Source organism: Cervus canadensis, chromosome 1, assembly GCF_019320065.1.
Source record: "Cervus canadensis isolate Bull #8, Minnesota chromosome 1, ASM1932006v1, whole genome shotgun sequence".
NCBI classification, from domain to species: domain Eukaryota; kingdom Metazoa; phylum Chordata; class Mammalia; order Artiodactyla; family Cervidae; genus Cervus; species Cervus canadensis.
In genome coordinates this window covers 41249643-41691626 of record NC_057386.1, presented here as the reverse complement: position 1 = coordinate 41691626, position 441984 = coordinate 41249643, and the positions used below count along the sequence as shown (strand labels likewise).

Genomic DNA, 441984 nt, shown 5'->3' with positions numbered 1-441984 from the left:
CAAGGTCACACAAAATTCAAAAGTCCCTTCCTCAGGGGAGCCCTCCCTGACTCCTATTTCTCCTCCCCATAGCCAAGAGCATCTAAGCTCCCTCTGCCTCCCTCTTTCTGGGACACCTCAATCCTATCCTCTCCCCATCCCACTTCCTCTGGCCAACTCTCATACTTCCAGATTCCATGGAAATGGCACCTCTTGCAGGAAGCCTTCCCTGATCACACCCCCACCGCTACCTTGGCTCACTTTCCCCTGGGCTGCTATAGCATTCTGTGCAGGGAGGTAGGGATAAGACTGTGAGGGTCAAGTGATCTAATACACGGAAATATCAGAAGAATGGTGCAGGTAGTAGTGCCGTAGTGCCAGGTATTGTGACTTGTCCTGATCTCTTACTCCTGTTATTTATCACAAGAACATCTGGCAAGTAGGTATGAAAGTTGACACAGTGGCCACAAGGTCCATGAAGGCAGGGACTAGGTCATTTCTCTCTTGATTTTCTAGCTCCTGGCTCCTAGCACAATGTCCAATACAGACAATTAAGGTCTGTGAAGGAATAAATTAGGGAAAGAATGGGCACATATGGTGTGGTAAACAGAAACACAGTTTCTCAAAAGATACCCATGTGCTAATCACTGAGACCTGTAAATGACCTTATTGGGAAAGATTCTTGCAGGTGTCATGAAGTTAAAGCTCTGGAGATGTGGAGAGTCTCCTGGGTTAGCTGGATGGGTTCTAAGTGCAATCACAGTATCCTTTTAAGAGGGAGGCAGAAGCAGACTTAACACAAACAGAAGAGAAGGTGATGTGGCCACAGGAGGAAGAAATCGGAGGGATGCGGCCACAAGCCAAGAATGCCAGCAGCCACTGGAATCTGGAAGAGGTAAGGATGTGAACCTCTCCTGGAGCCTCTTTGATCTTGGGCTTCTGGCCTCCAGAACTATGCGGGAATGAATTTCTGTTGTTGTAAGTTTCCAAGTTGGTGGTAGTTATAGCAGCCACAGGAAACTAGTATGTATGTTATAAATATCATGGGGAGGTTATTATAGATGGTTAAGAGCCAGGCTTTGGAATCCAAAACAGTGGTGCCAGGCACCAATTTCTGCTGCTCATTTAGCCCTTTGAGTCTAGACGAGTTAACTTCTCTGAGCCTCGGTGTGCATATCTGTAAAGTGGGGATAGCAGTTCCTACATACAGAGGGCCTCACGTGAGAAAATGAATGTAACGTGGCTGGCACAGTGCCTGGCATGTACCTGGCCCATATGATTATGATACGTGTTGGCATGGAGAGGTTGGGAACTAATATGAACGGGAAAGCATTTCTGATTTTCATCTCTAGGCCTTGAATTCATTGTTCATGTTATGTGGAAATGGGGCAGGATTCACAGTTTCTTCCTGCTCACAACCTGCGGGTTTTTTTTTTTTTTAAACCATGAATAATTATCGCTCTGGAGGGGAACAAGGGGTGTGAACACATGGGCCTTCTTCACTTGTCTTCTAATACCTGCGTCTAATACCTTCTTCTAATGCCTGGGTCCCCAGAACCAGAAGCAGTAGCCCTGCGGGGGTGGGGTGGTGGTGGTGGTTGGTGCTGAGGATCCTGGCAGGACTTCGGTGAGTCTGGGGTGAGCAGGGCATCTCAAGACCCGTCTGTCCTTCCTTGTCTGGAGGGGTGTCCCGGCTGGGGTGTCACTCACTCGGGGTGCCTACCCACAAGCTTCTCTGACACTCAGAAGCGAGTGGGTCCATTCGGTTGCTAACATTCCTTCCAGGATTCTAAGAAGAATAACGAAACTGTACTTATTCTACCCAACTAGGCTCCACATCTGCCTCAGAAACGGATCCTGGAAGTGGCTCATGGCTTAGGAAGTGGCCTCCTGTCTTGGTCTCACCTACCAGAAGTCCTTTAATCTCACCTGCTGGAAGTGCCCTCAGATCAGTACCTGCCCAGCCTTCTCCATGGGCCCTTCTGCTGAAAAGAAATGCCAGAGTCCTCAGTTACAGTCTGTATGGAATGGAGGGGAGATTGGGGAGATTAGGTGGGGTATCGGCCATTTGTTACTGAAAGGTAGTGGCCCCACCCTGACTGATATAGGAGGAGGGATCCTGGTTTCCACAGAAGGCCTGACATTCAGAAAGCAGAAGACTGTCAAGATGGGAGACACCTTTCTCCCAACCCCCGCTCCTCCAAGGTCACAAAGCCTTTTGGTGGCAGAATTAGGACCGCGGCCTAAGAAGCCTCCTAATTCCCATCATGTTTCTTTCTGCACAGAAGCTTTGGGGCAGAAGGTCCTGGAGTAGAATCTCTGGGCTAGAGCTGCAACTACCAATTCTGCCATCTCCACCTAAAAAGCTTAAAAACAAAAGAAAACAAAAATCCTGGCATCTAGTCCCGCTGAATTCACAGCTGGGAGGGAATAGGGGCTGGGGGCTGGGGTGGGGGCTGGACAAGCCAGGGTCATTGAGATTTAGCCATGCAGAGGGCTTCCCAGGTGGCTCAGTGGTAAAGAGTCCGCCTGCCATTGTAGAGGACACAAGAGACACAGGTTTGATCCGTGGGTCAGAAAGATGTCTTAGAGGAGGAAATGGCAACCCACTCCAGTATTCTTGCTGGGATAATCCAATGGACAGAGGAGCCCGGCCGGCTACAGTCCGTGGGGTGGCAAAGAGTTGGAGTGCAGAAGCCAAGGTCTTCTTCCTGGGACTCCCTCCAACAAAGATGATGCACTAGGTGTATGGCTTGGTCACCTTAGGGGTGAAGCCCTCCCAGGCTTCTTGGAACAAGCTGAGGTGCAGTGTTTAGAAGGGACCCCGGCAGGGCCCCAGCCTAAGGAAGCAAAGTCACAGAAAGAGAGGGCTCCGGGACTCTGCCTAGCCGCCTCCCCCAGGACAGACCCAGTTCTCCGGCGCCCCCTGCTGTTCCAGAGAGGTTTCAAAATTTAAGAATACTCCTTAGAAGCAGCATTTCTTTCCTAGACGCCTTCTCTTGACAAATAGGTATTGAGCATCTACTGTATGTCAAGCTCTGTTCTAGGCTCTGGGGATACATCAGTGAACAAAATGGAAAACTTCTCGGACTTCACAGAGCTCATTTCCTTGTGAGTTCTGGGGAATTCCTAGGAAATACTAGGCCTCTTCTAAGGGCTATCCTGGATGTAAATGGTAGTGAAAAAATTTTTTCTGGCACATAATGTCTAGACAGGAGTTATTAACTAATGCCACCTGGATATGAAGACTCCATAAGAGCCAGAGGGGCGAGGCACCAGGGACATAATTGTCACACAGATTCCTGGCCCCCCAGGGGGATGGGGGTGAGATTAATAACAAGCAGCCAACAACCCTCAGTGCACTGCCCCCCAGGACAGATGTAAGTTCCTGAGGGAGCAGGGATAATGGCCCAGCAAAGTCTTGCTGGAGATGCCTTTTGAGTGGGGGTAGGTTCTCTTGGAAGACGAGTTAGGCTTCCCTGGGAGGAACTGGTGTCTGCATGGCACCCCCTGCCCCAAGAGTATTGTGAGATTCAGGGGGACAAAACATCTCATTCTCAGGATTTGTGTTGAGGAAAAGCTGAACAAATCTGAATTATCATGAGAGAAGCCACTGTGACTGGGAATGCATGCGCAGAGGCCAATAACGAAGTCCCTCCCACGAGACAGTGATGGGCCTTCAAGGTGCCCTGGGCTTCCCAGGTGTCTCGGTGGTAAAGAATCTGCCTGCCGATGTAGGAGGCACATGTTTGATCCCTGGGTGAAGGAAATGGCAACCCACTCCAGTCTTCTTGCCCAGAAAATTCCATGGACAGAGGAGCTTGAGGGGCTACAGTCCATGAGGTCACAAAGAATAGACACAACTGATCGCGTGTGCGCGCACACACACACAATACATCTCTGGAAGGGCTGTGAGGTTCTTGCTGTAGGTTGAAAATCTCCTCTGTACCTCCTTGTAAAGCCCTCAGTAAAGTTTAGAGCAAATGGATGCTTCAGTGGGTAGATGGTGCCAGGCTATGTGTCAGAGTGGGTTCGGGTTGAAAACAAGAGCAGAAGGAGGGGCCTGGCAATATCTAGGTTACACGTCTAACAGTCCATCATCTCAGTGCTTGTTCTCCCAGCTGAGGAGCTGGGAACGGCTGGAGCTAGACTGGGCTGGCACAGGAGATGGGCCTGAAAAGACAGGTAGGGGTCAAATAGGCCATATGAATCCTGGCGAGGACCTAGGACTTTGTGTGTTGGTGGTGAGGAGGAGGACTTTAAGTATGGCCTGGCTGCACCTGTGATGGGGTAGAGTGTGATACACTGGGGCCACTGGGTCAGGCTAGGGGACTCTTGTAAACAGGCCAACAAGCTGGGCCCCTGAACAGTCAGGGAGGTGATGAGGATGGTGAAGGGATTTCAGAACGCACAATCAGTACAGTGTGATGACTATCCAATGTGGTGGTGGTGGTGGGGGTGGGTGGTGAGTGGGGAGGAACTGAGGATAATTCCCAGGTTTCTAATTCAGGTGCATTGTTGGGGGTGGTGGTACCATGGGCCAGTGCTGTCAGAGCAGTGGGGGTCGGGGGGAGAACAGGGATGGGGAGCAAGCACCTGAGGGAGGTAACAGCACTGTGGTCAGTGCACAACCCTCACGACGTGATGCACACAACTATGCAGTTATAGGCTCCTTAATAGCCCAAGGTCCAGGACCGTTTCTAATCAGCCTTGTTAACTTTGAAAGATTGTAAGCTGTGAGCAGAAATAATAAAGTCACAGTGAAGGGGTGGTGGGGGCTGGCGTGCTCTCTTGGAGTCCATGAAGTCGGCAGGTACATCCCTGAACTGCTCTGATTCAGGTAGGCAAATATGCCCCTTGGAGGAAAAAACAAACACAGCTCCCTGGAATCTAAATTAGGTAAAAAGCTACCTTTTTGATACAAGGAAAAACACTAAGGTAAAAAGCATTGAAAGGATGGCAGTTGTTAATTTAATACCTAAATAAATTACACTATTACAAATACCTTTTCAGTAGAACTGAAAGTCAGCATTATCTACACCTCTTAAAAACAACTTGACTTTTTAAAGTAATAATACTCAATGTAAAAGGCAGTAAAATACAGAGAAATAAAAACTAACCATAGTTATTTCATCTTTTTCTTATTTATAACAGTAGTTTCCTATGTGTAAAATACATTGATATTTTACATGATTGGGGATTTACCCTCATATACAGCCTTTAAACTCTTGATTCTATTGAAAGTTTCCTCCCAAATTTAAATATTATTCTTTAAATCCATTTTTAAACGGTGCATAAGGATGCCCTGTAAGTTTCCAGGAAGTGCTGGATGAATGTAGATGATTTAGCCAAAAACTCATCCATGTGTTGCCTCCAGGTGTTTTGGTATTATAAACAGCACCTTGATGAAAGTCTTAGTTCTCCGATCACGTATTACCTAGACTAAACCCCTACATATAATATTACTGGGGCAAATGGTGTGGACATGTTTAAAGCTAATGACACAGAAAGATGAGATCAAGTGCAGGAGTGAGTCCATCACACCACACTCTAACCAGCACTGTACTAAAGATGTACTAAATACACCTTTGCTAATTTGATAGATGAAGATGGTATTTCCCCGTTTCAAGTTTGCAGTTTTTGTTTACTTCTGAGCGTGATGACCTTTCCCGTCATACAGCAGTTAGCTATTGGTACAGCATTTCATTTCTGTGGGCTGGCTGTTCACGTCATTTTGTCCTTTGCCCATTCCGTGTCGCCCCCCTGCACTACCCTCCAGCTGGGGTCTTTTCTTAAAATTGGTTTTTAGGAATGCTTTTTAAAGACCATTTTGATGTGGACCATTTTAGTGTTTTTACTGAGTTTTGTTACAATACTCCTTGTTTTATGCTTCGGTTTTTTGATCACTGAGGCATGTGGGATCTTAATGCACCCAGGAATCGAACCTGCACCCCGTGCAATGGAAGTCTTAACCACTGAACCACCAGGGAAGTCCCTGAACTCTTTATAATGAAAATAATTCCCCTGTTTTCTTGGCCTTTAAATTTGGGGTTTTTTTTTTTTGAGAAGGGAGACAAGAGGATATTTCATGGGTTAGGTAGTAACAGCGTAATCTTAAGGATTTTTTCCATTGCTTCTAGGTGTACAAAATCCTCGCCTTTTGTGGGAAACAGGTTTCCCAGGTGGCGCTAGTGGTAAAGAACCCGCCTGCCAATGCAGGCTACTTAAGAGATGTGGGTTTGATCCCTGGGTCAGGAAGATTCCCTGGAGAAGGGCACAGCAACCCACTCCAGTACCCTTGCCTGGAGAATCCCATGATCAGAGGAGCCTGGTGGGCTACCGTCCACAGGGTCGCAAGGAGTCAGACAGGGCTGAAGAGACTTAGCATGCACATGTATTGTGGGAGTCAGTGTTCTTGTCAACATTTCCAGCTCTCCTCCTCCTGGATGGAAGAGGACAGTTCTTCCTGACCTTTGAGATTTGTGGAGCTGTGTGATAAGTTCCGGCAGTGACTGTGAGCAGAAGTGACTGCATGTCTGGCCTCAGGTCTTTAATTGCTGATGTGAGATGCTCCAGATGCTAGGCTGTCCAATCCGGTAGCCACTAGTCGCCAGATCTATTTAAATTACAATTTAAAAGCCAGTTCCTCAGTCTCAGTGTTTGCATTTCAAGGGTCTGACAACCCCTGCAGCTGTGGTGTGGATATGGAACATCTCCATCACTCCAGGGGCACTGGGCGGTGCTTGTCTGAGCCCTCCTTCCCCCGTCATTTATTTGCTACGGTGGCTGATCAGTCTCTGGGGCTCGAGAAACTGCGGTGAGCAGAGTCCCCCTGCTGACCAGTGGTGGACATGCAGAGAGGTGAGGAAGCTTGAGTCAATGAAATTTGGGGGTTACTGGTTTTTTTTTTTTAACACCATAACATAATCTGGATCTGTCTGTTCCATTCTATTTACCTAGTTTAATTACCATCATCACAGTTTTAAATATTTCAAAATATTTTATTATCTAGTAAGGAAAGTTTCTATGCATGCTTTTATTTCTTAGCTGTGCTTTCTTGTCTATTTTATAAAGTAAACCCTAGGATCATTTTGTTTGGGTCCACACTTTCTTCTTGTAGGGACCTTGATTGGAATTGCATGGGATCAGTAATTAGCTTGGGAACAACTGATGACGGTATAGTCACTAAGTTGTGTCCGACTCTTGCGACGCCATGGACTGTAGCCTGCCAGGCTCCTCTGTCCGTGGGATTCTCCAGGCAAGAGTACTGGAGTGGGTTGCCATTTCCTTCTCCAGGGGATCTTCCCAACCCAGGAATCGAACCCAGTTCTCCTGCACTGCAGGCAGATTCTTTACTGACTGAGCTACAAGGGAAGCCCAAGGGAACATCTGGCACTCTAATACCCGTTCTTCCCATCCAGGTCCGTGGTCTGTCTCTCCCTTGACTCCTCTCCTTACAGCCCGGGTCAGGCAGACTGAATCAGCGCTAGCACGAGTGAAATAAAGACAACACAGTGACTTTCCATAAAGCACAATCAAGTCCTTTTAAAAAACTGTATTTTTCATCTTATGAGTCCCTCTTTCCCTATTCTGTTGAGGGTTGAAATGCCCTATTATAAAAAGACTGTTCCTGCAATTGTTTGTTTTCTAAGTGCATAAATTAACAAAACACATCTTCAAAATTTTACTAGTGTGTGAAATTTCAAAGTCTGGATTCGCTTTCAACAGGTCTTTATACAAATACACAGGACATCTCCATTTTGGCAGGGATTTGTGCATGGGGGTGGCACTTGTGCATGAGGTCTTTCTTCCCATCCTATTTGCATAGTTCCCTGATAACATAAAGCTTTAGGTGCTACTCAACAACCCTGGCTCCTTGAACAAGGCATAGTCCTTGTACTTGGAAGGCCCAGAGTCTAACCAGGGAGTTAGGAACAGTTGATGACCACAACACTGTAAGGAGAAGCAGTTACAGGACCAAGAGAAGGGTGATGGGGGCTCAGAAAGCATTTCCCAGAGGTGCTGATGCTGGAGTTCCTTGAAAACAAGAGGCCGAATACATGTCAGCTGGATGAATGAATGCTGTAAACTCAAAAAGACTCAGTATTTTAATGGAAACTAATTTTTTGGTCTCCTGTAGAAGCCTAGATATGAGTATATGGTGAGTGGCCGTATTGTTTTTGCTTAAGGCATAAATACCTAATCCTTTCTGCCTTCCATCCATGAATTATCAAGTTGGGGAGGTAGTATCCCTCACCATCAGTTTCTCATCCTACTTTGACTTTGGCCAGGCTCAAAAATAGAAAGTACCTTTATTTTTGCTCTTGGGGCTACAGCAGGTCTTCATGGGAGCTTTTAATTTTTTATTTACTTGGTTGCACCAGGTCTTAGCTGTGGCACAAGGGATCCTTTTTTTTTTTTTTAGTTGTGGCATGAGAACTCTTAGTTGCGGCCTGTGGGATTCTAGTTCCACTACCAGGATTGAACCCGGGCCTCCTGCATTGGAAGCACAGAAGCTTAGCTCTGGGATCACCAGGGAAGTCCCCTCATGGAGTTATTAAATATGCAAAATCAGGGTGCATTTCCAAAGTGGGATGAAAAGAAAGGAGGAAAATAGAAACAGAATGAGCCAGTCTCCTTTCTGGGGCACTGCATTCTGCCTGGACACGTCTCTGCTGCATGGGCTCTCTGGGCAAGGCCGTCCCCCAGCCTCACGGACACCCTATACAGAATTGAAGACTTCACAATCCTATTTTCAACTGCTCAGTGCACATATCCATTTGGATACACTTCTTGGTCATTCTTCAGGGCCCAACCCCTCGGTCCACACCTTGCCCACTGTGCTCACTGGCTCTGTGGCTGTTGCCCTCACTGAACTGTGATCTCGTACAAGGCACAGACCAAGCTTTCTTCTTCTTCTTTTCTTGGCACCTGCAATGCCTGGCAAAGGGCTTGGTACGATCATAACCAACTGAAAATGTTTCTTTCAACAAATGAATAAATCAGCTGAGGCTACCTTTGTTGATGTTTTCTTCCTTGAAACATATTGTTGGGCAACGCTTTCTAAATGTTTGACCAGGAAAGGGCCCTACTAAGATTTCAATGTGACTTTTCTATTTTATATGGAGGAAGTGGTCCCCTTGGGGGAAGTTCTTAATTACGTAACTCCATAGGCTTCTCTTTATCACGACAGCTTGACTCACGGCATAAACACATGCTAAAGACCTAGAAAAATTTTGCAGTACAATCTTTTGGGGATAATATAAAAAGAATAAAGGTAATTTGACCCAATATGTTTAAATAAAACATATGATGCTTCTTTGGAAACTTTAGACATACATGTATACATATATGTGGTGTATGGAACATGTACATGCTTTCCTGGTGGCTCAGTAGGTAAAGAATCCACCTGCCAATGCAGGAGACGTGGGTTCAATCCCTGGCCAGAAAGATCCCTTGGAGAAGGAAATGGAAATCCACTCCAGTATTCTTGCCTGGGAAATCCCATGGACAGAGGTGCCTGGTGGGCTACAGTCCATGGGGTTGCAAAGGAGTCAGACATGATTTAGCGACTAAACAACAAACAACAGTATGTACATACTACAAGGCATAAGTGGATTTTTAGAAGGTACTTAAAAGTCAAATCTATTAAAATTACAGTTTCACATTATTAAATATCCCCTTCATGATTTAGCTAGTACTTTTTAAAAGAACAAAATGTGAGACTCAAACCTACAGGGTCTACATTGCTGCAGTGCGGCTTAGAATTTTTAGAACCATAATCAACACTCTAAGAAGGCTTCTCGTAAGCTGGCAGCTAAAAGGGTCTTACGTGGAACTTACTTCAGTAAGAAGGCTGAGTCTCTAATGAAGACAGGCCTGGCAGGTTACTTGGGGCAACCGCCCCTGACAGAGTTGGGGTGCTGCTGTGCTGGAAGCTGTTCTGACAGGCAGTGTGCAAGCCAAGTTTCACAGGTAGAAATCAAGGGAGAACTAGGGGTGAGGGTAAGCGTCATAGAGGGGGCATGGGGGTGGGCTGGGTTGCTTTCTGGAAAAAGGAACACTGTGAAGCTACCCCTTTGTTACAGGTTAAGCTTTTACTGTTCTTCTAGTGCCTTTCTGCCCTTCCCAAACCCCCTTGGGAATCAACTTTTCTGGCCAGACAGTTCAAAATTGGCAGACTAGCCTGAGACTGTCCCAGAAAAGTAAACTGTGCAGACAAAAAGTGAGCATGGGCCCCATGAATGACAGATGATACTGTCAATGTTCTCGAGCAGCTTACTAGTAGTCCAGGGATGGAGAGGTGTGGCCCAGATGGTCACTACCCAAAGGCATCCCTACTTTTGACTGTGATGCTTTAGTCTGGAGGGAATAGAAAGTTATTTGCCGTACAGCTGACCCTTGAACAAGGCAGTGTATAATTTATAGTTGGTCCCCTCTGCATCTGCTCTCCTTCATCCCTGAATTCAACCAACCATGGACCATGAAGCACTGTAGTATTTACTATCAAAAAACATCTGCATGCAAGTGGACCCTTGAAGTTCAAACTCTGTTGCTCAAGGGTCAACTGTATTTGAATTTTCTGGTCTCTACTCCAGTGGTCTTTAAGCTTTAGTGGCCAGAGAACTTACCTGAAGCTTCGAGAGTGCGTACGCCTGTGGGTCCCCCTTCCCCCGGCCCACACACAATCTCTGTCTTTCCCTTCCTCCCTCCCAGGACATCCCTGGAGACTGCATATACTCTGCCTTGAAGGTTTGGGCCCAGAGTGCTAGCAAGTGCTCCAGATGAGGTTCCTCTGCTTCACAAATGTCTTCCCATAAACAGACCAGTACTTGCCTCAGACCTAAGGTGTCTCCTTCATGGTCTTTTTAGCCCTTTATCTAATTTAATAGATACTGTTGCCCTCATAAGGATCAGCTCTGTCCTGGCCACAGGGTCTATGCTGCATTCTTTCTCCATCTGGGAGTAGCCCACATAATGGGGTAGACAAAATGTTAAAACTCGCAGCAGTGGAGCCAAGGAGAGTGTTTTGACAGTGCTTACACATGCTGTGTCTGGGAAGGTTCTGCTGGAGAGAGCTGAGAAGCTGGAGAGAATTGTGGGGTCCTAACGTAAGCCCTCTATTGATCTTAGGGTGTCCTGGCATTTCTGATTGCTCTTTTTTAAAGAACTAAAGTCAGCCTAACCTCAGAAAGCAGAGTCACCCTTCATTTTGGCAGGCCCTCAAAATGCATTTGGTGGGGTTTAGGACATGCAATCTCAAAATATGCCACCTTGAAGGAGCCTGAGAAAATGGCAGAAGCAGGAAGGTTCCCTGACCTTTCTCCTCCCATCCTTTCCTGAAACACACATAAAACCTTCACTTGAGAGGCTGGGCCCTCCCTAACCCCGGTGGAAAGGAGCATCCAAATCTCTGAAGACAGAGGGACTTCGAGAACTGGAATAGATCTTGCTAGGTTTCCTAACTTTACTGCACTTACCTCACAGTCTGACCTATAAGATTTCTACACGAATGCCCACTCTTCATCAAACCTAGGATAGAAATACTCAGGTTTAACTGTTTTTTGTTTTTTTTTTGCGGGGGGGGGGGTCCTCTCATCTCTTTTTGAAGGCTCCTGCCATGTAAAATTTATACTAAATAAATGTGTAGGCTTTTCTCCTATCAATTTATCAGTCTAATTTTCAGACTCAAGGGAAACTTTTTCCCCCCTACGCATTTCACCAAAATTATTTTACCTTTAGTTGAGAGAAGTTCTCGAACTAGAAAGGTCTTTTCCATGGCAGGGTAGGGGGTGGTGGTGGTTTAAGAACCCAAGACATCCTTAAAAGAAAGGAAATGGCCTTAATGTTTCAAAAGATCAGGGAGGAGTAATGGGCAAGTAAGAAAAGAGAGCTGATGCATGTGAAGAAATTAAATAACTCCCCACATCTTAGAGCAGATTGAATTTACATTTTACTTAAAAAAAGGGGGAGGAGTACATACACAGGGAGAATGGGATGGGAACAACAGTGATCTGAAATGGATTTCTACAGTTCTCCCCTACAATGGTGGACTTTGTCTGTTGGGCAGTATTTCTCCTGCTGGCGTACAACTGCTTACAATATTAACGAGGCTGTAGACAAGGGAACTGCCAGAGTTTGGGCCTGAACAGAAAAGAGAGGAAGTTATCATATACAATGTAAGTTTACAATACACAGCATTTTCTTTAAATGATGTAACGTAGTCGCAGGAAGAAGTTAACAATACTAACACGAGAATAATCAAATTTTTTGTTTGTTATCCATGTACAGCAACTAACTGCTTTACAAAAAAGCAAAATAATACAATATATCATCACATGTATTTACAGTGTAGTAAATATACTTTTCTGTCAAATTTTACACAAACTATTTACAGGTGAATATACTGCATTAAAAAAAAAACTGTGTGGCTGACACTAAGAGTGAATTTTTGTATAAGTCCATTGCATAACATTGAATAAGACATGCCTCATATGCCTGGGTTAGGGGTGGGATGTAAAGACAAAACCAAAAAACAAACATAGAAGCAAAACAGAACTGAGAACCCTAAAGCCCGCTAAGCAGGGTGGGCTGCCGCTTCCATTCTGTCTCCCCCAGGACATCCCCTGTCCGTTCTCTCCGGGTCTTCGGCCCGGGCCTAGGACCTGCACGGAGCCGGCCCCAGTAATGACAGGTGCTGAGAGGGTGTGGGAGAGAGCACTGGCCGTGGCCCCCAAAGCTAGAGAGCCAGGTTCAAGGCTGGCAAAGAAGGGCACACCCCTGGGACAAGGCGGGTGATACGGCAGGGAGAGCATGACAAAAAAATGGTGAGTTAATGTTTTCCTTTTTAAAAAGTCAGGGGAAACATCTACAAACCCAAAACAAATTGCTTTATAGAACTTACATCAGATTATGCAGAATAGGCAACTGCTGTAAACTTCAGAATTTCTTGTGCAGTTTATATGTATGAGGCCTAAAAAAGAGTTTCATTTCTCCAGGGGAAGCATATTGGTGAGACTGACCTCATGTTCATTTTAGTTTCTTGGAAAACTAGAGTTTCCTCAAGAGTCAGAAGTTCTTTAAACAAGGTGAACCTTAAACCTCAATAAGTTTTCAAATTTCTAGTATGTACTGGTTAAAAGCACTTCTGCACTTCAAAAAAGGTTCAAAGTTCTGATTCATGCAATGCAGATCATTTCATGAGGTACTTCAAGTGAATTCACTCCCTTCATTACACTAGAGGGAAGTTAACAAATAAATTTCAGAAATAACATACCCTGGAAAACTTGTTTATGGAAAGATCAATATTTTTTTAGTGGTAAAACTTTGGAAGTTTCTCTGTTTTGATGGGAGAAGCAAAATAGCGTAACACTACCCACAGTCATTGCACCAAACCAACCAACAAAGAGGGAAAAACACAGAACCAAAATTATTAAAAGCTCACATTCCAGGAGCCAGGGTGCCCACCCCAGAAGCTCTGGGTTGTGGGAAGACACGGACCTTACCGGCAGCTTGGCATTCTTGGCACCAGGCTGTTAAAGATCTATTTCTAAGCTCAGCTCTGGTCTTATTTCCTTATCACCTTAGTTGCTCTGTTATTACAACATTCTATTCTAATGAAGCCTCTACAATAGTTAAAAAGTTTAGTTAATTGCATGTATCTTCAATATTTTCCAACAATTCAGGGTCAAAATAACTATTAGCAGTAAAGTGTTTTTTTTTATTATGGCAAATGGTTCTTACTTTTCCCAGGACTGTAAACAAATTAAAAAAATTAAATTCTTGTTATTTCTGAATATCAAAAGCAATTTTATTTACATTAACATATTACATTGTTACTGTGTGGATAAATGTGAAATGTGTTATATTATTAAAATCAGAACACTTAAATGTACCATTATTTATTGATTTAGCTGTGGAATTTAATTTACTGAAATCCACTCATGAAACAGCACTTTAGGAAATTCCCCCTCCCCTAAGTTTCTTTTCCCCTCCCAAAGCCATTACATCTTAACATATAAAGGGAGCCCAGGAATAGGGGGATAATATCTTCTTGTAATAAATATGGTTTAGTCCTAAATTGGAACATCCAGATACTAATATAGTCACTGAAGTCAAATTATTTTGCATACTGCAGGTACCACAAAGAAATTGGATCTGCATTACTATGGAAATTCCAATGCCATGATAATCCATACCATTCAGCATAGCAGCAACTCTTAAGGTCCCCTATTGTCATAATAATGCAGGCTGACCAGTCTTTTCACAGTGATTAAATGCAATTCTATCATATAGAACCGAAACGTTTTGCTAGAGATTCCTGATTTTTTGGAGGGGAGAGGAAAGATTACAAGACATTTAAAATACATCTCATCAAAAAAATTTTTGATAATATACATCATACTCTATGTTTCTGGGAAAAATATTAAACAAAATAAAAGCATCATCTACTCTAATAATCACGTACCATTCCATTTTGTATGGAGCTAATGCAACCATCTACGAAATTACCTTCTAGGAACAATTTTTGACACTTTGTTCACTGATTACCCTGCTTGGAATTATTTAGTAAAGAAGAGGAGGAGGGGAAAAATGTATAATTACTATACTTAGTATAGTTTTGGCGTACAAAAACAAAAAAAATGACTTTTAGCATATTTAAAGATTAAAAGATAATCAACTGGAGAAAAATATAAACTAGTTTGGATGACTGAGTTTGGATAAGGCCTCAGAACTCATCTCTTTAATTCAGTAATGTTAAGATATATGTGGTTATGTTTATTTCCTGTAATTATTGCTAATACTCAAGTGTTAGTATTTCTTAAGAACCCACTACAAAATGCTAAATCCCTCCACCCTCCCCCCTACCCCAAAGTACCTTGCCTGTGGCTTTATGGTGTGAAGTCACTGAGGCTTGACCTCTATGGTTCTTCAGTTTTGTAAGGTAAAAAAAAATCCACAGCTAAAAGTCAGATTAAACATACTGGGGTTATAATATTATTTCTCCCATAAACTTCTATCTTGAAAAGTGTGTAAATAAGACTAACACTTTACTTTATGTTGAAGAAGGGGAAAACATAGAAGGCAGAGCTCTGTGCAAATGGCTTTCATAGCTGGCCAGTAGTAGCAGTATTCAAGAATTCATCCTCTCTCACAATTGGGATGTTCTCAGTTCAAGTGTCCTGACTGCCCACTCTCTGCAGCTGTTCTGAACACTTGCTTAAACCGAAAGTAAAAAAAAAAAAAAAAAAGTTAAAGAAAAAAGCAGCATTAAATTTAGGCAATGCTTCCAAGAGTTGATCATCTGGCAACATGGCAGACTGGATGGGCTCATTAGAAAACATGAAGTGCAGCATCACAGCACGGAGGTGAGGGGTCACTAGTGAAGAGCCCGTGTCAGTTAAGTCTGTTTGAAAAAGGAAAGAAAGAAAGCTTCACACGATCTTCTTAATGCTATTACGTTTGAAACTGCCAGCACTTCTCTGCTTCTGCACCTGGCTTGCGGATCCATGGCGAGTTCGTCCACTGTTACAGTGCCCAGTGGTGGGAGAGAGTTCAACGTTCTCCTTGTCGATTCCTGGAGAGAAAGGAAGCAGCCAGTTACCCCCTTCTCCTCTGGCGTTAAGCTCCAGGACTGAATCTCACAATTTGGAAATGAGATACAACCTGGTCTATTGTTTTTGCATTCATTTTAACAGTCAACTGCTAGAGTGTTTACAAAGATCTTGAGGTTTACGCACCTCACACTTTGTTCAGCAAAATTTGCTACCAGAGCAGAAAAATAGCATAAGGGGGGAAGAAACAAAACAAAAACCAGAGAAGTTGCAAGGAAAAGCCAGAGGCAGGCAGGCTTGAGCTGAATGAGGGAAACGCTAGCAGTCGCCAGACCAGAACGCCCTCCTCCAAATCATACCAGAAGTTTCCAGCAGAGGGCCATGTAGCTTACTAGCTGTTTACACACAGGATATATTCTGCAATTGCAAAACCTATGTAAATATGCCATTTCAAAGAAAGGGAGATGCTCTTTCTTCTCAAAATCATAGTGCCTACCCCAAAGGAACTCAAGTATTTACTGAGAAAATAATATATCCCAAAGGTCATACAGCAGAATTTTTGCTTTGATCTTTTCAACTCTGCCAAGTCATTTTTTGTTCTACACCTTAACAGTTGCCATTTACTTCTCTCATGGAGGAGATTAAACCTCCCCAAACAGGGCCCTACAATGTATTTTATAAATGATCTGATTAGTAACTTCATAAAGTGACAAGAAGCAAAAAACAGGGTTTTTTTTACTCATCAGATTAGTAAAGATTACAGATTAGACAGGTCACAGGATAGTGGTTACCTCTGGGGAAGGAGTGACTGGATGAAGGCATGAGGATGGTTTCTTGGGGGTGCCAGTGATGTTTTGTTTCTTGATCTGGATGCTGGATTTTTAAGTATGTTTACTTCTTAAAAGTTCATTAGGTTGTAAATTTATAATCTGTGTGCTTTTCTGTTATACTTTAACAAAATTTACTAAAATACTTGGACCGATTATACCCACCTTTGACATAACTACTGGTGTCACAAGAAAATGTATTTTAGTCATTTGTAGCAAAATTTAAGCCATTTGTAGCAAAATGTAGCAAATCTTTACTAATAGAGAAAAATGACCACAATTTGGGAGTAGGGGGGAAAGAAATACACATACAGGAAGAAAAAAAAGGCTGGGAAAACATCTGCCAAAATATATTATTACTGGATGGTATGATTTCAGGTAATTTTTAATTTATTCTTTTTATTGTTTTGGCTGTGCCACGTGACTTTTGGGACTTTAGTTCCTCGAACCCATGTCCCTTGCAATGGAAGTGGGGAGTCCTAACCACTGGAACGCTAGGGAATTCCCTACTTTATTCTTATTTGTACCATCTGAATTTTAAAATAAAGAGTAAATTTGAGAATGGAAAAATTTCTATTTATGGACAAAAAATAGCACTTCAAGTCAAAAAGTACTTATGTGACTGAAAATATACAAAGATCCATACATCTTTCTGTTGTCTCATGAATAGAAAATGGCTCTGTGATGACCTCCTTCTAGGAGTCACACATCCTTTGTTTGGAGTCAGCCTTGAATTCCACTCAGAGTATGGAGCATCTACAGGCACCTGGTCTGATTTACACAGGCTTCCTAGAGGGTTGCTGTCTTGAATTTATCAAAGGAACATAGGCATATGGAAAAGTGCACTGGGCTGGGAGTGTGAGTGCAGCATTAAAAATGTCAGCAACACCTCTCTGGTAGCCAAGGGCAGTGAACCTGCACTGAATCTGTTCTAATCTAATCCTATGGGTAGAAAGATAAATGGAAGAAAATACACCGTGATGTTCAAAGAACTTTTCTCTGGGCAACAGAATTCTGAATGATTTTTATTCTCTTCTGCATACTTATTTTAATCTTCTCCAGAGCTTTCTAGAAAAGAAATAACAAAATTGAAAGAAGACTGCTTATCATCTTTTGAACGTACCTTGCACTCTGTGATGTGTGTGCAGCTCTTTCAATTGCCTTACTGATCTCTCCAAGATCAAGGGCAACCCGCATTTTTTTCTCATTTCTGTTTCTTTCATGATGCATTCTCCCTGCTTTTATATGGCATTTATATTTTGTCTATATTGTCACCATCTGTGTATATGTCATATTTTCTCTACTAGAATAAAAGCACCTTGAAGGGCAAAGATAATTTATTACTCATTTTTGTTTTTTCTCTAAGATCTAGTTGATGTCTTTTCCAACAAACACTGGTTGAACAGAATGTTTCCATTTTTAAATGTGATGGCTGCAACTGGGGAGAGTCAAAAAGCATCAACCCTCCAACTAATAAAAAAATTAAAAAAAAAAAAAAGCATCAACCCCTTTGATTGCCAGTGTGGCTGCACCATATTTTTACTGGAAAAGACAATACTGTTTTTAGCTTCTTCTGTCTGAAAGGATCATGAACTTGTCTGTGTATTTGACCTTCCCTTTCCTCAAATCTGCACGTGGCCTACAAGTACAAGGCCAATAGTTCCTTATCTAGGGTTATTTCCTTAATAGGAAGTAAGATTCAGGCAAAACTGGAACTTTAAAGATAAGAGTTTGAAACAATCAGGAGATGGTCATCAGGAGGGACACAGTGTCAACCACCAGAGAGTTGGTGTCCCTCTGCCAGCAATTTTCCACCCTGGGGCCCTTTCTTGTGTGACCACCTTTGGTGAAGTCACACCCCTGACTAGACTATGGCTCTTTCTGGGGGTGGGGATTGGAGGAGCAGTCATCACACTGCAAGGAGGCAAAGCTTCCATCTGAGGACAAGGGCCTGTTCAGTTTAATTCTTAAGAATTAAAAGTTATATAAATTATAATCAGAGTAAGTCACTAGGGTGAAGGTTTCTTCAAAGATATACTAAGAATATTTCATTTCCTATTTGTTAAGCAAATAACCTTCAGACCTCTAAATAAAAATTTAGATGTTAAGGGTAAGAACAAGCAATAAAGTTTTACACCTACTGTGATCTCAACTACATAAAGAAGAGAAATTAGAAGAAGAGGCACCGAAATGTTAATAAACAGTGATTATCTTAGAGTGGTGGGATTATAGGTGACTTTTTTCTTCCATTTTGCTGAATTTTCTAATTTTTCCCCCATACGCATGTATGTTCCTTTTAATTAAAAATTTTAAAGTATCATTGACTTAGGACTGTCACTGATAACCCAAAGTGTCAATGCTATGTGAGAGGTGGAGGTCCTGTTTTTACTCTCAAATTCAATTTTCATCTCAATTCATTTTGTGTTTTTGTGTGTGTGTTTTCTTCCTATTGAGTGACCCAACCCTAAAAGTCACACACAGGTAAATGTGGCATGATGGTGATTCCTAAGTTCGATTTCACAGCAAAAATGTTTTATTTCAAGGATCAAAGGAGAAGCTGACATAAAAATCTTGGAGGCTTTTTTAAAATCAATTATATCAAAGATAGCATCTTGAAAAAAGCCAAGTTAGTATGAAACAGAATGATCCCAGTATCCTGGTTTCTAAGCTCAATTCTCCCTTTTGAGAATTTTGGCAGCATTCTTCTTTTCAACCCTCTTAAATTAAAACTAGAAACCTTTCTAGAAGCTAGTGAAGGATTTGGTCTTGATATTCTATAGGAAAAACTCTCAGATTATCAGCCCAACTGCCTAAATGGACACAGACCCACCCTGCTTTGGTACACGACATTTTATACGAGTGAGCAGGCCTTGGTCCTGCACGCCCACTCATCAAGGCCTCTTGGAGGCTTTGTGCCCTGGTTTCTGATGCCCCTACGCACGGGCCTTCCCTTCCGACTCTCAGTGGGCACAAAAGCAGAAATCCACGAAGTGAGAGAAACTTGGAGGCCACCACTCAGGTGAAATAAAAGGTTAAAAACCTCTGTGGTCTTGACTTACTACTTTAAATTCCCTTAGATATTCTGTTCTTAAACATGCAGCCAGTTACAAACATGCGGGGCAGAAGAAGCTGAAAATTTTTCACAGCAGCGTGTTAACAAGCACTGTGCTTCAGTGAACTGTGGTGGTCTCACGTAAAGATAACACCCGAAGCAGAAGGTGTTATTGGCCAAAATTCACTGCATTGAGTAAGTGGGAAAATCATTACACTACAGTTAAATAACATACATCCATTATATATCTACCTCCTCTGCTCAAACATGAGTTCCTTGAAGGCAGGTATCAGGGTTTACTTTGACAACTAGGGATACAGTTCCATCCCGACAAATAATAAAATACTTTGAGTCACCTATTTTTTAAACACCAAAATGATCTCTCAAACTGGAATCTAATATTTTCATGAGAAAATAAAAGGATCAAATCCTTTTTAGTTCTTGAGAAACTGAGGAGAAAATGAAAAACTTAATAATAATCCAAACCTCCTGCCACCTGCACAGGGCTCTAGTAAGGTCCCTGAATCTGCACTGCTTAGTTTATCCCATGTATCTATGGCAAACCTGTCAGAAAATTCTTACTGCATCTACGAGAAGGCAAAGGTGTCAGAGGGCTCATAATAAGGCACATCAGAAGACCCAGGGTCCAGTCTGTCTGGATGAGAACTCTTATTTTGTTTCAGTTCTTAATCTGGCACTTAAAATTAACAGTACATGTGCCTATTTCAAAGGACTGTTAGAAGAATCAGATAAGCTAGGTGAAGATTTTTTGCACATAATTACTACACAAATTAAGATGCTCCTAATAACTGGGAAAAAAAAAGTGAAGTACTGAAAGCAGTTTTACAACAAATGCATAGGACTTGAATTTTATACTGGAATTTTTAAAGTTACTGAAACTAATGTAAATAAGCAAGAAATACCATTAAGTTTTCCTAGAAGAAAAGGTAACCAGAGCTGCTTCTTGTGTGTGTGCTGTGCTTGGTCGCTTCAATGTTGCCTGACTCTTTGAGACCCTAGACTGTAGTTCTTTAGGCTCCCCAGTCCATGGGATTCTTCAAGCAAGAATACTGAAGTGGGTTGCCATGTCCCCTTCCAGGGAATCTTCCCAACCCAGGGATCAAACCTCCATCTCTTATGTCTCCTGCTTTGGCAGGTGGGTTCTTTACCACTAGCGCCACAAGTAAATACAATGATGGAGATGTGTTAATTATATATTTAGAATTATTAATCTTTTGAGCTAGATATACAAAAGATCAACTATAGGAACTTTAAAAATATTTGTAATGGATTTTCATCAATTGCTGACATCTCTTTTTCTAAACAGGTCTAATCTTTCTGTATATTAATTACTAAAGAATAAAAGACAGAAAAGGCATCTTTTATAAATGAGACCTAACTGCATCACACTTTTTTCTTCTTAGTCCTTTGAGCTAACTAAGGACCACATTCCTTCCTTTTTTTAGCACAGGTGATTAAAAAAGACAGCCAGCTTTAACTTCTAAGGAAACGCTGGGGTTGGCGTCATATTTACGGAAAATAAATACTTCTTAAGCTAAAAATTCTTCCCCATACCGCATACCCTCCTTGCTCCAGTACCTCTCCCTGGAGTTTCCTGTTAACCTGCCCATGTTAGTTCAGGGCCGGGACAGCATCTTCAGTGTTCAGGGGGAACCTGGGCAGCTCTTCCATCAAGACGAGTCCTGGCCCTGCAGCGCCAGAGGCATTCAGACCTTTCAGGAATGGCCTTGTACGACCTTTATGTGCCTGAGCCAGACTCTGCTTACAGGGATTGGTGAATGAAGTCTCATGCCATGTGCCTGGGATGAGCGCAGGGTAAGCAGTAATTCGTGCAAAGATGACAAAAGTAAAGAGTACCTTGATGAGGAAACAGCTGCATGAAAACTGCTGATTTAGAGCAAGGCAGAGAAGCTTCACAGACACAGAGTGGAAGAGAAAACAAAAGTGAGTGATGTTCATAAGATTTTTAAAGGGTGAAATATGATTAGGTACTGGATAATTATTAATTTTCTTGGTTTTTCAGGATTCTAGTTTTAATTATTGAACTGACAGCTAATTTCCTAAATATTACCAACTCTAAATATTAATAAATGGTAGAACTTACAATTTTACAGATAGATGTGTTTTTACCACCCTTATTAGAAATAAGGATTTTAGTGTAAATCAAGAATTACATTAAAAACTGAAGTGGAAAATTTGCAGAAATTACACCAACTAGTTGCTCAGTTTAAAATGATTTTTCTCCCTTAAATAGAAGGTGATAACAAAGAAAAAGAAGAAAAATAAATCAAGAATATACCAAATAAAGGTCTGCACTACCATAAGTAGTTTCATAAAACATTAAAAAAAAATGGCTTTGGAGACTTTACGTGGTCTCAAAATAGAGGTTTCTTATGTTTCTTTAAGAGGGAGACACATTAACCCTGGTAAACAGCAGAAGTATGACTAAGTCTACTCTTTGCAGAAATGGTTTTGATGGACTGACCCTTTCTGCACACAGCTGTCAGCACCACTGGGGGGCTGGAGTCCTCAGAATTCCTAGCTGACCCACCCAGCTTCCTGGGAGGGAGGTCTACCTTACAGAAGCAGAAGGATGGAATAACTAACTGACAGTCTTGGACACAGACCCAAAACGAAATGAAAGAAGTGAATTTAAAACAAAGTTCCACAACTAGGTCTTTGCTCTAGAAATATTCATGCTCTAATACTAACAGTAAAATAAGCTGATCAAAGAAAAAAATTAAGATTTTCTTTTCCAAGTGAAAAAATATTTAAAATAGATCACAGGCTTATTTTTGCAAAAAAATGTAATATACATCTCACATATTTTTGAGGTAAAAAATATATTATTAAACTTTAGCCATAATTATCACCTGATTTTTCCAAACAGATGTCCCTTTGAATGATCAGAATACTTTATAGTTATAAGGTACAATATAAGTACAAAAGGTCACAAAAGAGGTCAAAACAGTATACTGTGTATACCCTGCCACTCTTACTGTTCTGAAATCTGTTTGAGGGCAGGTCTCATGTCTTATTAGTGCCCCCACTTCCCTTGGTTTAACAGAGTCCCTTGCATGTAAACAATGAACATCTGTGATAATTCAAGACAAAATCTGGATTTGGGGTTATTTTCTACAGAGTACTGTAGTATTAATCTTGTACTTAAAAATCAAAGAACTTGTGTACACAAAGGATTTGTTAAACATGCCTCGAAAGGAAATAACAACTTCAGCTGAAATTGAATACTGAGACATAGGCAAAAACTGCCAAGTCTCTGGGGACCAGGGTCTCTGTCACCTTTAAATGTTCTGGAGTACCTACTGAATATCTACAATAGAGGAGTTTGAGTGTTTACTGAATTAAATTACAGTGTGAAAAATATTAGGAGGTCTCAGTAGAGTATAAATTAAATTTTAATATACTGTAGATGAATCTATTTAATTTTTTTTTAGTGAATACCATCATCCAGCAACTATCGCTTGTGTGCTCAGCTGTGTCTGACTCTGCGGGCCCGTGGACTGCAGCCCACCAAATCCATATAATGCCATCTGGATGTTTATTTCTAGTATACTTGCTCTTTAATATTTGAAGAGGATACAGGAAGACTGTATTTGAAATGCATACTTGAAATGGTTATAAAGCACTCAACATGGTTTTAAAAAGGCACCTTTGCTCACCCAGTTAGAGAGCCATTTATGGCTTTCTTAAGCAAGAGAAAGTCCCATATACAGCATTTTTAGTAGATACGTTTTTATTTTCTAGCTCTAATCCTGGTTCTTCAATTCATGTCCGGCTCAGCTACACTGGGCCAAAGAATGGATCACAATATCAAATTTGAAATATTCTTATTTATTAAAGAGTAAATGTTATAGATTCTCTTCAAGGTTCTGATAATGGCATGTGGGAAAATCTGAAGAGACAAAGTTCTACGTTCATTTGGCTAAAAGGGCCACAGTTAACACAACTTCATATGCAATGAACTCTTGAGTATACTCCACTGGCTCCACGGATACCAAATTCAATTTCTGCGAGGAGTGGAGTCAGAAGACAGTCATTTATGTATCTTCATATATAAAAATACAAAACTTATAAAAAAAATCCTCCTTGTGTTCAGGGGATAGACAAATGGCCTATGATCATCTGTCAAGAAGAATGTATCTTCAGAGACGCTGGTTTTATGTAAATGACTGCCACGTCCTCAGAAGCTGGTGACTTACTCAATTATCACCAAAATTTTTACTTAAATAAGGTTTAATGCTTGATAGGGAGGGCTAGGGAGTTCATGAATTTCTTATGTAGCTAATTTGATGGCAGAGAATACTGGAGACCAATAGAAGATACAGCTTAGTGGTCAATCCTGCTAAGTACCAAAGATCCAGAAAGCAAAGCCTTAAATCGACAGAAAGTTTGAAGCAAAGTTTCAGCTGTGTGCAGATCAGCATCTTTTGCTTTTTGACAAAAAGCAACAAAGCTTACACCTGCTTAAAATTCAGTAGACTAGTGTGGGTTGATATTGGGTAATTAATGGCAAGCAACACTCATGGTCCATTTCAGGGAGAGACATAGGGCTTCTTTAAATACTTCTGCTTAGCACATGGCTGATCAAAGTGGAAACAGGGAAATATACTGGTTTCTATTCAACTAAATACCAAAGATGAAATGCTACAGCGAGTTATGAATCTGGATTAGATTCATCACTTCTTTTAGCCCTTTGGTATCAGCAAACTTTGTTCCACAAAGAATTGAGGAGACAGGGATATAAGATTATAAGGACCTAAAGTTATAAAACAGCATGCCTAGTTAGAAAGTATACACTCTTATAAGAGGTATTATCTAAGTACAAATGACAAAAACACAATAATTAGGCAGATAGATAAATCAGGATCCTTTCATGGAGATAAATCCACAATTTAGAGATACAAATGGGTTTCATCAAAGAGTAAAGTGACTATTGAAAAGATAAACTCTTTCTCTAATGTAGTAAAATAATCTGGCAAACCAAAGGATATAAAATTTACAATTTAGAGACAGAAAATGCTGAACACCATTATTCTAAAGAATTAATTCTATCACTTTTAAACTTCAGTTTCATTTCAGAATAGTCAGAGGTTTTCAGGGTGTTATAATTCATTCAAGTAGCCATCTTTGGAGAGCTACTAGAGGTGACACTGTAGGTTTAAAACTGTAACCAAAACCACATACACTATTCTTTGATTTTTCTAGACAATTCTAAATAAGAGGTTGCAGAGTAGGACTATTTTTCTAAGCAAATGATGTGGTTAATGTCCAATCAACACAGGACATGAACAGTTCATCAGCGACCAGAACGTGTGCTGGTACCTTTATTTTAATCTGATTATTTTGTTGTCTCTATCAGTGGGTAAAAATAGGCAGAAATATCCCTGGTAGTCAGATTTAAAAAAAAAAAAAAGTCAATATAAAAACAACTAATCATTTTGACAGCTTTAACATCTCTTTAGTAGCCCAAGAGGCAAAACGTTGGTCAAAATGAATCAAACTTGAAAAACAAGAGGATCGATATAGGCAGAGTCTATGGATTTTCTAATCAGGATCAACTTCAGTGGTTGACTAATCCAGACGATAGACAGCTCTACAGGAGAAAAGCTGTGGTGGACTTAGGTAAGGCAAATGGAAATAATGAGACAGACACAAACATATGAAAGAGAACAGGAAAGCAAGGGAAGGGAAGGAAGAAAGATGGCAGATACTGAAGGCAACAGATGTGGTGGGAAGAGCACTGGCCTTGGTTCTAGATAAGACTGTGTGATAAAGCAATTCACTTGGCTCTTCTAAGCCCAGTCTCCCCTTCATGTAAGACACTGTGAGCTCAGAACTAAATTACGTCTGTAGTACCCTCTAGCTCCAAAGAGCTAAGATTTTATCATGGGGGGCTGGGTGGGAGGTGGTGGTGATGAGGGAAAGAGTGTAGTCACTGCAGTATCTAGAAGACAGTAAAGTTTTGCCCTGGCTTTAACAGCTGAAATGCTGATAATGGGGCAAGATCCTATGCACATTCTAGTGTGTAAGAATCACCTGAGTGTTAAAATGCTCGCTGGGCCTACTCTAGGAGTTTCTTGTGCATGAGGTCTGGAGTGGGATTCTAGCAACCACATTTCAACAAGCTCCTAACTGACACTGAGGCTGCTGGTCTGGGACCACACTTGGAGAAACACTGTCCTAGGGAGTAGGTAACAGAGGTCAAATGAACACAGTTATAGAGGAGAAAAGCTGGCAAGATTTCACTTATATTTTTGGGGGGAGGGGAAACCTGACTAGCTGCAGTAAGGTGACTGATAAATAAGTGCTAGATCAAATAATTTGTTTCCTCTGCTGACCAAGGTTTTGTTGTTGACCAAGGCTTAACAGATCATACATGAATATAGCGGTTTAATATAATGGTTTATAATACGTATGAACTGGGCACTAGATTTGCCAAGTTCTTTTTTTTTTTTTTTTTTTGCCAAGTTCTTTAGAACCTTCAAAACTATGTATGTCTAAATATTCAGGCAAAACCAGGATTATAAACTGGAAATTCTATTTATGGATCTTGAACAATACAAAGTAGTTATAATACATTACTTGGCTTTTTAAAAGAAAATCCACTTAACACTTAACTACATTTAATAACTTTTCCTTATAGCATGAGTAAACTTTTCAGATAATGGAAATTTAATTTTAACCACTTTAAAAAGATATCTTTCTGAGTATAAACATGACCTCAACGGAATTCCTTCATTATTACTGTCATTATAACATACACAATGGTGTCAGTTCTGTAATGATTGAGTAACACCTCCAAGGTGGACGGGAGTCATAAGAAATCATCTGCTTTGACACTGAATGAGCCCAAAGTTCTGTGCATTTGCTGTTTCTGCCATCTTGCTTATCTCAGCCCCACCCGAGCTATTAGCTATTTCTCAATGTATCCACCTGTTAGTTGCATGTTGAATTGGTATACTTTCCACACTCGGACCTAAGAGTGACTTCAGAGTAAGGAATATGCTTATGGGCTTTAAGATGTTATGTTTTTGGTGTGGCTTTTTTGTCTGGGTGCTTGTTCACCCCTAGATTTTCAGGTTGTTGCTGGAAGTAGGGAGTTGGGACACTACTATACTGTGTGGATTTTTTGGACCCAGTAGGCTGTGTCAGAGACACAGAGACACTAGGGCGAGATTAGTACATCTAGTAAGGGAGTTATCATTCTGTTCACTTACAGGGGTTACCTGTCCCTGAGGTTACTTTTCCTGCCTGAACTCTTAAAAATGTTTCAACCTTGGAATACTATGTAAACACTCTATAAACATGTCACTATTTTTGTTGCACTCTTTGAAAGCAGAAAGCTTTACAGAAACCAAAATTCAAATCAGCTACAAGGTAAAGAAGAAATGTAAGATGAATTTCATGATAAAAAAGAGCAATATCTGCTGTAAACGGATAACAAGGGAATTCCTAATGTTGTATAGTAATATTATTGCTCAAATTTATATAAAGAGTACATTTACTGACCTGGGGAATGCTGGGAAGTTGCAAGTGAGGTCATGGAATTAGAAAGGTTAAGGTTAGCAGTAATACTAAGCTGGCTCTGCACTGCAGGAGGATAAGGAGATGTGGGTGTCAGGAGGGACTCCTCACTGGTTTCTTCATCAATTCCAGGCAAATACGTGTCAATCAAGGCATCAAGAAACTTAACAATAAGCTCAGCATAGTCTGGGATTTGTGTTTGCTGTAATGGAAAATACGAAATTATTTTAGCTCCGTTCTTTTTTATTTTTTCTAAATCCCCTTTGAAGCCAAAAAAGAGTAATTCAATTTTTATTTTGGGCTTAATTTACTATTTTTCTTCTTTTATACTACAGATCATTAAAAAAAGCGAGGGGAGGGGAATGAAATAATATTTATAGACTACCATGGGACTTACAACTGGGAATTTTATTCAGCTTACACTTAACGGCTTCCAGATGAACCTGCAATTACTGGAGGCCATGCGTAGACAAAGACTGAATTAATCCTGAGACAATCCAATTATCAGGAATGATGTCTACACTATTTTCCAAAACAGGGAGAATGAGCAGAGCATCATTCCAGCTGTCATTTAGAGATTCAACTAACTAATAAACACTCTAAAGAGAATGGAGGGTTACTGGCCATCAAACCACAAAAGTTGCTGCATGACACACTTATTTCTGTGACTTCAGGCCCATTTTGTAAATGAAAGCCTTTGCATATCAAGAGGTATTCAGTAATAATAAAATAAAATAAAACTAAACACTCAATTTTTAAAACAAAGTTTACACTATTTACATTGATTCAGCACCCCTATCTCTAGAACACTGCACTAGGGGAAGAAATAGAAGTCCTGCCTTCAAGGAACCTCAATCAATTTGGAAAGAGAGCATATACAGACAGAATCATTAAAAACATTATTTATGTCACACTATATCAACAAATGCCAATCAAAGAACAAACTGAATGGACCACATGAGGATATTTTCAGGGAAGAGTGAATCTAATGCAACAGCTTGAGAGGAAAAAAATGTTTTCACAAGGTAAATTTTTTTCATTATGTAATTTTAAAAACAGGTTTAATCGACATATAACATTGTATTAATTTCAGGTCATGAGGTAGATTTCGGCCATATGTTATGCTCTTTCCTAATCATAAGATACCTAAGTGTGTGCCTTAAGGTCATCAATTACATGAGGGACTGAGGGCAGAAAAGTTTACAGAGGTTTATTATACCTTTCTGAAAAGTCAAGCATAAATTTAGTTGATTTTTTTTTTTTTTTTTGGTAAAAGCTAGTATATAAACATATTAAAGGTATTGCCTCTTGGAAAGAATCTTGAGGTAGAAAACTTTTAATAAAAATAACGTATGTGTTTGTATGAATCATTCTGGTTTTCAGCACATTGTGTGTTCTTAAAACAGGCATACTTATATAAGTAAAATTTTCATTTTGTCAGTAGAGAAAAATATATTTTCTTACCTTTGAAAAGGGTCCCGCAAACCTCCATAAGCCATTAAAACCAAAACCTGCAACAAATCAAATGTTACTCTTACAACAAGCAAGATACTCTTTTAATCTTAATAGAAATTAAATAATTTATATAGCTGATGATATATAAAACCTACATGTACAGTAAAATCATTTTTTTGAGGATGAGTATCAAAGTAGACTAAAACTCACTGAAAGTACACTCAGTATAAAAACATAACTTTAGTTAAAAAGCTGCCAACCAGTTATCATACTGAACACAACATTAAGACAGTAAGAAAATGGCACACTAGAGAGAGATGAACAAGCCTATTCCTCATGAGAAGTTCTTCAGCTAGTGTATTCTTTAGCAGCACGCCTGTGTCAAGTTCATCAACAAGCCTCCTCCCGATACATTTATTTACTTTGCAGGTAAGATGTTTGGTATTGTGGTGGGGATTCTTCATGGTACACCACACTTTGCACAATTCCATGGATCGGATTTAACAAATTTGGATCTTGGCACAATGACAACAGGGTGTTGATCTTAGAGTCCAACAAATTGTGCCTAAAAAAAAGTCAACAGAGGAACATTTTAAAGATAAATTAAATGAAAATATACACTGGAAAACATATGTTCTTTCCTAGAACAATGTGATAAAAATAAAGGGTGGTGAGTGCTTTTTTACTTCCTGGTGCTTTTCCAAATTTTCTAATATAAAGGTTTTTACTTTTCTGGTTTTTTTTGTTGTTCTGAGTTTATAGTCATCAGAAAAAATATGGTAAAAGCAACCAACTAGTAAAGTCACATAACTATGCTTAACTATACATGCTGACTGTCTGCTCAAGACAAGGCTGGCTACTATAAGCCACTCAGCATGCTTTAGGACCATCTCTTCCTGTTGATTACTGATATGTACCCAGGAGTTAAAACTAAATTTACTATTAGTCAGTGTTAATAAATGCTGAATCAGATCAAATAAGGAACACAAAATTAGCTTGGAGGGAGTGGAATATATGATCCAATTCAAACTTACGAGGAAACTGACTATTTCTAACCCAGTTACACTCCATTAATAAAAATAACCAAGGGCCAAGTACATAAAACTCTGAAATTTATGAATAAGATTAAACAAAAAGAAAGGCTTCCCAGGTGGCTCAGTGGTAAAGAATCTGCCTGTTAATGCAGGAGATTCAAGAGACACGGTTTGATCCCTGGGTGGGGAAGATCTCCTGGAGAGGGAAATGGCAATCCACTCCACTTGCCTAGAAAATTCCATGGACAGAGGAGCCTGGTGGGTTACAGTCCATGGGGTGGCAGAAGAGTCGGACACGACTGAACACGTACGTGCACACAGCAGGGAACTGGATCCCACATTCTGCAACTAAAAGATTCTGTGTGCTGCCACTAAGACCAGACACAGCCAAATAAATAAATAAAAATAAATAAAAAACGAAAACAAGGAAATAATGACACTATACAGAAGGCCTACATTAGGAATGGTGGTGGTGGTTTAGTTGCTAAGTCATGTCCGACTCCTGTGACCCCATGGACTGTAGCCCACCAGGCTCCTCTGTCCATGGGGTTCTCCAGGCAAGAACACTGGAATGGGTTGCCATTTCTTTCTCCAGGGGATCCCAAATTTCTTTGGGTTATTTAGATTTGAACACTTTGAAGCTAATATGATTTCATCCCTTAAGAGAGAATAAAATTCCTCTCCCAAATAAGAGGTCAGTTTTGCTTTCATTCAACTGTGGATTAAAAAGAAAACCTCTACTGAGAAAGAAACCATAACAGGTATGCTAATTTAAATACATTAATAGCAATCTAACAGTTTCCTCCTAAGTGAGGAAATGATGCTCATCACAATGAACAATGTATGGAAACAACAAGATAAAAAAATGTTCACCCTGAGTGACAGGCCAAAACAAATCTTAGGTCTCATTAAACCCACTGTCTCTAAGCTAAAATCACTATCCATGTTTCCCTCTCCACAATCAGTGAACACTACTGGGTGATACTTTTCCTAAGCTTTTATAAAACATTTGACTTCAAGACAGATACAAAAGTTAAATGCAGGTGGAGATACTTACACAACAGGAAAAACTTTGGGGAAAACAACACTGGCCTCTGCTAAATATTCATAAAGAATTCGTTGATCAAACTCATCTGTGGTGTATTTCACCAGTGTAGCCTGCAAACAAAGTAAACAAAAAACATTTTATTTTGTGGCTGAATTTTTATCTGTTTTGGTGAGAAGCTGAATATAGACTTCCTTTCATGTTTTTAATATTTAAGGGCCTTCTAAGAGTAGACTGGAGGAAAAAAAACATAAAAAGCAAAAAATATTACCAGAACAGTAAGAAGAAGTGCTTGGATCTTCGGATCAGTAAGTACTTCTTCATCTAAAAGAACATTTGATTCAGACACTGAAACTTTGCGTAAATGTGGGTGCTGCTGTGATGAGGAAATCCTTTGGGTTTCTGTGGTAAGATATGGATTAACACTATCAACTGTATTAATCAAATACAACACACCAGATACTACTTCACCTGCTATATTTTAATGTCACTTCTATAATTCAATAGTTTTTTAATAGACACTTAAATTATCAACATAAAAATCATACAAAATTACTATTCATCTATATATGAAAGTTCCGGCTAGCTGTTTACGATGCTGTTTACAATCCTATGTATGATTGCTTTCCACACATATTTCAGGATTTTGGCATTTTAAGGACTGTACAGCTTATCTTCTGAGAAAGAGCAAATGTTTCTATAGTTCATCCTAATGACACTAAGAAATGGCTAGAAAGCAAATATGGCTTTTAATGTATTCTCCCTCCTTACTTTCAATGATCTAGATTAATTATTAACTTTGTTTCTCACCCATTTCATAATCAGTTTCTGCTACTCTCCTCATTTTGGGGGGTGTTGTGATCCCTGATTCCATTTCTTGCCTTTTAGGAGCCTTTGTGTCTGATATCAAGTGATCAAAACTTTTCCTTGTTCCTATAAACAAAAGTTACAGAATATGGAAGTTTATTAACCACAGTGTCTGTGAATAGGAATATACTAAAAAGAAAATGTTTGGGCATAAAGTGTTTGCGTTTTCACTTAGGACCCAAAGAAAGCTCAAACATCCCTGGGGCAGAGTTCCTCTCTTCTCCATATTTCTTCATCTTCTTAAGGAATTTTGGCTAAACAGCTGTTCTGTTTCAGGACTGGATGTGCCTTATTGGTCCAAATCAAACTGAGATTACATTCACTACACTGGAGGTAAACCAAACTCCACCAGCAAGCATAATATTTAATAATAAGTACAGAGATAGGCGCTATTTAATAGCAAAGAGCAATTATGTCTGAACCATCTTTTTTCAATTTAAGGCATTCTGCTGCTGCCAAATGGCGAAGGCAATGGCAACCCACTCCAGTGCTCCTGCCTGGAGAATCCCAGGGATGGCGGAGCCTGGTGGGCTGCTGTCAATGGGGTCGCACAGGGTTGGACATGACTAAAGTGACTTAGCAGCAGCAGCAGCTGGTGCCAAAAATGAGTCATTAACATATGAAGAATTTCCAAATGAAGGCAAAATCAAACTTTGATTTTAGTTCTTCAAGCTCTGAAAAAAGGATCTGTATGCCTGAAAGTACTAAATAATTGATACACTGGGAAATGTTTCAAAAATAGCAAGGAGGACCATTCACTTGGCTTTGAGTTTCTATAATGGTGTTCTCTATCACTGTTGAAAAACTTTCTCTTAAAGTAAAAGTATTGAAATTGGGTTATTTGGAACTTACATATTTCTGTTCTTTGTATTATAAGAAATTCTCTTATTTTTCTTGGTGCAGCTCTAAGAATAAATCTGGAATACCTGTGACAGTATTACTTTTTAAAACCCAGAACTGAAGCCACTATAATCACATCTGGACAATTGAACACTTGAGAAATTTAATCTTCTATTAACCTCAAGTTTCAATACTAATTCACAACAGTCATAAAAATCAAGGTCAAATAACTTAACAGCCCAAAGGATCTAGTCTAACTTCTTCATTTTCTCTACCTATAAACTGAGGAAGCCATCACTTAAGAGATTAGCTTGAAGTCACAAGGCTAGACATTCAGTCAGTGATCAGTCAAAATATCAAATTTCATTCTTCCTTTTTACTTTACACTCTGCATTTTTCCTTGGAGATCTCCTTTCACTTCTATAGCTTCAGCTCTCTAATGAGCTAATTAATTCTAAATGTGCCACCTGTCCACTTCTCTCTTCCTGATCTCCAGATGTATGTTTTCATTTATCTCTTAGATACACATTCCGAGAATTCTGAAGGTATCCCAAACTGGAATGGGTAGCCATTCCCTTCTCCAGGGGATCTTCCCAACCCAGGGTTTGAACCTGGGTCTCTGGCATTGTGGGGGGACTCTTTACCTTCTAAGCCACCAGGGAAGTCCTTATCAACCAACCTGAATTACTTTGTGCTATAAATCTATTAGTCCCAATCTCTGTGAATGGAGTCACTACCCAGACAGTTTTTGAAGCCAGAAACTTTTGACATCTTTCTCGGCCTTCTCCTGCCCTACCTGGCCCATATAGTCAGGTCCTAGTAAATTCCGGGAGTTGGTGATGGACAGGGAGGTCTGTGTACTGCAGTCCGTGGGGTCACAAAGAGTCGGACTGAACTGAACAGAAATCCCAAAACTGATCCCTTTTCTCCATTCTTCCATTGCTCTTGCCTTAGTGTAGGCCTATGCCATTTTTTGCTTGGACTGCTGTAACAATCTCTTAAATGATTCCCTTGCCAAAAAATTTCCCTTTCTCCATACTGTAGCCAAAAACCTTTCCTAAAAATAAAATTTCATAATGTCCCTTCCCTATTTAAAGATCCCTGCTGGATACATGAAAAGGCTAAATTTCTTAACATGGCACAAAGTCTCCTACAGACTAGTTCCAAGCCTTCTCGAGCCTCATTTCCTGTCCCATTGCTTCTCCTGACTTTGCCTTATTCATGCTATTCCCACCTCTCCTGATGCGTGCCTTCCTTATCCTGTGTCTACCTGGCAAACAGGTATCAAATCTTCAAGACCCAGTTTAAATGTTACCTCCCCTCTGTAGCTTTTCCTAATTTCCCCCAATCCTCAGTTTTCCCTCATCAAGATGTATTTAATGGCACCCAGGGATGCTGTTGCACTTGTATGATACTGTCTTAGCCATCAAACTATGAGCTTCCCCAAGGGCAAAGACTATGTAACTTTTTCATCTAGCACATAGGTTGAATGAATTCAATACTGCATTTTCTCTGAAGTTAGTTCTTCATTTACAACATCCTTGGCATGAAAATTGAGAATCACAAAACATTAAGTAACCAGAAAACTCCTAGAACATTATTTATGGCAAAGTATAAACAGAAAGAAACTCAAACAAAAAATAACAGTCCTATGTGACTAGTCATAGTGATTAACATTCATGGTTTCAATTTCTCTCATGGTTTATTGGCAGGTTACTTATTTTATACTTCCTTCGCCAAAGCTGTATAAGAGCACCTTTGTATTCAACATGTGGTGAGGCGGGATCAGTGGGTTCTTTCACTATTTACTTCAGCTTTTGAAAAGGGAAAGGGTCTCACAGCATTTTAGGTGTATTTCTCATGGGCAAATGTTGATATAAAAGAGCAGTTTTAATTTTCAAGAATTCTATGTTCTTAGAGTAATAAAAAAATACAATAATCAAAAACTCTTACCTTTTTGTTTTTTTAAGAAAAGATGGCAAATAGTATTATTACATTTCATAGCATATTGATATATTCTGCCCACAGATGATAATTTTGGAAAATATATTGTTAAAGGCCCTGCATCTGAATGCTGTGAGACTCTTCCTTTTCTGTGAGTACCTAATGTCTCTCCTACTCTCATTCACCTGCTGCCTGGCCAAGGCAGAATAAAACAAGTACAGCCACAATATTTAGTCTAAGAATCCCCCCCAAACTGTTTCGAGATCTCATTCTCATTCTTCTGTCTTAACTGATAGGGCTTAACTGATCTATCAAACTCTCTTATCATTGGCATCAAAAACTTTGCTGCATCAAAAACAGAAAATTTTGATAATCTTTAAGAGCTTCAAATAATTTTTCAAGAGTGAAAGTATCTGACCATTTTTAAAAACAACTCTAAAAATTTCTACATAATTTAGATAAACTAACCAAGCAATTTCTTCGTGTTGGCCTGAGAAGGCTGACCCATGTCCAAGCTCATAGATTTCCTGGCTCGGGGACTGGTCTGGCCTGCAGGTGGATAGCTGGCTGCAAGGTACCCTTCAGAAGCTTTGGGAGAGGACCACGGCTGATGCTCCTTTAGTGTCCTGAGAGATTAAAACAATTGAGAAGAATCAATAAACATGATGACAAAAACAAGCATTCTTGGCCCTTCTAATTGACTGTTCTATTTCCCAATGGCAGTGATTAATTAATTTTAAAACTGTACTTTAAAGCACTTTGGAGAACAAACTCTTAATTTATCTCCAGGAGGTATCCACTTTCTTGCCATGACATACATAGCAGGTACTCAACAAATGCTCAACTTAACTGTACTGCATTCATTTTTTAATAAAAGAAAATCAAGTCTAAATAGGCAATTGTACCACTGGTTTAAAAACCAAGGGGAACACAGGCAAATTCACTTTTTACTTTCCATGACAAAAAGAGCATTATCTCAAATAAATATAATCACAGGAATGACTAAAGAGTAAGACTACTGAAAACCAAGTATGCCTGGAAAGCTTCTGCATACATTGTTAACACCTGTTGGAAAATGCCAAGAGCTTTTTATTAAAAAGTGGGATGTTGATAAATTTAATGATACAAGCTCTACAAAGACATGATTATTTTCCTATGTTCAACACTGTACCTAACACTTAAAGGTACCATTAACTGAAAATATAAAAAAACTCCAAATGATGCCAATTTTATGGAATTTCTCTATGTTTTAGTGAAAAACATGCTACCCAAAGCCACACATGACAGCAAATATAATTTGATTATCTTAACTAAATCTGCACTATAGAAAAATTTTTAGTAACTTTAGTGTGATATGAGTAAATACATAAATATGTTGGCATGTATATCTTTTTACAAATCTGTATACCTCAGTTTTCTATCATTAAGCTTGTAATGTTGCTTATATTTCACCTTAGGTTTTCCTAGGCCTTCTCCTACAGTCTGATACTTTCAAGATCATCTCTTCATCATTCAACTGACTTGTGCTTAAAAAGAGACAAAGTAATGTTAACTAATTAGCACAAATAGGTAAGAAGAACTTTCTCACTACTAACCCACATAAAATATCGTACATTTATAAAATGAGTTTTGATTTATATTCTTCCTTGATTATCTTTAGTTTCTCTCCTATATTACCTTCTGGATTACTCTGCTGCTTGACTCCATTGGTACAGAAAATCAAAACCTGATGAAATTATGTAATTATGGGAGGAGAAGCCCACTTACCTATAGCTAGGGTCACCATGATGAATGGGATATGTATCCATAGGAACATTTTCCATTGAAATATCAGTAAGAAGCAGAGACTTTCTATGTTTTAGGCTACAGCGACTTCGAACTTCCTCAGACACTGTAAGTAGAGCTAAAAAAAACAAGAAGGAAGATTTAACAATTTAATAAATCACAAATATGATTTAAAATAGGATATACTTCTTACAAGCTCCTAAAGAGAATAACAGCTGTTAAACATGCATGTAGAGAGTCTTGGAGAGTTGAAGTTTAAGGGTATAAACCCTTAGGACAGATTTGTTTATCTTTAAGGGTTTACCATCTGTTTTGGAAGGCTGCATGTAAACATTAAACAGATTTAAACAGTACCTATATAGTCCAGCGCTTTAATGTCTATTTGACATCAACAAACATAAAAGGTCAGCAGGCCAGGACTATAATGTCCATTTCTTAGGTAAAGAAAAATACTTTGAAATGTTAAATGATTTGCTCAAGGTCAAATGACTCAAAAAAGTTGCTACAAAGTGAAGTCTGCTAAACTGGGAATCAGCACTTTCCATCAAATGACTATGTTTATACTCAATGCCCTGTAATGACCTCTATGGGAAAAGAATCTTAAGAAGAGTGAATATATGTACATGTATGTGATTCACTATGCGGAACAGCAGAAACGAATACAACACTATAAATCATCAGACTCCAAATGAAAAAAAAGACTATGTTCAACAATTGTGTTACATATAAGTGCTAAGTGTTGCTGAAAGGAGAAACACAAACTGGGCAATAGCAAGCGAGGACAGTATAATGGAAGGAGGGGAGGGGCAGACAATCTAGGCAAAACAGATGGCATCAGGAATGAATATTAAAGAGACATAAAGGCACTTCTAGTGGGTGGCAAGTAGACTAGCTTAAAATAGCCCATCCATTTCGAAAGGAAATAAAAAATGAGCCTGTGACATTTAGAGAAAGAGGACAGATCAGGAGGGCTGCTTCAGGGCTCAAGATGCTGCTGCTGCTGCTAAGTCGCTTCAGTCGTGTCCGACTCTGTGCGACCCTATGGACAGAAGCCCACCAGGCTCCTCTGTCCACGGGATTCTTTAGGCAAGAATATTGGAGTGGGTTGCCATTTCCTTCTCCTTCAAGATGCTAGGCTCAGGCATTTAGATTTTATGACAGACAACAGGGAGTTATGTAGTGTCGTGAACCAAAGATGACAAGAGAACCCATTTCATATACTAATGCAAATTCTTTTATAAGGAAAAATGTTTTGGCAAACTTTCCAAATTTTAACCAATACCACGGGACTTAGCTGTGAACTCTTTACTCTGCTAAGCAATCAGTAGAAGGACCCATAGGTGTCTGTACCTTTTTTGTGGTCCTTAGATATATATGTGCATGCCGAGTCACTTCAGTCATGTCCTACTCTTTGTGACCCTATGGACTATAGCTCACCAGGCTCCTCTGTCCATGGGATTTCCCAGACAAGAATATCGGAGTGGGTTGCTATGCCCTCCTCCAGGGACCAAACCCCTGTCTCTTACATCTCCTGCATTGGCAGGCAGGTTCTTTACCACTAGCGCCACCTGTAAGATTAATTTTGTCTATTTTGTGTTTTTACCTGCCAAGTAAGCCACGCTCTGTGTATTCACCTCAAACTTGTCACAATTTCTATGTTTATTAACCAGAGTTAGTAGTGTATGCAAAATTCTGACTGTTCTTGCGACAATGGCAGGTGAAGGATGCCTGTATCCTGGAAAAAATAAAAACAAACAAGAAGTTAATTATTTCTTTCAGTAAGCATTTGTTGAATTCTTACTCTGTGACTAGCAACTCTGCAAAGAAGAGAAGTATATAAGGGGTAACTCCTGCCTTCTGAGACCAGCCATTGGGGAAGGTAAAATATACACATATGTGAACAGTTAATTAACTACATATAGAATTAAGCACCAAAAATGTGCAGAACAGAATAATGCTCCCTAGAACACGAAGGCACCTCAGGGAGAGGAAAATTAGGAAAGATAATAAGTGTTTCAGATCTTCTATTCCCTACAACAGCACAAGGATTTTTTAAAAAACCTAATATTGTAGTTTGTCTTAAGATATGCTTTGAAAACAGGGTTTTATCACTTAATTTTTTTTCTAGTTAAAGGAAGAAGCCTTATGATATTGGGACTATATGCTCTCAAAGGTCAAAGAAATGGGTTGAGTAGGGTAAGTTTGATCTTTGGACAGCTTTTAATCACTAATGCAACTCCATTTAAAATAGGGAATTTGTACACTGGAAATATTTCATATTCCTTTAGAAATACAGAATAAGCAAGTACTTTATCAGCCTAGTTGCAATTCATCTCTTGGTATCTTGTAGTTAGTGTACTATCTTTTAAGCAATCCCTATTCACTTTAGAGATTAAAACTGTCAATATTTTTTTGCAAAGATTTCATAAGGTGGTGAAATAAAATGCATACATTCACACCAGTGTGTGTGTGTGTGTGTGTGTATGTACCTGGTTAAAAACCTGGGGGAACCTCTATGATCCCTCAAGCCTAACCATCATTTAAATTGATACAACACTGCAGATTCAAGTTCTAGCTTGAGTCTCTAATTTTGGCCAAATCTAAAACCAGCAATTCATGCTAGCTCCTTATTCCAGGCCATACTTTACACTGCTTTTGCTTCTGACTCACCCTATATGCCATTTCTGTTAACTGCAGTTTTGGGCCATGGCTGTACCAGATTAATAAACCGAAGCTAACATTCAATGAAGTCAGAAGTAGGGAGTAAAGTCAGGTGAGCGAGTGAATGAGCTCACTCTGAGGAATAACTGGAGATCACTGCTCTAAGTAATATAGAAATGTGGAGGTGGGAGAATGGGGACCAGAGGGCGAGGTCCTATGGTATGTAATAACAGTACTGAACAATAGTAAATTAGTAACAAGTTAAGACAATCTCTGGTCAAATCTCAAATTTCTAACATGAGTTACTCAAATAACATTTATTAATTTGTAATCTGTCTTATTTTGATAACCAAAAAGATACTTAAGTATCATTAACTAATAAAACAGCTATTAGAAGGTTTAGTACTTAGAAATTGTGTAACAATCAACTCCTTTGCTTTCTAAAGGAAATTTGGTATTTGATTCAGAAGTTAGGCTCTATTAAAATACATACTAAACAAAACATAACTCACTAAGACAAATAGTTTGCATTTAAAGTAAGACATATGAGCCAAATTATATCAAGCACTCAGTTATTTTAGTTACTTCTGGCTTCTTGATACTATTTCATAAAAATATTTTGACACAAGGCCTCTACCTTTTAAGAGGTGTCCAACCAGTGCGAAGTTAAAGTTAGAGTTGAAATTAAGTCCAACAAAATGATCCATTTGTTTGCAGTGCCATTCCAGAGGGTTCCGGATTGCCATGAACACTTCCTCTGGACTCTATTAAAAATAATCATGAGACAGTTGATGGGGTTCACACAGAAGGATCACTAAATTGGATTTTGTTTGCATTCAACAGCTATGGCAAAGTAAATAATCCTTTTAGGTTGAGAAAAATTATTTTCAGATGACTACAAAATACCATAGAACATTTAAGGTATTACAAATAAATTAGTGCAAGACAGTCAAGCATGTAGGGAATAAGGTGATGGAAGATACAACAGCTTTGATTTATAATGTAAAATAAGTGACTGTCAATTTACATCCTGGTGACTTTTAAAAACCTATACTGTTATTTTAAATAAGACCATGCGTTGAATCGTAGCTGGCACTTTGGGTACTATGACTGGATACTCAAGAGAATGAAGAGGACTCACGTTTACTGAGGGCCTGCTGTAGAGAACAGGGTGAGATACACTACTGTACTGAAACCTTAAAGCAATTCTGCGTTAACAGATGTCAGGTCCATTTTACAGACTGATCAACTGACTGATATGTCAGTGAACCAAACAGACAGACAAAAACTACTAGCCCTGGCAAATTTGACGTTCTAGTGTGGTAAAACAAAGAACTGAAACTCAAAAATGCTAGGTAACCTGACCTCTAAATTAAGGTATTTAACAGTATTTCCTAAAGTGTGGTTTTAGGAATACCTGCCTTAAAGTCATTGATGATGCTTGTTCAAGGGTGGAAAGTACTGGGTTCAATCTCAGAATCATGGGAAGTGGTAAGGCCCAGGAATTTGCATTTTGAAAAAAAGAAGCCCTGTGATTCTCTTATACACAGAGATTTTATTTTAAAGCAAAAACTGAAAGTACTTAGGGTCATGTTCAGGTCTGTCTAGGTTTCTACCTCAAAGAAAGAAAAACATTAGACTATAAAATAAATGTAGAGAGATGTTTAGAGTAACATTTTCTATAATAAAAAAAGATAACAGACAAATCAAATGTTCATTAATGGGCAAATGGTTAAATAAGCTGTGGCTCATGCATTCTGTAAAATACTCTGCAGTCATGAGGAAGAATTATACACACACACACACATGAAATTTTGTGTGTGTGTGTATATATATATATGCTTTACAGAGATGTTCATATTGTTAAAAAAAAGCAAGTTGCAGAATATTACATAATATTAAAGTATTAACTTACTATAAGTTCAATGTATATATATATTTTCAGCTTTACTGAGGTATAACTGACAAAATTGGAAGGTATTTAAAGTGTACAATGTGATGATTTGAATAATGAATGTATATCTATATCCTTTCACATATACATTTCTCCCATTAAGTCAATAAACTATCACTTCACATATTTATATCCCATCCCCCTTTTTGGGGGAGAACATTTAAGTTCTCCTCTCTTAGCAAATTTCAATTTATAATACAACAATTATGTTATCAACTATAGTCATTAGGTTAAATAATAGATCCTCAGACCTTATTCATCTTTCATTCTGGTAACTTTTAACAAGCTTTATTAACTGATTCCTAGTATCCAGAGACACTGGAGTCAATATTAACTTCTGCTAATGGTCTATTTTGCCAATGAAAATGCCAAGGCAGATATTCCTAGAGAAACACTTCACTTACAAATATCCTATATTCACACAAAAGGCCAATAGCTAGCCATCTCTCTGACCACTGCTGTCCCAAGACCACTCCAGAAAAGGGCAATGGGATTAGGAAAGAGAGGTTCTAGTTCCAAGTCAGATGTACAAACAGGAACAAGTTATCTGACTTCTTTGTTCTTTTCTGTCCTATAAAATGGATGATAAAACTTCAAGATAACTTCTACATCTAAAATTCTGTTTCCATATTTCCCAGAGCCCCAGCTGTTCTGGGTCTACACTACACTACTGTTTGGAAGACAAAACAAACGATGTTTAGACCAGGCATCTCCACACATAAAACCATGCTCTGGTCTGTTTCTTTCTTCTCACAAGCTCTGTTAATTTTGCTTTAAGCCTCTTATTATATACACATATTTATCTTAAAATTCCTCTCTTTTCTCCTAGACTCTTCTTTTTTTTCTCCAAAGACAAAACGAATATAATTTCTTACTATTGTATTTCTTTTACTATACTCTGTAAACCAAAATCCAATCTCAATCAAGACTAATAGGTGTTAAGAGGGGTGGTGATGGTATTAATATGTTTTAAAGTGGAATTAAGCAAACAAAAGACTAGCATAATCAAGTGTCCAAAAGTTTCCTTTAGACTCCTCCAAACTCCTTATCTGCTTCTAATTATACCTATTTCTCATTAAGTACCATGATTCAATAAAAGTAAGCTTATTTTTAGATTATTTCTTCATGAAGTGAAGTAGGGGTGGGGAATGCTAACCTTTACCCTTAGGTTATGAAATTACAATTAACGAATGTACAGTGCATAAGACAGCATAGAGCCTAGCAAGGTAGCTATTATTATTACTCAATATTTTTATCCTTTTTCTGTTTACCAATATTGGGCAAGTACTGTGTTTTGCTATTTTTATATAAAAAAGTATGCAAAGTTTAAACCATTTTTATGAGCTAGTAAGGAATTATATTCACCACCAGTTGCACAGAAATTCATATTTAAAGATGGATCTCTTCTAATTTTAAAAGACAACAACAAAAAAAAGGAGACGCTCTAACATGCATAACTTAGAAATACCAACCGAAAGCTTGTTTACCTTGTCGTTGAATATTCGGAGACTGTCTAAGGTGTGCAGGTTTTGTTCCAGAAGTGCAGTGCCTGCTGAGTACAAGTTGACCTCGTCGAGCTGCAGCACTGCCACAGCAACCCAGAAGAGGGCTTTGTGCAGAGGGGAGTCCTAGGCAGGGGAGACGCACTCCAGGTTAGTAAGATACACCACCGTCCCATCAAAACACACTGCAGTATACAAGAAATCATGTGTGAGCTCAGTCGTGTCTGACTCTCTGTGACCCCATGGACTGTAGCCCACCAGGCTCCTCTGTCCATGAGATTTTCCAGGCAAGAATACTGGAGTGGGCTGCCATTTTCTACTCCAGGGAACTTTCCCGACCCAGGGATCGAACCTGCATCTCCTGCACTGGCAGGCGCCTCTTTACAGCTGAGCCATTGGGGTAGCCCCTTAATAGAGTTTATCTAGAAGTTCCTATCTCATTTACACTTGCTTTCCTTAGAAGTTTCTTCAGTTGAGTTACTTTGCTTGCTTACAAATTTGTAACAGATATAACAAGATTTTATTTAACATATTAAACCTAGGCATAATGAAAATATTATGCTTAATATTTTAAGCATGTCTACATTAATTAGATCAACAAATTTTAATACCAGGTACTTAATACTGAATATTTCTTAATTCACGTGAACCTGAAATCCACTTAGGTTAATTTCTCTTGTATTTAGAACTGCTCGATTTGCAAGTGCTTATTTTTCTTTAGGCTGGTTAGGTTAGAGCTCATTTTACAAATTAACCTCAGCAATATTATCCAAAGACAAAGAAACATACTGAGACATACATATATATATCCAGACAGACACAATGAGAGATATACCTTCATTTTCTAAACTTAGTCATGAATCAGATATGACAATATAAAACAAAATGTAAATAAGTTGGAATAATAAAATTTAAAAGGCTTCTTTCCTTCCCCCACCCCTCAGTTTCAGCAATTAAGAGACAGTCTAGATAAGTGATCCAGAGAGCTCTGGGTCTCAAGGGACAGGGAGCGAAAATCAGGTTCTCCTAGTAGGAGTTACTGCCCTCAGGACAAGAATTCTAAAGAGAGACTTTTTTTTCCGTCAAGCTTTCTCCACTGTTTTGGGAATTAAATTGGTTGGGGGTCAATTTTCTACTGGCATTGGGTAATAAAGTGGTGCAATTAAAGGTTCATAATTTTCATAGATACCCCCTTTTCTTTTTTTTGTAATGGTTTTGAAAAGTTGGCCAGTCAGTGTAACAAGAGTGTTTTGTGTGTAACTCAGACCAACCTAGACTGTCTTTTTGACAAGAGTAGCTAAATCTTCATCTAAGCCTTCTTTAAAGGTGGAGTTAAGCAAAAGGATCATTTTAGTTGTTAGAGAATGATTCAAATGTCAAGCCAGCATATTGCTTAAAGCTTTTTTCCCCCCAATCTTCTATAATAGTTTGGATTGATTCATCCAATCTTTGCTTGCACTGTTGAATCTTTGTCCATTTATGGTTTTTGGAGAAAGCTCTGAGGTAGGTTTGAGTAATTTCTCAGCTAATTCCTTATATTTGGTGCAAGCTTCTGCACTATGTGATTCAAAGTCCTTTAAGGGGTATTTTCACCCTGCTTTCTCTAGTCATTCCCTTGTTTTGCTTTCAGAAACTAACAGCTGCATTAGTTGATACAGATTAAAACCTGGGCTCGTAGGTCCAGATGGTCAATTAAAATTCCTTAACAAATCCCAGAGGATCCTGACTGGGATTGGGAAATTCCTTGGCTAAACCCCTAAGCTCTGTTCGGATCCAGGGTGTATAGGTAAGCATCGAGGATGATTAATTTCTCCCTGTAATAGGTTTCACCTTAAGGGAGCTATAATCACTTCTGATTGTTTTTATCCTCCTCTGCTGGGGAAAGGTGAGAAGCAGGAGGCAGAAGAGCTGCAAGGCAAAAAGCATCTGGGCCAGACACATTCCATTCAGTTTGACCTTACAGTTAGGATTGCACAGTGTCTTTTTTTAACTGTGCACACAAAAATATCAATTTTGGAATATCAAAAGAACCCCAATTTGGCCATTTTAGAATGTTTGTAGAACATAGAATGTTTGTAGAACATAGAGCTCAATACCAGGTCTTTATTTCTCTGTAATCTCTCTCAATCTGGCGTATCTTTGTACTCAATTCACAGAATACAACTTTAGAGTTGGAAGCTAACACTATGCCATTACTTAGTCAATTTATTGATGTGGAAACATAATGTCCGGATATTATACAGATGACCTGCCTGAGGTCACAAAGCTGAGATGAGCTCAGACCACCCTGAAACAGGGTCTGCTATTATCTTATTCCCTTTAAACGTTATCCTCACTTAGCACCAGACTCCTGATTACCAGGTGAACTTTACCCCAGCTTTACATTTCTCTACAATAATGATCACCAACTAACCCATCGTGTATTTTAATTACTTTATTATCTAGCCACTCCTCAACTTTCACATTAGTTCCAGAATAAAAGTTCCATGAAAGCAGATAATTTTATTGGCTTTGTTCAGCACCTAAAACAGTACTTGGCACATAGCAGATGCTCAACTTGATGAAAGAACTAAGAATATATATCCATCTTTCCTTTAAGCACTGATAAAACAATACCCAATACTTAAGAACATACTCTCCATGCTCATTCTTCCTCTAATGTAAATAAAACAACTGAATTTTAAGGTAAGACGTTCTACTTTAACTATAGCTTTTTCTTTATAATTTCTCTATCCATCTTATTTTCTGAACTCTTTGAAAGAAAATAACATTTAACACTAACACCCAAAATAAATGCACTCATTTTCTTCACAGTAATTACCTTATTAAGAAGTGGCTGTAATTTGGTTAGTGCTATTACTGTAGCTTCTATCAGAACTTGACTGTTGTAAGTATCAGGTCCTTTTAAGCAACTCTCAAGAGCCTTTTAGAGAAACAGAATTCTTTATGTTACTTTCATTGAAACAAACATTTACTCCTCAACTGAATTTCAGAATTATTTCAGGAACAATTCCTTATTTAATAAGTGCGAGAATTATTTCCAATGCTTGTGGTGATCTTGGTAGCTAGTAAACACACTTGGAATCTTTTTTAAAAGTATTTCTATAGTATATTCTAACATAGTAAGTCAGGAATTGTTATAGCAATTACAAATTACATAATTTTATACAAGGCTAGTCTTTGTTGTTGTTTAGTCGCTAAGTCATGTCTGACTCTTTGTAACCCCATGGACTGTAGCCCACTAGGCTCCTCAATCCATGGGATTTCCCAGATAAGAATACTGGAGTGAGTTGCCATTTCCTTCTCCAGGGGAATCTTCTCCATCCAGGGATCAAACCTCCCTCTCCTGTATTGCAGGTAGATTCTTTACCACTGAGCCACCTTAGAAATATTATCTAGTTAATATCTAGTTAAATGCTTATAATAAAATATTAATAGTACCTTCTGCCAAAAGAAATAGTTAATTTTTTTAAGATTCTTCTCTAGAGAGGCTTCACTTCAAAGAATTATAATAAATAATCAAAACCCATTTTTAAAGATTCAATAAACAACATATAAGATATTTTATTAAATTCAAATTTAAATGTCCCTTAGAAAAATTCAAGATATACTTTACAACTTGGGAACCACAAATATTTGGGAAGAGAGGGGGAAGTACCTTGCTGAGAATACGGATAATCTGCTTTATCTGTCCATGAGATACTCGTTTGCTAATACAGCCAAAGACAACAAGAGCTCTCGGTTGCAGGGATGGGTTATACTGGAATGCAAATCTGCAATTAAAAAATTCGAAGAGCTATGAAAACTTTTGTGCTTATATATATACATATAAATACATAGAATAATTATTTAAAATATCAATTATGTAGTAATATCTATCTTTTCAACAGTATACATACTTTTGTAACTTAAATTTGGGACATACCTTTGCGCTAGTTCTGTCCATTGGTCCAGCCACTTGCATGTTGGAATATCTCTCATACATGCCTAAAAAAAAGATACTCTGAATATATTTATGTATATAAGTGTTTCTAGAAACATTCTAAACACAGTCTGTATGAATGTTTTTATTTAAGCATTAAGTACAAAACAGAATAAAACAGTATTTCTTCTATACAGTACCAGTGGAGTTTTAAAAATGAGTTTAGCTTCTTATCATTTTGCCTTCTATACCTCCATGATCTCCAACAAAGCCTCTGTGACTGTTTCCAAGGATGTCAAAGCAAAAGTCTCCCTCTCATAGGAGCCAGGAGAGAATGATCTGTCCCGGTAACTGGAGCGGAAGGCGATGACAGCAGCTGACTTGACTTTGCTAATGCCAAACAGCAGGTAAAATTTGGGTAATGAGAACTCTGTCAAGCTGAGTCTCAAAACTTGCTTGGTCTCTTCTATAAAAAAGAAAAGGAACAAGTAAAGACTTTAAAGATATAATTTTTTTAAAAAAAATTCTGAAGTGTCACATATTTTATTATGAATTTATAAAATTTGAATATCATATCAAATTACCTAACAGTGCTCCCTAAATCAACCCTCTGGATATGTTAGCTTCATGCTCATCAATTAACTCCCTGTCTACAAATTCCTACTAGGAAAGCAACATTGTTAACCAGTGCTGAGCTTTAAGCTTAGGTGATAACTACTAGGTTTCCATGAAAAATGTGCATAGAACATCTCAGCTGTGGCTTGAGATGGAATGAAAGTAATTCATTCTTGTTCTTTTCGATTGTATTTTATGTCATTGCTGCTGCTGCTGCTAAGTCACATCAGTTGTGTCCGACTCTGTGTGACCCCATAGACGGCAGCCCACCAGGCTCCACTGTCCCTGGGATTCTCCAGGCAAGAATACTGGAGTGGGTCGCCATTTCCTTCTCCAATGCATAAAAGTGAAAAGTGAAGTCACTCAGTCGTGTCCGACTCTTAGCGACCCATGGACTGCAGCCCACCAGGCTCCTCCATCCATGGGGTTTTTCTAGGCAAGAGTACTGGAGTGGGGTACCAGTGCCTTCTCCGATTTCATGTCATTACTATAGATCTAAATAAGCAGCTTGGTGTGAAGGCATCATAATATTAATAAATAAATAGGTAATCTAGGCTAATCAGGTGGTATAAAATGGGGAAAGGACTTGGTAAACACACACACTGCTTTCCTGGAACTTACCACTAAAATGAAGTTGTGAACAAGTACACAGAGAGTGAATGATGTTAATGACCAATCCATGTGTGGAAGCTCTCAAGGAGAGTGGCCCTGTGGCTACTAAGAAAGTAACAACGTGGAAGAGGTAGGGGAGATGAGCTGCCACGTCGAGGGAATTGTTGAAGGACAGCATTAGCATGTAGCGAGCCAGAATGGCAATGTCATCCCACATAAGATGTTGCTCTAAAGTAGGAGTTGGAGATAGGCATGTCTTGTCAATTATTTTGCACATCCTTCCAATAACCTGTAAAGAAGCAAAATTAAAAAAAAAAAAAAAGGAGCTAGAAAGTTTTATCACAAAAAAATTCTTCTTAAAATGATTGTTATAAAACAAAAAACCTCCTGATTAAAAAAAAAAAACAAAAAAAACCAGATACATCAAACCATACCCCAGAAGGCAAAGGAAAAGTGATTACCTTGCTTGAAACCAATTTCACATTTCCAGAAGCCAAAGCTACAGCGGTATCTGCCATCACCTCAGCCTTTATTGATCCCAAGCCACCAGTTGCACTGGTTTTGATGAAACTGTCCAGTACAACATCAAGGAGGTCTGTAATCTAGTGGAAGAGGGAAAGATTAACTTACATTTTAGCTATTCTACCAACTTAATTTTTAACTTAAAAATAACTCAAGGAGCAGTCCAATCAATATGAAAATTCTGTTTTACCTGAGGCCTCCAAAACACTAGGTTTTATTTAGAGACTTGTCAGAAATTTATCATAAAATATCCAGAAAAGGATCAGAACAGTCACTCAATTCCTTCAGAGACTGGTATTAAAAAATTTTAAATCTCTACATATATTATTTTCATTCACTTTTAAAGCACCTCTGTTCTCTAAGACAATAATGTATCAGTATAAAGTACAATTATTTTAAAATAAAAGAAATGACATCAAAGTACTGAAATGTTTTGTAGAGCTACAAAACTGGCTCCAAGGTCATTTAAAATAATGTGGAGGATTCACAGCATTATCTGAATAAGGGTATTGCCTCCTTAAGTAATTACTTTGAAGAAATGATAGCATAATTCTTGTCAGATAGAAATTATATTATACTATTTTAATATTGGCATTCTTAAAACAGAACTATAAGTGAGAGCAAGAGGCCCAAATAACATCATTAGCAAACATTTACTGACACCTGTAGTAGACAGGATACTAGAATATACTATAAGGCACTAGTTATCAGAAACAATATCAGATTTTCACAGTTAAATTCTACATGCAGCCATCCCTTGGTGTCCGTGGAGATTAGTTCCAGGACCCCCTGAAGATTATCAAAGTCCCTCACTTAAGAAATGGCAGAGTACAGTTGGCCCTCAACACCTGTGGGTTCTGCACATCATGGATTCTGCACGGCAACTGTAATAATGCTGTGGAGAAGAGTGCTAGAATAATTAGTTTTTCTCTGGCTCTGAGACACAGACTCCTATGGTTCTGAAGTGGATCAGGGGTTAGGTGGGTGTCTGGCATGCTTTTTGAAAACGGGGACTGTCTTTTTCTATAGCTATATCCCTAGTGCAGTGCTTCGCACAATGTGGGTATCAGACAAATATCTGCACCAAGGAGGTACTAGATAAATATTTGAGCAAACTCAATACCTGCCCAAGGCTCCCCCATATTTTTGCTTGAATAGATGGATACATCTGTTTCTCATTTATGGTCATTGTTATCAGCTTATCAAGAATTGCAGTAACTCTCTGTCGCTTGGCATCATCATTGTGCTTACAAAAACGTACTAGATTTGATAGCCATGGAGTCATGTACTCCAAACAAAGGTGTTTCAATTCAATACCTGGGGGGGAAAATTACATTATTAGCACAGATGGTCCACGAAAATGACATCAACAATTATTTCAAAATAAAAGATTGGGAGGAAAAAAGGTACAAGGTAAAGACCATAACCTAGAATCAGGCCTGGAGAAAAGAGACTTGGCAAATATATTACTGAAGAGAGAGATGAAGAAAGAGAACAAGCCTTAAAGAAAGTAATCTCCAAAGTCATTAAGCCAATTTTGAAAAGTTTTATATTACTTTTCTCCCTTTTAATAGCCTCTCTTCTAGTTAAAAATATTCTCATTTTATTCTCATTTTAAAAGGAATATTGGTAATCATAGGAACTTTGATAAAAAGAGAGTATCACCATAAAAATGAAATTGGATATCAATATATTGGTGTATCACTTGACCTCTCCATAGGCTTTCAAATCTATGCAGAGATACTGTATATTCATGGGTTACACACATGTAACCCATCCCAACTCCTCCACAAAAATTAGGGTTATGCTACATACAGAATATATTTGGTTTTTTTTTTATTTTTAATTGGAGGATAGTTGCTTTACAATATTGTGTTGGTTTCTGCACACAGTATGCTCTGAATGTTTATTTCACTATATATTATACTGAGATTTACTCAACATTAAAAATTTTCCAAGGAAGGACATCTTGTAACTTTTTATTTTGAAGTAACTCCAAACTTACAAAAAGATACAAAATTAATGCAAAGATTTCTCTATATAACTTCACCAAGAGTACCCAAAGCATTTTTTAATCATGTTTATATATATATATATATATATATAGCATAAAACCTGCCATTTTAAAGTGTTCAGTTCACAGGAATTAAGTACATTCACATTGTTGTGCAACCATCACCACCATCCATTTCAGAACATTTTAATCTTCCCAAATTGAAATTCTGTACCAAAAATATTTTTAATGGCCTCATATTATTTCATGATATGAAGATTACATAGAATAATAATGTAATTGGTTCTTCAGTGTTTATTTTTAGACTGCTTCAGCGTTTTGCTTAAGTAATGTTTAGCGAAGCACAAAAGTATGTAAAATAAATCTCTGGCAACAGATATGATAACAGTGGTTACTGTTGGTGAGGCAATGGACTGCCAGAGAGGAAATTTCTGGATGCTGGAAATGTTCCGTATCTTGATCTGGGAGAGAGTTTTACAATGTACTCACGTGTAAAAATTAATCAAATTGTTTATTTAAGATTTTGGCACTTTATTGATGATAAGATGCACATGAATTTTAAAAATCTAAATAAAAAATAATGCTATGATAAACATATGGACATTAATTCCTTAGGATAAATTCCTTAGGAATTATGAGTCCAAAAGCTGTAAACATCCTTAGGATTCTCCATATCCATGTCCAAGCTACTCTCCAGAAAAGTTACTCGTGTTCACAATTCCAAAGACATCAACACTGCATTTTTTAAAAATCTTTCTTTGCCTGCCAACATAGGTCCATATAGTCAAAGGTATGGTTTTTCCAGTAGTCAAGTATGGATGTGAGAGTTGGACCATAAATAAGGCTGAGCACTGAAGAGCTGATGCTTCTTAACTGTGGTGTTGGAGAAGACTCTTGAGAGTCCCTTGGACTGCAAGGAGATCAAACCAATCAATCTTAAAGGAAATCAGTCCTGAATATTCATCAGAAGGACTGATGCTGAAGCTGAAGCTCCGAGACTCTGGGCACCTGATGTGAAGAACTGACTCGTTAGAAAAGTCCCTGATGCTGGGAAAGATTGAAGGCAGGAAGAGAAGGGGATGACAGAGGATGAGACGGTTGGATGGCATCACCAATCGATGGACACAAGTTTGAGCAGGCTCCAGGAGATGGTGAAGGACAGGGAGACCTGGTGTGCTGCAGTCCATGGGGTTGCAAAGAGTTGGACACGACTGAACGACAATTCTTTCAGTTTGAATTTCTTCAAATTTGTTAGTGAACTTTCACCATTTCCTTTGTTTCAATCTATTACTTTTCTTGCTTCATAAGTCCTTACTCAGAAAGCAATTAAATATTATTCCTCTTTCTTACATGGTTCCAGTTTTTATATTCAATTCTTAAAAAAAAGTTAGAACTTATTTCAGCATCATCTTGTGGTTTGGGGTTAAGATGAAGACCCAACTTGATTCATTTCTCAGCCTCCTCATTTCTGAAGTGATTTAATCTTCCCTCATTAGTCTGTGTTACTTCTTTATCAATATGCTTCTCTTAAAGTGATCTGATTGCTGATTTTTGAATACTCATTTTAATTACTGTTCAGTTCAGTCACTCAGTTGTGTCCTACTCTTTGCAACTCCATGGACTGTAGCACACCAGGCCTCCCTGTCCATCACCAACTCCCAGAGCTTGCTCAAACTCAGGTCCATTGAGTTGGTGATGCCATCCAACCATCTCATCCTCTGTCGTCCCCTTCTCCTGCCTTCAATCTTTCCCAGCATCAGGGACTTTTCTAATGACTCAGTTCTTTGCATCAGGTGGTCAAAGTATTGGAGCTTCAGTTTCAGCATCAGTCCTTCCAATGAATACTCAGGACTTATTTCCTTTAGGATTGATTGGTTTGATCTCCTTGCAGTCCAAGGGACTCTCAAGAGTCTTCTCCAACACCAAGTCAAAGCATGAATTCTTCAGCGTTCAGCTTTCTTTATGGTCCAACTCTCACACATCCATACTTGACTACTGGAAAAACCTTAGCTTTGACTATAAGCTCCTTTTAGCTTTTCTTTCAATATTTTCTTAGCTATTGTATTTTCAAATGAAATGCATAGCATAATCATTTAAAGCTCTACCTCATTCTTAATCCTCAACTCTCACAGCTATTTTGAAGGGACTGAACTGAATCACAACCATCTGATAAGAACTGTCCCTCCAGGAACACAATACATGTGTCCATTCACTCAAACCTTCGTTAATATTTTTTTTAATAAAGCTTTATATCCGTCTTGTCAGTTTTGCATGTTTTCTTTTTAGAGTTATAATCCTACATCTCTTGCTGTAAAAATACACAGTGATCTGGTCTTAATGAATTTCCAAAGCTTTCAATTAACACAGAAAAGTCAAGAAATGTGTTTGAGTGTATTAAAAAGTTTTATGTATTATGGAGAGAGAAAGGGAAGGGAAGAATATGTCAGGGAATAAGCTGGGAGAAGAGCAACATTTATACTACTACAGAGTCTGAAGATGGATAGACGTAAAGAATAGATGCTAAATTTACGTTTATGAAAGCCAAGTCAGGAGTTGACTCTGGACCTTGTATTTTGTGCCACTGCATTTCCCATGAACTATACATAAACAATAAAATCACAGTTCAAATTCAACCTGAAGTAAAGAGAAAATGACTACTTCCCTAAAATCAAGGAGACAACATGGATATTTTACACATTTGGAATAACTTGCTAAGAAGAGAAATTTGCTAATGTGAAATACGGAATGAAAAACACTTTGTAAGTGGTGCAGAGACAAAGAAGATATCAAAATCTTCCCATTGTGCATGTATTGCCAAATTTTTTGTGGATTTCTCAATGTTATCTACCATGAAGTTTCTTCAGTAAGACAAAAAATAAAAATAAGAAGTGGAAATACACTAAAGATTTCATTGGCAAATTTTGAAATCAAAGGACTGTCTTTGAATCTTCTTAGAATCATTGTTAGTATTAAAAAAAAAAAAATCATTACTTACTAGATTTGCTAAATCCAGAAATACACTCTTCCAAAAATTCTAAGGTGAGGTGTGGCTCATTGGCTGCCAGGGTCTTACTAATAGAGACAATAAAGAGGGTGTTGTTGGCTGGGATACATAAACCTGACGTCTCTAGTAACTGGCCCTCAATTTTTAAGTTAAAGGTACAAGTTAAGGCACACAGAAGATTATAGGCAGCTGACCTAGGAGAAAACACAAATTAAGTTGTTTTAAACTTCTTTCTTATAATTTCAAATTTTTCATAACATATAACTTATGATTCTGTTACCAAGCATAGATCAACTATTTTAAAATTTTATGACCAGAGATAAGATTTTATAATTCTATGGTAAATTCCAAATACCCCACAATTATATGTTTTAAAAGGAAAATTCTCCATATAATCAGAAGAGAACTCTGAGGCTCCTAACGACAGCGAGTATAAGGCCTTTCTAAAAGACATTCCTTTGGGATATAAAATATGAGAATTTTATGGTCTTAAGATCAGTCAATATGAAGAAAGAATAAGGCATACCATATTTTCAGTGAGGCCAAAACTCAAAATTGTGGCTCCCCTTCTCACTAGATCCAGATATAACCAGGAGCACAAGAAATGAGATGGCCCTCATAAAATTAGAATGCTAAAATTTTTCATTAGAATCTACCAAATTTCTTTCTAGGTGTCCTACAATTTATACTACAAACTAGAGGTCAAGCAATTTTTTAATATAATTAAGTACCTTCCTCCACGTGCCATTTTTTCCTTAAATGAACTTCTATTATACATAAAAGCACTGAATTAAAAAAAATAAAGAACACGCAAACCGTAATATATATCCAGGTTCCATCAGAACCAAAGTCTTCCCTAAAAATGTCTAAAAATATACTTAAACAATTTAGGAGACAGCTCAAAATACTCAATTTTCAGACTTAGATTTTTCCACCCTATCCAGCAAAACAAATGGTTTGCTCAGTAAATTTCAGGTTTTCCTTATCTCTGAACTTTCATCATGCTAATATATTTATGTAATAACCACACAGGGGAAAAAGCCACTGAAATATAAGTCTGCCTCAAGGCTTTTTCTCTGGAACAATAGGCTTCAGCAAAAAGCAGAAGCTGTCAGTTTGCTTTATTTCACAAGAGAAGAATACAGGTTCATTCAAGCTAATAACTGTTAGAAGTCTGCTAGCACTCTTCTATGAGGAATTCTGAACTAGAAACTCAAGACAGACATAGCTCCATTTTCCTCAAATGAAAATATTAACATCATTGTTTCTAAGTTTGTGTATCTTTTATTAACGCCAAGGAATTCTAAGCGATGCTATTTTGACAGTGACTTTCACTCTTATTTCAACAGAACTGTTATTTCAACAGAACTGGGATTCCTCAAACTGGGAGTAGGTGTCACAGACTCCTCTCAGATAATGAAAGGTAAGCATACGTGAAATTTTGTGTGTATTTTCTGGGAGTTCACGGACCCCATGAGGACCGTCCAGGTAAAGAAATCTTGCTTATTTTTTTTCCTCTTTAATTAGGGAGGATTTGCAATTCTAAAAAACCCATTTATAAACCCTGGGCTATATTATACCCTAGGGAAGATTTTCCAAAGCCAAGAATTTATATCTGTAAAAACTTAATAGTCCCAAGGTACTTGGGGCAAAACATCATCTTAACATGAAAAGGAGAGAGGCCGAAGAGGGAAGTGGTATGGAGACACTGGCAGAGAGGAAAGGGTGGCGGAGGGGTGGGGAGGCAGTTGGGAGGAAATATTTGTTAAGTACAAACAATTTGCTAGACGCTATGCTCTACTACCACACATTTATTAAACTTTGTAAGTTTACAGGAAGGCAGGGTTACCTTTATTTTTAAAAAGAGGAAACTAGTGCTCATCTGCAGAACTTCAGTACCTTGACCAAAGTCATACAGAGCAGCAGGTCTAGATTTAAACCAAAACTCCTGATGCCATAGGCCCTGTCCTTTCCTCATTCATTTAGATACTGAGCCTAACCAGATCCAATTATAACTCTGCTCATCTGACATCTATATTTGTCTTAAGCTTTCTTTCAAGAATTTAGTTAAAGTTACACAGTCGCGGAAACTATGTAATGTTACTCAATTACTGAACATTAAGCCTTCCTTTTCAAATAATGATAATCTTATTTGACTGTAAGGGAGCTGAATAGTGATGTACTTTTAAATATGGGAAAAATTAGAGAACTCAGAAAAGGAGAAATTTTATTTAGAAGTAGACTTAAAAAAAAAAAAAACTTTTTTAAAAAAGAAAAACAAACAAAAAAACCCCACCAAAATGGCCATGTTGTTATGTTTCAGATGAAAGTTGAAAGAACACTGGTTTAGTATAAATCACCCTATCCAGATTTACATAGTTCATGTGTGAATCTGATGAGGGCATACTGGTTTACCTATTTAGAATGCCTGCTAATAATTTATAGTATTAAGGTAGAGGCTGCCTTAAAAGTTTATTAATCTCATTTTAAAACCAACAAACCTTAAATAAGACTGAAATCAGTTTTTAAAAAACCTACCGTAAACTAGGGTCTGAACTGCCTAAATTAAGTAATGCAATATTGAGTAGTGTCCCAGGGACGTCTTTTGGCCGAATCTTGGTGTGCTGGGGAATGGAGTCGGGTTGCGACAGCTCCCAACGTGTCCGGATATGAATGATAGACTGAACGATGGCATCACACTCTTGGTGCATGAAGGTGAGAGGTGTGCCTTGGTTTGCAATCGTTAGGGTGAACTGGTTCTCGTCCACTAGGCAGATCTCTTCAATTTCCGAGGCATAATAGATATCATTTAAAAAGACTGATTGCCCCAGCACTTTTGTTCGCTCTGCTGAGGTTACTTGAACAGCAGTAGAACCAACCTGGAAAATGGCAGCAAGACGGGAGAGTGGAAAAGGATTAAATTTCATTATGTAGAAATCTGAGAGGTTTAAAAAACCAACCAACCAACCAAAATACCATGATTGCCATTTAAAGAGTTACCACCATTATATATTCAAACAGGTTCAATAAAAATTGTGATAAGTGCTGTCAAAAGAAACTGAAAACATCAGAAAACATTTTTTAGCTTCTAAAAGCTTGAGATCCTATGGATAATTACAAATTTTATCCTGAAGGTTCATGTTCATCCTCTGCTAAAAAGCATGTAATAATCAAAAGAACTCTCAATAGGTAGTTCCCATTCCTCAATTATTCCTGCCATTTGACAGATATGCAGCAAACCGCCCACTCTACACTACTCTCCTGCCTCCAATCCAACCTGGAAATCATATTAAGCACACACCTCTCCAGCCTTCTGCAGGACCTCCATTAAGACAGAAAGCTTGGTTTTCCTCCATCTGGACTTTACATTTGCTATACAGTACTAAAGGAACCCTGGGGAGTCTAGTAGATTGGCTGGTTAGTCAAGCAAGGCAAAGAATCACTTACCTAACAGGCAGTGAAACTTACTTTAATAGACACCTTGGTGTCTTTGTGAGCTAGCTTGAGAGCATTGTGGAAAACCTTCAGGTCCTCTTCTAAAGCCAAGGTGGCAGCGGGTAGTTTCTGCTGTTCATGCTCAATGTGCTCAGCCAGTTTCCCAGGACAGTCTATGAAAATGAGTCTTTTGCTGCCTTTGAGGCCAGTCAGCAGCCGCTCATGATACTTGGTATATTCCCTGACCCAGGAGTTACAGTTATAGATATATACTGCAGAGACATTATCATAAGCAAAGCCAGGAAAAACCACAAACCACTTGGAGAGAAAGTCTGTTTTAAAGCGATTGCTAGGCCCAGTATGGGTAAGGTCCACTACAATTTCATATGGCTTTGCATAATATGGCTTTAAAGTCAGCAAGACGTGGTATATCAGCAAATCGCCATTGATTTGGCCAGTTTTGAACCTGAGGAGGATGAAAAAAAGGACACAAATCATTAAGAGTTCTGAATTCCTTTATTTTCTAATTAGTTTTCTAGAGAAAACAAACTATAATATGAAACAATTATACAAAGTCTGGATCCATTTTTTAAATCACTTGTTCTTAAGACACTGAGAAGGCTGAAGTAAAATGGAAGAGGCAAATCCCCAGTTCAAAACCTGAGCAACAACAGCAACAACAAACTTGTCTACCACAGTCAAGCAAGGAGGAAGGCAATGGACACTGGTCAGTTGCTTCCAGGCCCACACAAGTTCCCAGGTGAACTATTTAGGTGGGAATGACCCACTTGGTGCCTTGGAGTAAACTGAATGAATTTAGTCAATTCATTTAATCCACCATGACCAGAAAGAATGGGTCAATAGTGATCATGTGATTCAAACCAGGACAACCAGGGCCAATAGGCCCAATTCAAAGACTTCAGCTTAAATTGTTGAGAACTGAGATCTTTTTCTCCCCTGATGTTTATAATTAAAGGAACATATAGCTCTGAGAGTTGTTAGCTTGTACCTTAAGATATGAATGAAAAGCCTGCCTAAAAACTGAAGAAATGGAGCAGAGAAATGACAAGATAAACTGCGGCCCCGGCCATTTCTTTTGAGTCCTAGATAAAGCCCCTCTCCTGGGATCAAATTTATTCCTGTATTATTCAGTTGTGTGAGCCTGTATTATTCAGTTGTGTGAGCCAATACATTCCATTTTTTGGATTAAGTTGTCTATGTCGTATGTTGTCTACATCCAAAAAAATGCTAATCAATATGAGTAGTCAAAATAAGGACCATAAGAAAGCCCCCAAATACAGTCCAGAATTTCAAAATGAATCAACCTTATATCAACTTTGGCCCAACGTTCTATACTTGATGATTCTGGTGGTACTACAAAGTAAGCTAAAACAAATATCCTCTCCTAAGAGTTTTAAATCTTATTGGGAAAAAAATAAGATAAAAATATGACAAGTTTAAGTCATCTTAAAGTATTTCAAGAACAAAGAAGGGATATGAGGTAGTATGTAATCACTTGTCAAAGAAACTACACAGAAAAATACTTTTGTGAAGTTCAAAAGAGGGAGAAATCAACACAAACTGGGTAATCAGTGAAAGCTACATAGAAGATGCTGAAGTGGGCAGGAGGAATTTCAAACTCAACAAGAGGAGGGAATAGCAGGCCTCATGGAGAGAGAGAAGAAGGGGGAAAAATAGGCAACTAGATGTGCTGAGGCAAGAATCAGCTAGCTGAGCTAGAATGGAGCATTCGTGTAGAGAAATTTTAAGAGAGAAAGCTGGAAAAATACAGAATAGCCAAATTGTGAAGGGACCAAAACTGCTCAACTAAGGGGCTCAGATTTTCTCTTAAGAGCTTGGTATTTCTTGGAGGATGTTTTGTGGCACACCAGCGGTAGAATCAACTCTGTGCCTCATTAAAACGCAGTTTCCTGTCCTAGCCCAGACCTACTATATATAAATCTATGCAGTGGGGCCCGGAGATTTTCATCATTTTTAAACAACCTTTTCATCTGATGTTTATGTGCACAAACATTTCTGAATTGCAGCTGCAGGTGTTAAGAAGTTATTTGACCACATTTTTTTAAAAAGAAAAAGGTGATATGATCACAGGAAGTGATATATACAATATATAAGAAGGAGTTGAGGCTAGTAAAAAAGATATTATAATAGTCTAGGTATGGTTTAATAAGCATCTAAAATATATACAAGGCTAAAAGTGAGAGAAGAAACTGATCCAAAAATATGAAGAAAGGATCGACATGACCCAAGGTCTTTATTAAGGCTGAAACAAAGGATTTGAATTAAAAGGACTTGCTGTATAGCAAGCCTCTGCCATTACCAAGAATGTTACCACCATAAATAAAAACAGAGATCACAAGGGGCAGTCACTTTGGGGGAAAAATGAAGTCCATTTTAGACACATTGAGTATGAGGTCCTGACAGGACATTAGAGGGGAGTGTGTGTGTGTATATACACTACACTTAAGATTATAAGGGATTTTTTGTCCCTTATAACCTAAGTTTACTAGATATTCTCTCCAAACCACTGTTGCATTTCCATACTTTGAAATGCTAGTTATATACATTACTGTTTCTATTATCTGACCAATATCCTGGGTCTCCAAACTCATGTTATCAAATCAGTCTGTGGTACACAAATACAATTTTTAGAGAAGATTTTAATGCTCAATCTCAGGGTAAGTGCTATTTTCTCTTTTTCTGAAAGATACTAACATAGCATTCGAAAGCATATAGCAGACATACATAATAAGCATAGGGTCAAAAGGCATTAAACAGAAAACCCTCCCTACCCTGGAGGCGGGGATTTGTCCTACAAAGCCTCCTGTCATGCCAGTGGCCAAATAGACAAGTTGGAGATTTTTTTTTCCCCTGTGACATGTGCTTTAGCTGCAGTGGAAAGGAAATGTGTCATCTGTGGTTAGTGGAAAGCTAGCTGTACATATCCTTTTTTTTTTAACTGCAGATTTACTTTTAGGTTCAGATTCTTCAAGTCTATTCTGCTTTAAATTATTTGGAAGCTGTGCTTCAAGAAAAGAAAAGAAGTGGCTTATTAAAATCAGGTTATAAGATTTTGACCAAGCATTTTGTAAGGTAGGTCATATATATGGCTTTTCTTATGCCTGTTCATTTATAACTTCTTACAGATTAGTGTTTGAGGAAATTGTACTAACAAAGTAGAATTAGTAATGGAACACGTATGCTGTTTTCTTCTCTGTTCTATTAAGTAAAATTTAAGTAAGAAATGGCAAGAGTTACCATCAACACAGAGCTTTAAATTAAGATTAAGTAGGATTTGAGTTTAGTCTCTTAAGTGAATTGTAAAGTTCATGCTATTCATGTTCATGTTAATAAAATAAGTTTAAAAAACAAATTTCTCACTACTAATGCTTAGGCATTATAAATTTTATTGAAAACTACCAGAGATAAAGGAAAGTTTTGATTATATCACCTGGCCTCCACTGCATAAATTAGAGATGTAGAGACAGCTCTCTATTCTTAGGCATTTGTAAGGATATCAAAGTCTCATTTTGTTAACGGTTTGTTTATTTGGGGATGACAGTACATCTGGCTGAAGACAATCAACAGCGGGCCTATTATTTATCCTGTGGTGAGAACTGCTAAAATGTGTACAAATACTATGAGACATATTACACTGCTAATGAACTAATGTGACAAGAATAACTTGCTTTGAATCATTTTTAGCATCTCATGCAGAAGTCCAGTCTAGTATAAAAGTCTGGAAATTATTTGTTTATCTAATGTAAAGTCTTTCTCTTTGAGGAAAAATCACAAGTACTTCGACAAAAATACTTTGTGGAAGTATCCAAAGATTTATGTCATTCAACTTAAAAATTGAATTCAAACACTATTATAGACAAGTCAGTGCACAATATCTTTAACTGTCTATAAAAATTACAATCTGAAAAGTAATCTTACTTCTAGAACACATAAGGGTTTTTTTTCTCCTCCATACTATCAATAGGAAATATTACTTCAGAGGTTAGTTTCTAGTTAGCATTGTTTATTACATGCTACTTTCATTTGTATAACAGTATGTCACATTTGTTATTCTCAAATCAACTATACTTCAGTTGGGAAAAAAAAAAGCATGAGTAGCAGCAGTATCTGTGTCACCTGGGAATTAGTTAAAACTCTCAGGTCCCTCCTAGACCTATGCATTAAAAACAAACTCACATCCATGTACTTTCAAGTTTGAGAAGAACTTATATATAATAGGCAAACAGGCACTTTTATTTGATATATCTCAGGAGACGGAAATGGCAACCCACTCCAGTAACCTTGCCTGGAAAATTCCATGGACAGAGGAGCCTGGTGGTCTACAGTCCATGGGGTCACAAAGAGTCGCACATGACTGACTGACTAAACAACAGAAGAGTAAACTGATTTTTGCTCCCGCTTCCCTATTCATATAAATGCAAACAATAAAACACTCTTGCAAAAGTGGCCCAGACAAACTGGAATACTATTTTAAAAGAGATAGCTCAATAATGGTAATGAATCTTTCCTGCTGGCTTACCAGTACCTAGAACAGATATGCCAGTTGCATTTAAATTTTCAGTCTTATGATGGATAATGAAAATTAGGAACACAGTTTTCCCCTTTGTGGACTGGCTTCCAACAAGCTCAGACCCAAAACCGAAATTCTACCTTTTCATTTATAGGTTGATACTCTTATGATCTGCACTGACTTCCCACTTGAGTCTGAATCCCATGATCTTGATGTTGTATTTCTATTTTATTGTATAACTTATTTTTAAAGATTATGTCAAAATATTCACAGAAAAATTCTAAGCACAAATAATAATGAGAAAGGTCAATATCTTTTGTTGAACTTTTGAGATTATTCAAAGAAACTTGCCTCTTTTCCTCCGTAATGCCAGAGGTTTGGGATGAGAAAAGTGGCATGCCTTTGCTTTCAGAAAGCCACAGTAACTCAGGGGCCATAGAGGTGAACGGAGACCCATCATTATAAAAGTGCTTTCATGGATACTTGAAATGTATTTCTACGCACTAGCTTTATTCTAAGCTTCAAGATAAAACACCCAGGAAGAAAAAAGAACATCTTGAATTTCTACTTGACGTCCGTTTTCTCTTGGTTGCTACCACACTTCCCCTTTCCTGAGCCCCCTGCAAAACTATTTGCATTTTCTTCTCATACACGAAGCAAAATGTCACATTTCTCCTTTACTATACAGATGGGTGACTCATTTGTTAGAGGATGGGGAGTTTCTGCAAGGAGTTTCCTTAAATGGTCAGGAAAAAAAAAAAAAGGAGGAATCAAAAAAGTAAAAGCAGAAGTATGTGACTCAAAGCTAAATTCTTCTAACATGTTCAAGAGGGAGGAAACTCTTAAACCAGGGTATTCAGTTTACAATGACTGGCAGTTATCTGTAATGCTACCTTTTAGCATTTAAAAAATAAGAGAGAAATTAAATTGTTTCTTTATATGTAGCCTAGTAGAAAAAAGATCAGTTCAGAAGGAATTCAAACAGGAAAGCAAATGCCAGGCATGAGTGTAATTATAGCTAAAACTTATCAACTATCTATCCATCTTTTAATGACAATTACCAAAACTAGGAACCATTATTCTTTCACAAGTTAACAAATTATATTTCTTTTCCTACAGATTACCAGTACACTCACAGACATGGGACACACGGGACATTACCTGCATCTTGCCTTTCTGATGACAACAGCTTTTTCTTTGTCTCCTGGAACAAAAGCAAACTATACCCATCTGTGGGATAACAATACTACTGTCTTAGATCCAGATATTCGCAACAAGATGGACAGAAGCCAAAATGAAAACTTTAACACAAACCCTAAGACTCCTGAAGCAGATAAAAAAGATAATTCTACAAACATGCCTGAAACAGCAACATCATCTCATATCACGTTTTTAACTCCTAAATCTGAACTGGAACTTTATGTATCTTCTGTTGTCAGGAACAGTTCTCCAACAGTACAGGGCATTAAAAACACAAGCCAAAGTCACAGCGAAATTTTCAAAAAGGGTGTCTGTGAGGACAACAACAACAAAATGGCTATGCTAGTCTGCTTAATCATAATTGCCGTGCTCTTTCTTATCTGCACCATTCTATTTCTATCAACTGTGGTTCTGGCAAACAAAGTCTCATCTCTCAGACGATCAAAACAAGTAGGCAAGCGTCAGCCTAGGAGCAATGGTGACTTTCTGGCAAGCAGTGGTCTCTGGCCTGCTGAATCAGACACTTGGAAAAGAGCAAAACAGCTCACAGTGCCCAACCTAATGATGCAATCTACTGGAGTGCTCACAGCTCCGAGGGAAAGACAAGATGAAGAAGGAACCGAAAAACTCACTCACTAACAGATGCTTTAGTGAAGAAAATGCAAAGTAGCGATGAGAAAGTTTCTAGGGTCAAAATGAAGTCAGGTTGACATTTAATGCCAAGGTGTTGGTCTGGCGGGCTAAAATTTGACATGGCTGGGCCTTGCTTAGAATCAAGCAAGTGAGAAGGGAAGAAGTATGCCTGCTTACTTAATTATTTACACTGTGTCTGACACTGTTTTAAAAAGCAAATAATAAAACAACCAAGCATTCAAGGAAGGTTCTAAAGACAAGCTGAAGGAACTGACCATAATAGAGTTAGAAAGAGACAATTGATGAGTTTTTCTTTTTCAGCAATAGCAGCCACATGATCTGTGTCCAAATGTAAGTGAACTTTGAAGAGTGTCAGTGTATCATTTGAGGCTATCACATGCTTCAACACCTAACAGAAGTCACATTCCTAGTGCATAGAGCTGAACTGTGGAGTTACATGGTACTTTCTTGGCTGAATGTGACAGAATCCATATCAGTTCATCTATAAACACGGCTAACGTTATGCCAGATGCTTTCATCTTTACACGTGGTGTACATAAGAAAGTCATTTTCTACTATATTTAATTAAAACTTTAAATTTTGTATAATAAATTAAGATGATAGAATAAAAATGACTATGTATATTTACATTCACTTTATTATTTTAGCGAATACACAGCAAAGATCAATAAGAAACAGAGTACAACTGAAACAGATGAGATTTATAGCCTCAACAGAATGCTAAGTGTAAATGTAAAACATATCTTACTGTTTAAGTGTAATGTAACTCTATAAATGTTGCTTATGGGATTTTTTATAGCAACTATTCAAAGGCTGATTAGATTTTGGACTTTTTGAGAGTGCCAAGTGACCTAATAAACCAATTTTATTTTTTTACTATCCAATATGACATGAGCAAAGGAAAGATATGTATATATGCATGTGTTTGTTCTAATTTGGAAAACAGGATACTCAGGTAGTTGTTGAAGGTTTAAAGAAATTGGGTTCAAGTAAAATAGTGGCTTATATTTAAGCCAAGACTTTCATCCTCAATTTAATAAATTGCAAAAATTGCTTTGAGAGACTTTCCAACTGTCCACCAAAACTGACACAGAGCATACTTAATTAAAGACCAGGCCACTCTTAAAAATCTCATCCCTTGTTGAGCATTTATTTTGGGAAATGTGCTAGACATTTAAGGAAACATTTATATATGTGTGTTTTTTATTTTTCTTTTTTACAATTCAATTCGCTTTGACAAATGTTTACATATGTCAACACCATTTAACCAACAAATAGAACATTTTCTCAGAAAGCTCCTTTAGGCCTTCTTCCAGTCTCTACTCTCTCCCCCTAACAACAGCCATTGTTTTTTTTATAAAATAATTTGAAGTATAACTGCTTTACAATGTTGTGTGTGTTTCTGTTGCACAACAAAATGAGTCAGCTATATGTATACAAATACAACCCCTCCCTCTCGAACCTCCCACTCACACCCTCAATTCCACTCCTCTGGGTCATCACAGAGCACTTAGCTGAGGAAACATTTTACATATTTATATACACTTTTTCCAAGTATTACTGCAATTCTTTCTAGGTTAGTAATTGGCATCCTGACTGAGATTCAGAATCACCTGAAGAGGTTCACTCACTAATGCCTAAGTTACACCCTTCCTCCTGATTTAAATGGGGTGAACTCCAGATAGAGGCATTGATAATTTTTGCATAATTCCCTAGATCATAATGCTCTTGGTCATCAGATTAAATTCGTAAAATTTCCATTGCTCCAAAGATCTAGGGAGGTTACATTTTTTTTTTAAGGTTACATCTTAAAATGAGAGGGGGAAAAAGAGCATCAATTTTATTATCAATTTATAAAAAATCCATTTCCCAAATAACAAATGATAGCCATATTATTCCAGAAAAAGGTAAACATCAACAAAGGAAAAAGGAAAGCAAGAGAAAGGAAAGCTCATGCCAATTGTGGTAACATCAGGTTATCTTTTGAGGGGTAAAAAGGATCAGATTTGAAATGAACCTGGGCAGAGCTCCCATATTATGCATATAAAAAATCTGAGATTGTGCACTAAAACAGTGATAACTCAAAGCAGTCATTGAATCAAGAAACTGAAAACAAATTATTGTCTTTTTAAAAATAAGAAATTAACTAGGCAACTACTTTCCTATGCAACACATATGTTGAACATTTTCTCACAAAACAGAAAGCTCCTATTGCAAAAATATATTTAAAATTTATCCCTCACTATCTTGGCTATTTAACACACATCCTCAGACTGACAGCATCCAGTGGTAGCTCATGAAAGTGGCTCCATTCCAAACTTAACCACTGTTTAAAAATGACAGGTTAAGATATGTTTTGAGTTCAAAAGTTACTTTTGAACAAGGATACTTTTCTACCATTGGGTGCTATGGTCCACATGCTTATTAACTTAGAGATTTAAAAATAGTGAAACAAAAGTTTATAGCATATTTAAAAATTCTGTAGCATACTTTATATTATATTGGGTTGACCAAAAAGTTCATTTGGGTTTTTCCATAACATCTTACAGAAAAACCCAAACTTTTTGGCCAATTCAATACATACAGCAAATTATATTCTATAAAATATAAAAAATTTAAAAAAAAATTTGTTTTTTAAATCTTCTTTTTCTACCAAGTTATAAGTGCCCTGAAATTAAGAACTAGGTCTTAATTATCTGTGTTCCTCAGCAGTGACCAGGGGAAAGCAGTGCATGGTTTAATGCTTACTACATCTACTATAATAGTTGTGATGCTAGGCACTTTACATTTATTTAATCCCATAATACATTTATAAATTAACAATTATGATCTCCATTTTTCAGATGAGAGAGTCCAGAAGGTGACATGCTCAAAGAAATGTGTTTTCATACTGACTCATACTCTTCTCGGCATACTTATTAGTTAACTTATTTAAAAGATGATTCCCAATTTATTTTTACTTTGCATTGACAATTACCTACTTTGTGGGTAACTAAAAAGTTGTGAACTTGAACTTAAAAATCATTTAGGAAACTATTTGGTAAAAAATTAATCATACTTTTACTGGGGTTTAGCCTAAATTATGTAAAAGGAAATAACATTTACTGGCTACTGACTGTGTGTAAGGCATTTATATATTTTATCTTACTGAATCCTTTCAAAACCTAGTAACAGAAATATTCCTCCAGAGGAGTAAACGGTGATTCAGAAGTACAACGACTTGCCTATGGTCACACAAGTAAACAGGATACATCATTCATTTGTTATGAAAAGAAATCTCACTATGGGTAGTAACCCGACCAGCAGTTTTTCCTTATATAACTTTCTCTCCAAGGTTGTATTTTAAGTGTTTAAACTATATAATCACATTACTGTGTGCCGCAGTCCATGGGGTCACAGAGAGTCAGACACGACTGAGTAAAAGAACTGACTGAATCACATTACTAGAGAGTCTCAAATGTTTACTTATAAATGTTAATTAAAAGCACTCAAATCATGTAGCTCCAAATTGTGTTTCAAATTAAGTTCTGTTAAAGTAGTACTTTACCTCTTTCTTAGTCATTTTGTGGCTTATTGCACTTCCGGAACCAACTATTGATAAACTTCCTCTTTCTCTACAGAAACTATTTCAGTGTGCTAGAGGATCATTTTTAATCTGAACTGAACCACTTTTTGCTTTCTTAGCCAAAGCACCAAAATGTCCAGTTAGAACAAGAATTTAGCCTTCTGCAAAAGAAGTTAACAGCCAAGGTAAGACAATTTCACACAGGCAATCTGGTTTGATCTTTGTTTTATACAAAATTTACTTTTTGTTCGACTCTTTGTGACCCCATGGACTGTAGCCAGTCAGGCTCCTCTGTCCATGGGATTTTCCAGGCAAGAATACTGGAGTGGGCTGCCATTTCCGTCTCCAAATTTTAAAACTAAAATGTTATTATTGTTTTAAAGTCTGATAGTCTAAAGATATCTGTAACAGGTATTGTGGTTTTGTTGCACAGAATTTTAAAAATTCAGTGTTGAACTTGCCTCAGAGAAAAATTTTCACCTAGGTTTATATAATATAAACCCTTTAAAGTTTATTCAATCACTATGTTTGTTGATCTCAGTTCTGTAATTAAAAGAAATAAAACTACAGCCATGGCAGATAAAGCTAAGGGTTGGAAATAAAACTAGAATTTATGAGCTATGGCTGAATCTACAACCCCAAAATATCAACTGTTAAAAAACTTTGATTTTCTTTATATGAAAATTTCCTATACATAACATAATCCATAGGTTTAAATTATTTTTATTTTTTAATCCCCTTCAGTTTTCATAGTAAGAACACTCACCTTCACTTAATTTAAAAATAAGCAAAAGTGATTAGATGAGACACTCAATGATCATTATTAAATATGCTTTTTTACACAAATAGAATTTTAGTATTAATGATGACATGAAAATATTATCACTAATTTTTAAAGCTAAGAAAAAAACTGCTATGGTAAAATGTGTGGATATATACTCATCACTACATATTTATGTCACATATTATCTGAGTCTTTAGTAAGCAATATAAAATAGATATGGAAAATGAAACTCACAAAATAGAAAGTTGCTAACATGGAGAAAAGATGTTTTCTTTGAGTAACTTGGGCAATTACAAAGTGAATATCCTCCAAAATAAAAATTGCCAAGAGTTTATTTACATAGATTCGTAATATCATAGAATGGTAAATTCATAGTGGGTAATATCCTATCAACATTTCATAAAGTACTTATGACTTTCTCTTATAGAAGTCCACTTTGGATTTCTTCTAAGTAACTATTACAGAAATTAATACAGAAAGATTTTAATCTTTTTTTGGACAACACTTGTCTATATATTTTTAAAGAATCCGTTTCAAAAGTAGGGTTTAATAGTGCCTGTGTTTTCCAACTAATCCCTATATAATTCCACTCAGAGGGAAATTATGAATTCTGAGTAAGTCTGAATTTTTTAAATGAAAATCTGATGCCTGTCAATGTCCAATCTTTAAAAGTCATCCCAATTATGCCAGTTTACAGGCTAACTAATCAACACTCCCCTAAGTGTTTTCCTAGTCACAGGACTAAAATTGTTTTCTGGCAGTTCTTGTCCAACCTTTTAAAAAGCTAACTCCAAAAGGTACTTAAATTATCTATTCCCAGAGAGTTCACATCTCTTTTCCTCTTAAAGCACTCCTATTTCAGAATTTTACTATGAATGTACTGGAAGGAAAGAGATCTTATACAGGACTGACTGATTTCTGTATCAGTGCCACTACTTAGAGCCGTGACACTTTGGCAAATTACCCAACTTCTCTGTGTCTCAGTTTTATCTGTAAAGTGACGATAACTTCACCTTCCTCATATCTGGCATGTACTTAGTAAATGGTAGCTATTTTTGATAAAAGATAGTCATCCAATAATTCCTATCATAGTTCAAAGTTAATTTCCCCTTGCTGCTTTTCGTCAAGATACGGATTTGCTGTCTTCTTCCTTTTCTGGTTTCATAAATTTACTAGCGGGAGATACAATACCATTAAATTTTAATCTAGTCTATCTGTATTATAACAAAGTAACTGAAACTCAGATGTTATTTTTTGATACTGCTACCTTATTTGCCTTATCTAGGATATGCCCGCCAAATCTCCTTGATTCCTCTTTAAAAGACAATGACATCTCTCTTATCATATCCAACTTTGCATCAGTTTTACAGGCTAAACTCTTTATGTACTTATGCATTAAGGGGACTCCTACTTCACTATAAATGCCTCTCAAATGCTTAGTTAAAACAGCTGATGTTTTTCTTCTTCCTAAAATTTTTTCAATATTCAGGAAAAACAAAGAACCAAAATCTGAGTTAAACCTCAAGAGTCCCAACCTAAAAAAATGAGCAAAATACTGCCATATAAAGGTAGACAAATTCAGGGTTTGCTTGAGCAGCAGACTAAGGAAATTCTAGATAAAATTCTATATAGATTGCTCATAGGTTATTTAGAGTAATTAACAAGTAGCTTCTGAGTGCCAAAAAAAGGCCAGGGGTGGGGGTGGGGGTGGGTGGGCAGAGGGGAGTAGGGAATCTTAAGGATGCTCAGAGCAGATAGGAGTCCTGAAATGAAAGGTAAGAGAGTTTGAGAAGATGGGTGATCTAAGGCCTGTCCTCCATTTTGGGAACACTGTTCCTCTGTTGATTCCTACATCCGCAAGGACAGAAAGCAGCATTCTGTAGTTCCTTCTTTCATCTACTCTGGTCTTCTCCCCCAACTTCTATTTTGTTCGCTTTAACCTTCTACCCTTACTTCTTGCTAAATACATAATCACTCTTTGTTCTTCAGCCTTTTATTAACTTTTCTTTCTTTCAATATATTCTCTAATCAATTTACCTCCCCATTCCATGTATTTGCTGTTTATCCTAAGTTTGGCTTTCTTTTTCTCTTTTGTGTTATTTTGTATTTCTTTGCATTCCTTTTTCATTTCACCGTATCCAACATTTTCTCCTCCTTTTTACTCCCTTGCCCCCTCTATGGTTCTTTCTTTCTACCTTCTCCTGCAGAAATAATGTTGGTATTTCAGGTACACATGACTTACATATATATATATATATATATAAAACACATAAGTAACTTTCTGCAGTGGTAATAACACTGGCCTCACTGTCACTGAACTAGAAAAAAAAAGTCAGTTTCTTCACTACTATACCTCTCCCCCTCATTTACTCTTCTTTTAAGTCCTATTCCTTTTCTCTGGACTATTCTGAATTGCTGTAGCAGAATTCTAAGACAGATTTGAGCATTCTGATGTAGCAGACCCTAGGAGGGTATAGCTAACTGAGGAGCTGGGGAAAGGGGTAGGATAGGTAAAAAACAGAATTTGGTTTTAATACTGCTGTAACCCTTTAATGACAAGTGGAAAATCTCACACACTTAATGGTCCTATGACATTCCTATTAACAAAAGAGGCTATGTCCTATCAAAATTGACCACACAAACTCAACCGGGCTTATAATTATGTTCCTATCTGGGTTCTTTCCTTCTCTAATGCCTTTTTTAGCTAACTGAAAAAAGGAACTGTAAAGGTTTTTTAAAAATTTTAAGAAAAGTCACAAGACACGTTCTTGGCTGAAGATAATTCATGGCCTATGTTTTCTGTTGCTCTGGATGGCATTTTTTAGAAAACTAAAGTGAATCTCTAAAGAATAACACTTTCCAATAAGGCCTTCTTTGGAGAAAGGGGTAATCTGTAAGAACAGTAGGTAGGAACTGCATGGATGATAACCGTGTAGAGATGATTTAAATTTCCATATTTATGCCAAAAGTTTCAAAATTTTCCCTATTAAACCCTTTACAAAACGAAGAGAAGGCATAATTTAATAACTCAGATTTTACCTCTCTGCTTACATTCTAACCATCTGAATGAGATGGTTAAATAACACCACTGACTCAATGAACATTTTGAGTAAACTCTGGAAGATAGAGGACAGAGGAGCCTTGCGTGCCACACAGTCCATGGGGTTGCAAAGAGTCGGACATGACTTAGCAACTGAACAGCAACAATTACATTCTGGAAGAAGTATTAATAAATAGCAAAAAACTGAAATGAAAAAGAACCAAGAAGCCCAATATAGGTTAACTGTTTACTGAGCTGCTAACACCTTCAGCATTCTGATGTAAAGAAGTCAATATGTAAAAACATGAGACAATTTGGAGTAGCAGAAACAGCATATGCTTTGAAATCAGATGGTCTGTGAGTATAAATTCCCTATCTGTCACTAACAGTGACATAACATTTGGCAAATTGCTTAACAAATTTAAATTTGTCTCTTTATCTATAAATCAAAGATTCCTCTATCTTTCTCACAAAATTATGTAAAAAGTTAAATGAAATGACGTATGTAGAACACCTGAGATGGTACAGCACTCAGGATGTTCTAGATAAGGATTTTTCTTTGCTACTTTCTGCCTTCTTCAAAGTCCTTTATAATCTTATTTGAGGTGATGGGAATAACAAAAAGAAAATGTGAAAAGTTAAGAAATAAAAAATAAACACAATTATTTGAGAGAAAAGAAGTGTGAGTGAGGTACATACATGAAGAATTATCCAAGGAACTATAAAGAGAACAAGAACGAGAGGAAATTCAAGGAACAGCTGAGCTCTCTGGGCTGTGCTCAGTCACAGAGAATTTGGTCTAAGAGGAGAATTTAAGCTGAGGTCTGACAGATGATGATAGATTCACAGTTAGGCAACCAGAACAGGGAAGAGACTAGTTTTAGAAAAAAGAACGCACTCTCAGAGTGTGAAGAGTAGCATAATTAAAAGTGTCTGTTAAGGGGAGAAAAAGTATGTGTTTCGGAAGTATGCAAGATGAGGAAGAGGCTAAATGAGAAGTTTCAGTCATGAGATATGAGTCTGTACTGGTAAACTCAGGCCAAAACCAGAAAACTCAGTTTAGATTTTTACCTTGATTCCAATGGGGAACCCTCAAGCAAGGGAGATGGTGAAGGACAGGGAAGCCTGGAGTGCTGCAGTCCATGGGGTCACAAAGAGTCAGAAATGACTGAACAACAGTAAGCAAGGGAGCAATGACTTGATCAAACTTGGTTGTCAGAAGATTAATTCATCAGCAGTGTGCAGGGGAATTTAAAGGAGAAATATTTTAAAATTAAAGCTTTAAGTATTACCGAGAAAATAAAAAGCAGGAGACTACATAGGGGAAAAAATCACATTCCTTCTCCTCTACTAAAATAGGGTAATTTATCATCACTGTGTACCAAGTGGTAGAGGAATAAGCAATGAAAACCACTCAAATATGCTAAAAGTCTACTTGTTTGCAAACGTGAGGGAGTTCCTCATCTGTTATTGTACCTTGCCATCAAGGCTTGTACAGACCATCAAACCTCTCTCAGACTGGCTTAAAAAATCACAGAAAAACTATAGTTTCAAATCATATTGACCGGGATTTAAAACCCAGAGATTTTCCTTTCCCTAATATTAAGAAATAACCAAATAGTTACCATTGTGTTTAAAGATGTATGAAACAAGTATATTACATACAGAGCTGAAAATTAGCCTTACTTTAGAGATAAGACATTTGAGACCAGGAGAGATTAAGTGACTAGTTATGGTTAGATCGTTAGGCCACAGAAATAGAAATGAAACTTGAAAAAACTCTTCAAGTTTTAGCATCTGCCACATCCCACAGGTAACCCTACCCCACAAACTTAAACACATGCCTTGTCTTCCTGTGCCTGCATGTTGTTCCCCTGGCTGGAATATTTTATTTACCTAGTTCTTACAGACCTTTCAAGATTCAGTTCAAGTTTTACTTCTCTGAGAAACCTTCCCTGAAGCTATCCCAGGCTAGCTTAGTTCCTCTGTGCATCTCCTGCATACCTTTCTGAGAAAACTTATGAAATTAGATTTATTTATTGTTTCTACTAGTAGAAGAAATTTTTAAAAATTTTGGTATCTCCTAAACCAGAACAGAGCCTGACAAAAACATGGTGCTTATCAATAAATAAATGAAAGTAGCAGCAAGACTACTTCCCTCAACCAGACTTGAAGAGCATTTTAGGATTGTCAAGTATGAGCTGAATTGAATCCTTTAGAAATATGAGCTTCTAATGTAAAGACACTGTCCTGAACACTGATATAGCTGCAAAGGTTACTTAATAGGTTGTGGGCATGAGAAACTCATAAAGGTAATACCATTGGCAGAAAGAAGTCAGGAGAAGGGTCACTTATAAGATGAAGATGAATTCTGACTTAAATACGCTGAAGTTGCTGATAGTGAGATATATACATGGCAATGTCCACCAAGAAGTCATACAAATGGAATGAGAATTAAGGAAATTTAGGCTAGATATACAGATTTGGGAGCTAGAGGTTAAAGGTGAGAGCTGAAATCTGATAGATTCAGGATTAAGAAAAGCAGTGAAGAGTGAAGACAGAATACATATCAAGTACCATATTTAGGATGCAAAAGAAAAACAGGAGCTAGTGAGATGAATATGAAAGGAAAATTACTCCAAAGAGCTATTCGAATAGCAGTGAAGGAATAATCAACAGTGTCAAATGTGATCAAGAGAGAAAAAAAAGAAAACAAACCACTGGGTTAAGTAATAGATGGTTACTGGTGCCCTTCGAGGCAGCAGGATCAATGTATTTCTAGTAGTAAACAGGAAAAAGTAGTGTGCACACAGTACCAGCATACAGAGCCTATGCATTTGAGATGTATGACTATGAAATGAAGGACTGTAATGTAATAAACCTAGGGGCACCAGGACAAAGTACAAATCTTACGAAAGAATTAAGAGAGATCACTGCTTTTGGGGTCCAAATGTTATGTGATAAGTTATAGTATAGTTAAGAGCTGTTCATGTTAGCTTGGAGTGTATCGAGTCTAAATTAGGAATGATAAATACTTATCAAGTACCTACCTACTTTATGCCAGATACTAAATGATACCTAATTATCTTTCTTTCTTTTATTATAAAACTACTGGTAAAAAGGAAACATTCTGAAATGGATCTCAAGTATTTCATCTTAATTTTGTTTTGTGGACACCTGAATGATACTTTTTTCTCAGAGACAGAAGCAACTACAACAGAGAAGCAACCACAATCTACTTTATTTAGACCATCAATGCCATATATTTCGGCGAATTCTCCGGGCATGATAGAGAAACCTTCAAGTCAACCAACACAATTCAACAACCTATCTTCTGGACAACCAATAACAACTGCCAAAGTTGCTGCTGGACAACCAACACCAGCTGCCTATGCTTCTTCTGGGAAACCAGCAGCACATACTTCTGCTGTACAACCACTTGTCTATAATGTCACCAGAAAAACAATACAAATAGCCAACACCTCCTCCCAAGGAACAGCACTGCCTGTGTTTACCTCTGCCAGACAGCTACCACCATCTGCCTATTCTTCTACCAAACAATCACCACCATCAGTTTACACTCCCACTCAACAACCATCATCTACCCACAACTCTTCCAGGAAATCAATACCCCCGACTGCTCATAATACAGCCATACAACCAACACCAACTGTCAAAAGTTCACCTAGGAAGACACCAGGATTCAACTTCGAATTTAGCAGTACAACAAATATCCCAAAGGAAGCCAATTATGATAATTCAATAGCAGCCATATTAATTGGTACAATTCTGACTACTATGTTGGTAGTTATACTCATGATTGTATTATGGAAATGTTTGCGAAAACCTGTGTTAAATGATCAAAACTGGGCAGGTAGGTCTCCGTTTGCTGATGGCGAAACCCCTGACACATGCTTGGATAACATTAGAGAAAATGAAGCATTCCCAAAACGTTCATCAATTATTTCACTTACGGTTTGGAAACCAAGCAAAAGTGCACTTTTAGCAGATGACTTAGAAATTAAGTTGTTTGAATCAAATGCAAACACTGACGTTTCTAACAATCCCAAAACAGAGAAAATAAAAGATCAGGCGAATGGTACATCAGAAGACAGCGGTGATGGATCAACAATCGGCACGGCTGTTTCCTCTTCAGATGACGCAGATCTGCCTCCACCACCTGCTTCCCTTCTTGATACCGAAGGACAGGAGGGGAACAAATCAGACAAATTCACAATGATAACTGAATCTCCTCTTCCAAACGATTCCACCAGTCTCCCACCATCTCTAGATTGTCTCAATCGAATCTCTGAACATCATAATTCTGAGTCCAAACAGTCATTTCCACCTCCCCCTGACTCATTTAACTTGACCCTGCCACCAGGAGATCTTATGAAAAACCAGGAAGATTCCAGCAATGAGATCCAATTTCAGGAATTTCCTATTCCTCCTGACTTTGATCAAGATCTCAATGAATCTCTGCCACCCCCACCTGCAGAACTGTAATAAATATTACTACTTGCTTTAAAACTGATTTTCTAGTCTTCTCAAGGGACTCCAATATTTTGTTTTTCTTCATGTGATTAAGATATATTAAATGGCAATTGGTAGCCAATTTTGATTTTTATTCAGGAACTACCTGAAATCTGCTCAAAGCCTATGTATGTAAGTGGAACTTATTTATACCTATAGGACCTAACTTTAATGTATGCTATATTTTACAAATGTGGATGGTATGTGTATCAATAACTTAACCATTTTGGAAACAAGTTAACATACATATACTTATTATTACCCAATAGATATGTTGTTCCTGAAAAGCTATCTATCTATAAAGTTACCTTGGTTAAACTTTATTTTTCCATTTCAAAATTTGAGGAGGAGTGTGTCTGAGAATTTAAATGCATACACCAAGTTTTAAACAAAACTTTAAGTTTTAAATTAATACCTCAGATATTAAATAAATATTCCAAGGTTGTGGGGATGAGAGATTAAAATGCATGTGTTTGAGAATAAATTTCCTTTTAGCTCTCATTGGGAACTGAAAGACAAACATATTAAAACATCATACTGGGGAGTTGAGCTGGGAATACTTACCCTGAAAAAAATACAAGCAGGCCCATAAAATGTAGATGTAGACATTTTCCTATCTCGTTGGGGGAGCACAAAAATTTAAAACTAGCCTCTTTAAAAAGTTTCTTCTTCTTTTTTTTTTTTTTGGCCAGGCTACATAGCTTGCAGGATCTTAGCTCCCCAACCAGGGACTGAACCCAGGCCTCTGGCAGTGAAAGCATGAAGCCCTAACCACTGAACCACCAGGGAATTCCCAGTTGATTTTGTATATGCCTCAAGCACCCCAACAAACTGAAATCTTATTAAAAACAAAAACAAAAACCTCTATGGCTTCATTCCAAAAAACTCTTAAACCACCTTTCTCACACAGCATTTCATCTTTTATTCACTACCTGACAAGTGATAATGAGTTATCAGAATAGGGGGTAGGCCCAATCTTTGTTAAAGTCAAGGTATAGCTTCACTGGCTTACTCATGTGGAGATGCCAGCCCATGCCTGCAAAAGTGCTTCTCTGCCGAAAAGTGCAAATTCTTCCTCCTTATCCCTACCTGAGCTCCTGAAGGAAACACTCACTTAGAATGAAAGATGGTGGCCTTTATGAACCTTTATGAACTGCTTATAGTTCTGGAATTTTCCAGAATAATGCATTTACTAGTAGCACTGGTGTTCAAGAAACTCACAAAGCTTCATCTTAATAAAAAACTAGCAGACTTTCGGACACTGAAAGTTTCTTTACTAGTAAAACCTTTTTATCTGCAGAAACATTACCTTGAGCTTATTTTTCTTGAATAAGCATGATATTAATCGTCAATATTATGTTGGTTTTCCTCTGTCTTCCACATTAAAAAGTTTCTTTCATGTGCTTTTCAAACTTAGCATTTTTAAGATTAACTTATTCAGCAACAATTAGGAGTTTAAGAATTTCCAATTATTCTTTTGAATTTTAAGTATTTTAGTTGGGGTAAGTAAGGTATAAAGTTTTTATAGTTGGTAAAGAGTTTGACATGTCTTAAACCATCATAACCTTTCTTGCTTTATATGTAAGATTGTTACCTAATGAGCTATTTCCACAATTCTGCTCTTCTTTTTCTGTCATTTTCTTCCTGACCTCTTGAAGGAAGTGTACTGGGAAATACAGGGAAATACCAACCCTCACAGATAAATCAAGAGCTGATGACCTGGTCATAGGCTTGTCTGGTTTCTTCAAACACCAAAGAGGAAGCTTTCCTTGTTCTGTTCTTTGTATAACAGAAGAACAGACTACTGTCAGCAGCTGCTTTTTGTTTTTTAAGAAATTCTCTGCCAGGGAGAAAGTAATTCCCATTTACTGCATGCAATTTTTCCCTACTGAGGTCAGTGGAAGCTGAGCAGCCAAACGGTGGCAATCCTTGCCTAATCAGCAGAAAGAAATGCAAGCTAATAAAAGAAACACAGGAGAAAAGAAAATGCTGGAACAAAGAAAAACATACAGAAAAGATTAAAGAAGCAGGATCCAGAAGAGAAAGTTTATTTCATGACTATGGCAAAAGGATAAGGTGGAGGGGAATAAAAAGTGGAACTACATACTACACATCAGTAGTGCTCGTACCAATTAACGAGATTCAGGACAACTCCCAAGACCATGTAATTCAACTCCTTTTATTTGTTAAATGCTGAGAAAATGGGCTCAGAGAGAGTAGGTGACTTGCTTACAAGTGGTACTGAAAGCGGAGTTTGTTTCCTGACTCCTGGTTCAGAATTCTTTTCACTAACATAGGACCAAAAAGCATCTACTTCATGCACTGTAACACACATGTATCACATGTGTATTCCATTTGGTGTTGGTAGTGGGCAACATGATGAATTAGATGAGAATGACTTTAATTGTTATCAACCAGTTCTGAACAAAAAGTAGAAGTAGCAAAAATATACAGTCACCTCTAAGTAAAACACTGTAATACTAATACATGATTAGACAAACAGGTCAATGGAACAGAATGGAAAGTCCAGAAACAGCCTTAAATCTCAAATCATTACTGGGACAACTGGATAGATGTTTGGAAAATGATGAAATTGGATCTATACTTCATATCACATTAGAATAAACACCAAATAGATCTGAAATCTAAATATAAAACATGAAATTACACAAATAATAGAAGAAGTATGAGTGAATTCCTTTATAATCTGAAAGTAGGACAAATCTTTCTACTTGAGAGTCGAAATCCAAAAGTACTACTTTAAAAAAAAGGAACTCCATTACATAAAACTTTTAGATGTAAAATAAAACAAACACCATTAAAAAAATACCTTTGTCAAAAGACAAAGGGCAAACTGGGGGAAAATGTGCAAGTTAAATTAAGACAAAGGGTTAATAACCCTAAATTTTAAAAAACCTAAACATAGATGTGGCGGGGGAGGGATACCCACAACACACTAGAAAAAATATGCAAAACATATAAAAGACAGTTACAGAAGAAAAATTTAAAATGATCCTTGAAAACAAATACAGAGATATGCAACTTTTCTTATAGTAAGAAAAAAAATACAAAAGTTCAGCAACAGAGTCTCTAGGTCTCCAGAACCAGACACACAGACACACTGCTGGTAAGACTGCAAAATGGTACCATCTACACAGAAATCTGGTTAATACCCAGGAAATTTTCAAATGCACTTTTCCTTTCACTCAGCAATCCTACTTATAGGAATTTTTTTTCGAAGAATTGTTGGACAAAATAAAAAATTACTTAGGTACAAGGGTATTCACTGTGGCATTATTTGTAACAGCAAAAGTCTAGAAACAATCCAGATGCCCATCTGGGCACTGGTTAAATAAACCATGGTACACTCCCAAATGCAGCACTATGAATCATGAAATGAATGTGAAAGACCTCTATACGCAGACTTGGGGTGATCTTCGAGATATATTATTAAGGAAAAAGGAACAAGATATGTAGTAACCTTTTATATAAGGAGGGGGTAAGAACATATGATACATACATACATATTTTTGTTGGGTTTTCAAAAAAAAAATACTGTTAAGATACAATCAAAAGCTATCAATAATAAAAACAGTCACTGATAGGAAGAGGAAAGGAATAGGGTGGAGGGGAAAGAGAAGCAAAATTTTCCTGAAAGTACCTTGTTTTGACCTACACAGTCCCTAAAAACTGCTAAGCAACTGAAACAAATGAACTTTACGTAAAGCTGGTGATATAAAAATATACAGAAGACAATTATTCCTTTCAAGTTGCATTAGGACAGAATTGACTATACATCCTTAGTGAAATACATTTGAAAACAAAGAAGGCTGCAACAAATCTTAAACTTTATTCAGTAGTCTGTAAACTAATTGTCTGTAGCAATACTTGATATTATTTTGAAACTACTGTAGGATGATATAAATAAGCAGCATGTAATGCTGTTAGAAACCATTTATTGGAAATATGAGGATAGAGGAACAAATTAAATCTTCACAAGGAAGCAAACAGATAAATCCAAATGAGGGACATCCTACGGAACAAGTGACAGTTTCGGCAACAAGCCAGTGGCATGGGGGGAAAAGGGTGGTGGGGTAAGAGAAAGGTCCTTTCTGAATTTTGACTTGATAATTACTATCTTGTCAGTCCTTCCATACTTTTATAATACTTTATTCAGTACTCTTAGCTGTTTTCAGCAGTAAATTCAGTCTGTATTACTAAAAATAGAGAATATAATACTTTGACTCTCAAATAAGCACAATAAACGCTATCAACTTAAGTAACAAAGATAAACAGACTGGGTTGCCAAACTGTTGATTAACATGGGTGAGTTGTTCCTTGGCAGGTAATTTGTTATACTTTTCACAATGTTGGGGTAACATATCCTAGAACAGCATGTTTCACAAAAGAATATGTAAATTAATTTACTGCTTAGTCTAGAATATAATAGTTGCATAAACAACTGTAGTTCTTGACAGACTGTTATAAAATGTAATGTGTCTGAAAAACATCTAAAATAATTTGTAACAAACACTTCAGCCTACCAAAAATTATTTTTTGGAGTAATAACATACTATTATTTTATTTCATGAGAATTTCTAAAATCATAAGGACAGACGGTTTCAATTCAAGTGCATTAAAATGTACTTCCTGGACTTCCCTGGTAGTTCAGTGGTTAAGAATCCACCTTGCAATGCAAGGGACACTGGTTTGATCCCTGGTCTGGGAAGATGCCACATGCAGCGGACCAACTAAGTCTGTGTGCCGTAACTACTAAGCCCGCACTCTGGAGCCTGTGAGCTCCAACTACTGAAGTCCATGTGCCCTAGAGTCTGTGCCCTCCAACAAGAGAAGCCATTGCAATGAGAAGCCTGTACCGCAAACAGAGAGTAGCCCCCACTTGTCACAACTAGAGAAAGCATGCACACAGCAATGAAGTCCTAGTACAGCCAAAATGTATAAATATTTTTAAAATAAATAAAAAAATAAATAAAATGTACTTCCCTTTTTCTCCCATCTAAGTACTAACCAGGCCTGATCCCGCTCAGCTTCTGGATTAGACACATTCAGAGTGGTATGGCTATAAATAGTACTTCCACCCTCTTTTTCTTTTTGAGAATTTTACAATAATCTTTGAATAATAGAAACAACCTCATATGTCCCCAAACTTAAAGTAAGAAACATTGCTACTACTATTATATTGGAATTTTCTATCATAGGCGGCAAAATCTGATCTCAATATAGCCTAAACACAAATTCATATGATCCTCTAGCTACTGAAATACCACGTTCTTTCTTTAAAAAAAAAAAAGTACTAATAAGTATAATGGAATTGGAGAACTCTACTTCCACATGGATATAATGAGACTTCCTAAAATTAAAAGGAGAGATTTAAGTGTTTGGTAAACTGACCCCCAGGGCTTCCGTGGTGGCTCAGTGGTAAAGAATCTGCCTGCCAATGCAGGAGATGTGGGTTTGATACCTGGGCCGGGAAGATCCCCGGAGAAGGAAATGGCAACCCACTCCAGTATTCTTGCCTGGGAAACTCCATGGTCAGAAGAGCCTGGTGGGCTATAGTCCATGGGGTTGCAGAGCCGGACACAACTTAGCGACTAAACAACAACAAACTGACCCTCAGTCACTTCCTGTGAAGTTTAACATACATACACACACAGAAGCTGAAATAGAAGAAACTGAAATATCAAAACTCTCATTCCTTATTTCCACAATATTGTTGAACATAGTATTTTTAAAACACTATTATTAAGCACTAAGATTGATGAGTGGCTTCTCAAATTCACAGAAAGAATCTTAAAGAGTTCAAGGCTGAACCCTCAAAGTAAAGTGGGAATAAAGTACCTGATCAATAATAAATTTTGAACACTACAGACTTTTAAAATGTAGGTACTTTTAATCTCATACAAAACATGACTCCTAGAGTATAGTTTCTTCTCTAAGAAAATCAGCTTCAATTTTTAATACAGTAAATTCTATTTAGGGTAAAATTTGGGGTAAAAGAATGTCAAATGTAATTTAGAGAAAAATGAAGGATTTAGTAAATAGACATAAAGAGATTTTCTTTATACGTAATATGCTAATGAGTGAGCAAGTGAGTGAAAGTTGCTCAGTCCCTCCAACTCTTTATGACCACATAAGTTCCCTGGTGGTCTAGTGGTTAGGATTCGGCGCTCTCTTTATGACCACATGGAATTCTCCAGGCCAGAATACTGGAGTGGGTAGCCTTTCCCTTCTTCAGGGCATCTTCCCAACCCAGGGATCGAACCCAAGTCACCCACATTGCAGGTGGATTCTTTACCAGCTGAGCCACAAGGGAAGCCCAATAACTGCTGGTTTTTATTACTTTTAAAATTTATTTTACTTTTGGCTGTCCCAGGTCTTCACTGCTGTGAGGGTTTTTCTTCAGTTGTGGTTAGCAGAGGCAACTTTCTAGGTGAGGTGCTCGGGCTTTTCAATGCAGTGGCTTCTCTTGTTGTGGAACACAGGATCTAGAGTGTGTGGGTTTCAGTAGTTGCGGCTCCCAGGCTCTAGATCACAGGCTCAGTATGCGTGGCATGCGGGCTCAGCTGCACCAGGGGCTGGGGGATCTTCCCCAACTAGGGATCAAACCTGTGGAGCCCGTGGTTCCTACACTGGCAGGTGGATTCTTCACTGCCGAGCCACCAGGGAAGCCCCATACCTTCTGGTTTTTAAATGGTAACAATTTGGCAAAGAAAATGTCATTACCTTGTTTTCTTTTCTAAGGTAAATTGGCTCTTCTAGAAATTAGATCCAACTTTTAACAGATTATTTACACAATTGGTCCACTAAAGAGTAGAGCTAAAGCTATCATAAATCTCATTTTATACAGCCCCTAATGAAAAACTTCCCTTTTACATTATTTCATGTATTTTTAGAACTACAAACTGTTTTCTCAGTAAGATAAAATGTAAAACATTCTGAAGAAATTATCTACAATTTATGCTATTATTTTCAAGACATAAAATCAAATAAATGGTCATTCACATATTACCAAAGATGTCTCTGGAGAAAATAATATTCATATTCACTCACCAAAGTAACTTCATGAAGGAAAAAAATCCTTAATCCAAAAGACATAAAATAAAACATATTTACATTACCACATGAACTGATAATTTTAAAAAATGAGACATTTTTTACAAAACGTAGCCTCGTTTGTGCATAGCCTGGGTAAAATAATCCTTTGTATCAAAAAGATAAAGATAAAATAATCATATTTAAATACTTTTGTACTTCCCCAAAAGATGAACAGTTAAGTGGCTGATAAATTTGAAAAGCTGACTGTATATAATAATCACCATACTGGGGGAGCATATAAAAAATCAGATGTTATTTTTAAAAGTGACGTGACAATTTTACCATTTTAGGGAAAAAAAAAAAACAACAACATGAGAAGGCAGAGTTAAAAAACAGTTAGACTAATATCTTAGAAAACCACCCACAAGGAAGGTCAAATTCATTTTCAGCATTTTTCAATGTATAAAAAGCATGAAAAGTAGGAGCATTAAAAAGAACCACGAATTCTCCACGAGGTAAATGTTAAAATGTGGAGCCAAAGCTCAGACAAACGCACAGAAATGAGTAGGGCCAGGGCTAAAGTCCACGAGGTTTTCCTTCCTACGGCAAATCTGAGATATATGGGCACACTCAATGCTATAAATTAAGAAGAAGGATTTTTTTGGGGTTCACTCTGTTGCGCGTGCACCTCCTGCAATAGATTTGAGCCAGCACCAATGGCAGCTCCGCAGTCCCCCTGTGTGGTGCTGATCAGGTGGTTGCAGAGCTCCAGCTCACAGCAACACAATGCAGCTGAGCAGGCAAGCACAGCCCACAGCCAGAAGCGGTTCCTACTTTCCAGAACAAGGCGACATTTAAGCTTAAGTTTCCCGGAGAAAATGAGATGCTGATGTTGAAGACGACACTATGGTAAGCTGTTATTTAAATCAGTAACAAAAAATCGACTTCAGAATTTTTTTCTTTTTTTAAGAGAAAGTCAACGTTAGGATTGAATATATATTCAATAGCAAGTGCATGCACCAGAAATTTGCTGCAGTGTCAGTTGAGGGATTTCTTTCTAATATTCATTCAATTTGTAAATATACACATTGTTTTCCTTTAGACTCGGCACTGAAATATACAGAAATCACTTTATAAAATGTGAGATTTTAAGGTATGGGGTCAGTCAGATTTTTCAAGTGCCTTAAAATGTTTTGCAAGGATATATTTATCCTGAGAAGACGAAGGTGAATTTCAAAGTACTGTCTTAATATCTAAATAAAATCCATCTTATATATACACACTGACTATTTCATTACTGCAGAGATCTTAAGGAAAAAAACAAAACAAAACACCAAAACAGACACGACAGCCATTTTTTCCCATTTTGAATAAGGAAGAATTGCATAAAAAAATAGTAACAGCTTAAGATTCTCTGGCATTTTTATTTGCCAAGAATGCAATTTCATCAAGTCTCAAGGAAGATAAATAAGACAGATTATGGTACAAAGAAAGGAGAAAATGCAGGAGAGAGTAGAGGGAAAGAGTCTGTCTCTACCACATAGCCCCAGTGGAAGGATTAAGCATTTGGACTATAAATGAAGGGAAGCTTTGTTAGTTTAATCACTGGAACAATTATAAAAGAACTCAACAACAACGAGGTTTATTGAAAATTTTGCCTAATGCTAACTGACCCATGCAGATGCCTAATTGTATTTGCATATTAAAAGAAGGGTGTATCTGTTTGTTTCCAGGCTTTGATGGAATATCAGATATTGAAAATGTCTCCCAGCCTGTTCATCCTTCTGTTTCTCACACCTGGTATTTTATGCACTTGTCCTCTCCAATGTATATGCACCGAGAGGCACAGGCATGTGGACTGTTCAGGCAGAAACTTGACTACATTACCATCTGGACTGCAAGAGAATATTATCCATTTAAATTTGTCTTATAACCACTTTACTGATCTGCATAACCAGTTAACCCAGTACACCAATCTGAGGACCCTGGACATTTCAAATAACAGGCTTGAAAGCTTGCCTGCTCGGTTACCTCGGTCCCTCTGGAATATGTCTGCTGCTAACAACAACATTAAACTGCTTGAAAAATCTGATACTGCTTATCAGTGGAACCTTAAATACCTGGATGTTTCTAAGAATATGCTGGAAAAGGTTGTCCTCATTAAAAATACACTACGAAGTCTCGAGGTTCTCAACCTCAGTAGTAACAAACTCTGGACAGTTCCAACCAACATGCCCTCCAAACTACATATCGTGGACCTGTCTAACAATTCCTTGACACAAATCCTTCCAGGAACATTAATAAACCTGACAAATCTCACACATCTTTACCTGCACAACAATAAGTTCACATTCATTCCAGATCAAGCTTTTGACCAACTCTTTCAGTTGCAAGAGATAACCCTTTACAATAACAGGTGGTCATGTGACCACCAACAAAACATTACTTATTTACTTAAGTGGATGATGGAAACAAAAGCCCATGTAATAGGGACTCCCTGTTCTAGCCAAATATCATCTTTGAAGGAACATAACATATACCCCACACCTTCTGGATTTACCTCAAGCTTGTTCACTGTAAGTGGGATGCAGACAGTGGACACCATTAACTCTCTGAGTATGGTAACTCAGTCCAAAGTGACCAAAATACCCAAACAATATCGAACAAAGGAAACAACATTTGGTGCCACTCTAAGCAAAGACACCACCTTGACTAGCACTGACAAGGCTTTTGTGCCCTATCCAGAAGATACATCCACAGAAACCATCAATTCACGTGAAGCAGCTGCTGCAACTCTAACTATTCATCTCCAAGATGGAATGGTTACAAACACAAGCCTCACTAGCTCAACAAAATCATCCCCAACACCCATGACCCTAAGTATTACTAGTGGCATGCCAAATGATTTCTCTGAAATGCCTCAACAAAGCACAACCCTTAACTTACGGAGGGAAGAGACAACCACAGATGGAAAGACACGCTTACCTTCTGTGGCAAGTGCTTGGAAAGTAAATGCTTCATTTCTCTTAATGCTCAATGCTGTGGTCATGCTGGCTGTCTGAGGGGCTGCACTTTTCCGAAATTTAATGAATGAACTCCTCCCTGATGTACAGCTGGGAAAATATTCCCCTATCTAACCAATGACTCAAGCTATATTAAGTATTTAAGAAAGCCAGTCTTACCATTTCTGACTCTGATGTAAATGAAGTAACTTGTCTTAAATAAAAGGAGTGCACAATGTCTTGGTACTTGCTGCTATTTTACTGTCTTAATGAAGTAAAACTAATGAGTTTCTTTTTTTTAAAAATGAAGTGTTTTCTTTTTAAGGCTTCAATTTACTGCACAAAATATAAAGCATCTAAACTTTAATATGTATTTTATGTATGTTTACACTGTCAAACATCTGGGAAAAAAATAAAAGGTCTATGCTCATATAACTGTGTCACTTGGCTTTCTAGTCACACCAACTTAATCTACTTACCAGAAATGACATGACAAACTTTTTTGCTCTAAGGTATTTTGGTAAAGTCTTTATGGCAAATATAATACTGGAGGTATCCAAGCGTTCTGCCACTAAAGTAAAACTGTGGTTGCCTTCCCGTGAATGGTAACGTCACATCATTATTTTACACACAGCCATAATTGTTTTAAATCTAAATGATGTCCTGCTTCTGAGGAACTCTTGGCTACTTGACAGATTATATAATGGACAAAAGCTCTTCAAAAAGCTAGAGGACACTAGGCTTTGCATTTTAATAAGGAAAGTTTAATGTCTTTGTTTTTCTGTACTGTAGACAAGTATTAAAAATGCAATACAAATGTAAACTTAAAGACATAAAGAAGGAACAGTTTTAGTGCATATTTAACAAACTGTTCATTAGTAGAACATTAAAATAATTATGCAATTAAAAGTCTTCTATGAGCAGGAGACAGAAATTTATCTTGTGTACATCAGAAGTTAGAATCTGACTTACCTAAGTTAAAATAAAGATTAGTTTCAGGATAACACATGGGGGTCTAACACACACCAGCAATACTAACGGAGGGAGAGGAAAAGAAAAGGAGAAAAACCAGAGGAGGCTGGAATTGATTTGGTGCTACAGCCAGGTGATGAACCCAACGAAACCAACAGAGCTAGAGCTGGGCGGGAGGCAGAGCGGGACACCCCAGTCAGGCCGCACGGGGCTTCAGCAGAAGGAAACCGAGAACTGTCTACTAATATAACGTAAGCCATGTTTGAATTAAGAGACAAACATCAGTAATAGCCAAGAGTCAGAAAAAGAAGCCCTGAAAACAAGGCTAGATTAAAATGCAAGATAGCATAATTGAGATCGGTGAGCCACAAATGAGGGATTTAATTTGTGCCATAAGGAGGAATCTATTTCAAACATTCTTAGAGTTGGGAAAAAGAGTACAGAAAGAAATTTTAAAATTAAGATAGTTTTCTTTCTACGTTTGGGAACATTTCTATTCAGAGACACAGAAAAGTAACAATCTTACGCGCTCTTCATTTTTTCTTTCTTTTAAGGGGCAGGCTTATGGAAAAATTACTTTTAAGCTTCAGTAAAGCAATTCCTCTCCTATACCGACTTATTAGTACAGTGACTCTCAGACATTTTTTCTGCCCTGGCAAACCTACTTGGTTCACTATTGTCAGGAGGGAATTTCACCATGAAGGAAAGGAGTTATTTGAGATAGTCCCCTAAATGACTTTAAAATCGGCAAGCTGTCTCCACTCCCTCCCAATACTGATCTAGCATCTTCACCATCAATGGTAGAGGCTAACTGCTTAGGTATTTCCTATTCTACCACACACTTGCCTCTTATTTTAAAAATACACACACACTGGACTCCACAGAAAGTAGGTTTCTTAGAGTTAATTGTCTTTCACTCTGAGGGTGCCAAAAAGTCAATGTTGTCTTAGAAATCCTATGAGAAAGAATGACCAAAAAGTGAAATTTATATATTATAGCATCAGCAGCACCTATAAATTATGCCAATCTTATTGACATGTCTGCAAAATGCAGGAAAAAAAAATTTACCAGCACAACATGTGTCAACCACACAGACTCTAAGTCCTCAGAAAGAAGTACAGTAATTAGATAGTAATTATATACTTCCATGGAAATTGTGTTCTTATCATTAATAATGAAGGAGGGATCATTACTTGCCATTACAACAGGAACTACCATATTATTGGGCTCCATGAACATTCAAAATGCATTAGTCCTCAGCATCTATCTCTCAAACTCATAAGATATATATCAATCCATCCATACTGAAGGTTTGATTTTATTTTACAAGTAATTTTTTTTCTCACCAGCCAAGAGAACTCATATAAGAGAACAAACACAAAAGCAAACGTAATAAGGGATAAAGTCATGGTGAAGAATATGTGCTTTGATGTCAAATCCTCTAGCCCTAAATCCTGTCTCTGACACTTCTCAGCTATATAACCCTGGACAAGTTACCACTGTTCTAAGTCACAGTTTCATACCCCATAAGATGGGCTAGCAGAACTGATTCACAGAGGGTATTTACTTCTGAGGAATAAACGGCATAATTCATATACAGTCTTATCACAGTGTCTTGGCTCCCCACATTCTACACGCAGTAATGTTGCTGTTACATGTCTATGTCTAAGCTCAGTGCATTGAGAAATTCCCATGTATGTCAACACCCAAGCTCTAAGAGCAAAAGAACGAAATGGTATATTTGCTTCAATCCTGCTCCTCTACCCTCCAGGGTTCAAGTTCAGATGTTAATGAGATGGGACCCAGAAGAGAGAGGAACATTCACTTACAAGAGCAGAATGATAAAATGTGTCAAGTATGTGTTGTTCAATGACCATTATCATCAACCACCTTTTACATATTATTTGGGAAATTCCAGAACAAAAACAACAGATAAAATTATCAAAAAAAACTAAAATGCTTATTATTAACAGGTGAAATAATTATTATCTATCTAAAGGATCCCTCAGGAATGCCTTCAGAAGAACAACTTTAATAACAAATATACAAACATTAATGGTTTTCTCATATGCTGGCAACAAATAATTAGAAAATTATAGGAAAAGGATACTATATTCATGACAGCAACTAACAAACCCAAAATATATAATGCCAAGAGAATCACATGAAATGTGCAGGACCAAATGGAGAAAAGTTGAAATAAAATTAATGAGATGTATAAACCAAGACTTGATGGAGATGATAAACAAAAGTCTCCCATTCATTTATTCTTTCACTCAAGTATTTTTTTTAGCACCTGGAATGTACCAGGAACAAAGGTTAACCAAAGGAGACACACCTTGATTGATGTTGTAAAGATGGATTAATTCCCGATAACTTATGGATTAAGCCAACTCTGATAAACATTCCAATGAGATTCTTTTTAGAATAAAATACTCAAGTCCACCTGGAAAAATAAACAGGAAAGAACAGAAAAAGGAAGAAATAGAAAGATCTTAGCCTTTCTATGTCAGCTATAATAATTAAGACAGAGTGGTAGTGCCATAAAAATAAAAAAGAAGATAACCATAACATAGAAATGACAGCAAAATTAGAGCACACAACAACTACGAATTCTTTGTGCCTCCATTTTCTCAAAGGGTGTTGTGAGAAAAAAAAATGAGTTAACACACGTAAAGTGCTTAGAACAGTGCTGTAGTACATTCTCAAACACTGGAAAAAGTCAAAAAGCAAAGGGGAAAGTAAAGATTCAAAAAGCAATGCTGGGAAAATTTGAAAAGAGTCCAATAAAATACTCACTTTATGTGATACACCTACATACTGAACTAAAAAAGATAACATAAAAAAGGAAGTCTTAAAACCAACAGAAGAATAAAAAAGAATATGAATCTCTCAGTGGAAGGCTTTTATTTTAAATTAAAAAAAGAAAAAACACAAAGAAGTCATCAATAGTTTATATAAAACCCCAAATTTCGGAGGAATCAACCTGCCTGACTTCAGACTCTACTACAAAGCCACAGTCATCAAGACAGTATGGTACTGGCACAAAGACAGAAATATAGATCAATGGAACAGAATAGAAAGCCCAGAGATAAACCCACATACCTATGGACACCTTATCTTTGACAAAGGAGGCAAGGATATACAATGGAAAAAAGACAACCTCTTTAACAAGTGGTGCTGGGAAAACTGGTCAACCACTTGTAAAAGAATGAAACTAGAACACTTTCTAACACCATACACAAAAATAAACTCAAAATGGATTAAAGATCTAAATGTAAGACCAGAAACTATAAAACTCCTAGAGGAGAACATAGGCAAAACACTCTCCGACATAAATCACAGCAAGATCCTCTATGACCCACCTCCCAGAATATTGGAAATAAAAGCAAAACTAAACAAATGGGACCTAATGAAACTTAAAAGCTTTTGCACTACAAAGGAAACTATAAGCAAGGTGAAAAGACAGCCCTCAGACTGGGAGAAAATAATAGCAAATGAAGAAACAGACAAAGGATTAATCTCAAAAATATACAAGCAACTCCTGAAGCTCAATTCCAGAAAAATAAATGACCCAATCAAAAAATGGGCCAAAGAACTAAACAGACAGTTCTCCAAAGAAGACATACAGATGGCTAACAAACACATGAAAAGATGCTCAACATCACTCATTATCAGAGAAATGCAAATCAAACCACAATGAGGTACCATTACACGCCAGTCAGGATGGCTGCTATCCAAAAGTCTACAAGCAATAAATGCTGGAGAGGGTGTGGAGAAAAGGGAACCCTCTTACACTGTTGGTGGGAATGCAAACTAGTACAGCCGCTATGGAAAACAGTGTGGAGATTTCTTAAAAAACTGGAAATAGAACTGCCATATGACCCAGCAATCCCACTTCTGGGCATACACACTGAGGAAACCAGATCTGAAAGAGACACGTGCACCCCAATGTTCATCGCAGCACTGTTTATAATAGCCAGGACATGGAAGCAACCTAGATGCCCATCAGCAGATGAATGGATAAGGAAGCTGTGGTACATATACACCATGGAATATTACTCAGCCATTAAAAAGAATTCATTTGAACCAGTCCTAATGAGATGGATGAAGCTGGAGCCCATTATACAGAGTGAAGTAAGCCAGAAAGATAAAGAACATTACAGCATACTAACACATATATATGGAATTTAGAAAGGTGATAACGATAACCCTATATGCAAAACAGAAAAAGAGACACAGAAATACAGAACAGACTTTTGAACTCTGTGGGAGAATGTGAGGGTGGGATATTTCAAAAGAACAGCATGTATACTATCTATGGTGAAACACATCACCAGCCCAGGTGGGATGCATGAGACAAGTGCTCCGGCCTGGTGCACTGGGAAGACCCAGAGGAATCGGGTGGAGAGGGAGGTGGGAGGGGGGATCGGGATTGGGAATACATGTAAATCCATGGCTGATTCATATCAATGTATGACAAAACCCACTGGAAAAAAAAAAAAACCCAAATTTCTTATGTTGGAAATAATAAGCCTGATGAAAAATACTCACAGAAAAACATAAAGGAGATTGCTAATCAAAAGGTCATAAAATTGATGAGAAAAATACTTAGATTTCCCAATGGATAAGTGGATGAAGGACACAAACAGAAATGTTTAAAAGATAGGAAGCGTGGGGATTGACAAATACATGGGGAATGTGGCAATCACATAATAACTGACAAATAAAAATAAAACGTGACACTATGCTCATTACTAAATCAGTAAGCAGTTGTTTTAAAGTAATAAAAATCAATGCTGGGAAAGACACAATAAAACAGCCACATTCACATATTGGTACAACTCTTTTGGAAAGTAACTGGCAACTGTGATGAGAAAATAGCTATTTTGAGTTGCTGCCTAAGCATTTTACAGTATGACAACACTACACATGCCCAGTGGCTGGACATGTAGATAGGGACTCAAGTTAGGATTCCCACCACAATTTCCCACTTTGGTTTTCCTGGAGCACCTTTTAAAATAACCATATAGAATTGAGCCTGTAAAAAGTTTTAAGAGACTGTCACCCTGACCACCTCACAGGAGGTATTTACCACCCTGTGCTCTCTCTCTTCTCTTGACCTGAGGCAGAGGACTGCTCTTCCATTCCCCCAGCTCCCTGTGTGCGCTTGCCCCCACCCCTCTCCGCCCCATGTTTCTGGGATCTCTAAGTAATAAAATCCTGTGACTTCCTTTGTCTGAGTGCACTGAAACTGAGCCTTCAATCAAAATAACCCCAAGGGTTTTCACTTTCCTCAGGAATTGAGGGCGCTACTTACCAACCCTGAGTTGGTGGCTTGTGCCTCATTCAAAAAGTTATAATCTGCATATTTTTAACTTAATATACCAATTATGGGGGGTGGGGTGGGGCAACAAAACAGTGATCAAAAACATAAAATCTTTTAACTTTTAATCTAGTAAATTCTAGGTAAATATCAGCATTCTTTCAAACAGCAAGAAAAAGCAGAATGCTAAGTATCTACCATTAGGAAAGTGGGTAAGTAAATGATGACCCACTGGCCAGAATATTACACGACCAATATAAATATTTATGTAGTTTCTTTTTTAACTTTGAAATGTAAAAAATGCAAATAGTAGAAAGATAAGTGAAAGCTATATAAATGTGTTACAGAACTATATATAAAAACAAAAAACATAAATATGCTGAAATGTTTATATGTATACCAAGTATCTTTGATTGCCTGTTTTATCTTTGAAAAATACAAGAGGTATAAGCAAAGAACTATTGAGGAGTCCAAGGGTTCTAGGTTAAGTAAGAAAATGAGACGATGCAAAATGAACTGTGAATAGGGAAGGGGAGGTTAAGAAAATGGAGGATATCATGACATATAGATCAGAGACTGAGAAGTACTATCAGATTTCTTGGAAGCACATACAGCTTACGTTAGCTCTACATGGTTAATTGTTGCTCAGACTGTTCTCCAGCAAATCTAACCAGATAAGCTCTTTCTCTCCTAAAAACAGCAACAAAAAGACACCAAAAATCTTCAACAGTTGTCTGTGCCTCAGTTAGTCAGTCAGATCAGTCGCTCAGTCGTGTCTGACTTTTTGCAACCACATGGACTGCAGCACACCAGGCTTCCCTGTCCATCACTAACTCCCAAAACTTGCTCAAACTCATGTCCATCGAGTCGATGATGCCATCCAACCACCTCATCCTGTCGTCCCCTTCTTACCTTCAATCTTTCCCAGCATAAGGGTCTTTTCCAGTGAGTCAGTTCTTTACATCAGGTGGCCAAAGGACTGGAGTTTCAGCTTCAGCATTAGTCCTTCCAGTGAATATTCAGGACTGATTTCCTTTAGGATTAACTGGTTTGATCTTCTTGCAGTCCAAGGGACTCTCAAGAGTCTTCTCCAACACCACAGTTCAAAAGCATCAGTTCTTCAGCACTCAGCTTTCTTTATAGTCCAACTCTCACATCCACACATGACTATCAGAAAAACCATAGCTTTGACTAGATGGACCTTTGTCGGCAAAGTAGGATGGCACTATAAAGGGCATGTTTTTTAACATGCTGTCTAGGTTGGTCATAGCTTTTCTTCCAAGGAGCATCTTTTATTTTATTTTTTTTTCAAGGAGCATCTTTTAATTTCATGGTTGCAGTCACCATCTGCAGTGATTTTGGAGCCCCCCAAAAATAAAGTCTGTCACTGTGTCCATTGTTTCCCCATCTATTTGCCATGAAGTGATGGGCCCAGATGCCATGATCTTAGTTTTCTGAATGTTGGGTTTTAAGCCAGGTTTATTACTCTCCTCTTTCACTTTCATCAAGAGGATCTTTAGTTCTTCTTTGCTTTCTGCCATAAGGGTGGTGTCATCATGTATCTGAGGTTACTGATATTTCTCCCAGCAATCTTGATTCCAGCTTGTGCTTCCTCCAGCTCAGCGTTTCTCATCATGTACTCTGCATAGAAGTTAAATAAGCAGGGTGACAATGTACAGCCTTGACGTACTCCTTTCCCTACTTGGAACCAGTCTGTTGTTCCATGTCCAGTTCTAACTGTTGCTTCCTGACCTGCATACAGGTTTCTCAAGAGGCAGGTCAGGTGGTCTGGTATTCTCATCTCTTGAAGAATTTTCCAAAGTTTGTTGTTGTCCACACAGTCAAAGGCTTTTGTGTAGTCAATAAAGCAGATGTTTTTCTGGAACTCTCTTGCTTTTTCAATGATCCAACGGATGTTGGCAATTTGATCTCTGGTTCCTCCGCCTTTTCTAAATCCAGCTTGAACATCTGGAATTTCATGGTTCATGTACTGTTGAAGTTGTGTCTCAGAATAAAATCTAAATTCTTAATAGCTTACTAATATGTATGATCAAGCCCTTGTTTCCCTTTATAGTGCCATCTTAAAAACTTCCAACTCCATCACACTATATAGTTCAAACAAAACATCTTTCTATCCCTGTAATTCATCATACTCTCTCTTGCCACTAGGCTCTCAGAAATTCTGCATGTCCTTGCTGCCACACTCCTTTTCCTCTGCTTTCCCTGGCAAACCTTATTCATCCTCTTTATTTCAGTTTAAATATCACCTCCTGCTAGTTTTTTTGGGGGGATCTTGATCTGAATTTATTAAATAAAAGAATTAATATAGAACAAAGATATGACTCTGATGGGCTAACAATAACCTACTTAAGACAGACCAAGTCAAACCTCCAAGTCTTTCTTATTCTAGAGCCAAAGTTTCTTACAACAGGTCAACGCTACAGCTTCAAAGTCCAGACAAAATGAGATGAAAGAAAAGTTATAAATGAAGGATGATTTGGCTAGGCTGCTATTTGTCACATAAGAAATTAGTTCTAGGTACTGGGGAGTTACCTCTGGAACAATTCGAGAGAAAGGTTAGTTCTGTTACCTGTGAACAATTTAGTACAAGTAGATTTGCTCAAGGGAAATCAAGGAAATAGAAAAAAATAAAAAGCCACCTCAAGGTGTTAATAATGTGTTAAGCAGGTTAGTTTCCTTCACACTTTTAAAACTGATACAAGTGAAGTTTTTAAGAAGCTCGTCTTTCAAGAAATGTCATTTTGGTTCAACAGCCTCAACTCTGTTAAGCATGTTCAGGAACCAGTTGAGACATATGCTCAATACATCCATTTATCTTTTCTATAAACCATGGACTGATACTGTGAATTTGTTGGAAGTTATTGATGAAATCAAAGTACAGAAATTAAACATACACATACAAACACTCATAAAAACAGCAAAACTGTATAGTTTTTTCCTGATTAAAACAATTCTAAGAGTATTTAAAGTGCATTGTGATTTAGTAGAAAGAGCATGAGTTAAGACTGTCACCAATGTCTTATCTTGGGTAAATGATTAAATGTATGCTCTGGTAAAAATCTAAATAACATGTATTCCAGATGGGTATTTTAAATAACAGATTAAATCATGTACATTAAGGCATTTTGTAGGTGCTACATAAATATTTTAAATATTACTCCTATGCCTTATATAAGAGATTCTTGGTAATTAAAAAGGTTAGAGATGGAGATGACTGAACCCAAAGTGGCATATAATTCCTCATGTACCTATCCTCTTTAATTACACTTTAAATAATTTATAAGGTTTGTTATTTATTCATTTATATATGGAAATATAATTTATCAGTAAGAAAAATTAGATATCTGAATTTCAAATGGGTATCTCAAAGCCAAACATCAAATAAATCTGATGAAATACTCAATACCAGGAAATGCAGTTTTTCACTTTGTGTTATTCTGTTGCCCATAGTCACAGTTCAAACAAACAAAGAGAACACTTCTGGAAGGCTGAGGGAATTCAAATGCCTGTCAAATGCTTGCCTCAATAGAAAATAAACTAAGATTTAATGGCTTTTCATCTACAATGAAAAAAAACAAAACATCACTAAGGAAAAATAAAGATGCCATACACCACAATAACCACTGGGAAGGCCTCTGCTTGCCAAGCAAAGCCTCAGTGACCACTGGTGCCCTGAGATGCTGTGTAGTGTCAGAGTAACTGGCACACAGCCACAACCGCCCCCCGCTTCTATCAGCTAACCACGAGATGCTCCATCCTATTTCTTCGTGCCGATGACAAACAATTAAGCAAAGCTGATACATGTTCAAAAATAATTCCACCTATTTACAGGCTCTAGTATTCTTCATGGTATGGCTTTTCTACAATTGGAAATCTTTCTTGCTTAACAAAGTATACTTTGATAATGTGTTATGAGTCTCTTGCCCTGATATTAAATTTTTTTTAAAAAGCTGTAGGACATTAAACATGAACTTAAGAAACATACTGTAAAGGCTAAAGCCTCTTTAAAACATAGTAAAAGTAATCAAAGAATGAAGGAGTCACCTGAAACTAGTAAAACGTCTTCCTATATTAACTATGATGATATGATAAACTGATTCTAATTATAAATACAAATAACACATATCTAAATTTCTTTATATTTTTCTTCAAAGCAGTCATATTTGAGTCTTTAAGCTCTTATTCCAATGAGGCTGTCATTAGTGAAAACACCTTTGGGGCCTTTCTTTCAAATATTACTACAAGCCAGTTTATATATAACACAAGAAAAAATCATTTTAAGCAAAAATATTACTAAATGACATTTTGCTTTACCAAAAACTTTCAAGAATGAAGATTTTCCAACCACATTTACATAGAACATACTACACTTCCAAAAATGTACTTCTCTTAAAATGTGTGCTCAAAAGCATCAGGGTTTAAAGTAAGTACCTCACCTACAACAGTGACTCTTCTGAAGGGAACAATATTCACTTGGATACATTTACCCTTAGATGCTTGTTTTAGAATTTTTACATGTTGTTTCATAATATCAAACCTCATAAACATATCTCAGGATTATTTCCTTTCAAGGCTTACATATTTACACTAAAAGAGGTGAGCCACAGTTGATTAAAAATATAATCAATATAAGATAACTGTACTGTTTTCATAGCAATAGATGGATTGCAGCCACTAATTGCTTCTTTTTAAGTACTGTCAAGTCATAACCAAATTATTCACTATGTATCAATCACTACATCATCTTTGTTGAGTAAACCACAGCCTTGTTTCCTAACGCCCAAGGCCACTATACTTCTATAAACTAAGGATCACAGGAAACAAAACTACTCGAGAAACCTTCTGGCTCAATTCAGGACTCCAACTCTAATCCCTATTATTAAATCAAGTCTTCTTCCTTTAAACTATAGTCATGTGTGTCCATAATTAAAACTGGAGATTAGCCTTAACACTATCACTGAATGATTACATATATGTAATATTTATATTATATTGTCAACAGCCTAGATTAGAATGCAGCAAACTAGTGTCCAGTGACATGCTACTTGCAGCCTGTTTCTGTGTGACCTGCAAGGTAAGAGTGGTTCTTTTTGTTTAAAAAAACCAAAATCAAAACAAAACAAAAACAAGAAGAAAAGAAAAGCTTTATGTGGCTTGTAAAGCTTAAAATATTTACTACCTAGTCTTTTGACAAATAAGCTTGCTAATCCCCACTTGGATAATTGATAAAACTACCCACTCAGTCTGTAAGGTAAGGATCAGTTCAGTTCAGTTGTGTCCGACTCTTTGCAACCCTATAGACTGCAGCAAACCAGGCTTCCCTGTCCATCAACAACTCCCAGAGCTTGCTCATACTCATGTCCATCGAGTCGGTGATGCCATCCAACCATCTCATCCTCTGTTGCCCCCTTTCCTCCTGCCTTCAATCGTTCCCAGCATCAGGGTCTTTTTCAATGAGTCAGTTCTTCGCATCAGGTGGCCAAAGTATTAAGAGTTTTAGCTTCACCATCAGTCCTTCTAATGAATATTCAGGACTGATTTCCTTTAAGATGGACTGGCTTGATCTCCTTGCAGTCCAAGGGACTCTCAAGAGTTTTCTCCAACATCACAGTTCAAAAACATCAATTCTTCGGTGCTCAGCTTTCTTTATAGAGTCCAACTTCCACATCCATACAAGACTACTGGAATGTTTCGAGAGAACAGCATCGAAACATGTATATTATCTATGGTGAAACAGATCACCAGCCCAGGTTGGATGCATGAGACAAGTGCTTGGGCCTGGTACACTGGGAAGACCCAGAGGGATCGGGTAGAGAGGGAGGTGGGAGGGGGGATCGGGATGGGGAATACATGTAAATCCATGGCTGATTCATGTCAATGTATGACAAAAACCACTACAATAAAGTAATTAGCCTCCAACTAATAAAAATAAATGAAAAAATAAAAATAAAAAATAAACAAAAGCCCTCATTGCAAAAAAAAACAAAAAAGACTACTGGAAAAACCATAATTTGACTAGATGGACTTCTGTTGGCAAAGTAATGTCTCTGTTTTTTAATATGGTGTCTAGTTTGGTCATAGCTTTTCTTCCAAGGAGCAAGCATCTTTTAATTTCATGGCTGCAGTCACCATCTGCAGTGATTTTGGAGCCCCCCCCAAAATAAAGTCTGTCACTGTGTCCATTATTTCCCCACCTATTTGCCATGAAGTGATGGGACTGGATGCCATGATCTTTGTTTTTTGAATGTTGAGTTTTAAGCTAGCTTTTTTACTCTCCTCTTTCACTTTCATCAAGAGTATCTTTAGTTCTTCGCTTTTTTGCCATAAGGGTGGTATCATCGCATATCTGAGGTTATTGATATTTTTCCTGGCAATCTTGATTTCAGTTTGTCCTTCATCGAGTCTGGCAATTCGCAAGATATACTCTGCATATAAGTTAAACAAGCAGAGTGTCAATATACAGCCTTGATGTACTCCTTTCCTGATTTGGAACCAGTCCGTTGTTCCATGTCTGGTTCTAACTTGCTTCTTGACCTGCATACAGATTTCTCAGGAGGCAGTTGAGGTGGTCTGGTATTCCCATCTCTTTAAGAATTTTCCACAGTTTGCTGTGATCCACACAGTCAAAGGATAAAGTATAACAATGTAAGGATAAAGTACAACAATTTTTTTGAAGCAGAATCAACAAGACTTAGTGATTAATCAGATGCATGTGGTTACAAACAGGCAGAAATGAAGACTGATGTTTAGCTTTCTATTTAATAAAGAGAAGGAGGGAATACTGGGAGACAGATACTTCTCAAAACATGTATTTTGCAACTAAGGAGAAATGTGTTCTTTTTCTTGTATTACATTCCTACAGTGAAGAGACTGATAGTCTACTGTAGAAGTACTTATGTACTAAGATACTCACAGTTAAGTCTAAGATAACAATAGTTTGTTTTTGCACATGTGCATATACACTTTCTCAGGAAGCTTCCAAATATCTTTTTGAAACATAACTGTCCACACTGAAAAGTCACTTGCTACTACACACTATTGGGGGAAAAAAGAGAAACAATCCACCCAAAATGGAGTCACTTGTGTTAAAATCAAGACTTAATATCAAATCTAACTGCAGTTACAACCTTCTCCAGGAATGTAGTCCTAAGCAGTGGAATCTTCTGGTCAGCACCAATGAGTTAATCATTTCCATACTCAAAAGGAAGATGAGATAATCTGCCACACAGACAGACCCTTTTCAGCCCCCATGTAAGTTACTTAAGCTTGAAATAATTTTTTATGATTTCCTTGTCTTGCCTTTAAAAACCTTCTCTTTCCATAATCTTCTGGAGCTCTTCTCTACTTATTAGACGGGATGCTGCCCAATTCATGAACTGTTCAGTAAAACCAATTAGATCTTTAAAACTTACTTGGTTGAATTTCTGTTACTTTACATAGGTAAATGATGTGAATGCACTTTTGACCCACATCATACAAGTAAGAAATCCTCTCAAAAGAGAAGCCAGAAAGTAGAGAGAGGACTTAAACTCAGGCCTCTGAGTTGTAAATTTATGCTTATGGTGCAGGGAAAGCTGTAAATGACCAAATGTCTATTATTTTAGAAATCATTAATGATATCAGCCCTCCCCCATGAAGAAACAAAGATGATATATATCAGTAAATCCCAGTGTTTGTTGTACACTACTCTGTGCAAGTGCTCACTGTGCCAGAAGGTACAAAGAAGAGGCTGTACCTGATCACAGAAAGCAGAGGACACACTAGAGTAAAAAGAGTCTGGTATATGTTCTAGACATACGAAGTCCTAAAATGTCTGATTTGAAAGTATAGAATTAAGAAAGGCTCACATAAAAAGATGCTGCCATCAGAGTTAGACCCTGAAGGAAGAATGGAATTTTGAACAAGGAAGAAATACTCTGGGCAGATGGGAGAGACTGCACAAAGATAAAGAAGTAGGGGTATTTAAAGGCATGAATAATGGCAAATGATTTCTTTTTTGGGGGGGAGCATTTAAGTGCTGGAGAGTTCAGAAATTTTAATTTTACTTAATTATCATCAAAGGCATGGGCAGCTTAAGATCAGTAAGAAAAAAACAAGAAATCAAAGGTAGTGATGTAGTTAATTTGAGAAAGATACATCTGTGTATAAGAACAGGAAAAGAAAAAATGTTGAATTTAAAATTTTAAGTAAGTTGAGATTGAGGCGTTTGAAGCATCAATAAAAACTTACATGTGCATTATCTTAGTGCTCTGATTTATAATATCTACTATGGTTGCTAAGAGGCTTTTCATGTTTACTTCTTGGGTCTGATCATACAAACTTTCAATTTAATAGAGGTTTGTACCTAATATGAATAAGATTTATACTCTTTATACTAGGTACCTAATATAAATAAGATTTATACTCTTTATACTATACTTCTACATACCTAATATAAATTAAGATTTAGCAAGCACTGGTTCTATTTATTCAGGAGGAAAAAGAAACCTTCAAAGTAAAGTGAAGTAAAACAAGCAAAGTAAAACAAGACAGAAACATGTACTGACTTGTACTTCTGCCATTTATGAAGCAATTTCCTTGTATGTCAACACAATTGTTCACAGCCCTGCAATTTTTAAAAAGAGTCAGCTAATGTGATGAAAACATTAGCACAACACAACCCAACTTCCCTGTGCACCACTCTTTAAGGAAAAGCAGTGACCAAAACATGAAATTCCTTTGAAGAATTTACTCCATGTGCTTCAATGTGAGCAATTGAATGTACTAAAAAAAAAAAACCTCTGCAAACTCAATATGAAAAGTATCACTTTCACATGCAATTCTTTTCTATTTAGTTTTATATTAATAAAGTTTAACCTCTTTTCTAATAGAATAATTATTTACTAGAACTCTAGAACCTCTAGAAAGCTATATTCTTGAAAACTTCCAATATAATCCTAGCCAAAAACTACCCTCTAAACATATATACAATATATTTTAAGGAAAAAAAAAATCTGTCTCTAATATACTTACTCAATTTTAAGTCATGATAATCACAGTAGGCAGAGTATATTCCTGCAGTTAGTTAAATCCAATAAAGACATTCGCTAATGCAAAACATGGGTAAGAGGAATAACAAAGTGGTATTCACAGGGTTCTTTATGTAAGTGACTAGATTTTAGAAAGACTTTATTTGCATTTGTCCATTTCTGCCACAGTCTGCACCAGTTTGGAAAGCACTCAATAGGCTATTTCCAAAGCGCAAATACCAGGTCAAGTTTATAACACGTGACTTACTCACTAATTCTATTTAAATAGCACACAGTGAGTAAGAAATTAGATTCCCCATAGGACACTGCAGAAAGTCTGAAGCCTTATTCTTCAAAGAAAAAAACGTCAAAAGGTAATATTAAATTGAAATTTTCTCAGTTACATATTAGAACCAAATGTAAATTTAGCATATATTAGATTTCAAAGTTTGAGCTTTAAGTTAAAAAAAAAAGAACAGTTAACTATGTTCAACATGGGCTAGCTGCTTTTTCTCAATCATGGCAAACCATTAGATTTGAAGATAGGATAAAAAAAAAATTAGCCTTACTTTAAAAATGGTTTACTAGTAAACTTTTTGTATATGTCTATAATATGTCTTCATAGTCCCCATCTACTAAAGAACACTAGACCAAGACTCAGACTCAAGTTCTAGTTCTGGTCATTTTTATTTATCTTTTTTTTTTTCTGGTCATGTTTAGATATGCATCCTCAGGCAAACTATGCCCTTTTTCTGAGCCCATCTGCACTTGATCTTAGCCAAAAGGCCGAGAAGCAACGTCTGAGCCCATCTGTAAAATGAAAGAGTTGATATTGATCATTTCTGAATTTCCTTTTATCTTAAAAACTATGTGTTAAACCAAGGTTGGCATTTTCCTGGTACTAAGATAAGGTTTTCTTCATTCCCCCTTCCCTCCTCACCATCACTTTTAAAAATGCAAGTTCTTATACGTGCTTATGACCCAAGTGTTAGATTAATTTTCTATAATTATTTTGAAACAGGAAAATGATGTTCAAGTTATTATTCACGCTGCTCCTATTGTTTGCTGATGTCACTTTGCGGAAAACCAAAGCAATGCCAATGGATACCAGCCTAAGTTCTCAAACAACCACAAATTCCAACACAACTCCGAAGCTCCAAACATCTCTGGATCCCAAGGCAACAAAGAATACGGAAGTGACCTCAACGATAGCCACAACCATGAATACAGAAAGTGTAGCCACAACCAAGAATATGAAAACTGTAGCCACAACCATGAGTACAAAAAATGTAGCTACAACCACGAATATGAAAAGTGCAGCCACAACCATGAGCACAGAAAGTGTAGCTACAACCAAGAATACGAAAAACGGTGGCAGCACATTGAGTGCAGCAGACAGCACTCCCGTTCTTTTCTCCGTCGCCTTTCTGCTGTGTCTGCGCACCTAGGCTGGAGTGGACGTGGGCTGTCTGCGCGGCTCTCAGTTCACTGTATCCGCCGAATGGCAACAAGTGCACTGGGAAACCACGTTTATCTCAGCTCACTTCTGAGTGCATTACCATCACCCTAGCTTAATTTGGTTGTTTGCAAATTTTAATTGTGTAAGTTTAATCACTACCTTAATATGATGGCTTCCTTCCTTATAAATGCTAAAAAAGGCAAAATACTCTGCCTTTTAAATGTCTGCAAAACTGAGTTGCAACTTGGGTTTTTACATTAAAGGTGTAAGAGAAGAAATTATGTTGGTGACATTTAACCAAAGCATGCTTCTGTATGTGTGTGTGTGCGTGCGTGCGTGCATGTGTGTGAGAGAAAAGGACAGGGAATTGGGGACAGGGGTTGAGAAGTGGCATGTGTTATTCTGCATTTATTTTTTATTAAATAGACAAGAGGATAAACTATAGTGCTCTACAAAACAATACAACTATCTGTCACCATATTCCATAAATGTGTAATAGTAATACGTTGTTACAATAAAAAAAGATTCCAATTCTGCTAAAGTTTGGAGTACAGACTACAGCTGCTCCAATGACAGAGTTAGCTTACTTTGTATAAACTTCTATCTTTTATTACAAATGGTCATTTGTCAATTTGATGCCTAGAATTCAGAATTCTTCCTTACAGAAATATATCCCATAATTACTGGTGAGATTTTCATGCTGGTCTACAAAGATTTATTTAACCTAAAAACCTAGTATTTAATTTTAACAGTGGTAATAAGCATGTATGGACAACTCTGATTCTTACTAGTTGTGCTACCTTGAGTTTAATACCCAACCCAGTGAAACTCCCAAACAAACTGGTAATAAACTTACTTCAAATGAATCACTTGGGGTGTCTGTTAGATAGATTAGGCTCTACACCGAAATTTTTATTTAGCACCCCCATGTTAAATTTTTATAACCCCCGTGCAGGGTCTGGAGATATGTTTGTTTGATAGCTAGATTTGTGAATGACTAACACTGTCTCTAAATTTCAGTTTATAAGTCAGTCAGTCATTGGCAGTAATAATACCTCAGCAGGTTATTTTAAGGGTTAAATGAAAAAGTATATAATATGCACAGTCTGCCTAAGGCAGAGAAAGCACTCAGTAAATTTTATCAGTAAAGCTGTTATCATTATTACTACTAACACCCAAAAAGCAACTGCCAGGTATCACAGTACACCTAAGAGGAAAACTCTTCATCGCACTTTTAGGTTTTATAGTTTTAATTATTCTGACAAAAATAATATGTGTTCCTGGCAACAAGTCAAACAACAGAGATATATAATAGAAACACTGTAACTGATCCTCTAAGGAGAACACCAATGTGAACAGTTTAATGCGTACTTTCACAGATTTGTCAGTCTGCACATATCATATGCCTGTTCACAAACACACCCATATTCCTCTTCATCTTGCATGATAAATGTCTAGAGTCATTTTTCTGGATATTTTAAAAGCTGCACTAGAGGAACTTTCTGTTACTTTTGCCAGCTCAGAATCCACTCTTCCTCATTCTGATATTGGCAGTCCAATTGCCCTTTGGGAAACCCTGCTCCCATCCCCTCCCCTCACCCCTTTCAGTTCATGCAGTTTAAGCTGCCTTCACCAGTAAGCTCTAGGGATGGGCATATGACTCAGACCTAGATACCAAGAAATTCCATCCCCCTCTCCATAGCCAATGCCTTAGGAATTGGCAGGTGACTCAGGCCAATAAGACTAGTACTTTTGCTGTTACTACTGGGAAAGAAGCGTTTTTCACTGGGTTGTTAAGCTGGGAGAACACAAACCACCACTGGGTATAGCTTAGGAAGAGCTGCCTGGGAATAAAATCAACACAAAGAAAGTAGAGTCAAGACACAGAGAAGATAAGATGTTCTCCAGATAATATTGTTCCAAGCCCTACATACAGTCATGCAAGAAGCCAGTCCATCTCTTGATCTCCTTGGGTACATCTACCAACTGACATGCTTTCTGGTTTACACAAGTGTAAATTTCATTTCTGTTACATATAACAAGCAAAAACAGACTTAACACATTGCATATTATTCCATAATACAGATGTATAATTATTTAATTCAACAATTTCCTTTTGATACAAAGCTATATATATTTACATATATATTTGCCACTATAAATAATGCTGCAACAATGGACATGAACTTGGGCAAACTCCAGGAGATGGTGAAGGACAGGGAGGCCTGATGTGCTGCAGTCCATGGGATTATGAAGAGTCAGACATGACTGGGTGACTGAACAGCAACAACAACTGTCCTTGTATTTATGGGACTTTGTTACAGGTTAGCTTCAAAGGTATATAGGAGAGAATAGAAGGAAAAGACTAAAAACTAAATTAGGTCAAAATTACAAAGCAACCATTATGCCTGACTTGACATGAATCTGGACTTTATTCAGGGACTCAATGGTGCTACTTAACAAATAGAGACAGGATTAGATTTGAACTGGAACTGCCTCCAGAAGCAATGTTAAGATGACCTGGAAGTAGTTATATGGGGTTTAGGGAGTAGGAGAATAATGCTGCATTAGTACAGGTTAAAGCTAATAAGAGTCTTAGTAATGGCAGTGGGGGAAAATGAATTCAAAAGACATTTCCAAAGTACCTAAAATTAAGCCATTAAGAACCAATTAAAAAAAACAAAAAACACATACCTTAGGACATCTCCTGATAAACGAATAGCACTAGGAGGTTATTTTGCATCACATGACTACTGGGCTAGGAGAAGTACCTGACTTAGTGGCAGCCAGGAATCCACTGGCTGGCCAGGACATAGCAGCATTGCTAAACAGGTATCTATAGCTTAACCACGTTCTCTTTCTGGAATCTGAGCTGTGAAGTACTAAGGTAATGAAGGATTAGCTAGGGTTAATGCTGAAGCGATAGAGAAAGAGGAAATCATGAGATAGAGCTGAATGTGAAGCCAAGAAAGAGGCAACAAGTCAGTTCCAGGACTGACGGACACCTAAGTGCTGTCTACACCTGCTCTAACTCATGTTTTTCCTGAGGCCCACCTTCTTGAGAAAGTAAGAATGATTGCTTTCTAAAAACTGAGCCCTGACTAAAACAGCTTTATTGATTTGCCTAGATGACACAACTAAAATCAAGACATGGTGATTGATAATGAGGAGGATAAACTAAAGAGGGAAGAATTTTAAATGATTAGGGTTTTTAGAGTAAGAAGGGATGGTGATGCTATTGAGAAAGAGGAAATCAGCAAGGAGGAAGCTGATTTGAATATACACTGAATTAAGTTTTGGACATTTCAAGTCTAAAATGTCTGTGGGCTATCTGTAAGGAGGCTAGAATCCATGGTTCAAAAGACATAAATTAATACATGGTAGTCTAAGCCACAAAAACAAAGGAATATCAAAAAGTCAAACCTAAGTGTCCCCTGACAACGTTCACTGAATAGAGACAAGGCCTTCACTGCCTTCTCCTGCTCTTGTACTCCTCCACAGCAGAGTGGGCCGCCCTACTCTGAGTGCTCATGTGCTCAACTGTCCTGGGCCCGAGGCTTCACACCAGGTGACAATGAAGCCAGGAGGCGCTCTCGTACGTCTAAACAAGAAACTGAAATGTACAAAGTCTGAAGTTGGCAGAGTCACACCCCAAAACAAACAAACAAAAAAGAAAACCTTAAACATACTCTGTATGTTTTCAGAACTTTATAGTTCACAAAATACTTTATCAGAGAGGTAGGCAGGATAGTTTTTCTAAGCAACTCCCCCCTCTTTAAGATATGAAGAAACAGATTCATAAAAACTAACTTGTCTAAGAAGCAGCAGAGCTGGGAACCCTCAGCACACTCAAGTCACCCTATTACATAGGTCTCTTGGAAATCCCACTTATTTAATCTCACAGGTGTCTGCATCAGGACCAGGCTACTTTCCTTTGGCCTTGTATAGTGTACAGACCACCACGGAGAAGGAATATAATCTTATGCTCTGATCCTGGAGAAAAAACCCAGCTTTAAGGTTTTCCAGAAATCTTTGAAACTTGTAAACTAACAAGAATTTAAAGGGGGAGGAGGACACATGTCTACCTACCTCTCTCACCAATGTCTCATTTTTAATTACTTAGACAAAATAGAGAAAATCAAAATACACACCACAAAATGGTGGTATTAAAGATTGGCATTGGTATGCGAGATGGTTCATCTCAATTGCAAAAGAAAATTAAAATCTTAGGCAATTTAGAAATAGCATCTGAGGTAAAAGTTGGAAAGACGACTTACGGGAAGGTGAAGAGATGTTCCTCAGAACTGCTGAAGAGGAAGGCCATGGATAAATGCAAGTTTCTCTGAGCTCTTGATTCCCTAACACCCAGTTCTTGGGACTTCCTGGCTTAACACTGTCTGCATTATCCCATTAGACGAGTCTCCCACCTCCCACCTTCCCTTTATCTCTCCACGGCCGCTCCTCCTCAACCTCCCCTTACTTCTCATCCACTGCCAACATTTTTTGCTGTTCATGATCATTAAAAGTCTATTGACGCTAATTCCTCAATTTATATTAAATTCAGGAAACTCAGAAAGATTAATTCCTACAGCCTAGTGTAATAGCAGAACTAAGAGAAAACACAGCCCCGAGATTCCAAAGCCAGTGGTCTATTATATAACATTGTCCCTAAGGTTCAATTACCAAGAGTTTACATCACACTAAATGGGAAGAAGGAAAACTGACCAAATAATACCACAGACAAGTTCTCCAGTGGAACGCAGAATAAGGCAAGAAAGAAAAGACAATGGCACGGAAAGCAATGTGAACATTAGACCTACTGTGAAGGAGGAGGATTTCCAGAAAGGTTTCCTGGGAACTAGCCTTGACTGAAGACAGCACAAATAAATACAATCAGTTTTTCAGGCTGTCACTTGTGCCATATCTTTACAGACATTTCCCACAGTGTCTCTGAATTATTTGTTAAATCACCCTGATGTTGCCTTACAAGGCCTATTATTAAAAGTTCTCAGATTCTTCCAGTTTTATTTCCATTTTAAAAAAGGTTTCTCAGTATCATGTTGTGGATATTATTTAAACAGAACACACCAGAAAACAAAAGACTGTGATTTTTTTTTTTTACTCTTTGTAATTAATTCACTGTAGGTGACATAAAAAAACTGATGTAACAAAGGGAAGCAAATATGAAACAGGCAGTATGAAAAGCAGTTTATAATAGATGAAGCACCATTTGGGGACAAGATGGCTGTTTACTAGCTACATTCTCCCAGGAAAACTTGTCTCCAACTCTAGCAAAGTCAAACAAGAAAAACCAAACTTGCTGTCTCTCTACATTTTCTATCATTTTAAAAACTCTGGTAAGAGAAACTAAAACAGTGCTTCTTACCTCCGTGCGACATAGTAAAATATAGGATTCCCAGCTTTGGAAGTCCCAGCTTGGTAGAAAATACTTAATGTTTTCAAAGCCTTGAACTCTTCTTTTTCATGTACTTGATGCCTGAAAGAAAAAAGAGCACAGTAACTCACAGACTTTATATTGTTCATGGATATCTACAAAAATCCACAATTGGAACAATGATAAAATATACAAAATGACAAAATATCTTAAAAGCAACATACTTTCTGAAGGGCAATGTAGTAACAAGCACTAAAAATTTCAAGGAGCTATTATTTGAACCTTGGACTGCAAGGAGATCAAATCAGTTCATCCTAAAGGAAATCAGTCCCGAATATTCATTGGAAGGACTGATGCTGAAGCTGAAGCTCCAATACTTTGGCCACCTGATGTGAAGAACTGACTCATTTGCAAAGACCCTGATGCTGGGAAAGGTTGAAGGCAGGAGGAGAAGGGGACGACAGAGGATGAGATGGTTGGATGGCCTCACTGACTCAATGAACATGAGTTTGAGTAAACTCCAGGAGTTGGTGATGGACAGGGAGGCCTGGCGTGCCACAGTCCATGGGGTCGCAGAGAGTCTGACACGACTGAGTGACTGAACCGATTATCTGAACCACAAAAGTGGTTCTTAGGGTAACATTAAGAAAACTACTGGACAGGGATATTAACCATAGAATTGTTTTTAACCCTTTTTCTTTCTAGACAGAAGTTTTTGAGTTTTTATTGATTTTTTTTTTTAAGAGTTCAGTTTATGAATCTTTCCTTTCCCCTGGTTTACTGATTTTGAATGAGTGAGAAAGGTCCATATGTTCTTCTTTATGGGAGTTTATCCTCACAAATAGTGTATCTTTTTCCAGACTAAGTAACCACTTACTGTTACAGTTGTACCAATACAATTTATTAAAAGGCCATTCTAATCTCCCTGATTCTGAGTATCACTTTTATACTTATACACTAATATATATTTAAATACATTTCAAAAAAAGGCATGGTTTAATTATTATATATTCTGCTCAACACAGTGTGTGTCTTTAACCTGAAGATTTATATCATTTACCAGCCCTGGAAAATTCTCATCTCTTGTCTCTTCAAATATTACCTCTTCACTACTCTTTAAGCTCTATTTATTAGATATGTTGGAACTTCTCATGCTATAACCTCCATCTCTTAAATTCTTTCATATTTTCCATTTCTTTATCTCTGTGTGTATCAGTCCATGGAATTCTTCAGGCCAGAATACTGGAGTGGGTAACCTTTCCCTTCTCCAGGGGATCTTCCCAACCCAGGGACTGAACTCAGGTCTCCAGCTTTGCAAGTGGATTCTTTACCAGCTGAGCCACAAAGGAAGCCCAAGAACACTGGAGTGGGTAGCCTATCCCTTCTCCAGCAGATCTTCCTGACCCAGGACTCTAACTGGGGTCTCCTGCATTGCAGGTGGATTCTTTACCAACTGAGCTATCAGGAAAGCCCACATACTGAATAATTTGCTCCAAAATTCTCTTCTAGCTATGTATGTGTTTAAAAATATTTTTAATATACATTTTCTTTTACTTAGTATTTCTATGTGTCTTGGGGGTGGGAGAAGAGGCTATAGTACCTCAGTTCAACATACTGCTGCTACCAAGTGAGCCTTTGCTTAATATTAATGAAAACAACATATAGCATTTGAGAAGGGAAATAGGTACACATGTGTATGGATAAATGACAAAGAGGCTATCTGCCAAATGTTAACTGAATTATCTCTAACAGGTGAAATAACTGAAAATTTTTTACTTCCCTTTTTAGATTTCTATGTTTTCACTAATTTAACAACTATTAGTTTTATAGTTGACAACATTATAAAGCTACTTCCATTTTTTAAAAGAAAAATGAGTCTCAGGGAGCATCAGTGGAAACTTAGAACAAAAATATCATTTAATGCCTATGAAACACTTTATAGATACACCAAATATTGTTCTAAATATCTTACACATATTATATCATTTAGTGTTTAAAAGCACAGAGGATTGTTTTGTAGCAAGGTGGGGCCTTAGGTTAAAAGGACTAATGAAGTTTTCTTTGAAAAATGGAAAAAATGGCAAGGACATCCTTAGCAATGCTGAATAAAACATTGTTTTATATGTTTATGTAATTTTCAACTAAGTAACATGAAAATTTTATATTGAAAATATTCCTTAATTACATAGGAATAAATATCTGTTACACAGGTAAATGTAACAGAACTAAAGATAACAACTAAGCTTGGAAGGAGATTGTTACATATTCCTACATTCTTTTAACAATATAAAAAAATTGTAGTCATGTGTACAAAACTATCATCTGTATGTAATATGATTAATAACAGGCATTCACAATCCATGGAACATTATATACAAATCGTTAATGTGAATTAAACTTTAGAATGTTGTATTCTGTTCTTTCCTTTCTGCTTCTGGCACAGACTATGAACAAAACACTTAACCCACACTCACTATGAAGTACTAAGTGGGTAAGTGTAAAGTACTCTGAAAGGTACTTTAAAAGACTAAAGAATTCTGCAAACTATCTTCACTGTAACAACACAGGGGTGAATGTCTAACGATGAGGATCCAAATCTCAATGAGATTCAAAACAAATGTCCACAGAAAGAAATTTTATAGCAGTAGTACCATATTTCTGACGCTCAGTCTAAAAGTTGTATAATTAACTTCCAGGAGAATGCTGAAGAATTTTATAATGTGGTAGAAAGAGTTCAGCACTTAGGACCAAAGGACCTATGACTTAGGGTGGAATCTTATGCAAATTACTCACTTTGAACTCTATTTTCCCTAATAATTATAATATGAAAATAATGTTACCTACCTTCCTTTTAACTATTAAGAGCAAAAACAATTCAAAACAACATGACACAGTACTATTCAACAAGATGTTATTATTTTTTACAAGAAAATCAACCATGAAACAAAGCATATTTCAACAATATATAGGGTAAGAGAAAAGTGGGACCCCAAAACATGGCAATGTGGTTATGAAGTACATCTTTCCCAATAATCCTCTGTCAAATATACAAGCATATCTAACAAGAGGCCTGGAGGTAAAGCTTGCAGCTCAATGAAAAAGACAGCAATCATCATGTCGAGGGGGTACTTTACCTAGTCATAAATTCCTCAAACTTCGAACTGGTAAGGTTAAGGCTGGACCAGTGTGTATCTGCCACAGGTTTGTGCTCTGGAGGACCCAGGTATGCAAGAAGTGTTGCCATCTTATCAAAAGGTCGTCTTCCAACAGCTTTGTGATCCCTAAATATAGGAAACTACTTAGGAAAAAAGCAGCAGTTCACATGTAGCAGAACACATTTATTTTTTTTTGAAACTGGAGCATAATTACTTTATGATGTTGTGTTAGTTTCTGCTGTACAATGAAGTCAATCAGCAGGATGTACACATACCCCTCTTGAACCTCCCCATCCCACCTCTGGAGGTCATCAGAGCACTGAGCTGAGCTCCCAGTGCCCGACAGGAGCTTCCCACGAGCTATTCTCCACACACAGTAGTGTGTATAGAAACACGTTTCAGACTGTCATTGGCTGCTTTTCTTTTTACTGTCCAGTGGTGGTTTCTGTTCATTTGTAAACAGCACCCAAAAGACCTCAGGGGTTTTAAGTTTAACTGAGACATCTTAGAAATAGGACCACTGCTCAAACTACAAAACTCACATAAAATTTCATTATGTTCTAGTATTCTTAATCTATTACCATTAAATAGGCAACCAGTAAGTAACAATAACATTCTGATCCACTTTTTCTCAGGATGAAAAGAACTCATTTTGGGAGACCACTGTTTAGGAAGTGGACATAGTGTCCCTGATATCAGATTTCTGCTAACCAGGGTAAATATGAATTTCCAACAACTATTAAACATTTAAAACTAAAGATAACAAGATACTATTTCATAAACATCAAATTGACAAAAAAAAATTATGACGTTTGCTAATGCCAATTTTGGTGAAGAAGTGTACACTGTACTCTCACAGAGTACTGTCAAAGCATAAATCAGTATACACACTATGAAAAATAATGTGGCAATATCTAGTAAAGTTGAGGCTGTGGATACCCCAGAACTCAGCAATTATGCATTTAGGTAAGCCACAAGTAGACAAATGTGAAGAATATTTATTACATTACTATTTAAAATAATGAAAAACAGGAAGCCCTAAATATCCATCAATTAGGAAGTACGAAAATAAACTGATATAGTCATTTGATAAAACGCTAAGATAAGTTAAATAAAATGATAAATCTCAAATAGAATATTATATGAAGAGACTGTATTCAGTGTATCATTGCTATAAAGTTTTAAAACACACAAAACTGTCTTATATGTACCTATGTTATACCTGTACTTTCTTTTTCTTGTCAGTTACACAAGAGAGAAGTTGTATCTTTTTCTCTCCCAGAAATAAAATGTTATAAAGATCTGAAGTAATTCAGCAAAATTAAAAATGTTAAAACTAGGCAGTAGACATGGGTCTCTGTTATATTATGGTCAATAGGTTTTTGTATGTTTGAAGTTTTTAAAAAAAAAAATTGAAAAAAAAAACTGGTATTAAAGTACATGAATATGTACATAAGTCATATAAGTTTGTATTTTAAAAAATGTCTATAAAAGAATGTTTGCATTTAAAAGTTCCACATTAAGTGCCACACAGATAAAGCATCTCCCTCCTTATGGTCTTCTACCTTTCCTATGAATAAGCAAACCATTTTTATTGGAATTTAAAAATAATCTGGACTCATTTGACCTTTGTAAGAGAACTCATACATAAGAATCTGGGTCACTGTAAACACATGTAACTATTACAGAAAGGACAGCAAATGATTCAGGCTACAAGAGACTTTAAAAACAGCTAATGAAACAATTCCCAAATTAATAATTTTCAATTATTAAGTACTGCCTATGTAAAACTTCATTTGCATGTACTTCAGAGTATCACAAATGGGATTACTATAGAATTGCAATAGAACAGCAATGTTTTAATTATTAACTTCCTAAGAATTAAGCTGCTCTTCAAATTCAGATGCCAAGACTCATTTGACCTAGTAAATTTAAACTTCTCTGTGGCTTGTTGTATATTATGTTTGCAAGCTAGAAAAAAATCCAAAATGCTAATTTGTGATTTCTCAGTTTAATTTTTTGTTCCTTTGGCTGGATTCTTAGTTTTCCCACAAGGGATCAAACCCAGGCCTGGCAATGAAAGTGCGGAGTCTTTCATAACCACTAGACTACCAGGGAATTCCCTCTTAGCTTTAGTATTTTTTTAAAAAGTCTACAACACCTACATAGGTTTGTTGATCAACTAATATGACTTAACCTTTTGCCTAGATATTTTTAAAGGTCTACATTACTCTTTAAAAATCATAATTCTTATTCTAAGAAGATACAAAGTAAAAAGCATTATTCATGACCAATAATTTTATCAATTTAAATTTAAACTGACAGTTTTTAATATCCCCATGACTGAGAAATCTTACCTGTTGCTGGAAAGATACTGGCCAATTTTCTCTTGATTATTCCATAGTAGACGATGTAAAGCAAGCACATTGCCATCACTGATGAAGGAAAGACTATGATTTACTGCATCACTTGTAGGACAATCAGATGCTATATCAAGGAAAAACCTTCAAAAATGAAAAGTTATTAGAATTTCAAAAACAAGATATACTCATATCTATGTTTGAATTAAATTTATGTGAAATAACTTTGTGAAATTACTGATATTACAAATATGGAGGTTTTAGTCACACACGTGACTATCATTAAACAAAACAAGAAAATACAAGGAGAAACTTGGTTTTCCATTTGATACCTGGCTTCAGCTTCAAAGTAGGCTCTGAAGTCAGACAATAAAATTTAGATAGATGAGACTCTATAGAGAAGCCAGTATTTTACAGATAAAGAAATGGAAGCCCAGACAAGACAAAAGACCTCCCTAAAGTTATACAGCCTGTTAGGTCAAAGTCAGGATCAGAACCTTTGCTCTTTTAACTTTCTATGGGTAGTCAATCTTTCTGTGGATAGTCATAGAATGTGAATCCTATGCTGACATTCACATTCTTTTCCAGTATGATTTACAGTCCAATAATATACCTTTTAAATTCCAATCAGAAAGAAGTTAGTATGAACCATAATGAAAAATTAGAAAAGTTGTAGAAGTATAGCTTAGACTATAAGTCAAATCAATTAGATTCACACTGTATGAAAAGAATTCTTGATGTTAACTTACATTTACAGACACTTTCTTATAAGTTATCTCACTTGTTTCTCCAAAATCAACTCACAGGTAAGTACAGTATTATACCTACTTTGCCAAATCAACAACTCATGAGATAAAAAGAAGCAACTAGCTAGTTATGGGTACCGAGCAGAACTCAAGTTTTCTAAAATCACAAAACTTCCAACAGTTATCCAGTTCTCATGAACAAAATCTTATGCATTTGCTTTACTCGGTTTAAAGAGTAACTTTTTAAGTTTACACACATTTCCAAATTAAACTATCAAAAATATTCTAACATAAAAAAATTATGATTATGCACTATAATCCATTATCTGTACCAGTTTGGTTTTAGTTTTTACTGAAAGAAATCTTTTTCCTTCTACCTCTCCTCCATCTTGTGGTAAACTCAAATCCTTTATTTTAGCAGCTATGTCAAACATCTATCTTGGTTTTTAAATATAGAAATCACTACCAAATTACAAAGAATATCACTTAACTTCATTAATGTCTTTTATAGTGAAATAAGATTAACTATGCTCTTGACCTCAGAGAAAAATAACCTACACGGGAGTTCCATCTAGATCAAGTACATGGACTTAAGTGAAACTGAAAGTATCTGTTCCAAACAGAGCAACTGGCTAAGTAGTAGGCTGCTCACCTTCGTGCTGCATCAAAGTTGCTTTTCACAAAATCATTAAAAGGCCGCATATGCTCTTCTTTTGTGAAGAGGACATGATTGGCAATACTCTGAAGTATCTAAACAATAAAATAAAGTTATAAAGGATCTGATTATTTATGAAATCTACACATCTGAATAACTCTAAAAAATATTAATTTTCTCACTGATACAATTTCTGTTGGTGAGTAAAATCAGTTATTGATCATTCTGTTTCTATGCTTTCCTAAATATGAGTATAATTATATAAACACACATATATTTATACACATAAAAATAGACATTAAAAATTTAATGTCTTTTTAAAAATCATATAGTATATATTTTGTTTCCCATTTTGGAATTTCCAAAATGATTACACAGAAAACCATCTTCAGAAGACATTTGCTAAAGTATTTTCAAATGATAAGATGTTCCATCAGTATCAGCCTCATGAATTTCTTTATTACATAAAGAAATAAAAATAAAACAAAAGTATGTAAGGGAAAACCACAGGGCATTTCAAAAATTAAAAGAGAGTACCGTGAATAAAAAAACTGAAAATTTATGGAAGAGAAATTTTAAATAGTTATATTATTAAAATGATTCTTCACCTTTGACATTAACTTCAAGCCCCTTTCGATTCTAGGCGGTGGCTTTTTATCTAAAATCCCTGCTTCATATGGTGAAACAATGGCAGGATTGATAAATCTGAGAAACATGGCACTTCCTACTGCACCGATGCTGTTCTGAGGGAAACGCTGGCTAACCACCTAAAAACAAGGAGTTGAAGATTGAGTACATGGTTTGAATTAAAACAAGAAAACGGGAAGAAAGAGTTCAAAAGTCAAATTTTGTACAAAAAATCTGAATAGACTAGTCCTTGTAAACAATACATTTGTAACTTTTCCTACTCCCAAAAGATCAGTAAACAAAAATTTATCCTTAATTCTTGCCCTCTATCATTTAAAATCACAATGAAGGTCTCTAAGGGAAAAAAACATCTCATAGATGAGTTCTGTAGAAGAGATCTGAAAAAAGATCTTAATTTTATCACCACTGTTTACACTGCAGGTTTGTTGAGCAACAAAAGCAGAATAACTTTTCACACAAAAATTATCATATTTTACTAAGATTAAGAAACACGAGAATGTGGTCAACTCTTGTAAGGCAGAACTAAGTTTTCAACAGCATACCACTGAAAAATCCAATACCTAATAGTAAATACTTACATTTTGTTGTATACCAGGTACAATTGAATTTCTTGAGCAAAATGCTTGCCATATACAAAATAAAACTTAGTTTTCTTAGATTCCTATCAAGAGAAAAAACTTACTTACAAGTAACGTTACTGCCAGTTCTTTTTCTTCATCAGGATGCTTTTAATATAAGGACCTACTTATTATTTAAACCATGGAGGAATGGGAATTCTTGGGGACTTAAAAGAAAAAAGGATCCCACCAGCCTAAAAGAGAGAATCCCCATGAGTACTTCAATTTGTAATTCTGTCAAATAAAAAAAGTTAAAGATACAAGAAATGGTTGCCCACACTGAAAAATAATGTGAGCCCAACATTTCACATGGATTTATATTCTTTTTAATATCTTATGATATTCCACTTTCAAAGGAAATTAGACTGGGAAAGTGCTATGAAGCCGGCTCAGCTCCCATCTCTCCTAGCAGGTCCTGTTTTAAGTTAACGTATGAAAATTGTAATATTCTGAAATTCACTTTTTTTTTTAACAGATAACACACATATTTACTTTTAAAGAACACTCATGTAACATCTAAACCTCTACAACTATTCATGCTTAGAGTGGCTAACTGCTGCTTAAAGCAGTGCTAACGACAAGGCCACAGTACACCAACTCAATGCTCTGGGATTCTGAGGCTAAAACTGCATTTCAAAGGCTACTGCCGGGAAATGAGAAAATAGGACTTAGGTGCAGAATCTCACAGAGCTCTAGTTTTCTTCACACTGCCTAAGTAAAGTAACACTTCTTTTCATGAATTCACACGGCTCACTGAGTCCCGATTATAACTCTGGAAAAGAGTAAGAATTATTTCACTTCATTCTATTTTCTTCAGTGCTTCATGTGGTATACATTTAAAATGTATTCTTATTCACTGTGTAAAATCTCAAAATAATTTTCAATTATATTTGACAGGAAGTCAGTAAAATTAAGACTTTAGAGAATGATTTTCTAAGCTGAGAAAATCTTTGTAAGAGGTGATAGTAGGGGTGAGCTATAACTAATACATTCTCATCTTCCTGTGTACTGCATAGCTCAGGAAGCTTTCTTGGTGTTACAGTACTCTGAGTGCTATGCTACTGCAAGAAGGACGACGACCTTACACTTCGGAGGAAACTGGTGAAGGTGGTTAAATACAGCAGCCTTAGCAGACTGGCTTTAAAACCTAAATACTGTTTTATAGCTATTTTTGCTAAAATACAGTTTTAGAAACAGAATTAAGAAGAAAATTCAAGTGCTTTTACCACTGTTGTACTGTGTTTAACCTTCTGGGGAGTAGGAACAGAAAAAATAATGTTTATTTTCACACAGATAAAATTCTTCATCTAATTTCAGAATGTTCACAGACCACCAGTGCTACTGTTTCCTGTAGAACTCACAAGTTTAATCTAAAAACATAAAAAACAGATCAACGAAGCTAGAAAAGTTTTAAAGCCTTTCAGGAGTGAGCTAGCAAAAAGAAAGGGAATTAAAAACTGCTTTATATTTCATTGCAAAGGGGTTGTTTTAAAAGAATAGTTTATGTTCAGTTTAATCCATTAAAATCCTGAACTGGTTTTTAAAGAAGTGAAAGTCAAAGAGTTTGGTTTCCAAAGAACTGATTAATTATAAAATACTAACCTGCTGAAAGTGTCTAAAAAAAAAATCAATTACTCATATGCACATGGAGAACTCTTTTCAAATGCATTTTTAGAGTAGCTTATTTACTGGCTTTTTCCAGGAGAGAAAAGTTTTTAAAGTGTGGCTCACATTTATACCTGATGTTTACTCAATATTACTCAATCTCAGAATTTAACGAGTATCTGAGTGAATCATTTCCCAAAAGAAATATTGTAAAACTTATGAAAGGTACTACACCTTCACTATCTTCCACATCTTCAAAAATCATTCATGTCAGAACCCAGAGTATCCACACTACAAGAACACACCTTATTTCATGTGTCATATAATTATGTATCTCATCAATGACAATATACTTTGGGAACTAAAATCTGATAAAACAATATCTATAAAAATGCTCAACCAGTTTTATGAATTAATTAGTTAAAAAACTTCTTTTCCTTTCACCACTAATTAACATCAGTGTAATTTTACCTCATAACATATACATACTCCAACTGTTTTTATTTTTAACCTGTAAAAATCTAATTTATATCCAAAAAACTTTCAGCATAAAAGGTCAAAGTAGAGCCAGTCTGTATGCAGAAGCCAAATATCAGTCAAATGGCCCTTTTACTTTCCTCCTACTCATAAAAGGTGAACTACAGGTTACAAATAAATGTAGTCATACACTATACAATAGCAAGAGGATCACAACCCATCCATCTTTAATTGTCTAATGAGTTAGGTTAATAACTTCAAAGGAGATCTAATTATACAGTACATGTTTGAGTTTAATAAAGAGAATTATCTATGACTACACAGCTACATAATAGAAACCAGAACCTTCTCTACATATTTTAAATATTCTAATCTATGGTACATAGACCCCAAAAGAAAGTTAACTTGCTTTTAAAAAGATCATTAGATTCTGTTAAGCCAACAACTCCATAAACCAACATTTTAGATTTATAATAACTACACAGTCTTCACACTGCAGAATGTGTTCTAAAATATCCACAAGGACCTCATATCACTTGTGCTGAGAAATACATTCCAAAACTTGGTGTTACCCAGAAACATTTTTTTGAAATCTGAAAATAACACTAGTAGAAAAAAACATTTCAAGGAATAACTGTAGATAAAATCTTAATAAATAAAGCAAAGTTAGGAAGGCTAGAAAACATGCTCCAGAAACAGAGAAAGCCTGAATTTTAATTTATGTAATATACTACAAAATGGCATTAGTAAACACCAAACAAGAGTGTTAGAAACAGTAAATTAATTTCAACAGTGATGGTGTATATTATGTTAAATCCACATACGCTGAGAATTAGAAGGCTGAAGCATTAGAAAGAAATGTTTTTATTAAGCAAGATGGCCATCCAATCCAATCCATTTGCTCACAGCTGACCAAATTTATGTAACATACCCAAAAAAGAATCTCTTGAATGGACATAAAAGCATATGTCTCTAAATTTTAATTTAGTTCTGAATTTAAAACAAATTTACTGAAGATAAAGCTCAGACGAAAATGAAAGGTGAAACGAGATGAATACTATATACTAAATTTTACCTTTTAAAGTAAACTATCTATGTGACTCCTGCAGGTTTTCTTTACTTCTTTCTCTAAATTCATTTGGATTATATGAACAAAGGTAATACTAAGCCTGATAAGGATCAGTCATACTGACAGATAATGGCAAATTTAAAATGAATGCATGTTAATATTTTGGAAAAATTTCATCCGCCGGAAGAAAATAATTATGACTACCATAAATTTTCTTCCTTTTAAATTATGACAAGTTTACAGAAGCAGGTAGTACATGCATATCATGTTTGCAAATAAGGTGTTTCTCTATAAATATACACTCACTGCTTTTCTTTATTTCAAAAGTACTATATTGTCAGTGCCAATAGCTTATAAAGATTTTCTCTAAGGTAAAAGTGGTTTTGTTTCACCATAAGAATTTTTATAAGCTAAGAACAATTATCTAAATCCTGGCTGAGACTGTCCAGGTAAAAATCTAAGTAAAAAATAAAGTTTAGCTACTTTTAGTTAAGATTTAGGAAGCGACAGTTTCCTTTTATGTACTTCTAGCAATTAAGAAAAACTTTCATATCTAGGAGAAGAAATCACTCACATTACCTGCAAACAAGAAGCAAGAGTGAAGAGAGTCAGCATTTCCTAAGGCCTTGAAATTAAGTTTCTTTTGCATTCATTTATAATTTTTAAAATAACAATAATAAAATTAGACCAGGGATATCAAATGCACCAAACGCCCCCAAAATGCCTTTGGGATAAATCAAACCAAAGGAACACAGAGATGTTTCAATGTAACTTAATTCCAGGGTTAATTGAAATGAAAGCTATTTTGTGCCAGAATTAGTAGAATGATTTTACAGTGAAGGTCAAATAGGCTGAAGTGAAGATGTTCTTAACAAACAGCAAAAGATTTTTTGTTTTGCTTTGAAAGAAACAGCTAAAAAAAAGTTCTCCAAACTTACTGATTTTTTGTTTTCCTTTTTTTCTTTTACTGTAGCTTTATTCAGTAGGGAGTGGCAAGTTGCCTACAGAACAGAGATGAGCACAAACAAGTCACAGCACCAACTACATACAGCAACAAAAACAATGTTGGCTTGTACATAAAATTACACGATCAAAATGTAACACAAATGGAATCAACAAAAAATTAGAAATCAACTGAATTTTGAGGGAAAAATTTAATTTCTGGATTTTAATCTTTATTATGTCTTTAAGCCAAAGCACTAAATAAATAGCAAGAAATGTTGAGACAATCATATCTACTATTTCTGGCTATAAATCGCAGAAAATTTCTCCTCAAATGAACTGAGGATATACAATATTTACATTTCAGTTAATTCCTAGCTTTTGACAAATTTTATATAAAATTTTCATTATAAGTAGATCATAATCTAAAAATACTTCTATGTGTCTACATAATTTTTCTTGATTTATATATATTTATATATACTTCTCTGTGTATCCTTCAATTGACTTAACAGTTCTTTTTTCAATAGTTGATACTGAACTCATATTCCTACTGATTAAAAAATAAACATTAAATGGCTAAATATAATAGAAAAACACACTTTAGAGATTCTGAGTTAAAAGTCTCTCTCTTTTAAGAAAGATTACTCTTAAAATTTCACGTATTTTTGTTTGCAGGCTGCTTCCTGAAAAAGTTCTAACCAGAGGAGGTTAAAAGCTCTGCAACATTTGGGAAAAGAATGTTATCAGCTTAACTAGAAATAAGCATTAATATCAAAGTGAAGAAACTGCAGAGAAAATCATAGAATAAAACTGTAAGCCTGCTTAAAATTTTTCACAGATTTGACCATTTATCAGAATGTCTCAAACAAAAAACCATCACCAAAAAGCCTCTCAAATCCAGAGACATATTGGCTTCACCTCTCAGAGTCACTTCTAGGCCAAGGAGCTGTATTAAAATTAAAAGATGGACACATACACACAGCTATATTTGAAATGGATACCCAACAAACTATACAGCACATGGAACTCTGCTCAATGTTCTGTGGCAGCCTGGATGGAAGGGGAGTTTAAAGGAGATGGATACATGTATACGTATGGCTGAGTCCCCTCACTGTTCTTCAGAAACCATCATAACATTGTTAATTGGCTCTCTCCCAATAAAAAATTAAAAGTTAAAAAAAATTACTTTTAAAATATTTTGAAAACAAATTAGAATTCTTCAATCTACCATACAAGGCATTTTATTCTAGGAGTTCTGTGATTCAGCACCATAACTTGAGATTAAAGTTAGTTTGATTTGTACATCCATCCATCCATTCATTCATCCAAGTAGTTACTGTGCAACTAATTGCTAGATACCATTCTAACCACTGGAAGATAGCAAACAAGAAAACACAGTCCTTATCTCAACGAGCTTTGATTCAAACTTTAGACTAAAAGCACTAGTAACCCAATTTATCCCAGTTTTATACACTTTGTGTTTTCAATCATGGTATACAACCATCAATTATAGCCTTAAAATTTTTCTGTAAACTACTTCTGTTTGGAGAAGATTTGCCAGGAAAACATGACATTTGTTTAGAATTATATTTAGCTCTTTCTCAGAATTCTCTCACCACAACTTAGGAGAATATTCACTCTGGGAATACTTTCTCATTATTCCAAAACTATCAGGATGAAAGTGGAAGTAAACACATGAAAAAATGTCTCAGTTGTAAATCTAACACATGGCCATTCCGATATAACCTTAACCCAGACCACTAAGTAAGGAGGCATATAAAATGAAAGAGCTAGGTAAAGCATGATTCTAAAAAGGTTTAACAGTCAAAAATACTAACTCCAGTAAAAAGACCTAAAGCTCAGAGAAATTTATTAGCTAGCAATGTACTCACATAGCTTTCAAATTTTCCCTAGCAGGTCCCAAAGCAGGAGACATATTTACTAGAGGGAAAAAAAACAATGGACTACTATCCCTCCCAGCAGAACATAAAAGTACAAAGGTACCATTATGTTACTGCCAAAGTCAAAAGGGCAAAGAAAAGCCAGAAGATGGAAGATGAATAAAAATAAAAGAGCAAACTAAAGGAAAAACTACATTTGCAAGGAGACTCAATGAAAGAATATCTTGAGATCTGTTTATTTTTCTTTTTTAATTAGCAAATGTAAAATTTCTCATTATCAGTCACTTATTAAAAAACAAACCCTTATTTATAAATAACATAGCATATCTATCCTCTATAGTACTGTACATTCCAATAATAAGTTTATCCAACAGTTCCAAAAAATGTACTAACATTTAAATAATATTCTTAAGAATAATAATTGTATGTGAAATTTCAATATAATGATTCGCGTCTGTTGTAATATGGGATACTGTATTATGGAATGTTTTAAAAAGCACAACACATAGGGTTAATAAGCCACAAATTATCACCTGGGTTTATTTTCTGCATTATTTTTACTACCTCCTTCCGTTCCTAACTATGAAAGTTGGCAACAATCTTGTTTACTTGGGTGGGAGGAACTGGGTAATTTATTCCTTCACTAAATATTTCCTAAGTACTTACTAAGTGACAAACACTTAGTTCTTTTTCCTTTTCCAAGGTTGCTAATGATACAAAATTTTTTCTCTTAGGGAGACAACTACATGAAGAATTTCCACTAAAATTTACTAGACCATATATGTAACCAGGTGGTCAGTACTCAATCACTTTTAACCAACTAAAGTCAAAGCCACTGCCACTTTAGAAATTCGTTTGCTCTCTGAAAAGTTATTATTAGGCCAACCAAGAAGTTGGTCCAGACTATTTTTAACATGTGCTTACCATTTCTTGTCTGCCCAGTTTTATGAATAGAAGAAGGACTGAACTGGACTTAAAGAGAAACCTGAATAATACCCAAACATAAGATGTTATTTACTGAATTAGATTTCATACTATAAACTACCCTCTGGTCTTGGCTTTAACTACCTGCAAAACAAATATGGGGCTCTCCTAAGCTTCCTCATGCTATTTTGAAAAAGGCAGGAAAAGTCATGATAAATTAAATTAAGAGAGTTTTAATGCTAAGTACACTTTTCATCATCTATGAATATGATGAAACATTTTTTTATAGATACAGCAGATACATCTTTATAAATAGCAATGGGGGAAAAATTCACACAGAGCAGCCTGAAACAGGTTTTTAAAATGATGATTTCACTGATCTTGCTAATGTCTCCAAGCAACTGAAGCCCTGTGCTAAAAACAAATGGCTGGGGATAACTCTGCAAAGAAAAAGGCACTAAAGGCATGGGTTTTGGTAAATGCATAAATTCTTTCTCCTACACCTGACCTTGTCCCAAACTCCAGACCCATTAATTTTCTTCCAGAATCACAGTTTTAACAGGCTAATGTGGATTTGCACTAATCTCTCTTGGAGTGATTAAACCATTTCTGAAGCTGCATATGCCAATCAAAAACATCATGGAAGCCATAATAGAACACAGGTGTAATTTCCTCAGCAGGTAGGGGATGACTGTAAACATCTGAACTCAGAAGCATTACTTGCAGTTCTAGTGTTGGAAAGTCTAATAATTGGATGTGAATGATGATGCAATATAAGTAGCATTCTATATAAAATAAACATCAGCCTGTCCTGGGGAAACCTGACACAAACCCAATAGAGTTTAATTTAAGAGAAGAAATTAACTAAAGAAATTAATTTAAGAGAAGAAATCAAAATCAGAGATTAAGCATTTCACAAAACAAAAAGCAAGGGAAGAGACTGACCTCGTATGTGAAAGACCCCATGAGTAATCCAGGTAAAAGATAAAATCAGCAACAAAAACTGTGTAACATGTCTAACTTCAATCACATCTACTATACCCAGTAGATAGGTGCATTTTAAACTTGTTCTCAATGCAAGGAAAACATATTATTTTTAAAGTACCCCATTAAACTACTTTGTATTTTTAAAGCCAATTTAAACAATTCTTAATGTATTCTTCATCCAAACTGATTCAGTATTATCAATCACCCACTATCAGCAGCTGGTTTAGCAGCTAAACCCCTCTTTGGTAAAGCATTCTTTTAAATGTAGCTGTGGATTAATAATGGTAATCTCTAACCTTAAGCATACCTGGTACAAACAGTGGCACACACTTCGTAGTTGAGGGGGAAATTCGGAGGAGGAACTGATGATGGCATGGAAGAACTTCTCAGTCATTTGAAGGAGGTTCCGCTGGTTTTCCTCAAGGCTCTCTGACTGTTCTAACCTACCAAGAGAAAAAAAAAAGCAAAACCAGTTAAAAGCAAACAAACTAACAGACATACTCTTCAAAAAAGACTCCTTAAAGAGATATTCAGCGAAACGCAATGTTGAGATTTTTCTGGAATCCTGATTTCAACAAACCTATTATTTAAAAAAAAAAAAAAAAGGCAATTTTGAGAACTGTGTATAAAAACTCTTATTGTTGTTTAGCTACTAAGTTATGTCCTAATCTTTGCAACTCCATGGACTGTAGCCTGCCAGGCTCCTCTGTCCAAGAGATTTTTCAGGCAAGAATACCAGAGTGAATTGCCATTTCCTCTTCCAGGGGAACTTCCCCACCAAGGGATCAAACCCATGTCTCTTGCATCTCCTGCACTGGCGTGGATTCTTTACCACTATGTCACCTGGGAAGCCCAATTATCCTCCTATATTTTCACAAATTTAATACATGATTTTTAATTAAAAAATTTTTTTTGTCCATCTAGTAGGAGAGGGCATCTCACATTTTAAATTTTATTTCCCATGACTTCAGTAAAGTTGACATGCTTTCAATATTTTGGGACCATTCAGGCCCTATTTTGAACCTCCTTTCATATCCAGCCTGATATCTCTAACTTCTAGGTATTTCTCCTGTCTGTACCTAAAACTTAGTTTGCTCAAAATTAGCTGATTTTTTCCTTCTACTTATACGTCTTATTCTGAGTTCCCCATGTTGTCAATGGTACCATTACTGCTTCAATCACGTCATTCAGGAACTGCTGATGTCATTATTGTCTGCAGTAGTCCATTATTCCCCACATCCAATTAGCGTTGCTAATTCTTCTGTAAGACTTTTTTTTTAAGGTAATTTGTTTATTATTATTTATTTAAGGTAATTTATTTAGAAAAGGCAGAGGAACCAGAGATCAAATTGCAAACATCTGTTGGATCATCGAAAAAGCAAGAGAGTTCCAAGAAAACGTCTATTTCTGCTTTATTAACTATGCTAAAGCCTTTGACTGTGTGGACAACAACAAACTCTGGAAAATTCTTAAAGAGATGGGAATACCAAACCACCTGATCTGCCTCTTGAGAACTCTGTGTGCAGGTCAGGAAGCAACAGTTAGAACTGGACATGGAATAACAGACTGGTTCCAAATAGGGAAAGGGGTACGTAAAGGCTGTATATTGTCACCCTGCTTATTTAACTTATGTGCAGAGTACATCCTGAGAAATGCTGGGCTGGAGGAAGCACAAGCTGGAATCCAGACTGCCGGGAGAAATATCAATAACCTCAGATATGCAGATGACACCAGCCTTATGGCAGGAAGTGAAGAAGAACTAAAGAGCCTCTTGATGAAGTGAAAGAGGAGAGTAAAAAAGTTGGCTTAAAACTCAACATTCAGAAAACTAAGATCATGGCATCTGGTCCCATCACTTCATGGCAAATAGATGGGGAGACAGTGGAAACAGTGACAGACTTTATCTATTTGGGCTCCAAAATCACTGCAGATGGTGACTGCAGCCATGAAATTAAAAGATGCTTACTCCTTGGAAGAAAAGTTATGACCAACCTAGACAGCATATTAAAAAGCAGAGACATTACTTTGCCAACAAAGGTCCATCTAGTCAAAGCTATGGTTTTTCCAATAGTCACGTAGTCACGTATAGATGTGAAGAGTTGGACTGTAAAGAAAGCTGAGCACCAAAGAACTGATGCTTTTGAATTGTGGTGTTGGAGAAGACTCTTGAGAGTCCCTTGGGCTGCAAGGAGATCAACCAGTCCATCCTAAAGGAAATCAGTCCTGAATATTCATTGGAAGGACTGATGCTGAAGCTAAAACTCCAATACTTTGGCCACCTGATGCGAAGAACTGACTCATTTGAAAAGACCCTGATGCTGGGAAAGATTGAAGGCAGGAGAAGGGGACAACAGAGGATGAGATGGCTGGATGGCATGACTGACTCAATGGACATGAGTTTGAGTAAACTCTGGGAGTTGGTGATGGACAGTGAGGACTGGAGTGCTGGCATCCAAGGGGTTGCAAAGAGTCAGACACAACTGAGTGACTGAGCTGAATTTATTTATTTATTTGGCCGCCCTATGCAGCATGTGAGATCTTAGTTCCCTCACCCCAAACTCACGCCCCCTGCAGTGGAAGCATGGAGTTACCACTGCACTGCCAGGGAAGTCCCTCTTCTATATGATTCTAAAGTCTTGGGGCTGTGATTAAAGGCAGATGTTCAGAAGGCAGACTTACTACGTTTAAATTTCAGCTCTACCACTTACTGACCTTGATCAAGGTACTTAATCTCTCTGAGGCGCAACTTTTTTCATCAATTAGACAGGAATAATTATAATGCCTATTTCATGAGGTTTAAATTGGGAAGATTCATGATAGCTCAGTTGGTAAAGAATCCACCTGCAATGCAGGAGACCCCAGTTAAGATTCCTGGGTTGGGAGATCCGTTGGAGAAGGGATAGGCTACCCACTCCAGTATTCATGGGCTTCCTTGGTGGCTCAGCTGGTAAAGAATCCACCTGCGATGCAGGAGACCTGGGTTCAGTCCCTGGGTTGGGAAGATCTCCTGGAGAAGGCAAAGGCTACCCACCCCAGTATTCTGGCCTGGAGAATTCCACAGACTCTATAGTCCATGGGGTCACAAACAGTCAGACACAATTGAGTGACTTTCACTTGCCCTGAAGGAGGGCATGGCAACCTACTCCAGTCTTCTTGCCTGGAGAATCCCCATGAACAGAAGAGCCTGGTGGGCTACGGGCAGTGGGGTCGCAGAGCCGGACACGACTGAGCAACCAAGCACAGCACCACAGCAGAGCAGATGTCACCCGGCGGCTGTCGGTCCACACACCTTTACTAGAGCTGCCCAAAGGGTGTCATCTGCTCGCTTCACAACACATTCCCTGTGCAAGTCAGTACTTACCTACTTGTTATATGCCTTATCTCCCCTACAAAACTATAAGCTCCTTGAAGGATGTATTCATCTTTGTCCTCTTAAAAACTAGCAAGGCACCTTAGCAAAACAATCACTGAGTAAACGCTTGCTGTCAATCTCTTAACTAGTAATGTCTCATTTATACTAGTTTACGTATTACACAAAAGTTTGGGAGACTGAAATCACCACTCCAGATCCCCTGCAGCTCACCATGTAGTGCGGCATACGGATACAGTAAGAGTTTGGAAATGAATGTAGACTATGGGCAGGAAAGATTTCATGGACCAGGTGAGTTCTAGAGGAGGGAGAGCATTTGCACAGGCAAAAAGAAGTAAGGGCAGTTCAGAAAGTGGAAGGCAGGGCAAGCACTCAATTCAATCCAATAAACATTCACCACACATCTACTATTTGCCATCTTAAGGCCACATGCTGAGGATTCAACAGTAAATGGCCTTTGAGTTTCTCAAAGAGGGGAAAGACAAGTACACACCAAGTAACAAGTACAATTATTCGACGATATGAAAGACAAAAGTAGCAAACCAGAGAGAGACATGATTAATTCACATGGCAAAGGTTGCCAGGAAGCCAGAGGAAGAAAATGAATTTGGGATACATGAGAACTAAAAAGAGATTGCTCTAAATATGGCAACTTTTATGCAGGGAAATCACTTAAGAAGCTACAACAATAAGTAGAATCTGAAATATGGAGGGCATAGGAGCTTTGTAGTATGAAAGAAAAAATTCATAATTTATTAACAGGGCCAGAAGAGATTCTTAGAAACTTTGACATTCTTGTCTAGTTCTTGTCTTTGTGGGAACTTTGTCTTAATGAAAAAAAAAACAGCATACCAGCAGCAGGTACGCTTCAGACCCTTTCAAATGTTCCTCTAAAAGATCTAAGCCCTCCTACTTCTCACATGCCAATGATAACTCATTGGCTATTCCATTAATTCTGATCTATAATGAAGCTTCGTATTCAATTATTTAAGTGTTTGGGTGTATAAAAAAATTTCCCTCTGATTTTCAATCAGTTTTTTTTTTATCCTATTGGTTTCCTGTTTTTAATTTCATTGATTTCTAACCTAATTTTTATTTCTTTCCTTCTGCTTGCTTTAGGTTTATACTGAACTTTCTCTAGTTTTTTAAGGTGAAAGTTTAGGCCATTCATTTTAGGTCTTCATTTTCTAATATATGCATTTAATGCTCTAAATATTACATTTCACTACCTTCCACACATTCTGATAAGATGTACTTTCATTTAAGTTTTTCTTTCTCTTTACATTTCAGTTTTCAAAATTTCTATTGACATATCTTTAAGCTCACTAATTCTTTTCTCAGTTGTGTTCAATCTACTGATAAAGCCCATCTGAAGGCATTTTTCCTTTCTATTATAATGTTCTTGATTTCTAGCATTTCCTTTCGACTCTTAGAGTTTCCATCTCTCTATTCAAATCACCTACCTGTTCTTGCATGTTATCCACTTTTTTCTGTTAGAGCCCTTAACATATTAATTATAGTGATTCTAAATTCCTAATCTGCTAATCCCAAAATCTGTTACATCTGAATCTAGTTCTTATGCTTGGGAACTAGACTTTGTCTCTCCAGACTATGATTTTTATTGCTTTTTAGTAGGCTTTGTAATTTTTTGTTAAAAGATCCAAGACATATTGGGTAGCAGGAGCAGAGATAAAGAGGTCTTTAGTGGAAGGTTCTATGTTAATCTGGCTAGGACTTGGGTTGTGTTTTATGTTTCATGTTTGCTGTAGGTGTTGATTTCTTCCAGTGTCCTTAGTTTTATCTCCTAATTGCCTGGGTTTCCTTAGGAATTTCTTCTTAGAGTGTCTGTTTTGCAGCTTTCTATTGTAACCCACTATTAATACTTTGGAGTCCTATTGATGTAGCAGTGAGGTCCTGGGGAGGGGAAGCAGTCTACAATCTTATGCTTATATCTCCATTATTTTCTTGGGCCAGAGTCACTGGGCTGTGACCTTCAGAAGAATTTCTTAGCTATTTTTCTCCTCTTATGTGAGTCAGGAAGGCTAGAGGAGGCTGGAGTTGGGTAGCTACCCATCCTACAGGTCAGATTAGGCTCTCGCAGTTTCCCTCAAAGGCAGGCCTTTGTAAGAGAGAACAGAACACTATGGGCATATTCCAAAATGGTTACTTTTCTCCCTTCCCTTCCCAGAGCACAAAGGGACTTTTCTCCCATCTTCAGCATGAGACTCTGGAAGAGTTTCTAGAGATCAAACTCACAAAGTGTGCGTGCCTCAGACAGAGGGCGCCCTAGAGTTTTCATTCTTAAACTAATCCACACTCAACCTCAAGCAATTTGTCAGTTACAGTCTAAGCATTCCTATGTTACTGACTCCAGCAGTAGTTTCTCACTGTAAGATGGGATTCTCTGAATTTGGCTGTCACTCTAGTGTTTTCCCTTTATTGGAGGCGGGGCGGGGGTTGCCCTTCAATTCTCTGATGAATCTATGACGATTTGCTGATTTTCTGTTTTCAACTTTTTCTTGTTGTGAACATAGGAGTGTCAACTTCTAAGCTCTCCACATGTCAGAAAAACATCAGTTTGATTTTTAAGTAACCTGAATATAGGAAGTTTGTAATCTAGTTCTCTTCTCTGTACCAAAGCATTTACCTAGTACAGGAGATTTCTTTCAGGCAGTTAGTTCACTAAGTAATTTTTTACCTTTTAGAAAGTAAAATTGCTTAAAGGTAACAAAATACAAGAGGACATTAAAAGAACATTGCTTCAAAGATTTAAACTACAACTACTGAAATATTTCAACAATAACTGGTTAATTTAGGTGCCAGAGCGAATTAGTTACTATAGCTGACACTTCAGCAGAGGCAAAGCCCAAAACACCAACTGATACAAAGTTGCCAAATAAAACTATTTAGGAAGAGAAACCATCAAGAAGCTCTCAACCTGAAAATAAAAAATAAAGCAATTTTTAGGGTCCTAGCTGAAAGACAAGAGATGTGGCTTAGAAAAACCAAGCATAACATCACAGTCTAAAATTTCATTCAACAAATATTTATGAAATGTCAACTATAAGCCAGATACATTAAATACTCACAAAATGACATAAAGATATAAGAAATGTAAAAGAGCCAACAGTCCAGGGGAAGATAAATTCATAAAACACATCATCACAACTCAATGTTACAATGATGGTGCCGAACATGAAAGAGAGATTGTTTCTTTGTTCATGTGTAGTCTGTGTATATGGGTGGCACTTGGGGACAGGTAGAAAGCTTCACAGAGATGGTAGTTTTTAAAATGCACCTTGCATTACCCCTTGGCCTCTTTCCCTTCTCCCAGGTCACTCCTCATTACAGGAGGAATGGTGAGATGGATTTAAAAAAAAAAGAGTCAAGTGTGCTCAGTTCAGTGCCATCCACTCCATTCTAATTTTGTCTGCCTACAGAAGAGATATGTTCTGGTCTTCTCTCCACTTACAATAAAAAGCTTGCCAGCCTCTGTGATGCATGCCTGTAGTTACCTAGCTGTGCAAAAGATAGGGAAGATGATTCTAATTCAAGGTGAAGTATTAGCAAGCCTATATGTATCTTGTGCGTACAAGATCTAAAGTCCCACTTTTTAATCATTTTTATCAGAAATAAAGGAAAGAGTTGATTGCTGGGTGCTTCCCTCCCACCTTTTCTCTCTCTCTGCCCTTCTGGTTTTGAACTTGGGTGGGAAAAAGGGAATATTACTTATTAAGCAACTCTAATCCCAATGAGCCCCACGTGTCAAGTCACTTTAAAAATGTGTAACGTGCATATTTCACTGGAGTTAAAGAACAGAGATGACATGAAAGAATGACAAGCAGTGATATAGATTATAGTCAGATGACTGTATTTTTTCTTGCAGTCAGTTGGGAACAACTGATGGTTTCTGAGAAAAAAGGGACCAAAAAATTTAGGTTTCAGAATAGGTCCTGTAGCAAATGACCTGCAAATAAAAAAAAAAAAAATGCTAGGACAATAATTAGAAAGTTACTACAAAAGTCAATGGAATTAATATGACATTGGCTAAATAAATTATGATATTGCCAAACAAGATATTACACAGCAGTTAAAAAGAATAAGATTCATAATCTCTCTACACTGACAAACAATGATGTTAATAAGACACAAGTTTATGTTAAAAAAAAGGTTGCAAAACCATATATATAATGTTACATTTATATTAAGTGCTCACACTGTAATATAGTTTCTACAACTAGAAATACATACATGCAAGTACACTATAAAAAGGACAGAACAGCATAACTAGTAACAGTGCTGTCTCTAGAGGTGATAGTCAAAGATACCTTAAATGTTATTCGTGATTTTCTTTAAGAAAAATGTATTTGTGTGTAACTTTTAAAGAATCAAGGGGAGAAATTATGAGGGCTTTGCCTCAGGTAGTGGTAATGAAAAAAATGGAGAGCCGTTACAGGTGACAGGATGACAAACCTGGTAGGATCCACTTCAAAGCTAACATGCTGCCAATCGGAGGATGTGATCACAACCCGTAATAAAGGATCCAGGAGTTTCTGTAGGTAGGTAGCACCATACACCTACAGAAATACACAGGGAGGAATTTATTATGCCTGCTCCAAATATTTTGCATTAAAAAAGACATTCTGCTCTGTACATTCTGTACATAATCACTGTTTGGCATACCTCTGTATTCCCACACACAAAAAAGATAAATGGATACAAACCTTGAAACAGAAGGTCATTATTTTACTGGCCAAGCTGTTGCCTCGGAAAAGAGTCTGCATGGAGTCTGCCAATTCTACTTCCTTAGAAAACATGTTCCAGAGCAGTTGGTAGAGTAAATGCCGAGAGTCAAACAGAGTCACTAGAACGCGAGCAAGTTCATCCTGACAACAGAGTAAGATTGTGTTAGTGTAAACAGTTCAGTTTTTCCTTAAGCAGGAAACTGAAAGGCAAATTCAAAGCTGATAACCACCTGTTGAATTGAGGTATATGGTGACTGATTAACTTTTCCCCTGGGATTTATCCATGTACATCTGTCTATGATAAATAACTACTTCTGTATACCTACAGTAGCTATTAATTCTAAGGATTAAATGATAAGAAGGTAAGAGAGGCCAAAGGTTTACCACCTGACAGAAAAAAATCCAGGACTCAGCTCAAATTCTGTGACATAATGAAGGAAAAGTAGAAATAGAAGATGATGACAGAGAATTTGACATGAACAGATCATTTTCCTAGAAAATCAATGAGAACAAATAAAACTGTGCTGACCACGGAGCTCTATTCTTTTCTCCTGTGCTCAGGGAAACTCAGCAAACATTTATCATGCGTTAGGAAAGAAACAACAAAAATGGAAAAACTATAGGATTTATAGCAAGATAGGAAAAAGACCTAACCAGTGCATCCAGAACCAAGAGATTAGCCAGATGCATGTACAAGGTGGGGATGCATAACTAATTCCCATCTAGTACCTAAATGATAACCCTCAAAATTCCCCACAGTAAAGAATTTTTTGCACACTTAAGAAAAATGAATTGATTGTAAATCACTGTTTAACCACACAAGTTGGGAAGAGATTTACAGAGAATGAGGTAGCCAGAATAAGATGGCCTAACAACAAAGTCAGGATCATGGCCTGTAGCTTCTCTAATTCTTGTCTGGTCTCAGGATTACTATCGTCTGTTATTTAAGTAAAGGAAAAAAATTTAACACTCTTAACCACAGATAATTGGAAGCCAAATAAGACCCAATATTCTGCTATACTTCCCATAGTTATATAATACATAATTGACTAGATTCCATTTTAAAGCCAAGTATAATTATGATATAATTTAGTTACAAAATAGAACTATTTTTAGACTGCTGTGCTAAATGTTTTTTCCATTCTAATCCCTCCCCTGTAAAATTCTAAAAACCTTTAAGCACCAGAATTTAAATTTACAAAATAGACTTAAAAAATTTTAAAGTTATCTTTTATTTTGTTCTCCTTTAGATATAGCTCTAATAGATCTGACTTAATATGAAAGTCCTCTTTTTAAAACACATAGATAACCAATAAGAATTTTAAAAATACATATATAAACCACGTAAGAAACTATTTACTGAAAGAAAACAAAGTGATTAAAGCTTCTTGGACTTTGATTCTTTTTTATTGAAAAAATTACTGAGACTTATTAGTACTAATTATAGGTAGGTGTGAAAAGGTAATTTAGAATAGCCATTTTCAAAATAAAGAAGATTTGTGAACTAATGTTAGCCTTCAAGAGGATTTCAATACCTTCCTTTTTCTAACTCCCTACAAGTAAGAGTCCATCTTCATTCACTAAACAATCAGTTACTAAGTCATGGTTATATGCCAGGCTCTACTCCAAGACCCAGAACTACCGCATGAACAGCACAGACACGGGCTCTGCTCTCCTGTACTTCACGTGTGGTGGAATGGAAACAAGCAGTCAAATAAGATAATTTCACACAGTAAACAAATGCTGCAAAGGAAATGTAACAAGGAATTGAATAAAATGACTGTGGGTGTGGTTTTGATTGGATGACCAGAAAAAACCTCAGTAGAAGGTGAAATCTGGCCTGAAACTTGAATAACAAAAGGCCAGGGAATAACGGCTGTAGGCAGCAGCACCAGCAGCAAGGGTGCTCAAGGGCAGAAATAAGCTTAATCTGTTTGCTGGCCAGTGTGATTCAAATTTGTGAGCCAGAAGGAAACAGCCTAAGATGATGTAAGAGAAGAGGCAGGGCCCAGGCTGGACAGAGCCTTGTAGATCAAGGTAAAGGGTCTGAGTTTCACTTTAAGTATGAAGAGTAAGATCCGATAGCTTTTAAGCAGAAACACATTTGCAGGCAAGAACAGATTACCTTATTAGATATAATTTACTAAGCTGAAATAACTTTTGGTACAGTATAAACTAAACAGCTTTTTAACATGAAGAGGGACAACCTTTCTCAAATGTTTAGCCTGAAGTGAAAGTGTTAGTTGCTCAGTCATGTCCGACTCTGCAATCCCATGGACTGTGACCCACTAGGCTTCTGTATCCATGGAATTCTCCAGGCAATACTGGAGTAGGTAGTCATTCCCTTCTCCAGGGGATCTTCCCATCCAAGGGATCAAAGCCAGGTGTCCTGCATTGCAGGCAGATTTTTTTACCATCTGAACCACCAGGGAAGCCCAAACTCAATAATGTTTAGCATGTCTGTTAATAAAAATTTTTCTAAAACCATATCATTTTTGCTAAGAGGTGCCAAATAGCCATATTCTGTCTTTTGTATTTAAAATAAGCAAAGTCACAATTTCAAATGCAAATAAGAGTGTTAAAGTTTTAAAAAACTGTGTAACACATTCAAAAAAAAGAAAGAGTTCTGAACTAGAGGTAGTAAGCAGGCACAAGCCTCAAATTCTAGTTCTAGCATTACTAACAACTTAATATGAGATTTAACTCTAATTATCTCATTTACCAAATGAAGACACCAGACAAGATCAGTGGTTTTAATTTTATTTTGATGAGTGTTCAGACAGAATTTTTCAGTGGGTCAGGTAAAGGAGTTTCAGTTTTACTTTAAATATGAGAAGTTAAGATCCTCATAATTAAGAAATCTTGTGAGGGCTAGAAGAGCCAGTCACTTTCCACAGCTGAAAATCACTCAAATAATATCTGAAGGTTTTCTAGCTCTAAAAGTTTTAGCAATTAAATCAATTCACTGACACATATTAATATATATAAAACAGATAAACAACAAAGACCTACTGTATAGCACTGGGAACTATACCTAGTTATCTTGTAATAACCTATAATAGAAAGGAATCTGAAAAACATATATGAATCATATATATGCACACACATATACATATGACTCAATCACTTTGCTGTATACCCAAAACATTATAAATCAACTATACTTCAATTTATCCCTGGGTTGGGAAGATCCTCTGGAGGAGGGCATGGCAACCCACTCCAGTATTCCTGCTGGGAGAATCCCACGGACAGAGGAGCCTAGCAGGCTACAGTCCACAGTCACAAGGACTTGGACATGACTGAGCATACATACTTCAATTTAAAAATAATTCACTGAATGAATTCTGAAGCATCTGCTTTATGCCAAGCGCTATTCTTCTCCTCTTAACTCAATGAACTTACCCACTGAGAACAGGGAACCACATTGGCCAGAGCCATAGCTATAGGGAGCTCTCCTTGGTCCCCCATCATCGTGACCAACTCCACCAGTCTCTCAAAACGATCTGCCAATACCGTTTCTGCAAGTGTGTCAAACTCTGTGCCTTGTTGAAGGATTTTTGTCAGAACTTCCATAAACGTAGCTCTAGTCTGGAGATCCTTGTGATAACCTAAACCTGATGTGGACAGACAGATGCAAATTTACTAACATTGTCTTTTTGAAGTAATTTCACTTTTCTTATATACCAATTCTCCAGGTTTTAAATTTCTCTATGAACCTCTCATTTTATCTCACCTATGGAGTGCATGAGGCCGCTGTCCACGTTAGCGTTGAGTAAGTTTGACATTGCCAGCACTGTGCAGTGCCTCAGTGATGCCAGCCTCCGAGACATGCCACGTTTCCTGCCGCCTGTTTGTGCGTTTTCATCCTCGACTTCACTACAGTCATTCAAAAGGTTCATAAACAATGTGAAATACCTGAGAAATAAAAAGACTGACCCTTACCCTGTGAAGGCCACACACATCAACTAGAAAGCTAATCAGACATTCTGAAACCATCACGTGTGCATCACGAGTGGCTCTAGCATCTGCTTCTCTCTAGTCTTAGGAGTAATCAGCCAGCACGGCTCATTAGGTAGTGTTCTGTGTTGAATATGATTTTATCCTGATGAAGTCCAGTACATATTTCACAAGTACCAAATAGATGCAATGTTTCCTGGTTAAATGTATCACATTTAATTTTTAGAATATAAAAATTAGTGGTCCAAATAATTAAGACAATGACTTAATGAGGTGATCTGGGTTTTACTGTCTATAAAAATTCATTGATCAAATTATATTTCCTAGAAAAATCGCAAAACATAGCTGTTTTCCTATACCGGCCCTAAATAGGGACTATTGCTTCAAGAAAGTGCTGTATTTTGTGAGATAGCAGCTGATGGTCATAACAATGAGGTAATGAGGTCCATTTTCTAAATATAATCATTTGCTATTTCGATTACACTTCGTTTTGTTGTGTGTGGGGCTTCGTTTTTTGCTTTTTATTTCTGGCAACTGAAATTTACTTAAGAAACAACTGTGATTTGGCTTCCATCAGCTCCACACCGTCTCCTTCCTCAGGCTGCAGCGGCAGACCAGCCAGGAGTGAAACCACTGCTTCCATGCTCGCCTGGTCCAAATCTCTGAGGAAAAAAAAAATTTTAAGACCACAAATCGCTCAAGTTCTTACACTTCACCTTCCCCTTGAATAAACATCTTCCCAATAGACATGAACTTCAATAACTACCTATTTCATTAAACAAATTACTCTCTCTCTCTCTCTTTTTAGTCGCTAAGTCGTGTCTGACTCTCGCGACCCCATGGACTATAGCCAGGTTCCTCTATCCATGGGATTCTCCAGGCAAGAATACTGGAGTGGGATGCCATTTCCTTCTCCAGGGGATCTTCCTGATCCAGGAATCGAACCCAGGTCTCCTGCATTGCAGGCAGATTCTTTACCGACTGAGCTATAAGGGAAGCCCTGAACAAATTACTATGAAAACCCAAGTAATCAATGAGCTAATATGCAGAGCCCAGAATACAAAGACACTTCAAGTTAGGCAAAGGGCAATAATTACTTTCTACAAAGTAATCTTGGCAAAATGACTACCTTAAATTAAAAGCATGAACTGTGGAACCAAGCCTGGCCAAAGAAATATATGTGAATAGCTATTATGTAATTCGTAATGTTTAAATATCTCTGATACATGGCAGTAAGTATTTATCATTAGAGCAAACTTAAGCAATTACATTTCAGAAAGATGCAAAACAATTAAGTTCTTCAAATAATATCTTTATCCAATCAAAAAATAAAAACAATCTAAGGCCTTATATATCTTATTTTCCAATTGTAGACTATCTTTCCTAAATATACAACATAAACTTTCCAAACAACACTCTCTCACTTTTTACTGAAAATCTTTTAGTTAAAAAGAAACAATAAAGATTAATATCTTTAAATAATCCAAATGCAAGAGCTTGATATCCCAAAAAACAATTTCAATATAAATTAATATGTACACAAACTATAATAAGTAGTACTAATGCCTAGAGTAAACCTGCTAATATGTAAAAGTCTTTTTCTTCCCTCTCTTTTTTTTTTTTACCTTGTAAGACATTTTACATCGTCATCTGCCGCTTGGTTTGATGTCCCCATAACCCAATCTGTCAAGTATTCTACCATCTTATTCCTAAAGAATGGGAGAGAAAAAGAAAAAAGGAAACTGCTTTTTCAAAGTCACACGTAAAAATTCTTGTATGACTAAAAGTGTAATAATTCAAGTAATTTGCCAAATCACTCAGGCAATAAGACAATTTCATAAAAGAGATATTGCTACTACAAATCTAACAGAGAAGGGCACAAACACCAACTGGTATACTGATCTACCACCTTAGCCCTTAACTAAAGACTTTGAAAGAAGAAGGGAATAGCAGAGGTTGAGATGGGGATTAGATAGCATCACCGACTCAATGGACAAGGATGTGAGCAAACTCCAGGAGATAGTGAAGGACAGAGGAGCCTGGCATGCTGCAGTCCATGGGGTTGCAGAATCAAACAAGACTTAGAGACTGAACAACAACAATGCTATCAGTTGGACACAGAATCAAATTCTTAGTTCAAGTGTAGTATAATTTTAGAAAAAGGGAGCACTGTCATGGGCACAAGGCTTTGGGAAATTTACAATGATCTGAAGGAAAAAAACACACAAAAATACTTTTTTTCCACCTCTCCCGCTTCCGATGATAACCAGGTACCACTATTTTTCTGTACTTCACTAAACATAGCAAAATTTACAAGACTTTATTTTGCTCTTTGAGAACTCACCTGAATTTCATCTCTTGACAAAATGAGAGGTCATCTCTCCTTGCCATCATTACCTCGACTAACTGACACAGTTTCGTTTTTATTTGAATTGCATGGACCATATTTCCGAGTACACGAACATATCTATTTAGATACAGAAGCATTTTTTAAAAAAAGTGATCAGATATAAATGAAGGAAAAGGTTTTCTAATGCTTTCACCACTAAGTAAAATGATTAAATGTAACCATAAAAATTGTAAGATTTTCATTTTGCTCATATGAGAAGATATATAACTTCTAATTACCTTATTATCACACCCTGATTTGGGTGCAAAAAAGAAAAGGATGGCAAATTACTTTACTGCTAACTACCAATGCCAATGTGTGCCTGCCACACTTCAATAGAATGCCTACCTGACCAGATTTAACATCATTGTTTCAATGCTGGCTTGCCCCAGATGTTCAGAGCTGCCTTCGGTATGATTATCTAGTAAGTTCTTCATTATAGCTATGGTTTGCTCCACAAACTGAGTATTGGTGTCAGTCAATAAAACCTATACAAAGAACAAAACATTGGGAATTGATTGATTTGAGAATCAATGCACAGCAGACAGACCATAGGTAAATGTCGTACACATGAAGAAATACACCCATGGGCACATATTCAAACAGGCACATAGATACACACAGATGCTCATATCCATTACCAAGACATTGTTAACCCCAGGCAAACCCACACACCACAGTCCCTACAAAGCAAACTAATTCCTGAATTAGATGATTCTCCTTTTTGCAATGTTTTTATCTATCTTTTTAAATTATAAGTGAAAGTCCATGCCAGTATCAAAATTAAATAACCTAAAAGAAAAAGGCTTCATTATTTCAAATGAGTCACTATTTACAGGAAAGGGTAAAAAATAAAACAGAGAACACTTTACCTGTCCTTGGGAGTCAAAAAACTTGCTGATGGTATTCTTCAGTTTGTTAAAGAGCATTGGATAAAGAGCAGGACTCAATTCTAGACCCACCAGATCCTTAACATTGGTCCGTATTTGAAGTCCCACTTTCTCATGGTTACAGACCATTAAGGACAGCAGCCGATCCATAAATTTGCTGACAGGTGTATCTGCATTTCCCTCTGAAGACATCACTGAAATCATGGAACCCTTGCGTTCACTGATAGGGCCCATGGGTGGGCTATAGGTTGCTAAGCCAGAATTGCTTCTCTGCTGCAGGCACACTCCCCCAAGGGCACAAAGGAAGCCAGTCATGTTGATCCATTCTTGTAGCGAGTCCGTGTCAGACAAATCTATGGATCCTCCTCCACTCACATGAGACATTCGCCTCTTAACAATGGTCTTGTGAAGGCTTTCAGCAGCCTAAATACAAAATTTTTATGGAAAGCATGAATTCAACCCAAATTGGTGGAGAGACTTGACAAATTACTTTTTATCCAACATTTCTGTGACAAGAGAACATTTTTTTTTACATTTAAAAAAATCCAAGTCTTTGCTCTGCAATTTCTAGTCACATCAAGGTATCTCACTGCTTGAGGACAGACGAGTCTAATTTACAGAATTGAAGGTAGTAATACATGGATCCAGTATCAGATACAGAAGGTGGTGATGGACTGCAGTTCAGAAAGGAACATACTTTCAAAATATTTGCTTATTATTAATTTCCAGACACAGAGGCAATATCTGTGCTGCTTCAAGGAATATAAGCATTTGAAGGTTTTTAACCAAGTAGGGTGTGCATTTAATAACTTAGTGACTGCCCAAGTTCAAAAACTCTGGATCCAGCTGTGTGAACGCTGTACTACTATTAACATAGATTCCCACATGACTAGAGTAACCAAGTGGAAAAACCACTGAATATAGAAAATAATGTAATGAAGGAGTATAGAATGATAAAATCAACAGAAAAAAGTAATTAAGAATTTGTAATCGGACAGAGGAGGAATCTTCCAGGAATTCTGATCCTTTCAGTTTATGGAGTAGAGATGAGAAAGAACACTCTGTGGGTGGCATAAATTTTTCCAATTCAATTTCCCTTATATACTGCCTACAAGCATAATAGTCACTTACTATAGGGGATATATCAACCTAAGGAAGCAACATATTAGGAACAATCTGTGATAGGAATGATGTAGAAGTACCATTGCATTTACTTCATTATGTTTATTCTGTGGGGAAGATGACCTCTCATGAATGATCGCGTTGAATGTGGAACTCTTGAAACTTTGCCATTTCTTACAGCACATGGATTTACTACAGCTGTATCTAGTATTAGGGTATGGCTACATATCTCTGCTGTCATGCAGCACACTGTCCCTTTTAGGCCCTACATTACAGATATTTATGCAAGCTCCCTGGTCAGGAATTAAGAGAGTGGGGTTCACAGGATGGATGATTTAATGTGTAGTACAGTGAAAGAACCATTGGATACAACATTATACTTTGATAAAATAAAGTAAGCCTAGATCTTGAATTTAAGTACTTTATGTGATCTCATTTGACTAAGAGGTCGGTTGGGCTCAAGATAATGAATCAACTTCACACCTTCAACAATATATGCAATAATGAGTCATTGGTATCAGACACAGAAAGCCCACTGAAGAAGAACTTGCAGACTGGCTTATAAGCAACAGTAGGGTAAAGCATATATATGGGCCGAATTTACATAGTGAGATTATCAAACCCTATCAAGTGACTGGATTTTTTAGAAGCAGAAGGATGACTGAATCCTTAGCATATTGACTACATATGGCTTGCAGCACAGCTGAAACACTGTGGTTGGTATATACATGACTTATTTCCTTTACTGATAAAGCATTTGGATCCAACTCTTCTTAGACATCTCCTTAATCTGGTTTCAGGTCTTCAGCCAAGTGTTCGTACTGAACAGACACTGTACTTGGCACTGATGTTAATTAAAGCATTATGGAATAGCGTATTAGCAGCTAAGGCTCAGCTAATAAGCAGCTCTTTTGCATCTTTATTAAATACTTATCTTCCCACTGAAAATAAGAAAGAGGAAGAAAAGCTCAGAAGACCAGCTCCATCACATTGTACACCTGCAGCTGGTCTTCAAATAATAGTGAAACTCATCAAAATGGAGGCAGTGATACTGAAATGGATAAGCAACTTACACTAAGAATGAAATATATACAACAGCAGCTTTCAGACACAACAAAATCCAAAGAAGTTTTGACAAAACTGCCAACAGTGGTGAATATGGAAGCAGTGGTCCTGGAAGCAACAGTGAGCATAATAATGGATCTACCAATGAGGTGATTTCTAGTAATGCAAGACAGTCAGCTGGCAGCTCTGCCAAGAGGTCAGTCAGAAGACACTGCAGAGCTGAAGCCCTTAAAGAAGATCATGCTCAAAATCCTCTTAAAGGTAGTTGTGATACAGATCTTTGAAACAGAAAGTCAAGCAGGCCTTTGCTTAAGGAAATTCCCAAGGCCTATTAGCAAGCAATGAAACAGGAAAAGACCTGCTTTTTAACAGAGTCAATGCCATCAGTAGATAACCAAACACAAATGCTACACGCCTATTCACACTCTGAAGATCCAGGACATGTTTCAGAGGAAATGAATGCTGCCCAACAGCACAAGCACCCCAGGAATCCTGCAGGATCACACACAGGAGACTTTCCTGGGAGACGACTGGAAGTGGGTTATTTGCTGCTGGCAATCCAGCATCACTGCATTTAGCTTCCGTACCACGATGGGCACATGGCTGATGATAAGCTAAGTGCAGATGATGTCAGCTGTGGTAGATTCCAGATTAGTGCAAAATCAGAAAAAAATATGGCTGATTTTGATAGTGAAGAATCTGGATGTGAAGAGGAGCTAGCTCAAATTAATTCATAGGCAGAGCTATATCTCACCCCTAACAACATCTTGCTACTGTAGTATCCATTTACCATGAACATCTTAGTCAAGGAACTATAATTCATAAACATCAATTCAACAGCTACTCCTTTAATTAACTATTAATTTGGATATTGTCTGCAAAAAGGAAACATCTTGTTATGGAATACAATCCAAGATGATGATGCAACTAATCTTTCTGAAGGATTAATAAATAAAGCAGAGAAACTTCCTTGGTATGTTGGTTTACCAATAGACAGATCTAAATGAGATTCATTGAAGGCTGCTCAAAAATTTAGGAAACAACAAGTGAATAGTAATTTTAAAAAATTTTATGCATCTATAAGATCAGCAAAGGACACATTCAAGAATGTTCGTAGCAACACTATTCAAAATAACAATATTGTAATATCCTTTAATTAAAATAAATAAACAAATTTAAAAAAAACACAAACTAGTCTTTGTATAACTGTCTGATGCCAAAAAGGTACAGAAAGGAAAAATTCACTTCAGGACTGTTGAATAAATAAAATATTGCAATAACAAAAAGTGAACTAGAATTGCACAGAATAGTGTGGCTGAATCTCACAACATTATGTTGAGCGAAAGAAGCCAGATATTAGAGTATACTTCTATTGTTCTGTTCATATATGTTTAACAACAGGATAATGGTTAGTTACTCTTGGTCATTAGTGACTGGAAGGAGCACAATGAAAGCTTCTGATATGCTGGTAATGATTTCCTTCTTGATGTGGGTGCTGACTGCATAAGTATGTTCATCTCCTAATATTTTGCACTGTCACTTCAATTTACACATATTTTTAAATGTAAGTTATCCTACAATTTAAAAAAACGATGTGAAAGATGCAAAGCAAGTTTAACTAAAAAAACCCAAACTTAAGCTTATCATATACATTTTTAAGGCACCACTAACATATTTTTATCATAGACTAATACAGTCAACACAGAATATCGAATTTCTTTTTAAAAGCTTTGATTTACATGAATAAACCTTGTAAGCATTATGCCAAGTGAAAGAAATCAATCACTATTAACCACACATTGCATTATGCTATTTATATGAAATGTCCAGAACTGGCAAGTCTACTCAGACAGAAAGTAGCTTAATGGCTGCTGAAGGCCAAGGGCGGAGGTGTAGAGGGAGGTTAGGGAATGACAGCTAAAGGGCATGGGTTTTTATTAAATTGTGGTGGGGGCTACACAACTTTGAACATATTAAAATCCACTGAATTATACATTTTTAAACAGGTGAATTTTTACAGTATGTGAATTATATCTCAACAAACAGCCACAAAAAAAAGAAAGCTTTCATTCTAAAGCCACATGTCCCTCTTCAAATAATGATATCAGGTGCAGATTTTTGCTTCACAAAAATGTAAGTTTTCTTATTCTAATTAAGCATGACAAGAAAAAGACAATGGGACACTAAATGATTTTTTCTAAAACATGTAATAATGAGAACAATATGACCATTACAAATCAAACATACAGAAATATCGATTGTTAATTTCCAGGGTAACAGATGATAACAGTTAATGAGTAAAACGTTCAAATTTTAAAATTTCATTTAACCTATAACTCAATCTTCTGGCCACCAGATCCCTTAATTAGAATACCTAATAAAACAGTAAGACCTAGTGTTTCAATTTTAACTCTTTTTCTCTACTTTTGTCACTCCTTTCCTGAAAATTCTGTGAAATACTCTCATGGAGAAAGAGAAAGAAAAGAGGGGAAAGGAATGATCTCTATCATAAATCATCTCTAGTTCAGAACTGTCCAGTATTTCTGCAACGATGGAAACATTTAATATCTGTACTGTCCAAGAGAGCAGTCAATTTCCACATGTGGCTACTGTATGACAGAGAAATTGAATTTTAACTGCGTTTAATTATAAGTGAAATTTTAATTTGACTAGTGTCTAGTGGCTATCATTTTAGTGCAGGTTTAGATAAACCACAACTAAACCATCAGTCTTAAGACATCTACATACTTATTACACTAAGAGTCACTCACAAAATATTACTAAAGTGTATGCAGTACATATGTTTAGCAGATCCATCAACAGACAAAATCAACTTCACAAACTCACCTGGCCATCTTCCATTTTGGCTTTTGGGTAGTTGAGGATTAGTTTTGTAGCTTGTTCCCACTTTGCATGTGTATCTTCCCAAGCCTAAAATGAAAGCAATTACCACTTGAAAGCAACCTTAAAACTAGAGCTAAAAATCAATCAGTAATAGACAGGTCTCAAACTTGGTGTATATTATAACATCCTACTTATAATATGCACACATTGTAGATTTGCTTCAAAAGCTATTCCTGGTCACATGCACAAAACACAAGGCTTCTGAAATTGCAGGTGGGGGCCTGGGAAGGATATTTCTGTTGCTAAGGACATACCTCAGTGTTCCCTGCGGTGGGATGCTCAATTCGCCGTAGTAGCGCCATCACTCTTTTCTGAAGTGCTGCTCTTCCTAAGCAAAGACAACAGCAAACCAGCCTATTGCACTTACGAGCCCTGCTTGCCAGTGGAGAATGTGGCAACCCCAACCCAAAAGGCAGAGGAGGAGGAGGGGAGTGAATACTTCAAATGGTAAAGCTGCACACTTCCTTTTACCAGCCTCACAGGAAAGGGGTATTTAATGTGGTCTCTACAATGTCCTTGGCCTAACATCGCTATTTCTACCTACACTTACTCATAACATGTGCTAATGTTTTTGAAACTTCACTATATACAGCTCAAGCAGAGTAAATTGTATAATCTGTAACTGAAAGCAATTTATACTGTCAGTTTTTAAACAAATGCATATGGCATATTAAAAATTCAGTGAGAAAATAACTTATTCCAAATACTATTTACTTTCACCTTACCTTGTGAAAAAAAGGATTTCAGGAAAGGTATTTGAATGAGCCCTGTTAACTTAAAAGAAGTATTGATCTTAAATACATTCCTATGTTCCTAGAGTACTCAGGGTATGTGATTCAAGGTAGACTGAGTAAAAAAAAAAAAATTATGCATGATTTACCTGTTGACATCATATTGCTAACAGAGGCAAATTCCATGAATGTGTTATAGTTGGGCAAGAAGTTGTGTACTGACACTTCATCCACCCCACACCGGATATCTGCTTCCTCACAGAGGTGACGAAAACAGGACATGGCAACCAGAACAGCTTCAGTGTCGGGGCTCCACAGGAACATATACAGGGCCACTTCTAGTTTGGTCTGGGCTTGTCGGCATATTGGTGGGGTTCCACTGCACCCTGCTGCACTATCCTGGTGGGATCAAGAGAGGGAGGCAAATATTTGCAACTTACATAATTTTATTTACAAAATCCAATAATTCAACAAGTTGTGTACCACAGACGTCTACATACAATAACCCACAAGAGCTTTTTCCCTTTAACCATGACAGAATTTTTATACCTCAAAATATCTTGACTGAATGAAAACTCAAATTATTTGGACCAACATAATACTAGTATCTGTTCAATTTTTTCAGATTCCATAAATACAGATTAAGTCTAATATGAACACAAAGAAAATATGCACAGTATAAATCTACTCAATGAAAAATATAATGCACTTCTCAGAAGAGGAAGTAACAAGAAATTCTATCCACCCAGAGGGAAGAAATTAAATAATCATACTGCAAACTGACTGAAATAAGGACATGAATGAGAACTAAACATTACTGTATAAGGTATATTGGGCTCCAGATAACATAATTCTCAAAACACAAAATAGAGAAATTCTCATTTATAAAACGAACATGCAAATTCTGCAGTTAAGACCAACAGAAAATACCACACTATTGAGTAGTTGTTTTCCTTTGACTGAAGATTATATTGTAAAATAGGGATTAAAGAAAGCTTTGGTCTGCAAAAGAAATTCTTCTATAATGATCTGACATTTTCAGTAGTATTGTGATTTATTTTTAAAGGGAATTATGGACACAAAACTCATGAAAACACTTAATGCATAACATTAAGCAAAATCCTTTTTTTCCCCGGTAAATCTGTACTTTTTTTAGTTGATAGAACTTTTAAACTTCTGGGGTACGAATGATCTTTCTTATGGGATAGAGAGTTATAATAATTATAGCTATCAGTTATAGCTTTTAAGAGTCAAATACTCAACCCAGTGCTATTTACACATAATCTCACTTAATTCTCACAACAATTTTGCAGCAGAAATTATCATCCCCTTTTAAAGTTGAGGAACTGAGACACAGATAAGTTAGTAACTTGCCTGAGTGTCCACAAAGAGCAGTAACAAAACTAGACACTAAGCAGTTCTTTATTATGCTGTATTACCTAGTTGAAATTTACCCAAGTTAATTCAGAAAAAAAGTACAGAGCACAGATGATGATACAAGAAAACTACAAAAGAAGTCCTTTACCATGGATGAATTTCCTTTCCCCTTCCTGAGAGAGGTTCCAGGAGCACAAGTACGTAGTAATTCGTCATGATCCATGGACATTTGACTGGTATTTCCACTTGAAGGAACATCACATCCTACTCCATAAAAGAAGAGAAAGTGACAGGAACTTCTATCTGCCTGCTAGAAAGGAAAAATAAGTAAGCCTTTTCAAAGCACTGATAGCCAAGAGAAATAAATACATGAGTTGCCTTTCTGTTTGAGATTATCCTGGAAAACCTCTCCTTCCCATTCCTACTCCTCCTCACACTGAGAAACATTCTCTAGAAACTCAGTAGTACAAATAATGTTTCCTCAATATCTCTGAAACTCCTCTCAGTTTTCCACTCTTCAAATACTCAGAATCAACAGATCTAGAAATGTAAATTAAGATTTCTAGGTCTAACATGGATACAAGTTAAACACCAACAACATAAATCTACTACACAAAAAATATAATGTACTTTTTAGTCAGTTAAAAACAACAAAGATTTCCCCTCATACAATATGGTCAGGGTAACTGGAAGTTGACTCTTTTGAGATTAAATTCCTCTGAACTAGAATTAACACTGGTATATATGCTAAGTATGAGTGACTTCATTGACCAGAGGACAAGATTCACTACTCGATTATTAATGCTTGCCCTCTGGAGAATTATACTATAGGCAAGGGCATGAAACGCTGCATTCCAATCTCGTTCCTTATCTTTGGCATAATGCCAAATTCTACTATAATAACAGATGAAGGTAAGCCAGATATGAATAAGTCCAACTCACCATTAGCTCATTTCTAAACAGAGAAAATTGAACAAGCCACATGGCACACTGAAAGCACATGCATTAGACACATTTAAGATTTCCCACAGATTTCATCCATTCCAGAAACGGACAGAAATTTATTGAATCAAGTACTCCTAAAACTATGCCATAACAGAACTTTTTAATTGACCAATTATAGAAGCTTCATGTTAAAAGAAACTTAAGGCTCTTCTCTAGCCCCCAAAATCCTGTCACCAGGCTTCAATAGTTCAGAATCAAAACTTTTCACTCAACCTTGAGGAAGAAAACTTCTGATATCTTCAAGAGGTAATAACTTTCTCACAGAAATATAAATAAACCTAGATTTATGGCCCTCAATCTCTTTCCTTCAGCTTCTTTATATATATAGATAGATACCATTCTCTGGACTAGCCTAGACATTGGATTCAAGTCTTATGTATGAACCTGAGAGCAGAGACAGCAAATGTTGTTTCTCAATCTTCTTTGATTGTAGAGGCCCCACTCCTCCTAGGTCTGCCCCACAGAACCCTGCGTAACTCATCTAGACTTTATCAGGATTGAGGCTTTAAAGGTAATGGCTCAAAATAATTTTTACCTGAAGTGCTGATTAGTCAGCCATTGTCTTCTGCATGTACATTTCCCTTGAAGACGCTAATAAACATTTCCTTAATCTCTTTTCATTACCATTCCAAATATTCTTCCATTTCAAAAGATGTCATTTTGCTTACCTTATTTTTAAGAAGAAATTTATTCCTGCAGATCAAAATTTCCCGCAACCATTTGAGAATTTCTGTGCTACTAAGCATTTGATGACTAGTTAATTTCTTGCAAATGTAAAAAAGCATTTGTGAGCTGCAGAAAGAAGTTCACTGTTACCAGCATTGCCAATAAAAAACCTAATACAGATAAAGTCAGTATAAAAGAATGGCATTCTCTATTAATGGACAAAGTTTAGAGAAGCTTATTTTCCTTTCCAGGATTTATTTTAGAGAAATGATTATCAAAATGTTAATAGCACTATAATCAAAGGAAGTATACAGATTACATTAAAAAAAAAAAAAGTACTTCTAAGCCCCCTTCTCCCCCAACCACTTCATCCATGCATCATACTCACAGAGGACTCAGGAAAAATTACAGATCAGGTGTACAGCACAGACTGTATGTAAACCTGGTGCTCTAGAGCAGGGGTCGGCAAACAACTGCCTGCAGGCCAAATCCAGTCCATCATCTGCCTTTGCAAATCAAGTTGTGGTGGAACATGGTCACACTCCACTCATTCATTGTCTATGGCTACTTTGATGTCCCAAGAGCAGAAGTAAATAGTTACAAAAGAGACTACCTGGCCCACAAAAACTAAAATATTGCCGACTTGGCCCTTTAGAGAAAAAGTTTGCTTATTTCTACTCTAGAGCTGCACTGTCCAACACAGTAACCACAAGTCAGCCACATGTGGCTACTGTGCACGTGAAATGTGGCTTGTCTAAACTGAGATGTCCTGTAAGTATGGAACACCCCAAATTTTGAAGACTTTAGAAAAAAGAACATAAAATATTTTATTAATAACTTTTATATTGATCAGTGTATTAAAATATTATATATATATATACTGGGTTTAAAAATATATTATAAAATTAATTTTACCTGTTTATTTTTGTAATGTGGCAACTAGAAAAATTTAAATTACATATGTGATTCACATTACATTACTATCAAAGAGCACTGCTCCAGAATCCAGGATTTAACTCAGCTGCCAAGTGACGTGGTGTACCCACTTCTACAAGATAATAACAAAACCTGAGGCTTACACACTTCCATTTTCCTCAGTGTGTTACCTCTAGGCTCACTGAAAGGTAATAATTCATATAACCAAAGAAATAAATAAGAAATAACCTAATAATTTCAAGTCAAATAAAATACAAAATCATAAAACATCTGGCAGTATAAGTGAATAAAGTTAATAAATCAAGTATATAGAGTTAATATTTAAAGACAAAAAAAATTTAAAATTTAAGTTGAATTAAAAAATAAGGGTGCATATACCTAATTTCCCAAAATGTTTCTACAGGAGCATCAGGATTCCACAAATCAATGCTATCTAACTGATGAAGAACCAGCAGAGCCTGAATTTTTAAAAAAAGAGAGAGAGAAGACTTACTAAAAAAAAAATTTGGTAAACGTAACACTGAAGTATTTATTTTACAAATACTAACAAACTGAGGTACTTAATTATAGCCTCAACATGCAGTAAAAGACACAAGAGAAAAGCTCTGAAGAACCCAAACCTCTAGGGTTATATACGCAAAATGAAGCCACTTTATTCCTCGCATTGGTACTTTAAGTGGCACGTACACATAAGCTAAATACTGATGAATTCACAATAGCAGTATACATGTGTAAAAACTGCTTTAAGACACACACAATATGATTTCAGTAAGTATCAAAGAACTCTATGGAAAATAAAATTAACCCCCAAATAAGGAGAGCTCTCCAAAACTAATATACACAACATTTTACTTCTAGGTCACAAGTTAAAAGTAGAAGTCATCTTGTCTGCCACAAATTCTTGGAACAGAAAGGTCAAATTATTTTTCAAAAAGGAGAAAGGGGGAGGAAAACAGATTTTGCATTGCATAGAGATTATTCATCCTAAAATATTTCAATTGACCATAGAACTGAAATGGATTTGGCTCACAGCACAGGAATATACAACTAACACACAAAAACACTACTATTGAATAAATCAATGCCATCGAAAGTACAGAGTAGAACTAGAGTCTTCCTTCAAACCAACCCTATCTTAACTCCAACAGGTGAGGTTCACAGTGCTTCCCCCAGATGCACATTACTGAGCCTGTACATTCCTCAGTCCTTGGTCAGCTCATTTGGAGATTCTTTACTCCTCTTTAAAGCTTTGTATTAAAACTACAATGAAACATTGTTTGGAACACATAATGAGAACTGATTTCTTCTCTTAAAATAAAATCAAATGAATAAACTGCAAATAGAGCTGCAATGATAACCTGTGCAAATAAGCTGCAATGATAAGCTGCAATGATTCCCTTTAAATTAGGGGGAAAACATGTAAATTTCTAACCTTGGACAACTTTATAATTCCAAAAGCTATAAATGGTATAAAGATCAGACCTATATTATCTTATTTCAAATACTTTCACTGTAATTATTTTGAGATATTTACTAAAAACTGCAATGCACTATGAGAATCTTCAAAAATTATATGTTATACCTCATATCAAGGAAAAACAGCACAAATTAACATTCAATTTTTGTCTTAACGTGCAAAAACTTAGTACTATTTACTGACATTTTTAGTTTAAGTGGCAAATTCTCTAACATTTTAACATTTTTTTTAATATTCAAAGAAAATCTATTAGCCTTTTCTCTCCCTCAGTGGTTATTTTCCTTTTCATGTTCCTTTCTATTTTAAAACTTTCCACATATAATTTTAACAAAACTATATACACAGTATACTCATTTGACATTTCATAATTTTCCATATTGCTATGTGACCTGCATGGTTTAATGGATGCTTAATAGTTCACCAAATTGAAATATCGTCCTCTTGTTATTGAATATGAACATATCCTCTTACTAGTGAATATTTAAATTTCCCCTTATGTTCTATTATAACTAAGAGCAGTAACCATATATGTGTACAGCTTTTTCCTTTTCATTTATATTCACAGGATTAATAAATTACAGGAATGGAATTATTTGGACAAAAAAAAATGACATTTGTATGGCTCCTGCCAAATACTGTCAAAGAGCTTTCCAAAAAGAATGCAAAGAATACACTTGTTTATAGAACCAACAGCAATGCACACATATATTAGTTTGGTACAAAAGTAACTGTGGTTTTTACATTGTTGAACTTGACATTAGAATACATTCTTAAAAAAATGTGGTTATGTTACACATCATTTTAATGTGCATTTCTTGCTTTATGTTTTTTTTGCTAATAACATTACTTGCTATTGATATTTATTTTAGACTATAGAAATGATGTTAGACAAAAAGCAAATTTGCGTTATTATTTTATTCACGTTTAAAATGGGTTGTAAAGCAGCGGAGACAACTTGCAACATTAACAATGCATTTGGCCCAGGAACTGCTAATGAATGTTCAGTGCAGGGTGGTTCAAGAAGTTTTGCAAAGGAGACATGAGCCTTGAAGATGAGGAGTGCAGCGGGTGGCCATCAGAAGTTGACAACGACCAACTGAGAGCAATCATCAAAACTGATCCTCTGATAATTACATGAGGAGTTGCCAAAGAACTCAACTACTCTATGACTGATTGGCATTTAAAGCAAATTGGAAAAGTGAAAAAGCTCTATAACTGGGTGCCTCATGAGCTGACTGCAAATAAAAAAATCATTTTGAAGTGTCGTCTTCCCTTATTCTATGCAAAAACAGTGAACCATTTCACAATCGGATTGTGACATGTGATGAAAAGTGGATTCTATACAACAGCCGGTAATGATGAGCTCAGTGGTTGGACCTAGAAGCTCTCAAGCACTTCCCAAAGCCAAACTTGCACCAAAAAAGGTCATGGTCACTGTGTGGTGGTCTGCTCCCTATCTGATCCACACAACTTTCTTTTTTCTTTTTTTTTTCCACACAGCTTTCTGAATCCTGGTGAAACCATCACATCTGAGAAGAATGCTCAGTAAGTCTATGAGATGCACCAAAAACTACAACATCTGTAGCCAGTTTTGGTCAACAGAATGGGCCCAATTCTCTACTACAATGCCTAAACACACGTTGCACAACCAATGCTTCAAAAGTTGAACAAACTGGGCTAAGTTTTGCCTCATCTACCACATTCACCTGACCTCTTGCCAAGCAACTACCACTTCTTGAAGCAACTCAACTTTTTGCTGGTTGCTTCCACAACCAGCAGGAGGCAGAAAATGCTAAGAGTTCATCAAATCCCGAAGCACAAATTTTTATGCTATAGGAATAAAAAAACTTATTTCTCGTTGGCAAACAAGATCGTAACGGTTCCTATTTTGATTAATAAAGATGAGTTTGAGCCTCGTTATGACAAGGAAGCCTGCTATGCTGCAAGCCATGGGGTCGCAAACAATCGGATGTGACTTAGTGACCAAACAACAATAATAATGATTTAAAATTCACAGTCCAAAACCAAAGTTATTTTTATAAAAACTTAATACAAGCAACGAGTGTCTAACAATGAGTGCTGAAACATTTTTGGCAAAATAAAGCATGATAAATAATGAAGTAGTAAATCTTAAATATATAGTTTGATGAGTTTTCACAATAGTATATATCCCATATAACCAATGCCGAGACCAACAGTATCAACACTCAGAAGCAGCCCTTTGCACATTCCTTTCCAGTCATCAGCTCCTGACAAAAGCAGCCACTGTTCTGACTCCTATCCCCACAGAAACCTCTGCCTGTCTCTGAACTTTATGTAATGGGAATCATACAGCATGTTCTCTTTTGTGTTCGGCTGTTTTCACTCAACATCATGTCTGTGAGATTCACTCACGCTTTGCACTTAGCAGTAGCTTATTCTTTATGCATTGCTGTAATCAATGGAATGAAATAATCCAAATTATTCTCTATCCTACTGTTCATAAATGAGCTGTTTACAGCTTTTTGGGATACTATAAATTATGCTATTAACATTTTATATGTTTTTTGGTAAACATGTTTGTTGGATACATACATAGGAGAATTGCTAAGTTGTATGTTTAGCTTTTGTAGATACTGCAAACCAATTTTTAATGATGGCTATACTAATTTATTCATTTATTAGCAGAATATGAATAAAAACAAAGTACAGTTGACCCTTGAACAATGAGGAAGTTAGGGGTGCTGACCCCCCATGCAGTAAAAAAACTTACATATAACTTTTGACTGCCTAACAATTTAACTACTGATAGTCTACTATTGACTGGAAGCCTCACCAATAACAGAGTTGTTAACACATATTTTTGTATGTCATATGTGTTACATACTATATTTTTACAATAAAGCTAGTAAAAACAAAATGTTACTAAGAAATCATAAAGAAAATACATTTGAAGTGCAGTCCAGTATTGATCAATATTGTAAGTTTACTTCATGTTTACAAGATGCATCAACTTTTTCTGTAACAATGATGGCATCTTCGATAGTGTAATCCTTCTGGGCTTTCACGATGTTCCCTTTACTGGGGTTCTCTTCCATAGTGTCAACAATCCTTTCCATAGATTACCATGTGTAATGAGCCTAAAAAGTGCCTATGAACCCCTGATCTAGAAGCTGAATTAGAGACATGTTTTGGGCAATGAGACCACTCTGACATCTTCAGTGTTAAACTCATGGGGTTCTGGGTGGCCAGGGGCACAGTCCAGTATCAAAAGACCTTTAAAAGTCAGTCCACTACTGGCAAGATGCTTCCTCACTCCAGTAACTAAGCATTGATGGAACTAATCCAAAAAACGATCCTCACTGTGTAGGCTTTCTTGTTATACAACTAAAAGACTAGCAACTGGTATCTATCTTTTCCATCCCAGCCTTGGGAGTTAGAAGCCATATGTTATAGATTAGGGCAGTTTTGATCATACTGTATTTGCACAAAGCAGTAGAGGTAAGCCTATCCCTTCCTACCTTAAATCCTCATGCTTGCTTCTCTTCCTAATAAATGTCCTTTGTGGCATTTTTTTTTCCCCCTAGAATAGGGCACTTGCATCCACATTATAAACCTGTTCAGGCTGATATCATTTTCCAGCAATAATTTTCTTAATGGAGTCTAGGAACCCATCTGCTGCCTCGTTGTCAGAAGCTGCTTCTCCTTTATCTTGACATTTTTAAAGCCAAACCTCCTTCTAAAATTGTCAAGCCATCCTTTGCAGGCATTACATTCTCCAGCTTTAGATCCTCCACTTTCCTTTTGCTTCAACTTGTCACATAAGGACTTCACTTTTTCTCAAATCATGCTGAAGTCAATAGGTATACCTTTCTTATAGCAATCCTGCATCCACATAAAAGTTGTCTTTTGAATACGAGAAAGACATTTAATAAAAATTAGGACAAGGTTTCATGCCCACTGCAGTAGTTGCAGCAACAGCTTCATGAATTTCCATTTCTCTCCCTCAACAGTCTGTATATTGGATTCATTTATCTTGAAATGGCAGACAACCGCAGCTACAGCTCTCAATCTATAGCACATATCAAACAATTCGGCTTCTTATAATGTCATGACTTTTCTCTGCTTTCATCGCTAGTGCACTCTGTGTAGGTCACAAGGTATTATTCAAGGTTTGGTACTGCACCAAACATGATGAAAAATACATGAGAACCCAAGAGATCACTTTTTGCTGATATGCAATTTAGTGGGAGAGATAAACTTCTCAGAGAACATTTTAAGCAGATACTCACGACACTTGAGCTCACCAAAATAGTAACAAAACAGATATGAAGTTATTACAGTAGTATAGTATGTACTATAGTTAACGTTATACAACTAGGATTTTTTATTTTTTGGCCACACCAGGTGGCACATGGGATCTTAAATTCCCCGACTAGGGATCGAACCCAAGACCCTGCATTAGAAGGGCAGAGTCTCAACCACTAAATCGCCAGGGAAGTCCTCTATGCAATTATGATTTAATACTGCATCTTTACATTTGCTTACATTTCTTTTGACTGAAAGACACTAAGTACAGACTGTAAGCTTTTGTAAATTTTAACTTTTTATAGTAGATTTATATATATTTTATGTAGTAAATGATAATATTTGGATAAACAACAAGGTTTACTGTATAGCACAGGAAACTATATTTAATATTCTGTGATGAAACAGTGGAAAAGAATATTAGAAAAAGAATGCATATATGTAAATTGAATCACTTTGCTGTATAGCAGAGATTAACATATTGTAAATCAAATATATTTCAATTAGTGAAAGTCAATCAGTCATGTCTGACTCTTTGTGACTCCCATGGACTATAAGGTCCATGGAATTCTCCAGGCCAGAATACTGGAGTGGGTAGCCGTTTCCTTCTCCAGGAGATCTTCCCAACTTAGGGATCGAACCCAGGTCTCATGTTGCAGGCAGATTCTTTATCAGTTGAGCCACAAGGGAAGCCCAAGAATACCGGAGTGGGTAGCCTATCCCTTTTCAAGCAGATCTTCCCAACCCAGGAATTGAACCCAGGGTCTCCTGCATTGCAGGTGGATTCTTTACCATCAGGGAAGCCAAAAACATTTTTCTTAATTTTTGTAATACTTCAATTAAGAAAAGTAAAAAGGTATAATAAATGATCCCCCAAAAATGATAATACAGACTGGTAACCAGATATATTATATGCCATGACATACCTTTTCTTAATTGTTTTGATATTGCAAAGCCAGCAATTCACCTGCAGGTTTTTTCAAACTGTCACAAATGCACAAAAATGTTTCCAATATGTCCAAAAAATCTGCATATAACTGGACCTGCATAGTTCACACCCATTGTTGTTCAAGGGTCAACTATATAATCACTTGATATTTCATAAAGCTTTCTGTTATTTGCTATCTAGCTTAATTTCAATTGGTGATAAAAAATTCTGAATGATTGAATCCTTCAGAATTTGTATGACACTTACTCAAGATATACTAAACATCCCACATGTACTTGAAAAGAAAGTGCACTTATTGAATGTAGTTCTCCATATGTGTCAAATAGGTCAAATTTGATAATCATGTTTTTCAAATCTTCTATCCTTACTATTTGTTTCCTGGCTTATTCTATCAGATATTGAGAAAGGTATACTTAAGTGTCTTGCTATAACTATGTATGTCTATCTGTCCTTTTACATGTTTTTATATTATATATTTGGAAATTTTATGTATTTTTGCTTTATATATTTTAAATCTTTGTTATTAGACTCACATGAAGTTTTATTTTTTTTAATGGATTGGACCCCTTTGTAATAATAAGATGTGTCTCTTTATTATCCAACAGAGAATAACCTAAATACATAAAGCAAATATCAACAGATATAAAGGGAGAAACTGACAGTAACACAATAATAGTAGGTGATTTTGACAAATCATTTACATCAATGGACAGATCATCCACACAGAAAGCCAATAAGGAAACACTGGCCTTAAACGACACATTAGACTAGATCAACTAACAGATATACAGAAAACATTCCATCCAAAAGCAGCAAAACACACACTCTTTTCCAGGTGTACATGGAACATTCTCCAAGATAGATCACATGCTAGACCACAAAACAAGTCTCAATAAATTTAAGAAGACTGAAATCATATCAAGAGTCTTTTCCAACCACAACACTATGAGACTAGACATCAAGGAAAAAATAAGGAAAGCACAAACATATGGAAGTTAAACAATATGCTACTAAACAACCAATGGGTTATTGAAGAAATCAAAGAAATAAAAAGATACCTGCAGACAAATGAAAATGAAAACACAATGATCCAAAATCTATGGGATGCAGCATAAGCAGTTCTAAGAGGGAAGATCCCCCTAGTTCTAAGAGGAAGCCTAGCCCAGGAAACTAGAAAAATCTGAAATAAACAAGTTAAACTTAAACCTAAAGAAATGAGAAAAAGAACAAACAAAACCCAAAGTTAGTAGAAGAAAATCATAAAGATCAGAGCAGAAATATTTAAATAGAGACTAAAAAAAAAAAAAAATCAATGAACCTAAGAGCAGTTCTTTGAAAAGATAAAACTGATAAATTTTTTGCCAGACTCATCAAGAAAAAAAGGGAGAGGGCCTAAAATATAAAATCAGAAATGAAAAAGGTGAAGTTGTATTTCTGGCACCACAGAAATACAAAGGATCATAAGAGATAACCATGAACAGTTACATGTTAATAAAATGGGATACTCTAGGGAAAAAAAAACAAATTCCTAGAAAGGTACAATCTTCAAGACTGACTCAAGAAGAAATAGAAAATATGAACAGACCAATCACCAGTAATGAAATTGAATCAATAATTTAAAAATTCTCAACAAACAAAAGCTCAGGACCAGATGGTTTCACAGGTGAATTCTACCATTTAGTGAAGAGCTAATACCTATCCTTCCCAAACTATTGCATAGGAAGGACTGCTTCCTCCCTCATTCTATGAAGCTACCATCACCTTGATACCAAAATGAGACAAATATTTCACAAAAAAAGTTGTAGGCCAATATCACTGATGAACACAGATGTAAAAATTCTCAACAAAGTATTAGCAAAAACTTAGCAAAATACATTAAAAGGATCACACACCATGATCAAGTGGGACTTATTCCAGGGATGCAAGAATGTTTTAATATCTACAAATCAGCCAATGTGATACATTAACAAACTGAAAAATAAAAATCCTACGACCCTCAAATGACACAAAAAAAGCTTTTGATAAAATTCAACATCCATTTGTGATCAAAAACAACTCTCTGGAAAGTGGGCATAGAGGGAACATACCTCGACAAAGGCCATTTACAACAGACCCACAGCTAACATCATGTTCAATGGTGAAAACCTAAAAGCACTTCCTTGTAAAATCAAGGGAACAAGACAAGGATGCTCATTCTTGCCACTTTTATTCAGCACAGTTTTGGAAGTCCTAGTCACAGCAATCAGAGAAAGAAATTAAAGAAATCCAAATTGGAAAGGAAGATTAAAACAGTCACTGTTCACATATGACATGATACCATACATATAAAATTCTACAGACAACTACCAAAAAACTATTAGAACTCATCAGTAAATTCAGTAAAGTTACAGGGTGCAAAACTAATACACAGAAATCTGCCGCATTTCTTTAACTAATTATGAAATACTAGAAAGAGAAATTAATGAAACAATCCCATTTACCATTGCATTAAAAAAAAAAAGTTATATACCTTGGAATAAATCTACCTAAGGAGGCAAAAGACCTATATTCCAAAAGACTAAAAGACACTGATCAAAGAAATTGAAGATAACACACATATTGACAGATACACTATGTTCTTGGGTTGGAAGAATCAATATTGTTGGGATGACTATACTACCCAAGGCACTCTATAGATTTAATGCAATCCCTATCAAAACACCAATGGTATTTTTCAGAGAATCAGAAAAAAATAATTTTAAAATTTGTACGGAAACACAAAGGATCCAAAAAAGCCAAAACAAACTTGAGAAAGAACACACCTGGAGGAATCATGCCCCCGGACCTTAGGCTGTAGTACAAAACTACAGTCATCAAAAAGTACGGTACTAGCACAAAACACTGATCAATGGAACAGGACAGAGAACCCCAAAATAAATCCATGCACTTACAGTCAAACTATGACAAAGGGGACAAGAATACACAATGGAGAAAAGACAGGCTCTTCAATAAGTCGTGCTGAGCAAACTGGACAGCTATTTTCCTTACGTAAAATAAGGAAATTAGAACATTCTCTAACACAATACATAAAAATAAACTCAAAATGGATTAAGGACTTAAATGCAAGACCAGAAACCATAAAACTCCTAGAGGAAATACAAGCAGAATACTCGTTGACATAAACAGTAGCAGTATTTTTTTAGATCTGTCTCCTAAAGCAAGGGAAGCAAAAGTAAACAAATTGGACCTAATTAAACTTAAAAGCTTTTGCACAGCAAAGAAAACCATTGACAAAATGCAAAAACAGCCTACTGAATGGGAGAAAATATTTGCAAATTATATGACTGATAAGAGATTAATATTCAACATACATAAATAGCTCATACAATTCAACATAAAAAAAAAAAAACCCCAAACAACCCAATTTTAAAAAATGGGCAAAAGAACTGAATACACAGGTTTTCAAAGAAGACATACAAATAAACAACAGGCATATGAAAAGATGCTCAACATCACTAATCATCAGGGAAATGAAAATCAAAACCACATGAGATGTTACTTCACACCTGTCAGTATGGCTATCATCAAAAAGACCACAAATAACAAATGATGGCGAGAGCATGGAGAAAAGGGAACCCTTGTACACTGTTGGCAGGAAGGTAAATTGGTACAGCCACTGTAGAGCACAGTATGGAGGTTCTTTAAAAAAACTAAAAATAGAACCACCGTATAACCCAGCAATTCCACTTATGGGTACATATCCATAAAAACTAAAAACACTAATTAGAAAAGATACATACACCCCAATGTTTATAACAGTATTATTTACAATTCCCAAGATATGGAAACAACCTAAGTGTCCATCAATGGACATATGAATGTGTCTTTATATACATGAATGTATAAAGATGTGGTGTGTGTGTACATACACACACACACACACACACACACACATACATACAATAGAATACTACTCAGTCATAAAAAAGAAAGAAATGTTGCCATTTGCAGCAACACAGACAGACTTGGTGGACATTATGCTATATGAAGTAAGTCAGAGAAAGACAAGTACCATATGATATCACTTATATGTGGAAACTGAAATATCCACAAACCAGTGAATATAACAAAAAAGAAGCACATTCACAAATACAGAGAACAAACTAGGGGTTACCAGTGGAGGGAGTTCCAGGGGTGGACAATACAGGTATTGGGGAGTGGAAGGTACAAACTGCTGGATGTAAGGTAGGCTCAAGGATGTATTGTACAACATGGGGAATACAGGCAATATTTTGTAGTAACTCTAAATGGAAAGTAACCATTAAAAATTGGATAAAAAATTCTTAAGGAAAAAATTTTTAAGGAATAGACTTTTAAAAATGAGAATCACACAGTTACAATGCTACATTCAAGAGCCTAGAATTCCTGTTCCCCTTACCTCCATGGCTTCCTGAGCAATCTCTGGCATGTGTGACTGAGGGACCAGCTGGACAAGCCCTGTAATTAATTCTGCTGTACTGCCTTGGGTTTCAGGCCCCTGTTTTCTTGGATTCTGCAAATAAAAAAGCAAATTTCAATTAAAAACAAAATTATAGGACAAGGGCCGAAGGGTGGAGGGAACGGAGACTGACTGCTAATGGGTTTTAAGTTTATTTTTGAGGTGATAAAAATGTTCTAGACCTAGACAGCGGTGATGGCTACACAACCTTGTATACATACCAAACCCCAATGAATTGTCAGCAAATTTCATCATATGTGAATTTTACCTCAAAAATAAACATCATAAGACTTTTTTAAATTAAAAGCTGCTGGGGGAAAAAAAAAAAAGCTGCTGGGAGGGAGATGGGAGGGGGGTTCATGATGGGGGGACACAAGTGTACCTGCAGCTGATTCATGTTGATGTATAGCAAAAAACCACCACAATATTGTAAAGTAATTATCCTCCAATTAAAATAAATAAATTAATTTAAAAACTGCTCTTGTTAAGACAATAAAAACACATTACTTTAAAATATCATGATTGAGATCATTTAGTAGTTATTCCTATATTTATCCGACTTACAAAGATTTAGGTTTTTTTGTAAGTAAAAATATAAAATAATCAAATATTTACAATGAACCTTTCACTATTTTAACTTTCTTTCATTACTCTGAGAAAAGTTGTTTAACCACTAGATGGCAGCAAAGAAAATAATTTCAACTTTGATCTGTTTCTGTCTGCTAATTTCAAACTTGGAAAATAGTATGTTTTGCTTAAATTCTTGTTCCTTGACAATAAAATATTTAACACAGAAGGCACTGGTGACTGATGCATTCTTTGATCCTGAATTACAGCCATGCAAACAGAGTGATGCTAATATATGACATGCATGAGGAAGTAACACCTCAAGTAATGTGTGCTACATAACAAAGAAATGAGGGGAAAAGGTATTTCATTCCTTTTATAAAGTCTTAATGATGGATTTTAAGACTTTTTCCATACCAAAGTTCTAACAATTTCTTCTATCAGACTTCCAAATTTGGATGGACTTTTCAAAGAGTTCAAAACAACAGAGGCCATTCTGGGGGTCACTAATTCTTTTGGGAATTCTATTTCTCCTCCCTCTCTCAGAAAAAAATATTTTTTAAATTCAGGGGGTTCAAAGAACTCTTGAAACTATGGACATCAGTTTATAGATTTCTATAGTATAGTAACTTGAAAAATATACCATCAAAATTAAAAGTATACTTAGCACTTAAGCCTGTTACTCAAAGTAACAGGAAATTGTTTTAAACACTATTTTCCCAGGACTGGAAAATTCCACAGAGGTTAAATATGTTATGCTATGAGCTTCAAAATATATTTCTGCTATGTTTGGGGCATTAATAATATTAATGTTAATGTTAACTGTATTTTAATAATAGTAATAACATCCTAACATTTATGTAGTACTCATTATGCATTTATTCTGCATTGTTCCTAAGAGCATGACACATAATATCTCAGTCTGCTTAACAATACAAATTATTATCATTATCACAATATTTCAAATAAGAAAACTAAAGCACATGGATTTCCCTGGTGGTGCAGTGGTTAAGACTCCACACTTCCAAAGCAAGGGGCATGGGTTCAATCCCTGGTTGGGGAACTGGTTCAACCCCTGCTCAGGGAACTAAGACCCTGCATGACCCATGGTGTGGTCAAGAAAAAAAAAGAAAGCCAAAGCATAGAGGGGTAAGTCACCCAAATCACACAGCTAGTAAGTCTCCAGAGCCCATGCTTCTCAGCATTCATATAATTACCACTCATTCTCATTTGTTAGTTCCTAATTATCTTGTGTATTACAGTAATGCTCTCAGGAATCTAATACCATCTCAGGCTATAAGAGAAGAATAACCACAATACTTGAATGCTAACCATACTCATTTTTATCTCCTTTTCCTCCCAATACAGTATAGGCAGGCAAAGTCAGTGATAATAAAAGGCTGATGATAGGAGGAAATAAGGATAGAAAAGCTCAATTTTTAGGTAAGAGCGATTGGAGACTTAAAAAAAAAAACAACTGAACAGATACAGAAAGCACTTGATTTATGGTTGCTTCATTATCCAAACCCCATCCTAGGATTATATCTGAATAATACATAATCTGGTAGCAGGGTATAGACAGAAGATCTCACCAAAACATGTTAGTTTAATCATAAGAAAAAATAAGACACAAGGGTACGATCTGATCTAATTATATTAGTAATCTCTATAAGTTCACTTTCTTAGGAATGTCAAGTTTCACATACGATCAGGAAGGTTCAGTAAGTGTTCTTGAGCTAATAATCACCCTCAAGGTTTTGGCATTTCAGTTAAACCAAATTAAGTTAGTATAATAATTTCAAGGCATTTTACAAAAACTACTCACACAAAGCAAGAGCTTCGGATCTGCATGAATTAGTTTCACCATGGACAAGAGAAGATACTTATAGCTTCTTGTCTCCAGGTCTGTAGGTTTTTCTTTAAATTTAAGGCTTGTTACTTTTTCTTTAAATGTAAGACTCTAAAAACAAAAACATGACATTTACCTTCTAAGAATCAGACATCAGAATCATGATAATAGCCATTCAACATTTTCAAATAAATCTATTTTTTAAAAACTTTGAAAAATAAAGGGACATATTTTATAGCACCAAATGTATGGTATTAGTAGAAACATTCAATAGAAAGTATAAGATTAACACAATCAAGCTTAAAAAGCAAATAAAAAGTATTTTTGCACGTCTATATTGTTCTTATTTCTGTTGTTGTTGTTCAGTCACTAAGTTGTATCCGACTCTTTGCAATCCCATGGACTATAGCACTAGTAGACTCCCTGGTCCTCCACTATCTTTGAGTTTGCTCAAATTCATGTCCACTGAGTCAGTGATGCTATCTAACATCTCATCCTCTGGCACCCCTTTCTCCTTCTGCCTTCCATCTTTCCCAGCATCAGGGTCTTTTCCAATGAGCCGGCCTCTTCATATCAGGTGGCCGAAGTATTGGAGCTTCAGCTTTAGCAACAGTCCTCCCAATGAATATTCAGGGTTGATTTCCTTTAGGATTGACTGATTTGATCTCCTTGCTGACCAAGGGATTCTCAAGTCTTTTCCAGCACCACAACTTGAAAGCATCAATTCTTCAGTGCTCAGCCTTCCTCTTACATATTCTTATATAATCTTATATATATTTTTATATAATCTTGAAAAAGTTTAAGTGAAAATCTGCTAAAATACTAAAATCTTTAAAATAAGGTTGGTGGACTCCTATGTTAAAAGCGATTTTCCAAATGTTAGAACAGGGGTAAAATATTTATTCTATAGCTCTCACAGATACAGTGAGTAACTCATGTAATAAAATATCTCATATACATATATATAAACATTTCATAGAAACAATGACATTATCAACTGTAAGATGCATCATTATTTTACGTATCATAAGGAATGAAAATTGTCAACCGCAAGATATCATACAAATAAGATCCACCCCCAAATTCAGAAATGTTAAATAGGTGTTTCTTAGATTCGATGGAATATGCTACACAGGCAATCTCTGTATTTAATAGTTTAACTTTTTCTTTTTCCTTTAATGGCATTCCATCTCCCAAGTTACAGAATGCACGTATTTTGCCAGAAGAACACTGATAGAACAAAGAAAGCTTTCTTTGAGAAAAATTCAATCATGGAAAATGTGTTTCAATTACAGAGATACTATTGTAGAATACTATAATTATGGATGTTATTCAACCAAAAATCCAACATTATATTCTGGATCCAATACTACCTTTTTATCTACTCTTAGAAAACATCTTCCCTTTTCTTTTAAAAGGAAACAAAAATACATGCTTTTGACATGTATGCTTTTTTACGCACATAGTGTTCTTGCCTGGAGAATTCCAGGGATGGGGTCGCACAGAGTCAGACACGACTGAAGCAACTTAGCAGCAGCAGCATATGCAAATACACAGATGGGAGATTATCCAGCATCTACGGACTCTTAATAAAAAATGTCCATGAAAACAAGCTGTCTTTCAAAGGTAAAAAGGAAAGGTGTGTTCTCTATAACATGCAGCAATTATTCCCAATGTTTATGTATGAGAAAAGTGTTTGTTATAATGCCCAAGAGCACTGGAGATTTTTGTCCTTTTGTTTAATGAAATGTGAGATATTTTTAAATATAAACTTTGAATTCTATTTCTAATTTCCCGTGTACAATATGTAGCATCCAATGGGCAAAACAGTGCGTTAGCAGGAACATTCACTCTAGCCCAGGAGTCAGTTTCCCCCTCGCATCCCCAAAAGATAAGGAGCTAATCAAAGTATTTTGATTCATAAGGAAAAATTGAAGGAAAAAGAAACCAAAAAAAGAAAAGGTGACATTCACTAAGATTTTAACAGCATTTTGTCAGAAAATATCTCTAAGAAAAAGTTTAACCCACTGAAATAGTAGAAAACATACATCATTAACTAGCATTGCAACACTACTGCAGTATTCGACATACCACAATTCTTACTGAAAAGTCTCATTTGATTTTCTAAAATAATCAAAACAGCAAGAATGGGATAAAGATACTGAAAAAAAATGCAATCTCAAGAAGATGGAAATCAAAATTCACGATTAATCTTACCGGGGCCATTCGTATTGCTGGGTGTGCTCCACAACCCTGGACTGCTTTATGAAGTGTTTCACCAAACATATTTCGAAGTTCAACTGAGTGGCAATATACAGCATCAATCTTAGGCCACCAATCCAACGCAGACTGGAGGAAAACAGAGACCATACGAAAGAAAAAGTCCAAATTTGCACGAGTTATATGCTCTGGTTATCACTGTGGTTTTATGGTTGATTACTTGGTAAGAAACTTTCTAAGACCATGCAAACACACACTATGATTTCCAAAGTCTTCAAGTAATGTCTTTAATTCAAACACCAAACCACACATCTGCTTTATTATCATAATGAGCATGAGACAAAGCGCCCACTGCACGAGCATGAACACGAGACTGTCTTTTCTCACTGATAATCTAACAAGGCTGAAAGACAGACAGTAAAGAGCTAATTCTGCAGCCAAGCTTTTTTTGGTAAGTTTAATGTTTTACACATTTCAGAAACGTATGCATATATAGTATATATTGTCCCAAAGCAAGAACGCTATTATCAGTTTTAAAAGAGATCAGTGGTTCAACACGGTGTTGAAGGAATATGTGGTAAACTATTACTCATATGCCTACAGACAAACAGCAATGATAATTACAACATGAAATTAGTAAATGAGATAAAGCTATTAGTAAACCTATAATCTTAAATTGATATGCAATGATGGCACAATACATGAGAAGACTAATGATCACCACAAAGACAAAATGATCATAGCTAAATATTTTTAAAGGTAACTGGGTTTTTTTATGTAAATATTTTTCTGTAGTTCAATTTGTTTAGCTTTGATTCTAGTTTTTAGTGCCTATTTTATTTGAAAGTGTAACTTTTAAATGAAGTAATAACTATATTATGAAAAATGACAACTATGAAAATCACTAAAACTATTGTCTCTCTGTGAATACAAAAATGACTGGATGAATTTTTCACTACCTAATGGAGAGTATGCAAGGAACAGGATTACTTAAAACACAGGCTTTATAATACTCCTGTAACAAAAAATACCTGCAAGAACAATTTGAAACAGTAGATAAGGCGATATAATAGCTTCATATCTTGTTCCCAAGTTCCTTCTAATTCAACACTAAGCTAATTAAATTCTCAGCATTTAATTTTTTTAGCCCTAACCCTTAGAATATTTTGAGGAGCATCGGGTTATATTACCTAAACTTTTGGATTATGAACTCTATTTACTGGATTGTTGTTGTTATTTAGTCACTACATCGTGTCTGACTCTTTTGTGACCCCATAGACTGTAACCCACCAGGTTCCTTCTGTCCAAGAGATTTTCCAGGCAAGAATACTGGAGTGGGTTGCCATTTTCTACTCCAGGGAATCTTCTCGACTCAAAGATCAACCCACGCTTCCTGCTTGGCAGGGAGATTCGCCACTTGGCAGGTGGAGCCGCATCTATGAATGTGTGTGCATGTGCTCAGTCGTATCCAACTCTCTGTGATTCCATTGACTGCAGCCCGCCTGCATACCCTGTTCATGGGATTTTTCAGGCAAGAATACTGAAGTGGGCTGCCATTTCCTACTTCAGGGGATCTTCACAACCCAGGGACTGAACCTACGTCTCTTGCATCTCCTGTACTGGCAGGCAGATTCTTTACCATTAGTGTCACCTGGGAAGCCAAGACACATCTACAGTGTACTATAAAACCAATTTACAAAATAAAATCAATACTTAATTCCATTCACAAAAAACCTTCAACACTATTAAGGAAGAAATACTTTTATTTGTACAGTATGGTTGTCTCCATTTTTCTCTCAAATTCTTTATTTACTTCCTAACAAATGATTAAGTTTTCTTAACTTAGTTATATAGTGAATTCCTTAAACTTTAGTCAATTTGGTCACCTGACTTTCCCATGGCAATCAATACTCCTTGATTTCCATATACTTACTAATTTATACAGCTTGTGTTAATCAACTTAAAGTAACAAAAGCTGAGTAATCACAAAATGCACTGATATAAGGGTCCTCTGACTATACTGAACTCATAATGTCAGAAACTGCTTAAAGACATACACATCCCATGTAACATCCTATCCAAATTATTATGTCATTGTGATAGCTGCTGAAACTGTCTCATGGTACCAGGTATACCCTATGTGACTTTAACTTAAGATGTAGTTACTGACATAATTGCTATTTTATATAACAAATAAAGTCATTCGTTTTAAAGTACAAGATACACTTTCAAATAAAACAGGCACTAAAACCTGGACATCATGTAGTTGGTAAAAATTTTAGTGTTCCAAGCAATTATTAAATGTGTCCTTTCAGAAACTAGTCAATTAAAGTAGACTTGTTCTTTTTTGTCCTTGAAAATCCTAAGTGTATTGTCAAGTAAATGGCAATACTTTTATAATACGAGCAGATCATATGGCAATTCTTCAAGATTATTTCAAGAAGTTTCACACGCCTTGGAAATAATTTCTCTCAGCAGAAAGAGATAATCTCATTCTCAATATGTGAACTATCCATAAGTAAACTACAGCAAATTGCTATAAGGAAAAAACAATAGTAAGTATTAAGTACTATACCAGCTACAGCATGTTGCACTGATGGGTGAAATATTTGGTTCCTATTGTGTATATTATTTTATTTCCCAATGATAACAACATATCTAAACTAACCTAAAGGAAGCCTATAAAGATTAAGCACATAACAAAGATTTTATAGCTAAAATTCATCACTTATGGCATTCCATAATAAAAGAGATGACAGAACTACCCGTACCATTTTAGAAAGGGATAAAAAGCTTAAATTATAATCAAATTTGAACAGTTACTACATTTTCAGATTTCTTAAGAAGAAATCTTAAGGGAGGACTCTTTTAGACCTAAAAACAGTACTTATGAACTGAATATGAGTATGCGTCACGAAAGCAAAACAAAACTGCAAACATTATTACTACTTCTACATAAACCCTCAAAACCACATCAGTAATAAAACTTATCGAATTTGAGAATGTGGTAATTTTTAAAAATCTGTGAACTGGCTAAAGAACCAAGGAAGAAGAGAGCTCATGAGGTGTACTGAACCAAGAATCATTTAAAAGAAAATCTTTTACTATGAATGAATTTAAGATCAGGAGTTCAAATACTTAAGAAAAACTTTATGTGATTTCAAGACAAAACATTTCTATAATAACTACATTCAGTGAAATTCCATAGTAGTCAATTCTATAAATTTGCATCTGAACACATGGTCCTTTTCAGTCAGAAAATACTTTAGATTCAGTATCTATTAGCCTCAAACCAAAGGAAAGAAAAACCCTAACAAGAAACAATTTGTCAAACAATCTTATGCTATGATAAAGTATCATTATCTAAGGTCCAACTTTAAAACTATTTTATAGACTAAAATTGATGCTCCTTTTCAAGCTACTCACTAAAAGGTTACTGATGCTTACTTAATATTTTAAAAGTTTAGTCAATACAGGTTTTTCTTTATAAAAATAGATTTCTTAGACGTGGCCTGATACAGACACACTCCACCTTCACACATGCAGTACGCACTGGAGTATAGGAGGATGCACAACCACTTCACCATATACACTGAGGCATGCATGAAGTACCACTCCAGGCATGCTTTAAACCCACAAAGGAGCAGCTCAGCCACTTACAGCAGTGCCAAGTCCATGCTTGAAAGTGCTCTATATATTCAATTGTAGACAAAAATATTTCACAATTAAAGTAACTAGCCACAGAGTATCAAAAAAATATATACTTGGGTTTATTAAATACAAGCTTTAAGCATTTACATAAACCATCCACTCTAATAAATGGAATGTTTTTAGTATTATAAGCCAAAGGATAAAAAAGTAGTAATATTTTATTTCTGAATTACACATAAAATTGAAAGGTAAAAATCATTGTTGTTTCTTTTTTTTTAAGTAATGGCCTTGAAAGTAAACCTTAAGGGCACAATGTCCTGACTCATTACATTGGCAAAAGTAAAGCATAAAATTTTCTAAGTTTTTACTACAAATATACCTTATCTGCCATATCAGATTCATTAAACTTTCCCTTTTGAAAGAAACAGTAGTTAATGTTACTTCTACTTATAACTGATCTTCAACTGAGAGAGTAATCATTCCCTCGGGCATTTTTAGTTATTCATAAAGTCTGGGGGCAGAGATGGGAGAGAAAGGAAGTGGCACAAATGGTACTTAATGAAATGAGGACCAAGGATACCAAATGTCCTACAATACACAAAGCAATTCTGCATAACAAAGACTGTACTGACCAAAAATGCTACCAGCACCCCACTGAGGAAAACTAAATGTGTCACCAAATAGTTTTATTAATAGTTATTACTCTTCTGCAGGAATGGATAAAAGAAAATGTGGCAGAATTTGGTATAATTCAATACATCCAAAGCAATGAAGGTGGGAAGGACATCTTTAACTCCCTAGAGACACACTCTTAAAGTGAAGTGTGATTATAAAGAGGACAAATATACCTAAGTTAACAATGATTAAAGTCTTTTTTTAAGGGAGGAAAAAAGGAAAAAGTTGAACAATTTACATATACATGTGAGTATCTAACAATGGATGAAAGTGGATGAAAAGGAGTAACACCTACTATAACATCTTAAAAACCCTCAAAATATGATTTAGAAGAATAGAAATTTTTAAATCCATGGTCCAAATGTGGTATGGTTACTATCTTTCCACTTAACACACTCACATCACAGCTGAAGCCTTCACAAGTACTTTTTAATGAATTTACTTATTTTGTCTGATATGCTTTTGTGCCATGTAAACACCTCAAAGTATTGTTTCATTTGTTTAAGGAATAAAAGTACAAATATGATCTCACCATTTTTCTTTAATGTACATAATGAGCTACAACATAAATACTGCTACTTTTAACTTAAACAGTAAGGTGACAATTCAGAATGTTATCAAATGCTGGGAAAGAGCTGAGTATTAAAATAATACGTAGAGCTTTAGGATGAAAACGTTAAATTATATTTTCAGTGACACTGTTCTCAAGGGTTTTGACCCAAAAATCTTTTAAGTTTAATCTTTCCAAAGGATCCTATTAATTCCACCTTCCTCAGTAAGGGTCCTGGGATTCAGATTAAATATGAAAAATACAATTGTATTGTCAGTTATTAGATAGAATCATGTATGAGAAATCTTCCTGTATCATACATCTAAATTCAAAATCTTTTGCAAATCAGAAATACCGTTCTTAAAAAGAAATAAGATAGGAAGAAAGAAAAAATTTTAAGCAATTTAGCAATACCTTTTGGACTTACATTGGTGATGATTCGATGGAGTGAATTTACCAGCACATAGTGAAATGTAGAAGGGGAATTCTGAGCCAGGCAGATCTACAGAGGAAAGAAAAAAAAACAGTAAGCTATTTCTATAAGAAAAATATATAGTAACATACACGAGGACAAAAGAAACAACAAAAAGGAAATTTTTAAAAACAGAACACATTTTTTAGGATCTTGAAACTAACTTTAACATATAAAAAGAAATACTGATAAAGGTGCAATCTATCATCTTTCTACTCATTTCGCATTTATAAAGGATCAACAGCGTCAGTAAATGAAACTGATGCAAACCGATGCTCTCACCTTGAAGTGTTGGTTATTGTGAGGGCTTATTCGGAAGCAGGAAACAAGGCAGTCGATCATGAGGTCCACGTCTGCCGGCTGACTGCCCCTGGAGAATGGCTTACTCGGATTAAACAGCAGGTTCTATGAAAATTCCAAGCGAAAATAAAAGCTTTTCAACAATCACGCAGTGTTTTTACTACTAGTACTTAATAACAACACATCATCCACACAGATGGCAGTAACATGTAGTTGCCAGAGGAAACATAAAGTGCTAATGTTGTGGTTCATGATAAAATTCTTACTAGACCACATATGGTTCCTTTCAGGCCCAAATTTCTACATTATTTTAAACCCAAGTCTGAATATTTATGGTAATTTAAGAAAACTGGTTAATTCTGTGTTTTCTTCATATTCTAAGCCACTTAATGTAGCCTGAGGAGCAGTAGCAAAAGCAGGTCCTATGAATTTAATAAAGTGGAAGTGAAAGTGACTTAGTCGTGTCCAACTCTTTGCAATCCCATGGACTATACAGTCCATGGAATTCTCCAGGCCAGAATATTGGGGTGGGTAGCCGTTCCTTTCTCCAGGGGATTTTTCCAACCCAGGGATCGAACCCAGGTCTCCCGCACTGCAGGCAGATTTTTTACCAGCTTAGCCACAAGGAAGAAGACTCAGAACTTTTGTGTTAGCAGTGATTTTCAAAATAAACTAGTATAGTATTTATACTAGAGATTTATTTTTCATTTAACATTTTTAAGTTTGTATAAGAGAAATAATAAGCATGTTACCTTAAGATCAACCACCATGGACTGAACCAGTAGAAAGATGACAGAGTTATCTTCCCAATTAATGTAAGTACTTGCTTTACACAGTTTGACACAGGCGATTGCAGCGCTTTCAGTGAGCTGCCTGCTTCCTCCATGGCCGGCAAGTGCTTTTCGCAGACTGTCCAGAAACAACTTCTACAAAATTCAAATACAGCAATGAGATGATATATGAAATTTCTTGGATTTCAGACTGATCTAATAAAGTAGCAAATTATCAGCCACTAAAAACTGTACTCTCTATAGAAATACTGATACATAATTGATACTTACGGTTTTAAATTTCATAATTTTAAGTAGTTGTCATAATTTAAACGATTCTTGAATCCCCCCCCAAAAAAGATCTGTTCTTCCCTTTCTTTGCTGAATTATTAAAGGAACATGAGAAACAGTCCTTCCCAAACAATGTAGTTGACTTTTCAACCCTGAATTTAGCTGATCAAATTCTCTTTTTATATTACCTTTAATTTCTAAACACTATTCTTTCTTGGTTATGGTCTATCTCAAACTGTTCCATCTTTACCTAAAACTCCAGGCTATATTCAACCTTCAGCCTTCTAACTAAGGATATATTGAAAGCTGTTCTATTGCTCTCAATTCCATTCTTCACAGAAAATTATGCAGCTTGTAGAATACAGCTCCCTGACCTGGGATCGGACTGCGGTCCTCTGCATTGGGAGCAGAGTCTTAGCCACTGGACCCCCAGGGAAGTTCCTAATCCTAATCTTTAGATTTTTTCTAATTGCCTAAAGAATAAAATTGAAACTTAAACTCACTGGACCACCAGGGAAATTCCTAATCCTAATCTTTAGATTTTTTTCTAATTGCCTATAAAGTTGAAACTCGCAATGTCTTCCAGATTACTCACTATCTGCTCTTCATCTTCACTTACAACTGCCTGTGAGAACCTTCCACTTTCTAGCTAACTTTTCTGAATATATCTTCAATATTTTTAGATCTATTTTCTTGACTTCCCTGGCTTGAATAACACTCATCTTTGGAGAAGGAAATGGCAACCCACTCCAGTATTCTTGCCTGGAAAATCCCATGGACAGAGGAGCCTGGTGGGCTACAGTCCATGGGGTCACAAAGAGTCAGACACGACTGGGCGACTTCACCTTCACCTTCTCTAATCTAAATTCCTTTCTTATTTCAACTAAGGTTCCACACCTCTTCCATAAAACTTTCCTCACTATTCAAGCTTCACCTGAGTTAGTATAGCACATGCGATTGTATTATTATCCTAGTAAACAGGTATTCTTGAAAAATAATTTTTTACCCATAAAGAAATAACTTGGAAATCTAGGGAGATAGCAATCTAAGCTATTCTTGACTCCCGATTTTCCCCCTAGCTCCTTTATTCCTTGGTCTCCATGTTCATCTCTCGTTTCTGGAGTTACAGTCATATTTCTCAGCCTCTCTTACAGTTAAATATGGCTATATGAATGAGTTCAATCAATGGAATGTGAATGAAAGTGATCCATGCCATTTAAGGGCCTGGCCCATAAAAATCCTCAACATGCTTTTTTCCATGCTATCTTTTTCCTTCTGGCTGGCAGAATTGAAACAACTCCTATAAAAGCCATGTATAAAAAGAAATGGCAGAATCTTTGCTGGCCAAGGTCCTAAGAGATCACAAACAGGGCGATTGTCCTGCAGAGCTACTCAGTACTATTTCATTAAGTATAAGAAAGTTCTAGAGTTAGGGACGTCCCCCGCCCCCAGCCCTGAGGAGGGCTCTGGGAGAGTTCTACATAATTTTTGGAGGTCTTGTGAGATAAACACGACCAAAAAAAAAAAAAAAGAAAGTTCTGTTGTGTTGAGCTATTATACTACCTATCCTAATACAGACAGTAACACAACTAAAAATAATAGTAAAATTTAGAAGTTGAAAAAAGAGAACTGCTTTTCACATATAATCTGCAGTCTAGGACTGGTGTAAACGAAAGCCTGGTCTGATCTGTTTAGGGTTCTATTTGTCTGTTGTTTACTGCCTTGCTTCTTTTATACTGAAGTGCTAAGCATGATTACCAAAGCCTGGGAGGGGCTCTGCCACGCTGCCAAAGGCAGCCTGTGGGAGCCCAGCCAGCAAAACCAAGCATTTCTCACAGGATACTATCTCAAGCCACCTACAGGGTAGTTCCAAGAGTGGTTTTAAAGATTTATATTAAATTCTGTGCCCTACTGAAATGATACAGATTCTACTCTGATGACTGTGGGACACTTTTTTTAAACAAATATGTACCACTATTTTCTAACCACAATTAAATTTTTTAAATCACCCCAAAACTAACAATCTGGAAACTATAAAACATTCCTCTAAGTCAAATATGGCATCATTAAGAGAAATCAGAGATTTAAAACTACTAAAATTAAGAACACTTCATCTGAAAACTAAGACCACTGCAAAAAAGTAAATTCAAAGCCTTATAGAAAGTTCTACAATGTTTTAAAAAGCTGAAAATAGATGAACTAAACCATTACCTCAAAAAATAAATGCTAGAAGATATAAAGTTATAAGACCAAGTTTTTAAAGGCCAACAGTATAAACTCTAGTAAACATGAACAAGGAAAAATGAGACATATTAGAAATGAGGAAACAGTCATAAACATGGATACTGAAGAAAATAATTAGAAGATAATATATAAATATTATAAACATATTCTGTCTACATATTTCTATATTATAAATAAACTAAGCATAGATATACATAACTCTTTATTGATAAAACTGAAAAATATATCTCCTAGCAAAGAATAAACTGTTAAAAGTTACCTTAAAAGAGACAAAAATTCCACAAAAACAAGCTATTCACACTGAAATGGTTGAGTAAATGAGGCTCATTAGTGTAACAGAATATTACCAAATACTTATATGAAAGTGTTAGATCTCCATCAACGATTTTGAGGAACAGATAAAATTGGCTTTTAAGTAAACAGAGTAAGATGCAGAGCAATACGTGTAAAATTATTTCATTTTAAAGTATAACAACCATCATATATGTGTATGTATTTTCCTGTAAATGTCTGTACGACCAAGTAGATATGAATCAAAGGATACACACATGAATAAAGGATAACCATTAACACTCGTTAGCACATTAGAAATATGACTAGAAAAGAGAATAAATTTTAAAAAATACATTTTTTAAAACCAGAAGGATTTAAGATCTAAATTTTTTAACCTAGCAAAGTACTACAAATATATATATACATGCTAAGTTGCTTCAGAATATTGGAGTGGGTTGTCATGCCCTCCTCCAGGGGATCTTCCCAAAACAGGGATTGAACCCAGGTCTCCCGCACTGCAGGCAGATGCTTTACTGTCTGAGCCAGCAGGGAAGCCCAAGAATGGGTTGCCATGCCCTCCTCCTGAATTGCACGCACGCACACATGTGTGCACGCTTCCTGGCACTAGTGGTAAAGAACCCACCTGCCAATGCAGAAGATATAGAAGATGTGGGTTCAATTCCTGGGTGGGGAAGATCCCCTGGAGGAGAGCATGGCAACCCACTCCAGTATTCTTGCCTGGAGAACCCCACGGACAGAGAAGCCTGGAGGCTACAGTCTACGGGGTTGCAAAGAGTCAGACATGACTGAAGCGACTTCGCACAGCACAGCACATATATATATCTGCCTCTTTCAAAACTCTTGGGTAGTGCCAGACACAAAGGTCACACAGCATATGACTCCATTTATACAAAATGTCCAGTACAAGCAAATACAGAGACAGAACATACATCAGTGGCTGCCAGGGACTGGGCTGAAAGGGGAATAATGAATAACTGTTAACAGGCATAAGGTTTTTTGTGGAGATGATGAAAATTTTCTGGAATTAGATAGTGGTAATGATTACACAACTCTGGGTTGAGTACACTAAAAACCACTGAATTATACACTTTAAAAGGTAAATCTTATAGTATGTGAATTATATCTAAATAAAATGAATAAATAAATCTTGGGGAGGAGAGAACTAACCCAAAGCCTAGGGAAAAAAAGAGCAAAACTGAGTGGACTTCACAGAAATTTTAAATATCTAAACAGCAAAAACAAAAACCCATAAACAAAGTTTAAAAAGAGAAATCAAGTAAAAAATGTACGGACACTCTACAAATCAATAAAAGACATAATAATTCAATAGAAAACTGAGTGATTCACAGACGATAAACAAATGGCCAATAAGCATTTGGAAAGATGTAGCTGTGATTATTAAAATACAAATTCACTCAAGAGCACTAGTGAGCTCAGAACAGCTTTTTACATATGTGTATTTCTCCAATAAACACAAACAAACAAAAAACAAAATATTAGTTTAAAGGAGTCCAAAACAATGAAACATGAAAAATGGTGTCCTCATAATGGGAAAGTTGGAGAGCACCAAAGCATCACAGACTCCCAAGGATTATCCAGTTCATTTATTTACCAGTCAATGCATAAATTCCCTACACAATACTTCTACAAAGTGTTGAATTCATTCAGCTGATTTTGAACATCTCCATCTATAGGCAACTCATGCAGAAGTCCATTTCATGCTTAGTTGGCTAAGGGTATTTCTCCCAGTGTCAAAAATATATAAATTTTAAATATTTACATTACAAAGAAGGTATTCTCAAAACAAACTGCATAAAGAAATTCAAATAAAACAATAAGGTTAAATACCCAATTCTTTTGTTTTAAAAAAATTATGAGCCCCTGAGAATTATCAGTTGTTAACAGTGCCAATTGCACTACAGATGGCATATATGGTACCCTGCCTTCCTAATAAAATGCTGTGAAAACTGTTCTAGAATGCCTAAAATGAGTTACTAGGCAATTTCATTAGCACCAAGTGGACACAAACCTAAGAACATGCAAAGACACCATAAAAGTGATGAATTTTAGTAGGGTAACCCTTGCAGTGATTATTACAGAAAACTATGTTTAATACTATGTTTAATATTATTCTTTCTGGCAAAAGAATGCAACTATGGGATCGTTTTAAAGCTTTAATCAATGAGGGTTATCACAAATACCCTATTTTTCCTCCAACTAAATTTAGGTCCAAGTATGTCTCTGCTAAGGCCAGCAAAAAAAATACCCACAGTGATGCAGCTAGAAATGGACAGAATGCTAAGCTTAAAGAAATATATACCTTGAGTAAAGTAAATTGCTTCATGTGAATTTCCTGGCCATCTAGTGGTTAGGACTTGGTGCTTTCACTGCCAGGGCCCACGTTCCATCCCTGGTCGGGAAACTAAGATCCTGCAAGCCGCACGGCACAGCCAAATGAAAAATTTTTTAAAAATATCATTTCACATCTGAACATAGTAGAAATAACTTTTCCCTCCTCACCTTATTCATGTTGTTTTCATCAACCACATCCTTGGATATATCCTGGATTATTTCTGGACACAAGATAAGCAGAATGATTTGTAGTGGCCAAACTGCTGCTTTACGTTTGGTGCTTTCAGCAAAACCATCCACTAAGTCAAACAGTTTTTCGGCACACTCTATGCGAAAAATACAAATATTAAATGATACTATTAGATGACAAGAAAATATCTGGCATTAAATTAAAAGCTGGCACTATTCAAAAACCAGCAAAGGCCACATTTTAAAAAGATAAACCTGGAAGATCACTTAACTGTCAACAAGTTCATTCAGGTAATCAAACAAGTAATGTTATACTGTCTATGTATTACAAGAGCCATCTTGATCTACCCTGTTGTTGTTCAGTCGCTCAGTAGCATCTGATTCTTTGTGACCCCATGGACTGCAGCATGCCAGGCTTCCCTGTCCTTCACCATCTCCTGGAGCTTGCTCAAACTCATGTCCATCAAGTCAGTGATGCCATCCAACCATCTTGTCCTCTGTCTGTCCCTTCTTCTCCTGACTTCAATCTTTCCCAGCATCAGGGTCTTTTCCAGTGAGTCAGCTCTTCGCATCAGATGGCCAAAGTACTGGAGCTTCAGCTTCAGCATCAGTCTTTCCAATGAATATTCAGGACTGATTTCCTTTAGGATGGACTGGTTTGACCTCCTTGCAGGCCAAGAGACTCTCAAGAGTCTTCTCCAACACCACAGTTCAAAAGCATCAATTCTCTGGCACTCAGCTTACTTTATGATCCAACTCTCACATCCATACATGGAAAAACCATAGCTTTGACTAGATGGACCTTTGTTGGCAAAGTAATGTCTCTGCTTTGTATATGCTGTCTAGGTTGGTCACAGCTTTTCTTCCAAGGAGCAAGCGTCTTTTAATTTCATGGCTGCAGTCACCATCTGCAAGGATTTTGGAGCCCAAGAAAATAAAGTCTGTCACTATTTCCATTGTTTCCTGATCTATTTGCCATGAAGTGATGGGACCAGATGCCATGATCTTAGCTTTTTGAAATGTTGAGTTTTAAGCCAGCTTTCCCCCTCTCTTCTTTCACCTTCATCAAGAGGCTCTTTCGTTTCTCTTCGCTTTCTGCCATAAGGGTGGTATCGTTTACATATCTGAGGTTATTGATATTTCTTCCAGCAATGTTGATTCCAGCTTGTGCTTCATCCAGCCCGGCATTTCACATGATGTACTCTCCATGTAAGTTAAATAGGCAGGTTGACAATGTACAGCCTTGAGGTACTCTTTTCCCAATTTTGAACTAGTCCATTGTTCCATGTCCAGTTCTAATTGTTGCTTCTTGATCTGTATACAGGTTTCTCAGAAAGCAAGTAAGGTGGTCTGGTATTCCCATCTTTTTAAGAATTTTCCACAGTTTTTTGTGATCCACACAATCAAAGGCTTTAGCATAGTAAATGAAGCAGAAGCAGGTGTTATCCTGGAATTCTTGTGCTTTTTCTATGATCCAAAGGATGACAGCAATTTGATCTCTGATTCCTCTGCCTTTCCTAAATCCAGCTTGAACATCTGGAGGTTTTCGCCTACTTCCTAGTTCTTGTCTACTAGGGTGGTGAAGTTGATCCACTCTGCTGCTGCTGCTGCTAAGTCACTTCAGTCGTGTCCGACTCTGTGCGACCCCATAGACGGCAGCCCACCAGGCTCCCGTCCCTGGGATTCTCCACTAGTAAAGTCCAAATTTTACAATGGTCAGACTGGTATTTAGTCTCAATGTGGAAGGCCCTAAGCAAAGTGTGATTATATCCAAGAAACAAAGACTAAATAGCTTCTCAAAGGAGTTCTATTAGTTCTCCAGGAGTCTATTTTCCTTCTTGAAGTTGTGTCTTGAGAATTTTAAATGAGGATATTCTTACTTAATACTCCTCTCTCTAAACAGGAAATAAAACCTCAGAGCACAAAAAGGGGCTTCTCTACAACAAAGTGCCATCAGTATCCAATCTATAACTAATTAAAAATCAGAGCTTCATTTCAAAAGTTCCTTATCTATTTGCTCAAAGGAAAAAGGTTGCGGGTAATTCAGAAGTATAAGAAAAAAATAATATTTCCTATTTGACGTAAGTTGAAAAGATTAAAAGCACCATAATAATGAAAATAACTTGAAAATGTTAGGTTTTATCTATTAAGTAAGAGTCTTTAAAAGATAAATAAAAAGTCAATCTTATCCTTACCAGCCATATCAGTCTGTGGAATCTGGTACAGCTTTGTAAATTCATCTGGATAATTTTCTACCCAGTTCCAAAATGCCTATAAATAACAAAACATATGTTTTATGTGATATATTCTTAAAGTAGAAAACAAAATATCATATTGCTCCAATTATATCACAAAATTCTAATTTCTTCCAGAAGAATATTATAATGCATTCTCTCTAAAAATTATGTGAAATTATTACTCTTTGACTCAAAATACTGAAGACAACACTTAGAACCAAAAATTAACAAAACTGTAATACCAAAGAGGTTATTACTTACTTTTTCCAGGCTATTTATAACTGCTAACTGTGCAACTTTCTTTAGGGCTTTAAATTTAAATGCTGTTTCTGGAAAAGAAAAAAAAAAGGTTTTACAATTACTGATTAGCTAACACCAATGCAATTCAGAAGTACCAGCAAAAATAACTTTCCTCTTACACACAAACTTTTGTGCCAGTATTATTTATTAAGCCATGTAAAGGTAAACATAACTAGAATAAACCAAAAACCTTACTGGCTATGTCCACTTAAAGACAAAACTCAACCTTGAAGGTTCAAAGGTTGTGAGTTTTTTCCTTTGTTTCTAATAATAAGTACATTTTTAAAAAAATGTATAAAGTACACAATCATTGTAGAAAATTCAAAAAATACACAACAATCTAGGGGAAACTGAAAATATGATCTATGATTCTACCATTCAGAGACAATCACAATTTACAGTTTGGTTAATTTTCTTCTTTCCCTTTTCCTATGCACATATATAAGACAAATACACTTATCGTAACTGAGAAAATCTGTTCATATCAAACCTGTTCAAACTATTCTACTGGTAGCAGCATACCCCCAACTTTTTCCATATTATTAAAAGTTCCTCATGGGTATATTTGATGGCTTTATTACAATAATATTCAATATTTAAGTATGTATTAAGACACTGGTTACTCAAACATTTTCCAATTTTGTATATTTGAATATTATTAATATAAATAATATTAATACTTTATATCCAAATCTTTTCCACATTCTGATTATTCCTTTAAGACACATAAATGTGTAGAAAAAGAACTGTCCAGTCCAAAAGATGAATATTTTTAAGGTTCTTGATAAATACTGCCAACTTGATTTTTGGAAGGACTGGGCCAAAGGCCACTCCCACCAAGCAGTATGTGAAAGTGTCCTTATCACATCCCTGCTATCATTAAATATGTTCATTTCTTTTATTCTACTAATTTGATTATTCAAAACAGTACATTTTTAAAATAAGACTAAACATTTCTCCATACAAATACATTATGTATTTTAATTTTTTCCTCTTTTATAAAATTACTGTCCACATTTGTAAAAATGATAACTTTTAATGAAGGGATGCAGATACTTATTAAATTACATAAACATCTTTACAAGATAAAGATGAGTCTTCAAGTTATAAAATTGTCTAAAAAATCTTCTAAAAGTCGCTTTCTTTTTTTTCTGGACTTGCAAATGAGTAACTTGCTCTCCAGGTCAGTTGTTTTTTTTTCCCCCTTTAAAGAGATAGCCTTTATTTGAAGGATTTTTACACTGAAGAATTCCAAAAGTGGTAGGTTTTTGGAACTTATTGACTTGTATTGAAAAGGAACTGTTGACAAAGATTTACCAGAAATAATCTGAACAAGCAAGAAAATATAGTTAATACTACTGAAACCTACTAAAAAAGTTTCAGGATATACAGTTTCTCTGACATAACAATACCTCTAAGTGCTGTCATGGATACAAAACTGACTGCCTGTTACTTTTCTAAACATTCAGTGGTATAGTTAACAATATTCAATCACTGCTGTTCTTTCCTGAATATATAAAAATTAAAATACCAATTAAAAAACTAATATATTCATCTCTTTAAATGTTTCTTGCAGATACAATTTCCATATTTTCAGTCAATAGTGGTGTGGTTTAAGAGATACTTCATTCACAAGTCAAACAACAATCTACCCAGAGGGAACTGATAGTCTATAGGCTCATAGTGCAAATGAAGAGTTCGGGAATGCAGCAACTGACATTTCTAAAATACAAAACAGGAGATACATGCAATAAGCTCTGAGGAGATACATGCAATAGGCTCTACTAAGCAGCTGGCCACAGAACGAGAACATTGGATCTGTCACTGGTGATTTCAATGGGATGCCAGGTGCTTCCAAACACAACTCAAACTCTCATCTTAGGCTTTGTATTTTTTTTTTCCAGTTTCACTAATGACACACATGTGATTCAAGTCCCTGAAGTAGTCATTATAGTCAAGGGCATATATACCAACATAGCTCAGTTGGTAAAGAATCCACCTGCAATGCAGAAGACCCCAGTTCGATTCCTGGGTCAGGAAGATCTGCTGGAGAAGGGATAGGCTACCCACTCAGGTATTCTTGGGCTTCCCTGTGGCTCAGCTAGTAAAAGAATCTGCCTGCAATGCAGGAGTCCTGGGTTCAATCCCTGGGTTAGGAAGATCCCCTGGAGAAGAGAATGGCTACCTACTCCAGTATTCTGGTCTGGAGAATTCCAAGAACTGTGTAGTCCATGGAGTCACAAAGAGTCAGACACGACCGAGCAACTTTCACTCACTCACTCACCTAATTAATCACCAAGAGCTATGCAATGTATTCTACTCAAAGATTATATATTCTTCATCCTAAATACCATATCAAATTGGTCCCCACCCTATCCCATTCCAATCAGACCTCCACTATCCTTATTTCAGCGTCACATTACTACAACTACACATTACTACAACCAAGTCCCAGAAGTTCATGCAACTTTCTATCAAATCATCCTGCAAATTTCAAGCAAAGTGGCATATCTAAAATAAAACACTGATCAAGGTAATTCCCACCCAAAAACCTTTGCATCACTTCCCACAGACACTAAAACAAAGCCTCATTACCCATAAGCAAAATAATACAGAAGTTAAGTAGTTTGGCTCTAGAGATGCAGTTGTGAACTGAATCTTTATCCTGCCACTCAACAGATGTATGATCTTGGAAATGTTACTTAGGCCTCAGTTTCCTCATCAATATAAAGGATGATAATAGTAACATCTGTTTCACAGGGTTCTTGTGATTACTGATGAGAAAAAGCCATGTAAACTGCACAGGGTGATGTATAGCACATACTGAAAATGCAACAAATGTTACTATGTTTTTATTAATATGATATGATGTACTGTTGTACCTCTGTATCTTGCTTTTAACATTTCCTGCCTCTAAACACAAACACACTTCTTCTCTCACATTATACTCACTCTATTTAGCTTTGCCACACTGCTTTGCAAATAATCTGGTAATATATTTGTCTCGTAAAACAGGTCATGAGCTCCAAAGGGAGAGACTCAATATTTTATTAATCTTTGTAAGCCCAGCAATCAGCATGGTTTCTTACATACAGTTTCTCAACAAAAGCTGCTGAATTGAATTTAAAACACATTATTACTTTTACTATTCACATTACAGGAAGTTTCCATTCCTTTCACTATGACTGTGTAGAACCATCTTTTGCTGGTCTGGTTAATATTGCCTTTATATGTCATATTTATCAGCAAAAATTCTATAAATTTATGCTCATAAGGAAGCTGCATTCAATGGGGATAACTTACCACAATAAAAAGAAAGTAATTTATTCATACACTTAGTTTCTCTCATTGTGCATGGAGAACCATCAATTAATGATTATGTATTAAACATTTCTAAGAAACTGATCTTTTTTTTTTTTTTTTAGAAACTGATCTTTTAAACAAACACCTATCCACAAGCACTCTGGACTAGATTTCCCAAATGTCACTGAACCGCTACGAAAAAAAAAAAAAATCACAAAAGCTCACATTTCTTAAATTTTATACATAGAGGAAATATATAAATACTATCATTCCTTAGCTTTTCAATGTTTAATAATAAATAGTAAAATCCTGAAATTTAAACTGAATTGAGTGGTGGTTTATTATAATCCAAAATAACTACTGTCCACTTGTCTAGCTGTGCTTAGTCATTCAGTTGTATCCAACTCTTTGCAACCCCATGTACTGCAGCCCACCAAGCACCTCTGTCCATGGGGATTCTCCAAGCAAGAACACTGGAGTCGACTGCCATGCCCTCCTCCAGGGGATCTTCCCAACCCAGGGATCAAACCCAGGTCTGCTGCATTGCAGGCAGAATTCTTTACCGTCTGAGCCACCAGGAAACATAATAGCTAAAATGATTCATTTCTCCTTAATTAAAGCTATTGAAAAGTGAAGTAAGCATTGCTTGGTTTTATCATGGTAATGGCCTAAAATCATAAATTCTGAACAATGATAATATAGCTGGAACACAGCCTTATAGTATTCATCTATATAGATACAGTTTTTTTTACATCTTTGGTGAAATAGTTGTTAAGTTTAAAGCAAATGTTAGGAAAACTAAACATGGTATTTTGAAAACTGCACTGCAGAACTGTTCAAGTTTTCAAAGTTAGTGTAACTAAATCTCCTTCCAGGTCAAACATTAGAAAACACTGTTGACAATTCCTTAATCAATATACAAAGTAAAATAAAAATAAGTATGAATCACATACTATAAGGTTTCACATTTAAATTAGCCAGAATCCAATATTATATAAAATTAAAAAACAATTTCTGTGAAATGAATTTAGGCATTTATACTCAGTATATTCATAATACTCAGTATTCATAATACTCAAATATCAGTGATATTTGATTTATATTAACACATTCCTGCTTACCACAAAAACCCTCTCAATTCCTTCTGATAGTTAATTTCAGTCAATATAATGATAGAAAGCACTCTTCAAAGCTTTAAAATTACACATTAGGCATATTCCCACGTGTGACTACTATTGATATATTCTACAAGGAAGCAAAACTAGCACTGAAAGAATAAAAGACTTTGAAATGCTATAAAGTCAGTCAGTAAGGCAATAACAGAGTTGAAAACAGAGTATCAGAAATGAGATTCCTGACTCACATTCTCCTCTCATCATAAGAGCACAATCTTCTGGTTCAATCTGCAATGAAACTTTTATACCCTGCTAAACTATCTGCTTTTAGCACTACTATAGAAAAATACCTTCTATAACACGTAACAATCCTTGAGAGGAAATTCTAGAAAAATTAAGTAACAGCATCCTCACATTCTCTTTAATAAAGAGAAAAAGCAAAAACTGTAGTTGAACAAAAACTTCACATCTCCAAGACTTAAGATATTCATTACTGTATTATTTGCAAAGGTTCAAAAATTACTGAACCATAAAGTATTACTATTCATTTCTCAAGGACATTTGCATTATAAAATCCACTTTGATGTTCTAGCTCAACATAATTAGTTCAATTAGTACATTCAAAATACTTATTTTTCACCCACAGTGATTAATTTCATATACATCATTCATTTAAACTTACCCTTCAGGAGTCGTTTTAATTTTGCACAATCCACATTAATATACTGTAACAATTCTATATCATGAACATCCACATTGTCTTCTGAACAAACAGTCAATTCCTGTAACCTGAAAAATAAAAAACCAAAAATAATTTATCAACTGAAGTTTTATGATAGTTCAAAATTCTGAATTCAACAAATTGAATTGATTGATGGTAAAAAAGTACAAATACTACATGATTTTATTTAAAATATTAGCTCAAATTGTAACCAATGCAGTGTAATTTAAAATTGACATCATCATTGCATTAAACCTTCAGTTGCTAAAAAATGAAATCAATGCTATTTCTTCCTTCTGAAATCCTTCTTTCACTCACTTCAGCCTGCAGATGTATAGCTAACAGTGAAATTATTCTAAGCACTTACACTAATGTTCTTCTTATCATCAGGGTGAGAAAAGCTTAGCAGTTCACACTGGGAATGAGAAGGTCCTCAAACCTTATTTACATGCTACAAATTCCACAGCTGCTGCAAAGAGCCTAAAAATACGGAATATGACTCCTTAGGAAACACAACTTAACAAATCAGCAACACCAACTTTTGAAAAGCTAACTCTTGTGGTTGTTTGTGAAAAACGGGAGGAAAGTTTAATTCCTTTTACAGTTGTTATTACCATAAGGAAGGGGCATTTGGGGAATTTATAAGGCAGAGAAATCAAATAAAAAGTAATGTTGGTCAAAAGAAATGAACTGGAAAACCTATCACTAAAACATCTAAAAGGACTAGATAAACTGAACAACAACAAACAGACATTTTAAATGTACAGAAATAAAGCAGCACAAATGCCATTTACCCGCCCAAGTCCAGAAATGGAAAGGAAACTGAAAACCAGAGATGGTTCTGAAAGGATGATCTGGCCAACAAAAGGGTGAGAGTTGGTTAATTTTTTTCTCTCCTTAACCTAAGGGTGTGGAGCTAAACATCCACATGAGACTGGATACAAAGCCCTGAACCCTAACAATTCAGGAAGTAGAACCAGGGCCTTGCATAAAACATGGCTAGAAAGAGCTATGCACTTCCTGAAAAAAAGAGAGAGAGACACTGAAAGGGAAACAGGGAGAAAAAAGAAGAGGTGGGGGGGGTGGGGGGTGGTAGCAATTTACCAGCACAAGAAGTCTGTCTGCTCTGCCTAAGCTTTGGGTAGAGAAAAAAGTCACCCAGGTCTGTCACCTTACAAGGATTTGAGGCCCACATTTGTACTACCCATACAATCTGGGACTGAGAAATTAACAAAAACATGGGTCCAAAACTGGGCACTTGGCAAACGCAAAACCATCATTAGGATACTCTCAGAGTCCCAGGTCACAAGAGATTCCCAAAGAAAATACACACTGCACTAAAGATCACAGTTTACAAAACAGAGAGAAACAATTCACTGTGAATGAGAGTTTGAACATACAAACAAATGAGATTATTTAACAGTCTTAAAGAGAATATAAATAATAACATTTTAAATAATTAGACATACAAGAAGAAATTTTAAACTATAAAAACGAATAATAAACTACTACTAAAAAAAAAACAAACCAGCAGACTTGTAAAAGAATCAAATAGAACTTTCAGAGTCATTGAGTCTTCTGCTTCTGGTAATATCTCAAGTCAGACATAATTTGGGTCTTTAGGACCCTTCAACCATAAAACAGGCAATTCGGTGGAGAAAGCAGCTAATGGTCTACATAAAAGAGTACTATGAGCCACAGAACATGATATATACTTCAGCAGAATAAAAAAGTTATCTTAAGATCTGTAACTCATATTATTTGCTGAAAGAAAAGCAATGAGAGAAATACCAAAAGCTAATCTTAATCCTAAAAGAGAAACATCCATAGATAGGTAGAATGGTCAAACACAACAAATTCTCATGACACTGATTCATCTATCAATAGTACAAAGTATAAAATCAATCTTCAGAAAGAACTGTCATTCCAATTCCTTGCATATTTTAAGTCACCTAATGCTATCACACTAGAGTGTCACAAGAAAACTCCTTCTAAGTTAAACCATCGTAATGGTCTTTTTAGGTAAGTGACCCTCTAATAAGATCAGCTCCTATTTCTTGCATAAGCTAGATTAAACAGCAAATGCAGTTGTCTGAAACATAAATTTCAGATTCCATTTCTGAGCAGTCTGTGTCCCCTGAAAGCTAAAGAAACTAGCTTATTCTGGAGACTTATTAACTTCCATTCTAGAAAGGGTGAACTAGATTCAGGAAATACACAAAAGTTGCCTATTTTTACATGTGCTAATGCTGCAAAATAAAATGTTTGGAGACCAGAAGATTTTTAGTTTTCAGAGGTGGGACATTTGCTGTGTTTTAATAAGTAATTTATGCTTGGATAGACTAAAAACATTTTACTCTTTTGATCATTTTCTACCTTCAGTGTAAGATGATTTCAAAAAGTAAGATTGGTCTAGTATCACTTAAACAAAGAAGGGGTTTTGTTTTTTATCATTTTAATGCCTCCTATTACCTATGTGTTTGCTACCTTGCTCTTCAACCAGTATTACTCAGAATATGAAATGTTAACACTTAACATTCATGAACTTAAGAGTTCATAAAGACATGTTCCATTATATAAACACGACTCTATATTATCAATCATATTGTACATTAAATAAAACTTTAATTTTCTCTGCACCAGAATTCTAATGAAACGTTGAAGAATACTGTTGCCTAGAATCACGATTACAGAAATGCCATCTTTTAATAAAAAGACTGCAGGATTTTGAAGTTAGCTGATTCCCCCTAAAAACCATAGCACAAATTCTCAAACTACGATGTATATTTCTCACTGACACCTATTGCAAAACAACACGAGAATGAACTAAGCTGACTCATGGAAATCCAGTGCTCGCTCACACAACACAAATTAAAGCTGTAGGTGTCATTAAGCAAGGAAGATTGCTTTTCTCTATTATGTATTAGTCTCTGATTCATTGAAGCACTAAATGATTTATGTTATGCTTCCTACTTGGTCATAATTAAGGACCCGTTTGACTCTACTTGCATAAGAAAGGCAAATCATCTGCATGAAATTAAGTTCCAGACAGACTTGCTACCATCAGTTACAATTCTATACTCACTTCTCCATTTGTAGCATATCACAACAAATGATGATAATGACTTCTAATTTTCAATAAAAGTTTCAATTATATTTATCATACAATTTTAAAGTACAGCAGTGTATATTATAAAAAAAGATTTCATCAAAATAGGCTAAAATAGAAGTATAGGAAAGCAGCCTAGTACAATGGAACAGACAGACTCTGAAGGCAGTGTGACTTAGAAATTTTGGGACCTCCGTTATTGGGCACACTGCCTTGATTACTTCTTTAGTATTAGTTTGTTTACCTGTAAAATGGGGTATTTACCACCTACATTTCAGGGATACTGTGAGGATAAAATAGCATAGCACATACTGTAAATGTTCAACAAATGGGAGCTTTTACAGTTCACTCACTTAAAACAGTTCACTTTCTAGAAAATTCTACCTTGCAATTACTTTCTTCTGCTTCCCACACTGCTGGTTTGGTTTTTTTGGTTTTTGTTTTTGGTAACTTAGGATCTTGTGATAAGGATCAGAGCTTTAATATCATTAGAATTCTGACTACTCATCTATTATTCTGATTAGACTAATTTAAATAAAAGGAATAACATGCTTAAAAAGCCAAACTAAAAATTTATACCTAGTATTAAAAAACAAAAACTTGATCATAGGTGATATTTTCTTCCTAAAATTTATACTTTCAAGCTTATAACAGTACTCACATTTAATTGTGATTAATTTGGGCTTCCCTGGTGGCTCAGATGTTAAAGAATCTACTCACAATGTGGGAGACCTGGCTTTGATCCCTAGGTCAGGAATATCTCCTGGAGAAGGGAATGGTTACCCACTCCAGTATTCTTGCCTGAAGAATTCCATGGACAGAGGCAACAGTCCATGGGGTAGCAAAGAGTCGACATGAATGAGCAACTAATGTTTTCATTTTCACATTTAATTGTACCCACCAAGATCATAATATTACATGATAAAAATTTCAAAAAAAATCAATGCATAAAATTTCAACAACAACAAAAAAAAAATTTCAACAAAAGTCCACATTAAACTTGTTCCTGTCAACCTTTTTTTTTTTTAATGATGATAAAATTTATATTACTTACAACATTCCTGTGAAAATTTACACACTAACCTGGTAGAAATTCGACTAAAGACTGCATTGAAGTTGTTGCAGCTAAGAGAAAATAACACCCCAGAGGCAGAATTCCGAAGTTCAGCTGCATGTTGGTTTCCTTCACGACAAGTATGAAGAAAATGGCAGATTTCTGGCAGCAACTGTTTAACAAGCATCGTTTCATCTAATCTCATTGTGTCCTTTGGTTGCTAAAATAGAAACAATCACATAATTCTAAAACTTTCTTAAACTTCCATGTAAATATTTTCTATAATGAAAAATTTCAAACATATGTAAGAATAGAAATAGAATAATGAATACCCATATACTCATCACCTAGATTCCACAATTGTTAATATTTCATCATGTTTGCTCTATTTATCTACAGTTGGTTTAATAAAAAAAGATGGCTCCATCTTTCACCTCTTAATCACAATAAAAGTCGAGGTAGCCCATCAATCCCCTCAGGACCTGCATTTCTGCTTGTTCCCATATTTGTTCCCCTTAGTAAGTTCTCTCACTCCTGGGAATCCTAGTTTACTATGAGTCCTAAATAAACTTTATTCATATACACTGGTGAGCACATTTAGTCATCTGTCTCAACACCCAAATTAATTCCAGGATGGATAATCACATCTACCTTTGGGCAGACTGACCAAAACAGACAGATATTACTTAATACAAATAATTTTGTTTTGGTTTAACCATTTCAAAGTAAATTACAAACACCATAACTTCACTACTACCTTACTTTAAGTGAAGGGGAAGTCACTCAGTCGTGTCCAACTCTTTGCGACCCCATGGACTGACTGTAGGCTACCAGGCTCCTCCATCCATGGAATTTTCCAGGCAAGAATACTGGAGTGGGTTGCCATTTCCTTCTCCAGGGGATCTTCCCGACCCAGGAATCGAACCCAGGTCTCCTGCATTGCAGGCAGACATTTCACCATCTGAGCCACCAAGGAAGTCCCACTGGTATCACTTAAATACAAGAAAATTCTCCAACTTCAGTGCAATCATCACACTAAGAAAAGTAAAAAATTCCCTCATAGCAGTTAATAGCCAATTCATATCCAAATTTCCCCACTGCCCCCCTGAATGTCTTTCATAGCTGTTTGAGTTTTACTCAACCAGGATCCAAAAAAGGTTTGACTGCCATATGACTGTTACATTCCTTTAAGTCTCTTTATCCTAAAAGTATTTCCCCTCACACTCTGTGTACATCATTTTTACTTTCCATAACACTGACTTTTTTCTTTTAAGAAAACAGATCAGTTGCTTCATAAAATGTTCTGTATTACTGCTCTGATTATGTCTTAGTGATGTAACTTGCTCTTCTAGTTGCTACATCTCCTGTTAAGCTAGAATCTAAACCTAATGGTCTTATTAGATTCAGGTTAAACACTAAGCAAAATTCATTACAGTTCGTATTACATCATATCAGGAGTACATATGCCAGGTGGTCCCTCTGTTAATGATATCTTTGGTGTTAACACTAAGATCTCTACTTTATAAAGTAAATCTACTCTACAATTAACAAAACAACCAATGAATAAGCTACCCTATAAATATACTATTCCACACCAATATTTTACCTAATGGCTTAGTACCCTTATATGAATGACAATTTTGATAATGCCAAGCAAGATGACAAAGAACAGATTTCTGTAACTGTGCTATGTTCAAATCTGTAATTGCATTCCAAAAGCTTTCAGAGGCAAATACATTGAAATATATGAAAAGTAAACAGATATCACAAAATATTTTTTTAAAATGCAAATTTTGAGTTACAATGCTCTTTCTTATTTATGCGCTAACCAAACCAACCAGATGTTGAAACTAAGTCCAATTAATAAACAAATAAAAGGTACGTGAAGTGGAATTTGCTCACTCTTTGCGACCCCACGGACTACAGTTCATGGAATTCTCCAGGTCAGAACACTGGAGTGGGTAGCCTTTCCCTTCTCCAGGGGATTTTCACAATCCAGGAATTGAACCCAGGTCTCCCACATTGCAAACGGATTCTTGACCAGCTGAGCCACAAGGGAAGTCCACAGAAACTTGAGTGGGTAGCTTACCCCTTCTCCAGCAGATCTTCCCAACCCAGGAATCAAACCGGGGTCTCCTGCACTGCAGGTGGATTCTTTACCTACTGAGCTATCAGGGAAGCCCTAGAAGTGTTCAAGTTTTGAATAATGGTCATATGCACGTGTGTGTGTGAGTGTGCTGTCACCTCAGGCAGACTCTTTATGACCCTATGGACTGTAGCCTGGCAGGCTCTTCTGTCTGTGGGATTCTCCAGGGAAGAATACTGGAATGGGTTGCCATGTCCTCTTCCATGGGATCTTCCCAGCCCAGGGACTGAACCCGCGTCTCTTACGTCTCCTGCATTGGCAGGCGAGTTCTTTACCACTAGAGCCACTTGGGAAATCCAATGCTCATATACACAGGAACAACAATACTTAAGATTCTTCAAAGTCTACAAAATTTTACTCATGAAGTTTTGGTTTTAACCATAATATTGTTAAGTATCTGTTCACTTTCATTTAGCTATTTCAACTACTAATATGATAAACATGTACTTATAGGGCTCAGTTCTTAAGCCTCGACTTACTGTGATCTAAAAAGGAAGATAAATAACCAGCAAGGACCTACTTTAAAAAAAAAATTTAAGAATAAAAAATAAAAATAAAAAGGAAAATCAAGAGAGTCAATGAAGGCAATCCAGAAAAACACAACTGTTCAATAACATGAACAATACTATTTTTAATTATAAATTTAATGAAAAAATTATACATTTTCAATAGTAGAGCAAAGCAAGATAATGTCTATTTTATGGATTATGTAAGTTATACCATGTCCACTTAGTAGAGCTTCATTTTGGCTATCTCCAAAGAGTGTCAAATTAAACTGAGGCCAATGATATCAGTGATCATTCTCCAAAATACATTTACTACCACCTCTTGATTATAAATGTTAATGGAGAAAAGATGTACAACTGAAGAGGCAATAAACCAGCCTACTCCCATTCAAACATGGGTGTCAGAGATATATCGGTAACTAAAAAGTAGTAAGACCACTACAAAAAATTGATTCAAGAGAAGTTGAAAAAAAAAAATAATCATGTATCTTCAAAATTTCATCATCCTATTAAACATTTAACAGGTTTTTTGCTCTTCCACCCCATTTTACAAATGAATGACAGCTCATCACAAATTAACAGACAACAGAAAGCTAAAACAAAATTAGCTCACCCCCAATTTAAGTAGAAAATTTGTAAGCACTGTCTCACAATTTAGGAATATGGATAAGGGTCAATAAAAGAATTTACAACATCATGCTTAGGTTTTGTGGCCTATCATCTAAAATAGTTCTCTCCCCGAAGGATCCATCGTTGTGTGAAGTGTATGTATTGTCTACCTCCCTGTCCTACACATTCCTTAACACGTGTGACTGTTTTCTCTCTTCTCAATGGATCAGTGCTCATATGTCAACGTCCTTTCTTACCTAGGTTTACTACAGAGAACAACTTTAACATGTGAAAGAGAGAAGCAATTTAGAATAAAAGCAAAAGATAGGTCAAAGGAAGGGAGATTATAATCTTCTAAGAAATAAGTTAACCCCAATACATACTGAAGAGAAAGATCTTTAAAATGGAGGTAATAAAGTATTAATATAAAATTTAACATGAATAAATATAATTTTTAAAATAAATATAAAATTTATATATTTATATAAACTCCTACTATTTTCTAGGAAGAGTTAAAGCTGTTGAAATATAGAAACACTATGCTCTATACAACCAATTTTCTTGAGAAAATTCTAATTAAGTCATGGTTGAAAACTCTGAAATAACTATTTAGAGGAAACGTGAGAAACAACTGTTTTGTATTTAACTATTCCTCCACATGGGCTTCCCTGGTAGCTCAGATGGTAAAGAATTTGCCTACAATGCAGAATACCAGGGTTCAATCCCTGGACTGGGAAGATCTCTTGGAGAAGGGAATGGCAACCCATTCCAGTATTCTTCCAAGGAGAATTCCATAGACAGAGGAGCCTGGTGGACTACAGTCTCTGTGGTCACAAAGAGACACGACTGAGTGACTCACACACACACACACACTCCTTCATGTATCTATTTTACATGTTCATATTTACATAAAAAGTGTTTTTAAGGTAGGATCTATCAGCAATATAACAGCTTAAATTTAAGTTCTCTTTAACATAAATTTGAAAAGTAAAATATTAAAATCAGATTCATACAGGGGGAAATAAGATTCTCATGGTCTTTAACATCACACTCTTTGACAGCCAAGCAATGCCACAGGCCTAACCACTGGAGAAATTAATTAAATGAAATAGTGACTTTTCTATAAAATCTTTTCTAAAAAACCTGACAGATATGACTCCAACTTAACTTTATACTTTATAAATATAAATTTTATTACTTATAAGCAGTCTTAATGTTTATTTAATTTACAAAAGATGAGAATATAATTTTACTTTATGCTACCCTGTCAGCTCTGCTAACAAAATTCCTTTTCCTATGTTTTAGTCCATTACTCTTCTCCTTGTCCACATCTCTGCTTCCTTCAGTACATCAGATCACTCTCAAAACTGAATTCATAAAACATGCCTATTCAAGAATAGATTCACCTACCCCAGCAAGACATTTTTCCAGTGTATCCAATATAATCAACTGAGAGAGATACAAATTTTTTTCAGCAGCTTCTCCAAATATCCTCTAAAAGAAAAGATATTCAGAACACAAAAGTTGGTTATTACTCCCCACTACAAATCAGCACACATCTGAAAAATGAGGGACTAAGGATCAAGAAAATCAACAGTCTGCTATTTTATCTCCCAGATTATACTATTTTTAAATCTATTATTTCTGATTTTATCCTAATGCTCACACAAAATTAATTCTCAGGCAAACAAAAATGCTGGAATTTACTACAATCTGCCATTAGTCTGCCACAGTAAAAGATACTCTGGTTTATACTTTTAAAATATGTAATAAATGTACTTTGAAATGAACACCATTAAAGAGATGGTAACATTAGGAAAATCCCATGTTCTGCTAGTTTTTAAGTATAATTTAGGTTTGAACAATATTTTTTAAATATATAGGATTTAGATATATAGATCTTTACTAGAATGTTAAACATTTAACCTAACTTTGATGCCACAAAATAATCAAAAAATCAAAGCCTAAACTCTAATAGCAACAAAATGCTGTAATATCAACTACAATAAGTCTTAAGCATTCACTATACTATTTACCAACAAGAGAGTATGGCTTCCACAATTTAATTTACTCAATAAGCACGAAATGAATGCCAATATCGCAGTATTGTTTTCATTTTTAAAAGAAGGGTCCAAAAACTAAAACATTTTCAGTCTAACTGGAAACATGTCCACTTATTTATATAAGCAAAATCCTATCACTATGACCCACACACTGTGTAACAGAACAGCTCCATAAAATCTTAAATGTATTTCTGTAAAGCACTATATATGTTTATAAAAGGTTCTGCTTTTTTCAGAAAATTTTAATTTTTTTCCTTAAAGAGAAAATATCTTTGTAAAGCAAAAGACTGACCACACCTCCAGTTTACCAATTTTGTAAGTCTGGGATATCTTCCAATCAACTTTTTAGAAAGAAAACACACCAAAGATGATATGACTATGAAAATGGTACTTACTGATTTTCACAATCTACAACCAGAAATCAGTTTCATTGCTCAATACAAACAATAAAAATTGTGGTTTTAAGTGCTCAAAACAAGCTGAGCAGTTTAGGAGTTAATCAAGATATAACAGAACAGATCAGCTGTTCTGAACTGAGTATGAAGGCGATGTTAGATAGGAATTGACACAGAGGAAAGAATCACCTGACAGAAACAGGAACAATATTGATGGTATGCTCAAACGTACACAGAGAAAACAGCAGGAGTATGCTGAAGTCTAGGGAGTGTAAACAAATTTTATAAAACAAGGAATAAAAGAAGCAATTATGAGCTTTTGACAGTGGAAATACTGGATGAAATTGGTATCTGAGGAAAACTGTTTCAACACAGACTCTCTACAATGGAATCTGCCACAGGTTACAGGAGGAAGGAAATAAACAGTATCTTCACAAAAGCAATTTCACATTTTAGGACTACAAAGTCATATTTTATTTACCAACTCCCTCGGGCTAGGACAATCTGATATGTAAATATTCAAATGACAAGCTAAGGAAAAGATTTGAATAGATTACTACAGTCAATTCATATATGACAAAATCTGTATGAAATTCGAATTTCAGAAAAATGGAACAGTAGATAAGAGTCACAAATAAGACAAGTATCTAAAACGAAAGAATTAAAATCTAAAAAGAAAGCTAAAAGGTTATCTGCACTTATCCACAATTAAGATAAATCTTTACATCCAGAATCCACAGAAAATGACTTTACATACTTCAAAATATGTTGGCCCAAATTTTAAAATAGAAAACAAACCAAATTCCCCCCCAAAACAGTAATGCAAATACTCACCATATTGTTAACATTCTTTAAGATAGTGGTGAGGCCACTTATAACCAAAGAAAACTTGTATTTGGAAATATTGATAAGACATTCCTTGTTGTGTTCAGTACTGACTTTGGTATGTGTGTTCTGCTGTCCTGTTTTTATTGGAAGCTGAGGAAAAAAAAAAAAAAAACACGTAAACTTACATTTTAAAATGACTAATGAGAAATCTATTTCTCATTGAAAAATCATGAGATTTTAGGAACATTTTATCAACCACAATTACATATATTTGTAGCTGAAGCTCCAATTTTCAATATATAAAGAAATTTATAGCAAAACTAAAATTCTGCAGAAATTTCAATTTTTTAAGCTTTCTAGAAGTCATAAATCTTTATTTACAAAATTAAATCTTTACTCAGCACTATATTAGACAGAATGATGACTCACAGAAATAGAGCTACTTCATTGAAGCTAAAAATTATTTCAGAGAAAAATGTCTGCAATAAAATGCAAACAATCTTTTCCCTTATATATTGAACTCAAGCATCAAAAAAACAATAGATCAAGAAAATCTATGCCTTAGACCTCTAGTCAATAATGGCAAATAACTCCAGATTGTTGAAAAAACAAAACAAACTGTATAGCCTAAAATATACATAGTAAAACTGACTCAGGTAAGATAATCACCCTCAGGTACACAGGTGAGGGAGTAACAGAATGACAAAAAGATAAATCTCATGGAAAAAAATACCCTTTAAGGGGACCACACTTATCTGAGAATGAACTAATCTGCACTACAAAGAAGTTTATCTCTAATCGGTTTAAGAGCAGCATTCTGTTTTGAAAGCATGACAAATATATTTACTGTTTAAATATTAGATCCCACTAATACTAACAGAGAACACTGATGAAGTTCCTCCATGAAAAAACAAACTTAAGTCCAGCTTCCTTTTTAAAATGGTGCAACAAAAAGTGGAAAGAGACCAAACAGCATGTCCAAATTTTCTTAGTCAGTTAATCATCTGATGAACTTGACGGTAAAGAAATACTAAATAATGTTTGAAAAGATAATAGCTGAAAACTTCCCTAACATGGGAAAGGAAATAGTCAACCAAGTCCAGGAAGCACAGAAAGTTGCAGGCAGGATAAAGCCAAGGAGGAACACACGGAAACACATAGCAATCAAACTGACAAAAAATTAAAGACAAAGGTAATATTAAAAGCAACAAGGGAAAAAAAAAAAAAGCAACAAGGGAAAAACAATAAATAACATACAAGGGAACTACCATCAAGTCATCAGCCAATTTTTCAACAAGCCAGAAGGGAATGGCACAATATATTTAAAATGATGAAAGGGAAGAACCTATAACCAAGAATACTCTACCCAATAAGACTCTCCTTCAGATTTGATGGAGAAATCAAAACCTTTCCAGACAAGCAAAAGTTAAGAGAATTCAGCACCACCAAATCAGCTTTACAACAAGTGCTAAAGGAACTTCTCTAGGCAGGAAACACAAGAGAAGGGAAAGACCTATAGAAAATAAACCCAGAACCATTAAGAAAATGGTAATACGATCATACACATTGATAATGCAAAAAGGCAAAATGGTTGTCTGAGGAGGCCTTACAAATAGCTGTGAAAAGAAGAGATGTGAAAGGCAAAGGAGAAAAGGAAAGGTATAACCCATTTGAATGCAGAGTTCCAAAGAATAGCAAGGAGAGATAAGAAAGCCTTCCTCAGTGATCAATGCAAAGAAATAGAGGAAAACAAGCAAACAGGAAAGATTAGAGATCTCTTCAAGAAAATTAGAGATACCAAGGGAATACTTCATGCAAAGATGGGCACAATAAAGGACAGAAATGTTATGGGCCTAACAGAAGCACAAGATATTAAGAAGAGGTGGCAAGAACACATAGAAGGACTATACAAAAAAGATCTTCACAACCCAGATAATCACACTGGTGTGATCACTCACCTAGAACCAGACATCCTGGAATGTGAAGTCCAGTGGGCCGTAGGAAGCATCACTATGAACAAAGCTAGTGGAGGTGAGGGCATTCCAGTTGGGCTATTTCAAATCCTAAAAGATGATGCTGTGAAAGTGCTGCACTCAATATGCTAGCAAATTTGGAAAACTCAGCAGTGGCCACAGGACTGGAAAAGGTCAGTTTTCATTCCAATCCCAAAGAAAGGCAATGCCAAAGAATGCTCAAACTACCACACAATTGCACTCATCTCACACGCAAGCAAAGTAATGCTCAAAATTCTCCAAGCCAGGCTTCAACAGTACGTGAACCATTAACTTCCAGATGTTCAAGCTGGATTTAGAAAAGGCAGAGGAACCAGAGATCAAATTGAAAAACATCTGTTGGATCATCGAGAAAGCAAGAGAGTTCCAGAAAAACATCTACTTCTGCTTTATTGACTAAGCCAAAGCCTTTGACTGTGTGGATCACAACAAACTTTGGAAGGGTCTTCAAGAGATGGGAATACCAGACCACCTGACCTGCCTCCTGAGAAATCTGTTCCAGTCAAGAAGCAATACTTGCAACTGGACATGAAACAATCGACTGGTTCCAAATAGGGAAAAGAGTACGTTAAGGCTGTATACTGTCACTCTGCTTATTTGACGTATATGCAGACAGCATCATGAGAAATACTGGACTGGGAGAAGCACAAGCTAGAATCAAGATTGCTGAGAGAAATATCAATAACCTCAGATATGCAGATAACACCACCCTTATGGCAGAAAGTGAAGAACTAAAGAGTCTGGATAAAAGTGAAAGAGGAGAGTGAAAAAGTTGGCTTAAAGCTCAACATTCAGAAAACTAAGATCATGGCATCTGGTCCCATCACTTCATGGCAAATAGGAGGGGAAACAGTGGAAACAGTGACAGACTTTATTTTCTTGGGCTCCAAAATCACTGCAGATGGTGACTGCAGCCATGAAATTAAAAGACGTTTGCTCCTTGGAGGAAAAGTTATGACCAACTTAGATAGCATATTAAAAAGCAGAGATATTATGTTGCCAACAAAGGTCCATCTAGTCATGGCTACTGTTTATCCAGTAGTCATGTATGGATGTGAGAGTTGGACTATAAAGAAAGCTGAACGTCGAAGAATTGATGCTTTTGAACTGTGGTGTTGGAGAAGACTCTTGAGAGTCCCTTGGACTGCAAGGAGATCCAACCAGTCCGTCCTAAAGGAGATCAGTCCTGAACGCTCATTGGAAGGACTGATGTTGAAACTGAAACTCCAGTACTTTGGCCACCTGATACGAAGAGCTGACTTATTTGAAAAGACCCTGATGCTGGGAAAGATTGAAGGCAGGAGGAGAAGGGGACAACAGAGGATGAGATGGTTGGATGGCATCACCGACTCAATGCGCATGAGTTTGGGTAGGCTCCAGGAGTTGGTGATGGACAGGGAGGCCTGCGTGCTGAGGTTCATGGGGTCGCAAAGAGTCAGACATGACTGAGCGTCTGAACTGAACTGACAAGAGGAAAATCCCAAAATTGTATTATATCCTGAATGAGATGTACAGCAGGACAAGTTTAGAGCTTAGCTGAAACACAGAGGGGGTTTTGCACACAGCAACTGGCACTTATGTGCAAAAAGTCTATAATAAACTTTGAAAAGAAGAAAGCACACTTTAAACCATCACTGTCTAATAGAACTTTCTGTGGTGAGGCACTGTATCAACAATGCTCATTACAGTAGTCACTAGCCACATATGGCTACTAAGCTTAAGCATTTGTTACATGGCTAATGCAAGTAAGGAATCAAATGTTTAATTCTATTTAAATTTATTTTACTTAAACTTAACATTAAGTAGCCATTGTACTCATTGAACAGCACAGTTCTAAACTAACCAGCTAAAGAAACACCCACTTCCAGGATGAAGACCACATTGAGAAGAAATTGCTGAGATATACTCCAAATTGAAAACAGTTAAGAATAACAGGGGCAAAGGAAAAAGATCCCAATCAAAGGTGGAAAAGAGAAGAAAGCCAAAAGAGCTTACAAAGAATGAGATGATGTATTTAATTTCATGAAAGCAACAGAAGTGCTCCAGAGCCATGAAGACAGAAAGCTGTCCTGGCCCACATTTCTCTCCTAACAATTCAAGAAAATTAATTTCACATAAAAATGAGCAACAGAAAACACTGTAGTCAAGTCAGATGTGAAACTATTTTGAGAAAAAAGAATAAGAGACAGAACAGCATTGCTACAGAAAATGAAAACATGCCAAAAAGATATGTTCACCAACAGATGAAACTGTAAATTATTAATTCAAAATGAGCCAAGAGAAGTTTTTAAATGACTAAAGATATGAAATAAATTAGAATTACAAATAAGTTGACAAAATTCAGGAAAGAATTAGAAAAAAAATCATTTCAGAAGTGAAGACTAACCAGAAGATATTAAGAGTAAATAAAACAAAATATAATGCTTTAAGAGAGAAAGGTAAATTGGAGGAAAATTCTAATATTCAAAAAAATGAGAAGGAAAACGAGATGGGGGATTTACAATAAAGTGACAGAGAAAACAGGCAAGCAAGATCCAATATATGTGTAACAGGAGTCCTCAAAGAAGGAAATGAAATAAATAGAGCAGAATGGATATTACGAACGAATTCAAGCAAAGTTTGCTGATAATTTTTTTTTAATATTTCAAACTATATAAAGGCACACCACCTACCTGGAAAAACTAACCCAGAATGACCAATACCAAGTCATATTTTAGTAAAACTATTGATCTTCTGTGAATAAGAAACAAACAAACAAAATCCTTTCAACATTCAGGCTGAAAGAGAAAGTCACTTACACAAAAAACAAAAGTTAAGACTGTCCTCAGACTTTGACAATACTATATGCTAATAAAAAAAATGAAATAACATTTTAAGATTCTCAAGAGAAGACAAAGTAAACAAAGGATTTTACATGCAGGCAAACTGACTTCCAAGTAAAATGGTGATAATCAAACTGTTATGAATTGCATGAGCCCAGGAAATATTGTTCCCTTGAGCCTTTCCTGAGAAATCTACTAGACAATATGCTTCAGTCAACCAAAATAACAGAAGACACATCTATACTATGAGGGACCATTAAATATATATTTACTGAAAGAACTGAAAATAAATAATGATAATAAGGGAGAAAACACACTATGTAACTGCTAAATCTAATGACAGTATAGATATGGTACAGTTATCAAAATTGGGAAAGGGTAGTGAGAATATACAACAAAGTATCTCTTGGCATATGGACTGCCTTATGGTACTAAGAAAAAAAGGACATTATTTTAAACCAAATGCTGGCTGAGAAGGAGATAAGAATAGGTTACTAGCTAACTTCAATACTGCTTAGAGAAGAAAACCACTGTATAACAACTTCCCCTCCCAAAAAAGGGAGGAAATTAGAGTACTATACAAAGGCATCAATATAAAAATAACCAACAGAAAAAAAAAAAATTGCTGGTTTGTGTTGGGTGAGCAGTGGCACAAACCTACCACCAGATGCTTAGCTGAAAATCCACATAGTGGGTAATGAAACTCAGCAAGAGCTCTCCATGTGGCTCACCTTCAGTTTCTCCCACATAGTCCCTGCAGCGGCTCCTCAGATTTCCCTAAAATCCCCAACCGGTCCATCCATTGCCACTGATTCAGAGGATCTGGTCAGTGACTCCTTTTCTCTGATCTTCCAACTCCTCTTTCTAGATTTTCACAAGTCCTCTCAAAACTGTACATGGTCTAATTTCCATAAGTCGCTTACCCCATCACACAATCGGCTTCACTGACTGAACCCTAATACACGAACCTCCTGAAACACCAAAATATATGCTGAGAGAGCAAATGACACAGACCACAGAATTTAAATGACTTAAATAAAAGACTTGTATAAATGTAATATTTAAAAAATGACAAAAGTGAGTCAAAATTCATCAAACTATGAAACAGTCTCCAGATATATCTTTAAGTTACCATTCACCATTGCAACAAAAAGAATAAAATACTTAGGAGTATATCTACCTAAAGAAACAAAAGACCTATACATAGAAAACTATAAAACACTGATGAAAGAAATCAAAGAGGAAACAAACAGATGGAGAAATATACCGTGTTCAAGGATTGGAAGAATCAATATTGTCAAAATGGCTATTCTACCCAAAGCAGTCTATAGATTCAATGCAATCCCTATCAAGCTACCAACGGTATTTTTCACAGAACTACACCAAAGAATTTCACAATTTGTATGGAAATACAAAAAACCTCGAATAGCCAAAGTAATCTTGAGAAAGAAGAATGGAACTGAAGGAATCAACCTGCCTGACTTCAGACTATACTACAAAGCCACAGTCATCAAGACAGTATGGTACTGGCACAAAGACAGAAATACAGATCAATGGAACAGAATAGAAAGCCCAGAGATAAATCCACGAACCTACGGACACCTTATCTTCAACAAAGGAGGCAAGGATATACAATGGAAAAAAGACAACCTCTTTAACAAGTGGTGCTGGGAAAACTGGTCAACCACTTGTAAAAGAATGAAACTAGAACACTTTCTAACACCATACACAAAAATAAACTCAAAATGGATTAAAGATCTAAATGTAAGACCAGAAACTATAAAACTCCTAGAGGAGAACATAGGCAAAACACTCTCCGACATAAATCACAGCAAGATCCTCTATGACCCACCTCCCAGAATATTGGAAATAAAAGCAAAAATAAACAAATGGGACCTAATGAAACTTAAAAGCTTTTGCACTACAAAGGAAACTATAAGCAAGGTGAAAAGACAGCCCTCAGATTGGGAGAAAATATCAGCAAATGAAGAAACAGACAAAGGATTAATCTCAAAAATATACAAGCAACTCCTGCAGCTCAATTCCAGAAAAATAAATGACCCAATCAAAAAATGGGCCAAAGAACTAAACAGACATTTCTCCAAAGAAGACATACAGATGGCTAACAAACACATGAAAAGATGCTCAACATCACTCATTATCAGAGAAATGCAAATCAAAACCACAATGAGGTACCATTACACACCAGTCAGGATGGCTGCTATCCAAAAGTCTACAAGCAATAAATGCTGGAGAGGGTGTGGAGAAAAGGGAACCCTCTTACACTGTTGGTGGGAATGCAAACTAGTACAGCCGCTATGGAAAACAGTGTGGAGATTCCTTAAAAAACTGGAAATAGAACTGCCATATGACCCAGCAATCCCACTTCTGGGCATACACACTGAGGAAACCAGATCTGAAAGAGACACGTGCACCCCAATGTTCATCACAGCACTGTTTATAATAGCCAGGACATGGAAGCAACCTAGATGCCCATCAGCAGATGAATGGATAAGGAAGCTGTGGTACATATACACCATGGAATATTACTCAGCCATTAAAAAGAATTCATTTGAATCAGTTCTTATGAGATGGATGAAACTGGAGCCCATTATACAGAGTGAAGTAAGCCAGAAAGATAAAGAACATTACAGCATACTAACACATATATATGGAATTTAGAAAGATGGTAATGATAACCCTATATGCAAAACAGAAAAAGAGACACCGATGTACAGAACAGACTTTAGGACTCTGTGGGAGAAGGCGAGGGTGGGATGATCTGAGAGAACAGCATCGAAACATGTGTATTATCTAGGGTGAAACAGATCACCAGCCCAGGAGGGATGCATGAGACAAGTGCTTGGGCCTGGTGCACTGGGAAGACCCAGAGGGATCGGGTAGAGAGGGAGGTGGGAGGGGGGATCAGGATGGGGAATAGATGTAAATCCATGGCTGATTCATGTCAATGTATGACAAAAACCACTACAATATTGTAAAGTAATTAGCCTCCAATAAAGATAAATGAAAAAAAAGAAAAAACAGGATGAAGAAAAGGATATATAGTATGCTACCATTCATCTAGGAAGGGGGAGGAGAAATAAATACACACACACAAATCTTCACACACACAATAACTGAAGATGAAATACAAACGCTTTTAAGTGGTTATCTTTAGGAAACGGAAGAAAATAAAGGTGACAAGGATAGAATCTACATTCCCTGGTTTTTGTACATTTTATTTTAAAATTATGTAATTTATGTAAACATAAAATTAAATTAAAATGCTAAAAAATAAAAGAATAAAAAAATAAACAAATGAACCGAAACTCATATCTAAGCTTTTATTGGCATAATCATGAACAGAAGAACTATTCTAAGTTATTTTAAGTCATACTAGGTTGACTATAGATTCATAATGGAATATACTCTTGGGACAAAGAAAATGAAGATAAATCTTGATTCTGTACATATTGTGGGATCAAGGAAATGAGAGATTAGGTGATATTTTAATTCTATCACTACTGGTGTTATTAAAAACTGAGACCCTCAGGAGAGGAATAGTAAAGTAAAAATTCTGTAGTCTTAAACTGGAATTGAAAATATCTACTGATATATCAAATTTTAACTATAGTTTATCTTGTATGAAGAAAATGAAATATGTTTTTCTACTTTTATTTGCTGAAAATGCCTAGAAACAATGTTCAACCCTGAAGTAATGATCTTGAGATACCATTTCCTGGTCAAAGGAATCGGGACCCCTGCAGAAAACAGCTGATTCCACATCTGAAGCAAAAAGGTACATGGTAAACCTGGAATACCTTGTCATACCAGATAGCAAGAAAGCTGCCAAAGAAAGCTATCAAAAGGTCGAGTCAAAAAAGACTCAGGAATATATTTTGAAAAGGCTCCCACTGGTCAAAAAGGGAATAATTTGAACACTAAGGACAACAATTTTAAATTAAACATCAATTATGTGTTAATTCATACTTTTGCTTCCATGTAAGGTAGAGTACTTCACAGCAAAATAACCCCTCCCTCCCCCTAACTCATACACAAAAAAGATAAAATACAAAAATCAACTGTTTCAAGATTTTAGAGAGTTACTAAGGGAATGAGGCCTAGAGAGGCTAAGCTTCAAAAAAAAACAGTGAACTATGTGGAGGTAAGGTGATCTTTTGCAGCTGTTTCCACAGACCCCCACCACCTCCCACTGGGGCATTTGCAGAATCTGGGCCAAAAAAAAAAAAAGAGAGAGAGACTCAGAAATATGCCTTTCCCAAGCAAGTACCTCTGTGGAAGGAAGGAAAGAGGAACCATCAGAGATTTCGGTTGTCACTGAGAGCTAGAGTGACAAAACTGAAAACATGAGGGAGTCTCAAATGCGTAATTGGGTGGAAAGGGGTAAAAAAGCTAAGCCAGAACTTCTGAAAAGCAGAACAGAAATTCAAAATCTCACAGCTTCAGAAGACAAAAAATTAGAGTACAGAACCTGTTAAAAGAAAGAGGAACCCTCCTAAGTACAGCCAGTTCTTAATTATACAGCCAAGAAGCTAACATCCTAAATAAACAGGGAAAACCACAGCAACTGGAACTTTTGTACTAAATGTACAAGCATATATCAGTAATTACTTTGGAAGACTGACATTAGCTACTAACATGGAACATATACATATAGTCATCCCTCCAAATCTACAGGACACTGGTTTGGGAGTCCAGAGTACACAAAAATCTGTGATGCTCAAGTCCCTTATATAAAACACACTATTTGCACATAACCTATGCATATCCTTTGCTGTTGTTTAGTCACTCAATCGTGTCAGAGTCTTTGCAACCCCATGGACTGTGGCCTACCAGGCTCCTCTGTCCATGGGATTCTCCAGGCAAGAATACTAGAGTGGGTGGCCATTTCCAACTCCAGGAGATCTTCCCGACCCAGGGATCAAGCCCTCATCTCCTGCAGGACTCCTGTACTTCAGGCATATTCTTTACCGCTGAGCCTCCAGAGAAGCCCAGGTAACTTTGCCCATCCTTACGTATACTTTAAATCACCTCTAGATTACTTATAATACTTAATATGATATAAATGCCATGTAAATACAACGCAATGCTATGTAAATAGTTGCCACTTGCTTGGCAAATTCAAGTTTTGCTTTTTGGAACTTTCTAGAATTTTTTCCCCCAAAAATTATCTGCATTGTTTGAATCCACAAATGTGGAACCCATGGATACGGAGACCAACTGTACTCAATAACTTCAATAGGTATATAACCAACAGAAATGTGTACATATGTCCACCAAAAAGTATGTTCAGCAACGTTTATAGCCACGATTTCATAATTTTCAAAAACTGGAAACACTCCAAATGTCTATCAACAACAGAAATGGTTTTCAAAAAGAGTATTTTCAAACAAAGGAAAACTCTATAGCAAAGGGAATCAATGACTTACAATTACAAGCTTAAATTTACAAATACTGAAAGAAGTCAAAACAAAAGATCCCTTATGGATGAATGTTACACAAATTCAAAAATATGTTAAATTCAAATCAGGATAACAGAGACCCTTGGAAAGAGCAAGTAATGACCAGAAGGAAAAGGAGGGGGAGGAGGAACTCCTGGATTGCTAGCACTGTTTTAGTTCCTGATCCGTGGAGCAGTTACACCGGTGTGTTTACTTGGCAAACACTTATTGAGCTGTATATTTACATACATTTGTGTATCATCCCATACATACTTAAGTCAACGGAAATTTTGCTAAATATATACATATTTAAATCCATGGGTTAATGATACTAAAAAGACAGAAACAAACTGTTCACTCCTGTGGATACAGGGGAATTTCTGGTAGATACTGAGGCACTGCTCAGCCCCCCTTCAGGAAGGACTTAACTCTTAGTCAGTCCCACAGGGCGCGCCTCACCTGCAGAGAATGCTGCTGCCCAGATGATACTCTTCCTATACTAACTAACCCAACTAACTGGTATGGCAATATAAAGGCCTGAACACATCAGCCCGATTCTGAGAAACTCAAAAGGGCCCATTCTCATGCCAAAGCTTCCCAAAGGGGTTGGCCAAATCTGATGCCGGGCCTGCACTGCACCACGAATTTTGCATCTGCCCAATTCTCCCTCCTCGCAGGTGATGATCCCAAAGGAACATCTTAACGAACATCCTGCACTAGGCTCTCAAGGCAGGTGGAGTAGGTGCTAACACAGGAATTTAAAGCTGGCAATGAAGGAGAAAAAGTAACCTCAAAAACAACTGATTTGGAAGAATATTACTAAACTATTTGAGTTCTGCAAGAAAAGATAACAAAAAGCTAATTGACTGCTAACTGGAATCTAAGTATGAAACCCAGAAGGCCTCTGAAAGTACACAAAGACACTCTCGTCTCTTCTCCAAGAGGAAGGCAAAGAAATCCAGACCAGAACAGTTGCTGGGCTCCAAAAGTTAAATTTCCAAACAAGGAAGGCCTGCTATGCCAAGATCAGAGCTGTGTTTGACAAAGAACAGTAAGACTCTGACAGGTGTAACAGAAACATCTGGGTTGGTGCTCCCCCAAATCTTTTATCTCCAAATTCTCTTGAACCCTCTAAGTCTACAGGAGTGGCCCATTACTGCTTACTAAAAGCAAGCACTCCCCATGCTTGTTTGAAGACAATTCAGACGCCTCTCCTCTGCAAGACAACAGATGTCCTCTCAGAATTTGCCACCACCTCCCCTCATGGCCAAAGAGGTACAAGAGAATTTTGGAGGGTAATGAAACTTCCTGTATCTTGACCACGGTGACGATTACATGCATCTGTGCATTTGTCAAAACTCAGAGGGTTTTATAACAAATAAGTGTTATAGCATTAGGGTATTAAATGTAATCTCTCTGGTAACCACAAAGAAAATAGCTACAGAATATACAAAAAGGAAACAAGAAAGAAATTTAAACATTTCACTACAAAAAGTAAACACAAAAGAAGACAGTAATGTAGGAAATGCGGGACTGAAAAAGCTACAGGGCATATAGAAAACAAACAGCACCATGACAACAGTAAGTCCCCTCTTATCAGTAATTACTTAAAATGTAATTAGATTAAACCCTCCAATCAAAAAACAGAGATTTGGCAAAATGGATAAAAACACATGATCCAATCATAAGCTGCCTAAAGGAGACTCACTCGACATCCAAAGACACAAATAGGTTGAAGATGAAGGAATGGAAAATAATATTCCATACTGTTGTCAAAAGAGTGTAGCCTTTAAAAAAATAAAAGGGGTAGGGTTAGACTAATAAAACACCGAGTGAAAGTCAGTGTTAGTTGATCAGCTGTGTCCAACTCTCTGCAATTCCATGGACTGTAGCCCAAGAATACTGGAGTGGATTGCCATTTCTTTCTCCAGGGGATCTTTCCAACCCAGAGATCGAACCTAGGTCTCAGGCATTGCAGGCAGATTCTTTACCATCTGAGACACCAGGGAAACCCAAAGTAACAGAAAGTAGACTTTAAAAAGCTATGAATACAGAGGAGAACATCATAAGTTAATACAAGGTTCAATACAGTAAGAAGACAGATTATAAACATTTATACAGCTGACAGACCATCAAAATACATGAAGCAAAAACTGACAGAATTGAAGGAAGAAATAGACAGTTCTACAGGAATAGTTGGGAGACTTCAATATTGTGAGACTCCACTCCCAATAGTGGAGAAAACAACCAGACAGAAGGTAAGTCAGGAAATAGAGGACTCTAACAACATAATAAACCAATTAGACCAAATATACATATACAAAAATGCTCTACCCAGCAACAGAATACACAGTCCTCTCCAAGTGTACATGGGACATTTTCCAGGTTAAACCATAGGTAAGGCCACAACTGTTGTTTAGGCATAAGTCGTGTCTAACTTTTTTGCTACCTCATGGACTGTATAGCATGCCAGGCTCCTCTGTCCATGAGATTTCCCAGGCAAAGTAGGTTGCCATTTCTTTCTCCAGGAGATCTTTCTGACCCAGGGATCCAAACCCACATCTCCTGCACTGGCAGGCTGATGCTTCACCACTGTGCCACCACTGCTGTGCTGCGCTTAGTCCCTCAGTCGTAGCCCAGCAGGCTCCTCTGTCCATGGGATTCTCCAGGAAGAATACTGGAGTGGGTTGCCATGCCCTCCTCCAGGGGATCTTCCCAGGGCATCTTCCCAGGGGATCTTCGATCCAGGGATTGAACCCAGGTCTCCCACATTACAGGTGAAAATGGGGACATCTACTACTAATTCTACAGAACGGAAAAGTATTTAAAGACAGTACTATCAACAACTGCAGGCCAAAAAATTGGATAACCTAGATGAAATGGAAAATTTTCTAGAAATACAAAACTTACCAAGACTTTATAGGATCAATTCATAATTGAACTGGATGAAGATGGTTTAAAAAAAAAAAAAAAAACTTACCAAGACTAAATCACTAAAGAAATAGAAAACCTGAATAAACCTATAACTGGTAAGGAGAGATTGAATCAGTAATCAAAAATCTCCCAAAAAAGAAAACTGAAATTATAAAAACAATTAGATAGATAGCATCAAAAAGAATAAAATACTTAGGAATTAATAAAGGCAGTGAAAAACTTGTACCATGAAAACTACAAAACACTGCTGAAACAAATTAAAGAAGACATAAGTAAATGGAAACAACTCATGTTCATGGATTAGGAGACTTAATCTGTTAAAATGTCAATACTACACAAAAAGATCTACAGAGTCAACAAGTCTCTATCAAAAACCCTAAGGATATTTTTGCAAAAACAGAAAAACACATTCTAAAATTCATATGTATCTCAAGGGACCCTGAATAGCCAAAACAATATTGAAAAGGATGCACAACCTGGAAGATAACAAATTCCTTGATTTCAAAACTTTACACAAACGAGACCTAGAAGGACATGTCAAATGGTAAACTGCTTGTGATTATGAATGACTTTGTTTTTTGCTGATGTTGTTTCCTATTATGCACATGTTAACTTTTAAGAAATAAATGTTATTTTTAAAACTTAAAAAAAAAACTTTACTATAAACTTACAGTCATCAAAGCAACATGGTACTGGCATGAAGACAGACATGTAGACCAATGGAACAGACGGCCCAGAAATAAACCTTCTTGTATACGATCAAATGATTTTTGACAAAGTTGTCAAGACCAATTAAAGGAGAAAGGTCAGTCTTTTCGACAAATGGTACGGGGAAAATGATCTCCACATGCAAAAGAATGAAATTAGATCCTTACCTATCCCATAAACAAAAAGTAACTCAAAATGGATCAAGGAACTAAATGTTAGACCTAAAACAAACACTTGTAAGAAAATATAGGACAAAAGCTTCCTGCCATTGAATCTGTTAATGATATCTTGGATATGACACCAAAGGTACAGGTTACAAAAAAATAAATAAATTGGACTTCATGAAAACTTTAAAATTTTGTGCATCAAAAGACACTATCCACAGAGCAAAAAGGTGAACCACAGAATGGGAGAAAACCTCCAAATCATGTATCTGATAAGGGATTAATCCAAACTATACAGAGAGCTCCTAAAATACAACAATAACAAAAATAACTCAATTCAAAAATGAGCAAAGGACTTCAGAGAAGATATACAAATGGTCAATAAGCACACAAAAAGACACTCAACATCACTAATCGTTAGGGAAATACAAATCAAAACCCATTAATTTGGATAATATCAAAACACACATACACAAAACCAACAAGTGTCGGTGAGAATGTGGAGAAATTGGAACATCTATAACGCTAACAAAAATATCAAATGGCACAGTCAATATGGAAAACAACATGAAATTTCCTCTAAAAAATTAAAAATAGAAGCACAACATGATCAGCAATTCCACTTCTGGGTATATACTCAAAAAAAGGGAAAGTAGGATTCAAATGGATACGTGTATACCCATGTTTGTAGCTCTTAAGTCCCTTGGACAGCAAGGAAATCAAACCAGTCAATCCTAAGAAAAAACAACCCTGAATATTCATTGAGAGGACTGATGCTAAAGCTCTAATACTTTAGCCATATGATGCAAAGAGTTGACTCACTGGAAAAGACACTGATGCTGGAAAAGACTGAAGGCAGGAGAAGAAGGTAACAGAGAATGAGATGGTTGTGTAACAGAACACAACTTTTGAAAGAATGACATAGCCCAAGGACACAACATAAAATGGACTAGAATCAAATGGGATCAAGATGGCAGACAAGACCAGACCTTGATCCTCAATCAGCAAGTGAAATGACACACCAAGAGGTGCCATGACAGTCCCAGGGCACTGTTAAAAGACCAAGGAGTGGGTCGTGGCCCAAATCCTGGAAATCTCCACCCCTTCCCAAAAATAGCTGGAATAATCCTCCCACTCATCAGCATGTGAAATTACCCAGCCTATAAAATCTAACCATGCCAAATTTCAGAGCTGCACTTGCCTTCTGGGATGGCCCACACTCTGTCTGTGGAAAGTGCTTCTCTCTGTATCTGAATAAATCCACTTCTTACCTATTACTTTGTCTCTCACTGAATTCTTTCCGCGATGAGACATCAAGAACCTGAGCTTCATTAGATCCTGAAACCAGGTTCCATGGGTTTTGGCTGGGTTTGAGCCCCAGCCATGGGGGTTCAAGTCCCAGGCAGGGTTTTGGCTGGGTTCGAGTCCCAGCACACGGGTTCGAGTCCCAATCTGTGGTAAACAGTTTCAGTTGGATGGCATCACTGATTCAATGGACATGAGTTTGAGCAAACTCTGGGAGACAGTGAAGGACAGGGAAGCTTGGCATGCTGCAGCCCATGGGGTTGCACAGAGTCGACTGAACAACACGTTCATGTCAGTATTATTTATAACAGCTAAAACATGGAAGGAACCCAAGTATCCACTGACAGATGAAAGAATAAGTAAAATATGATATATACAAACAATGGATTATTATTCAGCCTTAAAAAGAAAAGAAAGTCTCCAATATGCTACGACATGAATGAATTTTGGAGACATTATGCTAAGTGAAGTAAACCAGTCAGAAAAAGACAAATACTGTACGATTCCACTTAGACAAGGTACTTAAGGTAGTCAAAATAAAAAACCAGAAAGTATAATGGTGGTTGCCAGGAGCTGGAGGGAAAGGAGAATGTTGAATTATTGTTTAATAGGTATAGAATTTCAGTTTTATAAGATAAAAAGTTTCAGGGATGGATGGTAGTAATGGCTGCACAACAATGTTAACGTTAAAAAAAAAAAAAACTATATACATAAAAGGGCACATAATGTAAATTTACACATTTTCAAAATCTGAGATCAGGGAAGAATTCTAACAAACATTTATTGAATATCCACTATGTACCAAATGAGCCCTGGTGCTCAGATGGTAAAGAATCTGCCCGAAATGCAGGAGACCTGAGTTCAATCCCTTGGTAAGGAAGATCCCCTGGAGTAAGAAACAGCAACCCACTCCAGTATGCTTGCCTGGAGAATTTCATGGACAGAGAAGCCTGGTGGTCTACCGTCCACGTGGTCACAAAGAGTCAGACACAACTGATCGACTACCACTTTCACTTTTCAGGTACCAAATAGCAGTGCAGGTGCTATAAATACAAGATATATAAATATACCCTCCAAGTATCAATAATCGTGAAATTATTTCCTAATCTCTCCTCTATTCTCTCTTCTTGGGCAATCTTGTGTATACATTGACTATCCTGATGATTACTACTATGATGACTGATAATGACTAAGATGGCCCCAAGAGTCCCATTCCTTGGTGGACACACCCTGTATAATACTCTTCCTTAAGAGTGAGGACTTGCAAATATGAAGGGATATCTCTTTCATCACTGTTACATGTCATGGCACAAGGGACTATGCAGATGCAATTAAGGTTCCTAACAAGTTGACAATCAAAAAGGGTATTATCCTGGATGAACCTGTCCTAAACAAGGAAACCATAAGAGATCTGAAGTAAAAACACTTTCTGTTAGTCTTGAAGAAACAAACTACCATGCTGTGGAGAAGGCCACATGGCAGGGATCAGCAACAGGACTCTCAGAGCAGGCCTCACTCAGTCCTACAACTATAAGGACCTAAATTCTATCAACAACCAGTGTGAGCTTGGAAGAGGAGCCCAAGTCTCAGATGAGATAACAGCCCTGATCAATACCCTGATTTCAGCCTGGTGAAAACCTAAGCAGAGAACCCAACTAACCAATGCCCAGATTCCTGACCCACAGAAATTGAGATCATAATTTTGAATTGTTCTAAGCCACTACATTTCCAGTAGTTTGCTACACAGTAATAGAAAACCAACACAACCACCAATCTGAATGTTCAAATGTGTTATCCAAATGCCTATTTGGTTTTTCCACATGGGTTTCTTGTAGGCACTTCAAAGTCAGTGCTTCTAAAATGCAATTCATAATCTTCCTACCATGCTTCCTATCTTAGTAAACAGTACCACAATATACCAAGTTTCTCAAATCTGAGATGAGACTCATCTCTGACACTGCCTTTATTCCCTTCCTTTCATCCTTATTTAGTCAGTCAGATTGATAAAAGTGAGAATAATAACTGGACATACACAACTCAACTCTATCCTTTACTTGGGAACAGGCTCGTTACAGAGTACAAGAATTTTCCTCTATAGCAACATGCCAAGAGTTGATCAGCAGACTCCCTTTGCAGATGGGAGTAACCAACACTGCGTGGCACTGAGTCGGGGGTGTGGTGGTGGTGGTAGTCGTGTGTGCGTGCTCAGTCATGTCCAACTCTGTGTGACCCCATGGACTGTAGCCCACCAGGCTCCTCTGTCCATGGGATTTTCCAGGCAAGAATACTGGAGTGGGTTGTCATTTCCTACCCCCAGAGATCTTTCCAACCCAGGGATCAAATCAGAGTCTCCTGTGTCTCCTGCACTGCAGGCAGATTCTTTATCACTGAGCCAACTGGGAAGCCTAATTCTGAGATTTAGAAAGCAAGCTCTTTGAGTCTCCAACCTCACACTGTGAATACAGACATACATTTACACACAAACATTTATATATTTCATAAACAGTTTGGTCTCTACCTTTCCTCTTCTATTTCTCAAGCTGCTCAGAAAACAAGGAGGGAAGAAAAGTGTATTCATGCCCCCCAGGGCTCTCATACCAACACTAAAATCTAGGTAGAAGAAAAAACAAGATTAGGAGTACTAAGGTCGTCAGGGAGAGTTGTCTGCAGACATTTGAACAGAGACCTAAATGAAGAGCACTGGGAAGACCCATGCAAAGATCTAAAGAGCATTCAAGGCAGCAGAGGCAGGTAAAATGGATCTATTGTTGGAATAAATGTGGCATATTCAAAGCCTAGCAAAGAGGCCATTGTGGCTAAACCAAAAAGAACAAAAGAAGAAAATACAGAGGATGAGGTCAAAGAGGAGGAGGAACGGGTCTGATCATGAAAAGCCTTGTGGGCCATTTCAAAAGCTTTGAATTTATTTTGAGCTTGATGGTGTGGTAGATTATATTTTCCAAAATACAGAGAGGTCATGGTATCTCTCAACCCACATACGCTCCTGCAAGAAGACCTTGCCATTCCCACATCAAAAAGTCTCATCTTTTCATTTTCTTGCAACTAGGCAGATTTTGTGACTCTTCTCACCAATAAAATATGGCAGAAGGGACACTCTGCTAGTTCTAGGCACAGCCTTAACTGGTCTGACAAGTTTTTCTTTCCCTCTTCCTAGGAAGCCAGCTGCCATGTAAAAAGTGTGATTATTCTGAGACCACCATGCTGTGAAAAGCCCAGGTCAGGTGGAGAGATTCTGAAGAATGAGATGCCATGTGGAGAGAGAGACCAAGGAGCAATGAAGTGTCAGACATGTGGCTGAGGAAGTTGTATTGGGAGGGATTCTCCAGCCCCAGCCAACCCAGCCAACACTTTGTGAAATACAGTTGAACCCATCATGAATTCCTGACTTCCAAATTGTGAGCTACAAATTTTATAAAAGGCATTTTAAGCTGTAAAGCTTTAGAGTACTTGCTATGCAGCAGTAGATAATGAAAAAGAGGGAAAGAAGATATTGAAGGAATGCAAACAAGGGAGCAACATGATCTATGTTTTCTAAAGAGTCTTCTTGGTGCTGGAGTTAAATGACAGCCTAGGCAAGAGAAATGGTAGCTTAAATTAGGCTAATAAAAGTAGAAGAGAAATAGTGAGAAGACATAATAGATTTGGAAGATGGGGGCTTGTTTAAAACGGTAAGTTGATTCTGAAGGTAATTTGAAAGAACAAATTTGTGAGAATACCAAATAACTTTCTGAAAAACAAGAATCGGAGGAGACTTACATTATCAGGTACTTTAAACGTACTATTAAGCTCTTTAACAAAACCAAAGTATTGGGACTTCCCTGGTGGTCCAGTGGCTAAGACTCCTCGCTGTCAATGCAGGGGGGCCAGGTTCTATCCCTGGTCAGGGAACTAGATCCCACATGCTGCAACTACCAGTTCGCATGCCTCAACAAAAGAATCCTCATGCTGCAACGAAGATCAAAGATCTCAAGTGCTGCAACTAAGACCTGGTGCAGCCAAATAAAATTTAAAAAAAAAAAAAAAAACCAAAGTATTATAACCATAAACTAATTATAATCATAGAACAGATTTAATATGTACACAGAAAGTTAACATGATAAAAGTTAATGTTTCAAATCAGTGTTAAAAGGCTTATCAATAAAACATTACCAGATTAACTGGCTATCTAAAAAAAAAACAACTTATACCAAATTTTAAAATACGTGTGTGTGTGAGAGAGAGATAGACGGAGAAATAGAGAGAAAGGAGAGAGATTAAGAAGCTAATATTAAAAAAAAGAAAAAAAAAGTCATTAAACTACTAGGAAAAATACTAAATAATAATCTCATAATATTTGGATAGAATAGATTTTTCCTAGATAAGAAAATCCAGAAGCCATTAAGAAAAAAACACCAATATATTTACCTACAGGAAAACACTGAAATTCTGCTTTTAAAAGAAAAGACACTACTGACAAAGAAAAAGACAAGTAACAAGAAGTAAAAGAATGTGCAACAACTAGCCACTAAAAGGTTTGCTTACTAATATAGTATAAGGCTGTACTATATATAAATTAATAAGACTATTCAATGGAAAAATCGAAGAAATATGAAGCAATCATAGAAGATGAGTAGTCAATACATATACAAAAATTTGTGTTCATTTCACTAATAACTTTAAAAGTGCAAAATAAAATGAAACTATTTTTGTGACTCTATATTTTTCCAAAATAAAGTTACATACTACTGGAACACATAATAAAGAAATGACTATGCCTGGTGTGGGTGTACTTTTAGATAAATTGTATTTGAGAGGTAAAAATGAGTTAATTTTTTCCTTTCTTTTACTTTTTGGGTTTCTCTTACTTTCAATTGGCAAGTATTACTTTCCCAATTGGGGGGGAAAAAAAATTTTTGAACACTTCATGCTACCTTATATAAAATGTTGGATATTACTGCAGAAATGTAAAGGGTCTAAACCACATGAAGAAAAATAATAACCTTTTAATATGATCTGTATTAAACTGTTAGCTACTTAAGATAGAAGATTTCAACAAGAGGATTTAGAAGGCATAACATTAAGCATAGTACTGTGAACAATAGATAATTTGTTCCTAGTTGCACTCAGAAAATTCTTCAAAAGGTCATAGGCTAAAATCTTTGCCTCTGTGTACATTTTAACCACTTTCTAAAAGGGCCCTCAGACCATGATGGGGTTGGGGTTGACATTAGAATTCACTTAATGTAAGTCATCTAAATGAGAGGAAAAAGCAAAGAAAAAATCATACTGGGGGGAAAGCACCTAGAAAAGAATCATGCTATGAAAATAAAGATAAATTAGCTCTAGATAACAAGTAACAAACATAAATCAGGAAAATCTATCAAACATTTATACTGATTATATGAACGTATTTCCCAAAGCGGACTCTGCACCACTGGGATGTAATATGACTTTATATGGCACCTAATAAACTTTAAAATTTTTAAGTTCTACATTCACTTTGAATGTGAAAGTGTTAAGTCGCTCAGTCATGTCCAAATCTTTGCAACCCCATGGACTATAGCCTGCCAGGCTCCTTTGTCCATGGGATTCTCCAGGCAAGAATACTGGAGTGGGTTGCCATTTCCTTTTCCAGGAGATCTTCCCAACCCAGGGACCGAACCTGGTCTCCTGCACTGGCAGACAGATTCTTACCGCTAAGCCACCAGGGAAGGGTGTTCACTTTAATATGTGATATAAAATATATAATTAGCACTATGCTCACAAAGACACTATTCCTTTGATAAGGCTAAGTGAACAAGGTAAGCCAATTTAAAGTTAAGCTAAGAAAGGACACAAGATATAGCTAAGCTAATAGTACATAAATGATTAATAAAGGTAGGAAAATACTGTAATAAACATACTGAAATTTAATACTCAGTTCATAAAACAGATTATTAAATAATTAACTGTTTGTTTTTTTAATGGACATTATAAGACTATATGGCCACTTGGGAGCAAGGAGATTAACATGGAGCTAAACCAACTTTCAGAGAAGGCAAGGGCACCCCACTCCAGTACTCTTGCCTGGAAAATCCCACGGACGGAGGAGCCTTACCAGGCTGCAGTCCAGGGGGTTGCGAAGAGTCGGGTACGACTGAACGACTTCACTTTCACTTTTCACTTTCATGCACTGGAGGAGGAAATGGCAACCCACTCCAGTGTTCTTGCCTGGAGAATCCCAGGGACAGAGGAGCCTAGTGGACTGCCATCTATGGGGTCACACAGAGTTGACACGACTGAAGTGACTTAGCAACAGCAGCAAACCAATTTTACCAATAAGTGAGTTCCAAACCATCCTTCCCCCTAAGCACTTTTGGCTTCCCTGGTGGCTCAGTTGGTAAAGAATCTGCCTGCAAAGCAGGAGATCTGGGTTCGATCCCTGGGTCAGGAAGATCCCCTGGAGAAGGGAATGGCAACCCACATTGCCATTTCCTGTGGGCTACAGTTCACAGGTTCACAAAGAGTCGGACACAACTGAGCTACTAAACCACCAAACACTTCTGGCTTTCGGTTTCTTCCCCCCTTCCTACTATTCTGAACTTACAGACTACCCAAGTATTTCCATACATAGAAGTCTCTGATCCACAAATAAAGAACTTGTTTATACCAGTAGTTCCAAATACTAAGGAAGTTCCAAAAGCAGATTCCCAAATGCCCTTTCCAGATTCTCCAGATCTACTACCAAGGCAGGGGAAGATTTACTTCTGTCAAACATAAACTTGGATCACACTGTTCCATTAAAATATGCTGGCTCTTCCTTTCCCTTCCACTCCCTTCCCTTCAGTAAATAATTCAGTACGAAAGCCATTAGGAGGGGTAAAGCAAGGCAGGCATCTCTGTTTGGGGGAGGAGAAGCAGGAGTCTGAGCAGGATGAGTAAGGGATTCGTGTAGGGGAAATGGAGCATAAGCAGGGTGAAGAGGGTGTCCACCTGTAGAAGGCAGCCCAGCAGAGGGTGTCAGAGCATCAATGGAGAAAGGAAAGACTCATATTGAGAGGGTAGCCAGGAATAGGATCTTAGAATCTAAACAGTAAGGAGAGTGAGAGCAGGCCACAGAGGATGTTGGAGCTGCAATGGGATGGGGGGGGGGGGGCGGGGGGACGGGGCCATGAGGAGGATAGCCCAGAGCTTAGTTTCAAAGCCTGAGTGAGACAGAGAGACAAGAGTGGGGACCAGCAAGGGGTGCTGGACACTGGTGCTGGGCTTCTGCTTGATAAGACAGGAAGTGTTCTAGCGCAGTCTGAGCAGGGTGAGAAGGATGACCACACAGGGAAGCAGTACAGGGCAGGCAATATGAGCTTGAGCAAGGAAACCAGAGAACCCACATAACGTGAGGGTGGGGGATTGAAAATAAGGGGTGTTGGAGCCCAAGGACAGTGAGAAGGGCATCTGTGCTTGGGAGCAAATGGTGATAGAGAATGACAGTGATGGGAGATTGGTTACATAAAAGGGGAATAATCAAAGAAGTAGGTATATTAAAAATAATTAAAGCCAAGTTTCTATCAGAGAAAGAACTTACAAATAAAGAAAGGGAGAAAACTACAAAGCCTTCATGTTGAAATAAAATTAGAGGCAACGGAAACAGACTTTTCAATAGAGAGACAGATGGAAATAAATATTAATATAAATATACACACACACACACACAAACACCCAGAATGTTTGGACAGGAACTTATCTATTCCCTAACTCCGTCCATTAAGAATACTCAGAAACAATGAAAACTCAGTAGTAATGAGTCCACCTAGCCCCTGTATCTTGGTTTCAAAGGGACCAATCTCCTCTAAAAGGAACCAGGGCTCCTTAGGGAAACAGCTGATGATTCCAGCTCTGAAACACAAGGAAGATCCAAAGAAGTCTGGAACATCGTGTTGTTTTAGAAAGAAAGGAAATGCTCAAAGAATGATGGAGACATGTCAAAAGGACACAGAAGCCAGACTAAGGCCGCTCTCCCTGGCCCAAATCCGTAATAATGTGAGCAAAAAATAATGATAAACCTATTATCATCCACTGGATAAGAGAAACAATTAGTCTGTACTCACAGGAATCCTTGAATAAACTAAAAGCTTGACGAAGAATGGGCTATTTACAGTTTCTAAGCACACCCATACAGTGTGTGTGTGTGTTTATAAGGGCAAAGAGTAACTTTATAATAAAGAAGCTTGGCTCATCATCTTAATCAAGTTACCAAAGTTAGCATCATCAACAGCTAGACCATCTAAATTGGGTCATTTGATGGATATAAGGGTACAACGTTGCATCTGAATTCCTATCAAGTATGTATAATATAAAGTTAACCATGAGGAAATGCTAATAAATCCAAACTGAGGAACAGTCTACAAAAATTAACCAGATGATGTTTCAGAGTGAAACAGACAAAAGAGACACAACAACTAATTGTAACATGATTCTGGGTTGGATCCTTCTGATATAAAGGGCTTTACTAGGAAAAATATAAAATTTGAATGGGAGCAACCTAAATGCCTGTCAATAGAGAAATGGATAAAGAAGATGTGGTCTATATATACAATGGAATATCACACAGTCACACAAAAAAGAATGAAATAATGTTGTTTACAGCCACATGGGAGGACCTAGAGATTTTCATATTAAGTAAAGTTAAGTCTGAAAGAGAAAGATAAGTATCATATGATATCACTTGTATGCGGAATCTAAAAAAATGATACAAATGAACCTTTTTACAAAACAGAAATAGACTCACAGACATAGAAAACAAATTTATGGTTACCAAAGAGGAAAGTGGTGGAGAAGGATAAATTTGGGATCAGCGGATACAAAATACTACATATAAAATAGATAAACATTAAGGACCTATTATATAGCATAGGGAACTATATTCAATGTCTTGTAATAACCTATAAGGGAAATAATTTTAAAAAGAAAACCTATATATATACATATGTATGTGTAGCTAAATCACTATGTTGTACACTTTAAATTTTGCAAATCAAGTACATGTCAATAAAAAAAGAAATATTTAAAAAAAAAAAAAATTTGAATGGGGCCTCAGAATTAGGTGGTAGTAATAAGGCATTTCTATACAGTGGAAGTGAGAAATAGATTTAAGGGACTAGACCTGATAGACAGAGAGCCCGATGAACTATGGACGGAGGTTTGTGACACTGTACAGGAGACAGGGATCAAGACCATCCCCATGGAAAAGAAATGCAAAAAGGCAAAATGGTTGTCTGAGGAGGCCTTACAAATAGCTGTGAAAAGAAGAGAAGCAAAAAGCAAAGGAGAAAAGGAAAGATATTCCCATCTGAATGCAGAGTCCCAAAGAACAGCAAGGAGAGATAAGAAAGCCTTCCTCAGCGATCAATACAAAGAAATAGAGGAAAACAACAGAATGGGAAAGACAAGAGATCTCTTCAAGAAAATCAGAGATACCAAGGGAACATTTCATGCAAAGATGGGTTCGATAAAGGACAGAAATGGTATAGACCTAACAGAAGCAGAAGATATTAAGAAGAGGTGGCAAGAATATACAGAAGAACTGTACAAAAAAGATCTTCACGACCCAGATAATCACAATGGTGTGATCACTCACCTAGAACCAGACAGCCTGGAATATGAAGTCAAGTGGGCCTTAGAAAGCATCACTATGAACAAAGCTAGTGGAAGTGATGGAATTCCAGATGAGCTATTTCAAATCCTGAAAGATGATACTGTGAAAGTGCTGCACTCAATATGCCAGCAAATTTGGAAAACTCAGCAGTGGCCACAGGACTGGAAAAGGTCAGTTTTCATTCCAATCCCAAAGAATGCTCAAACTATCGCACAATTGCACTCATCTCACACGCTAGTAAAGTAATGCTCAAAATTCTTCAAGCCAGGCTTCAGCAATACATGAACTGTGAACTTCCAGATGTTCAAGCTGGTTTTAGAAAAGGCAGAGGAACCAGAGATCAAATTGCCAACATCCGCTGGATCATCAAAAAAGCAAGAGAGTTCCAGAAAAACATCTATTTCTGCTTTATTGATTATGCCAAAGCCTTTGACTGTGTGGATCACAGTAAACTGTGGAAAATTCTGAAAGAGATAGGCATACCAGACCACCTGACCTGCCTCTTGAGAAACCTATATGCAGGTCAGGAAGCAACAGTTAGAACTGGACATGGAACAACAGACTGGTTCCAAATAGGAAAAGAAGTATGTCAAGGCTGTATATTGTCACCCTGCTTATTTAACTTATATGCAGAGTACATCATGAGAAATGCTGGGCTGGAGGAAGCACAAGCTGGAATCAAGATTGCTGGGAGAAATATCAATAACCTCAGATATGCAGATGACACCACCCTTATGGAGGAAGTGAAGAAGAACTAAAAGAGCCTCTTGATGAAAGTGAAAGAGAAGAGTGAAAAAGTTGGCTTAAAGCTCAACATTCAGAAAACTAAGATAATGGCATCTGGTCCCATCACTTCATGGCAGATAGATGGGGAAACAGTGGAAACAGTGGCTAACTTTATTTTTTTGAACTCCAAAATTACTGCTGATGGTGACTGCAGCCATGAAATTAAAAGATGCTTACTCCTTGGAAGAAAAGTTATGACCAACCTAGATAGCATATTAAAAAGCAGAGACATTACTTTGCCAACAAAGGTCCATCTAGTCAAGGCTATGGTTTTTCCAGTGGTCATGTATGGATGTGAGAGTTGGACAATAAAGAAGGCTGAGCGCCAAAGAATTGATGCTTTTGGACTGTGGTGTTGGAGAAGACTCTTGAGAGTCCCTTGGACTGCAAGGAGATCCAACCAGTCCATCCTAAAGATCAGTCCTGGGTGTTCATTGGAAGGACTGATGTTGAAGCTCAAACTCCAATACTTTGGCCACCTCATGTGAAGAGCTGACTCATTGGAAAAGACCCTGATGCTGGGAAAGATTGAGGGCAGGAGGAGAAGAGGATGACGGAGGATGAGATGGCTGGACGGCATCATCGACTTGATGGACGTGGGTTTGGGTAGACTCCAGGAGTTGGTGATGGACATGGAGGCCTGGCATGCTGTGGTTCACGGGGTCACGAAGAATCGGACACAACTGAGCAACTGAACTGAACTGAATAAGGCATCAATGTTAATTTCCTGATTTGGATAGGTGTATTGTGGGTATATTTTAATTTGCAGGAAAGGCAGAGAAGTATTCAGGGGTGATAGGACATCAGCAGCAGCTTATACTTAAATGGTTCAAGATAAAGACTCTTTGTGCTTTACTCATAGTTTTTCTGTAAGCTCATGACTGCTTCAAGATTTTGAAAAAAGATTTAAAATCTGACTGAGCTCTGATTCAATACAGGCTAAACTTCAGGTGTGGAAGGGGCAGAAGGAGAATCCAATGCATTTACAAAAGCATTTCCGTAAGGAAAAAGTATCTGAATTTCACACAGACTTACAACTGTCCGCATATAATCTAGTCACAGGCTGAGGACTCTAGTGCCCCTAGTAATAATTCAGCTTTCTGAAATCTGATGCTCAAACTCAGGATTTAGCAAGGAAAAGTACCTCTGAAACCTACAAAATAATTTTGTTCCTAAACTCAAACAAAACTCTCCTGGCTCTTAATTTATAGCGAAGGCCCATGTTCTCTATCCTTAAGTGCTAAAGCCCAGCAATCATTTATTTTTAATGAAAGATATAACTAATAACCACATACGAGTAAAATCAAATATGTCTACAAACAATACCTTTTATTTACTTTATTCACTTTTCTTTGAAGACTTCAAATCACAAAATTAGTATTATTATACACATGAGGAAAATCATAAATTTCTCTACAGCAGGAAACATCAAACTAAGAATTAAATCACACATAACATGTCCCAACACACCCCAATTTGTGACGGGCCTTTCCCAGTATGCATTTCCTCTACACATTAATCAGGTGTCCTCTAGGCAAGAGGATATAATAATCAACCTTTGAGAAAAAAGGTCCCTTTCTTCTGACACCAGCACTGTAATTTTAAGATTTCTTTCTCATCCTATATAGGGGGTCACACTGACCTGAAGGCTCACTCTGTACACGCATACCTGACCAGAATATCTCTAATGAACTTTATGTATATGACCCATAATCCTTTTTCTCAAAAATGCATAATACTACATCTCTACCTCTTAACCTGTTCAGTTCAGTACAGTTGCTCAGTCATGTCCAACTCTTTGCAACCCCATGGACTGCAGCACGCCAGGCCTCCCTGTCCATCACCAACTCCTGGAGTTTACTCAAACTCATGTCCATTGAGTCGGTGATGCCATCCATCCATCTCATCCTCTGTTGTCCCCTTCTCCTTCTGCCTTCAATTTTTCCCAGCATCAGGGTCTTTTCAAATGAGTCAGTTCTTCACATCAGGTGGCCAAAGTATTGGAGTTTCAGCTTCAACATCAGTCCTTCCAATGAGTATTCAGGACTGATCTCCTTCAGGACGGACTGGTTGGATCTCCTTGCAGTCCAAGGGACTCTCAAGAGTCTTCTCCAACACCACAGTTCAAAAGCATCAATTCTTTGGCACTCAGCTTTCTTTACAGTCCAACTCTCACATCCATACACGACCACTGGAAAAACCATAGCCTTGAATAGACAGACCTTTGTTGGCAAAGTAATGTCTCTGCTTTTTAATATGCTGTCTAGGTTAGTCATAACTTTTCTTCCAAGGAGTAAGCATCTTTTAATTTCATGACTGCAGTCACCATCTGCAGTGATTTTGGAGCCCAGAAAAATAAAGTGTCTCACTGTTTCCACTGTTTCCCCATCTATTTGTCATGAAATGATGGGACCAGATGTCATGATCTTAGTTTTCTGAATGTTGAGCTTTAAGCCAACTTTTTCACTCTTCTCTTTTACTTTCATCAAGAAGCTCTTCAGTAGTTCTTTGCTTTCTGCCATAAGGGTGGTGTCATCTGCATATCTGAAGTTATTGATATTTCTCCCAGCAATCTTGATCCCAGCTTGTGCTTCATCCAGCCCAGCATTTCTCATGATGTACTCTGCATATAAGTTAAATAAGCAGGGTGACAATATACAGCCTTGACATACTCTTTTCCCTATTTGGAACCAGTCTGTTGTTCCATGTCCAGTTCTAACTGTTGCTTCCTGACCTGCATACAGATTTCTTAACCGGCAGAACCTCAGAAAGCTTCTAAGTGTCTGTCTCCCGGGTTATAATCCTCAGTTGGCTTGAATATAAGTTTTTTCTTCTCCGCTTGATTGTTAACTGAATTTTCATCTATATGCATTATTAAACAGACTGAGATTTATAATCTAATGGGAACTAGAATCTAAAAGTATCTAATCCAATATCCTCTAGCATCTCCAACTTTTAAAAAATTTCTATTTATTTTTGGCTGCACTGGGTCTTCACTGCTGCTCATGGACTTTCTCTTGCTGTGGAGAGGAAGGCGACTCTCAGTTGCGGTGCTTAGGTTTCTCACTGCAGAGGCGTCTCCTGTCGCAAAGCATGAGTTCTAGGGCCCGTGGGCTCAGTAGTTGCGGGGGCACAGGCTTATCTTCCCGGTAGCATGTGGAATCCTCCTGGACCAGGGATCAAACTCATGTCCCCTGCACTGCAAGACAGATTCTTAACCACTGGACCACCACGGAAATCCCTCTAGTACCCCCAACTTTAAGTTGAAAGTAGAAAACATTGAGCTATTATTTTCCGATTAAATCTGAAAAATATAAAAAGGACAAGGAAAGTGGGGAAAGTGAAAAAAAGGAAGCATTAAAAATGCCAAACTAACAAGCTCAAATGTGGGAAATCTCAACTTACGATAGAAACAATGTATAAATATCAAGTACTAGCTTAATTAACCTATACTTCCAAATACATTTGATATACTGGGCTGGAAGAAGATGATCCCACGGATTGAATTTGGGGCAGTCAGTGTCTGAAATGGCTCCCAAGGAGCCACACCTCCTGACATTCACACCTCCCTACATTCCTACCAGTGTTGGTCATTCTAACCACTAGAATACAGCAGACATGATAATGTCTCTCTTCTGATATTATTAACAGGTTATCAACGATGGAGGATTTCATCTCCAACTCGCGTGTTTTATCCATCCCTCACATCCCCCAATCCCCACTTCTTCACTGCTTGCTCTACAGGAAGCCAAAAGCCATGCCATAGGACACTCAGGAAGCCTCCAGAGAGGCTTCTGGTCTAAGGTCTCCTGCCAACAATCGGAAGTGAACTTAGCACATCCTCCTGCCAGTATTTCAGACGCCTGCAACTGCAGCCAACAGCTTGTCTGCAACCTCGAGAGACACTGAACCAGAGGCACTGAGGCACCCAGCTAAGTCACTCTCATGGTCCTGACCCACAGAAACTGTGAGATAATAAATGTCTGTTGTTTTAAGCTGCTAAGTTTTGAGGTAATTTGTTTTGCAGCAAAAGATAATGAATTGCATTGTAGATCTAAGTGCTGGAGCACCAATCACAGTTCCCCAAGAGAAAAAAACTAAAGACTTCATCCCAAGAGATCATTGCTGGCTAGAGGAAAGGTATATGAAAAGGAGAATATTTAAATTTTAATCAAAAGACCACTTCCAATTCCCCTGAAGGAGCACAACCAAACAAATGCCTTAGTAAGGAAAAAAGTAGAGTAGTTCTTGTGTATGAAATCCCACATCCTGGGCTTCCCTGGTGGCTCAGTGGTAAAGAATCCGCCTGCCAATGCAGGAGACACGGGTTCGATCCCCTGTCCGGGAAGATAACCACATGCCAAGGGTCAACCAAGCCCATACACCACAACGAGTGAGCCTGTGCTCTAGAGCCCAGGAGCTGCAGCTCCTGAAGCCTGCGTGCCCTGGAGCCCGTGCTCCACAACAAGAGAAGCCGCCACCGTGAGAAGTCTGCACACCGCATCTGGAGAAAAGCCCGCATAGCAACAGAGACCCAGCACAGTCAAAAAAAATTAAATAAATGTTTAAAAAAAAAAAAAAGAAATCCCACATCCTTCCTAGCTTCTAGGTTACCTGAAATTTCTAGTACCAATTTCAGATTTTTTTTTTTTTTTAAGACTAAATAAGTACTTTCTATATGTCAAACACTATGCTGGGTGCTAGAGATAGAAGCGTTAAGAAGTTAAGTATGATCTCTGCCTTAGCAATACTTTTCAAACAGCAACATTTTTATACTGTGAGGGAAATTTTTAGTAATAAAAGATTCTATGGACATATTGTCTTATTGTATCGTTAACACAAAACTTTTACTTTTATAAATTAAATGCTAATAATCAAATGTCTTTTTTATCATCCAATATATCAATATTCTACAAACAACAGAATTACTAGTTAACACTTATCAGGCACTAAACATATTCTACACTTCATTTAATCCCACAATTATTTTTATTAATCTCAAAATTATTTTTATCCTGATTAAGATCTTTAGCCTCTTTCTTTGCCACTCTCTCATTTCCCAAACACTTTCCTCATTCATACTTTCAGAGGTATCATCCCTGAACCCCAGAGCAGGTGTCCCATATATGAATGCTCTGTGAGCTTCCAACAACTATAAGTAAACAACTAAATGATAAGTTGTTTAATATCCATCCTTATGTAAGAATGCAAGTCCCATGGGAGCAGAGAAGTCTCTTTCTTATAACCTACATTATTTCCTGGGATTAAAAGTTTTAAAAGGCAATTAATAGGACTTCCCTGCTGGCTCAGTGGATAAGAATCCACCTGCTAACTCAGGAAACACAGGTTCGATCCCTGGTCCAGGAAGATTCCACATGCCACAGAGCAACTAAGCCCATGGGCCACAACTTCTGAGTCTACTCTCCTAGAGTCTGAGAGACCAACTACTGAGCCCGTGTGCTGGAACTACTGAAGCCCATGTGTTTAGAGCTCATGCTCCACAACAAAAGAAGCCACTGCAGTCAGAATCCCACGCACTGCACCTACAGGGTAGCCTCTGCTCTCTGCAACTAGAGCAAGTCCATACACCACAACAGAGACCCAATGCAAACAAAAATAAAATAAATACTTTTAAGAGACAATAAATGCTTGCTGAATAAAAGAATGAACTAGAGTGTTAACACTCCTATCTCCCTTAGCAACAACCTCTTTATTACTTAATGCAGTGTTCTTCAAATTATGGTCCAAGAACAACAGGTGGTTCCTGCTAGTCTATTACCCAGTCAACAGACAGTTAAGGGACTTCAGAGGAAAACCCAATTAACCATTTCCTTCATCTATATTTTACAAATTTGAACCATAAAATAATATTGCCACAATAATCCTATTACTTCCTAGTTGAATGAAAACCTCCACACAATAAACCACCAGCCCCCTTCATCTGGCTGTCAGAATCCTGGAACTAGACATGTATCCTCCCGGGTAAGCAAGTGGATGCCCAAAGAAAATACTTGCATTTGGAGGGTTTCCAACAATGAGCTAGTTTGCCACCAACTCACCCTACAGTAAAGATGATGTGCATGAGCTTCCAACTGTCTCACATTTAAGAATAAATATTTAAAGTGGGAACAGACAACCTAGAATCACCAGACACAAAGAAGCCTTGCAAGCAAGAAAGAAAGGGGATCAAGTAAGCACACACAAATTAATTCTTAGGGGAAAAAAAAACAAAAGAGGAACGAGAAGAAAACTTCATACACAAAGAAAGTTAATCACTGACAGCCTAAAAGACATTAGGAAAGATTGTAAAGGATGCAATTTTAAAAAGAGAGAGCAAGCAAGAATAAAAAAGAACATTGGGAAAGTTAAATATGAGAGTGTGTGTCATGAGTCCCAAGACTAACCCCAGGTTTGGTAGTATGCTAAAAGGACTCACAGGACTTGACACGGTCACATTCACAGCTGTGATTTATTACAGCAGAAGGACACAAAGCAAAACCAGTAAAAGGAAAAGGTATAAAGTCCAGAGGAAATCAGATGCAAGCTTCCAGGGACTTCTCCCAGTGGAGTCAGAGAGAGCAGGCTAAACTGCTCCAGCAATGGGTTGTTGACTACGTATGTAAAATATTGTCTACCGGGGAAGTTCATTAGAGACCCAGTGCTCACGGTTTTTACTGGGGGTACATTCTGCCTACCCATACTAAATGACAGACACTCAGATGGAAAGCAGGTGTTCAGCATAAATCTTGTTTTGAACAGTTTAAGCATAGTGAATCACTCTTATTGAGGAATGGTGGGAACCCTTCCAAACCCAAGGTACCAGACACGAGCCAAGAGCCAACCTTGAATCAGACCTTTCTAAGGATAATAGTTCTCAGGCTTGCTATGTTACCTCTGTACAAATAGAAAAAATAAAAAGGTAAAGAGTTGGAAGATACATTCAAGATACATTCAAGATTCTCTAGGAAATAAGAGGAAAACAGTTTTTTTAAAAATCACATGATCAATCAATTCCAAAACATGAGAAAAGGAGGGAGGAAAAAAGAAATGAACATGGAAGAAAGAAATCACCAAAGAAATATCTCAGATCTAAAGAACATGAGTCTCCGAATTGACAAAGACCCATTAGGTATCCAACTATGTTATTACTGAACTGCACAATAGCAAGGACTAAGGAAAAAAATCCCAAGGACTTCTAGAAAGAAAAAATGAAAAAAATAGCTCACAACATTATAGGAACCAGAATGTCATTAGATTTAGCAATAATTTCTGTGATAAACCAGAAGACAATGAAGAAATTATTTCAAAATTCTGAGAAAATTTATTTTCCTTCTAGAACTTAATATTCAGACAAATTATCAAATAATAAAAAGGTAGGATAAAGATATACTCAAACATTCAGGATCTCAAAATTGATCTCTTCTTCACCTTTTTATTCAGCAAGTTGTGGAAGATGTGCTACAAACTAATGGGATCCACAAAACAGGGAAACTAACATAGGAAAGGAACATGGGAATTTCCAAAAGGAAAATGAAGGAAGAATCTCAGGCTGAGAGCTACACACCTCGCCCAACAAGCAGTCAATCCTAAACAGGAGAACTGGAGGAAGTCCTCTGGAAAAACAATTTCAACGGATAGATTAATAGATTTCACTGTGTGAAAAACAGTACTGAAAGCATGTTAATAATATGAAGAATGGACAACAGGTAAACCAAAAACACCAGGGCTTCCCTGATGGCTCAGACAATAAAGAATCCGCCTACAACGTGAAAGAACTGGGTTCGATCCCTCTGTTGGGATGATCCACTGGAAGAGGGCATGGCAAGCCACTCCATTGTTCTTGGCTAGAGAATCCCCATGGATAGAGGAGCCTGGTGGGCTGCAGTCCACGGGGTCACAAAGAGTCAGACGTGAGCGACTAAGCACAGCACACAGCACTGGTAGAGCTCCAAGAAGGTAGTTAAATGATATATTTAACATACTGAAAGAAAAACAAATGCCTAGAATTCTATACATCCAATAAAACTATCATTCAAGAATAAGGGGGAAACAAAGACACTGACATTGAAAGACACTGAATGAAAGGAAAATAAGAGCAATTACCACAAGAAACTCTCATCAAAGGAAATTCTTAAAAATATGCTTCAAGCAGAAAAAAAATGAACCCAGAAAGAAAGTCTGAGATAAAAGAAAAAAGGAAAAGTTGAACAAATAAAAGCCACATAATAAAATGACAAGTGATTCCAAATATATAGGTAATCACAATGACTACCAATGGTTCAAACTTTCCACTTAGAAGGAAAAATATTCAGACTGGTTACATATGTGCTGATCATAAGAGATGGACTAACATAAGGGGAAAAAAAGATGAGTGATCAAAGACTGAGAAAAGATTTACCAAGCAAAAATAAAACAAAACTAGAGCAAACAAAGACAAAAAAAAAACCACTAAAAATAAAGAGGATTGCTACAGAATTGTAAAGTGAAAGAGGAGAGTGAAAAACTTAAAACTTAAATGTTGGCTTAAAACTCAACATTCAAAAAACTAAGATCATGACATCTGGTCCCATCACTTCATGGCAAATAGATCAGGAAACAATGGAAACAGTGAGAGACTTTATTTTCCTGGGCTCCAAAATCACTGCAGATAGTAACTGCAGCCATGAAATTAAAAGACGCTTGCTCCCTGGAAGAAAAGCTATGACCAACCTAGACAGCATATTAAAAAGCAGAAACATTACTTTAACAACAAAGGTCCATCTGGTCAAAACTATGGTTTTTCCAGTAGTCATGTATGGATGTGAGAGTTGGACTATAAAGAAAGCTGAGTGCCAAAGAATTCATGCTTTTGACTGTGGTGTTGGAGGAAGACTTGAGAGTCCCTTGGACTGCAAGGTGATCAAACCAGTCAATCCTAAAGGAAATCCGTCCTGATATTCATTGAAAGGACTGATGCTGAAGCTCCAATACTTTGGCTACCTGAAGCAAAGAATTGACTCACTGGAAAAGACCCTGATGCTGGGAAAGACTGAAGGCGGAAGGAGAAGGGGACAACAGAGGATGAGATCATTGGATATCATCACCGACTCAATGGACATGAATGTGAGCAAGCTCCTGGAGCTAGTGATTGTCAGGGAAGCCTGGCATGCTGCAGTCCACGGGGTTGCAAAAAGTCAGACATGACTGATCAACTGAACTGAAGATTCAAAATTTAAAAATTCAAGATTCAAATCACTTAGAGGATATCCTTTTAAAATCCCTATGTGCCTAATAACACACACACACAGAAAACTGACACATAATACAAGAAAGTTATAGAGTCCTTCTGCAAAAGAACTAACTAGTAAAGAACTGAGGCCTCCAGCCATCAGCTGTGTAAATGACCAGGTCAGAAGTAAATCTTCCAGGTCCAGTCAAGCTTTCAGATGACTGTAGTCCAGCAAAGAGCCTGACTACAACTTCATGAAAGACTGTGAGCCAGAAACATCTAGCTAAGCTGCTACTGGATTTCTAACACACAGAAATGTTATGAGATAATAAATGCTTGTGGTCCAAAGTTGCTACATTTGGGGGAATTTGTTACACAGCAATAAATAACTATTATAATGCTCAAATTCATAAAGCAAACTTCAAATCTGAAAGTACTGGTATCATACAAACCATATTTACTGGCCATAGGACATTAAGATAGAAATTAACAACCAGAAAAAAACTAGGAAATGTCAAGAAACACTATGGATGAGTAAGCTATAACTAAAACAGCATTTAATAAATAATTAATAATACATTTTATTTTTAATTTTAAATTGAGATATTTTCTAAAATTATTGCTCAAGGAACTCCAAACATTGATTTTTTTCTTTTAAATAGGCAAATGCCTAGGCTTCACTAGCCCAGTCTTAAAGGGAGATACTTCCCCTCCCTCAAGCAAATTTGGCCTGATTCTTATACTCAATTATTGGGAAGTAAATTACTTCTTTGATGTCTCGTGCTTTATCTTAAGATGTTAGTCTCTCAGCAGTGTCCAGCTCTTTGCGACCCCATGAACGGCAGCCTGCCAGGGTCCTCTGTCAATGGGATTGCCCAGGCCAGAAAAGAGATGAAAATTCTGCATTCTATTCCATAATATCCATATTTGTTAATTTTTAAAATTTTTTCCAAAAAAATTTAAGTAAAATTATCTTCCAAAAAGACTGCCCAAAATATGCTAAGAGTCAGAGCTTAGCACACTTATTTGGCCTTAGGTTACATATACCTAAGAATGCAGGTTACATATAGCACAGTATGCAACTTCCGCAGTTATACAGTACTGATTAACTCTCATATCTGAAACCTAAACATGAAAAAACCACTTCAAAAATCCCTATCAACCTCTACATAGAAAACCCTAAAGACTCTTCCAGAAAATTACTAGAGCTAATCAATGAATATAGTAAAGTTGCAGGATATAAAATTAACACACAGAAATCCCTTGCATTCCTATATACTAACAATGAAAAAACAGAAAGAGAAATTAAGGAAACAATACCATTCACCATTGCAACAAAAAGAATAAAATACTTAGGAGTGTATCTACCTAAAGAAACAAAAGACCTATACATAGAAAACTATAAAACACTGATGAAAGAAATCAAAGAGGACACAAACAGATGGAGAAACATACCGTGTTCAAGGATTGGAAGAATCAATATTGTCAAAATGGCTATTCTACCCAAAGCAATCTATAGATTCAATGCAATCCCTATCAAGCTACCAACGGTATTTTTCACAGAACTACACCAAAGAATTTCACAATTTGTATGGAAATACAAAAAACCTCGAATAGCCAAAGTAATCTTGAAAAAGAAGAATGGAACTGGAGGAATCAACCTGCCTGACTTCAGACTCTACTACAAAGCCACAGTCATCAAGACAGTGTGGTACTGGCACAAAGACAGAAATATAGACCAATGGAACAGAATAGAAAGCCCAGAGATAAATCCACGAACCTATGGACACCTTATCTTTGACAAAGGAGGCAAGGATATACAATGGAAAAAAGACAACCTCTTTAACAAGTGGTGCTGGGAAAACTGGTCAACCACTTGTAAAAGAATGAAACTAGAACACTTTCTAACACCATACACAAAAATAAACTCAAAATGGATTAAAGATCTAAATGTAAGACCAGAAACTATAAAACTCCTAGAGGAGAACATAGGCAAAACACTCTCCGACATAAATCACAGCAAGATCCTCTATGACCCACCTCCCAGAATATTGGAAATAAAAGCAAAACTAAACAAATGGGACCTAATGAAACTTAAAAGCTTTTGCACTACAAAGGAAACTATAAGCAAGGTGAAAAGACAGCCCTCAGATTGGGAGAAAATAATAGCAAATGAAGCAACAGACAATCCCTATCAAAATGAAATACAGGAAACTGGTAAAAACAAAATAGATTTTTAAAGTATGTGAATTATTTGGGAAATTGTTATTGACAAACCTGAAGTATGGACCATGTATTAAACAGGACAGTATTGTTATCGAAGTTAAATCTTCTGACTTCAATAATTGTACTACAGTTAAGCAAGAGAGGTTCTTACTTATTAAGACACTGAAGTATTTAGAAATAAAGGAACATGATGCCTACAACTTACTGTCAGATGCCACCTCTGATACAAAACAAAAAAGAATGTATGTGTGTATCTTTATATTACATACACACAAATACACAGACACATATGGACAGGAAGAGATAATAAATAATAAAACATACAGAGAGCAAAATATAAACAGCCAGTTGTTGTTGTTCAGTTGCTAAGTCATGTCTGACTGCAACCCCATGGACTGCAGCAAACCAGGCTTCCTATCCTTCACTATTTTCTGGAGTTTGCTCAAACTCACGTCCACTGACCCAGTGATGTTATCTAACCATCTCATCTGGGTAAAGACTATATGGGACTTTTTATACTACTGCTGCAACTTTTCTGTAAGTTTTAAATTATTCAAAATTCTAAAAGTGTATAGGTAACACTGGCAGTCCAAAAATTCCAATGTAATGCTTACGTACCAGAACAATTTGCCTCCAGGTCATCATTTTAGCTAGTATTTAAATTATATTCACTTGTAAAAATTATTTTCCTAATACAATTATTTTAAACCATCAACCAAATTTCTAAATCAACCTATTTTTCTAGTTATATCATGCATGCAGTTGGTGTTAAAAATGAAGACAGACATCCAAACAGAGTCCAAACAGGCACAGATAAATGTTTAAGATGTTTACCTCTGGTGGTCAAATTTTTAAAGAACATACTAACAAAACGTTAATGAGTTTGTTAACTCATTATGGATATGAGTTTGAGCAAGCTCCAGGAGTTGGTGATGGACAGGGAAGTCTGGCAAGCTATAGTCCATGGGGTCGCAAAGAGTCGGACACGACTGAGCAACTGAACTGATTAACAAAATATTCTTCTACAATTCAAAAATTATAAATTTTAATAAATTTTAAATTGTGGAAGTTAAGTCAGAACAGTCTGTGAAGAATCCAACCCAGGTTTCACCTCTTTCCTGAGGCTGAAAAAAGATTTTTTGAATGGCAACAATTCTATGTGTTGGTTATAATAGGACATTTAAAATAATCCTAAACTCATTCCAGAGAAGGAGAGGCTTTTCAAATAACAGAGTTTAAGAACCTGGCACTGTGCTGAGCTTACTACTTAGTTCAAACCAGAAGCCTGAGCTCTTTAGTCATGTACCAATGGCCATTTGTTACTACCAGGCTGAATGAAAGAGAATTTCATTCATAAAAATAGAAAGCAAAAGATCAAAATAAACTTGGAATCATTATGAAGAGGCAAAGAGGAGGGTCATTTTACTAGCTGTTATAATTCATCTGAGTTACCTAGGAGATAAAGGACTACTGATATGTAAGGACAGGGAGGACTCTGTCTGGAAGCCCAAGGATTCTCTGATATATCTCTTATACATGTGTAATAGTAAAAGTTAATGGAAAATACACACACACAAAGTAACATGTGAAGAATAGTGAGCAAGATTTGGGTTACTTCACCAGCTGAGGTCCTGTATGAGGGCAAAGGAAACATGGAAAGAGCAGTAGAAAAAAACTAGTTATAAAGAAGAATTTACAATCATTCAACTAGTTAACAAAAGCAAAGTCTACAGCAGTTACATATATATTCTTTTCTTACTACAGACGATTTTGCATGAATGTATAAACCACTTTCTTCTGTCTTCTTCTTCTCAATATGCTATACAAATTTTATTAGTAAAATTTAACTAGCTCAGTGGTAAAGAATCCACCTGCCAATGCAAGAGACGTGGGTTCAATCCCTAGATCAGGAAGATCTCCTGAAAAAGGAAATGGCAACCAACTCCAGTATTCCTGCCTGGGAAACCCCATGAACAGAGCCTGGCAGGCTGTACTCCATGCGGTCGCAGAAGAGTCGGACACGACTTAGAAACTAAACAACAGCAAATCACTTTACAATTTAGTCTTTCAATTCAGTTCAGTTGCTCAGTCATGTCTGACTCTGCGACCCCATAGACTGCAGCATGCCAGGCTTCCCTGTCCATTACCATTCCCAGAGCTTGCTCAAACTCATGTCCATCAAGTCGGTAATGCCATCCAAACATTTCATCCTGTCATCCCCTTCTCCTTCCGCCTTCAATCTTTCCCAGTATCAGGGTCTTTTCCAGTGAGTCAGTTCTTCGCATCAGGTGGCCAAAGTATTGGAGTTTCAGCTTCAGCATCAGTCCTTCCAATGAAAATACAGGACTGATTTCCTTTAGGATGGACTGGTTTGACCTTTCAGTCCAACTGACTCTCAAGAGCCTTCTTCAACACCACAGTTCAAAAGCATCAATTCTTCGATGTTCAGCTTTCTTTACAGTCCAACTCTCACATGCACACATGACTACTGGAAAAAACCATAGCTTTGACTAGACGAACCTTTGTTGGCAAAGTAATATCTCTGTTTTTTAACATGCTATCTAGGTTAGTCATAGCTTTTCTTCCAAGGAGCAAGCATCTTTTAATTTCATGGCTGCAGTTACCATCTGCAGTGATTTTGGAGCCCAAGAAAATAAAGTCTCTTACTGTTTCCACTGTTTCCCCATCTATTTGTCATGAACTGATGGGACCAGATGCCATGATCTTAGTTTTCTGAATGTTGAGTTTTAAGCCAGTTTTTTCACTCTCCTCTTTTCACTTTCATCAAGAGGCTCTTCAGTTCCTCTTCACTTTCTGCCATAAGGGTGGTGTCATCTACATATCTGAGGTTATTCATATTTCTCCCAGTAATCTTGATTCCAGCTTGTGCTTCATCCAGTCCAGCATTTTGCATGATGTAGTCTGCATGTAAGTTAAATAAGCAGGGTAACAATATACAGCCTTGATGTACTCCTTTCCCAATTTGGAACCAGCCCATTGTTCCATGTCTGGTTCTAACTGTTGATTCTTGACCTGCATAGAGATTTCTCAGGAGGCAGGTGGTCTGGTATTCCCATCTCTTTTTTTATTCCCATCTCTTGAAGAATTTTCTGCAGTTTGTTATGATCCACACAGTCAAAGGCATTGATATAGTCAATAAAGCAGAAGTAGATGTTTAGTCTTTATTTATTTAGTCTTTAGGTAGCATGATATTCAGATAGGACTACAAATCTGGGATATAATTAACATAGCCTAAATGTGGAATATGTGAATGTCACCCACAGATGGATACAACAAGTATTGGGATTTTGCTTCCCACTTTGGGAAGAAGGTAAGAACATCTTCATTTTTAAAAAGAAGACTTCCATCTTATTAGGCAAAAGCACAGAGTATTGTGTGCTTTTACAAGATCAAGTATCGGTATAAAGGCATATATGGCTGCTGAGTAGCCAAAGGAGCGGGCTGTGCCAACTGCTAAGTTACTGCCTCTCATGTTCACATATATCCTTCTGTACCTTTTTCTGATGGTGGAGCTACTGTGCAAACTACAGTTCTCCTTTGCTACCTGGCTTCTTATTAAGGCTCTGCCTAGCATACACTGAAGAAATCCTGTTAAGACTAGAGGAGGGACAAAGCTCTTGATTCTTCCCTTTGCAAAGTATCTATACCAACTTATTCTTGAGGAAAAACAACAAACTTGGAGGATTTACCATATCTGATTTCAAATTTACTATAAAGCTACAATAATCAAGACTGTAGATGGGCAAGACAATAGGCATACAGAATCACATCAACTACAAAAATTAACTAAAAGTGAGTCATAGATCTAAGCGTCAAACCTAAAATAAGAAGAAAACACAGGAGAAAAACCTTGGTGAACTTACATTAGACAAAGGTTTCTTAGATACACCATCAATAATATAATCCTTTTTTTTAATTTAGAAAAATTGATAATTTGGACTTTAGCAAAATTAAGAATACCTGCTTTCAAGACTGAAAAGGAAAAAAAGCAAAAAACAAAGCAAGTTCGGAAACTGGGAGAAATATTTGCAAACTACGTTATCTTGTAAAAGACTTACACTTAGTTTATATTACAAGCTCTAAAAACTCTGTAATTTAAAAGAAACAATTTTTAAAAACTGGGCAAAAGATCCAAATATACACTTCATCAAGGAAAATATTCAGTTGGTAAATAAGTGCATGAAAAGATGCTCGTTAGTCCTTAGGGAAATGCAAATCAAAACCAAAATGATACATCATTTCATACCCGCTGGATAAGTGTAATTAAAAATTTTTTTTAGTTAAAAAAAATGTCTTTAAGAAAACAAATGTTGGCAAGGATGTGGAACAATTGGAATCCTCATAGACTGCTATAAAATGACAATCACTTTGGGAAAGAAAAATTGGAAGCTTCTTAAAAAGTTAAATATGTGTGACTTCCCTCGTGATCCAGCAGTTAAAAATCCACCTACCAATGCAGGGGACACGGGTTCAATCCCTGGTCTGGGAAGATCCCACATACCTTGGAGCAACTAAGCCCATGTGTCACAACTACGAAGCCCAAGCTCTAAAGCCTGTCCTCCACAACAAGAGAAGCCGCCGCAGTCAGAAGCCAGCACACCACGAAGAAGAGTACACCCCCAACCCCCACCGGTTGCAACAAGAGAAAGCCCAGGGGCAGGAACCAGAGCAGTCAAAAACAAATTTTATAAATAATAATAAATTTTTAAAAATAAAAGTGAAATATATACCCATGATATGAGCCAGCCATTGTACTTCTCTGTATTTATTTACTCAAGACAGCCACACAAGTCACAGACAGGAATCTTCAGGACATCATTTGCATAACTAAAACTCAGAGCAACCCAAGTATCTACCAACAGGTGAATGAATGAATATTGAGAAAACAGCTCAGTAGCTGCCCAGAAATGGGGTGGAGGTAGGGAATGAATTATGGAGGTCAGAGGAAACTTTCGCAGGAGACATATACATTCATTATCCTGATTACGGAGCTGTCAACACAAGCTTATAAATATAGCAAAAGTCATCAAATTGTACATTTTTAATATATGAAGTTTATTTGTTTACTGTAGTAAGTTACTTTAATAAAGCTATAGAATTTCTATCATTCTAGAATAAAAAATAAATAAAAAAATTCCTAAAATAAAGTTCCTAAGAACAGGGAAAAAAAAAAGAGGCAGAAAAAAAAAAAGAGGCAGTTTTTGCATATTTATTCATAGTGGGTGTATATTTACTAATTTCACACCCAGCTGGGTGCCCTTTATTATTTCCTATAGTTTTATCCTTCCACTTGAGATGTTTCCCCTCTATGTAAAGAACCTTCTTTAGTAAGTCTTATAGAGCAGGTCTGCCGGTGGTTAATTCTCTCAGCTTTTGTCTAAAAATGTCTTTATTTCACCTTCATTTTTGATGGATATTTCTGCTGGGAATAGAATTTTAACTTGGCAGCTTTTTTGTTCAACAGAAAAAATGTCATTCCATAATTTTCCAGTTTCCTCGGTTGTGTTCAAAATTCAGCCATCATTTATATTAATTTCTTTAAAAGTAACATTATCTTATTTTTTTTCCATCTGGTTGCTTCTGAGAGTTTCTCTTTGTCTCTATAGTTTTCAACAGTTCAATTAAGATACATCTGAGTGTACTTTTCTTTGTATTTATCCCGCCTGGAGTTTGCTAAACTACTTAAATTGATGGGTTGATGTCCTTCATCAATTTTGGAAAATGCCTTACCATATCTCTTCAAATATCTGCTCCCACGCTAAGTCTCTACTTCTGGATTTCCAAACACGTTATTCAAGATTTCTTTTTTATTTTCTTTTCTGGGGGCTGCACCACACAGCATGTGGGATCTTAGTTCCCCAACCAGGAATCAAACCCTGCAGTTGAAAGAGTTTTAACTACTGGATCGCTAGGGAAGTCCCATACCTTATTCAAACTTTCACTACTACTGTTTTGTTCTGTCCCACTTTTTCCATTTTTTTTTCTTCCTGTGTTTCAAATTGGATACTTTCTATTGTCTTTATTCTTGTCTTTTATTGGTATAGCCTGCTATTAAATCCACCCAATGAATAATTAATTTCAGTTACTGTGGGCTTTTTGTCATGCTTTTTTTATTTTTAATGTGCCAGGCACTGTACTAAGTGCTGGGAACACAGCAGTGAAAAGACAGCCACAATCCCTGCTCTCACAGAACTTCAATGGTTTATATTCAGTTGACCTGTTTTCCCTCTTTTAGGTAAACGAAGAGTAAGGCAAGGCGTAGACTGAGAGCCTAGGGTTCTGCATCAAAGTTTACTCATTAACATATAAATGACAGACTTCAGCGACTGATTTATTTTTCATTCCCAAAATATCCATTTAATTCCTTTTCATGAATTCTAATTCTCTATAGATTCTCCACCTTTTCCTATATTTTCTTTAGCATATTACAGTTATTTTAAAGTCCCCATCTGATAATTTCAATTACCAGGCAGTGCCAGGCAGCTCAGTGGTAAAGAACCGGCCTGCCAACGCCAGAGATGCAAGGGATGCAAGTTCAATTCCTGGCTCCGGAAGACCCCCTGGAGAAGGAAATGGCAACACACTCCAGTATTCTTGCCTGGAGAATCCCATGGACAGAAGAGTCTGGCGGGCAACAGTCCAAGGGGTCACAAAGAGTTGGGACATGACTGAGTGACTAACATTTTCTTTCACTTTCTACTTCTGTCATTTATTTTTCTTCTTGATTATGGATCACAGTTTTCCACCTTTTCAAATTTTTAGAAACGGCTCATTGTACACTGGATACGGTAAATGAAAGAGCCTCAGAAACCCCAGAATATACTTTCCCAGTGAGCATTCTCCATCTACTCTATTACACAAAAGGGATGAGAGAGAACAACCATTACAATCTATTTCATGAACTGAAATGTGTCAGGACTATGCTGAAGTTTCGGCAAGACTCAGTTCACCTCTGGTTTATTCTTTTTCTTCAGTCTGTGTTCAGAATCAGCAAATGTTAGCAGTTCTCTTCTCACCTTACAAAGGGCTCTTCTATATCTGGAATTTTTTAATTAATTAATTTTAATTAATCTAGTCATCATTACTTCTACAGTCCTCCAATATTTTTTAAAATACAATTTTAAAAGTTCAGTTTTTTCTACTTGTTGCAGTGGTATAGATGACTGTACCATGACCTACTAAATACTACCCAGCTGCTGAAGTCTCCCTGCAATACCATAATAGTCATTCACAAGCCCAGCTATACATCAGAATAACGTGAGGAGAGTTTTTAAACTATAACTCACCGTCAATACCTCTAGAACTCATATATAATCAGCTGTTGTTGTCATTGTTGTTGTTCAGTTGCTAAGTTGTGTCCGACTCTTTGTGACCCCACAAACTGCAGCACACCAGGTCTCCCTTAGGTGTTCAGTGTGGTCAGGAAAGCTGTACTTTTAACAAGAGTCTTAGTGATCCCAGTAAAGCTGACATTTCTAAAAAAGCTAATGTGGGAGTTCCATGGTGGCCTAGTGGTAAGAATTCCAGACTTTCACTGCCATGGCCTGGGTTCAATGCTTGGTTGGGGAACTAAAATCCTGCAAGTTGCCCAACATGGCCAAAAAAATAAAAATAGAGAAACTAATGTGCCTGTTCCTCCTCTCCCCCATCCCCAGCAGAGTACTGATAAGGACATTTGACAAAGAACATAGACTACACATCACAGACAAACCAATTCATGAATATAAAAAGTTAAAAGTTCAGAATCACTAAAGACTTTGAAGATGTTAAAATAAATATGTAAAGGCTTCATATATTAAATATATTATAAATATATTTTATATATTTATATATTATAAATATATTATTAAATGTACTTAATGTGTTAAGCATATTAAATATATATAAAAATATATTAAGATCAAGATGATGAGAAGGAAAGACAAGCAAGAATCATTAGTCAAGAGTACATAGTATAACACCAACTGGGCTTCCCTGGTGGCTCAGTGGCAAAGAATCCACCTGCCAAAGCAGGAGACACGGGTTTGACCCCTGGGTCTGGAAGATCCCCTGGAGAAGGAAATGGCAACCCACTCCAGTATTCCTGCCTGGGAAATCCCCACAGTCCATGGGGTTGCAAAAGAGTCAGACATGACTGAGCGACTAAACAACAACAACATAATACCAAGAGGGGACTGAAAATAGAACTATACAATTCAATTTCACTTCTGTTTTAGCAGAAAACAATATTATTTTCAAATTTAAATAGAGCATTTTTGCCAGCCATCAGAACACCTAAAATACAGCATAAACCCCACCTACCTGCTTTATCTGAATTCAAGTCTATATGAATTAATCCAAGGGTAGAGATGAAAATTCTGCAATGTGACAAGGGGAGTGGTGTCAGTGAACCTTGAGAACTCATGAAAAATAAGGCATCAGACTAGGAATGAGAAGATGGTGCCTCAAAATGCAGGGATAGATAAAGATGAAAAGGTCATTTCAGGACCATGACCTTAATTTAATGTCAATACCCAAATAATTCTAGGACCGATTACTATGCAGATGACTTTTCAGCACTTAGGCAGCGTTTACTAATAATGAAATCTTACCTTCGTGAAGCAAGTTTACAGACTACCTTCACAGACATTACCTCAAATCTTTGGTTTGTAGAGCCCTATGAAAAAAGGCAGGTAGCACCATGTCTCCTCCCCAACCCTCACATTCACTCTTCAAAATACTCAGCTTGACTCTCACCCAGGTTAACTCATTCCTCAGCAATTAGGACTCAAACTCAAGTCTTCCCCACTGAATACTGTTTTTCTATCACACAGCTCTTAAAGTCAGCATGATTTAAGAATAAGTCATGCAGAAATGATAATTGGGATTGCTTCAAAATAATGAAGAGAAGCTGAGCAGGAAATGGGTAGGAGTATGGATGAAACAAAACTAAGTAGAAGCCAGGTAATGGGTACATGGGGCTTCATTTATAATCATCTATTTTTGTACATGTTTAAAACTTTGCATAAAAAAGCTTTTTTAAAAAAAATACACATGCACATGCATGCTCTTTGTTAGGTTAACTGTACCAGTAATCAGAAGAATACCAAAAATACAGAGCACCTGAAGCTCAGCATTTTTTAAGCCTTTTTTAAAGACTCAAATAACACCCTCAGATACAAAAATACTTAGAAAAAAAGATGACAAATGATATGCCTGAATACTGACCACCAACTGCACCAAGAGAAAAAAGCATCATGACAGTGAAATACTTAACGCTGTGTTCTATAAAAAAAAAAAAAAAAACTGATTAATATATTGCGGGGGGGACAACCCTGAGGAACACTTAGTATTTGTCTTCAAACATTTTTAAAGTAAAAAGACAAACACTCTGAAGCGTTACAGAGAAAACCATTAGGAACAGTGAATAGAAGACTTTAGGAGGCCAAACGTTTCTACTCTCCCCGCGCTTACTTGAGGCTCATGACTCATGTGCTCCTCACTAACAAACCTTGTCACCATCACCTACCAATTTTCTAGACACTTCCCCCATCATCAAAACACTCTTGACTCCTGGCTCAGTTTTTCCTCTACTTCACACATCGACCACCGTCCAGGTTAGTGTTGCTTGATAAAATATAGGACTCCCAATTAAACCTGAATTTTCAAAAAAACATGAGAAGTATTTTTAGTATATCCCATGGAATAATTGGGAAATATTTATACTAAATATTTATTGCTTATCTGAAATTCACATTTAACTGGGCATCCATTATTTCTATTTGCTATATCTGTGAACCCAAATCTAGGTGACTTCAATGTCAAGGTGGACCACCTATCTCAACATCCTCAACATTCCTTGATCTCTTCAATTCTAGTGACTATGACCATAACAAAGACACTGTCTCCAAATCCAGCTGAATCCTTAAAACTGCCCAGTACTGCTAAACGTCCTTAAACTGCACTCTCTCTCTCTCATTTACTCCAACAGCTATTATAAACCAAATCCATTGTTTCCTTCTCTGCCATCTCAGTCTCTAAATTCACCACCTGAATTTAGATTCCATTCTTCTTCTACCTCCTATGGTACTTCACTGTGAATTTCCCTTTATTATATTCTTCAACTGCTCCTACTAAAGCATAAGCCATTAGATGAAATTACATTCACCCAAAACCTTCAAACAAGGGTGGGCATTTTAGTAAGGCATGCAAGAACCTACATGATTGACAACTCAGTCTAGGCTTCACTTTCTGTCAAGTTCTCCCTGACTGCCCAGGCTAAATTAAGGGCTCCTCTTACCCACTCCCATTGTATCCTATGCATTCATCGTAACATTCACCAGAATTTTCTTTTCATCCTTCTCTCTTACTAGAATTTAAGGTGTGAGAGTTTACGGATGTGAGGGTTGGACTATAAAGAAAGCTGAGCACCGAAGAATTGATGCTTTTCAACTGTGGTGTTGGAGAAGACTCTTTAGAGTCCCTTGTATTGCAAGGAGATCAAACCAGTTAATCCTAAAGGAAACCAGTCCTGAATATTCATTGGCAGGACTGATGCTAAAGCTGAACCTCTAATACTTTGGCCACCTGATGCAAAGAACCGACTCACTGGAAAAGACCTTGATGCTGGCAAAGACTGAAGGCGGGAGGAGAAGGGGACGACAGAGGATGAGATGGTTGGATGGCATCACCAACTCAATGGACATGAGTTTGAGCAAGCTCTGGGAGTTGGTGATGGACAGGGAAGCCTGGCGTGCTGCAGTCCACGGGCTCGCAAAGAGTCAGACACGACTGAGCGACTGAACTGAACTGACAAAGACTGAACAGTCATCTGTCAGGGCTATTGCAGAAGTGGATTTAAATAATCTCAGATTCCTTCTAACTAACTATCTGTAACTAATCAATTAGTGACTGGAATTATTTTTTCAGTCAGAGGACTGGCTTTAAAAAAAAAAGAAACAGAAATCAATCCATTTTAAGAATTAGAAAAGTTTTAGACTTTTATCAGATTTAGTCAAATTATATTTTTCCTGTTTAACAGATAAATGAAATAGCTCAGAATTAAGATTTACATAATACAGCAAAGGTAGTTTGTGTCAGGGCAGAAACCAGAGCACAGGTCTTCACTGATCTTTGTTGCCAACATCTGACCAAAACAACACCTTCTCTCTCTCTCATTCCCTACTGCAAATTCAGTTATCAGAAGCCAAAAATTGGAACATAACAGGAAATACAAATGCTTCTTGTCTTTCCCCCCAGTCCATTACCCAAAAGAAAGATGATCTGCCTAGAGGATAAAGGCAAAACATCTTCCCAGCCCTGAGCTGGGATGGAAGTAAAAGGCACTGATAAAGATAAAAGATTTGGAAAGGTACTCCAAAAGACAAAATGAATGATTTGAAAGTTGTTGCTGGGGGTGAGGGGTTTCAAAAAAGCAAACAAAGGAAAGAAAGCAGATGGGCAAAGAGAAAGACAGACTCAGGAATCCAACAGAACAAGTCACTCAAATCCAACCAAAGGTTAAAAGGGTGCCTCAAATTTGATCAAATCCTTAATGGAATGTTCTTAAGAGTATGAAAACCAACTTTACACACTTAACTGTGAAATACCAGATAAAAGAATCAAAGAAAAACATACTCTCATATTTATAACTATACATTCCTGTTTGTATTCTCACAAATTCTACACTCTTACCTTCAGAATTCAACTCTCTTCACCTAAAAATCTGCAGTGAGTTATAAAATGTATATATATATACATTTTATATATATATATAAAATGTATATAAAACTAAAAATAAAAGGGGAACAATGTTACAACTTCCACTAACAGCCTGAGAAGTTTTGATAAGGTGAAAAGAATATAAACAATGAAATTAGTATACAATGCTTAAAAGGTATGTCTAATGCATGACCAATCGAAAAAAGATTTCCTTATGAACTCTCTTATGAACATAAAAGATTCTCTCTTAAGAACATAAAAGACAAAATGTAACATGTTATTTTTGAGTGAAGAAGCAGTAACTTTCCTCTCTTTACATATTTGTGCTATCTGTTCACAAAATTTAGACCTTTTTTGTAAAGCTCTATTTATTGAAAGTTACTGCTCTAAGGATTAAGACACCCACACTCTAGTTTAAACTCAATCACATGTCATATGATAATGAACAAGTTGCTTTGCTTCTCTAGCTTGTTTTTCCACGCATTATAGAAATAATAATAATCACCAAACTATAAAGAAAAGAGAAAAAATGCTGCACAGGATAATTATGATAATAGATTTTTATGATTATTTACAGCTTCCTTTCACATAAAAGATTCACACCAAGACACTAAACAAGACCATGATGCAAATAAATAAAGCCAGGTATTATCCCCAACTTACAGATGCAACCAGAAAACTCAAGTTCAGAGAAGCTGACTTGCCCAAGGTCACACTGAAAACTGTTCAGCATACTGTGTAGTACGAGAAAGAGCTCTTGACTGTCATCACAAATTTGAGACAGTAAGAGCGGTTTTCTCATGCCCAAATTACTAGGAGGACTATCCAAGGTAAGCTGTCAACAATTAGATGGAAAAGGGTTGCTTGAGGTTGTTATGACCCATAATTACCCACAAGGCCATCATCTGGATATAAAAGTATGATTGAAAATATTATTAAACAAAAGTCCTTTAAAGTAAATTTCTAAACGTACTGCTATTTAGTAAATATTCATGCCTCTTGCACTAGACACAACACCCTGCTTGGGGGATGTGAAGTGGAAGGGGCAAGGATATCACAAGAAAAAGTTTAAGTTCTCTGAAATTCAACAGGCTAAAACACTCCAAACTATAAAATATGAATAGGGGCAGGCAACAGCTTGTAGACTGTAGTGGCAACCCTAAGCCAAACCAAAAGAGTGCCAGGCTGTGGTTTAAAGAAAATATGCAATCTGGAAGTCTGCACCTCAAGTTATTGCTACTGCAAAGTAATTAGTACCATTTATAGCAAAAATATGTAAAGTTTAGAGGATAATTCCAATTCTTCATTATAACAGGATGGCATTCCATATTAGCTTGGGGCTTTCTTGTCTTAACAGAAGCCCTTTTGATGATATAGTCAATGGTTCAAAAGCCACTCTCAGAAAACCAAAGAATATAACTATATATCTCAGCCATAAAACATCTGAAGTGGTCAAATCTGCCCATCGACTGCAGGTACCTGAAGACAGTTTACTGGAGGCACTATCAATTCCAGTTATTTATATTCTACAATGTTAAAATTTTCTTCAGCACAACCTCTGAGTGTGCTCTGTTTACTGAAGGCTCTACCACACAGCATGAAACAGAAATTTTACTGCTGAAACCTTAAACTTCATTCAGTCATCACAACGTAAAAACACTTTAACTTTTCTATTCTTCAAGGTCAAAACAAACTTTGTCTCATCTTTCCCTCTCCACCCCCAAGAAAATGGGGTATTCTAAAAGATGTCAGACGGAATAAGCCAGTACTTTTTATAAATTCAAGTCAATCCTCAGCAAAGAAAGAGCTTAAGATGCCTATATTCTACTTCAGTATTGATTCTAAGCCTTTTAACAGTCTAAGCTGACCACAAACCTCCTCTTCTACTTCTTCTATAGAACATTCTTCTCTTTAAACTTCCTTTAAAAGAGCCTTCCTATCTCTCCCCATCCACTGTGTTATATACACACAGATACACACTAAACCCCCAATGGCGAGCAGACTGAGAGCTAGGGAACACATGTGCAAAGCACACGTTTTTAGTTAACGCAAGGCTCACCCTGCAAAGTATGCTGCTATAATGCAACAACACAGAGTCTACACAGGACCTCGTAACACCAAATTTGAAAATAAAACAAAAATGCCCCGCAACAGTCTGAGTAAAGAATAAAGATGCAAAAATAAGGCATGCTTACCGTTGTATCTCTAACCTTTGCTTTAAGGACAAAATTCTCCATGCTAAACACATTCAAAAAAAAACAAAAGCAGCAGATTTAAGACTCTTAACTTCCTATTGGCCAAAAGTGTCAAATAAAAAGTGTAGCAATATTTAAAATCTAATAAAGCAATATTAAATCTAATATAACAAGCCACACAACACCTTATGACATTTTTCTATTACACTTTCCAAACTTGAACAGCCATCTATTATGTATGCCACAAATAGATGATAAAGCAAGAAAAGAGATTACTGTCATTCATGGTAGGTCACCCAAGGACCCTCTCAGTACGCTAAGCATTTGTCAACGAACGCTAAACTGAGGTATCTATTGGACAAGGTACATAAGGGGGAACATCCAGAGACTAGTCAACCTCCTTTATTTGGTAAATATACAATCATCAGTCAGCTATACAGAAAATGTATAAATTTTACATTTGAATGATCTTAGTCTTTTCAAAGCATTTCACATTCATTACCCTATCAGTTCAGTTCAACTCAGTCACTCAGTCGTGTCCAGCTCTTTGCGATCCCATGGACTGCAGCATGCCAGGCCTCCCTATTCATCACCAGCTCCCAGAGCTTGCTCAAACTCATGTCCATCGAGTTGGTGATGATATACAACCATCTCATCCTCTGTCGACCCATTCTCCTCCCACCTTCAATCTTTCCCAGCATCAGGGTCTTTTCAAATGAGTCAGTTCTTCACATCAGGTGGCCAAAGTATTGGAGTTTCAGCTTTAGCATCAGTCCTTCCAATGAATATTCAGGACTGATTTCCTTTAGGATTAACTGGTTTGATCTCCTTGCAGTCCAAGGGACTCTCAAGAGTCTTCTCCAACACCACAGCTCAAAAGCATCAATTCTTCAGCGCTCAGCTTTCTTTATGGTCCAACTCTCACATCCATACATGACTACTAGGAAAACCATAGCTTTGACTAGACGAACCTTTGTCAGCAAAGTAATGTCTCTGCTTTCTAATATGCTGTCTAGGTTGGTCATAGTTTTTCTACCAAGGAGCAAATGTCTTTTAATTTATCGTATAGATCACTGCAAAAAAATTTCCTTATGCAGACTTGCCACTAAAAGTAGTGACAAATTCAAGATCACAAAGGTAGTCAATCAGATCTGAAACTTGATTCAAAAATGTTGGAGGAAATATAAATAGGTACAAGTTCCTCCTTAAAGCTTTCTTTTGTTAAAAACCTATTCCTAGTTAAACTATCACTTATAAGATGGAGGCCACCATAAACACTAAATTATTAATAAAATTCAGTTATTTACATTTAAAATAAAGCCAAAATTACCACTCCTGTTAGCCAGTCTACCTTTGAATCAAGAATCATATGAAAAACATTCCATCAATGACTCAATGTGTGCTTATAACTCTGCTGGGCCCTAGGGTGACTATTAGTAGAATTCTCAGAGAGTTCTTGCTTTTCAGAAAGTTTACACTCCATTTGATAAAAAAGATAAGAGAAAAGAAAATAATGCTAAGCTATGTTCAATCAACCCTTCCAAGGGGCGACACCTTGGTGTTTCTGTAGAACCTGAGGTGACCAGCACATGAAGTAGTGAGGATGCAGTGAGTTCAGTCTATAAAGACTTCATGGGAAAAATGAAGCTTGAGCTGCCCATTTAAGTGTGGACAGGAATTAGAAAAAGATGAAAGAGGAATTAAAGCATTTAGGCAGGGGCTGGTATAAACAGAGGCAGACAAGCAGGAATAAGCCTGACATACACAGAAGCGACTGAGCCAGCTTGCCTGCAACATGGGTGCACACTGAGACATGATGAGAAAACGTTAGGTAAATCACACGGGGTCAGCGCCGCACGGACCACTGTGACACACGGAGATGCTGTTAAAAGCATTAAGACCATCAAATATTGAAACTACACAGAAATCTTACAGATTTTTCTAGTCAATTCCAACAAAAAAGGAAATACAGGACCCACAGAGATCTAATGGCTAACATGAGGACTGAGACTGTAAAGAGCAGGACAGAACTCACACCATCATTCAGGAATCGCAGTTCAATGGTGGGCAGCACGGTATGACGAAAAATGCACATCTGTCCAAGGGGTGAAGGATGCGCAAGCGTCATAACAAGACAGCACTGTGTCTTGGGAATTCAAGGAGACTGGTTTCCAGGGGTAATGGACCACCACAGTGGCATCACAGCTGATCAAAAAACCACTGTTTTGCCAGAAGGCATCACTTTCAAGAAAGCACCAATCCAGAAGGAAAGCAAGAGGCAAGAGCTAGTTTTTTCAGAGTTAGAGGACATAGGTTGATAAATGAGGCAACAGGTATCTGGCAACAAAAGGAATAAAAAGACTGATCTATACAGAGAAAGCTACAAGACCAAGCAAATGTTTAAGAGAAAAGAAATCTTAGTAAGTTTGAAGGTGAAAAGGAAGGAGCTCATATAAAGAAAAATTCAATTAGATGCTAGCTAAAGGTGGGAAGAGTGAGGGAGCACAGAGAACTAATTGAGGACCAGTTGGAAATCATTTTTAAAAGATGAGTTCCAGAATAAATAAGCAATTTTTTCTCACTCACCATACCCCTTGCCAAAAGAATATTCATTTTCAATTACTTACAAGGCCTTACAACAATGGCAGACCAGGCTTTAAGAACAAGGCTAAGGAGTTTTGGGGTTTTTTTCCTTAAATCCAAAGCAACTTCAAAGTTTTACAAATCTATCTGGCCAATTAACATGTAGCTTGTTACTTCAAAGACGCTGGCCAATCATTTTATAACATAAGTTTTATACCACCTATTCAAAGAACATTCCGATTAGCATTCAATTTACAACTACCACTAAGCTAGTATTAAAAATTTAAAAATCCGAGTTTACTCTCTAATATGTTCTTTACAATGTTATTTTTTGGCTTTTTATATATAGCTTTTACTTGATCAGATGTGGAAAACATATATTTACAACAAATCATTTGATGGTATCTTTCTCAACTTCTTAAAACAAAAACTTTCATATAACCAGTTTTTCTATACTCCCTTTCAGGAACAAAGTCCTACAGAAATTGATTGGGCATATGAGCTAGGTAAGGCAGGTAAGAAGGTTCTCTCTAATTTAAGTAACCTGACTGATAAGCCACAAATTAAAGCTACACACCCACACCTAAAATTTGCTAATTTCAGTTTAGAAACTTACTATTTAGCACCATACAGGCAGGTTAAGGAGCAGCAGAAGATATAACTTACACATTCAACTTTCTGGCTGTCCACCTTCACAAGTTCCATCCCTAATCGAAGAAGTACTTAGTTTTTAAATTGCTAGGAATTGCTCAGTTGCCATAAATACTAGGTTTAGGTGCAATGCCAGCAGGTTACAGGAATGTTATTTTACCCACTTGGAAACAAGGACTTGAGCTCACAATGTCAAGATGGAACACTACCACTGTTTAATCTGGGTCTACTGCACCAAGCTGCTGAGCAATACCCATCAGAGTACAATAGGTAATCAGCAGTGGCTAGTAAGGCATTTCTGCTTTTATCACCACAAATATTAGAAGTTCAACTAAAACATCAATTCAGTCATAAATAGAGTTGCCATCTTTAGACATGCACATGCTCTCTGGTTCAACATAAGTCTTAGCTGTAATAAAAAGCAGCAGCTTGACTCCCCCTGGACCCAGTGAAACAAAGTACAGACGATATATTCAAAATTTAAAACTTTTAGACATAGTTGAAATATTGAAGACTCTCAAATATCTCTCACTACATGTAGGTTGTTTTCCCCCCTCAATAAAAATGTAAACTCTTCCCTGCTAACTATACTTTTGGATTATTAAAACAAATCCTATGACATACTTACCAGAAAAAAATATTCCTCATTGTCCAGGATTCAATACTTTTAATACTGAGGCTCTTATTATCAGGTCTGCTATGTGACCTTGAAAAGTCACTTAACCACTCTGAGCCTCAGTTTTTCCCACTTTCCAAACTCAAAGTAAACTCTAAATTAAACATTTATTAATTCCATAATAAGTTACTGTCTACAAGTGCCTTACGTTAAACACCGAAACCTTTATACTTTTACATCCCAAAGTCAGTGGGCTTTAACCCTGTAAGAGAAAAATGTGAGGAATAATTTGTCCTATGGATCTTTCTCTTTAATAACAATATAAAAGTATAGTTTTTTAAGGCTTGTTTAAAGTTCTTATGTCCTTAATTGTTAACAGATGGTGTGAGTTTGATTCCACAATATTCATAACAAAGCAAACAGCCAAGTATAAGGTCTTTCAACACTGGGGACAAAAAGAAGGAAACATTTACTTGCATTACTGGGCATATAATCAAAATCATTCTTCTTTTAAAATTTAGAAAACTATCTTTTCAATATGTGACAGATAAACCTAGAGATCAACAGGTAAGAAGCAAAGAAATAAAGTTTAAAAATTGGAAAAAAAACTTCTACTTTAAAAAAAATTGGGAGGGAGGGGACATGGGTGTATCTATGGCTGATTCTTGCTGATGTATGATAGAAAACCACAAAATTCTATAAAGCAATTATCCTTCAATTAAAAAATTTTTTTAAAATTGGAAACAATAGTTGTGGTGTGAATCCATCAAATTCCTGCATCCAGATTCAAGTATCCACACAGTCCACCTTTGCGAACTGTGTGCCTTTTAAATCCTTTTTTTAAATTACAGAGAAAGTCTTTTCTATCAAGTTTTACACGTAAGGCTCTATCAATAATACAATCCAATATATGTGGTCACCTTTCACTTCCTCAAATAGATTAGCAGTACAGTGGTTTAGATACTTTTTGGTCTGGAAGCATTAAGGATGGGTGAAAGAACTTCAAGTTTCTGACAGCTTTGTAATTCTCTTTTATTTAAGTAGTTTCTTCTCAAATTTCTTCTCAATTCCTCTGCCTATTCCCAAGTATCTTGCAGATAGGTCAGAAACTGTTTATGGATCCATTCAGCTCCCAAAATCAGTTTCATGATTATATCCAGTAAACAAAATAGACTGATTCAATCTCAAGCAGTTCCTCATCACAGGAAGTTCATCCTAGAATTGCAGCTACAAAAAGCATTCTCCCAAGCAATCCCCAACTACTTAACAGCAACACAAAGTTAAACTAAATCCTACTGACAAAAGGCTCCGGGTGCATTCATTCTGATCAGCCCCAGGAGTCTGTGGTTCAGACAATAAAAAGGCACCTCCTCAAGCTAGGTAACTTTTCTCCTCCATATCAAATATTCTCAATGTATGTTCTCTTGTCAACTAAGAGGTGAGAGTTTAAAAAAGAAAAAACAGCAAAACACTAGCAGAATTAACGGCTTCAGGACCACTTCCCAGCTGTCTTTGCTCTCTGTTGTCAGTGGTTCTGATGCAGTTTCCCACTTTCCTTTCACTCTGCTCCCCTTAATCCTCAAGATTCCCACTCCAGAAAGCAATATTCACATTCTCAGACCGCTGAGCAAAACATAAAAGGGGAAACTGCAACTACCAAGGAATGGGGGGGTGGGGGGGGAGGAAAAATATTTCATAAGCAGGAGGGAACCAGAACCATGGTTCCCACTGCAAAGAGCAATGTAAAAGCCTGTCTGGTCTTATCAGGCTATGGGGGGTCCGGGGTGGGGGGTGGGAGGTGGGGCATCAAAAAGATGTGCAGTGTGTGTGCACTTGGAGCTCTGCGGGCGGGCTGAGACGATGGAGCAGAAAGTAAGAAAACCTGTGTTTCCCTGCTTTCTTCTACTCTTCCCCCTCAGAGAGAGGAAGCAGAAGAAACTGGGGGAGGGGCGGGATGTTATCTTTCTCCTATTCGGGGTACACAAGAAGGGCCTTGGGGTTCGTTCAGTTATTCACTCCCGTTTAGGAGGTCCACTGAGGGAAGAGGAAACCACTAAATGTTACCCACCTCCGTTCACAAATAAAAAAGTAAGGGGGGGAGATGATTAAATCCAGATGGAGAGCCCCTGAAAGCGCCCCCAGGTCACTCATCCCTATTAGCAAGCGGAAGGGCTGGGATAAAGGGGATGGAGGGTCGGAGGGGTGGTCAGGAAAAAGGCCCCACCCCCCGACTGAGGAGGGAGAGGGGAGCCCGAGACACCAGCCGTCCCCTCCTAGCCCGCACCTCCCCCCTAGGCCACCCCCACTTATCCCCCCAAGCCTTTCCTCCAGAGCCCGAGGCAGCTGCGGGGGAGGCGGCCGCTCCTTCCTCCCCTCACCCACTCTGTCCCCACCCCCACTCCGCTCCCACCTCCCGCCCGCCCCGGGCCCGTTACCTGCTCGTCGAAGCGGCTGACCACGGCCTGGACCCATTCCACCGGCCTGTGCGCGGCCATGTCCTCCCCGCAGCCGGGGGGCGGCGAAGGGACCGGGCGGCCGGCGCCCAGGGCCGGGAAGAGGGCGGGGAGCGGGGGCTGAGGTGAAGGAAGAGGCGAGGAGAGGGTCTGAGGAGTGCAGGCTCCGATCGTTCCCACGGGGGTGGGGATGGGTGGCCTGTGCCCGGTCGGGAGGGGGAGAGGGGAAGGGGGCGTTGGCGAGGAGGCTGGGGGAAGGGGGGCGGGGGAGGGGGGCCCGGGGAGGGGAGGGGGCCTCCTGGTCGCTCTCCCCACTAGCGCCGTCTCCCCACAGCCATCACAGTCCGAGACGCCGCCATGACACCCCACCGGAAGTGGGATCCTTTCCACGGCCCGGGGAGAGGGAGAGCGAGCGAGCTCGAAATTGAGAGCACGGCTGGGAAAGGGGAGGGGGAAGCGAGAGGGAAGGGGGCCTGCGGCGCATGCGCCCGCGCCGGCCGGTTTCATTAATGAAAAAGCGAGTCCTCCTGGAGGTGACGTCACCTAACTCCTGCGGGCCCGGAGGCGCGCGTCCCTCATCGCCGCCGGGCTCACCTCGGCTCGGGCTCTAGTTGCAGCCGGCCGGAGTCCGAGCCCACCCGGGAGCATCCGCTCCCATCTCACCACCGCCTTCAGCTCTCGGTCCCCCGCCGGCCTCCGGGTTTGGATTGCTCCCGGATTGGAAGTTAGGGCGCCCTGGGGCTAGCATTTCTCCCTGCACGCAGATCTTTGCCGCTGATTTCTGGGGAGCTGTGCTTTGCCTTAAGTTCTCGCAAAAAATAAGGCACATAACCTTAGGTTTCCAGGTCCTCCGTAGCTAGTATAGCCTGCTGAGTAACAGGAAAAATTAAGGCCAAGGGAGGTTAGGTGGTTTTTTTTTTTTGTTTTTTTTTTAAACGTCCTCTTAAATCCCAGTGGTAGACCCAGTGGCAGTCAAAGTACTCAGATTCCGGAATCCCAGTCCACACTTCCTCTGCCGAACTGATGGGCACCCAAGTTAAAACTTTTGCGCATTTGATAATAGAAAGATTTAGTTTTCCACTATCCTCAAAAAAACCTTTAAGGGCTTGGCATACATTATTAATTGAACACATTCATCATCTCATTTAACTCTTTCAACGAGCCTTTCCAATAGCTCTCATAACTCTCATGTAATGAGGCTGGGTCGCAAGAGGTTGGCAATATGTCTTAAATCATAGAGTTGGTTGGTGGGTGGCAGTCAGAATGCAAACCCAGGTGCTTTGACCCCAAAGACAATAGAGACAGATTGTGGCTCTGCTAAAACAGAGGCCTTCCCAGTGCCCCCAGTACCAGAGTTGAAATGATTTCGTGTGGAATTGGGTCATGACAGTTTTCCAGTTAGATGATTACATCCAAAACGATGGATGATCTATCCATATCTGACATGAACTTCGGAGTGAGTTATTTTTAAATTCATCTTCCTAAATTAGCCTAAATAACTTAGGCTAATGTTAAAGTGAGTTTACACATTCTGGAGCACATCCTGATTAAGAGCCAGTGAGGCCACACAGCAGGATACTAACTGGATGACAAGGAAGAGTGAAACCAGAATTTTACTTTTACCATAGAAAACCCACAAAGCCAATAGCAGGTATACAGAAAGATACATCTGTGAGAGAAGTTTCCAATCTCTGCCTGCTGGTGACTGTCCAAAATACATATTAAGTTAATTAATGTTTCATTCCAATAGAACAAGAGGGCAGGGTCTGGATGGTTCTTTGGTCCTTTCTTTAAGGATACAGCATGAATACTGACTATTTTAGATGATGTCAGAAATGATGCTGACAGTGTGGACGAAAACGATGAATATTAACAATGTCCATCTATGACTTCCCCAATTAGGACCTTAGAGAAAGCTCTCACTTATACTCCCAAGAACTATCCCAGTGCCTGCACATTAGTGCCAAACTTCCAGACCCACAATCTATTTTTCCTTCTCATTTGTTGTTGTGTTTAGTCACTAAGTCATGTCTGACTCTTGCCACCCCATGAGCTGTATGTAGCCCACCAGGCTTTTCTGACTATGAAATTTTCCCGGCAAGAATTCTGGAGTGGGTTGCCATTTCTTTCTCCAGGGGATCTTCCCGACCTGGGGATGGAACCCATGTGTGCTGCACTGGCAGGTGGGTTCTTTACCACTGAGCCACCAGGGAAGCCTCCTTTTCTCATACTTCCTCTGAAAGTCCCTAATTACTTTTCTGTTGGCATGGCTTTTTGCCTGTGCATTACTCTCATCTTTGCTAGACTGGGTATAATAAGTGCCCAAACTCTTGACTACCTTGCTCTCTGTGACATTCCATTGCTGAGGTTCGTCTATATTTCCCTTTCCTCTTTGGTTCCCCTAACTCCCCATTCTTCTCTAACTCGATAGTAAGACATCCAGACTTCAGACCTTTGCCCTTTGCCTCATTTTGCCTTACGGGCTCCGGCCAGCATGTCACTGGGCTTACTCAGTCGTGTCTTTGCAACCCCATGGCTTGTATCCCACCAGGCTCCTCTGTCCATAGGGATTCTCCAGGCAAGAATACTGAAGTGGGTTGCAATGCCCTTCTCCAGAGTATGTTATTAATTTATCCGAATAAACACTTGTCATCCTGGCACCTCCCAGGAGCACCAAACCACTCATTACACTTGGAGGTCTAGACTAAAAATCTTTCTCTCCAATCAAATTCATTCAATGCCACTGAACCAATATTAAGCGTCCAAATGTCTATTATATGTACCATGCATAGTATAGTAGGAACTCTAAACAAAAATGCCAGAGAAGGTCGTACATAGATACTGTGGTGAACTATAGAGCACCTCCCCTCCTGTAAAGGAGCAGCAGTCACTCAACTCCAGTCAATCCCTGGCCTGCAACGATGTTGACACAGTGTTGCTAGATCTTCTGGTTACTCAAGAGAAACTGGAGCTCTGAATTTACATATAAACTCTTCCAATTTTTATGTGGCGCCAACCAATTCACTTTTTTAAAAAAACACTGTGCAGTCAAAATACCTCTGCTTTCTGAATTAAGCCCACAGGGCACCAGTTTGACTAGCTCTGGTCTAGTAGGAAGACATGGGCTTCACAGTCAAATAGAATTAGATGTGTGTCCTAACATCCCCTATTCTGTACTGTCCCACACAAGAGGCTTTAGGAGAACTACTAGTGTTTGGTATGGTTTTAAATGCATCTCTTTCAATCATCCTGTTTTTCACTCAGGCAACAATCTGATTTTTTTCTTCCAACTCTTCAAGAGGAGCCTTCCCCCAATTTCTTCCCTCTCCCCCATCTCCAGCAGGCCAAGGAGCAAGCAACTTCTTAGGACCCAGGCACCCATTTCTGCAGCTGCTGGTGGCCAACACCTCTCAAGGGAATCCCTTTCCAGAAACTGCCCTCACAAGAGAGCTACCTGGAGCCAGGAGAGTCTGCACAAATGATGGGGAGATGCAACTTCATGGTGGGGCCACCCAGGGCCCTTCCCACTCCAGAGTTCCCTTAAACGATCAGCAACCAAGGGGTCAGCCGAGGCCTCGTCTGCGACTGCATTTAGTCCAGCTTCTCTTTCTGCTGAATCCTACCCTTTTCACTCCTGTACGGTGTTCTTCCTAAGGTTTTTACCTAGTAAGGGTCCTGCCTGCAAGTCTCCATATCAGAGTGGGTTTTCCAGAGAATCTGAACTAAAGAGTCCCTTGAGTGTGGTCTGATCCAGCGGGGCTGAATTGCCTTCTGACGAGCTAGGGGTAGGGCCTCAGGTGAAGCCCCCGTAGACCCTGGTACAGAGTTAAAGCCTTCAGCAGCTGTGATAGGATGGGGGTATGGAGGGTATTGATAATGTTAGTGTGAGAATGCACTGGTAGATGCAGTCTCCCAGGCATCTTTAAAATACAGGGGAAAGAGCAGTTTAAGAACTGTGGGATTGGGTAGCTATTGATAGAGTAAATCCTGGCCTTGGGAAAAGACAATTCAAAGTTGAAGGTGATTAATCACCAATTAAAGGCTAAGGATGAAAGCTAGAGTACTTCCTTAGCAGCATATAAATGAGGTGGGGGAGAGAGAGGGGCAGAAAAAGCTCAGAATCAGGCCCAGGACGGAATTATCAGATCTAGTAGAGCTACCCAAAAATTGAATTCTCAGCTCTGCGAAGTCTGCAATGTCAAGGACAGGGCTGCAGCAGGGAAGAAGAGGGATCCTGACACTTCAGACAGGATATCTGGGTCAATGCACTTAAAAACTTTACAACTGCACATCACCCTAAACACTGTGGGTTTGTCAAAATGCCCCACCCTGCCTTGCTTGAAAAGGAAGTATCTAGGAGACTTTCCTGGTGGTCCAGTGGCTAAGACTCTGAGCTTCCAATGCAGGGGGCCTGGGTTTGATCCCTGGTGAAGGAACTAGATCCCACATGCCACAACTAAGACCCAGTGCAGTCAAATAAATATATTTTTAAAGAAAAGATAATGAAGCATCTACCTTGCAGAGCAACACATATCCTCCTCAGGCTCTATCTGTACTTTTCCTCTTGTCTACCAGATCAATAACTAAAGTCAAGTCACAAGATAACCCGAGTGAGAAAATGCTGGAACTGCCAAAGGAGGAGAGGTACTATTCATTCTGAAAGAGCTAAAGGACCTAGCTAGCATATATATTCTTGCAGAAGCTGGGAGTATATATATATATATATATATATGTGTGTGTATATATATATATATATAGGGTCAGGTCCCCAGGGTGCTGAATGGGGGAGGGAGGAGGAAGAGGAGGGCATAAGGCCAGACAAAGCAGAGTTTACTGATATGAGCATATTCCTGTTCTACAGTATTTTCATCCTGGTAAGAACCTCAGGAGCTAATGCTCAAGATTGCTAGGATGGCTCTAGGGAGCTTGGAGAACGCAATGGTCCACATTAGGTGAAATACTGACAGAAAGGCTAGAGCTGTCATGACAGACAGTAGAAGAAGAGAGCAAAAGACATAGGGAAGTGGCCATGCTAGGGGGGTTATACTATGTGGTGGTGGTTTAGTTGCTAAGTTGTGTCCAACTCTTGCGACCCCATGGACTATAGCCTGCAAGGCTTCTCTGTCCTTGGGATTTCCCAGGCAAGAATACTGGAGTGGGTTGCCATTTCCTCCTCCAGGGGATCTTCCCAACCCAGGGATCGAACCTACAGCTCCTGGATAGCAGGCGGATTCTTTACCACTGAGCCACCAGGGATTCCTGATATACTATGTCCATCATACCAACTGACTACATTCTGCCACTCAGGACAAGGAACCAGGAATCCTCTAGGGGAAAGGACTCAGCCTTACTGGTATACTCTTCTCTACAGGTCTGTGTTGATGACAGAAGATACTGTTACAGAGCTAGGCTCCCTCATAGCAATAGGCCTAATAAGACCTTGAAGAAATAGAGACCAAGCAGCAGTGTTTAACCAGCAGAATTAAGTGGCATTGTTAAGAGAGGTGAGATTTGAGTGGCAACCAGAGGGGCATGACCTACAGACAGCTGTGGAGAGAGTTAATAGAACACTGTGTACCTAGAGGAAATGAGGCCACCAAGGTTCATTGTGTACGCCTTTTATTTTTTTTAAGTACTAGTGGTAAAGAATCCACCTGCCAATGCAGGAGACATAAGAGATGCAGGTTCAATCCCTGAGTGGGGAAGACCCCCTGGAGGAGGGTATGGCGACCTACTCCAGTATTCTTGCCTGGAGAATCCCATGGACAGAGGAGCCTGGTGAGCTATGGTCCATAGGATTACCAAGAGTCAGACATGACTGAAGCGACTTAAGCATGCATGCATAGTTGAGTTACAATATTGTGTTAATTTCAGATGTACAGTAAAGTGATTTAGTTATATTTTTTCAGATTATTTTCCATTATAGGCTATTTTAAGATATTGAATATTGTTCACTGTGTTATTCAATAAATGTTTGTTGCTTATCTATTTTATATAAAATAGGGTGTATCTGTTAATCTCATACTCCTAATATACCCCCCTTCCCCTTTGGTAACCATAAACTAGTTTTCTATGTCTACGGATTTGTTTCTGTTTCATAAGTAGGTTCATTTGCATTATTTTTAGATTCCATAGTATCAATGATATATCATATTTGTCTTTCTCTGACTTACTTCACTTAGTATAATGTTCACCAGGTCCATCCTTGCTGCTGCAAATGGCAATATTCCATTCTTTTCTATGGCTTAGTAGTATTCCACTATATATGTCTAGGTGTGTGTATATATCACATCTTCTTTATCCATTCATCTCAATGGATATTTAGGCTGCTCCCATGTCTTGGCTACTGTGAATAGTGCTGCTATGAACATTGGGTGCATGTATCTTTTCAAGTTTTCATCTTTTTGGATATATGCCTAGGAGTGGGATTGCTGGATCATATGGTAGCTCTATTTTTGGTTTTCTAAGGAACCTCCATAATGTTTCTCCTAGTGGCTGCACCAATTCTGTGTACAACTTTTAAAACTCAAGGATGAATGAGGAGAAGTCTGAGGGAAGCTGTCCCAATAGAATGTCACAATCTTCTGCCTAGTTTTTGGCCCTCAGCTAGTGTTCAGACATAGAACCTAACGACTAAAGAAGGCTGGATTTCCAGTAAGTACATGTAATAACAAGTCCTTTGGTCCTCCCCAAATGTATAATTAGGATAGATATACTTGGTAGTTGGCAGAAGACCCACCTTAGTTCCTTGGCCTGTGGGATGAGTGGTTATAGTGGGGAAGGTCAAGTGGAAGCTTCTGAAACTAACCCCCCCCAACCAACCTAGCCAAGATTCTAAATTAAAAAAAAAAAAAAAAACACCTGCCTCCCCTGGGGGAATTACAGAAATTAGCATACATTTGTAGAGTAGCCACAATGGCAGAGATGGAGACTGTGCCCGGGCCTGACGGCATGGGCTCTGGCTCACCAAGGCTGATTGGGCTACTGATGCCACCAAGTGCCCAGCCTGCCAGCAACAGAGACCAAAGCTGAGTCCCCTCTATGGCATTATCCCTCAAAGGAAACCAGCCAGCCAGGTGATGGCAAATTGACTTCTTCCAAGCTAGAAGGAATAGGAATTTATCTTGACTGGAGTAGATACACACGCTGGGTATGGGTTTGCTTTCCCTACCCTCAGGTTGGTTTCTTTGTTTTTAGCCCACATCGCTGTTTACGAGTCTACAGAATATTTGATCCACTGACACAAGATCCTAGGTAACATAGTACTGGACCAAAGAAACCTCCTTACAATAAAAGAGGTGTGTACAGCAGCAGATTCATGATCATATACCTATTGGTCCTATAACATACCACATCACCCAGAAACTGCCAGTCTTATAAGAGTAATGGAATGTCCATTTGAAGACACACCTGAGGCCCAGATTAGAGATGATACCCTGAGAGGAGGGGGCACCATCCTCTAGGACAAATAATGTGCCCTAGTCAAAGACCACTATGTACTGCTGTGTCCCCGGTAGATCAGAGTCACAGGTCTGAGAGCTGAGGTGTAGAAGGAGTAGCCCTGCTTCATGTCAACCCCAGTGATCCATTTGGGGAGTTTCTGTTTCCCATCCTCACAACTCTGGGTTCTGTAGGACCAGAGAGCCTTGTTTCCAAAGGGGGAACTCTTCCACCCGGGGACACAGCAATAGTCCTGTTAAGCTTCAAGCTGTGACTGCCTTCCAGTCATTTTGGGTTGCTGGTACTGACGCTAGCAGGCAAGAAAAGAAGTCACCATCTTGGCAGAGATAAGTGACCCTGATCATCAGGAAGTTGTAGAGATGCTATTAGGTAACAGGGGGCAGAGGAGAAGACGTCTGGGGATTTCCCTGGTGGTCCAGTGGTTAAGAATCTGCCTTGAAAATGCAGGTGACTTGGGTTCCATCTCTGGTCAGGGAACCAAGATCCCACATGTTATGGAGCAACTAAACCCGCCCGCCACAGCTACTCAGCCTGTAAGTCACAACTAAAAAGTCTGTGCACTGCAACAAAAAACCTCACATGATGCAATAAAGACCCAACACAGCCAAATAAATAAATAGATATTTAAAATAAGAATATGGCAGTCTACAAGGACATCTCTTGGTACTCCCTTGTTCAATTAAGATGGTAAATGGACAATTATAGCAGCCACATCTGAAGAGGGTATGGGGACTAGGGGCTCAGCTCCTCTCAGGGATGTGTGTTTGGGTCATCCTACCATGGAAGCCACTGAGAGTAGCGTCGACGCTAACTTAGGGTCAGGGAACTCTAGAAAGGCAGGAAATGGAGATGATCAGTGCAGTCTTAAGACCAGTAACAGTGGTGAAGGCTATAATTTATCCTCCTAACTATACTCTTGTTAACTTCCCCTTGGAAAAGAGATTAACCAAAAGCTGTAGGAAATAGTCCCAAAGTTTATATGAAGAAAGTGGATTTGAACAGTAGAAGGGTTTGACAATAGGGAACACCACTGTGTCCACTTCAAGACCGAAGCCCTCACTCTGCACCCGCACCCCTGCTGGGAGAATTAGTAGCTGACTGATGCCTGTCTGAGACTCTATTGAGAAATTACCATCAATTGAAAAAGAACTGCCTTGTCCAAGGTCATATCCACTTCCCATGAAAACCCACTCCCAACCTAGGGGGACCCCCACTTCTGCAGGCAGCTAAAGACCTAGCCCTCCAGGACTTTGCCTCAAGGTGGGACTACTCTGATGGGCCTTCTCAACTCCAAAGCTCCTTGTGGGATTGGCCAAATCCTTTGTTGCAATTATGTCCTAGTTTAACTTCTCCTTCTGGCCAGGTCCTGCTTTCTTGTTCCCAAATGGGATTAATCCCAAAGGCACTTCACCGTGAACTTCCTGTCTACAAATCTCCATCTCAAAGTCAGTTTCTACCTGAGATATCCAAGTTCAAATGACAGCACCACTTCTCACTAACTACCTGACTGGCAAGTTAATTCATCACTCTAAGCCTCACTTTCCACATCTATCAGTTCAGTTCAGTTGCTCAATCGTGTCTGACTCTTTGCAACCCCATAGACTGAAGTACACCACGCTTCCCTGTCCATCACCAACTCCTGGAGCTTGCTCAAACTCATGTCCATAGAGTAGGTGATGCCATCCAACCATCTCATCCTTTGTTGTCCCCTTCTCCTCCCGCCTTCAATCTTTCCCAGCATCAGGGTCTTTTTTAGTGAGTCAGTTCTTTGCATCACGTGGCCAAAGTATTGGAGTTTCAGCTTCAGCAACATGTATTCATGGAATGATAATAAAAGTACCTGCTTGGTTGTGCTAGTGGTAAAGAACCCCCACCCCACCACCACCTGCCAATGCAGGAGATTCAAGAGATGTGGGTTTCACCCCTTGGTCAGGAAGATCCCCTGGAGTAGGAAATGGCAACCAACTCCAGTATTCTTGCCTGGAAAATTCCGTAGACAGAGGAGCCTGGTGGGTTACAGTCCATGGGGGTCACAAAAAGTTGGACACAACTTAGCACACACACAGTGTTTCATAGGCTGTCGTGAGAGTTAAATGAAATAATACTAATAAAGGGCTTGGCATGGTGCCTGGCATCCAGTAGGTATTTCCCAGTTGGGTGAAAGAACACCCAAAAAGCTGGAATAAAAAAGATCCAGTTTGACTCCGAAAATTGAAAAGAAAGTAGCACTGGAAAGAGAGGAGGCGATGAGAGGGGAGTTTACATGTGTGTTACATGTGTGTTAGCAGAGGTTCAAGGAGCATTTTGGTTCAGAGAAATACAGCACACACTGCCAGTTGCCTAGCCATCATTCTTTCCTTTTCCCCGCAGTTATGTTCTTAAGAACATAAGGAATATGTACCCACTTTAAAAGCAAACAAAAATCCTTGCCTTCCCAGACTGTCTTTCTACTAAAGATGGCCAACTGATCCAGTACTCCCAATGAGATATAAATAGGACTCTAAGAGGTAGAGTTTCCAAAAAAATTTTGGAATTATTTTCCTGATTAAAAAAAACCAAGAAGATAGACTCAGCTGGCATGCATGAAGCCTTTTCATTCTTCTTCTTTCTGCAGTGAACACAGATTCAAAGTAGGTATTCAAATACCTACTTGATGTGAAGTAGCCATTTTGCTAAAGACTAAAGGAAAATGGGGTCCCTGACAATTCCTCAAGCAGTGATACTGGCCCTGAACTGCCTACTCCTGACGTTCTGGTTACATAAGGAAAACAAAACCTTCATTTAGTTATGCCGGTGTGTACAGGTGTCATTACCTGCAGCTGAATGCCACCCCAGTTGACACCAACGGGTATTAAGAAATGAAAAGACAGGACATTAGCAGCTGTTGATTAGAGATCTAGGGGAACAGACAGAGAGGTGACTTTTCAAGTGTTATCATGAGTTATAAATTAAAGAATGCATCTTTCATTTTTGGTTGCTGGATTCTTTTTCTGAATGCAATACCACCCTAAAGCTGGGCCACATGAAGCCTAGGATTTATTTATTTATCGATCAATAAATATGCCATCAGAGTAGCAGTAGTATCATTAGAACTATTAATAGGAACAGCAGGGGCTGGGGAAGAGTCTGCAGAGGGAAACAAGAAATAGAAATTGACTCTATTATGACTTCACTCTTTATATCTGGGCCTGAAATAATTCTTTTTCTGTCTACCTTTTAAAACTCATCTGAGCCAGACAAAGACAAATACTGTATGGTATCACTTACATGTGGAATCTAAAAAATAGTCAAAACTCATAGAAACAGAGAGGAAAATGATGGTTGCCAATGGCTGGCGAGTGGGGGAAGTGGGGAGATGGTGGTTGAAGGGTACAAATCTTCAGTTACAAGATGAATATGTCCTAAGGATATAAGGGACAGCATGGTGACGTCAATAATACTGTGTTGTGGACTTCCTTCATGGTCCAGTGGCTATGACTCTGTGTTCCCAATGCAGGGGAGCAGACCCAGCACAGCCAAATAAAAATTAAGAATAATAATACTGTAGTGTATGTTTGAAATTGCTAAGACACTAGATCTTAAACATTCTCACCAAAAAGAAACCAATCAAAAAAAAGCTGAGGTAATGGATGAGTTAATTAACTTGATTGTGGTAAGCATTTCACAATGTATACGTATCTCAAATCATCACATTGTATACCATAAATATGTTACAGCTTTACTTGTCAGCTATACCTCAATAAAGCTGGAGGGGGTGGAGGAAGCTGGCCTTATCCCCTCATGGCTGAACTTTGCCTGGCCACCCTAGTCCTCACTCCCTGAAGCTTTAAAGCACTCGTTGTCCTCCTATCTTCACCTCAGGTTGTGCTAGGCTTCCAGCTCCTAGCAATCCCAAACCACAGGAGAACCATAATAAGTTTGCTTTGAATGATTAATCAAAGGGGAGCAGCTGGAAACAATTAATTACTGGCTAATTGTTATCAATACTCATCCTATACAAGTGTTCTCATCTAGTTATTTAAAGGTGAGTTATAAACAGAGAAAGAAATGTTTTTCCTTCAGTCTTTGGTGCTATAGTTGTCTCCCAAACTTTAATTTCAGAGAATTCTGCCTCTCTCTTTCACTTCTTCATTCATTCATGTCTGTCTATGGCAGCTAAGTGTTAGATAGGACTTGTGATAGATGGCTCAAATCTTGCCCTGAAGAAGTGCAGTTATGAGAAAAAGACAACTCTCTAAACAATTACCCTACCATTCTATTATCATATAATAATAGAAGCTTCCTTTCAAGAAGTGCTTACAATGTGTCAGGTACTCTGCACTTCTATATAATATAAGGCACTTATGTACAGTATCATTTAAAAAATTTATACAGCCTGTGAGATAGCTATTCCTAGCTCCTTTTTACAGGTAAAGAAACAGAAGCTCAAAAGGATGCAGTAATATATTCAGGGCACCCAGCTAGTACACGGTGAGTCTTGTAGTTAAATCCAGCCCTGTCTGACTGAAATGCAGGTCCCTTCTGTTAACCATCATACTGTTCACAGAAGATTTGTTGAAACACTCATCTCTCCATATATTCCATGTCCAGAGGAGTTTGAGAAATGCTATGCACTGTGGCTCCACATTCTCAATTCACAGTGTCATTTTGCTTTATAATATAATAGTTTAGGTCAGTGGTACTCAAACTTTTTTGAAGACATATTCCTACCACTAAAATGATTTAACACTCATGCCCAGTATAGGTTCATTTACTTAAACATTCTATACATATTCTAAACTATTCATTTTATTTAATAATGTATTACTTTTTGTTTTCACTAGCATGTCAGATATTAGCAATATTATTAATGATAGTTGATATATTATAGGGCTTCCCAGGTGGCACTAGTGGTAAAGAACCGTTCTGCCGATGCAGGAGACATAAGAGATGTGGGTTTAATCCCTGGGTTGGGAAGACCCCCCCAGAGGAGGGCATGGCAACCCCCTCCAGTATTCTTGCCTGGAGAATCCCATGGACAGAAGAGCCTAATGGGCTACAGTCCATAGGGTCACAAAGAGTATATATTACGTACAAATATATTATAAAGCTATAAAATATTATTAATAATGTTTATAATAATATTTTTACTGAGAGCATTATGATTGGACTTTTTCATTATATTCAGCATCATGATTTATTGATCTTTTCAAAGTTCTGGTTCTAAAGATCAGTTTATTTTGTTACTTCTTTTTTTAAAGATGCATTTATTTATTTATTTATGGCTGCTCTGGGTCTCCATTGCTGTGCGTGTGCTTTTTCTAGTTGCGGTAAGGAGGGGCTACTCTGTAGTTGCGGCGCTTGGGCTGCTTGTTGCGGTGGCTTCTCTTGTTGCAGAGCATGGGCTCTAGGTACTCGGGCTCAGTAGTTGTGGCACACAGGTTTAGTTGCTCCACTGTGTGTGGCAGCTTCCCAGACCAGGGATGCAACCCATGTCCCCTGCATTGGCAGGCAGATTCTTAACCACTGGACCACCACGGAAGTCCATTTTGTTAATTCTTTACGGCTACCGTAACTGAAAAGTTTCCTCTAATGATATTAGTTTTTCAGCCTCCGTCACTAACTCTGCAAGGGTGCTGCTGCTCTTGCAACGCACTTAGTATATTTCCATTTTCCCTGAGTCCAATCAGTTTGTCTAAACTAATAAATGGATTAGAAATCTACTGAAACATTTCCTTCTTACCTTTAATGGGTGAAATTGTTTTACTTTCAAATTTTAAAAGTGTGCATCTATGAGAATTTTTATGTGTGCACACAAGTTTTTTTCAGGAAAAAGCCATGTGACTATGAAATGAAGAACTATTTTCAAAATGTTCTCTCCAAGGACTTCCCTGATGGTCCAGTGGCTAAGAATCCAGGCTCCCTATGAAGGTGGCCGAGTTTCGATCCCTGGTCAGGGAACTAGATCCTGCATCCTGCAGCTAAGAGTTCTATGCTACAACTAAAAATCCTGCATGCCGCAACTAAGTCCTGGAGCAGACAAATAAATAAATACAAATAAATATTTTTTTTAAATGCCCTTTCCATAGCATGTTTCATTAGGAATGGAGTTAGTCCCTCTCTTCATCGTTGTCAGATAACATCTTTATCTTGTGTGTGTGTGTGTCTGTTTTTTAAAAAAAATATTTAGAGTATTACTGACAGCCTTTGTCCTTCACAAGAAACCTCCTTATAGCCCTAAGGTACAAAAGATTGTTACCCAAGTACAAAGACGCACCTTGTCTTGGATCCCAGAAAAGAGTACATTCTTTATCATCTGTGGAAGTCTAAGATAAGGGCTTATCTTCGTCCTATGGAATTCCAAATGTGGGAATAATTTCATATTAATCAGGTTCTTGGTTGCACACATTCAGAGGCCACCTGCAGTTTACCTGAACAGAAACAGAGAGTCCTGAAAGGCTATTGATGGGTCACAGAACGGATGGGGAAGCAGGGTGATGAGCCCCAGGAAACAGGCAGGAACCAGTGGGGGTGAGTCAGCAGGAAACCCAGCCAAAGCCTTGACACAGGAGCATTACTCACGGGCACAGGCACCGCTGTGAGTGCTCTCCAAGGGCCCCTGGGTCTGTGCGTCATCACCCCTCCGTAGCATCACTCCCGGCTGGAACATCCCGTTGGCTGAGCCAGAAAGCAACATAGGGATGATCTGGCCTCTTTGAGCTTCTGCTGCAGCCAGGAGCCCTCCCTTCAAGACCTTCAAGACCTTCCAAGGGTGGAATTCCAACTAAATAGAAATGAGATTTAGGTGCTGCATGGGCAGAAGAAAAAAATCATAATTTGGAAATACCCAAGAAAGAACTATTTTCGATCTTTTTCTCATTGTAATTCAGAGACCTGGTAGGTTATTTATTTATTTTTTTTAACCTGGTAGGTTTTTTTTTTTTTTTTAAATATTTATTTATTTATTTGCACCAGGTCTTTACTTGCGGCATACAAACTCTTTAGTTGTGGCATGTGGGATCTAGTTCCCTGACCAGGGATTGAACCCAGGTCCCCTGCACTGGGAGCATGGAGTCTTAGCCACTGGACCACCAGGGAAGTCCCGACCTGGTAGGTTTTTAAAGGACATATTTGAGATCCAGACTATTCAATTTGTCATATGCAATACTTTGGAGGGCAGAATGGGAGACTGGGTTAAGTGTGTGGCTTGAGCTTGCGTCTGAAGGCCAGGTCGGCTGTTTCCGAGCTGTGTGGCCATGGGCAAGAAAATCAGCCTCTCTGAGCCTATTCTTATCTATTAGAACGGGTCACTATAGTACCTGCCTCACAGCGTTGGACTTTGAGGTTTTTGTGAAATAATGTTTGTGAAATTCTTACCAGTGACTAAGACTCCACACTCCCAACGCAGGGAGCCTGGGTTCGATTTCTGGTCAGGGAACTAGATCTCACATGCCGAAGCTAAGGATCCCACATGCCAAAGATCAAAGATACAGCGTGCTGCAACTAAGACTCAGCACAGCCAAATAAATAAAATAAATAAATAAATATTTAAAAAAAAAAAAAGATTGGGCACTGTTAACTCTTACAAAGATGAATGAAAGTTTAAATAAAATGCTCCATTGAACATTAAATTCATCAGGATGCTAAGAAGAAACAGGCCTGGCTCTATTCCATTACCCTGAAACCAGGGACCACTATTTCTTTTAACACCTTGAAGTGTGCTTCTTTTTTAAAAAGTCTTTTTCTAGGTTGGGCTCCCAAGAACCAAAGCCTGAGGTGAGGAACTGTGTGCACATGATTTATTAAGGAAGGGCTCCCAGGAGAAATCAGTAAAGGAGTGAGTGAAGGGAAAAGAGGAAGAGACCAGTGAGGCTGCCATTTGGCCCGGCAATGCCGGGGACTCTGGAATGCAAGTCACACCTGTGTCTCTTCCAACTGAAGGCAAGGCCCTTGCACTCCGCACCTGTGGTCATCAATTAAGGACCACCCCAGGAAGATGAAAGCTGCTAGGCACTTCCAAAACCCTGCCCTGGAGGAAAGAGGGGCTTCTGAAGCCTCAGATTAAGTTCCCAAAGAAGAGTCACAGGTGAGGCCATTGTAAACAAAAGCATACTTGAAGCTGGGGAGAAATGACCAAAATGGTTAAAAAAAAAAAAAATCTGGGAGGATTTGGGCAGAGACTCAGCATCCTGCCCTCTCTAATGATTCGCTTATTGAGACCCTGAGCCTGGGGGGATCCTCAAAAGGCACTATGGTGAAGAGGGAATCAACAGCCCAGCAGCACAAACCATGAAGGAACATTGTAAGAGGCATTTGATAGTCTTGGAGGACCATAAAGAATTAAGATATATCTGCAAATCCTAAACTTCAAATTACTATATATATAATAGATAAATGGCAAGGTCCTCCTGTGTAGCACAGGGAACTACGTCCCATATCTTATAATAAATTACAACAGAAAAGAATCTGAAAAGAACATATACATAAAACCAAATCACTCTGCTGTATTCCAGAAACTAACACAAGATTGTAAAAAGCTATGCTATGCTATGCTATGCGTGCCTACTAAGTTGCTTAGCCGTGTCTGACTCTTTGTGACGCTATGGACTATAGCGCACCAGGCTCCTCTGTCCACGAGATTCTCCAGGCAAGAATACTGGAGTGGGTTGCCATGCCCTCCTCCAGGGATCTTCCTGACCCAGGGATTGAACCCGAGTCTCCTGCAGCTCCTGCACTGCAGGCAGATTCTTCACCGCTGAGCCACTGGGGAAGCCGAAATCAGCTATGCTTCAATTGAAAAAGAAAAAAGAATTAAAATGACTTCCCACTTCCAACCTTCTGTGGTTACTTTTTGTTAAACCTTTTCTGTTGGGAAGCAGCAGCACGTGGTGGCTAAGAGGTGCCCATCAATTAGAGCTACAGTCTTGGTTTTGAGTATCAAATCTGGCCTCAGTTTCCTCATCTTTAAAACAGGGATAATGGGGACTTCCCTGCTGGTCCAGTAGCTAAGACTCTGCACTCCCAGAGCAGGGGACCTGGTTCAACCCCAGGTCAGGGAACTAGAACCCACATGCTGCAACTAAGAGCTTGCATACCACAACTAAAAGATCCTGCATGCTGCAACGAAGACCCTGTGAAGTCAAATAAATAAAATAAATATTAAAAAACAACAATAACAAAAATAAAAATAAAAGAGGGATAATGACAGTGCCTACCTCATACCTAACCTCACCCAGTTACTCATTGTAAAGCACTTAGAGTGGTATTTGGTAATAAGGTAAGCACTCTATTGCTGCTGTTGTTTTTCAGTTGCTAAGTTGTGTCCGATTCTTTGTAACCCCATGGACTGCAGCATGCCAGGCTTCCCTGTTCTTCACTATCTCCTGGAGTTTGCTCAAACTCGTGTCCATTGAGTCGATGATGCCATCCAACCATCACCCATGGTTTGGCCAAAAGCAACATGCCTGGACCACGGCTGTCAAACAACTAAATGAATGGGAAGAGTCTTTGAAAATTGGTTTGTGGATTCTGGGTAACTGGAAATGTACAGAGCAGCTGTATATGAAGTTGAGATAAGTGGACTTACCTAGATGGCTGTGTTGCTGGAGATCTCCTATCCTTCAGGATACCCACCCTCAAAGTAGGGCACCTCGCTCTCTCCTCCCAGGTAAAAAACAGCAATACAGGTGAAGGGTTTGGAGTCAGACCGTCTGGTCTGGGTTATATCCTGACCAGAAACAAACTGGGTGACCTAAGCTAAGCATGTAACCTCTCTGAGACTCTGTGTTCTCATCCATAAAATGGAGTTAATTATATTAATATGACCTACTTTATAGTGAGTTGTGTTGATTTCTTTTTTTTTGGCTATGCCATATGGCTCGCGGGATCTTAGTTCCCTGGCTTCAACCATGAAAGCAATGAGTTCTAACCACTGGACCACCAGGGAGTTCCCTGGTTTTGTTTTCAATTTTGTTTTTTCAAGGTTCATTGGACCTATAGCACATTGCCTGGTATGTATTATGTGATTAAAACATGTTATCCATTATTATTTGGCCAAAACTCCTGAAACAAGCTTCATTCTTGTTAAGCTTATTTAAATATCATCAGCTTTTTGGTTAGTTATGGTTTATAAAGGCAAAATATAAAAATAGTATTATCTTTTCAGGCTGAGAAGAATGTTTTCAAACTTAAAAAATCAGTGAAGCCTTGTTTTCAAATCAATTTCTGTTAGACGCCTGATGTGTAAAACCAATGAAAGCTGCTCTGGGAGGTTGAGCCTAGACAGCTGGCCTCATCCTTCTTTCTCGCTGACGTTTCTGACACTCTGGGGAGCCCTGGACTCCTGGAATATGAACACCCCCCATATTCCTGCATTTTTTCTAGTATCTTCTCTTATTTTACAATCTGAAGTTCACTAGTGGAAAGAGGCTCATTCGAGATCATTCAAGATCTCCCCAACTCAGTGGGATTAGGAAGTGCAAACTACTGGGTGTAAGACAGGCTCCAAGGATGTGTTATACAACATGAAGAATATAGCCAATATCTTGTAATAATGATAAATGGAGTAAACATTTAAACTGTATTAAAAATAAAAATTAAATTCAGACTTCCCCGGCAGTCCAGTGGTTAAGACTCCATGCTTCCATGCCCCAAACCAGGGACACATGTTTGATTCCTGATCAGGGAACTAAGATCCCACACACTGCACGGTGCCACCAAAATAATTAATTAATTAATTAAAATTTTAAAAAGATCTCCCTGGAATAAAAGGCAAATAACAGAGTAGGTGCCTGAATCCAGTCACTATTTCCTTTGATAGTTTCTCACACTTCCATCATCTGAGCAATTCTTGGTTTTGCTGACTAAAGTAGCATTTGATTGGTTTATTTGACAATTACTTGGTTCATAATATAGTTCCTTGCTGTGATTCCTGCCTTTTAAAAATTCTTTACTGTTATAAGCAATCATATCCATGAATCTGACATTTGATGCTATATATTTTCTTAATATACATTTAAACTAAAAAGTGTGAAAATTTAAAAGTACATGTCCATACACCTTTTAAAGCGTAGGTGTGCACACCCCACAGACCCTCCCAGTGACTTCCATAGTATGTTTTGGAAAATACTGCTCTGTATCCAAAAGAGAAAATACCTTAGCTTTAAGGAAGCCAGTTCAGGGGAGGAATCATATCTTTACCAGAGACCAGGAGGTCCAAGCTTCTCAGGTGGCACTAAGTGGTGAAGAATCCACCTCCCAGTGCAGGAGACTCAAGAGACGTGGGTTCAATCCCTGGGTTGGGAAGATCCCTGGAGAAGGAAATGACAACCCACTCCAGTGTTCTTGCCTGGGAAATTCCATGGACAGAGGAACCTGGCTGGCTAGAGTCCACAGGGTCACTAAGAGTTAGACGTGATAGCATGCACGCGAGAGGTCCAGGGATTTTTCTGAGCCCTGTTCCCTGTGGGTTTCAATTCAACAGGATGACACAAGTTTAGAATGAGTTTAAAGGCTGATTCCAGTGGAGCTGTTCTGGGTCTTAGTTTTTTGTTTGGCTTTGTATTAACAGAAACAAGACATGGGAAGTCACTGAACCACAAGCTCTTTGGAAACTGTCTCCTGTTCTGTAATTAAATGGGTTCTTGCCTGGAGAATCCCAGGGACGGGGTAGCCTAGTGGGCTGCCGTCTATGGGGTCACACAGAGTCAGACATGATTGAAGTGACTTAGCAGCAGCAAGCACTGTGCAATGTTTGGATTTATAACTTTTAAGAACTTTTCTGTATGTCTTTACTGTGTACACTTCACAACTTACAAAAGTTGCAGTTAGTCCAGCCTTTGTAATCACAAGAAGATGTTGCAGGGCCTCATACAGTGAGGAAATAATTCACACCTTGGAATGCTAATTGCACTTGCTTTTCAACCCAGAGGCTCAAAAGGCAGCAGGACCCGTGTGCAATGGTATACACCCTGTCTTGTCTGGCTGGATCTGGCTTTTGAAATGAAGAAAGAGAAGAAAATCATTTAAGTTTTGCCTAAAAATAGTCTTTTTAAGGGTTCCCCCTCCTTCAAATAATGCACCCAGTATAGGCTGTGCTAGATATAGAAATGTAATGCTTTTTTCATTCTCTTCAAAGGTCAGTTTGTTAGTTTACTTTTTCTACTTAGTGCAACACCTATCATTGGCTTGTCACCTTAGATCTGACACAAAGGTAATATAAACCAGGACCAGTCAGATGTACTCCTTGCTTAGATTTCATGTTCAGAAGATCTAATATTTGGGACCTCCCTGGTGGTCCAGGGGCTAAGATTCTGTGCTCCCAATGCAGGGGGCCCTGATCAGGGAACTATATCCCACAAACCCTGCAGGCCACAATGAAGACTGAATATCTCATATGCAGCAACTAAGACCCAGCATAGCCAAGTAAATAATTATTTTTAAAAAAAACTAATAATATTTTTTCCATTTACACAAGTATCAGAGTCCCAGTGTTTGCAAAAGACTTCTAGAAATTTGGGAAACACAGATAAGCTAGTCAAGCTGATCCTTAAAAATGAACTTTAAAAAAAATGATATAAATATATGTATATAAAGCATCATCAGTACACTAGCTGAAAGCACAGACCTTCATTTTAGACAAACCTGAGTTTGAATCCTGACTCTACTGACTGAAACTTGGAGTAAGTTCATGAACTAGCTGTGCTTCAGCGTCTTCACTTCTAAGGCAAGGGTACAAAGAGTACCAACTTCATAGATTTTCTTTGAGGATTAAATGAAATAATGCACATAAAATATTTAGAACAGGGGCTGGACACACAGAAAGCATTCCAAAAAATGCTAGCTATTATTTTTGTTGTGACCCTCATAATTACTACCATTCTGCCACACAAATTATTAATACCTGAAGTAGGTGTGGTCATTGTGACAGATTTCATGGACTGGCTCCCACAATATCCACTCCGACCCTTTCTAAAATCCCCAACACCTGAATTCTTTTGTAACTAAGGTTTTACATATGACCCAGCTTCTGCTGAGTATATGCATGTGAGCCCCAGAAAAGTGACAGTGATGCAAATGAAGTGACAGTTTCACGTGGGTGGATCCATTTTCTTGTGAGAAGGACAGTGGAGAAACTCTGGTAAAAGTTCTAGTGTCCAGAACTCTCCCGGCAGTCCAGTGGTTACGTTTTGATTTTAAAACAAGGACAGAAATAAATGAGAAAGCTGGTAAAACTGAAACCACACTTCACCCAGGACTCCAGCCATCACACACTTCCACTGCAGAGGGTGTCCCATCCCTGGTTCAGCAGGATTCCATGCAGCCCGTTGTAGCTAATACAAAAAAAAAGTTCCAGTGTCCAGTACCTCGTCTCATAGGTATTGAGTGGTAAGCAGCCACAATGGCGTTTCCATGAAAACAGTCCTGTTTATGGTTGCTCATTTCTCCAGAGACTGTCCTGGCTGTGTGGCATGTCAGCCTGTTTTCCTGGCACTGGTGAAAATCCTCCAGCCCACCTAGTAGCCTGCTCTAATCCTGTTCTGTTAAAACTAGCTGGAGTGAATTCTGTTGCCTGCAACTAAGGACACGGTGATTATCAAGCGAACAATACATAATTATCAGAGTAATCCTAATTACCACAGTCAAAAAGTTTTCTTTACCAAGTATATTCTGTTTCCTAAAGGGATCAAGATCAGCATGTATAAAAACCCTCAAAATGCATTCACCCTAAAAGATACCACATGAATGGAAACTTGTTTTGTTGTTGTTGTTTTTAAAGGCTTAATTTTCTTCAGCAGCAGAAAGGGGGTCCCAGAAAGTCAGTTAGTGTGTATATGTACTCGGCTCAGTGTGTTGTATATGGTCATTAACATCCTACCCTCTAGGATGGCACCCAGGAGTGTGCTCAATTATAATGATAAGAATGACTTGAAAGACACTAACAAGGGCATTGAGACCCATCTCCAGACAGATTTTGAACTGATGAAAAATGACAGTGTGATGGGTGGAGTGCTGGGTGAAGTGTGGTTTCAGTTTTACCAGGTTTCTCATCTGTTTTTGTTCTAATTTTAAAACCATAACATAAAATTCTTTCCTCCTACAAACACTGCTCTTCAAGGCATCTTCTCTGAGTGAGACAGAGGCCATCTTTGACAATTCTCTTGTCATTTAATACCTAATTTCCCATTTTTCCCCTTTACATCCTCCTGGAAAAGTGAAATGACCACTTCAGTGCAGATCAGGGAACTTCCCACAACACTGAACTAATAGGCACAACTGTCAAGTGCTTAAGTTACTTATGTCTTTCTCCAAAAAAGTTCATAGGAATGCTGGACTCCTGGCTTAGTCAGTCAGATGGTATATTTGTTTCCTATCACTGCTGTAATAGTTGTCACAAATTTAGTGACTTAAAACTACACAGATGTATTATCCTTACAGTTCTAGACATCAGAAAGTCTTAAATCAATTTTACTGGGATTTAGCCAAGCATCCACAGGACTTGTTCCTTTTGGAAATTTCAGGGGAGAATCCATTTCCTTGCATTTTTCAGCTTTTCCAGGTTGCCTGAATTCCTTGCCTTCCTCACATCACTTCAACCTCTTGTTTTCATGGCCACAACCCCACTACTGACTCTGACCCTCCTGCTTTCTTTTTATGAGGATCTTCAGGATTACACTGAGCCCAGTTGGATAATCCAGGACAGTTTGTTCATTTCAAAATCTTTAACGTTCCTTTAATGTATTTTTGGCATCCCTTTTGCCCTATATGGTAACATTCACACGTTCTGGGGATTGCGATATGGACATGGAGGTCAAGAACCAGAGTTCTAATCATGTTTGCTCAGTCTGTGGGGGCTTACTATAATGTTACATGGAGAAATTAGAGAATAGGAAATAAGAAAACCAACTGGCATTTAAGATACAACACGGATACCTGGTTATCTTTCTGGCCTCTCAGTAACAGATCTTTTGTTTGTGACTCTAGACTTCACTGATATCATGACTGTCTCTACTTCCTCTATTTCTTACTAACTATCTCAGCATCTCTCACAGTCAGATTTAACCAGACACCATCCCGCAGAAGGTCCTCCTTTTCTGTCATGCTCTTGTATCAGACATCTCATTGGCTGCGGTCTAGCCTATAAAGGACAACTTTTGAATCACGTGCCAATCCTTAGCCCAATCGGCTTTGGCCAAGGAAGCATGACCACAGGGCCCAAAACATAGCCCCCAGTGCATAGGAACCACAAACATTTTTCTCTGAAAGGGACCGAGAGGTGGCAAGCATTCAGAGATTGTCACAGACTCCTCTCCAAACAATCAATGTCATAGACTTCTCTCTAAACAAAAAAACAATCAATGACCTCAGAGTTTGGGCCATAATTTTTTACCACCTGATTTTAAGAACTGGTACGTTTATAAGCGCCTGTTACAAATGGGTTTTAGTTACCATTTACAAAGTATTCTTAAGAGAAAAAAAAATTGTAAAATGTCCAAAAATGAATAAAGAAGGAGTTTGCCAGGAAGTTATGATGTCGTAAAAGCTTGTAGTCTAATCACTGGCAAAGATATGCAACTCATTAAAAAAAGTCTTCAAGGTCAAAGGCCTTTATGATACTTCAGATTACATAAAGCAACACACTGAAATTCCCAGACCTTGAGCCATCCAAGAAAAATAACCCTTATAGCTTCCAGGACACTGAGTTTCATTCATTTGATAAACATTCACTGTCTTTCAAAGAGAGATGAGATCTAGGAAAGGGGAGAAGTCGTATGGAATGTAGCACAAACACAAACTGACTTCTCTTTAATAGGAATCAAAGAGAGTGTCACACTTATACTCTCGGATTATGTCAGATAATCATAGGTTCAGCCACTGGATTAGTCATATCATGAATTTCATAATCACTATGTAATTGACACAGACCTTTAAACAGTCCTTTCTTCCTGGAAGCCAGTTTATTGCTAGAATTAAATGAACTGTCACTCTGGGGAAAATGGAACCAACTTTTCACTTGGCTCACCTTGGCTGTGAGTAAGAAAGAGCTTTCCAGGAGTTCGTGTTCTTCCTCTCCAAGTTGTCCAAGTGGAAACAAGTAGATTGTCCTTAAAGATGCAAAGATTCTCCAAGTGGGAGCCTGGAGCAAAGGTAAAGGAGTGTTTAATGCCCAGACTATTAGAAGTAATGGAATGTGCTGTGTGCGTTTCCACTGCATCAATACCAGCATGTAATTAAACCTCCATGCAGCCCAGGCACATCCATTGTAGCCTTAGAGCCAGAAGAACGGTTCAAATCCCAACTTGGCCACTTGCCAGTCATGTGACCTTTGGCAAATGGGACTGACCGGGTGCATGTTCAAACAGGACTCTTGTCATGATTAAAATCAGGTAAAATAAAATGAAAGCAGGCAAAATGCAGTTCAGTGTCTGTGAATAGACGCCCTCCACAAACCTTACTCTTGTTATCCATCATCCACTCTCACCACCTCAGATCTCGAAGTCCTGTCTAGAGTAATGTCACACTCCTCAAATCACCAAACGCTTTCTCTCTTCTTTGATACTCATTCTGGGCTCTGCAACAGCCCACGAACTCCTTCTAACACCTAAATGTAGTCTGGGTGCTACCTGCGAGCACTCCATTCGGCTTTTGACGGATTTGTTCTCCTCCTCTATGTTCTAAGCAACTGTCTGTTATTTAAGAGCCTCCTCTCTTTCTTCCCCTCCAGTTCTTCATTCCTGGTCTTCTCTTTCCCTAATCTTGTCCCTCGAGAGGCCAAAGTCTACAGTGGATAGGAAATTTCCCGTCAGGTTTAGAATATGTGAAATGTGGTCAGCTTGAAAGAAGAAAAAAGGAAAGGAATCATGCCTGTTGCTTTATTTTTTTCCACATAAATTCAGCTCCTCATAAATTACTCCCTATCTTTATGCAGCTTCTCAACCTTCTTCTTTTTTGTTGTTGTTGTTTTTTTGTTCTTTAGCTGTTCCACCCAGCTTGCAGGATCTTAGTTCCCCAACCAGGGATTGCATCCAGACCCCAGCAGTGAAAGCACTGAATCCTAACCATTAGTTGTTGTTCAGTTGCCAAGTCCCGTCTGACTCTTTGTGACCCTATGAACTGCAGCATGCCAGCTTTTCCTGTTCTTCGCTATCTCCTGGAGTTTGCTCAAACTCATGTCCATTGAGTTGGTGATGTCATCCAAGCAGCTCATTCTCTGTCACACCCTTCTCCTCCTGTCCTCAATCTTTCCCAGCTGCAGGGTCTTTTCTAGTGAGTCCGCTCTTTGCATCAGGTGGCCGAAGTATTGGAGCTTCAGCTTCAGCATCAGTCCTTCCAATTCAGGGTTGATTGCCTTTAGGATTGACTGGTTTGATCTCTTTGCTGTCCAAAGGACTTCCCTCAACCTTTTCTTAATCCCCTTTGATTTATTGGCAAATATTGGGTATGATCAAGAGAGCAGGTTTTGTAGTCACACTGCATTTTCTGGCCTCCATGGCAGTCAAATTAGCACCAGATGACAGGGTTCTAGCCAGCTGGATGAGGGCAGATGTGTTGTATGTGACTTATATACTTGGCCCCCAAACATCTTACACTCTTCCACATTCTTTTTCTTCACCAGTTGGGTTGTTGGATAGAAAAGGTCTAAGGAAGAATTTCCAGGAGACCCTGGGGAGTTATGGGACTCCAGGATAGAAGGAGATTGCCCAGGAGAGCTGCCCAACTCACTGTGAGGTGAGGGGAAATAAATCTTTGTTGTTCTAAACCACAAAGATTTGGGAGCTCTGTGCTTTAGCAGCTGGTGGGATTTTTTTTTTTTTTCAATATTTGTTATTTATTTATTTGGCTGCCCTGGGTCTTAATTGTAGTGCCTAGGATCTTCGATCTTTGTTGCAGCCTGCAGAATCTTAGTTTGGACCTGTGGGATCTAGTTCCCTGACCAGGGATTGCCTGCTGCATTGGGAGCACAAAGTCCTTGCCCCTGGACCACCAAGGAAGTCTTTAGCAGTTAGTGTCAATTAACCTTTTAAAAGTTCCTACAATGTAAAAAGGGATTAACAATTGTTAGTTTTTATTAACACTATTATTCAATCAGCTTGTAATTATTGATGATTACGCGTATTTTCTCATGTGTTTTCCACAACTCCTCAGGAGGTAGATACCCAGGCCTTGCTCCCTCCCATTGTAGGACCTTCATCTGTGTTCTTCTTTCTGCCTAACCTGCTCGTTCCTGCCTTCTTCCCTTTGGCCACTACTCATCCTTGAGATTCATAGCTCAAGAGGAATTTTACCCATGAAAACCTTCCTCAACCATCTAGGCTTGCTCAGTGCCCCTTATCACATGACCTTGTAGGTCCCTACATTTTTCCTACAGAGTACTTATCACAATTTGCCCTTGCATGAATATTGATTTAATTCTTTGGTGAATATCTCCCTTCCCCACCACAGAGTAAGCACCAAGAGAGTGGGGGCCATCCTCTTTGATTCACTGTTGCATTCCCTGTGTGCCTTGCCCAGTGGCTGGCATATTGGACACGCTCAAAAATTATCTGGGTTGTGCACGTCTCTGCCCAGGGTGGGTCTCACAGGCTTCATAGTGCTTCATAGTGGGGTCAAATGTCTGTGGATGATTGAGCTGTCATCTTTGCAAGTTTAGAAACTTTTTCATTTTTCATGGAAGCCCAGAGATCTGGGAAATGATTCACAATAACCACACTTACAGGATATCTACTTCCTGGCCTTAAAGTCCCTGGGAAAATAAACTAGTTAATATTCAGAAATGCATTTGAAAGAGGATGGTTTTGAGAGGAATTTGTTTCTTCTAGGCTGGAGAATTAACCTGGCTGTCTTAAAGAGTGTGTGTTTCTTTTCCAAATACAGCTGTGATTAGATACCACTGAAGCCGTGCTTAGTGAAGGCCATAGCACATAATAGGAGCTCAATAAAGACCTGAATAACTATCTGTGAATCTTACTATTAATAGTTAAATGACTGACAACTGTACTTATACTCATTTTCTGGACCCATGCACATAATTACCTTGTGTTGTGATAGTATCTGTCCCTGTATCTGCACCATGAAAATTTAGGAAGAACTGGTGACCAAGAGCCAAACTCAAGACTACAGATTTCTTGAAGTTAAGAATCATCATCTTCCTCACCCCTACCCCACACCAAAAAAAATTTATTATCATGATGGCCAACATTTATCATGTACTTTTCCATAGGAAGCACTTTACCACTGTTGTCTAACCCTCATAACAACCTTGTGAGCAACAGCTTCATTTTCTAGATGAAGAAATGATGCCCAAACAAGATAAGGAACATATGGAAGATGACCTGACTAGTAAGCAGCAGAGCCAAGATTAGAACTCAGGCCTATGTCACTACAGAGTCTGCGTTCTTTTTCATCAAGTTCAGCACATTCCAGCCTGTAGTTGTTTTGGTATCCCTGCAACAGTTTGAAATGAACTTGTGTGTAAGGGACTTCTCTGGTGGTCTAGTGGCTAAGGCTCTGCACTCGCAATATAGGGGCTCAGGTTCAATCCCTGGTCAGGGAACTAGATCCCGCATGGTGCAACAAAGATTGAAGATCCTGCATGGCCCAACTAAGATCCAGCGCAGCCAAAAAATAAAAAAAAAACAAAACAAAACAGGTATGTACAGTCAAATCTGGGTTGCCAGGAGCAGAAAACAACTCTGGTTATTATAAAGAGAAAAGCGATTATAAGGCTACCCAGAATTTACAAGAAGCTGGAGAACTAGACAAAATTTGAGGTAGGGATGGAGCCTAAGGAGCAGAATATTGGATACTCATCTTTTAGCAGAAAAATCCAACCAGAATGCCTCAGACCAATCCTCTGAATGCACAGGGATCCTAACTTTCCATTCATCTTTGCTTCATTTATTCACAATTTAAAGTTTGGGTCATTTGCCCTTGTTCTAGCTAAGAGCAAGCAGGGGAAAAGATTGATCTCTAGACCTTTCTACTTCCCTAGTGGGATGTGAGGCTTTCTTTGACTCATAGAGTGGGAAGTTCCCCTAAATAGAGGGAGAGCTTTATACTAGGCAGTCACGAACATTGGCAAATGTCCTCTACATCACAGGTGAATTAACTCATATCCACTGCAATGACTGAATCACAATTTATGTTATATTTTAGTCCTCCTTGCTGATACGATTTTTTTCTTTTTTCTTTTTTTTTTTTGCCTGAACTGTGCAGGATCTTAGTATCTCAATCAGGGATCGAAACTGTGCCCCTAGCAGTGGAAGCTCCAATCCTTAACTCCTGGACCACCAGGGAAATATATCCTTGCCAATATTGGAGAAAACTCAGAAACACATTTACAAGTCACTATCTAGCATGCTTTATACACATAATTCAAAATTCACTTTGGTTTTCGAAGGTGACATTCTCTGACTGACATAGGGATGCTCCTTAATTGGAAGCCTACAGCCTCTTGCATCTGATTAAAGGAGCCCATGCATGAAACTGGCCATGTTTTCAGTTGAAGAAGACCATTCCCACCTGGGTAGGGGGCAGAGGGTTCTCCAGATCCAGTGGTAAGAATTGCCTTTTAATTGTTTTTAGGTAAACTATCACCATAATATCTCACAGCATGGACACTTCCTCCCTCTATGAAATCTCAGTACACCTGGCCTTCCTGCTGCTCACCTGCCACATCTGTGTTTACCTTCCTTTTAAACCCCAGGAAGGCCCAAAGGGGCTATGTCCATGCAGCTGGGCCAGGTGTGTCTGCAACAGTGGTAACTCCGTGCTTTGAATCCCGGTGGAGGCTGCAATGATCTGGGGCTTGAGGAGCAAGAGGCTTCCCAGTGTGGATCGGGAAGTAGAAGAAGGGGCCGCCAGCAGCTCTAGGGGATGAAAAAGTCCATCAGCCCCTCCCCAAAGCCTGCTCGAAATATCCGCATTGAACTGACGCTCTTTGTTTCTTTTTTAAATAAAATCACTTGAGGTGACAGAAAAACTTGAAAATGGCTATAATAAGACACTTGCATTACAGCTGTCCTGACTCTCTGAAATATATGACCAAGCTTAAAAAGACACTCAAGGTCAGAAGACACCACAGACTTGGCAACACCATCTTGGGTTCATCTGCCCTGAGACTGGCTCCTTAAAGTGACATGGTCACTTTTCTAAAACTCTTGCCTGCTTCTGAGCACACTGTCATGGAACTTCCTCCTCAGAACCATGTACACATGAATGTCCCTCTAGAACTGTTTATAGTGGATATCCCTCATGGAATAAAGCACTGTTATATGCCAAATCTAATATTTATTCAGTCTACTGAGAACCAAATTTAAGAAGTCTATTCATGAGCATTTTTTCACATCTTTGTATCAGTAGTTTTTTAAACTTGAAGGTAGTGGAATCACCTGGAGGACTTCTTAAAACAGATTGCCCAGCTGCAGTGCAGAGTTTCAGCTTTGGCAAGTCTGAGGTAGGAACCTAGGAGTTGTGACAAGGTCCCAGGGGACACAGTTGCTGCTGGTCAGAGGCCCACTTGTGACAACCTCTGCCTTATGTAATGAAATGGATCACATTCTCCTTTCTTTCCTGGGTCTGATGTAGCCTGTTTCACACTGGACACTCCTGAGAAGTACCAGGAGAAAGAGGACAACACAGAAGTGGGAGAGAACTTCCCTGGTGGTCCAGTGGTTGAGAATCTGCCTGCCAACGCAGGGGACATGGGTTGGATCCCTAGTCCCGGAAGATTTCACACGCCCATGTGCCACAACTACTGAGCCCATGCCCTAGAGCACAAGAGCCTCAACTGCTGAAGCCCACACGCTCTAGAGCCTGTGCTCTCCAGCAAGAGAAGCCACCGCAATGGGAAGCCCTCGAGCACCAGGGCATGAAGATCCAGTGCAGCCAAAAATAAATAAATAAAATATTTTTAGATAAAAGAAAACTACTTATTAAAAAAAAGAGAGAGAGAAAAAAAAAATAAGAAAAAAAAAAGAGAGGAAAAAAAAAAGAAAAAAAAAGAGAAGTGGGCAGAATGATATTTATTAATTTGAAATTTTTTCATTTGAAATTCCATATTTCGAGCTAAGTTGAAACTTAGTTACGCCGTTACCCCAATTCCTCACGAGTCTGGAGCAAGATCAGGCAGCAGTTAAGACGGGTGGGGTGGCACTGAAAGGAATAAGATTGGATTAGTTTAAGGGCAAGTGAGTGTCTCTGTTCCCCCTCCCAGAACTGTGACCTTTTGATGCCAGAGATTGTGTCTTTCACAATAGGATAGCCAGCACCTAGAACAATGCCTGGCACATACTAGGTACTCAGTAAACACTAGTTGAATAAATGAATGAATGAATTACTAAATGCTGCCTTGATGGGAGCAAAGGAGTAGCTTGCTCTTCTTATTTTCTGTTAGAAGCCAGTGATAGAAAAGGCAAAGAAATGGAGAAGGAGAACGTGGATTGGACGCTTGTCAAAGGAAGGTCAGCCCCTTCCTGTGGTCGTTTTATGGGTAGAAGAAAAACTGAGTGAAAACCTGTACCAAACTGGGCCTAAGAAGATATAAACAAGCCAAATGTTCTACCTAGACAATGGCCCAATTCTCCCTGACTGGGGAAGGTGGGGAAAGTGGGGAACCAGACAAACATCCCCTTCCAATTTCCTTCCGTCTGCAAAGCATCACAGCCCACACCCCGCCTCTTGGACTTTTCCCTCATGGAAGGCATTCTCGAATCCGAGACAGCCTCTTATCCGGTGAGATCTTTGAAGGCTGGTTGGAGGGCAGTCAGCCTGAATCACCCCTAACCACAAGGGCCTTAGAATGACAGAGGGTTTCTGTTTCCAGGGTGTGTTCTGAAGTGAGCTTTTGTGGTCCAGTTTGCTTCCCCGTGACCCCTGCCAACCAGGAGGAGCTGAGATTTGCAGTTTGTGTAGATCAAATGATCGAACTCCAAAATACCCAGGAAAAATGGTAAAAACAAAACAACAGTGGAAGGACAGAGTTGAGTGAGACATGCTTGCACAGGGGCACGTGTGAAAAGTGGTTGAGTCGTCCAGACGCCTGCAGGCCTGTCGTGAGTCAGCTGGAGGATGTGGGAGCCAGGAAAACCTCAGGCAGGTCTGGACCCAGAGGAACTTCCAGAAAAGGAAAGGGAATGGCTGAATTTACTCCATGCTGGTCAGACCACCCTGGAGGAGGCTTGGCTCTGTCTGGATGTCCCATCGTGTGAGAGGAAAGGGTGTGTCCTGAATGGAATTGCTAAGACTGCTGGTTGTGGGGGGAGGGGTGGTAGAGGATACAGGAACTGCACCCTAAGGACAAGAGGAGGAGATGAGTGTCATGGAGGAGAAAGGGTTTGGGCATGAAGGGGTGGGGGTAGTGGAGGACTGTTGCCTGCAACTTCGGCTTGGAAGGCCTTTTCCCTTCTTCTTTTTTTTTTTTTTTTGCTACACCCTGCAACATGTGGGATCTTAGTTCCCTGATAAGGGATCAAACCTGCACCCCCTGCCTTGGAAGCACGGAGTTTAAACCACTGCACTGCCAGCAAAGTCCCAGCTTTCCCCTTCTTCTCCCTAGTGAACTCCTATTTATCCTTTAGGCATCAGCTCCTGATGCTTCTTCTGAGAAGCCTCCCCTCATTCCTCAAAGTAGAACCAGCCATGCCTCCATTGGGACCTCCTCCCCCTGCATCTGGGAGTCAGTTCCCTTCATGCACAAGGAGGGATGTTGGCTGCGTGGAGATCCCATCCTACTCCTCTTTGCAACCCTAGTGCCTGGCACAGGGGCTGTTCTTCAGCTAAGGTCTGATTAATTAAGTGGTAGGCCTGAAAACAGTCGCTGAGCATTTTGACCATGAGGAAGAAAGATGGTATTCTCTCTCTGTGGCTTGAAAAAAAAAAACGGAACTGGAAGAGGTGGGGGGAGATTATGAGAAGATGGATTTCAACTCAAAATTAGGAAGTGTTTTATAATAATAATGACAACAGATTTGCTGGGTGTTTCACTCATCTATTGCTGCAAAACAAGTTACTCCAAAACATAGCTGCCTAAAACAATAAATATTTATTAACTTATGCAGTTTATATGAGTCAGGAATTGAGAAGAGGCATAGGAGAGTGATTCTGGCATGGGATCTCTCCTGAGGTTGTAGACAGGATCCTAGCCGGGGCTGCAATTGTCTGAAGGTAATTGGGGCTGGCAGATGGCTTTGAGATGGCTCCTCACCTGGCTGCTAGCAGGAGGCCTCGGATTCCCCCACTGTAGGCTTCTCCAAACTATCTGAGTTTCGGCCTCATAATGCTTTCACCACAGCAAGTGATTTGAGAAACAGAGGAAGGGGCAATGGTTTTTCGGACCTGAGCATCAGAAGTCACAGTCTTATTTCTATGATCTTCGCTGTGGGAAGAGGCTACCCAGAGGCCTGAGTACAAGGTGGTGGAAATCCTTGGGATCATCCTGAAGACTGGCTATCACAGTGAGTACTAGCGATGTACCAGCATTCTGCTGAGTGTTTTGCATTGGTTCTCTCCCAGAACCCTCACCTTAAGAGGGTGGCATTCTTTAATTATCTCCATTTTATTTTATTTTTTAAAAATCTGGCTTTCAAATTACTTTCCTCTTGATCACAGAAACAATATATGCATAGGTAGGTAGAAAGACTGTACATTATTTTTAAAGATTTATTTATTTTTGGCTGCACTGAGTCTTTGTTGCTGTGTGCCAGCTTTCTCTTGTTTCCGTGCATGGGCTTCTCATCATGCCTGCCTCGCTTGTTGCAGTTCACCAGCTCTAGAGTACAGGCTCCGTAGTCGTGGCTCAAGGGCTTAGTTGCCCTGAGGCATGTGGGGTCTTCCTGGACCAGGGATTGAACCCTTGTCCCCTGCTTTGGCAGGCGGGTTCTTAACCACTGGACCACCAGAAAAGTCCCAGATTGTAAATTCTATAAGCGACTGTGTCAGCAATTTCCTATGCATTTAAAAATGTACTTAATGGAAGTCTGGATGTCCAAATATATTCTGCAGTTAGATCTGATGGTGTATTTTCAAATTTCCACTTTATATATATGGAAACTGAAACACAGAGATATTTATTTGTCTCTGATCACACACCCAGAAAGTCTCTGAGCTGGGTGTGGCTTGAACCTGAAAACCTAAAGTCATTACGTTTTGTGCTATACTCTGCTGCACTATGGTGCCTCCTGGATATCCACTAGTCAGGATGCTGGAGCAGTGACACCCCATCCTGGCTGCACATAAACTCATCTAGGAAGCTTTTACAGGTCTCTGTGCCTAAACCCAACCTCCAGGTTTTTGGATCTAACTGTTCTGGGGTTTGATTCTACTATTCAGGGCTGAGAAACGGCCAGCCCTAGTTGGGGGTCAGATCATGCCTTCCCTGAGGTCTCTTGCAAATATTACATGCTATTACCTGAGTGAAATGAAACATATCTTTATTACCAAGCAGACAGGGACTCGAATATAATGTGTAGATGAGTTCCTGATCGTTGTCTCAGGCACGGTGGAGGTAACGTCTGAGCCGTAGGCAAGTAGATGTTGAATAGGCTGAGAAGGAGGTACATTCCAGCTAGAAGGAAATAGTCAGGAGACACCTAATGCCAGGGTAGAGTTTTAGGAATATAAATTGGGAACACAAGGGTTTTTATGGAAGTCCTCCTTCAGATTCTCTAACTGCCAGCCTAATTTCTCACCTCCTTTGTTCATGTCCCCAGCTCCTACTCACTGTCCACTTTGGTCAGAGAGAACGTTCTTGATACAGATACAGAGAATAACAGAGAAGGAACATGGCGGAAGGAGTTGCTGGAATGATAGATTCCTGTGCAGGAGAGAGAAGGAGGAGAAAATTTCTTTCACATTAAATCTTGTCCTCTACTTCTTGAACATTGAAATTGAACCAGGGGGCTGTACTTTCAATTCATAATTATAAGCATCGGAAGCCTAGTTGAGGCTTCTAAGTGGCTTTCTTTTCTTTCTCTTTATATTTATTTGGCTGTGCTGGGTCTTAGCTGTGGCATGATGGATGGTTGTTGCTGCATGTGGGCCCTGAGATGCAGCATGGGGAATCTAGTTCCCTGACCAGGGATCAAAACCAGGGCCCCCTGCATTGGTTAAGCACAGAGTCTTAACCACTGGACCACCAGGGAAGTCCAAATGTGGCTTTCTTGTCAAATCACATCACAACTTTCTCCCTTGCTCCCCAGTGTAAGCACACAACTGCCAATAATACTAATCCTGGAGGCAGAATAGTATAAATTCATTCATCCAGCAAAAGCTGACTTGAAGGACTGGGTCGGACACTGATCTAGGCATTAAACATGAAGCCATGAACAAAGCTCATGGTTTTGTGTTCATGGAGCACTCTAGAGAGAAAAGCAGATAATCTCTAATGGGACAAGAAGTAGGCTGATGCCAGAATCCTCAGTAGGATGCAAGGGGACACTAGAGAGATGTTTCTGAAATGTGGAAAGAAAGGAATTTTGACCCTGGAATTTTACATCTGGTTAAGTTACCTGGGCTTTTCTCTAGTTGCGGCAAGCAGCGGCTACTCTCTAGTCGTGGTACTTGGGCTTAGTGCAGTGGTTTCTCTAGTTACGGAGCACGGACTCTAGGGAACAGTCTCAATAGTTGTGGTGCACCAGTTTAGTTGCTCTGTGGCATGCAGGATCTTCCCGGATCGAGGACCAAACCCATGTCTCCACATTGTCAAGGGGATTCTTTACCACTGACCCACCAAGAAAGGGCTAGTTAAATGAAGGAATGAATTGAAGATAGTATCAGGTGCTCTAGGAGACCCTCAGAAAGTTTCCCACACAAAGACCTCCTCTGAAGACATTGCTGGAGGCAGTTCTCCAGCAAGGAGAAAAATTAAGCCAGAGAATGTTTTGAAGTATATAGCATGGAAATAAAAGTAGTCAAGTTCTTTGCTAGCTAAATAATTGATGGCCAAAAAAGAAAAAGAATATAATAAATCTTTACTCAAGCTCTAGACAATACCAAGAGCAGAAAAAAAAAAAAAAAAAGACCAGAGTTAGTGAAAAGTATCTGGTACACATCTCTTTGGGAGAAAAGAAATAGATATTGATAAGCTTAAGAAATTAAATGAAGGTGAATATACATAGTAATGTGTGAGAAGTAAACCCCAGAAGAATAAAAATAGAATGAATGTACAACTTTTTTCAAACAGCAACTAGGAAATCTTTGCCTAGTACAAGATTGCAAACACTTTCTCCTGTGGTTTCTTCTAGAAATGTTAGTGTTTTAAGTTTTACAGTAAATCTATGATACATTTGAGTTCATTTTGTATATGTTGTGAGACAGAAGTCAAAATTCTCTTTTTTTTTTACCACATATGTGCATGTTCAATTACTTCAGTTGTGTCCCAACTCTTTGTGACCCTAAGGACTGTAGCCCCCCAGGCTCCTCTATCCATGAGATTCTCCAGGCAAGAATACTGGAGTGGGTTGCCCCGCCCTCCTCCAGGGTGTCTTCCCAACCCAGGGATTGAACCTGCATTTCCTGTATTACAGGTGGATTCTTTACTGCTGAATCACCGAGGAAGTACCCCCTTTTATTTGCATTTGGCTTTCTAAACCGTCCTAGTACCATTTGTTGAAAAGACTATCCTTTTCGCACTGAGTTTTCTTTTCACTATTATTAAAAAATCAGTTGTGCATGTATGTACAGGTCTGTTTCTGGATTCCATTCTATTCCATTGATCTAGTTGTCTCAGGTCAACGATCTTGGCTTCCCACCTTAAGAGTACAGAAAAAGAAGAGCAAATTAAACCCAAAGTAATCAGAAGAAAGGAAAGAATATAGACAGAGTGAAAATCAGTAAACTATAAAAAAGAAACACAATAGAAAAAAATTAATGAATCCAAAAGCTGGTTCTCTGATCGATTAAATTGAAAAATCTTTAGCCCAATACTCAGCAAAAAAACAGAAGACAGAAGTCAGCAAAACAGGAATGAGAGAGTTGGCATTCCTACAAATTGTTTAGACAAGTAGATAAGATAATAAATAGATAATAAGATAATTCATCTTTATGCCAACGAATTTGACAACTTAGATGAAATGGACAGATTCCTTTTTCTTCCTTTTTGGTCCTGCTGCACAGCTTCTGGAGATCTCACTTCCCCTACCAGTGACTGAACCTGGGCTGCAGCAGTGAAAGGCTGGATCCTAACCGCTAGGCCACCTGGGAACTCCCTGGACAAATTTCTTGAAAGATACAAACCACCAAAGCTCACTCAAGAAGAAACAGATAACCAGAATAGCCTTGTATCTGTTAAAGAAATAGAATCTGAAGTTAAAACTGACTTGGCTGGGTGGGATGGGGAGGGAGGTGGGAGGGAGGTTTAAGAGGGAGGGGACATAGGTATACCGATGGCTGATTCATGGGGGCGTTTGGCAGAAGCCAATACAATTCTGTAAAGCAATTATCCTTCAACTAAAAAATAAATAAATTAGAAAAAGAAAAGAGACACAAGTGATGCATGAAGCCTCCAGCACTTTTGGGGCAAAGTGGGGGACTGTGTTGTAGGCTAGGAGGATGTTCTGACTCTGGGGAGAGAAATAAAATTAAAACATGTTTTAAAAAAAAAAATCACCACACAGAGAAAACTTCAGACCCAGGTAGGTTTACTGGGGAATTCTCCCATGTTTAAGGAAGATATGACACAAATTCTTGACAAACTCTTTTAGAAAAATGAAAACGAGTGAATATTCCCCCTCCCACTCCTTGAAGCCAGCATTACCCTGATACTGAATTCAGACATTGCAAGAAAAACAGCAACAATGAAGACAAAAAAACTACAGACCTATATGCCTAATGACAAATATCCCTCTTAAAGTTTTAGCAATCGGGTCATGGATGAGATGACTTAGTCATTCTAAGATGTCAGTTCTCTCCCAAATTAATCTATAAATTTATGTAACTCCATTAAGAATTCCAGCAAGATTTTTTAAATGAAAATTTTATTGAAGTGAAATATATATATGTGTGTGTATGTATCTATAAAACCATACCAATCATAAGTATACAACACAAGGAATTTTTGCAAAGTGAGTAACTCTGTATAACCATGACACAGTTAAAAAAAAAATGAAGCATTACCAGCACCTCAGGAACACCTAGGGGCCTTCTCAAGCCTGGTAGAGAAGAGTTTTGCCTGTTTTGAACTTTATATAAATAGAGTAGGGAATGGAACCTAAAAGGAAAACTATAATTGAACAAAATAAGAGCAATTCCTTGATGAAGAAGCTGATGATGATGTGCTGTGAATTAAGGGGTATGATTAACTCAACTCTCACTTCCTGAGGTCTCCAAAACCTACAAAACAAGCTTCAAGAAAACTAAGACCCTGGTGAGCCTAATTTACCAAGTGCAGACATGTGCAAATTCCAGTGGTAGACACAATTCAAGGTAAAACTGCTTCCAGCTCTGCCAGCTCCAAATAAGACCAAGTCTCTTTTGGTGCTCAAAATACCCCTGACTACATGTTAGACTCTTAGTTCTTCTTCTTCTTTTAAAAATTTTATTTATTTAACTGTGTCATTGTGGCACTCGAGATCTTCGATGTGTCATCTTTTGCTGTGGTGTACAGACTCTCTAGTTGTGGCATGGGCTCGGTAGTTTGGCAGTTGGGCTCAGTTGCTCTGGGGTATGTGAGATCTTAGTTCCCAGACCACAGATCAAACCTGCATCCACTGTATTGGAAGGTGGATTTTTTAACCACTGGACAACCAGGGAAGTCCTAAACTCCCAGTTCTTAGAGTTGGACTTTTCTCCTCACCTCTCAAGTTTCTTTATCTGCTAAATGGGTTTACTTGTCCATCTAACTCACAAAGATTTGAGGAAGAATCTCAGAATATGGTGAGGTATATGAAAACAAGGGCTTCCCAGATGGCTCAGTGGGTAAAGAATCTGCCTGCAATACAGGAGACACAGGTTCAATACCCAGGTTGGGAAGATCCCCTGGAGGAGGGTATGGCAACCCACTCCAGTATTCTTACCTGGAGAATACAGTGGACAGAGGTGCCTGGTGCATTATTGTCCGTAGGGTCACAAAGAATCCAAAGTGACTGAGCACATACCCATACATATGAAAACATCTAGTCAAGTATTATTCAGATAAAAGCCATCATAATGATTATTTTAAAAGGAAAATTTTTCTAAATGATTCCAGCCTAGATTTTTAAGAAAAGCTTTACATTATTTTATTATTTTTAATGTGAAATATTTAGCAAGATGGAAGAAATATTTTGATTTGTGGGAAAAGAGGAGCCCCAGATTGTACTCTTTAAATGCCATGGTTTGTGTACATCATTTATTTATGTGTTAAACTTCAGATTACGTGTAATAAACTATCTGTGGTGCAGAACTATTGATTTTCCTGCATTAGCAGCTGAATTAAATGTGCATTACTCAGGGTTGGTCACCATGAGAGATGCTTAAAAAGTTTTGAGGGAGAGTCAGTGAAGCCCTTTAAGGCTCTTGAGGCCCCATCTCCCGTTGATCCCAGTCACCCTAGGGAAGTTTTACTGCAATTCGGTCGCATGTACATCCTTGTCTTAATGCTTCCTCTAATGGTGCTTAATAGCAGCATGGCTACATCATTTGCCTTATAAAGAAAGAGTTGCCTTCCCCAACTGTGTCACAAACATGTTCTAAAAATGAGTGGTGCTTTTGAGTACATCTCAGGTAAAATACAAAATTCCTTGGTTTCATGTTTTTGTTAGCTCATTCATTGATTTAATCAGCTAACATTTATTGAATATTTAAATGGTTCTTGATATTTATCCAGTGGTAGTCTTTATCCCCAAGTTCAATACTTATATCTGTGATCAGTACCTGTAAATGAATTACTGCCTACTTGATGTCCTTGGAGAATATTAAAATATTTGGAGAAGTGAAGAGATGGAACTCTGGATTGAATTCCCACTTCTGTTACCTTCCAGCTAGGCGACCTTGGTTGAGTTATTTTTCAGAAATAACTGAGCTTTTCCTTGCAGCCCAGTAAATGATCGATTTGTATAAATATAATATGTGTGTTTTGAAACAAACAATAATGTGTATAGGATAAAAAATTTGGTATAGAGACATTAAAGCAAAGCAATAAATTATTTATCAGAATTATCTATATTCTTATAGATTTCTTTCTCTATCTTTCAAATTAAAACTGTGAACAAGAGTGCATTGTCTTGTTTAATTTTCTCACTCTTTGACCTTTTCAGCTTCAGGTTTACTATCTTCAGCTCTTGACTGTTCCCCCACCATGATTTTTTGAATGTTTCTTCTATTTTATCAGTTCTGTGCTCTTCTTCTGATATCCCTATTACAGTTCCCTGTAGCCACAATTCCAAAATCTTAAAATTCTCTGAAAGCCAAGAATTTCCTCATGAGCTGGCAACACTCCTTTGACAGTAAATCCTGACCTGACATGATATGAAACTATTTATTGTCTTTATTTATTTCCTTCAGTGTTTTACTGAAGAAATGTAATATTTTTGATTACAGAGTACTGACCTAGACCCCATGGGAGTGTATGTAATATCAGTGTATGCACTACCTCATCACTCTAAAATCACCCAAATGCTGACTCCAGAAGTGCATCTGACTCCAGGGATTTTGAATAAACCATTGTTAGCCTGCGTATCTGTCTTAGACCTCCCATCACTCTTGGTTTTGTAATTTTCATATGTATCCTGAATTTGAGGTGAACTTCTTCAGTTTGTCTTCTTCACTAAATTAATTTTTGGCAGCTCTGCCTCCAAGAGGTTTTTCGTTTGGCATTTGTTGTTTCCTTCTCCACAAAAATACTTCCTGATCTCAGAGGGATCCCTCCTTATGACTTCTTGCTCTGTATTGGCCAATGTTCCCTTCAGTTTGGCTGGATGAAGATGTGAAGCAGAAGCTCTGCAAGCCAGGGCCCTTTCACATGCAAGAAACAGACACCCAGCTGGATGTGGCTTGAGGCAAACGAGGATCTTCTTGGAAAGACACTGGAGACACAATCGCGGAAACTAGGATGTCTCTGGGGACCTCAGAGAGGGACTGAAACCAGGGGCTTCATGCTGCCAGGTCCTCCTCTCTCTCTCTCTCTCCTTCCTTAGCTGTACTGGCTTCATTTTCTCCTACTGCAGTTGGATTTCTGCCTCCTGGTTAGAAACATGAATATTAGTAACACTAAATTCATCCCCTTTCAGCTCTGTAACCCAAGAGGTAATAGAATTCCTCTCTTCTGGCTTCAGGAATCATTTCAGGGCTAGGCTTGTTGGTCTAGGCTGGGTCTCATTCCCAGACACAGGTCCAAATGGACGCTGATCTGTCAAAAGGTGGGGGAGGGATCCTGAGCAGATTAAAGAATAACATCTACTTCATACATTTTCTAAAATGCTGCGTAGATTTACTTCAAACTGGAGGATTCTTCCTGACTCTCCATGGCGGTCCTCTTCTTTGGATTTGGAGCATGTTTTCGTAGATACAGTGACATCTCCCAGTTTGCCTGGTTTGGGGGCAGGCCCCACTGGATGCAGATACTGCCTGGTGCAGCTGTCTGCTCGGAGAGAAAGCCCCGCTGTGCAGGCTTCCTGCTGGCTGTGTCTGCCTGTCCTCACCCTCCGCAGCAGGACAGGAGAGGGATTCTGTCAGAGTTAGCCTACCACCAAGTCCAGAAGCATCTCAATGGCATCCTTTATAGTGCATCTGTTAGGGTTCTGTTTGTTACAAGTAACCAAACCCCACTCAAACTGGCTTAAAAAAGAAAGAGGATGTATTGGGTCCCTTAACTGGAGAAGTCCATCCGTAGGGGGTGGTCAGATGCAATACAATCAGGGCTTCAGCTTTGGTTCTTGGACTTCGCCTGAGTTGGATTTGTCTTAGCTGGTAGCAGGATGGCTGCCACAATTCTGAGCCTCATCTGAACACATCCAGAGGAAGACAGATGGCCTCTTCTGGCAGATATCTCTCCAGCAGGAGGATGTTGCGTTTTCGGAAGCTTTCAGCAAACTTCTCTTTACATCACATCAGCTCCATCTGGTTACCAACAATTTTGTGAGCCCATCCCTTGTCCAGGGAATCCGTGTGTGTTAATTGATTGAGTTTTTGAACCAATCAACAGTAGGGGGGATAAAAGTCCTCTTAGGGCAAGCAGGCCAATACCTGGTGCTGCGCATGAGGTCAGTTCCTCTGGAAGCACACGGCTATGTGGGCAAAGATGTGGGTGAAGATGTGGGCTATGTGGGCCCTCCACCAGCAAAAAGATTATGATCCACTGGAATATGTATATATAACTGAATCACCTGCTATGTACTTGAAATGTTGTACATCAACTATACTTCAATAAAATAACAAAACAAACAAAAATTATGACTTGCTGAAGGCTCAGATTCGGTTAGCATTTTTTAGCAGTAAAGTTTTTGTTGTTGTTCTTTGTTTTGTTTTGGGGCTTTCTTTTCTTTTTTGGCAGTGCCAAGCAGCATGCAGGATCCAACCAGGGATCGACCTGCCATGGAAGTTTGGAGTCTTAACTACCGGACCACCAGGGAAGTCCCAGCAGTAAAGTATTTTTTAATTAAGGTCTCTACATTACTTTTTCAAAATACATTATGCTACTGTGTACTTAATAGACTACAGCACAGTGTAAACATAAATTTTTTATGCACTGGGAGACCAGAAAATTCATGTGACTTGGTTTATTGCAATGTTCACTTTCTTTTGTGGCCTAGAGCTGAACCCTCTATATCTCTGAGGTTTGCCTGTATATATACATCCTACTGGTTTTGTATATAGAAGAACCCTGACTGATAAACCATTATTATGTCCCTAAAGACCCGACCAGCTCTTTACCCCAACCTTGGACACAGATCTACATTTTAAGAAATAATATTGTAAAAGAGCCATTGTTCAGCAATAGGTATAGGATTATTAAATAACTAGTTTCATGTCGGTGATGAGTTGGTGGTGTGTACAGAGAATACCATCAGGGGTTTTCCCAACTCTACCAAGGATATCACAGCAGGAAAGAGGCTCACCCTGGGAAAGGTCAGAGTCAGATTAAACATCAACAAGGATCCTTTCCTACCTGCTGTGACACTTCCTGTTTGGGGCAATTTATCCAAGTGGTCAGAATCCTCTGAATGCCACCAAGCTCCCTGTGGTGGCCCCATGGGCTGCCCACATCCGTTCCCATTGAACAGTATCCAGAATGTCCTTCTGGGGCATTGTTCGTCCCTGACTGTGCGTGGGTAATTGTGCCGATGCTCTCCTATGGGAGCTCGATGGGCCAGACCCGCCTCTCCTGGCTCCAGCTCCGCTGTAGCAGAAGGGTGTGACGGCAGCTCAGCCAGCCAGGTACCTTCTCAGGGGACTGTGAACCTTGAGCAAACGACATGATTCTAAGAAAGAGAGGCTGGCACCATCCACTGCCGCCAAGGAAGAGGCATCAGTATTTTGAACAGTTTCCTCTACCTATAAGACAATTTCTGCACTTTCTGTGAACTGTCCAGCTTCTTGGCCCTCCTGAGGGCTCTTGGTTCCTGATATTTGCAAGTCTTGACTATCAGACTTCCATGAACTCTGACAGCCCCTTATTGCTTAAGATATCCAGAATTGGCTTCTGTAATGGGCATTCATGACCCCTGACCAATACAGATCCTCAGGTACTATTTTTGGCTCTGCTTCATTTCCAGGAGCCTCAGTTTCCTCATATGTAAAATTAGGAAATGAGATTATATGTGTGTTCCGCAAATATTTTTTGGCCACAAAATAAAACAATTTTGTGTAAACCAAATCTTCCTGGGACTTCGCTGGTGTTCCAGGGGCTAAGACTTCAAGCTCCCAATGCAGGGGACCCAGATTTGATCCCTGGTCAGGGAACTAGAGCCCACATGCCACAACTAAGGGTTTGAGTGCCACAGTTAAAGACCCTGCATGCCACAACTAAAAAGGTCCTGTGTGCCACAGCTAAAAGACCCACATACCACAACTGAGACCTGGCACGGTCACACCAATAAGTAAATGAAAACAAAAAGCGAAGTCTTCCTGAGGGGAGCAGATAAATCATAAAACTGATCAATGCAACACTGCTCTGGCTCAAGAGTTTCAAAACTCCAGAATCCTGTCTGCCTCTCTGTTTCTCAAGAGCACCCCACTGTGACTTCTGCTCTGGTATCATAATGGGAAAGGACCACACTTCCCCTCTCTCACTGCAACAAAAGACAGACGGGGCTGACTTCAATAACTCGGGGAGGCATCATACTTCTCATTGACGAAGATTTGTTTCCTCTTGAAGAAATGTGCTGAGCACATGCTTGTGAAATGTTAATTACACACACACGGTCACTTTGGCTCCTTACTGTGGAGAAGGCCCAATGAAACCACAAAGAGCAAACAACAAAAAAGAATTGGAAAGGGCTGTCATGCCACTCTTTTGAAAGCCTTTGTGAACGTATGCCTTGTCCATTTTAGATGATTTTATTGTCTTTGAAGAACAGAATGGAAACTTCCTTCATGATAAATACATAAATTAGTAGTTTTTGTGGGTAAAACAAAACTAGTATGACTTTCACCATTAAGATTTAGTATGTTTACATGAAAAAAAAAAAACACAGTCTTTTCAGCAAGCGGTGTTGGGAAAGCTGGACAGCTGCATGTAAATCTGTGAAATTAGAACATGCCATCTCACCATACACAAAAATACACTCTAAATGGCTTAAAGACTTAAATCTACGGACTTCCCTGGTAGTCCCATGGTTAAAGCTTCGCCTTCCAATACAGGGGTGCAGGTTTGATTTCAGGTCGAGGAACTAAGATCCCATATGCCTCAGGGCCCCCAAAAAACAAAACAAAGCATAAAATAGAAGCAACATTGTAACAGATTCAACAAAGACTTTTTAAAAAGTGGTGCACATTAAAAAAACAAAAGAAACAACAAATATAAGACATGACATCATAAAACTCCTAGAACAGAGCATAGGCAAAACATTCTCTGACTTAAGTCATACCAATTTTTTTTAGGTCAGTCTCCCAAAATAGTAGGAATGAAAGCAAAAATTAACAAATGGGACCTAATTAAATGTACACGATTTTGTACAATAAAGGAAACCATAAACAAAATGAGAAGACAACCTACTGACGGGGATAAAATATCTTCAAATGAAATGACCAACAAGGGCTCAATTTCCAAAATATATAAAGATGTCATACCACTCAACAACAAAAACCCAAACAACCCAACTGGAAAATGTGCAGAAGATGTAAACAGATATTTTTTTCCAAAGAAAATATACAGATGGCCAGCAAGAACTTGAAAAAATGCTCAACACCACTAATTATTATAGAAATGCAAGTCAAAACCACAGTAAGTCACCACCTAACAACAGTCAGAATGGCCATCATTAAGAAGTCTACAAATAGGGCTTCCCTGGTGGTCCACCTTGAAATGCAAGGGACACCAGTTCAATTCCTGGCCTGATCTCTTTCCCAGCATCAGGATCTTTCCCAAAGAGTCAGCTCTTTGCATCAGGTGGCCAAAGTATTGGAACTTCAACTTCAGCATCAGTCCTTCCAATGAGTATTCAGTGTTGATTTCCTTTATAATTGATTGGTTTGATTTCCTTGCTTTCCAAGGGACTCTCAAGAGTCTTTTCCAGCACCAGTTTGAAAGCATCAGTTCTTCAGTACTCAGCCTTCTTTATGGTCCAACTTTCACATCTTGTATAAGACTACTGGAAAAACCACAGCTTTGACTATATAGACCTTTGTCGGCAAAGTGATGTCTCTGCTTTTTAATACGCTGTCTAGATTTGTCATAGTTTTTCTTCCAAGGAGCAAGTGTCTTTTAATTTCATGGCTGCAATCACCATCTGGAGTGATTTTGCAACCCAAGAAAATAAAATCTGCCACTGTTTCCATTTTTTTCCCCATCTATTTGCCATGAAGTGATGGGACCAGATGGCTTAGTTTTTTGGATGTTGAGTTTTAAGCCAGCTTTTTCACTCTCCTCTTTCACCTTCATCAAGTGGCTCTTTATTTAGTTTCTGCCATTAGGGTGGTATCATCTGCATAGCTGAGGTTTTTTATATTTCTCCTGGCAACGTTGATTCCAGCTTGTGATTCATCCAACCTGGCATCCAAGCTGACAGATGAATGGGTAAAGAAGATGTGGTACATATGTATAATAAAATACTCCTCAGCCATAAAAAAGAACCAAATAATGCCATTTGCAGCAACATGGATGAACTTAGAGAATATCATACTAAGTGAAATAAGTCAGAAAGAGAAAGATAAATACCATATGACATCACTTATGTGTGAAATCTAAAGTATAGCACAAATGAACTTATCCATGAACCAGAAACAGACTAACAGACATAGAAAACAGACTTGTGGTTGCCTAGCGGGAGGGGAGTGATGGATTGGGAGTTTGGGATTAGCAGATATGAACTATTATGCACAGGGTGGATAAACAGCAAGGACCTACTGTATAGCGAAGGGAACTATATCTGATTTCCTGTGATAAATCATAATGGAAAAGAATATGAAAAGAATGTATATATGGGGACTTCCCTGGTGGCCCAGTGGCTAAAACTCCATGCTCCCAATGTTTGGGGCCAAGATTCGATCCCTGGTCAAGGAACTAGATCCAGTGTGCCAAAAGAAGACCTGGTGTAGCCAAATAGATAAATAATTAAATATTAAATAATAAAAAAGAATGTATATATATATCTCTGAATCACTTTGCTGTGCAGTGGAAATTAACACAATGTTGTAAGTCAACTATACTTTAATACAGTAAATTTTCAAAAAATCTGGTATACTGAGTGAGTATAATGTAAGAAACTCAACACTATCCCTCCTCTTGGCCTGTTGGACCAGGTTCTGTGCTAAGAATTTTCACACACAGCCTAGTTTACTCTCGAACAACTCTCTGGGGAGGTATCATTTCTGAGTCTTACTTTATAGCTGAGGACTGAGGCTCAGAGGTTAAGGAATTTATCTAAGCTCACACAGCTAGCAAGCACCGACTAACTGCATGGCTCCAAAGCTTTTGTTCTTTCAAATATGATACTCTGCTCTTCTAGATAATGCTATGTATCTGGATCTTTTATTATTTTTTTATTTTTTTTTTTTTTTTTTTTAGTTCTACCACTTTATTGCTACCAACCCATCTCCCTCCACCCTCATGCACACATACTCAGTCATGTAACCCCATGGACTGCAGCCCGCCAGGCTCCTCTGTCCATGGACTTTTCCAGGCAAGAATACTGGAGTGGGTTGCCATTTCCTTCTCCATGGATCTTTTAAAATGTGGAATAAGTTGACTCTATATTTGTGGTCATTCAGCTTTCTAATCTGGATATACCTCGAAGGGGAGGCCTGTAACTCATGCCCCTGAAGCACAGAAACCTCTGGGCACTTCTTTTGTCCCAAATGGCTTTGCAGGAACATGAGCAGAGTCAGTTCTTAAAAGGACCAATCCTTTTAACCCTGGGCAGTCTTTTTTCCCTAGAGTCAGTTGAAATTTCCTCTGGGAATGCAAACTAATTTTAACAAACAGTAATCAAGAAGAGGAATTTGCAACTAAAAAAGAACTCTTTATGAAAATGAATTCTTTGACTCTCTTTTCTGTTAATCTACATACATCATCAAACAGGAAGTGAAGATAATTGTGGGATAAAGTGATGTGGGGCCTGAAGGTGTTATGACCTTCCTCAGATAATCTTGATTTTAAATTCTTCGTTATCAACCACTTTGTCTATGCCAGTTGCCCCCATGTCTAATAAGGATAGTTCTCTGTAGATAATGCAAAAGCAGTCATCAGATGCAGTTCACCACTGTTTATACATCTGTGTTTTACCAGTAAATGAGATAATACATATCTAGATGCTACTCCTGCATATGCCACCATGTAACTGGATGGCCTTGGATAAGTCACATAAACCCATTCGGGCTTACTTCCTTTATTTCAAGAATGAGGGATTTGGATGTAACACTTTGTACTTCTCTATAATTTTCATTGTGCTGGTTGCTTTAAAAGGACCTGACCACCATGCAATCCCAAATATATCCAGAAGAGGTCAGAAGAAGTCACTAAAAGCCCTGAGGTCTACATTAACTCCAGTTACCAGTATAAATACAGGTTTATGGGAATCCCTATTCTCTGTGTCATTTCCCTGATTTTTAAGGTTGGACCAGGCATTAAGGTAGGTGTTTTTCTTGAAAGATCAAAACAGAGATGCATTGTCTGCTTTGGACCTCTTTGTCAAATGTAAAACCCTTTCCCAACTGATGAGCAAAGGTAAATTGCCTGTCAGAGGTGATACAAAGGTATAGGGGCAGTTTTATACTTACAGCCAATAACTTAGAGAAAGTAAGCTTGTTAGAGAAAACCCCATCCATCAAAAAAAAATCCTTATTGGGGCACTTCTGTGGCGCAGTGGATAAGAATCCACCTGCCAAAGCAGAAGACACTGGTTCGATCCCTGATTCCGGAAGATTCCACGTGCCTCAGAGCAACTAAGCCCATGTGCCACAACTACTGAGCCTGAGTGCTGCAATTACTGAGCCTGTGAGCCTCGATCCTGTACTTTGCAACCAGAGAAGCCATGGCAAAGAGAGGCTCCTGAACTACAAGAGTAGCTCCTGTTCTCCACAACTAGAGAAAGCCTGCACAAAGCAACAAAGACCCAGGCAGTCAAAATAAACAAATAATTTAAATACATATGTAAAAAATCTTTATTGGACTTGCCTGGCTGCCCAGGGGCTAAGAATCTGCTTATATTTCAAGGGGCATGGGTTCAGTCCCTGCTAGGGGAACTAAGATCCCTCATGCCACACAGTGCAGTCAAATAAAAAAGCATGTAAGTTTAAGATGTACAACTTAATAAACTGGTGTATGTATGTAGTGAGAAATGACTACCATAATAAGATTAGTTAATATATCCATAACCTTTTGTAGTTAAAATTTGAAAACTTCTTGCCACCATGAGGTTGGACCATTTCTCTTCTGATTTTATCAGAAAAATTATTTGGGGAGATACACCATTGCAGAGACAGAGACTTTTTTAAGTATGGCTAACCCTTGCTTTTTTTAGGCAGAAACTGGAGAAGTAGTTTAAATGTGAATTATGGGGAAAGAATTTGGAATTAAAGAAAGCCCTGTGGCCAGGTAAAACCCATCCCAGTGTTTAAAGAAAAAGCCTACATATTATACTTAGACAGAATTTAAAGTTTGGAGCTGGATGGCTCAGTTGGTAAAGAATCTGCCTGCAATGCGGTAGATCTGGGTTTGATCCCTGGGTGGGAAAGATCCCCTGGAGAAGGAAATGGCAACCCACTCCAGTATTCTTGCCTGGGAAATCCCATGGACAGAGTAGCTTGGTGGGCTATAGTCCATGGTCTCGCAAGAGTCAGACATAACTTAGCGACTAAACCAACAACCATATTTGAACCTTGTTGAATTTACTTAACCTCCCTAGTGATGCACTCCTTAGCTGACATCTATAAAATGACGACAGTGATAAAGCCTCCTAAGATTGTTGGGAAGATTTAATGCTGGGAGATAACGTTGGGAGAGAATTTAATTGTTGGGAGATAACACGTGTAAAGAATTCAGCAAAGCATCTGCCACATACCATGTGATCACTAGGAGCATGATTTTCACCATATGTTATCAGAGAGGAGTTGGTGTTTTAGTTAAAAAACAAACAGGGAAGAAAATCACCATACTTTTTTCTTTACTTTTTTTTAAATTTTATTATTTTTTCTTTCTTTTTTTTTTAACCATGCCTTTTTCTGAAACTTTTATCTCAACTATCCCAAACTAGGTTCAGTGTCCCTGCTGTGTGCTGCAGCCATAGGAGCTGACAGACCCTGACCCGGCCACCTGGCCCACTGACTGGCACCTCCACCCCCATCTTGGGCACCCCAGAAGTACAGCAGAGCCAGCTGGATACCCAGCATCCATCACCTCTCCTGCCAGCCCATCAGCAGCAGTCAGAGACCTTGCTCCCTATGGACATGGAGTGTTTCCCCTCCCAAGCCTCACCAGCAAAGCCAAGATTTGGAATGGGCCCCCAGCCCCCTGGCTCAGCGGCAAGCTCTTCCACCCGATTGTCCACTTTTTGGCTCTGGACCTTTATTTTTTTTATTTAATGTAGCACTGAGTTTTTCTTTAATACAGCACTCAATTTGCAGACTGTCATTATTGTTTTTCTCCTGCTATGCCTGGCTCCTCCAGTATGAGGCCTGTGCCCATCTCTCCCACTGTCATAGACCCAGGGGCCATCTGGGGAGGATGAATGGGGGTATGAGGAGATCTGAGAGCAGGGGGCCAGAAAGAGCAGGGAGCCAGGGGTGTGTCCCAAGGAGAGAGACGCTGTGTCCTGCGGTGCTTCTAGGATAAGGTGAAAAAGCCATGCAGTGAGCAGGGGCAGGGCAGGGGGTGGGGTAGGCTCCTGAGAAGCTCAGAGGGGACAAGCAAGAAATGTGATTACACAGAACACTCCAGATCAGATATGGTGTGCAACCGGGGGCAGAGACACAGGTTGAGCAGGGATGGGTAGAGACAGGATCTGCTACAATCGGCCCACATTCCAGAGACCATTCTGAGGACCAGTTGCTGAAGGCCCTCCCAATGACTCATGTTCAAAAGGAAGATGAAAAGCAACAAAGTTGTTTCTTTATGTCTGGCTGTAGCTCAGAACTCCCTGGAAAGGGTGTTTATTTTATTTTTTAATTGGAGGAAACTTGCCTTACAATTTTCTGTTGTACAATAGCTCAAATCAGTCATAATTACATATCTATCCCCTCCCCCTGGAGCCTCCCTCCCCTCACCCCGCCCCACCCCTCTGGGTCATTGAAGGGTGCCAGACGGTTCCGTGTGCCGTGTAGCAGCTTCCCATTAACTATCTGTTTTGAACTATATACGTAGTGTAGATATATGTCAATGCTACACTCAGCTAGTCCCACTCTCTTCCCCCACTGTGTCCACAAGTCTCTTTTCTCCATCTGCATCTTCGTTCCTTCCCTGTGAGTAGGTTTACCAGCATCATTTTTCTAGATTCCATAGATACGCATTAATATATGATGCTTGTTTTTGTCCTTCTGACTCACTTCACTCTGTATGACCGGCTCTGGGTTCATCCACCTCACTACAACTGACTCAGATTTGTTCCTCTTATGACTGAGTAATATGCCATTGTATGTATGTACCACATCTTTATCCATTCATCTGTCAATGGACATCCAGGTTGCTCTGGAAATGGTTTTAAATCTTAGGGTTTCTGTTTGCTCAGATGAAAAGAAAGCAGAAGGAAGTACTGATTCAAAGAGGAACTGTCTGCTTCCGTCTGAAGTAACTGACTCCTGACTCTGACTTTGGCGACTGTCTTGCCGAGACCCAGCCGAACTCTGGCCTTGCTTTGGGGGCCTGTATCAAAGCTCCAGAGTAAGGGTAGCACCCCCTGCTCCCTCTTGAGGAATGGAGGAAGCGGTGAGGACAATTTGTGACTGATGGTATGTGATGCCCACATACCCCAAACACAGTGTGGGAGACAAGCTGTTTTTATAAAATGTGATTTAAGATGTTTTTATAAAATTTAAAAAAAAAAAAAAAAAAGACACTTGACCCCTAGTAGGATGTGAACTATCCAAAAAACTCCAGAAAATAACAAGTGTTGGTGAGGACGTGGAGAAATTGGAACCCTTGTGCATTGTTGGTGGCAATGTGAAATGGTGCAGATGTTGCAGAAAACAGTAGGGAGGTTCCTCAAAAAATTGCAAATAGAACTACCATATGATTCAACAATTCCACTTGGGGGTATATACCTTGTGGGTATATAGCTGAAAGACTTGAAGACAGGGTCTTGAAGAGGTGCTTCTATACCCATGTTCATAGCAGCATTCTTTACAATAGGCAAAAGGTGTTCATTTATGGATAAATGGATATACAAAATGTGGTAGAGACATACAATGAAATATTATTCAGCCTTGAGAAGAAAGGAAATTCTTACACATGCTAAAACATGGGTGAAATTTGAGGACATTAAGCTAAGTGAAATTAGACAGGAATTTCCTTGGAAGTCCAGTGGTTAAGACATTGCATCTCCACTGCAGAGTGCTTGGGTTTGATCCCTGGCCAGAGAACTAGGATCCCACATTTCACAAGGCCAAAAAAAAAAAAGGAAAGGGAAATAAGCAAATCATGAAAGAACAAATATTATATAATTCCATTTATATGAGATGCTTAAATTCATAGAGATCTAAAGTAGAATGGTGGTAGCCAAGGGCTGGGATGAGGGAGGAATTTAATAAATAGAGAGTTTCAATTTTACAAGATGAAAGGGGTTATGGAGGTGGATGGTGGTGATGGTTGCTCAACATGTGAAAATATTCCCAAACTGCAAGCTAAAAAGTGGTTAAGATGGTAAATTTTATGTTACATATATTTTTCTATGATAAAAAAAATTGGAAAAATAAGTTTAGCATATGTTGTTGGGAAAAAAACCTCTTTGGGAAAGTAGTCATAGTAAATACTGTACACTGCACTTATACGAAAAGTATGTGGCATGAAGCCAAGCTGGACTCTGCAGGGCCTTCCCAAGGAGATAGACCTCCCCAGACCCTATGTCCCCCAGCCTCTTGTCGGTAGAAAATATCTAGCCTCCTTGGCCTTCCCTGAGTTCTGAAGAGCAAATTTAATCAGAGAAGTGAGAAAATGCAGAAACAAAGGAAAATAGTCAAGCCAGACAAAATAATAATAGTTGAGCCATTAAAAACAAAGTCAAGGACCTTTGGTTCCTCTTCAAGGCTGATAGATAATATTCTGAGCCATGTCCTTAAGCTATCTCACAGATACTGAGCCCCCCACTGCATGCTGGCCATCAGAATGTAGACTCCAGACCAGAAGACTGACCACAGAGATTCCTGAAACATCATTCTGTTAACTCACCATCAACCAATCAGAGAACTACCCACCAGCTGATCACATACCCTGTGACTGGCTCCCTCACACTGTCTTGAAAATCCCTTCCCTGGAAGCCACTGGGGAAGGGATTTTGAGCATCATTCTCTTTCCCTGGAGCCATGCCATAAACAATGTACTTTCCTTCACCACAAGCCAGAGTCGGTAGACTGGCTTTGCTGTGCTTCAGGCAAGGAGACCCAAGTACAGTTCAGTAACAGGAGCACCATAAGGGCAATAATACTGTCCCTTACATTTGATAGACAAGGAGAATGATCCGTGGGGGAGGTTTAGACAATTTACCTAAATGTAGACAGCTACTAAATAGCAGGGGCCAGGCATGCATGACTGCAAAGCTGGTGCTCTTAAACTCCTTCTGGGTCGCTCCTCTTTTATTTTTGGCTGGACTGAGTGTCTGTTGCCACATGTGGACTTTCTCTAGTGGGGGAGAGCAGGGGCTACTCTCTAGTTGTGGTGCTTGGGCTTCTCATCGTGATGGATTTTCTTGTTTCTGAGTACGGGCTCTAGGCCACTCAGGCTTTCGGTGCCCCCTACATTGCAAAGTGAATTCTTAACCACTGGACCACAAGGGAAGCCCTGGACTTCTTCTCTTACAAGGAATCCCCTGCTTTGCTCATCCTGTTTCAGCAGCACTGGCAGCCTCGGGGTTCCCCTGGAAGTCCTGCCTCAGAACCTCTGCAGGTGCTGCTCTCTCCTCCTAGAATGTGTTGCCCCCAGATATCTACCTACATGGCTCCTTCCGTCTCTGCCCACCTGTCACCTTGTGATGGAGGAGGCCTCCCAACACAGAGGCCTCTTCTCCCCATCCCTTTTGCCTCTGTTTCTTGTTCCTCTTTATCCCTTACTGGCTTGACTGTTTTTCGCCTGTCTCTGTCACTGGGATGGAAGTCCGTGAGGTCAGAAGCTTTCTTTTGCTCATGAACAGTATCTTTTGCATCAGTGAATGAGAGAATGAATGGGTGGCTACGGGGATTAGTGTGGCTGGTGGTCGGAGGAGAGCAGTAGGGCTCTAGAAGCCAAGATTTGCAGGAAAGCCAGCTTCAAGCCCACTGATTTAACTGTACAGCAGGGTTCAGTTCTAGAAGCAGTTCAACGGCCAAGAATGACACCCTCCTCCTTCCCTCTTCCCCATTCCACTCTTTATCAGAACATTGACTCACTCTCCCCTCCCCCCAAGTAAACACTTCCCTTTGGGCCTTTTCTGCTCACTATCTGGACCACAAAGAACTAAAAAGTTAGTCGAACTGGGGATGAAGTAAAATTTCTGGGGTTGAGCAGGAGTGAAGGTGGGAGAGGCAAAGTCTGCAAACACCACTTGTTTTATCCCTGAAATCCCACTGTGATCTTTTTCCTCTGGCTGGTTTATTCCAGCAAGAATAAACTTGCTGGACTCCCCTGGTGATGCATTGGATAGGAATCCACCTGCCAACACAGGGGACACAGGTTTGATCCCTGGTCTGGGAAGATTCTATATGCCGAGGAGCCACTAAGTCCCCCAGTCGCAACTACTGAGCCTGGGCTGTAAGTCCCGTGAGCTGCAACTGCTGTCTGTGAGCTGCAGCTACTGAAGCCCGAGTGCCCTAGAGCCTGCGCGCTGCCACTATTGCAGCCCATGGGCCCAAGAGCCCGTGCTCCACAGGAGAAGAACCCTGAGCACCGCAACAAAGGGTAGCCCTGTTCGTCAAAACTAGAGAAAGCCTGTGCAAAGCAACAAAGACCCAGCACAGCCAAAAATTTTAAAAATAAAATAAATAATTTTTTTAGAAAAAAATAAACTTCCTTTGCACTGGTCGACTACTAGAGCTGGCTTTGCAAGACTGGCTCAGACTGCCTTTACCCTCTGTGCTACTTTAGAACAAGCACAGGGCCTCCTGCTATCAGCAACACTAGTTTTGCAGGCAAAGCAGACTGCCTTGCCTGCGCCCCACTTCTGTCCCCATCCTATTTCAGGTTAGTCCCCTCCTTGGTGGCCCCAGTGTGGGCACAGCCTTTTGCTGACTTACTTACCACTCTTTATTTGTTTCCTCTACTCCAAACAAGGGGCTTGCCTTTCTTTCTGGGGCCTCAGGGCCGTCACAGCTTCTGGCAGATGGCAAGTTCTCAAAGAAATGTTTACTGAAGAAGTAAAAGGAGAGATGGGAAGGTGACCGACCTCATATTTTGAAGACCGGCTCGGAGTCTTCTCTAGCTACCAAAGCCAGTGCCAACCCAGAGTCCCAGAGGTCACTGAGATTTGTTTAGGATATATATCTGACTCAAGACAAATGGTGCTTTGCCTGAAAAACTGGTGTTGCTGATAGCAGGAGGCCCTGTGCTTGTTCTAAAGTAGCACAGAGGGTAAAGACACCAGCATCTGCGTCCTCTACCTCCATCCTTCCCTCCCCCACAGTAGCTTACATTGAACGATTTCCCCAGGCTGTCTCCACAGTGAGGGAGGTAAGGAATGAGAGTTTATACAGAGAGGGGTATGGGGAAGCCCTGGGGGGTGAGTCCCAAGAGAAGCCCTGCCAGAGACCAAGGACTCATCTTTCTCCCGGTTCCTTCTGGTTCCCTGGGAAGGTGGGGCCCTGGCTGGGAATTGTTCAGGAATGGTCAAAATGCTGAGAAGGTGCAGCCTCAGCCACATTCAGAAAGAACTTGGATAACTCTCTGGTGCTGTTTTCCAGGCTTTGTATTCATCCCACCTGCAGAACTGATCCACCTTCATTCCTGGCCCCAACAAACTGACAGGAGAGCAGTGACCCAGTGACCATCCCCTCATTAAGCAGCTTTCTCACCAGATGGACTGCCATTCTGATGCCTGGTCCCAGAGGCTGGGTGAGGGGGCATGGGGGCAGACCTTGTGGGCAGCTTTCAGTTCAGTTCAATCGTTAAGTCGTGTCTAACTCTTGTGACCCCATGGACTGTAGCACACCAGACTTCCCTGTCCTTCACCATCCTCCAGAGTTCTCACAAACTCATGTTAGTTGAGTCAATGATGTCATCCAACCATCTCATCCTCTGTTGCCCTCTTCTCCTCATGGCCTCAATCTTTCCCAGCATCAGGATCTTTTCCAAAGAGTTGGCTCTTTGCAGCAGGTGGCCAAAGTATTGGAGCTTCAGCTTCAGCATCAGTCCTTCCAATGAGTATTCAGGGTTGATTTCCTTTAGGACTGGTTGGTTTGATCTCCTTGTTGTCCAAAGGACTCTCAAGAATCTACTCCAGCACCACAGTTTGAAAACATCAATTTTTTGGTGCTCAACCTTCTTTATGGTCCAACTCTCACATCTGTACATGACTAGCAGAAAAACCATAGATTTGACTATATGGACCTTTGTCAGCAAAGTGATGTCTCTGCTTTTTAATATCTTGTTTAGGTATGTCATAGTTTTACTTCCAAGGAGCAAGTGTCTTTTAATTTCATGGCTGCAGTCACCATCTGCAATGATTTTGGAGCCCAAGAAAATAAAGTCTGTCACTGTTTCCATTTTTTTCCCCATCTATTTACCATGAAGTGATGGGACTGGATGCTATGATCTTAGTTTTTTGAATGTTGAATTTTAAACCAGATTTTCACTCTCCTCTTTTACCCTCAAGAGGTTCTGTAGCTCCTCTTTGCTTTCTACCTTTAAGGTGGTATCATCTGCACATCTGAGGTTGTTGATATTTCTCCTCCTGGGAATCTTGATTCCAGCTTGTGATTCATCCAGCCCATCATTTGCATAATGCTCTCTGCATAGAAATTAAAAACGCAGCTTTAAGCAGCACCTTTTTGAGAATCCATGGTCAAGATTGGAGCCAACTTTCCCAAACCTGCCAGGCATCTCTGGAAGGTTCTGATTAGGTAGATCTGGGGGCTCCCTGAAATCTACTTAGAAGCCCCCAGATGATTTCCTAGCAAATGAAAATTAAACACATTAGCACCTTCCCACCTGTTGGGCTTAATTTCCTGAGGTTGACCCTATGCTTCCTGTGGTTACTCTGCCTACAATGCCCTTCCTCACTCTTTGTGTCTGTCTGGGGAGCTCTCCATCCTTCAAGTCACCTGAGGCTGATTTCCCATTCTGGGGAGCCCTTTTCATCACCGCCATCACCCTTGCAGAATCAGGCGTGTTCTTTTCTGTTTCCATGGCCCTGTGTGTGTGTCCTACTTGGAGCCTCTGGTAGATGCTCTACAGGTTGGACCCAAAGCCTTCCCAGTCCTCTCTTTCTGCAGTTTATCCCTCCATTGAAAACAGGCTGTCTCACTTCCCCTGTGCCTGGAAACTATGAGACAGTTCTGGCCAATGTTTGGGTTTCTTTGTTTTTTTTTTTTTAAGTTTTTATTGGAGTAGTTTCTTTACAATGTTGTATTAATTTCTGCCATACAGCAAAGTGAATCAGCTACACCTATACATATATCCCCTCTTTTTGGATTTCCTTCTCATTTAGGTCACCACAGAGCATTGAGTACAGTTCCCTGTGCTATATAGCAGATTCTCATGAGTTACCTACTTCATACACAGTATCATTAGTGTATATACATCAATCCCAATCTCCGAATTCATCCCACCCCTCCGTCCCCACCTTGGTATCCATGTTTGTTCATCCTCTATGTCTGTGTTCCTATTTTTGCTTTGTAAATAAGTTCAACTGTATCATTTTTCTAGATTCCATATACAAGTGATATTATACGGTGTTTGTTTTTCTTTTTCTTTGTGTATCTCTAGATCCATCCGTGTGTGCTAAGTCGCTTCAGTTGTGTGCAACTCTTTGTGACCACAACCACGTCTCTGCAAATCACACAGTTTTGTTCCTTTCTATGGCTGAGTATCTGGCCAGGGTTGAATAAGTACAAGTCCACTGAGGATTTCTGGAAAACCTCAGATTTCACAATCCCAGAACAGCATCTTTTCTTCTTCCTGTATGGCTGCAAGGGCTGGACCTGTCATCTCAGCACTTGGAGGGAAAGGCCTAGGGAGTGGGAGACTTCCACCCTCGTATGCCGGGGTCACAAGGCCACCAGCAACATCCTATTTCCAGACTGCTTATGGGGGTAGGACATAGGCAACTCTCATTTATGAATAAACTAAAAGATTGAAGGCAGGAGAAGAAAGGGATGACAGAGGACGAGATGGTTGAATGGCATCACTGACTCAATGGACATGAATTTGAGCAAACTCTGGGAGATGGTGAAGGACAGGCAAACCTGGCGTGCTGCAGTCCGTGAGGTCACCAAGAGTTGGACACAACTGAGCGACTGAACAACAAAACCTTTAATTGTGAATAAACTAATAGCTGGATTTTCTTTTCTTCTAAGTAGAACTGTTATCAAGGCTGGTGCCCCAGAAATCTATCCCTGCCCACAAATGAAAACCAACTGCTCTTATCTAAGTTTCAAGAGGAAGCTGCAAAGAGAAAAAGATAAGAACCAGTTATAACCATCTAGGCCAGAGGTCCCCAACCTTTTTAGCACCAGGGACTGGTTTCATGGAAGACAATTTTTCCACAGACAGGGGTTGGGGGAAATGGTTTCGGTTATGGCTGCCAGTCATTTCCTGCTGTGTGGCCCAGTTCCTAACAGGCCATGGACAAGTACCAGTCCATGGCCTGGGGGTTGGGAACCCCTGATCTAGGTCCAAGATGGTGGAAGATTTGACTTCCGGTAGACCTTGAGCCTCATTGTAAGCTCCTTGTAACTAGCTAAACGACACACCTGCCAATTGCCATGACAACAACCAGGAAAGCCCAAACAAGGATGGGAAAGAAAGGAGTGCTGCATCAGTTCTGGGTCTGAACCACCTGTTATTCTGGATAAGTTGTGAATAATCCTCTCATGCTTTCTAATATGCTCCCTTTTATCTCTACCCTCTTATATAACGAGTATCTCTGCCCAAGTGGGGTTGTGAAGTTTTGATTTGCAAACCAGGCTCCCTCTTCTCCATTATTTGGCCATTGAATAAAGCTTGGGTTGTTTCAGTCTCAGCATGGGTTTTGTTATTGGCTGTGAGAATCCAACCGGAAGGAGAGCCTCCCTGGCAGAGACAAGGGGTCTTGGCCAAGCTACAACCCCGAGGAGAGTCCAGTCAGCCAATCTGGTAACAGAATGAGTCCCCTATGAGATACAAAGTGAAGGTGCCTGCTTTCCCTGGGACAGCCCCAGTTCATACCTGATTTCAATGTGAAATTTTAAAATTTCACTTCTTTCACTCTCGAAAGTGTTCTGCTTTCTTTTTTTAAAATAATTTATTTATTTTTGACTGTGCTCGGTTATCGTTGCTATGCATGAGCTTTCTCTAGTTGTGGCAAGCAAGGGCTAGTCTCTTGTTGCAGAGCACAGGTTTTAGGGCATACGGGCTCAGCAGTTGCAGCTCACAGGCTCAGCTGCTCCATGGCATGTGAGATCTTCCTGGACCAGGGATCAAACTCCTGTCCTTGCACTGGCAGGTGGACTTTCAACCACTGGACCACCAGGGAAATCCAAAAGTGTTCTGGTTTGAATTGTAAATTACCCTTTGCACTTTTCTTTTTGCTTTAGATGTATTTTATTTTGACTTTTATTAAACTTAATGCAAAGTAAGTATTCATTAATCTATCCTACATCCCTGGGCTTCCCTGGTGGCTCAGCTGGTAAAGAATCCGCCTGCAATGCGGGAGTCCTGAGTTCGATCCCTGGGTTGGAAAGATCCCCTGGAGAAGGGAAAGGCTATCCACTCCAGTATTCTGGCTTGAAGAATTCCATGGACTGTATAGTCAATGGAATAGACTATACAGTCAATTCCATGGACTGTATAGTCAATGGAATAGACTATACAGTCAATTCCATGGACTGTATAGTCAATGGAATAGACTATACAGTCAATTCCATGGACTGTATAGTCAATGGAATAGTCAATGGGGTCGCAAAGAGTTGGACATAACTGAGCAACTTTCACTTCAACCTACATCCCTCAAATGAAAATAAGGCCATAGTCATGGTGTTGCAGCTAAAGCTGGGAAAATGATAGTCAACTTGTAGCTCATGAAAGGTTGGCCATCACTGATGAGACCAATTTAGCCCTGAGAAAAGAGGTAAAATCCTTAATATATACCTTAAAAAATCTTAGCTTAAACTTGAAGATATACAAATGTTTTCTTCTCTGCTCTCACTTTAGACAGTAGAACTTCCTGTTTTAAATTATCACATTAATCTCATATCCTCTTGCATGTTTTTAGACTGATCTCAAGGAGGGCAGGGACCTTTGCTTGTCAGGTTTCATACTGCCACGGGCTCAGTGCTCAGAGGTCCTTTGTAGAAAAAGCTGAACTATTCTGACAATTTCTTAGGAATTCTGAGCTTCTAAGATTACATAGGTGTCTTCTATGTATTTCAAGGTATTCAGGATCAGAAAAATGTTTTCAAGTTACACATGTCTGCAGAAGCCCAACTGCTCCTCAAAAATACCTTGATTTGTAACTGACCTGGATTCCTACATTTTCCCTGTTACTAAAAACCTAATTCCATGAAATCCCTAATGAACATCACTGCAAATATCATCTAGGACAGTCGCACTGACCTTTGTTTTTTTTGGCAGTGCTGGGTCCTTGCAGTGTGGAAGTTCTTTGTTGCTATGCACAGGCTTCTCTAGTTGTGACTTGCCCTGTGGCCTGTGGGATCTTAGTTCCCTGACCAGAGATCAAACCCGTGTCCCCTTGCATTGGAAAGTAGATTCTTAAAGTAGAACACCAGGGAAGTCCCAGCATTGACCTGATTGTTGGACAAAAAGTAGTAAAGGGATTTCCCTGGTGGTGCAGTGGATAAGAATCTGCCTGCCAATGCAGGGTACACAGGTTTGATCCCTGGTCTGGGAAGATACCACATGCCAAGGAGCAGCTGAGCCTGTGCGCCACAAATACTGAAGCCTGCATGCTCTAGGGGCCTCAAGCCACAATTAGTAAGCCCCTGTGCCACAGCTACTGAAGTTCATGCGCCTAGAGCCGAAGCTCTGCAAGAAGGGAAGCCGCCATGCTGAGAAACCCGAGCACCGCAAGTAGGGAGTAGCCCCTGCTTGCAACTAGGGAGTAGCCCCTGCTCTCCGCAACTAGAGAAAGCCCGTGGGCAACAGTGAAGACCCAGTGCAACCAAAATTAAAAATAAATAATATAAATAATTAAAAAACCATTTATCATTTCAGTAATTATCAGGTTAACAGTAGTATAAACTGGTGGTCTGGAGAGGGTCCCATGGTCAAGACCCCAGCTGTCTAACTGACAAGCCATGGGAGCTGCTAAGAGCAGGAGCGTTGTTGATGTGCACAGTATCACTCACCAACCTGAAATCTTTGCAGCAGCTTCCCACTGTGTCTGGGATAAAGTCCAAGGATTCAAGTTTCTAGGACGTTTTGGGAGCCCTAAATGACCTATCCCATCCCTTTGGGCTGATCTCCACCAAGTCCACCTTCCTTGCATTTTCTCACAAGGCCCACACTCTCACACCTTCATGGTGGTCCCTCTGCTTGGAATACCTTCCCTCAACTGACTAACTCCTAATCTGTCACCAGAACTCACCACCTCTGGGAGGCCTTCCAGGTTGAAGAGAGGTGAGCAACCATCCCTAGTTAGAGAAATCAGAATGTCCGCCCCCCGCAAGGCAGGGATTGAACAAATACATTATTTTACTGCCAGAAATTGAAATAAAAATGGAGATGTGAGTTTCCTTATTTCTCTATTAAGCAGTTTAAAAATAGTTACATTATGTTCATGGTCAAATATCCAAGATCGCATAGGGAAGAGTAAGTCTCCCACTTCCTCCTGGCTCCAGCTTTCCCTGAAGCACCCCCTGCTGTCAGTTTCTTGGGTGGTCTTCCAGGAATGTTCTACATGTACACAGGTATATAGAAGTCAGAGTGAGAGGGGTAAAGCGAGGCCGTGAAATCCACATAACAGTTCCCGTACCTGAGAAACTCACAGCCTTCTCGGGAAGGTAAATCAGTACCAAGCTGTTAGCTGGTACCACGGAGCAGTATGTGGGAACCTGTATGGTCCTCACTCAAGGCCACTCAGAGCCAGGATTCAAGTCCAAGCCTGGGCTGATTTCATCTGCCATCACTACCCATAAGTAAAGAGGATGCCACCCAGAAGTGGAATGAAGACACACTTCCTGGTCTCAATCCTTATGAACAGCTTGAACACACATATTTTAATCTTTGTTTTGTAGAGTTCCAGCTCTTGAGCTTTTAAAGCTGGGATAGAGCTGAGTCTGGAATTGGAAACCAGGGTAGTGCAGGACAATAAACTTAACCATGCATCATGCTTTTTTGCTTGAACTATAGTTACAAGTCATTACAGGAAAAACAAAAATACTCCATTAAACGGAAGCACTGTGATGAAACTCAAGCTCCGAGAACAGGAACCATGCAGAAATGTGACATCTTTTGGTCAGCATCTCCATTTAAACCATCTGACAAATGAGGAAACCCCATGGAGGGAAAGTGACTTGCCTAAGGTCACCAGGTTAGTTTAGACAAAATGAAAACTAGAGTGGGTGGTTCTGACTGGGTTGAATGCACTTTCCATAGCATGGCCTCCACTGACACAAAAGAACAACATGAGTACATTAATATCCTTCCCTGAGATGCATTCTGGGTCCTTTCTCTTACTTCAGGTGGGAACTGATGAGACAGGCTTGGAAGGTAGGTCAGGAACTCAACTACTATGTAATTGTCAAGGTTCCTAGCTGGAATCCATTGACACGGAATGGCTAAATTAAGCAGAAAATGTCTCAAAACTCTAGTGGACCATTCACAGAACCATCCAATGCTTGAGAACTAGGCTCAAAGCTACACAGTCAGAAACGTCATCCCAAATGGAAATTCCGTGTGTGTGCCATGCCCCCGCTGTGCCAGGAATCCAGATCTGCTATGCTCGCCCCCACTGAGAGTGGGCGTTCTCTGGGGTCCCTGCTCATCCCAGGCCATGCCAGCTCCCCATCAAAGCCTGGCACAGGCCCCTCTGATTGGCAAGCCTGAGCCACATGCCCAGGATCATATTGCAAAGGGGAGGCTGAAAAAAGAGAAAATCTAGCATTTCTAGTTTCTCTAGTGGGAGGTAGGTGATTCCTTTTAATAAAACCATGCAGTGGAGAGTCCTCCAAACATACAATGCAGGAGACAAAGGTTCTATCCCTGGGTCGGGAAGATTCCCTAGAGAAGGAAATGGCAACCCACTCCAGTATTCTTGCCTGATGATTTTCACGAACAGAGGAGCCTGATGGGCTACAGTCCATGGGGTTGTAAAGAGTCCTGCGGGTGACCAAAAAAAGGAGAGAGGGGGGAGGGAGAAATGCCCTTCAGCTATTGGAGCTGGAACACAAGGAAGATGGGACAGTTCCTGGAAACAGGGCTGGGGAGAGAAGAGCCCTCAGCAGGGTCTAGCCGAAAAGTGCAATTTGTGATGTGAGAGGCATAACTCCACTGTTCATATTGCCCCAGGACAAGAGTTGCCAAATGCAGATCACATGCTTGGGGAAACTGCAAACACAGGAAGAGAAATTGAGCAATCCCAGGGAGAAATGAAATCAGAATATGTTCCGGGAGGAAGGGAAGATTCATTTCTCCCTACCTTGGTTGAGAGATCATTTGAGAGGGAAGGAGGCGGAAGAGGCTAACGCATGTTAAGCACTCACTCTCCTTGAACGCCAAGCAGGCAGGCACTGGACTGTAGTTGACACATCTCTTGTAATATGGAGAAAAGAATCACCCTGGAGGAAGAAAAGGAAATGACACAGTCTTGATAAGCTGGGCCGCGGCAGCGGTTGGGATCCGGAAAGACTCCTTTCCACTTGTCACACCCTCCTGGCTTCTTTCCCTCTCTCTCAAACCTCTCTTGGGAGGAGGAGGTGGGTTGGCAGGCTGGGGAGGGCTGCCTAAGCCCCGCCTCCTGCTTTCCTTCCGGCCAGCTGGCCAGCTGCAAGGACAACTGTAAGCAGCCAGTCCGGCAGCGAGGCTCTGGGCTTTCAGCACGTCTTCCCGCCAAGCAGCTGCGGGGAGGGGTGTCTAATTCTGGAGATGCTATTACGAAGTTGGTCACTGCCTAGTTCTACATCTATGCGTTATTCATGCCTTCTACATCTACGTCACTAAATCAAGACACATCAACTTTACACTTGGTCAGTTCTCTGAAATTCAGCTTACACAGAGTCACAAAAATTCACTGATAGTATTAAAAGGAGTCTTTACATTTTTTTCTCATTACTGGGCCACACTGCCAGCAAAGCACTTCAATTTTCAAAATATAAATTTCTAATTGCCTTCCAAGTGGCACAATTATAGTTCATTTTTTCTGTATATCTGTACCAATATTGTTGGTACCAATATTGTTCAGTTGCTCATTCATGTCCAACTCTCTGCGACCTCATGGACACCAGGTTTCCCTGTCCTTCACTATTTCCCAGAGTTTGCTCAAACTCATGTCCACTGAATCAGTGATGCCATCCAACCATCTCATCCTCTGTCGCGCCAGTATAGAACATTAAAATAATTTGGTAAAGGGCAACATTAAAAATAGGCTGCAATTTTTGTAAGCCAAGGCACCAGACCTTGCAGGCTGACTAAGACCAATTCCCAGCTCCCATCTCCTTGGCCTCTTCCACTATATCGTCTGGGTGGGGAAATACTCTCTTTTCCAGACTTTCTTGAAGCTAAGAGTGCTACATGACATAGTTCTGGCCAATAAAGCAGAAGCTGAAGAATTCTGAGAATTTCTGGGAAAACTTTTGTTTCCTTAATAAATGGAACCAAAGCTGCTAGTGCTATCCCCATTCACCCTCATTCCTGCCTTGAATGAGGCCATGATGCTTAAAACTGTAGTGACCAAAACAAAATAAAACAAAACAAAAAATTGTAGTGACCATCCTGGGGGTAGGAGGTAGTACATAGGTCCCAAAGCTAGCTTCTTAAAGAGGGTGAATTAGAAAGATAGAAACTGCTTGGGGCCCAGTGGAACCAATACCAGCATCATCTCCAGACTTCTTATAGTGCCAGGAAACAAATCCATTTTCTTTGAGCACAATAAGCCAGGTTTTAGGGACTTCTCTGGTTGTCCAGTGGTGAACTCTCTGTCTTTCCACCGAAGCGGGGCATGGGTTCCATCCCTGGTCAGGGAACTAAAATCCCTCATGCCGTGAGGAATTGCAAAAAAAATTAAAATTAAAAATAAATAAATCAGGTTTTAGGTTATGGGTAGCTTAAAGCATTTCTGCCTGATGCTCTCTATTTTGGCACTTCTTCATTTTTGAATGTAGTAGAAGAGCTGTCAAAAAGTGGAAATGGCCGAGGTCTTTCTCAAACCCTAAGAGCCCCTGGTGTGGGTGTCTTGGTTACATGGACTTTTCCATTCTCCAGGATGCTTCCTGTTCCTAAGCAGTAAGAGGAATCCTGGTTACATCTCAATTGTATTTACTTTTCTGCCTCATCCTGGGCAACTCCATTTCTTAGTTCTGAGCCCCATTCCTGGTTTTAGTGCCAAGATGGATCTCCCCAAGTATGCCCTTGCTCCCCATCTCCCCTTCATCTGCTCCTTCAGGCCTGCTCAGGGCCCCTGGACTTGATAGCTTTAACTGGACCATGGGCTGCCAAGGAACCTCTATAAAATGACAGGCCAGCACAAGGAAGCCCTGCTTCCTAGGATGTTTTGCTTGTGTGAAACAGCAAAATAAAATATTTACACAGTTCAATTGGTAATTTATATATATTATTTTGTATCTTTTATTGACATTTTCTTTTAGAAACAGTTGCCTTTGGGAAGATCCATTCTACTGACTATGGAAAGAAACATAAAAAGTAACTTTTGAAACATTTCAAGCACTTGGTCTCCCACGTGTGGGCTCATTGCACTTGTGGGATCTTAATTCCCCAACCAGGGATTGAACCTGTGCCCCCTATGTTGGAAATGCAGAGTCTTAACCACCGGATTGCCAAGGAAGTCCCCACTCATTTCTTCAAAAACTCTTTTTATGCCTTTGCTGGAGACCAAATTACTATGATGCTAAAAGAAGTTTAACATTCAATCAGTATGCCCTGTGAATGGAACAGTGTTCCTGGGTATTCTCATCTTCCTGGGCTTAGTATAGAGGGCATTGCTTATCTACACAGAAATCATATTACCAATCAAGAAACAGTCTTTATGGTTGGGAAAAAAAAAAAAAAAAAGCACATTTACATGCTCGGTTAAATATCTGTTTAATTAGACAAACACCAAAAAATCTAACACTCCAGGTCAATACCAAATGCCAGACAAACCTAATTAGATTGCAGTTGCCGTGTAAATGCATTTGAACTTAATGTTCAATTGTTGATCTTTTCAGGACATTACTGCTCCCCCTCAGGACTTCCCCAACTGGAGCACATACTGGCAGCATCCCGGTTGACACTGGTGGGGGATTGAATCCTGCCCACAGGTGTGTTTGTTGAGGCTGTACTGTGTTTTAGGAAATTTGAGAAACATCCAGTTAAGTAGAATTGATGGATTACAAGAGATTTTATCTTCTTACAGAGACACTACTAAAGTATTACTAGAAGAATAAAAACAAAAACAAAAGCCTTATGGGACTTCCCTGGTGGTCCAGAGGTTAAGAATCTGCCTTGCAATGCAGGGGACGTGGATTTGATCCTGGGTCAGGGAATTAAGATCCCACACGCCTCAGAGAAACTAAACCTGCGTGCCACAAGTAGAGAGGCCGTGTGTGTGTGTGTGTGTGTGTGTGTGTGTGTGTGAAGTTGCTTCTGTCGTGTCCAACTCTTTGTGACCCTATGGACTATAGCCTGCTTGTGGGGCTCCTCTGTCCATGAGATTCTCAAGGCAAGAATACTGGAGTGGGTTGCCATGCCCTCCTCCAGGGGATCTTCCAGACCCAGGGATCAAACCTGAGTCTCTCCTGTCTTCTGCATTGGCAGTGGAGAAGGAAATGGCAACCCACTCCAGTATTCTTGCCCAGAGAATCCTGTGTACAGAGGAGCCTGGTGGGCTGCTGTCCATAGGGTCGCACAGAGTCGGACACGACTGAAATGACTTAGCATGCATGCATGCATTGGAGAAGGAAATGGCAATCCACTCCAGTATTCTTGCCTGGAGAATCCTGTGGACAGAGGAGCCTGGTGGGCTGCCATCTATGGGGTCGCACAGAGTCAGACACGACTGAAGCGACTTAGCAGCAGCAGCTGCATTGGCAGGCGGGTTCTTTATCACTAACGCCACCTGGGCAATGCACTACAGCAAAAGATCCCAAGGGCTGCAACTGAGACCCAGTGCAGCCAAATAAATAAATGAAGATAAATACATCATGATGATCATTCCGTGTAAGTATTTAATGCATGCTTACTTCTTTTTAGCTTCTCTATAGTGTCCCACTGTATGAATGAAGCATAATTAATTAAACCAGTCCACTATTGTGGAATGTATAGCTGGTTGGAATTTTTTTTTTTAAGAGTAGAATCTGGCTCACATACTTCTAGTCATACAACTTTAGACAAGTTACCTAACCTCTCTGAACTTGAGTCCCATCTTTGTAAAACAGGAATAAAAAAAAAAGTCCCTCCTTCACCCCTCACAAGGTCATCGAAAGAATTAGAGATCAGTAGGTAAAGCAAGCGGGACTTCCCTCATAGCACAATTGGTAAAAGAATCTGCCTGCAACGCAGGAGACCTGGGTTCAATTCCTGGGTTGTGAAGATCCCCTGGAGAAGGAAATGACAATCCACTCCAGTATTCTTGCCAGGAGAATCCTATGGACAGAAGAGCCTGGCAGACTACAGTCCATGGGGACTCAAGGGTCGGGCACAACTTAGGTAAAGCAAATAGCACAGAGTCTTCAGTAGGCCGTGCTGGGTCATGTTTGTTCCCTTCCGTTTCACCATAATGCCTCTCCAGAATCTGTCCCTGCCCTGGGGAAGGGCTTTCCTATTTCCACTGCCACACTGGTATCTGGCTTCACCTCCTGGCTCAGAAACAGGCAGCTTTGACCAGAAGCAAGGACTCCAGCATGCTCTCCAGGGGAGCCTGTGTGTGCAGGGGCTCTCGGACTGCTTCTTACGCCCTCGCGTTGTCACACATTCGCCACAGGGCCAGCCCGGGCTGTTTGCCTTCCCTGACACTGACCTAGTTGGCAAGGACTGCAGAGAAAAGTCAGGCCCCAGGCCTGGCACACCCGAGGGATGTTACCACAGAGCAAACACGAGTTTGCTGGCTGGGTGGATTCCAGTCAACAGGGAGATAAACAGATTAAAGGCAAACAGGAGAGAAATCCCTGCCGTGGAAGCAAGGTGAAGGCTCTCTGCTGCCTCTGTTTGGGGTTGGTCTCCCATCTATCTAATAATTAAAACAGCTTTACTGACATATAGTTAATATACCATGCAATCCACCCATTTACAGTGTACAGCTCAATGGTTTTTACTATATTCAAGAATTGTAGGGAATTCCCTGGTGGTCCAGTGGTTAGGACTTCATGCTTTCACTGCTAAGGACCTGGGCTCAATTCCTGGTCAGGGAATTAAGATCCCACAAGCTGCAAAACATGACCAAGAAAAAAGAATCGTGCAACTCTTATGATAGTTTTAGATTACTGTCATCATCCTAAAAAGAAACACCATGCCCATCAGCTGTCACTACCTCCTCTTCCTAGGCATCTACTTCCTGTAGTCCTAGGCAACCACTAACCTGCTTCCTGTCTTCATGAATTTGCCTATTCTGAACATTTCATATAAATGGAATCCTGTAATATGCAGCTGTATGATGTCTTCAAGGTTCACCTATATTGTAGCATGAATCACTACTTTATTGTAGTTGGCCCTGCAACAAAAGAAGCCACCATAACAAGAAGACCTTGAACCATACCAAAGACCCAGAGCAGCCAGAAATTAACAAAACTAAACAAAACAAAACAGGGGGTACCGGTGAGAAGGGAGATTGGGAATTATGGTAGCTTCGTGGAGGAGATGGTGTTTAAGTTGATCTTGAAGAATAAGTATGAGCCTGTCAGGTCATAGAAGAAGAGTTAATAGTATGTACAAGATCATAGAGGCATAAAAGAGCAGAGTGGCCTCCTCCCATGCCTTTAGAATGAACGGCTTTTGGAGGCAAATCCATGAATTCCTATAAGGGCATCTGATTCTGGCCCGCCTTTAGGTTCAGAGTGGATGAGTTGAGCAAAAGGACAGGGCTAGGGAAGAGAGTTCACCCCCAAAGCAGGATGGGGCTAAGAGTTCAGTCTTATTCCTTAGTTCTGAAGGTCCACACTGGACTGGATCCAGCCCATACACAAACCTTTATATGGAGCATCATTCTACCTCCTGTCAAAAAGTCAGGGAGAGGGACTGTAACTGCAAAGAGGTGTGGCTATGGCACCAAAAAGGGGATTAGTGAGGGTGGGAGGGAGGGAACTCAGAAGAACCACAGTGTTTATTCTACACTTCTGTTTGTCCTTCCATCTTACCTAGTGTCTATAGACTTGTAACAAGTAACTAAATCAGTGACATCAAAGCTTAACTCTTGGTATAAAACAGGTACTCCCCTTCAGTCCTAAGTGCCAAAACACATCCCATTGCCCCCAGACCCTTGTCCTCTGTAAGCTAGTAGGCGGCCAATCACAGTTTTCCTAGAAGTTCCAGGCGAACTGCCAGCTGGTCGTGAATTTAGCCCCTGCTGCCCATTTCTGAATTTGACCTGCTGCTCTAGGCGTGTGTTGCAGTGTCAGAGTCTGGTGTGTTGGTCAAGAAGCTTTCTGATATAAGTCACTGAAAGCTCAACTCAAAATGGCTTAAATAATAATGAAAAGTATATTCACAGAACAAGGATTTTGGAGGTCAGGTGGTGTCAGAATCGGTGAATTTAACAGCAAAATTGGGTTGTCAAGGACCTCAGCTGTTGCCACTCATCTTCAGTATACTGGCCTCTCCCCCTTCAATGTCATAGGTCAGCTCCCCTCATGGTCCTAATACGGCTGCTGCAACCCCATTCTTCACACCACAGACATCATGACTAGAGTTAGAAAAAAACTAATTCCTGCCATTCACCTCTCTTCAGAAGCAAAGCGAAAGTGAAGTCGCTCAGTCGTGTCCAACTCCTTGGGACCCCATAGACTGTAGCCCACAGGCTTCTCCATCCATGGAATTTTCTAGGTTAAGGGTGCTGGAGTGGGTTGCCATTTTCTTCTCCAGGGGATCTTCCCGGCCCAGGGATCGAACCCGGGTCTCCCGCATTGCAGGCATACACTTCACTGTGTGAGCCACCAGGGAATCCCCTCAGGAGCAAAGAACTTCCCCAAAGTCCCCAGCAGACTTCCTCTCACGTCTTCATGCCTGGAATGGCTTCACATGCCCTTGGCTGTCAATGATAGGCAAAGGGAATAGATAACTATGATTTGCTTAGATTCTGAACAATCAGGATTGCGCCTCTGGGGCTTGAGAGGAAGCCAGCCTTCCCTGAAGCTCCCATCACCTGATACCTAATTAAAGCTGACGTCTGCTGGGTAAGCAACTGTCAATACTTGGCAAACACAGGTAGAGCTCTGGTGGGGACTGCACATGCTTTATAGGCTTTTTGAGGAGGCCAGACTTTCCCATGGGGATTTTTTCTTTTTTTTTTTTTCTTTTTTGGCTGTGCTGGGTCTTAACTGCGGCATGCAGGATCCTTTTAGTTGTGGTATGCAGGATCTAGTTCCCTGACCGTGGATCAAACCTGGGCTGCCTGTGTTGGGAGTTCAGAGTCTTAGCCACTGGACCACCAGAGAAGGCCCACCTTCACATTGATGTTTACCTGCATAAAGTAAATCTGTTTTACTACTGCGAGTTCTATTTGGTTCTTTTTCAATAGTCCTTGCTCTTTACTCAGAGTTTTAAGTGTCCCTTTTATTTCTTGAATGACTCAGCTCCGATTGTGTCAATATCAGTTGTTTTTGCAAGTCTGATTCTGCATTTGTATCCCGTAAGCTTATGTTTCTGATGCCTTGTTTCCTTATGTGTTTATTGATCTTCTCAATTTTCTTCTAATTTATTTGCAGAAATTCTTTGAGTCCAAAGGTTAAAGTGGGTGCTTTTGTTTTCTTTCTTTCTTTCTTTCTTTTTTTGGTCACATCATCGATGGGATCTCAATTCCCTGGTGAGGGATTGAACCCAGGCCACCACACCGAAAGCCTGGAATCGTAGCCTCTAGACCACTAGGAAATCCCCAAATGTGGATTCTTTCAGAAAGAATCTGTATTTGTTTCTTCAGGCTCTGGAGAACACTGTCTGCCAAGGACAACTGAACATCCTCAGCTTGAGGTTTTGAAGTTCAGGCTGCAACCTTGTGTGAGAACCAGCTTGGGTTTAAGATTTCTTGTGCATGCATGCATGCTAAGTTGCTTCAGCTGTGTCTGATTCTTTGAAACTCTATGGACTGTAAGACTGTCAGGCTCTTCTGCTCATGGGATTTTCCAGGCAAGTATATAGGAGTGGGTTGCCATTCCCTCATCCAGGGCATCTTCCTGACCCTGGGATCAAACCCATGTCCCCAGCATTGGCAGGCAGGTTCTCTGGACAGAGGAACCTGGCAGTCTACAGTCCATGGGGTGGCAAAGAGTCAGACATGACTGAGGGACCCACACTTTTACCACTAGTGCCACCTGGAAAGCCCTCAGAGTTCTCAGGGGTAGGGTTAAGGGAAGGAGCTCCTCACTATTCTCCATGCCCAAGATTTAACATAGGCTATTTGCCTGTAGACTGCTGGGGGTATGGTGGTATTTTTAATGCATCTTACCTTGATGGTATGGACCTTTGGGATCTTGTATTTGTGAGGGACTCTCCTATTAAAATCCTCACATTCTGCAGACCCCAGAGCCTCTTGGCAAGCCCTCAGGGTCCAAGCTGCCTTCAGTGCTCTTCTTTGCTTCTAGCCTGAGGATTTCTAACTTTCTGATGGCTCACAGATATATTCAAGATGATATTGTTACTATTTCTCTGTGATAATTAGCTATTCTCGGTGGGAGAATTAGTAGTTAGCTAGTCTGCCATGTTATCAGACATACAAGCTATTTTTCTAATTCTAAACTCAAATTCATCAGTTAACAAAAACTATGAAAGAAAGATTAAAGATGAAGTAGCCCTTTGCGGGGGAGGGGAAACAACTTGTGTTAAATTTATATTTTTCACAGACAATTGGTCTATGTGGTACAGTACTCAAATGGTACCATAGGACATGTAGTCTATTTGGCCAGTAAAGTCTCCTTCCCCTACTCCCCACCCCAGCTGTCCCTCATTTCCTTTCACTTCCAGAGATCCTCTCTACATACTTTGAAATTACACATATTCTTCCCTTACTTCATCCTCTTTTTTAAAATGGGAGGTTATTTTTCACCCAACAGTATATCTTGGAAATTGTTCCCAACTGCTACATAAAGAGACTTTCCATCCTTTTTGTTTTTTTTTTTTTTAAATGTTATTTATTCATGGCTGGGCTAGGTCTTTGCTGCTGGTCGGGCTTTTCTCTAGTTGGGGAGAGCTGGGGCTTCTCTCTAGTTTGGGTGCACAGGCTTCTCCTTGCAGAGGCTTTTCCTATTGCTGAGCACCAGCTCTAGGACATGTGGGTTTCAGTAGTTGTGGTGCGTGGGCTTAGTTGCCCTGAGGCATGTGGAATACTCCCGGGACCAGGGATCAAACCTGTGTTCCCTGCATTGCAAGGCAGATTCTTAATCACTGGAGCACCAGGGAAATTTACTTTTTCATCCTTTTGTATGGCTTCATAATATTATATGATATGAATCACATAACCTATTTAAGCAAGCCTCTATTTATGGACATTGAGGGTGTTTCCAGGCTTCTAAATAGTATGGCACTGAATAACCTGATGAGTCAATCATTTTATGCTCTATGAATATATCTGCAAGAAAAATTCATGAGGAGGAATTGCTGAGTCAAAGTGCAGGTGCATTGGTAATTTTACTAGAGATTACTATATCACTCTCCATAGAGGCTGTTAACAATTTGTAACTTACATTGTGTGCTATTAAACACCGTGGTCTTTGTCAAGCTGATAGACTAAACACTGAAATAGGTAGCCATTCCCTTCTCTAGGGGCTTTTCCTAACTCAGGGATTGAACCTGGGTCTCCTGCATTGCAGGCAGATTCTTTACCCTCTGAGCCACCAGGGAAGCACAAATTAAACACAATATCTGATAAACAAGAAATAAACTTCTTGGCATCCTGGAAAAGTAACTAGTAGGCAAGGTGCCCGAGAAAATACTGTGACCCATGTTGACACAGAAAGCAAGCCCACCAAATCAACTCCTAGGATCTCCAAATAGATTGGATTAAATAGACTGGATTAAAAATTGGATTAAAAATTACAAATTACTGGACTTGCCTTTTCCTCCAGTGGCTAAGACTCCACATTTCCAATGCAGGGGGCCCAGGTTCAATCCCTGGTCAGGGAACTAGCTCCCACATGCTAAACTAAAGAGCTTGCATGCCGCAACTTAAAGCTCGAGTGTGGCAATGAAGATCGAGCACTCCGTGTGCTACAACTAAGACCAGAGGCAGCCAAAATAAATAAATAAACATATATTTTTAAAAGATTGGAAGTATCAGGGACTTCTCTAGCCATACTGCAGGGAGCACAGGTTTAATCTCTGATCAGAGACCTAAGATCCCGAATGCCCCCAAGAGGGCCAGAAAAAAAAAAAAAAGAAGTCTCAAAGAATCTTGGCAAAGAATTCTGACCCAGTCAGATAGAAGATTAAAAAAAAAAAGAATCTAGTCTTCCTTCCTAAAGCAAATTCTGATTAAAAAAGACAAAACCCCTAAGTATCCAAAGTCAACTAAGTACAGAAAGTTTACGGCAAAGGAATTTCCCTGTGTCCCGCCAGGAAGAGGAATGTTGATAATCTCTGCACATGGCTAACATAGTTACCCTAAGAAATAGCTTTCTTTGTTTTAATTTCTATTAGGCGAGAAAGCATAAGGGATTTTCTAGACCATGGCTGTTTCAGTAGAATTTTCTGTGATCTAGAAATGTTTTATATCTAAGTCATTGACATAGAAGTCACTGGCCACAGGTGGCTACTGAGCCCTTAAAATGTGGCCAGTGTGACTGAGGCGTTGAATTTTCAATTTTATTAAATTTTACTTAATTTAAACATAAATAGTCCCATGCGGTTAATGGCTACCATATTGGATTGTGTAGTTCTAGGGAGACTAGTTTAGAATTTTCTTTTGAAAATTGTTGTTCAGTCTCTAAGTCACATCAGGCTCTTTGTGACCCATGGACTGCAGCATGCCAGGGTCCCTTGTCCTCCATTGTCTCTCTCGGAGTTTGCTCAAATTCACGTCCATTGAGTTGGTGATGCTGTCTAACCATCTCATCTTCTACTTCCCTCTTCTCCTTTCACCTTCAGTCTTTCCCAGCTTCAGGGTCTTTTCTAGTGGGTCGGCTCTTTGCACGCCCATTTCTTACTGGGTCAGGATGCCCGTGATGGCAACATCTGGACACAAACAGAGTTGTCATTTAAACTTCACTCCAGATTTCTTTTCGCTGCCGGGTGCCTATTTCCTCCTAGCTCTTCTCCTCAGACTCTCCCCACATCATGCCCCTTCTGACCTACGCCAACCCCTCCCAATTCTGGTTCATTTCCTTATCTCTCCATCTTTTTGTTCACCAGACCATCTTGGCTATGCCTAGGAGGCTTCCTCTTCAAAGCCAGTCATGCTCTGCAAGATATGTTCTTAAACAAAGACCTTTCCTTCCCTGTGAGAAATTACGTACTGAGCTCAGAAAGGAATATGTCGTTCTCCTCAGTACTCTACACTTCACCTTACTCAATAGCATGGTTTTCCTCTTGAGTGCTATGTTCCTTCCCTTTGTGTTATAAGAGGTTTTCATAGTTCCTATGTTGGTTTTTTCCTACCTTTCAACCTTTGAAAATTGAGAGATTTATCTAAACATCCTATAAGGCCCTGAAATGGCTCACGTGATTCTCTTGGGATCCTATCACGTGCTCTCTCTCTCTCTTTCTCTCTCTCTCTCACAAATCCTCCCCACCCTTCCCAGATGCAGCATTGAGACATTTCTTAATTTGAAAGCCTCTATGATCGTCAGCCTAAGGGTAGAAGAAAGGGGCTCCAGGGCTAAGACTGATGGGCAGATATTGTCATTCTAGATGTTTGATGATGCACCTGGGCCAGCTTTCTCTGATGGCTCTATGACTAGCCTGGGGGCCCCAGGTCCCAGGTAGAGTCTAGCCTGTTGTTGTGGCCACCAACTCAGGGGGGCAGTCTCCCCCCCCCTTCTTTATGGGGGTAGTCACTTGTCACCTTGGGCTTCACACACAACTGTTATTTAAAGGTAAAAGGGATTACAAGTGGAGTGATGCCTTGGGGCCAATTTTTACCTTTAATTTTCTGTCCTTTCTAATTAGAAGAGTCAGTGGGATCCAGAATCACCAATTATTCCAGGACTCTGCTTCCTGTGGGGAAGGAGAGTCAAAGTCAAGTTGTTTTTCCTTCATTGCAGACTATCTGCTATGGTCCAATAGAAAATCTTCAGTGATGTCCTTTTCTGGTTGTAACAGTGATACTCTTTCACTGATGTTTCATTTCTTTCTTTGAGATGGTATGGAATTAGATGTTGGCCTTCAAAGTCACCATCTTGTCCAAAATTTTTTCTTTTTTTCCTTGTCCAAAATTCTTTTCTTTCTGTCCAAAATTTCTCTCTTTTTTCCCTCTAATTCATAGCAAAGCCCTTTAAGTTTAAATCAGATACTCTCAACATTTTGAGTTTTGACCGTGTCTACAAAAAGGGCCTACTCAAATAAATACACTATCATAATCTAATTGCTATAGCACACAGGGAGACAGGATATCATTGCCTCTATTTTCAAGATAATCTTTGGATTTCTTTACTCATGTTCTGTTAGAGGGAAAAAATCAGCTTAGAGAAATCTGAACACTTCCCAAAAATAATACCCAGCTGAAAATTCCTTTTGTTAGTTTTCTCAGGAAGCAGAGCAAGCCTTTCCATTTCCTAGCAGGTCCCTCGAAGGTCAAAAGAACAGGGAATGTTTGTAAAGGCATCTTGTTTGCTTTCGTTCCCACCAGCCCCTAGATCCCCTGGGAACACCAGACTCTAACAAACAAAATAATCTAAGGACAGGAAGAAACAGCAGGCACCTTTTAGATGGATTACACTGTAGCCAGAACATTGATCTGGGGAAGGCTTTGCAGGAAGCTGGTGTTTTGAACTTGGAAATTTTCTGTTTGGTAACCAAAATTCAGGGGGAAGAAAAGAAAAAGAAAAACTCCCAGAAAACACAAATGAAGTGACATTTGGAGACAGCATTGGTAGACAGATAAAAGATGAGGTTCCACTTGGTAAGCCAAGTACTATACATCATGCAAAGTCTGTGACAGGGTGTCCCACATGGCTATACACCTAAATTAAGTCACAAGAGGAATTCTGGAATTCTGTCGACACCACAGTGAGTTTGGGAATAATCTAAAGAAACTTTCTTAGTGTTTCCTTGGATGGTCATCTCTAATACAATTGCTGAACATTTACACACCTCAGTTCCTGACTGGTCCCACCTCTTCTGACATTATTATCCACAGCACACATTTTCTCATGTCTTTATGTGAATTTGTAAAGCCAAAGTTGGCATTGTGACTTCTGCTTCCTGTTGTTACTCAGTTTGGAGAACTGGGGATACAGGCTGTGTGTGTGTGTGTGTGTGTGTGTGTGTGTGTGTATCAAATAACAAAAGATCCAAGCTGCCTCTAGCAAAAAGGCCATCAAAAGAGAAGCATGTCACTCTGGGATTAGTGGCAAAATTGGTCTAAATGGGTGTGATTGCAAAGTTTCTATTATATTAGGTCATGTTTCCCCAGCCTGTTGCATATATAAGAAATCTATGTTCTGCCATACTAGAATCTTATTAATAATTGAACAGCATCATTTTTAATAATACTAATAAACATACTTTAAACATTTAAAGCTATAACTGAGATTAAAAAATATAAAGATATAAAGGAAGTAAATTCTGTACATACAAAAAGTTAAAGTGGTCTTATAATAATATTCATCGTAACTTCTTTAGCAAAATCATCAATAAATTTTGCAACTTCCAGTTGTTTGAGCTACTATATAAAGCATACCCTGTGCTCAGTCATTTCTGACTCTTTGTGGCCCCATGGACCTGCCAGGCTCCTCTGTCTGTGGGATTTTCCAGGCAAGAATACTAGAGTGGGTTGCTGTTTTCCCTTCTTCAGGGGATCTTCTGGACTCAGGGATAGGAACCCATGTCTCCTATGTCTCCTGCATTGGCAGGCCGACTCTTTACCACTGAGCCACCTGGAAAACCCACGTAGAAAGTACTCTGTTAAATATTATTACTCTTCCTGATCATTTTCCCCAGACTTCCCTGATGATATGAATCACCTGAACAACAGAAGCGGATTGACACGCAGGATCTAGAGTTCAGGGTGGCAGAGAGCAGCCCGTAATTCTAACAGCCACCAACTCTGGTTATGCCTCAGTGTTTTTAGCTTTTGTCCTTTGTTCTCGATACAAAAGGTGACTAAGAACAATGTCTTGAAATGTGTGAGCTGGTCAAGAGCAGACATTAAAGAGAGATGTTTCCTAGTGTGCAGGAAACAATTTAGGGAAGAGAAAGGCCAAGCTGATTGATTTGTCAAATTCTTCCTCTCAGGTAGCAACAGATTGTTACTTAATTAGTTATTTTTCAGAAGTGCTGAGTTCTACCTTTTGTTTCTCTTGTGTTCTAATTTGGGGTCCTAGAGGTATTCACAAATTAGCAAAACAGCACAGGATTCAAAACCTTTGTACGTACTGGATGGAAGGCATTTTTAAAAATTAATTAATTTATTTTAATTGGAGGCTAATTACTTTACACTATTGTAGTGGTTTTTGCCATACATTGACATGAATCAGCCATGGGTGTACATGTGTTCCCCATCCTGAACCCCCCTCCCACCTCCCTCCCCATCCCATCCCTCAGGGTCACCCCAGTGCACCAGCCCTGAGCACCCTGTCTCATGAATCAAACCTGGACTGGTAGTCTATTTCATATATGGTAATATACATGTTTCAATGCCGTTCTCTCAAATCATTCCACCCTCACCTTCTCCCACAGAGTCTAAAATTCTGTTCTTTACATCTGTGTCTCTTTTGCTGTCTCACATATAGGGTCATCGTTACCATCTTTCTAAATTCCATATATATGCATTAATATACTGTATTGGTATTTTTCTTTCTGACTTACTTCTTTTGTATAATAGGCTGCAGTTTCATCCAACTCATTAGAACTGATCCAAATGCGTTCTTTTTAATAACTAAGTAATATTCCATTGTGTATATGTACCATAGCTTTCTTATCCATTCATCTGCCGATGGACATCTAGATCGCTTCCATGTCCTAATTATTAAGAACAGTATAAAAAATTCACTTTTCAAATACATCTAAATACACAATATATGTGAAGGGTAATATTGCTTCTTGACAAACATGGGTGTTATTCTAGAAAAGCATAGATTTTTTTTTTTATTACCCTTTGATCCCCATCATTTAAAAAATAAAAACAGTTAATAAGATTTAATTAAATTTTCAAAGCCCAATACACTTGTTGACTTTATTTTCCATCTAAAATTTTGATATTCATGAAATTTAATTGTATCACCCTTTAATTCTAACAGGTAGCATTAAGTATTTTTAAAAAATATTTATTTGGCTGTGCCACATCTTAGTAGCAGCATGTGTGCAAGATCTTTGGTTGCGGCATGCAAATTCTTAGTTTTGGTATGTGAAATCTAGTTCCCTGACCAGGAATTGAACCCACACCCCCAGGATCGGGATCAGGGGTCTTAGCTATTGGACCACCAAGGAAGTCCCTAACAATAAGTATTTTAGAACTAAAATAATTACTTAGAAAATTTATGAAAAGTAACTATTTTTACTTTACACTTATTTTATTTTTTGATAATTTATATTCAAATTTTTTGTACTTGGGATATAATAAGAAGGTGTTTTTTAATTTTTTACACTGTTATCATCCAGGGAACACAATTATGTGAAAAATGTTGATAATCACAGCAGTGTAATAATTTTGTTGAAATGAAGGTACAAAGTACAAAAAACAAATTTCATGAAATAAATATATAATAACTTACAAAGGATGCTCAGTTTATTACTCTCCTAAACATCCCTGATGCATCAGCTGAAATGCAAGACACGCGCTCTAACAGCTTGGTAACCTTTAGGTTATTCTTGATAACCTTTGATAATTTACTACTTTGGGCATATAAAACTATAGCTTTCCATGTATTTTTAATTTTTTAGAAGTTATTCTCTTTTATTTACTTATTTCATTTATTTCTGGTTGTTCTGGGTCTTTGTTGTTGCATGCAGGCTTTCTCTAGTTTGGTAAGTGGGGGCTATGCTCTCATTGCGGAGCGTGGGTTTCTTATTGTGGTGGTTTCTCTTGCTTTGTGGAGCACAGGCTTAGGACATTAGCACACGCGGGCTTCTGTAGTTGTGGTGAGTAAGTTCAGTAGTTGCAGCTCACGGGCTTTAGTTGATCTCCATCATGTGGGATCTTCTCAGACAAGAGATGGAACCCATGCCCCCTGTATTTTTAAATATTGCCATTTCAAAGATACTGTTGTTAAGATTGGAGAGTGGAACACATTTTATTTAGCAGTTTGTTCACCTGATCTGATTTTTAACCTTTAGGCATTAAGCACTGTGAGTGCATTAGTCTCAGGGACTGCAGTGTCAGGGTGAGTCTAATCGGAGCTTTCCCAGGGATTGCGGTGGGGTCTTCTGCATGCAGCTTATCTCTTGATGATGAGCTCTTCTGGAATTCTAAGAAGTATCATTTCCTCCACCATCTTACACCTAAAAGATGATTTATTTCAAGTCTCTTGACCATCAGGTTCTAGCTGTCACATAATTTGCTTATTTAGCATAAGGCTCTCCTATCATGCCAGGGCTGGGGCCTTCCAAACAGCAAATTCAGAACAAAACCCATTTAGAACTAAAGATCTGGAGACAGGTTGAGTTCTATGACACGCTGCTACTCCAAGTGAGGTCCTGGGAGCAGAAGCATTGGTGCCCCCTGGAAGCTTGTCCTAAATGCAAAATCTCAGGTTCCACCCCACACCCTCCCCCAAATGACTGAATAAGAATATGCATTTTAATCCCCAGTTCATGAGTGTGCCCACAAGGTGTGAGAAACTCTTCTCTGAGATGAGGAAGAAATCAAAGGTGACTCAGGATCAGCTAGATGCTTGGGGAGGGACACCCACAGGAGGACTTTGGCCTGGGTTTCATTGCCGGCAAGAGCACTTGGGTAGCAGCATAGGAACCCGATGTTGTGACTGGACCACTGGGCCCCAGGGCCCCTGGCTGGGAAGGATGTACTAAAAGACATTTTAGGATTTCTGCAGGTCCACTTCCTCTTCTGGGGGACTGCTGTCCCTGGATCCAGCTGCATTGCGGTGATTATGTCATAAACCATGTGATCCTGAACCCTCTGGCCTTAACCCATATAATCATCTCAGGTCCAATGGTAACTAATTCATGGTCTGGTTGGTGGCCTGACTTGTGGCCTGGCTTGAATATATGAGCTGGGCCATATCATATTCCTCTCTGGGGAGTTTAGGATGGTTATGGGGGTGGAGGTAGGCATTCTGGCAAGTTACAAAGTATTAAGCTTGGGTGGCCCTAATGAGCCATGTACATGCCTAAGGTATGAGGCAATGAAAAAAGTGACTAAGCAGAGGAAGTCGACCAGAAAAGAAAGTGGAAGAGGAATGGAGGCTTTATGGACACACCAAGGGAAGGGAACCGGGTTGACAAAGAGAAGGGGATGAGAGAACAGCAAGGGTTCCTGCTCTTCCTGTAACTCGTATTTAGTCTTCTTCCAGGTACAAGTCTTTGATTCTAGCAACCAACAGACCCTTGCCTAGAAGAGTAGTTGAGTTAATTCCTAATAATTGAAACCTAAGAAATCTAAGGCTATAATTTTTCTATTAGTGTTGGCTCTTCCCAGGTGGTGCTAGAGGTGAAGAACCTGCCTGACAATGCAGGAGACATAAGAGTGTGGGTTCAGTCCCTGGGTTGGGAACCCCTGGAGGAGGGCATGGCAACCCACTCCAGTACTCTTGCCTGGAGAATCCCAAGGCCATAGGAGCCTGGCGGGCTACAGTCCTTGGGGTTGTAAGAGTCAGATACGACTGAAGCGACTTAGCATGCACAGAAACTGGTAAGGATGGAACAAGTCAACTTTGGTGGGAAAAGATTGACCTCTGAGGACTGATGTCTGGGTGTTTGAGAACTCAGTTTAGGACTCATGTGTCACCTAGAGATTACAACAATGTGTCTTATTTTTCCATTACTTGGTTTGTCTCCATGTATCAAAACTGGAGGAAAATGTTCAAAATTTCAACAGAAAGCTCAGATTAGGGATATTGCCGGCTAAGTACTTGTTTTGAGCTTGGATTATCCAAGTCAAATTTGCTAATAAGGCCTTAATTTGATCATGTTAGAGGAGATTAATTAGGGAGATTTAAAATAATACTTCTGTAGCAGTCTTGAACCTAACTGTGTCCCTCACTGGGCTTTTTACACATGTGTGACCCGACCACAGGAATGGGGCAATGCAGGTACGGGCTCTGAAGGAGTTGCTTCCTGGGACCCCATCTGCATAGAGTGGTTGCAGAAGGAGCATGAACTTTCTTGTGCCAGTGGAGGAGGACTTGTGAAGGCACTGTTGATCTGAGTGCTAGGGAGAGCAGGGCTTCAAAGATGCTGAAAGAGCTGTCATCCCTACGACATCTGAAACATTAGGGCACAAACCAAATTGTTTTGATGTCTGGGTGACATTGAAACATGACAAAAAAGGGAAAAGAGTTTCCTCCACTTCAGCGGCAGAGCCTCTGGGCACTGAGGGCAGCAGTATGGCTCAGACACCCCAAGCCTGCTGCGCGATCTACTTTTTGTCTTAATCTACCTTTTGTTTTGTTTTAAGTTGGCTCTTATGTGTCATGGGACCTTGCTTTGTTCATAGTCTACATATTTAAATTCTTGCCCAACCCTTGTTTAATTTTTCAACTCCTGATGTCATGCATATCCCAAATCTCTACTTGTCTACTCATGTCCAACAGGACTTACTGTAGTGATCTCTTACCTGGTCTTCCTGCTGCCATTTTTGCTCTCCTACATTCTGTGCAGAAAATACTTAAAGAGATGGAAAATTGTTAAGGAGCTGGGAATACCAGACCAACTCACCTGCCTCCTGAGAAACTGGTATGCAGGTCCAGAAGCAAAGGTTAGAATCGGACATGGAACAACGGACTGGTTCAAAATTGGGAAAGGAGTACCTCAATGCTGTATTTTGTAACCCTGTTTATTTAACTTGTATGCAGAGTACATCATGTGAAATGCTGGGCTGGATGAAGCACAAGCTGGAATCAACATTGCTGGGAGAAATATCAATAACTTCAGATATGCAGATGACACCACTCTTATGGCAGAAAGCAAACAGGAATTAAAGAGTTTCTTGATGACTGTGAAAGAGGAAGGTGAAAAAGCTGGTTAAAACTCAACATTCAAAAAACGAAAATCATGGCATCCAGTCTCATCACTTCCTGGCAAATAGGTGGGGAAACAATGGAAACAGTGACAGACTTTATTTTCTTGGACTCCAAAATCTCTGCAGATGATGACTGTAGCCATTAAATTAAAAGATGTTTGCTCCTTGGAAGAAAAGCTGTGACAAACCTGGACCGCATATTAAAAAGCAGAGACATTACTTTGCCGACAAAGGCCCATATAGTCAAATCTATGGTTTTTCCAGTAGTCATGTATCGTGTCCAGCTCTTTGGGACCCCGTGGACTGTAGCCTACCAGGCTCCTCTCTCCAGGGGATTCTCCAGGCAAGAATACGGAGTGGGTTGCCATTTCCTTCTCCAGGGGATCTTCCCAGCCCAGGGATCAAACCCGGGTCTCCCGCATTGCGGGCAGACGCTTTAACCTCGGAGCCAACAGGGAAGCCATCATGTGTGGATGTGAGGGCTGGACCATAAAGAAGGCTGAGTTTTTGAACTGTGGTGTTGGAGAAGACGCTCAAGAATCCCTTGGACTGCAAGGAGACCAAACCAGTCCATTCTAAAGGAAATCAGTCCTGAATATTCATTGGCAGGACTGATGCTGAAGCTGAAACTCCAATACTTTGGCCACCTGATGCGAAGAGCTGACACATTAGAAAAGACCCTGATGCTGGGAAAGATTGAAGGCAGGATGAGAGGGGACAGAGGATGAGATGGTTGGATGTCAGCACCAACTCAACGGACGTGAGTTTGAGCAAGCTCCGGGAGATGGTGATGGACAGGGAAGCCTGGCGTGCTGCAGTCCATGGGGTCGCAAAGAGTCAGACACGACTGGGTGACTGAGCAACAGCAGCAACATTCTGTGTTCAGCAGAATAGTCGGTGGGAACTTTCAAAATGGAAACCTCCTCTTAATATTCCAATAGTCCTCCCGTCATCCTTAGCGAAGACCAAACCCCTCCCCTGCATGGTCTGGCCCCTCCCCATCAGACATCCCCGGCTTCTGCTCTCCTGCTGGTTTCACTCCACCCCTGTGGACTTTCTCAAACACTTTGAGCTCCCCCAAGCACTTGTGGAAATGGGTCCAGCTGCTGAGGCTCCTCCTTCTGTCCACTTACATGCTAGCTTCATTGCTAAGCCTCTCCTGATCCCTCTGTCTAAAATGGCTATCTCTCCACTGAAGCCACTTTCTATCACCTCTTTGTATTTGTGTTTTCATCAACTGTGTCGCTATCTAGGATGTCCATGTGTCTGTTTCTTGTTCATTTATTGCCTTACTCCCTCAAGTACAATGAAAGCTTCATGACAGCAGAGCCCTCATCTACCTCATCCGCTGCTGTAATGCCGGCACCTAGAACAGTTCTGGGGACACAGCAGGGGCTCAATAAACAGGCGTGGAACGCACAAGTGAACTCCTTCCTGTGTCCAATTGCACACGGACTATTTAGATTGCAGGCCTGCACTTGCTCCTCTGGCTCTGGAGGCTCCCCTGTATATTTACACCTGTATATTTACACCTGTATTCACATCTGTATATACTTGCTTCTGGCAATTCTGATAAACTACTCAGATCAAGCCTCATGCCTGGAATTTTCTCCAGTCCCAGAAGAGAAAAGTTAATGGAAGGTTGACTTGGTGCATTTAGTATTTGTTGATTGAAATGATTACCTCCTATTCCATGGGCTTCCCTGGGAGCTCAGTCGGTAAAGAATCTGCCTGCAGGGCAGGAGACCTGGGTTCAATCCCTGGGATTGGGAAGATCCCCCTGGAGAAGGAAATGGCAACCCACTCCAATATTCTTGCTTGGAAAATTCTAAGGACAGAGGAGCCTGGCGAGCTACAGTCATGGGGCCACAAGAGTCAAACATGACTTAGTGATTAAACCCCACCACCACCTAGTCCACACCCATTTGACTGCAGAGAAATCCTGTCTACCATCACTTGGCTCTGTCTTGCACCTCTCCACATGTTGACTTTGTTTGCTACAGCAACAGGCCTGCTTGCTGGCATCACCTGGGCCTCAATCCGAGGAGGTCACCGCCAGCCCAGTGCTGCTTGGCTTTCCTAAGCGGCCATCTGAAAACTCCTGGGGGAGGTCTAACCTGACATGTCTCATGTGTCCCCCTGCACCAGCCAGCTGTCACAGGTAGACTGCATCCCACAACCCACCACTTGGGCCCCGCTCCAGGGTCTCAGGGCTATTTTTGGAGAAGAGGGGATTGTTGTGAACTGGGAATCTGTTTCAATCTCTTTCTCTAACAGTGGCCCTCCAGCCTTGACAGATAGGTCTCAGAGTGGATATATGACACAAACTGAGCCAGTAAGAATTCCTCTCTTAAAATTTTGAAATATAATTAGTGTAGGACAAATGAACTTTGCTGAGGCATATTGTTGTTTAGTTGCTAAGTCTTGTCCTACTCTTGCAACCCTGTGGCCTGTAGCCCACCAGCTCCTCTGTCCATGGGATTTTCCCAGGCAAGAATACTGGAGTGGGTTGCCATTTCCTTCTCCAGGGGATCTTCTTAACTGAGGGATTGAACCCATGTCTTCTGCACTGCAGGTGGATTCTTTACCACTGAGGTACCAAGGAAGCCCTTTGTGGAGGCATAATTTACATATAATAAAATGCACCCAACTTAAATTCAATGAGTTTTGACAACTATACATGAAATTACATTTGTCATCCATGAAATTATCACCATAATCAAGATATAGAATATTTTAATCACATCCCAAGTCCCCTTATGCCCCTTGGTAATCAATTTCTTCACATCATACCTAAGCAAACACTCAAATCTATTTTCTGCCATTATAATCTATTTTCTGCCCAACTGAGTTGGGCCATTTCTAGAATTTTGTATAAATGGAATCACACTGAATGTATTCCTCTGTGTCTGGCTTCTATCATTTGGCACCAGACCTGAGAGATTTCTACATGCTGGTACATCTATCAGTAATTTGTAGAACACCCAGTTTTGGCTACAAAGTAACAACAGAGAAGAATGAAGCCAAGATACCAAGGGAAGAAGTGATGGATGGCCACAGGGTCTAGAAGGGCTAGAGAGTAACCTCTGAGCCTGGTTCTAAAACAAAAACTTTAAAAACCACCACCACAAAAAAAAAAAAAACAACCACCACCACTAACCAGGAAAGTACAGTACTATCTCATTTATCAAAACAAAGGGGTGGAAAAACAACCCCATACATGACTGTATTTGTCTAGGCAAAGGCTGGAAAGATACATACAAAGGGGTTAATTGTGGTCATCTCTGGGTGGTGGGATTATGGTTCTTTAAAAATATTATTTTTGCTTATCTAAGTTTAAAATTTTCTATCATCAACAAAGGTTATTTTTACTTTAGGGGGAAAAAACTATCTTTATTTTCAAATGTGCAGCTTTGGAAATCAGGCTGGGAAACTTCTTGAATGCTTGACATTTTTAAGTGATGGGAACTGTTCCTAGTTACATTTCAAACCTCTGATGTGGCAGTTACAGCTCTGCGGCTGTTGTTTAAAAGCAAACTTCTGAAATAAGATCATTTCTGACTAATTATGCACTAAGCTCAGTTTTGTTGAAGGCACTCTTAAGTCATCTCAAATTCTAACTCTTCTATTTGCGGGCTAAAACCTTAACCCAGCTATCCTTGTGATCCTTGAGCCTGTGGTCAAGTGGAAAGGACTGTACTTCCCATCATTCTTAGGATGTGTGCCAGAAAATTCACTTGTGGTGGTTGTGAAAATGCAGATTCTTGATCTGCACCCTGGACGTATTGACCCACAGCCTTTGGAAGTGGAGTTAAAAGGGTGATTTTTAACAACTTTTAACAGTGGTGTTGGAGAAGATTCTTGAGAGTCCCTTGGACTGCAAGGAGATCCAACCAGTCCATCCTAAAGGAGATCAGGCCTGGTTGTTAATTGGTAGGACTGATTTTGAAGTTGCAACTCCAATACTTTGGCCACCTGATGCAAAGAGATGACTCATTTGAAAAGACCCTGATGCTGGTAAAGTTTGAGGGCAGGAGGAGAAGGGGACAACAGAGGATGACATGGTTGGATGGCATCACCAACTCAATGGACATAGGTTTGGGTGGACTCCGGGAGTTGGTGATGGACAGGGAGGCCTGGCATGCTGCAGTTCATGGGATCACAAACAGTCGGACACAACTGAGCGACTGAACTGAACTGAACAATAGCCGATCAGGCTATTGTGAGACACACTCAAGTATGAGAGTCAGTGTGTTCATTTCTCACCAAATAAGCTTAATATCTCCCCTTACACAGGCGTCCTAGGAACTCCATGTCTAACCAGCTGATCTTCACCTCCGCTCTGACTCTGCTCCTGGGACCAGTCCTAACCTCAGGCAGAAGAGAATAGAACTGGAATGATTCTGTTTTGTTTCAAAGAACTGTGTCCTTTGCTTTTTGGGGATGTTTATTTTCTCTTGGAAATCTGAGCACCACCACCCCTACTCCTGAAATCTTGGGCCTTCATGGTATTCTTGCTGTCTGGGGACCTCTTAATGTCTAACTTGGTTGGCTGCCTGCCTTCATGGGCATCCTGTTATGTCCCACCCTGGGGTTCTATTGTTTTATGGTGCCTGTCACCTGGGAGACCCTGCTAATTTGATGACTGCCCTCCAGACTGACCCTTCTCTCTTTGTGCTCGTATCTTCTCTCTCCTCTCCACCCATCCACTCCTACTGCTGGTCTTTGTTCTGTGCTGGTGACTGGGTTTATTTCTCAATGCAAGTCCGATTCTGCTCACTGGATCCCCAAAGATGATATGAGGAGATTGGCTATAATAACTTAGGTTTCTCTTGGGCTTATTCCTCTAAGTTCAACAATGGATGTTGAACACATTGAGTCTTCTTGAGTCTCAGTAGAGCCGTTTCTAATTAGTATCAGAGAATTTTCTGTGTGCTGCTTTATCTGTACTTACCTTGTCCTCATTTCTTCTTAGAGTGTTGAGGAGGACACTCGCTGAATTTATCCTCAAGGACAGAAATAGTCAGTAGTACACTAATGATCTATTCTATAATGTCTATATCACATTTAAAATTCAAATGGTGGTAGTGGTTTTTTTTTTTTAAGTCAGCTTGATCAAAGTCCTCTACTTCAGAACCAATAGCCTCTTTGAAGTCACAGAAACATTTAAATATGGTTAAAACTCAAATTTAGAATTTTGATTACTTGAAAAGCTTAATCAATTTCCAACTAGCCTAAACAGATTCACCAAGATAAGAATTTAGGGTTTGGGGACTTCCCTGGTGGGGACCAGTGGCTGAGACTTCATGCTCCCAATTTAGGAGGCCTGGGTTTGATCCTTGGTTAGGGAACTAGATCCCACAAGGTGCAATTAAGAATTTCCGTGCTGCAACTAAACATTCTGCATGCTGCAACAAATGTCCTGCATGCTGCAACTAAGACCTGATACAGTCAAATATATATATATATATATATACACTTTAGGGTTTTTCTTACAGAAATACAATGTACTTGAATTACTAATTCTACAGAGTCATTAGAAAACCTGGAGCTCTGAGATACAGAAGATTGTGTTTTTCAAAGATAACCACACAATATCTCCCACCACACGTACCCCTCTCCCCTCAAGTAGCATTCTTGAATTCTCCCCTTAAAGTTGGGCTGGTCTTCATGACTTCTTGAAATTGTAGAATGTGGCAGAAGTGACGTTCTGGGACTTTCAAGGACAGGTCATAAGAAACTTTGCACTTCTACCCAGGTCTCTTGAAATGCTTGCTCTGGTAAAAGTCAGCCACCAAGTAAGAAAGCCAACATTCCTGAAACAGCCATGTTGTGAGGAAGCCCCATCTAGGCACATGGAGAGAGACAACCATGCTACCCAGCCCCTATCTGCTCTTGCCATCCCAGCCCGGGTACCAAACTTGTGAATGAAGTCACCCTCTTGAGTATGAGTTAACAAGGAATCTAGGCATACTTCAAACAGTTCTTTCCATTTGTTGTTCTGGCTAGCCAGAGGTTGTGTTACTGGCAATTGTGGCCTTAAGGAGAGTCCTGAGTCTCCAGAATGGCAAGTATTTTCAGTTTAAGTGTTTTGATATGTTTCCTGCCCCTTCAAGAGTTTCTATGCTGCGGGATTCCTGGCTGACTTGGCAGCAGCTGTTCCCACACATCCAAGGCTGGTTGTCAGGGAGTTTCAGATGCTGATGAACATAATGGACTGAAAAATGCGAGCCAGTTTTTTGCAACATAAATCCACCCTTTTCTTGGCTCTCCTGGGATTCTTCTCTGCTTTACCATCAGCCATATGGAATTCTGCTGAAGTTCAAACCAGAAGGCTGAGAAAGGGTTTGATTGCACACAGGAGAGATCACGTTGCACTGAGAAGATTTCTGATACTCTCACTGAGGTCACGGGGAAACTGTCCTACAAAGTGCAGCTAAGCTAGGGCCACTCCTGAATGACAGCCTTTAGAAGCATTTCTTTCAGCCCTATCTGGCTTTAACCATTGAGGCTACAGCTTGAGGATTCACTGAAATGGAAGTGTAGTTGCTCAGTCATGTCCGACTCTTTTGCGACCCCATGGGCTGTAACTCGCCAGGCTCCTCTGTCCACGGGATTTTTCCAGAAAAGAAAGTTGAAGTGGGTTGCCATCCCCTTCTCCAGGAGATCTTCCCAACCCAGAGATTGAACCAGGGTCTCCTGAATTGCAGGCAGATTTTTTTTACTGTCTGAGCCACCAGAGAAGCCCAAGGATTCACTAAGGCCACACAATGAACAAAAATACGTACTTCCTAATTCAGGAATAACTACAGAGGGACCACCTGAAGTTTCTAGGCCCATTGGTCTAACACAGACAACTTTGCAAAATAACACAACCAACTTTGCTGTTGGTTGAGGAGGTTGGGCTGTTAAATAGTGCAAGGGAGAGGGTGTTGGGATCCCTGTTAGCATCTTCATCCTCTTTTATTTCTTTAGTCATAGTCTTTGGTAACTTTTTGAGGCAGTAGATGGGGTTAGCTACTGTAGAAAGGATTAGCTCAGGGTTACTTTTTGCCTTTCAGTGGTAAAGAATCCACCTGCCAATGCAGGAGATGCTGCTTCAATCCCTGGTTGGGAAGATCCCCTGGAGAAGGAAATGGCAACCCACTCCAGCATTCTTGCCTGGGTAATCCCATGGACAGAGGAGTCTGGCAGGCTACAGTCCATGGGATCACAAAGGAGTTGGACACAACTTAGCGACTCAACAACACTTTTTGCCTCAGTGCAGGCTATTGTTGAAAGACCATCCACACCCATCTGCTGCAGAGCCAGGGCAACAGAGAACACACAGAAAAGCTCTTGTTAAACTTTGTTCCTAGCTCCCACCAGTGTTTACTGGGAAGATTATGGCAACAGAGGCAATCTCTAGCCAGCAGTTTCTTGGCTTGCGGATTAAGAAAAAATAATTTACTTGGAAAATAATGCAATAATGGAGGAGGAAATAAAAGGGGTCTCTTCTTTCCATATGCCTCAGGGCAGCTAAGCTCACTCACCACAATGAAGACCCAGCACAGCAAAAGAAAAAGAGGGCAGGGGGATCTCTCCTTAACTAATTTACTTACCCAACTTTGCTCCTCTTTGTGGCTGTGCCTTGCTCTATACATTGAAATATTTGTTCATCATGACAAGAAAATACTAGTGAGTGAGAACATTGGTGGTGTCCTCTTGGTTTCCCAAGCCTGCATCTACAAAGCCCCTAAAGACAGCACCACAGTTTAAAGGTGCCAGTGCAAATATTTAAACATAATTACACAGCATGTTCCCCTTGAGAAGTACATCTTGCATTTTACATCTTGCATTTGAGAAGTCAGTTCAGTAAGTCTGAAACTTCAGAGCAGAGAAAAATGTCGTTTGTACCACGGTGAAATGTGGCCTGTGTATAAAGGACTGCTTCTGTCAAAGCAACTGAGTAATACCACAAATTTAAAAGGAAACAATTTGCTGATTCACTGCATCCTGGATCAAAATTGCAGAGTTGGTTTCATGAGCACAATGAACCAGTGGAGAAACCTGGAAAAAGTACTTGCTGCTCTTTTCTCTTTTTATTTTTTCCAAGTAGGGATAAATGGAAATTCTGGCTGTGGTAGAATTTGTAGGTTTTCAGTGAGGCCTTCCCTATTCTTCCTCCCTCCCCCAAAGCCCAACTACATGAGACTATCATTTTGGTTTTTATTGTCTGAAGAAAGCAGGGTAGGGTGGCTAGCCTAGGAGTACAGCTCTGGGCATTAATCCCCAAGGTGACCTTAACATCTTCCTATTGAGACTCCACCCACAAACTACTCTGATCTTTGAGGGCCTGGATGTCATGGAGAGATATGCTAAGCTTCTGAAGAATATTTGTAATATTATATTTCAATATTTGTGGTATATTCACAAATTTTATTGGTAGTATGTTTTCTAGTTCACAATGAAACTATAGCTACCTTTGCTATTTAATAATACAACTAATTTGCTTATTAAATTCAGCTTTTAAAAATTCATATGCACTCTGAGGGCTTCCCAGGTGGCCCAGTGGTAAAAAAAATCCACCTGCCAATGCAGGAGATGCATGAGATGTGGGTTCTAATCCCTGGGTAGGTAAGATCCCCTGGAGTAGGAAATAGCAATCCGCTAAACTATCCTCTTGCCTGGACAATTTCATGGATAGAGGAAGAAGCCTGGCAGCCTTCACAAAGAGTCGGACACAACTGAACACATGCACATGCATGTATGCACTCTTTGAGGCATTGCAAATTGACAAAAGTCACAGAAACACTTCTAATTTTCAACCACTTTTAGCAAAACAAATAGGGGCACATTCAGTACCTTTGGAAGATGAGTTCATTATTAATAAATCTATAGAAGTCTGTGCAGTTAATGGTCCTCATAAGTCCATACGGTGTATAGTGCATGGATAAATGAAGACATTGTTTCTTGTGACAATCTTGCTGAAAGGAGAACACCTATATAGTAAAGAAGTAGTGGCGAAAATCTCCACCACTACCACCCCAACCAACCAAAGATGAACACCCTATGGCAGTCATTGGAAAAAGTAGAAACACTCTCAGAGATGTGAGGTCTGCAGAATGGTTGAGGCATAGAATGACATAAGCAATACCATAACACAGAAAGATGAACTCACTGAGAAATTGAGACATGTGGCTAAGCTCTGCCAGAACCCCTCAAAAACCCAGAGGGCAAGAAAAATGGGGCATATCTAAGGATGCAGAGGAAAAGGTCTGTGACAGGGGTCTGATGATTCTGTTTGCTCACAGCAGAAATACTTAAAAATAATTTTGGGGCCTTCCAAGTGGCTCAGCTGCAAAGAAGCCGCCTGCTAATGCAGGAGATGTGGGTTTGATTCCTGGGTCTGGACGATCCCCTGGAGAAGGAAATGGCAGCTTACTCCGATATTCTTGCCTAGGAAATCCCATGAACAGAGGGGCCTGGTGGGCTACAGCTCATGGGATCGTAGAAGAGTTGGGCACAACTTAGCAACTAAACAGCAACAATACAGACTAACAAAAACAACAACAAACCTCTGCCTTTGTGACAGAATCACTGTTTTCCTTTAAGTTATCCAATTTTTATAAAAGTATTGGACTGGGAGAATGCCATAAGTTAGTTTATAAGTTAGGTTGATTTTCTTTATACAGTTTATAGTTTTGCTTGTTTTTTGTGTTTGATATGGTCAACTTTTACTAAGTTCGTTTTTACAAAGAGATTATTTCTGATGGATTTTCCTTTATAGGAGATTTTTATGGCTATTTTTTGTTTCCTAACTTTTGTTGACATGGAGAAGGCTGGGGAGAAAGAGACACAGTGGTTTTGGTTTGGAGGCGCTTTTTTTGTTCTGTTGTTTATATCCCATGTTGTACAGTGGAAAGAATGATGAACTTCATCTATGAATGGCTTAGGAGAAAAAAGGGAGACCTAAACTTAATTTATAATTAAAAGTTTTAAATATATATATTATATTAAAAATATATATAGTCCTTCCTTTTATATGACTTTCCCTGAAGGAAAAAAAAAAAAGAGTTATACTAAATAGAAATGGTTTGTTCATCTAAAATCATTAACTTTCTTGGCTCCATCCCAGCACTTTTTTTTGTAATTAAAAAAAAATGTTTGGCTGCGCTGGATCTTCGTTGCTGCATGGGGTTTTCTATACTTGTGGTGAGCGAGGGTTACTTTCCAGTTGCAGTACATGAGTGCTTTTCTTAATATTCAAAATTCAATGTTTCCAGCATTACCTACCCTCTATTGAATGGCATGCCTTGTTCTCACTTATTAAACAGTGTAAACAGCAATTCTTGGATTCCACTGTGATGATAAGAGAGAAACTTAAGTCTACCTACTTTTAAAAAAAAAAAAGTAAAACCAAAATTCACCTAAATGCCAAGAGGTAGGAAAATAAATCAGATTACTACAGAGATGATTCATTTGGAGGCCTTTTGTTTTCTTTTAATAAGATGCTGATTGAAAATGAAAAGGCTCTGAATCCAAAGCCTAGATCTGCTACATTTTATCAAAAATTTATGGAATACAATTTCAGAAACCTCAGCTTATCCAGCAGTTATCTTAATTTGGGCAGAAGAAAGGAGCTGGGCAAATATCCCTGATGATGGACCTCTAGGTAATTTCCAAGAATTAAATAGCACTGTTCTTCTTTTCTTCCTCTTACAAGTCATTTTTCCCAGAGTACACATGGCCCCAGGATAGTTAGCTGATTTTTCCATTGTTCTCTTGGTAAGGGGGCAGGAAACATACTTGAATTATTTACTTATTATGATAATAATAATTACTCAAAATTCCCTCCCTATGTGTTTCTGGATAGGGTGAACCACAAAAGACATTCTTACATAGATTTGGGGTTTGGAAGCAAAAAGTAGCCACTTCGTAGCTCACATTGTTGCTTACCTGCTGGCTTATCTTGTTGGCATGGGACAGTGGCTGGACCTACACCTGCTCAGCCTTCCCCTGAATCATTCTCCAGCTTTTGCAGTTCCTGAGCTAATTACATACTGAGGGGGACAGCTTTTCCTTGATCTATACCATCAAGGTCAGAGGCAGTGGGTCCTGACATGGTTTCAGTCTGTCCTCCTGGGGTTTTAGCTCAAGTTTTAGCTCAAGCTTGCAGGTTCCAGGTTGTGCTTGGTTTGCCTTACTTTATATCTTTTTTAAGAAAGACTTATTGCTTTATTTTTGGCTGTTCTGAGTCTTTGTTGCTGCATGTGGGCTTTCTCTATTTGCCACGAGCAGGGGCTAATCTTTGTTGCCATGCTGGGGCTTCTCATTGCCATGGCTTCTCCTGTTGCAGAGCATGGGCTCTAGGCACACAGGCTTCAGTAGCTACAGCATGTGGGCTCAGCAGTTGTGGCCCCTGGGCTCTAGAACACAAGCTCAGTAGTTGTGCCACATGGGCTTAGTTGTTCCAAGGCATGTAGGATCCTCCCAGACCAGGGGTTGAACCCATGTCCCCTGCATAGGCAGGAAGATTCTTATCCATTGTACCACCAGGGAAATCCTCCTTACTTTATATCTACTTCCTCTTCCAAGCTGCCTTCCCTAAAGTCTTCAAGCTTCAGGATTAGGTGTGACAGCTTTACAGAGACTCCTTAAGTCACACAATTGTGTAAGATTCTATATGATGCATATAGAATACACATACACACACACAGCTCCTAGTGGGTTCTGCTTTTGTGGGTTCTGAGTCTGTGATTGAATCCTGGATGATTGTATTATATACACTGATTTTATAGTTGGGTAAATGCATTATTTTGGGGGATTTGTGCAAAAAGAAACTTTATCATTCAGAATAGTGTATTGTAGGTTGGTTTGTACATGGAAGACTAATCAATTAAACTCAATACCTGAATTTTGAAGAATCATAAATTTGGTCAAATAAACAGCTTGCTCACCTCTTTAAGTTTTCACACTTTCCTAGGTTATATAAAAAATTGCTCTGGGACAAAATAAAGAGATGATATACATACTCTTCTTAGAAATACAGGGGTAAGAATCAGAAGAGATCAATTTAAGTGGATGAGTGGTTGCCTCTGGGTGGCCGGAAATGATGATGAGTGGGATCCAAGACCACCAAGGAGATGGTGCTTTTGGTAGAAGTCTTTTTAGCATCATTTGACTCCCTAAACTAGATGCATGAAGCATTTTGATAAAAATAAACTCTGATTACAAGAAAGTTTTAATAAAAAGCCAAGTCCATGCCATCTATTTGTAATAGGGCAGGCAAGAGGAAAGGAAATAGGAAAGGTTATCATTTGAGTTGGACAACAGAATTCAGTTCTGGAGAGATTCCAATACAAGTTGAAAGGAAGGTCAAATCTGTGGAGAAATATGAAACAATAAGATTTCAAGGGATAAGAGAATGAGCTCTGCCTTCTTTAAGAGTCCTTTGCTACAGAAAGAAAATCTTGGCAACAAGTTTCTCCTCCCCAGCTCTCTGCCTTCTCTTTTCTGTATCTTCTGAACTGAATGAATGGAAACTTAAGAAGTTATTGAAACAAGATAAGACATTGAAGCATCTCCTTCCAGAGCCATGTTTCATGGACTTGAGGAGCCTTAAGTTCTGGGACTGGAACAGTGACGGCCATAAACAATAATTTTCATTTAAGAAAAAACTTCTGATTCCTCTCACAGCTTGATTATATTTTAACCCCTATCATTTCCTTTTCATGCCTCAAGTCCTTGGATTTCAACTTCTTGCCCATCCTTCTACCTCCTCAATTTGGACTTTCCCTTAGCATTTATTATGTTCCACCCAAGTCCATATATAGAAACATAGTTTAGAAATATCAGGACAAATTTAAGTCAAGGCATTGGTGAGAAAAGTTAGGTAGTTAACCCTTTCACAATACCTTCCCCCAAAGGAGTAAATGCAAGAGAGGTTTTTAAAAAGAGAAAATAAGATAAGTTTGGGAGGAAAACAACAAGAAAGACATAAGGAAAATTTCAGGGAAAATGGTTCTTTTTTTTTTTTTCTCATGTTTTTAAAATACTTTATATGGTAAAAATACAGCAAAAATATTTTTTTGTTCAAAGAGAAAAAAATATACTGCTATGGTCATGGTTCTAAGGATGACTTAAGTAGTCTCTGGCTCCTCAACAGTTCACTGTCCTGTAGGCTGACTTCAATCATGGTTGCTCCAGCTTCAGTCATTTATCAAAGCTAAAATCACACTGTACAGATACATGAAGGAACAGCAGGTGGAAACCAAGTCTGATCATGGCTTCTTTCATGTGTGACTTCAGCTGCCCTCGATTGTGTATTTCTGTTGGGTCAAATACTCCCACTTGGCACCATAATGTACCGATATATATTCCAGGCGGCAACAGGCAAGTTGAGAAGGAAGATGAACCAGTGCAATGAAAGGAGTGTTAGTACAGTGACAGGAGTATGGTCAGCCAATTCTGGAATTACCCACTTGATTAATTTTGAGCAACATGAGCTAGCATTAATGTAATCACATTCTAAATCAGACAATGTAATTATGAAGTACACCCAAAGGAAGATGAGCGCGCAACAGTCGAGGAGAGAGACAGGAACACCACCGTCTCCATCCTCCGCCGCCGCCACCGCAGGAAAATGGTTCTACTTCGGCAGAAGAAAAACAAATGGTGTATTCATCAGCTTTATCGGTCCTATTTCAAAGAAATAAAATACTAGGTATTATATTACTAATTCACTTATATCTGTTTTATAAGCCTGCTTTTATAAGCCTGTTTTATAAGCCTGCTCCTCCATCATTCAGAGTCTCTTCCTCAAATCATTTGGTAATTTCCAGCTGCATAAATTTCTAAGGAGTCCAGTGAAGCCTGAGAGCTGAACAGAAACTATTACATTACTAGCCTGCCTTTACACATAGTTTTTCCATCTAGAGGCATAAAGCATTTCACAAATACTTTCTCTTTTAGTCAGCAGGCATTTCTACGGCTGAAACAGACGGCTGCATATTCTAAGTCATGTGAATCATCAGCAAGAGAGACTCAAATTCCAGACTCAAGTTTCAGACTTTTCCCACTGAACTTTGCTACTTCTCCAGACCCAAATGATGTACTTTCCAGGCTATGGTTCCTTCTGCTCGATGACTGGTTATCTTCCTGTTTTCTAATTCCCCAAGGGCTCCCTCCTAGAGACCTTTTTTTTAAGGTCAATTTCGTTCTGTTATCAACTCCTTTGGGCACAAATCCTCCACTAGTTACAAATTCAGTTAATGTCTGGAACTTCTCCTCAAAGAGAAGAAACTTTGATTTCATGGTCACATTTGCAGGTTCTTTCCTTTGATGGAAATTGTCTGCACCTGAAGACAAGCTCCTTTCTCAGATTGCATACACTCAATTCCTTCTTGCCTTCCTCAAGTTTTAATTCCTTTTAAGAGAGGTTTGTTTGAAATCACTTTTTTTTTTTTTTCGCAAGAGGACAAATCAAGAGCTTGGCAAACAATGAGATGTTTTATTTGTTGGCTTAGTCACTGACTCAAGGACTTTCACTATTCCTTGCTGTTATGTTGAATACACTTTCTTTGTGCTTTCAAATTGTCAATAAAACTGAAATCACTCCAGTGAAAATTACTAGTTTAAAGCACTGATATCAGAGGGTGTCCCAACTTCTTAAACATCATTTACCACCCACAATCTTTACATTTATTGACAAAAAAAGAAAATGATTAGAATTTGTACGTATGTGTGTGTAGCAGGCTGTGTTGGGGGGGTGAAATAAATGGTAAATGAATTATCCAAAATCAATGATGTCATTAGACAAGCCCTTGAGAAGGATGTGTCACTTGCTAGCTCCTCATGTGATGTGGGTCTATTACCTTTGGGCCATATTTCAATAAACAACACTGAAAGATGGAGGAACCTTTAGTTCCCCATTTGAAGTTATTCCTCAGATACTTTACAAAGCTTGTGCATTAAAATATATGATACATGGGCCATGGAGATGGTGGCATCATGGCGTAGGCAGTGTGAGCACTGTAGGGCAGGGCATCCATGGGGGTTGAAGGAGAAAGTGTTTATGAAGGACCTGCTGAAACGGGAAAAGAAGATGATGATATTCTCCAGGGCAGCAGGCTGCTGGGGGAGCCGCTGTCCAAAAGGAGCAAGAAGGAGCATTAAGCCTCTGTCTTCTACTTGACTGAGGGCACTGCCAACTCAAGGGACGGGAGAAGACACTGGGATACACGCAGGAGGTGCTACAGGCAGAGGAACCAGGCTAAGGAGCTGCAGAGAGGAGAAAACTGTCCCTGTCCTTTCCCCCTTGTCATCTCCTGTCCTCCCACTCCCTGCCGTCTTTTTCTCTCTCCTCACACTCTGCTCCTCATTCCAAGTCCTTTTGAATTCCTGTTTTTGTTTTGTTTTATTTGTTTTTGTTTGTACCTTGAGGCATGTGGGATCTTAGCTTACCAACCAGGGCTGGAACCCACCCCTCCACACCCTCCCACCCCTGCATCAGAAGCTCAGAGTCTTAATCTCTGGGCCACCAGAGAAGTCCCTGAACTCCTGGTTATTAAGATGTCTCCCCTCATTTTAGGCCCTTTCAATCTCCCTCTTAACCGCCTCCCTCTAAGCAGGTTCCTCTCAGCCTACACTTGCCTCCCCACCCCTCAGCAAAGGCATTCCTGGTGAAGTTTAGGAGAAAGCCAAGTCAGTTTATAAATTATCTCTCATATGGATCATTTCTACGCATGAAAAAAATTAATCTGGTTTATGTTGATTCTTTTTTTTTTTATGTTGATTCTTAACAGCATTTAATTTTGAAATTTCAGCTTTTTAAGCCAATTTCTCAAAGTTTGCCATTGCTCTAATAATGTCACAGCATGATGCAAAATGGGTTTCCCTGGTGGCTCAGACACCTGCAATGTGGGAGAACTGCGTTCAATTCCTGGGTCAGAAAGATCCCCTGGAGGCGGGCATGGCAACCCACTCCAGTATTCTTGCCTGGAGAATCCCACGGACAGAAGAGCCTGGCAGGCTGCAGCCCATGGGGCTGCAAAGAGTCAGACACAACTGAGTGACTAAGCACATGTGATGCAAAATAAAGATAAGGGCTAAATGGTACTTATGCAGGGAAGAGACATGGAGTTAGGGGGCTATTACATGAATCCACTTGAGTTCCTGGAGGAGGTAGTGAGAAAACTAAGGAAGCCCATGACTGGACAAAGCAAACAGGGTTGATAATGGCTCAGGATCCTTTGATCTTTTGAATAGTATTACATTTCAAACTGGTGGCACAATAAGCCTAGAACCCAGGTCTCTGAATGTATAATTTCACGGTGTCAGTGAAGCACATGAGCTTAAGAAGTCAGAAGGGGTGTTCATATGCTGCCTCTGCCTCTAACCAGTATGTGAATTTGCAAAATTACTTAGTCTCTTTGAAATTGTGAAATGGGATATGAGCACTGGGAGGATTAAATCAGCTAACCTGGCAAGGGCCAGACTCAGTTTAAAGGCTAGCCTCTGCCCCACCCTCCTCAACCCTCTGCTTGACAACTGGAGCAAACCATAGTCAGTTCAGTCGCTCAGTCGTGTCTGACTCTTTGCGACCCCATGAATTGCAGCATGCCAGCCCTCCCTGTTCATCACCAACTCCTGGAGTTTACTCAAACTCATGCCCATCGAGTCAGTGATGCCATCCAGCCATCTCATCCTCTGTCGTCCCCTTCTCCTCCTGCCCCCAATCCCTCCCAGCATCAGGGTCTTTTCCAACGAGTCAACTCTTCGCATGAGGTGGCCAAAGTATTGGAGGTTCAGCTTCAGCATCAGTCCTTCCAATGAACACCCAGGACTGATCTCCTTTAGGATGGACTGGTTGGATCTCCTTGCAGTCCAAGGGACTCTCAAGAGTCTTCTCCAACACCACAGTTCAAAAGCATCAATTCTTCTGCACTCAGCTTTCTTCACAGTCCAGCTCTCACCTCCACATGTGACCACTGGAAAAACCATAGCCTTGACCAGACGGACCTTTGTTGGCAAAGTAATGTCTCTGCTTATTAATATGCTATCTAGGTTGGTCATAACATTCCTTCCAAGGAGTAAGCGTCTTTTAATTTCATGGCTGCAATCACCATCTGCAGTGATTTTGGAGCCCCCCAAAATAAAGTCAGCCACTGTTTCCACTGTTTCCCCATCTATTTCCCATGAAGTGATGGGACCAGATGCCATGATCTTAGTTTTCTGAATGTTAAGCTGTAAGCCAACTTTTTCACTCTCCTCTTTCACTTTTATCAAGAGGCTTTTTAGTTCTTCTTCACTTTCTGCCATAAGGGTGGTGTCATCTGCATATCTGAGGTTATTTATATTTCTTCTGAGGTTATTTATAATCTCAATCTTGATTCCAGCTTGTGCTTCCTCCAGCCCAGCATTTCTTATGATGTACTCTGCATATAAGTTAAATAAACAGGGTGACAATATATAGCCTGACTACTCCTTTTCCTATTTGGAACCAGTCTGTTGTTCTATGTCCAATTCTAACTGTTGCTTCCTGACCTGCATATATGTTTCTCAAGAGGCAGGTCAGGTGGTCTAGTATTCCCATCTCTTTCAGAATTTTCCACAGTTAATTGTGATCCACACAGTTAAAGGCTTTGGCCTAGTCAATAAAGCAGAAATAAATGTTTTTCTGAAACTCTCTTGCTTTTTCGATGATCTAGCGGATGTTGGCAATTTGATCTCTGGTTCCTCTGCCTTTTCTAAAACCAGCTTGAACATCTGGAAGTTCACAGTTCACGTATTGCTGAAGCCTGGCTTGAAGAATTTTGAGCATTACTTTACTAGCATGTGAGATCAGTGCAATTATGCAGTAGTTTGAGCATTCTTTGCGATTGCTTTTCTTTGGGATTGGAATGAAAACTGACCTTTTCCAGACCTGTGGCCGCTGCTGAGTTTTCCAAATTTGCTGGCATATTGAGTAGAGCACTTTCACAGCATCATCTTTCAGGATTTGAAATAGCTCTACTGGAATTCCGTCACCTCCACTAGCTTTGTTCATAGTGATGCTTCCTAAGGCCCACTTGACTTCACATTGCAGGATGTCTGGCTCTAGGTGAGTGATCACACCATCATGATTATCTGGGTCGTGAAGATCTTTTTTGTACAATTCTTCTATGTATTCTTGCCACCTCTTCTTAATATTTTCTGCTTCTGTTATGTCCATACCATTTCTGTCCTTTATCGAGCCCATCTTTGCATGAAATGTTCCCTTGGTATCTAATTTTCTTGATGAGATCTCTGTCTTTCCCATTCTGTTGTTTTCCTCTATTTCTTTGCATTGATCGCTGAGGAAGGCTTTCTTATCTCTCCTTGCTGTTCTTTGGGACTCTGCATTCAGATGGGAATATCTTTCATTTTCTCCTTTGCTTTTCACTTCTCTTCTTTTCACAGATATTTGTAAGGCCTCCTCAGACAGCCATTTTGCTTTTTTGCATTTCTTCTCCATGGGGATGGTCTTATGGAGCAAACCATAAGGATTGCACAACTCCTAGGTTCCCAGATCACATCAAGGGGAGGAAGCAGGCCAAATCCTTATCAGGAAGTTAAGCCTAGTTTATTTGCCCTGGGCTCCCTCAAGCTTATCGCTGTGCAGGGATAATTCTCCAAACCTCTCTGGAACTCAGTTCATTCCTCTTGTGGATGGCAGGGCGGGGTGTGGGGGGGTGGGGTGGGGGTGGGGACGACTATCTATGCCCTAAAGACACAGGTTAGATAAGAGCCAATCAATGTTTATAAAATACAGTGTAACCCAAGAATGAAAGCACAGGGTCAAAATGCATTTTCAATACATGCTATTATATAGGTCAGGGCAGTATTGCCCAGAATGTGGAGTATGAGTTGCTGGTGGCATACAAAACATTTTTTAGCTGCCACATACATGACAAAAAGTGCATAGTGAGAAAGAGGTTTCCTTTCAATTGCCTTTAATTACATCAAGAAGTAATTCTCATTTGGGGTCTCTAACACTTGCTGTTTCTCTCTTTAAAAAGAGAGTAAACCTCAGGAGACATGCCTTCAGCAAGAGGAGAAATTAAGCAGAATTTAGAAATAGAGCCAAAGTTTTAATGTTTATGTTTGTCTTCTGATATAGCAAACAACACTGGTTTTCCATTTATGATAATAGCCATATTTTTTCCTGAAGAGTAAATGGAAGTTTTAAAATACATTACATATTATTTAATTTTAAAAGTAACTTGATTCAAATAAAAATATTAAGTAAATACTAACACAAATGATAAGTGGATTTGGACAAATTGGAAAGGTAGTTTTCAAATGATTGAGCTTTGGAAAACACTGGCCTCCTGCATGGGGAATCCAGGGACCTAGATTCTAGACCTGCCTCTGGTAATAACCTACTGTGTGACTTCGGTGAAGCTGAGCCTCAGCATCTTCATCTGGAACTAACAGGGCTTGTTCATGTGGTCTCTAAGGATCCCTTCTGCTCTAATGTCCTAGTATTTGAAGCATATGATTAGGATGTTTTCTATCTTTGGCTAAGAATCAATTGCTCTTACATACGTAACTGATTCACTTCGCTGTTGACCTGAAACTAACACAACGTTGTAAACCAACTACACTACAAGATTGGAGAAGGGAATGGCAACCCACTTGGGTATTCTTGCCTGGAGAATTCCGAGGACAGAGGAGCCTTTCAGGCTACAGTTCGTGGGGTCACAAAGGGTCCAACATGACTGAGTGACTCAGCACATACTCCAACATAAAATAAATTAAAAAAGAATGTTACAAAATAAAATTATTTTTTGAAGAAAGCCAAAACATCCAATTGCTCTGTCTTCTTACTTTCTTTCCAAATCCCCCTTCAGGCATTTGATATCTAATTCAAAACAAATATGGATCTCCGTTTTATTAACACTCACAAATTGAACTAATGCACATGATCCAAAAATGCAAAAAAAAAAAAAAGGAAGAAATTCTTCACAATGAAAAGAACAAAATTCTTTGCAATGGATTTTGAGGGAGATGACATTTGTTCTGGTCCTCAACTTCACCACTTACTGATAATGTGATCTTAGGTGACCTTAAGGTCCCTTTGAAAGTGTGTTAGTTGCTCAGTCATGCCCGACTCTTTGCAACCCCATGTACTCTAGCCCACCAGGCTCCTCTGTCCATGGGATTTCCCAGGCAAGGATACTTCAGTGGGTTGCCATTCCCTTCTCCAGGGGATCTTCCCAAGCCAGGGATCAAACCCTAGTCTCCTGCACTGCAGGTAGATTCTTTTCTGTCTGAGCCAAATTAGCAATAAAATTCTATGAAATTCAGGTGAGTCTATACAAAGGAAATAGATCAGCTGAGATATTTAACACCCCATAACAGTATTTTAATATAGACTCAAATTTGAAAGAAAAGAAGATAAATATTTTTAAAAAGACATAGCTTCTGTCTTCTGTTAATGAGTGGCACTCTGAAGGGAGATGGAAGGCATCTGGTCCCATCACTTCATGGGAGATAGATGGGGAGACAGTGGAAACAGTGTCAGACTTTATTTTTTGGGGCTCCAAAATCACTGCAGATGGTGATTGCAGCCATGAAATTAAAAGACGCTTACTCCTTGGAAGGAAAGTTATGACCAACCTAGATAGCATATTAATAAGCAGAGACATTACTTTGCCAACAAGGTCTGTCTGGTCAAGGCTATGGTTTTTCCAGTGGTCATGTATGGATGTGAGAGTTGGACTGTGAAGAAAGCTGAGCGCCGAAGAATTGATGCTTTTGAACTGTGGTGTTGGAGAAGACTCTTAAGAGTCCCTTGGACTGCAAGGAGATCCAACCAGTCCATCCTAAAGGAGATCAGTCCTGGGTGTTCATTGGAAGGACTGATGCTGAAGCTGAACCTCCAATACTTTGGCCACCTCATGCGAAGAGTTGACTCGTTGGAAAAGACCCTGATGCTGGGAGGGATTGGGGGCAGGAGGAGAAGGGGACGACAGAGGATGAGATGGCTGGATGGCATCACTGACTCGATGGGCATGAGTTTGAGTAAACTCCAGGAGTTGGTGATGAACAGGGAGGGCTGGCATGCTGCGATTCATGGGGTCGCAAAGAGTCAGACACCACTGAACTGAAAAGAACTAGTGTGCAATATGAAAGTGCCTGACTCCTCACGAGCAGAGTTGTGCCCCATCTTCATTCTTATTAGTAACTAGTTGTATGAATGTGAGAAACTCATTTGTACAGTATTTGTTTCATCACCTATAAAATAAGGTTATGTTGTATGATCTCTAAGGTCTCTTGCGGCTACGAGTCTGAAAATGATTTTATGCTTTGGAGAAATTAAATGCTAATCTCAAAGACTCCTAACTATACATTGGAGATGATTTCTTCAATACACTTATTTCTGCAGGTAAAACTAACACACAAAGTCACACAATCTTTTTTTTAAATTGGCTTCAATCACAATTGCCTCGGTCTTTGAACTCTCCTACTAGCCAAACTTTTGAATTTGATTTCTCTTAATTTTTGTAAAGACAGTAATAATAACACTTGCTTTCTAAATTTACCTCAAATACCCGAGTGGGAAGTTAGATGAAAGACTCAATTCCATTCAGCAAACATCTATTGAATGTTAATTACGTGCAAAATCCTAAAGATGACACCAAGATAAAGAAAGGTCATAGCCCTCAAAGAACCTAAAACCAAGTAGATAAAGTGAAGCATTATCATTATACCAAGAGAATTCATTTCAAAGAAAGGAAAAAAACAAACTCAGAAAGTAAAACTGGATGGAAGATAAAAATGAACTTAAAGAGAAATGAGGGCTTCCCTGAGGTTCAGAGGTAAATAATCCACTTGCCAATGCAGTAATCACGGGTTCCATCCCTGGGGGAGGAAGCTCCCACATGCCTCAGAACAGCTACGCCTGTGTGCCACAGCTATTGAACCTGTGCTCGAGAACCTGTGCTCTGCAACAAGGGAACTCACCACAATGAGAAAGCCCTGCAGCACCAAGAGCAGCCCCCCGCTCTCTGCAGCCAGATAAGAGGCCGAGAGCAGTGAAGACTCAACACAGCTAATAAATAAATAGTTATTTTTAAAAAGAAGAAAGAAATTATATGGAGAAGGGTTGGAAATCAGTCAGAAATCCTTCAGCCTAAAAGAAACGATGGCTCATATGTTAGCAAGTGATGTCACCAATTGTAAGATCTTGCTTTCAAATCCATTCCATCAGGGCAAGAGTGACTTGGCCAGCAGCTCAAGTATAGACAGCTTATGTTCTGTCCACAGAACTCTCTGAGGAGAAAGATTCAAATTCCAGCCAATGCTGGCACCCTCCACAAGAAGGGAGAAAGAAACAGTTGACTTAAAAAAACTGTCTCAGGGACTTCCCCAGTCTTAATCTATGGTTAAGACTTCTAATGTCGGGGCATAGGTTTGATCCCTGGTGGGGGAACTGAGGTCCCATATGTTGTGTGACACAACCAAAAAAAAAAAAAAAGTTATCCCCAAATCAGGCAACTGGAGATAAGAGTACAGAAGCATTTCCCAAACAAAGAATAGAGGGGAGGACAAGAGAAACCCTTGCCTTTCATGCAGTCCGTGAAAGACAATTTTCTTCCTCCTTATAATCTCTAGTAAATGGTCACAGGCAGGGACATTTAGAAAAATGAAAACGCAAAGTTCTTTCAGGAAGATAAAAATGAATGATATGAGGAAAATCTCCATCACAGCATGGAATATTCCATTTTATACTGATTTCTCCTGAAGGTCCAGGACTGAGCTAACAGACAGTGTGTGAGTGCCTTGAGTCTGGGGCTATGGAGAGGAGGGGGATGGAGGTGGGTCAACTTGAAACTGTTTACCTCAGATTGGGACTTCAACCCACGTGACTGGGACTTGAACCCAGCCAAAACCCATGGTACCTGGTTTCAGGACCTCATGAAGTTCAGGTTCTTGGTCTCATCACAGAAAGAATTCAGTGAGAGACAAAGTGATAGGTAAGAAGAGGATTTACTCAGAATCAGAGAGAAGCATGCTCCATAGACAGAGTGTCGCCCATCACAGAGGGCGAGTGTGGCCTTGAAACGTGGCTTGGATAGCTTTCATGGGCTGGGTAATTTCATGGACTAATGAGAGGGAGGATTATTCCAACTATTTTGGGGAAGGGCTGGAGATTTCTAGGAGTTGGGCCACTTTTTGGTCTCTTGATGGTGCCTTGGAACTGTCATGATAGCTTGCTGAGAGAAGATCAAGGGCTAGAAGTTGACTCCTCTGCCATCTTGGACCCCTTTGATTCTAATTGATTTATGCTGTGTCCTTGGGCTATGACATTCTCTCAAAAGTTGTGCCCTACCCCTTTCCCTCCTGTTATAAGCTCAACAACAAGCTCTGAGAAGCCTACAGAACACTGGGACCTCTGCTTATCTTTTTGGATGTATAAATAATATGATAATTTCCCATGAACTGCTGGGAGAATTCTTGCTCAGAAATAGATGGAGAAACATCTAGACTGGCTACACCACTTTCCACACTTTGAGCCATTCTGAGTATAGATGTAAACTAAGATCAAATTACACATCTTTGAATACCTGATACTAACATTCTGCTCATACCACACTGTCATACACCCCACCAAAAAAAAAAAAAAATCAGGAAGAATAGTGAAAAATTAAGGCAGCAGGGTAAAGTGTAGCATTTCTAGACATTTCATCTCCAGCAAGACTACCACAGCCAAAAGGGTTGCCTCCAGACTTTCCCTCTGGGCTCTATGATTTTTCCTGTATATTCTATAATTATCGAGGTATTTTTTACTGTTTATTAGTGCCCATGTTTATGTGTATAAATTATGCTTCTCCAGCTAAAATTTGAGTAAATTCCATACTCTTCAAATCCAGGATCCCAGACTTCACTCCGTAATCTCAAGATTTGAAACTCCTGCTCTCAGACCCAAGCACTGAATAATTTTGGATGAAGTTTTAGGCTTAGCCTGGGGGAGTTGTAGCAACAATAATACAAAGGTCCCCAAAGCAAAACAAACAGACACACAAGCAGGTCTTCTATTGCATAAACAATGAGGCTGTTCTTAACTTTTTTGTTTGTTTGGTTTTGGTCAAAGGAGTCAAAAGACAGTGGCAATTTTTTTTCATATTTGAGATTTAACCATACTAGGGAACAATAAAAAATACTAGGGAACAATAAAATATTTGGTGTTTTGAATGTCGGTTTGTTGTTTTGTTTTTCTGGTAGTGATAGGCTTCAAACTTCCGTTGTACAATTATTAGTGTTGTTGTTTGTTTGTTTTTTTTAAGTCATGCTTGTTATTTTAATATTGCTTCCCTTTGTTACAGGAAGGGGACACTTTCTACTCTCATCAAGGTATACATTCAGAAATAAGATCCTGCAAGAAACCTTCCTAATTTAACGCTAATTTAGATGTTTGTAACTTCAGAGACCTGTGTAGATACATAGCTTAAACAGCAACCCACCTGAAATGTTATAGCTTTTGGTGAGTATGGATTTTCTCAAAACAGGCCACAATTTTGAATTGGACACAGTCATGATATCAAGGGAAATATACCTACACTATCCATTTGAGTCATGAAAGATTAATTACAGAAGAAGCCCACCGTTCTGCACTATCAAGTACTACATACTCTGAAAGAGGAAAGGAAAAAACTCACTTCCAAATGAAGTTAAAACTACCTACAATGATTGTGGTGAAAAGTTTTTTCAATCTACATAGGAAAATATTATTTTATCTTAAGAAGGAAAAAAAGCAAGATGCAAATTTTATTGTAGTCTAGTCCAAAATTCTAATTCTTTACATAGAAAATGGTTACTCTCCTTGAACAAAGGAATGTAATAATTTTGCTTCCCCTCTCTTATGCTTATGTATTTCCGTGCAGTAGACGAAAATGTAGAAAAACACACCATTGAGAGGGATAACTACATGAAAAATGCCTGACTGTTTAATATAACATTTTGCTGAGATGTAAGAAAATGGAATAAGAGAGGATGTAAACTTTTAAAAGATTATATTTCAAGATAGTAAATGTTGATTCAAGAATTTCAATAATGATATCCACATAAAAAATTATGACTAAATCAGCCTTGGTAGATAACCACGCAGCAGCAATGTTTTCTAAATAACTCAAGAATGAGATTCATTCTTTTCAGTGTTGGATCAGCTTTGTTTTGGAAGTCAATGCTTTCCAGAATTATTCTTTATGATTTTGATTATACACATTCTTGATGTTTTTTTATGGTTCTTTGCCAATTCCTTATTTCCTAAGAGATTTTGATCTTTCAATTTTGCAGTCAGTTGCGATTACTATATGAAAAAATAGTATCTAACAATTATGTTATACTTAGTATCTGACACTTTGTTGCCAGACCCTATTCTAAATGTTTTTTCTTAATTCAATTATTCAATTCATAATTTAATGAATTCAATTCTCTAAACTGTGAAGTTGGTAATATTATTTCCATTTTATAGATGAGAAGATTGAGGCATAGGAAGATTAACTAATTTGCCCAAGGACACACAGCTAGTAAATCTTTAAAAGACTAGGAGGAAATGCATTAAGGTATTGATGGCGACTTCTTAGGGTGTGGGGTTATAAAGAGTGGTTAAGAGAGATGACACAAACAGCTCTCGAATTAAAACACTGGCAGCTGTTTAAAAACAGAGAAGACAGACTCCAGGACAGTTTAAGAGAAAATACTGGCAGGGCTTGTGGACTGACTAAGCCACACGGGGAATGGCCGGAGTCTAAAAACCCTCCAGCTTCTGGCTTAGGTGACTGGTTGGACGTGTTCACTAGGGTAGGGAATACAAAAGATGAAACAGTTTTGGGAAAGGAGACTCTCTAGGTTCAGAGTCCACAGAAGAGCCCATTAAAGTGCAAATATGTCTTCTGAAAACCGGAACCAACTTGGCTCACTGACACTTGCATCATCCCTGCTGTGGGAATGGTTAGCTGCCTCCCAGAGGCCTAGGCCTTGGGTGAAGGAGGAGCTGCCTCTGGGCAGATTCGGTGGGGGTCTGCCTTGGCCAGTGGCCACGACACTGCTGACTGCCAGCCTCGCTGCAGCCCCGAGGAAGGTCCGGCCGCAGGGAGCAGGCAGGACAAAGGCCGCCCAGGAGGTTTCCCGCTGAGGCGGGACGCCATCCTGCCCAGTGTCTCCTTGTTCAAGTCGGGTCACCTCGGCCCTTCCAAAAACTGACTGGCTCACGTCAGAACGCTGGCGGCCGGACGAGTGGTTCTTAGCGATGTTCCTTGTCTTCTCATTGTTTTTACCCGTGAAACCTTCAGTTCCCCAGCGCATGAAGGCTGGGGAGGTGGCCAAACCGAGCTGAAACCTGAAATGTCTTTTTTGTTCCCTACAGTACAGTCAGTTTAAATTTCATGCAATCTTTACGCTGTGGACTAATATGTATTATACAATTCTCGGTTTGCCTTTTCAAAGGTGCTTCAACTTATAATATCATGCTGGGACCCGGGCCAGGAAATCCAGACCCAGATAAACGCACAGTCGGTAGGCTCCACCCTAGCTTTTGGGGCCTCGGCGGGGGCAGCGGCCACTCCCCCTCCTCCGCCCCCGCGCTCTTCCGGCTACCGGTCGGGTCCCCAGGACAACGCCCGCGCTCACCCGGAGGGAGGGCGGGGCGCGGAGCCGAGGCCGTCACGTCCCGAACGTCCAGAGGCGGGGTAATGGCCTTATGACGTCATAACCCCGCCCCCGTCTTCCAGATATCCCCCGCGCCGCCCGCCATTTTGTCTCCAGTGTCTCGTTTGCTCTCTTCAGCGTGCAGGGAAGTGTCTTCCTTCGTAGGCGGGAGGAAGGGATCAGCATCTATTGTCTGTGTTTGACTCCGTAGTTCGGTCAGAGGCCTCCCAGAGCTTTCCCGGGGCTGTCGGCAGGAGCCTCCGCGACCGTCCCGCCCCTCCCCTCTGTCCCTGGGACCGGGAGGGACCCAGCCCGCGTCACGCCCCTCGGCGCTCGCCTTTAGCTTCTCGGTCGTTGCGTCCGCATCGCGCCCCCGGAATCAGACGGTATCCCATAGATGGCCAGCTTTCCCCCGAGGGTCAACGAGAAAGAGATCGGTGAGGAATGGGACGATGGGTGAGGGGTGCTGGCGAGCGCGCGGGGGCGGCGGAGAGGCAGGGACTCCCCCGAGGAGGGTGAGTCTGAGGAAGAACAGTGAGCAGGGCTCGAGCCCTGGAGCGAAGAGGAAGGAAGCTACCCTGCGGGTGGGTGTCGCAGAGGGTAAATGGGATCAGAATTGAAGCGGCGCCTACTGTGCGCTCGGCAAGGAGGGAGGCGGCGCGCAGAGGAGGCAAAGAGGACCAGAGAGCCCAGTGGCGAGAGCTGCAGGGATCGTGTGGCCGGAGCGGACATGTTCCCCCCACCCTAGTTTTTTCCCCGGCGGTCTGAGCAGGGCCATTCTCTTGGATTTCTCTTGGTTAAGAGACCGGGGCGTCGAGTGGGCAGGGGAGAGCTGGGCAAAGATCGAGGGCTCTTAAAAAAGTTTCCGATGGAGAAAAGTATACTTGTCTGTTCTGAGCTATTATTAAAGGGTGGGTCTTCGTGTGTACGAACAACTATAAAGAGGAATGCAGTTATCAGCCTGGAAAAAGTGTTTTAAAAAATGGTATGGTGCTCCAAGGCAGCAAGCTCAGGGGAGGAGACTCAGTTATCTTTAATATACTGAGGAGCAGGGAGGAGCAGGCTGGTTGGGTGGAGTGACCGGAGAAAAGCTGATTTACAGACGAGCGAACTCTTGAAAAGGCTGTCTAGAAACTGGCTTAGTGGCCAAGCTGAAGACAGGCCAGTAGATGTTGAAGGTCCTGCGTTAGGACCTACCCCAATGACTCACTTGAAAGCACCTTACATTATCTAAATCCTTTCTTAAGGTAAAATACCTTAAAGTGGAAGCACTTTAAGGGAAGTTGAGGGTTGACTGTTTAGTAAACATTGAACTTATCGTATTATATACGTTGTTTAATTGTATGCAGTTTGCGGAATTCCCTGGCGGTCCAGTGGCTAGGACAGGGCGCTTTCATTGTGAGCCCTGGGTTGCATTCCTGGTCGGGAACTAAAGTCCCGCAAGCCCCGCAGGGCAGCTAAATATATATATGTATGTCTGTATATATGTAATATATAATCATAATACATTTATCTACAGATATACAGTTTTTACTTTAAAAAATGAAATAGATTTAGCATCTCCCCACCACTGTGTGTTAAATGAAAATTGGAGGTAGCTACTGAGCAGAGAGTATTTGCATTTCCTTGTTATTCAACTAAATTGGTGCCTTTATTGAATATTTGGAGGAGGTTTTTCTAGAGAAAGGGAGCTAAAGTAGCCAAAAGGCCCTCTATCCTGTATGTGGGTGAAATTTTGCATCTAGAGACAGCTATCTTAGAATTCTGGTGTTTTGTTCTCTTACGCATAAGGTTGAATGGCAGGTTAGGAGGGGACTTTACCCCTGGTTTTAATAACTATTTTAAACATACAGAGAAGACAAAATTCATGTCCAGTTGTTAAACTGTTGGACTCAAAAACGTTCTTATTCTCAGTCCAGTGGGGTTTTTTTTTTTTTTTGCTACTCACAGTGACACTGAGGATGAGTGATTTGCCTTTCCTATATCTGTATTTTACTTCGTCTTGAATCATTTTGAAAACTTTCCAATCCTCTCTTCTATGGATTGGACAGAGCTTCTTAGCATACCAGCATGAGGTGGAACCACCCACTAAGTAGCCTTTTAAATTATTATTATTATTATTTGCATGTTTAAGTCTCTGTTATTTCCTGATTATAGTGTAAAGTTACTAACTAGATGCCAAATATCTAAAAGAACTTTCACCTTTTGTTAACTTTTTTTAAGTCTGAGTTTTTGTTTCTTTAAAAAAATATCATTTGGATACAAAGTTAAAACCTCTGTAGCTTTGTATCTATCAGTAAGGACCTCTGTTGCTGGTTTCTCAAGTAAGTACTGAAAGAGGAGGCTAGATTCCAGGATTGATGAAAGAAGTCTATATGACAGGCAGTTACTGCCTAGAGCTACAGCCCTCTTTCACAAGGCTGTGCCACAGATCCTCCCTTTATGGTTATGAAATTGCAGGGAGGAATGTGAAGAAGGAGCTGAATCTGGTTTGCTTGGTTGAGCAGTGACTCAGATGATGTGTATAGTGTTGTATCTTATGGCCAGGTTCCATGGCAGGCAGCCTTTCCCTTATACAAGGTTGTTAAATCATAGTATCTTAGGATACTAACATTTAGCAGTTGCAGGTCATATATAAAAGTTCAAGTAATTTTTTTTCTTCATTATAAAGTTTGTGCTAGTGTATGATATTGTACCAGTAAGCATTTAAATTATTTGGTTAAATGCAATGATCATATGTCTTGTTAATAAGCAAAGAAACACAAAGTAATTATTAACTAAATACTTGTAATGGTGTAGTGTGTTTATTTGGCAGTATTTGTTGAGGGTGGCCCTATTTCTTAAAAGTGTACTTATATATTGAAAATATTTTCCATTTTCAAGAGTAGATTAGCTTATTATTTTGTGGTCTTTGCTGTCTAAACCAGTTTTTTAGTTAATTTGTTATCACCCTTTATGCAAGAGGAGTTTTGTGATTGTGGCCAAAGTTAAAGAAGGAAAATAACAGAGTGATCCTGGAATACATATTTTTTTAAAAAATGAGTCTTTTGTAGGAAAATTAGTCCTGCTTATGCTTTCTAAAGGAGAACTGAGTTCTAGTCTAACTTACCAGATGTTTCTGAAGTTGGCTGCAAGGGCCAGTCCTCTATTTTTTGAGACAGGTGTTAATATAAGTACATTCATCTAGTTTAATCAGAGGATTTCTCTTTTTCAGAAAATGCTTGCATTTTTTTCAGTTGAATTTTAGAACTTGCGTCCCTTATTTGTGAACTTTGATTTTTTTTTCTCTCAAAATTTGTGGATTCTAAAAGATAGATGTAGTTAAAGAGAAGTCCTCCCCCTTTGAAAAAAAAAAAATAGGTGGAGGTTGCAGATTGAGGGGCCAGGCACATAAATGAAATGATGATATAAGACTGTGGGCTTGAAGACATGGAGGGGGACATGAAGCAGCAAGCCTTTTCTAAAATCATTTGTGTATGTGTTGTCTGACTGCTGCACAGCTTTTGGGACCCTAGCCCCCTGACCAGGGATTGAACCCTGGCCATGGCAGTGGAAGCCCAGAATCTTAACCACTAGGCTACCAGGGAATGCTGTCATTTGTATGCTTAAAAAATCATTCTACAGGCATCGAGTGTCACTGGTTTGTGAATTGTATATTAAAGTCATGTTCCTGCCAGTGAAATTGTTGCTGTTTTGATATAAGTGGGGAAGGGGTAGTGGGGGGCAGGGTTGGGTGGAGATCTGCTTTGATTAAATCATACCTGCAATGTGTTTAGTTGAAAAACTTCCACTGTTTTAAAGGCCATTATTAACTGGAATTTATCCAGAACAGTATGAAGGTGAAGGTAGAGAATGGACTTGAAACAGTGCAATCTAAGTGATTATTGAAAACTCACCAGATTTTATCATGGTGAAAAGATTTAGTTACTTATGTCATGGCTGTCTTCAATATATGAATGTCATGTGGGCACAGGATCTCTTATTCTCTGATCAGACACAAGACTGAGTGGGCGGAGTGGCACGAAGGAAGATTTTGAGTCATTAAAAGGAAATAGTCTGATAATCTCAGCTATGCCAGAATAGGTGCATATTTATATTTATGAATATCACAGGAAAACAGATTTCAGTTTTGTTTTACTTTTTAAACCATATCTCATTTGTTTAATGTGGCAAAGAATTGGGCAAGGAAATATTTATATCATTTAAGAATGGGAATTTATACATGTGCTTTCATATTTGTTCAATAAATGTTTGCTGAGCCCATGTCGCATGCCAGATGCTACGCTCCCTGTTGGCAAAGCATACATTGAGACTGGATGTGTCACTGAGTACATTTTGGGGGTTTGCATAAGTGTATCTGCTTTTGCAGTAAGAGTATCAGTGGCTCTCATTTGAATTGCAATATGTAGACCATGTTGTTGGAAAGTTTAAGCCCAAAACATAAAAATTACAGAGTTGACCACAAAGCGAACCACAAAATAGATAACAGGGAAACTAACCTGAAGGTAACTTATAACTGAAAAGGGAGAGTAGCAAAATTTGAAATCAAGACAAACCCAAGACAGCAGTGGTGATAGACTTAAGATCCTTTCCCAGAATTGAGGAAATGGCAGCCACATTTGCATGTGCACAAAAATAAAAATACATGAAATTGTCCCACTTTTTTTGTCTGTAAAAACCAAAAGAATTTAAAAAAAAATCAAAAGAATTACTTCCATTTGGGGATCAGTTTGGTGGCCCATTAAGAAGATGCTTGAGGACCACTATTTGAGAATCACAAATATAATGCATTTTATTTTATTTTTTGCTTGTTTGGCTGTGCCACTTCTCATGTGAGCTCTTAGTTTCCCAACCAGGGGAACCTGCCCCCCTGCAGTGGAAGTGTGGAGTCCTAGCCACTATATCACCAGTGAAATCCCTATAATGCATTTTAAAGTACAGGTTGGGGAGGCTGGACTAAATTAAGTCCCTTTTAGTTTGGAGGATTTTTCGATTTTTGTGACCTGAAAAAGATAAGAATATTCTTGTCTGACTAGACCATTCATTTAATAGTGCTTCCTTTGAGTAGTGATATAATACTATACAGTTTATTAAGGTTTTTGAAAGCTGCTGTTTGGAAAAGATACTTTTCCTGTAGAGCAACTTTGGTTTCTTGCATTTTAAATGTTAGTAATTTGAAGAAAACGTAAGGCAGGGGCTTTCCTGGTGGTCCAGTGGCTAAAACTGTGCTCCCAATGCAGGGGGCCCAGGTTCAATCTGGGAACTAGATTCCGCGTGTCTCAACAAATGTGGGAGATCTCACATGGTACAACTAAGATCTGGCACAGCCAAATCAAAGAAAAAAAAAGCATAATGCTATGTGAAAGTCAGGACTTCAGTAATTGCTAGCCCTGAGAGATCATTATTTTTATTTGACCAGTTTTTTTTTTCCCCCTTAATTGAAACTTTCTTTAAAAGTTCTTGATTTGGGAAATTTTAGGAAAATCACTTTGCCAGAACTTATAAAGATGTTTATTATCATCAAGGGGTCTTCACACAGCCTGTCTCCCCTCAGAGGGTAGAATGCAGAACTTGGTGCATAAAAAAAGGGGACAAGTCAGTGGAGTTGAGTGAAAGCCAAAGTAATATGGATGCAGTCTGAAATTCATTGTTGTTATATACAGTGTCTTGTATTTTTTCTTTTTTCTTTTAGTGAGATCACGTACTATAGGTGAACTTTTAGCTCCAGCAGCTCCTTTTGACAAGAAATGTGGTCGTGAAAACTGGACTGTTGCTTTTGCCCCAGATGGTTCGTACTTTGCCTGGTCACAAGGACATCGCACAGTAAAGCTTGTTCCGTGGTCCCAGTGCCTGAAGAACTTGTAAGACTCTTCTTTTTTGTATTTTGTATCTATCTGTAGAATTTACTTTTTTCTGTGTGGATTAGTAAAATTATTTTGTTGTTTTATGTTATTTCTTTAGAAGACTGTTTTAAATGTGTTTTGATCATAAGGTGAATATATTTGTTAGAAAATCTGTGGAAAGAATTGTCTAGCCTTAATTATATATTACAGAATATTTTCTCAGATAGTTTGGTGTTTTTCTTTTCCATATAGTAAAAGGCAGATTAATTGTGCTTTGATAGTGTAGTTTCTAAAATGTGTGTGAGCCACCAGGGAAGCCCCTGGCGGCTCAGGCAGTGAATGATCTGCCTGCAGTGCAGGAGACCTGAGTTCAGTCCCTGGGGCGGGAAGATCCCCTGGAGAAGGGAATGGCAACCCACCCCAGTATCCTTGCCTAGAGAATTCCATGGACAGAGGACCCTAGCAGGCTATAGTCTGTGGGGTTGCAAAGAGTCAGACACTACTGAGCAACTAGCACATGCACATAGTGTAGTTTCTAAAATGTGTGCACTGAATTTAAAATCTTTCCCTTCTTTTCTGTCTAGTTCACCTTCATGGTTTTATTCATTAATGTCATTATTACTTTATTACTACTGATTATTACGGCGTTTAGACAGTTTTCTGGTGTCAGCTTCACAATATCTTTGTTCTCAGAGTTTTTTGTTTTCTGCTTGTTTATACTTTTGGGTTAATGAAAAGAGTCCTAATTAATATAGGGTTCTACATCATAAGGATATATTGAAACACATTTGAGATGACCAAATTACAAATTGCTTTTTATTGTTGAACTTTTTCTTAGACACTGAGGATTTTAGTCTGAATTTATTTGGTCATGCCACATAGCTAATAGCAGATTTTCCCTTTCCCATCTATAAGGATTTTATTGTTACTCAGTATTACTATAATAATATGGACGTTATTTTAGCAAACACTTATTGTTTGTTTGTTTGTTTTGTGAATTAAAAGCTTTTAGACGGTTAGAAAACCCCATTATACAGTTAACAGACATAAGGCAAAATAATCATTAAACAAAGTTAAAATGAAAAGTCACATTATGTCCATAGTTAGATCAGTCCAACTTAAGGTTGTTAGATGTAAGAAGAGGCATCACATATGATTGTTGTTGAAGGTATCTGCAGACTTGGAGAAAGCCTTTTCCTTGAAGTGGAGATGTCCACCATGGCAAGCCTTCCACTGATGAAGAGGGGAGTGCTCCGCAGACCCAGCAGTTAGACAATTATGAAATGCAGCGTAGGAGTGAGCCCAGGACAGGAAGGCATTGTCTTGAGGATCAAACAGCAGACTCAGGATTTCTTGTCCTGAAGAATCCTGGTCGAGCCCCCAAGATGAAAGGTTGTTGCTGAACCCACAAAAAGACGCCAGGATTCTTGGCCTCCAGAGGAGAATTCAGTCTGGGCCAGAGACGAGGCTTGATTGCTCAGAGCTTTTGTGCAATAGAGTTTATTAAAGTATAAAAGGGATAGAGAAAGCTTCTGACATTAGACATCAGAAGGGGGCAGAAAGAGTACCCCACACTTATTGTTTAGTATCCACCGGAGTCCAGAATAAATAATAACTAGATGTCAATCTGGCTTTTCTTTTCACCAGTCTCTTGCATGGCACCAAGAATATCACCAATTCAAGTAATTTAAGATTATCAAGACAAAACAGTGATGGTGGTCAGAAAAATAAGCCTCGTGAACATATTATAGACTGTGGCGATATAGTCTGGAGTCTTGCTTTTGGATCGTCAGTTCCAGAGAAACAGAGTCGCTGTGTAAATATAGAATGGCATCGATTCAGATTTGGACAAGATCAGCTACTCCTTGCCACAGGGTTAAACAGTGGACGGATCAAAATATGGGATGTATATACAGGTATGAAGTCATAGTCTTGAAAGCAAATTCGATTATTTTATGATGTAATCATAGCTTGTAGACACTAGAAGAATGAGATTTGAGGATTTTACCTTATGGAGAAGCAAGAATTGATCCTCTGAATCTGTCTTTATATAAATCCTTATTGGCCTAAATAGCATCTGCAGCTTATAGTTTTTTTTTTTTCTTTTCTGAAAAAGGACGAAAGGAAGAGGGAGCTTATAGTTTTAATTTAGGAAAATAGAGTTCATATTGCTTGATCACTTTTCAGAGAATATTATAGTAGGAAGGGCATGTCTAAGGAACATTTAGTTAATTATCACTTATAAACTAGTAATTTACTTTATGACTCCAATTACAAGATGTTTTCTTATATACTTTTTCAATATATAATAGCTTAGAGGCATTCAAGGTAAATCTCGTTTTCAGCAATCATTATCTAGCCTCTGGAAGGCTTTAATGACATTTTATCTAAAGTTTAACTAGGTAGGTTGAGAAGTTAAATTCTTTGGGCAGTTAAAAGTAAATATGTCCTGGGAATTCACTAGCAGTCCAGTAGTTAGGGCTTGGTGGGTGCTTCCCTGCAAGGGGCATGGGTTTGATCCCTGGTCTGGGAACTAAGATCTCACAAAACATGAGACATGCCTGCGGTGCCCCCATCCGCGCCCCCCGCCCCCCCCCCCCGCCCAAAAAAGTAAATGTGCTCTTCACTACCTAAAATGTATAGTTTCAGACTGATAGTCTATACTCCAAAACTTAAGAAATTTTTAAAAATGAGCTTTAAAACAGTATGTACATTAGAATACATCAAGCACTATTAACATTGAGTGTAGATAATGAGTCAGTAAATTTGATTGAATTCTGGGGAAAAGTTTAAAAGGTAAGCACATCACTTTTCATAGAAAAACAAAACTCATATAGTAGATGAATAAATACTTTTTTTCATTGAGATTATGTTTGAAAATTTAGGCTGTCACTATAAAAGGATCTTTTTTAAAAAAAAATTATTTGGCTGCATGGGGTCTTAATTGTGGTCATCTTGTTCCCTGACCAGGTATCAGACCCAGGCCCTCTGCATTTGGAGTGTGGAGTCTTGGCCACTGGGCCACCAGGGAAGTCCCACAAAGATTTTAAGTGATGCAGATTTTCTTAATATTAACTTGACTTGGTCCAAGAGTTTGTTCACATTTCAGAAATTCCCTTTTAATTTTTCTGATAAATTTAGGCTTTGGTATTCTGGAATTCATTTTAAGACATTATAAATAATGAACCTAAAAATAATAGTAAAAGCACACTAATAAGTCATTTTACAAAGGAGGTACCCATATATTTCTATCCTTTTTTTAATGATGAGAAACCTGATTTTTCATATGAAAAATGGTAATATATGGAAAAATGGTAAAATATGAAAGCTGGTAAAAATTATTAACACTGTCTCTCTCTGACCTTCCATTGCATTTAGGAAAACTCCTCCTTAACTTGGTAGATCATACTGAAGTGGTCAGAGATTTAACTTTTGCTCCAGATGGGAGCTTGATCCTGGTGTCAGCTTCAAGAGACAAAACTCTCAGAGTGTGGGACCTGAAAGATGATGGTATGTCTGTCTTTCTAGGCTGTGGAAAAGAATTAGTTTCTGGGTATTGTTACTGAGAGGTGTTATAAACATTGGACGTTAAAAGCGGCATGCTCATCATTCCCTTTGCTTTGCTTAGTCCTTTGGCCCCTTTCTCTGTGCAGATCAAACCAAACTGTAAATGTGACCTGGGATAGGAGCCAGCAGTTACTCTTAAGTGAACAATCTGCTATTACTCGGAAACTAACAACACAGATCTGTATCAACTCTTTAAGGACAAAATCTGTATCAGTTTTAACGTTTTATTAGAACTGGTTTGTGTTGGTTTATTTCCTTTATATTGGGGAAGTTATCAATTTCCTGTTTGCTTAGTGAAAATTTAAGAAGATCTTGATGTAATGAAAGATACTTCTTAGTAATTAATAAAATGTAAATTCAACCATGATTTATATGCCAGAATTTATAATATGTAAATAATAAACATAACTGGGATAGGTTAAGTAAGAAATTATAAAAATAAGAGATTTACCCGCCAATATAGTAAAAGGATTGTCAGTGTCAAGTTTTAGCTTTTTTGGAAACATTGGTGATTGTGGTGCCAAGCTTTGGGGAATCTACCTTGTTTGAGAGGACCTGAGATAAGCATTTCTTCCCCCTTCTTAACCTCCAGTGAAAGAATTTACAGCTTTGACTAAAACCTTATATTAAGATCCATTGGTGCTCCACCAGCCTCCAGCTGGACGTTGACAGGCTTGTTTAGACAAGTGTAGCTTAAATTGCGGAGAAGGCAATGGCACCCCACTCCAGTACTCTTGCCTGGAAAATCCCATGGATGGAGGAGCCTGGTGGGCTGCAGTCGATGGAGTCGCTATGAGTTGGACACGACTGAGCAACTTCACTTTCCATTTTCACGCATTGGAGGAGGAATGGCAACCCACTCCAGTATTCTTGCCTGGAGAATCCCAGGGACAGGGGAGCCTGGTGGGCTGCCATCTATGGGGTCGCGCAGAGTCGGACACGACTGAAGTGACTTAGCAGCAGCAGCAGCTTAAATTGAGTGTAGTAGGAAACAAGGCCCTCAGATTTGGAGACTTGTTCCGGTTTATGGGTAGTAACCATTACCTGATTTTGAGACTTGTTCCGGCTTATGGGTAGTAACCATTACCTGATAGAACAATACACTATTACCAAACTATGTGGCACCTCTTCTACATTTATCGATTCTATAATTGCTTAGCTGTTAAGGGATCCCAAAAGTTTAAAAAATTAAGAAAGTCAGCTGACCTTTTCTTAAAGGGCCAGATGGTGACTATCTAGGCTTGTAGACCATACTATCTCTGCATAGTTACCTTCTCTGCTGCCCCAACAATGGGCATGCTTGTGTTTCAGTAAAACTTAGGTGCAAAAATAAGCAACAGGTGTATATTGCCAACCCCTGTTATAGATCTGTAGTGTTATAGATCCCTGCCCCTTAGAAGTTTGTGATTCTGCCATTTTTGAGATGCTAGTCATTGGAATTAGATTCCAGGGTTAACACAGATATTTTCTTTTTGTTCAGGAAACATGATGAAAGTATTGCGGGGCCATCAGAACTGGGTGTACAGCTGTGCATTCTCTCCTGACTCTTCTATGCTGTGTTCAGTGGGAGCCAGTAAAGCAGTATGTGTCAAAGTTCCTGTATATCTATTGTGAATTGGATTGTAATAATGTATGCAAAATCATTTTAAATCTGGTAACCTATTAAGTCTGTGCTCGGTGTCTTAAATATCTTAAATGTTTTATTTCATGATGGGGGAGAATTTGCATGAGGGAAATTAAATATAGCTATTGATTATATTATAAAGTGAGAAATTGCGTTGCTTTAGTTAGAGATGATATTTGTAAAATATGGGGTATGGCAATTTTATTTTTTGTAAGATCTAGGAAAGTATATATGCTGTAGAAGAGATCTAGTCCAAATGTTAAAACATTCCCTTGCTAATTATTTTCTTCTCTGTTGTTCTATTTTTTTTTTTTTTTGGTCCAGTTTGCTGTTTAAAAAGTTTTGAGTCCCAGCTGGTCCTGGACATTTAACTGAAAAAAAGTAACTTAAAAATCTAATAAGAATAAAAAAACAGTCATGTATGTCCTAGAGTGAATTTCATCTAAATTTTATATGGTCTGTCTTGCATAGCATACCTGTAGACAGATTAAGTATAAAGTGACTCTTAAGAGAGTTTTCCTTATTGATGGACCCTCCTTTAGTCAGTTATCTACTAGCTCTGTGTTAGTATAGTTAGAGATCTTACTAGCTTCAGGTATTTATGAAAATGGTTGAAGTCCAAATAAATGTGATGATCACAGTACACTTTGAATTAATGGGGGTGGGAGTCTGGTTAAAATGGGTTTTATTTAGCCAAGAAGTGTGTTAAAATGATAGTTGCGAATGTTGACAGTTTAGGAAAAAAATATTCAGTTCTTTAACAATCATAAGAAGAGCAAAGCTAGATGTTGACATTGCTATTTTAGGCTGTGTGTTTTCCATATGCTTCTTGCTTTCCCTGTCACAGGTGGTGGCAGCAATATTGGTGTGATTGAGGTTATGCTGGCACCACTCGCACACAGGCGCACAATGGTGTTAGCTGGGCAGAAAGAGTGGCATCTCTGGCTACCGGGCTGGGGGCGACCTTTACCATAGGATGAAGTAACCTTGCATTCGGCTGCAAGGTGTACTGTACGTACACAGGTGCTGGTCGATGTCCACTTTCTGCTTTTCTTTCTTTCTTTTTTTCTTTTTAAAAATAATTAAAAATAATTCCCCCCGCAGTGAAACCAACTGACTCCTCCGATGTAATTGATCTTCCAGTTTGGTGGAATTGGGAGTCTTAACATGTGAAACCAATTTAGTGTAATGTAATTGGCTTTCAAATGGTTTCTCTGTGCTATTTTTTGGAATTCATTGTGATACTAGAGATACCTTAAGTCTTTGATCCAACTGAAAGTTTGTATTTATTTTCTTTGGAAATAATATATTGTGTCTGTGCAGAAAAAAAGTAGCAAAAAGGATTGCTTTACTCCAAGAGGAGAGTTTAAAGAATTAGGATTGTTACAAACCTCTAAGCTGATGTTTAATATAACAGACTGAAGTAAACATTGGAATCCTGTTTAGAGCTATTCTGCACAGTCTAACTACTGATCTTTAGAATCTAAAACTATGTGTGAACTAGTACTAAAGTAACTTAAATGTTTCATACTTAAAATGACTAATGATTGTGGTCGGTTTGGGAAAAATAAGATTGGCAAATCTTGATTCACAGAAATGTTAATTGTATTATTTTTGTAAATTAGCATTTTCATTTTGTAATGTGGTTTAACATCCTTGTTGTTTGCCAAAGAAATTTCATTTGGCTGTGAAAAATTCTCTTTGCTTGCAGTATCTGTTTCTCTTCCTAGGCTCACGTTGGTGACCCAAGCCTATTGTAAACAAGTGATTATCTCAAAGGGAGATGCCAATGGAGTAACAATTTGTTAACCTTATATTTTCTGTCTGTATATTTTTTAAAAATTTGGTAGTTTCTGGAAATAAAAAAAAAGGGGGTTTGTAGTACTTAACCCTATTTATTTTTGTATATTTTAGTTAATTAGTTTTTGGAATAAATGTATTTCAGTATAATTTTGTGCTTAAATTGCATTGCCTTTTTTGTATTTAGGCTTATTTTTAAATTAACATTTAACAGAAACATTTGAAATAGAATTTGCATGTTTACCTTAATTAACTTAAAAACTGATTTTAATCTGACTATGACACTGAGCATATTCTTTTAATTATTCATAATTTATAATGTTTAATATAATCTTAATTAAATTTAGCTGTTTTAGTTTAAGATGTGCCATTTTGTCCTTTGCATGTCCGAATGAAGCTATAACATGAGCCTTTTCTTGCAGGTTTTCCTTTGGAATATGGATAAATACACCATGATACGGAAACTAGAAGGGCATCACCATGATGTTGTAGCTTGTGACTTTTCTCCTGATGGAGCATTGCTGGCTACGGCATCTTATGATACTCGAGTGTATATCTGGGATCCACACACTGGAGCCATTCTGATGGAATTTGGGTGGGTACAGCATGCATTATTTCTGTAATTCATCTCTACTATCAGTGTAGTTTAAGAGGTTCCAGAGATGATCAGAATCATTAACATGACATCTAAACTTACAGTCTATTGTAATTTGAAATTTGGGTATCATTTATGCCCTTTAATAATGCATTTAAATTCTACCAATAAACTTGACTGTCTTGATACAGATCTTGTTACTTAACAGGACATGACTCTGTAGAAGTGGTAATTATATTTAGAGTTTTGTGTTGGGGAGCCGTAAACTTAGTCTTAAGAGTCTTAAACCACTCTAAAAAGGAGATTAGTAATTAGGTTTAATTACTTCATTTAAAGTGGGTAGATCAACTCTGCTCCATCTTCTCAATTGTGTTCATGAAGGCCACTTTAAACTGGATGTACAAGGTAGTTTTGTTTCTTGAGGTGACTCTCACTTGCCCTAAAAACATGTCTTTTATTTCAGGCACCTGTTTCCCCCACCCACTCCAATATTTGCTGGAGGAGCAAATGACCGATGGGTACGATCTGTATCGTTTAGTCATGATGGACTGCACATTGCAAGCCTTGCTGATGATAAGTAAGTGTGTGAATTACAGCTTGACATATTGTCTTTTAGAAAGATTTCCTTTCATTCTTCTACTTAATAAAAAACATTCTTAAGGATGAAAAAATCTTTCTATAGTTTGAGTTTTAATGACTTTTTATCTAGACAAGACTTTGGGAGATGTTGGTGTGTCTTAAAGAATATTGGCCTGAGTAGTATTTGTGTAAACTGAAGGTAATGAGTGCCTTTTCCTGTGTTCTTTATTAACTAGTTCAGGCAAACTAGGTGCATTTTTAATTAGCTTTTTAGCTTAGCTGACAGGTTTTTGTTTGTTTGTTTGTTTTCTTTTAGTAATATAAAGGTTGAAACAAGGACATTTTCAAAGTGAAATAAATGGTAAAAAGTCATTAGTACCTGCTGAAATTGAGACTGTAAAGATGAAATGTCACGTGTCTGAAATGTGCTGCTTTTGGTAAGAAGCAGAAACTAGATGCAGCCATTCCATTTTCCCATACTTTTATCCATGTTCCTGGATATGGCACTAAGCAGTTTGGTCACATTGATTTAGAAAGTGACTCATTACAATCTTTCTAGAATGTTAAGAAACACAGAGTTATTTGCCAGTAATCATTGTTTTCCTTTTTGTTTAGGTAGGTTCTGACTTAGCACAGAGTGGCATTTCTTTCTGAATTTTAAAAGTTGCTTTTACCTTAAATTTCCAACTAGATAATTATTGGACAATTTATTTCCTTTCTAGAATGGTGAGGTTCTGGAGAATTGATGAGGATTATCCTGTGCAAGTTGCACCTTTGAGCAATGGTCTTTGCTGTGCCTTTTCTACTGATGGCAGTGTTTTAGCTGCTGGGTAAGTGATTTTTCTCTTAAGAGGCAATTTAAGTTGGCTTTAGTCAAAGCAACCTGTATGTTACCCAGTAAATTCCATAAGGGCTCTTTATAATACTGTTGCAGGTCTCCTTAATCAGGTTTTAATGTGCAATTTGTGGCTCTAACTCACAGCCTTGGTGGTAATTGTTTTGAACTGTGGGATGATGAAATACATGGATTTGTGTGACTGAGCCTGTGATTTTTGTTTGTTTCTGTTTAGGACACATGATGGAAGTGTGTATTTTTGGGCAACTCCAAGGCATGTCCCTAGCCTTCAACATTTATGTCGCATGTCAATCCGGAGAGTGATGCCTACCCAAGAAGTCCAGGAGCTGCCAGTTCCTTCCAAAGTTTTAGAGTTTCTCTCCTACCGTGTTTAGAGGATGCTGCCTTCCCTAGTATTAGGGACTGAACACACTTTACACAAACCTCAAGCTTTACTGACTTCAAGGTTTAGGAGATTTATTTAATTTTATACATTCTTGTATTGCATTTTGATCAGTTGAGCTTTTAAAATATTATTTATAGACCTTAGAAACATTTCTGAACATATCAAATGTAAATTTTTTTCTAAAATTTAACTGTGAAAACATATACATACATGTATATATTTAGATATAGGCTGCTATGTGTTGAATGGACCCTTTTGCTTTTCTAATTCTTAGTTTCAGCATGTATATGTTGCTTCAGTAGAGCCGCAATATATATCTTTGCTGTAAAGTGGAAGTAACTTTTTATTATTCTGTAACACTGAGTTAGATGGTAAATACTAACTTAAGACAGCTGAATTGCACCATACAAAATGTGTATTTGGTTGGGGGGTAGTCAGACAACTGACCTGCAAGTAAAACACAGCTTCTGTCTAGGGAAGGATTTTGCTTTTGTTAGGAGTGGCATCTGAGAGGTAGAGTTTGAATGTGACATTATTAAATTAAAAAATAGGATATAACCAGGAAAAAGGAGTGTCTCCCCCACCGCCCCCCCCCCCAACTTGCTGCGGGCCTTAATTTTGGAAAGCAGCTTGCTACTTTAACCCCTGTGGTATAAATAAAGTACTATAAATTTTAGTCAATTTGAAAAAATCCATTTATTATTGCTAAATATTTTGTTGTTTGTACTAAGGGACAATTATGACTGTGGTGGGGATTTGTTTTGTTTTGTTTATTTTATACATATATCCTATGTTTCTGCAGAGGATAATACTGGTGACTTGCCAAAGAGAAGCAATACAGTATGTCTGCTTTTGCCTTCTGTTATTTATCATACCTGCAGATATTAAGAATGTATGAGTTAATGTAAAATATATATTTTTGTTGAGTTTTCTAATTAAAGACTTAAAACTATCGCAAATGTTTCTTAAATATGTTGGAAGCACTACCACAAGCAAATTTAACAAGAGTAATGAAATTGCACAACTATAGAGCATTCAGTTCAGTCGCTCAGTTGTGTCTGACTCTTTGTGACCCCATGGACTACAGAGCCTACTCAAACTCTTGTCCATCGAGTCAGAGGATGCCATCTCATCCTCTGTCATCCCCTTGTCTTTCCACCTTCAATCTTTCCCAGCATCAGGGTCTTTTCCAGTGAGTCAGCTCTTCGCATCAGGTGGCCAAAGTATTGGAGTTTCAGCTTCAACATCAGTCCTTCCAATGAACACTCGACTGATCTCTTTTAGGATGGACTGGCTGGATCTCCTTGCAGTCCAAGGGACTCAAGAGTCTTCTCCAACACCACAGTTCAAAAAGCATCAATTCTTCAGTTCTCAGCTATCTTTATAGTCCAACTCTCACATCCATACATGACTCCATATGTATGGAAAACCATAACTTTGACTAGACGGACCTTTGTTGGTAAAGTAATGTCTCTGCTTTTTAACATGCTGTCTAGGTTGGTCATAGTTTTTCTTCCAAGGAGCAAGCGTCTTTTAATTTCATGGCTTCAGTCACTATCTGCAGTGATTTCAATTGCTGTTTCAATTGCTTCCCCATCTATTTGCCATGAAGTAATGGGACCAGATGCCATGATCTTAGTTTTCTGAATAATGAGTTTTAAGCCAACTTTTTCCACTCCCTTTAATAGGGCACTACTTGAGAACTAATGCTTCATGAATGCAATCAGTTTTACTTGGTTGGTTCTTGGAGAACCATTGTAGAAATGCTTACTTTAAAATAATTACTGAGCAATAGAAAATTATGATCTTTTAGGGGAACGAATGGGCTTCTCTGGTGGCTCAGACAGTAAAGAACCTACCTGCCATGCTGTTGACCCATGTTCGATCCCTGGGTCGGGAAGATCCCCTGGAGAAGGGAATGGCTACCCACTCCAGTAATTTTGCCTGGAAAAGCCCACGGACAGAGGAGCCTGGCCAGCTAGAGTCCAAAGGGTTACAAAAGAGTTGGACATGACTGAGCGACTAAACATACATATATGTATATTTTTTTTCTTTTCACAGAATTGGGCAAGTAAAGCACTTGTAGGCTTGCCTAGTGAGTTTTTCATTATGCTACAATGTTTTAAAGTATTCTTTCAACGGTTTTAGTAAATCCACAACGTCCGGTATAACTCATTCAACTAGGGCTTCCCTGGTGGCTCAGTGATAAGAGATACAAGTTTGATCCCTGATCTGGGAAGACTCCACGTGCCTCAAGGCAACTAAGCCCGTGAGCCACAGCTACTGAACCTGTGTTCCAGAGCTTGGGAGCCGCAACTACCAAGCCCATGTGCTGCAACTACTGAAGTCAGTGGGCCCTAGGGCCCGGGCACTGCAACAAGAGAAGCCACTTCAATAAGAAGCCAGCGCACTGCAAATAGAGAGTAGCCCTGCTCATCGCAGCTAGAGAAAAGCCTGCAAGCAATGAAGACCCAGCACAACCAAAGTAAATAATTTATTCGGCTATATTCCTGTTGCAATTGATAACTGCTTCCAGTATTTTACTAATCAAATGCATGGCACAGAGAAGAATGCCCTCATCCATTTCTGTGTGTAACTCTAACCTGAGGAGGCGTAGAATTCCCAAGTCAGTCTTGATACACATTACCAAACCGATTTCCTGGAAAGATGAATCGTCAGTTTCTGCATTCACCCTGCACCATCTCAACAATAAAAATAATTTGTGTTTAAAAAAATAAATAAAACCTCTGCTTTATCAGGTAATAAGGTACCGTTACCCTTCACACCACTAAATTATTTACTTTCCAACCAGTATATCCAATTAAGTAAAAATAACATTTTGGGACAATAAATTTTCAGAAAAAGCCAGAATTGCTTGCTATCTCATGAAAACCATAGTGCATGGTGGAAACAAGATTGGGGAATGTAAGTAGAAACATGCTTACATTTGCCATGTTTCTATCAGGAAGAGGTAATAGCAGGATGGTAATGCTTTAGTCTGAGTGACCAAAGGAAGGTAGGGAAGATGTGATTGGGATGCTCACATGGGTCAGATTCTAGCTACATGATTTTTAAAATGGTTACTGCTGCTTTCTTTCATGTCATTTTGAGAACTGGCAAGAGAGCCTTTACGTTCAGATTTCATTTCCTGTTTTAGGACCCCATTAAGGGTGCATGTGTACATAGGAAAATGCCTCTCACCCTCAGTTAAGTCGCTCAGTCATGTCTGACTCTTTGTGACCCTGTGAACTGTAGCCCACCAGGCTCCTCCGTCCATGGGATTCTCCAGACAAGAATACTGGAGTGGGTTGCCATTTCCTTCTCCAGAAGATTTTCCCGACCCAGGGATCGAACCTAGGTCTCCCTCATTGCAGGCAGATGCTTTAACCTCTGAGCCACCAGGGAAGCCCTCTAAATGCTTAAACAATGTCCTAATTCCAAATCACTTCACAGCAGTCTGTCTCCCTGAGGACATGCAGCATATTTCTGAATGAGAAGGTATCAGCAAGATTTAATTTATTCCTTGCTCAAATTCCTCCTCCCACAGTCCTCGCCCACCCCAACTGGCACGGCTTGCTTGCTGAGCTTCACTCCCCCTCACAGAAGCACAGCGCCCCACAATATGCACAGCTGTGGCAAGAAGCCAGCAGGCACTGAAAATTAACAGCGATTCGCATCTGACAGCATTTCCTCAATTTTGCACTCCAGACTAGAGTGAAGTTGACAAGCCTAGCTTGGGAGGCTCCAAAGGTTCTTGGTGTGTATACAGTAACAAAATAATTAAATTAATTTGCCAGAATACTTCTTTAATTGGGGGCCTAAGTAAGAATTCCTAAATGGTTGGGGAAAAAAAACCCCAAAAAACTGTTGACAAGACCTGCACAGGAGGTTATCTGCAGTGTTGTGCACAGCTTCTTAATCAGCGACAGTCTCTCAGTTTGGAGGCCGTTGAGAAGACAATTTACCAATAATTATCATTTTGTGGGGATACAGGAATCATTTCAATAAGCCACATTCCCAGGAGTGTGGTGGGAAAAAAAAAGTGATTTGCCTGGAACGGCTCTCAGGCTTTGTCAAAACTGCCTCCAAGTTAAAAGGTTTTCATGACCAGATATATTCTTAAACAATTCATGACAGAACTGCTTTACTCGAAGGAAATTTAAACTTTTAGAAGGATGTCACAAGGCAAGAAGATCCAGCAAGTTAATCTGAGAGGCATCATTTTTTTTTTTTTCCTTTCTTGTTACCCTCAGTAGGCAATCTATTTTCTCACAACTTCAAATGACTTTAAAACCTGTAACTTGATCTGAGGTTGGCAAATCTTAAGTTGATGATCCTTGAAATCACCTGCCTGCTTGCGATTGAGGTAAAGTTGGATTCAACTGGTTTGTACTGCCTTCAGGGCAGTAAGACCAAAAAAGGCTGAACTGCAAATATAGCATGCTTCTGGGCTAAGGCAGCGTCTGATGGGTGCAGAGGACTTGGCTGTCAGCCAACCCACCCAGGAAGGAGAAGGAAATAGAAAGCATGAGAAGTAAAACGTCTCACAAGCCAGAAACCACAGACAGTCCAGTCTCCAGGTCAATTAAAATGAAGGTTTGTCGGCAATAAACATTTTGTCCAAGTAATTCTGACGAGGTTCTGGCCTAAGAAAATGCATTCAACTATAGAATGCAGGAGACCCAGGTTTGATTCCTGGGTCAGGAAGATCCCCTCCAAGGGAATAACCCACTCCAGTATTCTTGCCTGGAAAATTCCATGGACAGAGGAGCCTGGCGGGCTACAGTCCATGGGGTAACAAGAGTCGGACACGACTTAGCCACCACCATAGAATGTTTAGATGATAAAACACAAGCAGTACATACAGTAGAGTAATACGTGGGTTTACTACAGATAAAGTATCAGTTAACACTGATTCCCCTGAGAATTGAGAGCTATTCGTAGTGAAAAATGAAGTGCAGTCAAGAAAAATGGTGGTCATAACCATGGCTTACATTTACGGTAACAAGTTTGGGAGGAATGAAGATCAGTTTGCAATCTCAACGTGCTCTTTCCCCTGTGAAACTTGCCTTTAGCCAAAAACAAAATGAATGAGGTATAAAATAACCTACTTGTTTTACAAATGTTTGGGAAGCTTTGTGTGGTTGTGATATGGCATTCTTAAAGGTTTAACAGTTGAGGAATCAGAAAAAAAAAAAAAGATTGAATCAGGTTAGGATTAGAGAAGGAGACAGGATTTAATTCAACTTTGATGAACTCCAATTATTTTCCCTTTTAGAGACTGCAACCCTGTGCTTTCTCATTTAGAGAGATGACAGAAATCTGGGAACTTTTTTCCACCAGTAATAACTGCAGAGAAGTTGCTCTTCTGGTCTCAAAGTAAACCTAAACTTTGTTTAGCAAAATCTGTAATACAGTGATCATGGTGATTTTTGTTGTTGTTTTAAATAAGGCCGAGGCACCAATGGCTATTTTTAAAAATTGTAGTCCAGAAACAAAGTGTGGACTCTAGAAATCAAGTGTGGGTCAGGAATAAGATGAATGACTTGCAGTGAAGATAGATGAAGTGGCAACTCCAGTAAATTTTGTGTATAAGTTTCCCAATTATTAAATAAAAATGAAATGTTCTTACAGAAAAAGATGAATATTAAAAGATACCTGAGAAAGATACAAAATAGAACCAGGAGTGAGGCTAGTATAAAATAGAAACCATAAAGACATGCTTTTGCACTAGGTGAGCACACAGCATTTCTTTGTAATCCTCAACCATCTCCCCACCTCTAAGACCCTCTAAAATGATTTCACAGGAATTACATAGGTTTCAAGTTGTCTCTTCAATGATACTAGTTGAATTGAGAAACAGGAACTGTGGGGTCAACTGTGTTGTAAGAGTCTGCAGCCCCCAATTCGAAAGTGTTCCCACCACCCCCTATTTTATGACTCAAACCTGTTTCACTCAATTTCACGACATGTCCAGATCTTGTAGATATGTGAGTTTATGACCTAGATGGTCTCTCCTTGGTGGTCTCAGACAAGCTGCCCCAGCCCAAAGTGGCCTTGCCCCTTCCTTGAATTCCATCCTCTTAATTTCCACACCATTTGTTTGGCCTTTCAAACATGCCCTGTTGCTGGTTACTTCTCCTTAGGGGCTGGTGCCCCATTTAGGAGGCTAATGCTTCACACTTGGGAGGGCCTCTCAATTTTCTCCCACAGGGCTCTGCCCCTGGTAGGCATTTGGGTCACACTGGCAGGGTGTTGGTGCCATGGAAAGGAGAGAGCAACCCCTGATCAGCAGTCATGGAAGTACCCCTGGGCTGGGGGCTGGGGATGAGAGCCATAGCGCCATCCATCCAGCTGGGTGGAGAAAGCAGTTCTCTCAGACTGGGACGTGACGCTCAACACCTGTGAGGACCCAGAAGTGTCTAGGCTTGGCCACATCTGGTCTCAGATTAGGAGAAAGTTCATACGGTAGGTTGGCCCAGTTTCTCACCCCACAGAAGGCCAGCTGCCCAGAGGACTTCACAGAAGTGCTGGCTGAGGCTGCATCTCAAGAAGGACTTTGGGGATTGCTAGCTTGACTGCTTAACAGCAGGTAACTTAAAAGATGCTGTGAGAGTGCCTCCTCTCCATGAGTGGTGTTTTGCTAATATTTCATATCTGCACAGTGTCAGGGATGTGGTAGGCAGCATTCAGCATGTGTTACTACCATTTGTTGAGCATTGGCCGTGTGCTTGTTGCTATTCCTGGAGCTTCCCAATGACTCTGAAGTATTATTATCAGAGTATTAGGTTCTGAGAGACTAACTCAGTATAGGTCATGTAGCTAAGAAATGACATCAAGGATTTAAATCCCAGTTACTCTGTCTCCAGAGCCCTGTTTCTCTACAAAACGGGCACTAGACTTTAGGGAAGGCACTCAGTCAGACTTAGACTCCTTAGTCCCTGCTTGTGCTGCCAACCCCCTGGGGTTAGTCCCAACATACTCTTTTTTTCCCTGGATCATGGAGAAGAAAAAAAAAACAACTAGAAGGAAACACTCCAAATAAAATTTGGCAATTGACACCCACGCAGACAAGAAAATGATTGTTGAGCCTTGTGCTTTAACCCACAACCTGGGGAAATTACACTGGACATTGGTTAGTTCTAACCCCACACTGTTCTTCTTAGAAATTTATCTCAAACAAATCATTTTTATTGCCCATGAGGACTATCCAACTCAGGCTGAAGCAGGAAGCAGCAAAGCAGTCATAAAAAGTGAGAAAGTCAGTTGACCTTAAAGCCACAGGCCTTAAAGATCAACACTAGGTCAGTTTACAAATTGCCACCTCCAGGGGAAACCTGAGCCCCTTGCACCAGCTCTATGAACAAGGTTAGATGTGCTTGCCTGGGACTGACTTAGAGGGAATACCAACCACCACGACCACCGGGATGGCACTGGGCCACGTGGACGAGTTATCTTGGTCAACTGATACAGATGCCATCGAAGGAGCAGGGACAGTTCACAATCAGGGAGGGCCTGAGTCGGGAATACAGGATCAGATCCTTCTCACCATTCATGGATTGAAAGCTACACTTTTATCCCCTCAACATCTGACATCTCTGAAACTGGGATGCATTTTTGAAATTGATCTTTAAATTTTTTTAAGTGGTACACGCTGATGGTACAGATTATAATTGGTGGCATCTAGGATTTGATGAAATATAAGTCAGTGTTATTTACATGCAAGTTACAGGTGATAATGTCAGGAGCAGAGGACACCAGAAGCAGGTGGTAAACGAAGTGAGACTCCATGAGGCAAGTGAAGGGGGATCCATTAGCCCTTCCTGAAAAATGGCTTGACAATGAAAGCCATCCAACAAAAAATCTATTAAAATCACAAAATAGCTAACATCTATAGAATTTACTATGATCCAGGCACTGTCCTAAGTGCTTAACCTATATAATCTAATCCTTGCAACAACCCAATGAAGAGGATAGTCTTACCCCCATTTTATAAATGAAGAAACAGGCACAGATGGGGATAACTAACTGTCCAAAAAGCTACCTGATTGTAAATGGTGGTGTTGGGTTTCAAACCCTTGAGGGCTTTCTGACTCCAAGCCCTGGAAAAAAACACAACACTCAATGTGCAAATTGAGCATGAAGTTTAACTTCGAGCTTCCTGTCAGGCAGAGCAAAATAGGATCTACAAGTAAGTAAATCCTCAAAAAACATGAATCTACACATGTACTTTTAAAGTAATGTCTTCATACCATCATTGTTTTGAAAGATTCTCATGATTTCTTTAAGCCAAGCTGTATGGAAATGTACAAAGATGACAAAAACTGCATACTATTCCTTCTCCCAGAAATGACATAGAAGATCCCATGCTTGATATCTCATTTTGTGATTGAAGGGTGGGAGGGCAAGGATAGACAGAGATGTGGAACATCCATCTGGAACTTTTTGGTAGAAAGTGGGTCACTTTGACCTGTTTTCTAGACAGTAATTACTGAAAGGCCACTGACACATCCTCAGACAAGGCCAAAACAGAATTTGATGATATGCCTATAAGATCATACACTTCAGAGTCAAAAATTACTCGGTTTAAAATCTTTGCTCTAACTTCTCCATAGTTGTGTGATCTTGGGCAAGTCTCCTGACCTTTCTGAACTTCCTCTTACTCACTTGTGAAATTACACATCATCCTAGTACCTAATGCCCAGGGTTATCAGGATTAATATGAAAGCAAGCTCCCATAGCATATTGAGGCCTAGCCTAAGACAGGAAGCTGAGATTATGCCTAAAAATCTGTAGTGGTAAAGGATCCACCTGCCAATGCAGGAGATGCAGGTTCAATCCCTGAAGGAGGAAATGGCAACCTACTTCAGTATTCTTGCCTAAGAAATTCCCTGGACAGGCAAGCCTAGTGGGCTACAGTCCGTGGGACTGCAGAGTCAGACACAACTGAGCATGCTTGCAAGCTTTATGCTTATAAGAGTCCAGAGCATCAAGGACCATGGGTGTTTTTGATTATCCCCTTCCCCAAGGCAAATCTGAGGCAAATCAGAGAATTTTTTTTTTTTTAGTGTGTTGAGCTATTGTTTTTAGCATTTTTTTCCCTTAAAGAAATGCCAAAGGCCTTAAAACAGCCACGCCCTACACAGGGCCTCATGTGAACAGTCAGATGATCAGGGTGGGCTGGGACAAGAGGCTGGGAAGCAGAAGTTGGCTGCCTGCTCCCAAGACACAAGCTCTAGAGCCTAGGAGGAGCCTCCTTCCACTGGAGGGGAAGGCAGAGAGCCTAGGGGTTGGGGGGAGGGCAGTGGGGAGGCTGCCGCCCCAGGCAGCAGAGGGTTTTGCTGGAACCAGCAATCAGGCTGTGGGTACAGACTGTCTGAGGATACTGTTTAGCTGCCCTTGGGTGTGAACTGGTCAGGGCACAGAATCATCCTCTCTGGCCTGATTCCTGCCTCTGCCCAGGTAGTAGCTGTCCTACACTGCCTTCCTCAGCATCCTGCGCCTCCCTCTATTCCTATACCTGTTATTCATGCACTCATTCATTATTTCCTTCCTTCCTTCATGCATTCATTTATTCACTCAGCATATCTCGAGCACTTGCCATATTCCAGACCCTGATGGTACGACCTCCAAGAATCCCAGTGTTGAAAGCAGATGAAAACAAACATGCAAAACTAAACAGCAAAGGGGGGAAAAAACAACCTCATAATTTCTATAATTGGTCACAGGCTGGATCATTACTCATGGCCTTATTTGCTGAATTTATCACTGGAAGTGTTAGGTAGTTAGAATAGGAAAAAGGAGTCCAAAATAGCGGTGGCTAAAAGACAAAGAAAGGAAAAAGCCCATGAAAATAAAACAAAGGGAGGTCCAGAGGACTGGAGTGAGAACCTCAGGTGAAATAAACAGCCCTCCTGGCTAGCCCAATTTACATAGGGCAGGCTCAGGGGGAGGAGAAAAAACATATAAAAAGAGGAACCAAAATTGAGCATCTCATGTCTTTTGGGTCATCCTGCCCTCATGCCTCAAGGATGTATCTTCCTTTGCTTGCCAAATAAAACTGAGCTGTAACGGAGCTATAACACTGGTTGGTCCGCCATTTCAAATTTTTGCTGCAGTGAGAAAGAACCAAGGAAATTACACATTTCCCCGACAGAAACAACTGAAAGAGTTAGCTGACAGCAGAGTCTGTAGCCAAACTGCCAGGGTGAGCACCCCAGCTGTTTACTAACTGTGGGACCTTGGGAGGAACTGAGCTTCTCTGTGCCTCTGTTTGCCTCTATAACTAATAGTAGTTACAGAGAAGATCAGTAATTACAATTATGGGGATAATAGTAGTTACATCCTCATAAGGTTGTCATGAGGATTAAAGGACTTAAGACTGGGTCTGACATATAGCACAGTGGAAGTGTTTAAGTTGGTTTTCTTTAAGATGTTGCAAGTTCTTCATAGAATGATGGGGTTCTACACCCACCCCACCCAAGCTCACAGCAAGTGTGCCCCATGGCCCTCATCAGAAAATGGATGGTGGCTCACTGGGAAAGAATCTTCCTGCCAGTGCAGGAGATACGGATTTGATCCCTGATCCAGTAAGATCCCACATGCCTCGGGGCAACTAAGCCCCTGTGCCACAACTACTGAGCCCATGCACTGAAACTGCTGAAGCCTGCATGCCTAGAGTCTGTGCTCTGCCAGAAGAAAAGCCACTGCAGTGAGAATCCCGTACACCACAACTAGAGTAGCCCCCCACTCACCACAACTAGAGAAAGCTGGTGTATAGCGACGAAGATCCAGCATGGCCAAAAATAAATAAATAAATGGTTGGGTTTTTTTTTTTTTTTAAATTGAAAAAAGAGAAGAAAATGGATGAACTATGTTGACCCTAAGAGTTACTTGTGGAATTTCCCTGCCAGGCCCCTTCCCTGGACATTATGAGTTGGAACCACAACCCAGGGGTCGATGAGAAACATGTTGCCTGCCATATTAGTAAACATAGGATGCTGCAGCCACCAAGCCATCCCATTACAGCCAACTGGACAGTGACCCCAGAGGAAACTCAGGATGGAAACCCAATAGAACAGGATAGAAACAGGATAGAAACTCAGGATAGATGCCTGCCAACCCAGCCATCAGCTGCTGCGGTCACCTCCAGTGGTGCAGCCTGAGGACACTCAGGAAGAGAAAGCATTGGATACTGAGCCCAGAGAGCTAAGGTGCTAGCAAAGGAATGCTTTCTGTGACTCTTGCATCTTCCCATATATAGGAAAGTGCTAAATTCCTTAACTTGAGTTTTCTTTGAAGTGAAGTGAAGTCGCTCAGTCGCGTCTGACTCTTTGCGACCCCGTGGACTGTAGCCTATCAGGCTGCTCCATCCATGAGACTCTCCAGGCAAGAATATTGGGGTTTCCCTGGTGGTCCAGTGGTTAAGAATCCACCTACCAATGCAGGAAACACATATTTGGATCCTGGTCTGGGAAGATTCCACGTGCTGTGGGGCAACTACACCCATTCACCAGGACTAGTGAAGCCTGGGCACCTAGAGCCCACGCTCTGTAATAAAAGAAGCACCGCACCCAGAGGCCTGTGCACCGCAAGGAAAAGTAGCCCCTGCTAACCGCAACTAGAGAAAAGCCTGTGCATAGCAGTGAAGGGCCTGTGCACCACATCAAACAGACCCCATGCAGCAAAAAAATAAAAAAGTTTTTTTTTTTTTTTTTTTTTTTGAAGTGCTGGGTACCTGGTTTTTGTTGCAAAAGCTCCTATATATTCTGACTTCTTTACCTCTTCAGAGTGGTCCCTCAGCACCATCCGAGAGTTCTGTCTCCTGGCCTTGAAGTCCTCAGAATGTCCACCAAATAAGACATAATTGTCAGCTTTTAGGAGGCTTCCCCAGGGGCTCATTGGTAAAGAATCTGCCTGCAGTGCAGGAGCCACAGGAGATGTGGGTTTGAGTCCTGGGTTGGGAAGACCCTCTGGAGGAGGGCAGGGCGAGCCACTCCAGTATTCTTGCTTGGAGAATCCCATGCACAGAGGAGCCTGGAGGGCTATAGTCCATAAGGTCAAAAAGAGTCAGACATGACTAAAGCGACTTAGCATACACAGATGTCAGCTTTTAGCTTGTGCATCTTTTTTCCATCAACACAGGCCACACAGAAGTATGTTCCCAGTTGAAAAACCATTGATTTGGTTCAACCCCCTTAATCTGACTGAAATCAATCAACTCAATCAAGACAAGGTGAAGTTGGCAGCAAAGTCCAAACAGGAAAGTGAGGAGCTGTTTCCTTTCACTCCCTTTGTTGGAACCGTGGCCCAGGGGCCCTCACAGCAAATGGAACCCTAAAAATGGTGGGGCTTTGAGGGGAGACTGCCAGAAACCAGGGAGGATTCTGGGAGACCACAGAGGATCCTGGGAAACCAGAGAGGATGCTGGGAAATCAGGGAGGATGCTGGGAAATCAGGGAGGATGCTGGGAAACCACCTGAGGACAGTGCTGCTACCCTTCCCATGGCCTCTCTACCTGGCTGCCTCTCCCAGTTCAGAGCACACTCTTTGGCCCTCTTCTGCAGTGCATGCCTCTCCAGGCTCTTTCCTTAGGAAGCAGAAGTGCCTGATTGTAGACAGAACAGGCTCAATTCAGCAGCCTTTCAGTGGCTGAAGGATGGAAGGAAGAGATCAAGGGGTTGGAGAGTCTTTGATGGTACAGACTTTACTTGACTTACAATGAAGTTACCTCATGATATCATAAATTGAAAATGCCCTAAGTAGAAAATATATTTAATGAACCTAATCTATCAACACCATGGCTGATCTCAGTGCACCTTGAAAGAAAAGTGAAAGTGTTAGTCGCTCAGTCAAGTCTGACTCTGTGACCCAGAGTCACCAGGCTCCTCTGTCCATGGAATTCTCCAGGCAAGAATACTGGAGTGGTCACCATACCCTTCTCCAAGGGATCTTTCTGACCCAGGGCTTGAACTCAGTTCTCTGGCATTGCAGGCAGATTGTTTACTGTCTGAGCCACCACAGTAGTGCTCCTTAAACTTACTGTAAACACATTAGCCTACAGTAGGGCAAAATCAGCTAACACACAGCCTGTTTTATAATAAAGTGTTGAACATCTCATGTAATTTATTGAGAACTATACTGAAAGTGAACTGCTCGTCCGGGTCCAGAAGAGTTCTAAGTGTATCCATTGTTTATCTTTGTGATCCTGTGTCTACCAGGGCTGTGGCTGCCCTGCCCAACATCACAAGAGAGTATCAGACATATGGCTAGCCTGGGAAAGGTAAAAGTTCCAAGTATGGTTTCTACTGAATTTGTATTGCTTTCACCTCATCATAACATCAAAAACTCCTAAGTGGAACCATATAAGCCAGAGACTATTTGTAGGCGTGGCTGGAGACTTTGACCAGGAGGGGAGGCAGGGCCAATAGCCTGTTCATCTCTCAATCCAATTGTTTGATTCAGGAAGAATCAGACATTTTAAAGAAGGTTCTAGATGCAATGCTAAGTTTGAAGCATGAGTCAGTATTCACCAGGTTGGGTGAGAGGTGTGGTCAATGTGTAGAGGTGTGAAGCAGCTTCTAGGCATTTTAGGGAAGGTGAAGTAGCAGAAGCCCAGCGGTGCAGTTATAGTGTTAGTTCTGCTTATCAGCCGTGGGATAGCGGAGGAAGAAGTACCAGAGAGGGCAAGGTAAGAGGCAGGGAGAATGGAGAGGGGCCGATGACATCATTAGCATTTTTTCCCACTTTGCTGAATAGAATTAATTATATTATTATTTATAGTCATCACATGATACTTCAGAATGTTTTGGCTTATTCAGTGATAATAATAATAATAACAGGCAATATTCACCACCATCTCACCAGGACTGGGTGTTATTTTGTCCAAAAAAGGTTTGGTACCTCGGGTGTTCATAGGTAGCTGCTTCCTCCCACGGTCCACATTCCGAACACAGTCCCTGAAAGAAGGAAAACTCTTGAAAGGTGGATGAAGTGTTAAGCTGTGGAGAGGACAGGACCCATACAGACTGGTAAAGTCAGCCAGAGTCATGGGGGTTTCAGCTTTAGGCTGGAAAGGTTACTCTCTTTCCATTGTCTAATATAAAAATGTTTCCTTGAGGCAATAATGGGATTTCAAGAGCAAGAGGTACAGGCAGAGAACATATAACCTTGAGTAAAAATGTGTAAATGAAAAAAGAAAGGTGGAAGGACAGAGGTCACATTCTCCCCATAACATTTCACTAAGAGTAACTATTCTCCACCATTTAATGTCACCAACCTCACTCCCTCTACCCAAGCCTCCTCTTGCATCCGTCTCATTGTTTGTGATTGTTTCTGCTTCTGTCTAGTGGTCAGACTGTGAATCTAGACCTAAGGGCAGGGACATTTTCCCATCTGGTTTCTGGGAGTAAACACTGACACACAGTGTGTGGCTCAAGGGACCCCAGAAGGTTCTGTGGACTGATCTGAACACCCCGCCTCCGTTCCCCACCACCACCAAGGATGCTGGTTGCTAACTCTTGTGGTATAGTCATTCTGAGGAAGAAGAATCACCTGCATTCAATTTTATTGGGGAGCGGGATGGGTAAGAGGGAGGCAGAACTCTTTAAAGTTGGGTTGTGGCAGGTTCTTGGGAGCACAGGGTACTGGGGAGAAAGTGGACCCAGGTTCACGCCCTCTATTTCTCTTTTCTCACCCCCAGTGCCTGGCCAAGGGGTGAATGGGCACAGGGGCTCCTTGAAACCCTGCGGAGTGACTGACCCACACGGGTCACTTGAGGCCACCTGATGGGACTCCGGACTGTGTATTAAGACAATAAGCAGAGCCCTGTAGCGGTGGGGAGGGCTTGATCTGCATTTGGAGACAAACTGTTTATCTTTGTCTCTGCCTTAAAAGGAGGGAAAAGAAACTACGTTACCAAAACTTGGAAGCAGGGCCACTAGTCTTCAAATGGAAGGCTTTGCAAGTGCCTGGTGGTCCCCCACAGAGGGACAATTGTCAGTTCTGATGGCCAGAGGGTGGTGGAGGTGTTTGATGGCAAATAAAGAATCTAGGGGGAAGTTTCCCTGGTGGCTCGATGGTAAAGAGTCTGCCTGCAAAGTGGGAGACCTGGGTGTGGTCCCTGGGTCGGGAAAATCCTCTGGAGAAGGGAATGGCTACCCACTCCAGCATTCTTGCCTGGAGAGTCCCAAGGACAGAAGAACCTGGTCGGCTTCAGTCCATGGGGTCACAAAGAGTTAGACATGACTGAACGACTAACACTTTCACTTTTTTTCACTTTGAGGTGTGCCTGAAGGACCCCAGGGTCTGTGCACAAAGGCAGAAGCTTTAGACCGGGCTGGTTCCTGACTGGGGATGAGGGGCAGGCCAGGGAGCTGGGGAAGCAGGTGGTGAGGCAGGGACACCAGGAGGGTGACTCTGTGCCCTTAGCCTGTCAGCCCTGTGCCATCACAAGCTGGTAGAGAGAGTAGCAGAAGCATGCATTCCTCTGCTCTCACAGTTCCACATTTAGAAAGTTATTCCCTAGAGATGTGCCTGCAGTGAACCATGGATGTGCACTGTAAAGGTAAAACCAGGAAGCCTCCTGTCCATCCAAGAGGGCAGGGCTAACCCTCTGTGGGATGTCAGGAAACTTTCCAAGAAGGAGACAAAACTGCAGAATGAGAACAGAGCAAGTTCTAGAATGGTATGCTCAGTTTATATTAGTAGTTGAAAAAGTTTGGAAGGATTTACACCCAGGCATTATTAATACCAATGAGATGTGAATTAGGGGAGAATTGGACTTTCATTCTGACTCTATATACTTCTGTCTTGTTTGGACATTTTACACCAAGCTTTAGCTTTTTAATTATTGAGACCATCAGTTTATTTCTTTTTAAAATACATTTAAAAATTAATTTTTATTGGCATACAGTTGTCTTTCAAAAAAGTTAAATTTTGATTGGAGTATAGTTGCTTCTCTTTTTTTCTTTTTTAAGATTCATTTATTTATTTAATATTTGGCTGCGCTGGGTCCTCATTGTTGCTCCTGGGCTTTCTCTAGTTGTGGTGAGCAGGGGCTACTCTCTCGTGGAGCACAGCTCTAGCGTGCGAGGGTTCAGTAGTTGTGGTGCACTGGCTTAGTTCCATGGCATGTGGGATCTTCCCAGATCAGGGATTGAACTGGTATCTCCTTCATTGCAAGGCGGAGTCTTAACCACTGGACCACCGTGGAAGCCCCTTATCATTAGTTTTTTTTGGGCTACTCTGCACAGCATTGTGGGATCTTAAGTTCCCTGACCAGGGATGGAACCCATTCCCCTTGCATTAGAATCACTGAGTCTTAACCATTTCCAGGGAAGCCCCTACAGCAAACATTTTTTAAAAGTCAATTTAGGGTATTTCCTGGTGGTCCAGCAGTTAGGACTCCACGCTTTCACTGCTGAGAGCCCAGGTTCAATCTCTGATGGGGGAACTAAGATCCCATAAGCCACATGGCTTGGCCTCAATATAGCATTTAAAAGTTGCTAAAGACAAATTTCTGCCTTCAGTTCTGTGAACAAGTCATTCCAGCAAAGGCACAGCGCACCTACCCACTTCCCCCTTTATTCTGTCCACATTCTCTAAGGTGGGGAGCGTGAGGGGGTGGGGAGCATATGAGGGAGTGGAGGGCATGAGGGGCCCGGGAGTTGAACTGCTGGGCACTCTGCCGTGTGTCTTGGCACATAATTTAGCCCTTCTGAGCCTCACTGCGTTCACCTATAATGCAAGCTCAGAGCTACCTCTGATGGATGCTCTGGGGCCCCAGGGAAGTAGAAGTTGCAGCAGTCCAACTCCACAGCCAGGGCAGCGTGGGTTCAGAGTGAGACCCAGGCTCAAGGTAGGGGAAGGAGGCAGGAAGGAGACAAGGAAACAGGGGTGAGGACGAGCTCCCGTTTCTTCTGGACTCAGCCTGTGGGTATAGGAGGTCTTCATGTCACTTGGGTCCAGGGCTTCCCACGCTGATGCTGACCCCACCTTCTCCAAGGTAGGGCCTTCCTGGGCCTCGCCAGCCATCTCCAGCTAAACAGACCTGGGCTGTCCGGGCTGCGTCTAGCTCCCCTGAGACTGTGTAGCTCACACCTTTGGACCAGGCGATGGAAAGTACCTCTTCATCAGCAAGAAGTGAGAATTTTGGAGAGATGAAGAAATGCAGTCCAGGTTGGATTTAGAAGCAGAGAGAGGACTGAATGGGCTGGGGTGGAAGTGGGAGATTGGTGGCCTTTGCAGCCTGGGATACAAATACAGGACCCAGTGAATAGGATGTATGTATGTATGTATGTATGTATGTATGTATGTGTGTGTGTGTGTGTGGTGGGGGACGGGATCACCTTCTGGAGCAGTCAGAGGTGGATCCCAAAGGAATCCAATGCCAAGGTGAGGTGTCCCAAATTGGGCAGCAGAACTTGAGATGCAAAGGAGACCGGTGATTTGGGGACCCACCCCAGCAAACCCAGCCTCCAGAGTCCAAGATCACACGTTCTGAACTCCTACAGCCAGGGTTTATAAGTTCCCTGGAAGCTGCCCATGACTGCCTCCTGACCCACCTGGCACTTGAGGGACTCCTCAGATATCTGTCACATGAGTGAGCCAGGAAGGAAAGATAGATGCCCTTCTCATTCACGTCCTGCCCTGGGCCACCGATGCTCAGCAGCAAACTAGGCCACCGGCCTGACCCAGTTTCCCCGTGTGCCAGCCGAGCCGGAGGGGCCATGGATGAGGCCAGAGCAGACGTCCAGGGTGACTCCCAGGCGCCGCCCCGCGGCCCCGCGGCCCTCCTCTGCAGCGGCCCTCCTCTGCAGTTCCTTGGATCGGTCTGACTTTGGCCTCGGCCATGACTCTTGTGACTCATCTCCAGGAGGAGAGAGAAGAAAGGGGCCTTTGTGGTCCCCACGCTGGCCCGAGGCTGGCGCGTCCCTGGGGCAGCACCGCCCCCCGGTGGCCGCGGCGCCCCGGGGTGCTGGCCCAGCTCCGGCCCTGCTGGCCTTGCGATCCGGGTGCGTCCAGTGATCCGGAGCCGGTCCGTCCCGGTGCAGGGGGAGGGGCTGCGTTCTGGGTGAAACCTCTACAAAGGGTGGAATTGTTCGTCCAGCGTCCCGGGGAGACTGCACGCTCGGCCTTCGGAGACCCCTCTCCCGGGGAGCCCTTTCACAGAGCGGGGCGGGGGCCGCGGCCCTTCCCTAGTGAAAGCCTGGGTTGGCTTCCTGCTTTCCCCAGCCCCCGAGACCACGTGTCTGCTGTGTTTTAAAAATAGATGCAAACATCTGCCGTTTCCCTTTTGTGAGTGGTCTATTCATATCTCTTGTCCATTTTATTTTTTTTCCATTTTCTATTTTTTTCTCTTACTGAGTTTTAGAAAATTTCCTTCATGTTGAGTCTGTCATGCACTGCAAATATTTTCCTAAGCTTAGAATTTACCTCGATTTTGGATTTGGTGATTTTTGACACATACACCCCTTACATTTTTTTTTTTTTACATTTAAAAATATATATATATATATATTTTATTTATTTATTTGACTTCATGAGGTCTTAGTTACAGCACATGGGATCTTGTTCCCTGACCAGGGTTTGAACCCGGGGCCCTGCATTGGAAGCACAGAGTCCTAGCCACTGAACCACCAGGGAAGTCCCCACACCCCTTACATTTTTATGTTCTCTGACTTTTTGATGTTTTGCTTTAGTCTCTCCCCCTTTCTGCTTATAGGACTGTTTCCATCTGAGTTTCAAAGAGTTCCCTAATTTTCTTCTAGATTTCGATTTTTTTTTTTCCTTCTCCTTCCCACCCTCCTCCTTTCCTCCCCCTGCTCCTCCTCCTCCTTTTAAATCCTGGAATTTAGCTTTTAGATCCTGGAATTTCTTTTGCTATAAAGTGTGAAGAAAAGGGGCTTCCCAGGTGGTGATAGTGGTGAAGAACTCTCCTGCCAATGCAGGAGTCCATCCCTGAGTTGCCAAGATCCCCTGGAGGAGGGCGTGGCAACCGACTCCAGTATTCTTGCCTGGAGAATCTCATGCACAGAGGAGCCTGGCGGGTTATGGTCCATCGAGTCACAAAGAATTAGACAGTACTGAAGCGACTTAACAAGCATGTGAAGTAAAGATGTGAGCTTATTTTTTTTCCCCCAAATAATTAACTAACTTCCAAAATACCATTTATTCAGTCTTTCCCCTTTAGTAGAGTATTTCCTCACTGATTTGAAATACCACCTCAATTATAAACTAAATGCCTGGGCTTGTTTCTGGCCAAGCAGAAACAAGTCAAACGGAATAGACTTCTTCAAAAAAAGAAGTCAAAGGGAATAGACTTCTTAAAAAAAAAAAAGCATTAGACCACTGCTCATGAATTTAGGACATATTCACATTCTTTAAATTCCAGCTAAAAATGCAGTCTTCAGTGAGACATCTGTGAATGAAAACTGGATGGGAAATATTTCATTTAAAAGCATAAGACCATTCTGGGGAATTCTCTGGTGGTCCAGTGGTTAGGACTCTGTGCTTTCACTGCCAAGGGTGCACCCAAATTTAAAAAAAAAAAAAAAAGTATAAGGACATTTTAAATTCTTATAGTGCAAAATGCCAAGCCTCCCTCCAGAAGGGCTAGATTAATTTATCTTCCACCAGAAGAGTATGAGAATGCCCTTACTATACTCATGCCAAGGATGAGAATTGTTTGTAAAAATAGATCTTAATTTCAAAGACAAAAAATACCACTTCATTGTTCTGTCTTAATCTGTAGTTATTTGGTGCTGGGGAACCCCTTTCAGCAGGACCACCTGGGCAGGGGAGGCAACTGCCCTATTTCCTCATCTCAGGCTCACATGAAATTTGCCTCTGCCACCTCTCTCTACTCCTTATGGCTAAGGTGACCATGATTTTTTAATTGAAGTGAAATTCACCTAGCATTAAATTAACCATTTAAGTGAACAAACCATTGGCATTTATTAATAGTACATTCACTATTGGTTGTGCAACCATCACCTCTATCTAGTTCTAAAACATTTACATCACCCCCAAAGCAGACCCATAGCAATTAAGCAATCACTGTCCATTTCTCTCTCCCCATAACCTGGCAACCACAAATACACTTTCTGTCTCTATGGATTTAATATAGATTGTCTGTCTCTATAATAATATAGATCTGTCTCTATGGATTAAATATCTTTCAGATATTTTATATAAATGGAATCATACATTATGTGACCCTTTTAGAATATGAATTATTTTTGGCTGTGCTGGGTTTTTGTGGCTGCTTGGGCTTTCTCTGGTTGCGGTACACGGGCTTCTCACTGCGGTGGTTTTTCTTGTTGCAGGGCTCTAGAGTGAGCAGTCTTCAGTAGTTGTGGCACACAGGCTTAGCTGCCCCTCAGCATGTGGAATCTCCCCAGACCAGGGATCGAACCCACATCCACTGCCTTGTCAGGCGGATTCTTAACCACTGGACCACTTATGTGACTTTTGTGTCTTGCTTTTTTGTCTTAGCAAACTATTTTTGAGCCTCACCCACATTGTTGTAGCGTGTATCAGTACCTTTTATGGCTGAATAATATTCCATTGTGTGGCTATGCCAGTATTTGCTTATCCATTCCTCCCCTGATGGACTTTTATGTTGCCTCCACTTTTTTCGCTATTGTGAATAGTGCTATGAACATTAGTACAGACTGTGATTTTTTGAAGTAATCACCGGGTAGCAATGTGACAAAGCAGGTTTTCTAATCTGTGAATTTTTTTAACATGAAAATTTCATGGTGTTGTAAAAGCAAATCACATTTTTGACATACACTTCATGCTGTCAATGAAAAGTACCTGTAAAGACTAGAGGGTAGACCGCACATTTGTTGACCACAGATGTGTTAGGCTTAATTGATGGTAGCAGAAGGTGCCCTGCTTGTATCCCCTGGCCACCTGGAATCACTTGCAGATAGTAGCCTTAGGCAGGTAGCTTCCTGCATCTGTGCCTCAGGATGTGCAGCCCGCACAGGGGCAGCTCAGAAGTACCAAAGAGTTGCCAATATCCCAGGTGTGACCCTCAGCCAGTGAGGAGCATCCTTACCCCTCTGCTGAATCCTGGCGAGTGTTCTGTGCAGCCCTTCAGAGGGTCCTGGTGGGAGTGACCCCAGTTGCCCCCACTGGTCACTTGCTCTTGTGTGCAGACTTCAGGGGCCTCCCGCCTCTGTTCCACTTCTCCTCCCTCACTGCATGTTGGATTTCTGACTCCTCCCTTTGTTTCTTTTGTTTTATATTTACCTTGAGCAAATTACTTAAACCCAGTGCCTTAGGGGCCCCATTTATAACATAGAGCTAGTCCTAAATGCCTGCCTCGATGAACACCAAATGAACTAATGTATGTGAAGCGTCTAGAAAAGTGCCTGGCACAGAGCATGTGCTCAAAATATCAATCATGATAATATAAACAGGACCAGCACAAACTGTGAGAAATAGAACCCACCTGGCTTTAGTTTCCTCATCTGAAATGTGGATTAGGATGCTTCTTTTGAAAGATGAGCGTGAGGAGTATGTGGAATGACATAGCACAGGGCCTGGCCCCAGGTGAGGACCAGTCCTGGGCAGGCCAATCACCCTACGTTCATGGAGTGGCTGTGCCACCATGAGTGACTTCCACCAAACAGGAGGGGCCAGTGCTGGGGGGCAGGCGACACATTTCAGAGTCCCCGGTCACTTCCTCCTTTGTCTCTGGAGAATGGTGTGACCTCAGGGGGGGTCACTGTCCCTGAGGCTTTGGTTTCTACCTTTCCCAAAAGAAGTGGTTGAATTTAGGGGATGGTCCAATGCTGTACTGGCTCTAAAGATCTAGGGAGAGTCCTGCCCTGGGATGGACAGACACAAAGATGCACAAATCCACAGACAGACAGACAGACACACACACACTGCAGAAAGGAAGCATCTGCATATCTGCTGGGCCACTTGAGTCACCTCCTGGAGTCATAGGCCCCAAGCTCTGTTGCTCTTGAAAACCACCCAGAATAGAATAATGAGTCCAAAAAACTTTTCCAGGCATTTTCACATGTGAAAGCTGTTTTCATCTTAGGCCCCTCCTCTCCTTTTGTCACTTTGCAAATGTGTGTGGCTGCCTTGCCAAGCCTTGGGATCAGGACACGTCTCCCCGTTGAGGGCTCGGGTGAGGGGTTGGGGGAACACTTTCCTTCCTCACTGCTCTCTTCCCAGCTGCTGCAGGTATCTAAGAAACCCAGAGGAAGAAGTCAACAGCTCCCAACGTTTTACAGGGGTCATAAAACGAGGCTCCACCCTGCAGAGAAAGCCGAGGAAGGGAAGTAACCACAGAACAGATGGGGCCCGGGGAGGGGGCAGCACTAGGTGCAGAGGCGCCGAGGCAAGTGGTGGGCGGGACTCAGAGAGCATGCGCAGAGGCTCAGCGCCAAGCTGCCAGTGGGGACGGAGAGAGCATGCGCAGCCCGGCCTCGGGGCTCCAGGCATCAGATCCACAGGCTGGGTATTCTTTCAGCTCCCAGACTCCTGAGGGGCAGGGGGGATACACAGAACTTTCTTTGTTTTCTATAAACGTGCCTCATTTCGGAGCCCCTTTTCCATCAGACTCATGGCGAAAAATATCACTTCTTCCAGGAGTTATATCTTAGTTCTGAGACCTTAGTGCAATAATGCATAGTAGGAAGATGGTATTTTGATTCTCATGAAACAATCCCCATATCACTTCTGACATGGGCACTTGCCCCGTCCATAGGCCCCCATTCTTCAAGTCTGATGTTTTCCTGGTACTTCCTCATAGTCACTGTCACAGCCAAAGGGTATCCCCCAACCATCCCCTCTCCTCCCCTGCCAGGCTTCCGCTGTCTCCCGGGGCGTCTGTCATTCTTCAGGCCAGGGGACCCTCCTGGTTCTGGGCTCTCTCCCCACTGCTCTGGCCAAGGTGTCCCCTTTTAGCACCTCTGGAAATTAACTCAGGTCTCTTAAGACGTAGGCTCCTAAAAAAGATTTTTCGGTTGCTTCTGCTTCCCTCTTTTTCCTCTCTGCTCTGCTTGGCCCCACATAAACGGCTTGAATGTGGGAAAGGAAATGGAAATATACAGGGAGAAGAAAGAACACTGAATATCTCACATGGAGTCCATACATAAGTACATACAGGAAACACCATAAGCTTGTTAATGCTTAGTGGGTCTAAAGTCTTAACCAAGATCATACAAGATCTAGAAATTTGCATGAGTCCAAAAATGGAACAATGTTATCTGTTGCTAGGGTGGTTAAGGCTGAAAGCAAGCACCATTTAATCTCACCACCATCTCCTGATATTATTCTCATTTTATGTTTGAGGAAACTAAGGCTTAATGAAAGTGTTAGTCATTCAGTCATGTCCAACTCTTTGTGACCCCATGGACTGTAGCCTGCCAGGCTTCTCTGTCCATGGAATTTTCCAGGCCAGAATACTGAAGTAGGTTGCCATGTCCTCCTCCAGGGGAATCTTCCTGACCCAGGGATTGAACCCAGGTCACCTGCATTGCAGGTGGATTCTTTACTGCCTGAGCCTCCAGGGAAGTCATGTGGGTAACTGATACGTGTCCTTCCAATATGCATACCCAAATCACTTTGTGAAAAGGGGTGCGTGAGTTGAGGGAACTAAATCCTCAATTTTGTTGTTGTTGGTGTACAGACGAACTCTTTATTCAGACAGAACTTCCACGGGAAACCTGAAGGTGTGTTTCTGTTCTGGTTGAAGGCGACCGGTCAGAGGGTTCTGTGTGCAGCCTTCTCCTCCCCCTCGCCCCTGGAGGGCACTTGGGGCACGTCTGTGATGTCCTAGGCCCAGCGGCCCTCTGGTCTATGCGGCCTCCAGGCCGGCCCTACAGTCGGCCCCTCAGGCCTGGGTGGGCACGTTTCAGGGCGCCCAGCCCAGTGGATTTCCTGGGAAGACACTGACTTTGTGGGACCCGCAATCGAAAGCTCCTGCTCAGTTCTTCCCTTGAGGCAGCTGGGCCCTGAGCCTGGACACCAGGTCGGGGCCAGATCCCTGGGCTTCTGGGAGGATTTGGAGGCTGGCCCACCCCCTGCGGCCCCGTCTCACCGCTGCATCCACCGCAGTCAGCCAAGGCCGGACGGGGCCAACTGCTTTAAATAAATGTTAATCCTGCTCAGAGCTAGATTGACAGGGCCTCTGGGAAGGGCCGCAAGGAACAGAGCTGCAATTGGTCCCCCGAGGCAGTTTTTTCTTTCTTTTTGGCAACTCTCTTCATTGAGGCCATTGCTATTCCATCTCCTTTTATTCATAAAATGAATGTTTCCAGAAACACTATAGGCCTTGGGCTTCCGTAGCTGGTCATCTCATCCGTTCACTCGCCGAATAAACATTAGGCGAGCACCTACAGGGTAGCAGGTGCTGTATTCAGCACCAGGGATGCAAAGGTGAGGGAGAGGTATCTCCTTCACAGTCCACAGGTCGTAGGTCACAGGTCACAGTTCATGCCTCTGTGCTTTTCTAGCCCTGGGAAATTGTAGTGGACATTTGCTGGCTTTTGGCCACTCAGCATTCATTTCCCCTAACAGCTCTCTGGTTTCCTTTCCCATGACCTGCCCCCCACGAGCACAGCCTTGCTGAGACAATGAATCGGGGAAGCTTGCCCTCCCCTTCTGAAAATCAAAGAGGTGGCTGGAGGTTTTCTCAGCCACAATTCTTCCTCTTTCTGCCCTAATGAGACCAAAACCTGGAGACACAACACAAGTCCGGCAAGTCAGACCCCTTCCAGGACTTTGAAACAAAGTTGGGAGCGACAGGTTCTTCATCCGAGCAGCATAACCTCTGCCAAGGAACTTGTGCTTCCTGTACTTTTTCGACGCCTAGTTCTCCAGCCTTTCTATGGATTCTGGGCTTCTCCCAAGTTGCCTTTCCTTTTTATTTTATTTTTCTAATTTTTTAAAAAAAATTTATTTTGGGCTGCACAGGGTCTTTGAAGAGGCTCATTGGCTCTTCTTTCCTGTATGTCTGTCATCTATCTGAGTCTTAGTTGCAGCATAAGGGAGCTTCCTTTCATCATTTGAGAATCTTTTGTTGTGGCTCATAGACTCCTAGTTGCAGCTACTGCTGCTAAGTCGCTTCAGTTGTGTCCGACTCTGTGCGACCCCATAGATGGCAGCCCACCAGGCTCCCCCGTTCCTGGGATTCTTCAGGCAAGAACACTGGAGTGGGTTGCCATTTCCTTCTCCAATGCATGAAAGTGAAAAGTGAAAGTGAAGTCACTCAGTCATGTCCGACTCTTCGAGACTGCATGGACTGTAGCCTACCAGGCTCCTCTGTCCATGGGATTTTCCAGGCAAGAGTACTGGAGTGAGTTGCCATTGTCTTCTCCACCTAGTTGCAGCATTCGGGCTCAGTTGCTCCATGGCATGTGGGATCTTAGTTCCCCCACCAAGGATCAAACCTGTGTCCCCTGCGTTGAAGGTAGATTCTTAACCAGTGGACCACCAGGGGAGTCCCTTCTTTTTTTTCAGATTGCTAGACTTGGTTTCTGTTGCTTGCAATCAGAAGAACCCTGACCAGCATCCCAGGTGCCAGCTATTATTTCACTTGCATCTAACTTGCTTACCACATCCATTGGCAAACAACTGTTCTGGGTCAGAGTTGTGGATACATAGGCCTGAAGGAAGACAGACAAACAAACTGCAAGTGTTTAAACTATGAGAAGGGTCCTGCAAGCTTAGGGAACAAGGGAGGAAGAGGTCAGCTCCACCTGATGGTAGCAGGAAGCCAAGAAGGCCGGTCATCCAGAGTTCCCTCTTTTGCCCTCTCCCTCCTCCCCTTCCTCAAGCTTCTCTGCATAGCAGTTGGAGGGATCTTTTACAAATCAGATCAAGTCACTGCTGGGCTCAAACCCTCCAGGGGCTCCCTGTCGCACTCAGAGCACAAGCCAAGTCCTACAGTGGCCTACAGGCCCTATGTAACCTGGGTCCCCCCCGAAGGACTGTGTCCTGTGTGGTGGGATGGGACCTCAAAGGCAGGCTCTCTCCAACTAGAAGGAAAGAGATTGCTACAGAGATTGTTTACTTCTAAATTTTAATTACAGTAAAATACATAGAACCTAGAATTTATCATATGTATATATCATATCATATATATATACCATATATATGCAGATGACACCACCCTTATTGCAGAAAGTGAAGAAGAACTAAAGAGTCTCTTGATGAACATGAAAGAGGAGAGTGAAAAAGTTGGCTTAAAGCTCAATATTCAGAAAACTAAGATCATGGCATCTGGTCCCATCACTTCATAGCAAATAGATGGGGAAACAGTGGAAACAGTGGCTGACTTTATTTTTCTGGGCTCCAAAATCACTGCAGATGGTGATTGCAGCCATGAAATTAAAAGATGCTTACTCCTTGGAAGGAACTTTATGACCAACCTAGGCAGCATATTAAAAAGCAGAGACATTACTTTGTCAACAAAGGTCCATCTAGTCAAGGCTATGGTATCTCCAGTGGTCATGTATGGAGGTGAGAGTTGGACTGTGAAGAAAGCTGAGTGCAGAAGAATTGATGCTTTTGAACTGTGGTGTTGGAGAAGACTCCTGAGAGTCCCTTGGACTGCAAGGAGATCCAACCAGTCCATCCTAAAGGAGATCAGTCCTAGGTGTTCATTGGAAGGACTGATTTTGAAGCTGAAACTCCAATACTTTGGCCACCTGATGCAAAGAGCTGACTCATTGGAAAAGACCCTGATGCTGGGAAAGATTGAGGGCAGGAGAAGGGGACGACAGAGGATGAGATGGCTGGATGACATCACCGACTCAATGGACATGGGTTTGGATGGACTCCAGGAGTTGGTGATGGACAGGGAGGCCTGGCGTGCTGTGGTTCATGGGGTCGCAAAGTCAGACACGACTGAGTGACTGAACTAAAGTGAAAATTTATCAACCGTTTTAAGTGCACAGCTCAGTGGCACTGACTCATACTGTTGTGCGAATATCACCTGTATTCGTCCACAGAACTCCTGAACCTGTAAAACTGAAACTCTACACCCATTAAACACTAACTCCCCATTCCCTCCTGCCCCACACTGTCCCTGGCAATTCTTCTACCTTTAGGAATTTTAGACTACTCTAGGTACCTCATATGGAGAAGGAAATGGCAACCCACTTCAGTATTCTTGCCTGGAGAATCCCAGGAATGGCGGAGCCTGTGGGCTGCTGTCTATGGGGTCGCACAGAGTTGGACACGACTGAAGTGACTTAGCAGCAGCAGCAGGTACTTCATATATTTGTCCTTTGGTGACTGGCTTATTTCACTTAGTATAATGTCTTCAAGTATATATATGCCACATTTGTTATCCATTCACCTGTTGATGGGCTTCCTAGGTGGTTCAGTGGTAAAGAATCCGCCTGCTAATGCAGGAACTGAGGGACATGTGGGTTGGATCCCTGGGATGGTAAGATCCCCTGGAAGAGGAAAGGGCAACTCACTCCAATATTTTGCCTGGAAAATCCCATGGACAGAGGAGCCTGGTGGGCTACAGTCCATGGGGTCGCAAAGAGTCAGACATGACTGAACACACACACAGGCACACCTGTGGACAGACACTTGGCATGCTTCCACCTTTTAGCTATTGTGAATAATGCTACTATGAATGTGGGGTTACAAATATTTCTTCGAGTGTTTGCTTTCAAAACTTCCTGATATATACCCAGAAAGCAGAATTGCTGGATCATAGTCTTCATTTTGAGGAACTACCATACTGTTTTTCCCCCCAAAACTTTTAATTTTATATTGGAGTATAGCGGATAAACAATGCTGTGATATTTTCAGGTGTACAACAAAGGGACTCAGCCATACATATACATGTGTTAGTTCTCCCCTCAACTCCCTTCCCATCCAGGCTGCCAAATAACATCGAGCAGGGTTCTCTGTGCTATGCAGTAGCTGCTTGTTGGTTATTCATTTCAAATACAGCAGTGTGTACATGTCCATCCCAAACCCCCCAACTAATTCTTCCCCCCATCCTTCCCTACTGGCAATCACAATTTTGTTCTCTAACTTTGTGAGTCTGTTTCTGTTTTGTAAATAATTCATTTGTATCATTTCTTTTTAGATTCCGCATATAAAGGATATCATATGGGAGCTTCACTGGTATAGCTCAGAGGTAAAGCTTCCGCCTGCCAATGCAGGGGACAGGGATCGATCCCTGGTCCAGGAAGATCCCACATGTCTCGGAGCAGCTAAGCCCGTGGGCCACAACTACAGAGCCTGTGCTCTAGGGCCTGGGAATCACAGCTACTGAGCCCACATGCCCTAGAGCCCGTGCTCCGAAACGAGAAGCCCCCGCAATGAGAAGCCCCCGTACACCACTCGCCACAACTAGAAAAAAGAAAGCCCTTGCAGCAACGTAGATCCAGCGCAGCCAAAGGGGGAAAAGAAGGATATCATACGATATCTGTCTTTTTTTGTCTGACTTACTTCACTCAGGATGACAATCGCTAGGCCCACCCATGTTGTGGCAAACATCACCATATTGTTTTGACAGCAGCCACACAATCAGTCATACATTCCCACCAACAGTGCACAAGCTCCAATTTCTCCACATCCTTTTCAGTGCTTCTTGTTTTTTTGTTTGTTTTTTGAGAATAGCTATCCTAATGGATAAAGTGGTATCTCATTGCAGTTTTGTCTTTCTTTACTTATTAGTGATATCGAGCAACTTTTCTTGTGTTTATTGGCCATTCCTTTATCTTTGGGGAAATCTCTGTTTAAGTCCTTCGCCCATTTTAAAATGCTGTTGTGTGTCTGTTGGTTGTTGATTCTTAGGATATCTATATTCTGGATATCAACCCCTTATGACGTATAGAGTTTGCAAATATTTTCTCCTGTTCTGTGGGCTAGTTTTTCACCGTTACTTGAGCCCTTTGATGTACATACACCATGCGGAAGTTTTTTTTTTAATTAATTAATTAATTTTTGGCTGCACTGGGTCTTACTTGCTGCGTGCAGACTTCCTCTAGTTGCAGAGAACGGGGGTTACCCTGGCTGCGGTGCTCGGGTTTCTCATTGCAGTGGCTTCTCTTGTCGTGGAGCAGGGGCTCTAGGACCCGTGGGCTTCAGTAGTTGTGGTGCACCGGCTTAGGTGCCCTGTGGCACGTGGAATCTTCCCAGACCAGGGATCAAATCCATGCCCCCTGCATTGGCAGGCAGATTCTTAACCATTGGACCCCTAGGGATGCCCATGGAGAAGATTTTAAAGGGTTGGTAAGAAGTCTGTCCGTTTGGGCAGCAGTGGAGGGAGAGCAAGATGTTTCGGTCAAAGGAAACAGCCCGTGTAACGTGCAGAGGAAATAAACGGGCAATAAGTAGTGGAGTCTTGCTAGAACATGTGTATAGAGAATAGGAAGTAGGGAGAGATGAGGTTGAAGGAACCACAGCACAGTAGCCCAGCCAAGTGACTTGGACTCTAGTCTAAGATGGGAGCTTCTCAAGGAGTAGTCCCAGGACCCCTGCCTCAGCATCACATGCTAGGAGTTAAACATGCACCCTGTTGCCCCAGCTCTGACCTACTCTGGGGTGGGGACCGGGGATCTGGCTATTAACAAGCCCCTGGGATTATTCGGACCGAAAGTCAAGTCTGAGCACTGTTCCAGGGCCAATGAGGAGCCACCGAGGGGTCTAGCTAGGCGGATGGAAAGATGACCTGGGCTATTCTTCAGGGTGGGGCGCCCTGGGCATGGCTCTACCCCGCCGTCCTCCAGATAACTCAAGCTCACCCCACCTGGCTGCCTCCACCGGCCTCTCCGGCTCCCAGCCATCCCCCCTTCCCTGTCGGCTGCCCCCTGCGGGGTCCAGGGTCAGGGGTGGCGGAGGGGGCCCGAGCTGCTGCAGCCAAGCTCACATTCCTCTCACTTCCTGCCATTGTCCTGGGTTCCTGTGGCTGCGCCTCGGCTCTCGCCCCGACCGCCCCAGGGCTCGGGGGAGCGATGACTCATTTCCTTTCTTCCCAGTGACGTAATCCCGAGCCCCGTTGAGCCGGTCCAGCCGGCGGCCGGGCCCCTCCCCGCCCGCTTAGATCCCGGGCGCCGCACGGCGCTTTTTGGCCATCAGGGGGCGCCCGAGCCCGCAGAGCGTCCCTCGGCAGCCAGGACCCACCCTGGCGGGCCTCACCGGGAAACGGACCTGCGGGAGGTGGGGCTGTGCGTTTACCCAGGCATTGCAGCCCATCCCGGGGAGCCAGGGACTGGAACCAAGGAGTCTCGGCCCCCAGGCGGGCGGTTTTCCCACAGTTGTTGCTCAGTCGCTCAGTCTTGTCCGACTCTTTGCGACCCCATGGACTGCCGCACGCCAGGCTTACCTGTCCTTCGCCATCTCCCTGGAGCTGCTCAAACTCATGTACGTTGAGTCTGTGATGCCATCCAACTGTCTCGTCCTCTGTCGTCCCTTTCTCCTGCCTTCTCCTTCTTTCCCACAGACCCACAGGTGCTAATTTTACCCTCTTCGTTCCCCACCCCAACCCCATGGTGTTTCCCGTGCAAAGTGTGCAGACAGTAATATTTCCAAGATCCTGATCATTTGCGGGCCCAGAAACAGGGTCACCCCTGGAAGTAGCAGGAACTGAGGGCGGCTGGGGCTTCACCTGGGAAGCATGTTGATGAGTGGCTTTATGACAGTGTGGTGGCCTCGAATCTCCTACGGATATGGAAGATTTGTTGTTGTTTTTAAAGCACGTGTGCTCAGTCGTGTCTGACTCTTTGTGATCCCCTGCACTGTCGCCCGCCAGGCTCCTCTGTCTGTGGAATTTTCCAGGCAAGAATTCTGCAGTGGGTTGCCATTTCCTACTCCAGGGGATGGTCCTCGCCTGGGGATCTTCCTGACCCACGGATCAAACTTGAGTCTCTTGCGACTCCTGTGCTGGCAGGCAGATTCTTCACCACTAGGTAAAGTCAGCATTTTTCAAGAGGGTGGTTGAGTTTTGGGAAGCATACCTCCCAAGGTGGAGCACCTGTGAGACACCTGCAGGGCATTGCCAGAAAGTCTGCAGTAGCTGCTGGGGACAGAGCCATTAAAAGCCCATTCCTGTTGTGTATGGCCCTGTTTCTATCAGTGGATTGATGGAGGCTAGTAGGGCTTGAGCTAACCCAGCTAGTGGGGCATGAGCTTGCTATTCCTGGAATTGTTCAAGCGGGCACTGGACTACCATTCTAGGGGGTGGCATAAATAGGCGTTGACCTCAGGATGGGGGCTTTCCAGGTGGCTCAGTGGTGAAGAATCCACCTGCCAATGCAGGAGACGTGAGTTCGATCCCTAGGTGGGGAAGATCCTTTGGAGGAGGAAATGGCAACCTGCTGCAGTATTCCTGCCCAGGAAAGGCCACGGACAGAGGAGCCTGGCGGGCTACAGTCCATGGGGTTGCAAAGAGTCGGACACGACTGAGCATGCACACATGCACTGCATGCATGCACACTGCAGGATGCGAGTTCGGGCTAAATGTTCCTCCAGGTTGTTGCTCTGAGGCACAAACAGCGAAGCTGAGTGCATTACTGAGACCCCCGTTCCTGGATCTGCCACCATGATGTCTTGAGAGAAGAGGCTCAGGGGAATGGAGTTTGCTCCCAAGTGTTCTGGGGACGTGTTCTTGGCTGGTCAGCACTTCCTCCTGAGAGGAAGTGCTGACCTAACCCCACCATCCAATGTGGTGGCCCAGCTGCCCCTCGTGAGACAGTGACTTGTCTTGGAGGAGTCAATGAGACCTGAATTCATATCCCATATCTACCACTTCCTCAGCAAATCCTGTTACTGCTGTGAACCTCAAGTTCTCCAGCTGTGAAAGGAGGATGAAGATATTCATTTAGAATTGTTGCAAGATGGTGTGTGTCTGGTGGTGCATGTAAGAGCTTAAAGAGCATTCCTTCTCTCTGCTTTGCTTTAGTTCAGGGGCCAGGCTGTGCCCTCCTGGGGAGTGACAACAACATTCTTGAAAAGGATGTTGAATGTTGAAAGGTCGAATAGATGACTTTCATATAGGTGTCTTTCACTTTTTCCTTCTGCATCTGAAAGCTGTGAATGTCACTGGACCACAACTGTCCTTGGGCATCTCCCTTGACTTCTCCAATCCCAGTTTATTCCCTTTTAATAAGAAGACAGTGGGAAAGGGATTCTCAAACACCTGCTATTAGGTCCTATAGACATTCTTTGATGTGGAAGAATTTTGTAAATCACCTCCTCTTCAGTTCTCCAAACTAGCTGAGTCTTTCCACCCAGGCAGCCTCCACCCCACCTGGATTTCTAACATGCCAGGAGTGGTAGGAGGATGTGGGTTTTGGCATCTCACAAAACTCAAGAATCCTAGCTTCCCTATTTTCTTGCTTTGTGATATTGGGCAAGTCTCTGAGTCACAGTTTGCGAAGCTCAGAATGAAGACAATAACGGCTCCTTTGTTGGGTTGCTGGGGAGCTAAATGGGAATGCCTATGCCAGGAGCTCACACTTATAGTACGTACTTAATAAATGGTAAGTAATATTTACATAAAGTGCTTGGAGTGCTGCCTGGCACACAGTTAAGTGCCATATAAATATTTACTAAATAGTTAGAAATGTAGATAGATTAAAACAGACATATGTAAAGAGATAGGTACATAAATAGATACAGAAATAGCAGACAGCAGAAACTGACACAATATTGTAAAGCAATTATTCTCCAGTTAAAAAAAAGAAATAGCAGTTAGATCAAACTTTTCCCTTCTACACCTCCCAGTCTTCTTCTGAAAACTTGTCTGCCAACCTCCTCCCCTCCCAGTTCTGACCCCAACTTCCTCTGGCTACTCCAGTGAAATTCAAGGTTTGGATACTATAAAGGACAGTTCTTATTCACAAAGAAGTTGAAGATACTGAAAGAGAGGTCCTTCTGGCTCAAACCACTCATCCACTTGTCATCACTGGAGACCCCTCTTTTATGACAACATCTTTTTTTTTTTTTTTTTTTTCAATTACACAGTGTTTTTATTTTTATTCAAATATAAGCAAACAGCAAAATTAACACAACATTCAACTCCAGACTGGCTTTCTTTTTTAAACCAAAGAGTGATCAATTTAATAAGCACAGACTTTAGGATTTCTGATAACCTCTTACCCAGCCCTGCTGCTCATCTAGATGGCCAGGCTTTAACAGAAAAGCAACTTCTTCTGTGGAGTTTTTTTCAGTACTGCTCTTTAAAGGAGCCACAGCGGGACAGACAAGCAGTAACCAGTCTGAGACGCTGGGGGTTAGTGGACATGCCGGCCCCTGGTTGTTTTGGTGAGACAGAGCCGTGAAAACACATGCCAGTAGGTGCCTTCACACACAATTCTGTGCTCAGGTTCACAAAGGCGGAGGCAATCAATCTCTTTTTTGTTTTCAACCTCCCTTAAAGATTCTTTGAAGCTCTGTTCTAATACTGCAGACCTGGTCTTTTTACCAGAATTTGTTTTCTTCTTAAAGAATCCCCCACCAAAACGGAGTTCAAATTTGATCAAAACATAAACCCCCTAAAATTATACAATACAGGCAGAAGGAAAGAAAAGTCACCCTAAATGTAAATCTGACCACTCAGGGCTTGGGCAGAGAGATGGGGGGAAATCTACATGCATCACTAAACTGAAACACTGTTTGGGAACTCTGGGACAGTGTCCATCTCCTCTACTTCCCAGACAGCTGCTCATAGAGCTTGGGCACATAATCATCCCATTCAGCCTGGTAACATGTGCCGGCCACTGGTGTCCCAAGCTCATACTTTTTGCGGAAAGAGGCCACCTTGAATTTGCCACGATGGTCTCCAGATCGGTTGCTGAGAATGGGCTCGTCACACTTCAGTGGTCCTTTCTGCTCGTAAACCAGCCAGACGTAGCGGTGCAGGCCTGTGCCCTTGGGAGGCCCAGAGCCCACATAATCAGAGAGAACCGTGCCACTGCCGATGTCGTTGCCCTTCATGTTGACCACCAGGAAATGGTGCCATTCCCTGTATTTGGGGTCCTTCCTGCTGGGAGCATCCGGATCTGTCAAGACCAAGGTGTACAATTTACCTGGATCAAGGCCATCCCATGTAATGCTGGTGGGCCGGTTCTTAACCTGAGTGGGTGTCAGCACTTTCCCCAGTTCGTCGACCTCCGCCCCGCCGTATTTGACCTGCAGCGGGTGCTGCGGCCGCTCATCCACTTCCTGCAGGCTCAAAGGCCTGGACCACTTGCCGAGGTCCACCGGCATCGTGGAGCCGAGCGGGTCAGACAGCAGAGAAAGCGGCTTGTGGACTCGCGCAGGGTAGGAGCACGGACTCCTATGACAACATCTTTTAAGACACTGATCGCATAAACTCTTACTTATGTTCTCCCAACAGCCCCAGTAGGGGTGGTATGAATAAAGATTAGTCACTGGATATTCCCAAAGGGAACTAGAGGGACATGAAAAGTAATGCGGCTTCCCTGTCCAGGCCCCAACCTGTCGGCCTTGAGCCATGAGGTCAATATCATAATAGTCACACTATTTAATGGGTGGCCCACACAAGTTATCTAGTGTCAATAATCCCATTAAGGCATCAAATTAAAAGATGCTTGCTCCTTGGAAAGAAAGCTATGACAAACCTGGACAGCATATTAAGAAGCAAAGACATCACTTTGCTGACAAAGGTCCATTTAATCACAGCTATGGTTTTTCCAGTGGTCATGTATGGATATGAGAGTTGGACTGTAAAGAAGAGCACTGAAGAATTGATGCTTTCAAACTGTGGTGATAGAGAAGGCTCTTGAGAATTGCTTGGACAGCAAGGAGATCAAATCAGTCCATCCTAAAGGAAATCAACCCTGAATGTTCATTGGAAGGACTGATGGTGAAGCTGAAGCTCCAATACTTTGGCCACATGATGCGAAGAACTGACTCATTGGAAAAGACCCTGATGCTGGGAAAGATTGAGGGCAGGAAGAGAAGGAATGGCAGAGGGTGAAATAGTTAGATAGCATCACCACTCAATGGAGATATATTTGACCAGACTCCGGGAGATAGAGGACAGGGAAACTCGTGTGCTTCAGTCCACGGGGTCGCAAGGAGCCGGACATGACTTAGTGATTGAACACACACACACACACACACAGAACATTAAATCCCCATTTTATAGCTGAGGAAACTGAGGTCAGATGGGTAAAGTGACTCAAGGTTATGTAGCCAGTCACTGCCAAGAGGGGATTCCACACGTAGGTCTGAGGACTCCAACGCCATTGCTGCTGGACTCAGCATCCTGACACTCTGCTGGGGGATGGAGGAGCAAGGCCCGGAGCTGCTTCTGGGTGGAGCTCAAATCGGATACCAGATTAAGAATATGAACAAGGCCCACTTGGGCCTTTGTGCTCACCTTCCCCAAATCTGAATTCTGCCTGTACTCTGCCTCTGAGCCCTGGGAGGCTTGATGGGCCATGTCAGAGCAGCAGAACCACTTTCAGCTCTGTAAAGCGATTAGTTACAGCCTTTGATATTACATAACTAATTGCATAAAGAGTCTCTGTGAAGCTGCCAACTCTTGTCCCTTGCTGGAGGTTAAGTCTGCAGGGTAGTCGTTTTGGGAAGGAAAGATGGATATAAAATGAGGGAGGGTGAGGAGAAGCTGGAACGCTAGAGGATGGACTGAGACCCATGTTAGTTCTTCTTGCCTCTGATCTTGGTGGTGGAGGTTTCCTGCAGGAGAAGCTGACACTTTTTATGGAAGTGCTAAGCAGACACCATCGAGTTGGTGATGACTTAGCGACTGAACACATAGGCACACGTCTGGCCCACGAGTCCCAGAAGCTGCGGGAGGATCCTGGGATGGCTGGACAGTGGCAGGCTGGGCCGCTGTCTCGCTCATCAGAGTCAGCCAACAAATAAGGGATAACTTGTGTAAGTTACAAAAGTGCCTGCCTTACCCTTCTGGGCATTAAAAAAAGTTTTTTTTGTATTAGTTATCTGTTGTGGTTGTGTGTGTGTTTTCTCAGTTGTATCTGACTCTTTGCGGGCCCATGGACAGCCCACCAGGGTCCTCTGTCCATGGAATTTTTCAGGCAAGAATACTGGAGCGGGTTGCCATCTTCTCCTCCCAGGGAACCTTCCTGACCCAGGGAGATCTCACATCCCAGATCTCTCACATCTCCTGCATTGGCAAGTGAATTCGTTACCACTAGCACCACCTGGGATGTAGCAAATGACCCCCAAACTGAGCACATTAAAACAATCTAAGTTCATTATCTCACACAGGAATCTGGCAGCACCTTATCTGGGTGGTTCTGCTTCAGGATCTCTCATGAGGTTATAGTCAAGCTGTCAGCCCAAGCCTGCAGTCAACTGAAGGCTTGACTGGAGATGGAGCACCCACTTCTGAGATGGGTCCTTCTCATGGCTGTTGGTGGGAGGACCTCTCTGTAGGGATACTTGAATGTCATCCTACAAGTCAGCTTATTTCCCCAGAGCAAGTAACCCAAGAGAAAGCAAAGCAGAAGCCATGATTTCTTTTATGACCTAGTCTTGATCATCACAAGCCATCATTTCTGCCCTCTCTTATTTATTACAGTTCAGCTCCATTCTGTTTGGGAGGGGACTGTGTAAAAGCGTGAATCCCAGGAAGTGAGGACCACAAGGGCCATCTTGCAGGCTGCCTGCCGTGAGGGACATCAGGATGTTGCTGGAATCAAGAGGCCCCAGGGAGGTCCACCAGGGTGCCCTGCCTTCTCAACTGTCCGGAGAGCACTTTTAATTCATAGACAGCCTCCCAGGCTTGACTTCCTCCCCTAGTCCCCAGCACCATGCTACCTCAGCATCTGCATTCAGAAATCCAAGAGGTGTCTCAGACTAACATGCCCAACACCAAATTTCTGACCTTCCCCCAAACCATCTTTTCTCATAGTTTTATCTGTCTCAGAAATGGCAATGCCATCCTTTCAGTTTCTCAGCCCAAAATTTGGTGTCATCATTGCTCTCTGTTGCATTCGCCATGTCCAATCCATCAGCAAATCCTTTTAGCTCTACTTTCAGAATAGGTCTTGAGGGACTTCTCTGATGGTCCAGTGACTAAGTTTGGAGTTCCCAATACAGGGGGCTCAAGTCCAATCCCTGGTCAGGGAACTAGCTCCCACATGCCAAAACTAAGAGTTCGCATGCCGCAGCTAAAGATCTGGCATGTTGCAACAAAGATCGAAGATCCTGAGTGTTACAACTGAGACCTGGCATAGCCAAATATCTAACTAAATAAAAAAAAAAAAAAATATATATATATATATATATATATATATATATATATGTATATATATGGGATCCTACTACCTCTCAGCACCTCAGCTGGGGGAGCCCTGATGGAGCCCTCTCTCCTATTGTCTAGGTCACTGCAGTGGCCTCCTGACTGGTCCCTCCCACCCCTGCTCCTGCCCATCGAGCCTGTTTCCACGCAGCAGCAGGTGAGACGAAAAGCAAGTGAGATCGCATCACTCCTCTGCACAGACCCCTGCAACGACTCCCACTGACTCAGACCAAAAGCCGGTCTCCATGGTGCCTGCAAGGCCCTGCGCCCTGTGGCCCCCAGGGCCCCCACCTCCATGCACTCGCCCGCCTCATCTCCCCCTCTGCCCCTCACCCCCCTGCTCCAGCCGCGCTGGCCACCTCCACATGCAAGGCCCTCTCCACCTTAGTGCCTCTGCTGCTCTTTCTGTCTGGAATGCTTCCCTCAGGAACGGCCACGGCTCATGTCCTCACTTCCTCGGTTTTATCTCAAAGGTCGCCTTCGCAGCTGGGACCTTCACCCCCTCTCCCTGTTAAACCCAGCATCCTTCACACCTCCTACACACCCTCCCTGTCTTCCCTGATTAACTTCCTCCCGCTGTATTCCCCATCTCCTACCTAACTTACTTCTTGCGTTTGTTCACTCTTTCCCTCCCAGAATGTAAGCACAACCAGGGATTATTGTCTGTTGTGTTCACTGTTGCATCTTCAGACCAAGAGCAGTGGCTGGCAGGCTCTTGGAAAATACTTGTTGAATATAAAGCAGATCCTCAAGAATAATTTTTGAAAGGATACAGAGAGCATGATAATGAATAATGTACTTACTCGCCAGCTGTGTGACATTAAATGAGTCACCTCCCCTCTCTGAGCCTCAGACCAGACCCTGGCTCATTCCCAAGGATGTGGCTGTCTTCAAGTGGGCTTGGGGTTGTTTGGCGTTCTAGCTGCAATGGTTCTGCCTCTTGCAGTGGTGAGACCTTGGGCAGAAGCTGAACCTCTCTGCCTCTCTGTTAAATAAGGATAATCCTAACAAACAGTCTAAGCCATTGTTATAAAGATGACATGGGGGACTTCCCTGGTGGTCCAGTGGCTAAGACTCTGAGCTTCCAATGCAGAGGGCTCAGGTTCCATCCCTGGTCAGGAAACTAGATCCCTCATGCCTCAACGAAGAGTTTTGCATGTTGCAACTAAAGATCACGAGTGTCACAACTAAGACTCAGTGCAGCAACATATATAAATAATAAAAAAAGATGACACAGGCTTAGGGACCAGCCCAATATCCGGCACATAGTAGGTCTTTCCAGAGAGGACGGTGCCCCATCCCACAAATTCCAAAAGGCTTCCTGCCCTGGCCTTGAGACAACTGTGCATCCAAGGCTCTGGGCCTCTGGGGTTTTCCAGAACCTGAATCACGATCTGTTGTTATGGTCAGTGTTTTTCCACAGTGAAAAGCCAGTCTCTCCGAGTTCTGCCCCTGAGAGTCAGGGAAATTGGCACACGGGCTCCTGGGGTGGCCGTGTCCACCGAGAGATGCTGTCATCAGACGAAGGACCCCAGACGATGCTTCACCTCATGTGACCGCATCACCCACACACTACATTACTGAAATCACTCTTTATATCTAGAGACATCTTGGAGATGTTTGTCCAGAGGCTGCAAACAGGCAGCCATGCTTTGGATAGGATTCAGGGACCTGATTGTTCATTTGCCCTGTACCTCATCTTGAAAACAACAGAATCGGAATGCCTGGACAGCTCGGGACAGTCAGGGTCCACAGACCCCACCACTGCTCACAGCCTCACACCCAGCCAGCTGCACGTCTTCGCTTTGTTGTCCTGAAACCCGGAGCTGGCCATCTGTGTGCTTCACAGGTGTGAATGCAGGAAGATGACTTCTTGGGAAATCCTCTCAGCCTCTTGCTGCCACAATCATTTTGGATTCCTATCCAGCCAGCAGTTAAGATCACAGTGTGTGTGTTTGTGTGTGTGTGAGTCGCTCAGTCTTGTCCAACTCTTTGCGACTCCGTGGACGATAGTTTGCCAGGCTCCTCTGTCTATGGGATTCTCTAGGCAAGAGTACTGGAGTGGGTTGCCATTCCCCTCTCCAGGGAATCTTCCTGACCCAGGGATCAAACCCAAGTCTCTTACATCTCCTGCATTGGCAGCTGTGTTCTTTACCACCAGCACCACTGGGAAGCCCACTAAGATCACAGTAGCTTGTGTCGTCTAAAGCCATGGAGTCATCCCCAGGCTCCTTCTCTGGGGTTCTTGACCTGACCCTCAATTTTTCACACTCATTTCCTGTCCACTTTGGTGTAACAAGAGGGGAGCCCAGCTGGCTGCTTCCTCTGCCAGGAGCATCCTCAGTTCTCATCCTCCCGCTGTCGCCTTATCACCTCCTTTTGAGAAGCCTTCCCTAACTGTCCCCCTGCCCTTCCCTGGTCGCCTGATCTGGCCATGTTGTTGCCCAGACAGATGCCTGGTAAGGCCCCTTTCCCTCCACATTGTACTGATTTCTATATGGATCAGTTTCCTTCATTGGACCGTGAGCTTATTTATTTATTTGGCTGCCTTGGATCTTAGTGGCAGCAAGAGGGATCTTCATTGCAGCATGTGGGATGTTTCACTGTGGGGCACAGACTCTCTAGGTGCGGCGCAAGCTCAGTAGTTGCAGTACGCAGGCTTAGTTACTCTGCAGCATGTGGGATCTTAGTTTCCCAACCAGGGATCCCAACCATGTCCTCTGCATTGCAAGGTGGATTTTTTAAACCACTGGACCACCAGGGAAGTCCCGGACTGTGAGTTTCTTGATGACCAGGGCTATAAATGACTTAGCTTCATGTACTAAGGGTGAAGCTGATGTAATTATTAAATAAGCAGGTCCTGATATTGAAATAAAAGAGTGAATTAATAAATGAAGGAAGGAAGGAGGGAAAGAAGGAAAAAAGGAAGAGACCTGTTAGTTAATTTGCCCTTTGCCTTCCACATATTTGCTTAGTGGGGTCCTGCTGCTGTCTGCACCCACCCCTAACCCTGGACTACCAGGGAATTCCCTTATGAACATTCTTGGATGTCTTGGGGAGCATGTGTGGACCTTCATGTTGGGAATCTACCTGGGTGTGGAGTAGCTGGGTAGTAGGGAAGGTGTGTGTTCTGTGCTAGTAGAGACTTGCTGCTTTCCAAAGGGGTGGTGACAATTTTCCCAGCCACCAGCAAGGTCTGAGAGTCCCAGTTGCTCCACATTATCACTGATGCTTGGCGTTACCTGCCTTTCATGCGTGGATTATTTCCTTTGGACCACAGGCTCCGTGTCACTGGTCATCTGCTTCAGCTTTCTTAGTTTGGGATGGATTCTGGAGAGCCAGCTTCTCCAGTCATCCACTCTCATCCTGCACTTGTGACCTATAATTCCTGTCCACCCCTGAAGGTCTATTTCAGGGCTCTCAGCTGTGTTCCAGGAATGCTTTCTCGAGAGCTCTGGGATGGCAGCACCCCATAGAGTGTGAGCGCCAGGGATAAGGATGGGAAAGGGGAAGAAAGGCACATGGGGTCTCCCCTGGTGGTCTAGAGGTTGAGAATCCTCCTTCCAATGCGGGGGATCTGGGTTTGATCCCTGGACAGGAAGCTAAGATCCTAGATGCTGCAGGGCAAATAAGACTGTGTGCTGCAACTATAGAAAGCTTGTGCTGCAGTGAAGACCCAGTGCAGCCAAAAAAAGAAGAGAAAAAAAAGAAAGACATATGGAACCTTTTCTTCAGATCCTGCATGGGTCTTTCCCACGGCCACAGCTTACTTTGTGGTCACCTATGAATCCTTCTCAGGTATTATCATACTCAAAACATTGAGTAGGCATCAAAATAATTAAATGTAAGAGAAAACTATAACACTCTTAGAAGAAAACATGGGGTAAATCATGACCTTGGATTTGGCAATGGTTAGATATGACACCCAAAGCACAAATAACCAAAGGAAAAAAACGATACACTGGACTTCATTAAGGTTAAAATTTTTGTGCTTCAATGGATACTTATAAGAGAGTGAAAGACAGCCCATAGAATGGGAAAAAATCTTTGCAAATCATTTACCTGATAAGGGGCTTACATCTAGAATATATAAACAACATTTAGAACTCAATAATAAAAAGATAAGTAATCCAATTAAAAAATGGGAAACAGATCTAAAGAAACATTTCTCCAAGGAAACTATACAGACAGCCAAGAAGCATGTAAAAAGATGCTCAACTTCATTAATTATCAGGGAAATGCAAATCAAAACCATAATGAGATACCATTCCACACCCACTGGGACAGCTATAATGGAAAAGACAAATAATAACAAATGTTAGTGAGAAATGGCAGAGAAGGCAATGGCAACCCCCTCCAGTACTCTTGCCTGGAAAATCCCATGAGCGGAGGAGCCTGGTAGGCTGTAGCCCATGGGGTCTCAAAGAGTCAGACACGACTGAACAACTTCACTTTCACTTTTCACTTTCATGCATTGGAGAAGGAAATGGCAACCCACTCCAGTGTTCTTGCCTGGAGAATCCCAGGGATGGGGGAGCCTCGTGGGCTGCCGTCTATGGGGCCGCACAGAGTCGGACATGACTGAAGCGACTTAGCAGCAGCAGCAGTGGTGGGAAATGGAGAAATCAGAACCCTAATATACTTCTAGTGGGAATGTAAAATGATGCAGCCGTTTTGGGAATCAAAGTGGTAGTCCGTCAAAAAGTTGAACACAAAGTTCCCATTTAATTCAGCAATTTCACTCCTAAGTATATGCCCAAGAGAAGTGTAAACATATGTACATACAGACACTTGTACATGGCTGTTCATAGCAACATTATTCATAATAGCCAAGAGGTTGAAACAACTCAAATGTCTATCACTGAATGGATGAGCAATGTCTGTCATTGTATGGATGTCCATAGTGAATGGATAAGCAAAATGTGGTCTATCTACACAATGGAAAACCTTCTGTCTATATGAAATACTGAAATATGCCACAGCATGGATGAATCTGGCAAACAGTATGCTTTAAGTGAAAGAAACTGGTCACAAAAGAACACCTATCATTCCATTCATACAAAATGTCCAGAAGAGGCAAATCTTAAGACACAGGAATTAGAACAGTGGTTGTCTAGGGCTGTGGGAGATGGGAGGAACTGAGGAGGTACTAAAGGGTATTAAAACATCTGAAGGGGGACTTCCCTGGTGGTCCAGTGGCTAAGACTCCACACTCCTAAGCCAGGGGGACTGGGTTCGATCCCACATACTGCAACTAAGACCTGGTGCAGCCAAATAAATAAATAAATATTTTTTTAAAAAACCCCACATTTGGGGGATGACATAAGCCCTCTTAAATTATGGTGACTGTTGAACAACTCGGTGAATATACTAAAAACCTTTGAATTGTACATTTTGGATGTGTTGTATTGTATATTATGGGAATTCAGTTCCGTCACTCCGTGTTCAACTCTTTGCGACCCCATGGAATTATGTGAAATATATTTTAATAAATCTGATACAAACAATAACTAAAAAGTGATTTGAAACCTTTACTGTTGTCCCTTGAGATAAGACTAACAGGGAAAGTGGTGGGTTAAACGGCGGCCTTCTCGTAAGATAGGTCCACTTCCTAACCCCTGGCATCTCTGAATGTGATCTGATTTGGAAAAAGGGCCTTTGCAGATGTAATGAAGCATCTAAATCTGAGACATCCTTAATTATCCGGGCGGGACCTAAATCCAAGACAAGTATCCTTAGGAGAGACAGGGAGGGAGACAAGAAGGCTGTGAAGATGGAAGCAGAGATTAGGGCGATGCAGCCGCCAGCCAAAGGACATCTCGAGCCACCAGAAGCTGGAAGAGGTGGGGCAGGATTCACCCCTGGAGCCTGTAGAAGGCGAGTAGCCCCACCCACACCTTGATTTCAATCTTCTGGTCTCTAACTCTATAAAAGAATAGATTTCTGTTGTTTTGAGCCATCAAGCTTGTGGCAATTTGTGATAGTACCCCTGGGGAAACTAATCTGGGGAATTATTGTGATAATGCAGTGGGGATTTTTTTTTAAATTTAAACTTTTAATTTTACATCAGCATATAGTCAATTAATAATGTTGTGAGAGTTTCAGGAGCACAGCAGAGTGATTCGGCCAGACACACACATGTGTCCATTCTCCCCCAAACTCTGCTCCTATCCTGGCTGCCGCATAACATCGAGCAGAGTTCCTTATGCTATACAGTAGGTCCCTGTTGGTTATCTGTGTTAAATATAGCAGTGTGTACATGCCCATCCCAAGCTTCCTGACTATCCCTTCCCCTCTGGTAACCATGAGTTTTTTCTCTAAGTCTGTGAGTCCTTGTTTCTGCCTTGTAAAGCAGTTCATTTGCATCATTGCTTTTTAGGTTCTGCTCATAAGAGATGTCATATGATATTGCCCTTTCTCTGTCTGACAGCAGCAGAACTTTTAAAAGCTTGTTTTCCTCAGGTTTCTCTCTCCTTCTCTCCTTCTGTGCACGTCTCTCCGCATCTCTCTCTTTCTGTTCTTGCGTGTGTAGCTGTGGGCTGCCAGTCTCCCTCCTCGCTCCCTCCCAACCTCAGCGCTTTCCATGGAATCCCAGCTGGGGACCGAGCAGTTCCCCTGCTTACCCCTGAAGCCCAGGAGGGATATGGGCTGAGTCAACTCTCCTTGGCAGCGGAAGGAGCTGATAATTGTGAACGCCCATCCTTGCTCCCCTGTGCAGATTTTTCTCAGGGAACAGCCTCATGGTTCTCCCAGCTGTCTTTTGACTCTTCCCTCTCCTCTTTCCCAACATCCTCTCCGTCACTATTTTGCTCTCCAAAGACCCGTGGAATCAGCCCACTCCTCTCCACTGCTTTGCTTTTCCCCAGGTTCAGGCCACTAGCATCTCCCCTGGACCATTGCCTCACCCTGGGTGTACTGCCCCCTCAGCCCATCTGTGTCAGTCCGTTCTGGCTGCTGCCACAAATGCCTGAGGCTGAGTGCTTTGTAAACAACAGAAATTCACTTCTCACAGCTTGGGAGGTTGGGAAGTCCAAAATCAAGGAGTTGGCAGATTCAGTGCCTGATGAGGGTCTGCTTCCTGGCTCATGGAAGACCATATTCTGTGTCCTCGAATGGTATTAACAGAAGGGATGAGGGAGCTCTCTGGGGTCTCTTTTATAAGGGCATCAATCCCATCGATGGGGCTTCCTTGTGGCTCAGAGGTTAAGAATCCGCCTGCCAAAGCAGGAGACACGAGTTTGATCCCTGAGTGGGGAAGACCCCCTGGAGAAGGAGATGGCAACCTGCTCCAGTATTCTTGCCTGGGAAGTCCCATGGACAGAGGAGCCTGGTGGGCTACAGTCCATGGGGTCACCAAAGAGTTGGATGCGACTGAGCAACTAAACAACAGCAAGTCCCATTAATGAGGGCTCTGCCCTCATGAACTAATCACTTGGAAAAAACCCCACCTCCTGATATCATTGCACTGGAAGTTCGGCTCAGTTCAGTCGCTCAGTCATGTCTGACTCTGAGATCCCATGGATGGCAGCACGCCAGGCTTCCCTGTCCATCACCAACTCCTGGAGCCTGCTAAAACTCAAGTGCATCGAGTTGGTGATGCCATCCAACCGTCTCATCCTCTGTCCTCCCCTTCTCCTCCTGCCTTCAATCTTTCCAAGCATCAGAGTATTTTCCAATGAGTCTGTTCTTTGCATCAGGTGGCCAAATTATTGGAGCTTCACTTCAGCATTAGTTGCTCCAGTGAATATTCAGGACCGATCTCCTTTAGGATGGACTGGTCGGATCTCCTTGCAGGCCAAGGGACTCTCAAGAGTCTTCTCCAACACCACAGTTCAAAAGCATCAATTCTTCTTTATATCAATTTCTTTATAGTCCAACTCTCACATCCATACATGACCACTGGAAAAACCATAGCTCTGACTAGACTGGCCTTTGTCGGCAAATTGGAGGTTAGGATTTCAATATATGAACTGGAGGGAGGGGACACAAACATTTGTTCTTTTTTTTTTTGACCACACCAAATGGCAAGCAGGATCTCAGTTCCCCTACCAGGGGTGGAACCCACACCCTCTGCAGCGGAAGTACGGTATCCTAACCACTTGACCAACAGGGAATTCCCAACATTCGGTCTTTAACACCACCCCTTCACACTTCAGCCAGAGTGTTCCCCCACGGCAAGTCTGAACGTTCTGTGCCCTTCAGGGCCTTCCCTCTGCTCTAAGCCTATAGCCAAAGTCTTCAGTGTGGCAAATGGTGGGGGGGGCTCCTTCTTCAATGCCAGACAGCCCAGGCTCACCCTTCTTAAATCAGGCTGATCTGAGCTCCCCTAACACCTCCTGGCTTCGGTGCTAGCTGGGTCCTCTTCTCTGAGCACTCTCCTACCCCACCCCAGTTACCATAGTAACTCATCCCCAGCCTTCAGCCCACAGCAACACTTCCTCGGAAAAGGCTTATCCAGTCCTCTAAGACAGGGTTAACTGCCCCAGCTCTGTGTCCCTGGGACATTTACATTCATCTCTATGGCAACCTTGTCATACACAGTTTATAATTACTGGGACTTTACAAGATCAGTTTCTATATGCTATTTTTGTTCATCACTGGACTTCTACTGGCCAACCCTGGAATGTACTAGGCCATCAACAGATACCTTTTTTTTGGTCTGTAATTGAGAAAAAGCTTTTATTTATTTATCTTTTTATTTATTTATTTATTTATCTTTTTTATTTTAAACTTTTTATTTTGTATTAGGGTATGGCCTATTAACTATGTTGTGATAGTTTCAGGTGAACAGCCAAAGGGCTCAGCCATATTTACACATGTATCCACGCTCCCCCAAACTCCCTTCCCATCCAGGCTGCCACCCAGCATTGAGTAGAGTTTCATGTGCTATACAGTAGGTGTCAACAGATATTAGCTTAATTATTTAACTATTTGGAGGAGTCAATTAATTCTTAGGGGAGAATATGGCCATTCCTCATACTGCCATAGAAGAAGGGCAATAAGGAACAAGAAAAGATGATTAGGCTAACTTTGCTGGGATAATAATATTAACTAACATTTATTAAGAATATTGTAAGTTTTAGGGACCTTTAAGCACATTTATTCATCCCACACAAATCTGAACATCTGCTATGGATCAGCTACTAAGAACACACATATGGATATGACAATTCTTGTCCTGAAAAAGTTAATAATCTAAGGATCTAATTCTGTTGAATCCTACAGCTACCTGCTGAAATGAGTATTATTAAAGTTGGTTAGGACAATTTTGTCGCAGGTGACGATAGAGGCTTGGGCAAAAAAGGGAACGTCCTGAATGCGACTGGAAGGTCAAGGGGGCGGACTTGGCTTCAGGCGTGGCTGGATCTAGATTCAACAATGCCTCCTGGACCATAAAAGCCTGACTCTTTTTTTCCTTTTAATTGGAGGATAATTACTTGTCAATATTGTGTTGGTTTTTGCCATACCTCCACATGAAGTAGCCACAGGTATACAGATGCCCCTCCCTCCTAAACCCCGCTCCCATCTCCCATCCCATCCCACTTCTCTAGGTTGTTACAGAGCTGGCTGTGTTGCCTGATTCTTGGTTCTTCTCACCTGGGGTACCATGTTGTCGCCCCAGCACCACCCCCCCCCGGGTCCTCTCACAGTCACTGTCTGGCTGCAGGTTCAGATCCCTAGTGCTCTAAGGCCACTGGGAGAGCAGAAACATCTTTTTGGGACAACTTGCAGAAGCCCAGCCACCCACCCTGACAACCAGCTCAGGTCACTGGTATGCCCCTGGGCCCATCACTCTAATCAGAGGAAGGTTATGTCCCAAAGGTTTCAACTCTACCAAAACCTCCAGGCCCATCCAAAGGCACCACCTAAGTGAGGTGTGGGAACCGTCCCAACCCCATGGATGAAAGCAAGGGAGAGGTGGAACTTTTAAGTGAAAATCAAGGGCTGTTGCTGTAAGATGGGCATGTGGAAGCCAGAAAGGCTTCGTAAGTAGGGACATAGGTATAGAGAGAGGTAAGTGACACCCCAGGTCACGCTGCTGGTTCCTGGCAGAGTTAAGACTTGAATCCTAGTCTGCCTGGCTTCAAGTGGTTCTTTGCACAAAGTCACACTGCCCCAGGGACAGACTTATACTCAGGAAGGACCATGCAGACTCTACGCAGAGGCCCTTCTTTTAAATCCCAACGTGTTGGTCTGTTCTTCTTATAAACTGGGATTTGGTCGGTGACTCTGTAAAAGGGAAGCACTGCACTCTTTGCCCTGGGAGTCTTCCTCTGTCTCTTTTAAGAAAAATTCCTCAGGAGAGATAAGCTAGGAATTTGGGGTTAACATACACCCAGTGCTATGTATAAAATAGATAATCAATGAGGATCTACTGTATAGCATGGAAAATGCTGCTCAATATCCTGTAATAACATATATGGGAGGAGAATCTGAAAAAGAATGGACATATGCATCCGTATTAATACAACTGAGCCACTTTGTTGTACACCTGAAACTAACAACATTGTAAATCAACTATACCAGAATCTAAAATAATGAAATTTTTAAAATCTGATACCAAAAAGAAAAAGAAAAAGAAGAATTCCTCTCCCTCCCAGTCCTCCTACCCCTTGCCAAGGATCCTTTGGTTCTAGACTGAGCTGTTGCTTTACTGATGAGGTCAGTTCGGTGGCAGCTGTGACCCAGAGCGCCTTGCAGAGCCACGAGGTGACCTGCCCAGGGTTCATTGCAAATGATCAGGCCAGGCCTGGGAGCTGCTGGCCTCCCTTCCTGGGCTTCCTCCTCTGCCTGCCCAGCCATCCCTCCTGCCAGCTGGAGGACAGACAGACGGAGCAGCCAGGAAAAGCACAAGACAGTCTGGTGACCGAGCACAAACCAGGCTCCCGTCTGGGGCTCTGTCTCCGAGCTGGGGGCAGCCGGGCCTTCTCCACGGGGCCCTGTCTAGACCTCCATCACCCCCCTGAGCAGGGACGGCTCAGGCACGGCAATTTCTGCTCTGCTTCCTCTGCTGAATTGTGAATTTCTACCACATTTGGCAAGAGGGATTGAATTGTGTCCTCCCTAAAGACACGTCCAAGTACTAACCTGTGGTATCTGTTACTGTGACTTTATTTGGAAGTAGCATCTTTGCTGTCCGTAGGGTCGCAAAGAGTCTGAAGGGTTGCAATGAGGTTGAAGCGACTTGGCTCGCACGCACAGAATCTTTGCTGATATAATCAAATGAAGTTGAGGTCATGCTGGGCTAGATTGGATCTTCTTTTAGAATATTTATTTATTTGGCTGCATCAGAGTTGCTGGTCACCACCAGAAGCTAGGAAGAGGCTGGCAGGCCCTCTCCCAGGGACTTCAGCAGGAGCAGGGCCCTGTCGACCCTTTGACTTTGGAAGTCTAGCAACTGGAGTTATGAGAGAGTAAATTTCTGTGGTTTTTGAGCCATTCAGTTTGTGGTAATTTGTTATGGCAGCCACAAGAAATGAATAGAGAGGTAGAGAGAGGGTTAACAAAGAGGTACTGGTAGTCTGGAACCATAGATGAGACAATCTGAGGCCTAGACACTCAGAGATCAGAGACACGGGTGTTCATGTCTTAGCTGTGTGAACTCGGGCAGGTTGCTTTACCTCTCTGAGCCCAGACTTCTACATAGTGACGGTTAATAAAGTTTAGGACCTGCTAGAGCTCTTGGCTGGGAGAAGAAAAGACAAGGTGGGGAGGGGAGGCTGGATGCAGCCTTTAAACAGAGGAAGGCTGTCATGAGGACAAGACACCCGGTCTGTTCTGTGTGACAGGAGCCTCAAGGGAGAAGTGAAACCAAGCAAGGGCAGGACTGAGTCAGGGAGGAACTGTCTCTCGAGGAGACCAGCCCAGTTGTGGCAGGGGCTGCTGGGAGAGGTAATGAGCTCCCCGTGACTAAAGAGGAGGTGACAAAGAGGCCAAAGGAATGACCATCAGTGAGAACTCCTCCTACCACCCCGAGTGACCCTCTGCTATGACACAGCTAGGATGTAACCCTGAGCAACCTAATTTCAAAGCCCATTTTCTTAACTATTAACCTCAGCTTTCTTACCTATTAAAGAGGCTTCCTTGGTGGCTCAGCTGGTAAAGAACCCGCCGCCAATGCATGAGATGCAAGAGAGAAGGGTTGGATCCCTCAGTCAGGAAGATCCCCTGGAGAAGGAAATGGCAATCCACTTCAGTGGTCTTGCCTGGAAAATGCCATGGACAGAGGAACCTGGTGGGCTACAGTCCATGGGGTTGAAAAGAGTTGGAGATGACTTCACAAATGAAGACATCGTGAAAAGTCAGTGTTTGAGGCCCTTTCTAAGCTCTGAAGTTTTCTTTTTCTTGTAAAACTCTTCATGTTTTTTTTTTTTTTTTTTTAACTTTACAGGGGACTTTATTTTATTTTTATTGAAGCATAGTTGATTTATAGTATTAAATTAGTTTCAGGTATACAACATAATGATTCAGTATTTTTGTAGATTACACTCCCTTTAAAGGTATTACAAAATAATGGTTATATTTCCCTGTGTTGTACAATACATCCTTGTTGCTTATTCATTTTACACAGAGCAGTTTCTATCTCTTAATCCCCTTTTTGCTCTTGACGCTTCCCCATCTCTCTCCCTACCGGTAACCTCTAGTTTGTTCTCTCTATCTGTGAGTCTGTTTCTGTTTTGTTATAGTCACTTGTTCGTTTTGTGTTTTAGACTCCTTATTTAAGTGATAACATGGAGTATTTGCCTTTGTCTGATATTTCACTAAGCATTATATCTCTAGAGCCATCCACATTGTTGTAAATGGCAGAATTTCATTCTTTTTTTATGGCTGTGTAATATTCCATTATATATACATATAACTTGATTTTTGTTGTTCAGTCACTCAGGTGTGTCTGACTCTTTGCGACCCCATGAACGGCAATGTGCCAGGCTTCCCTGTTGTTCACTGTCTCCCAGTGTTTGCTCAAATTCAGGTCCACTGAGTCAGTGATGCTGTCTAACCATAATTTGATAGGGACTGCATTCAATCTGTAGATGGCTTTGAGTGGTGTGGACATTTTAACAATATTAATTCTTCCAATTTAAGAACACAGGATATCTTTCTGTTTCTTTGGATCATCTTCAATTTCCTTCATTAACGTTTATAGTTTTCAAGTATAGGTCTCACCCTCTTGGTTAACTTTATCCCGAAATATTTTATTCTTTTTGACGCAATTTTAAATGGAATTGTTTTCTTGCTTTAAACTCTTTAGCAACTAGAAACTCTTTTAACTAGAAAATTTTAGCATTTTCTAGTTTCTTCAGGTAATGGGAGGGTTTCTTAAGGCAGAAACCTGATTATTGATTTTAGTTTTCTTTTTCCCCCTGTGTAATATGTGCATTTAATGCCATAAATTTCCCTCAAAGCACTGCTTTTACTGCATCCAATAAACTTTGCTATTTTGTGTTTTCATTTTCATATAGTTTAAATATTTAAAAATTTCTCCTAAAGCTTTCTCTTTTGACCTATGTGTTACTTGTTTAACCTTCAAATACTTTGGGATTTTCCAACTATCTTCTTGTTATTGATTTCTAGTTTAATTCCACTGTGGTCTGAGAACATAACTATACAGGGACAACAGTACATCTTAGACATTGTGCATGTTTCATTGTAGGGGCTCTGGATACTGTTATGGTCTCAAAATGTGTTGATATTTTATTAGGCAATTGACTTCAAACTCTGCTCTTTGGATGGCAGCCCAGATCTCAGTTCATTCCCGCCACTCCTACCCTCCACTCCCAGCTGAAGTCATTTCCATGCATTTGTAGTTCAAGGATCAACCAGAGATTTGAACCAAGTTTATACGCAGGACCTGAGGCTCTCCCTCTTGGGCCGAGGTTGCCTTCCTCACTTTACGGTGCCTGTGGTTGATCTGAAATTTGTCCTTTGGTTCCTCAAGCCAGAAAGACTGCAGATTGTCTATCTGTGCTGTGCTGGTTATGTCTGCTCTCAGGTTCAAAGCCATAAAAAATGGCTAACTTCCCCCTTGCTGTTCCCTTTTTCTAGAGTCTATTTGCTTTTATTTTCACTCTCTGGTGCCTTAAGGATGTGTATGTCTGTGTGTGTGTGTGTATGTGTGTGTGTGTTTTGTCAACAGTCGTTATCTGTGGGAGGGTCAGTTCAGTAAGATCACACATGGTTACACTAGAAAACACCAAAACCAAGTCATAGAGAGGTATGATCCCCAGCTCAGGGCCACCAAGCCAGCAAGTTGAAGAATCAGCATTCAACCCTGAGCTAGTCCACTCCAGTTCCTGTGTGCACCTCTTATTATACAGATCTGTTTTCCACCCCTTATTTGCCAACCAAGGCCCAGGACTTAATTTCTTTTCTCCCCCCTCCTAGAACTTCTTAATGTTCAGGTGACAATGGTGGGGCTTTCCAGAGTCTCTGTCTTTTCTTTTGTGTAAAATCCATTCCAGTTAAGAAGGGGATTTTATTCATGTGCATTTGGGGTTTTTCATTTGTATTTTGGGTTTTTTGGTTGTTGTTGTTTTTGGCCTGTACATGATCACCAGAGAAAGAATTTGTCATCAAAGTGAGTCAACTTTGAAGAGAAAGTCGTTTTCTAGTCCTGCTCCTGACTTGCATGTGACCTTGGGCAATCACATCAGTTTCCTCAGTATCAAACTGGAGGAAATTTAAAATATTGTGGTGAAGGTTAAATGAGCTAGTTCGCAAAAGTTCAAAGCTCAGTACCTGTTGCAGATGAAGCACTATGGCCAAAGTATTACCTGATGCTAAGAGCTGACTCACTGGAAAAGACCCTGATGTTGAGAGAGGTTGAGGGCAAAAGGAGAAAAGAGTGGTAGAGGATGAGATGGTTGGATGGCATCACTGACACAATGGACATGAGTTTGAGCAAACTCTGGGAGATGGTGAGGGCCAGGGAAGCCTGGCGTGCTGCCGTCCATGGGATCGCAAAGAGTTGGACACGGCTGAGCGACAGAACAACAGTGTCTGAGAGAGAATGAGCACCTACTAGGGTCTCCTTCCTCCCTGAGGTAGTGGTGGTCACAGTGGGACGCCACGTGAGGTGTTTCACTGAGGGAGGGTGCAGCGGGAGCCTGGGCCCCTGACAGGACACTGCTGACGCCCCAGATGGGGCAGGGCTTCCGTCACCTCAGCCTGAGCGGCACAGGAGCCTGGAGGGGGATGATCCGGGCTTTGTTTGTGGGAAAAGTTACCTCAACCTGGGGAGATTTCACCGCCGCCTGAGGTCCCTGGCAGAGCTGGGAGGTGAGGCAAGCCCCTGAGGTCCGCTCCCTGCATCAGTGATGTGCCCATTCTAGTGAGAGGCCCCTCGCCTCCCAGGCTGAGCCTCGGGAGCAAGGGGTGAGCCCGGGGGTGGGAGGGCTTCTCGGGGTCCGGGCGCCCAAGAGGAAGGGGCTGCGAGAGTCTGAGGAGGAGGTTTCTGCTTTATTCTTCTCCAGCGGTGGTGGTGGGGGTTGGCGGGGGACGGGAGTAGAGGAGGCTCTGGACCAGTGTCTAGAGGGACGCGGGGAGACGCAGGGAAGCCTCTGAAGGAAGAAGGGGAGGCGTGGACGGAGGCGTTGGGGGCTGGTGAGTGGGCAGGGAGCGGGGCAGGAAGAAAGGGAGCGGCTATATCCAGGGCTGGTTGGGGCCTGGACGTGGGCCAGCCAGCAGCAGCCAGTGCAGCGGCTGCCAGCCCCTCCTGGGGCACTGGCACTGCATCGCAACAGGAAGAGAGGGCAGGGCAGGGCACCCGGGGGGTGGGGCTCCGCTCGCCATGTCTGCCTTGCCAGTGTAAGGCCCGCGTACTGAGCGCTGACCACGTTAATGCCATCTTATCCATCAAATTATTTCGTGTCCCCCCAAACCCTACCCAGACAGCTACTTGGGGTCTCTTTCTTGTATTAAATAGATGGGGATCATGAGACTCAGAGAGGTTAAATGGGGGAGCCTGAAGTTACCCGGCGTGTCGGTATAGAGCCGAGATGCTCCTTGGCCTCCACCAGCCGCCTCTACCATCCCGAGCTGTGGTTTGGCTGGGGGTGAAGAGGGACCCCAGAGCGAGGCTTTCTTGGTCTTGTTCCTCTGCTCACACCTGGTAGGCTTTCCCCGAAAATCACCCTCTCACATCATTTGCTCATCCATTCATCACTCCTGAGTTCTAGACCCTGGGGAGCAAGCTGGAGGTGGCCCTTCTGATCAGAGCTCACAGGCTTGTGGGATCCCACAGGAAATTCAGAGTGATCTGCAGTATATTTTATTTTTTAATTTTATTTATTTTTAATTGAATATTGTGTTGGTTTCTGCCATACATCAACATGTATCAGCCATAAGTATACATATTTTTTATTAAAAGGAAATTGTTTTTTGGCCATGCTGTGTGACATGTGGGATCTTAGTTCTCCAACCAGGGATCGAGCCTGTGTCCCCTGCAGTGGAAGCGTGGAGCCTTAACCATTAGACTGACTGGGGAGTCCCCGGAGTAAACTTTAAACCCAGCCTCCCCAGTTCAGTTCAGTTCAGTCACTCAGTCATGTATGACTCTTTGCGACCCCATGGACTGCAGCACACCAGGCTTCCCTGTCCATCACCAACTCCCAGAGTTTACTCAAACTCATGTCCATTGAGTTGGTGATGCCATCCAACCATCTCATCCTCTGTCGTCCCCTTCTCCTCCCGCCTTCAATCTTTCCCAGCATCAGGGTCTTTTCAAATGAGTCAGTTCTTCGCATCAAGTGGCCAAAGTATTGGAGTTTCAGCTTCAGCATCAGTCCATCCAATGAATATTCGGGACTGATTTCCTTTAGGATGGACTGGTTGGATCTCCTTGCAGTCCAAGGGACTCTCAAGAGTCTTCTCCAATATCGCAGTTCGAAAGCATCAATTTTAGGAACTTATACCCGCACGCACGCACGCACACACGCACACACACACACAGTCCATCTATCCTTTGAGGGTCATTTAGATACTAACTTAACTTTAGCCCTCAGCCTGGGTCTTGCTTCTCTCCCCAGCCACCAGGAGGCGCTGTAAGGGCGGTGAGCAGGATTCCTGGGCTGGAGCCGCGGCCCCCACCCTGCTCCCACCCGGGGATGTCAGTCCCTCAAGCTCTGTGCATCCTGCCCGGCAGGGGTTTCTGGGCTTTCTCCCCACCTGCTGGCCTCTCGGGCCCCCATTTCTCTCCCCTCCTGCTCCAGCCCCAGGGGGAGGACCTATCCACTTTCATGATGCCAGATCTTGATGTTGTCACAAAGCCAACCGAGGTAGCTCTTGGATCAAGCCTGGGCCCCAGCCATCAGCGGAGGTCGCGTTTTCCCCCGTGAGCTTCCAGAATTCCTCACGCAGACAACTTCTCCCCCGTCCAGCCCTCCTCCTCCCAGGCACGCATGGCGGCGTCGCTCAGGCTGGTGTTGAAGAGACTGCTGCCCCCTCATCGACAGGCCAGCTCCAAATCAGGCAGTTCGGGCGAGGACTCCCCAGTCAGCTGAACCTGAACCCAGGCTGTCTTCCTCAAGCTGATGCCCTTTCAGCGGCAAACCTTAGAAGCCATGAGGGGCGATGGCTGCAGCTCTTCTGGCCTTCAGGTCCAGGCATCTGCGGAGGTCAAAGGGAGACAGACACGCCAGTTTCATGCCAGTTTCATGCTGTGCTGTGGGAACTCTTTGAACATTCTCAGTCCTGATAGTGACTGTGGCAGGACCAACTTTGTATTTTTACAAGGTAAGAAATGGAGACTCAGAGTGGTTGATTAACTTGTCTAAGGACACACAGCTAGGAAGGAGCAAACCTGAGATTCCAGCGCCTGTGTTCCTGCCCCTTCCCCACATGTCAGTGGCTTCTGGTCCCCCTAGCCCACTCCCTGGCCATGCAGACGGCACTGTGTCCTCCTCCCCTCCCAGTCCCCCAAGCTATTAGACATTGCTTCTCATCTTTCCCCCCACTGCCCAGCAGGCAATCAGGGTTGCCTTTCTCTGTAGTGCTGGGGAGGCTTTGAAAGAGAAGCATGGCCCCTTCAGGCCACAGACAGGCCAGGATCCCATGGCACAGGTGACTCCAAAAGAGAGCTGTAGGGAGAGCTGAAATGACCTCTTTTTGAACCAAATCACCCAAGCTACAGAGATGCTGGACCAAAGCCAAGGGAGGAGAAAAAAAGCTAAAGGGATGGTTTGGAAAACGAAATGCTGTGATGGGGGCCAGGGGCCTCTGGGGCTGCCCACGTGATGGGAGACCAGATTCACAGCCCCAGCCACGGCTGCTCTAAGCTTGGGTTATAAATAGCTGGGAATAGAAATGGTGGGCAGGGAGAGAAGTGTCCAGCTTGCTCCTGAGCTGAGAAACATAGAGTCGGGGTAGGGGTTAGTGGCTGATCTGGATCCAGACTTGAGGTTTGCTAGAAGGATCTGTCTCCTCTAGCAGCAGCTGTAGGAGAGAGCTGGGTCCCTAGTGGCCCTAGGGTGGAGGCCTCCACAGCACCCTGGGATTCACACGCACCCTGCTCTGGGTACCCAAAGGTGCCTAACTCCATCCTAGACAAGCATGGACCCTTCACCAGGATGAGGATGCGCTGAGGTCTCTGCTGATGAGGAGGAAACTCACATGCATTGAGTACCTGCTGGGTATTGGGCCCTGGGCATATCATGATGCCACTGCTGAAGCGAATGCATTAATAACAACCACTTCTGGCATAGCTGCCAAATCAGGAAGCATGTTAAGCCCTGTATGCACAATGATATTGTTGTATTATGATTGTAACACAATCAACAGAACCTACAATTTCCTGAACACCTTTTATGCTTCAGGCTCTAGTTTGGGTTTTACAGATCATTATCACCACCACCACCATCATCCACCATCATCATCACCATCACCAGGCTACCACTGTTCTCTACTTACAGCTGCTGTGTTCAGCATTTATTAAAGACTCTTGTCTGTCTAGTTTAACTTAATTCTTACATCTACCTTACGAGGTAGGTATTCTTACCCCCATTTTGCAGGTGAGGAAATTGAGGCACACAGAGATTAAATGACTTGCCCAAAGTCACATGACTAGTAAGTGGCAGGTGGAGATTTGAATTTGGATCTCTGACTCCAAAACCTTTGCTTAACTCCAAAACCTTCTCCCCATGACACATCCCTCTCCAAGGGAACAGATGCTGAGCAGTGCTTTTTGGGTGAATGAATGAATGAATGAGCAATGGAACATGTGTCTACCAGAGGCAATGGGTGGAATTTTTAAGCCCTGAGAGGTTAAACAGATTCATGGTCACAGAGCCAGACAGCAGCGGAGTGGGTAAGGGGGCCTGGCTCTGGTCTTTTTGGTCGGTTTCCTTCACAAACCTCTTTTTTTTTTTTGGCCAGCCCATGGGACACGAGACATTCAGGATGGAAGATCTTAGTTCCCCAACTAGAGATTGAACCTGTGCCCCTTGCAGTAGAAGCCCAGAGTCTTAACCACTGGACCACCAGAGAAGTCTCTTTTACAAACAAACCTTCTTGGTACTCCAAGCAAAAGAAGCTTCTTTTTGGCAACCTTTGTGTCCTTGCTCATGCCTAGGATAAAGTTGGGTTCTGATTTCTAGACTCCATTCCCATCCTTCAAGGAGCCTGGCAGGTGGCCCAGGCCCGGGCCGCCCCTCCCCACACAAGCAATCCAGGGCCACTGGCCGGCCAGTTATGGGAGAGCCATTTTATTATCTCCTCCTTCTCTCAAGGAGCTTCCAGCTGGAGGGATCAGTGTTCCTGTTGAGTGGAGAGGGGTCCCCTTGGGGCCTCGAGCCTGGCTGGGTACCTTCTCCCACCCAAGTCCTCTGTGACTTCTGCCACGGAGGGTCTGTGCAGTGGTGTGGGGACTGCTTGGTGGCTTTAGGTAAACAGGAGACTCTGCTGGGGGCCTCAGTTTTGACTCATTCCCCCCAGATGCAGGGATTGGGCCAGCTGGCCTTGCCGGTCTCACTGTGTTTCCTGGGCTTTGCCACGATGGAGTGCCTGCAGCTCCCAGCCTCACTCTTGCTTGGAAGTTGGGATGGGGGGGCAGGGAAGGAGTCGGGGCCTCCTGCCAGACTCCCTGAAGGGTGGGAAATGAGTCGGCCAGGAAATTAGAATTTTGCTGTTAATCCAAGCATGAGTAAGGGCAAAACGGTTTCCAAAAAGAGGCTGTTTCTGCTCCAAGTAGCAGGAAGGTTTGTGGGGGAAGCCTGTGCCGAGAGACCAGAGCCAGGCTGCCGCACTTCCCTGATGCTGGGTTCCTGTCCTGCTCCTGTTTCCTCAAAGAGCAGACCCCTCCTTCTCCCCTTGCTCAGTCACACTTTAAAAAAAAATTTTTTTTTATTTTTAATGAATTTTTAAAATTTAAATTGTTTTGTCTTATATTGGAGTATGGCCAACTGACAGTGTTGTGATAGTTTCAGGGGACAGCAAAGTGACCCAGCCACGTCTGTCCGTATGTCCAGTCCCCCCTAAACTCCTCTCCCCCCAGCTGCCATGTCAGTCCTGCTTTTCCCAAGGTGTCTGCACACTCTGCCTTCACGTCCTCATTGTTGCCCTTTCACCTCGTGCGATAGAGTGCCTGTCCCTTCACTGCCACAGCAGTGAAAACACCAAGTTCCAACCATTAGACCACCAGGGAGTTCCCTCCAAGTATTCACTCTTAAGTACCAGTCTTCTCCGAGTCTGTGTTCTCACCTGACTTCCCACCCCTCACATCTCTCACTCACGCCCAAGACTTAACATGACCCCCACGATTTTGCCTTCAGCCCATGTTGCTCTTCTGAACTCTGGACCCAGGAAAACTCTCATCTCCCCACTTTTTCTGAAGGATGGCTCACAGCTTCTCAGGTTCAAGATGTCACAGCCTGAACCCATCTTCTTCCTCCCCAATCCCAATTGCTTTCTGAGGGCTCGTCACCCACCCGGCTGCTAAGGAAGAACCATGAGGTGCTCTAGGTCCTGCTGTGCCCCCTCATGGCTGCTCAGCCCCTCTCCCGCAGTCAGAAATGCTTGAAAGCCTCTGCTCTAGCCCCGTAGGTGTTCAAACTGTGTATGTTTAATGATCAAAAGAGCAAATGAGTGGCCTGGCAAGGTCTTCCAGTTTGCTGGATTTCTCAGGATTCATAGCATTTCGGCTCAGAGAACAGTCCCTCCCATGGCAGCAGCAGGAGGAGCCCACCTCCTATCGCCCACTTCCTTTCAGCTGAGACTCCAGGTTGATAGTCAGGTCTCTGTCTTCCCAAGTATACATCTTGACACACCAATCCTTGGGACTTCTCTGTGTGAAGGACTATGAAGGAAGTCTGGTTGCACCAGGTCAAGTAAAGATGAATAGTGGTCTTTACTGCAGGACTTCTCAGAGCCTTTAACATGCTAAGGGACGTTGTGAATCTAGAGACATAGAGCTGTTGACATCACTCTTTAAACTTATGTGAACATCAGAATTTTCATCAATCACAATAGCCAACAAGTGGCAATAACTCAAATGTCCTTCAATGGATGGATACATAATCAAATGTAAGATACCCATACAGTGGAATATTATTCAGATGTAAAAAGGAAAGAAGTACTGACACATGCTGCAACATGGTTGAGCTTTGCAAACATTATTAAGTGAAAGTCAAAGTTGCTCAGTCGTGTCAGACTCTTTGCGACCCCGGGGTCTATACAGTCCATGGAATTCTCCAGGCCAGAATACTGGAGTGGATAGCCTTTTCATTCTCCAGGGGATCTTCCCAACCAAGGGATCAAGCCCAGGTCTCCTGCATTGCAGGTGGATTCTTTACCAGCTGGGCTATCAGGGAAGCTCCACCTGAAAGAAGCCAGACAAAAAATACCATATGTTACATGATTCCATTTAGATAAAATGCCCAGAATAGGGAAACCTATGAGGACAGAAAGTAGAAGAGTGATTATCTGGGACTTGGGAAGGTGGGGGATTAGAGGGAAATCTAATGGGATTCAGCATTCAACATGGGAAATCAACATGGTTTTCTTTGTGAAGACAGCCAGAATAAGAGTAAGTGTTCTGCATCCTTAGATTCCCTCTGAGGGCAGCTGAAGGGTAGCTGAAGGGCAGAGTTTATTTTAGGCATGATGAAATGTTCTAAAATTGATTGTGTGTGATGGTTGCACAAAAACCATTGAATTATATGCTTTAAATGTGTGAATTGTATGGTATATGCATTATTCCTTAATAAAGCTGCTGTGGTTGTTGGTGGTGTTTAGTTGCTAAGTCGTGTCCAACTCTTTGCAACCTCATGGACTGTAGCCCACCAGGCTCCTCCGTCTGTGGGATCCTCCAGGCAAGAATACTGGAGTTGGTCTCCATTCCTTCTCCATGGGATCTTCCAGGGATTGAACCCATGCCTCCTGCTTGGCAGGCGGATTCTATACCACTAGCCACCTGGTGAGCCCCCCAGTAAAGCTGTTACACAACATGAAGAACAAGAAAACCTTTCCTCAAGGAGTTTTTGAAGGACTGATGTTTTAAGGAACTTGGAAGAGAAAGACCTAAGTCAGGCCATCTGGGTCCCCCTGGTGGCTTGGAGGACAAGTTTCACCTGCGAGTCTTGAACTTCCCCATCAGAAATCAACATGGTTTTCTTTTCGAAGAGAGCCAGAATGAGAGGAAGTGATCTGCATCCTTAGCTTCCCTCCTGGGGGCGCGGGGACAGAGCCAGGCCGGGCGTCCCTCTCTGGGACCTGTAGACAGGACTGGCCCTCCAGTCCAGTGAGTTTACCAGGCTCACCTGGGAACCGGCAGGCAGGGCTGAGTTGGTCGGAATTCGCCCTTTGTCCCGGTGGGGAAGCCAGCCCAAAATAGCGCAGGCTGGGACACCAGTTGGGAAACCAGATGGAAAAGTCTGGGGCTTGGGAAGGAGCAGATGTGGCTTTTGTTCCCAGTTCTCCTGCCTCTCTGTGTGACCTTGGGTGCAGAGCTCAGTTTGGGTCTGAACTTTCCTTCTTTGGAAAAGAAGTGAATTTCTTCTCTTTTCCCTCAACAAATGTTCTGGGGGAATCCAAGCCGAAAACTGTTAAGGTTGGAAGGAAATTTGATGCTTGAATCTGCTCTCTATTTTCCCCACAAAGTGGACCCGCTTGAAGCCTTCCAGTGCCGGAGATCTCACTGCCTCCAATTTCATTTCAGTAATTGGTCCTCTGACCTTCCTTGGTGTCTGGAGCCCACTCCCCTTTCAAGGCAAGCTCTACCCATTCCTGCCCATTCAGGGCCAGTGTCCTGCGCCATTCCAGCCCCCCAACCTGTCCCAGCCTCCCATCACCTCTCTGGTGATGCTGTATGATGCCCCTTCCCAGCTGTGACTTCTACATGCTGCTCAGGTGAACACTCTTCCCAACTTCAGCAAGGAACCCTCAGCACCCACTTGGCCCCAGGGGGGCCCCCTCCCCATTCCACTGAGCCTGTGGCTGGCGTTCCTGGGGGGTGTCCCAGCCTCTGCAGAGGGGTCTGACCTCCCACTGGGCAGCCCATGGACTCTTTATAGTGACCATGCCAGTTTGTGTCTGTGTTCCCATCCAGTGGCAAACCCCAAGCCCACCCAGCCCCTCCAAACTGCCCACCCTCTCCAGGAGTACCACTACCTGTCCACCTGCTAGAACCCACCTTCTATTTCTTTTATATTTATTTATTTATTTTTGGCTGCACTAGATCTTCATCACTGTGTGAAGGCTTTCTCTAGTTGGAAGCAAGGAAGGGGAGCACTGCTCAAGTTGTGGTGGCCGGGCTTCTCAATATGGTGGGTTCTCTTGTGCAGAGCATGGGTTCTAGGTGCATGGGCTTCAGCAGTTGCAGCTTTCCGGCTCAGCAGTTGTGGCACAGAGGCTTAGCTGCTCTGTGGCATGTGGGTTCTTCCCCAACCAGGGACTGAACCCATGTGTCCTGCCTTGGCAGATGGATTCTTAACCAGTGGACCACCAGGGAGGTCCCCCACCTTCTATGAATGCCTAGATATGTAAGATCACAGGGAGGGGAATACCCTTGGTCCCTAGGAATGCCATCTTCCTTAAATGTATCCACGTGGCACCATTGTCTCCCTGGTTCTACGCCCTGATGGGTGTGAAGTCTTGTTGGATGACATCCCTAAGATGGCTCCCTCCCTTGCTGTCTGACCTTGCCTGGTCCTTCACTCCCTAGACCCCCCAGGCCTTCATTTCCTTCTCTGTGCATTGATAGGTTGGGTTCTGCCACCGGCAAGCCTCTTCAGCTCTTCAGGGCAGCCCAGTGCCCAGGCCGTCCTTCCCCCTTACACTGGAAATCCCTGCTGTGTTGGGGGGGCATGTCTCAGCTACTGTGTCTCTTGTCTGGTTGACTAGAAGCAGCCACATCCCACACCTGACTGCTTCTCGTGAGTCACTACACCATGGCGTGTTTATTAGGACGGCGGGAGCTCATTTTGCCAACTTTGGAACCACGGGAGCTGGCTAAGTTTAGAACAAGCCTTGAGCATGAGGACGCTGTGTTCCTTCTCCTTCTGGCAAAACACGAGACTTGAGCTATTCTTTTCATCTTCATTCTCCCAGATGAGTCCCAAGCTTCATTTACCACTTGATCTGCCTTCTCCCAACACAAACTCCTCTGTAATTAAGTGGGGGAGGGAACACCTCCCCCCCAGTCATCCTAACGTTGAAAAACATCAGATCGTTGGACTGTTTCAAGGAATAAAACACAGGCTCTGAAAACTAGGATGCTGTTACACTTCAAGCAGAGGTACTTAATCCAGTTCCTGTGGAATGGCTTCATGGGCTATGTGTGCGTCTGCTAAGTTGCTTCAGTTGTGTCCAACTCTTTGTGACCCCATGGGCTGTAGCCCACCAGGCTTCTCTGTCCATGAGATTCTCCAGGCAAGAACACTGGAGTGGGTTGCCATTTCCTCCTCCAGGGCATTCTTCCCCACCCAGGATGGAACCCAGGTCTCCTGCATTGCAGGCAGATTCTTCACCACTTGGGCTACCTGGGAAGCCCTCATGGGCCACAGGACCCCCTAAAACTTGGATGAATGTGCTTTTCCCTGGGAAAATGGTCCACAGGTTTTATCCAGTCCCCAAAGGGCTCTGTGACTCCTGCTAAAAATGACAAATCTCAGATTTAGGAAAAGATGACCGCCCTGTTTTTGTGTGCAGAGTCCTCCCCAGCTTTGGGGTTTCCATTATTAGATATTAGATGCCCCCTTGGGATTGGCACTGGGAGTGAAATCCCCAGAAGCTGGATCAGGCTGGGTTTGCTGAAACTGCACTGATGGGAGGAGAGAGGCCTGGAGCATTCGATCTGGAGGGCAATGAAGTCACCAGCAGAATTTGAAGAATAGGTCAGACGGGCCAGGGCTGGTGATTCCAAATTAAAAGGGTAATAAAAGGATGTGAGAGGCCAGCTGGGTTGTGCTACCAGCTAAATCAGACACTGAGATGGGTCCAACATGAGCACTTAAAGGGCCAAGGAATGTTGGTCTGTTAACTTTCATTTATCCTACTCACAGCGATTTGCTGTTTTCCATCCTGGAGAGCTCATAGTTTAGGTTTGACGGCACATGCTTATTCTCTTGGTGGCTGCCTTAGGTCACCTGAGCTCCTTCCTGCCCCCTAATCTCACTGCCCTAAACTCATATGTTCTGCAAACATGAAGCACATGGCGTTGACATGGTAATTCATGTGAACATAACCGAGATCCTTCGTAACTGGGAAGGTAAGTCTGCTGTCAAAAGAATGCAAGTGATTAAGCGATATGTTCAGGTGTCAAATGCTGGTGAACGTTTGGTTATCGACAGCACCACCCTGCCTCCCTTCTTCCCCACGAAGTTAATAGAGAGTTCTGTGTATCCTGCCAATGTCTCCAGGGCGTGAGCCTGGAGGAGAGGAGTTATTTGGCTAGTATCCCTTATGTGTGTGTGCTCAGCTGTTTCCAACTCTTTACAACCCTCTGTACTATAGCCTGTCAGGTTCCTCTGTCCATGGGATTTTCCAGGCAAGAATACTGGGGTGGGTTGCTCTTTCCTCCTCCAGGGGATCTTCCTGATTCAGGGATTGAACCTACGTCTCCCACATCTCCTGCATTAGCAGGCAGATTCTTTACCACTGAGCCACCGGGGAAGGCCCCTAGTACCCATGAGCAATCAGCAAATGAGTTCCTGTGCTAACATCTCTGCCTTCCATTGTGTAGTCTGGCCATTTAACTGATGGTTGCTGTCTGCATTATAAGAGCTAGACTCCAAATTGAGAACTGCCATATGTAGGGTGACCTTGGGAAGTCACTACACCATTCAGAACTTTATTTTCCTAACTTAAAAAAGGGGGAAGATGATGAAACCTTGCCTATACACCCTAGAGAAGAATTTGGGAGCTGAAAGAACTCACATGTATTGACTATACTGTGTGTCAGGCCTTCTGCTTACAATTATTATCCTTTTTAAATGTTACAATCTTTAAAGAAATCTCTCAGGATGGCTGGAAGTACCCGCTGAGACCAAATACCTAACAGATGTGTAGTGAGCACTTTATTCCAAGTCCTGGGGATACAGCAGTGAGCAGAACAAAGCCTCTGCCTCTTGGAGCTGACATTCTAGCAAAGGAGATAGACAATAAGCAAATAAATGTGCAAAATGTCGGGGAGTGGTAGGGGTAGTGAAGAAAAATGAAGCAAAGGGGAAAGAGAGAAGGGAGGATGTGTGTGTTGTTCACTGATGGGGGATATCTGATTAGAGAACTGAGGAAGTGAAGGAGCAAGGCCGACTCTGGGAGGAGAGGATTCCAGAGAACAGCAAGTGCAAAAGGCCTGGGGTGGGGACATGTCTGGCTTCTTTAAGGAACTAGTGTTGGTGGAGCTGGAGCAGAGGGATCTGGGGGAGGATGATAGAGGGGAAAACTGGGGAGAAAATAGAGACCCCAGTCAGGACTTTGAATACTAGGACCATGCATATGAAAATGTACAGTTGACCCTTGAGCCACTTGGGAGTGAGGGGGTGTCAACACCCCCTCCCCCTGCCCCATGCACTTGAAAATCCATGTTCTGCTATCTTTGCCTCAAAAAATGGTGGAGTGGGGAGGACTTGATAAATGACTCACCCAAAGGCAAGGAACTGAAACAGTTTGAATATTTTCAGGTCTCAAACCCTAGTTCTTTTGATTCCACATATTGTGATCTCTAATCAAATGCAATTTTTTCCCTATACTTAGTTAACTTAAAGACCTGTAAAATGAAAATGGGTGCATGCTAAGTTGCTTTAGTCATGTCTGACTCTTTGCAGCCCCATGGAATGTAACCTGCCAGGCTCCTCTGTCCATGGGATTCTCCAGGCAAGAATACTGGAGTGGGTTGCCATGCCTTCCTCCAGGGATTGAACCCATGGACCCAGGGATTGAACCCATGTCTCCTGCATTGCAGGCAGATTCTTTATGACTGAGTCACTGGGAAAGCCCAAAATGAAAATATGAGTACTCTGTTTGTTGAGAAAAAAATCTGTACACAAATGGACCTACACAGTTCGAACCCGCATTGTTCAAGGGTCACCTGTACTGCAAATAAGTAAACACTGTGCATAACAAATGTATTTGTCCATTTATCTGTGTAGGGAGGCTTTACAACTTTTTAAACTTCTGTATATTTTTATAGAGGTATGTTTTTCATATGGTGAAAAAACAGCAGATTTTTAAAGTACCATCCAATGCAACCATCATGCAAATCAAAGTAAGAACATTAAAAAAAAAAAAAAGTAAGAGCATTTCCAGCACCCCAGAAAGTTGCCTGGTGTCCTTTTGCAGTCAGTACTCAGCTCCCCAGAGGCAAACACTGTTCTGATTTCTATCACTAAGAGATTAATTTTTCCTGTTCTTGAACTTCTTGTAAATGGAGTGGATTCATACAAAGTGTACTCTTGCGTGTGTATGTCTTCAGTCCGAAATTGTGTCCAACTCTTTGAGACCCCATGGACTGTAGCCTGCCAGGCTCTCCTGTCCATGGGATTTCCCAGGCAAGAATACTGAAGAGGGTTCCCATTTCGTCCTACAGGGATCTTCCCGATCTAGGGATCTAACCTGCATCTCCTGCATTGGCAGGTAGGTTCTTTACCACTGAGTCACCTGGAAAGCCCTTGTTCTCTTGCATGAGGCTTTTTGACTCAGTATAAAACGTTTGGGAGATTCATCCATGTTGCCACATGTATCTGTACATCATTCCTTTGTATGGCTGAGTAGTAGTCCATTTCCTGATACCTGGAATTGTTAGACTTTTTACTTTGAGTCAAGAATATGAAGTGGTAACTCATCGTGGTTTTTTTCCCCTTGGCCATGCCATGAGGCTGTGGGGTCTTAGTTCCCCGACTAGGGATTGAACTTGTGCCCCACTGCATTGAAAGTGTGGAATCTTAACCATTGGACCACCAGGGAAGTCCTCATTGTGGTTTTAGCTTGCATTTACCTGGTAATAAAAAATGGCAGCTCACTTCATTTGCTTACTGGACATTCATATGCTTTCTTTTGAGAAATATCTGTTTAACCCTTGTGTTTATTTTTTTTTTAAAGTTGATTTAGTAAGAGTTCTTTATATGTTCTAAATATGAGCCCTTTGTCAGCCTTTTATCTCTTGTGAATGTTTTCTCCCTATCTGTGGTGTACCTTTTTACTTCCCCAAGTGTGTCTTTGGGTACTTTAAATTTTGATCATGACAAACTGATCAATTTTTGAAAACAGTTAATGCTTTAGTGTCCTGTCTAAAAAAATCTTTGCCTATCCCAAGGTCAAGAAGATATTCTCCTATGTTTTCTTCTAGAAGCATTATAGTTTTATCTTTTACATGTACACCTGTGATCTATCTTGAATTAATTTTTGTATGTGATATGAGGTAGGGGGAAAGTTTTTTCCCCTATGGATATTAATTAATTTGTGGAACATGAGACTCTATTTGTTGGAATCTCAGACATTAATTGTCCTGGGTAAGTTGTGCTTGTCATATACCCTGTCTCCCAGAGTCGATTATCCAGCTTCCTGTAAAGCCCTGCTTAGAAGATAAAATGATGATGATAAAAGAGACAAATCCCTAGACAGAGAACAGAAACATCAGAAAAAATTCCAACTGCCCATCTGCAATTTTGTCCAGCCTTTAGCCTCCCTCATTGTCCAAGTTGTGTTTGCCTTCCCATGGCCTGAGCCAAAGAGGACAGAGGTGAAGGGGAAGCCAAGCTGGGAGCAGGATGAGAGGAAACACAGGAGCAGAGGCTGGGAAAGTACCCCAGTGCTGAGCCAGGCTGGGCTGGAAGATGGCTGGTTCTTTGGGGCCCTGGGCAGGGATGTGGACTGCCCAGCCTGTCTCTGTCTCTCTCCTGTGATTTGTGGAGCCTGAGAATATGAAACCTCAGAGGTGCAATGCAGGTGAGTGGGTTCGTGGGCCAACCCCTCCCCCTACAAGCCTGGACTCTCCTCTGCAGCATTGCAACCTGGGATCTAGAGGCAAGGTGGGTGAGAGGAACCAACGCTAGTTGAGCATTGACTGTGCAACAGTTATCTCCATCCTAGGGGCTTGTGTATGGTATCTCATTCATTCATTCATCCTGTTTGCCCTACCACCTTAGGAGAAAGATACTTATTCCTCACAGATGAGGAAGTTGACGATCCAAGAGGTTAAGTATGTGTGTTTGGGCTTAGTCCACTCAGTTGTCTCCGACTCTTTGCGACCTCTTGGACTATGGCCCTCCAGGGCCTGGGATTCTCCAAGCAAGAATATTGGAGGGGGTTGCCATTCCCTTCTCTAGGGGGCCTTCCTGACCCAGGGATTAAACCCTGGTCTCCTGTGTTGTAGGCAGATTCTTCGCTGTCTGAGACACCAGGGAAGCCCGAGGTGAAGTAAGCTTCTCAAGATTTCTCAGCTCATAAATGAGGGAGTAAAGATTCTCTTTTTCCACTGTCCCTTCCACTGCAGCTCATCCCCACTGTGCTCCAGCCCTTCCCAACCATCTGCTGCGTGAGAAATCAGACCGCTGCATAACTACAGTCTTCCCTCCTGAGGAACTTGTAAGCAAGCAAAAAAAAAAAAAAAAAGAAAAAAGAAAAAAAAATGCATATGGGGTATTCCCCATTGACATTTCCTCCCAAATAACCCCAGTTTCTAATGGCACAAAGAGACTTTCAAGTCCAAGGTAAGGATTTGTTTGTACCGATTAAAATATAATATAAAGCCATTTTGAGGACTTTCCTGGTGGTCCAGTAGCTAAGACTCTGCACTCCCAAAGCAGGTGGTCTGGATTTGATCCCCCATCAGGGAACTAGATCCTGCATACCTCAACTAAAGATCCCACAGGCCACAACAAAGATCCTGCCTGTAGCAATGAAGATTCTGCGTGTGTGCT

General features: G+C 40.0%; 6 protein-coding genes, 2 long non-coding RNA genes, 1 other non-coding gene and 1 pseudogene across 13 annotated transcripts in view; 5 read left to right on the top strand and 5 right to left on the bottom strand.

The window, feature by feature from the left end:
* Positions 1-11914: 11914 nt before the first annotated feature.
* On the bottom strand, positions 11915-251901 carry NF1 (neurofibromin 1). 4 transcript variants are annotated; one of them, XM_043480281.1, is made up of 59 exons: positions 251462-251901; positions 194009-194152; positions 192127-192210; positions 187485-187675; positions 183254-183360; positions 178115-178182; positions 177812-177887; positions 175596-175753; positions 170229-170402; positions 169459-169581; positions 169132-169206; positions 163826-163957; positions 161585-161719; positions 159133-159246; positions 148381-148460; positions 147069-147192; positions 145544-145702; positions 144168-144417; positions 143542-143615; positions 143231-143314; positions 138179-138619; positions 137655-137794; positions 137262-137384; positions 136543-136626; positions 135463-135579; positions 134694-134875; positions 134363-134574; positions 130940-131101; positions 130689-130792; positions 123153-123288; positions 119027-119089; positions 114281-114439; positions 113670-113767; positions 112269-112415; positions 109891-110037; positions 106748-106858; positions 56223-56655; positions 55293-55633; positions 52746-52948; positions 48860-49053; positions 47676-47816; positions 47224-47503; positions 46239-46453; positions 45991-46052; positions 45724-45838; positions 44887-44988; positions 42051-42191; positions 39247-39373; positions 37552-37683; positions 35931-36066; positions 34632-34789; positions 31323-31445; positions 30784-30914; positions 30525-30625; positions 28856-28998; positions 28443-28489; positions 26964-27180; positions 15440-15556; positions 11915-12123 (listed from the first exon to the last, which is right to left on the bottom strand). In XM_043480281.1, the coding sequence occupies exons 1-59, from the start codon at positions 251519-251521 to the stop codon at positions 12020-12022; spliced, it is 8601 nt and encodes a 2866-aa protein (XP_043336216.1). In that variant the 5' UTR covers positions 251522-251901; the 3' UTR covers positions 11915-12019. The 4 variants fall into 4 exon arrangements, with proteins under 4 accessions (XP_043336216.1, XP_043336208.1, XP_043336237.1 ...); XM_043480273.1 differs by having other exon boundaries at positions 145544-145705; positions 251462-251900; XM_043480302.1 differs by lacking the exon at positions 31323-31445 and having other exon boundaries at positions 145544-145705.
* On the top strand, positions 59068-63729 carry EVI2A (ecotropic viral integration site 2A). The gene is made up of 2 exons (XM_043480337.1): positions 59068-59303; positions 61861-63729. The coding sequence occupies exon 2, from the start codon at positions 61882-61884 to the stop codon at positions 62578-62580; it is 699 nt and encodes a 232-aa protein (XP_043336272.1). The 5' UTR covers positions 59068-59303; positions 61861-61881; the 3' UTR covers positions 62581-63729.
* On the top strand, positions 66203-74840 carry EVI2B (ecotropic viral integration site 2B). Its single transcript, XM_043480315.1, has 2 exons — positions 66203-66345; positions 73107-74840. Exon 2 carries the CDS (start codon positions 73120-73122, stop codon positions 74488-74490), a length of 1371 nt encoding a protein of 456 aa, XP_043336250.1. The 5' UTR covers positions 66203-66345; positions 73107-73119; the 3' UTR covers positions 74491-74840.
* On the top strand, positions 82301-85005 carry OMG (oligodendrocyte myelin glycoprotein). Its single transcript, XM_043480326.1, has 2 exons — positions 82301-82482; positions 83307-85005. Exons 1-2 carry the CDS (start codon positions 82480-82482, stop codon positions 84633-84635), a joined length of 1332 nt encoding a protein of 443 aa, XP_043336261.1. The 5' UTR covers positions 82301-82479; the 3' UTR covers positions 84636-85005.
* A 29042-nt stretch (positions 251902-280943) lies between the features above and the next one.
* Positions 280944-313662, bottom strand: LOC122448720. The gene is made up of 3 exons (XR_006271731.1): positions 313523-313662; positions 304908-305015; positions 280944-281071 (listed from the first exon to the last, which is right to left on the bottom strand). It is a non-coding gene; the product is annotated as an uncharacterized LOC122448720 (long non-coding RNA).
* A 31997-nt stretch (positions 313663-345659) lies between these two features.
* On the bottom strand, positions 345660-346068 carry LOC122448820 (annotated as a pseudogene).
* Positions 346069-359210: 13142 nt separating this feature from the next.
* Positions 359211-375327, top strand: WSB1 (WD repeat and SOCS box containing 1). 2 transcript variants are annotated; one of them, XM_043480246.1, is made up of 9 exons: positions 359211-359561; positions 364817-364985; positions 366615-366883; positions 368346-368477; positions 370015-370115; positions 372381-372553; positions 373017-373130; positions 373855-373962; positions 374203-375327. In XM_043480246.1, exons 1-9 carry the CDS (start codon positions 359522-359524, stop codon positions 374360-374362), a joined length of 1266 nt encoding a protein of 421 aa, XP_043336181.1. In that variant the 5' UTR covers positions 359211-359521; the 3' UTR covers positions 374363-375327. The 2 variants fall into 2 exon arrangements, with proteins under 2 accessions (XP_043336181.1, XP_043336190.1); XM_043480255.1 differs by lacking the exons at positions 372381-372553; positions 373017-373130; positions 373855-373962; positions 374203-375327 and adding an exon at positions 371006-372108 and having other exon boundaries at positions 359223-359561.
* Positions 375328-392946: 17619 nt separating this feature from the next.
* On the bottom strand, positions 392947-393018 carry TRNAG-UCC. The gene has a single exon. It is a non-coding gene; the product is annotated as a tRNA-Gly (tRNA).
* Positions 393019-407333: 14315 nt separating this feature from the next.
* LOC122448700 (phosphatidylethanolamine-binding protein 1-like) lies at positions 407334-408631 on the bottom strand. The gene has a single exon (XM_043480231.1). It carries the CDS (start codon positions 408583-408585, stop codon positions 408022-408024), a length of 564 nt encoding a protein of 187 aa, XP_043336166.1. The 5' UTR covers positions 408586-408631; the 3' UTR covers positions 407334-408021.
* Positions 408632-440856: 32225 nt separating this feature from the next.
* LOC122448778 overlaps positions 440857-441984 on the top strand; it is a 1153-nt gene continuing 25 nt past the window's right edge. Inside the window, exons 1-3 of the long non-coding RNA XR_006271756.1 lie at positions 440857-441010; positions 441558-441774; positions 441871-441984. The exon at positions 441871-441984 is cut by the window's right edge and continues 25 nt beyond it. This is a non-coding gene — a long non-coding RNA (uncharacterized LOC122448778). The remainder of the gene's footprint in view (positions 441011-441557; positions 441775-441870) is intronic.

Coding starts and splice junctions, on each gene's coding strand:
- EVI2A (XM_043480337.1), top strand. CDS start 61,882: ATGGGACACACGGGACATTACCTGCATCTTGCCTTTCTGATGACAACA.
- EVI2B (XM_043480315.1), top strand. CDS start 73,120: ATGGATCTCAAGTATTTCATCTTAATTTTGTTTTGTGGACACCTGAAT.
- NF1 (XM_043480273.1), bottom strand. CDS start 251,521: ATGGCCGCGCACAGGCCGGTGGAATGGGTCCAGGCCGTGGTCAGCCGC. Junction 178,183..183,253: donor ATTAAAACGACTCCTGAAGG/GTAAGTTTAAAT, acceptor TTTCTTTTCCAG/AAACAGCATTTAAATTTAAA. Junction 47,817..48,859: donor TATGGGGGAGCCTTGGGCAG/GTATTGAGTTTG, acceptor CTCTTCCACTAG/ATTACAGACCTCCTTGATGT.
- WSB1 (XM_043480246.1), top strand. CDS start 359,522: ATGGCCAGCTTTCCCCCGAGGGTCAACGAGAAAGAGATCG. Junction 359,562..364,816: donor GGTCAACGAGAAAGAGATCG/GTGAGGAATGGG, acceptor TTTTTCTTTTAG/TGAGATCACGTACTATAGGT. Junction 370,116..372,380: donor CAGTGGGAGCCAGTAAAGCA/GTATGTGTCAAA, acceptor CTTTTCTTGCAG/GTTTTCCTTTGGAATATGGA.
- LOC122448700 (XM_043480231.1), bottom strand. CDS start 408,585: ATGCCGGTGGACCTCGGCAAGTGGTCCAGGCCTTTGAGCCTGCAGGAA.